The 523,207-nt window shown below is 42.7% G+C and overlaps 2 protein-coding genes across 3 annotated transcripts; one reads left to right on the forward strand and one right to left on the reverse strand.

Moving 5' to 3' along the window:
• Window positions 1–88,026: 88,026 nt before the first annotated feature.
• On the forward strand, window positions 88,027–441,163 carry WNK4 (WNK lysine deficient protein kinase 4). Of its 2 annotated transcripts, none has more exons than XM_063458916.1 (21): window positions 88,027–89,207; window positions 242,471–242,643; window positions 246,504–246,724; window positions 257,720–257,877; window positions 290,376–290,464; window positions 298,246–298,465; window positions 314,139–314,496; window positions 325,420–325,559; window positions 326,662–326,738; window positions 329,207–329,348; window positions 330,933–331,049; window positions 339,142–339,312; window positions 339,856–339,910; window positions 353,472–353,597; window positions 376,272–377,173; window positions 426,679–426,760; window positions 431,553–432,231; window positions 434,517–434,719; window positions 437,524–437,621; window positions 438,988–439,047; window positions 439,872–441,163. In XM_063458916.1, the coding sequence occupies exons 1-21, from the start codon at window positions 88,569–88,571 to the stop codon at window positions 439,950–439,952; spliced, it is 4,791 nt and encodes a 1,596-aa protein (XP_063314986.1). In that variant the 5' UTR covers window positions 88,027–88,568; the 3' UTR covers window positions 439,953–441,163. The 2 variants fall into 2 exon arrangements, with proteins under 2 accessions (XP_063314986.1, XP_063314987.1); XM_063458917.1 differs by having other exon boundaries at window positions 439,867–439,956.
• Window positions 441,164–508,921: 67,758 nt separating this feature from the next.
• Window positions 508,922–513,233, reverse strand: LOC134565747 (cytochrome c oxidase assembly factor 3 homolog, mitochondrial). Its single transcript, XM_063425395.1, has 2 exons — window positions 512,992–513,233; window positions 508,922–509,235 (listed from the first exon to the last, which is right to left on the reverse strand). Exons 1-2 carry the CDS (start codon window positions 513,188–513,190, stop codon window positions 509,132–509,134), a joined length of 303 nt encoding a protein of 100 aa, XP_063281465.1. The 5' UTR covers window positions 513,191–513,233; the 3' UTR covers window positions 508,922–509,131.
• Window positions 513,234–523,207: the final 9,974 nt, after the last annotated feature.

Here is a 523,207-nt window from a genome sequence, read left to right on the forward strand (position 1 = left end):
GTGTATGAATGGGGTGTAGTTGAACTCCTCATTCAAGCCGAGAGGGGATAATGTCTTGAAGGAGAAAATCCACTGGGACTCTTTGCGTAACAATGCCTTATTGAAATCGCCCTTTCTAGGGTTAGGGAGCAATTTCTCTATGGCTTGAAATTTAAGATTGTCGGGTTTGCCCTCGTGAAAGTTTTGAATGTGCCGAGCCACCGGGGTTGGAGTTACCCTGTTGTTAATGGATGTTACATGCTGTAATATTCTCCGCCTAATTTGTTGGAAAGTTTTCCCAATGTACTGGGTACCGCAGCTACAAGTAATTAAATATATAATTCTGGTAGTGCTGCAGTTTACCAGAGCATTGGTCTCTACAGTGTAATTGGTCTGGGTGGAAGTGGTAGACTTGGAGGGTAGAATGTATTGGCAGGCCTTGCAATGTCCGCATCTATATGTCCCTTTAGTCTCTGATATCCAGTTTGTAGTTGGCAAAGGGGATGCTAGATGACTCCGGACAAGTTGATCTTGCAGATTGCAGGGCCTGCGTGCTGTTATTGAGGGATACTCTGGTAACAATTTGGAGAGTACAGGGTTATGGAGAAGTATTGGCCAGTTGGTTTTCAGAATTTTGGACATTGGTCCCCAACCTTGATCGTAGGTAGCGATACACCGATACACTTGGATTCTTGTCTCCGTATAGTAGATGATAGGGTTGATGCTCTGTCCAATAAGCAAACCCGATGGAAGGCCTTTTTCAGAACACGATTGGGGTAGCCTAGTTCCTTAAAACGAGATCTTAGGATTTTACATTCTTTGTGAAACGTTTGGTCTATTGAGCAGTTCCTTCTAGCCCGCAAGTACTGGCCGTATGGGATCGAGGCCTTCAATTTAAACGGGTGGTGGCTGTCCCAGTGGAGAAGGCTATTAGTAGAAGTAGCCTTCCTGAATAGTTCTGTTTCGATGGTTCCATCCATTAGCAACAAGATCTTTAGGTCCAAGAAGACTAGCTCATGTTCGTCTATAACATAAGTTAGCTTAAGGTTGATGTCATTTGCGTTAAGTTCCTTGACAAATTCCTGAAACATGGGGACAGATCCTGCCCACATGATTAGGAGGTCATCTATGTACCTATGCCAACTTAAAACAAATTCGCGGAAGTGGTCAAAGCGAGGTGTGGAGACAATGCACTGCTCCCACCATCCCAGGAATAAGTTGGCATAGGTAGGTGCGCAAGCCATCCCCATGGCAGTCCCAGAGATGGGTCTGAAGGGAGAACCCTGTAGTATAGTGGGTCAGAAAGATGTGACATGCACATCTCAATATAGTCAGAGCGGTTCCTCAGTACAGTGTTTCCACCTTTGTCAGCTGGTTTGATAATGATTTCTGTCTGTTTTTGGAGATCTTTTAAGGCCTGCCGTTCCATGAAGCTCAGGTTACTTGTACCGAAAATGTGAGTAGGAGTGGATTCAAGCTCTTTCAGTGACATCTGGACGAAGAGATCTACATGTGGTGAGTCAGCAAAGTTTGGTGTGAAATAACTTGCTGGTTTAAAACTCGTGAGAGGTCTTGAGAGATCGCTTTCGACCAGGAGAGTGTCTAAAGTTCTGGAGAATTCATAGTCCTCTGCTGAAAGACCCATTTCGTTAGCCGTCACTTGATCTTTTTTGGCGTGAAAGATGTTCAAGGCTAGTTTCCGACCAAACAGATTAAGGTCCTTAGACCAGGTAAATTTGTTGCAGGTAGGTGTGGGTACAAAAGAGAGTCCCCTATTCAATAGAGAGAGGTGGTGTTTATTTAATGGAAAGTCCGATAGGTTAATGATTTTCTTAGAAGCTATTGTCTCGGGGTGCGGTTCTGGTTCTTGTATCCCCAGCGATCCCTGTCTCTCAGGCGGCCTCGTTGCTGTCGCGGTTGATCCTGTTCTAAAAAAGAGTTTGAGGAGGGATTGGTAGAGGTCTGAGAGTTTACAATATCCGTGGATACTGGGATGTCCAGAAACGAAACTATTTTATCAGAGTTTTTGAGTATACTTTTGTTGCTGGTGTTTGAAGAGGAACTAGGTTCCCTTGAGCGGTCACTGTTACGGTTGAACGGGGATCTCCGTCTCCTTTGTGGAGGTTGATCTTGATCGGACCAATCAGTCTCACCTGAGGAGGAACCCTGATAGTTATTGCGCCTTCTAGGGTATTTGGTTGAAGGCCTAAAAATTGTGCCGTTTTTGAAATCCTTGAAGTCCCGCTGAAACTTATTGTGTTTTTTAATTTTTAGGTGGTGTCTAAAATTATTGATGTTCTGTTGTAATTTGTTTTCCATTTGTATGAAGAGAGCGTCAGTGTTGTAGTTTTTTATTCCAACAATGTCATTTTTGAGTTTGGAGTTTATTATTTCGAAATTTGTAGATTCCAGTCTGACCAGAAAATCCATTAGTCTGGACGAGCAGTCAAGTAGGATAGAGTTCCATTCGCTTAACTGCTCGTCCGTCTGGATTTTATCTGGTAGTAATATCTCTGGGCGAAGTCCTCTGGGAACCAATTTCTGTTCCAAGTATTGCTTCAGACTGGTTAGTTCCCAGAGGCTTCGAATTTGGTCCTGATATGTTTTTTGAATGTTAAAAAAGGCGGTATTGATGTCATCCGTGATCACAACATTAAGATTAAGTGGATTGGTAGAGAAAACGTTAGTTATTTCGTCATGGCCTAGGTTATGGTCCCCTAGACGGTCCAGGAGGTCAGTCATTCAAAGATTTGTATTTGGGTGCTCCCGTAATATTCAATAACTGTTTGTGTATTGGTATGGTAACCCAATCTAGTTATGGAGAGGCCAATTGGTATTAAAACCTTAAAGAAATGGATGAAGAGAAATAGGAGTGGCCAATCAATGACAAGGACAGAGCAGGGGGTAACCCTAATAGTGAATGAAACAAAAAAGAGAGGAATCTGTCCTATAAAGTATAAATCGCAACGTATGCAGTGAGTCAAGAACAGTTAAAATACCCTTTAATAAAATGGGGTAGACATGATAAAGATCAATTAACGAAAAAGGTAAAGAGGAAAGTGTTAAGACACACTCGAAAAGGAAAAATTGGTGTGTCAAGTAAAAGCTAAATAATAAATGTAACTACAATTGGTGCCCTACTGCCGTAAAACTGGCAAAGTACTGCTAGTGCCACAATTAGTCTATATGCTGGTAGTATGTACCACAAAGGTAACTATTAATCAGTGTAGTGAAATGTGATAGTAACTCAACAATAGATGTGGCAAGTGACAGTGGGGGGTACCAAATATCTCGTGGTAACAGTAGTAGTATACGTATGGTTATTTAGACAAAACAGTACCGATATCCTACATTAAATCAGTATGTCCCCAAGGAAATCTCAATTGGAGAATAGGAAGGTCATGTATTAGCATAGGGAATGCCACAGACCAATCTCTAACTCAACACACTGGTCACTTAAATAAATCGTATTTACTAGGATATATAATCCTAATGGGTAGTGTGAGTGAGAAAATAGTTGCCGGGTATCGGTTTAATAGATAGTTGTAAAATCGAAACCAAGTAACCCCCTATTCTCTACCAATCCACTTAATCTTAATGTTGTGATCACGGATGACATCAATACCGCCTTTTTTAACATTCAAAAAAATATCAGGACCAAATTCGAAGCCTCTGGGAACTAACCAGTCTGAAGCAATACTTGGAACAGAAATTGGTTCCCAGAGGACTTCGCCCAGAGATATTACTACCAGATAAAATCCAGACGGACGAGCAGTTAAGCGAATGGAACTCTATCCTACTTGACTGCTCGTCCAGACTAATGGATTTTCTGGTCAGACTGGAATCTACAAATTTCGAAATAATCAACTCCAAACTCAAAAATTACATTGTTGGAATAAAAAACTACAACACTGGCGCTCTTTTCATACAAATGGAAAACAAATTACAACAGAACATCAATAATTTTAGACACCACCTAAAAATTAAAAAACACAATAAGTTTCAGCGGGACTTCAAGGATTTCAAAAACGGCACAATTTTTAGGCCTTCAACCAAATACCCTAGAAGGCGCAATAACTATCAGGGTTCCTCCTCAGGTGAGACTGATTGGTCCGATCAAGATCAACCTCCACAAAGGAGACGGAGATCCCCGTTCAACCGTAACAGTGACCGCTCAAGGGAACCTAGTTCCTCTTCAAACACCAGCAACAAAAGTATACTCAAAAACTCTGATAAAATAGTTTCGTTTCTGGACATCCCAGTATCCACGGATATTGTAAACTCTCAGACCTCTACCAATCCCTCCTCAAACTCTTTTTTAGAACAGGATCAACCGCGACAGCAACGAGGCCGCCTGAGAGACAGGGATCGCTGGGGATACAAGAACCAGAACCGCACCCCGAGACAATAGCTTCTAAGAAAATCATTAACCTATCGGACTTTCCATTAAATAAACACCACCTCTCTCTATTGAATCGGGGACTCTCTTTTGTACCCACACCTACCTGCAACAAATTTACCTGGTCTAAGGACCTTAATCTGTTTGGTCGGAAACTAGCCTTGAACATCTTTCATGCCAAAAAAGATCAAGTGACGGCTAACGAAATGGGTCTTTCAGCAGAGGACTATGAATTCTCCAGAACTTTAGACACTCTCCTGGTCGAAAGCGATCTCTCAAGACCTCTCACGAGTTTTAAACCAGCAAGTTATTTCACACCAAACTTTGCTGACTCACCACATGTAGATCTCTTCGTCCAGATGTCACTGAAAGAGCTTGAATCCACTCCTACTCACATTTTCGGTACAAGTAACCTGAGCTTCATGGAACGGCAGGCCTTAAAAGATCTCCAAAAACAGACAGAAATCATTATCAAACCAGCTGACAAAGGTGGAAACACTGTACTGATGAACCGCTCCGACTATATTGAGATGTGCATGTCACATCTTTCTGACCCACTATACTACAGGGTTCTCCCTTCAGACCCAACTAAGATGTTTGCGGATGAGCTAGAGCAACTCCTTAATGAGGCCTTGAGCAGCTCCATTATTAATAAAGATGAATTCCGTTTTCTCCTACCACACAAAAATCCCACCATAGCAAAGGTACACAAGGGGATGTACCCCCCTCCTGACAGGCCCATTGTGTCGGGCAATAATTGCCTAACAGAATCTCCCAGTAAATTTATTGAGAGTATTCTTCACCCCATGGTGTTAAAACTGCCATCCTTCTTACAAGATACGAAATCCACCCTGCTGATACTACAAGACATGACAGTCCCACCGTACACCCAGCTAGCCAGTCTCGATGTTGTTGCATTATATACCAACATCCCCCATGACAAAGGCCTCAGGGCCTGCAGGTTCTTCTTGGAGAACACTGCCTACAGCAACCCTCAGACTGAGTTTATTCTAACCCTACTTGAATTCATATTATCTCACAACTATTTTGTCTTTAATGGCCAACACTACCTACAGATCTCTGGGACTGCCATGGGGACGGCTTGCGCACCTACCTATGCCAACTTATTCCTGGGATGGTGGGAGCAGTGCATTGTCTCCACACCTCGCTTTGACCACTTCCGCGAATTTGTTTTAAGTTGGCATAGGTACATAGATGACCTCCTAATCATGTGGGCAGGATCCGTCCCCATGTTTCAGGAATTTGTCAAGGAACTTAACGCAAATGACATCAACCTTAAGCTAACTTATGTTATAGACGAACATGAGCTAGTCTTCTTGGACCTAAAGATCTTGTTGCTAATGGATGGAACCATTGAAACAGAACTATTCAGGAAGGCTACTTCTACTAATAGCCTTCTCCACTGGGACAGCCACCACCCGTTTAAATTGAAGGCCTCGATCCCATACGGCCAGTACTTGCGGGCTAGAAGGAACTGCTCAATAGACCAAACGTTTCACAAAGAATGTCAAATCCTAAGATCTCGTTTTAAGGAACTAGGCTACCCCAATCGTGTTCTGAAAAAGGCCTTCCATCGGGTTTGCTTATTGGACAGAGCATCAACCCTATCATCTACTATACGGAGACAAGAATCCAAGGCCCCACGGTGTATCGCTACCTACGATCAAGGTTGGGGACCAATGTCCAAAATTCTGAAAACCAACTGGCCAATACTTCTCCATAACCATGTACTCTCCAAATTGTTACCAGAGTATCCCTCAATAACAGCACGCAGGCCCTGCAATCTGCAAGATCAACTTGTCCGGAGTCATCTAGCATCCCCTTTGCCAACTACAAACTGGCTATCAGAGACTAAAGGGACATATAGATGCGGACATTGCAAGGCCTGCCAATACATTCTACCCTCCAAGTCTACCACTTCCACCCAGACCAATTACACTGTAGAGACCAATGCTCTGGTAAACTGCAGCACTACCAGAATTATATATTTAATTACTTGTAGCTGCGGTACCCAGTACATTGGGAAAACTTTCCAACAAATTAGGCGGAGAATATTACAGCATGTAACATCCATTAACAACAGGGTAACTCCAACCCCGGTGGCTCGGCACATTCAAAACTTTCACGAGGGCAAACCCGACAATCTTAAATTTCAAGCCATAGAGAAATTGCTCCCTAACCCTAGAAAGGGCGATTTCAATAAGGCATTGTTACGCAAAGAGTCCCAGTGGATTTTCTCCTTCAAGACATTATCCCCTCTCGGCTTGAATGAGGAGTTCAACTACACCCCATTCATACACTGAGGTTGTGTACCTATGGGACCCTTGCTCCTCTCCGTGGACTTAGTCTTATTTGCAACAATCCACTAGCTTATACAATTTAATTGGAGGGCACTACTATGGATAACTGGCCTACCCTTGTTTCCTCCTCTACCTGTATCTACTCCCGATTCAATACTAGACCACCGGGACTTTCTGTATAATTTTGTACATAGTTGTATTCACGTGCCTACATATAGTAGCATCATTTCATTTGAGTTCCAGATTCCAGCCTCATTGAGTGTTAAATTCTGACGATCCATCAACGAGTCTAGACCATCAGAGTCTGTCTCGTACCATCACCTCTGGGACCGACCATCAGACTTTATCATGTGGCACACCAATCACAGTTTACAACTAACTATACGCTGGAACCTTGAACAAGGTCCTACCAGGTTATGTCATAACATCTAAACTAAACTACCGGTCTATTATCAAATCCCTGAGCAACCTGAAATCGTCAAGGCTCACTCAGGATCGTCACTCAATTGAACGATTACTAAGCCTTATCACTATGGATTTGGTCCATGATAATAAGGTATTTGGTCACTACACCATTTGACCTTTATTGATTGTTTATTTTATTTGTTATTTCCTTTTCGTCATACTCCTCTTTGCGTTGACATATAGGGCATTTCACTATTCCCCATGGATCAAGCGCAATCCTGACCTTTCTTAAACACCTCCCCAAAGGACACTGTTGGTCACGACTCATCTACCGGAAAGTTCCACCGTACAGACTTCCATTACGAATTTCGCAACGAGCACTAGTTTGTGCTCCATTGACCACCGTATTTTGGCCCCTCCCTCTCTTATCTGCAGCAACCAATGAGATATGCGAGCGGGCTTTTTAAACCTGACGAATCAGGGAAGACTTCTCCCCCTGATGAGCCTCCTTACACAGGCGAAACGCGCGTCGGGCTGAAGTGTGGCACCTATCATCGGTTTCGGGTTTTTGACACTAACCCGTCCACCTCAAGGTTACCCTGACTCCTCGGACATTATTTAACGAAAATCTCTCGGTTGACCAGAACCTTGCATTCTAGCGATATTTTCATTACTGTCCAGCATCCCGGCTTACTACCTCACATATACGGGATGCTTAATTGGGCTCCGGATGAACAGGAACCTTAAGTATCCACCAGGGTACTACGTACTATTTTTACTTTTGTTAAGGAATTATTAGGGCAAACATTTATTACATACCCTTCTCTTTTTCTTGTCTCCTACCACTTTACTATACCTGGTGCCCACGAAGGCACCATTCTACCCTCCATGTATAAATACTTTCTGCTTATCACACAGATACATATACATTGAATAGGGGGTTACTTGGTATCTTCTGTTCTACCACTACCGATGGCCAAACACCGGCAACCATAGGTAACAATATTAAGGTAGTCGAGTAAGGAAATTTCTCGTTTCGATTTTACAACGTTGTTACCACCTTGGTTTGCCCGACACCGGCAACCACAGGTCACAACAACGCAGTCAAAGAAACAGGACTAACTTTTGATACTAAACCTTATTACCTGTACGGATTGCCCGACATTGGCAACCATAGGTAACAACTACGACTTTAATTTATATTGACCAGAATCTTTATGGGCATGTATGTTTGCACCCGGAGGGAGGCACACTGTGATCCGACATTCCTCTAGTCGGTATACAGCTCACTCCCTCTATTAAACCGATACCCGGCAACTATTTTCTCACTCACACTACCCATTGGGATTATATATCCTAGTAAATACAATTTATTTAAGTGACCAGTGTGTTGAGTTAGAGATTGGTCTGTGGCATTCCCTATGCTAATACATGACCTTCCTATTCTCCAATTGAGATTTCCTTGGGGACATACTGATTTAATGTAGGATATCGGTACTGTTTTGTCTAAATAACCATACGTATACTACTACTGTTACCACGAGATATTTGGTACCCCCCACTGTCACTTGCCACATCTATTGTTGGGTTACTATCACATTTCACTACACTGATTAATAGTTACCTTTGTGGTACATACTACCAGCATATAGACTAATTGTGGCACTAGCAGTACTTTGCCAGTTTTACGGCATTAGGGCACCAATAGTAGTTACATTTATTATTTAGCTTTTACTTGACACACCAATTTTTCCTTTTCGAGTGTGTCTTAACACTTTCCTCTTTACCTTTTTCGTTAATTGATCTTTATCATGTCTACCCCATTTTATTAAAGGGTATTTTAACTGTTCTTGACTCACTGCATACGTTGCGATTTATACTTTATAGGACAGATTCCTCTCTTCTTTGTTTAATTCACTATTAGGGTTACCCCCTGCTCTGTCCTTGTCATTGATTGGCCACTCCTATTTCTCTTCAGCAATAACCAATTACCCTAAGGTTTTTAAAGATATTGGTGGACACCAAAACCCTATTCGGGATGAGTGAGTTGAGTATTCGAGAAAGGGAATGTGCAAAAAATCAGATCTCTGTGAATTAGTGATATGAATATAAGAACACTTAAATCCCACAGTAAGTTAGACTTGTGCACAAAAATTAATTAAAAGAAAAACTTGCTTAAGAGTCCATACAGTCCATACAGTCTTATAAGAGAGTCTTGAAGGGGTTAATCTTGTATTGAAGGGGTTAATCTTATGTTGTAGTAGGAGATACACTGTAGCTTTTTTCGTAGATAATACCTTCAAAGGATACAAAAGAGAGCTTGCATAGTGTAAAACCGTATTTAATAAATAAAAAGATACCCTTCCCCCCAAATGGAACCCTTACGTTAGCTTCCAAGATATCACAAGAATCACTTGGTATAGTCAGAGGCTGTGAAGCCTTTTACCGTCCGCTGCTCAGCAGTATTTAAAATTCCCGCCCGATCTCAGCGCTGATACGGTGGGTTCTAGCCTGCAGGATGCGAGCATCAGCGTGTGGTCGATTCTGAGCCGGCTGTGAACATCAGACCTCTGCACCCGATAGCACTTCAACACGTTTCGCCCGCTTAGCCGGGCTTTTTCAAGATAGTGTATCGGCTGAACAGGACATATTTAAATACATTTCCATCTGATCAACTAATAATGAACTGCTGAACGTCTTATGGTTTTTAACACATAAAATACAAAGGATGAATAAATAAAGTCATGTCCTTCTTAAACATAAAAGTATATAAAATACCAATATCTAATAAAAATTGTCAAATGCAGAAAAAAACATTTCAGAGAAAACATTATAGTACATAGGTTGTATTCCCACAGAGAAAAATAAAATCCTTTATAAAACAAGAGGTAGATGGTATATTCCATATATACATTGTGCAGTTAATTTTTAATAACTTTAAGGCTTCCCTCATTTCTATCCAGTTGATCAAGAAGCTACAGTTAAAAATAAAATGAGGAGAAAGAAGAAATAATAATAATGATAGAAATCATCATCAGTCATTGAGTAAAGATAAATGAAAAAATATATTGTGCCCATACTGATGTCAGAGTTTAACTCTAGCCATATAAGGACCCTGATACACACTGACACAGAGCAGAATAGGGACTGTTCCCCCTACATAGGGTCACTTGGCAGATATGGATTGACACCTGTCCTCAGGGACCCTTATACACACTGACACAGAGCAGAATAGGGACTGTTCCCCCTACATAGGGTCACTTGGCAGATATGGATTGACACCTGTCCTCAGGGACCCTGATACACACTGACACAGAGCAGAATAAGACTGTTCCTCGTACATAGGGTCACTTGGCAGATATGGATTGACACCTGTCCTCAGGGACCCTGATACACACTGACACAGAGCAGAATAGGGACTGTTCCCCCTACATAGGGTCACTTGGCAGATATGGATTGACACCTGTCCTGAGGGACCCTGATACACACTGACACAGAGCAGAATAGGGACTGTTCCCCCTACATAGGGTCACTTGGCAGATATGGATTGACACCTGTCCTCAGGGACCCTGATACACACTGACACAGAGCAGAATAAGACTGTTCCTCGTACATAGGGTCACTAGGCAGATATGGATTGACACCTGTCCTCAGGGACCCTGATACACACTGACACAGAGCAGAATAGGGACTGTTCTCCCTACATAGGGTCACTTTGCAGATATGGATTGACACCAGTCCTCAGGGACCCTGATACACACTGACACAGAGCAGAATAGGGACTGTTCCCCCTACATAGGGTCACTTGGCAGATATGGATTGACACCTGTCCTCAAGGACCCTGATACACACTGACACAGAGCAGAATAGGGAATGTTCCTTCTACATAGGGTCAACATGTTTAGCCCAAGGCAGCTCATCTCATCAGGCCTTTTTTAGTTGAATCTATCGCCCACTGTCAGTCCCTTCGGGATCCATCCCTCATTCATCTTAATAAAGGTGAGGTAATCTAGGTAATCTTTTTTGACCTAGGCGACTTCTCTTCTCAGTGACAATACCTCCTGCTGCACTGAAGGTCCTTTCTGACAGGACACTTGAAGCGGGGCAGGCCTGAAGTACTATCGCAAATTGGGATAGCTCGGGCCACAGGTCAAGCCTGCACACCCAGTAGTCAAGGGGTTCATCGCTCCTCAGATTGTCGATATCTGCAGTTAAGGCGAGGTAGTCTGCTACCTGTCGGTCGAGTAATTCTCTGAGGGTGGATCCCGAAGGGCTGTGGCGATGTGTAGGACTTAAAAAGCTCCGCATGTCCTCCATCAACAACACGTCTCCTGCATTAAAGCGTCTCCTTCAGCCTTTTTATACGAGGGTCCCTCAACTGGCACGACAGCATGAAAGACCCCATTTGCACAAGGTTGGATGCCGAGCTACTTATTTCCCGTTCCTCCTCCTCAGTGTTCTCAATGAAGGTATGTTCTTCCCCACAGCCACGTACAACACCACGGGTACCAGATAGGTGACAACGAGCACCCTGGGATGCCTGTTGTGGTTGGTCTTCCTCCTCCTACTCTAAGCCACATTCCTCCTCTGACTCCTCTTCCTCACAATCCTCTTCCAGCGTTGCCGCAGGTCCAGCAAGTGATGCTGATAAGGTTGTTTCTGGTGGTGATAGTGACCACAACTCTTCCTCTTCCTCTTCACGCTCATCTACGGCCTGATCCAGCACTCTTCGCAGGGCACGCTCCAGGAAGAAAACAATGGTATGATGTCCACAGCAGAAGGAAGTTAAAGAAAGTGCTGTAAGAAGGTTGCAGGGGGCCCATAATGAGTCGAAGGGCCCCTGCAACCCATCACTCTGCAAATTCCCTCCAATTCAGTGAGAGACCTGACAGCATACCTCTCACTGCCAGGTCTCCTGTTTCTCTCTCCATGCTCAGCGCTCCGTGCTCTGTGTGAGGATGGGAGGCAGGGCAGGAAGTGACATCACACCCCCTGCTTCCCTCTCACACGGAGCATACTGACAACCAGGGATGAAGGGTGAGAAGAGGAGCCTGTCTGCCCCACTGCTGCTGGAGGAAGATGGAGGGAGAAAACCATCACATTGTACAGGTAAGCAGGCACTTACTCACACTGCCCCCCCAACCCCCCCTCAATACACACACTGCCCCCAATACACACACTGCCCCCCTAACCCCCAATACACACACTGCCCCCAATACACACACACTGCCCTACCAACCCCCCAATACACACACTGCCCCCCAATACACACACTGTCCCCCCAATACACACACTGCCCCCCCAACCCCCCAATACACACACTGCCCCCCAATACACACACTGCTCCCCAATCCCCACCCAATACACACACTGCCCCCCAATACACACACTGCCCCCCCAACACACACACTGCCCCCCAACCCCCAATACACACACTGCCCCCCAACCCCCCAATACACACACTGCCCCCATACACACACTGCCCCCCAATACACACACTGCCCCCCAATAAACACACTGTCCCCCCAATACACACACTGCCCCCCCAACCCCCCAATACACACACTGCCCCCCCAATACACACACTGCCCCCCAACCCCCCCTCAATACACACACTGCCCCCCAACAGACACACTGCCCCCCCAACCCCCAATACACACACTGCCCCAATACACACACACTGCCCCCCAACCCCCCAATACACACACTGCCCCCCCATACACACACTGCCCCCCCAATACACACACTGCCCCCCATACACACACTGCCCCCCCATACACACACTGCCCCCCCAAACACACACTGCCCACCCATATACACACACTGCCCACCCATATACATACACTATATATACATACATACATACAGCCCAACCATATATACACACAATGCATACACTGCCCAACCATATATATACACACACTGCATACACTGCCTAACCATATATATATATATATATATATATATATATATATATATATATATATATATATATATATATATACACACACACTGCCCACCCATATATATATATATATATATATATATATATATATATATATATACACACACACACACACTGCCCACCCATGTACACACACACAGCATACACTGCTCAACCCATAAATATACACACACACGCAGACACTGCCCACCCATAGATACACACACACTGCCCACCCATATACACACACACTGCATACACTGCCCACCCATAGATACACACACACTGCATACACTGCCCACCAATAGATACACACACACACCTTGCATACACTGCCCACCAATAGATACACACACACGGCATACACTGCCCACCCATAGATACACACACACACACAGCATACACTGCCCACCCATAGATATACACACACACACATACACTGCCCACCCATATATGCATACACACACACACTGCCCATATATATATATATATATATATATATATATATATATATATATATATACACACACACACTGCCCACCCATATATACACACATATACATATACACACACACTGCCCATCCATATATACACACATATACATATACACACACACTGCCCACCCATATATACACACACATACACACAAACTGCCCACCCATATATACACACACATACACACACACTGCCCACCCATATATACACACATATACATATACACACACACTGCCCACCCATATATACATATACACACACACTGCCCACCCATATACACACACACACACACACTGCCCACCCATATATACACACACACACACACACACACTGCATACACTGCCCACCCATCTATACAGGGAGTGCAGAATTATTAGGCAAATGAGTATTTTGACCACATCATCCTCTTTATGCATGTTGTCTTACTCCAAGCTGTATAGGCTCGAAAGCCTACTACCAGTTAAGCATATTAGGTGATGTGCATCTCTGTAATGAGAAGGGGTGTGGTCTAATGACATCAACACCCTATATCAGGTGTGCATAATTATTAGGCAACTTCCTTTCCTTTGGCAAAATGGGTCAAAAGAAGGACTTAACAGGCTCAGAAAAGTAAAAAATAGTGAGATATCTTGCAGAGGGTTGCAGCACTCTTAAAATTGCAAAGCTTCTGAAGCGTGATCAGTGAACAATCAAGCGTTTCATTCAAAATAGTCAACAGGGTTGCAAGAAGCGTGTGGAGAAACCAAGGCGCAAAATAACTGCCCATGAACTGAGAAAAGTCAAGTGTGCAGCTGCCAAGATGCCACTTGCCATCAGTTTGGCCATATTTCAGAGCTGCAACATCACTGGAGTGCCCAAAAGCACAAGGTGTGCAATACTCAGAGACATGGCCAAGGTAAGAAAGGCTGAAAGACGACCACCACTGAACAAGACACACAAACGTCAAGACTGGGCCAAGAAATATCTCAAGACTGATTTTTCTAAGGTTTTATGGACTGATGAAATGAGAGTGAGTCTTGATGGGCCAGATGGATGGGCCCGTGGCTGGATTGGTAAAGGGCAGAGAGCTCCAGTCCGACTCAGACGCCAGCAAGGTGGAGGTGGAGTACTGGTTTGGGCTGGTATCATCAAAGATGAGCTTGTGGGGCCTTTTCGGGTTGAGGATGGAGTCAAGCTCAACTCCCAGTCCTACTGCCAGTTTCTGGAAGACACCTTCTTCAAGCAGTGGTACAGGAAGAAGTCTGCATCCTTCAAGAAAAACATGATTTTCATGCAGGACAATGCTCCATCACACGCGTCCAAGTACTCCACAGCGTGGCTGGCAAGAAAGGGTATAAAAGAAGAAAATCTAATGACATGGCCTCCTTGTTCACCTGATCTGAACCCCATTGAGAACCTGTGGTCCATCATCAAATGTGAGATTTACAAGGAGGGAAAACAGTACACCTCTCTGAACAGTGTCTGGGAGGCTGTGGTTGCTGCTGCACGCAATGTTGATGGTGAACAGATCAAAACACTGACAGAATCCATGGATGGCAGCCTTTTGAGTGTCCTTGCAAAGAAAGGTGGCTATATTGGTCACTGATTTGTTTTTGTTATGTTTTTGAATGTCAGAAATGTATATTTGTGAATGTTGAGATGTTATATATGTTTCACTGGTAAAAATAAATAATTTAAATGGGTATATATTTGTTTTTTGTTAAGTTGCCTAATAATTATGCACAGTAATAGTCACCTGCACACACAGATATCCCCTAAAATAGCTATAACTAAAAACAAACTAAAAACTACTTCCAAAAATATTCAGCTTTGATATTAATGAGTTTTTTGGGTTCATTGAGAACATGGTTGTTGTTCAATAATAAAATGAATCCTCAAAAATACAACTTGCCTAATAATTCTGCACTCCCTGTACACACACACTGCCCACTCATACACACACACACTGCATACACTGCCCACCCATATATATATATATATACACACACACACACTGCCCCCCCACACACACACTGCACACCCATATATACACATACACTGCATACACTTCCCACCCATATATTCACACACTGCCCACCCATATATTCACACACACTGCATACACTGCCCACCCATATATTCACACACTGCCCACCCATATATACACACACACACTGCATACACTGCCCACCCATATTTACACACACACTGCCCCCCATACACACACTTCCCCCACACACACACACCATACACATACATACATTGCCCTCATACACTGCCCTCCCCATACACACATTGCCCCACACACACATACACACTGTCCCCATACACACATTGCCCCACACACACATGCACTGCCAACACACACCCTACACATTCACTCACTACACCCCCCCCACACACACACACTGAACCTTTCACACACACTACACCACTCACACACACCACTGCTCCTATGCCCTACTACAGCCTCATGTCCCAGCAGACCCCAGGTCAGTTGTCAAACTGTTCTCAAACGGTTTGACTACTTACTTTAAAATTCTTTTTAACATTTACTTACCACTATAGGCACCCAGACGACTTCAGCTCAATGAAGTGGTCTGGGTGCCAGGTCCCTCTAGTTTTAACCCTGCAGCTGAAAACATAGCAGTTTCAGAGAAACTGCTATGTTTCACTAAGGGTTAATCCAGCTTCTAGTGGCGGTCTCACTGACAGCCGCTAGAGGCGCTTCCACGATTCTCACAGCGAGAAGACAAGCTGGACGTCCATAGGAAAGCATTTAGTAATGCTTTCCTATGGGCGGTTTGAATGCGTGCGCGGCTCTTGCCGCGAATGCGTATTCGAATCTGACGTTGGCAGAGGAAGGAGAACTCCCCAGAGCCGAGGGAGCCCGGCGCAGGAGAAAGGTAAGTGGCTGAAGGGGTTTTAACCCCTTCAGCCCAGCGGCAGGGGGGCCCTGAGGGTGGGGGGGACGGGACATAATGACCCTATAGTGCCAGAAAAACGAGTTTGTTTTCCTGGCACTATAGTGCTCCTTTAATATTTTGTCTTCGAAGGGCCCTGGATCTAATTATGTCCGGGGGCCCAGAAGGCTGTCAGTCCATCCCTGATTAGGAGTATTGAATTCCAACGTGTCGGGCTGTCGCAAATCAAGCGCCTCACTGGCATGTTGTTTCGCCGCTGGATATCTGCAAAGTGCGCCATGGCCGTGTAGGAACGCCTGAAATGGCCACACACCTTCCTGGCCTGCTTCAGGACGTCTTGTAAGCCTGTGTACTTATGCACAAAGCGTTGTACGATCAGATTACACACATGTGCCATGCACGGGACATGTGTCAACTTGCCCAACTTCAATGCCGCCAACAAATTTGTTCCGTTGTCACAAACCACTTTGCCGATATCCAGTTGCTGCGGAGTCAGCCACTTTTCCACCTGTGCGTTCAGGGCAGACAGGAGTGCGTGTCCGGTGTGACTCATTGCTTTCAAGCAAGTCAAACCCAAGACGGCATGACACTGACGTATCCGGGATGTGGAATAGACACAGCAGCAGAAGAGGACTCAGCCGAGGAGGTTATGGAAGAGGATGGAGTAGGAGGAGTAGAGGAGGTGGCAGCAGGCCTGCCTGCAAGTCGTGGCGGTGTCACCAACTCCTCTGCAGAGCCACGCATTCCATGCTTGGCAGCCGTCAACAGGTTTACCCAATGCGCAGTGTAGGTGATATACCTGCCCTGACCATACTTTGCAGACCAGGTATCAGTGGTCAGATGGACCCTTGCCCCAACACTGTGTGCCAGACATGCCATTACTTCCTTTTGCACAATCGAGTACAGGTTGGGGATTGCCTTTTGTGAAAAGAAATTTCGTCCGGGTACCTTCCACTGCGGTGTCCCAATAGCCACAAATTTGTTGAACGCCTCAGACTCCACCAGCTTGTATGGCGGGCTAATAGTTCAGACAAGCCAGCTGTCAGACGCTAGGCAAGGGGGTGACTTAATGACATTGGCTGCTTACCCTCAAACATGTCCTTGACAGACACCTGACTGTGGGCAGATGAGCGGGAACTGCTCAAGGCGAGAGACGGAGTGGCGGATGGTTGACAGGGGGCAAGGAGGACAGCAGTGGTTGACGTGGCTGAAGATGCTGGACCAGGAGGAGGATGGCGGCTTTGAGTTTCTGTGCTGTTTGTACTCATGTGTTGATCCCATAGGCGTTTGTGATGTGCGATCATGTGCCTACGCAAAGCAGTTGTACCTAGGTAGGTGTTGGACTTCCCACGACTCTTTTCTTTTGGCACAGGTTGCAAATGGCATCGCTGTTGTCAGAGGCAGACACAAAAAAAAAAAATGCCACACTGCTGAGCTCTGCAATGACGGCATTCTGGTGGTGGACACAGCATGCATTGATTGGCGTGCTGTCGGGCTGATCCCGGATGCCGATGCATGCTGTCTGACTGTGCCACTAGCTCCTTGCGATGACCTCCCCCTGCTTCCAACTCGTCTCCTCCTCCTCTCTGTCTCCCCATCTGAACTTTCGCCCTGTTATTCTTCTTGCCGAGCGGGCACCCACGTGACATCCATGGATGCATCGTCATCATCAACCGCTTCACTTGTATCTGACAACTCAGTAAAGGAAGCAGCAGCGGGTACAACATCATCATCATCACACCGTACGTCCATGTGTGTAATGCTGCCTGACTGAGACATATCCCTGTTATCTACATCCTCTGGCAATAATGGTTGCGCATCACTCTTTTCTTCAAACGGATGTGCAAATAACTCCTCTGAGAGATAAAGTGAAGCGGCTGTGGTGCTAGTGTTGGTGGTGGCGGCAGGCGGGTGAGTGGTATCTTGAGAGGTGCCCGAAGCTAAGCTGGAGGAGGATGGTGCGTCAAGGTTCCGAGCAGAAGCTGTAGAAGATTGGGTGTCCTGTGTTAGCCAACTATGTCAGTCAACTATGTCCTCAGAACTTTTCAAGTTCGGAGTACGTGGCCTCGGAAAATTGGGCATTATTCTAGGGCAAAAGGGAATCACAGCACCACGACCACGACGGTTCCTGTGGGGTGGCCTGCCTCTGCCTGTCATTTGTTTTTGGATTAGTGGTACTATGCATGCAAGCTACTGTGAGACCAGATATGAGTGGCAATGTGCACTGGCAGAGGTTGGCAGAGTACACGCTGTAGTCCTGACACACCCGCTTGAAGACAAGTAACTGCTATTCAATCTATAACAGTGAAAAAAGTTTTTTGGTTTTAAATGCACGCTATTGTGACACCAGATATGAGTGGCAATGTGCACTGGCAGAGGTTGGCAGAGTACACGCTGTAGGCCTGAAACACCCGCTTGAAGACAAGTAACTGCTATTCAATCTATAACAGTGAAAAAAGTTTTTTGGTTTTAAATGCACGCTATTGTGACACCAGATATGAGTGACAATGTGCACTTGCAGAGGTTGGCAGAGTACACGCTGTAGGCCTGACACACCCGCTTGAAGACAACTAACTGCTATTCAATCTATAACAGTGGAAAACGTTTTTTGGTTTTAAATGCACGCTATTGTGACACCAGATATGAGTGGCAATGTGCACTTGCAGAGGTTGGCAGAGTACACGCTGTAGGCCTGACACACCCGCTTGAACACAAGTAACTGCTATTCAATCTATAACAGTGAAAAAAGTTTTTGGGTTTTAAATGCACGCTATTGTGACACCAGATATGAGTGGCACTGTGCACTGGCAGAGGTTGGCATAGTACACGCTGCTGGCCTGACACACAGACGCTTGCAGACAACTAACTGCTATTCAATCTATTACAGTGAAAAACATTTTTTTTTTTTAAATGCAAGCTATTGTGACACCAGATATGAGTGGTGGCACTGGGCAAGTTGGCACAGTATCCACTGTGAGCCTGACACAGAAGCTGGCAGGCAGACAGGCAACTGCAATTAGATTACACAAAAAAAGGGCTTTTTGGGGTGCTGTCCTTACAGCAGACATCAGATGAGTCCTTCAGGACTGTAATGGACACTGAATACACTAGCCTAGCTATACATTTCCCTATGAAATGAGCAGCAGCTACACCTTCCCTCCTCTATCTAAGAATGCAGCTTCAGAATGAATCTAAAATGGATGCTGTACAGGAGGTGGGAGGGTCTGGAAGGGAGGGTCTGCTGCTGATTGGCTGAAATGTGTCTGCTGACTGTGAGGCACAGGGTCAAAGTTTAGTCAATGATGACAAATATGGGGCGGATCGAACTGCGCATGTGTTCACCCGCCGTGGCGAACGCGAACACCCTATGTTCGCCGGGAACTATTCGCCGGCGAACAGTTCGGTACATCACTAAGGTTAAGCAGCCAGTTTAGCTGTCTTTGAATAGAAATTGACTTGAATAACAGATTAACAAAACTAAATATAAAGTTGAGAAGGGAAATTACTGAGACCATCTGGATACCAAACCAAAAGGCGACAGTAAGTACTGGAGTAGGAGAGATGGGATTTCCAAATTAATTAATAATATGAACGTAAAGAGTCATTTAGCAAGTATAAAAAAATAGGTGGTCAAATACCCGAATTGGGTAAAAAAGTCTAGCCTCAATGGGTCACCTCAAAATGTCTTAGTCAATGGGGTACTTATAAATGAGTCTTAAAAAGCTACAGATATTAGACTTTAATCATGGTAGGTCAATTCTGATAGCTACAGGCAGTAGATAAGCTTAGTTTCAGGTTGCTAAGTGAAGTATTGACTAGGATCACTGGTCCTTAGGCTGGGAGCAGTTTTAGTTAGAAGGCTCTAAAGGCCACAAATAACATCTGTGGAAATATCTAAATAGAGCAAACAGAAATAAAAATTGTCTTACAATTATCCACAAGACCAATCTGCAATCATACCCATATATCCGAGGGCTAGATAACTGTAATGCGACCTACTGGTAATATTAAAGGCTCACAGTATATCTAACCCATATTATGAGAAAAAGGAAGGATGAAAGCTTGCAGAAATATAGTTATAAGTCTTAGAGTATAATTAACTGCTCCCAAGCAACATGTCCAGTGTGATGAGGTGAAAAATAAGAAGGTGAAAATTAAAGTGATCTAATGTGTAGAACCATACTTAGATTGTTGGTTACCTACACATAGTGAAAGTGCCCTAGTGAAAAAATAAGGGAAAGGAAGGAGAAACCCGACGCGCGTTTCGGTGCTTTCAGTAATGCACCTTCGTCAGGGGATGGAGGGAGACTGACCTCTGGTCTCCTTTTAAATGTGTGCTGGTAGCTGCTAATACCTGTTGGACCAATCAGAAACAGGCATGTGACATCATTTGGGCGCCAAAAATAACGGGCGTTCATATGCTAATGAGCCCTTTGAATTCGGCCAATCAACGAACTTGCCGTCTGACGTCAGCGGCTAAGTTGATTAACTGTTGTAGTGCCAAAATTCGTCCTTGATAAATGAATAGCTACTGAATAAAAGGGCTACCAATGTGGTAAATAGTAGCATCCATCAGAGTAAACTAATGCCAAGGTCCTCCTGGGAGACAATAAACGTACTGCTTCATTGGAGTGGCATAACTATCTCTGAGGCATTTCTAATGATCATACTTGTAAGAATGAAGTTAGTTTTTCTGATGCTACTTGTTCCGTGATGCTAAGAGTTCGTAACATTATTGCGGCTAAAAGTTGTGTAACTTAGTGATGTTGTAACATTATAAAATTTCTATGGCAAGAAACCATAGCCGGCGATGTCAAGAACTCAGACTGACAGTCCTAAGTCACAGACTTTTGTCTCTAAACACATATCAAGAATCTGACGATTCCGTTACAATAGTATATACATAATGCCGGGCAGAGGTGCCTTGTCGATATTTGCTAGGCAATGATGTTACTAGCTATGTCTCTGATTATTGAAATAACTACATGCCGGAATGCATGTGGCTAATAACTAAATTATGAAATCAAGAAAGTTGTGTGTAATTGCTAGATTATGCACTGCCGCTAAACTAGTTGTAATTGCCTGAAAAGCGCAAATATATAGCCATAAAATAAGAGAAAAATTCGAGAAAAATTCCGTATATTGGGTCTGATGTGGTATATTATATATCACTTAGTGACTTAACGTCACATATTAAAGTACCAGACTTCCATATTAATGGCTGTGTGCCCAGGCAGTTTTAACAGTGATTAATTTGCAATCACTGTTTATATACTTAGCTCTAAATGTAATGATGTTTAAAATCTAGAATATGATAAATGAGACAATCTGAATTCTTAATCGTTACATCTTAGAATTGATATATAGAATTGAACCGCGTCGGGTTTCTTTTCTCCTTCCTTTTACTTATTTTTTCACTAGGGCACTGTCACTATGTGTAGGTAACCAACAATCTAAGTATGGTTCTACACATTAGATCACTTTAATTTTCACCTTCTTATTTTTTACCTCATCACACTGGACACTGCTTGGGAGCAGTTAATTATACTCTAAGATCTATAACTATATTTCTGCAAGCTTTCATCCTTCCTTTTTCTCATAATATGGGTAAGATATACTGTGAGCCTTTAATATTACCAGAAGGTCTCATTACAGTTATCTAGCCCTCGGATATATGGGTATGATTGCAGATTGGTCTTGTGGATAATTGTAAGACAATTTTTATTTCTGTTTGCTCTATTTAGATATTTCCACAGATGTTATCTGTGGCCTTTAGAGCCTTCTAACTAAAACTGCTCCCAGCCTAAGGACCAGTGATCCTAGTCAATACTTCACTTAGCAACCTGAAGCTAAGCTTATCTACTGTCTGTAGCTATCAGAATTGACCTACCATGATTAAAGTCTAATATCTGTAGCTGTCCGGTACAGTAGCAGAAACCCAAACCATCAACGACTAACCTTTAAGCATTTAAATTTTGAAACCTTTAAACAGAGAAATTGAACCTGCGTGAGTGAGAGTCTTGCCGTCCTGCTTGGCAGCTTGGGGGCTGCATAGTCAGAGTTCATCATGTCTGTGCTGGCATGGTGTCAGGATTACAAGTTGATCCAGCACGCAGTCAGGGCCGGATTAACATAGGGGCTGATGGAGCTGCAGCTCCAGGCCCAGGCCCATGGAATAGGCCCATTGGTTTTACACACTACTCTTAGGGTTGCCAGGTATTGCTCATGTATTTCTTAGGGTTGCCAGGTATATCTCAGAAGTATTTCTCAGGTATTTGAGGCTGCCTAGCTGGTGCCGGTATTGCAGTAATACCGGCAATACAAATGTGTGTCTCAGTATAAACATAGATTATTCTGCAATACCAGCGCCGGCCAATAGGGGGTCGCTGTTTGTGTGGAGAGAGGTAGTGATAAGAAGTTAAGGCATCTCCCTCCCTGCCTCTCTCTACTCACTGATCCGCGGGGGAGCAGCTCTGCACAGAGAGTCCAGACAGCAGCTCAGAGACATGGGGACGCCTGAGACATTGGGACACTGGGGAACATGAGGACCCTGAGCATGGACGTCCGCAGGAATTTTTCCGGGGGGGGGGGCATAATTGTAATGACATCCATGCTTGGCCCCCTTTTGACAGTGTCATGAAAGGGAAGGAGCATAGTCATTTTCACATAAAGCAAGGATGAATAGCGTTTTCACAACTATGGTGTCAGGAATATATGTTTGTATTCCTGACACTATAGTATTCCTTTCATCAAATTACAGGAACATTCTGGTCACCATAACAACTTTATCTAAATGAAAATGCTGTGATGCAAGGAGGCCCCTGGGTGCTCTTTCTTTGAAGGGGTGAAACCGCTCTCAAATGGTTTACCCCCAAAGGCTTCCTTCAGCTCCAGATCTCCAGGTCGCTCAGTGGTATTCGACTTCTGAAACAGAGTGTCAGGAAGTGCAGATTGACGTTGGGCATGGGTGCCGCTGATTGGCTAGAGTGGTCAGCTGACACTCTAAGCCAATCGCTAGTTCCCGATTCATAAAAATGTTTTACGTTTTTATGAGTGAGGAGCTACTGATTGGCTTAGAGGGCTAGCTGACCCATCTAGCCAATCAGCGGCACCCCTACCCAGTGGCCCTCTGTGTTTCCTGACACTCAGTAAATAAAAGTGAACACATTAACACTGATATTGTTTGTTTTTACCTGGGGAGATGAGAAGGTCCAAAGTTTCCCAGCCAGGCCCAGGTACCAACGCCTTATGATGTGGGGTCCAGAATGAAGTGCTCCAATCTCATTATCTTCTCCTTCATTTGACACAGTCTTCTTTGTCTTCTGAGGCTCCTTCTGCTCCTTTACCTTTCTGCTACTTTCTGCTTATTTTGCGCCCTTCTGCTCCTTTCTCTTTCTGATCCCTTTCTGCTTCTTGATGGCTCTTCCTGCTCCTTGATGGCCCTCCCTGCTTCTTGCAGACCATTCCTGCTTCCTACTGCCCTTCCTGCTTCTTTCTGCCCCTTCCAGCTTCTTGCAGCCCCTTGCTGATCCTTTCTGTTCCTTCTGATTCTTCCTGCCCCTTCCTGCTCCTTGCTGCCCCTTCCTGCTCCTTGCACACCCTTTCTGCTCCTTGCAGACTCTTCCTGCTTTTTGCAGACCCTTCCTACTCCTTTCTGCCCCTTCTTTCTCCTTGCTGCCCCTTCCTACTCATTGCAGTCCCTTCCTACTCCTTGCTGACCCCTCCTGCCCCTTGCAGACCTTTTCTACTCCTTGCTGACCTCGCCTGCTCCTTGCTGCCTCTTCCTACTCCTTGCTGCCTCTTCCTACTACTTGCTTCCCCTTCCTACTCCTTGTTGCCCCTTCCTGCTCCTTGCTGCCTCTTCCTACTCCTTGCTGCCTCTTCCTACTCCTTGCTGACCCCTCTTGCTCCTTGCAGACACTTCCTACTCCTTGGTGACCCCTCCTGCTCCTTGCAGACCGTCCCTACCCCTTCCTGCTGCCCCTTCCTATTCCTTGCTGACCCCTCCTGCCTCTTGCAGACCCTTTCTACTCCTTGCTGACCCCTCCTGCTCCTTGCTGACCCCTCCTTGCTGACTCCTTGCTGCTCCTTCTACTTTACCCTCCTGCTCCTTGAAAACCTTTCGACCCCTTCCTGCTTCTTGCTGCCCCTTTCTATTCCTTGCTGACCCCTCCTGCCCCTTTCAGAACCTTTCTGCTCCTTCTACTTTACCTTACTCTATGCGGTCTCCCCCACCCACCATCCCTCACTTACCTGCTCTGTAGGCTGCCTCTGTGCCTGCGGTTTCAGTCATGAGAGAGAGGCAGGGATAAGCTGTAGCTTCCTGCCTTTCTCCATTCACAGCGCAAAAAAAAAAAAATAGCAGCACAAGCTGAAAAATCCGGGGGGGGGAGGGGGGCAAGTACCCCCCTTTACCCCCCATTCGGACGCCTATGACCCTGAGACACTAGGGACACAGCGGCCCCATGTCTCCCAGTGGCCCCTAGTCTGTGTCCCCATGTCTCCCAGCCACTGTCCCTAGTGGCTCAGTGGCCCCATGTCTCCCAGTGTCCCCATGTCTCTAAGTGTCCCCTAGTGTCCTAGTGACATCAGGACACTGGGATACATGAGTACACAGACTCTAAGGGACACTGGGAGACATGGGGATACAAACACTAGGGGACACTGGGCGACATGGGGACACTGAGAGGCATGGAGACACAGGGAGACATGGGGACACTGGGCGACTTTGAGACATAGGAGACATGGCAGTGTCCCCATGTCTCCCAGGCAGTGTCCCTAGTATCTCAGTATCCCCATGTGTCCCTGGTGTCTCTCAGTGTCTGTAGTGTGCCAGTGTCCCTAGTGTCTCAGTGTTCCCTAGACTCCCAAAGTCCCCTAGTCTCCCAATGTCTCTGTGTCCCCATGTCTCCTAGTGTCCCCGGTCTTTTTCAAGTCTCCAATGTCCCCTATGTATCAGTGTCCCCTATGTATCAGTGTCTCTCAGTGCCCCATGTCTCTCTGTGCCCATAGTGTCTCTGTGCCCGTAGTGTCTCTGTGCCCGTAGTGTCTGTGTCCCCTAGTATAAAAGAAAAAAATCTCAGGCACTCACTGTGATAGCTTTAAGCAGGTTTATTGGACACCACAACATTTTGACCTGTACCCAGGTTTTTATCAAGTCTCCAGTGTCCCCTATATATCACAGTGTCTCAGTGCCCCATGTCTCCCCGTGTCCCCTCGTGTCTGTCACCCAGTATCCCCAAGAGTCTCAGATTTCCCAGGTCTCCCAGTGTTCCCTAGTATCTGTGTCCCCATGTCTCCCAGTGTCCCAATGTCTCTCAATGTCCCCTAGTGACATGGGGACACTGGGAGACATAGGGACACAGACATTCCCCCTTTTTGTGTATGTTCGCCCTTTCGGCCGTTCTGGTTATGCGATTTGTGTCAGTAGCCCACCCTTTTACCGCATCCATAGACTTCCTGCTTTACTGGACACTGCTGTTAGGGGGTATGGGTTTACTTGAAAGATGAAAGCATGAGATTAGCAAAGTGTTTTCTCATAGTTGCATCCTATGAGTTTCCCTACAGCATCATCTCCATCAGATACATGACGCTTAGGAGGTAGGACTGTTTTAGTGTTTTTGGTCAATAAGATTTTGTAATTAGGCCCATCATAATTATCAGCACCAGGCCCACTGGGCTCTTAATCCGGCCCTGCACGCAGTACTGTGTCACAACTCCAAGAATAGTCAAAATACTAACCAAGGTCAGGGACACAGAATCAGACACAAAGATGAGGGAAAGCCACGACAGGGCACTGAGCAAGAGGAGAACTGGACCTAAATACCCCTCCTTTGGATCTGATTGGCTGTAACTGACCTTTGACCCAAAAGGCAATTACCAGGTTTCTATTTGCATGATTGCTGCTCAGCACAAACCCTCCTGTGGATTTGATTGCTGCTCGGCACAACTTTTCCTGTCAGGACAGTAATGTTGCTTGGCACAACTTTTCCTGTCAGGACAGTAATGTTGCTTGGCACAACTTTTCCTGTCAAGACAGTAAATGCCATTAACCACATTTGTATGTGCGGATGAATATGTGACACATGGTTTCCCTGGGTTGCGGAGGGGGTCTCTTCCTTGTTTGTTGTCTAGCGTGCATTTTAATATCTTCTGTCGCTTCCCGCAGCATTTGGCGGAGGATGAGCTTGGTGAGTGGAGCGTGTGAGTCTTCCAGGGCCTCACTTTCATCAGATTCTGAGCCAGAGTCCTGTGGGTCCTGACTCAAAGATGGACGCCCTTGTTCTTTGGAGGTGCAAAATATTGTGGCCACTGAAGGTGGCATGTCTTTCTTTTTTTTGTGTCACCCCATGTTTATATCGGGTGGGTATCGTAGGGGGGGGGGGGGTACCTGGTAAGCTATTTGTAGAGCTGGATGCCTGGTAAAAGTGGCTGATTATAGCTCCTAGGCGGGAGAGCACAGGTTTCACATGTCCTTCTCCATCGGTGGTTAGGCTCCTCCCCCCCCTTTTCAGAGCTATTAACCCCTATCCTGCCAGTGATCACTGTATAGATCACCACTTATTTTGCTGTCTGTGCATTTTTTTAGGGGTTAATTTTTTTGTGTTTTTTTGTGACAGATCACTAAGTAAAGTGATTCTGATCTGATCATGTCACAGGGGTCACAGAGGTCATATAGAGCTGAGCAGGCTTATGCCATCCTTGCGCTAGAGTCTGACGCGTCTATGTCAGACTCTGACCCTGATTTTGACCCTGCCAGGTGCTCAGATACATCATCACTAGGTACAGTGTCTGCTGCTAGTGATGTATCTAGTGATGATGTATCTGTGCCTGCTAGTCCCCCTGCCAGAAGGAAACATGCTGCTCCTGCTGGCAGTACTGCTGAGGAGTGGGTAGTATCTTCATCGCCAGAGGCCTGAAATCTCACCCTTCACTGAAAATTCTGGCATCAATTTGGATGTCGCAGGATTTAGCCCTCAGCAGTTTATGGAGGTTTTTCTGGGCGATGATGTATTGGGGAACATTGTCGCCCAAACTAATTTATATGCCGATCAGTTCCTTGCTGCAAAGCCTGACTCTTTTTTTGGCAAAGCAGCAATGAGCCCCAATCAAGGTGCCAGAATTTAAAAGATTCTGGGCATTGACTATGCTGATTGGCATCATAAAGAAGCCCTCCATCTGCTCCTACTGGAGCTGTAGCCCCATCTGCTCTACCCCATTTACTCCCAATGTATGTCAAGGAAGAGGTATGAAATGATTCTACATTTCATGCACCTCAGTGACAACAGTTTGTGCCCCCCTAGGGAGCCTCCCTAGTTTGACAGGCTGTATAAAATCCACCCCCTGATTACCCACTTCGCTGCCAGGTTTGCAGAGGCTTATACACCTGGAAGGAACATATGCGTGGATGAATCCCCGATGAAGTATAAGGGAAGGCTGGGATTCAAGCACTATATTCCATCCAAGCGCTCTAGGTATGGTGTAAAGATGTATAAGCTCTGTGACAGCGAGACTGAGTATACTCAGACCTTTCGGGTGTACGAGGGAAAGGATAGCCACCTTGACCCTCCAGGTTGCCCAGAACATATGGTAACCAGTGGCAAGATTGTCTAGGACCTGATATTCCCCTGATGAACAAAGGGTACCACTTGTATATAGATAATTTTTAAACAAGTATCCCTTTGTTCAAGCTACTCTACTGTTTTGATACAGTAGCTTGCGGTACAATCAAAAAGAACTGTGCAGGTTTCCCAGGACAACTTGCATGCACCCGGCTACGAAGGGGGGAGACCTCAGCACTGCGCCAAGAGGAGCTGTTGGCAGTTAAGTACAGAGACAATAAGGATGTGTACCTTCTTAGCACCATCCACACTGAGAGGACTGTGGAGGTCTCTGTACATGGCAGAGCTGAGAGCACAAGGAATTCAGTGTGCATCAAGGCCTATAACCGGCAAATGGGTGGGGTTGATCTAGCAGATCAGCTGCTGCAGCCCTACCTAACTATACAAATAATGAAAAACACACACAATGCTAAAGTTGTTCCCCTTTAAAAGGGAAACTACCAAGCAAGCCGGTAAAGTTATAAGTACACATTAGTATTGAGCCTAATAAATCTTAGGATCTCGAGTCCCATATACAGGACAAACTAGGGGAGAAAAAAGGTATACGCTCTGCTAAATATTCTTGATACAGTGCGTGAAAAGTATCTCTATATCAACAGAGATACACTGAAACTTTATTTGCCTATTATAAGAAAAAAGGATACAATAGCACCTGTGTATCAACAGAATAACGCTGATTCCTATAATTGCCTGTAATATCTATCCTTGGTGCATAAATAAATCCTTCGTTCTGAATGCTGTTACCAAGGAAGTTTTTAGGTGATAAACCCCTAAACAGCACAATCCCTTCAAGTCTCTCTGTGAAATCAATCGATTAGGCGATATAACAACCCAGTATAAACACAGTATAGAGTCTAGGGGGATGTTTAGCCAGTGCTAATATAGAGAAATAGTATAGAGGGAAAGATGTCTAATGACAAGAAGAACAGCAAGATCAGGATGTGAAATTATAAGATAAAATCTAATGTGACTAATAGCTATCCAGCTTAGAACACCCACAAAGGTGTTTATTAGCAGAAGTAAGGGAATAGCAATAGAACAGCGACAGGTTTTTGTCACATTAGATTTTATCTTATAATTTCACATCCTGATCTTGCTTATCAGGATGTGAAATTAGGCTCAATACTAATGTGTACTTATAACTTTACCGGCTTGCTTGGTAGTTTCCCTTTTAAAGGGGAACAACTTTAGCATTGTGTGTGTTTTTCATTATTTTTACAATAAAGGGTTCATGCCCATACCTGGTGATGCTGGTACCACCTATTCTGACCCATTTCCCTAGCCATAGATTTAAAGTTCTTGTTAATCTAGGACTAAGGGGAATTTTCCTGTTCTTTATATTTTGCTACCTAATTATACGCAAGACAAGGGCCTGGTACAAAAAGGTTGAAATCTACCTAATGCGGATTGCAACACGTGCTTTTTTGTTGTTCAAAAAGGCAAACCCTGGGATGCAACTGAGTTGTTTACAGTTTCAGCTCCAGATCATTTCGGGGATTTTGTACCATGATGCACCTGCTCCCTGGGCGGTGATGGGAGAGTGCAGAGTTGGGGCTACACATTTTATTTTAAAAATGTCCCCTTCTGTGGCAGAGCAGAATCCCCAAAAAAGATGCAGAGTCTGTTTTAAGAGGGGGCAGAGAAAAGATACTGTCACTGTCCTGATTGCCCTGGACAGCCTGGACTCTGCATTGGGGACTGCTTCAAACAATACCACACACTGGTCCATTTTTTTTATTTTTTTGTAACATTTGCAGTTTTTTTTTTGTTTCTTTTTTTTGTTACATTTACCCTATTCATGGGGGGCATGGGTGTACAAAGGAGGCATTGCAGAAAACAACCTGGAGTGTTTTCTTGCAATAACCTACAACAAGCTCTCCTAAATCACAGTCAAAAAGCAATGTGTGTGTAAAAATTAAAATTGAACAATTACCACCACACACAATTACCACCACACACTTTCTCCAATTTGTTTGTCAAAAACAGTTGCATCAAAGGCATCAATGCACTCCATATACAATACCTCAGGTTGTCTACATTTCAAATATATACTCTTTCACGGCAATATATAAAACTGGGGTACGTGATTAGCCCCAAGCTAAAGATAGGCCTATCAGAAGAAATACTCTCAATTTCACCTCAAATTACAAGTCATACAATAGTAACTGGACCTTCCCAAAATTCAGGCAAACCTATGCAGAAGGGCATGGGTGTACTAAGGAGGCCTTGCAGAAAACAACCCGTATTGTTTTCTTGCAATAACCAACAACAGGCTCTTCTAAATTCCAGTCAAAAAGCAATGTGTATGTAAAAATGAAAATTGAACAATTACCACCACACATTTTATCAAATTTTTTTACTAAAACGATTGCATCAAAGGCATCAAAACACTCCATATACAATACTGTGGGGTGTCAACTATTCAAATAAATGCACGCTTATGCCAAGAAAATAAATTGCGATATCTGAAAAGGCCCCTAAAAAGAACATAGGCAAAGAAGATATGTAAAATTTGAAAAACACGTCAGAAGTTTGGCTTTGCTCAGGAGTTCCTACCCCTCCACCCATTGCTGCGGTAAATAAAATTCCATTTACTGCATTTAAAACCTTTGTGGAAAGTGAAGAAGAAATTGATGGGTATTTGGCTGACTTTGAGAGGCAGTGCTCACTACACCAAGTACCACCAGAGCAATGGGTCACTATCCTGGCTGGGAAACTATCAGGAAAAGCAAATGAGGCTTTTCGAGCACTTACTGCAGAAGAGATATCGCAGTATCAAAGGGTAAAAGAGGCACTGCTCACCAGGTACGCTGTAACCCCAGAAGCATACCGCCGCCGCTTCCGGGAGTCCAAGAAGAAGGCTGTGGACTCCCACATGGAATGGGCCAACCGATTACAAAGGGTGGCATCACATTGGGTCCAAGGGTGCAAGGCCAACACCGGGGAGGAAGTATTGCAGTTGTTCCTAATGGAACATTTCTTCCAAGACCTGGCCGCGGACATACAAGACTGGGTACGAGATCGCCGCCCTGCTAACTTAAACGAGGCGGCTCGGCTAGCAGATGAGTATGCGGAAACAAGGAAAGTAAGCCAGGGTACTACACGGCTGGCTCATAAGGTAGAACCGCGCACTCCAGCCGTCATCTCACGCCCAGAGTTTCGGGCTCCAGTCCCACCAGGACCACCGCGCCCTCAGGGGTCTACCAACTACCCCCGAGATGTGTCTAGGGTGACGTGCCATCACTGCAGCAACACGGGACATATTGCTCGTTATTGCTCCTTGAGATCTACCAATAACAACTGGAGACGCACAACACCCAACACAGAGGACACTCACATCCCTCTGCAGCTCACTGCCTAGAAACCAAGGTGGGCCCTGAGGAATGTCTGGGAATTTTGTATGAGGCAGACCCAATACAAGCTGCTTCTCCGGATAACCGTCAGCATCACCGTCAGGATGTACGGGTGAATGGACAAGTAGCACAGAGATACCGGGGCTACTATCACTTTGATTCAAAAGCATCTGGTAAAGCCAGAAAATGTGTCTACTCGCACAGTTGCTGTTCGGGTCGCAGGGGGTGCTGTATTTCGCTTGCCCACCGCCCGAGTGCACTTAGACTGGGGAGTCGGGTCGGGAAAGACCACAGTTGGCATTATGGACAACCTGCCTGCCGAGGTTGTTAGGGGCAATGACATTGGCCCTCTGACTTCGGCTTATTTACCTACGCCTGCTGCTGCTTGTCCCATAACCACCCGCTCACAGACCCGTATCGCAGATGATCATACCACAGGCCGGGAGACGCAGGTAAGCCAAGAACCCACATTTAACCCCACTACGATAGAAAGACCCATAGCTTGGGACACCCCAGAGGAGTTTGGGAGGGAAACTAGGGAGGATCCCACCCTCCAAAGATATCGGGAATTAGCAGACAGTAGAGGGGACGAGCGGGAACGTTTTATATGGGATGGGGACAGATTATACAGATTGACTGAAGGCAGAAAGAGAGGCTGTGTCCCTTCGCAAAAGCGCCAACTAGTGGTACCCAGAAAGTACCGGTTGGAACTTCTTCGAATTGGCCACGACATTCCGTTGGCAGGGCATCTAGGGGGTAACCGCACCACCTACAGGATCACCCAGACCTTCTTTTGGCCGGGGATCTCGAAGGATGTGCGATGTTACTGCAGCACTTGTGACGTATGCCAACGGGTAGGGAAAAGAGGGGATCACCCTAAAGCTCGACTGTCACCTATGCCCGTGATCGAGGAACCATTTAGCAGGGTGGCAGTCGACCTAGTGGGACCTCTACCTAACCCCAGTCCCTCTGGTAAGAAATATATTCTTACCGTAGTGGACTATGCTACTCGCTACCCGGCGGACGTCGCTCTGACGAATATCCAGGCGGACACTGTTGCCAGTGCTCTCGTTGGGATATTCACCAGAGTGGGGTTTCCTCAGGAAATCTTATTCGACAGAGGGACCCAGTTTACCGCAGGCCTAACAGTTATGGAAGGTCTGCGGTATTAAGACCCTGCTTAGTTCACCGTACCACCCTCAGACTAACGGTCTCTGTGAACGCTTTAATGGTAACCTCAAGCAATTGCTGCGGACCTTTACAGCGGAATACAGAGACTGGGAGTGATTCTTGCCGCACCTCTTGTTTGCTTATCGGGGGGTACCGCAGGAATCCACAGGGTTCTCTCCATTCGAGCTGCTCTATGGACGGAGAGTGCAAGGCCCCCTCGACCTCATCCGAGAGCACTGGGAGGGAGAGACAGAACATGAAGGTGTTCCCATCGTGCCATATGTACTGGAAATGCGGGACCGCATGGAGCATTTAGCTCGGATGGCACGGGACCATCTCCATGCGGCCCAGGGTCGACAGAAACATTGGTACGATCAGGGAACGTTCCAAGTGGGCCAGAAGGTGCTGGTGCTAAGGCCTGTCAAAGGGAATAAGCTCCAGACCTCCTGGCAGGGCCCTTACAAAGTAGTAGCACAAGTCTGCGATACTACATAGGTAATTGCCAGCAGCAAAGATGAAAGGATCCAGAAATCCTTTCATGTAAACTTATTAAAAGAGTATCAGGAAAGACCAGAGGATATAGCTGCCATATGTATCCCAGCCACTGAAGACCCTGACAGCTTACCCATCCCCGACCTATTAGCCGACTCAGAACCTAAAACCCTGCTCAATACCATACAGCTAGGGGAGCGGTTAACTCCCGCAGAAAAGGGGCAGATACGACAATTGCTAACTGAGAAAGGGTTGACGTTTTCCCAGGAGCCAGGGTACACTCCCTTAGCAACTCACTATGTAGAGACCCCAGGACAAAACCCTCTCAGACAAACTCCCTACAGGATCCCTGAGGCAGTAAAAGAGGAAATGAGGAAGGAAATACAAGAGATGTTAAGACTGGGGGTGATAGAACCATCTGACAGTCCCTGGGCCTCACCCAGGACGGAACAACCTGATTCTGTGTTGATTATCGGCGCCTCAATGACAGAACCGTGACAGATGCATACCCCATGCCCCGAGTAGACAAGCTATTAGATCGTATTGCCAGGGGACGTTATCTGACCACCATCGATTTGTGCAAAGGGTATTGGCAGATTCCCCTGGCCAAGGAGGCTATCCCCAAGTCGGCCATTTGGCTTATACCAGTTCAAGGTCATGCCATTTGGGATGAAGAACGCCCAGCTACATTTCAGCGCTTAGTGGACCGCCTCCTTGATGGCTTCCAGGATTTCGCTTGCGCATACCTGGATGACATTGCGATCTATAGTGAGACTTGGGGAGAACACCTGAGGCATGTTAAGGCTGTACTGGATCAAATTAGGGCCGCAGGCCTAACCCTGAAACCAGAAAAATGTAATTTTGGGATGGTAGAAGTCCAGTACTTGGGACACAGAGTGGGGTGTGGGAAACAACGACCAGAACCTGCTAAGGTTGAGGCTGTAGCCAATTGGCCGACACCCCACACTAAGACCCAGGTCCTGGCATTCCTAGGGACAGAAGGGTATTACAGAAAATGTGTCCCTGACTATAGTACCATTGCTAAACCTTTGACAGATTTGACCAAAAAGAACTTGCCTAGAGTAGTCCGGTGGTCTCCCGCCTGTGAAACCGCATTCCAAACCTTGAAAAAAGCCTTGATCAACGCACCTGTTCTATCTGCCCCCGTCCCTAACAAACGATTTGTCATTCATACAGATGCGTCCATGTGCGGACTGGGAGCAGTTCTAAGCCAGATCGGGGAGGATGGAGGGGAACACCCTGTCGCGTACCTGAGTAGAAAGCTATTACCCAGGGAAGTGAGGTACGCTGCAGTGGAAAAGCAATGTTTAGCCCTGGTTTGGGCTTTAAAGAAACTCACACCCTACTTGTATGGTCAGGAATTCACCCTGATCACGGACCATAACCAGGGCCGGTGCAAGGATTTTTGGGTACATAGGCGAAGATGTATTTTTCCGCCCCCCCCATTCAAAAATAACATCTTCACCTATGTGCCTCTTAACCAGCCCCTCTCCCTGTCCATTATTGATCCCCTCCCTTCCCTGTCCCTTAGTGTTCTTCTGACAGTCACACACACTCAATGACAAACACAGAGACTCACTGATCTGACACACACACTGATTGACACTCATTGACAGACACACTGATAGTCACACACAGAGTCAATGACAAAGATACTCTCACTGATTTGACAGACACTCACAAACACACACTGACAGACACACACATACACTGACACACTCACATGCAATCACTCACAGACACACATACACTCACTCACGCACACACTCACAGTCACTCACAGACACACATACACTCACTCACGCACACTCACTCACAGTCACACATACACTCACTCACGCACACACTCACAGACACACACACAGTCACTCACAGACACACAGTCACTCACAGACACACATACACTCACTCACACAGAGACACATACTCACTCACAGACACACAGACACACTCACACACAGACACATACACACACACACTCAGACACAGACACACACTCACACACAGACACTCACACACACAGACACTCACACACACACAGACACTCACACACTCACAGACACTCACAGACACTCACACACACAGACACTCACACACACAGACAGACACTCACACACACAGATAGACACTCACACAGATAGACACTCACACAGACAGACACTCACACAGACAGACACTCACACAGACAGACACTCTCACACACAGACACTCTCACACACAGACACTCTCACACACAGACAGACACTCTCACACACAGACACTCTCACACACAGACACTCTCACACACAGACACTCTCACACACAGACAGACACTCTCACACACAGACACTCACACACACAGACACTCTCACACACAGACACACACTCTCACACACAGACACTCTCACACACAGACACATCACATAAATTCACAAAATATTTTAATACATAAATAATATCCACCCAGCCTCCCTACCTGGAGAGCTGGTGTGGATCATTCCCTGGGGTCCAGTGGGGCTGCTGGGCGGTGTGCGGCAGTGCTGCGATCAGGCGCGGCGAGGGAGCTCTAACCTCTCTGCTCTGCTCCCTCGCGGGCTGTCTGCTGATGCCGCGGGAGCCGGAATATGACGTCATATTCCGGCTCCCGCGGCATCACTAGACAGCGCGCGAGGGAGCAGAGCAGAGAGGTTAGAGCTCCCTCGCCGCACCTGATCGCAGCACTGCCGCGCCTGGGGCGGAGATGGTGACCGGCAGGAGGGAGAGCTTCCCTCCTGCCGGTCACTGAATTCTTGCGCCCCCGGAGCCGGCGCGCCCTAAGGCGGCCGCCTGTGCCGCCTTATGGACGCGCCGGCCCTGCACGGGACTCGCTTAATCTAAGCATTTCTAAACTGCTACACCTCGTTTTTAAGTAATTTTAACTACGTCACGGGACCAGGGCCGGTGCAAGGATTTTTGGGTACATAGGCGAAGATGTATTTTTCCGCCCCCCCCCATTCAAAAATAACATCTTCACCTATGTGCCTCTTAACCAGCCCCTCTCCCCGTCCATTATTGATCCCCTCCCTTCCCTGTCCCTTAGTGTTCTTCTGACAGTCACACACACTCAATGACAAACACAGAGACTCACTGATCTGACACACACACTGATTGACACTCATTGACAGACACATTGATAGTCACACACAGAGTCAATGACAAAGATACTCTCACTGATTTGACAGACACTCACAAACACACACTGACAGACACACACATACACTGACACACTCACATGCAACACTCATGCAATCACTCACAGACACACATACACTCACTCACGCACACACTCACAGTCACTCACAGACACACATACACTCACTCACGCACACTCACAGTCACTCACAGTCACACATACACTCACTCACGCACACACTCACAGACACACACACAGTCACTCACAGACACACAGTCACTCACAGACACACATACACTCACTCACACAGAGACACATACTCACTCACAGACACACAGACACACTCACACACAGACACATACACGCACACACTCAGACACAGACACACACTCACACACAGACACTCACACACACAGACACTCACACACACACAGACACTCACACACTCACAGACACTCACAGACACTCACACACAGACACTCACACACACAGACAGACACTCACACAGATAGACACTCACACAGACAGACACTCACACAGACAGACACTCACACAGACAGACACTCTCACACACAGACACTCTCACACACAGACAGACACTCTCACACACAGACACTCTCACACACAGACAGACACTCTCACACACAGACACTCACACACACAGACACTCTCACACACAGACACACACTCTCACACACAGACACTCTCACACACAGACACATCACATAAATTCACAAATTATTTTAATACATAAATAATATCCACCCAGCCTCCCTACCTGGAGAGCTGGTGTGGATCATTCCCTGGGGTCCAGTGGGGCTGCTGGGTGGTGTGCGGCAGTGCTGCGATCAGGCGCGGCGAGGGAGCTCTAACCTCTCTGCTCTGCTCCCTCGCGGGCTGTCTGCTGATGCCGCGGGAGCCGGAATATGACGTCATATTCCGGCTCCCGCGGCATCACTAGACAGCGCGCGAGGGAGCAGAGCAGAGAGGTTAGAGCTCCCTCGCCGCGCCTGATCGCAGCACTGCCGCGCCGGGGGCGGAGATGGTGACCGGCAGGAGGGAGAGCTTCCCTCCTGCCGGTCACTGAATTCTTGCACCCCCGGAGCCGGCGCGCCCTAAGGCGGCCGCCTGTGCCGCCTTATGGACGCGCCGGCCCTGACCATAACCCACTCGTATGGCTGAACCGAGTAGCTGGGGATAATGGGCGCCTGCCAAGATGGAGCTTGGCCCTGCAACCCTACAATTTTTCCATTCAATACCGCCCTGGCAGATTCAATGGTAATGCAGACGGACTGTCCAGGCAAACTGAACTTTTAGAAAAAAGAGAAAAAGGCTGCGCCAAGATAAAAAAATAAAAAAAATAAAAAATATATAAATAATAAAATTAGTCCCAATACATATAGGAAAAATAAAATGTCTGTTTCACACGTTCCACTGGTAGAGTGTTCCCTCTTTCTTTGATACTTCAAATCCTCTCGTGATATGGAAAACACAAAGGGAAAAGGACCAATCGTGCAGAGTGTATAAGATACGTGGCAATAAAATAATAAGATGTATTACACTCACATTTACATGAGCTATAACCAGCTCAGGGGTAACCGGTGTTCAGCAGAATAATCCCTGCTTGTAGGATATTACAAATTCTTTTCCTCTTTGGGTCTGATGGTGTCCAACTCTCAGGAGAAGGGAAGAATAGGAACAACAAATAGTGCTCTCTGATGATATAATGTGGTATACATAAAAAGAAAAGGAAATATACTCACAAATTGAAGTGCAGATCACACTGCACTTGAGATATAGCGTGGGCGGTATAATCCCCACCTCAGGATATATAAAATGCTAGGAAAAGAAGTAATAAATGCCAGGAAAAGAAGTAATAAAAATCATATGAATGGCACAGAAGTATAGCCAAACTGAATTTATTATTTAAAATACACAATAAAATCCAAATTGTAAATAATAAATTCAGTTTGGCTATACTTCTGTGCCATTCATATGATTTTTATTATTTTTACACATATAACATTTTTATTACTTCTTTTCCTGGCATTTTTTTTATCTTGGCGCAGCCTTTTTCTCTTTTTTCTGTACATTCTCACTTCAGAGGGTAAGAGGGTTACCCTCTGTAAGGTTGCTGCCTACTTATTATATTACTAGCGCTAACCTATTTTCTACTTAAACTGAACTTTTTACCCTAACAGCGGACCGGACAGCCCCAAGTTGACCCGAAAAGGATCAATCCGGGTCTGCCGGGGTGTTCCACAAAAGGGGAGCAGTGTAACGGAATATATATTATGCCTGGACACTCATACTAATCACAATGGAACATACAAAGAACCGAATGACTCGTTACAATTGGATTTACCATTACCCACGAATGGACTCAAAATACCGAACACCGGACCACCTAGGTGGGTAATTAAGGGATGTTTTACCTCCCAGCTTGTATCCAGCCGTTCGCATGGTCCAGCACGAATCATTTGTGTAAAGTATAGGTGGCCGCCATTTTGGGACTTTGCACGTGTTCGCGGCCATCTTACGTACGAACAGCGGTGTTTGCCAGCAATCGTCTGGAACTAAAAACGGAGACGCAAACAGGCGAACACCGCTGAGACCTCCAGGATCACGTAACTTCGTGCTGGACCTACCGAACGACCCGCCGTTCGGTAGAAAACCTTAAGAGACTATGGGGATTCTAGCGACCATAAGGATTCGACTGGATAACTCTCTAACCATTCATCCGAATGGACTGATTTTTTGATATGTTGCCCCCCTGAATGAGAGCTATCAAGCGGTGCTATATTTAAAGCTGTACCCCCTGTTTTTGGGGTACATCCAGAATGTGGGTAAAATACTGTGTGTTAATTGTGTTAAATGTTTATCTGAGGGGAGGGGACATTGGGGTTGTACCATGTATATGATTGGTGATTTTATGCCTCCCCCTGGGTGTTCCCTTGTTGTACTCATCTGTAATAAAAACCAGGCTGGGTGTGCCAGCACCTCAGTTCTTCTTGACCCTTCAAAACGTAGCCTTGTCTCGTTCTTGAAAGGGAATTATATTGGATTGTTACTCTGCTCTTTTTACAGCTGAACCTGACTCTCTCTCTCTCTCTGGACCTTGTGGATGGGATTATATCAGCTTTACGTTTACTTTTACACAGCAGCTTGCAGGAAAAAGGACGTCACCAACGGCTGATACCCTCTCACTACCTGGGTAGCCGTTACAGGGTGCATAGGGGAGTTAAGGGCTATGCAATTTATTGGGTTTCCTGTCCCTTAAACTTGTGGTATTGGGTTTCAGTGGCTAGGTGATATTGCTGGAAGCCCGTGGGATTTACTGCCTGGTGATGTTGTCCACAAATTAGGGTGGTGGGGAGGAAGGGGGGAAGGGAGTGCCCTCGTGGGGTGAGCCCACACAATCGGGGTGTTTCGTCTGGGTGGTGGTGGTTTCGTCTGTGGGGGTCATACGCAATGATGGGGGGGGAGGGGGCTGGTCGTGTTCCCTATCTGATGGAAGTTCTTTCTATTGTTTTTGGGTGGGTTTTAAAATGGTGGGTTTTTTATTTTTATTTTTTTGGTTTGTTTGTTGTCTCTCCTTATTTCCCTTCGTTGGTGAGGGGGGGTTGATCAGCTGTTTGGGTTGGGTGGATGGTTTAGATGGGTGAGGGGTGCGGAGTGTGAGCCATAAACACAACATTACATGACATTAAGGTACGCATTGTGTGACCCAATAAAAGACATTTCAAATATTTTTTCCATGCCCTGTCTTATTTCTGTGTATCTAGCACCCTCCCTTGGTCTCATTAGGGCCACTCAGGCAAATGGTTCCCCGTGTCTATTCCTAATCCCCGTACTGATGGTTGCTGAGTAACAGGTATGGGCTATGCCATCCAGCCACCCCCACCCCCTTGTCGGAAGACAACTCTACCTCCATTTGCTTTGCGTATCTTTCACCTCTCTCGGTTTCAGTTAAGTTTTGTGGCAGGGGAGAGGTGTTCGATGGAGTCTATTTGTTTATGTAGCCGTGAGCTCAGGTGTTGTCTTGCGTGTCGGGTAGTACCTGCTCTGGTTGTATATGTTGTGTGTGTCTCTCCCTGTTCCCATGCTAGCGTTAGACCCCTTGGCATATACATTACAGTTCTGTTGGGTATTGGATTAGTCTTTTCGGTTTGAAATGCTTTAATCAGTTTCTAGGTGTATGCGCCTCGTAGCTGTTTTCTGGGAGGATGTTGCACATGGTGGTTGCCCTTGTAGTTGTGCCGGTTGTGGTATGAAGGTGATAGGTAGAGGTTGTGTAGTTGTGCTGGTATATAAACGTTCTAACATAAGTTATTCTTTATTTTTTTAATCTATTAAGTCTATAGAAGGGGAGTCTGGAAGGAATTGCCGAAGGTAGAGAGGTGTTCCAGACGAGCATTTAGAAGGTATCCCAGGAAAATAGAAAATGGTGGTTGGTAGAGGGATGTCCTATTAGTGGTGTGGGTGGAGGGGGCAATCCTGATGTGGGGGGCAGAGAGGTAGGTATAATCTCCGGTCATTGTAGGCTCTTTCCACTGAGGGGTCGGGGGCTCTCCGGAAGGTCTTCCTTCTCCATGGGGCCGGTGTCTGGTGGGTATGAGAGCCTTTTGTGGGCGGTGGGTCATTATTGGAGTAGGGCCAGTCCGTGTATCATGATGGTAATTGCCAGTCAGCTTCCCTTTTACTTTGTAGCGGTGTACCACTCTCTCGGTAGGGCCGGCAGAGCCAGAGAGGTGGTGGTTGGTACCGTGGTTGGTACCGTGAAGTTCTCTGGTGGTGTGATGCCCAGAGCTTGCAGGAAGGGAATTGGGTCCGCGCCTGGTGTGAGGATGTGGGGTCTGCCATTTTTGAAGACTAGTAACTTAAAGGGGTAACCCCAGGCGTACCTCACAGCGTTGGTCCTGAGTAGATCTATAACTGGCTTCCTCTCTCTTCTCGATGGAGGGTGATAGGTGCCACCTTGGAAGAAGGTGATTTCTTGATCATTGTGTTTTATTGGGCTTTCTCTCGCCCTCCTCAGCACAGCTTCCTTATACTGGAAGCGTACTATCACGTCCCTGGGTCTGGCGTTGTCATCTCTCCGGGCGCAGGGATCTGTGTGCCCTATCAATATGCCATTGTTCTTCTGGTATCTCCGGCAGGAGAGGCCGCAGGATGGCGAGGACTGTGGCTGAGAGTGGGTCTTCATCTCGTAAGTTGTTGCAGCGTGACCTATTCGCTAGATCTTTCAGTGCTGCCTCCGATGCTTCCAGTCACGAGGTTAGGAGGTTAATGTGGGTGGCCATGGTGTTGTGGGCCACTGTGGTAGTTTCTACCCATTGTTCCAAGTCAGAAGTTTGCGCTCCCAGCGCATGGATCTCTGCCATTACCACCTTAGAGCTGCGATCAATCTTACTCGCCAGGAAGCTTTTCATTGCTGCTAGCTCCACGAGTATGTGCGCTGTTTCTGGTGTGGCAGAGCCTCGTGGTTGGGGTGAGTTTGAGTTTGCTGGGGAGGCCGGGGCCCATGGGCTGGTTCTGCTGCCATCTTAGGAGTCTTGGCGGTTCGGGCGGGAGGCCACCGTGAGGTCAAGTACCGTGGTGGTCGTTTCTGGTTGCTTTTTGGCCGGTTTCCTCGGTAAGCGTTTGTCCATGGTTCTTTGGGAAGTGGGTCGGGTGGGGATTTATTTGTGGGTTTTTGCTTTTGTGGGTGTTTGGCAAGGGGATTTGCGAGGAGCTCTAAGCCTGCAAGTCCAGCTTGGTTCCCGGTCAAGCCACGTCCCCGACATGCGTGTTAGTTCTAATTGATATTGAACAACATCATGGTGAGTAGGGAGTGAAATTGTAGCAATATTTGCTACATTTTGTCCTCTGCAAAAATTCTGATATGTTTAAGTCAACATTTTGCAGGACGTAATATTTTTGCCAAGTTGCTAAATGGATATCATGCTGTACTATTGCCCTTAAGTTCTACTTATTTACCACTATACCTAACGCATTCTCCTACGCATTATTTTCAACAACCCCTTTACTATTATCAGTTTGGTGAAGAAGGCCATATAGCTCATGTTAAACAATCAATCCTAATCGATCACAATTATCACTATGAAGTCGATATAGCAAAACATTTATGGAACTATTGAACAATTGTCAAATTCAACACCAAAAAGGACTTGATAAACTACTGAAAACATATTTCAAATATCATATAATAAATACCCCAATGTTTACAAAGTATTTTCATATTAGCTAAGAAAACACCACAAATAGCTGGAATAAATGAATTATATGTGGAAGCAATGTCACCAGTATATGATATTTGTGGAACACATGATTGCCATTAGTTTATTCTCAAAGTAACTGTATATTCACTGGCTGGCTGGTATTTTCCACTAGTAGGAATATAGATCAGATTTCACATAAAAAGATAAATCACTAAACACAGGATTTGTCCAGATAGACAGAATTTGGAGAAATGGCAGAATTCTGAACGGAATCACAATTCCCGTATTTACTAAAGATAACTCTGGTCCAAATCTGACTAAATGGCCAAATGCATTAGGTGTTTGGTTGAAGACCAGTGCTTTTCACATCTGAATTCTATGTAAAGTATATGATTTGGAATATGTCCAAAACTCCATTTTTTTTACATTTAGTTAAATATTTATTAGTTTTATAATATATAACAAATATACATATACAATGCAGATATACATACAATACAAATACAAACTTGGGATATATAAACGTTCTAACATAAGTTATTCTTTATTTTTTTTAATCTATTAAGGCTATAAAAGGGGAGTCTGGAAGGAATTGCCGAAGGTAGAGAGGTGTTCCAGACGAGCATTTAGAAGGTATCCCAGGAAAATAGAAAATGGCAATCTTATCTGATTTAAATGTAATAATTGAACCACAGGGTCCATATTCTATTATAAGTTTCCAAATTATTATTGTTAAAATATATTGCCTTTTCCTTATTACCTTGGTAGCTTATTTGCTTTTTCACCTCATTGAAGTCATGAATTTCTGTTTTTTTACAATATCTAGCTAGGCATAGTTTTGTCGCTAAGAGAATATGGATGACCAGGCATAATATATATTTTATAATTTCTAAAGGTTACTGTTGTATAATCCTTCTCTCAAAGATGAAAAAGAAATAAAGCTGGAGTGAGAGTTGATATATTAATGTTTAGATCTTTGAAAAGTTGTAGGTCTTTATTTTTTATCTTAATTTGTTAGTCCCACCAAATATGTTTCATAGATCCAATTCCATTTTCATATCTCCAACAAATATTAGAAGTTAATTATTGAAATGCACAGTCTAGAAAGAACCAGATACCAGAATTTAAGAATTTTAAGAAAAGAATCCTGTAAATTTATGCAGTGTGTTTTCCTTTTTAATTCAAAAGATTTTCGCCAAGATTGTAATGGGAAAGTGATATCCAAATCAAATTTTAGCTGGTTTCGTCGCTATAGTTGTCGCCCGATGGTGTGAGCTTGCACACTAAGCAGCCATCTTAGTTCCTGGTTAGGCTCCGCCCCCTCAAAATGGTGGTATTTTAACACTTCCCATACACTAATTCTACCACTAGTCTTTGTAAACCTTTTGTGTAGTCATTTTTTGTGTTGTTTTTCTCTCACATTGAACTTTAGGCATGGATTATCAGTTCCAGTTATGTGTTACTGACAAAGAACACCCCAATATGTGTTCAGCAACATCTACCGAGTAAAACAGTACTCCCAATGTTCAGTTTTTATGGGGTTTTGCAAACTTACAAGGGTCAAATGTAGGGCTTTCCCCTTTTCCATGTTTGCACATTGAAATTTGCCAGATTGGTTTGCTGGGCCTATGTTGCCTTTGAGACCGTATAGCAGCCCAGGAATGAAAATGAACCCCTTCATGGCATACCATTTGTAAAAGTAGACAAACTAGGGTATTCAAAATGGTGTATTTCCAGTCTTTAGTAGTAGCCACTTAGCCACAAACGCTTGCCAAAATTAGCGTTCATATTAGTTTTTTGCATTTTTTTTTTTACACAAAAACTGCACTTTAACTGGTGATTTCATCGTCGTGATAAGTTTTACTTTTTAAAAACACTTATATTTGTGTTCAGCAAAGTCTCATGAGTATAACAAAAAAAAAACATGTACAGGTTTTATGGTGTTTTGGAAAGTTACAGGGTCAATATAGGGCTTGCCCGATTCAGTTTGCCAGATCGGTTTGCTGGGTCTGTGTTGCCTTTTGAGACCATATGGTATGCCATGATGGGGTTATTTCACATTCCTGGGCTACCATTTTCAAATGTAGACAACCCAGGGTATTCAAAATGGGGTATTTCCAGTCTTTTGTAGTAGCCACTTAGTCACAAACGCTAGCCAAAGTTAGCAATTTTTTTTGTTTTTATAATGTTTTTTTTTCAATTGATATTATAAATTATATATATTATACATGTAATACGTGTGTGTGTATATGTGTAATATATTATAATTAAAGCATTTTATAATATATTAGACATATATAATGCATATATATGATTTCATTATAAGTGTATTTTGAGATCTATGTGTATATATCCAGGGTAAGTCCAGGGCTCCTATTTGCTGTGGACGTACTAGATACGTCTACGGTCCTTAACAACCGTTTTTTTGTCGGACGTACCCCCTAGTTAAGGGGATATACATAGAATGAAATGTCGGCTTCCTCAGCTAGGTGCAACAATGTTCCAAGTACACTTGGAACATTGTTGCACCTAGCTGAGGAAGCCGACATTGTGTTGGCGAAACGCGTCCTGGAGATTGCAACTATAATTGAGCCTAATAGTTGGCTCTCGGCTTGTGAGTATTATTCCTATTTCCTTTTGTATTGTACACTGGTAATAGACGGTATTATACTATATATTTTTTTCTCCGCTTGAGCTCCAGCCATATCGAGGAGAAAAGTCTGAACAAGGGGAAAGGTCGCCTTTACGGACCTGAAAGTGTGTACCCCTGAGCTTGGCTATAAGCTCAACTGAATGTGAGTGGTTCTATACACAAATTTAATACGTATATATTGAATCACAGAGTTGCACCATGAGGATCTAATTTCTTTTTCAGAACATTCTGTCCCATTTTCCACCCATCCTACGATCATTTGGGAAGTGAATACCCCTAAGAGTGTGGACTTATTTCAATATTGTATGTAGCGCTTCAAATTTCAATAACCAACCATCTAAACTACACCAAAATGGAACATGGACACAGCGTAAAACTTCAAAGTTAGAAAAAAACTGAATGGCTGTGTCTCAAATGTGCCCCATCAACATCCACATATACCTGGCAAAGGTACATACGGGGGTATTGCTGTACTCAGACGATATAGCTGAGAAACATATGTAGTATTTTACGTAGTATTATATGTAGTGCAAACTCACTTTGTGTGTCAAAAAGGCAGAAAAAAACGCTTATTACCACTACACTTGGTACAAGCTAGCGGTAAAATTATCCCATGCTAAGGTTCAAAATAGGCCTTTTAAAATACCCTGGGATGTCTTTAAGAAATGGTATGGCTTTATGGGGTATTTGGATTATGTAGCCTGGTAAAATACTCTAAAATGGGACATGGGCACAGCGTAAAAATGTAAAGTTTGAAAAAAACTGGAATGACTGTGTCCCAAATGTGCCCCTTCGATGTCCACATATACCTGGCAAAGGTACATATGGGGATATTGCTGTACTCAGCCGACATAGCTGAGCCACATATGAAGTATTATACAGTCGTAGCACACATACGATTTGCAAAATAGACTGTGCAAACTCACTTTGCGTGTCAAAAAGGCTTATTACCACTACACTTGGTACAAGCTAGCGGAAAAATTATCCCACGCAAATTGCTGTTGAACGCAAACAGCAAGAAAATGCAAAAATTGCTTGTGTCATTAAGCGTAAGACAAGCTTCTGAAGCTGTGTCCTTAAGGGGTTAATATTAAAATACAGTTAGAATAAAATTACATATATATGTATATACTTTAAAAAAAGTTTTAATTATTTTACAGTTTTTTTATTTATTTTTAATTAATTATTATTTATTTTTATAATATATATATATATATATATATATATAGTTATATACACACGTGTGTAATTTTACTCTAAGTGTATTTTTATATTATTATGTATATATTAATAAAAGAAAATACACCTATTATGATGTCATATATAAGATATATATATATCTGCCAGTTCAGGAAGTCCCCCACTATGGACACCTATTGCGTCTGGGCTCAGAAGAAGACCGATCGTCGGCGGAGGAACGGCGGCAGTGGTAAGTACATGGGGAGGTAGGGTAGGGGTTAATTAAAACATTTTTTTTAACTGAGTGCCTCAACAAGCGATTACTGGGGTGCCCGGCAGTGAGGGGGGGGGGGGTGTAGTACGATGCCTCGACAGCACTAAAATTTGCCATAAATGTATCAGGTACATCCGCATTTTTTTCGGACATACCTGATACGTCCGCGGTCAGGAAGGGGTTAAATCTCGTAGAAATTCTCCATAGTTATTAACCAACCAATTTTCGATTAAACAATTCATATTAATCCCCAAATAATGAATCGGGTTGTTAACCAGTTAAAATGAAATTTTTGGCTTAAATTTTCTTTTTGTATTGATGTGATGTTATAGTAGACGATTTGAGTTTTCTGCATATTTATTTTATAGTTCGAGAAAAAGCTATAATCTTAATACAATTTAACAATAGAAATGTCTGGTTGGGCAAGTGCTAAAATTAAATCATCTGCATATAGAGTTGGTTTTTGTTCCTTTTTACCCAAATAAATAACATGAATGTTAACTAATTGTCTAATGTATTCGGCCAAAGATTCTATTGAAAGCACATATAGAAGGGGCAGTAATGGGCCCCCCTGTCAAGTACCGTTCCCAATGTCAAACCATTGGGGATTTAGTTCATCACCGATCAATTTTAGCTTTCGGGGAAGAAAAACCAAATCTCTAAATATTCACTTAATAACCAAAGCTGTGAGTGTTTCTGATAAAAAAATCTCCAGTTAACTCTGTCGGGGGCCTTTTTGGCATTGACAGAGATAAAAACTGAAGGAATACAGTCTTTTTATGATTATCAGAAATATACTTTACATTTTTCGTATGTTATCGCTCCCTGTTCTACCTGTTATAAATCCTGACTGATCAGAATGAATTAAATCAAGAATGATCAATGACAGTCTATCAGCTACTATTTTTAAAAACATTTTCATATCCAAATTTATGAGTGAAATTAGGCAATAGTTACTTATAAAATTTGGATTTTTCCCAGGTTTCAAGATTGGTGAAATTGTTGCTGTCAGCAAAACTGATGAAAATTTCTTTGATAAATTAATTAACGCAAAGAATTTGCAAAGTAATGGGGTGATAGTAGGTTCAAAGGATGAATAACCATCGGGGCCAGGAGCTTTCCCACTTTTTAAATTGAAAATTTCCTTTTTTTATTTCTTAAGACGTTATACGTTTATTTAGATTGTTACGTTTTTTCTGGTTTCTTTTGGATTAAGTTTTTTGAAAAATTCTACTTCAGAGTATTTTTCTACCGGAAGATTATATAATGAGGTGTAGAAATTTGCAAAGGCTTTCCCTATACTGTGGGGAAATAGGATTAATCTCCTTCTATTTTTTAATACCTTGCCTATTTGAAAGGTTGGCTTTCCTATTTTATTATTGCTATTATACCATTTTTGATTAAAAAGCAGAGTCATTTTCTTAACTCTTTCTTCGAGTATTTGGTAGATTTGAAATTGTATAGATTGAATTTCATCTTTAATAAATATATTCAGATGACTTTTATTCTTATTTTCTAATTTAGCTCATTTTATATAGAGATCTGCTAGGTTTGCCACTTTACTCTTCCTAATTTTGGCATCAATTGGATCAGATTACCCCTCATTACACATTTAAGTGTAGGCCAAAGAGTTTCAGTGGACTCTTGTCCATTATTGTTATCTAAGAAAAAAAATCAATATTAACATTCTTTTTAATGGTTATACAAGGATACCTAAGTCTTTACATTTTGCATAATCTTCAACCGGATCTTTCATTGGAATTATTTTACCATTGTGGAAAATGAGTAATTTAGTTGGTAAACCCCATCTGTAGCCAACATTTTTTGAACGAAGTTGCATGGTTATGTCTTTAAAGCAAGATCTACTCAAAAGAGAGGTCTGGAAACACTAACAAACCTTCACATTTCTTTTTTGTTTTAGGATTAAATCTCATTTGCTTCAAGAATATTTTTTTTAACAAATCCATTAACAAACGTAACAATAACATCCCTGGGAGTTGAATCATCACCTCTGTTTAGCCTGTATATTCTATGACATCTTTCTAATGGAGGAGAAGTTAGGTGCTAAGGGTCTAAACATTTAAAGATCATTTCTAAAACAAATTCTCCTAATTTGTCATTTTCTGAAATGCCTTTAACCCCTTAAGGACCAAACTTCTGGAATAAAAGGGAATCATGACATGTCACACATGTCATATGTCCTTAAGGGGTTAAAACTAAGGTTGTTACGTCATGATCTATCTTCTACCTCCGGTAACTTGAAGTCAAGATCTTTTAACTGGTACTTTAATATCGTATTTTGAGACTGTAATGATTCAACTTCATTCTAAAATTTTTCTAACCTATTATTTTCTTCTACCAGTTTAGGGCCTGAAGCTGTGATCTCTTTAAGGGTTTCAGTCATATTTTGTTTAAAATCATTCTTGATTTTTTCATATTGCTCATCTAATGATTTACTCAAACTATGATTGGTAATCATTTCTGATGGAGAGATGTAGGGGTAGAATTAGTTGATGGAGAGCTATCCAGTACACAGGTGAAAGATCTTCTTTGCTCTAGGGGTTTATCTGTTTTATCTTTTTGGGGGGAATAAACGGATTTATTTTTATCTTTTTTTTTTTTTTAAGATTTTTATTGTCAAATCATCGAGGTTTACATTACAGGGCATGAAAAGGACAGTGATAAAGTGCATTAAAAAGCATTGTATAATATGGCATTCGACATAGTGGGACAAGAGTTATACACATCTCTTGGTTGCCTGGTGCGAGGGGAACTAAGTTGTCTTCCACTGAGATACATAGATACATACGTTAACATCTTGTGGTAGTCATGTTCTTTACTTTGTTGTACCCTTTTGTGAGGTGGTCCACCAAATCCAGTAATCCTATGTCCTGGTGTATTTAACCTGTGGTCTATATTTACGAGCAACCTAATAAAACGTTGAAGTTGCATAGATAATTGTAGCGTATTTAATCTCTTGTTACGAGTCTTTGTGACAGTTTGAAAACAATACCCATATGGCTAAGGATCATGGACAGGGTTCCAGTAGATACTGTTGTCATCTTTCAGGGTATACTGTTAATATTGTATTGTATTTCAACCGGTCCCAATTGTAGGGATACATTTTGCAAATAGAATGGTCTTTCGTTATATTAAGGGTAATACTATGCTTTGCTAATGCCTAGCAGTCACTTGTTGCCTGTGTAGAAACCTCTGGTATCAGACCCTGCTATAACGTACTTGACAATAGGGAGACTACATTTTAAAAAGAAGGGAAAGAAATTCCTTTTCCTTTAACAGAAACCTAAAACGACAAAAACATGCGTTCCAGTACGGACATATTGTTCATATCCTGCAATACTATGTAGAAGCATGTTATCAGCAAATTAATCAAACATTATAACCAGGGACTGGTAAGTCCTAACAACCTAGCCAGGTCTGTAGCTTGTGAATCTTTGCGTCTGGGAGAGATGGGGGGAAGGGGTTAATTACTAATGGGTGGCGTTCACCCATCTTTCGTCTTTGTGGCCCCCAATCTGGCTTCCGGTACTTCTAGTGTGTTCAGCCCTTAAGAGTTGGGAGGAGAGGCGTTGACAATCTACGCATCTATGAGTTGAAGGGTGGGTGTGCGGGGTTCTGGGGTGCGAGACTCACTCTGACCCAGAATGGTGTGGTGTAGCTCGGTCCCTTGCTCACTGGCAGGGCCCTGTGTGGTATGATTTCTCAAGAGGTTGTGGTATTGCCTATGTATTTAGCCCAAGGTTCCCATGTGGAGGTATAGTAGGCATATTTACCAGTCATAGATGCTGTCTGTTACCTCCATTACTCCTATTGATCCCACCTTCTGTAGCCACTCCCTCACCGACGGGGCTCTAGTGGTTTTCCATTGCACTGGGATGAGGAGGTTGGCTGCCGTGAGCATATGGGTCGTTAGCACCTTCTGTTGTTTGGGGATGGGGTCTGGGAAGAGCATAAAGAGCATTGTTTCTGGCGTGGGTGTTAGGGCCCCCCTGTGACAGTGTAGATTATCTCCCTCACTCTCCTCCAATAAGATTGAATGGCCAGGCATTGCCACCAGATGTGTGCTGTTGTCCCTCCCGTTTGCCCGTATCGCCAGCACGTATCTGGTGTGTGCAGGAAGATATGTTGTAGTTTGACGGGCGAGTAGTGCCACCTCGAGATTCTCTTGTACGTGCTTTCTTGGATAGCAGTGCTGACGGAGGATCTCTGAATGCCCTGAAATATGGTACCCCAATCCCCTTGAGAGATATTAGTGGAGAGTTCCCTATTCCATTCTAGAGTATATTTTGGCGTTTGTCCCTTGAGCTCTTCTTGGAGCAACTTGTAAAATATTGATACGTGTTATTTTTGAGGGATTGGGATGTGCAGTATATTTGTATGTCGTGAGTGTACGGCATCCAGCTAGCAGTGAGTGCGTGGATCGTATGTAGTGGGTTAATTGCGTGTATTTGAAAGTCTGCATTATCGTGGGTCGTTCCGAACCCATCAGGGAGTCTAGCTGTTTGACAGAGGCTCCTTCCAGGACGGAATGTAGTCTTAGATAGGGCATCTTCTGGGGTAGTTTTATGAAGTGAAATCTTTTGTTATGGGGCAGTCTAGGGATTGTAGCGCTCCACTAGGGTTTTTTTCATGCCCTCTAGGGGCCAGAAATTGTTCAATGTTCGGCGCCAGCGGGGGGAACTCCACAGGTTGTAGAGCTATGAGTAGATATTGGTGCGGTGTAAGTGACAAGGACCTACACCTATAAGTGGAGCGCTCAAACACAGATAAATCTTACCAAAACGTAGTCTCATTCAATGGTAAAATATGGGGTACATGTCAAAGTAAAATACAGAAAATACAATATAGTGTAGATGGTACTGAAAAATGGCTTCACAGTGATTATAATGATATCGTGCTGAATATTACACTCACATTTCAAGGAGCCTGTATATAGAAAACACTGGCTCCGTATAAAGGCTTCTGTGCTGTTATGGTAGCACCACCCTCCTACTTCGGCTTGAAAAATTTCTCGGGAACACGAAAAAAAAAGAGAAGAAAGCAGACCAATGTGTAGACTTAGGGTGATAAATGACACAGATATGTGTTCAATAAATGGGGTGCTCACCTGGTCCTGAGCCTACGAATCCCGGCTCTAGGTGTGTAGGTTTTGTGCCAATTTGAATGGGGATGGCACTTCCCCTGTGAGGATTCCTTGGAGGCTCCAAAAAGGACTTGGATGAGGTATTGAATGAAAATGGTGAATTTATTAGTTTAAAATAAACATAAAAACAAAGATGATAAAAGTCCTCAAATAAAAGTCCTTTAAAAAAAATGGCCAATACCCGTTTCACTCTCGAATAGAGCTTCTTCAGTCAGCTGTAATGTTAGTCCTCTGAATCCTCCATTTTAAATGTCATCTGTGTCTTCCCCTTTAATGAGTTAAGTTCATTCTGTCCAATCAGATTCAATTTCACATAATGTGTGTGTGTGTGTACCTTTAATAGGTTAATGATGTTGATGCCTTTATTTGTCTATTTTTCATTGGTGGGCAGCGTTGGTTGGCGGACGTGCTTGTTTTCAACCGGGCGGTTGGCGGAAGTGACGTCACGTAATCATGTGATCGCCATCCAGCCACGTCCGTTTGGCCACTCCCCCCAAAAAATTGTGAAAGGCTTCCATTATGTCTGAGTAGAAGTAGGAGTGTTTGGTGCGTAGTAGTGTGCGTTGAACTTGTGTGTTTAATAGTTGTTGTAGCTCCGTGCGCTTTGCGAGCAGCACTTTATATGTCTGTAAGGAGTCTTTACTGTGATGTGCTGCCTCTAGAGCCCGGATGTCCTCCGTAAGGGACTTCATTATGATTATGCCCTCTGCAAAAGTCTCTATCCAGAGTCCTGCATTGGTCTGTGTTGGGTAGGTACATGTTTACGAAGGTGATTTTGTTGTGTGCCATGGTCCCCTTTACGAACAGCAACCTCCCTGAGTCATCCATTTTTTGGTCTATGAGCACAAAAGGAATCTGGGCGGGGAGAGTAGTATGGCTACACCTCTGGGTTTTTTTCCAGAGAAATGGCCAAAGAAACCTGTGGGATATCTACTATTTCTTAGGTTGGGAGCCCTGTCTTTTTTAAAAGTGGGTTTCCTGGAGGAACGCCACATTGGCTCGTAATCTATGTAGCTCATTAAGGTATGGATGGTCGCTATCCTATCTGGTATGAATTTCGCATGAAATAAAAAATGCATCTTAATGGGCGGTAGGGGCCTAAGAACCCTGGCATCGGGCTTTGCGTGCAAGGCCTCAAGTGCCCCCTTGGAGTAGAGGTGGGATACTATATCAGCTTCCCATCCCCTCAGCGAGGTTGTATGACCTAGAGCAGAGTTTGTCATGCAGCCCGTGAGTGGGCACTAGGTTCCCTGGGGGAGGGAGGGAGGTGGTTTATGTGGAGTACTGAGTGGCTACTTAATTCTACATGCACGTGACCTGTTGGTCGATGGGCTGTGGAGCATGTATCTTGGGGCATATTGGCCAGCTTCTTTTATATTGTCTTAGGGCTAGAGTGTATCTTTATCTTAAAGTCCTTGTGGTCAGGAACATGTAAAGGTTTAAGGCGAGCGTGGGTGAGCTGGCGTAAGGGATTCAGTTTGTTTTAAAGTGGCAGTGATTACCATTGGTAGGTACATTATGTTGATTAGACTTTGGGGCAGAGTGGTGTGCCTATTGCCATACAAATACTGATATATATGAGCCAAAATGGTAAGTTAGAACATATAACACAGGTGATATGCATATTACCCGCCCTTGCGAGGTGTGTAAATAGCTCTCATGGCATAATAATAGTTACCAAAAAAAACGCGCTAAATCGATCTGTAAACATAAAAAACACACATAATAGTGCAGACCATCTGGTAATGATAATATATGAAATAGGAGTGATAGGAAGAAAACTCACATGTCCCAGAGCCCTATCACCCCTGGCTCTGGGTTTGTAAGGCTCTTTGGAAGAGGGGATATCCCCACACTGCAGGATCTTCCACAGAATGTATCAGCTGGTGATTCCGTTTTGCTGTGTGTAGGAGAAAGAAGGGCAGGACCTCCAATTGAATAATATCACAATTCAGTTTATTTGTACAAAAGAAGTTAAAAACCCTTACTTGGGATGTGGTGGGTATAAACTCGCAGAGTCACCCACATAAAAGCATAAGACAAATGTATCCGAAAACGCTTCCTGGTTGCAGTCCGGTCACGTGATCGCTTCCGGGTCCGCCCTCCAATGACGTCCGTGTGACGCGTTTCGCCCGCCTCCACAGGCTTCTTCCGACGACGTCAGGGGGTTCCAGTCTTCCTTTTAAGTTCACAGTGCCGCCCTTCTCTTGCTCCATTGGCTGGGGGGCGTGGTTTCGCACGGTCTGTTGCTATCACTGTTCACTCCGTATTCGATTACACACATATGGAGTTCATTCTATTAAATTAAACTTAACCCCTTACAACAGCCAAGTGGCTGCATCCTTAACACACATTAAAAACAAAGAAATAAAAATCCCCAGAATGCTGTACTTCACAATTCCTACTCTGAGCAGTGATATTTCAATTGCAAACATGGGACATATCCAGATTAGTAATTCTAAGGAAGTTTTCTTACAGAAGTTTTTCCCAAAGAGACATCTTCTGATTGTATTACATTCTATACTTATAGGTATATACAGTAAATATCTACATAAGGTTAATGAAAAGTTGGTACCAAATTCATAAAAATTCATAAAAATTAAAGTTGATGAAGGGAGAGGACATAGACTTTTACAATATTGTCTATAAAAATTAATAAAGGGAGAGGACATGAACTTATACAATATCATCTCTACCAGATAGAATCAATGCTCGTTTTAAAGACACTCTATCCATATATTGAATCCAAAGTAGAAAATATAATTATGAGCATAATAAAGAAAATAAAATACAATAAAATAAAATAAGATAGAGACGCCTGTCAAGTGAAGGACAAGAAAACATGGAGAATTATTTGCAAGAAATGACAAATTATTTACAAAAAATGGCAAACTTCAAATTCTCCGTTTAAACCTCTAGGGAACAGCGATTTTAATTTAAACACCCACCTCATTTCTTGTTTTGACAATTTATTGTCTAGATTCTCACCCCTCCAATTTCTACTAACTCTTTCTATCCCAATAAATTGTAATTTAGTGACATCTCCCTGGTGTTTATGAATAAAATGGGAGGACAGGGGATGTTCCTTGAAACCTCTTCTTATATTGCGCACATGCTCCTCAATGCGGATATGCACTTGTCGAGTAGTTTTGCCGACATAGTGCATATTGCATGGGCAAGTGAGGACATAGATACAGTTAGTGGTGTGACAAGTAATCAATTGTTTTACATTGTACGTTTGTTGTGTATTCCCTCCTACCAATTCTCTTTTGACACATTTAGGGGCTCCCGTGGTCCTGCACGCCAGGCAGTATCCACATTGGAAAAAACCAACCTCTTGGTTTAAAAAATTCTTATTTTGGTTTTCTTGTTTAAAGCTGCTCTTCACTAGGTGGCTCTTAATACTGGGTACCCCCCTATAGATGATCCTTGGTTTTTTTGGGACTATACTTTCCAACAGGGGGTCTTCCTTTAAAATGAACCAGTATTTTTGGATTATGTTGTTCAAATCCCTATTCTTCCCTGAATAATCAAAGATCAAAGGAACTTCGTCACTCTTGGTATTCCTTTTATTTTTGATCCTCTTACTTGACTTATCCAGTAGCTTTTTCCTCTCTATTTTTCCCACCTCCTTATGGGCCTTATCCAATAAAGTCCTGGGGTACTGTTTAACTGCAAATTGTTCTACCAGCTTATTGATTTGGATCTCACAGGTTTCCTCATTGGTGCAATTCCTTTTTAGCCTTAACATCTGTCCTTTGGGAATGTTATCTAGCCACGGACCATAGTGACAGCTGTCATAAAATATGAAGCTGTTCACGTCCACCTTCTTGAAGAAGGTTTCTGTCTGTATTTGATGATTGGAAACAAAAATACGTAGGTCCAAAAAATTGACCTGGCTATCGCTATGATCCATAGTAAGCTGGATTCCCCATGAATTGGAATTTAGATGTGTCAAGAATGCAGTTAATTCCTCCACAGAGCCTCTCCATATCCAAAACAGATCGTCAATGTAACGGCGATAGGTGACCAGGCTCTGCACCCAGCCATGGTCACTATAAATATAGGACTCCTCCCAATACGACATAAAGAGGTTCGCATAGCTGGGTGCGAACCTAGTCCCCATCGCCGTCCCAAGGATCTGTAAATAAAAAGAGTCTAGAAAGTGGAAATAATTGTTGGTCAGTATAAGATGGATGCCTTCTAGAATGAATGCTTGTTGGTCCACAGACAAACTGGAGGTGGACAAGAAAAATTTAACAGCCTCCATGCCCTTAGAATGCGGAATGATCGAGTAGAGTGATGACACATCCGCCGTTACGAGGATGTCCCCATCCATCCACTCGATCCCTTCCAATATTTGGAGAACTTGGCTGGTATCTCTCAGATAGGCCTTTGTTTCTTTAACTAAGGGTTGCAGACATAAGTCTATGTATTCCGACAGGGGTGCTGACACTGAACCAATCCCAGAGATGATGGGCCTCCCTGGTGGTCTAGTTTCGTGTTTATGAATCTTTGGTAGGAAATAGTATACGGGTATCTTCGGGTAGATGACAACCAAATATTCATACTCTATCTTAGAGATGACCTCTAATGATAAACCCTTGTTCAGGAAGCTTAAAAACAGATCCTTCTTCTCATTAGTGGGGTCACCTTTTAGTTTCTCGTATGTGACGCCATCGTTCAATTGCCTCAATGATTCCTCTATATAATATTCCTTATCCATAAGAACAATGCCACCACCCTTGTCGGCCGGTTTGATGATCACCTCTTTATTATCTCTCAGGTCAGCCAGAGCCTGTTGTTCTTCCTTACTAAGATTCATTCTGTTCTTATTAATTCTTTTTATACGTTCCACCTCCCGCATTACCAACTCCTCAAAAGCATCCATTGATTTCGTTTTACAACTTTTCGGAAAGAAGGTGGATTTCTTTTTAAGTGAGGTGAGATTATGCCCTTTAAATTGTACATCTCCTCTCGATTCTTCAGTAGTGTCCACCTTCTCCCGAAAAAAACGTTTTAGACACAATTTTCTAACAAATTTTTTAAGGTCTATATAGACCGAAAAATGATCCACATTAGCTGTTGGGCAGAATTTTATCCCCCTAGCTAATACTCTACTTTGCATTGTGTTTAGTGTAAGCTTCGAAAGGTTGTATATTCCTTTGATTTCTATATCCTTCCCCTTTTTCCTTCTCTGTATCTTATTTCCCCCTCTTGTTCCTCTCTTTCTATTCTTCTTTTTAATGGGGAACTTGGGAGGTTTAATTTTATTCTCTCTTTTCTTTTGTGTTCCCAATCTAAAAAATCCTTTGGGTGTCCTTCTCGTCCCTGGGTCATATCCCTAGTCTTATGTCCACTTGACTCCATAGAGTCCACTGGTTTCCGATTTAATCCATGGGAAACTGATTTCCAAACATTGGATTCTGACCCTGTTTTTTGGTTTCTCTCAACTGCTCCATCACTACTTAGATCTCTAGTGGGTCTATTCGGAAGCTGTCTTTCATGCTTCCTGATTGGGGTCTCCCCTCCTTGACCATTTGTCCTCCATTGTTGACTATAATTATATTTCTTTTGATTCTGTCTGTCACCACTAAAAGATCTTCTCCTCCTTCTGTATTGGTACTTGTTTCTATTGTATTGTCCATACCCCTGTTTGTATTTTTGTCTATTCTCCTCATATTTTCTTACTGGGTATTTATCTTTGGGCACATAATTCTGGGGTTCAAACCTCTCCCTTGTACTTTCCCAGTTCCCTCTATGGAAGGCGTGCACTCTGTTCCCCATATAGTCCGATTTGTCTCTCTGGTATTTCTTCTTTTTAATCAAAATGACCTCTCTTTCTATTTTATTCATATCTTCCACAATCTCCTCTGAGTGTTTTGCCATCTCTCTAGACTCCAAAAAAGGCTGTAAAAGTTCTTTAATAGCTCTTATCTTTACGTCTAATTCCCTGAGATTCAGCTGTCTCCTCTTGATGATAATTTTAATGAGGCCTATAGATATTACATTCAGATATTGATCCCATTCCTCCATAAATTCCTCACTATCTCTATCAAAGGTGGGTGTTTTATTAAATCGTAACCCCCTTGGTACCATTTCCTCTTTAATATACTGTTCCAATGTGGCAATTTCCCACTTAATTTTTAGTTCCTTAGTGAGTAGTTTTTGTAAATCCTTACATAATTCAGGTATTGTTCTAGGGATATTGGGAGTATCACAGATTATCTCCTCCCCAAAAATGTTATCCAAATTGGAACAGTACTTACTCCTTGCTTCAAATATAGACATAGTGGATTTCCCAGCAGGCTCACAAAAACAGAACACAATACAGCACCAGGCTAATATAGTGAACTAAAAGTACAATAACCAAAAAAGTGAGCGCTAGAGTCCCACACAGACAATATGGCAGCGTTTAGAAATACAATGCACAACAGAATGTGTGAAAAGCACAATAATAGTTACCAAAAAAAACGCGCTAAATCGATCTGTAAACATAAAAAACACACATAATAGTGCAGACCATCTGGTAATGATAATATATGAAATAGGAGTGATAGGAAGAAAACTCACATGTCCCAGAGCCCTATCACCCCTGGCTCTGGGTTTGTAAGGCTCTTTGGAAGAGGGGATATCCCCACACTGCAGGATCTTCCACAGAATGTATCAGCTGGTGATTCCGTTTTGCTGTGTGTAGGAGAAAGAAGGGCAGGACCTCCAATTGAATAATATCACAATTCAGTTTATTTGTACAAAAGAAGTTAAAAACCCTTACTTGGGATGTGGTGGGTATAAACTCGCAGAGTCACCCACATAAAAGCATAAGACAAATGTATCCGAAAACGCTTCCTGGTTGCAGTCCGGTCACGTGATCGCTTCCGGGTCCGCCCTCCAATGACGTCCGTGTGACGCGTTTCGCCCGCCTCCACAGGCTTCTTCCGACGACGTCAGGGGGTTCCAGTCTTCCTTTTAAGTTCACAGTGCCGCCCTTCTCTTGCTCCATTGGCTGGGGGGCGTGGTTTCGCACGGTCTGTTGCTATCACTGTTCACTCCGTATTCGATTACACACATATGGAGTTCATTCTATTAAATTAAACTTAACCCCTTAAGCTCTCATGGCATGTCCACTTGAACCATAAAAGGAAAGTGCGAGTCTCGGTGTTGTAAGTGTTAACGCCCTTGTAGCGATGTTTGTCATTGTGTTCTTGCGGATCCATGAAAAGTCCGGGGTATGTTGTAAGAGCCTCGCCGTGGCATCTCATCTGATAGGGCTTTATTACCATTGGCTGTTCTCATATAAAAAAAAAAAGTCACGTATCTCTAAGTCTCGTGTTCTTTGTGGACCATACGCTTAAAGAAGAACTCCTTCAGATAAACGTAGCTGTAGTATCCTAGTTGTGCGGTCTGTCTGTGGGTATGGAGCGTTGAGTAGGTTATTGCCGTCTTGTCGCCGGTGACCTTATGTCCATATGTGGCATATTGTCTGCGGTTTCCGTGTCTTTTCCTTGTCTCCTGCTGCCAGCAAGGACGCTGGGGTGCTGGAGGTATCCCCTGTGGTGTCATCGGGCCGTACCAGTCGCTGATGTGTGTTATGGGAAGGTCCATAGCCCTTTGGAATACAGGAATGTCCTGTATAGTGTGGATACTCTGCCGGCTGCCATTAAGAGTGGCGTTTAAAGCGAATGGGAATCCCCACCTGTATCTAATGTTCCTCACCCTTAATTCGTCAGTGATGGGTTTCAATGAACGCCTGGCTTGCAACGTGAGCCATGAGAGGTCTGGATAAATGCTTATCGGGTTATTGTGGAACAACATTGGTTGGTTAGAATTCCTTAATGCTGCCAGGATGTCTTCTTTGCACCTGTAGTAGTGCAGCCTGCATATTATGTCCCTGGATCTGTCAGTGGGGTTGCCCCTGGGTCGCAGTGCTCTGTGGACTCTGTCAAAGATTATAGGTGATTCAGGAGCCCTGTCTAGGATTAGGTTAAAGAGTTCAGTGAGCACTGCTGGTATGTCCTGAGTGTGTGATACATCCCTGTCATCTTCTAGTGACCCAACTCTGTCCCCTAGGTGGCATATGTCCGCGCCTATGGCATCCAGCTTGCCCTGGAAAGACATCTCCAGCTTGGAAAATACTTTGTGAAATACTTTGTGAGGGCTCTGGATTTACCCGCTGGCTGCTTACCGGAGGTGTGGGGAGTAGATGCCGCTCTTTTGGGGTGCCCCATCTTTAGTTCTGTCGCCCGATGCTCGCGGATTCACACCGTCAAGGTAGGAGCTCACTTAGTTTGCGGCCCTTCTGTTCCGTGGTTGGCTCCGCTCCCTTATTTTTATCTTTATCGGGCTTGTCAATTGTCTTTTTAGGAGGCATGTTTTATAGTTTTCTAGTTTAAACCATTGCTAAAATAAATCCAGTTTAATCTAGATTTAATTCAATCAAAGCATATAAACAATATCCTGAAAAAAATATATCTCTCTTCTCTTCCTTTTTTCTTGTCTTTCCATCTGTTAAATTCTGCAGTACACCCCTGTTTTTTTTTTTTGCCCTTCCTTTTTACCTTTCCCACTTTTTTTTTCTTTTTTCTTTTTTTCTCAAAAGGAATATGTAGAAAATATGTAGAAAAAGCCAATGGCTAAAAATATATTCCTACAACTATCTCAAATCGCATCAAAGGTAGCTTTAAAGGGACTCTTCAGTGCCAGGAAAACAAACCGTTTTCCTGGCACTACAGGTCCCCTCTCCCTCATACCCCCCATCCCACGTTGCTGAGAAGGTTAAAACCCCTTCAGTGACTTACCTGTATCCAGCGCCGATGTCCTTCGGCGCTGGATCAGGCTCCACCTATGCTCCTCCCCCCGCCGATGTCAGCCGGCGGGGTAGACCTATTGAGCATTAAATAATGCTTTCCTATGGGGATTTCAGCGACGCTGGAGGTCCTCACATAGTGTGATGACGCCCAGCGTTGTTATAACACACTTTTCGTGTTCTATGAACACTGAAGTGTCCTCTAGTGGCTGTCTAGTAGAAAACTGCAATAATTACACTTGCAGGGTTAAGGGTAGTGGGAGCTGGCACCCAGACCACTCTAATGGGCAGAAGTGGTCTGGGTGCCTGGAGTGTCCCTTTAAGTATAGTAATTAGTCAGTTCGTAATATAATCTTCTTAAAAAGTAACTGAATATGCTGACAGCCTATATAGTGGCTTAAGTATCTTGTTTTTAAGATTTTAATGTGCAACTTGAGATGCAAAAGAAAAGAACCATACAGCTGAAAGTTCTTATATTGGAATCGTGCCCACAGATTCATCCAGAAATAGTTATTTTTGTATATCAGCAAATAGGTATATATAAATGGAAATCATTCCGTTTTGACAGGGATCAATTTTAATGTGAATTGAGACAGAATGCATTCAGCAGACATTTGTACATTATTATTCACTTGTTTTTTACAAGAGAATGATAATTTGAAGTACTAGGTATTGTCCGCACTAGTAGCCAACGTGCAAACAGCTTTAAATTTTTTTAAATTTTTTTTTAAAAAGACAACTTGGCATATTGACCACATATACATATGTGATTTCTTTTTAAACTGACAGACAGATTTTGGATTCTGATTTGCCCCTTACAGCACCGGATGGTTTTGACCCATTCGGTACAGGGAAATACAGACTTTCATGAAATCAGGGCCAGATTAAGAGCCCAGTGGGACTGGTGCTGACAATTATGATGGGCTTAATTACAAAATCATATTGACCAAAAACACTAAATCAGTCCTACCTCCCATGTATCTGATGGAGGTGGTGCTGGAGGGAAACTCATAGGATACAGCTATGAGAAAACACTACCCACGCTTTCATCTTTCAAGTAAATCCATACTCACTAACAGCAGTGTCCAGTAAAGCAGGACAGGGTGGGCCACTGACGCAAATCACATAACCAGATCTGCCGAAAGGGGCGAACATACCCAAAAAGGGGGCATGTCTGTGTCCCCATGTCTCACAGCCCCTTAGTGTCTGAGTTCCCATGACTCCCAGTGTCCCCATGTCACTAGAACACTAGGGGACATTAGGACACTGGGAGACATGGGGACACTGAGATACTAGGGGACACTGGGTGACTTTGAGACACGAGGGGACACTGGAAGACATGGGGCACTGTGATACATAGGGGACACTGTGATATATAGGGGCCACTGGAGACTTGATAAAGACATGGGTACAGGTCAAAACGTTGCGGTGTCCAATAAACCTGCTTAAATTGATCACAATGAGTGCCTGAGATTTTATTTTATAATAGGGGACACTGAGACACTTGGGGGCACTGTGAGACATGGGGACACTGGGAGGCTAGGGGACACTGAGACACTACGGACACTGAGAAAAAACAGGGACACTGAAACATTGTTATCCATAGGGGATACTGGAAGATTAGGGGACTCTGGGAGACCAGGGTTACAGACACTAGGGACACTGAGAGACACCAGAGACACAGGAGACATGGGGCCAGTGTGTCCCTAGTGTCTCAGGACCCCCATTTTCCCCAGTGTCCTCAAGTCTCTCACTGTCCCTATGTCTCACAGTTTTCCTTAGTGTCTCAGTGTCACCAAGTGTCCCTATGTCTCCCAGTGTCCCCAAGTCTCTCACAGTTTCCTTTAGTGTCTGTATCCCCAGGTCTCCCAGTGCCCCCTAGTGTATCTGTGTTCAAGTGTCCCTTTGTCTCCCATTGTCCCCATGTCTCACAGTGTCCCCTAGTGTCTGTGTCCCCATGTCTCCCTGCAGCCTTTCCCCCCATCCCTCACTTTCCTGAGCTGTTGGCTATATCTGCAGGCTCAGAGCTGCTGTCTGGACTCTCTGTGCAGTGCTGTTCCCCTGTGGATCATTGAGTAGAGCGAGGCAGGGAGGGAGATGCGTGTAAAAAAAATAAAAAAAAAATTATTTTATTTTTTAAATCAATGGGCCTATTCCATGGGCTTGGCCCTAGAGTGTCAGGACATGAAGGGGTGCTGCCCTGAGACAGCACTATCCCTTTAAATGTGGGAACCTAATTTAGCAAAGAATAAAGGCAAGGACACAATGAATAGAATAAATCAAGAAATATATATTAAAGGGAACCAAAGGACAAAAGATAACAAAACAATATGTGATAAATATATACAAAGCCACAGAATAATATTTACAATAAATCAGGATAACCACACATTGGGCAGGCAGAGTATACTTAAACAGTCCTTTGGTATAAAGAATGTATTTGGGCAAGATTGTCAGCCACTACAGAAATAGGTGGGGCACAAATCCAGAGCCACAAAACAAATATATGGCACCAGGAAGCAAAGCCCAAAGCAGGACAAACGAACAAGGCTGCAGGGTCAGGATCACTGGAAATACGGCAGGGGACAGAAACACTGAACCATAACACAGGATCGGAAGGCATAGGAACGCAGAACCAGGAGGACAACGGAACACAAGACCAAGAAGACAAGAGAACTCAGGAGTCAGAACAGGGCCGGCGTTAGGGGAGTGCGGGCTGTGCGGTTGCACAGGGCGCCATGGAGCAGGGAGCGCCCTGACTGCCGACACAGATCACTCATAGCCGGCCAGGATAAAAGAAGCTGGGATCTGTTCGCACAATATAGATGAATAGCGCTCAGATCCCACGAACACAGTTCTCAATATCGTTGAGTAAAGTTTTTAGTTCACCGGTTGTTCGGGCAATTGAATCTGAAAAGCATTCCATAACTGCAGCTACGTGGGGTTGGTCTACCTCCCATTTATCTGATGGAGGTGGTGCTGGAGGGAAACTCATAGGATACAGCTATGAGAAAACACTACCCACGCTTTCATCTTTCAAGTAAATCCATACTCACTAACAGCAGTGTCCAGTAAAGCAGGACAGGGTGGGCCACTGACGCAAATCACATAACCAGATCTGCCGAAAGGGGCGAACATACCCAAAAAGGGGGCATGTCTGTGTCCCCATGTCTCACAGCCCCTTAGTGTCTGAGTTCCCATGACTCCCAGTGTCCCCATGTCACTAGAACACTAGGGGACATTAGGACACTGGGAGACATGGGGACACTGAGATACTAGGGGACACTGGGTGACTTTGAGACACGAGGGGACACTGGAAGACATGGGGCACTGTGATACATAGGGGACACTGTGATATATAGGGGCCACTGGAGACTTGATAAAGACATGGGTACAGGTCAAAACGTTGCGGTGTCCAATAAACCTGCTTAAATTGATCACAATGAGTGCCTGAGATTTTATTTTATAATAGGGGACACTGAGACACTTGGGGGCACTGTGAGACATGGGGACACTGGGAGGCTAGGGGACACTGAGACACTACGGACACTGAGAAAAAACAGGGACACTGAAACATTGTTATCCATAGGGGATACTGGAAGATTAGGGGACTCTGGGAGACCAGGGTTACAGACACTAGGGACACTGAGAGACACCAGAGACACAGGAGACATGGGGCCAGTGTGTCCCTAGTGTCTCAGGACCCCCATTTTCCCCAGTGTCCTCAAGTCTCTCACTGTCCCTATGTCTCACAGTTTTCCTTAGTGTCTCAGTGTCACCAAGTGTCCCTATGTCTCCCAGTGTCCCCAAGTCTCTCACAGTTTCCTTTAGTGTCTGTATCCCCAGGTCTCCCAGTGCCCCCTAGTGTATCTGTGTTCAAGTGTCCCTTTGTCTCCCATTGTCCCCATGTCTCACAGTGTCCCCTAGTGTCTGTGTCCCCATGTCTCCCTGCAGCCTTTCCCCCCATCCCTCACTTTCCTGAGCTGTTGGCTATATCTGCAGGCTCAGAGCTGCTGTCTGGACTCTCTGTGCAGTGCTGTTCCCCTGTGGATCATTGAGTAGAGCGAGGCAGGGAGGGAGATGCGTGTAAAAAAAATAAAAAAAAAATTATTTTATTTTTTAAATCAATGGGCCTATTCCATGGGCTTGGCCCTAGAGTGTCAGGACATGAAGGGGTGCTGCCCTGAGACAGCACTATCCCTTTAAATGTGGGAACCTAATTTAGCAAAGAATAAAGGCAAGGACACAATGAATAGAATAAATCAAGAAATATATATTAAAGGGAACCAAAGGACAAAAGATAACAAAACAATATGTGATAAATATATACAAAGCCACAGAATAATATTTACAATAAATCAGGATAACCACACATTGGGCAGGCAGAGTATACTTAAACAGTCCTTTGGTATAAAGAATGTATTTGGGCAAGATTGTCAGCCACTACAGAAATAGGTGGGGCACAAATCCAGAGCCACAAAACAAATATATGGCACCAGGAAGCAAAGCCCAAAGCAGGACAAACGAACAAGGCTGCAGGGTCAGGATCACTGGAAATACGGCAGGGGACAGAAACACTGAACCATAACACAGGATCGGAAGGCATAGGAACGCAGAACCAGGAGGACAACGGAACACAAGACCAAGAAGACAAGAGAACTCAGGAGTCAGAACAGGGCCGGCGTTAGGGGAGTGCGGGCTGTGCGGTTGCACAGGGCGCCATGGAGCAGGGAGCGCCCTGACTGCCGACACAGATCACTCATAGCCGGCCAGGATAAAAGAAGCTGGGATCTGTTCGCACAATATAGATGAATAGCGCTCAGATCCCACGAACACAGTTCTCAATATCGTTGAGTAAAGTTTTTAGTTCACCGGTTGTTCGGGCAATTGAATCTGAAAAGCATTCCATAACTGCAGCTACGTGGGGTTGGTCTAGCTCGTATAGTAGGAAAGTCCCTAACGGTAAGTTGTTCGTGAGTTATTAAACGAATGGACGGGAACTTGTTACGCTTCAGAGGTGTGCGGCTAAATAAGTGTCCCAAAACAGTTCCAGAGGGTCGACGACTATCTACCGCTGAGCGTTCAACGATTTTAAAATGGTGACCGCAATGTGTTCGGCAAACGAACGCGGACCACCAAGCCTTTCATCAATTACCTTGCGGTTAACCGCGAGGTCTGGGTGGTAAATGAGCTGCACATGACCCTGGTGGGAGGGCGGGTGGTTCGGGAGTTTGTTCGGCTCTTTTACAAATACATGAAATAGCCAAACAAACGAATATTTAGACGAAATGCTGTTTCCCTGAGTCTGTCCAAACAGGGGTTTCGTTACACTGTCCCAGCATGCTCTCACACAACCTGCTGTATTGTGGGAGCTCTAGTCTCCCAGCATGCACTATAGACTTCACAGTGTACCATAGCACAGAGAAGGCATTAGAATCAGAAGTGTGTTGTTCTCATCAGAAGTCACTTCTAAAATATCAAAGTTGTTATACTTGATTTTTATTTTTTAAATATTGATTTCTTAATTTTGGGCTAAAAAAATAGGGGTTGCTTATACATGGGGGCGTCTTATACACCGAAAAATATGTGTGATGAACGCTCCTTACCCTGGACGTTTGCCGTTAGCCTCCTGCTCACCAACTATGGGCCATATACTTTGTGCCAAAATTAATACTTTGCCTTCTATTCACAAGACATTTCCCTGGTTTATTTTTAGGATTCCTGTATGTGTGGGATGTATATTTCATAGTTTATGTTTTCTGATATGTAACTCTAGTGCCTGGGGAATAATTAGGTTAAGCAAATGTATCTTTTGTATATGGTATTGAAACACAAGGTTTTTTTTTTCTTCTTGAAAGCTACTGATCTTTACCATATCAAAAGACTGAGAGGCAAGCAAGACATATGGCAGATGTTAGAGTTGGTTTGTACAGAGCCCAGACTTCCAGGCCTCTTATGAGTGACTTCTCACACCTTAGAGAATAGCTCTGTTGGAATCCCAGCTTCAAAGAGGAACTTAGGTTGTAAGCTTGGACCTTACATGCAATCCAATTAACCCCTTTTAAGATTGAAAATGGGCTTTTGAGGTGTTTTAAAATTTAGGGCCGGCGTTTCCTATAGGCCAACTAGACGCCCGCCTAGGTCGCTGCTTAAGAGGGGGCGCCGGACCTGACTTTATGATCAAGTTTGCGCCGGCCCACAGTCGCCCCTCTATTTTTTGAGTGTGCCACCAGCCATGTTCACTAGCGCCCGATCCGGCGGCATCCATGTCAGCCCTAAGAGCCAGGCCCCCGTCTCAGGCATCCAATGCTGAAGCAACGCAATGGTGCTTCAATTGTCTGCTCCCGCCCCTTCCCCTGTATGTGGGGGCAAAAGGGCGGGAGATTAGCAGAGGCGGGGCTGAGACAGGAAGTGATGGGCCGCCAGGCGCAGGAAAGATGACCATAGAAACAGCACTGGAGGTAAGATGTCAGAGAATGTGTGTTAGTCTGCTTCAGTCAGTATGTTGTGTATGTCAGTCTGTAGTGGTCAATGTGTGTCTGCATGGGTCGGTGTGTGTCTGTATGGGTCAGTGTGTGCCTGTAAGTGTAAGACAGTGTGTCTGTATGGGTCAGTGTGTGTCTCTATGTGTGTGTCTGTATAGGTAATTGTGTGTCTGCATGGGTCAGTGTGTGTGTGTGTATGGGTCAGTGTATGTCTGCATGGGTCATGGTATGTATATGGGTCAATGCGTGTCCGTTAGTTTGCATGGATCAGTTTGTGTTTATACTTGAGTCAGCGTGTGTGTTAGTCTGCATGAGTGGGGGCGGCAAAATATTTTTTGCCTAGGGCGGCAAAAATGCTTGCACCGGCCCTGTTAAAATGGCATGCTTTTTTTTTTTGTACCTGGGAGATAATTGGGTTTATACTGTTCCTGACTCAATTGTCTCCCAAGCACAGGGGCGGAGTTTGTGTGTAATTGTATGGAGACCCCTTGCTGGGTTATGAGTATAACTTGGCTGTACCATGTTCCATTAGAATTATATTCCTGTTGTACCCTTAATCAAGTATCTGCTGATGTTTGGGTAACCAAGGGCTCTGATCACTGATTCACTTGGGAGTTGGGAGACTTATAACGGATATACTCAGCTGGAGTATAGGGGATTTGTCACAATATGGTAATTCAAAAATTAGTGTGAAAGTTTCAATTATCCCAACATATCAGAAGCCACTGTTATTGTGTTCTATAAGATTTGTTTAAGTTTGTTTCACTTTATTGCGTAACTTTGCACATCTTAATCCAGAACTAGAGAAGGTTATTTGACAGAGGAAGAGGGCTTTGGGGCAGTGGGAAGAGGGATGTGTTAGAGCAGAGTTGTCATCACACACACACATTCACTTACACTGTACACACCTGTACAATGACACTGAAATTGCACGAACAGAAAAACTGACATGCACTGGCCACTGACTCTTGAGCTGTGCTCAGGCAGACATTACACTCTCAGAATCACAGACATGCATTCAGAGTGATATTGTATTAACACAAACACACTCACTTATGCTGACATACATATAAATTCATTCACCCACACTTACATTGCACACACAGAAAACATTAACTTATGCTGACATATATAGAAACCCATTTACCCACACTTACATTGCACACAGTGGCAAATTCACTCAAATTTTACAAACAGAAACACATTCACTTACATTGACATACACAGAACTAATTCACCCATACTTATACTGCACACACAGAAACGCATCCACACACTGACATTGTAGGCAGAAAGTGATTAATTTGTATTGATATTGTACACACGGAAACTAGAAGCTGTATGAACTAGAAGCTGTATAACATAGTAGGGAGTATGAAGGTGGACTGGCCTCTTAAATATTTTCCAAACCAGTATGAGGTGTGTACGGTAAGGCATACGCAATAAAATATTGCAAATAAGGTATATGATGAATGAGAGGAAAAACTTACGTAAAAATAATTGTTGCATCTTTAGTGTGATAAAAGGTGAATTTTGAATGAAATATGAAACATGGGAAGATAAAGAGTGGCTGACTAACTGAAGATGTCAAGATTGTACAATATTGCATATGGAATGAAATATGGTAGACACAATTTCTGATAGTGACAGTTCCTCTTTTTCTCACCCCAGTTGAAGCTACTGAAACGTTAGTTAGCGATTGGGTTCTGCAAGTACCTTAAACACGAGTTCACCTTTTTTAACAACACTTCAAGCACTGCAATCACTAGAGCTGACTATAAAGATTATATGCTAAGAGTGTCCAGGTGCTCTTCCAGAGTAACTTGTCACACCATTACAAAACCGTTTTATTGCCTCAGACAGTATATCTGTATGTATTTTTGTAAACCTTTTAGAGACAAATTATTAGAACTTATTAAAATGCACCTGAGATGCATCATTTTAATATACACATTGTGCTAACCAAATTGCCAGTAAATGTACAGTATCTCACAAAAGTGAGTACACCTCTCACATTTTTGTAAATATTTTATTATATCTTTTCGTGTGACAACAGTGAAGAAATTACACTCTGCTATAATGTGAAGTAGTAAGTGCATAGTCTGTTTAACATTGTAAATTTATTATCCCCTCAAAATAACTCAACACACAGCCATTAATGTCTAAACCGTTGGCAATAAAAGTGAGTACAGCCCTAAGTGGAAATTTCCAAATTGGGCCCAAAGTGTTAATATTTTGTGTGGCCACTATTATTTTCCAGCACTGCCGTAAACCTCATGGGCATGGAGTTCACCTGAGTTTCACAGGTTGCCACTGGAGTTCTCTTCCCCTCCTCCATGACAACATCATGGAGCTCGTGGATGTTAGACACCTTGCGCTCCCCCATCTTTCGTTTAAAGATGCCCCAGAGTTGCTCAATAGGGTTTAGGTCTGGAGACATGCTTGGCCAGTCCATCACATTTACCTTCAGCTTCTTTAGCAAGGCACTAGTCGTCTTGGAGGTGTGTCGTTATCATGTTGGAATACTGCTCTGCAGCCCAGTCTCTGAATTAATGGAATCATGCTCTGCTTCAGTATGTCACAATACATGTTGGTATTTATGGTTCCTTCAATGAATTGTAGCTCCCCAGTGCCGCCAGCACTCATGCAGGCCCAGACAAACCACCATGCTTGACTGTAGGCAAGACAAACTTGTCTTTGTACTCCTCACCTGGTTGCCACCACACACACTTGACCAAATAAGTTTATCTTGGTCTTATCGGACCACAGGACATGGTTTCAGTAATCAATGGCCATAGTCTGAATCTCTTCAGCAAACTGTTTGCGGGCTTTCTTGTGCATCATCTTTAAGAGGCTTCCTTCTGGGACGACAGCCATGCAGACCAAATTGATGGTGTAAGTCTGAGGTGTATGGTCTGAGCACTGACAGGCTGACCCCCCACCCCTTCAACCTCTGCAGCAATGCTGGCAGCACTCATACAACTATTTCACAAAAACAACCTCTGGATATGACACTGAGCATGTGCGAGGCCTGTTCTGAGTGGAACCTGTCCTGTGAAAGTGCTGTATGGTCTTTCCCACCATGCTGCAGCTCAGTTTCAGGGTCTTGCCAATTTTCTTATAGCCCAGGCCATATTTATGTAGAGCAACAATTATTTTTTTCAGATCCTCAGAGTGTTCTTTGCCATGAGGTGCCATATTGAACTTCCAGTGACCAGTATGAGAGAGTGTGAGAGCGATAACACCACATTTAACACACCTGCTCCCCATTCACACCTGAGACATTGTAACACTAATGAGTCACATGACACCAGGGAGGGAAAAAGGCTAATTGGGCCCAATTTGGAAATTTCCACTTAGGGGTTTACTCACTTTTGTTGCCAACGGTTTAATGTCTGTGTGTTGAGTTATTTTGAGGGACAGCAAATTTACACTGTTGTACAGGCTGTACACTTACTACTTTACATTGTAGCAGAGTGTCATTTCTTCAGTGTTGTCACATGAAAAGATATAATAAAATATTTACAAAAATGTGAGTGGTGTACTCACTTTTGTAAGATACTGTATATACGTATAGATGAAAAGTATTTTTTTATTTCATGTAACCTGCCCATTGTGGACTTTACTGGCATGCAGTTGGGGTTGGGGTAATGCATACATATCGCTTTTGTTCTATATACACAATCAGGAATGTTGAATTTCTGTTGCCGGGGACACATTTTTTCTTTCATTTTAGCCCTGCCGTTATAAAGGACTGGGCAAGGGAGCATGTGGTTTGCTACCTCAGAGTTCTGCGCCCAATAACGAGCACTGGTTACTTAGGGAGTAATTACTTTTGGATTCCTTTTAGGCCAACGGAGTAGTAGCCTAGTGTGAATTTTAGGGTGTCCAGGCTGCTGTACCTACTGCCCGGGCTGTCCTACACCTCTTGTCTGTGGTGGGGAGGCATTAGGTTCTGTATCAGCAATTGCAATCTGCTCACTGCTGGGTGTCCTTATATATAAAAAAAAAAAAAAAAAAGACATGATTTTCTTGCAGATGCAATCCACAATTTTCACTTTGGCAGATACATTCCCCATGTAGGGTGTAGCCCCTTTTGCTGCTCCAGTTTGCAGGGACCAGGCCCTTACTGAGTCGCCCTTTAGTATTAATTCCTACTGGGCTAACAGGGAATTCTAACCCTCACTAGGTACCAGGTGGAAGGGTAAAACAAAGAGCACCCTTATATAAATACACACCCTACCACCCCTAACACATTACACACAGCTCATATTCCCACACACACATTACACGCAGCCAACACCCTGAATGTAATACTTTTAACATCTGGTTACACATTACACACAGCCAACAAACCCATACATTGGAACACAGCCAACACACCTCACACAATACACACACAACTAATACACACAGACAAACTAAATACAGCTAGCCTGTACGCACACACCAGACACACTACACACTACACACTGCCAGCATGCTACGAGGAAGGACAGAAGAAGAGATACTCTAGGTAGGTGCCTCAGTATTTGCAATTAAAATTATTTTGTGGTTCAGGACAAGCAGCTTGTCATGAAAAATAAGTGGGTTTGGCTACCACTTCAGTCCTGTAAACAATTTTCTTTATATATTTCCAATACCTCAATTTACAGCAAGTTTCAATTGGCTGTGCAGTGCAGAATATTAGTAGAGACCTGAATCCTTGAATACTAGGCAAACCCCGGAGCCCAGTTGAGTGCAGCACACAGAACACTCACTAAATATTAAGACCCACTCACTGCTGTCAAGAGGTAAGCATTATCTCCCCACATAGTTACATAGCTGAAAAGAGACTTGCATCCATCGAGTTCAGCCTTCCTCACGGATGTTTTTGCCGTTGTTCTAAAAGAAGGCAAAAAATCCAGTCTGAAGTGCTTCCAATTTTGCAACAAACTAGGAAATAATCCTTCTTGACCCCAAAATAGCAGTCAGATGTTTCCTTGGATCAAGCAGCTATTACCCCACTAATTAGAAATTATATCCCTGTATGTTATGTTTTTGCAAGTATTTATCCAATTGCAGTTTAAACATCTGTATGGACTCTGATAAAACCACCTCTTCAGGCAGAGAATCGCATATCCTTATTGCTCTTACTGTAAAAAAACCTTTCTTTGCCTTATATGAAATCTCCTTTCTTCCAGCTTAAATGTGTGACCTCGTGTCCTATGTATAGCCCTGTTTATGAATAGATTTCCAGAAAATGGTTTGTACTGGCCCCAACTATATTTGTATAATGTTTTCATATCCCCTCTGAGGTGCCGTTTTTCCAAACTAAAGAGATTTAAGTTTTTTAACCTTTCTTCATAACTATAGTGCTCCATTCCTTTTATCAATTTTGTTTTAAATATTTTTATTGTAGTCATGTCATAAGCTTGGTTAACAAACATGTTTTTGTAGCGTGCAAGTGCCTGCACAGAGGCATGAATCTCGGTACAGCGTTATAAGCCATTGGTTGCCTGCGCAGAGGCGGGTTTGGCATTCTTTATGCATTTTAGTTATCTGTCATACATTGCGGTTTGTGCCTGTCTGGATGTGCACGTTTATTTTATGTAGATGTTGTGGTAGACATTCAGGTACTTTATTGGAACTTGTCGTAAGCTTGTTGCGTCTAGTTAGTCCCTGTGTGCTTTGCGTGTGCTAGTGTTTTCAACTATTTGTCGCGTCTTTTGGGATTATTGATGTTGCGTTTGATTTTTACTTATGGCTGTGTGTAGTAGGTCTTTATATGAGAGTGTAGTGTAGTGTAGTTGTGTGTGGCATATCTCCTGTATGTTATCTCTTCTGTCCGCCCCAGCAGTAGTCCCGCTCGGCTTGGCCTCTCGCCGCGCTTACTGCTGTCGATTTTGCAGGGTTTGTTGGGGTCTGGCGGATGGTGCAGTGTCTAGTTTTTCTGTTAGTATTGTGTCCTTGGGTCTTTTGTGTGTCTCGTCGTGTTGGCCCCTTCTACTACGTCGGCTATATATTCGGTCTGTGTGTTGGGTGAGTGTGTTTGTGTGTGTGTCCGTTTTGTGTAGTTTATGACATTGTTTTAGCGTGTTTCGGACGTGGTCGTGTAGGTTGTTCGATAGCCGTGTTCGTGTGATGTTTGATTGTCTTCACTCCTTATGGTAGCTTGGTCTTTTTTTTTTTGGAGTCTGTAGTCATCTGTTTTGAGAGTGTTGGGGGTAGGAGAGGGCTAGGGGGGGGAAGGCAGGGGATGGGGTTGGATGTCTTGTCTCCCGTTGCCGCTCCGGCTCGCCGCGCCCCGCGGCCTCCCGAACCCCTACTCGGGTCTTTTGTTCTCCCTCCCTCTCTTTCTGCGGTTACTGTGTTATGTGGCGGTGTTGAAAGGAGTCTGAGGTAGTATGGCGTATCCAGTGGAACCAACGTTTTATGTAGCGGTCCCTTTGTGTCGGGGTATTGGCTTTCAGATCCTCGAATTTCCATGTAGCTTCCACCTCCTCCACACAGCGTCTCAATGGGGGTGTGGTGGTCTGCTTCCAGTATATGGGGATGGTCGCCTTGGCTGCGTTAAGTAGTCTGGGGATGATGGATCTGGCGTATGCCTGTGTTGTCATGGCGGTTCGGTGTAGGAGGAAGGCGGCCGAGGTCCTCGGCAGTAGTTCGTCTGTTATGTCCTGAATCGTTTTACGGATCGTCTCCCAGTAAGGACGGATCCTGGAGCAGGACCACCAGATATGTGTGAACGTGCCCACCTCCTCCTCGCATCTCCAGCAGGTGTCTCGTAGGGTTTCTTGCGTGAAGCGCCGACGGCGTCAGGTACCACCTGGTGAATATTTTGTAAGAGTTTTCCTGTAGGCGCGCTGAACCTGGCGTTTTCTGTATCAGGGTGATGGTTTTGTCCCATTCTGCCTCAGTCATGGGTTTCGTCTAGGTCTTCCTCCCAGTTTCTGATGCAGGGGGGTGCTAGTAAGTATCTGCTTGCGATCAGGACTGAGTAAATCTGCGATATAGCTCGTGGCGGTTCCTTGTCCTGTGTACATAGGAGTTCGAATGATGTTGGGTCTCTCAGGAGGGATGGTTTTTGAGGGATGGATCGGGAGTATTGTGCGATTTGCGCTCTCGCCAGTGTGTGCATGAATGTGTGTGGTCGGTCCGGGAAGAGTTCGGTCAGCGGGCGGATATCGAATGGGCGTTGGAGGACGTCCTTCATGCGGAGGATTGGTTTCTGTCCTATCGCTCCCGGGGATGGGCCGAGTTCTCCTGCTGGGAAGTCCGGGTTGCCCCTCAGAGGGAGGAGTGGGCTCGCGTCTGTTGTCAGGTATTGCTTCGTGCCCTACCTGTGCCAGACTTGCATTGTCGCCGCCACAAAGGAATTGGTGATGTGTTTGTGTCTGTACGCTGCTTTGGGGATCCATGGTAGGGTTCGGAGGTCGCAGTTGGTCATATCCGATTCCAATTGGGTCCATGGTTTGGTGCCGCTAGACACCGACCAGCTGATAATTCTCGTAAGGTGTGCAGCGTGGTAATATTTCTCAAAATCTGGCAGCGCCAAGCCCCCTCGGAGTTTAGGTAGGATCAGTTGGGAGTGTGCTACACGTGGGGATCTGCCCTTCCAAATAAATCTGCAGACTTCTGTCTTTAGCGTCGAGAAGAACGTATGCAGGGCAAGTATCGGTACTGTTTGGAATATAAATAGCAGTTTGGGTAGTAGCGTCATCTTAACCGCATTCACCCTTCCCAGCCACGAGATATAGTATGAGTTCCATTTGTGTAGTTCTTCTGTTGCTGTTTTCAGTATCGGGAGGTAGGTGTGCGTGTATAGATCTGCTGGGTTTGGTGTGAGCCAGACTCCTAAGTATCTCATGCGTTGGTCGCACCAGCGGTATGGGTGTTGCCTCTGGATCGTTTGTCTGAGTGTGTGGTTGACGGTCAGGTTCAGGATCTCCGACTTCGAGTGGTTGATTTGAAGGTTCGAGAGGTGGCCGTATAGCTCAAATTCCGTCTGTATGGCCTGTAGGGAGGTCACCGGGTTCATGACTACGAACAGGAGGTCGTCTGCGTATGCCAGGATTTTATGGTGTGTGTTTCCAATTGTTTGTCCTTGTATGTCCACATTGTGTCGGATCGTGTTGAGGCAGGGTTCTAACGTCAGCGCAAAAAGTATGGGCGAGAGCGGGCAGCCCTGTCTGGTTCCGTTGTGTATCTGGAAAGGGTCCGATAGCGCGCCGCTGATCCTGATTCGTGCCGTTGGGCATGTGTATAGCGCCGCCACCCAGGTGAGGTATTTTGCCCCTCTGCCGAGGTGTCGGAGCGTTTCGGACATCAGGTCCCAGTCTACCCTGTCGAACGCTTTTTCCGCGTCTGTTGACAGGACTAGCACTGGGGTCTTTTTGCGTTCTGGCATGTGCTATAATGTTCAGGGTTCTAATGGTGTTGTCCCTTACCTCCCTGCCTGGGATGAACCCCGTTTGGTCGTGGTGGATAGTTGCAGGCAGTAGCGGTGCCAGTCGGGTCGTGAGGACACTTGCCAGGAGTTTGAGGTCCGTATTTAGCACGGAGATCGGGCGGTAGCTAGGGCATAGTGTCGGGTCTTTTTCCTCCTTCGGAAGAAGGGTAATGTTTGCCGAAGTGAATTGGGTTGTCAGTATGGCTCCTTCGTGGATGGAGTTGAGGGCTATGAGGAGTTTTGGTACAGTTTCCTGTGTAAAGGTCTTGTAGTACTGGAGCGGAAGGCCGACTGGTCCCAGTGCTCTGCCTGTTTTCGCTCTTTTGCCAGTTCCGGTGTTATGGGTGTCTCCAGTGTTTCTCGGTCAGCCTCTTCTATTTCTGGCACATTTGCTGCGGCTAGGTATCTCCTGATGTCATCAATTTTACTGGGTCGTGGTGCTCCTGGGGCCTCCCGGCGGAAGTGGTATAAGTCTTGGTAGTAGGCTTGAAATGCTGTGGAAATCTGGTCCGACATGTGCCTGAGTCGCTGTTGTGCGTCTTTGATTTTTGGGATGTAAAGTTGGGTTTTGCGTTGTCTCAGTAGGTTCGCTAACAATCTCCCGCACTTGTCCGCGTGTTCATGTATCATGTGTATGTAGTGCTGGTAGGAGCGTTGGATCGAGCGGTTGAGGTGTGTGGTGAGTTGATCTCGTTTGGATACTAAGTCCCTGTACGTTGTCGCGTCTAGGGTGCGTTTGTGCCTGGCCTCTAGGTGCGCTATCTCCTGGCTGAGGTCAAGAACCTCCTGCACCGCCGCCTTCTTGCGTGTTGCGCATATCGCAATGATTTGGCCACGTATCACTGTCTTGTGTGCCTCCCAGCATGTCAGTGGCGTCACATCGTCTGTCTCGTTTTCCTCAAAGTATTCTTTGATGGAGTGGCTGATCTTGTCTACTACTGTTACGTCAGTGAGGATTGATTCATTCAGTCTCCATGACATCTGCCTGGGTCAAAACAGCTGTGATTTCAACCATATGCGGATCAGGCAGTGGTCCGACCAGGTCATTGGTAGGATCTCTGCGGTGGTGAGCAGGGTCAGGTTTTGGTGTGGTGTGAGAAAGTAGTCCAGTCTTGTGTACGTTGAATGAGTCGTTGAATAGAAGGTGTAGTCGCGGGTCGATGGGTGTAATGCCCGCCAGCAGTCCGCTAGTTGGTGGTGATGAAGGAGGCGGAGTGTGTTTGCGTATCTGTTGCGTGGAGTTGTGCCGTGTGTGGATGAGGAGTCTTGGTCTGGATGTAGTGTCAGGTTCAGGTCTCCACCGATGATCAGAGTGCCTTCTGTGAATTTCATCAGGGTGCTGAGCACGTGTCTTAGGTAGTGGTGTCGTTTCGTGTTAGGGCCGTACACATTGGCAAACGTGTAAGTTTGGTCCAGGATTGTGCCTTTTGTGAAGATATATCTTCCTTGTTTGCATCTGATGGTGGCTTTCTCCGAGTAAGGGACTCGCTTGGAGAAGAGAATGCACACTCCTTGTGTGCGCCTATCGGGGTTGTTGCTGAAGTATCCTGTTTGGTAATTGCAGTCCTTTAGGGCCTGTGCCTTCTTGGAAGTGTGTTTCCTGGAGGAATGCTATTGATGCCTTGTAATGTTTCAGGTCGCGCAGAAGCCTCGTTCGTTTCTCTCTGATGTTCAAGCCGTGCACGTTGTAGTAGACTATACTTAGTTCCTCCCGAGTGAATCCGTTCAGCCCCGGGGCCGACATCGCCCGGGCGGCCAGGGGAGACGATTTGGTAAGGTGGTGGGGGGGAGGAAAGGGGAAGGATGGTGCGAGGAAGGGGGTTTGTTGGTGTAGTGTGGTGCGGTTGTGGTCACGTCTGGGTTCTGTAATAGGTTTGTGTGTTCTTGTTTTGTCTTAGGCGCTACGTGATGTGTACAGGTTAATGGACAAGTGTCCCGGTGGTGCGACTGTTCGACCGACCTGTTGGTAGGTCTGGGTCGACTCCGGGAGTTGTGTGTCCCCTTTCCGGAAGAGGATCTTATGTCCTATGCCTGTGGGGGTTTCGAGCTGTGTGTCTGGGATGGCTCGGCCGTGGCGTCCGCCGAGTTTATGTGGGTTTTGTAGTTTGTGGTGGGTACATGTTACGTGGTCTCCCGTCTCTTCAGTGGCTGTGTGTTTGCAGCGTCCGCTCTGTCTCTCACTGTATTTCATGTGTGGGTCATCAATGGTACGTTAAGTGTGCTATTGCTGTCCCTCTGCCGGCTTAGGGTAGTCAGTTTGGTTGGTCATCTCACCAGCTGGTCCACGGGCGTGATTAAGTTGGGGGGGACCTCTGTTTGCGGGTCTTGTGGATTTATCGTTGTGTTCGTGCGTCGTATTGGTTTTGTGGGGCTAGGTTTTGCTGGGTCAGGGCGGTCTAGTGTGGCCTTGGGGTGGACCGTGTCGTGGGTCAGGTCTGAGAGTGCTGTTTCGTGGCCTGTTTTGAGTCTCGCGTTCTGGTGTATTGCAAGTGAGGGTTGGGGTGAGGTGTTGTAGCGTTCTCCGTCATATCATTCAGCGGTATCCTATATCGTCGTTCCTCCCTCGTGTTCCTCATCTCTAGGTCATGTATGCTGTCAGATTTATTGTTAGGGGCTTGCCTGATGCCGTATTTGGGTGGGTTCGGGTGAGGCGTGCGTGTATGGGGAGCGTCATACATGCAGTAACATTTGTAACATTTACATCATTAAAGACAATTAAATCCCCCTGTGGTCATTTCCGTTTTGTATGCTTACTAGTTTTCTGCGAAGGTTTGTTTTGCTTTTGGCCCTCTATCTATTCCCTACATTACTATGTTGTGTTGCCTTTATGCGACCTAATTTGGGGTGGTTAGGCGAATGTATTAGCCTTAGGCCGTTTCATATCTGTGTCTGGTCCCTCTGATCAGTACCTGGTCAATATATAATTATCCTCTTTTTTTTTTTCTCCCCCACCATGGCCCCCCCCCCCTCCGCCCACTTGTTCTTTCTTTTCATTTTCCACCCCTCACCCTCTTCCTGTACATCCCGCTCTTTCCCCCTTCTGTCCCCCCTCCCTCCTGCTCCTACATCCCCCCCTCCCCACCTTGCCTCCCTTCCTCGTCTCCCTTCCCTTGCATCTTTCTCATCCTTCCCTTCCTGACCTCCCCACGTGTGATGTGGCTGTGATTCTAATTTTCGTGCCACCTTTGCATGCAGTCGTTTTGCCGTTCAAAGTCACGGTACTGGATAGTTGCTGGTGGATTCGCCTGCTTTCTCGTCAGCCCTCTCAGGCGGCGGTGTTGGCATGTTTTCCCGTTCCCCTCCCCAATAGTCCTGTTCCCCTCCCCTCGCGGTGTGGGCCCCCATTGGATGCTGTGAATGTTGCGATTTTTGTCCCCTCAGTACCCCTGGTTATCCGTCCCCCGCCCCAAATTCTGCTCGTGTAGATGTTAAGCCCGTGTATGTCCCTTTTTCTCACTGTTCGTCGTGTTCTGTCGGTGATTCGTGGGTCCCCCTATTGTCGTTCTGGCTGTATGGTGCTTCTTCTGTTTATTGATCCCGTCTCGCTTGGTCTTGGTTCCAGCCGCGTTGGCGTCGGTGCCTTTGAGGGCCATTGTCGGGTCTGCGTGGTTGGTGTGGTCCTGGTGGTTGCTGGAGGAACGACCTCGCTAGCCAGTCCGGTACTTGTACCGGCGGGAGGCCCATGGCGCGCATGAAGCCTGGGACTTCTTCTGGTTTCCTTATTACCAGCTGGCCAGGGCCGTGTCTGACTGATAGGGAGAATGGGTATCCCCAGCGGTACGGTATTCCTGCTTGCTGAAGGGCGGACGTCACTGTGCGCAGGGCTCTCCTTGCCTGCAGCGTGTATCGGGATAAATCTTGATAGATGGTTATAGTTTGTCCCTCCAGGCGGAGTGTGCCCATGCGGCGGGCTGTGCGTAGGATTTCTTCTTCTAGCTGATAATTGTCAAGGCAGCATATTATATCCCTGGGTTGGTCCGATGGTGCTGGCTGGGGTCTCAGTGCTCTATGTGCCCTTACCAGGCCTATTCTGGGTATATGCTGGCCCCCTAGTACCTTGGTGAAGATCTGCCTCAGCATTTCTGGGACATTTTCCGATGGGCCCCCTTCTCTCACCCCGCGGACGCGCAGATTCAGCCTGCGGCCGCTGTTGTCCGGGTCGTCCACCCACGTGGTGAGGTGTGCCATGTCTGCTTCCTGGCCTATTACCGCTGAATTGGTGGGTTCTAAGTCTGTCCGCAGGGCCTTGGTTTCGGCCTCCGCTACTGTCATGCGGGCCTCCACATTTGACAGGTCCACGCGAAGTTGGGCTACTTCTTCGCGGACTACGCGGCCTAGGCGGTCTGAGAGGGCCTCAAAATCTGACTTTGTGAGGAGGTTGGGCAGTATATCCCTCCACTCACCGTCCGGCGTCACTTGAGGCTCTGAGGTGAAGGATGGGGCCGGGGAGTATCTGGCTGGTGTGGATGGGAGTGATTCAGGTACCTGGCTTGAGGTTTCCATTTCCTTTTGCGGTGACAGGGCGTGGGCCGTGGCGTGGAGGTATGATCTGAATGACTGTTCTCCCCTGCGGCCCGCGGGTCTCGGGGTGCTTCCTGGGTCAGTCTGCTTCTTTGCGCGACCCATCTGCAGTGTGTGGGTGAGCTGGATAAGCTTAATATGTGCGGGTTAAGCGGGCGCCACGAGGAGCTGCGGGTTTATGCATCCATCTTGGTCGGCCGCAGGACACGCCCCCCTTTTATCAATTTTGTAACTCGTCTCTGCACTTTTTCTAGTGCCATGATATCCATTTTTAAAACAGGTGCCCAAAATTGCACAGCATATTCAAGGTGTGGTCTTACCAGCAATTTATAAAGAGGAAAAATAATATTTTCATCCCGAGAATTTATGCCCCTATTTATACATGACAAAACCTTACTGGCCTTAGCAAATGCAGATTGGCATTGCAAATTGCTGCCTAATTTGTTGTCTATAACAATTCCCAAATCCTTCTCGTGTGTGGTTATCCCTAATTCACTACCATTCAGGGTGAAAGTTGCTTGTGCATTCTTGACCCCGAAGTGCATAACTCTGCATTTCTCTACGTTAAATTTCATCTGCCATTTTAGTGCCCAGTCCCCCAATCTATCCAAATCCCTCTGCAGCAAAGCAATATCCTGCTCACAAAGTTTTGTGTCATCTACAAACACTGAAACATGGCTTTCAATGCCTATTTCAAGATCATTTATAAATATGTTAAGTAGGTCCCAAAACAGAACCTTGAGGGACACCACTTACCACTTTTGTCCAGCCTAAAAAAATTAACCATTAATTGCACTCTATCCTTAACCCCTTAAGGACCAAACTTCTGGAATAAAAGGGAATCATGACATGTCACACAAGTCATGTGTCCTTAAGGGGTTAAGCCAATGTTCTACCCAAGAACAAGAAGATCAATTTCTTTTAGTTTGAAGACTAACCTATTGTGAGGAACCGTATCAAATGCCTTGGCAAAATCCAAGTAGATCACATCCACTGCAACACCCTGATCTATACTTCTACTTACCTCTTTGTAGGTTAGTTTGACATGACCTTTGTTTCATAAAACCATGCTGATTATTGCTAATAACAAAGTTCTTCCCAATGAATTCCTGAATATTATTCCTTAATAGCCTTTCAAATATTTTCCCAGTCACAGAAGTTAAGCTCACAGGTCTATAGAAACATAGAATGTGACGGCAGATAAGAACCATTCGGCCGATCTAGTCTGCCCAGTTTTCTAAATATTTTCATTAGTCCCTTGCCTTATCTTATCCCACACATGCTTAAACTCCTTTACTGTGTTTACCTCTACCACTACCCTCTCAGTAAAGTAATACTTCCTGATATTATTTTTAAACCTTTGTCCCTCTAATTTAAGACTATATCCTCTTGTTGTGGCCCATCCTGTCTCGTCTTTCCTCCAAGCTATACATGTTAAGATCCTTTAACCTTTCCTGGTAAGTTTTATCCTGCAATCCATGAACCAGTTTATAATACTGTTCCTCCTCTTTTGCTCTCCCTTCAAGTTGATGGTACCCACATAAGCCCATCCTTGCAAGCTTACTGTCCTGGTGTTATATTTGATTCTAACCTCACCTTTGATTCTAACCTCACCTTTGAGTCTCATGTCCAGTCTGTTGCCAAATCCTGTCGATTCCACCTGTCACGCCTTTAAGAGACCTGGCTGGGTTTGAACTCACTGCTCCAGCATCCCAGTCAGGTTCTCTGCCATGACATCCACCAGGGGGCTTAAAACCTAGTGTGAAGTCAGAGTCCACAATCTCACCGTGACATCCAGACGTGATCGTTCCAGAAGTGCCCAACAGGGGGATTTGAAACTGAGGCCTTATGCATCCCATGCCTGCGTTTCTGCCTATGTCCTATCCTGCCTTGTCTGCAGCACTCTCCCTGAGGGCAGTGTCTCTCTATTTTTGTTAAACAAGCAAACACAGGGGAAAGCGCGAGGCAAGGATTTTGAATCCTCTTTAAATTGCAGCAAAAACATTTTGCCACACACAGCAAGTTTCTCACCACGTGGCAATTACAGCCACAAGGTCCTCTACTCAGCACTTTCTACATAGAGTGTATTGGTAGTACATAAACATAAAGAAGCTGAGCTACTATTTGGACCCATTTGATTTGATCTGTACATACCTCTGTTTATATTTATATTGCTTATTTAATCATTACTGGACTTGACTTTTAAAACTTACTAGGTCCACAAGCTCCTCCAGGCCCTGACACCCCACCAACATAATCTATCACCACTTGATATATTTATTTTTGCCCAATTACAACACTTGCATGGCAAAAGCCATCCTAAATGACATCATGATTTAATACCCGCTGGGTTCACATCAGATACATGGAACTTTAAAGTAATTGTTATCCCTATACTATACTCCTTTTTCAACAATGGAGAAGTTTGTACAATCTGGGACAAATAAGTCCAAATAAATGATATGAAACAGAGAGATTAGGAATTATACACACATATCTAGGGCTCATAACACCTCATCCAGAATTCAGAAACTTCTTTTTAGTCTCTGTTGAGCTGGTACATTTGTAACACAAGCTAACAAACACAATATTCGAATATTCGAATATTCTCCATCATGCTGCAATTGACCTGACTTTAAATATAGGTCCACCCCTCCAGTTCACCCCACAATGGCGATTCCAAAATTATCTATCAACACAAGACACATTCAAAAACATGTTGGTGGGACCTGAGCCAATTTCACAGATGACAAATTGAACCATATAGATAACACAATGCTATTCAGGCGTGTAAGGTAGTGATGAGAGGCAAAATCATAGTCTATGATCTAATTATAAAAAACAATGGAATCGGAACGATAACAAACTTCATATGGATTTGGCAAATGCTCATATAGCATACAAAGCTGCATCGACTAATGCAATAAAAGCATATATGGAGATTCCTTCTAATTAGAAAAAGAGTTAATAAAAAACATTTTTTAACTGTGATGGATGAATGAGAAAGCTAATTATGCATCTAGCATAACCCATATCAGGTTGCCACCAAATAACCCGCATTATTAAAAGTGACGGGACCTACACCACAGATCCAGTGGGGATAAACAAGGCCTTGTATGCCAATTTCTTGAACAATTTTACTTCCTAGCAAGATGATCTTATGAGAGGAATGGACCCTATAATGGTTCTTAAACCCACCTAGGCTAACCAATGATCCAAGAGAGATTTTCAATGCTCTTATTAGGGAGGAGGAGGTAGTATAGGTAATAAAAATAAGAAACGCAGGAAAGGCACCAGGACTGGATAGGTTTACAATTGATTTCTATAAAATTCTAAAAGGCTAGATCATCAGCACTCTTGCATCCTTGTTCAATGCCATATACATAGATAAAGTAACAGTTAAATCCCTTATGGCTTCTGTGTGCAGTGTCTTTCAGACCGATCATGCTACTAAATAAGGACTTCAAATTTCTTACTAAAATATTGGAAAACAGACTACAACACTTTTTGCCCTCCATTTTGTATCCCCAGCAATTGGGATTTACTAGAGGCAGACAGTCCATCCAAGGCCCATTATCACCTATTCTTTTTAATCTAGCTGTGGTCCTGCTCATTAGATGTATCTATTCTTCTGAAGACATAAAGGGGATACAGCTATATATTAAAGGGACATAAAGGAAATAAACGTTATAAAACATATGGGTTTTTAGACGATCTTTAACCTTATCTCTCAGATCCTGCAATATCCCTCCAGAATACAACTGACTTTTTGAAAGATATGGCTCAATAACAGGCTTTCAAATTAATTGGTCCAAATCGATAGCCCTGAGATTACACCCAGTTCCACCGATATGTTTACACACCAACCAGCACTGTATTTAGCGCAAGGCATACAAGGTATTTGCCTAGGGTGGCACTTTACTAGCTGCCCCCAAACACCTCCTCAAATGTCTTTTTTGCCTCATTTCAAGGGAGAGCCTAAGAACATCCCCGAGGCAGGCGGCATCGGTAATTGTGGGCAGTCGGTGAGGAAGGTAGCTCTGATACCTGTAATCTTCTTGCTCTGCTTCCTCACACGCCCTGTGGTGGTGCTGGGAGCTGGGATATGAAATCACTCCAGCTCTGGCATCACTAAAGCGCCAGAAGCTGAGCAAGAAGATCACACGCAGGGAAGAATCAACACGCAGGCAGGCTGGAAATTAAGAATTATAATTTAAAAAAAAAAAATGGTGAGTGTATGAGAAAATGTGTGTGTGTGTGAGTGTCTGTTGCAGAGTGTGTGAGTGTCTGTATCAGAGTGTGTGTGTGTCTGTCAGTAACTGTGTGTTTGTGTCTGTCTGTCAGTGACTGTGTGTGTGTGTCTGTCAGTGAGTGTGTCTTTCAGTATCAGTGTGTGTCTGTCAGTGACTATGTGTGTGTCTGTCTGTCAGTGAATGTGTCTTTCAGGATCAATGTGTGTCGGTCAGTGAGTAAGTGTCTGTCAATGAACGTGTCTTTCAGTATCAGTGTGTGTCTGTCAGTGAGTGTGTGTGTGTGTGTGTCTGTCAGTATCAGTGTGTGTCTGTTAATGATTGTGTTGTGTCTGTCACTGAATGTCTGTCAGTGAGTGTGTCTGTCAGAGACTGTGTGTGTGTGTCTGTCAGTGAATACGTGTGTGTGTGTGTGTGTGTGTCTGTCTGTCAGTGAATATGTGTGTGGCTGTGTGCCTGTGTGAGTGTGTTTCTGTCAGTGTGTCTGCGAGTGTGTGTGCATGTCTATCAGAGTGTGTCAAATCAGTGAGGGCATGTGTCTGTCAGTCAAAGTGTGTGTTGGTCTTAAACAGAAAGAGGTGGGACCTTGACAGGAATGGATAGGGCAAATTTAGATTAGTCATGCCTAGGGCAGCACAATACCATAATACACCACTGACACCGACAACTCTAACATGAACAACCTCAAACTTCAAGTAGCTAGGGATGCTAATATCAAAGCAAATGTCTACTATACATAAAATCAACATGGCACCAATTGGTAAAAGACCTTCTCTCCATATGGGAACACTCCCCTTGACCCTCTTCCGGAGAGCTCCCCTACTAAAATCAGTTGTTATAATACCAAAACTTCAGTTGTTATAATACCAACAACAACTACAATCCTTACCAATACTACTCTGAAAAAAATGAGTGAAAAAACAAAAAAAGAGAAAAAAGAAAAATGAAAAAATGAATGAAAAAATGAAAAAAATTATCTACAGTCACCAGTGTGTACACACTATTGTATATGGTTCGATCTCACCAATGTGTTCTGCTGAAAAAGGGAACATCCAGTCCCAGTGGGCCCACTTATCGCACACAAGAGTTCATACCTGGATATATTTGACCTGGACCTGGACCGGCTAAAGGATTCACCAAGTATCTGCCACATCTAACATTACCAAGCAACAGAGGAGGAACAGTTTATAATCCATAACGAAGAAAGTCATATTTGGGACTGGATGTTCCCTTTTTCAGCAGAACACATTGGTGACATCGAACCACATACAATAGTGTGTACACACTGGTGACTGTAGATACATTTTTTCATTCATTTTTTCATTTTTCTTTTTTCTCTTTTTTTTGTTTTTTCACTCATTTTTTTTTACCATTATTGTATATATTGTATATACTGTATATACTTTCTTGTCCATATTGGTCTATATCCCAAATTGATATTTTCTTACATTACTATAATGTTTATCATATCTATATGAATTTAACTCTTGAAAGGATATTGTGTATTTTACATGACATCACACTGGTTGCCATAGGATACTTGTCATTTACAGTATCTATCTTTTCATCTTTTTTTGTACATATCTATAATTTATATGAAATTGCTTCACTATCCATGATTAAATACGTACAACTTTTTTTGCATTTTTTTGAGTGCAGTATCATTTATTGTATTATATTATTTGGAGGTTAATGGGCCACCTTGATATCTTGCACCAACATAGATATAAGAGTGCCTGTACATTTAGATTTTTTTCCCATACTACTATACACCGCATATGCTTACCTATCAGAGGAGGCAAGGGAAAAACCTCTATTAGCATCCACTATTAAAACATGTAAATTGGTGTGACAGCTCTTGGGGCTCCAGTGGCAATACACAAACATTTTACCCTACCTGTCAAACCCGTGGTTTCAGGATGGCACGCCAAATACCTATATCGCTCTTGGGAGACCTGCTGGCTAAACTAACACAATTATAACTTTTTAGATGAAAGCAAAATAAAATTGATCCTCACACACCAACAATTACACACAAATTTCCTGACCTCGATGTTCCTTCTTGGATACTTACAAACGTAAAGTTTGGTAGGCACATTCATTCCACATCATAACCTGGAAAACTGGAATTGCTCCACTGACTCTCCACTCATACAACCAATCATTTTAACCTACTCAATTAGTTCACAATACTCACAAAATACACCAAGCTTGGATTACACGAATTAACAATCAAGTCTACCAATAACACATTTCCCAACACTGACTTAGGAAACACTCATACCAACAATCAAGCACCATGCATATTACTCACCCCAGAAACAATATATCCTAAAACTCAGGAACTTAGCCAGTTGTCTAAAATGTGGGACAGATGGAGCAGACCTTCACCATTGCTTCTGGGCAGGAATCAAGGCATTTTGGTAGCAGGTAGAATATATGTACATATGATATATGACACAACTTCAGGGAATAGCCTTTAGTGTGTCTCCATTAGTGGCAATATTGGGGGTGACGGCAGAAAATTACAAAAGTATGGAAAACATGCTACAAAATTAAACCATATGATCTTAGCTCCTACATCTAAAAGTATACTGCATCAGCCCCCTAATTAGCATTACTTCAAAACAAAATCTCCTTCTTATTTCATATGGACTGGGTGGAAACGTCGTTAAATAAAAGCAACAAAGACATTTTCTTACCGGACAACCATATGTTAGCACATTAGACAAAACTGTAAATTACTTTTGAATTTACAGACCCGAACGTGATCAGAGTTGTAGAGGGCTAACCCCCCATAGCCCAATAATGACAACTTCCCAAAACAATACACCTCAAGCTTGTTGTCACTGATATTAAGCTAACTTTAAACTTACGTACCCAAATATATAAAGCAGAGCATATCTATTTAAGTTTAATTTATTTTAGTTTACTGTTTTATATGTTGTATTTTTTTCTTCTCTTTCAAACAAAACATGTCAGGCAAAATGCAAAGTATACAATTTTCAACTTTAGAGTGTTATACTTTACAAAATACATTTGTCTATATACTTAACCTAACAGACACATTTATGACAATAAAAAGTTTGAAACGAAAAAACTTTTAGGGAGTAGTGCAAACACAATTTGAATTTGGGGTCCTCAATTTGTTAGAATGATGTGTTTATTGAATAAACCCATGTCAAGAGTGATTCGCAAAATTCCTGATCTAGAGAAAGTCTCCGTTATACTAACAGTTTGCTATTTTAACCTATTTTTGCATTTCAGATTTAGCGAGCTTAGCTCTCTATCTAGGTATAAAAAGCTCCAGTGACTAGAACTCCACTGCCATGCAGGGGCCTCTTTACATTTTGCATTAGTCTGTATATATTGTGCTGTGCTCTTCCACAATTGTACAGGGCTCCAGATTATGTTGGTGCTTTATAAATGCCTGTAAAAATAATAATTTGCTAGAATTCAATGTTTAGTGAATAACACTGATAACGTTTTGGAGCCATAAAAAAAATTGTAAAGAAAACCGCAGCATAGAGACCCTAAAATAAATGTTTTAGCTAAAGTAGGGATAGGTTGGGCAAGAAAAAAAAACGTTCAAACCAATGTTCTATTATTCTAAGAAGCCAGAGAGTTCACCGTATTCTGGGGGTGTGTAGGGGGCCGAACATCTTATTCATTGCTAGACAAGGTCTTGCTGTTATAGAATAGAACAAGAGGTGGAGCATATTGGGGGAGGTGTTGTTCAATATAAGTCACTGGCTGCTGCTTGAAGGGGGGGGTGGCTTTATCTACTCTGTGTATACACACACTGCAGTCACATGAATATAAGATAGATCATATTCTCACCGGCTGGAGCTGTCACTGACTTTACAAGCAGAGGAGAGGAGAGCAGAGAAAATACAAGTAACACATTTCCTGAACATTTCTCATACTTGAAGTATTAGAAGAAGATACCTTGTTGGCCTGCAACTGAGAAAAAAAAGTGAAAGAATATTTTTAAGGCTTTAATTCACGTGTGAATACTGCTGGTTTCCTTAATGGGATCAGGATTACATGTATTTACACTGATTTGATTAATATTTATGTTTGAAGGGTGTAATTTTTAAAAACAGGTCCCTGAAGTTCTATACAGCTTCAACATAACAAGGAATACTAGACAGCATTCTACGATTACATCATATTTAAATACCCCATGTGCTAATATTAGCAGTGCCAAAGTCATGATTCCTGATCCATAGGCGTTCTGGGATGGAAAGTAGAATGATGACAGGGCAGTGGGACTGTTGCTAAACTCTTTTAGAGGTGTAATTGTATTTCTGGTTAAAACAGGATTGACATGTTTGCTTCTTTTGAGATACCTGCTGCACAAAACATGTCTCAGACAGAAGTGGATTTGGCATGTTGTGGCATCCCTTTTCCCTCTGTTTTGCCAGAAGATCCTGCAGAATTGTCCTCCTTAGCTGCCTTGAGAAGGCGCAGGCTTTCAGCGAAAGAACCCCGGAGGAACTCCTACCAGTTTAACAGGAGGAGCTCAGCTCAGCTGGAATTGTTAGGTTATGATCCACCAGGGACCTCCTTCCCTTCATGGTCTCCTGAAGAACCATCATCTTTGGAGGAGAAAGTTGTCCAAATTCATGATGTGTCTCCTAAATCTCCTTGCTGCCTTGCAACTAATAACCAAACAGACCTTCTTCCAGGTCCAGGTACCTTGGCTAGTATCGTGGACATCAGCTCAGAATCTGAAGGTGAAGCTAGTAGCCCTAAGGAGCCTACAATCAATGTCTCTAAACCTACAGTGCCAGAAAACAGGAGGGAACAAGAGGAAAACGAGGAAAATGAAACCAATGCTGTTGCCACTTCCCCAGATGGAAGATATTTAAAGTTTAATATTGAGATTGGAAGAGGTTCCTTTAAAACGGTTTATAAAGGTCTTGATACAGAGACAACAGTGGAAGTAGCTTGGTGTGAGCTTCAGGTAAATTCTCAACTTTACTAACTCTTTAAGTGTTTTTATCCATATAAAGTCTTTACAATACAATTGTGCATATGATCTACCTACTATAAGTAAATGGATGGGCAATGAATCTTAACAGATCTGGGTTGTATTGCCTAATAATAGCAATGTTTTATGCAAACATTTTTCTTATGCATGTTACAATAGAAATGTAAATCCTAATATGTCATGCATATGCATTATCACTATCCTGTAAATACCAATTATATGTGGTTAAAGTGCCCATAACAGCTCATAGGAGGCCACTGAGTTTTGTACTGTATTTTAAAGCCTTACAGAGCTTTGCCTTTGCAACACCTTTGGTTGTTCTAACGTGTTGCATTACACATGTGAAAAGGTTGCATTCGAACAATAGGTCAGAACTAGACATATTATTATTTTTAAAAAGTATGTGATGGAATGATCACAAATCAAAAGATTCAAGGTTTACTGATCCTTTTTGAGTAGTAAAAGCATTTCCAAAGTGTGGTTCGTGTTCACATCTTCCAATTGACATGTTATTCTCGAAATGCTAAATGTGGCTTTCTAAATCTCTTTCTAAAGTCTTTAATTTCCACTAGAACTTGTGAACTAGCATGTGTAGGTTTGATTGGGTAACTTTATGATTTTTATTATATAGATATTGTGGACCATAACTTTTTTTACTGTTTTTTTTTGTTTTGTTTTTTTGCATAGTTATGTATCTCTATGTGAGTTAATCTGTATGTATGTGATAATAAGTTACTGATTATACTATGCTATTCTGGAAATTTGTGTTTAGGTTTATGTATCCACAATGGGAGAGTAGTAGCAATTGAATGTTATATATATATATATATATATATATATATATATATATATATATATATATATATATATATAATCAATCAATTATTTTTCTTTAGAGCTAGGTTTATTTGTTTATCTATCTATTCCTTACATACATAGCCCCCTGATTAGTAGAAAGTATTTTTCTCACAACTTATTCTGACTGTTCTTATAGATTTAGTGTAGAAGCTGACTTCTGCTACTAAGAAAAAGATAAAACTAGCATAAAATCAATTTATGGTGATATCAACTTAGGCACTATGTATTTATTTATTTATTGAATATTTTATTTTTGACCAGCACTGGAGATTTGGGACCTTTCTTCTGGATTATATTTTTGGGGGATTTTGGAGAGGTTTCCTGGAACCCATGTAGAACCAGTCACTACATTGGCAATAGTTTAACAATTGGAAAATGGATCATTTAGATAATATCACAGATTTCTCCTCCTGCACAGGACATCATATTCTGATGTCCTTATTCAATAACATATGGAGCCAAGCAGGGTTAGCTCGTGAAGAAACATGATATTTTCCAACAAATAAGCAGAGAACCAAAATGTTAACTTCCTAAAAGGGTGTCAATATTATTCACCCACCAGGTCCACCACAAAGCAGTTCCACTACAGAAATGTCTGCACCCAGCAAACTCCTGTGTATAAAGAAGGATGAAAAATATCTACAAGAAATTATAATTTTTTTAAGTCGTACACATTTTACACGTCAAGAAAAGTAATCTCTCTTTTTTAAGTATATGTTTAATGTATCCAGTGTGCAGCTTTCATAGTTTAATGCTTCAGTGAGATAATTTATTTTGGTGTGTGGAGAACATTTAAAGATTTTTTTAGTACTAGGAACTGCTGCCAGGAAATACTCTTTGTCCTAGCAGAAAGCTATGAATAATTCAGTTTAGCTGCTTGCATTGTTTGAAGTGTTTTGTTGAGTTTTAAAAATAATGGTAATTATAATTATATAATAAGTAGAAGTAGAAAATAAGTAAATTAAAGTTTAAATCATAGAAGCAGCAGTACAGTTTACAAAGTTAAATATTTTTCAGTATAATTAATGCTTAAACAGTACAGTATACAAAATATCTTCTGTGATGGGAAAAAAAATACTTCATAAAAAATTATGGCGAACAAAGGAAATTTACGAAGATAGGGACATTTTGCAGAAAACGGGAGGGAAGCCTAGGGATTTTGACACGTCTTATCTTTTCTGGCCACCTTGATTATCAGGGTAGAGAGCAGCTGCTTAGCTGCTAGATATGAAATAAACTGCAGAGACCAAACACGATAGAAAGAAGTGCATGATTGGTGAATAGTGTTTTTTTTTTTTTATCTATTTCATTGCTTAAATGTGTCATATACTTTGTTGTCAAACTGTGTTGAGGTTGATGAGACAATACCCATTTTTTTGTAAAACCGAGAGTGGCATGTAATTATAGACACATGGATCAGTTTAGATATTTCGGGTGACCAATTTCTCTTCACCTTGGTTCACCAAGAACACCAACATTTGGATGATTAGGACATTGAAGATGGTACTTAGATGTTAAAGGTATTTGCTGTCCTCTTGTGTAAGATCACACTTCCTCCACAAATATAGATGTGCATGCAACACTTCTTAGGGCCCAGTGGGGCAAATTTCCACAGGCTTTATTATAACTATCTATAAGTGATAGCTGTTATGGTATGTATATATTATGGTATTTTTTATATATTTTATCTTAGTTACTAATTGAACATTAAAATGTGTTTCATGTACCTGAATACAGTAGCAAGATTTATACTCAAGGACATTTATACTCAAGGACACATTCTATTGTGAACTCAAACCATCTCAGCTTCATTTAGAATCTGTGACAATACTTGAAAACTGTGGTCTTTGATTAGTGTCTAAACTAATTATACTGCCTGAAAAAAAATCTGCTATTAAGACTGGATCAAGATCCCTCTGTCACGTGTGCAAAGCCTGTTCAAACTTACCAAAAGTGTTTAAATCAATTATTGAAGTGAAACGTGGTTCTGACAGATGTTTATGTATGAAGGTTGAAAACTTACAAATAGCACATTCAGGTTTTTTTTGGTTTTTTTTCTTCAAGGTATTTTCCAAATATAAAACCAATATCATCTTGTAATTGCACATTTCGAGTTTTTGTGTAATTAGAAATCACATATAGCACAATATAATATCAGGCTCACCATATGTAATTCATCCAGCCATCCAATCAACTCCCATATCCATGCACTCTACATCTATGTAGATAAAATCTTTTGCTTCCCAGGTTTTTTCGTCAGGGAAAACTACTGTAATTAGAAAAGTATGTATGGTACTTGTGTTCAAAACAGTGGTTACATATTTATTGAAAGGAAATTTAATGTCTTGATATTGATTTTAAAAATTGTCAAATTCTATGTTACAATAGCTGTAACTCTTTGACTAGCTATAATGGGAACTTAGGGTGTGGAACTATCCACCCTGACCTATCTCTGTTTAGTGAGGTAGGTTCCTAAATCTTCTCTTGTCATTTTTATAGATTAAACATGCAGATAGCTGTGCTGGTCATAATCTATTTGTTCATTCTGCTACAAACTATAGATTGACCTAGCCTAGCCCCTAGATCTATAATGTCATAATTGCCAACTGTCCTGAATTTGTCTGGACAGTCCTGCCTTTTGGGGTATTGTCCCACCAAAAAAAGGTCACATGCTGTTCTGCATTTTAACCCCTTAAGGACACATAACATGTGTGACATGTCATGATTCCCTTTTATTCCAGACGTTTGGTCCTTAAGGGGTTAAAATCTGATGGCAGATTGAGGGGACGGGACAAGATTCTCATCCAGTGAGCACTTAACAACATAGGAGTAGAGACTTCTGGACATAGGTTATAATCAAATGTTAGAAACTTTGCAAACTTACAATTTTAAATTGCAATTGTGATTTGTTTTCTATTTTGCTTTAAAAAGGTATATAGGTGATGATAGATACTTACTGATTGTATTATATACATTAACGTAACGCAGCAATAAAAACACAGATTCTGTATGTATATATTTTTTTATGTATACCTGTTATGTACATTTCAAAATGCGGTCATAGCTGAAAAGTTGTTAAGGAAATATTTCACTGCATTGCATCCATACTCGTGTGGGATATTGCTGTAGAGCGCAGAAACATCGCTCGTAACTAAAAAACACTTAGGATTCCAGTTGCAATTTTTTAAAAAGTTTAAAACCGCTATTGTGTCCTTTATGTGTGAGGTAGTTTTTTTCACTAGGGGTTGTAGATGTATGTCCACATAATGGGATACGCAGAAACATCGCTCGTAACTTAAAAAACACTTAGTTACGATCATATACTCTGTCTTCCGCGCACCAGGATGCCCAGTACACATAAAAGTGCCCCATTATCCATACGAAGCGCGGTCCCCTACCTAAAAGGAAAGAACAAACATAACAACCATCGTCACAACATAACAAACATAACAAACAAAACAGAGAGAGTGGAAGGGGGGAGGGGAAACTGATAAACACCATTATTTAATATGTGGGCGCACATATAGCTGATACTGTCCCGATTTCCACCACCCCAATCATTTTAATGCCTCAGTGGGGAGACCCATCTGACTCGCCTGCGTCGCCGCCCCAATCCAACCCCCCCTCACGCATACCTTCAGAATCCTGGAGAACTGGAACCGACTCCGCAATGTTCCATGCTGGTGAACCTCACTCCGAAACCTGAGATACTGCCTTACAAGCCCGGCCGGGCAATATAAGCCCCCAATATGAACCTGAGCTCCCCTGCCTGCCTGATCAGTCTTCGACCATCGTATCATGAGAACTATCCCCGAAGCTGACAGAGCCAAATCCTCTCTCCGTAACCGCGATTGCGTGGAGTCCCGGGGGGCCACCAATTCCCCAATACAAAGCGCGCCAAAGAAGCATAACAAAAAGGCCACCCTAAATAGCCGCACCTCATATGCAGATGACTACACCCGAGGAAGGAAGGACAACGGCTTCACCAGCACCTCGAATGAGATCGGCCCGACGACACCGAAGCCATCCTTTTACCACCCGAGTAACGCAAAAGACCTTGGACATGTCCTCTCACCCGAACCATTGACATAAAAAGGACAGAGCGGACAAGTAACCAAGCATAGCGACTCCAAGAGCTACAAAATCGCACTCAACATACCCACTGCTGCCGACAGGGCCCCAGACGATCTCATACCACACCAACAATGCCATATCACTGTGTATGACATTCAGGATGACTCAGAGAGAAATCCCCCGTGCAACCTCCTCACATGTCTGAAATCAGGTCCCATAAATTACTCGGGCATCGCACTCCCACTTGCGGGGCCGCCTCCCGAAATCGGTCCAGAGAAACCGAGAAAGAGAGTCGGCGATGACATTCACTGATGCGGCCAGGCTTCCGCGCACAGCGTCCGTGAAAGTACACACCAAAACCCACGGACCCCGATGCGTCTGTGAATAACGCGAGATCCATATTTGATGTCGCAGGACACAAGCAACATGACTGACCATTATACGTACAGAGGAAGGAACTCCACGTCTGAAGATCGTCCTGCAGCCGACCGGTAATCCGAATAAAATGAGGCTGATGCATGGGCGTCTGCAGGAATTTTTCCAGGGGGGGCATAATTGTAATGACCTCCATGCTTGGCCCCTTTTTGACAGTGTCATGAAGGGGAGGGGCATAGTCACTGTCACATAAAGCCCGTGTGACCAGATTTTAGGGGGGGGGGGAAACAGGACACCCATTGGGGAGGGGCAGGATACATAAATAGCGTTTTCACAACTCGGGTCTCCCTGGCCGCTCTCTTTCCTTTAGGGGGTTAAACCATTTTCACCTGCTCCAGATCTCAAGGTTGCTCAGTGGTATTCGGCTTCTGAAATGGATTGTCAGGAAGTGCAGATTGATGTCAGGCATGGGTGCCGCAGATTGGCTAGCGTGGTCAGTTGATGCTCTAAGCCAATCGCTCGTTCCCGGTTTATACAAATGTTTTACTTTTATAGGAATGGGGATCTAGTGATTGGCTTAGCGTGCCAGCTGACCAATATGCGGCACCCCTACCAACAGCACAGTAAATAAAAGTGAACACATTAACACTGATATATTTTTTTTTACCTGAGAATGTCCAAAGTTTTCCTGCCAGGCCCAGGGACAAAAGCCTTCTGATGTGGTGTCCAGAATTGGAGGGATCACTGCACTTGTCCTTCCTGCTCCAATCTTCTTTTCTTCTCCTTTATTTGGCACAGTCTTCTTTTTTTTCCTGACAATATCTTCTCTTTTCCTTGGCTCCTTCTGCTCCTTTACCTTTCAGTTTCTTTTGCGCCCTTCTGCTCCTTTCTCTTTCTGACCCCTTTCTGCTACTGTTGCTTCCTTCTGCTCCTTATGACCCTTCCTGCTCCTTGCAGACCCATCCTGATCATTTCTGATCCTTTCTGCTCCTTCTCCTACTTTACCTTTGTGCCCAGTCTGTCCCTTTCTGCTCCTTGCTTCTCCTTCCTGTTCCTTGCTGACCCTTACTGCTCATTTCTGCTCCCTCCCCTACTTTACCTTTGTGCTCCCTTTACCCCTTCCAGCTCCTTGCTGATCCTTTCTGCTCCTTTTCCTACTTTAACTTTGTGCTCCTTCTGCCCCTTCCAGCTCCTTGCTGATCCTTTCTGCTCCTTGCTGCCCTTTCCAGCTTCTTGTTACCCCTTTCTGCTCCTTCTCCTACTTTACCTTTGCGTAACTTCTGATTCTGCTTCCTGGTCCTTGCTGACCCTTTCTGCTCCTTACTGGCCCTTTCTGCTCCTTTACCTTTGTGCAACTTCTGATTCTTTCTGCTCCTTTACCTTTACATACGTGTTTGAATGCAGCTATGCCTTTGTGTGTAGTGTGTACACTTCCACACACCCTGAAACACATACACACACTCATACAGTGACACACATGCAGGCAAATACATAATCACACAAATACCCAGACTGACAAAGCAGTACACACACAGACACACACAATGACACGTTACACACACTGACACAGATACACAGACACTCATGTACAAAGACACACAAATACAGACACACACACAGGGTAGGTGAGGGTGACAGTGTGAGGGTGATGAGAGGGTGAAAGTGGAGGGAGGAGGTGAGGGTGACAACGGAGGGAGGATGTGAGGGGTACAGTGTGGGGGTGAGGGTGACAGTGTGGGAGGGTTAGGGTGACAGTAGTGGGGGGAGGGTCAGGGTGACAGCATGGGGAGGAGAGAGGGTGACAGCGTAGGGGGGAAGGGTGAGGGTGACAGTGTGAGGAGGAGGTGAGGGGGGCAGTGTAGGGGAGATGTTGAGGGTGACAGTGTGGGAAGGGGGGTGAGGGTGACAGTGTGGGGTGGGGGTGAGGGTGACAGTGTGGGGTGGAGGTGAGGGTGACAGTGTGGGGTGGAGGTGAGGGTGACCGTGTGGGAGGGATATGAGGGTGGCAGTGTGGGGGGGATAAGAGTGAGGGTGATAGTGGGGGAGGTGATGGTGACAGTATGTGGGAGGTGAGGGCGAAAGCCATTCAAATACCTTTTTTTTTGCAGTGTCTGGTGCTCCATTGTTTGTTCTCCTTCCTTCCTTCCTGGTGGTCCGGTGGCTCTTGCTGTCCTGTCAGCAGCTCCGCCTGCGCTGGCTGCAGACCATGCAGACATAGTCTCGCTAAGCTCTTGCTCGTGTAGTCTCAGAGCGTTGCCGCGGTAAGCCATGGTAATGCTCTGTGATTGGCAGACAGTTGTCGCTAACAGTTACTACATGGTCTGCAGCTCTGCTCACGGTGGAGGGGATGCTGCAGACCAGAAAGTGCACAGGGCTTTCTCCCCATTTCAGAGGGGCCCTGAACCAAGCGGCACATATTGCAAGCCGCTGGGCCCCCTCTTGGTCACCTGACTGTCTCCCAAGTCCCCTGCGTGGGTCAGCGTGACCCACCAGAAATCAGCCATCGACCCACAGTTTTGGAAACCATGCTCTAGAGTTTGTGTTCAATATGTGAAGTGAATAAAAGCACATATTTGGTAAGCTCATACGTTGCTTCCTCTTTAATTAGTTGACATGTAACTGGTATTTAGATAGAATTTGGTAACAGATAGTTTATCAGAAAGTTGGATGAGATATAGACAAGCCACCAAACAATATAAATCAATATTCAGGGATTTCAGTTAGATAACCCATGAATTACTAAGTATTAAACTAAATGCTAAATATTGCTGACTGCATGAAATTACAGAGCAAAATAATTTTTTTGATGCTTTAGGTAATCAGGAGGGAGTCTTCTTCCCCATTCTCTGTTCTGTAGAATCAAAATAGTAAATCTGTAGAGACCCCTAATTACAATTAATGTGTACTGTGCTCCTCTTTTATTCGTACATAAGAAGGCTGGTGCTGGAAGGAGAAATGCTTTGGTAGATCAAGTTGGTAGATCAAGACCAATAAATCATACCATTTGCTTCTCCAGAGCTCTGAGAATAGGCACGGTCGAAATAAATGCACTCACTACATTAACTCATAGATAATTACATTTAGCAGTGGACATGTGTAACTAATAATTGTAGCGAACCACCTGGTAACCCGATCGGTTACCTCTGCTAATTCCCTTCCTTCAGCTGAACAGGAACCATTTAGACTATAAAGAAACCCCTTTACCCCCAGTAACTGCACAACACACAGTTCTGGAGGTACAACAACCTCTTGATTGGCCACACATGGCTTTTATACATAACCCATGCAAGGGGTGTAATATACAGCATACAGTGTCCCCTTCCAGGATCCTCCCACTCCACGGGAACCTAACGCGGGAAAGGCTTTGTCCCTCTGTCTCCAAAAGCCCACCACCCAAACACAGAGTTTCCCACATCCAGGGACAGGGGGGTCTTCCTCCCATGAGCCTCTGTACCTGGGAGACTAAGCGCGGGAAAAACGGATCATCCCTTTGTCTCTCAGGCACAAACAGCTCGCCCGCGAGAAAAGAGCTGGTCTTTTTGTCCCAGTGGGCACCCCAAAGCCCGCCAAACTCTCCAGTGTCCCTGAAGTGCCCACACCAATTTTAGGGACCCCTCTCCACCAGACTCCGCTCGGGAGGTCTCTGTGTGAAATCCTGCAAGGGAAGCGTCTCATTTTCGGGACACAAATGCTCCCCCTGGACAGAAAGTAATCTATCCAAGAGTAGGTTTTGCATGGAGGTAAATAGAATGAATAATCTTTGCCCTCTGGATGGAGCAGCCTCCAGCAAACCACTAGCCCCTGACCATGTAGAGTGTCTGCTATTGTTTGTATGATATAAGTTAGACTCCAGTGAAAACCTGCCTGTCATTCCAGGGCTCCACATTGGCCCTCTTCAGGTCATCCTTAGTGGGTAAGGTCTTACATTTCCATCCAATCTACTAGGGGACACAGACACTGGGAGACATTGGGACACTGAGACACTTGGGGACACTGGGAGACATTGGAACATGAGAGGACACTAGGAGACATGGGGCACTGAGACACTGTGATACAAATGGGAAACTGTGATATATAGGGGGCACCGGATGACTAGGGGATTATGTAAAACTAGGGGACACTGAGAGACACCAGGGACACTGGGAGACATGGGGCACTGAGACACTGTGATACATAGGGGACACTGAAGACTTGATAAAGACCTGGGTACAGGTCAAAACATTGTGGTGTCCAATAAACCTGCTTAAATCTATCACAGCGAGTGCCTGAGATTTTTTATTTTATACTAGGGGACACAGACACTGGGAGATATGGGGACACTGGGAGACATTAGGACACTGACACACTGGGAGACAAGGGGACTTTGGGAGACTAGGAAACACTAGGGACACTGGCACACTACGGACACTGAGAGACATGGGGACACTAAGATACTAGGGACACTGGGTGGGAGACAGTATCCTTATGTCTCCCAGTGTCCCTTAGAGTCTGTGTCCCCATGTCTCCCAGTGACCCCATGTCAGTAGGACACTTAGAGACATTGGGACACTGGGAGAGACATGGGGACACAGATAAATGGGGACACTGAGAGACACCAGGGACACTTGGAGACATGGAGACACTGTGACACTAGGGACACTGGATGGGAGAAATGGGGACACTGAGATACTAGGGTCCAATGGGAGACATGGGACCACTGTGTCCCCATGTCTCAGTGTCCCAAAGTCTCTCACCTTCCCCGTGTCTCACAGTTTCCCCTAATGTCTGTGTCACCAAGTGTCCCTATGTCTCCCAGTATCCCCAAGTCTCTCACCGTCCCCCTAGTGTCTCAGTGTTCCCATGTTTCACAGTGTCTCTTAGTGTCTCAGCGTCCCCCAGTTTCCCCATGTCTCCCTGCAGTATTTATTTATAAAATATTTTACCAGGAAAGATACATTGAGATTTCTCTCGTTTTCAAGTATGTCCTGGGTCCACAAACCATTGCATTGTTACAATTAGGGTACAATAAAATACAAAAACAATATTAATACACAATAAATACAAAATGTAACATAGAACAGGTAGGAAATATATAAGCAACCATGACAGGTGCATTCTGTTTTGAGGTATGTAGAGAGGGATCTCTTAACCCCTTAAGGACACATGACATGCGTGACATGTCATGATTCCCTTTTATTCCAGAAGTTTGGTCCTTAAGGGGTTAAAGGACTTTAGGCTTAGGGAAGATTTGAAAGTGTGCGGGGAGTCGTTCCACAATTGCTGAGCTCTGTAGGAGAAGGAGGATTGGGCTGCTTTCTTTTTGTATTGATTTAGACTAAGTAAAGTGTTGGTACTAGATAGGAGGTTATAGGAAGTGGGAACAGCCGGGGAAAGCATTGTGCTCAGGTAGGGTGGGAGTTTCCCCGAAAAGCTCTTAAACACAAGGCTGGAAAGATGCAGGGTGCGTCTGGATTCCAGCGACAGCCAGTTTAGTTCTTTTAGCATGTCACAATGGTGGGTCCTGTAATTACATTGTAGCACAAATCGGCAGCATGAGTTATACAATGTGTTGAGTTTATTAATGTGGGATTGCGATGCAGATGCATACACTACATCCCCATAATCAATGATTGACATCAGCATTTGCTGTACAATCTTTTCCTTTACTGTAGGGCTTAGGCAGGATTTGTTTCTGTACATTGCACTTAGTTTTGGATAAAGTTTAGATGCAAGCTTTTCTATGTGCAGGCCAAAAGATAGATTGGGGTCTAACATCATTTCCCCACATCCTTCACTTACCTGAGCTGTTGGCTGTCTCTGCAGGCTGGGAGCAATGTCTGGATTCTCTCGGCAGAGCTGCTCCCCTGCGGATCAGTGAGTAGAAAGAGGCAAGCAGGGAGATTCTGTAACTTCCTATCCCTGCCTCTCTCCACACACAAGTTTATTATGAGATTAACATTTGTATTGCCCGTGTTACTGCAATACCGGCACTGGCTATGCAGCCTCAAATGCATGATAAATACTTCTGAGAAATACCTGGCAGCCCTAATATTAGTGTGTCTTAATGGGCCTATTCCATGGGCTTGGGCCTGGAGCTGCAGCTCCATCAACCCCTATGTTAATCTGTCCCTGTTTCTACCCTCCTATATAGAGGCCTGATAAAATCTCTGATATTATACCCATTGCTTGATCTCTGATTATCAGTTTTTTTTCCCAATCCTATATAATCAGAAAGAGGTGGCATGTTACATGTTTCTAAGACTACCTTATATAAGTATAAATGATCTTGAAGACAGCATTGAAAGTCATGTTTCAGTGTTTGCAGATGACACAAAACTTTGTAAAATAATACAATGTGAGCAAGATATTACTTTGCTGCAGAAGGATTTAGATAGACTGGAGGACTGGGCACTCAAATGGCAGATGAAATTTAATGTTGAAAAATGCAAAGTTATGCACTTCGGCGTAAAGAATACACAAGCAACGTATACCCTTAATGGAAGTGAATTAGGGATAACAACACACGAAAAGGACTTGGGAATTGTTATAGACAACAAACTATGCAACAATGTGCAATGTCAATCAGCAGTGGCCAAGGCCAGTAAGGTATTGTCATGCATGAAAAAGGGCATTCATTCTCGGGACGAGAATATCATTTTGCCTCTCTATAAATCACTGGTAAGACCACATATTGAATATGCTGTGCAATTTTGGGCACCTGTTCTAAAGAAGGATATCATGGCACTATAAAAAGTGCAGAGGCGGGCTACAAAATTAATAAAAGGAATGGAACATATCAGCTATGAAGAAAGGTTAACAAATTTAAACCTATTTAGTTTAGAAAAACGTCGCCTGAGAGGGGATATGATAACATTATACAAATATATTCGGGGCCAATACAAACCATTGTGTGGAAATCTATTCACAAACCGGACTTTACATAGGACACGAGGCCATGCGTTTAGACTGGAAGAAAGAAGATTTCGTCTAAGGCAAAGGAAAGGTTTTTTTACTGTAAGAACAATCAGGATGTGGAATTCTCTGCCTGAAGAAGTGGTTTTATCAGAGTCCATACAGATGTTCAAATAGCTACTAGATGCATACTTGCAAAGACAGAATATTCAAGGATATAATCTTTCAATGTAGGGTAATAACTGCTTGATTCAAGGATAAATCTGACTGCCATTCTGGGGTCAAGAAGGAATTTTTTGTCCTAGCTTGTTGCAAAATTGTGCTTCAAACTGGGGTTTTTTTTTTTTTTGCCTTTTGGATCAACAGCAAAAAACAGGTGTGAGGAAGGCTGAACTTGATGGACGCAAGTCTCTTGTCAGCTATCTAACTATGTAACTATGTAACCTGCAGAATTATTTATGTATATATTTTGATTATATTTTTAATTCTTTCTTGGTGCCACTATATCAAATATATCAGCACAATTTTTTTATTAAATATTTGACAAAAATATACCACCTGTTGGTATTATATTATAACAAATATACCAGCACCATAATTCTGATTAAATATATAATAAGAATAAACCACCTATTGGAATTTAAACAAGAATGTAAATGTACAATTTTGTTGTGATTAAGCCCCATCCTTTCCTTTCCCACACACTGCCCTCTTATAATATGGCCGAGAACATCCCTCAGATGCACAAAGAGGAAAGTGACGTCACTTCCGTTGGACATCATGTATATGCCAACATTTGACTGTAAGAGCAAGCTCAAAGTGAATCATTGTATTATGTGTGGAAGAGACATATACGTTCAGAAGCTTATTCCTACCATGATTAACTTACCGATAACGACATTAGCCGATCGGAACGCAGCGGCGCCATTTTGGCTCCGTATGCGTTCCAACTTGAAACGCATAGATTACCATTCTGATAAACGCTGCGTCACTTCCGGAGTGACGCGTGCGTTCCAGAATGGTTACAGGAAATTAAGAATGAAGCACACCAGGAAGTAATTGTCATTAAGAGATTGCCTATATTACTGGAAGCTATGAGGACTTATTCCACACTTCTGAAGAAGCCTTTAACAGGTGAAACACATAAAGTGGGACCCTCTGAAGATATTTCATACTGCTTTTATTGTTTTTATTTAATAAATTGTAAATTTTTATATTTACAAATTTTTTTTTTAATCTTCATTTTATTCACTTCCTGACACCATCATATTCCCAGGTGGGGATTATACCGCCTATGCTGTATACACTAGAGCAAGTTCTGCTCTAGTAAATGTGATTACATTACTTTATTCTCTTTTGAACACTAAAAAGTACTTACTTCACTATTGGAATATTTTTCTATGTTTTTATATATATGACCTGCATACTGCACCACATCCGAGATACCAGAGCCGTCTAGACCTACATATAGCCTTAGACGAGGATTGTTCCATCCATGCGCATCACAGCTGAGCTCTAAGTTAGCTCTAACAAATGTGAGTGATACTATATAAGATTATTCCAGTATTCTTCCACTGGACATATCATATTGCACTATTGTATTCCTTTGTCTTTTTTGTTTTTGAGGTCAATTCCAAAAGATTTGTGTACGTATACACCTTTTATTTATACTGTTAGGGGCGCGGTCTCCTTCTACTCTTTTCCTAAAATAATATACCCCCACTCTACATTTAAGTGACACAGTAATTACTAGAATCAGAGTCTGTAAATCCAGCTCTGTTTTTAGAATAAGGGTGGCTAAATTGAAGGAAGCCCATGCCAAGATCATGACCAACATTAGGCAAGATAAGGATAGACATTTTAATAAAAACACAATTAATTTATTAAAAACAGATGAGACGTGCTATCCAGGGAACAGTGTATGGAAAAGGTTCATGGAATACAGTGAAGAACATTACCTCAACAAATCCAGGTTTTGAATATGCCATCCTTTTAGTGATGGCACATTTCCCATGTCACATGCTTTATCTGATTGGATCTTTTACTGTGAGCTGATTGTAATATACTCCTGCAATTCATCATGTTGACATCTTCTTTAAGTGATTTACTATGAGGATACTGTGTAGCCAAAACATTAATTATATTATTGATAATTACAATGATTTGCCATGCTTTATGGTGCTTTTCCACATAAAGCATGGGTAAAAGGTGTTTTTTAGATAAACATTGACAGCATTGGTGTGTGATCCCACAAAATAATGGTGTGTGATCCCACAAAATAAAATAATTTCTAGGAGGCGGGACCTGACAGCCAACATGGCCGGATGTGTCCTCATTTAGCTCCTGCAAGCTGGTACAAGTTTTAGACTCAAGACTGCTCAAAGCCCTCTACAAACCGAACAGTACTTAACCCAAACTGGCTCAATCGTGAGTGGATCTCATCTGTAATTCAGGACATGCGGCAGTCCGGCCACATAATCCGACATTGCAACCTGGTACAGCTCGACCCACATGCGGAGAGAAGCGGTTGATCACCCAACTGGGGTCACAAGCCTCCAGTTGATACTACTAAACCCCCGTCACTCCCCACCCCCTCATTTGCACCGGCGGGGGATATCTTGGTCCCTGCTGGGAAACCTTACCTCCCTGCCACAGCAAGCCTGAAGACCCTAAGACAGCGTGGTGAGTCTAAAATAGTGCTGGACACACTGTCGGACCAAGCAGATCCTGAAAACTGGAGGCGGAGTTTGACGAAATGTGCCAGAGGTTCTGGAGTCAAATAAGCAACCAATCTTATGCTACTACCCCACAATACACAGCACAAGGCTTTTTGATCTATTCTGGGCTGAGGACCCGGAGGGAGCTCCTGCGGGCTCATGTTCCTGCCACCAGGAGTGAGCGGATTTCTGGACATTGGGCACTGGCCCTCATCAAGGCCTGTGCGTGAAGGGCATAGGCTGAACTTGCTGATGCCCAACTGAGTCACCCCCATATCTGCAGTGGACTGCAATTCTGCCTACATGTTTATTTATTTTTGACCTGTTGTCTTATGCTATTGTTTTTCTAGTGCTTCCTACAGCTTTGGAAAATCTTTCTATATGACACTCACACCCAGTAGTATTTTCTCTACCATGTGAACCATCTCTTAAACTACCTAGTTGCACACACTCTGAATACCTCAAATGTCTTCACATACACCTTTGATCTAACAATATAAAAATTGTGCACTAATGTTTTCTTTTATATGTCATACTTATGTGTGCTTATGCTGTTGTGGCAAGGAGAGCCTGTATTGTTATATGTGCACATACATAATAAAGAATTTAAATAAAAAATAAATAAAATAATTTCTATATATTTTAGCTGGTCTAAAATTGAAAATATAATATCTCTGATTAGTTTGCAAAATTTGCAAAAGCTACAATATATCTTGCCTCCACCTGTGCAGGGCAAAGTGTAATTTTTACAGATGTCACATTTACAAGTTTTAATACATATGTGTAAAAGGCTAAACTTTATGGTCTTTTTAAGCCTATATTGCTTTGTAACTCTAGAGACCAAATAAAAATCCTTAGTGTTCATATGAAAACATCTACTCATGCAATATTAACAAATATATATATTTTTGCCCTGGTCAGGTGGATGCAAGATGCACATTTCACATTCCAGTATTTGTCTGTCATTTTCCTAACGTGTTTATTTGAACTTTTCTTTTAAAATCTAAAAGGGTGTTTTAAGTTATCTATTGAGATCAAACCATGTAATATGTCTCTACATTTCTATCATAATGCCTCTATCATGTATTTTGCTTTGTTTATAAATTAATTCTATATCTGATTTTAGAAGGAGGTTTTTCACTTCTGAGGAATTGCTGAGAAATAATTTGAGATAATTTATTTTATGTCAAAATGGCCAAACTGGAATAAAAATACTTAAATCTGTTTTTTTCTGACTTGGCAAATTTTATAATTTACTTTTCAATAGTTCCTTGTGTATTGGCATGCTTTTACATTTTCTAATGTGTCATATTTTATATATTTTGTTATTAAATTGGTAACTGCTTTAAAGGCCTAATGTAAAACCCGGAACGTGCAAGCCCTCAACATTGAACTAATTTTAGCCACTGTGTTTAGTTTAGAAATTTTGAGTTTTTATGATCCCTGTAGAAAATGTAGCCAGCACATAACAATCTTAAAATGGTTAGCTTCAAATGCAAAATGCACTCCTTTTGGTATATGACCTTTAATTTTGAAAGATATATGTGGACATCCTAACGATATGAGGTATTCTTTAATTGTACCACTTGTCTACAAATTATAATATATAAATTATTAAATTTTCTCTACTGGATTTCATCCCAGATTTTATATTTAGAAAATTGACAAACATATTTGTCAATTTTACCAGATACACAAACTCAAAATTCATATATACAATATGACTACAGGCATGTGATTGTGGCGGTAATTCATTCAGTCCCTGCTGCTGGCATACATTAATGTCAATGCCTTCTTTTGCCCTGGTGCTCCTCCACTCTTACTGTCACTAGAATAACAGGAAATGACTACCTGTCCCTTAAAACCGTGCACTAAATCAGTATGAAGGAAATATTCACTGAACAAAGAAGCAAAAATAGAAAAAGGTTTTGTAGCGGCCAGCAATATTAAATCCCACGATCTCCGCTGGTATTAAGGGTAAATCCACAGTCAGCGCTGAAAAGTAAGGCAATATCCCAAATCCCCCAGTAACCGGACGAAACATAGTTCTGGGAGTCAACTGACGCTTTATTCACAGGCTTCCAGTATTTATGCAAGTCCCCATGCAAGGGGTTTCCAGACAGACCTAGCAGGGGTAATACAGTAGGGGACTACATGGGGTACTTAACATTCTGGACATTTCTCCCTTCAGGCACTGCTGCACGAGAGGGATACTCCCACTGGGATACACCGTTAAGTGGATTATCCCTCCGTGCAACAGAACCGACCTTTCACATTAAAATCTGTAACTTCTCCATAATTCACTCTATTTGCACGAATGGACAGTCGGTAGATAGCTGGGGTCTGGGGTTATATTTCGTGAGAATACCGCTCAGATCCCAGCTAAAACTACCGAACGCTGCACGAAATAGACTTAGCCATCGAGTCCGGTTTAAACTACCGAACACCGATGGGGAACATTAATGCGATGCGTGCGGAACTCCCGAATGCTCTGGAAGTCCAGCGGTGTTCGTGTCGTCGAGTAGCCATTTTCAGTTCCAGGCGCTCGACGACCAAACACCGCTGGAGAGACAAAGGATCCAAGATGGCCGACCGCCGCGTGGTCAGTAGTCAAACGACGGCTACCTAGGAGAGCCTTTAATTACCGATTGCAACAGTGTTGCAATCGGTTAATGAGCGCCACACGTCCCTTAATGTGTGGTCTATCATGGGGGTCCGTACTCGGTTCACGAACAGCCCGTATAGTCGCTGTTCGTGAAACGAACTACATAAATGCTAGTGGCTTACGGCTGCTAGCATACGAATTCCAATGGCCACATAATATACATCCAAGTTACACACACAACACAGCAGAAAATACAGACAACCTTTTGGCATATAAAGTTCAGTGTTCTAGAAGTAGCTAGGTTTGCCACAAGTTTCTTGTCCCTAAGTAGTCCTTGTCATGTCAGGGTTAAAAGCAAGGTATGTGAAAGAGTTCCACTGCACGCACTTTAAGGGATTAATAAAAACTCATCCTCCTCAGCATTTTGCAATAACATTACATTCCTGATATAGATACATTAAGCTCAGGAATAGTCCAATTACAGTTAGTCAAATGTGCAACTTTGAGCTGTAGTAGTAATACTCTAAAATGAAATGTTACAGCAACAAATATCATGTAAAAATCACTAATTTATTTTCCCATGTGTAGACTTGGTTAAAAGCTTCATAGTAAATTTGTAAAAAATTGTGGTCACAAAAGTGACAGAGAAGTAGAAAATATATGCTTACAAAGGCTCCAGAATCACCAATAACGCACCATCAAATACTAACTACACCACATACAGATGATAAATAGAATTGTGTTGTACATTGGCACTCTAAGAAACCTCAAACATGTTCTGATTGCTTAAAGACTTCTCTGTCACTGCGAAGTAGATAAAAATAATTCAGACTTGGAGCTGAAGAAATATTAAAAACTAAATTACCTGGTTTCTATAAAAGGAAAGGATCACCATTCGTAAAAGCTTGGAAAATACAAATGATGATTGTAATAGATTATTGAAACATGTAGTGCAGCTTTAAATCGGTGTTAAAACTTCCTAGACTTGAAATGTGGTCAGAATTGAAAGTAAATTGACATTTAGCTGGCCAAATGATTCTGACTTTATACTTTCATGCTGCACATTGTAGGTATTACAGTGTTAGCCTGTATAAAAAGGCACAGAGATCCTTGGTGAACAATGCTTTAAAAAATTATAGTCAGTGGGAAAAAAAAAACCACAGGAACTTTATATTTCAATTAATACAGTAAGAATTTCTTTTGATGAGTGGTCAATGTAGATATAGATCCCTATATGAGTGTCTCTGATTAGAAACATATTATGAGGGATAACTGATAAGAATCATGTGGTTCATTTGTTCTACCTATAATGCAAATCCGTGTCAAATCATCTTAAAGGGACACTATAGTCACCAGAAAACCTTTAGCTTAATGAAACAATTTTGGTGTATAAATCATGCTTCTGTAGTCTCAGTGCTCAATTCTCTGCCATTTAGTCGGATGGCGTCGGAGGCGGCAGAGCGTCGACCGATTAATTGGCCAAGGGTGGTGAAAATGCAGATTTGGATTCCTAACACCATAGAATCTCATTAAGATCCAGCTATAATTTATATATCCCATGTTTGTTTGTATAAAATGTCCGAGTATTGTACACCACTACAGAATGTATTAGCTCCTTTATTAATCGATAGGTATACTTACATGATATATAATAACGCATTATTAAAATTCTCTCAGAGAATGTAAAATCACTATCATAACCCTACTCCCTAGCCCTTGAATACGAGTTTCTTGGCACCAATTTTTTTTTTTTTTACTCGTTTAACTTCAATAGCTTTTCTGACCTTCAAGTTGGCTGACTTTGCTCCATGTAGCTCGTGAATGGCTTCAGGCTTCTCTCTCTTTGGTATGCTGTAGTATTATCAGCCCTATGGAATGTGCCTGGAACCTGAACGGAGATTTAACTTTTTTTATTCACACAGGGCAGTGCTGGATATTATTAACTGAACAAAAACAGGTGTCGGCTTGCTTATGATTTAAGTGAACAGTGAACAGTGTTTTGAGGCACTACTCTCACTCCTTCAAATATTCTGACATATTACCAGAGAGAGGCACTTTTACTTTAGGGGTGTGACTAGAGGTATGGTTGTGGTTAGGACTGCCTCAGAATATTTTATCCATGTGACCACAGTGAAGTAAGGGGTCAGGTATTAATATAACTACTTCTGTGCTGCTGTCACTCCAAATTCCTGTTGCTTGTTTAGGAAAATATACTAAACACAAATTTAACAAAATGTGGACGGTGCTCCTTGGAATACAGGGTTTTGCACACATTGCTACACCATAGATCTATTGAACAAACATTTCAGGCGTTACCCCTTTATCAATACGAATGTTCCTGATAGTATAGAGCACACTCATTAAATATATAGGATACCACAAACAGGAACCACCTCCCCAAAAAATTATGCCTCCCCCAACAGAGAAAATGTGACTTGAGTTCTTCCAGGAATCTCTCAGCAACATCTTGCCAATTTGCATGTGATTCTACGTAGTCTTGCAATGGTGTGTATTGCAAAGCTAGTGTCTTCCTCAGTTTCCTCTCATTTGGCATTGCTATATCTCTAGATTAGTTGTAATACATCTATGTGCAAGTTTGCATAGTTTTGTACATACATATAGTTATGTAGTTATATAACTCATATCCACCAGGTGGTGTGTGTCAAGGGAACTTCTATTTCTCTGTAGGGCTATCTATGTACTTTGGCAGGTTCAATATAACCCATTTTTCAAACTACCGGTACTTTATTTTACACTTTTGAGTTGCTTATAATTTCCTAGGTACAGTACAGTCTTGGATAATCCTGGATCATTGCTTAGCAACATGTTAGTCCAGTTTTGAAAATTGTTTTATCTATATAACTTTGGGCCCACTGTATGCCCACTTACTTGGCACATCAAAGAAGGGTTTTCGAGCATACACTCTCCACTTTGTATATGACCTTGTTATGTAGCAACTAAAGAAGTGCACGACATAGATGACGTCATATGCCATTGCGAGACTATCCAGAATCACATGCAAATCAGCAAAATATTGCTGAGAGACTCCTAGAAACTCTTTTTCAAACACATTTTCAATGTGGGGAAGGCTTTTTTTTTTTTTTTTGGAGTTGTTTCCAAATCTCTTAATTTATTCACTATTCATTACAATTATTCACTGCCTGGCCCCAAAAAAAGTCGCCACCAAAAACAAAGGTCACACACTCTAATATGTCATTGAACCGCCTTTTAGCTTTGATTACATCACGCATTCGCAGTGGCATTGTTTTGATAAGCCTCTGCAATGTCACATGATTTATTTCCATCCAGTGTTGCATACATTTTTCACCAAGATCTTGTATTGATGATGGGAGAGTCGGACCACTGTGCAAAGCCTTCTCCAGCACATCCCAAAGATTCTCAATGGGGTAAAGGTCTGGACTCTGTGGTGACCAATCCATGTGTGAAAACGATGTCTCATGCTCCCTTAATCACTCTTTCACAATTTGAATCCTGGCATTGTCATCTTGGAATATGCCCGTGCCATCAAGGAAGAAAAGATCCATTGATGGAATAAACCTGGTCATTCAGTATATTCAGGTAGTCAGCTGACCTCATTCTTTGGGCACATAATGTTGCTGAACCTAGACCTGACCAACTGCAGCAACCCCAGATCATAGCACTGCCTCCACAGGCTTGTACAATAGGCACTAGGCATGATGGGTGCATCACATCATCTGCCTTTTTTCCTCGAAGACGATGGTTCCCCACTATCCTTCCAGTTTTTAATAATGCATTGGGACAGTTCTTAAACCAATTTTAGTAGTTTCTGCAATCTCTTTAGATGTTTTCTCTGCTTGATGCAGGTCAATGATTTGACCCTTCTCAAACAGACTAACATCTTTTACACAACCACGGGATGTGTCATTCGACATGGTTTTTTAAGAAATGAGAAGCTTCTCATTACATCAGTTGGGGTTAAATAACTTGTTGCTCGCTGAAAGATAATCGCCCATGTAGTAATTATCCAATAGGAGGCTCTTACCTATTTGCTTAGTTAAATCCAGGTGGCGACTTTTTTTTTTTGGCCAAGCAGTGTATATGTGTTAGTATAAGCCTAAATTATATCATATAAATACTTATATTTAGTTTTTTTTATTTATTCTTACTAATAAATAATAGTAATTATTCTGATCAATATGATACTCTACTTTCCATATATGGTGTATCAACTTACAATTTCATAGAAGTCCTCAACAACAATTAAAGGGATACTGTAGTGCCAGGAACATAGAGCTGTATTCCTGTCTCTCCCCTCCCTTGTGCCCCCTCCTACCCAGTAAATAAAAAGAGTTAAAAACCCTTTATTTACTTACCTGATCCCAGCGCCAATGTCCCTTCGGAATGCCTGGAATTTAAAACGAGACAACTGGTCAGCTGTGGTATTAAAAACTCCAGTAACATGACAACAAACCAAATAAAAATGTTTACAGGCTGCTAACCAAGTCAGCCTTCTAATTAAACTCATAATAGCCAGCAAGGATGACCGTCCTTTGTTAATGATATGGCAAATGGCTAGGTTATCTGAAAAGCATCGTACTAAGCAGCCAGCCCATAAATGGCCCCATGCCACTGCCGCAGCTACAATAGGATATACTTTGAATAATGCAGAGTTGCGGAAGAACCCCTCAATATCCTGCACGTCCACTGGCCAACTACCCCAGAGCCAAATATTGCTGCAAAACCAGAGGTAGCTGCAGCATCCATCCAAATGACGGGGGAGTCCACCGACAACTGAGGAAGAAACATGCTCTTCCCGTTCCAGTGCAACAGAAATTCCCTCCACATGAGAAGGTCAGCGGTGGCATGTGGATTGAGGGAGATACGACTATCATTGTTGGAAAAAACGGGCAGTAGGCTAAGGAGTCTGGAGATAAAGGGTCTTGTATGGTAAAATTCAGGGAACCCAACAGTGATTGTAACTCTTTGCCATTACAGGAACCTACTTGGATGTATTGGTTGATGATATGTATGATATGACTTACTTTATCTAACGGTAAGGCTGACTTCCATGGCCACGGAATCAAGGTGGATACCCAGGAAACTATGGTGTCGGGACCTTCAGTTTTGCTGGGAGAGAGTGGTACGCCTAAGGAATGAAATAGCTTAATGGCTTTATTTAAGATGCCGTGGGGTGGGTGGGAGATTTGTTTTCAATAAACAGAAAGTCATATGCCATAGAACTGGTTGAATGGGTAGCAATTTGAAGGCGTTAACAAGGTCTGTTTTACTAAGTCAGGCCCCAATACCTATTGTAATGATTGTGTCAATTGCATTGTCAATTGTGGAATACTGCAGCGAAAACTCCTCATAGGGAATCAAGGAGTTAAGGCTGGGAATGATCAATCTATGTTTGCCTGAGGTTTTCCCGGTTATCACACCTATGGGGTTAGTCCTCCAATTGAAGTATGGAGGTTCCTTAAATGGTCCTAATAAGAAACCTTCCCCTAGTTCTTTGTGCAACAGTGCATCAACAGCGTCCATATCAGCCATAGCTGATTGGAGGTTGATGCACTCCACAATATCTGCTGGTATGTGAATAATGCCAGTATGAAAACCATACGTGAACCCAGTTAAAAAAAAATAAAAATAAAATCAAGCAAGTGTCTGGAAGGGTAAGTGGTTAAAGAGCTAGCCAGAGAACCAACATTTACCAAGGTCAGATAAGGTTTAGCATGCATTTTATTTGAGCACACAGACTTAGCATTGTCCCTGAAGCAGTGAGAACATACATGCAACAAGTGGCAAGCACTATAACCGCATGTACCTTGAAATTGTTACACACCTGAGATTTTCCTAAATATACAATAGCACGACCCAGCTTATTCTTTGCCGGTATGTCAGACTTGGCTTGGGTGCCTGGGAAAGCTATGGTAGGATTGATGTCCGGGGAGATCAGACAATAGTCTGTTGCATGCGCGGTGGAATGCGCAGATTGCACAAGCTGGTGTCCTCAGTGTGGCGAAGTGCCTGCAAAACAGCTTCGTGTCCATTCTGCTCCAATCGGTTTTGATGTTTAACTGAGCCAGAATGGCAGAATCCCTCGCCGAAAAGGACCAGTGGTAATCATAAAATGATGAACCACCGTATTTATTGCCTAAGTCCACAAGCTTGTGCAAGTAGAGATCCAACTCCTCCCTCCTATAGGGTCTACCGAGCATATTACATTCCTCTAAATCCCAAAGGCAATGACAAAATCCGGGATAGACAATATCTTATTTCGTCTAGGATCCCTAGATTTCAATACAACAGATATATCGCTGTATGCGTTCATGCGATTCTCCACAACATCCTGAGAGGCAATCGGTAGTGAGACAAGATTAACGTCTTTGCCTTCCAGGACGTCTTTTTAAGATTTGCAGGTACCATATGGGTGGGGGTGATGATGTGAGTACCCGACTACCCGATTGTATCTGTGGTGAACCTAGAACTTCAGCAGCTAAAGCCCCAGATAATGACAAGGGAAGACTACAAGCCTAAATTCTATCATTAACTTTCCCTATGGAGGTAACGAGTGAGGAAATCATGGCGTGGAGCTCCAAGTTGCTGGAGCCACTCGTTCCTTCTCTGGCCCCAGCGTTGTCAGTATGTGTCTGCATGAGTCGCAACAGTTCCTGGCCGTTGCCGGAAAGGGATGTTGCGTTTACGAAGTTCCGCGTTGATGCAGGGAATGGTCCAAGACCTAATAGATGCAGGGCTACTGATGATATTTTGAGTAGGAGAAAAGAACCGGACAGGAGTACTGGGAATTGACAACTCGCCTGCTTCATCAGGGATCTGAGACATACTGAAAGATATATTAACACCATTTAGAAAATTAGGTGTTTTACTGTCTGGCTTACTAGTACCAAGCGGCAAAACAATTCACTAAGTTCGGTGACAGATGAGGCCCTGCTAATTGCCAAGCGGCTAGAGAGACTCTACCTATGATTTGGCGATTCGTGACCACTGCACTTGTGGCGGGGTGTCGGCCTCTCCGTGACAATTAAGCCTGAAGATAGTAGGGGAGTGACATGGGAGGCCCTCCCTATGCAACCTTGCGAGGCGGCTGCGACAGTCTAACTCCCTTTGACCGTCCTGGGTTCCCTTTCCCTCAGCAGACAGCATATAATCCTTCCAGGCTGAACGTAGACGCTGGCATAGCATAACCCCCCACACATGAGCCGAGGCTTAATGTCGGGTAAAGACTCAATTTTAATGGCACACATGCATCAGTTTTATACTGTTTACAAACTCCTGGGAGATAATTGAGTTAGAGGACGGGCTACACTCAATTATCTCCAGGACAAAAAAAATCTGTATTTTTAAAACACCCCAAAAGTACCACCAAAATACAATGAAACCCCAAAGTTACATCGCTGGATAGCTGGGATCTGGGTGAACAATATATCTGAAAATCTATATATATAGATTGAACAATATATCTGAAAACCCAGATCTGCTCGGTAGTTTGTCTGTACCATTGCAGAGAAGTTTGACCGGTCTGCCACAAGGAGTATGCCGAAAAACAGTTCCAGATGAAATGTGGCAAGAGCCGGTCTCTGTTTGCGTGGTTTTTGCACGAACACTATAGGAGTTAGACGAACGCTGGTTCATGGATAATGTTCCCCTCATTCGGTAGTTACCGAACGGATGTTCATGGGCACGAAATAGTATGCGAATGAGCAGTGCGTGGAAGTAGACTGGTGTTCGGGAGAGTGCCTGGCCGAAATCAGTTCCAGGCACTCGATGACCAAGTCCCGCTAAGGTTGTTCGTACGTTAAGATGGCCGCCATCCATTGTTCTCACCACGTGCATTCGTATGCACGAAATGGCGCCACCCAGTAAAACGTTCAACGGAATCCCTTCGAGGTGGTTTCACGAATGAACACATAGTGTCAATAGTTTAATTGGTGTTCCAAGGGGGGTCTCCGTTCCGTAGTATGTTTAAGGAGCCATTACACAAAAAACAATGTAGAACCATATACCATCCTAAACAAAGCGCTATGCGTATACTATGTACCTATAAATGTGCTAACTAGAAACCGCATCCAGACTGACCTGCTGAGGCCCAACATTATAATGTACAGCCAATACATAGAAGAAAATACATTCTGTCAACCAATAGTTTCCTAGTATGAGGGTCTACTATATACTTTTATACTACTGCAACATCAAGTTTTGACCGCTAGAGGGCTGCCAGCCAAATCACCCTCAGCTAGGAAACCATAGCAGCGTATGGAGAGTATTTGCCAAGGTGTAAATGTTTGAGAATTGTTTAGCTATGGCTAGAACCTAGGGAAATTACTGAATCCCCCTTACTATGTGAATGAGTGGGAAAATGAATGGTAAGAGCCCACAAGTCTGTTTACCTTGATTACGTGTGAATGCAGTCGTGCGCGTAAACGACCCGTTCGTCTGGTAAAGAGCCCGAACGGGGGGGGTGAAATAACCAGACCACCGAACAAATAACAGACACAACCCATTCGAAAAAAACTAGGAAAAACTAGGTGAATAGATAAGTAGAAAAAGGACACGAATGCTCTATAAGGCAATAGAGCCCACGTGTTGGCATAACACGTAATTGAAAAGCCCAAACTGTCAAGACGCAAATGGAGGGCACCGGTGCAACTGCTCAGTCCACGGGATCAGAGGTCAGGCTGGAACTTCCGGATCAGAAGGCCGTACGGGAGAACGGCCGAACGTAATGTAGCCACGAAGACCTGGGGATCCAGACAGCAGTTTCCACGGACAGGTAGTAGGTGAGGTGGCGGTCTGTATGCACCGGAAGTAGCAGCATGCAGATCGCCAGACCAATGACGGTTAGGTAGGCTAGAGGGGGAGGGGGGAGTCCCTGGTCCCTTATATGCCCATATGCCCATCCCACAACTCCAGGCAAAGCCTTAACATATAATATGAAATACATATATAAATACGTTAAAAATTAAAGTATATATATATATATATATATATATATATATATATATATATATAAATACGTTAAAAATTAAAGTATATATATATATATATAAATATATATATAGATATATATCTATATATCTATATATATATATATATATATATATAATTTTTTTTTTTAAACGGGCCCGGTCGCACTATTACACGGCCGCAGCGTTGACCGGGCGAATGAAGATTTAGGGCCCATCAGCGTGCAGGCCCCGGTTCAGCTGCACCGGCAGCAGTTTCGCCGCTACTTGTGGGGCCCGGACAGTTGTCACCCCCTGATGGCGGCCCTGATCCTATGGTTTTAGGTTTTCTCATGCAGGATATACCTTCTTTTCATATATAGCCTGTCCACAAAATCTATTCTATTACTGCTAAACTGTAGCCTTACAAGATTCATAGCTCTAAAAATAGCAGGGTTTTTCATTCGGTGCTGGGAAAAAGCTTTCAATACATAGTTGATGGTGCTTTCTTATAATAAGTAAGTGCCTGCTGCTAGCGTAAAATAAACATGGGTACTTAAGTACAAGATAACACTTGAGTTGAGTATATCTTTAGATCATAATTGCAGACATAAATCTATTTTATTTGTAATGATGCAAAAAGGCAAACGTAATGCATGTTCCCCAACATTTCAAATGGACAAAGACTGACACTTTAATTATAGGATTATGAGGAGTGTGTGTCAAGGGCTGGGGCTTTTCTGAGAAATGTTTAGGCTATATACCAGTAACAAAATTATGCAACTAAAATGTCATTTATAATGTATCATTTGTTTTTTTTTTTACACAGACTGATTTCTAATTTGAATACATTTATTGAATATTAAGATAGAAAAAAGGGATAGAGGGGTTTGGGCCCTATCAGGGTTCCTAAATAGTAACAGCAGAGGCGGCTCTCTAATTAGGCTCTCACCAGCTCTCTAATTAGGCGGTTTAGGCGGCCGCCTAAGGCCTCATGCTGGCTGGGGCCTCCCGGCCGCCTAAACCGCCTGTGGGCAGAGTGTGTCAGGTCGTCGGTCACTGACCGAGGACCTGACACCAGGAGGGGGCCCGGCGGCTTGCCCGGTATGCCGCCGGGTGCGAGGCCCCTCCTGGCTGCCCGGCCACCATCGCAGACACTGGTCTGCAGCTCCGCAGTGTGCAGAGCTGCAGACCATGTGACTCGCGAGAATTGGCCAATCAGAGCGTTGCCGCGGGTTACCACGGCAACGCTCTGAAATCTCGCGAGACTACACGGTCTGCAGCTCTGCGGAGCTGCAGACCGGGAGCAGTGGCCACCGGACCACCAGGGAGTGCACTGGACCACCAGGGAAATCAAGGTAGGCTCTCCCTCCCCATCACCCCCAACCACACTCAGCCTCACCCCCAGCCTCACCATCCCCCCACCACCATCACCCCACCACCCTCACCATCACCACCCCTAGCCCCCACCACCCTCACCACCACTGCCACCCCCCTCAGCATCACCCCCCTCAGTCTCACTCCCAGCCCCCCTCAGCCTCACCCCCACCCCCCTCAGCCTCACCCCCCACCCCCCTCAGCCTCACCCCCCACCACCCTCAGCCTCACCTCCCACCACCCTCAGCCTCACTACCCCTAGCCCCCACCACCCTCAGCCTCACCCCCCCACCACCTTCACCATCACCCCCACCACCCTCAGCCTCACCACCCCCCCACCACCCTCACCATCACCCCCACCATCACTCCCACCACCCTCAGCCTCACCCCCACCACCTTCAGCATCACCCCCCTCACCACCCTCAGCATCACTACCCCTAGGCCCCACCACCCTCAGCCTCACCCCCCCCACCACCCTCAGCCTCACCACCCCCACCACCCTCAGCCTCACCACCCCCCACCACCCTCAGCCTCACCACCCCCCACCACCCTCAGCCTCACCACCCCCCCACCACCCTCAGCTTCACCACCCCCCCACCTCACCATCACCCCCCCACTACCCTCAGCATCACCTCCCCCCACCACCCTCAGCCTCATCCCCCACCACCCTCACCTTCTCCCCCTACCACCCTCAGCCTCACCCCCCACCACCCTCAGCCTCACCCCCCACCACCCTCAGCCTCACCATCACCCCACCACCCTCAGCCTCACCATCACCCCACCACCCTCACCCCCCTCACCATCACCCCACCACCCTCAGCCCCCTCACCATCACCCCACCACCCTCAGCATCACCCCCCACCACCTTCAGCATCACCCCTCACCACCCACCACCCTCAGCATCACCCCCCACCACCCTCAGCATCACCCCCCACCACCCGCAGCATCACTCCCCAACCCCCCGCTCCCTCTCACCATCAACCCCCCGCTCCCTCTCACCATCAACCCCCCGCTCCCTCTCACCATCAACCCTCCGCTCCCTCTCACCATCACCCCCCCGCTCCCTCTCACCATCACCCCCCCGCTCCCTCTCACCATCACCCCCCCGCTCCCTCTCACCATCACCCCCCTCTCACCATCACCCCCCCTCTCACCATCACCCGCCTCTCCCCCCCCCATACACACAACACACTTCAAGCAGCTACCCCATACACATAGGGTCTCAGACAAAAACGCAAACATGTTCAGAGACATACATTCACACACACACAAGGATACTCTCTGTCAGACACACTCTCAGGCACATACACAGGTAGACAGTGCATCAATGTGTATATGTGACACTTTTTTTGTTAGTGGGGCCTCATGTTTGCGTTTCGCCTAAGGCCTCATAAAGTCTAGAGCCGCCTCTGAGTAACAGTTTGGATGTCCACTTATGTGGATCCATTAGAATTGGAAAGATGATGTTATATAATATCAATGGCCTATATTCAAATTGATATGATAGTTTATCTGTATCGGATATGCAGACATTTTAATTATTGCAAACACACACACACGCATGCACCTACACCTCATTTTTGGGTGTGCAAAGGCAGCATTACATGAAAACAATTACACAGTTTACTATAAAGAAATGCGTTTGTCTTTGTAATCAGGATTGTTGAATGTAGTCTCCAACATCTGAGTATGCATTCCAAAGAAGTTTATTGAGAAATACATGTCACTTAAACAGTATTGATAACATTGTCTTCAAAAACAGCACAACAGCATGCATATCACCATAGATATTTTTTCGTTTTCTATCTATTGTATATTAAATCATTTATAATTTTTTTTTTTTTTTTTTTTTTTTTTACACACACACTTTTATATTAGTTTGGGAATATTCACTTAAGCAATAATTTTGGTAAATTGACAAACAAATTGCCAAAATTAAAAATAATTCCTCAACCCAGCTGTTAAAATGTAGTAAATCAGGTTTGCATTTTTGTACTAGTCTTGCCTAGTCTTAATCTATTTTTTCATAGAAAATTTTGTATTTGTAAATTATGAGACTTCAGTGGCACACTTTATGCCCAAAAATTACTACATTAAGCTGTAGTGATTCTGGTGCTCAGTGTGTCCCTTTAGCCCCTTTAGGACACAGCTTCAGAATCCATTGCATTTCTGTAGAATACCTCATATTGTGTTCAGCTACATCTGCTGCCCAGCTGTGATACCTCTATTGTATGCATTTGCCACTATCCTACGAAGCTACAATATGATTTGATGGGCCTATATCTCATTTTGGAGCATTATAGCAGTTTGCAGTTCAAATAATCCCACAAGGGCCATCACTGTGGCTTCATAAAGTTTGAAGCCACTATAAGATAGCAAATAACAGTCAGAAGAAAAAAGCAAAGATATAGTAAGAGCCAGGAGATGGAAGGAGTTAGAGATAAGGAAGTCATGAATTCAAGCAGATTTAGCAATGCTACAGACAAAGTGGGCATTTTTACAGTGTGGAAGGTCAGGGTTAGGGGAGATGTCCCCAGGTAACAGGCACAAGTGAAGAGAAAGTGAGAGTAGATGGCAATCCAATTTGAAGGTTTGGGAAGGGCACCAAAGCCAAGTGGAATGGTTAAAAGTAGGGGGAATTGAGAGCTTCTGTGGTGAGAAGGGGTAAATAAAGAAGGGAGGGAAATGTATGAAAGTATCAAATGCATGAGGCAGATCAAATGCATGAGGCAGATAAAATAAAGTATCAAATGCATGAGGCAGATAAAATAAAAAGGGTTTTAAAAAAGCAGGGAGGTGAGGGGCGGGACTTCCGGTCTCACGGAGAAGTCCCATGGAGTGAGAGCTCCGAGACCGGACCGGACTAAAGCGACAAATTAAACTGGCTATCGGACAAAAAACTGCCCTTAACGGAGTCCCGAACTTGATGGGATCTTACCCTGCCAGATGGCGCCCCCAAAAGCACAGCGTGCATCTGACTTTTTCCGCCAAGGTAGGCGAGACAAAATGCGGCCGGAGCAAGATGGCGGCGGCTCACACTCCCCAACGCCTGCCTCAGATCAGGGATCAGACACAGAGGCTCTTCAGCCTCCCCCTGGGGATATCTCTATATCAGAGACAAAAATGGCGGCAATGTTGCAGGAGCTCCGCTCCTCCATGAAGGAGGACTTACAACTGGCGGTGAATGACATCCGCAGAGAGGTGCACGAGGTGGGGAACCGCCTAAATGTCCTTGAGGAGAAAACGGATGACCTATGCCAGGCTAACGACGGCATCTTAGAGAAAATCTGCCTAATGGAGATGGAGCAAGCGCGCCTAACAGCCAAACTGGCGGACCTGGAGGACCAATCGCACCGCAACAACATCCGGGTGCGCGGAGTCCCGGAGTCTGTCTCGGGGACGGACATCCCAGGGTACCTCCAACAACTCTTCAAAGCTATCCAGCCAAACCTGGAACTGATAGACCTGCGCTTAGACAGGGCGCACAGGGTACCCAAGCCTGCTTCGCTAGCACACAACATACCAAGAGATATTGTCACGAGACTACACTATTTCAGCGCCAAAGACGCTATACTCATGGCGCAACGAAAATCTACGGCAATGCCATCTGGCTATGAAGAGATCTCCCTGTTTGCCCATCTATCCCCTATGACAATGGTGAGAAGAAGAGACTTTATAAATGTCACTAAACGCCTCTGAAATCACATGATTCCCTACCGCTGGGGCTTCCCCACGAAATTGCTGATCTGGCGAAATGGATCCCTAACAAAACTGGATGACCCGGACCAAGGTATGCACAAGCTGAAAGCCTGGGGACTCTTCCCGGACCGAGTGCCGACCAGCAACCCAGCATCCCCGGGACATGTGGCCCAGGAGTGGACCAAAGTCCAAAAGAAGAAGTGACTGTATTGCTATGCCCTTCCCACTGCAACAGAATGTCCGGGTGAGTTACCAGGTCGCCTGGTGCCTTGTACGATGAAGACATCCCTGCCTCTGTAGAAGTAAAGACTCTAGATGGACTCACCCTCTTTTCTTTTTCCTCGGGGAAAAGCTTAACCGAAGTTTGTATATTGAACCCCCACGTGAGTACATATGACAAGAGGTGACCCACAGGGCCCCCCCATAGCTGACACACTGATACCCCACACGCTGCACTTTACGATCTTTGTTATGTGCAGCCCCGACCGGCAACAAGGCTGGCCTTAATTCCCGGATGTCCTGACCAAACGAATCCCTATGTAACCCGAGGCACCCTGATGGCATGCCTAGCGGCACGGCCCATCTATTACCAACTATAGCCCCGCAAAACAGCAGTGGTTCCTACACTTGATGTGGTGGCGTAAGGGTTGCCGCCTAGTGCCCATGATGGGCCCGACATAAGACCCTTTACCTCCCTTTATTCATTTAGTCCACCAACGGTCATAGACCCTCTCCACCAAAGCCCCCTCCCCCCCCCCCGCTACCGAGACAAGCCTCTGCGGTGTTACCTCCCCCCAACGCAGTGGGGAAAGTGCACCCATGGACCAGTCTCCTCATAATGCTGTCAAGCTTATTGAATTGTATATACTTTTGTTATGTTCATTGTTTTTTGTCCCCATGTTATACTCTACTCTCGGATATGTACCCCACTAGAGATGTCGCTCACCCTGGGCCATGGAGGCGCTGTTAGATTAAGGACGCAACCCCCCTTCCCCAGCAACCACTACCTAGGACAGATAATCAGGATGGAAACTGTTACCTCGGAGGCACCGAGGACCCCCCCGGCCTCAGCTGATGTCTTCCCAGCATCAATTTAATGTCCTGTCCCTAAATGCCCGAGGCCTGAACACCCCACAAAAACGCAGGCTCGCCTTCTCCCAGCTCTGCACACTGCATGCTTCAGTGGCCTGCATACAAGAGACCCATTTCTCGGCTACAAACCCCCCGAAATTCCTCTCAACCAGATACCCCGCCTCCTACCATGCCCTAGCGCCTAATAAAACTAGGGGAGTCAGTATCTTAATCCACTCGGATTGGACCTTCACATGCACGACAGAGCATAAAACTGCTGATGGCAGGCTATTGATTCTGGTGGGCAGGCTAAATGATGTCCCCGTAACCTTAGCAAATCTATACGCCCCCAACTCCAACCAATATGACTTTATCAGGAAATCCCTGAAAACGCTTGACAGGTTAAAGCAGGGCCAAACTTATGTCTGCGGGGACTTCAACTGCGTAATCGACCCAGACCTGGACAGATCAGGCACTCCAGGCTCCCACCCCCGCTCTATCTCTATTGGTGACAAGCTCTCAGCTCTCTTACACTCCCATGGCCTTCACGACATGTGGCGCTCCCTATACCCGGCCACCAGAGACTATACTTTTTACTCGAAAGTCCACGACCAATATTCCCGCATAGACATGTGCCTAGTGGATGGGAAGTCCCTAGACACTCTGGCTAGAGTCACCATCGACCCTATCACCTGGTCAGACCACGCCCCCTTGCTGTCCTCATTCACCACTTTACATCCGGTGAGAGGACGAGGCACGTGGCGCCTCAATGAATCGCTCATAGACAGCGCTGAACGGGTTGCTGAGATAAGGAAGACCATAGTGAATTACTTCACAGACAACCAGCCCCAAGACACAACCGTAGCCGCGACATGGCTGGCCCATAAGGCCGTGATATGGGGAGTACTGATTAGGGCAGGAGCGACACTTAAACGCAAACTAGAGGAAACCAGCAGGGCAAAGCTTAGGGACCTGAAACTTGCAGAAGACCTCCACAAATCCTCACCCTCCGACGCGACCAGACGGGAAGTTAAGAAGATTAGAGCTGGCTTAGAAATTCACCAACGGTAACGGGACAAAACTGACGAATACCAAACTGATAGCAGATGAATTTGCGACATTTTACGGTGCCCTTTATAACTTAGCAGAGGACCCCCTACAACACGAGCCGCCCCCCCTGGAGATAGCCGCCTACTTAGACAGAGTGGAGCTTCCCCAGCTCTCCAGCGCCCAAGCCTCGCTACTCAGTAGCAAAATCACTCCAGAGGAAATCTCCAAAGCACCTAGGGAAACCCCCCGACATAAAGCCCCGGGACCAGACGGCTTCTCCACCCACTACTACAAAGTCTTTGCGGACCAACTCCTTCCTCACATGACCTCCCTGTTCAACAACATCATGGAGTCAGGCTCCATACCCCCTGAAATGTTAGAGGCCACCATAATTACTATTCCCAAGCCAGGCAAACCCACTGAATTTTGCGCAAATTAACGCCCTATCTCCCTGCTTAACGCAGACACGAAGCTCTTTGCCAAAGTCCTAGCCAACAGAATACGCCCCCTCCTGGGTACACTTGTCTCCCCGGAACAATCGGGTTTCGTCCCGGAGCGCCAAGTAGAGGACAACACCAGGCGTGCACTGGATATAATGGAACTCCTGACGGTACACAGAATACAGGGACTGCTAATGACCCTTGACGCGGAAAAAGCCTTCAACCACTGGGGCTACATGACGGAAGTCCTCCGTAGATTTAGATTCCCCAACAAATTTCTCAACGGCCTGCTATCATTATATTCCTCCCCGTCAGCCATGGTTGTGAGCTCCGGTTTTACCTCCCGACGCTTTGCCCTGACGAATGGCACATGACAGGGATGCCCACTATCGCCCCTCATTTTTATCCTGTCACTAGAACCGCTAATGCACACAATTAAACGGGAACAGCGCGTCACTGATATCCCCTCACTGCTGGGTCCCAAAAAAATAGCTGCCTTTGCTGACGACATCCTAATATTTCTGACTAACCCGACAGACTCACTGAAGCATCTCCTACAACTACTCCATGACTATGGCCATTACAAAAATATGTGTCCTATTACAAAAATAATGAGGCAAAAACTCAGGTGCTACCCCTCAACATGACCCACTCTAACCTTACCGCCCTACGAGCCCAACACCCCTTTGACTGGCGAAAATACACTCTCTCCTACTTAGGCACAAAACTAAAACAGAGGCGCTGCTGGAGAGCTGAGGGGCTAAAAACACATCATGGCTGGGGCGCATAAACTCCATAAAGATGATCATACTCCCACAAATATTATTCCGCTTCAGGGCCCTCCCCATTGAGATACCAAAGGCGCTACTGCAACGATTCCAGCGTCTGTTAAATGCGCATATATGGAAGAAGAAACCACCAAGGGTTTCTATAGCAAGCACAACCCTGGCCATGGGGGGTGGGGGACTGGGTGTACCCAACATTTCCAAATACTACCTATCCCAAACAGCACGGTTGCTGTTGACACCAAAACGCCCCCTGTGGTACCAGCTAGAAACAGCAAGCATTACGCCCCACACACTATTGGACTTACTCTGGGTCCCACCCAAATCACATCCACGCAACGCTAACATGTTAGTGACCACCAAATACTCTCTCCGCACATGGCACAGGTGGGCCCCGAAACTGCTAGCCCAACCTCTGATGCTGTATGCCCCCATGACTAGCCTGAAGTACCTCACACACGACCTGGCTCTAGACAGCTGGACAGCACAGGGGATAGTGAGGGTGTCCCAACTCATGGAGGGCAAAGAGATCAGGCAATTTCCGGTACTTCAGCGAACCTTCCTCCTCCCTGGTAGGGAACTCTTCACCTACCTTCATATTAAGCACATAATGCAGGGAATCACCCAAGCAGTGCCCGATACCGGAGAGCCAGGCTCGTTCGACTCATTGGGCCTTAATCGAAAGACCCAAGCAAAACCGCTTTCCCTATGCTATCGCAAACTCTTAGAGGTGGACAAGCCTGATAAGTTAAGCTACATGGAGCACTGGGAAACTGAACTCAATAGCACAATAGAGAGTAGTAGATGGTTAGCAGCAATGGCACTCGTAAAATGAGCCACACACTGCCTAGATCATGTTGAAGTGGCCTATAAACTCTGGATGAGGTTGTATCTCACCCCGCGGAGGCTGGCACTTATATACCCAGGGGCACAACAAGTATGCTGGTGCTGTTGCAAACAGACGGGTACTTTGAGCCATATATTCTGGCAATGTCCAGTATTACACACTTTTTGGAGGCAAGTACAATCGTTACTCCAAAGTAGTATACAGAAAGGGATACCATTCACTCCGGAGGCCTACCTCCTACACATGCTTCCCAAATCACTAACGCATCCTGAGGCGGTGCTAACCACCCACATTACCTTAGCAGCCAAGCACTGTATCGCCTCCCTCTGGAAATCAACCTCAGCTCCGTAAATAGCAGTGGTAGTTAGCAAAATAAACCACACGCAGCACCTTGAGAAAATAGCATATACGATCCAGGGCACTCTAGCACGGTACAACCTGATCTGGTCTAAATGGTCAGGGCCGTGATACAGAGGCCCATATTGACCTAGAACAGTGGACCACTCCACCCCAGATGTACAAGGAAAATGACATAAAGGGAAACCCATTAAACCTAATCCCCATATGAGCAGCAGTAGCTGGAGAAGCGAGCCTAATCGGGCCGTCACAAAACCCAACCTGGTGAAGAGATCTCAACCTCTCCCCCTACCATTACCTTTACCCGGTTGTTAATCCCCCCTCCCCCCCCCATCTCAGTCACCCACGGCAACCACCCACGCTAGAACTGTTGTAGCTATAAATTCGACTTGTGGACGACCTGGTTGTTAGCACCGCACACCAGTCATTGTCGTACCTCCCTTCTCTCCCATAGAATCAGCATCTACAAAAGAGATATACCTTTTAACATCTCATAAGCTAAAGAGGGACATTTGAGACATGACCAGAGGTGGAGATGTTCTGAGAAACTTTAGGTGAATTACTAATAAAAATGTATTTAACTGAAATGTAATACAAAAACAATGTATCTTATTTACACAGGCTGTGTCAGGTCAGTAAAGAGTGCTGTCAGAGGATTAACATTATCACTTTTCTTAGTGTTACCCATAGTATGGGCAGCAAACAAGTAAGGATAGAACACACAGAAGGAAATGTGAATAAATGAAATGGTCAAAGGAGTAATCAGATTATCAGGAATAAAGGTGAACAGGGAATGAGAAATTGATGCCAATAATCTAAAGATATATATAAATACAAAAATATGTGAGTATATAAGATAATCGAGAATACATAGGAGGAAGAGAGTGAACTTAAGGAAGATTAGGGAAGGTAAGATAAATAAATACAAGAGCCCAATTTAGTGAATATTACCCAAATACAATTAAGTGCAATAAACAACTAAATTAGAAAAAAAAAAAGGAGGAGAGCTACGGTTAAAGAATAGGGAGAAATTACTGAAATTTAAATACAACAGGTAAATATACAGTTTTGTATAATTAAGCAAATAAACAAGAAAGAGCAGACAAAAGGCAAGTAATCAGGACAAATTTACAGAGGAAATAAACAGGTAACTATGATTGGTTCAGGAGTTGGCTGGAGGTCCTTTAGTTAAGGGTAATTGGCAGGTTAGTCCAGATAATAGAAAATGTTTCTGAATAACAGATAAGGCCTTCCAGTAAGGAAGTATTCATTTAGGCAGATCCAAGGTATCTATGAAACTGTAGTAGTTTTGGTAGGTTCTTTGGAGCAAGTTGTTTGGAGATAAGGTTATATGCAAACAAGAACTTTGTTTTACTAATTAGGTGTTCAGCTCTCGGTCAGGCTATAGTAGAGAGATAAGGATTATATTCTTCAGGCTTTGGATCATTAAGTTTTCAAGGTAAAAATCAGAAATGGAACTCTGGTAGATTCAAATATAGACAGAAGTATTCCGGCAGGTATTATACTTATCAGGCAAATTCATCAAGTGTTTTATCTAGGTTTCCAAAACACAATGTAAAGACCCTGCTTTGAGCAGGGAGTGGCTCTTTATAGCAAGGGTAGTCATTTACATGCAGGTGAGTAGTCTCAGGAACATTTTCAATGAATTAGTAGCTCTGGCGGCTTCTACATGCAACAAAGTATAATTCAAACGAAACTAGAAAATCAGGAACATGACAGACTGATTTCTTTTTTTTTATATTTAATTTTATGTATATGGGTTTATTGAAATTTTATAATAAGACATATAACAAACAGTAGATAGGGCCAGAATAGAGCCAGAAAAAATAAAATTAACAGAAGTTAACATTTTCATATATAACAAATGAATTAAAAGACATGCAATTGGGGCGGTATGATATTCCAGTAAAAAAAAAAAAAAAAAAACGGTGGGTGGACTGTGTAGGGTGTACCTAGACAGACATTCTCTTAACACTTAAAGGAACACTATAGTCACCTAAATTACTTTAGCTAAATAAAGCAGTTTTAGTGTATAGATCATTCCCCTGCAATTTCACTGCTCAATTCACTGTCATTTAGGAGTTAAATCACTTTGTTTCTGTTTATGCAGCGCTTGTCACACCTCCCCTGGCTATGATTGACAGAGCCTGCATGAAAAAAAAACTGGTTTCACTTTCAAACAGATGTAATTTACCTTAAATAATTGTATCTCAATCTCTAAATTGAACTTTAATCACATAAAGGAGTCTCTTTCAGGGTCTAGCAAGCTATTAACATAGCATTTATTACACGTGAGTTTACAGAGGAAGAGGTTCTATTTCAACTGTCAAAAGTAAAGACAAATAAGTCAATGGGACCTGATGGAATACACCCAAAGCTATTAAAAGAGCTTAGTGGTGTACTAGCAAAACCATTAACAGATTTATTTAACCAATCATTGATAACAGGAGTAGTCCCAGAAGATTGGAAGTTAGCGAATGTTGTGCCCATTCACAAGAAAGGTAATAGGGAGGAGTCGGGCAACTATAGGCCAGTAAGCCTTACTTCAGTAGTGGGGAAAGTGATGGAAACCATGTTAAAGGATAGGATTGTTGAACATCTAAAAACACATGGATTTCAAGATCAGAGACAACATGGGTTTACTTCAGGGAGATCATGCCAAACTAATCTTATTGATTTTTTTGATTGGGTAACTAAAATTATAGATCAGGGTGGTGCAGTAGACATTGCTTACCTAGATTTCAGTAAGGCTTTTGACACTGTTGCACATAGAAGGCTTATCAATAAAATACAATCTTTGAGTTTGGATTCCAATATTGTTGAATGGGTAAGGCAGTGGCTGAGTGACAGGCAACAGAGGGTTGTAGTCAATGGAGTATATTCGAAGCTTGGGCTTGTCACCAGTGGGGTACCTCAGGAATCTGTACTTGGACCCATTCTCTTTAATATTTGTATTAGTGATATTGCAGAAGGTCTTGATGGTAAGGTGTGTCTTTTTGCGGATGATACTAAGATATGTAACAGGGTTGATGTTCCAGGAGGGATAAGCCAAATGGAAAATGATTTAGGTAAACTAGAAAAATGGTCAGAGTTGTGGCAACTGACATTTAATGTGGATAAGTGCAAGATAATGCATCTTGGACGTAAAAACCCAAGGGCAGAGTACATAATATTTGATAGAGTCCTAACCTCAACATCTGAGGAAAGGGATTTAGGGGTGATTATTTCTGATGACTTAAAGGTAGGCAGACAATGTAATAGAGCAGCAGGAAATGCTAGCAGAATGCTTGGTTGTATATGGAGAGGTATTAGCAGTAGAAAGAGGGAAGTGCTCATGCCATTGTACAGAACACTGGTGAGACCTCACTTGGAGCACTGTACACAGTACTGGAGACCCTATCTTCAGAAGGATATTGATACCTTAGAGAGAGCTCAAAGAAGGGCTACTAAACTGGTTCATGGATTGCAGGATAGAACTTACCAGGAAAGGTTAAAGGATCTTAACATGTATAGCTTGGAGGAAAGACGAGACAGGGGGGATATGATAGAAACATTTAAATATATAAAGGGAATCAACACAGTAAAGGAGGAGACTATATTTAAAAGAAGAAAAACTACCACAACAAGAGGACATAGTCTTAAATTAGAGGGACAAAGGTTTAAAAATAATATCAGGAAGTATTACTTTACTGAGAGGGTAGTGGATGCATGGAATAGCCTTCCAGCTGAAGTGGTAGAGGTTAACACAGTAAAGGAGTTTAAGCATGCGTGGGATAGGCATAAGGCTATCCTAACTATAAGATAAGGCCAGGGACTAATGAAAGTATTTACAAAACTGGGCAGACTAGATGGGCTGAATGGTTCTTATCTGCCGTCACATTCTATGTTTCTATGTTTCTATGTTTCAGGGGATAAGAAAATCTTAATTAAATAGAACTTGCAATAAAGAAAGCCTAAATAGGGCTCTCTTTACAGGAAGTGTTTATGGAAGGCTGTGCAAGTCACATGCAGGGAGGTGTGACTAGGGTTCATAAACAAAGGGATTTAACTCCTAAATGGCAGAGGATTGAGCAGTGAGGCTGCAGGGGCATGTTCTATACACCAAAACTGCTTCATTAAGCTAAAGTTGTTCAGGTGACTATAGTGTCCCTTTAAGGCAGATCTTGAGGAGATCCTCCTCCCAATGTTACGCATCTCGACCCACAGTTGAAGTAGAGTGTACACCAGGTTAAGATAGTAAAGTTTCATGAGATGATTGCTAAATAACTGGTGTATAATCCAGGAAAGTTAAAACCTAATGAGGTACAACACAAGAAACTGAAAACAAAGAAATAAATCAATCTCCAGTAGAAAGGCACAAAGAGTGCAGGATCTACATTGGAGATCCTTAAAGTAAGTATGTGTGTGTTTTGCAAATCTATAGATTTTGTGAAATAGCCAACTGTATAGACCTCTATGAATACAGATTGTTCTCCTGCTCTCTGCTACAGTAACAGCAATGCATATCCTGCTGACAATGTTAGGGAAGGTTTGGCTCCCTTGGGGCAATGCTGTGTAGGAGGCCGGGAAGAAAACTGGGAGCAGTTTGTAATGGTGGTGCTAGCTTACTACAAAAAGGTGTGTATTAATATAAGGTAATTGCCTACAAAGGTAATTAAATATATTGTTAATTTTTAAGATAAATGGTATATTCACTTTTATAGGAGTTGTTATACATGAAAGGGACCTGTCATAACAAGTTTATTTTAAAACTTAATTCCCTTAAAGCTGAATTGCTAGTGACCATAAAGCAGCACTGGTGTTTTTTGTATAAACATGTAAATTACATGTTATGATATGCAGTGCAACACTGGATGTTCTTTCTCCCCGCCCTTTTGAGTTCTGCCATGTTTTACAGTAATGTTTATAAAGTGAGGCATCTTTGTATACAGCTTCTTTTTAAATTATTTCTTTTTTCATGGTGCTGTTTTCAGCAGTGTTTAAAAAGAAATATGTAACGCATGTTGAAGGTAGAATAATTTCAAAAGGTCAGTTGGTTAATTCACCAAATATAAAAATCATTTAAATGTTAAATTATTTTTGTAGTATATTCATCAACTCTGTCTTTCCCATTTACAAGGTAAATAAAAAGAGTATTACTGAGTTAGGTAAGAATGACACGCATAGCATGGGATAAACGTATTAGCATTATTGTACTTATTATTATTGGCATTTATATAGCGTTCTAAGTTATTCTGCAGCACTCTACAAAACTATAAAGGGAGAAACAATAAATGAGACAAATACAAATTGTTACAGGAACAATATGTTGATGTGACCCTGTTTAAAAGGGCTTACAATCTAGAGGAAGTGATGTATAAAAATACAATAGGATGGGCATAGGGATAGAAACCAAGCAACAGGGTGCGAAAGTAACAAAATTGGAAGGTGTGAGTGGAGTGTGGCCCACTAAAATAGAGAGAGAGATAGGTTTGTGACATAACAGTTACACAGGCTATTCTGAAGCTATTCAGGCTATTCAGTTACACAGGCTATTCTGAAGAGATGGGTTTTGAGGGGCTTCATAAATGATTGAAGATTAGTTAAAAGTCTGATGGGAGAAAGCAGGATGTTCCAAAGGAGTGAAGCCACCCACGAGTAGTCCTGCAAGCATGAGTTAGCAGTATGAGCAGCAGACTGGAGAAGGTCAGAGCTGAGTAACCAATAAGAACCCTACCTATAAGTTAGTGAAGAAATGTAGCGGAAGGTAGAGTTGCTTAGAGCTTAATAGCTAAGGGCTAATATTTTTATTACATTTTAAAGGATATAGGAAGTAATTGTAATTATTGACAAATGGGGTTCGATGTGATGGGAGTGGCGGGAGAGAAAAATCAGCCTGGAAACAGCATTCATTATGGACTGTATTGAGTCAGTATGGTTTCTTGGGAGACCACTTAGGAGAAAATTACAGTAATGGATGCAGTAAATTACTAGAGCATGAGCAAGCTCCTCAGATTAAGCTTATGTAAGAAGGGCAAATGCGGCAATATTTTTAAGGTGGAATTGGTAGTATTTGGCAACAGACTGGAATTTAGACATAAATGTGAGGCCGGAATCAAAGATAACACTAAGATGGTGAGTGAGCTTGCAAGGATAGGCAGTTATGCATTCCATCAACTGTCCATACAACTACTTGGAGGATGAAGGAGGAGGATTAGTTTTATAAGGACAAAAGTTAAGAAGCTCAGTTTTCGTAAAATTGGGTTTTAGGAAGTGAGAAGTAATCCAATTAGAGATGGAAGAGTGGCAACTGGTGAGGTGTTCTAAGACAGTGGGCGAAAGATAAGGGGAGGAGAGATATAATAGGTCATTGGCATACAGCTGGTAGCGCAATCCAAAGGATTGTTTCTTTCCCATCACTCCTCTCACACATCACCCCTCTGTCAAATCCATATATATGTAAATTAGAGACTTTGAGTTCTAAAATATTGCTTGTTGTATGTATACATGTTGGTGTAATGGGAGGAGCTTACCTTGGTATGTTCCTGACATGCTCCAATGGACATCTCATCACATTTTCCTACCCGAAAATTTTATAATTTTGGTTGCTTAATGTGCCTGTACATGTGGATTTAAGTAGTCCTGTTTTGGTGCTGATATTGTGTTACTGTCTTCACCCAAGTTTTATAGTTAGAGGTGTCTATTTTTTCAGACAATTTGACACTTAACTATGTGAAATTAAATGAAAATGGATGGGTATCTGGGCAGTTTCCATCAATTTCACATCAAAGGTCTAAGAATTATTAAATAAAGACTCTAAAGTTAACAGTAAATCTATTGATCTTTCCATTAGAATGTTCTTATTAGTAGTTAGTTTAGGAAAAAAAATTCCAGAAAACTTACCTTTACTCCAGCGTGTGGATAATCTCCTTGCTGCAGCTGTTCAGCAGTGTGCAGCAGTTATGATGACGTTTCACAGATCCATTGCTTCTCATAAAGAAGCATTGAGGACCTACTGTGCAATGGCAATGGCCACTCTCCACCAACTAATGATTCTTATGGAGAAGTACTCAATCCATTCTTTGTCATCATGCTGTGCATGATTATGCAGAATATGAATACCTTCAATTTATTAGGTCTTAAGGATAAGGAACCTGTATATGATTGATTTGGGACAAATGTCAACATTGCCTTTTATCAGAAACAGCAATGTTTTACATTATTTGAAAAAAAATAATAAAAAAAAATAAAGTAATATAACTTATGCACTAAATCTACTTAATTTAGATAAAGTGTAGAGTGTACCTTTAACTGTATAAACTATATAAATACAATAATTCTTATTAGCCCATGTAATTGATAATGCGTATTATTAGTTAATCACATAGATATGCAGAAGATTTACTTATGTGTGAAACAGTTCTTGTTGATAATTTGTAAAATTTTTCAAACATTAAGATTCAGATTTGTAACTCTAAAAGCAAACATGGTGTTGGCAGCATCAAAGATTTTCAGTGAAATGTTAGATTTTATTTGAAGATTTATCCAAAAGCGTGTTCAAACAGGCTGCGGTTTGGCACGGAATAAGGGTTTTAATCACTATGGTTACCTTCTGATGTTAAATTATTCTTGTTTTTCTGAATACACAAAAAGCCAAATGCTTGGGAAGGACTGTAACACTTCATTTTGTGCCTTAAGGAACAAGATATTGATCTGACATGTGACATAAAATGGCAGTGAAAAGGCAAGTTTGACCCAGCTCAGATTACATCAAGTGCAAATGTTTTGTTTTTGTGTGGAATATTTTTATATTTCACACCACCTTCCCCAGTGTTTATAAAGCTGCTTATCCAATGTTCCCATCCGTACTCTTTCATTTTCCATTTTTTTCCTCTTTTACAAAAAACACACCTTTCCTTCCACCCGCCAACACCAGTTAACTCATTCTGTAATGCTCTTCTAGATTTACTTCACTGCTCATTTCACTCCGTGCAATCTGCTTATTGCAGATCTGCTTACCTTTCCATCCCCTTTCAAATATCAATGTCAATTATCCTATATGCATGCCTAACATCAGATTAAGTAATGTAAAAAATTGGGGGAAATGGAAAAACACCAGATTTTTTCAAAGTTTTGCTTATAATAATTTTTACACATTAAGTGCAACTAACCAAAAAGAGCTCAAATAGATTCATGTATTAGCCCTGATTGTTAGATGCAACCTTCGTACAGGCGTACGAAGACAGGCTTAGGCAACCTTTGTCACTCCAGATGTTTTGGACTACACCTCCCATGATGCTTTGCCAGCATTATGGGTGTATGAGCATTATGGGGGATGTAGTCCACAACATCTGTGCTGAAGATGGCCTACCCCTGACCTAGGATCTAAATCAATTTTCACCTTACACCAACCCTACCCCTAACTCTATGCTTATATCAACAGAATGACCCTAACCCAGCAGTAACTCTTACCTTACCCTGAACACTATCTGAAACCTAACCCTAACCTGAAGGTATTCCATCTGCTAATATCATTAGAAGTTAAAATAGTACACAGCAGTCTGTGATCACCATCTACTGGCTGTTTTCAACTTAGCAGGGAGAATTCCCTGCAATGCTGAAGCTCTGGTATGCAATCCCAGCCTATCATTCTGTCATTGGTGATGGGTAGCTGGCAAAGCCCAGAACCAATCACAATAAGCAAGGGGGGATGCAGGGAGACCCTTTCAGATTCTTTTCAAACCCTGGTCTGCCTAAGACAGCATTCTGCCACGAAGCTTAATGAGATTAAATATGGCCCCAGCTGAGAGTATAGCCCCAGGTATTGACTAATATCTGGGTCTCCCTGCATTAAACCCTGCTCACACAAGAATGCCAATAAATCCTAGCAGTGTTAAAACCCAGGCATGAAATAATGACACATTGTAACATGGTTAATGGATTAATAAGTGTTTTACATGTTGTTTGTACACTATTATTTTTGTTCTGAAAGTTACAAAGTAAATTTCCATTATTTTGAATCAGTGCATGGTAGTCAGGTAAACTGTGGATGGTATTAAAAAAAGAAACACTGTATAAGAACCATACATTGAAATTATCCTTTGGGATTCCCAGTATATGCACACATCTGGTCACACTCCTGAACTCAAATTTAGAGGAAAATAGACTTTTGCATCTCAAGGTATCCGGAGATAGTGTCAGGCATGGTTTTTGATCATCTTCTCTAATTGAATTCATGTACGTCTATTATTATTGGATCAGTGTCTGTATGGTTATCGAGACGTAGGTAGGGGTGACCTTAAAATATGCTGTATTAGTTGCAAATAAAGAGTGGATTTTTCCAGTTCCTCATTCATGTGGCAAACTAAGCATTCTGTTAAAGCAGCTGCCTTTCATGGGTTAAAGTGATTCCACTGAGCATAGCAAGAGGGCTTGTGAGGCTTACTTAATTAAGAGGTAAAGATTTGTGAATATGAACAGCCTAATCTGCTCACACCCGAACAGAGCACTATTCATTTCAAGGGTAAATGATGCTAACATAGGTCGAAGGTTTAAAATGTGCCTTATGGGATGCATGTTTATTATACAATACATCTTTTGATGTAAAAGTGGCATTGCCCATGATGGGATCTGATGCTTTATGTTCATTCAATCATCCCCAGTCACTTTTAAAAGCTATTATAAAATAGTTAATTAAAATTTTAATAGAGTTTTGGCTGTCCAGCAGAGGTACAGGTATTCTTTGCTTAATGTAAACAGTAGTTCCATCAATGTTCCTTTAAATGTGTTTACACTGATTTCAGACTCTCACTTGCTACTCTTTTAAAAGGGACACTATAGGCACCCAGACCACTTCATCTCAAGTGTTCTAGGTGCAGTGTCCCTGACCCCGTAACCCTGCAAGGGAAAACATTGTAGTTTTGGCGAAACTGCAATACTTTCATTGCAGAGTTTAGACTGCTTCTAGACTCCGCTTCCTGGAGTTTAACTCAGTGAAATGATGCTGCATATTCTTTGGCTTTGCATGAGGACACCCTAAACATCTATACACTCAATCACAGAAATGCACACACACATGATCACAGACAAGCACAAACACAATCACAGACCCACAATCCAGTAAGCACATAATTATTGTCATACACACACAAAAATCACATTCATACATACACATTTAGTATTTTAAGTGGTCCACGAGCCTCCCTTCATCGCTCTGGGATGGCTCGAGTGGATCCTCTCTCTGGTGGCCAGTGGTTGCTGCTGTGATGGGATCACGTGCTCTTCTTTCACAGGTCCCTCATGCACCCTAGTAGTCATGACGATGCCAGGATGACATCACATCCCAGATGCCAGCACACTGCAGGGCGCGCAAGGCAACTGTGCAAAAATAGAGCACAGAAAGCAATGGGCTCCCTCCCTCCCTTGCTGCCTGGCAGCTTGGATGGCAACTGGGCCTCATTACAAGTGGCTCGGGGCCACATGCGGCCCCATGGACTGCGAGTTTGACATACCTGGGGTAGAATATTGGCAGACAGCTATATAAAAATTTGCTGGTTTATGGATGTTATTTTACTGAACATATCTTATTTGTTGTTTTGCTTTTTGACAAGCACTCTTGATGATTTGCTGATGCTAGAATTTTAAGTAGAACAAAGTTTACATATTTTTTTCAGAAGAACTAAATGCAGGTATTTTCTGCAGGTAAAAATAGAGATGATTTAATTTACGATACTAAATTGTGTCCCCATTTCTATTTCAGCCATATTTATTGTAGCATCACTGCTTCCCCCAGTGAAACAGATCCATTTCTCACATTAAAATATCTATTTAACAGATTTTATAAAACATATTTTGTGTATACTCTATTTTAAATTGAAGGGTAGTTTACCTAACCTAATGTTACAATTATGTTGCCAAATTAATGCAATGTACATAATTTTGGTCCCTGCAAAAAAATAAAAATTAAAAAAAAGGAACCATTCGTGTTTCAATGCAAATTCAATGTGTGTCCTTATAAAAAATACTGCAATTGTTTACGAAACAAAAAAAAAAAAGAGAAAATGACAACCAGTAGTTAAGTTTAACTGTTAAACTCTGCTAAATCCTTATCTTACTTAACATCACAGCTGTGCTTACAGTCTAAATAAAGGATGTGCTGACAAAATAAAGATATATTTTGAAGGTGATATTTGTTTATGTCATCAAATGGATAATGTGGTATTTCCTTGGTAACGGCTCTAGACATCATCACTTGCTAATGTGACTGAATTTGGGGAGATGCCGAACTGCAGTAAAAGCTGCTAAAATGTTGGCGCTAGAGAGAATGTAACAGAGTATAACATGGGACTGTGCACCTGGGGAAAAACATCAGTAATGGTGTTTTTTCGTTATTTGTAATTACTCATGCAACTGGGCAGTTGCTAAAACAAGTGTAACCCAATAATTAAGCAAATTATGCAATTACTATTATTTCACATTAAAGTGCACTTGTCATGCTATACACGTTTTATATGAATGTTTTATATTAAAGAGAATTTCATTTCATCATATTGTGCTTGCAGAAATGCTAGCAAATATATAGTTTTTTATTTAATGTATTTTAATGTTTTGGCTCATCTCATCCTGTCAATCAAATACTCTGCTTTGGATTTGTATGCAGTGTGCACTGCTTTAGGGACAGGAGATACATCCAGTTAAAGCAGTTTCTAAACCACAAAAATGTACCATTTCTCTTTACAGTAAATTATATAATAACACTCTGATTGGTTAATTGAAAGTAACCAATCAGAGAGTTATGAGTCAAATTACACAGCATGGAAATTTCACAGAGCATTGGCTGGATTTCAAGCTAACCAATCAGAGTAATGTGACAGGTAAATGTATAGACTTACCTGTCAGTCCCTTCATTTACCTGTCAGAGTACTCTGACTGGATGGCTTAAACCAACCAACCAGAGTGATCTGAGCCTAATTGCGGGGCAAGGCTTTATAAGCCTTCCCCCACCCTGCAGAGCTCAGTCTGCACGGAGCCCTCCATGGGTGAACATGGATTTTTTTTTGCACTCTGTTTTTTTTTCTTTCAAAGTGCGTTGGTTATTATGGATTTTTTTTTGGTCTTTTTTGGGGCTGAAAAAAAGATGTTCTTTTTCTTCAGGTACCTAGTTAATGGTCCCCCCTCACTATTTTTAGGGTGAGGGGGGTAGGTAGGGGTTAAATCATTTTTTTGGGGAGGGGGTGACTAGGGGTTTGGGGACCCCTAGTCACCTGGGGAGGGGGTTATATTTTTTATTTAGGGCCCCCCCTTATTGGTATTTAGGGCCTGCTCAGCGGTGGGGGCGGGGACAACAACAATAGGTTCCCCACCCACTGTTCAGGGGTGGGGGGCCGGGGGCGGCAAGAGGTCCCCCCTTCAGGTTAGAAGCCCCCACTCACGCGGCACGGGTGGGGGCTCGGGAGGGGGACATGTGTTTTTTTTGTTTGTTTTTTTTAGCCACAGGCTATTCACTGTTTACTAGACATGCCCCTACTTGCCGTATAGCAAGTAGGGGCATAATTTACTAACACTAAGTAATCTTTACTTAGTATTAGTAAATTTGGCTGGAAGGCCAATTTAGGTCTTTCAGCCTTTTAGTAGATTGCTCCCTAATACCGTGGGAATTAGGGAGTTATCTACTTATTCATTCCTGTCATTCGATTGACTGGCTAAGTAACTTACATTTTATATGAATGTGTGTTACTTGATTGTTGTAAGTGTTGCAAATGCTTACAGCTGAATCCTGGCTATGTTTGTATACTTTTTATTTAAACTTGTATACAGTGTAACATTCTTAATTCTTCCACTGGGTAGGTATATTTGTACTTCGGCAATACTGTGCTTCGACACTTCTGAAACTTCAAAACTTCAGCAATTCGGCACTTCGGACATTCAGAAGTATCCGAATGTCCAAATTGCCCGAAATACGTCTGGATTGACATTCGGAAATAAACAAATTGCACATGTCTACTGGAGTGCTAGGTTCTTGTAGACAGCCACTGGAGGTAAACTTAGTGCTGCAATGAATGAATTGAATTGAAGACACGTTAAACATCTGGAGAGAAGCCTGGTGTGTTGTCCTGCAATTGAGATCTCATTGTCATGTCCCAACCCAAACAACTTATGCACTTTTGAAAGAGCATGACATTTCATCTGTACATTGTGAGAGCAAATTTGCTAGCACACGTATAGATTGTTAGAAAAACTTATTTTAAAGTAGGTATTTTCATCCACCTGTCAGTCAATTATTCAGCATAGACTCTATGCCACAGACTTGACTGACAGGGAGATTAGAAGAAATGTCCCACCAGGGGCGTACCTAGAGCATTTGGCACCCGGGGCGGATTATCTGTTTTTTTAACACTTCCTGGCTCCCTTCTACAAACCCCTGTACTGCCCCCTTCCACAAATCCCCTGCTCAGCCCCCCTTATACAAGACCCCTGTCCCAATACAAAACCCCTCCCCCTTATACAAAATCCCTGCACCATCACACATACAGTCACAGGCAGTCACACACACAGTTACAGGCAGATAGTTACACACACAGTCAAATACAGGCAGGTACACACAGTCGTAGCCAGACAGTCACGCACACAGTTACAGGCAGTCAGATATACAGTCACAGGCAGCATCACACAGTTAAAGGACAGTAACACACAGTCACAGGCAGTCACACACACAGTTACAGATAGACAGACACAAACACACACAGTTACAGGCAGGCATTCACACACACACACACACACACACACACACACACAGTTACAGGCAGGAAAACAGTCTCTCTCTCTCACACACACACACACACATAGCCACAGGTAGTCATACACACACAGACTCTCTTACTTACAGACAGTGTGGGCTGGAGGAGGAGTGGATTCCTTTCCTGGAGCCTAATCATTGGAGAAGCAGGGATTCCTTCTTGCTTCACCTCCATGTGCAGCAGAAACAGCTGCTGGTAAAGGCATGTTAAGCTCCGCCCACTGATGGTTTGGCTCCGCCCTGACTTTTTAACCCCACCCCTCTCCACGGCCGCACAGCCCCCAGACCAGGGTCATGGCACCCTTTAGTACGCCACTGTGTCCCACAGATATTCCTTGTCCTCTCCCAAGCATAACAGCAATCGCACATGCACTGTGGTTTCTATGGTAACTCCTTAGACGACACAGAAGGATGGAATGATGTCTTCAGGTGCTGACATGCGGGCAATGGAGACAGTGTGTAGGCATCATACAGGAGGTTTGCACTACTTAGACTCATTCAAGCAGGACAAATCAATGACAATCATGGGAGAAGAGAGAGTGGGCCAGAGGTGGGTGTTACAGCAATGCAATGCTGCAAGAATCAATTACTAAATGGCAATCTCCTATCTCCCACTCACAGTTATTTCAAGTGTCGCTGGTAGTAAATGTGTCTGGGAAAACTCCTGCTTAAATGTATAGGTTGTCTTATTTCTCTTTTTTTTCCCCTCTGTTGGTCAATTGTCACTTGATCTGTGAATACAATCAATAGGTCTGGCTGTCCCTTAATTGTCAATCATCTAATAATCTATCTTTTTTGTCTACCTCTTGATTAAACACGAGATACAGCACACATTATTGGTCAGGAGTCTTGCCCTCCCCCCAAAAAAATAATCTATATATATATAGTATCTCACAAAAGTGAGTACACCCCTCACATTTTTGTTAATATTTTATTATATCTTTTCATGTGACAACACTAAAGAAATGACACTCTGCTACAATGTAAGTAGTAAGTGTACAGCCTGTATAACAGTGTAAATTTGCTGCCCCCTCAAAATAACACACACAGCCATTCATTTCTAAACCGTTGTTAACAAAAGTGAGTACACCCTAAGTGGAAATGTCCAAATTGGGCCCAATTAGCCATTTTCCCTCCCGAGTGTCATGTGACTCAATGTCACTCCAGGGTGCCCAGCCGCCCTGCAGACCCCTGCGATCGGTTGCCTGCCATCATCATTTGCGGCAAACCGCCGGGGCCGCATTTTAAGGTGCCCATCGGGTGGCCCATGCTGTCAGGGCAACACGATGGGTATGGATTTTCAGGGGGCCCAGTCAGCGCTGCGGCGCATTAACAGCGCGACTGGGCCCCCTGTGATGAGATCATCACACACTGGGAGGCAGTGACTCCCCGTCACTCCTCCCAACTATCACTGAGAGCACGCGTGGGAGGAAGCAGAGGGAGTCAGAGTGGGAACTCTGACTCCCATCAACCTAAGCCACCACTGGACCCCAGGGAAAGTCACCCTTCTGCACCTAAAAGGTAGGAAACAGGAGGATGACTTAAATATTATGTGTGTGTGTGTGTGTGTGTTTGTATGTATGTATGCCTGTCGGTTTGTATGGATGTGTCTTTGTATGTATGTCTTATGTGTGTCTGTCTGTATGTGTATCTGTCTGTATGTATGGGTCTTTGTATGTGTGTCTATCTGTCTGTTTTTATGTATTTGTATGTATGTGTGCCTTTTGTGTGTGTGTGTGTCTGTCTGTATGTGTGCCTGTCTGTCTGTATGTATGTTTGACATGTGTGTGTGGGTCTGTCTGTATGTATGTGTTGTGTGTGTATGTGTCTGTATGTATCTGTCTGTCGGGGGGAGGAGGGCATGGATCGGTTTCGCACCTTGGCCCCATGGGTTGTGTGTACACCACTGGCTTTGATGCCAGGTTAGCTGGCTGGAATGTTTACTAGTGGTGGGGTACATTAATGAGTTCTTCAGCCAATATGAATTTAAGAATGACAATTCTCCAGTGTGGCTCACTAGCAAATCCAAAGTGAAAATTCAGCCTTGATCTACATTAAAAGAATTGCTTTTTGTAATTTCAAAGGTGTGCTCTATATTGCCTTAGGAAGAGACAGCTGTATGAAAAATCATGGTAGAAACAGCTTATTGTGTAATGACTGAGGGAACAGGTTGGCCATAGTGACTGAAACAAGATCCTCCTTTAAGCTCCTTTCAAACGAAGGAGTATATGGAAAGAAGGCAGTCAATCTGGCTCCACTTATTTATGTTTAGTCTTCTACCTAATTGATTCATTGGCATGTGCACATTCTACCAAGGGGCCTTCACGTGTGTGTGTGTATATACATATATATATATATATATATATATATATATATATATATATATATATAAATATATGTGTATGTGTATATACACACACACACACAACAGAGTCATACAAATAATCACACATAGTGATGTTATTAAAGGGACTCTATAGTCTACATATAAAAGCAAGAAAGACAGGTCCCCCAGCCTTCCTTCTTGCTTTTATATGTACTTTCTGCAAAAAAAAAAATATTTTCGAGGCTTTTTTATATTAAAAACTTACCTCCGTTCCAGCGCCGAGCTCCCAGCCATGCCGCGCCCCCTTTTTCATAAAAATGAGGAAATCGCGGGGCCCAATAGGACGCTTCTCTGAGAGAAGCGTCATCGCGATGTGGTGCGCATGCGCGGCTTCGCGCTGCACCAATCGCGTTCTTCATAGATCGGCATTGACTGCCGCCCTATGAAGACACTCAGCGCTTTACCGCGCATGTGCGCGTAATGCGCGTTCGTGAGCTGAGCTAAGTGACAGCTCAGCTCGCTGTGTGCCCGCCCCCCTCCTACTCCAAACTTTGCATGCAAACACTATATATAGAGATTTCTCTATATATAGTGTTTGCATACAAACACACACATATTGTTAAACATACACACACACTTTAAATAAATATTGTTAAACACATACACACTCTATTTCTACTTCTTTCTATTTATCTATATCTATTTCTATCTAATTCTTTCTATCTATTTCTATCTATTCCTCTCTATCTATCTATATCTACCTAATTCTTTCTATCTATCTATATCTATCTATTTCTTTCTATCTAATTATTTCTATCTCTCTATCTATTTCTTTATTTCTATCTATTCCTTTCTATCTATCTATATCTATCTATCTCTTTCTATCTATCTATTTCTTTCTTTCTATCTATTCCTTTTTGTCTATCTATATCTATCTATTTCTATCTATCAAATTCTTTCTTTCTATCTATTTCTTTCTATCTATCTATTCCTTTCTATCTATCTATTTCTATCTAATTCTTTCTATCTATTTCTTTCTATCTATCTATTTCTTTCTTTATTTCTATTCCTTTTTGTCTATCTATATCTATCTATCTAATTCTTTCTATCTATCTATCTATCTATCTATCTAATTCTTTCTATCTATCTATATCTATCTATCTCTTTCTTTCTTTCTATCTAATTCTATCTATTTATATATATCTAATTATTTCTATCTATATCTATCTATTTCTATCTATCTATTTCTATCTATCTCTTTCTTTCTATCTATCTATCTAATTCTTTCTATCTATTTCTATCTATCTATTTCTTTCTATCTATCCATATCTATCTATCTATTTCTATCTATTCTTTTCATCCATATACATCCCCAAATCCATCCACTCCCATCATCCATATCATCCATCCACTCCCATCATCCAAATCCATCCACATCATCCATCCATTCCCATCATCCAAATCCATCCCCAAATCCATCCACTCCCATCATCCATATCATCCATCCACTCCCATCATCCATCCACTCCCATCATCCAAATCCATCCCTAAATCCATCCACTCCCATCATCCATATCATCCATCCACTCCCATCATCCAAATACATCCACCCCCATCATCCATCCACTCCCATCATCCAAATACATCCACTCCCATCATCCATCCACTCCCATAATCCAAATCCATCCACTCCCATCATCCATCCACTCCCATCATCCATCCACTCCCATCATCCATCCACTCCCATCATCCAAATCCATCCACTCCCATCATCCAAATCCATCATCCAAATCCATCAACTCCCATCATCCAAATCCATCAACTCCCATCATCCAAATCCATCCACTCCCATCATCCATCCACTCCCATCATCCAAATACATCCACTCCCATCATCCATCCACTTCCATCATCCAAATCCATCCACTCCCATCATCCAAAACCATCCACTCCCATCATCCATCCACTCCCATCATCCAAATACATCAACTCCCATCATCCATCCACTCCCATCATCCAAATACATCCACTCCCATCATCCATTCACTCCCATCATCCAAATACATCCACTCCTATCATCCACCCACTCCCATCATCTAAATCCATCTACTCCCATCATCCAAATCCATCCACTCCCATCATCCATCCACCCACTCCCATCATCCATCCACTCCCATCATCCAAATACATTCACTCCCGTTATCCATCAACTCCCATCATCCAAATACATCCACTCCCATCATCCAAATTCATCCACTCCCATCATCCATCCACTCCCATCATCCAAATACATCCACTCCCATCATCCATCCACTCCCATCATCCAAATACATCCACTCCCATCATCCATCCACTCCCATCATCCAAATACATCCACTCCCATCATCCAAATAAATCCACTCCCATCATCCATCCACTCCCATCATCCATCCACTCCCATCATCCGTCCACTCCCATCATCCATCCACTCCCATCATCCAAATACATCCACTCCCATCATCCATCCACCCCCATCATCCAAATCCATCCACTCCCATCATCCAAATCCACCCCCAAATACATCCACTCCCATCATCCATATCATCCATCCACTCCCATCATCCAAATCCATCCCCCCATCATCCATGTCATCCATCCACTCCCATCATCCATATCATTCACTCCCATCATCCATCCATCCTCACCCACTCACCCTCAGTCACCCACCCACACTCACTAAATACATTTACTTACTGTTTGAATCCTCTCCTCCTCCTCCTCTTATGTCTTCAGCTGTCAGCTCAAGCCACTCCCACAGCCATGGCCGGCCTTAGGCATTTGGGCACCCTGTGCGAAAAATCTTCACAGCGCCCCCCCCCCCTTCCCGTCCCCCCCTCGCCCATTCCTTCCCCCTTCCCACACACCCTGTCACACACACACACAGGCAGACAGCCATACACACACACTCAGGCAGTCATACACAGACAGCCACACACAAACACACACACACACACACACACACAGACATAGAATGTGACGGCAGATAAGAAACATTCAGCCCATCTAGTCTGCCCAGACAGTCACACATAGACAGTCACACACACAAACACACACACACACACACAGGCAGACAGCCACACACACAAACACACACAGGCAGACAGCCACACACACAGGCTGGCAGTCACACACAGACAGCCACACACAAACACACAGAGGCAAAAAGCCAAACACACAGAGGCAAACAGCCACACACACAGTCACACACACACACCCACACACAGACAGTCACACACACACAGACAAACAGTCAAACACACACTGGCAGACAGCCACACACACACAGGCAGACAGCCACACACACACAGGCAGACACACACAGACAGACAAACACACACACACACTGGCAGACAGTCACACACACACACGCAGACAGTCACACACACACACACACACACACATAGGCAAACAGTCACACACACAGGCAGACAGCCACACACACACAGTCACACATACACACACACTCACAGGCAAACACACTGACAGAAACACACTAACAGATACACACTAACAGACACAGACACACACTAACAGAAACACACTAACAGACACACACTAACAGACACAGACACACACTAACAGACACACACACTAACAGACACACACACACATACACACACTCACCCACATTAACACATTTTTAAAAATTTATTTAAACACCTCCCCCACCCCCCAGCCTCCTTACCTTTGGGAATGCTGGGGGGGGGGGGTGTCTCTTCCTCCCTGGTGGTCCAGTGGCTGCTGGGCGAGTGGCACTGGCTGGCGGGCGGCTGGTGAGGCAGCACTTCCTCTGAGCTGTCTGCGCAGCTCCCTCGCGCGCCTCAGAGGGAGCTGAGCAGACAGCTCAGAGGAAGTGCTCCCTCGCCAGCCGCCTACCAGCGCCGCCCGACCGCCCAGCAACCAGCCCAGCATGTCTGTTAGCCGCAAGGCTAACCAGACATTTGCCTTGGGCATTTGGGGGCGGCTTTTTTTGCCGCCCCCTGGAAAATGCCGCCCAAGGCAAATGCCTTGTTTGCCTCGCAGCTAATAAGCCCCTGTCGTGTGAGCTATGCGGCCGCAGGGCGCCCCCTGCTCCATGGCGCCCTGTGCGGCCGCACAGCTCGCACACCTCTAAGGCTGGCCCTGCCCACAGCAGTGCTGACAGCCTCAGCACACAAAGCGCGTTCACTGTGCTTTGTGTGCTGATAGCACTTCTGAAGTATTCACCCATGTGTGAATACGTCAGACGGGAATGAGGCCTTTTTAGGGCCTCTGAACTCGGATGTCCCTCTGGTGGCCGTCTGCTTGACTGCAACAAGAGGTGTTCCAAGCTTCCAATGTAAACACTGCATTTTCTCAGAAAATACAGTTCTTACTAGAAAAAGGCTGCAGGGAGCTGTAGCACTCACCTGAACAACCTCATTAAGCTAAAGTTGTTCAGGTGACTATAGTGTCCCTTTAAGTAAGCTGTACATACACAGACGTGCTGTGGTAGATTGCACAATAACAACTCTTTCTACATGTTTGATTCAGCCTGTCACTTTTCAGTTTGACTCACCAAACAGATTCAAGCCACTCTGAGCTGCATTACGTATCCGTGGCGCAGAAGAGAGTAAACATGCCCTTAATGACTCTCCTTGTATACAGAAGGCTTTCTAAGCAGAGAGAAAGTGCAGCTCAGCTGCTGACACATGTAACCCCTCCATGGCAGAAGTGTCAGAAATTGCTAAACCGAGCTTGCATTCTGAAAATGAGAGATACTTATTGCATTTTAAAGCTTTTTACTTTTGATATTTATATATATATTTATATATATATATATATACATATACATACATACATACACACAGGTAGTTACTTAAGTAGGCCCCAAGCAAGTGATGGTCAAAGTTTAGATCTCAAGCAGTCTTACTGCTAGCACAGCATAATAAGAGTTGTAGTTCTATGGATGCTGGAAATCCATCTCTTGGGAACACTTGTCTTACGCACAACCCATTGGGAGCTGCCTGAGGTTAAATCCTGTGTATTGTTTGTTTAAAAGAACCTTAAAGGGACACTCCAGTCCTCTAAAGTACTTTAGCTTGCTGAAGTACTTGATGTGTGAATCATGTGTCCTCTTTTTTTCATTTTACAACAAACTTGATTGAACACTTTCGTAAATTAACCTTGTTACACTCTCCCTCACCTCCGGCTGTCAATCAGGCAACAGGACCTGTTACTTCCTGGTTTGTTTAGCTTGTGGAGCTAAACTCAAGGGGCAGCAATTGCCCAGAGCACCTGCCTGCTTATTGAGCTGCATTGGGAAGCTTGTGGCTGGACAGCCACAGAAAGTCTGTTCAGGGTTAGAAGGCAAGGTCATGCAAAGGCAGCAGACAAGATATCTGAAAGTTATGTAAAAATCTTTATTCATTTTGTGAATTCCCAAGGTTAGCTGTAAATCATATATTTGTTTTTAATGTGATCAACACAAGGTATAATGTCTGCCATATAATGGTTAATAAACTAGCTCTGATGATTTGTAAAAAGGGTAATGACAAATTAGCATATATATGTGTAAGTCTTAGGGAAACTTGTATTGTGCAAGAGATAAGCATTTTATAGCAGTAAGGGCTGCTGTTATTTTACAGTGATTTGTGCATTTTGTAATATTAGGCATGAGTAATTCTTTCAGAGTAAACTACTTTCTGACAGATTTTGCTTTTGTCTGTTAAATATGTTTAATATGTTTTCAGCCAAAACCCTATATTCTTGTTTCATGAGTGCATCACTTAGCTTAAAGAGGACAGTATAGTCACCCAGACCACTTCCTCTATAGCCCCCCTTAGTCCTGCAATGTAAAACATTGCAGTTTTTGGAAACTGCGATGTATACATTGCATGACAGGGCATTAGTCGCCATATGGGCAGGGGAGGGATCCGTGAACCTGACCCAAACCCACCCAATAAAACACTGACACTCTTAGGTATGGGTCAAAATGTCAACAGATTTAATGATAATAAAGATAATAATAACTTATGATATACAATTATATAAAGGCATTTAAATCAAGGCAATGACCCACAACATAACATAATTCACAATATATAACAACCATATAAATATAACATGTAAAGTGCCAACATTCATAAATTTCACCTGGTAGGGGTATACCCAGATACCCCTACACCACCAAGGTTCTGAGCTGCCAACGGACTCGAAACCTACCAAAACTTGTACGAACAGTGTACCCTTTTAACCAATCAACTAACTGCCCTTACTCATATATTAACTAAGGCTCTTAATGTTCATTACCCCACTCCACCACAAGCTCAGACCTTGAACCCTTAAGCCCTCTGAGCTCCGCCACCGCGCAGAAATAACGCCTTGGCCAATCCTTCCTGCAATCGTAAATTAAACAGGTCCCACCCAACACCCGAGAGATGGACCCCATCAGGAGAGAAATAGCCCGCTAACCCATCCTCAAGCTCCCTGTGCCTGACCACCACTCCCCCCATCTTCCTGACAAAGCTAGCCATCAATCCGTTCACCTGAGCCTTAGTCCTGGGCATGCCACCAACATACCTGGGGAACTATTTTAGACCACACCGGTTACACCCCCGGGACCCACGCCCCAATCTGATATCCTGCTTCATCCGTTTTACTAAGAGATGCTGTGGGATAAGCTTCTGTGTGTAAGACCAGCAGATCCAGTCCTCCTTCCCCCCGCCACCATCCTGAACACCTCACTGCAAACCTCTGCCACCCATAGCCCGTGTAGCCAAACCAGAGCAACCTCATCCGGTCCTCAGGAAAGCCCAGCTGCTGACCCCGAAAACGAGCAGCAGCTCTCCTCTTGGCCCAGAATATGAAGGAATGGCCCACGATCCAAGCTACTTGACCTACGGGAACAAGATAAACTTGTCAGCCTAAGCATACTCCTCAGCTGACACCCCAAGCGAGCCCCCACACCAATTTGTTAAGACGAACATAAGACCGGAACCGAACCGATTCCCACCTACCAATCTTTTTCACAAGCTCGTCCCCCAAACCTAACCTTGTTGCCTCTGTCAATGACCCCTATCCTAAATGAGTGCATCCCGAACTGGCTCGGCTGCAGTCCCAGCCTTTGGAGCCCCAACCCAAAGACCCTGAGAAACTGAAAACGGGAAAGTGAGGAACCGTCAACATGCACCTGGAACATGCTGCCATTCGTCAGAGGCAGAGACAAGTATCTTGTAGTACTAGCCACCGGGGAAAAGCATGCAGCACCACAATGACATCTTTACCCTTGACATCAGTCTTAGACTGGGCCAGATAGACCACCACCCGTGCAGCCTTCACCCGAATGTCCTAGAGCAGTATCTCCCTCCCCCCTCAACCGGTTAGTGCTGACCAACTCCCCGATCTGGAAAGCACAGAAAAAAAACAGCAAGAACGCCACCTCAAACAAACCCGATTTGTAACCATCAAAGCAAATGTCCTGGAGGGAAAACATCAACTTCTCAAGGTGCGCAATGGAAACCGGTCTCCTAGGGTTTTGTTCCCCTTCCGCAAATCCTTGAGTGTTTGTCTTATCACAAAATGCTTAGTAAAATCTATCCACCCCTGCAGCTTAAATCAAAATGCCAGCGCAGCCATGTGTCTATCCACCACCGCTGGGGAGGAGCCCTTGCTAAACAATCGGAAAGTGTACCAAAGCAATACATCCAACCAGAGCCACCTGCCATGTCCCTTCCATACCCTCCTGCGACCGTTCCCATGCATCCCAAACCTTACAATATGCCGTCCAAGTATCCAGGGCAAAATTATGTATGTCTAAATCTCCAATGTTTTACATATATAGTACTTAGTTATGTCTCCTCTTGTTTTGCCTTGTATCTCTTGTCTTGTTTTATTTTGTCTTGCATTCCCAGTTTATGTACAGTCCTGTCCTGCCCTGTTCTTGTTTTCCTCATGTCTTGTGTACATGTTCTGGGTTCTGCTTTCTGTCCTTCTCCGGTTCTGGGTTCTTCTAGTCTTGTCTTGTTTTCTTGTTTGGTGTCCTTGCCTTTTTTCTGCACTGGATACATATCTGCTGCAAAGTTTCCCTATCCAGTTCCAGGGAGGTATGCATATCATCAAGCTCCTAGCTCTTGGGATCCCCAGTAGTTGTATCAGGGTCTTGATATGTGGCCGAACAAACACTGGTGCTCAACACCAGGGGGCGTGTGGTTACCCTGCACCAGGCCCTGATAATCCACTTCCACGCTGGAGACTCCCATCATCATCAGGCACTCAGGGGTCCCGGTCTCCATACCGCCGCCCGTGACATACTTCCTGGTCCGCCCTAATGGACGTGGACACCCTCACAAAGTGGTTCGGCACCTGCACCCCAGCCATAGCCCTGGAAAGTCTCCGACTAAATATCTGCCCCATCAGGACGACACGGCAAGCGAAATTGAGCTTTCCGATAAGCGATTGCAGATCCTACACTGTGCGACCGAAGCACTGACAACCTGCCCTCGCAGCTGCTGTTGCACCTGGCACCGCACCTGCCCGCGGCACCGTCATTAACGTTCCTTGGATTGCAAACCTGAGACGCGGGCTGGGTATGGACACTCATCTTAATCTGGGCAGCACCTCCCGCACCCGAGAGTACAACTGTACCAGGAAACCCCCAATGGACCCCAGGGGGCTCCGCCATCTTACTGCAATCATTCCTGGCTGCGCCCCCCTTCTGCCAGTGACCTGCTGTGCTCCCCCCAGTAGACATCCCTAAGGACCCCCTGCCACTGGCTGCCAGGTGCCCCTGATCTGGGTTAGTGACACCCCCAGACCCAGAGAGGCCCACTGCCTGCCTCACCCCCGGGTAACCAGAGTGCATCCTGGGTAAAGCCCTAGAAAGCCAACTCCCACCCCAGCAGCGCCCCCTGTGGTGGATGGGCCTGCTGCTAACACAACAGGGACATTGCTTGCCTGAGGGCTGCTGGTCCATCCATTCCTGGGACCCTCCTCCCATCTGCAGGCTCCTCCAGGGGCCCCATCTCTACCAGGGGGGGCCACGTTGTCACTGGATTTCCCAGGCCCTGACTTCCACCTGCGGGAGCCTGCTCTCCAAGCGCGGCACCGGGTGCTGTGGTGCCTTGGGGTGGTGTGGCTCGTGGTCCATGAGCCCTCCGCCCCGTGAGTCAATCACGGGGGGCGGAGCCACCAATGCGCACTTTATACGTGGTTGGGACACCTCACGGTTTGCTCCAGCCAGGCCCGCTGATACTGAAGCTATCCATCGCCAGCCCTGGGCTAAGGCGTTGCTTCATCCGCCGCATCTGTCACCTCCTCGGTCATCTTGCTCCGCCACCATCATCACTGCCACCAGCCGCTCCTTGCAGCCTCCCGAACACCTGCCAGCAGCTCCTCCACCTACCGCTCAGACAAAGAAAAGCTTACCAGGCCCAATCGGTGCACAACAAGCGTGCACCAACTCCGCAAGGTAAGAAATTAGAATGAGGGATCCAAAATGGCCAACCCTTTATATCGGCCAACCCGCAAACACTAGCCCACCAATCCCCACTATTGGTCAGCCTCGTAACCCTGTCAGGGCCCTATTCTGTAAGCTGCGCTTTATCCATGGGCTTCAGGACTCTAGGTCGCCTTACTGCGACTGTATGTCCTCACGCTCAGCATCAGTATAATCCCCATATGAAAGCATTGACTCAATGCTTTCCTATGGGGAGGGCCTAATGTGCTTGCACTGCATACGCATTAGGTCTTTCCTCCCAATGTTGGGAGGTATGGTTATTTACAGAGCCTTTTCTATGCTAAATATTATATAATAAATATATTATTATGCTTTGTTTTCCCTTTTTAAAACAGGACTGGATTGATCAAGCCTGTAAACTGAAACCCTAAGGCATTGTAGTCTCACATGAATGTTCTATATCCTCCTCATGACTTCCAGCGAGCTATTCTAATCTACAGTAACAAGATCTACAGCATTTTAGATTAGAGAATACATTTTAGTTTTTTCCTCTTTATAATGTTTAGAATGCTGATTAACTTGTTACTTTTCAGTGTAAAACATCACATAAATTGGCACCTTGACCTTCTATTAATACAAATACAAAAAGAGAAGTCCTGCGCTCACTCCCATTACTAATGTTTTGCTAAATATATTTCAGTGTGTGTTATATTAAAATGACAAATGTCACTGAACTAATTTAAAATTTGATTTAAAAAAAAAATGTAAAAAATGTCTTGATGCCAGGTAAACCTCATGTACATAATATGGGTGCCACGGGCCTAGATAAACTTTCTTGCTGTTTATTCTCTCTTTGTAAAATGTACCAAAAGTATCTGACACTTTTTTTCTGTTTTCATAAAAGACATTAGGGCTAGGCAATTAATGTAATACTTTGAAAATTTCAGTTTCACACTGAAATTCCTGAGATCAAGCATTTTTACTTACATATATTCAAATGTAAATTAAATCAGCACTGTCCAAAGGCTATTCTGACACTTACATTGTTATTCGCTAAAGTAAGGACTCAAAGTGAATTCAAAGAATTCTGATAGTTGTAGGCCAACAACATATGGGAGACCAGAACTTGAGATCCTGGCCTTTATGAGTTGGACAGTGGTCATTGAAAAATCCTTTTTCAAATAAATATTATTGTGGCCATAATAAATACATTTTGAGAGTTGAATATCACTTCTAATAGCCATTTGAACAATAATATGAAAGGAAAGACTATTATTACTATATATACACAGTATCTCACAAAAGTGAGTCTATCCCCCCCCTTTTTTAAATCTTTTATTATAGCTTTTCATGTGACAACACTGAAGAAGTGACACTCTGTTACAATGTAAAGTAGTAAGTGTACAGACTGTATAACAGTGTAAAGTTGCTGTCCACTCAATATAACACACACACCGCCATTAACCCCTTAAGGATTGGAATGTTTTTGCGATGTTGTACATTTTGCATTTTGAATATAACTATACACAATCCACTCACATTTGTATGCGCTATAACAGAGCTCAGCTGTGATGCGCTTGGACGGTACGATTCCTGTCTCAGGATATGTTGTTATAGTTGACACAGGTATTTCCAAAGTGCAGTATGCGTGATATATGTAAAAAGGAAATAGCAGCCAATGGTGAAGTAAGTACTTATGGTAAAATAAATAATGAATAGTATTGTACTTACAATTTATAGAGCATAAAACTAGCTCTAGTGTGAACAGCTTGGGTGATATAATCCCCACCAGGGATATGCAGGATCCAGGAAGCAGCAAAAAAGAATGAGTATAAAAAGTAACTAATAAAAGTATACTTTAATGTAAACAAACAGATAAAAAAACCATAAAAGGTATAAAGGAGAGTCCCACTTAACATTTGAACAATAATATGAAAGGAAAGACTATTATTACTATATATATACACAGTATCTCACAAAAGTGAGTCTATCCCCCCCCTTTTTTTTTTTAAATCTTTTATTATAGCTTTTCATGTGACAACACTGAAGAAGTGAAACTCTGTTACAATGTAAAGTAGTAAGTGTACAGACTGTATAACAGTGTAAAGCTGCTGTCCCCTCAAAATAACACACACACACCGCCATTAACCCCTTAAGGACTGGACTATTTTTGCAATGTTGTACATTTGCGACCAGGCATCTTTTTATACTTTTGTGGTGTTTGTGTTTAGATGTAATTTTCTGCTCTCTCATTTACTGTTCCCATACAAATTATATATTGTTTTTTTTCAGGACAAAAAAGCTGTTCTTTGCATACCAGTATTTATATAATCTCATGTAATTTATTTTAAAAAAAAAATAAAAAAATATGATGAAAAATTAAAAAATACATGTTTTTTTACTTTTACTTGAAAAATCTTTTACTCATCTACAAAAGCGAATGAAAAAAATGCTAAATAGATTCAAAATTTTGTCCTGAGTTTAAAAATAACCAGTGTTTATGTGCTTTTTTGCAATTTTTTGCATGTTATAGGGCTATAAATACAAGTAGGATATTGCGGTTTCAAAACATAAATTTTTTAAATTTATCAGTAGTGACATTGTAACACTATTATCTGAACAGAAAAAGGGGTATACCGCGCCTAATAATTTATATATACAAAATTTACATACATATATTCGAGTGTTTCCAATAGATCAGGACCTCGGAATAAGAAAAATAAAAAATAATAGTGCAATACAGTAAACGTATATCTTGAAGTGGTGAATATAGGATACATAGGATACATAGGACACGAGGTAATGCATTTAGACTAGAAGAAAGAAGATTTCGTCTAAGGCAAAGGAAAGGTTTTTTTACTGTAAGAACAATCAGGATGTGGAATTCTCTGCCTGAAGAAGTGGTTTTATCAGAGTCCATACAGATGTTCAAACAGCTACTAGATGCATACTTGCAAAAACAGAATATTCAAGGATATAATCTTTCAATGTAGGGTAATAACTGCTTGATCCAAGGATAAATCTGACTGCCATTCTGGGGTCAAGAAGGAATTTTTTTTCCTAGCTTGTTGCAAAATTGGAAGTGCTTCAAACTGGGTTTTTTTTTTATGCCTTCTTTTGGATCAACAGCAAAAAACATATGTGAGGAAGGCTGAACTTGATGGACGCAAGTCTCTTTTCAGCTATGTAACTATGTAACTATGTAATATAACTATACACAATCCACTGACATTTGTATGAGCTATAACAGAGCTCAGCTGTGATGCGCTTGGACGGTACGATCCCCGTCTCAGGATATGTTGTTATAGTTGACACAGGTATTTCCAAAGTGCAGTATGTGTGATATATGTAAAAAGGAAATAGCAGCCAATGGTGAAGTAAGTACTTATGGTAAAATAAATAATGAATAGTATTGTACTTACAATTTATAGAGCATAAAACTAGCTCTAGTGTGAACAGCTTGGGTGATATAATCCCCACAAGGGATATGCAGGATCCAGGAAGCAGCAAAAAAGAATGAGTATAAAAAGTAACTAATAAAAGTATACTTTAATGTAAACAAACAGATAAAAAACCATAAAAGGTATAAAGGAGAGTCCCACTTAACATTTGAACAATAATATGAAAGGAAAGACTATTATTACTATATATATACACAGTATCTCACAAAAGTGAGTCTATCCCCCCCCTTTTTAAAAAAAAATATTTTATTATAGCTTTTCATGTGACAACACTGAAGAAGTGAAACTCTGTTACAATGTAAAGTAGTAAGTGTACCGACTGTATAACAGTGTAAAGCTGCTGTCCCCTCAAAATAACACACACACACCGCCATTAACCCCTTAAGGACTGGACTATTTTTGCGATGTTGTACATTTGCGACCAGGCATCTTTTTATACTTTTGTGGTGTTTGTGTTTAGCTGTAATTTTCCGCTTTCTCATTTACTGTTCCCATACAAATTATATATTGTTTTTTTTCAGGACAAAAAAGCCGTTCTTTACATACCAGTATTTATATAATCTCATGTAATTTATTTAAAAAAAATATGATGAAAAATAAAAAATGCATGTTTTTTTACTTTTACTTGAAAAATCTTTTACTCATCTACAAAAGCGAATGAAAAAAATGCTAAATAGATTCAAAATTTTGTCCTGAGTTTAAAAATAACCAGTGTTTATGTGCTTTTTTGCAATTTTTTGCATGTTATAGGGCTATAAATACAAGTAGGATATTGCGGTTTCAAAACATACATTTTTTAAATTTATCAGTAGTGACATTGTAACACTATTATCTGAACAGAAAAAGGCGTATACCGCGCCTAATAATTTATATATACAAAATGTACATACATATATTCGAGTGTTTCCAATAGATCAGGACCTCGGAATAAGAAAAATAAAAAATAATAGTGCAATACAGTAAACTTATATCTTGAAGTGGTGAATATAGGATACATAGGATACATAGGACACGAGGTCATGCGTTTAGACTAGAAGAAAGAAGATTTCGTCTAAGGCAAAGGAAAGGTTTTTTTACTGTAAGAACAATCAGGATGTGGAATTCTCTGCCTGAAGAAGTGGTTTTATCAGAGTCCATACAGATGTTCAAACAGCTACTAGATGCATACTTGCAAAAACAGAATATTCAAGGATATAATCTTTAAATGTAGGGTAATAACTGCTTGATCCAAGGATAAATCTGACTGCCATTCTGGGGTCAAGAAGGATTTTTTTTCCTAGCTTGTTGCAAAATTGGAAGTGCTTCAAACTGGGTTTTTTTATGCCTTCTTTTGGATCAACAGCAAAAAACATATGTGAGGAAGGCTGAACTTGATGGACGCAAGTCTCTTTTCAGCTATGTAACTATGTAACTATGTAATATAACTATACACAATCCACTGACATTTGTATGAGCTATAACAGAGCTCAGCTGTGATGCGCTTGGACGGTACGATCCCCGTCTCAGGATATGTTGTTATAGTTGACACAGGTATTTCCAAAGTGCAGTATGTGTGATATATGTAAAAAGGAAATAGCAGCCAATGGTGAAGTAAGTACTTATGGTAAAATAAATAATGAATAGTATTGTACTTACAATTTATAGAGCATAAAACTTGCTCTAGTGTGAACAGCTTGGGTGGTATAATCCCCACCAGGGATATGCAGGATCCAGGAAGCAGCAAAAAAGAATGAGTATAAAAAGTAACTAATAAAAGTATACTTTAATATAAACAAACAGATAAAAAAAACCATAAAAGGTATAAAGGAGAGTCCCACTTAACGTGTTTCGCCTGATAAGGCTTCTTCAGAAGTGTGGTATAACCTCCTCTGGGATCCGTTTATATATGCTTCTAAATTGATGAATTGTTTCTTGGTGTGTCTCTTCCTGTTTCCTGGTTTCAGTTGGAACGCACCCGTCATACCGGAAATGACGCGGTACACGCGTCACACCGGAAATGACTCGGCGTCATATGGCAGTTCGCATGTTGTTGCGCTACTATGGAACGCACGCATCGCTCAGAAACAGCGTGCGTTGCGTTACAAGCGCTACCTATCAGGTATCCAGACAGCTCCAACGAAGGAGGGGTGTAAAAAGTAGGCGTGTGTCACATCTCCATACTTATGATGATGGCATAGCGGCCATATTTGTTATGGGCATAAAGAATAGAGCAAATAAAATCACTGAATGTTAGTGTCATATATTCAGTCATAGTGATAATTATATAAATTAATAATTATATCTGGTATTATAAAATTATATAGGTATAAGAGATGATGTATTTAAAAAATGATGTGTGTATAAAAAATTAGCACTAACAAGCAGAGAATAATGAATTTCATTCACAAAAAAACCATAGTAGAGCATAAAAAGTAATGTTATAAATATGACAAACATAATAATGTTGAATACATATAATTTATACATAGTGATGTACCGAACGGTTCGCTGGCGAATAGTTCCTGGCGAACATAGCATGTTAGCGTTCGCCACAGCGGGCGAACACATGCGCAGTTCGATCTGCCCCCTATTCGTCATCATTGAGTAAACTTTGACCCTGTGCCTCACGGTCAGCAAACACATTCCAGCACATTAGCAGAAGACCCTCCCTTCCAGACCCTCCCACCTCCTGGACATTTTAGATTCATTCTGAAGCTGCATTCTTAGATAGAGGAGGGAAAGTGAAGCTGCTGCTCATTTGATAGGGAAATTGATAGCTAGGCTAGGGTATTCAGTGTCCACTACAGTCCTGAAGGACTCATCTGATCTCTGCTGTAAGGACTGTAAGTCTGATGTGACTATAGCGTGACTTTAAAAAGAAAAAAAGTTTTTCACTGTAAGCTAATAGCAGTCAGTGTCCTTAAAGCGGGTGTCAGACCTTCAGCGTGTACTCTGCCAACCTCTGCCAGTCCACTTTGCCACTCATATCAGGTGTGACAATAGCGTGCTTTTAAAAAGAAAAAAAGTTTTTCCACTGTAATAAATTGAATAGCAGTTAGTTGTCTGCCAGCTTCTGTGTCAGGCTCACAGTGGATACTGTGCCCAGTTGCCCAGTGCCACCACTCATATCTGGTGTCACAATAGCGTAAGCTTGCATTTAAAAACAATTTTTTTTTCACTGTAATAGATTGAATAGCAGTTAGTTGTCTGCAAGCGTCTGGGTGTCAGGCCTTCAGCGTGTACTCTGCAAACCATTGCAAGTGCACTTTGCCACTCATATCTGGTGTGACTATAGCGTGCCTTTAAAAAGAAAAAAACGTTTTTCACTGTAAGCTAATAGCAGTCAGTGTCCTTCAAGCGAGTGTCAGGCCTTCAGCGTGTACTCTGCCAACCTCTGCCAGTCCACTTTGCCACTCATATCTGGTGTGACAATAGCGTGCCTTTTAAAAGAAAAAAAGTTTTTCACTGTAAGCTAATAGCAGTCAGTGTCCTTCAAACGGGTGTGTCAGGCCTTCAGCGTGTACTCTGCCAACCTCTGCCAGTCCACTTTGCCACTCATATCTGGTGTGACAATAGCGTGCCTTTAAAAAGAAAAAAAAGGTTTTCACTGTAAGCTAATAGCAGTCAGTGTCCTTAAAGCGGGTGTCAGGCCTTCAGCGTGTACTCTGCCAACCTCTGCAAGTACACTTTGCCACTCATATCTGGTGTGACTATAGCGTGCCTTTAAAAAGAAAAAAAGTTTTTTCACTGTTATAGATTGAATAGCAGTTAGTTGTCTTCAAGCGGGTGTCAGGCCTCCAGCATGTACTCTGCCAACCTCTGCCACTGCACAGTGCCACGCTTATCTGGTGTCACAATAGATTGCATTTAAAAACCCCAAAACTTTTTTCACTGTTATACATTGAATAGCAGTTAGTTGTCTGCAAGCGTCAGAAAGTCACCCCCTTGCCCGGTGTCTGACACCTGGCTTGTCTGAACTATTAGCCCGCCAGCTTTTACCATACAAGCTGGTGGAGTCTGAGGCGTTCAAAAAATTTGTAGCTATTGGGACACCGCAGTGGAAGGTACCCGGCCAAAATTTCTTTGCACAAAAGGCAATCCCCAACCTGTACTCGACTGTGCAAAAGGAAGTAATGGCATTTCTGGCACACAGTGTTGGGGCAAGGGTCCATCTGACCACTGATACCTGGTCTGCAAAGCATGGTCAGGGCAGGTATATCACCTACACTGCGCATTGGGTAAACCTGCTGACGGCTGCCAAGCATAGAATGCGTGGCTCTGCAGAGGAGTTGGTGACACCGCCACGACTTGCAGGCAGGCCTGCTGCTACCTCCTCTACTCCTCCTACTCCATCCTCTTCCATAACCTCCTCGGCTGAGTCCTCTTCTGCTGCTGCATCTTGCTCCACATCAACGGCACCCCCCCCAGCTCCCCAGGTACTATTCCACATCCCAGATATGGCAGTGTCACGCCGTCTTGGAGTTGACTTGCCTGAAAGCAGAGAGTCACACCGGACCAGCACTCCTGTCCGCCCTGAATGCACAGGTGGAATAGTGGCTGACTCCGAACCAACTGGAAATCGGCAAAGTTGTTTGTGACAACGGAATAAATTTGTTGGTGGCATTGAATTTGGGCAAGTTGACACATGTGCCGTGCATGGCATATGTGTGTAATCTGATCGTACAACGCTTTGTGCATAATTACCCAGGCTTACAGGACGTCCTGAAGCAGGCCAGGATCGGCTTGGGGATGTCCGTAGGAGTACTCACAGATCATTGTTCAAGATCTGTTTGTCTGGATAACCCATCAGCATTTCCATTTTGCGATAGTGAAAAGGCTGTAGTGCCAAACTCAAGCGCAACAGCCTGGCATTGTCTCCTGACACCCTGTTCAGCCACACCAACGGGTTGTGAACTTGTGATCTGTAAGGTAAACGGTTGTCCATACAAGTAAGGTTGCAGCTTTTTGAGGGCACACACCACCGCCAGGCACTCCTTTTCAATGGCAGTGTATCTACTTCCCTGGGTAAAAGTTTCCGGCTTAGATAAGCCCCGGGTTGCTCGCCGCCATCTGCTCCGACTTGGCTCAGTACTGCTCCCAATCCAAACATAGAATCGTCTGTATGGACGAGAAAGCCTTTAGTTGGATCAGGAGCAGAAAGAACAGGTGATTTAATGAGCGTCGTCTTGAGCTGTTGGAAGGTCTGTTCACACTCTGGGGCCCATACTACTATCTTGGGGAGGTTTTTATGTGTTAGATCCGTGAGAGGTTTACCTAGGGTGCTGTAATTAGCTACAAATTTTCTGTAGTACCCTGCGGTACCCAGGAATGCGAGAACCTGGGTTTTAGTGCGGGGGGTTGGCCACTTGGCGACTGCCTCTATTTTAGCGGGTTCTGGTTTCTGTAGCAGGCTCCCGACTCTGTGCCCTAAGTATTGAACTTCTGCCATTCCTATATGGCACTTACTGGGCTTTAGGGTCAGTCCGGCCTCCCTAATCCGGTCTAGTCCGGCTCTTATGTGGGTCAGGTGTTCGGCCCAGCAGCAGCTAAAAATGGGTATATCATCCAAGTAGGCGCAGGCATACTCCTGAAACCCATCCAGTAGCCGATCTACCATCCTCTGAAAGTTAGCCGGGGCATTCTTCATCCCGAATGGCATGACCTTAAACTGATACAGGCCAAACGGTGTGACAAATGCCGACTTGGGGATGGCATCCTCGGCTAATGGAATTTGCCAGTACCCCTTGCACAGATCTATTGTGGTGAGGTACTGGCCTCTGGCAATTTTGTCTAGGATCTCATCTATCCGGGGCATCTGAGGTTGTTTTATCGTTTAGCCTCCGGTAGTCCACACAGAAATGGGTCGTGCCATCCCGTTTCGGTACTAGTACTACCGGGGAGGCCCAGGGGCTGTCAGAGTTTTCTATCACCCCGAACTGCAGCATTTCCTCAATTTCTTTCCGCATATTTTCTTTAACTGCTTCGGGTATGCGATAGGCAGTTTGGCGAAGGGGGGTCTGGTCTAGGGTTTCAACTTTGTGAGTGGTTAACGGAGTGTACCCAGGTAGGTTGGGAAATGTGGCCCCCTTGTCCTGGATTAGTCTTTGGATCTGGGTTCGCTCCTGGGGATCTAACCGTTCTCCTAACTGTACTTCTCCCAGGTCTCCGCTCTGGCCCTCTTGGTCTAGGAGATCTGGGAGTGGCAAATTATCATAATCTTCAGTGGCAGGTGCACAGATCGCAGTTACCTCTTCCGTGCGCTCGTGATATGGCTTGAGCATGTTCACATGGAGCTTGCCTCCCGTGCCTGTGACCGGACCGATCACAAAGGTGGTATCACAATCCTGCTCTACCACCTTGTATGGACCCTGCAAGGAAGCCTGCAGCTTGTCCTTGTGGACGGGTCGCCAAATTAGCACCTTTTGCCCCACCTTAAAGCTGCGGTCCCTGGCTCCCTTATCGTATCATCTGCGCTTCCTGTGTTGGGCCGCCTGGAGGTTGTCGCGAACGTTCTGGGTCAGCATCTCCAGGCGGTCCCTAAACTCTAGCACATAGGGTACGATGGGGGTGCCACTAACAGTCTCGTCTCCCTCACAGTGTTCCCTAATTAAATCTAGGGGGCCCCTCTCTCTCCTCCCAAATAATAGTTCGAAAGGAGAGAACCCGGTGTATTCCTGAGGTACTTCCCTATAGGCAAACATCAAGTGGGGTAGGAACCTTTCCAAGTCTGAGTGTCTATCAACGTACGGATCATCTGTTTAAGTGTTCCATTAAACCGTTCACAGAGCCCATTGGACTGGGGGTGATAAGCGGAGTTCAGTATTTGCTGAACCCCACATATCTTCCAGAGTTGTTGTGTGACTTCGGTGGTAAACTGGGTGCCCCTATCCAAAATAATTTCCTTGGGAAATCACACCCGGGAAAATATTCGCATCAGGGCATCCGCTACCGTCTCTGCGTGCACATTAGTCAAAGCTATTGCTTCTGGGTACCTGGTGGCATAGTCCACCACGGTCAGTACATATTTCTTGCCGGAGGGGCTGGGCTTGGATAGGGGTCCTATAATATCTACCGCTACCCTACTGAACGGTTCCTCAATTATGGGAAGAGAACGGAGCCGGGCTTTGTATCAGTCTCCCCTCTACCTCTGGCAGGTATCACAGGTCTGGCAGTATCGCCTGACTTCCTGTGAGATACCTAGCCAGAAGAAGTTCTGGGTCAGCCTGTGCTTAGTACGGCTGATCCTTAAGTGCCCAAACAGGGGAATGTCGTGGGCGATGCGTAATAACTCCAGTCTATATTTTCTCGGCACTATCAATTGCTTCATGGGTAAGGGAATAGATCCGTACACTATTTTTTCTACAGCAGCCCCTTGTCCCAGGTGTACCTTTCCCCTTCTAATCCTGCCTGGTCTTTATTAATACGATCTTTGTAGATCTGCAGGGAGGGATCTAGGGCCACTTCAGAACCGAATTCTAGGGGGGATGTCCAGGGCGTGACATTGGGCATGGGGGGTACATTGCTTACCTGAGCCTCAGAGTGGTTAGGCGGAGCTGTGGTGCGGGCATGCTGCCAGGTCACAACCGGATACGCCTCTTGTACTGCGGTTTGAGGAACAAAAGCTGAAGTCAGCTCCCCCAGGTCGTTGCCCAAAATAACATCAGCGGGTAGGTCCTGCCTGCCCCATCTCCACGTTTCCGTGCCCCGCTCCACAATTCAAATGTACCTTGGCAGTGGGTACTTTATAAATGGCTCCACCTGCCACCCGTACAGCAACACAGTCTCCAGTTAGGAGGACCGACCAAGCATCTTTTTCTATCTCGTGGTTCCTAAAATCGCTGCCATATACACGTTCACTGATAAGAATAGTACTACTTAACTGATAAGAATAGTACTACTTAACACACCGTATAATAACGCAGAGAGAGGCCACGCAGAGAGAGGAGTCTGAAGAAGAGGAGTCAGAGGAGGAAGGTGGCTTTGAAGAGGTGGAAGACCAAACACAGCAGGCGTCCCAGGGAGCTTGTTGTCACCTTTCGGGGACCCTTGGTGTTGTATGTGGCTGGGTGGAGGAAGAGACCTTCAATGACATCAGTGAGGACAAGGAACGGGACATGGCTAGCTTTGTATCCAACCTTGTGCAAATGGGGAGTTTGCGGTTGTGGAAATGGACTGTTTGCGGTTGTTTGCGGTGCGTTAAATGGGGAGTTTGGTCTGTCACTGTGAAGCGGGCGTAACCCTTACACTACCTGATCGATACAACATCATACAGTAGGTCCCCCCCTCATTATTTTTATGGCCCCCACCCACCGCTCTTTGGTGGGTGCGGGGGAGGACAGTAGGTCCCCCCCATTGTGATTTATGCCTCCCACCCACCACGCAGGGGTGGGGGCTGGGGGGGAGGACAGTAGGTCCCCCACCTTATCCTTATTTACTGAATATTCCCCTGTATAACAATGCTTGACATTTAGTGAATATTCCCTATTCTGCTCTGTGTCAGTGTGTATCAGGGATCCTTAGGATAGGTGTCAATCCATATCTGCCAAGTGACCCTATGTAGGGGGAACAGTCCCTATTCTGCTCTGTGTCAGTGTGTATCAGGGATCCTTAGGATAGGTGTCAATCCATATCTGCCAAGTGACCCTATGTAGGGGGAACAGTCCCTATTCTGCTCTATGTCAGTGTGTATCAGGGATCATTAGGATAGGTGTCAATCCGTATCTGCCAAGTGACCCTATGTAGGGGGAACAGTCTCTATTCTGCTCTGTGTCAGTGTGTATCATGGTCTCTGAGGACAGGTGCCAATCCATATCTGCCAAGTGACCCTATGTAGGGGGAACAGCCTCTATTCTGCTCTGTGTCAGTGTGTATCAGGGATCCTTAGGATAGGTGTCAATCCATATCTGCCAAGTGACCCTATGTAGGGGGAACAGTCTCTATTCTGCTCTGTGTCAGTGTGTATCATGGTCTCTGAGGGCAGGTGTCAATCCATATCTGCCAAGTGACCCTATGTAGGGGGAACAGTCTCTATTCTGCTCTGTGTCAGTGTTTATCATGGTCTCTGAGGACAGGTGTCAATCCATATCTGCCAAGTGACCCTATGTAGGGGGAACAGTCTCTATTCTGCTCTGTGTCAGTGTGTATCAGGGATCCTTAGGATAGGTGTCAATCCATATCTGCCAAGTGACCCTATGTAGGGGGAACAGTCCCTATTCTGCTCTGTGTCAGTGTGTATCAGGGGCTCTGAGGACAGGTGTCAATCCATATGTCAAGGTGTCAATATGTCATATGTCAGGTGTAAATCCATATCCATTGTGATTTAGGAATGTTAGGTGATTTCTGCCCTTTACGGATTAAAACCAGACTCTGCATCAACTGTGTAATTTTCCATGGGAGTTTTGCCATGGATCCCCCTCCGGCATGTCACAGTCCAGGTGTTAGTCCCCTTGAAACTACTTTTCCATCACTTTTGTTGGCAGAAAGAGTCCCTGTGGGTTTTAAAATTCGCCTGCCCATTGAAGTCAATGGCGGTTCGCCCGGTTCGCCGATTCGAGAACATTTGCTGAAGTTCCTGTTCGCCGTTCGCGAACCGAAAATTTCGTGTTCGTGACATCACTATTTATACATATTGATTAAAATACACTGAGGGTGAATTAAGTTCCAAATGTGTATATAATTATAGTACACTATAAGTGAACCTTATCCAGATGTACATTTAGGTGGTTCAATACAAAGGTGCATTGGTATAATATACATAGAGAGTAATCTTGTGACTAAAAACATATATATTCATACAAAACTAGGGTTGTTGTAAAAAGATTGGTAGGAATGTTGCAAATAAAAAATTATAATACTTGGTTGAATATTAAAAAATAAAATAAAAAATGTCATAGGAGTTGTAAAAAAAAATTATAAAAAATTGTATAAATCAAAATCAACATTCAGCCCATTCAGATTTAGGGTATCCAACCCACTTCATTTCTGCTTGTCCAATCTTTTTGACAACATCTCCTCCTCTCCAGTGATTCTTCTTAACAATTGCAATCCCGGGGGCGGAGCCTGACAGCCGAGCAGAACGGTCGCACAGCAGATGAGCTCCTGGCTTAAAACCTTTAAAATGACAAAAATTATTGCAAATACATACATGCAGCCAGCTTCCCAGCCCCAGCAACAGAGATGTACAGTGGCGAAACAGCTAAATAGTTATCCTGAACAACGCTGGCGACTGCATCCAGAGGGTAGAACCGAGGCCTGCATGCAGCCTATCCGAGCGGCGTGGGTGAGACGGCCGATCCCCCTGCCTACTGGAACCCGCTGCACCAGAGACTCGCCAGGAACTCCCTCTCCTCCCCCCCCCTTGCCGGTGGGGGTCATCCCGGCAACAGAAGCAGGTAGTCCAAAGCTGATGTATAAACCCATGTGCACCGACACCCCCGGGCTGTCGACACCCAAGATGGCGGAAGCCATGTGGGCTCAGGCACCTGGGCCTGTCCTGCTCCCTCTATCGGAGAGAATAGACAGACTTTTGGCGGCCTTCTGGGCCAAAATAGACAACCGCAGGGGTGCCCTGCAAGGGGTCCCATCAGCAGCAGCTCCAAGTCTCTCCACATCGAAACCCACAATGCCGACTCGGACACGGAAAGGGACAAAGAAAGCGGGAAGACGGAGGGGGGGGATCCGATGCAGGCCCCAGCACTTCCACTCTCGGCCACGGCTGAATCGCCCAAAGTCCCAACAGGGGCTCACCCCGAGATTCCCCCCACATCGCACCCCCCTAAAGAACAAGCAGCAACAGGGGTCACTACTCACAGCGAGCAACCGCGCCCCTCGACAACAGAGTGCAGCACCGCCAGAACACAAAAGGGGAAGATGGTGGCAGAGAGCCCTACACCCACCTCGCCCACGTAAAGCAACAGCACAGAGGGAACCAAAGAAGCCAGAATCCCCTCACATGCCCAACGCAATGGAGGCGACCCTGCCCCAGCGGCATGGCTCAGCAGCTAGACACGACAATGAAGCGCCCGGAGTTTCCCCTGGAGGGGCCCTACCCTTACTGACCATACAGCCTGCCAAGCTCCGATGGCCCATAAGAGGTGTAGGATAAACGGACAGCACGTAATGTACACCAGTTCTCTGGCAGAGAACTTAAACTAACTGTTCCCTAAGAGTCTTTACGGTGCGACCAGTACCCAGTGGTCACAAAGCAGAATTAACCCTACCTACAGTTAACTACCTTTGTATGAATATTCACAGCTTCATAAGGAGCCAAGTTACTAGTTTACCTATATGTTCATCTCAATGTTTTATTGCTAGCAATGTGTTATTTAATTTTACTTTTTGGATCCAGTGCTTGGACCCATAGATTAGCCTATACAAGAAACGTAAGAGCTTATTCCTAGTCAATGTCAGTACCTTACACAAATGATCGAGCTTGTTTATTATAGGCAAGTACTTCCATTTTTTTCTCCGGTCCTATGTTTCAGCCTGTTTAATTAAACCATAAAAAAATGTGCATTTCTTAACTAGCCATGACACTGTAATCACCTGTGAACCTGAAATATACTTGTCATTCTCATACTTGTCAAAAATAGCGCATGATAACCAGATAAGCCAGTGACTAGACTGAATGCACTATAAAAGCATATAACGCATTGCACCGCTAAGGTCTCGTTGGACCTGCGCAGCTAAACCAGGACCACATGTTACATGTATACTCAGCGTAGAGCTTAAACGTGGACAATCTTGATATAAATGACAAATGTGCACAGATATATGAATAACCCCACTGTTAAAATGTCGATATTCAGCGTGAGGAATGCTATTGGGGCACCGCACGCCTACTGTTATAATTTTTGTTGCACTACAAAAATAAAGAATTAAAAAAAAAACAAAAAAAAAAAAACAATTGCAATCCCAATAAATGAGAGGTGTTTAGGGTCGTTACTATGTATGCAGAAATGAGCTGGTACTGAATGGCTTTTTCTACATTCCTGCAGTGTTATTCTATTCTTGTTTTTAGTGGTCTGATAGTACTACCCACATAGTGGAGGCCACATGTAATAACCTCTTTTATATTGTATATTTTGCCAGTATTATTAGACCTAAAGTTAGTAATAGTTCTTTTTGTTGTTTTAGTTTTTTTTTTACATGCCATGCAACAGTTGCATTTAATAAAAAACTATTTTATTCATAAAATTGTTGATTTTGTTAGGACTCATCTTTGTAAAATGTTTTGTTAAATGCATCTTAAGGTTCGGTGCCCCTCTAAATATTACTTTTGGTTTATCAGGGATTATTTTTCTTAGGATATCGTCCTCCTTCAGTAAGTGCCAATGTTTTTTTATAATGTTCTTCAGTTGTTTATTTTTATTGTTATAGTCTAATACAATTGGTAGGGTAAAATCAGAATTACTTTGATGGGGTTTAGCTTTATGTATAAGTTGGTTCCTATTTATTATAGCCACATGTACATATTTTTATTTAAAGTAGACGACCCAATATGGGGTATGTCCAGAATTTTTTAGTAGCCACTTAGTCGCAAGTTAGCCAAAGTTAGCGTTCATATTTGTTTGTGTGTGAAAAAAGTACAAAAACTAAATTGAACGCTAATTTTGGCCATTGTTTGTGACTAAGTGGTTACTAAAAAAGACTGGACATACCCCATTTGCAATACCTTGGGTTGTCTTCTTTTGCAAATGGTATGCCATCATCGGGGTAATTCTCATTCCTGGTCTACCATACGCTCTCAAAGGAAACGTAACCAAGCTAGCAATTTTCAATGTAAATATTTGACCCATATATTTGACCCTGTAACTTTCAAAAACGCTATAAAACCTGTACATGGGGGGTATTGTTATGCTCAGGAGACTTTGCTGTACACAAATATTAGTGTTTCAAAACAGTAAAACGTATCACAACAATTATATCATCAGTAAAAGTGCTGTTTGTGTGTGAAAAATGCAAAAAAAGTCAATTTCACTGACAATATCATCACTGTGATATGTTTTACTGTTTTAAATCCCTAATATTTGTGTTCAGCAAAGTCTCCTGAGTAAAGCAGTACCCCCCATGTACAGGTTTTAGGGTGTCATAGAACGTTACAGGGCAAAATACAGTGCAAGCAAATTAAATTCTCTGGACTTTCGGCCTGGGTTGGCAGGCAGGTCCCTCAAATTGCAATCAATAAAATTACTTAATTATGTAAAAATATTACATAAATACGCATGTAGAATTTAAATATACATGCATATTTATATATTTGAAGTTTATGTGCATATTTATATCATTATTTATGTAATTTTGTATATGGACAAATGTATATTTCGTATTTTTTTTATTTATTTATATATACATAGATATATATATACGATTTAATTCTAAGTGTATTTTGATATAAATATATATATATATATTAATATAAAAATACAGTTAGAATAACATTTCATATAGATATATATATATTTTTAAAATGTTATTATTATTTTTCAATTATTTAATTTAAATTACTTATTATTTGTATTTTATAATAATATATATAGTTATATATATATATATATATATATATATATATATATATATACGTGTGTAATTTAATTATAAGTGTATGTTTATATTAATATATGTACATATTAATATAAAAATATACTTAGTATGACATTATATATATGATATATAGACATATATTATATAAATATAATATATGTCTATATATCATTTGTGTTCGGGGCATTCTCATATGATATGGAATACTCTGGTGGAGAGAAATACAATAAAAGGAAATAGTCAGTTGAGGTGTGCCGAAATGCTGTAGGCTGGTAAATAAAGTGGGCTTACATAGAAAATACAGTTAATGGGAGTGGAGGGTGGGGCTGTTCGTCTAGACCAACGAAGGTAAGTGAGGGAAAGGTGGGAGTCCCTTAAGTAGGTCTATAGCCCCTCCCACAACTTCAGGCCATGCCTTCCAATTTGTGTTCGGGGCATTCTCATATGATATGGAATACTCTGGTGGAGAGAAATACAATAAAAGGAAATAGTCGGTTGAGGTGTGCCAAAACTGATGTATGCTGTAGGCCGGTAAATAAAGTGGGCAAAAAGAGAGAAGCAAGATAACCATTTATTCAGTAAACATAAGTACATATACATTATTAAGTAGACATCTTAATGAAAGCCCTCCTAATCTCTTGGACTGGGTGCGGGATGTAGGTGGCGTTAGCTGAGGACTTCCAGCGACCCAGTGTCTTAATAAAATGAGCTGGTATGTCTTGGCTAGAGGCTGTGGAGGCCGCTCCTATTCTGAAGGAGTGCCCCGAGTAGCTACTAGGGTTTAAACCAAGTCTGGTGATAAGCATCCGTACGTAAAGCATGAATTTTGCCGTGGTGAGAATGGTATCGTGTATCAACAGTAGGGGTCTTGAGGGGTGTGTCGGTTTCGTGGCTAAGAAAATGTCCAGTGCTTTCACCGGGCACCACTTGTTATCAGTGGGGTAGTAGTTTATGTGAACTGGTTCCCCCATCTGACTTGTCTTAGTCTTAGGTAGGGTCAGGACGTAGTAGTCTGTGTGTTTAGTGAGATATGACATAAGGAGGCACCCTTGGTTATGTTGTTGGCCACTAATGGTGAACTCTCGTGGTCTAAGAAACCCATAAAAAGCTAGATACATGGCGGCTTTAATAACCGCGTTTGTATTGGGTTCAAATGGTGCTTGGTCGAGTAGGTTGGACAAGGATTTGAACATCCCTATGTCAATAGCCAATCTTTTGAGTGTAGCTGGGCCGTCTGCTTTTTCTATGCCCTTCAGTAGTGTGCGGATGGGGTACGAGGTTAAGAACCCTTTGTGGTTAGGGAAGGAGTAATACATGTGGTGTTGTATCCCCGTAAGGTAAAGCTTAATAGTGTTATGTGAGAATTTAAGTTTAAGGTGGCAAAAAGATGCAAAAGCCATTAGTGACGATACTTCAAACCAGTTGGCTAGGTGATGGTCAGACATGAATCGTTTGTATAGGTGAAAAGCTCTGTGATATGCGAGTTGAGAGCTAGTGGATAAAGCTAATTTAGTGAGAGCGTGGCTGTGCTGAAGTAGTTCATCTACTCCATGACAAGGTCTTGGAAGGTTGGAGCTGGGGTTGCCATACGAGCTGCCGAGGGTAGGGACCGTCTGAAAGCCTGAAATTGAAAGCGAGATAGCTGGTCAGCTGCCGTATTGTATATGCCGGGAACATGAGAGCATACAATGTGGAAGTGAACTTCCTAAGGAAGTTCATAATTGTCAAGGAGTAAGAGCGACCTTTGTTGATAATGTGGTATATTGCCAGGTTATCAGAGAAACAGCGTACGGACTGACCTTCCAATAACCTACACCAAGTGACAGCTGCAGCAACTATCGGGTATACCTCAAAGAGGGCTGAGTTAGTGTAAAACCCCTCGATGCCCAGTGTTTCTGTTGGCCAGGTCCCCCAGAGCCATTCTGTGCCGAAAATGGCCGCATATCCCGCGGATGATGCTGCGTCTGTCCAAATGACAGGTGAATCAAACTGTGGAAGGAACATGCTCCTACCATTCCAGTCCGAGAGGAATTTGTACCACATCTGGAGGTCAGCGGTCGCAGGACAGTCCAAGGATATGCAGGCATAGTCATTGGTGAAGGTGGGGAACAGGGTGAGGAGCCTGGAAATGAAAGCCCTGCCCTGGGGGATTATGCGCATGGCGAAATTCAGTGAACCCAAAAGTGATTGTAGTTCTTTACGGTTGCAAGACCCCCTGTGTATGTAGGATGTGATCAATCTTTGTCATAGGGAGGCTGCCCATCATTGTTGCTGAATCCAGCAGAATACCCAGAAAATTTATGATTGTGTCTGGCCCTTCAGTTTTGGTGGGTGATACGGGGACACCGAGTGCGGTGAATAGTTTGACAGCTTCGTCTAGACTACGCGGGGGGTTGGTATTGCCCTCGATGAACAGAAAATCATCTAGGTAGTGTATCACATTTTGGCACCTGCAGGTATTAAGGAGGAGCCAACACAAAGCTTCTGCGAACGTGTAGAAAATCCTTGGACTACTCTTGGCCCCAAAAGTGAGTTTTGTGAAAAAGTAGTAGGCGTCTTCCCACTTAACTCCATGCAGGTGCCATAAAGAGGGGTGTATAGGTAACAATTTAAAAGCATTGACTATATCCGTCTTGCTAAGCCAGGCCCCCAACCCTGCTGACCTGATAGCTGACCTGATAGCTGCGTGGTCAATAGTGTTGTAGGGAAAACTCTTCCGATGGAATCAATGAGTTTAGGCTGGGGATGGCTGAAGAGTGGGGTGCGGATAGGTCAATGATGAGCCTTAGTTTCTCCGAATTTTTGCTGGAAACCAGCCCGATAGGGTTAGTTCTCCAGCTGGAAAAGGGGGGTTTACAAAAAGGCCCGATGACAAATCCCATGTCCACTTCCAGTTGTAGCAAGGTAGTGACATCAGTAGGGTTATTTGTGGCTGACTGTAAATTGTGACACTCTAAAACCCCTGTTGGCATGTGAATGAGCCCTGTGTGAAAACCCTGGGTGAGACCTGTGCATAAAAATTCCACCAGGTGTTTGGAGGGGTGAGTGGACAGCATATGTTCAAGTACAGGAACGTTCACTGGAGACAAATAAGGTTTCTGGAACATTTTATTTGGGCACATAGATTTCGCATGTGCCCAGAAACAGTGTGAGCATACGTGCAATAAGCGTCAAGCACTGTAACCACAGGAGCCCTGATTGAAATTATTGCAAATTTGTGATTTGCCTAGGTACACTACCGGCTGACCCAATTTGTCTCTGGTCTGTTTCTCAGCCTTAAGGGGATGCTGTAAGGATGCGCTGGGAGCGCTGTCCGGGCAGAGGGGGCACAAATAAGCTGTGTGAGCGGGTGACGTACATATGACACAAGCTGGTGTCCTAAGCCCCGCGAAGTGTCTGAGGAACAGCTCGTTGTACAGTTGGCTCCAATCCATCTGGATGCCATACGGGGACAATGTGGCTGACACTTTTGAGGAAAAGGACTTGTGATAGTCATAAAAAGTATAACCGCCATACTTATTACCCAGGTCCACCAGCTTATGCATATATAGGTCCAGTTCCTCTCTCCTATGGGGATGAACTGTGCACAGAATATCCCGAAATATACCGAAAGATAGAACAAAATCGGGAATGGTCAATTTCTTACTGAGTCTGGGGTCTCTGGCTTTTAAAACAACAGAGATGTCCCCGTAGTCGTAAGAACGGTTTTCCATGACATCCTGGGAGGCAATGAGCAATGAGACCAAGTTAACGTCCTTGCCCTCCAGGATGTCTTTTTTAAGATTAGCCGGAACCATGTGGGCAGGATTAATAACGTGAGCCGCTGCCTTGTTAGGTATGGAATTACCCGTTATAGCTGTGGGTATGACTGGGGCCGCTTCAGTGAGAGGCCCAGGAGGCTCTATGGGGGAGCTGCGTGCTTCCAGCCTTTCCAGCCTGTCGTTGACCTTCCCCATAGAAGAAATTAGGGAGGCAACCATAGCATGGAGAGTCGGATTTTGAGAGCTACTAGTGCATTCCCCTGCATCCGTATTAAGGGTGTCGGTTCTAAGCAATTTAAACAGTTCTGCTTTCCTGGCAGTGGCCTGGAAAGGGATACGGCATTTGCGTAATTCAGCCGTGATGCGTGGGATAGTCCATAATCTGATGGACAAGGGACTTCCCATGCCGTCCTTGCGTGTCCTGGTAAGTGACCTAGCCGGGGTGCTAGGGACTGACATATCCTAGCCATCGTCTGGGAGCAGGGACATACTGAAAGTAATAATAGGCATTGTTGGTGGTTTGGTTGGGATTTAGCCGGTGGATAGCTAGTGCCAGATGGCGAAAAGATTTATTCTAGGTTTTGTGGCGGGTGAGGCCCTGCTAGTGCCAAGTGGCTAGAGAGGCTCTATCTATGAGTTGGCGCAAGGGATGTGGTAACCTGCCCGGTGATGGGATGTTGCCTCTACATGGGTAAGCAGAAAGGGGGGAGAAGAGGGGGAGGAGTTGGCGGTGACCGGTGTCGCCCTCTCTATATAGTTTGCGAGGCGGCTAACTATGATTTGGCCCGAGCGGCGTATCGTACCTCGAAGTGGAGGATGGGAGTTGGCCTCGCGGACCGCTAGGATTAAGGGGCAGGGAAATAACTAACATGGCCGTGTTGAAAAGAAAACGTGCAAATCAACATACCTGCAAAAAATTGAGTACTGGTTCCGTGTAAGAGAATTTCAGATGTCTCTTGAGTGGGGGGGGGGGGGGGGGTTAGCTTAGGTGACCCGTCTGAGGGTATTCGGGTTCCTGGGGGTATGAGAATTTTAGATAATGTACTCTAATGTGGAACATATACATAATATGAATAAATTGACGTAGTAAGAGTTCTGACTGTCCCCACAATGTACGCAATGCCACCGGTAGGCCATGTACTTTAACTGTAACCGCGGTATAATTATCTTAAGACTTAACGTTGCTACTATACATGCAGATATCTCATAACATATCTAATCAGCCATAAGTAACCATATATCATGTACTATCATGTTTATCAAGCATATTATACCATATATGTTTAACCAGCGTTTTACAAATTTAACCAGCGTCCTAATTAGCAGTATATGTATAATTAACAGCAATGTGTGTAACCGTAAAGTATTTGAAAGAAAAGTGTATTTTATAAGCCTGTAAGGTGGCAACTTCTGAACTAAGGGTCAGCCAGCAACGGAACGTACCATGGCCCCCCTTTGAAATTGTGCAAGGTAGGTATACCGGGGTTTTAACCCTATTTATGCCCCCACATGAGTGTTGCCGGCGGGAACAGGGACCCTTTACAATATGGGGGTCTGGTTGAGGCCTGTTCCCGTCCGGACCGTATGTATTGCCCCCCCCCCTTTCCCATCATACCTTCCCCTTAAGACTGGGTTTCGCCGACGGCCGGGAACAGGGACTCCTAACGGTAATGGCGTCTTTGTCTTGCACCCGGGCCAGCTGCTATTCCCCCCGTATTTTATTTTTTACACTTGCAGGGAGACTACCTGTCAGCACAGGCAGTCCCCCTGCAGGCAGACACTAGGACACCTATTGTGACCATGTGATCTACCTGTTGAGCGATCACATGGCAACAGGGGTCCTAATCCACCATGGCGAGACTGTCTGGGTTGCAGGCAGTCTCCCCACACCGGGAGTACCGCCGATCGCCGCCGGGGAAACGACGGCGATCGGGTAAGTACATCTTATCGTTAGGACGGTTCAGGACCGTCACCGGTCGGCAATGCAAAAATGCCGATGACGATCCTGAACCATCCTCGGCCCTTAAGGGGTTAATGTCTAAACCATTGGCAACAAAAGTGAGTACACACCTAAGTGGAAATGTCCAGATTTGCCCAATTAGCCATTTTCCCTCCCAGTATCATGTGACCTGTTAGTGTTACAAGGTCTCAGGTGTGAATGGGGAGCAGGTGTGTTAAACTTGGTGTTATCGCTCTCACACTCTCTCATTCTGGTCACTGGAGGTTCAACATGGCACCTAATGGCAAAAAAAATAAAAATAAACCTTAAATAGATTTAAAGTGACTGTCACTTTAAATCTATTTAAGGTTTATTTTTATTTTTTGGGACTTGTTTAATGATTGTAAATTTTCTAATCATTGGTATAATAATGTCATTACTAATTTTGGTCCTATTATATATGGACTAACATTCACAACCAGGACCGGTGCTAGGATTTTTAGTTACACAGGTGAAGATGCATTTTGGTGCCCCCCACCCTCGTTTAAAATAAGGTTCATACAAACACAGAAATAATCATACAGAGACATACAGACACAGACAGAGACATACATGCAGGCATATAGACATACATACAGAGGCATACCGTCATACAGACACATACATACATACATACATAGACAGACATACAGAAACATACATACAGAGACATCCAGGCATACAGACACATACACGCATACAGAGACATACCGTCATACAGACACATACATATATACAGGTATACAGAGACATACAGGCATACAGACACATACGTACAAAGACATACAGGCATACAGACACATACATTTGTACATACAGAGACATACAGGCATACGGACACATACATTTGTACATACAGAGACATACAGGTATACAGAAACATACAGACACATACATGCATACAGAAACATACATACAAAGACATACAGGCATACAGAGACCTACATACATACATACATACATACATACAGAGACATACACACATACAGAGACATACATCAGTTCAATCTTGTCCCCTGGATGCATGCTGTCTGGCTCCTTGGAGTCCTGTCCTGCAGCCCAGCCCCATCACAGGGCGCCAGCCGCGCTGTGTGGTACACAGGGAGCAGGGATATGATGTCATTCATATCCTCGCCCCCTCCAACACATGGCGGCGGGCACCTGGTCGCAGGGGTTGCAGGGCTGTGACCCCTGCGACCGCGGTATGTACGCCAGTGCATGCAGATGCACACACAATTAAAGGACCACTACAGACACCCAGATCACATCAGCTCAATGAAGTGGTCTGTGTGTCAGGTCCCTCTAGTTTTAACCCTGCAGCTGAAAACATAGCAGTTTCAGAGAAACTGCTATGTTTCACCGAGGGTTAATCCAGCCTCTAGTGGATGTCTCACTGACAGCCGCTAGAGGAGCTTCCGCTATTCTAAAACACTGAACGTCCATAGGAAAGCATTGAGTAATGCTTTCCTATGGGCGGTTTGAATGCGTGCGCGGCAAGAGCATTCGGAGCTGAGAGGCGGAGGGATCCCCAGCGCCAAGGGAGTCCGGCGCTAGAGAAAGGTAAGTGCTGAAGACACACACACACTCTCACGAACAGATGCATACACACCAGCTAACAGACACACACATTTACTGACAGACACACTCAGCAACAGACATACATACACACTCACTAACAAAACATACACTCTCACTGACAAACACACACTCACTAACAGACATCAAACAGACTCACTAATACACACACAAACACACTCAGTAAGAGACACACAGTAACACACTTACTGACACTCACTAGCAGACACACTCACTGACACACTAGCAGACACACTCACTGACACTAGCAGACACACTCACTGACACTCACTAGCAAACACACACACTGACACTCACTAGCAGACACACACACACACTAACACTCACACTAACACATGTTTTTTTTTTATTATTTAATCCCTCAGCCTCCTTACCTTTTTGGAGTGCTGAAGGGATTCCCTGGGGTCCAGTGGTGCTGCTGGGATCCTGGGCTGGCTCCCTCCCTGGCTGGCTAGCTAGCTGGCTGGCTGGCTGGCTGGCTAGCTAGCTGGCTGGCTGGCTGGCTGACTTGCTGGCTGGCTCCCGGGCGGGCGCGAGGGAGCACTCTCCCATGTGTGCTTCCTCTTCAGCTCTCTCGCGCACCGCGTAGGGATGCCGGCGCCGGAAGATGACGTCATCTTCCGGCTCCGGTATCAGTATGCGGCGCGCGAGGGAGCTGAAGAGGAAGCACACATGGGAGAGTGCTCCCTCGCGCGCCCGCAGAACCGGGCGCTCGGCCACGCTACAACAGGTCGTCGGTTGGAGGGGAGCGCAGTGCGCTTCCCTCCTTCCGGTCAGCCTGATTTTGCGCCCCCAGGGCCGGTGCGCCCTAAGGCAGCCGCCTGGGCCGCCTTATGGTAGCGCCGGCCCTGTTCACAGCTAGATTACAACACATAGTAATTTTTGATTATATTTGGTGTTAATATGTTTAGTATTCTTTTTTACAAGTCTATTGGAACAATATCTTCGTTCTTGAAAGCCATTGTTTTGTGTATATTCAGCTAAGTCCATTAACTACCTATGATTATAGGGAAATAGGGGCCGTCTCATGCCGTCTCCTTCTCTGCTTATTGTGCTCGCGGGGGTGCTTCTTAGAGGTAGGCTTCCGCACAGTGTTTAGGCAGGTTGTAGCTGCTGCTCGTTGGGCCATGCGGAGCCAAAAGTTATGGCAGATGGCATTAAACCTGGCCTCGAATAGATTTTCCATGGGAGTGTCCGGGTCATCAGGCTTGGTATTCATCTTGGATGCGCCACGGGTTCCCTGTCGTGCGGTGCCCTCGTCCTCCGGTTCCCCTGAGGTGCTCATCCTTCCACCTTGAGTGGACCGGGATATCCCCCACCGGTCCAGGGCGGAGGGGGTTAGAGTGCCAGTAGGCCGCAACAGGGCTCTCGGGTTATTGTCGGTAAAGGTGCTTGTAATGCGTTTGATGTCGCTTGCCCGGAGTCCCCTGGGTGTCTGTGCTTCCAGGTATCGGTAAGTGAGCCCTGAATTTAGGCTTTTTTATTGCATTTTCGTCGAGTTATAGCAGGAGCTCATGAAGTGTGCGTCTGCTCTGCCTGGCAGTCAGGCTCCACCCCATAGATTAATTTCCTGACTCATAAATATTATCACAGGATTAAAGTGATATTTGTCAGAAATTTAAATTGATTTCAAGGTTCATTTTATGTAAGAATAGTCAAACTTTCCTATTCGGCTTTTTGACTCTACATTTACCTTGAATTCCTGACAATTAACACTTTAGTGAATAAACCTTTAAAAAGACTCCTTCAAGACTCATAAATTCCAGGATACTTTGCCAAGGACGGCTCAATCTGACCTGGCGTTAGCAAATCAATAGACTTTTAGACGTTTCCCTGTCCAACTCCAAGAAATCTTTGATTTTTATTCCGTAACAGCCCTCCAGAGAGATATGCATTTCATGGGGATCTTGAACTAAAAACATATTTCCCCCCATCCTATAACTGAAGCAGTACTGGAGATGGAGATTATATATATATATATAGAGAGAGAGAGAGAGAGAGAGAGAGAGAGAGAGAGAGAGAGAGAGAGAGAGAGAGAGAGAGAGGAGAGAGAGATAAAGAAAAAGGAGGTGGCAAAGCAGAGGGAGGGCGTACAATAGTTTGTGTTATTCCTGCCAATTCAGTTCAGGCTCAGTAGTTGGAAGTGTTTATATGAAAGCTGGCTTTAACCAGCCTGTACACAGAGCCCTCTTCATTGGATTGAGAAAGGGAACATTTGAGGTGTAGTAAGATACACTGAAAATTGTGAGGCCTGCACTATTAGCTTCCACACTCCAGACCCAGTTTGTAGACAAAAAAAAAAAAAAACATGGCATTTATTCACTAAACAGGGAACTGTGTTTTAACTTAACCATGAACAGATTGTAGGCCAAAATAGCCAGAGCAGTATGTACCGTTAATTATAAAATGTCAAACACTGCTTTTCTGTGGCTAATATGTTGCAAGTAAATCTTTAAAAAATATCAAGTTGCATCTTCATTGGGTCCCTTCAACTCTTCACTAGGCCCCGTTTTCAGCTGTGATTTTTAACTGTGCTACTTAGTAGAAAACGCTCTATTGAAGTTCTCATTAAAATGAAAATTATTAAATGAACCCTCATATTGCTAGTTTAATGTATTAGTATTTGTGCTTTTGGTTTCAAACAAATCACTATTCATCCCAATTTTAGGCGATCTGTGGTTCGTCTGAATTCTACAACTCCAAAACGCTATTTGTACATATCACAAAACACACTAAACAGGCAATGTGTCACTGCATCCACGGATCGAGCTTCTAGGCAGCACATTTCCCTGTGGCTGGCTCGAGTTCAGAGAGAGTCGTTTCTGCCTCTTTTATTTGTAACCGCGCACTCATCTATCGATCTAACTGATGCCAGCTGCTGGCTTAACCTATCCCAACCCTAACTGTGACGCGGACATGCATGCTTCATCATGCATATGTCTTACGTGCACGTTCTGGTGTCACATGATGGCTACTGACCAATCAAAGCCTTCTTAGTGCTATTTACACTCATTCTAGCATATGTACAGTGCCCTGTCGTGGTTTCCATTCTGATAATCCGAAAATCTATTAATTCTATTGATTCTATTGGGTTTTGACTTTGCTTTATCCCTTGGACTATTCTGACTTCTGTATTGCTGACCTTGGCTTGTCTTGTACTATTCTATAATTAATCTTAAATCCAGCCCCTCTAAGGACCGGTAATACGTTTTATGATTTCTGGTTTATATTGTTTTAGTTAACCTAAGTTCTGCATGTTGGGTAATAGTAGGTACTAATACTAACACAATGCACAAGCCATATTCTTTTGTTATTCAGAGTTCCATCCATGAAGCCAGAAAAAGGGTGAGGAAATGGAGTAGAAGCTGAGGGGAGGACGTCGGGCAACTGTGAAAAAAGGAGGAGCAGGAAAAATATCTATTTTTATTTCCATGCAGGAATATTTCAGACACTTTGACTTCATTTGACTATTGAGGGAGACAGTTGAGCAGTTGTGTGTTTTACCATTGCTGTGCCCTTGATCCTACTTTGGGACTTGTTAAGTAGTTAAGGTACTGTTTAATTTTACTGGCGTATTACCCCTAGTGAGACCTCACTAGGCAAAGGGGGGGCCAAAAGCCAAAGGTCAAGCTGTCAAGAAAGATTGTGACTCAGAAGAGAGACAATACAAGTTAATAAAAATAACGTCTTATTCTGCACACCTTGATAATATTGCTAGGGTAACATTTGTTCCAAATTAGTTCCATAACCTTCAGGTATCTGAACAATTTTAGGTCCCTTATAATGAAGGCATGATAATTGCCCAAATGCGTCTGGGTAAAAGCCATTTTCAGAAGAAAATATATTTGAACTCTGTATATAAAAATACATGTATTTTTTTCTTGGGTTGTTTTGTTTCATTGTTATTGCTATACATATTGAATATTGACTGTATTTTATTTTTTATTTTTTAAGCTGTTTCTTATGAAGTCCAGATTGTTTTTAGCAGTGGCCTACCATATTGTTTTGTTCTTTTTTTTTTTAATGAGCTTATCTCCTTTTACCTATTGTAAAATACATTCTTGTTACACTGAGCTCTCTGTAATATTAACATGTAATCACTAAAGTACCAGCAACACATTTTGTGGGTGTCCTCTTACAGAAACATATACAGGTGACTAAATTAAAGCCCTGCATGACATTGTGTGCTGCTCCACCAGATTCCATCTTGTGTTTAACGTTTTTATCTAAATTAAGATTTTTATACATTTAATGGAAATCGATATCTGTTGGCTTCTACTACAATTACGCAATCTGAAAGTTATCAAATCTGGATCTACAATTTTTCACACAACTATGCCCTGAATGGTGTTTGTTGTGACTTTGAAATACTTGGCAAAGGCTTGAGATGTGACCTTGGAGGCTAATTCTGAATTGGCTAAATCAATGAGTCAAACAACTACTTTATGATGACAAATATGAACAAGTTGACTTATTTAGTTTACCCATTTTCCGGTCTAGAAACAAATCAGATTTATTCATGCTTCCAAACATTCTGATGTATAAAAGTAGGATCAGTAGAGGGCAAAGCTGAAGTATGCACAACAGTGACTCTCTAAAAATCATTGGTGGTATGTGCTAGTGGCAGGACTCTACTGAAAAGTGAGCATTCTGGATGACCATATTGGCCAGCAGACCTTATGGTTGCAAATAAGTAGAATGTTTCTGAAGCATCCTTGTACAGAATTCCTGATTTTGTTTTGGACAATGCAAGCAAATCTAACAATGTGCTTGCACTGCATTTTACAAAATTTTTCACTGGTGTCCAAGTAATAGGACACAACAGAACAAATATTGAATAGTGGGACTGTGGTCTGATATTGGGACTGTTCTGCCAAATCCAGGACAGTTGGTTGTTGTACAGAAGGTGTGTCCCTGCTGTCACACTGCTTATGACATTGAGGCACTGGCAGAACTACCACGGTCGCAGGGGTCACAGCTGCGACCGGGCCCGTCACTCCAGGGGGTCAGGCCGCCCTGTGATTGGGGTGCCCGTCGGCATTGTGGTGTGGCCCCACCACAGCCGCATTGAAGGGCCTATTGGGTGGCCCATGCTCTTGGGGCCACCCAATGGCAATGGATTTCCTGGGGCCTGGTCAGTGCTGTGGTGCTTTAAGAGCGCGACGGGGCCCCCGTGATGACGTCAGAGCTGGGAGGAAGCTGTCACTTCCTCCCAGCTAACAGAGCTCTGACTCAGTTTAACAGTTTGTGTGTGTGTGAGAGAGAATGTCTATCAGTATATTTGTGTGTGTATGTCTCTCTGTGTGTGTGTGTGTGTGTGTCTGTGTATCTCTTTGTCTGCATGGGTATCTGAATGTTTGTCATTAAGTGTGTGTGTATCTGCATGCGTGTCTATATGTGTATGTGTCTGTATGTGTCTCTGTTTGTCTTCATGTGTCCCTATGTATCTGTATGTGTGTCACTGTTTATATCTCTATGTGTGTCATTCTGTGTATGCGCATCTGCATGTGTGTCTATATATGTGTCTGTCTGTATGTGTGTCTGTGTATCTGTAGAAGTGTCATTCTCTGTATCTGAATGTGTGTCATTCTGTGTTTCTGCGTATGTGTTATACACATGGAGGGACCGGGGAAGATGCATGGGGGGCCCCAGGGCACTTTTCGCACCAGGGCCATGTGGTTTCTAGTTACCCCTCTGAGTTAAATCACTTAATTTATGCAATGCTAGCCACACCTCTCCTGGCTGTGACTCCCTTTATACTTTTAGCACAGTATGTTTCATTTCGCCTGCTCTGTAAATTGCTGTATAGAACCTGTAGGAGCCTCAATTAAATATCTGATTAAAAAATAAAAACATTTTCTCATGGAGGCTGTGAGAGTCACTACCAGAAGAGCAGGTGAAACATTAAGATGGTGGGGTGCCAGAACCCTCCTACAATAAGTGACTCTACCCCCTTATTCTGGAAACTCCACCTCCTGATATATTGGACTCATTAATATTAACTATGAAGAAAAAAACATTTATAATTGGAACCCTTTCCCAAACTTAAACAATTTCAGTAATTCACTCTTTTACCACTGGCAATATATTTATATTATTTTTTTCTTATTTTGACAACAATTCTCTGCCCTAAGTGCCACTATAGAGCAGTTCCCAATGCAGGGGAGGTGTGGCTAGAGCTGCATAAAAAGAAACAAAGGTGAATTATCGCCTCTATGGCAATTAGAGTATCCTTTAAGGTATTTTTATTAAATGAAAAAAATTAAATGCATTATTTAATGTATTGGATAAATCAAAAGTGTACAAAATCTGAAAAGCAATTTCTGGTCAAGTGCACAAAATAATATATTAATATTCACACAATAAAACAAATTGCCCTTGTGTGAATGTATTCCAGTTTTAGGAAAATTAAATGCTACCCCCCTAATGCTACTGATTTGCAAGACAGAAAACTTTGTCAATATGGGAAATCTCAAAATATTAACATCACATAGTTACATAGTTACATAGTTACATAGCTGAAAAGAGACTTGCGTCCATCAAGTTCAGCCTTCCTCACATATGTTTTTTGCTGTTGATCCAAAAGAAGGGGAAAAAACCCAGTTTGAAGCACTTCCAATTTTGCAACAAGCTAGGAAAAAAATTCCTTCTTGACCCCAGAATGGCAGTCAGATTTATCATTGGATCAAGCAGTTATTACCCTACATTGAAAGATTATATCCTTGAATATTCTGTTTTTGCAAGTATGCATCTAGTAGCTGTTTGAACATCTGTATGGACTCTGATAAAACCACTTCTTCAGGCAGAGAATTCCACATCCTGATTGTTCTTACAGTAAAAAAAAACCTTTCCTTTGCCTTAGACGAAATCTTCTTTCTTCTAGTCTAAACGCATGACCTCGTGTCCTATGTAAAGTCCGGTTTGTGAATAGATTTCCACACAATGGTTTGTATTGGCCTCGAATATATTTGTATAATGTTATCATATCCCCTCTCAGGCGACGTTTTTCTAAACTAAATAGGTTTACATTTTTGTTAACCTTTCTTCATAGCTGATATGTTCCATTCCTTTTATTAATTTTGTAGCCCGCCTCTGCACTTTTTCTAGTGCCATAATATCCTTCTTTAGAACAGGTGCCCAAAATTGCACAGCATATTCAATGTGTGGTCTTACCAGTGATTTATAAAGAGGCAAAATGATATTCTCTTCCCGAGAATGAATGCCCTTTTTCATGCATGACAATACCCTACTGGCCTTGGCCACTGCTGATTGACATTGCACATTGTTGCATAGTTTGTTGTCTATAACAATTCCCAAGTCCTTTTCGTGTGTTGTTATCCCTAATTCGCTTCCATTAAGGGTATACGTTGCTTGTGTATTCTTTACGCCGAAGTGCATAACTTTGCATTTTTCAACATTAAATTTCATCTGCCATTTGAGTGCCCAGTCCTCCAGTCTATCTAAATCCCTCTGCAGCAAGGTAATATCTTGCTCACATTGTATTATTTTACAAAGTTTTGTGTAATCTGCAAACACTGAAACATGACTTTCAATGCTGTCTTCAAGATCATTTATAAACATGTTAAATAGAAGGGGTCCCAGAACAGACCCCTGAGAGACACCACTTGCCACCTCTGTCCAGCTTGAAAATTGACCATTAACGACAACTCTTTGTACTCTGTTTTTAAGCCAATGTTCTACCCAAGAACAAGCATTTTCATCTAGACCGATTTCCTTGAGTTTGAACACTAATCTTCTGTGTGGAACTGTATCAAATGCCTTGGCAAAGTCCAAATAGATCACATCCACTGCAACACCCTGATCTATACTTCTACTTACTTCTTAGTAGAATGCAAAGTTAGTTTGACACGACCTGTGCTTCATAAAACCGTGCTGATTTTTGCTGATAACCATGTTCTTCTCAAGGAATTCTTGAATATAATCCCTTAATAACCTTTCAAATATTTTACCAGCCACAGAAGTTAAGCTCACAGGTCTATAGTTTCCAGGCAAGGATTTTGAACCCTTTTTGAATATAGGAACCATCTGCCTTCCTCCAATCCTCCGGAACACTTCCTGAAAGAAAAGAATCTTGAAAGATTAAAAACAGAGGTTCACTTATTTCTACACTTAGTTCCTTAAGTACACGTGGATGGATACCGTCAGGCCCTGGAGCTTTGTTTATATTAACTTTCTTTAGTTGCTGCAGCACCTTGTCTTGAGTTAACCAATTACAATTATTCTGCAAGTTTTTAGTAGCAATCATTTGCACATCTATTGCCATGGGTTCTTCCTTAATATATACAGAGGAGAAATAGTTATTTAAAATTCCTGCCTTTTCCTGGTCTTCATTGACTAACACCCCCGTTATAGTTTTTAGTGTAGCTACACTTTCATTTTTGGTTTTTTTAGAATTTATGTACTTAAAAAATGCTTTAGGGTTGGTTTTGCTCTCTTTAGCTATCATTTTTTCATTTTGAAGTTTAGCAAGTCTAATTGCCTTTTTGCACGCATTATTTGCTTCCTTATATCTTTTATAAGATGCATCTGATTTGTCCGATTTAAATGCTTTAAATGCCCTTTTCTTATTTTTAATCTCTTGTTTTACTTTTCTAGTAAGCCACATTGGTTTTAATTTGTTTCTTTTATATTTATTTCCCAATGGTACATACTGAGAAATGTACCTTTCTAATATTTGTTGGAAGATGATCCATTTATCCTCAGTGTTCTTTTCACTAAAGAGTTTATGCCAGTCAATATATTGTAAAGCTTCCCTTAACTTATTGAAATTGGCCTTTTTAAAATTATATGTTTTAGTATACCCCATGTGCTTTTGTTTTTTTGAGTTTATTTCAAAGGACACTATATTGTGATCACTATTTCCCAAGTGCTCACCTACTTGAATGTTGGTCAAAAGATCAATGTTGTTTGTTAAAACCAGGTCCAGACAAGCGTCCATTCTAGTTGGTGCTTGTACTAGTTGTGACATGAAGGTGTCATTTAACAAGTTTAAAAACCTAATTCCCTTTGCTGAGCTACTAGTCCCTCTGTCCCAATTTATGTCTGGGTAATTAAAATCTCCAATAATTAAAGTGTTACCCAGATTTGCAGCTTTCTCAATTTGCTCAAACAGCTGTTGTTCCTCGTCAATATTAACATTAGGTGGTTTATAACATATCCCAACCAATAGTTGGTTTCCCTTATTTTCCCCCAAGCAGATATTTACCCATAAAGCCTCCACATTTTCCTCATCACATTCCATCACATTGTCAATTACTGAATATGCTGGTCTTTCTTTGCACATGTAAAGAAAATAAAAAGTAGACCATTAAGGTGACTGAAAGATTTTAAGTGCCTATATCTCTTTTTGCAAGCTCATATACTGTGTTTCCATGAAAATAAGGCCTAGCTGTTCACTAATGTATGTTCCGGGAAGTTTCCCCGAACATAGCTACGCAAGATTCCATTTGCGAGTGAACTAATTTCTGTTTGGGGAAGTTTCCCTTAACATAGATTTGTGGTATTCTATTAGCGAGTAAGCTAATCTATGTTCGGGGAAGTTTGCAGGCACAGGCAACCTTTGGCACTCTAGATGTTTTGGACTACACCTCCCATGATGCTTGCCAGCATTATGGGTGTAAGAGCATTATGGTATGCTGAGCAAGGGGGTGCCAAGTGTAGGGAAACATGATGGAAAACTTTATATCGTTTGGTATATTTTTGCCGACTTAAGTTCTTGAGCCTAATGCTCATGTGCCTGTCTATTTCTATTTTCTATTGGAATATATATATATATATATATATATATATATATATCTCAAGACAAAGATTTACGCTTGTGTTTCTTTTAAAAGGCCTGTTAGATTTACTAGTCTGATTTGCGGTATTAGAAAGTAGTGTAAATGTACAGCACATGTATAATAAATTTCTAGAGTTAAACCTTCAAACTAGCAATGATGTGAGATATGCCAGGCATGCCCTATGTTTATCAGAGGGAAAATGGCTATCCACCATTACTACTTTACCAACAACAAAATCTCATGTGTGTTATTAATCAATTTGGAGACTTGGAGACAGCCCGTAAAAGTAGCAACAGTATTGGAATATTTTGGTAAGTTCTTCACATAAGGAATAATGAGAACGCTTTGTGAAATTTTAGTGGTCATTTCCTGAAACTCTTGTTACTATTCGTAAAATTGGCAGAGGTTAAAAAAATCACTACTTGCTAAAAGAAGAAATATACACTTTAGCAAGCAGTTGCCAGCAGGTAAAATGTATGGAGATAAGCCAGAAGGCATAAGGTTTTGTGTATAAGTTGCTTCTATGTTTACATTAAATGTACCGTTCTTTGTTAAATCTTTCATGCTTTTATTCTTATTCTGTTTTTTGTACCCTGGAGCCTAGACTTTATATTTGGATGTATCTTGTTATCACATTTCTTCTTTCTTGTTTTTCATTTACATTTAAGCGGTTAATAGTTGAGTTCAGAGTACAATTTGATTTCTGTGTTCTGTCTTATTTATACACAATGAAACTTGAGTTCTTGGGTCATCCCGAACTTTGTCATTGTGAGAGCACAGTTAGCAATACAAAAGTATATTTGATCAGGAGTTTGACACCATGCTTAGCTGTTAAGGGTGTTTTTTTTTTTTTTTGTGAAAGGATATGTTATCTATATGAAAGAATATGTTGTCAATTTGCAAGCACATATGCTTCATTTTGTTTTCAGCATTTAAAAGCAAAGATGTGACTAGGCTACTTGGCATCCAGGGCGGAAATGTATGTTGGCACCCTTCCCCCAGAACTGTACATTTTTGTGTGCTACTCTGCACCCGTCAATCTCCATTTTTTTAGGGAAATTAGAAGCATATACTCACATCCATATACATTCACACTAATCACTCTTTCACACAGACCACTCTTTAAAACTGGAGTTGTAATAAGCCTCATCCCTGGTATCCAGTGAAGAGTTGCAGGGATCCGTACTAATTGCATAGCTTCCTGCAGCTCTTTACTGATATCAGGGCTGAGGTGATATCACCTTCCAGCTCACAGCAGCAGTACAGAGTACGTGAGCCAAAACACACAACGTGAGCCACAACAGACCACAACAGATGTTTCACCATCAGCCCTTCATCAGGTACATGATCTAGCATGTTTGTATTCCTGTCACTATAGTGACTATAGCGTGCGCATTCAGCCGGTCGCATAGGAAAGCATTTACAATGCTCTCCTATGGACGCTGGCGTCTTCTCACTGTGATTTTCACAGTGAGAAGCACGCAAGCGCCTCTAGCGGCTGTCAATGAGACAGCCACTAGAGGCTCTGGAGGCTGGATTAACCCTCAGTATAAACATAGCAGTTTCTCTGAAACTGCTATGTTTATAAAAAAAAAAGGGGGTTAATCCTAGAGGGACCAGGCACCCAGACCACTTCATTAAGCTGACATGGTCTGGGTGCCTAGAGTGGTCCTTTAAGGTACATCACTTGTCTAGCATTGTACAGTTAAGGGGTCTCTTAATTAGATATAGAATTTATGGAAAAAGTGACATTTTAAGCCTTGCAAATTACATTGCAATTAATATTTATCTAATAGTGATGCTATAGAGTGCTTCTGCTCTGGTCTGAGGGGAACCTGTATTTCTGGCATAGTGTTTTAGATCCACAAATAAATAAATAGCAATTTGGCGTAACTTTGCAGCAACACCAAAATAAATATATATATATATATATATATATATATATATATATATATATATCAATCAGGGTGACCAGATATTCATGTTAACAGATTTGTAGATTTGTGGATTAGAGAGAGAGACCATTAAGACCTTTAATATAATTCTTAAAAAAAAATTATAAATACACTTCCTGGTGTCACCTCTGTCGTTATTAGAAGATTCCAAAATGTTGTTGTGTAACACTGATATTGTTTTCTTTTAAGCTTTCCTACTGTTCTTCAGTCTTCTGCACATCTTGAAGCTGTGCCCTTTAACCTTCCAATCCCATTCCACATTATTGCTCCACCTCACATCTCCCTAGGCTAACATTCCTGGGCTACAAAGCACTGTGCGTATTTAAACACAATTAAAACGTTATAATAACACCTTTTTTTAAAAATTCTTTATTTTTGTAGTGCATGGCAAACACAAGTAAATAAATACATTGCAAATAGGTGGTTAAACAAGATGTTGCGATACGTGTGGGAAATACTGCACCATTTTTTCGTTAGAAAATCATAATAATAGAAGTCGCTGCCAGAATGGATTAACAATGAACAAGTATAATGCTAAAGATCAACATATAGGGTAGAACAAACATAAAATTAAACACATGCTTAAACTATATCCATCTTAGACTGCCAGTGGGTGTTCCATACGAGGAAATAATAATGCGGAGACAGAACGCCAGGTAGACCGTGAAACATGTCTTTTTGGCACATTCCCGCCGGACATAAATCACAGACCAGGATGATGGTGCCACCTGTGTCCAGAGAGGGTAAAACACGGCTCAATAGGGGCATGATTAGTCAATGTGCAACTGAGGGGGACCCAGGCAGGACTTGTAGCGAGAAGCGTCCAGCAGGCTGCTGTACCGGTGTCTTCTGCAGATGTGTGCTTGTTGCTTTGCTGTATGATTGGCGTTGGAGTAAGCGCCAACTTCGCCACAGCTGAACCTGTCTAAACTTTCCAGCTGCATTCAGCCTCGGTCCGCTCTGCACACGTGGCCCTCTGGCGGAAACTTCCTCTTGGCTGTGGAGAGAGCTCGGCAGGCGGGAAGGAGGCAAGGTATCTATTGGTGGTTCACCTTTTGTTGCTGCAATGCGGTCTCTGAGCCTGGACCAGAATTCTTCAAACAGCTTTTTAAGATGGGGGACAGCTCATGTCTGGAGGCCATTTTGGTTTGTACAGAAAGCCTGGCTTCCTCTTGTCTGTAGATGCTAATTCTCAACGCTGCACTGGAGTTGTGTGCCGGGATAACCCCCACTGACAGGGGGGAGGGGGGTGAGAGAGTAGAAGAAGACCCGCGGAGGCACAGAAGCAAAGGCAACAGGTGGAAGGATCGGCCGCGTCCCCCACACCACTTGTCAGTAGACCGCTGGTAGGCCACAGGTCTGCCCCACGCCAGATCCGCCTCACACGACAGGGCTGGCAGCCGGACGCACGCCACCGGGAGCCACAAGGTACAGCTTCACTTCAGGCAAGTATAAATCATAGGATGCGGGTAATATGCTCATTAAAAGGCTTAATTATTACCTCCTGCCAGGGAGCTCCCGAGCTTTGCGTCCTATTGCCATGGCGGCCAGGCCCCGCCCCCATAATAACATCTATTTTAAGGGCAATCTATAATGCAGGTATTTGCAGCTTCCAATTAATTTAAAGTGCAAGATCCATAATCAGTGTACAAATAAAAATATATACGTGAACATATAAATGATGATGATGAACTCTCTGTTTATGTAGATATGAATTAATATTTGATCCCGAATAAGTAACATTTTCAAAAGTCATATTTTCTTATTGCACATAGACAAAGTGTACAACTCTGTAAAATAGTGCCCACAGGTAAAGCTTCAATATTACCTCATTATAGATCCAATTAGAAAAGGTTTAAGGCCTACAAATAAATAATATGTAGTCTTTCTGTATGATGACTACATTTCTTGAACTTAAAGGAACACTCCCAGTGCCAAAACTACTACAACATTCAATGGCACTCTACACCCCCATTGTTCTGGCTCTCTACCAGTAGTAGAGGCAATGAGAAGCAGCACATTGAGCTCCCTAGGTGTGAAATCAAACCATGCTAAAATGGTTTGATTGCTTGGGGGAGTGCAAGCATGCTCCTGGCACCATTGCCACTATAGTATGCTTTCGTTGTTATGGTGTTTGGAGTGTTCCTTTTATGCTCATGTGCCTTGGTATTTCCTCTCAGAATATATGCAATTTAGGTATCTTCTTCATCTCTAATATCATTCACTCCCTGATGTTTAATGTCTGAAACTAAAAATGAATTATCATTATTCAGTTGATCAATATCAGAAATCTACTAGTAAGCAACATCAATGCATGATAATACCAACAAAATTCTTGACCTATACATTGAGCTCTGAATTAAGTAATTTCCCAAATCTGCACATAAAAACGTCATTATTGTGGTGTACACCTCCACTTTTTTACATATTGCCACATAGATCATGTTAACATGAAAATGTAAGTCTGGATACCCTAATCCTTGGGTGTTGTTAGATGTGTTTTAATAGGTTATGTATTTGTGTATTGTCTTGCATCCTGTATTCAATGTGTTGATATGAGTTAAGAATAAGGGTCAAATGCTTTCAATGCACTTCGAAGCCGGGCACCATGCTGTGGGACTCTTCCTGTCCCAGGAAAATGTGCCTTCCAGCCCCAGGGACAGCTCTAAACACTTCTTTGCAAGAAACATATGCTACAAGGAACGACTGCTGTATTCTCGGTTTCCTCAATGGAATGCTGTCCTTGAGCTGAGAAGACTCCTGTATGCTAGTGAAGCATATGAAAAGAGAAAGAACATACTGTAGCTTGCGATCTGTGACATGGGACTTATTTTTATATCACAAGTATGAATTCACTTAAAGGAATACTTTAAGCACATCAATAAATGGTACAGAGTGAACACATAATATAGAGCACATTAAATAATTTATTAAACACTAAAATGTATTACATAAATTAAATGACCTGCCAGGGGCTTTAACACACCTTAGTAAATATAACTATAATGGTAACGATAAGAATCAACTGGTAAAATAATGTGTATGTAAGCAGGGCCGGACTGGCCACCGGAATACTGAGAAATTTTTTGGTGGGCTGTCGGCACCTTGGGCCGGGCAGACAGCTGGGTGTGCTGATGGCTGCAGGGTGAGCTGTTTGTGCTGGCGGCCGCATGTGGAGCTGTTTGTGCTGGCGGACGCAGGGGAAGCTGTTTGTGCTGGTGACCGCAGGGGGAGCTGTGCTGTCTCTCCTCTGCTCGCCCGCCCTCGCGCGCTAGACCAGGGCCGGAATATGAGACCGGTCTCATTAAGCTGAGTGCTGGAGAGCAGAGCAGAGACAGCACGGCTCCCCCTGTGGCCGCCAGCACAAACCGCTCCACCTGCGGCCGCCAGCACAAACAGCTCCCCCTGCGGCCGCCAGCACAGCTCCCCCTGTGGCCGCCAGCACACCCAGCTGTCTGCCCTGCACAACCCCCTGGCCGGTCGCACACAGGTAGCAATAATGTGTGTCAGTCTGTCAGTGTATGTGTGTGTCTGTCTCTGTCACGGTGTGTGTGTCTGTCATGGTGTGTGTGTGTCTGTCAAGAGGTGTTTTTGTCTGCCATGGTATGCGATTGTTTGTCAAGGTGTGTGTGTGTGTCTGTCATGTTATCTGTGTGTCTGTCAAGGTGCATGTGTGTGTCTGTCATGTTATCTGTGTGTCTGTCAAGGTGTGTGTGTGTGTGTGTGTCTGTCAAGGAGTGTGTGTCTGTCATGGTATGTGTGTGTTACAGTAGGGTGTGGAACTGTCCCTTTAAGTAGTATGTAGCTGTGTGCAACTCAGACAGTCTCAGTACCAGAGACCAAATGCTGAGTAACAAAATAGAAGAAAGGTCCAGACACTCCAAGGTACAAAGACTGTGTAGTTTGAAACGTTGTGATGGAGTGGGTTCAATAAAATTGCTTGGTCTGTACCTTGGAGTGCCTGGACATTTCTTCTATGGTATATGTGTGTTATGGGGTGTGTCTGTCTGTCATGGTGTGTGTGTGTGTGTGTGCCTGTGTCATGGTGTGTGTGTGTGTGTGTGTGTGTGTCTGTGTGTGTGTGTGTCTGTCTGTGTCATTGTGTGTGTGTGTGTGTGTCTGTCTGTCATGGTGTGTGTGTGTGTGTGTGTGTCTGTGTCATGGTGTGTGTGTGTGTGTCTGTGTCACGGTGTGTTTGTGTCTGTCTGTGTCATGGTGTGTGTGTCTGTGTCATGGTTTGTCTGTCAAGGTGTATGTGTGTCATGGTGTGTGTCTGTCATGGTATATGTGTGTTTCTGTGTCTGTCATGGTATATGTGTGTGTGTCTGTGTGTGTTTAAAAATAGTGTTTTTACTCACCTTTTTGTTTTTTCCTCGAATGGCCCTGCCTCTCTATGGCTGAGATCATCAAGCTTGATGATCTCAGCCAATCCAATGCTTTGCCATAGGATTGACTGCAAAACGCTACACCAATGAGGATCTCCTCATAGAGGTGCGTTGAATCAATGTATCTCTATAGGGAACGTTCAGCACCTCCAGAGCGTGGAGCAACAGGAAGCACCTCTAGTGACCGTCTGAGTGAAACTTCAAAAAAGTCAGTGTTTACATTGAAAAGCCTGCAGGGACAGGCTATAGACACCAGAACCACAACATTAAGCTGTGTGTGTGTGCGACTGCTAGTGAGTGAGTTTGCTTGCATGTGTGTGTGTGCGTGCCTGCTAGTGAATGAACTTGTATTTTTATGTCAATGAGCTTATGTATATCAGTGAGATTGTTTGTCTATGAGGCTGTGTATCAATGAGCTTGTGTGTGTCAGTGAGATTGTCAGTATTTTACTCTGAAAGGACAAATATTTTATATTAGATAAAGCAATATATTTTTGTAAGTGTACAACCTGTATAACAGTGTAAATTTGCTGTCCCCTCAAAATAACACACATAGCCTTTAATATCTAAACTGTTGACAACAAAAGTGAGAACGCCCCTAAATGGAAATGTCCAAATTAGACCCAATTAGTAATTTTCCCTCCCCGGTGTCATCTGACTTGTTAGTGTTACAAGGTTTCAAGTGTGGATGGGGAGAAGATGTGTTAAATTTGGTGTTATCGCTCTCACACTCTCATACTGGTCACTGGAAGTTCAACATGGCACCTTATGGCAAAGAACTCTCTGAGGATCTGAAAAAAAGAATTGTTGCTCTACATAAAATTGGCTGAGGCTATAAGTAGATTGCCAAGATCCTGAAACTGAGCTGCAGCACAGTGGGCAACACCATAGAGCGGTTTCACAGAACAGGTTCCACTCAGAAATAGCCTCCCCATGGTAGACCAAAAAAGTTAAGTGCACCTCCTCAGCGTCATATCCTGAGGTTGTTTGGGAAACAGACGTATGAGTGCGGCCAGTATTGTTGCAGAGGCTAAAGGGGGTGGAGATCAGCCTGTCAGTGCTCAGACCATACGCCGCACACTGCATCAAATTGGTCTGCATGGCTGTCGTCCCAGAAGCAAGTCTCTTCTAAAGATGATGCACAAGAAAGCCCGCAAACAGTTTGCTGAAGACAAGCAGACTAAGGACATGGATTACTGGAACCATGTACTGTGGTCCGATGAGACCAAGATCAATTTATTTGGTTCAGATGGTGTCAAGCGTGTGGGGCGGCAACCGGGTGAGGAGTACAAAGACAAGTGTGTCTTGCCTACAGGCAAGCATGGTAGTGGGAGTGTCATGGTCTGGGCCTGCATGAGTGCTGCCCGGCACTGGGGAGCTACAGTTCCTTGAGGGAACCATGTGCTGTGACATACTGAAGCAGAGCATGATCCCCTCCCTTCGGAGACTGGGCCGCAGGACAGTATTCCAACATGATAACAACCCCAAACACACCTCCAAGACTACCATTGTCTTGCTAAAGAAGCTGAAGGTAAAAGTGATGGACTGGCCAAGCATGGCTCCAGACCTCTAAATCCTATTGAGCATCTGTGGGGCATCCTCAAACGGAAGGTGGGGGAGCGCAAGGTCTCTAACATTCACCAGCTCAGTGATGTCGTCATGCAGGAGTAGAAGAGGACTCCAGTGGCAACCTGTGAAGCTCTGGTGAACTCCATGCCCATGAAGGTTAAGGGAGTGCTGGAAAATAATGGTGGCCACACAAAATTTTGACACTTTCTACTTAGGGGTATACTCATTTTTGTTGCCCACGGTTTGTTGTTATTTTGAGGGGACAGCAAATTGACACTGTTATCCAGGCTGTACACTTACTTACATTGTAGCAGAGTGTCATTTTTCAGTGTTGACACATGAAAAGAGATAATAACATATTTACAAAAATGTGAGGGGTGTACTCACTTTTGTGAGATACTGTACATACATTCCAAAGTGTAGGTATGACACCATCTGTGGTTCACTGGCTTTGCTCCTCTTCCTGGGTTGTGTTTCAAAGCTGTTGTATACAGCAGACACATACTCCAAGGAATCCATGTGTAAAGTGGCCTTATGAGGCAAAAATGTGTGGTTTGGGAACCACTGATCTAGTTCATCACTGTAGTGTTTATAGTGTCAGGAGTGCCCTAGTGCACCCTCACTGTAAGTACTCAAAAAGTTGAGAGCTGGTTTTGCTTCTTACCTGGGGTCCACCAGGGGCCACTCCCACTACTGACAACTAAGCAGGAGCTACCTGAGCTATGCCTTGCAGTGTCGATCTAGCTCATTGGTTGAGAGCACCAGCTTAACATTCTTAGCCAATGAGCTTAGCCCTGCACTGCAGGGCTTACTTCAGATAAAAATCTTCCGGCTCTCTGTCTTTATCATGGTAGTAGCTTGGCAGACTCCAAGTAAGAAGTAAAACTGTAAAAAAAAAAAAAAAAAAAAACGGGAAGGAGCCAGGGCATGGTTATGGTGTTTAGAGTGTTCCTCTAAATCTGTCTGGAGTGTATGTTACTATTTTTTGTCTAGCCTTAACTTTATTAATTGTGTTAAATATTATACCTCTTACATGTCTCATTACTTTTGATAGCTAGCTAAATAAAGAGACAAATTGAGCTTACATTGATTTTTCAAAGATGCATTAATCAAGTACACAATTTAGAAACAAAAATATCTATGCTCTCTTCTAATCAACAGTACAAAGGTTGACTGTCTCACTTGGCTGTAAATATATACCTCCTTCTATAAACAGCAAGTGGATCTAATTGTAGAAAGTAGGCAGCGGGGCAGGCATTCACACACAAGTGTGAAAGCATGCATTTAAAATAAATGTATTCACTCTGAACTTTAACTCTGCAACTACTAATAATCAATAGGTTTATTTTTTTTTTCCCACAAAGTGAGAAAAGTATGAGGAACAAAAGCTGGGACCTTCTTCCAATTTGTACACTGTGTTAAATCTTCTTAATCTGTTGTATGCAAATCAAACCAGGATTTATGTACAATAAAATAATAAGATGACCATGCACATGTTTAAAGAAGAGTATAGTTAACACTGAGCATGTCAAGCATTATGAAGAGAAAAAAAGAACACAGAACCTATATATTGAATTAGTAATATATATAATTTGTTTCAAACACAATATGCAAAAGACAGGGCTGCCTGCTACTTCTATGAAGTATGCACAGGACAATGCTGTGATTGGTCTGTGTGAATTTGCTGCAGAGCAATTTAGGTTGAGCAGCACTTGCTCAGATAGAGTGTGGCAGTAGAGTGTGAACAAACCTGGCTACTCAGTCAGAGAAATAAATCTAAATCTAAAAAAAGCAATATTTATAATTTTTGATACAATCAAAAATTATATAACTTAATAACAAACTTAATACAGGTGATACTCGAAATTAGAATATAGTGCAAAAGCTAATTTATTTCAGTAATGCAACGTAAAAGGGGAAACTAATATATGAGAGAGACGCATTACATGCAAAGCAAGAAAGTATTTTCGAGTATCACCTGTAAATAAGAAGTAAAAATTTGATGAGTTATTCATTGACTGAATTTTCTGTAATGAAATGCCAAAATGTATTTATTTGCTTGCCTCACTCCACTCCCATATATTGGAGTGAAGACTGTACAAACAGCTTATGCACTCAATGGTATTAAGTTAGGACTAAAAGTAAATAAGAAGGATTTGCGAATAATGGTAGACAACCGGCTAAGTGGTAATGCGATGTCAAGCTGAAGTTGCTAAGTTTACTATGCACAAATAGGGGTAATAATTTATGGGGAAAATTATCATCTTGCCTCACTTTGAATCAATAGTAAGATCCCACCTTGGATTCACTAGTTTGAGCAGGGTATTGATTAACCTTTTGTTCCTGAAACTTTTTGTAATTGTCTCATTTATTGTTATATTTTTCCCTTTTTATAATCATGGAATGTGCTGTAAAATAAGAGAGGATATGATGACATACAAATATATATAGGACCAGTACAAATAGCTGTCTAGTAAACTGTTCATTAATATATAATATTCAATAGAATAATAATTATTAATAATTTGAAACAAAAATGATATCAATATAGAAAATTGCTTCAATTTTTTTTTTTTTTTTTTTTAAAGCTTCTTTTTGATCAACAGTAGTAATACAGATACATGAAAGGTTAAACTTGATCTGCTGGAGCCTTTTGTAAGCCTATATTACTATTTAACTATATTAATATATATATTTTCCGAAAACACTAAATTTGTATCATGATGGATTACTGGATTTTTATAAAATTCTCCAGCTCTGCTGTTTTGGACTGAAATTTCAGTTTACTGGTTGATTACCAGTAGTTCAGGTTTAGTGACTGTTCCTGACAATTCTGCAAAGTTTCTATGAATGCAGTGATGTAGAGAGTGACAAAAACTGTGCACTAAAATATAATACACAAAGTCTTTGTGAAATGCACAGAAAAAAGATTAAAATGACTCTATCACCCTGCCCCACCACCCCAAAAAAGTATTTCATAAAGATATCATGACAAAACTGGACAAACAGTTAAGCTACCACCGTCGTGTTTTGCCATTTCCCAAAACTATCACTAGTGAATGTATTAAAAATTTAGAAAAAAATATTTACATTGTTTCTCTCTATTCTACACATCAGATAGATTTTGCAGATAAATAAAAAATGTAATTTTTTCCCAATTTTATTAATGTAGAGTTCACATTATCTGTGATAAAACTTTTTGAAGAAGTTGGATGAGCAACAATCAGTTTCTCTGCAAGTGTGCTTCTAAATGATCTGGGCGTATATAATGTTACATTCTAACAACGTGAAGCGAAAATTCATAGGCAGTGCCTATAATTTAATAGGATTAGTGACAATGGGAGACTCACTTTGTACACTGTGCAAAATATACTGATGAGGCACTGACACCTGACAAGTCAAAGGTGACAGAGACGCAAGTTATTTCAGGGTACTATGTCTAAAAATAAAGGTTGCCTCTCTACAAATGGATGCACACTACATGTGCTATTTCTGGTAGTGACATGTCTGTCAGCATGGTGTATATCAGTTTGTAGCACCAAAAACTGTCACTGTTGACACTTCATGATCATATATGTAAGCCCTGCACTAAAACAAACAAGCTGAAAGTGCTCAAAATTCAAATAATTAAACACTTTACTGTCAACATTTTTGGATTGTATTGAGTAAGCATGAAACATTTAAATAATTAACCCTGTGTATTCTTATTAGGTAATGCCTATTCTCTTACTGTCTCAGTATAATAGTGATAGTGTCTTACATGCTTAAAGAGATAAGCACTGTAAAACTAGAATCTTATGTCTTATATGTGTACATTTTAACCAAGCAGCAATTGATTTTTTAGAACATTATATCTAGATATTTGTAACATTTTTTTTTTTATCTTCATAGCTAGTTGTCTCGTTTTCATGTAGCTTCTTTCTGGATTGGAAAATCAATTAATGATCTTTCCTGTGCTCCTCTGCATTATTGAAAACTGCTTCTATAATCTGCATATCCTGGGTTTAATGTTTAGTCCGCTTTTACAAAGTAGATTACAGTTGGTCTGATTAGCATTTGTTACATAAGACATTTTTGACAGAGCAGAGGATACATATGTATTACTGTGTGATACAGAGAAATGAAATTAAAGCGCTGGTATTTAGTCTTTAATCTGTGGTTTTTGAAATACAATCTTTATTGGAATTTTGATAACAAGAAATTATAAGAACAACTGTACAGATTTTGCATCAAATTAGACATTTGGAATCGAAAATATGCATGAATATATATCCCAATACTATAAAAGAGTAAAGAAAGGTAATGTAATTATTAACCTACTGAAGCGGGGTGTAACCCCTAGTATGACTAGTCACCGTGAAATAAATGAGAAGAAAGAGAATTGCCAGGAGAGAGTGAGAAATAATAACTGTAGCGCTGGAGGAGTGGCAAATATCCACCAATTAGGCTTGGTATTTCTAAAAATAAAACTTAGCTTTCAATATAGCGATTAAGAGGTGAAATAAGTCACCACGACAAAAAGAAAAGGAGAAGAAAAATCAAACAGAAATAATAATATACATATTTACAAAACAATTATTCTTAGCTTTAATGTCTGTATATTAAAATCTGGCAGTTCTACACAAATATAGGGATAATGAATACAGAGTAAGATAGTAGAAGCTGTAGCTTTGTGAGTTCAGGATAATAAAAAGACCATCTGTAGCAGACAAGCGATATAGGGGAGTATAGAAAAAATCTAAACTCCAAACAAAGGGATAAGGACGTCTCCCTTCCCTGGTGTTTAGTCTTTAATCTGTGTTTTTTTAAATACAATCGTGAGGGGATGAGCCAGATTGGCAAAACGTGCGGCAGGGGTTCTGACAAGCACACTTCATAGCTACTGTATCATGAGTGAGCTCACGTTCGGCTTATAATGGCATTAACAGAAATGTACTAATACTTCTCCCCATATATTGGAGGGGGAAATGTCTATCCTTACTATCTCCAGCTTTCTCTCATTACATATATTCTAGGGGTGGGAGGCATTTCTTATACAACCATTTTTGGTTTTTTTTAAGGGAGGGAGTCATCCTTTTATCCCTTTGTTTGGAGTTTAGATTTAGATTTTTCTATTCTCCTTATATCCTAGTAGGAGGCACATCAGCTAAATAAATGTATCTGATTTTTACAGCCAACAGCAAATAAATCCACAATATTTGACCATTGGCAGTGCAAGAAGCCAGTGGGCAAATAATAAAAATAGAAATAAATTTAAAAAATTAAACAATTAGGGGGCGTGGCCGACCACTGAGCTGAACAGTCGCATATCTGTGGAGCTAAAGAGAAATCCGCTCCAAAACCACACAGCTTACCTGCCACCCGACAGCTGATGACATGGGGCGCAAACATAAAAAGCAAATCTACATAGAGAGGCCCGCGGCACCCGACATTCCAGAGGCCTACACCAGCGCGGCCCGCCAAGATGGCGCCGGAACCGCAGATTGAGGTGGAAACATCTGACGACTCCCAGGAAGAGAGGGACTCCCAAGCCTCACTCCCAGGCCCTACTCACAGGTCTGACTCAGAGGAGGATGACTCCCCATCCACAAAAGGGGACATCAGAAAGCTGCTGACAGACCTAAGACAGATCTGGAAGGCCGATTTAAAGGAGGCCCAAGCTGAAATAGGGGTCTTACAGCAGAGAGTCCAAGAGGTGGAGACCAGAGAAAAAGCCAGAGATAGCCACCTCCAAGACACCAAGCAGCAACTGGACGGACTTACTGAGCAGGTCCGGCACCTACAGGGAGCGGTGGTGACACTCGAGACCAGACACCGCCGCCGCAACATACGCCTCAGGGGCATCCCCGAAACAGTGGGCGGAGAAGACCTACTGCCCTTTGTTCGGAGACTTACCTCCTCCATGAGCCTCAGGTGTAACTCAGACACCCCACTAATACTATCTGCCTTCCGGGTACGCAAATCGGCAGCAGCACCCGCAGGTGCCCCCTGAGACACGATAGCTACCACCAGAGACATAGCGGCGAGAGCCGCCATCATGGCCGGATCTGGACCACTGGGGTCGGTGAAATTTGAGGGATGCGAGGTGGCCGTGTACAGCGACCTCCCTTTTGCTGTGCTTGCCGCAAGGAGACAACTGGCACAGGTCACTAAGAGACTAAGAGAACACTCCGTTCGATACCGATGGGGCACAGATGGTTCACTGATGGTGCAGCAGGGCACCGACGTACTCACATTGACACCAGGGGAAGACCCAGAGACTTTCCTTAAAAAGCTAGGCTTGTTAGCCATCGGACACAGCAAACGAACTGAGAAACGCTTACTTATTATAACACTGTTATCCCTGTATCTATATGTTTTTATGGTTCTTGGGAGCTTCTTCGTACTCCTAACCCATCACTCCATGCCGAAGCCCTAATCACTTGACTTCACATACATAGAATGAGTCAGCAGAGAATGTTAAGCTTACACAACCCCACTAAGCAGAGGTTTCCGTATAAAGGTAGAAACGTGCAATGTTGAACCTTGGCATGCTACTGTACATCTCTCACTAATACTGTGATTATTGCTATGTTTGTAACCCAAAGAAATGTTACTTGATCCTGTTATAACCCACTCAATAACCTATATAATGGAGAAATGTATACTGTGTGTACAAAACCCAATAAAATACAAATTAAAAAAATTAAACAATTAGTAGTCCAAAGACCCCCATTAACCAGGATGTACAGAGAGATAAGGTTCCTTTTATCCCTCCCACTATAGGCTAGAGATTGAAAGTCTAGAACAGAGCAGGTGGATGATATTCTCTTATTAGCCTTACCCTTGATTTGTTTCTGTTGATTTATTTATTTTTAAAGTATTTGTAGTTTTGTAGTCACTCAATAAATGCAGACATTTTCCAAGTAAATTCCCTCCCAACACTTCCCTGAATGCATTTGTTGTATGTTAGCTTACGGTGCATGGAATCCATGGCTATGTTTAAAATAACAAGCAGGACTCCACGTTCCACTGTATTTGGGTCCACATCAGCACCACTGCTGTCAAGATTTCCATTTTTTATTTTTTTTTAGGGAATTAACTTTTTCTAACTATTGTCCCATATCCCTGCTCCCTTTTTCCTTAAAGCTTCTGGAAAGACTTGCCTGTCTCATTTCCTAAATTCCAACTATCTCCTTGACCCTCTTCAATCTGGCTTCCGCTCCACTCTACTGAGACTGCACTTATCAAAGTTACTAACGACCTAATCTCAGCTAAATCCAAAGGCCACTACTCCATACTAATTCTTCTTGACCTCTCTGCGGCCTTTGACATCGTTAATCATGCTCTCCTTCTTCAAACTCTTCAATCACTTGGTCTCTGTGACTCTTTCCTCTCGTGGTTTTCCTCTTATCTCTCCCAACGCTCATTCAGTGTCTCCTTTTCTAATGATACCTCCTCCTCTCATCCTGTCTCGGTTGAAGTCCCCCAAGGCTCTGTCCTTGGTCCCCTTCTACTTTCTCTTTATACTGCTTCTCTTGGCAAACTTATTACCTCTTTTGGATCCCACTACCACCGGTACGCTGATGACACCCAGTTATATCTCTCGTCCCCCGGACCTCTCCCCTGCCGTCCTGCAACGTGTCACTTCTTGCCTTTCTTCCATCTCTGACTGGATGTCCTCCCGCTTTCTGAAACTCAATCTCCCTAAAACTGAGCTCCTTGTCTTTCCTCCTCCTAATACTGATCCACCTCTTTTGCCCTCCCTTCAAGTTAGTATCACTCACATCATTCCATCCTTGCAAGCGCGCTGTCTTGGCGTCATACCTGATTCTGGCCTCACATTCAGCATGTTGCCAAATCCAGTAGATTCCATCTTAAAAACATAGCATCCGCCCCTTTCTTACACAAGATGCTGCCAAATAGCTTGTCCATGCTCTAGTAATTTCATTTCGCATGGATTATTGTAACCATCTCCTGATTGGTCTTCCCAACAGCCGTACTGCTCCGCTACAGTCCGTAATGAACGCTGCTGCCAGAGTGACTTTCCTCTCTAGTCGGTTCTCTCACACCTCACTCCTCTGATAGTCCTTACATTGGCTTCCTGTCTGCTATTGGAGTCAATTCAAGGTACTAATGCACACCTATAAAGCACTGAACAACTCTAGCCCCTCTTATATCTCCTCACAGATCCATAGGTATGTCCCTTCGGTCTCTCCACTCTGCCCGTGACCACCTCTTATCCGTTGTCCGCACCCGTACGGCCAACTCACGCTTGCAGGACTTCTCGCGGGCTGCTCCCTTCCTATGGAATAGCCTGCCTACCGCCATCATACTCTCCTCTAGTCTTGCATCTTTTAAGAAGTGCCTTAAAACCCATCTCTTTAGGAAAGCTTATGGCCTCCAAGACTAACCTCTACCTCACATACCTGTCTCTTGCTCTCTCCTAAAGGGCAGCCCACCTTATTTGACTGCAAATTCCTGTCCTAATGTGTTTTACACCCCACCTCCTATAGAATGTAAGCTCGATTGAGCAGGGTTCTCTTCAAACTATTGTTCCCGTAAGTTTTTTGTAATTGTCCTATTTATAGTTAAATCCCCCTCTCATAATATTGTAAAGCGCTACGGAATCTGTTGGCGCTATATAAATGGCAATAATAATAATAATAATAAAGATTATGGGTAAAATCGAGTCAAGCAATACTGTTGCATGCTTTGCAAGCATCACACCTAATTAAGGCACAATGAATAGTCTTTGAACAAAAGAGTTATCTATCACTGCATTGTTCCGAAGCCCACACACGTATATGAGATAAATATAATTTATTTTTGTAGATTTATTTCTCTTTATAAAGATTAAACCAAGTGTCAGGCACACATGCAGTCATAATGCAGAGGTTGACAATGGAGCCTACCATCCGTTTTTTGTTTAAAAAAAAAAAAAAAAAAAAAAGCATCAGAGAAATTATCCTTATCTTCCAAAGAGAAAATACTTTGCAAACCTGACCTTGAACAGCTCAATCCTTGTAATGCAAAAGTAAGCCTGGGCATGTTAGACACTAAAGATCACTCAAAGAGATTAACATACAATACAAGGACAAAGATAAGTGATATAAGCAGTTTGAGGAGACATCAGGTTAATCTGTGGGCAACTAAAATGTGACCTATGCATTGAGAAATCCCACTACAACCTTATTTTATCCTTTTGATGGAGAGCTTTGGATGACAATACGAGTTGTTGTAATGATTCTGAAAGATTGTCGTTTAGACGTTGGTCAGTGATTCTTTTGCATACCACATTTTTTCAGGGATTGAATTATATTTAAGGTGAAATGTAAATCTGCTTTGGATGACTATTTTAATATAGTAACAGTCTAAAGTAGCATTTTTATAATGGCATGTATGCTCAATATGGGATATGAAATATTTACAGTTTGTTGGTCTTTTTATGTACAGATGATAACTCACAACTGATGATAGATATAATTAGGAACAGAAGAGAGAATGGGTACACTTAGTGCAAGGTTACTGGATATTCTATTGGCACTGTTCCTTTAGGAGCTGGCACTGTTATTGCCTGAGGCAGATGCCAAGCTTTTCATTTCATATTCGTAATAAGTGGAGGACAAATGGTTGTTATAAGAACTAGGTATTCTGGGTTTTTTTTAGGGCTAAAAGTATTAAATGGCAAACTGCTTTCTTGCTATTTCTCCATCCCTTCTATTATGTAAAGCAGTCAAGCAGCAGCTTGGTCATCATAGCCAGATGAGCCTTGATGGCATGGACTGAGGCGGAAAAGTGAGATTACAGGATCCCCCTTGACAGCCCATGCAGAGGAGTTTAGTCCCTCTGTGGGCCAGTGGGAAGATCAAAGATCTCCCTCACCATATGAGTGCTGCCCGACGCCCTGGGAAAGCGGCAGAGATCTCCTCCTCCGGGATTAGACCATCAAGAGCTTGCAAGAGAAACATACACTGCCTGCTTTCAGAGGAGATTCAGAGCAGACACACCCGGCCACCAGAGAGGCTGGGTGGAATATCAATGTGTATATGTGTAACATAGTGTGTGTATGTATGTAGGTTTGTATATGTGTATAAGTATGTACTCCATACAAAAACAAGATTACATTCCAAACAAACACTGCTCATGAATACAACCCTGATGGATGGGCAAATAGTAGATCCACAGCTGTCATAGCATCATGGGAGTTGTATGACAGATAGGGATCTACCTTGTGGCCACCCTTGTGCTATACGTATACCTGAATACATACTTTATGGCAGTAATTAACACAGCCTTGACTCTGCTTTGATTTACAATGTTTAGAATTATAAAAAACATACAAACATGTAGTATCATAAAGCAACATACGCAGGGTGATGTGTGTCTAAATTTGGCTTTTTCTCCCTCCCAGGAATAAGAGCATTTTCTGAAAGGGTGAGGCAAAATTATATCCACATCATTTGTCCTAAGCAGATAAATACTATTGTTCACAGTCAATCACAGTTTTTTCATCCATATTTGTTTAAATTGCAATTCACCTTTTATTCTTCCATAGAAGTAATCCTTTCTTAACTCCTTAACGACCGGTGACGGTTCAGGACCGTCAGCTGAAAAATCCCCTTGAGGACCGGTGACAGTGCTGAACCATCATAACGGTATTATTTACTTACCTGATCGCCGCCTGGCGGCGATCGTTGTTGCTCCCGGTGTGTTAGAAATTAGGCGAATTAGGACCCCGTGGCCATGTGATCGCTCTAACAGAGCAGTCACATGGCCACAATAGGGTGTCCAAGTATCTGCCTGCAGGGGGACTGCCTGTGCTGACAGGCAGTCTCCCTGCATGTGTAAAATGAAAATAAAAATAGTTAATAAATAAAAATACAATTTATATATATATAATGTCTATATATCTTATATATATATATATATATATATATATATATATATAAACAAACAATGAAGGGAGCACACTAGGACTCTTCTCAGTGGAAAATAATAAGTATTTACTGTATCAAAAGTTAATACATCTTCTGTGCAAAGTACAAAATCGACGCTTCGACCCTCCTTGGGTCTTTATCAAGATCACAGTGAACCAGTGCTAACAGTGACAATTTATACATATGTAAGTAAAAAAGCTTACCAATTAGGTGATCGAGCAGCCGGCGGGCCGAGAAACCCGGAAGTGAAGGACCACGTGAGCGCATGCATGTGACCAGCGTGAAGTAGTCAAAACATTGGCCACATTTAGCATTCATAATTGGTTTTAATGCTAACTTTGGCCAGTGTTTGTGACTAAGTGGCTACTAAAAAAGACTGTGAGGTGTGATTCAGAGATTTATAATAGATAACAGTGTTACAATGTCACTATTGATACATTTAAAAAATGTATATTTTAAAACAGCAATTTTCTACTTGTACTTATAGCCTTATAACTTGCAAAATAGCATAAAGCATGTAAACACTGGGTGTTTTTAAACTCAGCACAAGATTTTGAATCTATTTAGCAGTTGTTTTCATTAGCTTTTGTAGATAAGTAAAATATTTTTCAAGTAAAAGTCAAAAAACATGTTTTGTTTTTTTTTCACCATATTTTAATTTATTTTTTTAAAGTAAATTATATGGCATGGTAGAAATAATGGTATGTAAAGAAAGCCCTTTTTGTCCTGAAAAAAACAATATATAATTTGTATGGGAACAGTAAATGAGAGAGAGTTAAATTACAGCTAAACACAAACACCACAATGGTGTTAAAACAGCCCTGGTCCTTGATGTACAAAATGGCCAAAACAGTCCAGTCCTTAAGGGGTTAACAACATACATTTTCCTGGAAAACATAAATATATTTTCTGAAAAATCTTGATTCTTTCTTTTGCTACTATGTATTTTCCTGCTTCTTTTTTCTTTGATTTTAAAACAGTTAATATGTTGCATATATTATTATGCTTTACTAAGATTAACACATGCATCATTTTGAAACAATTACTTTGCAGAAACATGTAGATACATTAAAGGACCACTATAGTTACTCCAAGAAGTGGTCTGGGTGCAGTGGTCTTGTCAGTTTAACACTACATGTTTACATTGCAGGGTTAAATCCACCTCTAATGACTGTCTTCCTGTAAAACATGGTCACATGGTGCATAAGCTCACAGGAAAGCAATGGATTTAATGTTTTCCTAATTAAACATTAGGTGCACACATGGTACTTGCCACGCATAGTGTGAGGAGCATTGGATTGGAAATCATATCGGAAGAAGTCATGCCTAGGACTTCTTCCCAATGCACTTTTAAAGTATTGGACAAAGGGGGGCAGGGGGGAACCTATATACAACTAGGGACAGAGGCATTATAGCGTTAGGAACACAGGTTTTGAATTCTTAACACTATAGTGTTCCTTTAACATACATTGAACATATGATTTCTCTGTTGTATGTTTCTGTACTAATAAACTAAAACGTTTCTAGATTGTAAGTTTTTTGAGCAGGGCCACCTTCACCCTAATTTTATTTTATATGCAATTACTTCATGTTGTGTATCGTGTATTACCACTGTAAAACTGTAAAGCATTGCAGAATATGTTGTTGGCACATATATTAAAAACATGGCACTATTTACATAGTTACATATTTACATAGTTACATAGCTAAAAAGAGACTTGCGTCCATCAAGTTTAGCCTTCCTTACATTTGTATTTTGCTGTTGATCCAATTACAATTAATGCTCCCTGGCCACAAGTTGCACCAGAACATTGCAGAGACAAAGACACTTATTTTTAGTGCACATGCTTCATTATGACAATAATAAGGGCTTAAACCTAACTCCCCAGCAACTTGGTAGTGGAAGATTTCACAAGTGAGCAGTACAAAACAGTATGTGATCTTCATATTCTGGCATATACAGTATCTCACAAAAGTGAGAACATCCCTCACATTTTTGTAAATATTTTATTATATCTTTTCATGTCACAACACTGAAGAAATGACACTCTGCTACAATGTAAAGTAATAAATGTACAGCCTGTATAACAGTGTAAATTTGCGGTCCCCTCAAAATAACTCCACACGCAGCCATTAAAGGAACACTATAGCGTTAGGAATATTAATTATAAAACCTAAACGGTGACTAGGACACTGTTCCATTGCGAATAAATGGTTAATTAACCATGTATTTGCTTTCCTTAATCCAGTGCCGGGCTCCCTCAGCACTGGTGACCTCTCCTCCTCCATCAACGTCAGTTCCCAAGTGGAGCCGAATGCGCACGCGTGGCCAGTGGCGCCGTGCTTTCAAACCCGCTTTCCTATGGGGATCTTTTTTGACGCTGGAGGCCTGTGAGGACATCCAGCTTCAAAAAAGTGCGGTTTACTCAGTGTAAATCGCAGAAGCGGCTCTAGTGGTTGTCAGCGAGACAGCCACTATAGGCGGGATTAACCCTGCAGTGTAAACATAGCAGTTTCTTTGTAATGGATATGTTTTCAGCTGCAGGGTTAAAACTAGGGGGACCTTGCACCCATACCACTTCATTGAGCTGAGCACTGGTGACCTCTCCTCCTCCATCAACGTCAGTTCCCAAGTGGAGCCGAATGCGCACGCGTGGCCAGTGGCGCCGTGCTTTCAAACCCGCTTTCCTATGGGGATCTTTTTTGACGCTGGAGGCCTGTGAGGACATCCAGCTTCAAAAAAGTGCGGTTTACTCAGTGTAAATCGCAGAAGCGGCTCTAGTGGTTGTCAGCGAGACAGCCACTATAGGCGGGATTAACCCTGCAGTGTAAACATAGCAGTTTCTTTGTAATGGATATGTTTTCAGCTGCAGGGTTAAAACTAGGGGGACCTTGCACCCATACCACTTCATTGAGCTGAAGTGGTCTGGGTGCCTATAGTGGCTATTTAATATCTAAACCGTTGGCAACAAAAGTGAGTACACCCCTAAGTGAAAATGTCCAAATTGGGCCCAATTAGCCATTTTCCCTCCCCGGTGTCATGTGTTACAAGGTCTCAGGTGTGAATGGGGAGAAGGTGTGTTAAATTTGGTATTATCGCTCTCACTCTCTCTCATACTGGTCACTAGAAGTTCAACATGGCACCTCATGGCAAATAACTCTCTGAGGATCTGAAAAAAAATTGTTGCTGTACATAAAGATGGCCTAGACTATAAGTAGATTGCCAAGATCCTGAAACTGAGCTGCAGCACGGTGGGCAACACCATAGAACCGTTTCACAGAACAGGTTGCACTCAGAACAGGCCTCGCCATGGTCGACCAAAGAAGTTGAGTGCACATGCTCAGCGTCATATCCAGAAGTTGTCTTTGGTAAATAGATGTCTGAGGGCTGCCAGCATTGCTGCAGACGTTGAAGGGGTGTGGGGTCAGCCTGTCAGTGCTTAGACCATACACCGCACACTGCATCAAATTGGTCTGCATGGCTGTGGTCCCAGAAGGAAGCCTCTTCTAAAGTTTGACGCACAGAAACAGGGGGTTGAGGGCCCTGCTCAATGAGCTTACATGCTAGAGGGAGTAGGGTAAAGGGACACAAAAGGTAAGGGAAGTATTAGGGAAGTAGATTGGTAGATTAGTATTCAATTAAGACTTAGTGTGGAGTTTTGGAGTTTTGGAGCCATTAACAGTTTAATTGATTTTGTGAAAAAGTGAGTTTTTAATGATTTTTTGAAGGAGTGGAGACTAGGTGAGCATCTAACAGAAAAGGGAAGGGAGTTCCACAAGAACAGTGCAGCCCTAGAGAAGTCTTGAAGGCGAGCGTCAGAGGTGGGAGTACGAACAGAGGATAGACGCAGGTCTTTCACAGAGCAAGACGTAACATAAAGGTGTATTAGGGAGGATAGATTGGTTATGTAGAGATTTGAAAGCAAGAACCAGAATTTTATATTGAGCCCTGTATGTTATGGGAAGCTAATGCAGGGACTGACAGAGGGGTGAGGCGTGGGGAGCATGGGAGGTGCGGGTGGACAGGAAGCCTCGCCGCCGCACTCATTATAGACATGTTGGAAACATGTAAGACCACTGAGAAGTGGATTGCAGTAGTCAAGGTGAGAGAGGACAATAGCATGGACCAGCACTGTGCAATGTTTTTAAGATGAAAGTGGCAGGATTTGGTGATCGACTGTACATGAGGGGTGAAGGAGAGGTCAGAGTCAAAGAGAACACTTAGGCAGCGAGCCTGCGTGGTGGAGCTGATGATAGCGCCATTAACGTGGAGGCAGACAGAAACGGGGGTAGCAACACTTGAGGAAGAAAAGACCAGAAGTTCTGTTTTGGAGAAGTTGAGCTTAAGGAAATGGGCATCCATCCAGTTAGAAATAGCAGAGAGGCAGTCAGAGACACTAGTCAAGAGGGGAGGACAGTTAGATTTGGGTGTCATCCGCATAGAAGTGATATTGGAAGCCAAAGGAGCAGGTTTACCAAGGGAGGCAGTATAAATTGAGGCAGTATAAATTGAGAACAGTAGGGGACCAAGAACTGAACCTTGGGGCACACCAACAGAGAGAGGTTGAGATAAAGAGGCAGAGCCAGAGAAAGAGACACTCAAAGAGCTTGCTGAAGACAAGCAGACTAAGGGTATGGATTACTGGATTACTGGAACCATGTCCTATGGTCCGATGAGACCAAGATAAACTTATTTGGTTCAGATTTTGTCAAGCGTGTGTGGCGGCAACCATGAGGTGAGGAGTACAAAGACAAGTGTGTCTTGCCTACAGTCAAGCATGGTAGTGGGAGTGTCATGGTCTGGGCCTGCATGAATGCTGCCCTGCACTGGGGAGCTACAGTTCATTGAGGGAACCATGAATGCCAACATGTACTGTGACATACTGAAGCAGAGCATGATCCCCTCCCTTCGGATACTGGGCCACAGGGCAGTATTCCAACAAGATAACGACCTCAAACACACCTCCAAGATGACCATTGCCTTGCTAAAGAAGCTGAAGGTAAAGGTGATGTACTGACCAAGCATGTCCCCAGACCTAAACCCTACTGATAATCTGTGGGGCATCCTCAATCGGAAGATGGGGGAGCGCAAGGTCTCTAACATTCACCAGCTCCATGATGTCATCATGGAGGAGTGGAAGAGGACTCCAGTGACAACCTGTGAAGCTCTGGTGAACTCCGTGAGGTTTAAGGCAGTGCTGGAAAATAATGGCGGCCACACACAATATTGAGCCCAATTTGGACATTTCCACTTAGGGGTGTACTCACTTTTGTTGCCAATGGTTTAGACATTAATGGCTGTGTGTTGAGTTATTTTGAGGGGACAGCAAATTTACACTGTTATCCAGGTTGTACGCTTACTACTTCACATTGTAGCAGAGTGTCATTTCTTCAGTGTTGTCACATGAAAAGATATAATAAAATATTTACAAAACTGTGAGGTGTACTCACTTTTGTGAGATACTGTTTATCAAAGGACTATACCAATAAGTCCTTAGAGTGCCATTTTTATTTAGTGTGGATTATCTGCTAAACCTTGCACTGGGCCGAATATTATTGTAGTCGTCAAGCACCGACGTTTGTGCATGTTATCATGATATACATATATTTGTGGTAGGGACAGAAAGAAACATAACATAATCAACTTAACATAGGAAATATATGTACGTCGGTTAAGATGAGCCGAAACTGACATACTGGTAGGCCTGTAGATAAAGAAGGCACAAATTTAATGCAAAATATGTAATTTAGTGTCTGTGAAAGTGTGTTATTTTTTTAAATGAGTTTGTGTAGCTGGGAAAGTGAATTGTTTTGTTTCTGTCAGTATGTATTTGTTTGTCTATGTGTGTGTGTTTTTGTGGGTCAAAAGCTACATAAAATGTTTTGTAAGGGGATCTGTGATTACTAATGGCAGGCCTGCATAGTTAACACATTAACATAAGAGACAATGTTATGTAGAGACTGTTGTTCAGGGATACCTGTAAAATGTCAATTGCATGACATTTTTTAAAAATAATATTGATTCATAGATATTATCTTCAGCAACACTGTAATTTCAGCCTAGACAGGTTCAATATAGCTGACAATCCTGGAACGGAGCTACTAACATGTATTTTTTTTTCTCTGTAAAGGCCAACACAAATTGTTGAGGTGAAGGAGGGAGATGTTTATTAAAAAAATTAAATGAAAATATAACCAAACCCACTGATTTGCCAAGGAGATGGTTAGTAGATTTTTCCACCTGCATTACTTTGTAATTGTACATGTGCATGACATTCATGGACTTAAAAACTTGCTAGAATAATAATAATAATTATTAATAATAATTAATTAATTAATAATGCAACCCCTAAAATTATGTTTTATAAAAAGGATTTGTTGTGTAGAAGATTCAGGATACTCAATTTGGCCTTAGGGGTTCATATAACAAGATGATTTATGTGTATGTTGAGCAGTTGCCAGAAGAGAAGTTACTTTATTGTTTACCTATTGCCCAGCAGTTTCTACATGGTGACGTTTTAATGGATTCATTTCTTTCTTTCTTTCTTTCTTTCTTTCTTTCTTTCTGTCTTTCTTTCTTTCTTTCTTTCCTTCTTTCCTTCTTTCCTTCCTTCTTTCTTTCGTTCTTTCCTTCTTTCTTTCCTTCTTTCTTTCCTTCTTTCCAGGTCTCTCTTTCTCTACAATAATTTGGTTTTGATCTATTGTTAAAAGTGTATAATTGTGTAAAAAAAACTGGTTTGGAGCCATTATGGTTCAGGTTAATGGAGCAAATCCCAGGTTTGATTTTTAAATGTTAACCATGGGTCATGGGTTGAAGATAAATGCTCAGGACACCGAATCTGTGGAAGATTATGTAGTTGCAGTAACTAAACTTATGGTTTCTCAGAATAAATAATCAGAATAATTAATCATAAATAAAAGAGTTTAGAATTGTTTTATTTATTTTTTTACTGAAGATGGCTAGTAGTGTTGTTGAAAAAATCAATATGCTATTTTTTTTACACTTATTTAACTTTAGTTATCCCATCTGTAAAATTCACAATTTCATATGTCGATACTGTTTTATTATATTAAAAATTGAAAACTTGTACCTTGCTTGGCAAGGATTATAAAATCCGCTCTAAGGTATTGGCAAACAGGCTGAAAAGTTTTTTAGAGCTTCCTGGTACATCACAATCAGACTTATTGTGCACCCAACAGATTGATAATTGATTTTAAAAAATATTATTTTTTTGTGTTTCAGTGATTTTTTACATTTATTTTTTATTTTTTGGTTCTGGTGTCATTTATTTGGATGTCTTTTGATTTATTTATTTATTTTCTGTTTTGAAATATTTGGCCTTATATTTGATTTTTTAAGCTGCATTCAGCACTTTATTGTAACATTTTCAAAGTGTTGCATCTTTTTTTCTGGTTAAGAGGGGGGTATCTGACATCTTCATCTTGGCTGTTATGTGCATTGTACATTTACTAGGTACACTTCAGAGGTTTTATCCCTGGAATAATAGCAAGATCTGTTATACTTTTAGCCTATGCTGATTGTTTGTTAATTGTTATTAGCTGTGTTATAAGATATTGATGCCTTACATGTATACTTCAGACCTGGCTGAAGTGCTTTGTGTGTAAAAAGTGTATCCGTTTTTTTTTTTTTTTAAATTTTACAAAAATACAGATTTCACCAGAAATTGTGACTTTTATAAATAAACGTTGTTACAACCGCTGGCTGTCAATCAGCAAACCAGTCCTGTTACTTCCTGGTAATTTAGTTCAGTAGACCTAAACTTTAAGGGATACTCCAGGCACCCAGACCACTTCTGCCCATTGGAGTGGTCTGGGTGCCAACTCATAAACTGCAATATTTACATTGCAGGGTTAAGTCGAAACACGAAACGTGTTTTAAAACGACGCTATTCGTCCCCACAACTCACAAGAAAAACTTTTCGTGTTTAAGGAAAACAGATTTTTATTGTAAAAAACAATCAAGAGTAAATAAAGAGTAAAACAATAAAAAGATGTACATACTCTCAGGGGGAACCTGATCTGCAATACTACTACAACAGGTCTCCCACAAAGGGTTTTGCAACTTATGACACTGCTCTCTCCTGCTGCTATTTATTTACTCTTAATTTTTTTATACAATAAAAATCTGTTTTCCTTAACCCCTTAAGGATGGAGCCAATTGTACACGTTCTGATCAAAACAAAATGTAAACAAAACCTGGAATTTGCCTATATGTTTGTTAAACCATAATTTACCTCATTCATATTAAGTGCACCCACACTTATAGATTATTATTTATTATTATTATTTATTATTTATATAGCGCCAACAAATTCCGTAGAGCTTTACAGTGGGTGGACGAACAAACATGTAGTTGTAACCTAGTTGTAACGAGACAAGTTGGACACACAGGAACAGAGGGGTTGAGGGCCCTGTTCAATGAGCTTACATGCTAGAGGGAGTGGGGTAAAGTGACACAATTGACAATTGCAAGAGAAGAATCAGTCGGGAGCTAGTTTAATTGATATACTTTTAGGAAGAAGTGTATTTTTAAGGATTTTTTGAAGAAATGAAGACTGGGTGAGCATCTAACGGAGGAGGGAAGTGAGTTCCACAGTAAAGGTCATTTTGTTCAGGAGAAACCAGTCTTTCATTTCATATCAGCTATTTTTTTGTCAATCTTTCTTTTATTGAAGCATTGTGCTGTGGGATACAGAATACAAAAAGGGAGGTGCATCAGTAGTTAGGTACACAGTATAGTTACAGTGGTTTGATATGCACTTTTGAGTTTAGTTGCCTCTTTTACCTTTTGTGAAAAATACGTAAAACAATCACATCACAAATAACGTAATAGTGCTATGATTTGTTTATCGTGGGTTAGACGTGTGGGGTTATAACCTGGCAAGTTTTACTTGCTAGAATGAGGTGCTCTGTGGGGCTACCAGGTGTGAGATGTAGGAGGTGTATATACGTGTATGTATAAGTCTATGATTATATATGTGCATATGTATAATCTCCATATCTATATCACAAAACACATTTTCTCTAAATAATGTTCTCCGTTCTATTTTTCACTTTCACACTAGCTTCTCTCTTTATTAAAATATCCCTATCCTTCTGCTCACCTGTCCCTGGCAACACCATCTTCATTACTTCCACTTTACTCCCCTCCCCTCTCTATTCATCCCATGCATTCTACATATACCTTTCCAGCCTATCTCCTCCAACTCCTCTTAATCCTCTATATATATATATAAAACCCTTAAATCCTACTTTCACCTTCACTTCACTTTCTATCTTTCTACTCCTAGCAGCTGGTGATGTCTCTCCAAACCCCAGTCCCATCTCAGCAAACCCACCCCGTACTAACTCAAGCAACCACACCAATCTCATACCCATTTCATGTTACTCTTCCTCTAAATCCTCCTTCAATACTGCCCTCTGGAATGCATGTTCTGTTTGCAATATTACAAAATAATCCCCCATTCCCTAGATTTACTAGCCTTAACAGAAACATGGCTCTCCTCCTCTGACACTGCTACCCCTGCATCTTTATCCTTTGGTGGTCTTCAACTTACCCACAACCCAAAACACTCTGAATGTAAAGGTGGTGGTGTGGGGTTTCTCCTCTCACCTCACTGCTCCTTCAAACATCTACCCACCCCCCCTTCCCTCTTTCCCATCATTTGAAATTTAGTCGATTTGCTTTTTCAAACTCTTCTCTGCCCTTGGTTCCCCTCCCCTTCCTCCTTGACGACTTTTCTGCCTGGCTACCCTACTTCCTCTCTTCTAATATGTCATCCCTAATTCTCGGGGACTTCTCATTTCCTATTAACCCACCCTTGACCTCAGCAGCCTTTAAACTACTTTCAGTTACTTCCTCCCTCGGGCTATCACAGTGGGCTAATTTTCCCACCCATGTAGCTGGCAATACCCTTGACCTCCTTTTCTCTTATGCATATACAGTATCTAATAACTGCAACACTCCATTTCCTCTCTCTGATCACTACCTCTTATTGTGTGCTCTCAAGTACCCCCTCACCCAACAACCTCAGCATAACCCCCCTTAACTCAGGAGGAACCTTAATGCTATTGCCCTTCAGCAGCTGTCAGCTGATATTGATTCACAACTCCTATCTATCCCTTCCCTCTCCTGTCCCTCACTGACCATCTCCACATATAACACTACCCTCACCTCTGCCTTGAACGCTGCAGCCCCTCTCCAAACATGCACCTCGAGGAGGACACGCCCCCAGCCGTGGCATACTAAATAAACACGCAACCTGCAAAGATGCTCCCGTTGTGCTGAACACTCCTGGAGGAAGTCTTGGACCCAGGCAGACGATCTGCTTTATAGATTCCTACTGTGTTCATACAGTGCAGCCCTTTCCCTCGCCAGGCAGTCATACTTTTCCTTTCTTATTAGTTCATGCTCCCGCAATCCCAGGCATCTCTTTGACACCTTTAACTCTTTTCTTCACCCTGCTGTGGAAACCCCGCAAACGCACCTTACAGCTGATAGCTTTGCATGCTACTTTACCGACAAGATTGAACAGCTAAGGAAAGAAATCTCCCCACCTTGCCGTTCTCTTTCTCAATCACACGCAGATCATGCCTTTCCTACCCTTCAGACTTTCTCACCAGCTACTCAAAATGAGGTGGCTGCACTTCTCCTTTCCTGTCACCACCCCCACTTGCCCGCTTGATCCTGTCCCATCTCACCTTATCAGATCTCTCTCCCCTTGTCTTGTACATCTTCAACTGCTCTCTCTCTCTTCTTGCGTTTTCCCTACTGACCATAACCCCTTAAGGACCAAACTTCTGGAATAAAAGGGAATCATGACGTGTCACACATGTCATGTGTCCTTAAGGGGTTAAACATGCCACTGTAGTACCTATTGTGAAAAAAAACATCTCTTGACCCGTCCTCCCCCTCCAACTATCGTTCCATATCCCTGCTTCCTTTTTTTCCTCAAAGCTTCTGGAAGGACTTGTCTTTACCCGTATGTCTCACTTCTTTACTTCCAATTCTCTCCTTGACCCTCTAGAATCTGGCTTCCGCCCTCTCCACTCTACTGAGACTGATCTTATCAAAGTTACTAATCTCAGCTAAATCCAGAGGGCACTACTTCATGCTTATTCTTCTTGACCTCTCTGCTACCTTTGACACCGTTGATCATGCTCTCCTTCTTCAAACTCTTCAATCACTTGGTCTCTGTGACTCTGTCCTCTAGTGGTTTTCCTCTTATCTCTCCCAACGCTCATTCAGTGTCTCCTCCCCTTGTCCTGTCTCGGTTGGAGTCACCCAAGGAGTCCCTCTGTCCTTGGTCCCCTTCTAATTTCTCTTTAGACTGCCTCTCTTGGAAAACGTATTATCTCATTTGGATTCCACTACCACCTGTACACTGATGACACCCAGATATATCTCACTTCCCTGGACCTCTCCCCTGCCGTCCTGCAACATGTCACTGCTTGCCTTTTTTCCATTTCTGACTGGATGTCCTCCCGCTTTCTCAAGCTCAATCTCTCTAAAACTGAGCTCCTTGTCTTTCCTCCTCCTAATACTGACCCTCCTCTTTCACTCTCCCTTCAAGTTAGAGGTATCCACATAAGTCCATCCTTGCAAGCGTGCTGTCTTGGTATGAACTTGATTCTGGCCTCACCTTTTAGCCTCATATCCAGTATGTTGCCAAATCCTGTAGATTCAATCTTAAAAAAATCCGCCCCCTTCTTACACAAGATGAGCTTGTCCATGCTCTAGTAATTTCCCGCATGAATTATTGTAACCCTCTCCTAATTGGTCTTCCCAAAAGTCGTACTGCCCCGCTACAGTCTGTAATGAATGCTGCCACCAGACTGATTTTCCTCTCTAGTCGGTCCTCTCACACCTCACCCCTCTGTCAGTGCTTACATTGGCTTCCTGTATCCTATAGGAGTCAATTCAAAGTGCTAACCTATACCTATAAATCACTGAAAAATTCTAGCCATTCTTATATCTCTTCACAGAACTATAGGTATGACCCTTCTCTTTCTCTCCGCACTGGCCATGACCTTCTCCTGTCCGCTACACACACCTGTACATCCAACGCACACTTGCAGGAATCCTCGCGAGCGGCTCCCTTCCTATGGTATAGCCTGCCTACCCCCATCAGACTCTCCACTAGTCTTCAATAATTTAAGAAGTGCCTTAGAACCCATCTCTTTAGGAAAGCTTATGGCCTCCAGGACTAACCTCTACCTTACATACCTGTCTCTTGCTCTCTCCAAAGGGCAGCACTTTATTCTCTCCTCCAGCTCTGCTTCACTCTCACCTTATTTGATTGCTATTTCCTGTCCTAATGTGTTTTATACCCCACCTCCTCTAGACTGTAAGCTCTTTTGAGCAGGGTTCTCTTCAACCTATCGTTCCTGTAAGTTTTCTTGTAATTGTCCTATTTATAGTTTAACCCCCCTCTCATAATATTATAAAGCGCTACGGAATCTGTTGGCACTATATAAATGTCAATAATAATAATAATAATTATAATAATAGGAGATGGGCATGTGCCCGCAGCTTGTGGTGCGCTTGGGACTACAGTGTGTCAGCAAGGACGGGCCTCACTATATGAGGGGCAAGGTATGGAGAAATTGTAGGTTGCGTGTCTGAGCGGTGGCTAAAGATTGTCGAGCCTGTTGTGGCATTTGATCTGGTGTGGCTAAAGTGCGAAGGCCCTGGTAAGGCCTCGGCTATAGTGAGTGTATTGGCTCTTGCTTCTGTGACCCCTAAGGGAGTTGCGGGGAGGGGCATGTGTGTGAAAGGGGTTAGTGTGGGGCTAGTCCCCTAATAAGCGTAAACATTAAACATATGATGTAGCCAATAGCTACTTGAAGTTGTAGTAGCTTGTTACTTAGTCAGGTCCCCCTTCTCATCGTTGGTCGTACACGTGGGACGGAGGGAACCACGGTGGTTGAATCCCAGTGGTGGGTGCCATTTGGCCTCCTGCTTCCCTGTCAGTTACTGATAGCCCAATGTCCTAAACAAGATAGGTGCATCCTCAGTGGAAGATAGGCTATGTACAGTCCCATTATGTTCCACCACAAGGGATCTTGGGTCTGCCCAACAGTACGCTATGCCAACTTTTCTCAGCCGATTTGAGGTGGACCTTGAGAGGTCTTGGTAGGATGACAGTTCCGTGCCCTCAAACAAGTAGGGCGTCTTGGTCCGCCGGGCTGCTAGTAAAGCTTTCTTGTCCTGTGCGAGGGAGCAGCGGACTAGTACATCACTCACGGCTCTAGGGGAGCTCTAGGGGATTTTGGTAGGTGGAATACCCCATCAATCACGAACACAAACTTTTTGGCCTGTGTCGGTGGTAAGAGCAAGGCCACCATGTGTCTCAAGTAGTGTGGCAGTTCTTCTGTTGTTACGGCCTCAGGGACACCGCATATATTTTTTTTTTTTTAAATTCTTTATTTTTCTTGTGCATGTAAAGACATTTAACATTTTGTCTTGCGATGCCACAACAGCATTAGCAAGCCGATTAAGAACAGTAGGTTTAACATGGCATGCGATTTGACAGCACATTTTTATATTAATATCAGGCTAGAGCTGGAACGGTACAATTGTTGGCATTTGATGACGCTGCACATTTTTGTTAGGATATATATAAAGACAGTACAAGCATCATAAACTTACTGTTATACACATACAGATTAAGCTTATGATTTAACTGAGTGTGTGACTATGCTTAGTTGCTATGAGAGGCCTCCTGTTAACGGAGTGTGTGACTATGCTTAGTTGCTATGAGAGGCCTCCTATTAACTGAGTGTGTGACTATGCTTAGTTGCTATGAGAGGCCTCCTATTAACTGAGTGTGTGACTATGCTTAGTTGCTATGAGAGGCCTCCTATGTGGATCTTGCTCTTGCTATATGTACTCTGTTCGTCGCTTTAGGGTCTCGTAAGCTGCATTTCGTCCAGGGGTTAGTTAAATAGGGAGCCTAGCCAAGTATGTATTCTCTGCCGTGTATTCTAGTAACTAAAGATTTAAAAACGTAGTAATTAACTTCAACTGACAAGCTGCAAAATTATAATGATTAAGGAACGCTGGGTATGAAGATACATGAGGGGAACAGTTCTTTCACACCCCTGTACGAGGGACCTACCCTTGGTTTTTGGCTAGCTCAGCCTATGCCTAGTATATAGTGTATTATGCCCCGGTGATTGTGGTCATTGGTGTCGGGCCTAACTGAGAGTCCCCCGCCCCCCCGAGTCCAAATGCAGGGTGAAGTGCGTCCGCCATCTTAGGTGACCACGCTGTTCCAGATTTGCTGGGTGTGCCTGATGACCCCGTAGAGGCACAGGTATACCCAGTGAGGACCGGGATGTCCCCCGCCGGTCCAAGGGGGGGGAACAGGGCTGCTCAGGCTTCCCCGGTAGGCCCGGGCCCGGAATTAGGAGATCGGCCGTCTCTCCCAACAACCGGACCGGTAGCCTCACCAGGCCGCAGGCTAGGGCTCGACATGTGTCCATCAGGGCACCCGGTTCTAGGCTTGGTATGTAGTCGAGTATCTTAAGGGTGGTCCCCGGTAGCTTAGGATCGAATTCCTCTGGTTTAGCTGAGGTTTTTCAACCGTTTTGGCATATTTTAGCAGGAGCTAGCAAAACACACGTCTAGCCATCTTGGCTGTCAGGCCCCGCCCCCCGGGACACCGCATATTTTTTAATTGTTGCGTCGGGTGGGGTCGTGCAGGGCAGCGAGGACCACGGTTTGCTCTTGTTGTGCCTTTTGCACGGAGTTGAGGGATTCTCTCATAATACTCAGCCTTTCCTGCCTAGCATCGAGGATGTCCACCTCCATGGCCTGGACCCTGTCAGTGACCGTTTGCAGCTCGGCTTGGATCACGGCTATGTCTGCCGCCAGCGTCCATCGAAAGTCAGCCAGGAGGTCTCTAATGTCCTGCTTGGTGGCCAGAGCTAATAAGTCTGAGATAGTTGTGGCTGGCTGCTCAGGGGCGTGTGGTGTGGGCTGTGTTGGGGTTTGCATGGGGTGCTGAGGGTTAACTGAGGCCTAATGGCTCTCCGGGGTCACCAGTTTGTGGTGGGCCTGTCGGTCGAGTGGGGCCCCTATATCATGGGCATCCTGTGGGGTGCCTGTTTGGAGCTTTTGTGAGCGCCTACACATTGTGGAGATCTGATCCAGCATTGAGTGGTAGGTGTACTCTGTCTTCAGTGCGGTAAAGTGCACAGGAGGTCCCAGCAGCTCTGTCAGATCGAGGCGTGAAGGGAGATGGTAGGGACCCTTCCTTCACAGTCAATTCAAGCAATGCATTCAAGGCTCTGACTCTCACTTTACTCACTTTGATCTTAGGCAGGAGAGGCTGATACAGAGTGTTATGTGTGTTTGATAAATTGATCTATTATAAAAAAAATTAAAAAAAATTGGTTAGTTAATTTTTTTATTTTTTTTTAAACAGTGCTTTTTATATTGCGATCAGTCTGTTCTTTTTGGGTTGGTGTATGATTTAGCTGGAAGTGGGAATTGGGTTGGTTTGAGGGAACTGATTTTAGGCAGCTAGAAGAAAAAAAAATGTATCATGGCATATTACTATTTAGCAGAAGAGGCATACACCATTCTAACACAGTCAAAGAGTGACATATTTGAATGCCATTCTTACAGCCACTTAAGCTAGGCTTCTAGTGATGGTGCTCCCAGTTTACCACTATCTACAAGAAGGTGCTCAGAATGCCACTCTGGGTCTGAAGAAACTTGGGCACCCTCACATTTTAAACGCACCTGAAATAAGTCCATGTATGGCTAATCCAGGCATCACAACCAGCACTAAAGTTTGTGAGACAAGTAATTATTTTAAACAGACAACATCGTTGAGCATAGGCTGAAGGATGAAAAGCACCCATCATTGACTACCTATCTTTTTCAAGGGATTATGATCTATTTCTGATAATAATACAAATTCTCCTCTTTTGCTCTCCCTGCAAGTTGATGGTACCCGCATCAGCGCATCCTTGCAAGCTTGCCGTCCTGGTGTTATCTTTGATTCTGGCTTCACCTATACTTCTACTATCCAGTCTGTTGCCACATACTGCCGATTCCACCTTAAAAACATTGCCAGCATCCACCCCTTTCTTGCTGCTAAGGAGCTTGTTCATGCTCTAGTAATTTCTTTCATTGATTACTGTAATGCTCTCCTAATTGGTCTCCTCAGAAACTTTACTGCCTCTCTTAAGTCTGTAATCAGACTTAAGCTGAAAATCAGCCAAGCTGATTTTTCTTTCCTGTCGCTCCCCTCATTGCCCCTCTGTCAATCTTTACATTAGCTTCCTGTACCCTGTGGTCAATGCTGTGGGAGTGTTTCCCCATCAGCTCGCCGCCCGAGTAGGCCAAAGATGGGTTGCTTGGGTACATGTTGGGTAGTTGTGACTATAGAAGGTGCCCGTCTTACTGCTCCCAGCACTTCCTCCTGGCTCACAACCAGTGTTGCCACAATGTGAGCCTCCAGTTGGGCCCAGAAGCGATCAAATATTTTGTTGAGGCTTGCCAGTGTGTGCTTGAGTGCGCTTGATGGAGCTATATCAGATTTTGTAAATTGATGTTCTGGTGAGTAGCGTGTGTTCACCAGCTTGGAAAAGCATGTAGGTCGGATCCTGTGCAGTATTAGCTGCTTGCAGGCAGCAGAGGTAAGTGGAGCTTAGAGTCCCAGGTTCTACCTCACCAGTGGGAGGAGGGAGATGGGGTATTCCACTGAGGTGTCCTGTGGTAGACGTTGGGTAGCGGGATCGGCCACCTCCCACCATCTTGTCTCAAGATAGGGTGCAACTATGCCACAGGGTTGCCACAGTAGGATGCTGACCGGATGAAGTGTAACCAAAAGCTTAGTTTGACAGCCCAGAAATCAGAAGATTCGGTTGAAGTAAAAAATTATCCGTCAGAAAAATAGCTAAACTGTTGAGACAGTGAGAATTCAGCAGGAGCTCATGCAACGTGCAACCACTCTCTATGCCAGTCAATCCCATCCCCCTAAACGTTTACATTTAAATGTATTTTGCAGAATGAAATGTAGTCCATAATGCCTTACACACCCTCATTTATACTCTTGTTATGATTACCAGCCTGTAGAGGACTGAACTACTCTGCCAGAAACTACTAGTCACTGATTTTTCTGCTGCCACAAGCATTAATAAAATATATGTACTCTTAGCCTTTACTTGTAAAAACTTTGTTTTTTAATTTTTGCCTAAGGTGAGGGAAGGCAACACCTTACCTTCTATAATCAAATTGTCATTATCTAATTCAAGTACAAGAGAACTCTTCGGTTTTTCATTCCCACACCAGGTCTACTTGGGTAAAATCTGTTGCCAACACACATCATACTTCAGTCACCTTGACACTTTAATTAACTTTTCATGTAGAAATATGAAATATTGCAGAATCTTTGTTAAATATATTCACTGTTGAAAGGCCGCACAAAAGCTCAATTTAAACATTAAATTATCTTCAAGTGCTTCTTTGTTATATATATATTTCTAAGTTAACAAGATATTATTTCCAATGATTGCAACACAGACTCTCCTGAAGTGGGAAATGTGGGGCCAAACTAGCTTGGAGCTCCCAAACTGCAATGCTTTTTCTGTGGAAGAAATATAGAATGCAAGTGGTCAAGAGCTTGGAATCATATGGGTGGAGTAAAAAAGCAGCAACCCAACCTGACCAAGCATATCTCGTCTCTGGCTAGTAATAGTAGCCTTGAGGTGGAGGTGGGAGAGGGATTGTTGAAATGTGATTTCCCAGAATTTCTGTGCCCAAGGTAGACTTCCCAAGAACTAACTTGAGATTTACAGGTGATGCATAACAGACATTTTTGAATTATTATTACTAGAGCAGACTTCCTATTCCATTTTGTTCCTTTTCAGACTTTATACAGTGGCATTAACCACATTTCATAATGAATGTCATATTTTAAAGGATAAAGTGTCTTGTATGACATCACAATTACCTCTGTGATGTTTATCCACTACTAACAACCAAAAGCAATATAATTCTAGATAAGCATTCACACAAACACAAAAAATAACAAATTAATACATGGATAAACTGTTAAAATATACACACAAAACCAGCAGCAGGAAAAACTATTTTCCTCATGGCCCACTCTGCTGTTGAATTTAAATGCATGCCAGGAGAAAACATAAAGAACACAGGATGAGGAGGTGACAATGTATACTTTGTAAAGCAGAAACTCAAAACAAATTATGTTATCTCCATTGTGCCAACTGTGTTTTACCATTTTGTTGAAACGTTGGGGGCTATCCTGACTTTCTCCCTCATCTCACTATTTCTGTTATTTTCTTGCTTTTTGGTGTGTATTTCTAAGTTGGGTTGTTTTCTTTTGTGGTATCATTGTGACTCTATACTATGAATAACATTGATGTATTTTTTTGCTGTTTCCATTAATCCATGTGACTAATGTATACCGTGTTTTCTTTGTATTTAATACTATTTTTGATATTTCTGCCAATGTTTTTGATATGATGTTTGGGATACCTGACATATTGGACCCAAGAAATAAAGTGATTTTTTTTATTCTTTATGGTTGTGCTCCTCATTCAACACTATATATACAAAGAAAAACCCACAGGTAACCTCAGGAGAAATACAGACTGCCTTGGAAAAAGACAGCGTGGTTGTTTAAAGGAGCACAATCTGATGATACTTGAACAAAGAACTGCATGGTCAAGTTGCCAAAAAAGAAGCCTTTACTGCACCAATGCCACAAAAAAGCCCACTTACAATATGCCCAAGAACAACTTGACACCCCTCCCAGCTTCTTTCACACTGATTTGGAGTGATGATACCAAAATGTTTGGAAAGGGGTCAACAAGGCCTTTAGTGAAAAGAACACCATCCCCACTGTGAAGCATGGTGGTGGATCACTGATGTTTTGGGGGGGGTTGTGAGCTCTAAAGGCATAGGGATTCTTGTGAAAATTGATGGCAAAATGAACGCAGCATGTTATAATAAAATACAATACAATTTGCATTCTTCTGAACGAAGGCTGCGCATGGGACACACTTGGACTTTCCAGCATGATAATGACCCTAAGCACAAGTTAAGTTGACCCTCCAGTGGTTACAGCAGAAAAAGGTGAAGGTTATGGAGTGGCCATCAGTCTGACCTTAATATCATCGAGCCACTCTGGAGAGATCTCAAATGTGCGGTTCATGAAGAAATAAAAGAAATGTGTTTTGCCTGCTCACTCATGTTTTCTTTAAAAATTGTACATATATTACCAATTCTCCAAGGGTATGCAAACTTTTGAGCACAACTGTAAAGCCATTCAAGTTAGTATAGTGTGTATTTTAACCTAAAGGTTTAACTCTTGCTAAAGAAATCATGTTTGAGAAATATCAGACTCTCTCTGGGTTTGTTGACTGAAGGCTGTGGTAGCTTTTATAGAGAGGCTTTAGGGTGTCAATGAAATGTTTACTTGTGTATTAAACATTTCATCAGTCTAGAATTTGCTTCAGGCCTCTGCACACTAAGCTGTGGGCTGTTGGTATACATTCATGATTATTGGAGTATTACAAGCAAGGGTCACACAGTGGCTCCATGGGGTTTCTGTAGGCTTACATACCAGCAAATAGGATTAATAGTATTCTTTGGTGTTTCATATTTCATCTTTCAATAGAAGCATGGATTATTTGGTTTTAATTAAAAACTAGGACAGGATCGATGGAAATATAGTTAGATTCTAATTCTTGTTTATATAGCTTTTACCTATTGTGAAATATGGATCTTTGAAATAATCGTGAGTTCTAGGTGCACATGTGTAGGACAGTATAGGGTTATTTACTAAACTGGACATGTATAAAATTGGCTAGAAAATTGTATACTTTAGGCTAAATAGCAAAGCCGGAATTAGAACTGGAAAAGCAATTTTGCCATAAAATTTGCAATGCCCTTGTCCCAGTTTAAAGAACAACCCCATGCATGTCTCTTCAATTTATGGTTATGTTAATATGATATTTCTTTGATGATATTATCACAAGCACAGTATGTTCTTTTGGACTAAGTAGAGTCAATGTTACAAAATAACCCCGTACCGACTAACAATCAGAAAAGGTACAGCTCAGTTAAAAAGGAACATTTTCCTATTTCTGTTTTTATTAATTTGATTATAATGATACTGTCAAAATCAAAAGCTGAGGACAGGCATCAACCAAGTCTATAACTCAGGCAAAACAAAATGTGCTAGAACTTTTTAGATTCTAAATATGAAATAAAAAAAAAATTGTCTTTGGAGCTTTTGGGTCATGTTATTGTTAAGCACATTTTAGCTATATCAGAGCAAATAATTACTTAGGGTGCCTTACTGGACTGCACAAGGTACTTCAATAATCACTGTATAGGCTACCTACCTAAAAAAAAGATTCATTCACCAATAAAATTATGTGAACAATGTTTGAGAGAAATAGGCCTTTTGTGTACATAGAAAAAGTCTTAGATCTTTGAGTTCAGCTCATAAAAAAAGGGGGGGGGGAGTGTTGCATTTATAATTTTGTTCAGTGTATTTTATAGCATTTTAACATTTTAAATGAGCATATAAAACTGCAAATTAATGTAAGTCCCAGTGCTGCCCTAACTTTAAACACCTCCCTTAACCCTTTATTTATCTCAACACTTACACTACCCCAACCCTTATTCTAACTCTAATACTACCTGAAACTTGACTGGGACATACAGGTACATATGACAGAACACTAATCCTGACCAAAATAAATAAAAATAATAATGTAAAAGAAGCACTACAGAGAAGCATTTATAAAATAGTGTTCCTATGTAGGATCTGAAATAGTGTCCTTTCTGCCAAGCTCCATACCAGGCATATTAGTTACAACATGTCAGATTGGTGGCTGCTGCTCATATGTGTGACTCCCATCACCATGGGAAACAAAGGACCACTTTAGCTTTATGTATATTAGCACTCTTTACACTATAGAGTCCGTATAAATATTTAGGTTCACCTCACCCCACCCCCTTTTGACTTGTGTCGTTTCCACAACGATTGTCCAATCCAATTCTTTTCACAGAGAAGCTTAGATGCGCTGTGTGTGTCCAATAAACAAGTTCTCAAAGTGAAACATTAAATCCACTGCTTTCTTATGAGCTGTATTTGATTACCTTGGACGTTCATGAGGACAAAGTCAGACAGCCACTACCCTTCAGTCAAAATATTGCTGTATCTACTAAACACGATGTTTTAGATCGATGGGCTAAAACCGCATAGCCACTTTATCCAGACCACTTCATTGAGATTAAGTGCTCTTTGTGCATTTTGTTGTCATGTCATACTGGATTAAAGGAACATTCCACACTCCTAAAGCACTTTAGCTTGCATTATGTGTGAAGAGTGTGTCCTCTTTTTTCCATTGTACAAAAAGTGCAGATCTCAATAACAATTGGTACTTTTAGAGATTTAACCTTGTTACACCTTCCTGACTATCAATTAGACAACCAGTCCTTTTACTTCCTGGTTTTGTTTAGCTCAGTGGAGCTAAACTCAAGAGGCATACAATTGCCCAAAGCACCTAACTTGCAAAGACTTCTCATTGAGATGTATTGGGAAGTCTGTGGTGGGACAGCCATAGAAAGTCTGGCTCTGTAAGAAAGGTAAGCTTGAAACGCAACCTGTTTTTAGATATAACCACAATAAAAAAAATGCATAACTACAATATAGTGATTTATTTTTATTGCATAGTTGAGTGATTTTTTTTTAAGATGGGTGGATCCTTCTATTCACAGTGCTGCTTCACATTTGTCAGTACAGGTTTTAAAAACAGGAGCTGCCTTTAAATAATATATATATATATATATATATATATATATATATATATATATATTAGTTAATGCATTGCTAAACACAAATACACACACCAGTCACACCAGTCAAGCCATGAGACTTGCTTTTCCCACAGAAATCGCACTTTAACAGTGCTCTCACTACTGCAAGGGATTTTGTGTAGGCGTATGCAAATGAGTTCAACAAAGAATCACATTTTTGCCTCATAATTCCACTTTATACCTGGATTCCTTGGAGTATATGTCTGCTGTATACAACAGCTTTAAAACACAACTCAGGAAGAGGAGCAAAGTGAATTACTCACTCATGGACAGCTGTTTTGTTGTTAATTCAACTCATCAGCATGAGGCTGGTTACTGGCTTGCTATGGAGGCTTGGTGTTACTTGTAAAGTATATGCACCTACCCAGAATCCCTTGCAGTAGTAAGAGCACAGTTAAAGTTAGATTTCTGTGGGAAAAGCAAGTTGTATGGTTCGACTAGTGTGTGTATTTGTGTTTAGCAATGTATTAACTATCCAACTTATTTCAGGTGGAAAGGGTTTACACCCACACTTTTTTCTCCATCTCAACTTTTTGGGTGTGTATATATATATATATATATATATATACAAACGAAAAAATCAGAGCACTCAAAAAGGACTTCTTATTCAGTGTTTACTGTGATAAAAATTACATCAAATCAACAAATCGACGTTTCGACCCCTTAGGGTCTTTTTCAAGATCTTGAAAAAGACCCTAAGGGGTCGAAACGTCGATTTGTTGATTTGATGTAATTTTTATCACAGTAAACACTGAATAAGAAGTCCTTTTTGAGTGCTCTGATTTTTTCGTTTGTATATATCTTGGACGCCGGTAGCACCAAAGGCAAGAATCGTTCCAGTCACTTAAGGGTGAGTGCCCAATCCATATATTTTTTCTATATATATATATATATATATATATACACACACACACTTTTGATCTTTGTGTAGAGAAAATGTTTTTTTTAGCTAGCTATTGCATTTATTTCATTATTAACTCACAAGAATGTATTGTTCTTTAATGAACTACATTATTTGGCACCAATATTAATGGAAAATCTTAACTGCGTCAATGAGCTCATGGAGATATACCTAGAACAGGATGAAGTTGATTGCCCATTGGCAGCTGCATTGGTTTCTGGTTGTCACCTAGGTGTCTCTTGATCCCTTTTCCAAAAGAACATAGTATTCTTAGAGTTTTTGACTCTGTCACAATGGGGCCTGTGTAATTTGTACGTTACATAATATACTTTGGAAAATGTCATTGCCTCTTGCTGAAATATTTTACACTCTGCCATATTACCTTGGACAAAGGTTGTTTGTGAATACTTCATGACTTAGTTATAAATTTACACTTATATTCTTGGTGACCATTTCACAATAAGTATCAGTCTCTTGTCCTGATGTTTAATCACACCTAAAAGTAGTGCAATTCTGTATGTGGATGTGGGTCATCCTTAACAATTACAAGGTATTTTCCTGATTAACAAAAAAATTAATTGATTTCACAAACATCATAGTATGTTATTAGATTTGTATGGAGAATAAATAACAGTTCAGGCACTCTGGGATAACAAAAATAGCAGTTTTATTGGGGCTAATGCAGCAACGTTTCAACCCTACCCAACCTTGATAAAGACCTGATAGTGTCGAAATGTTGCTGCTTTTGCCTCAATAAAGCTGCTATTTTTGTTATTTCGGGGTGCCTGAACCATTATTTTTTCTGCATATCTTGGAAGGGAGACTTGGCCAGCCCTGGCTTCAGAGTGCCTAGGTTATTTGGTGCGGTGTCCAGTATGTCTCACTCTTAAATTTGTATAGAGCCTATATTGTATCAGGAGCAGTGTAGAACTCCTTAAGGAATTTATTACATAAATATGGCGTATCAGGGATATTTGTAGGTTTAAAGTAGTTTTATTTGTGAAATCATGAGTACAGCTTCATTTGTTTTCTTGCATGTTGCTTCTTTTCAGACTATATAGTAGAAAACAAACTTTACAAGTCAGCAACATTCTGTAAAGAATCTTGCATTGATATGACATTAACCCCTTAAGGACACATGACGTGTGACATGTCATGAATCCCTTTTATTCCAGACGTTTGGTCCTTAAGGGGTTAAAGATGGAGACAGGGCCACTATTTAACGGGTGGCACTGGCGGGTGGCTGCCCCTCTTTCAAGTTTGTGCCGCAGCCGCACCTCTATTATTTCGAGCGTGCCGCCAACCATGTTACTGGGTGCTAGGAAGCACTTACATTGTTGCTGTATAGCACCAGGTAAAACATCGGTCTGGCAGCATCCACCTCAACCCTCAGAGCCAGGCCCCCTTCCCAGGCATTCATTGTGGCAGCAGTGTGAGGGTGCTTCAATTGCTCATTGCCACCCCTCCCCCTGTATGTGGGGAGATGTGGGCAGGAGCATAACAGAAATGTGCTGACAAAGGAAGTGATGGGCCACCAGGCGCAAGCAAGATGAACATAGGAACAGCAATATAGGTAAGATGTGTGTTAGTCTTCTTCAGTCAGTGTGTTTGTGTATGTCAGTCTGTATGGCTCAGTGTGTGTCTGTATGGATCATTGTGTGTTTGTATGGGTCAGTGTGTGTGTCTGTATCGGTTATTGTGTGTCTGGATCAGTCATTGTGTGTCTGTATGGGTCAATGTGTGTGTCTGTATGGGTCAATGTGTGTGTCTGTATGGGTCATTGTGTATCTGTATTGGCCATTGTGTGTATGTATGGGTCAGTGTGTATGTCTGTATGGGTCAGTGTGTGTATGTCTGTATGGGTCAGTGTGTGTATGTCTGTGTGGGTCATTGTGTGTGTGTGTCTGTGTGGGTCATTGTGTGTGTGTGTCTGCATGATTCATGATGTGTGTCTGCATGGTCCATTGTGTGTCTGCATGGGTCAGTTTGTGTGTCTGCATGGGTCAGTTTGTGTGTCTGTGTCTGCAAGGGCCACTGTGTGTGTGCATGGGTCAGTTTGTGTCTATATATGTGTGACTGCATGAGTCAGTGTTTCTATATGTGTGTGTCTGCATTGATCAGTGTGTGTATGTGGGTTAGTGTGTGTCAGTTTTTATGGGTCTGTGCGTGTTTCTACTTGAGTCAGCGCGTGTGTTAGTCTGCATGAGTAGTTACATAGTTACATAGCTGAAAAGAGACTTGCGTCCATCAAGTTCAGCCTTCCTCACATATGTTGTTGCTGTTGATCCAAAAGAAGGCAAATAACCTAGTCTGAAGCGCTTCCAATTTTGCCACAAACTAGGAAAAAAATCCTTCTTGACCCCAAAATAGCAGTCAGATGTCTCCTTGGATCAAGCAGATTTTACCCCACTAATTAGAAATGATATCCCTGTATGTTATGTTATTGTAAGTATTTATCCAATTGCAGTTTAAACATCTGTAGTGACTCTGACAAAACCACCTCTTCAGGGAGAGAATTCCATATCCTTATTGCTCTTACTGTAAAAAAAACCTTTTCTTTGCCTTAGATGAAATCTCCTTTCTTCCAGCCTAAATGTGTGACCTCGTGTCCTATGTTTAGCCCTGTTTATGAATAGATTTCCAGATAAAGGTTTGTACTGGCCCCGAATATATTTGTATAAAGTTATCATATCCCCTCTCAGGCGCCGTTTTTCCAAACTAAACAGATTTAATTTTTTTAACCTTTCTTCATAAATAAAATGCTTTATTCCTTTTATCAATTTTGTAGCTCGTCTCTGGACTTCTAGTGCCATGATATCTTTCTTTAGAACAGGCGCCCAAAATTGCACAACATATTCAAGGTGTGGTCTTACCAGCGGTTTATAAATTACAACATACCCTGCTGCCGCCAGCACACCCAGCCAGGTGCCTAAACATGGGTTTTGCCAAACTGATCCAGACAAATTCCTAAGAGGTTAGTGCACCTGACTGCCTTTTACTTCATTGGGACTTCACTGGGACTCTTCTGTGCCTTGAAAAGAGAAATCTTTTTAGATCATTAATGGCCAGATATCCATTATAAGTGGACCACCAGTGTATAGGAATGGGTAAAGTATCTTTTCAGCTGTAGTCTGAGTACAACTCTCATCACCTTCAGCCATGTTGCAGTTGTTTGAGGGTGCTGGGAGTTGATAGATATTTATTTTTTAACTTTTATTTTATATTCTATTTTTATTAAGTAAACTTATTTAATATCCAGAAGAAAGAAATGTATTTACTATAAATACTGTAACAACCCAACCCCCTCCCCAGGTCAATAAGGATAGATTCCAGGCAGAATCTGAGTTACGGTAGTTCAGTTGGTATTTTATCATGCAGCAGTGGGTTAATAAATGCACTAATCAGACTACTCTCTCTAAACTGCAGAGCTAAGAATTCAATGAAGTGTAAGTTGTCAGGATACTCAAAAACAATGTCACCTTTAGGCTGCAGTTTAATGGGAAAAAAATTAAAAAATGTAATTTTTGAGATTATTTTTCCAATCTGCCTTTTGTGGCCTGAAAAGTTTAACTCACTTTAAATTCTTGACATTTTTCACTTCAGTGATTAAAGCTGTCAGTGTCTTCTAGTGACTCCTTAAACATCATTGCCAACCTTTGAAAACAATTCCCAAGGACTATTTGTGGCAAGTATGCACACAGAGATACACACATACTAATACACACACAAACTCCCTGACATACACACACACACACACACACACACACAGACACACACAGCAAGACTCAAATAGATACACATATACCAATACACACACAAGCACACAGACACACACACAGAAACAATCAAGGAGGTACATGCATACTAATACAAACACAAACACCCTGACAGACACACACAGCAAGACTCGAAGAGGTACACACAAGTACCCTGACATACACAGACACACACACACACAGAAACACTCAAAGAGATACACACATACTAATACACACACAAACTCCCTGACATACACAGACACACAGACACACATAGCAAGACTCAAAGAGATACACACATAGTAATACACACACACACACACACACATACACCCTTACATACAGACACACACAGCAAGACTCAAAGAGGTACACACATACTAATAGACACACAAACACCCAGACACACACTGAAAAAATCTCACACAGACAAACACATACCAAAATAAATAAAGATAACACATATTCCTCTCCATTTTCCCATGGGCCCTGCAGCAGCTACATTGACTGTAGTTCCCCCATGAAATATGGGACAGGATGTTTAGTTTTCCTGGGGCTGTCCCAGCAAGTTCAGGACTGCTGTCAACTATGCTCATGGCTGGGATAATGTCAACTATGCTCATGGCTGGGATAATTGTCTAGAGCTGTACTACAGTACTATTAACATCTTATCAATGATATTACAATATTATTTTTCATTATTCGATGTACTCATTTATTGTCAGGTTTCAGATTTTATCACAAAGTTCATATTAATTTGCTATCAAATAATAGCAGATGTGAACGTCAATTTTTCTGCAGCACGTTTTACTAACCCAGTCTGGTTTTATTTTTCTTACTTTCAAAATATGTAAATTAATGCTGGGTACTTCTTTGTATTCATCAATGACACATTAACATCTAAATGTAAAGGACTCTGCACCTTATACTACTTTATTTTAATAGTGGGACTTTGTGCATACATAGGCATATGTTTTCTTTTAACTAGATAAACTACCCCAAACTGACACAAAATGTGCACTAGAGAACTAATGGGAGGGGAAGTGAGGGCTGTTTGGACATCTGTTAGGGCAATGGATATTCAACCTTCAGCACTCTAAATGTTAAGGACTACATCTCCCATAATGCGTTTACAGCCATAATGCTGGCAAAGCACCAGGTGACATGTACTCCACATCCAAAGGCTGCCTACCCCTGCACATCAGGCACACCTCTAGCACATTCCTACAAGTGCGAACATCGTTGTTTATATATTCATTTTGCTGGAGGGGAAAACGCAAAGTGAGGGTTTTTTCAGTTTTTTGCTCAAATATTCCCTCTTTTATTTTTATGAAGGTGCTAGAGGGTAATGTTATGAAGTTAAAGTTTGGTGTTATGGGAGGTAGGTTTACAGAATATTAAAATTAGATTGTTAAATTATTTTTGAGTTTTTAGAAACTGGAGTTAGAGTTTAGGATTAATGGTCAACATCAGGGTTTCTGGGAGCTAGATTTAGGATTAAACGAACACTGAAAGCACTCTAACAACCTCATCTTATTGAAGTTGTTGTAGTGTATGTCGTGGTGTATGTGTGTGTGTATGTGTGTTTAAAAATAGTGTTTTTACTCACCTTTTTTTTTTTTTTCACGCCGTGCTGGTCTCCCCTCGACTGGCCCTGCCTCTATGGCTGAGATCATCAAGCTTGATGATCTCAGCCAATCCAATGCTTTGCCATAACGCTACACCAATCAGCATCTCCTCATAGAGATGCAGTGAATCAATGTATCTCTATGAGGAACGTTCAGCGCCTCCAGAGCGTGGGAGCCTGAACACAGGAAGCACCTCTAGTGACCATCTGAGTGACTGTCACTAGAGGTGTCACTAGGAAGCAATGTAAAGTCAGGGTTTACATTGAAAAGCCTGCAGGGACAGGCTATAGACACCAGAACCACTACATTAAGCTGTATGTGTGTGTGTCTGCTAGTGAGTGAGCTTGTATTTTTATGTCAATGAGCTTATGTATATCAGTGATATTTTTGTCAATGAGGCTGTGTGTCAGTGAGATTGTTTGTGTCTGCATGTGAGTATGCTTACTGTATAATTAAATGTTTTACTCTGAAAGGACCAATATTTTATATTAGAAAAAGCAATATATATATATATATATATATATATATATATATATATATATATATATATATATATATATTTTACTCAATCACTCAATCAATTACTCAATCATCTGGGGTGGCAAGACATAGCCTTACATATTACATGCGACAATATATGGCGCAATGACTTATGGGGCTGGCATAGATTTTTTTTTCCAGGGCTGCTTTGTATCCCCATGCGGCCCTGTCTGCAAACACTGATACATGGCTTTAAATGCCTGTTTCAAGATAATTTATAAATATGTTAAATAGAAGTGGTCCCAAAACAGAACCCTGAGGGACACCACTTACCACTTTAGTCCAGCCTGAAAATTTACCATTAATTACAACTCGTTGTACTCTATCCTTAAGCCAATGTTCTACACAAGAATATTCATCTAGACCAATTTCTTTTAGTTTGAAGACTAACCTATTGTGAGGAACCGAATCAAATGCCTTGGCAAAAGCCAAGTAGATCACATCCACTGCAACACCCTGATCTATACTTCTTCTTACTTCTTCGTAGAATGCAATTAGGTTAGTTTGACATAACCTATGTTTCATAAAACCATGCTGACTATTGCTAATAACAAAGTTCTTCCCAATGAATTCCTGAATATAATCCCTTAATAGCCCTTCAAATATTTTCCCAGTTACAGAAGTTAAGCTCACAGGTCTATAGTTAAGCTCACAGGTCTATCTAGTAGGTGGAGAGAATGCGACAGCAAATTTTCTTTTTTGCCTAAAGCAGCAAAAATGCTTGCACAAGCCCTGGATGGAGACGTTCATATATTTGTAACGATAAAGAAGTTGGAAGACAGAGAAATTAAGCTTCTTGCACCATAAATGGCTTGTACCGTCTGAAAACAATTACCGTATATACTCGAGTATAAGCCGACCCGAATATAAGCCGAGGCCCCTAATTTTACCCCAAAAAACTGGGAAAACTTATTGACTCGAGTATAAGACTAGGGTGGGAAATGCAGCAGCTACTGGTAAATTTCTAAATAAAGTTAGATCCTATAAAAATTATATTAATTGAATATTTATTTACAGTGTGTGTATATAATGAATGCAGTGTGTGTATGAATGCAGTGTGTGTGTATGAGTGCAGTGTGTATAAGTGCAGTGTGTGTGTGAGTGCAGTGTGTGTGTGAGTGCAGCGTGTGTGTATATGAGTGCAGCGTGTGTGTATATGAGTGCAGTGTGTGTGTATGAATGCAGTGTGTGTGTGTGTGTATGAGTGCAGTGTGTGTGTGTATGAGTGCAGTGTGTGTGTATGAGTGCAGTGTGTGTGTATGAGTGCAGTGTGTGTGTATATGAGTGCAGTGTGTGTATGAGTGCAGTGTGTGTGTATGAGTGCAGTGTGTGTGTGTGTGTGTGTATATGAGTGCAGTGTGTGTGTGCATGAGTGCAGTGTGTGTGTGTATGAATGCAGTGTGTGTGTGTGTGTGTTGCAGAGCCTTGGTGGGGGGTGGGCAATTTTATTATAATTTGTTTTAATTAGTTTAATAATTATTTTTATTATTATTTTTTATTATATTTAATTATTTTTTTAATTTTATTTCATTATTTTTTTATTTTGTTTTATTTTTATTTTTATTTTATTTTCGTCCCCCCTCCCTGCTTGATACATGGCAGGGAGGGGGGCTCTCACTCCCTGGTGGTCCAGTGGATGGGCACTGTGTAGGAGGGGGCTGGCAGAGAGCGCTTACCTTTCCTGCAGCTCCTGTCAGCTCCCTCCTCCTCCGCGCTGGTCTGGTCAGCACCTCTGTCAGCTCACAGTGTAAGTCTCGCGGCCGCACTATGACCCCGCGGCTCTCGCGAGACTTACACTGGCAGCTGACAGAGGTGCTGAACGGACCGGCGCGGAGGAGGAGGGAGCTGACAGGAGCTGCAGGAGAGGTAAGTAAACGCTCTGCAGCCCTGACAGCCCCCAGTCTGTATTATGGCAATGCAAATTGCCATAATTCAGACAATTGACTCGACTATAAGCCGAGTTGGGGTTTTTCAGCACAAAAAATGTGCTGCAAAACTCGGCTTATACTCGAGTATATACGGTATATTTTTTTCAATATGTTATTTTTCCCTTAAAGGGAAAATAATGTCAATAGTATATTCCAGGTTTTTTCCCTTATTTTACAAAAAGTGTAGATTTCAATGGAAATTGACTTTGTAACATCCTTCCCATCAGTCAAACAGACTACTTGAGGTGCATTGGGAATTCTGTAATTGGGCAGCCACAGAAAGTATCGGCTGAGTTCAGTGGCGGAACCCTGCGGACCCCTGCGACTGAAGTGCACGCTGGCTAAGTAGGGCCGCGTGTTCAGGGACCCATCGGGTGGTCCTAACAGCATGAATTTACAGGGGGCCTGGTCAGCGCGACCAGGCGCCCTTTGATGATGTCAGACGCTGGGAGGAAGTTACTGCCCTGGTCACTTCCTCCCAGCAATCACAGAGAGCTGCGTGGGAGAAGGAAGAAGAGGAGGGAGTCAGAGTGGGAACTTTGACTCCTGACAGCAAAAGCCACTGGACCCCAGGGAAAGTCACCCTCCTGCACCTAAAAGGTAGGAAACAGGAGGGTGACTAAAAATTTTGCATGTGTGTGTGTTAGTGTATGTGTGTCTGTATGTATGTGTCTCTATATGTGTGTGTGTGTGTTTGTATGCATGTGTGTGTGTTTCTGTGTTTGTATGTTTCTTTGTATGTGTGTGTGCATTTATGTTTGTATGTGTGTGTATGTGTGTATGTGTCTCTCTGTGTGTGTGTGTTTGTATGTATGTGTGTGTCTGCATGTATGTGTGCGTCATGTGGGTGTGTGTGTTTGTGTGTGTGCACATGTGTATCTGTTTGTCTACATGTGAGGGGGAGGCGGGATGTATGGGATTGGTGGGGAAGACATTTTGGGGGGGGGGGCGCAGGGTAATTTTTGCACCAGGGCCCCATGGTTTCTAGTTAGTCATTTATTTTTGTATTGTTATTTACATATGGGCAGAGGAGAGTCCCTTTAAAATTGTATGTTTTGATATAAAGAATGAAATCAAACTCATTTGTGAACAGTGAATGTTTAGATGGCCCAACATGCTAATGGTACACTGGGTCTTCTTTGTGATCGAATGGATATATTTTCTGCCACACTACCACTTCTACCACACTAAACAGCAGTCTGCCAACTGGTAGACAAAACTGCACAGCTTTATTCACTAAAGTGAGAAGCGTTGGAAATTCAAAGTGAATTCATAGGAGAACTATATTATAAGAAAGGAATAAATTTCAAGTTGCCCTATTAAACACTCCTTTTGAACAAAGGGTGTGGACATCCTATCATTCCAAGAACAAGTTAAGCAGAGTGAATACAAAAACTTGTAAATATTCGGATCTTAATTTAACACCATTCATTACTTTTTTTTTTTTTATGAGCAAACTTTATGCCAGCATGTTCCCCAGGACACATAATGGTTTGACATTTTGTAATTAGATGGTGTCAAGATAGTTTTTAAGATGTAGGAGTCGCGGCAAGTAAAATAATGATTTATATGTTGTATGTGTCATTCTTCAAATAATCATTTTGGATCATACTGAAACGTTGTCTTGTTATTTAATTTTAAATAATTATTATTTTACAAAATTAAATTAATTATTATCCGGTTGTATATAATGTATAAATGTGAGGAATGATGGATATTTAAAACAACAAATAATATAGTCAACATAATGCTCACTGCTTACTTCCAATACAATTATTTAATTTAATAACCAACTGTTAACAAAGACAATGAAGAATATTTTTTTTTTTTGTAATTCTTTATTTTTGTGGTGCAAGGAAAAGAACATATGCAGGTAAAGACGTGGCATTGACAGATAATGCAATAAAAGTAGTTTGCGTGTCCAGAGCATGTTGAAAAATTTGCACCATTTTTTTTTTTCTAAAACAGTAGGCCAGGAATCCTGGCTTGAACCAGACATTTCACAAATATAACAATAGTAAATGTTTAGCTTTTATCGAGGGTATCCCGTGCTGTGATATAGTATGCTATAGCATGTTAGATTAGGTTTAGGTACCACCCTGGGATTTGTGTTTCAATCTAGTGGGTGCTGCAAGAGCGTCACTATCCAGACCCTGCGACCTGTGCTTGTGGGTGTGTGCTGCCTGTATGGGAGCTAGGCAGGCGTGTCTGAGAGCTGAGTTGAGCAACTCTATGCTAGAACAATTGGAATTGCTACTGGCATTCAGGTGTTGTGTAGTTTGCCGTGAGCTGAAGTACATGAGTGTGAGTGTCAGCTAGTGCCTCAGGTGCTGAGCAGGTGTTCTGGTTTAGTGTATAGAATAGTTGCGGCTAATAGAGGTTGGGTCTTTTTTAGCTATTAGTGCCCCTAACCAAGGGGGCTGCGGGGGGGGGGGGGGGGGGGAGTCATGGTGGGTATCTTGCCCTATGTCTATCTTGTGTGTTGTTACCCCTCTTTGTAGGGTCTCATATGGAGGACAGACCTTTGCCAGTTGTTAAGCAAGGAGGGTTTTTTGGGTTTGGTAGCCATGGCTAGCCAGAGGCTGAACAAAAAGCAGAAAGAGCTAATAAAACAAGGAAAAAACATAATGGAATGGGTGCAGTCCATAGCTGCCCTTTGCCTGTTGGGTTCTGAGCCCAGTCATGTCCCAGTTCCTGTAGTCGTGCGGTCTCGTGGGGTGAAGGCGATTACTGTGGCTGGGTCCCAGGTTGGTGTTCCCCTCCGGTTTCTTGACTCCTCTCCAGGGGCGGACAGTCCCAGTGTCCGCAGCAATGCCGGTGCCTCTTCAGCTGAGGTGATCTTGTGACTGGTCCCATTGTGGCTCACCGTAAGAGCTTGTGGTGTGGTCCATTGGTATAGTATTCCCGCGTTTCTCAGTTGGCTCGTAGTTTGGAGGAGTGTTCTGCGCCATTGCAGGGTGGACCTGGATAGGTCCTGGTAGAAGGACAATTCAGCACCTTCAAATGTGTAAGGTGTTTGGTTACGTAGGGCTGAGAAGAGTGCCTGTTTGTCTTGGGCTAAAGCGCAGCGGACTATGATGTCACTTACTGCAGTTGTTGGGGCCCTTGGTGATTTTGGTAGGCGAAACATGCTATCAAATGCGAGCTTTTTGGCTTGTTGTGGTGGCAGTAATGAGGCTGTTAGTCGTCTCATGTAGTGGGGCAATTCTGCCATGGTGACAGACTCAGGCACCCCCCTTATCTTCAGGTTGTTACGTCTGGAGCGGTCCTCCATCGTGGCAAGGTGCGCGGTGAAAGCTTGTTGCGTCTTTTGGACCTTTTGCAGTGAGTCCTTCACATTGGACACTTCCTGCCTTACATCCATGATGTCCTCTTCAGTGGCTCTGACCCTGTCTGTAACCACCTGTAGGTCAGCCTGGATGACTGCTATGTCCGTGGCTAGTGTCTGGCGAAATTCGGTGAGGTAGTTTTTAATGTCCTGCTTGGTAGCCAGGGCTGTCAGATCAGGGAAGCCTGCAGCTGTTATCTCTGCAGTTTGTGGTAGGGTGTGAGCTTGGGGGGGGGTCAGGTGTTTGGGTATGAGGGTCGACAGGGACCTCCTGGGATACTGGGGCCGCCATTTTGGGCTGGGCCTGGCGTTGCAAAAGAGCCCCAATGTCTTGGGAATCGCTTGTTGTACCTTGCTGAGGTTTCTGGGAGCGTCTCCCCATGGCTGAGGGTTGATGTGCTGGTGAGGGGTGTTCCGTGCTCCAGTCCCACTCTCTCTGGAGGGGGATGCGCCCCAACAGGTCTTCCAGGCGTGCAGGGAGATGGTAGGCCGCAGTCTTTTTCCATTGCCGGTTTTGTCCGGGGTTTGCAAAGAACGGCATGTGCCGACACCGGAGGACGTCAGTGTGTGGATGTTTATGTTGGCTTGATTGGATGGGCTGGATATCGACAATGAAGAATATTGATTTATCAAGTTAGTTGATTCAATCTTACAATGTCATAATACATTTAAAATGAATTTTTAAATGCACAACAGTTGTTGGTCAGTTACAATTCTGAGAAAGTAAAAAAAAATCCTTTAACTCGTCTATTACAGTTATTAGTCAGCGCTCATGGTCTAAAAAGGCCATCATCGGTTTCCTCTAACCACTGGATATGCTCAAACTGTATTGCAGTTCGGGTTGGCATAGTATATAGTACAGGTGAACCAAAGGGTTGGTGAAGTAATTGATGAAATTAATATTAATGTAATAGCATGCTAGTTATGTTATATATAAGGAGTTGCAATTGTTTGTCGGTTTTACTCAGGTTTTTGTTACCTGCCATTCTAAGTTTAGCCAGTATTTAATTTTTTCAGATGTCATTTTTCATGCTTGTTCTTGTATAGAGAGTGTAGTGCGTACCATTTATTTCTTTCCAGCACTGAGTTTATTTGTGAAGTCTTTAAGTGGCAGATATATTTTTGACCTACAAGATGTCATGACCACCTGGATGGGCATGCTGAAAAAATGGCACTCTTCAAATATAGAACAAGTCAAAATATTTTCATAACTTACATTTAATTTTGTATCTCTTCACCGCTGTGTCTCTCCCCTCTCCCTACCCCTTGTGTGTTTTTTTTAGCACCCCACTTATTGCGTGTGTGTCTCACTCTTTTTTTGTCTCACCAGCCAACTGTATCTCCCCAGCCTCATTCCCTGCTCCCTCAGTAGAGTCCTCCCATATCTTCTCTGTATTATGGCATCCACATGTCTTGTCCTTCTGTGGCTTTCCATACCCGCCTCTATTCCCCCAATGTGACAGAAACATAGAATGTGACGTCAGCTAAGAACCATTCGGCCCATCTAGTCTGCCCAATTTTTTAAAATACTTACATTAGTCCCTGGCCTTATCTTATAGTTAGGGTAGCCTTATGCATATCCCACGCATGCTTAAACTCCTTTACTGTGTTAACCTCTACCATTTCAGATGGAAGGCTATTCCATGCATCCACTACCCTCTCAGTAAAGTAATACTTCCTGATATTATTTTTAAACCTTTGTCCCTCTAATTTAAGACTATGTCCTCTTGTTGTGGTAGTTTTTCTTCTTTTTAAATATAGCAGTATCCTCCTTTACTGTGTTGATTCCCTTTATGTATTTAAATGTTTCTATCATATCCCCCCTGTCTTGTCTTTCCTCCAAGCTATACATGTTAAGTTCCTTTAACCTTTCCTGGTAAGTTTTATCCTGCAAACCATGAACCAGTTTAGTAGCCCTTCTCTGAACTCTCTCTAAAGTATCAATATCCTTCTGGAGATACGGTCTCCAGTACTGCGTCCAATACTCCAAGTGAGGTCTCACCAGTGTTTTGTACAATGCCATGAGCACTTCCCTCTTTCTACTGCTAATACCTTTCCCTATACAACCAAGCATTCTGCTAGCATTTCCTGCTGCTCTGTTACATTATCTGCCTACGACAGGCGCTTGCGTATTAGGGACTTTAACTTGTGGCTTGGTGAATGGTGTCGGGAGCAAGGATTTGGCTTTATTTCTCATGGTAGCTCTGTTTGGAATGGAAATAAACTGTACAAAAAAGATGGTTTGCATCTTTCTCAAAAGAGAACAAATTTTCTCATTGAGCAGTTCAGAGGTTTTGCTAGGATGTATTTAAACTTGGGGTGCAAAAGGGTGATAAAAAATCAATCCAATTGCCCCCCAATACAAGGACAGAAGGTGCCTGTAGCAAGTGTGTTAAAAAATTATAAGCTTAGAGCCATGTCTACAAATGCTCGAAGTGTAGGAAATAAGATCCATGAACTTGTGGCAATAATGGCAACTGATAATGTAGATTTAGTTGCTGTTACTTAGACATGGTATAATGAGAAGAATGATTGGGACATAGCAATACCAGGGTACTCTTTATATAGAAAAGACAGGGAAGACTAGAAAGGGAGAGGGGTGGCCCTGTATGTGAAGGATAACATAAAATCTAGCCTAATAAAAGTTAGTGAGGCGAACATAGAGTCCATTTGGGTTACGTTAGAATTTGGTAATCACACAGTAACTCGTGTTGGTGTGATTTATAGGCCCATAGGACAAATAGAAGAGTTAGATGATCTACTAGTTGAGGAAATAGCTAAAATGACAATGAAGGGGGAGGTTATCATCATGGGTGACTTTAATTTTCCTCATGTGAATTGGAAAACCAAAATAGCTGCTTGTGCCAGGAGCACACATATTCTAAACTCCCTACTGAGATTGTCTGTAAAACAAGTCATTGAGGAACCAACTCATACAGAGGCCATACTAGATTTAGTGTTAACAAATGGAGATTTGGTATCAGATATTACTGTAGGGGAAAGTTTAGGATCCAGTGATCATCAGTCAGTGTGGTTTAATATACGAACAGTGACTGAGTCACACCACACAAAAACAAACGTTTTAGACTTAAAAAAAAAAACTACTTTTCTGAAATTAGAAAATGTGTAAAGGAGTCATTATCAGACTGGAACAATTTAAATGGAGTCCAAGAGAAAAGGGATTATTTAAAAGTTGCACTGCTGAAGGCAACAGAAAATTGCATTAGACTTGTCAGTAAAAGCAAAAAATTCAAGAAACCACTGTGGTACTCCGCAGATGTGGCCAAAATAGTAAAAAACTAAAAGCGTTTAGTAATTGTAAAAAAAAAAAACAGTGAGGAAGACAGAATGATCTATAAGTTTAGGCAGAAAGAGGCTAAGCAAGTTATAAGAGCTTCCAAATTACACACAGAAGAGAAAATAGCACAGTCAGTAAAAAAAAAGGGGGACAAAATTTTTTAGATACATAAATGAAAAAAGAAAAGTAAAACAAGGATTAGTTAGATTAAAACCAAAAGAAGGAAAGTATGTAGAAGAGGATAAAGGTCTAGCTGACTGCCTCAATTAATATTTTTGTTCAGTACTTACAGATGAAAATGAAGGAAAGGGGCCTCAGTTAGGAAAAAAGACAAATGAGTCATTTGTTACATGTGAGTTTACAGAGGACAGCTCTCACTTCTACTTATAAATATAATGGTGCTCCTCCACACAACCCTGGCAGAAGATGTGGATCTGTATGTTCCTTTTCCAGTCTATAATTGGACTTTTCGAGCTGTGTGCAGTTAGTGACCAGAGATATAGGGATAAGACTGAATATTATATCCATGCCCCCACTTCTCACACCACATATTGCACACTGTTTGCAGCACCAGCTGACCTTAGTTAATTTCTGCAATCAGCATAAATGTCTGTTTATAAAATATATTATTCTGTGGGCAAATATATGAATGATAATGTTTTCAAGATAGATGAACTTATACGAAATTGTCATAAATCCATTCTTTATATATTATACAGTTTGTGAACGCATGTTTAAAAAAAAAAAAAAAAAGCAGATGGCATAATATTAACTGCACTAAGCTTTTTTTTTTTTTTTTGGCGGGGGGGGGGTTGTAGGTTTGAGAAGTGGGACTAAATACAAGAGGCCTGTCTTTTACATGAATTGTGGGCATTTCACCCACCAATAGATTCATCAAACTAAGGCTGAGGGAAGCTAACTGGATTTACTGTTTGGGCATCCTCTAATGTAGGAAACTTAAAAAATATAGACCTGTCTGGCTCTAACACAAACTTCTTCATTTGTAATATGGTTATAATCAGGAAAGAGTTGTGCAATCAGTTGCATTTGGTTTTTAAAGAGTAATTCTCCTGGGGCACATTGAACAGTGTCTTATGAACTGCATACAATTCAGATTGCAGTAGTCATGTTGCTCAGAGTATCCCTTTCATGATCTTCTCAACCACCTTATTTTACACACAAAAAAAGTATTTTAAGCCTCGATGTTCTTGAACTTTTACATTTTTACCCTGGTTTAACTTGCCCGTACACCTTAACTGTGAATTTTTCACACAAAGCTTGTAATTAATATGATGGCAATGGGATGAATAAGACAGAGCAAATTGCTAATGACCTTCTGCTTTGTTTACAGACCAGGAAACTGACAAAGGCAGAGCGGCAAAGGTTCAGTGAGGAAGTGGAGATGCTAAAAGGTCTACAGCACCCAAACATTGTCAGATTTTATGATTCCTGGAAATCCACTGTCAAGGGTCAGATCTGCATAGTCCTGGTCACTGAGTTAATGACATCAGGAACGCTAAAAACGTAAGTTATAACTTAATTGTTTGCTTTAATTGTTTCAATGCCATCACTGTTTATTTGGTATATAATATGAGCAATATTGTATCCAAGAACTTTTAGATTTAGTTTTTCTGGCCCTTTCTGTCATCTGTAAAATGTATAGCATGATAACAATGAATGCATCCAATGCTTCTCTATGACAGAATGGCAAGCAATGCACCCTACATATCCAACACAATAAAACCGAACAATAGTCATCAGAATTGATGACTTCATTAGAGGTAGCGCAGCAGCAGCAATGAGACTTAACTTTTTGATTTTAACAAAGGAGGACTCTAAATGAAATTTAAAAAAAGCAAAATTCCAGCATCGAAAACAGATACATTTATTTTAATGTTAGAGTATTCATTTAAGATTTCATTCTATTTTAAATACATGGCCAGCATGTGCTTTTTAAAATGTTCTTACCCTCAGAGCGGTTTTAGGCAAAACACTTTTAAATGCAGAAGTCCAAAATGTCCATCTCCAATTTTTTTCAAACGAATGAAAAATTTTAAAAGAAGGGGAATGGCTTTTTATTAGGATTAATTTAAAACAAAAGGAACACTCCAACATTAAATGTAAATATACAGTATTCATTTTTTATGTTGGAGTGTTCATTTTTTATTTTCGATTTAGGACTCATTGCAAACATGTATAAACTGCATAGTATTAGTTTGTTCTACTAAATCTAAAGTCACAAATTGACAAAGAACGTAGACCAAAATAGCATGAAAATAGCATGAAACGATACATAGACTCATTATTAACTTTAATTTTTTTTCCAACATGGCTTTTTAATTGAATTCCATAAGTCATTTGTTCAATTCAATACAATTTACTGGATAGATGAGAGACAGATTGGAAAGCAAGGCAATGGAGGTGAGCTATATAGTTATGTAGCCAGCTGTTGGAGTCAGATCTCAAAGGATGATGGCACTAAGTTAAATCACATATATTTCATCCCACTGCCTACGGAACCAGGAATCTTTTAAAGTAACAGAAAACTAAAAACTGCCTTACCTGTAAAGAACCTGTAAAGAATTGCTCTTTTGTTTTAAAAGGGGCAAAAGCAAGCCCACTCATTATGTTTACTACATTGTCCCAGAGTCCCTGTGATGGCAGAAGGAGCATGGGCCTGATGCTCATACTTCTTAACCCATGTCCACTACATGTGAAGTGTGGTAATTTTTGGGTTGATGCTGTAGGTCTTTCATATATAGTTGATTTTTTTTTCTAGCCTTCCTCTGCTGGAGACATTGTAATGACAGATTTGTACAATTGTACATAAGCAATTATACAAACTCATCCCTCCACCTTCCAGATCTCGTAGAGATCCCAAGTCGAGAATGCGATTATTCCCAGTAAGCACTTGGGTGAATAATGTGAACAACATTATCTGCAGTTGTTGCTGCTATCAACTTACCAAACAGTTCTACTTAACCTATGTGATGAGTGAAACTGAAGATGACATATTTATCTCACAAAACCCTAAAAGAAAAAAAAAACAGAGTTTTTTTTTAATGTATATTTTAATGCATTACCCATATATTGTATTGCCCAATAAGTGTATATTCCAGCCCTGGAGTGCACATTTATAGCAGCTTTGACTAAATATGACTAAAGTTGGGAATTTTACCCCATATTACGAAGAAGAATTACGATCCCACATTACGAAGAAGAATTATGATCCCTCTTTTTGACTCTTACTATAGAGTTTGGGGATAAGTATGTTAATGATACTAGGAGCCCCTTGTCTAACCGCTGGGTCCCAGGTGGTAGCTTAAAGTCATTTTATGGCTAATCCGAACATGGCTTCAAACTGTTTTTTTTGTTTGTTTATCAGACAGAGGTAATTTATATATTTATTTTTCTTCCCAAATATTGCTTATTGAAAGATTTTTTAAAAACATAATATAAAAAAACAATATTTAATGTACACACACCCATACACACACACACACACACACACACACACACACACATATATATAATACACATTATGTAACATCTTATATATTAACTTGAAAAAGTCAATTACAAAATGTTAAGTATATAAGAAAATAAGGATCTATAACTTTTTCTTGGCCCAGTTTCTGTCAAATACAATGTTGCAACAAAAGTCGTAATGTAATAAATGAAAAAAGGGTTAAAAGTAAAAAAATAAAAAAAAAAAATAAATAACAAGTTATGTTATTATTTCTGGTTACAACTTTCAAAAATAAGAGAAGACCATAGTAATTACATCTTCTTAATATAATTTTCCCATATGTCCCAGTAGTATCAGGAGTTTATTCAATGTTGCAGATGGCAAGTTCGTATCCCTTATTTTCAAGTATTAGGTGTAAGGCCTCCCTAATAGAAGGAATCTCTGATGATATCCAGTGTTTGGATATCAAGTAGTTGCTGATATACAAGTAGTTGCTGCAATTAATATGTGCCCAACAGAGGCGTAACTAGAAACCACGGGGCCCCGGTACAAAAATTGCCCTTTGGCCCCCCCATATGTCCCCGCCCCCATACATCTACCTCCCCCACCCCATACGCCCCTGCTTCCCCACACATACAAACAGATACACATACAAACACAGAAACACATACATGTAGACACACACATACAAACACACATACATACAGGCAAACATACACACACACACACACAGAGACCCATACATACAGACACATACACAAAGACACATGCATACAGACACATAAATACACACACACACACACATACAGACACGTACATACAGACATACAAATACACACACATACATACAGACACACATACATACGTACATCCATACACACAGTGACACATAGACACACACACACACAGACATACCGACAGACACACACACACAGATATACTGATACAGACATTCTCTAACACACACACAAACTGTTAAAAAAAATGAGTGACTTACTTGTGGTCCAGTGGCTACTTCATGCTGATGAGAGTCAGAGTTCCCACTCTGACTCTCTTCTCTCCTCCTTCACAGTGCTATGTTAGCTGGGAGGAAGTGACGACTTCCACCCAGCTCTGACATCATCACTGGGGCCTGGTCGCGCTCTTTAAATGCCGCAGCGCTGACCACGCCCCAGGAAATCCATTGCCATTGGGTGGCCCCAAGAGCATGAGCCACCGGATGGGCTCCTTTAATGCGGCCCCGGCGGTTTTTCCGCACGGTTGGGGCCGCACCAAAATGCTAGCAGGCACCCCGGTACCAGGGATCGACAGGGTGGCCGGGGCCCCTGGAATGACAGGCCGGGTCACAGCTGCGACCCCTGCGACCGCGGTAGTTCCATCAGTGGTGCCCAAAATTGATCTTGTCTATTTTTGCAATGGTGTCTGTAAAACTCTTGCCATCTCAGGGGTAAGCACATTGATAGTAGAATTTACCATTTGAATCAATTTATGTATTTCTTTCCAGTAAGTTGATAAACATGGGCAGAACCAAAAAATATGTGATAGAGTAGCAAATAGGCCACGATTTCTCCAGCACTTATCAGATAAGTTCAGATTCATTTTATGTAGCCTCTAAGGGGGCAAATACCGTATGTAAACCAATTTGAGAGGGTTCTCCCACAGATTGGAGCATTGAGTTATTCCCCTCAGTGCTAAGCCACTCTTCTAGCTTGTATTGAGATCACAAGTCCTTTTCCCAGGCCAGTATATGGAAGTTATTTTGAACTGACCTAAACAACTTTCTTTTGTTTTCCATCAAAAGCATGCTGAGATGGTTAATGGATTGTTCAGTATGTTTGTGAAACTAATGAGATAAATACATTAATGTCTATTGTGTGGTAGATTCATTTTGATTAATAAATACTTTTGCTTGTAGCTACTTGAAAAGATTCAAAGAGATGAAGCTAAAAGTTTTGCAGAGATGGAGTCGTCAGATCCTGAAAGGCCTGCATTTCCTCCACACCCGAAGTCCTCCAATTATCCATCGTGACCTCAAATGTGACAACATCTTCATCACAGGACCCACTGGCTTTGTAAAGATAGGTGACCTTGGTCTAGCCACTTTAAAAAGTGCCTCATTTGCAAAGAGTGTCATAGGTAAACCAGATTTTAATAGTGTTCTTTCTGTTAAACTAAGTAGTCTTCATAATATGTCACACAATAATTATTTACAGTTACTGCATGATACACACATTTGCTTAAACTAGTGTCTATATACTGGGTAAGAAGTTATAGAAGGAAGGTTAAGAAAATTGGATGGGTCATTGTCTAAAAACCCATTGCAGCTTTACTCAAATTAAAGCTGAAAGTCTGCAGTTAAAGCACATCTTTTTGTTTCATTTCAAACCCATTGTGTTAGTGTATAGAGCCAAAAAGATTAGAATTGTGTCGATGTCCCAATATTTATGGACCTGACTGTAGCTGAAATGGAAAAAATGCAATGCTATGCTTCCAGTTCTGCTTCTTTGACCTTACATTTGTATTTTTCAATATGTGACCTTTGAATTTCCTGCGCTCTGCCGAAGACCTACTACTATCCTCTGTCTATTCTCCCACCTCTCGCTTTTAAGACTTCTCCAGGGCTGCACCTTTTCTGTGGAACTCCCGTCCCTTCTCCATTAGACTTTCACCCAGTCTCCATTCCTTCAAAAAATCATTGAAAACTCACTTCTTCAGGATCGCATATCAATTAACCCCTAAGTGACCAGACCATTTTTCCATTTTCTTACCGTTTGGGACCAGAGCTGTTTTTAAATTTCTGCAGTGTTTGTGTTTAGCTGTAATTTTCCTCTTACTCATTTACTGTACCCACACATATGTACCATTTTTCTTGCCATTAAATGGTCTTTCTAAAGATACCATTATTTTCATCATATCATATAATTTACTATAACAACAATTATAAAATATGATGAAAAAAATTAAAGGACCACTCTAGGCACCCAGACCACTTCAGCTCAATGAAGTGGTCTGGGTGCCAGGTCCAGCTAGGGTTAACCCATTTTTTCATAAACATAGCAGTTTCAGAGAAACTGCTATGTTTGTGAATGGGTTAAGCCTTCCCCCTAATTCTCTAGTGGCTGTCTCATTGACAGCCGCTAGAGGCACTTGCGTGATTCTCACTGTGAAAATCACAGTGAGAGCACGCAAGCGTCCATAGGAAAGCATTATGAATGCTTTCCTATGTGACCGGCTGAATGCGCGCGCAGCTCTTGCCGCGCATGCGCATTCAGCCGACGGGGAGGAGAAGAGGAGGATCGGAGGAGGATAGCTCCCCGCCCAGCGCTGGAAAAAGGTAAGTTTTAACCCTTTTCCACTTTCCAGAGCCGGGCAGGAGGGGGTCCCTGAGGGTGGGGGCACCCTCAGGGCACTCTAGTGCCAGGAAAACGAGTATGTTTTCCTGGCACTAGAGTGGTCCTTTAAAAAGAAAAACACTTTTTCTAACTTTGACTCCCAAAATCTGTTACGCATCTACAACCGCCAAAAAACACCCATGCTAAATAGTTTCTAAATTTTCTCATGAGTTTTTTTGTCATGAGTTTAGAAATAAATGTTAACATGTTAAAGATGCAGGCATACAGTGACATACAGAACAAGGCATACAGAGAAATATGGTCAAGGTCATACAGAGATATACAGGCATGCAGAGACATGCATACACAGACATGTAGTCACACAGAAAAATAGAGACAAGGCATACAGAGACGTATGGACAGAGTCATATAAAAACATACAGACATAGGCATACATATACAGTCAAACACAGACATATAGTCATACAGAGACATACAAACACAGGCATACAGAGCAGGGACAGATCCAGACTCTCCGGAGGGGGGCTGGTCGTGGGTTGTAGTAGAGGGCTAGAGCCTGTAGTGGGGGAGAGCAGGGGCTGTAGTGGAGAAGGACAAGGTCTATAGTAGAGGGGGCAAGGGCTGTGGTTGAAGTTAGGGGCTGAAGTAGGTTGAAGTAGTTGACACACACAGCACCCCCACACACACAACACCCACACACTCCCCTCACACATACAGCACCACCTCACACACATACTGCACCCCTCAACAAACTGAACCCCTACACACATTCCATTTACACGAATCTATCTCTCACACACACACAATACCTCCAAACATATTCACACACATCACTCCTCGCACACTGCACCACTCACACACACACACACACACGTGTGGCTGTGTGTGGGGGAATAGAGGCTGTAGTGGAAGGGATGTGTAGTAGGGGAGTTAGGGTCTGCAAAGGGGGGAGCAGGGCTTGTAGAGGGGGGCAAGGGGCTGTAGAGGGAGGGAAAGGGGCAGTATAATGGAGGCTGTGGCTGTAAAGGGGGTTAGGGCAGTATGTGGGGACTAGGGCAGTGTAATGGATGCAGGGGCTGTAGAGGGGGGGCAGGGGCTATAGAGGGGGGGCAGGGGCAGCATAGGTGAAGACATGGGCAGCATGGTGGGGACAGGGGCTGTAGAGAAGGAGGACAGGGGCAGTATGATGGAGGCAGGGGCTGTAGAGGGGAGGACAGGGGTATGTAGGGGGGGCATGTACTCTAGAGGGAGGACAGGGACAGTATTATGGAAGCAGGGGCTGTACAGGGAGGACAGGGGCAGTATATTGAAGGCAGGGTCTGTAGAGAGGGGACAGGGGCTGTAGAGGGAAGGACAGGGGGTGTAGAGAGGAGCAGGGGCTGTAGAGAGGGGCAGGGGTTGAAGATAGGGGCAGGGGTTGAAGATAGGAGCAGGGGCTGTGGAGGGGGGGGAGGTGCTGCATAGGAGGGGACATGGGCAGCATGGTGGGGACAGGGGCAGTATTATGGAGACAGGGGCTACTTTAAAAAAAACAGAAAAAACTTTTGATTATAAAAAATACAATAGTTACATAGTTACATAGCTAAAAAGAGAATTGTGTCCATCAAGTTCAGCCTTCCTCACATTTGTTTTTTGCTGTTGATCCAAAAGAAGGCAAAATAACCCAGTTTGAAGCACTTCCAATTTTGCAACAAGCTAGGAGAAAAATTCCTCCTTGACCTCAGAATGGCAGTCAGATTTATCCTTGGATCGAGCAGTTATTACCCTACACTGAAAAATTATATCCTTGAATATTCTGTTTTTGCAAGTATGCTTCTAGTTGCTGTTTGAACATCTGTATTCTTCAGGCAGAGAATTACACATCCTTATTGTTCTTACAGTAAAAAAACCTTTCCTTTGCCTTAGGTGAAATCTTCTTTCTTCCAGTCTAAACGCATGAACTCGTGTCCTATATAAAGTCCAGTTTGTGAATAGATTTCCACACAATGGTTTTTATTGGCCCCCGGATATATTTGTATAATGTTATCATATCCCCTCTCAGGTGACTTTTTCTAAACTAAAGAGGTTTAAATTTGTTAACCTTTCTTCATAGCTGAAATGTTGCATTCCGTTTAATAATTTTGTAGCCCGCCTCTGCACTTTTTTTAGTGCCATAATATCCCTCTTTAGAACAGTTGCCCAAAATTGCACAGCATATTCAATATGTGGTCTTACCAGTGATTTATAAAGAGGCAAAATGATATTCTCATCCCAAGAATGAATGCCCTTTATCATGCATGACAATACCTTACTGGCCTTATGGATGCGCCGGCCCTGCTCACACACACACACAACACCCACACACTCCCCTCACACACACAGCACCACCTCACACACACACTGCACCCCTCAACAAACTGCACCCCTCATACACACTGCACCCCTACACACATTACATTCCAGACACACACTGGATCCCTTACACAACTCTGGATCATCTACACACACACACTAGATCCCTATATACACTATGAATCCACTTTTTTAATTAAAATAAAAAATATATATTTACATGAATCTCCCCCACACACACAATACCTCCAAACATATTCACACATATAACCCTCAAACACACACATAGCACCCCTCACACGCAGCACCCTCACACACACACACAAACCTCACACACAGTGCCCCCTTACGCACACACACACTACACTGCACCACTCACACACTTGCACACTGCACCCCCACACACAACACCCCATCCCCACACAAACACACACACACCACCCCTCCCACACTGCACCCCTCTCATACACACACTCGGCTATGGGGACCATGTCTGATAACCTGTCCCACTCTATCACACAAGCCATAATGTCCACCCAGATACCTCCTACTCTCATTTCCCCTGTCCCCCCAGAGAGTAAACCGGTAGCCCCCAGTGTGCATAAATCCGCCCACAAATCCCGTCACTTGGACAAGGATGCCTCCAAAACTTCCTCCAAAGAGGATGTGGTTGCACCACAACAAAGAGCCTAAGCTAGTGACTCTAGCTATTTCAGAGCCTGGACCACAGGCAAAAGGCCTCCTATTTGGGGACAATTTTGTGAAGGAATTAGGCACATGCGGCACTTGATAAGGGCAAGCCAATATGAAGCATGTATTCTCCCAGAGAGTTTTTGGCGGGGCCGGCAGATATCGGGGCCGTCTGCCCGACTGTTCCTCCCAGGGTTCATATCGGGGATCCCAAGGCACCGTTTTCCCGGTTTGAGGCAGACCTTGGCAGCGTTGTGGACTTGGTTCTAACTATAGCCAACGGCCTTATGGTAAGTTTAAGTTCATGCCATTTCCCTTTGATATAAGTGGGGGGCAGATTGAGTAATTTTGTAAGTGCTTGGTGGAGGTTAACCTCAGATGCTTGGGTTATTCAAACTGTCCTAGGCTATTCAAAGGTGCAATCTCGGAAATTCATCCTCACACCCCAGGTTTCTTGAGCAACCTTTTCCTAGTCCCCAAGAAAGGTGGGGCGTTCGACCTGTCTATGACCACTGAACGCTTTTGTCGCATACCTTAATTTCAGCTGAAGACCAGATCCAGAGGCTTTGGCATTGGATGCCTTCCTACAACCATGGCCGAACACTCACCAGTATGCTTTTCCACCTTTTTCTCTCGTTGCTCAGACACTACTCAGATGTCACCATTCTAGACAGCTCAGCCTTGGCTCCTTACACTCATGAAAATGTCCATAGACTACCCGAGATTACTCCCTGTCTTCTCAGGCCTATTGCTGGATCCACATCCCCTTCTCCTCCAGGGATGTCTCAGACTATTAGCATGGCTCCTTTCTGGAGACTCTGTTTCATTCAAGAACAACTCTGGAACTTTTGGCGGGAGCTTGGGCACCAGGAACAAGGAAATCCTATCTCCATGCCCGGAACTCATGGAAAGGTCGGTGCATGGAACAACACATGGATCCCATATCTGCACCTGTGAGTCAGGTTCTCAGTTTCCTTACTTCACTGTTTGACCACGGACTAGCTTACCATAAGATCAATCTCTATAGTTCAGCAATATCGGCAGGCCACCAGGGTTGGAACGGATTTCCTGCAGGCAAATATCTCTTGGTATGTTGACTCCTTCGTGTCATCAGATATGCACGTCCTAAATATTCCTCCTTATGGGATGTGAGCCTTATCCTTCGACTCTTTGAGAATTGGCCTCAGAATGAAGACCTTTCACTCAAGCCACTCACGGCAAAGTGAGTTATGTTCTTTTGTCTCATCTTCTGTAAACGTGTCTCAGACGTTCGTGCACTGGATATTACGGCACGTTCCTTTACTCCAGATGACATCTCAAGGCGCATGAACCATCCATTACCTCGGTCATTTATCCAGCCTTTCCTCATAATGTTAACCGATGTCCAGTGGCCTGTCTCAAGGAATATGAGGACAGGACCTCTTTAATGCGTGATCGTACATATGTCGATTTATTTCTAGCCCTTCGACGCCCATATCAACCTGTTTCTACAGTGAACTTATCTAGTTGGGTGAAATGGATCATGATGTTGGCTGACATTGACACTTCCAATTACGGAGCACACAATGTTAGAAGCGCTATGGCATGAAAAGCTTTCTCCTTAGGTTTCAGGTTAGAGGACCTCCTCCGTGCTGCTGATTTGGTCCCGGGAATCTACTTTTTGTGAATTCTATTTTCGTCTAGTTCCTCATATTTACTCTACGGTGGTTGCACAGCTTTGAACAAGCATAATATGAGCCTCCGTGTCCTTTAATGAAATTACCCGATTTTACTAATTGCATGACGTAAAGTCATGATTTTATTTAGGACACGGAGGCGAGTATTACCCCAACCAACACAAGTATGTTACACCCTCCCTGGGGTATAGGTATTTAATTTCACGAGAAGTATACTGTCGTTATTGTAATGTGGTTATTAACCTAATTGAACTATTTCTGTTAACGTTGAAGAATTGGATATACTGCTCTGTTATTTCTCCTGCACCAGCAGCAATCAGTCCCTTTGCCTTCTCCACTATCTTTATAAAGATGGTTTTGGCACTGAGGCCTAGCTTTATGTCTATAAATCGTTCCACTCCATAGCCGATCCCATCTACTAGGGAACAGTGTAGCCAAAAGACAGGTCATGAAACTCTGTCACTGGGATCTAGAATGGCACACACTTGGGCACTGTTCCAAAAGTAACTGGATGATTTCTTTACCTTTAAATGGAACTAAAGTTTAACAGTGCAGAAAACAAACATACGATAAGACATAAAGACAACAATAAATACAATAAATGTATAACTGCCACACGGGGAAACAAAGGAAACATGAAATTGTATGGATTTCACAAAACATGCAAATATTTGTAAATCACAGTGTCATTGTACCAGTCCAGGCCATGGTCTTTGGAATCTGGGTTTCTTAAATTGTCAGATGTGGTGTAATTATTATAATTAGGGGTTATCTTGTTACAATTTCATTAAACAGCTTTTTATGAGATTACACGTGTTTGCTGTTTATTCTGTATAATTATTACTTACCTTTCTTCAGATGAAAAAAAAACATAACACTAATCACTGTGCAGTTGGACTAATGGGGATATGTATTAACCTCTTAGGTTAGACTAATCCTTTGTTACTGTGACAATCATGCCATGTCATCTGACCCGATGAAGGTAACATACTGGATTCAGTTTTTGCCACCCAGGGCTGCCCCTGAGTTTGCCGCCCCATCTGACCCACTTCATGCCTGGTGCAGTCGCAGACGTCCATGGCTGAACCTAATACACCTATTTTAAGTACCCCACACCTCTAGATCAAAACTGTTTACAACTTTTCAAGCTTTTTTAAGATACACACCCAATTAATACATGCCTGAAAAATTCATTTTTCATTGTGTTTGTGTGTGTGTAATGGATGCATTGTGTGTTTCTGTGTGTGAGTAGGGATGCATTGCATGTTTCTGTGTGTGAGTAGGGATGCATTTTATATGTCTGTGTGTGTGTGTGTGTGTAGGGATGCATTGTCTGTTTCTGTGTGTGTGTAGGGATGCATTGTGTGTGTGCAGTGTGAGAGAGAGAGAGTTTGTGGGGTAGGATAGGGGCTGAGTCTTGTCGGGGCTGAGACGGGAGCAGCTCTTTATTTTTTTTTTTATTTTTTTTTTATTTTGTTAATAATTTTTAATGTTTTGTGTCTTACATCCCCTTTAGTGTATCTCTTAAAAGCCCCTTGTGTGTCTTTTATCTCCCCTCTTTGCATGTCTCCTACATCCTCCCAACCCCTTTGCGTGTCTTACTCCCCCATCCACTTTGTGTCTTTTACTCTTCCCAGCTCCTTTTTGTGTCTCTTTCACCCCCAGGCCCTTCTGTGTGTCTGCCTCCAGAGTCCTCTCTGTGTGTCTCTTTCTCTCCTCCCAACCCCTTTGTGCTTCTCTTTAGCCCCTTCCTCAGCCTCTCTGTGTGTCTCTTTCACTACCCCCATCCACTGGCGTACATACCACGGTCCACTGTGTCTTACATCCCCTTTAGTGTATCTCTTAAAAGCCCCTTGTGTGTCTTTTATCTCCCCTCTTTGCATGTCTCCTACATCCTCCCAACCCCTTTGCGTGTCTTACTCCCCCATCCACTTTGTGTCTTTTACTCTTCCCAGCTCCTTTTTGTGTCTCTTTCACCTCCAGGCCCTTCTGTGTGTCTGCCTCCAGAGTCCTCTCTGTGTGTCTCTTTCTCTCCTACCAACCCCTTTGTGCTTCTCTTTAGCCCCTTCCTCAGCCTCTCTGTGTGTCTCTTTCACTACCCCCATCCACTGGCGTACATACCACGGTCGCAGGGGTCGCAGCTGCGACTGGGCCCGTCCCTCCAGGGGGCCCGGCCGCCCTGCGGACCCCTGCGACCAGGTACCTGCCATTATCTTTTGCGCCCCGGCCCGCGCGGGAAACCGCCGAGGCCGCTGTCCAAAGGGTCCATCAGGGGGCCCATGCTGTCAGGGACAGAGACCCCTTAGTGTTTTTCTATTCCCCCCCGCCCTCCCTGGTTCTCCTCCTTGCCTCCCCTCTTTCTGTGACTCTTACCGCTCCCTCCTTGTAGCGTGGCCATGTTCCACTCCGAACAGCAATACAGGAGCTTCAGTTTCCTGTACCTGGCCGGACTGACAGGAAGTGCTCACGAGCGAGCACTTCCTGTCTGTCCGGCCGGGTACAAGAAACTGAAGCTCCTGTACCGCAGACCAGAACGGAGCGCGGCCACGCTACAAGGAGGGAGCGGGACCTCACCGCCCTCCAAAAGGTGCAGCCCGGGGCGGACTGCCCCCTCCCTTGCTACTCCACTGTACTGGATTATTCTGCAGGCACAGATTTAAAGTCAAGGCATTTTCATAGGTAACATAATTCCCTTCAGTCTCATATTTTTTTCCATTTTAAGCATTTTTTCCATTTTTAAGCAAAGTTTGGCTTCAGTCAAATATTTGAAGGAGCTGTTTGTTTTCCTTGATTAGTGATGCAATAATGGTTAGGTGCCTGCACATTTTTCAATGACTAAATCTACAATGCTAAGATGTTAACCAAATTGTGACCAGGCATTTCTAGATAAAGTGGGGAATAATTATGTTATTGTAGACCAACAAAAGATGTATAAATAAGAATATTCTTGTTTTGTCAGGAAGATTATATATAAAAAAAAGTCTGAATGAGTACTTTCCCAAGTGTAGTTACTTCCACATACTTTTTGTTTTAGGAGAACTTTCATGAGACAAAGTATGAAATGAGGCATGAATTATAACATTTTGCTGAGTTCATACTATATTGATAGTTATGAATGTAGTTTGGTTAGTCATTTAAAACATGAATCAACTGTCTAATACACTGGTACACTTGTGTTACTGACATATACTTTAGTTTAAAAACATTTTTTTGCTGTCATTATTGCTATGATGTTCCGTTATACATTGCTACATAATCTGAGCTCTTAGAAAAGGGAATTCCCAATAGAGGAAATAGGGACAAGGGCCTTGCCAACTCAAAGGTCATGAGATTGTCCTCCTTTGAACGCTTAAGGACCATTGCAGTTTGGGTACAAAAAAAACTGTCTTTTAAGGGGTCAGTGAATTATCCATATATCAATGCATTTATGTGACTCCATGACCTATTTCCAATGTGATCACAGTCAAATGGCCATACATAACTGCTCTCTCTTTCATATGCTGTCACTGAGTGAAGTTGTTCATTAAAGCACCTTACAATAGTGTGAAGACAAACTGTTTTTGGGACTTATCATCCGGTACTCTTATTTTTTTCTGTATTGTGGATTTTTAATTTATACCTTTTTTTGTTGTTTTTTTTTTACTGCTTTTTAACATTGCTTGTTCTTTATTTATTATATTATCTTTATTGGCGCTACGGGTATATTTTTTGTTTTACTTTTTGAGTTATTTTAGGGGTTTAGAGGAAAACCCCTCCCACCTCATTCGCGTGTGCTGCCTTACTTTTGTGTTGTTCAGCGCTGCTCCATCTCTCTTGTTGTTCTGTATCATAAAGACATAGACATACAGATATACATGCAGTCACAATTACATATTTGTCTCTCAGCCCTTTGCAATCAGGTGCCTGGGGAGTATTCTCAGCGGCTCTGTGGAGTCCAAGTGCCTTAGCCCCAAGTCTGTTGCATGAACCAGTGCCATAGGTTGGGCTGGACAGAGGTGCTTGAGATCAGCCATGCTACATGAAGTGACCATCAGGAGAGGAGCTACTGAGCAACTGCACCCTTAGGCGGCCCTCTCTACAATCTATTAATAGCTCTGGCACTGCAGTTGTTCAGTTGTTCCGGCAGTTGTTCACATAATTTTTCTTTGATCAAGGGCCCTTTATGCGCTCACAGTGATCATGAGTTAAATAGCGACTTTGGTGAAATAGAGACTTTGTGATAAGTATATTGTTAGCTTTACCATTCCTTCACTCTCCTGTTCCCAACTATTTTAAAAGGAAAAGCAAAATAGTCCCTACATCTGAATTATCAGAGCGGCTCTGTCACCTTCTGGACTTATTTTGCACAGACCCTAGACAGTGACTTGCAGTGCAGTAGCCATGGGGAAGCAGGGTGAGTTTTTACTAATCTGAACCTGTCTCTGGGGAACCATCTTCTCAATGTGTTTTTCAGCTCCTGCTACTTGAAGCATAAGTAAAATACAGTTGGATCTCCATCTTTAGTACCTACTTTGTCTTATGATATCTTCTGACTGAGTTGAATTTTCTGTGACATGTCAACACAGTCTTTTATGAGCATTTCTTTTTTCTCTAATAATTGCTTTTTTTGGTGAGGAATGGGAGGGTGACAGAGCCACTTTAATATTGCTAACCAATTTAGGGACATTCAATTTTTTCTGACTCTTACTGTGATCATGAGATCACAGTATCACATTCTTATCTACACTGAAAGTGATACTAAATTAATTGGTTTGTATTGTAAAATTGTACATACTTTTTTGTAACATTAGCCATTGATTAAGATAAAATGTAGGCATGCATTGAAAATATTCTCTCAGAAAAAGGTTGGGAAGAAAAGGTTTATGACTCTTGTAGCATATATAGTGTCTTGATGAATCATAGATTCCTATTTTCCTGATGCAAGAGATCATGTGGGCAAGATGGCTCTTTTTAATACTGTTTATTTTAGGGGCGTATTAAAATATAATTTTAATTTCCATCTCCTATTAAAGTTTCTGACATCACTTTATGAATAAAATTAATTAATATCTGGTAATTAATCTCTGGTTTTGATTATGCAGGGACTCCAGAATTCATGGCACCCGAAATGTATGAAGAAAAGTATGATGAAGCAGTGGATGTTTATGCCTTTGGAATGTGTATGCTTGAAATGGCAACGTCTGAATATCCTTATTCTGAATGCCAAAATGCAGCTCAAATATATCGTAAAGTGACCTCAGTAAGTAAAAAAAATAATAATTTAGAGCGATACAAAAAAACTCCATGTCAGCAACTTGTTCAGCTATTTTGACATAAAATCTGTAAATCTCTTGTTAGTTTTACATAATTCCTGGTTTAGTGAATGAATTAATGTGAAAAAAATAAAATAATGAAATATGTAAAAATACACAGAGATTTCATAGAGTCTCTATTAATCAAGGGCAAAAATCATATTCCTACTATTCTTATACCACATATGTAGAGATAACGATAGTAATTTACCCTTTAATGTATTACTGTTTGGCTTTTAGTCACTCTAAAATGATATTTACAAGTGCCCATATCTAATTGGTTAAGCTGGCAAATAAAACTCTTAAATGAATTGAAAAACTCTCCTTAAGAGGATTGTTATTTATTCGATGAACTAATTGTTTCTGGTCTGTACAATCTGTGAATCAAATTTGCATGGGAATTACTGATCATGTAAGGCAAAGGGTTGTGTGACAGGTACCGCTATGGAATTTCTGGAAAAAGCAGAAAAAAAATATATAATAAATTCATAAATGGCACGATGCACATTACAAGGATTTGTCAATCCTGTTTCACGAGTTCTAACAATATAATGGAAGGGCATAACCAAAAACCTTGAATTGGATGTATATTATAAATGTTCCAGAACTATATAATGCCAACACTGAGATTTATATATCCCAATCTTTCTGACTTTGGCCTTGATTTAATGTTTTTGGATAAGTTTTTCAAACAATTTATCTACAAAAATTCCTATAGACTTCAATGATGACTTCTGTGTAGGTAAATATTTTCAAAGGTTTATCAAAAAACATTAAATCATTTGAAAAGTGTATCCAAAAATATTAAATCAAGACCTTTGTCTCTTTCTAAAACTATCCATAGGAGATGTGTATAAAGGGTTTTTCTATTAGACTGGATGCCTTAGTAATTGATTATTAATTTTGTAATTTTAATTGCTTCTAAGTACCTCCTGTAGACTCTGACATGGGTGACAGAATTTTCACTGGTCAGTATATCTGTTTCAACATTTTTTTTTCTTAGCCCATAAGTATTTTGATGAAAAGTTTGTAGTTTGTAGAATAGTATAAGGAAGGCCTGGGTGCTTGATCGGGTGTTACTCAGCCCACAGATGATAGAGTAAAGTGCTCTTTAGGGAGAATGCCAGAGAGATGAGGAGGCATCTGGGGATACCCTGGATTTGGGGTTGCTACCATCCTGGGGGCTCCTGGAATGTCTCAAGACTAACTATGTGCTTGATCAGAGAATGGGCGTGACCTGGTGGAAATTTTAAGTACTTTCACTTGGCCAGGGTAACTCTGATCTGGGCGCTCTTTGGACAGTGGATAGGTGGGTATGTGAGCTATCCAGAAGATGTAAAGCTTTGCAAGCTGTTTTTTTTTTGTTTTTTGATCTTTATTTTTGATGTGGTAACATGTTTGCGTACAATGCCACAATAGCTGAAGTAAGCATTCAAAATAACAGACACAGTAATACAGTATATGACATTTATGATATCTGCAAATTTTAAGAAAATAAGAACAGACTAGGTAGTATGTTTAGACAAAGCTTAAGACTAATGCTTATCATGGATGTAACCAGTCAACATGTATATTAGAAAAGGAAAATTAGACTGAGGGGCAAAATGTAGAGGCAGGCAGAGTAATTGAGTTTCAGCAATGCAACTGGGCTAAGTACGAGGGGAAGTATGACAAGATAGCAGGGGTTTAATTCGGCCTATACCAGCTGCTGGTTTCCTGCAAGTTGGTGTATTTCCAATGGCTCAGTGTCAGGACTATGTGTGCACATGAGAGAGCATAAAGGGGGATACGTAATAAACATGTAAGCTATGTCAGTGTTATATTAGCAGTTGTGTCAGTCATCTCTTGAAGGCAAACATTTGAAAAGAAAAATTAAAAGAAGATAAAAGACAACAGGTCTAAAGCAAATAAAACACAAGTACAAGCTGGTGGACAATAACCAGATCGTGAGCGGTACATCTCTAGGCAGCATGAGTCATCCGATTCCTGATATTTGGGGGGGGAATTTGATGGAAGCTGGAGGGTAAATAAGGGCAGCGCGCATACAACGCTACCACGACACCTGGTACCACTGGCTACAATGGCTCGCCTCTACCACAGTGCCGGGAGGAGACCAACAACCCTCAGGAGCAGAGGGGGGGCTCTCTGCCCGGGTCGGAGCCGGGGGAGCTGGACCGGAACCTGAGCTGAACCCTACCTAACCCACCCCTACCTCCCTCTACACCACCCCGTTTGCCCTGGAACCATCCACATCTTCAGGCCCCTATTCCTCATTCCTCCCCCCTCCCCTCCACCCAGGCGACCCTGCCCACTCACAACCCAGCAGAAACGTACAAACCACACACCCCCCAGACACAGAACAGAGGAAACCGTTCAACTGAGTAAACCCCACACGACAAGTAATGTGACACGAGAAACCTACCAGATATACTTACCCACCCCGAAAATAACACCCAAATCATACACCCCAATGGAACGCCAAAACTACCCACTACCATGAAAATGTCCACACCCTACTACAAAAATAGACGGATCTGAATCACGCAACTATTATTGCAACACTGTTCATAGTATAAATATGGTGCAACCATCACATGCCGTAACGCGGTGATCAACTCGTTGAGTAGCCAAACTACACAGGCTCCTTCAGCCCAAACCATCACATGCTCTGTAAACTAACTGATACCATGTTATAATATGTTACTCATGCACTCTGTATCTCCTGTAACCCTTCTCAAACTGCTTTGTAATACGAATTTATAACAAAATAAAAACATTTGGAATAAAAAAAATAAAAAAAATAAGGGCAGCGACCACAGGCACAGTTGCGAGCTCCCGGAGACCCCTTCCAGGATGTTTATACTTCAGGTCTAGGACTTCACGAGGGTGTGGGCTAAGTGAGGAGTAATGACTCCGTGTGGATCGAGAGCCAGGTGAGTAGCGAGTGAGCTGTGTACCTGTCTACCGGCGATGAGGCTCCCTTCCATAATTCCTCCGCAACCGCCGTCTTACAGCAGGTACACCATGCAAAACAGGCTTTGGTCACTGTGATCGGCTAGGTTGTGAGACCCGAGCCTGAGCGTGTCTCCACATTCTTCGCTTGATCTTCCTTTCACTTTCAGGCAGTAAAGAGTGTATTGCTGCGATACGCTTCTCCAGTTGGGCCCAAAAGTGCTCAAAGGTTGCCTCAAGCCTCAACAGTATGTGGCTGGGATATTTTTTTTTCTTTTTACTGAACAACAAAAGCATTTTCTTTGTACAAACAGTTGACAAATACAAACTTTTTTTGAGGACTGTATATCAGTGATTTCAAATTGGTGTTAAATGGCAGGGGGGCAAGAAGAGATACACAAACAGTAGTGTAACAGTGGGAAGAATTAATCATTCTATTTTTAACAAGCTTGTGTGAGTGACAATATCGGTTTAGATAGCCAAGATTCACTTTTTTAAAATTTATTTTTACTGCACAACACACTTCCCCCAAAAATAGATTTTCTTTATACAAAAAAAAACTTTTAAGAACCAGTATTAGTAACCTAGTCACACAAAAGGGTCAATAATTTTATGGCAATCTCCTGTCTCACGCTCAAAGTAATTCTAAGTGCCAGTGACTGCTACATTAGTACCTTTACCCTTTAAGGACGGTGGGCGGTGGTGCTATGCCTTCCTTGGGGACCCTCCTCTAAACGCTGGCGGGCGGCAGTACGTCCCCGCCGTCCAGGGGACTTACCTGCTCGCTGGCGATCCCCCGTCGGTGATCGTGATGGGGTGACTTACCTGGCACCCCAGGTAGTCCCCCTGCTGCTGATCCGGCCCTCCTCGGCCATGTGATTGCTAGGTCCTTGCGAGGACCTCACGATTACATGGACGGAATAGCGTCCATAGCAGTGCCAGCAGGAGGAGTGCCTGGAATGACAGGTAGTCCCCCTGCTGCCTGTAAAAAGTTAAATAAAAGTTAAGACAGTGTAATATAAAATAATATATACTTCACATTGAAATTCGCTAGATTGGATACGTTGCCTTTGAGACCATATGGTAGCCCAAGAATGAGAATTACCCCCATGATGGCATACTATTTGCAAAAGTCGACAACCCAAGGTATTGCAAATGGGGTATGTCCAGTCTTTTTTAGTAGCCACTTGGTCAAACACTGACCAAAGTTAGTGTTATTATTTGTTTGTGTGTGAAAAATGCAAAAAAAACTAATTTGAATGCAAATTTTGGCCAGTGTTTGTGATTAAGTGGCTACTAAAAAAGACTGGACATACCCCATTTGCAATACCTTGGGTTGTCTACTATTGCAAATGGTATGCCATCATGGGGGTAATTTTCATTCCTGGGCTACCATACGGTCTCAAATGCAACGTAACCAATCTGGTGAATTTCAATGTAAAAAAACTGAAATGCAAGCCTTATATTTGACTCTGTAACTTTTGAAAACACCATAAAACATGTAAATGAGGGGCACTGTTATACTCGGGAGACTTTGCTGAACACAAATATTAGTGTTTCAAAACAGTAAAACGTATCACAACAATTATATCATCCATGTAAGTGCCATATGTGTGTGAAAAATGCAAAAAATTTCACTTTCACTGAAGATATCATCGTTGTAATACATTTTACTGTTTTGAAACACTAATATTTGTGTTCAGCGAAGTCTTCCGAGTAAAACAGTACCCCCCATGTACAGGTGTTATGGTGTCTTGAAAAGTTACAGGGTTAAATATAGTGCTAGCAAATTAAATTTCTGGACTTTCGGCCTGGGTTGTCAGGCAGGTACCACAAATTGTCCCACAAATTGTAATTAATAAAATGACCTAATTATGTAAAAATATTACATAAATATATACGTAGAATTATTATATATATATATATATATATATATATATATATATATATATATATATATACGTGTGTGTGTGTATATATATATATATATATATATATATTTATATGTATATATATATATATATATGCATATAATTTGTTTAAATTATTTTTATTTAAATATAGGTGTATATATATATATATACTGTGCTCGGAATTTATCTAATACGTAATGGAATGTAGAAGGAGAAGCAAAGTTGGTTGAGCTGTGCCGAAACCAACATACAAGTAGGCCTGTAAAAGAGGGCCCACAAAGGTGAATTGTTAATATAGATGGGTGTAGGTGGGTGGGGACAAACAGCTTGCACGATGAAGGTAAGTAGGGGGGGTAGGGTTTATATAGGATAAAGGATCATAACTCCTCCCACAAATTCAGGCCAAATGGCCTTCCAACTTGCGCTCGGAATTTATCTAATACGTAATAGAATGTAGAAGGAGAAGCAAAGTTGGTTGAGGTGTGCCGAAACCAACATACGAGTAGGCCTGTAAAAGAGGGCAAAAGAAGATTCAAAGAAATCACACTTTATGCAAGTTTATACAGCTTTGGGTACTGAAAGCTTGTGAGAAGCTTTTACTCTGAGGTATATATGTAACTGCGCTGAGGATTGCCCGTGGCCCCGACACTTAGTGATGTGGACTGGGGTGTAATAGCTTGGAACCGCTGAAGCAGCACTTTGTGACAGAGAGGCCAGCGAAGGAAGCCATGATGCAGCTCCACCTAAAAGGAAGGTTTAGACGTGAAGTAATGGATTAGGACTGATAGTGTGTGGTTGACCTTGGAGACATAAAGCAGAGTGACAGCATAGGAGGTTTAATTAAGATGCTTGATTTGTAGGTTTGGAGAAAGAGGCAAAAAATAACCATATTTAACTGCAAAAGTCTTGATTCAAGCAAACTCTAATTGTGACATGTACAATATACAAAGCCCTGGCGTGAGTGATAGAGTAGTCGTGAAACTGCGTGAAGCGTGCACACCTGTACGTGGTGTAATTGTTTGCTAGGGAGTGCCTGAAAGAAGACCTTAAAATTAGAGCGTGCGAGAGTGTCAGCGGCTGTGTAGTGGACACCAGGAATGTAAATGTAGACCAGAAAGAGCTGAAGGGTTGCTGCCTGCCAAATCAGCCTGCAAATCAGCCACAGTGGCGGTAAGTATGACCGCCCTTGCTATTGAAATCGCAGGCTGCGGAGTCGTCAGAGCAGCATTCAACTGCCTTGCCGGTCCAAAGATGACCCAGAGTAAGGAAGGCCACCACGAAAGGGTAGATCTCCAACAAAGTAGAGGTCTCTCCAAAGGCCGGCAAGGCATCCGACTCAGTGGGCCAGGCGTCCCTAACGAGTGGTTGCCGAAAAAAGGCTGCGAACCCTGTGTGTGCTGCTGCATCTGTGTGAATTGAAAGTGAGCGTTTTGAAAGTGGGGGAAATGACCGAAGAGATCCCAATCCATGCGGCCAAAAAACTACACCAATTGTGTAAAACTGCCCTGGCTGGATCGCCCGAATGGTTGGGCAGGGGTTGGTACCTCGTGGAGCAAATTTAAGTAGCCCAGGGACAAGAGACCAACCCTGCGGAATGATACGCACAACTGATTCAGTTGTTAATTAAATAACTGAATTGTTAATTTGGATCTGTTGCTCATTTACTTTCTAAATAGATTTATTTTATCTCATTGAATTGCAATTCAGGTGAATTTGGGTAACTGGCCAAATTCCTGTACTTAAGGACGAAATGTACCCGAGTCACAGACCAACCAAACCGTGCAATGCTGTACATGTTCAGTTAGGAGCTGTGATTCTGAATTCTGCCCATGGTGGCATAAATAGAGATGACTCATGGAAAAAAAAAGATCATTTATAGCTAGGAAAAAGTCACTAAATGTTGATTTTATTCACAGGTCAAAAGAATAAAGTAATAGAGGAAAAAAAGAAGAATCAGTGAATACATATATATTTATATATTATATATTTAATAAATATATAATGTATAAATATATTTTTTTAACTCCACCTGTTTTTTCCCTCTATTGGTTACTTGATCTGTGGACCAAATACTCTTAGTATATGGCTAAATATATACATAATATTAATTACGTATATATAGTACTTTGCAGCACTGGAATTATCTTTTTTCACGCATTTTTTGTTCTTCTGATTTGATTGTCGAATCAGAATCTTGCTTCCAAGTCAAACTGACATTCAGGTGTCCCGAAAATGTTTCTTTTTTTTTTTTAATATTGATTTGGCTAAGCCGAATTTTCTCGCTGTGCACAAGTCTACTTCTAAAACATGGCAGTGGTAGCTGAGTTAATTGCCTCAATAAAAAGAACGTTTGCACTTGTATAAACTTCAAAGCGATATTTAAACATGTCATAGCCTGTAGGTGAATGTTTCCTCTAGAATGGCTTTGATGCAGTGATTTTACATAAAGCAGCAGGTGGAAAAATTACGCTTATCACAGATACTGGTAAGAGTGTATGATAAGGAAAAGGACAGATAGATATGTGTTAAAGAATAATTTAGGTCAGCTTGAAAATGAACAATGAAAATGAATTGCAAGGGTATTATATAAGGGCACAACGCTATATGAGATGTTTTATATATAATTGAAAAAACAGGGTTTTTTTCTCTCTGAAAAACTCAAAAATGTATTCAGTTCTGTATAACAAGCTTTTTGTTCATTCTTTTTGGCAATGTGGAATAAACTGAACAAAATATGGTAACATATTTAAAGCAAATCCAAAAGGACCAGATTATTTTTTATCTTCATTCATTTTCATGAAACAAAATAAAGCAATTTAAGGGAATTCTGGGGGTGAATCTTGGATATTCACACAGGGTAATTCACTCAAGCCAAATGGCCCCATATGGAAGGGGACAAACCATCCACTGCTATGACCCTGTACAGGGAAATCAGACTTGAAAGGACTTTCAGAGCAGACTTCAAACAAGTATGAATGTGTATTTCAGCAACAGTGAACATTGCCGGTCAACTAAAATTCCGGCCCCATTCTTTAAATCTAAACTGGATTTTAAAAATGTGAAATATTTGCCAAACCGCCACCTCTTTGAAAAGTGAAAAATATGACCCCCTTAATAGTATAAGGGAGTTGTATGACCCCACCTTCAATGCTGTTTTTTAAAAGATATTTCATATTGCCTTACCTGTGTAACCCTTTTTTGCCCTTCTCCTGGCAACAAGCCGTAGCTAGCAGCAGTTACACCTTTTTCTGTCGCTGACAGGGATCCTGAGCCTCCGCTATAGTTGGGAGATCGGGACATCTTGTTCTGACGCAGTGCCTCCACTCAGTGCAACTTCTATTTATGGGGAACCCACCCCACTGAGTAGATGAGTACCCTCCACTTAATAACTCAGAGACATGAAATAAATACAGACATGGAAATACACACTGTATTGTGGGTAAAGAGATACACATATAACAGCAGAAATAACAATGCAGTCCCTGGCTAATGTTAACCCCTTAAGGACGCAGGACGGTTCAGGACCGTCATCGGCATTTTTCCATTGCCGACCGACGACGGTCCTGAACCGTCCTAAATTTAAGATGTACTTACCCGATCGCCGTCGTTCCCCCGGCGGCGATCGGCGGTGCTCCCGTTGTGGGGAGAATGCCTGCAGCCCAGACAGTCTCCCCATGGCGGATTAGGACCCCTGTGGCCATGTGATCGCCCAACTCCTCCCACAAATACAGGCCTTACGGCCTTAAAACATATAATAACTATATATATTGTATATATATATTATTATAAAATACAAATAAAAAGTAATTTAAATTAAATTAAACATGTAAAAATAATAATAAAAATTTAAAAAAAATTATATATCTATACGAAATTTTATTCTAAATGTATTTTGATATTAATATATATATATTTATATCAAAATACACTTAGAATGAAATTGTATATATATCTATGTATATATAAATAAATAAAAAGAATACGAACTATTCATATGTCCATATACAAAATTACATAAATAATTATATAAATATACACGTAGACTTCAAATATATAAATATGCATATATATTTAAATTCTACGTGTGTATTTATGTAATATTTTTACATAATTAAGTTATTTTATTGATTGCAATTTAAGGGACCTGCCTGCCAACCCAGGCCGAAAGTCCAGAGAATTTAATTCTGTATTTTACCCTGTAACGTTCTACGACACCCTAAAACCTGTACATGGGGGGTACTGTTTTACTCGGGAGACTTTGCTGAACACAAATATTAGTGATTCAAAACAGTAAAACATATCACAGTGATGATATTGTCAGTGAAAGTTACTTTTTTTGCATTTTTCACACACAAACAGCACTTTTACTGATGATATAATTGTTGTGATACATTTTCCAGTTTTGAAACACTAATATTTGTGTTCAGCAAAGTCTCCTGAGTATAACAGTACCCCCCATGTACAGGTTTTATAGCGTTTTTGAAAGTTACAGGGTCAAATATATGGGTCAAACATCAGAAAATAAGGGGAAAACCCAGTGGATTCATGTCTGGTACAATTATAAGCATGGACCAGAGTTTCTACATGTTGACTCCAATTCCTCTTCTCTTTAAGAGTGCCTAACATATCCAACAGAGTTCGATTGAATCTCTCCGGAAGAGCATCTCCTTCAGGATGATATGGAGTCGTCCTAGTTTTCTCAATTTGTAACAGTCTCAGCATTTCTTTAATTATTCTGCTTTCAAAATCTCGACCTTGGTCAGAATGTAATCGTTTAGGAAACCCATAATGGGTAAAGAATTTCTGCCACAACACTTTAGCAACTGTAGCTACCTTCTGATCCTTGGTAGCTTAGGCTTGAGCATATTGAGTAAAATAATCTGTAATCACCTACACGTTGCTCTTACCAGTAGAGTTAGGTTCAATGCATAGGAAGTCCATACACACTAAGTACATAGGGCCAGAACTCGTTAGGTGACCCATGAGGGCAGCGCGGGTAGGTAAAGTCTTCCGCTGGATGCATCTTCTGCACCTTTGGCAATACATCTCCACAGATTCTCTCATGTAGGGCCAGTCTTGAGCTTGAGCCTGTTTTTTCTCATCTAAGCTGATAACATACCATTCAGGGATAGTAATTGGAAGACACATGGCTTCAGGAATTGCCTGGGGGGAACAACTAAGAGAATTAATACATCTTAACTCAGAAAGATTGACCCGTCCATCTTCCACAATAGAAGTCTGACATAGGGCTCTGACTCCTGGGCCTGGAATCTCAACCCACTCCCCATCTTCGTTGGTAATAGGCAATCCAGGCCTCCTAGAAAGAGCATCTGCCCCCACATTTTTAGGACCTGGCTTGTATTTTAAAGAGAAATCATAGTTGGTTAGTGCTGCTAGCCACCAGTGTCCTGTGGCATCCAACTTAGCTGTGGTTAAGATGTAGGCAGGGCCGGCCTTAGGGGTGTGCGAGCTGTGCGGCCGCACAGGGCGCCATTGAGCAGGGGGCGCCCTGACAGCCGACACAGCCCGCACATGGCCGGTGTCAGGGTCTATTTAAAAAAAAAAAAAAATCGCGGCAAAGGGGGCGGGGCTTACCGAGCTGCGGGGGCGGAGCTTATCGCGAAGCAGAGGCGGGGCTACCGCCCGAAGCCCCTGCTGCACAGGAAGAGGGAAGGAGTCCCTGCTTCCCCATCAGCCAGCTGCATCCACTGGATAGAGGTAAGTGTGACTGATTGCCTGTTAGCCCTCTTTTCCAGCCCTCTATGTGTCCCACTATTCCCCCCTCCCAGCCCTTCATATGCTCCTATACCCCCCTTCCAGCCCTCCATGTGTCCCTGTACCCCCTCCCAGCCCTTCATATGTCCTTATAGCCCCATGTGTCCCTATAGCCCCCTCCTCAGCCCCCATGTGTCCCATTATAGCCCCCATGTGTCCCTATAGCCCCCCCCCACATGTCCCATGTGGCTGTGTGACTGTGTGTGTGTGACTGTCTGTCTGCCTGACTGCCTGTGTGTGACTGTCTGTCTGTGTGTGTGTGTGTGACTGCCTGTCTGTGTGTGTGACTGCCTGTGTGTGTGTGACTGTGTGTGACTGCCTGTGTGTGTGACTGTGTGTGACTGCCTGTGTGTGTGTGACTGCCTGTGTGTGTGACTGCCTGTCTAACTGTCTGTCCGTGTGTGACTGCCTGCGTGTGTTACTGCCTGCGTGTGTGACTGCCTGCGTGTGTGACTGCCTGTGTGTGTGTGTGACTGCCTGTGTGTGTGTATAACTGTCTGTCTGTGTGTGTGACTGTCTGTGTGTGACTCTAATTGTGTGTGTCGCTGTAACTGTGCCATTGTGTGTGCCTGTGCCTGTATGTGTGACTGCCTTTAACTGAGTGTGTGTGTGTGTGTGTGTACATGCCTGTAACCAAGTTTAAATTTCCCCCACCCCTTCCTGTCAAGGCCGCACTTTGACTGACAGACGCTCACTCACTGACAGACGCACACTCACTGACAGACGCACACTCACTGACAGACGAACACTCACTGACAGACACACACTCTCATATACACTGACAAACAATGACATACACACACACACACTATTACTTGGACACACACTGACAGATGCACACTCTCACTGACAGACGCATGCACTCACTGAAAGACGCACGCCCCCACTGACCGACACATACACACTCACTCACTGACACATACACCCTCACTGAATGACACACACATTCACTCACAGACACACACATAAACACTTACACACACACACACGCACACATTCACTTACAGACACACACACACATTCACTTAGACATACACACTCACAGACACACACACACAGACATTTCCATTAACACTCACAAACTAATATTTTTTTAATTTTATTTTAAATCCACCCAGCCTCCATGGGAGAGCTGGAGTGGATTTCTTACCTGCAGTCCAGTGTGGCTGCTGGGCGGGCAGGCAGGGGGCGCACAGACTGAGTAGGCGGCTCTTAGTGATGCCGGTAGCCGGACTGACGTAATATTCCGGCTCCCGGCTTCATTAAGCGGCGCAGAGGGAGCTGAGCAGGAAGAGCTCAGGTGAGTATGCTCCTTCGCTGCCCGCTGCCAGCCTCGGGGGGGTGGGCTCAAACATGGCCAGCCGGCCAGCTCTTGAGCCCCCCAGGACGTGAGGCAAGCAAGGGATCTGCCTGGGGGTTTGGGGGAGGCTTTTTTTGCCACCCCCTGCAAAGTGCCACCTAAGGCAGATGCCTTGTTTGCCTCCGATATACACGTCCCTGGTGCCTGTGTGTGTTACTGTATTCAGGCAACTTGGTGGCTGGTGGGGGGGGCGCCATGAAGACTTTTTGCACAGGGCGCCTATTTGCCTAAGGCCGGCCCTGGATGTAGGTAAGAGGGTTATTGTCCTTCCTCACTTCAAACTTAGCACCATACAAATAATCATGCAACTTGTCCACAATAGCCCAATTCAGAGCAAGAAACTCCAACTTGTGTACTGGGTAATTCTTTTCACTTCCAGTAAGACTCCGACTAATATATGCAACTGGCCTCAGGCCTTCAGGGTATGCCTGATGGAGAACCCCTCCTAGTCCTTCCAAACTTGCATCTACATGGAGAATATATGGCATATTGGGATCAGCATAAGCTAACACAGGTGCTTCAGTCATCTTTCTCTTGAGCAGTTGGAAAGCTTCTTCACAATTTGAAGTCCATTTCTCCCCTATAGGTTCCTTAGAGTGGCTGGTCTGAGCCTTCCTAGGGTCCCCTTTCAGGAGGTCATGGCTATCTTTGAATAGCCTTCTACAAAACGACAGTAGTAGCCGCAAAATCCCAAGAAAGAACGCAATTCTTCAACGTTGTTGGGCCTAGGCCAGTTGACGACTGCTTCTACTTTCGCTGGGTCTGTGGCAACACCATCTGCTGATACAATGTGTCCAACATAGGTTACAGAAGTCTGAGCAAATTTACACTTATCAAGAGACAACAGGCCTTCCCTTTGTAGACGATCTATTACCTTTAACAGACGTTTCTCATGCTCTTCAGGGGTTCTTCCAAATACAATTACATTGTCCAAATAAACTAGACATTCCCTAGGGCTCATATCTCCTAGAGTCTTCTCCATTAATCGCTGGAAGGTTGCAGGGTCTCCGGTAACACCTTGAGGTATGCGAGTAAATTGGAAGAATCCTAAAGGGCAAATAAAAGCAGTTTTTTCTTGATCCTCTTTCTTCATATGGACTTGATAGTATCCAGAGAGAAGATCCAAGACACTGAACCACCGGCTGCCATTCAAGGCATTCAATAGATCTTCTATTCTTGGCAAAGTATATTGATCAGGAATAGTTCTCTTGTTCAGTGTACGGTAATCAACACAAAGATGTACTGACCCGTTTTTCTTTCTGACCAACACTATAGGTGATGCATATGGGCTTCTTGATTCTTGAATAATTCCTGCTTCCTCCATCTCATGAAGGATATCCCTTACATCTTCAATGTCTCGAGGAGCTATCCTTCGAGATCTCTCTAAATGGGGTAGAATCATTTAGCCGAATGGCATGCTGAGCACTCTTGGCACAGCCTACATCCATATCCCCTTTAGAGAAAATGTCTACTCTAGCCTGAAGGGCCTTTTGTAATCTATCTTTCCATTCTGCAGGTAGTCTGGTGCCTTCTAAATCAAATTTCAACTCTTGAACAGAATCGTGGTTCAATCCAACTGGCAAGGATGAAATGGGCTTTACTTCTTCCAAGAGATGGATCACTCCAAGCTTCTGGCAATGTTCTATGCGTAAATCAATTGGCGATCGATTGTGAATGGTTACTGCAAACACGTCAATTTTCTTACTTCGCCAATCTTTTACCTCGGGCATGATAGTCCAGCCTTTAGTTGAATCCTGTTCAGGAAGAGACTCTAGGCAAAACTGACACTCTCCTGATAGCATTCCTTCCTGTAAAACTGCAACAGCAGTAATGGATTTCATTTCCCCTGGTTGAAGGTCAACAGGCGTTGGCCCCCAATAATGGAACTGACCTGTTCCGGCTTCAAGGGCTAGTCTGTGACATTCTGGCCTCAGAGCTGGTTCTAGTTCATTCAATTTGTTTAAGCAGGCATTGTCCATTTCTTTCAAGTAACCTCGAAACACATTTCTCACCACCTGAGTATTAGTCCCCAATGTGATGGGAACTCCGGGACGATTTAGACTTGGGCACACTAAAGCGTCCACATTCATAGGGCATTCTTTCCCAGTGTCCAATTGAGGGATCACAATCTGTACTTTAATAACTCCCTCAACGGGGTAATTCTGAGAACCCAGTGTCTAGGAGGGCAGATGCATGGATGCCTTCAATCACAAGAGATACGAGGGATTTTGGTCCTACTCTAGAATTTCCAGCCAAGTTGTCATCAGAGAACTTCTTTCTTCCTTTCCAAAACCGCTTCTTCTTCCAGGGTCTGCCACATTTAGGGCCTGGATCAACAACTAAGCCCTCTGAAATATGAGAATTCTTCAAGGGACATTTGCTTGCAGCATGTCCTGCTTTCCCGCAGCTAAAACATTAAAATTCTCCTTTCTTCCCTAGCTGAGGAGAGATCTAAGACCTTTTTTTAGAGTTTAGAGTTTGTTCCCTTGTCTCTTCCCTGTTAAATATGGCTGTTGGTAAGTTAGTTTTAGGTGCTGTAGGATTTTCAGGTGATGATAATTTCTTTATGCCACCATGATGCTTTAGGATATGGTCAAATTGTTTATGTATTATTTTGGCTTCTTTCATTGTTTCAGCATAATCCAACAACCCCTTAGCACGTAGAAGGTTGACCAAAGCTGTAGCTACAGGATCATTTGGTAGAGTTCCTCTTAGAACTTGTCTCCTTCTATATTCATCAAACGTATCTGATGTGATAACATTTTTCTCAAACAACTTTCCTAGCATTAACTCTAATCTAATGAGATAGGAAGTGAGGGATTCCTTCTCCTGTTGAACCGTGGCAGCATATTGTAACCGGAGCTCTTCCTCTTCACTTTCCTCACCATATGTATGGTCTAACACCTTTAAAAGATCGTCAGCAGGAGAATTCGGGAAGCGTGACACTTTATTAATTCTAGTGCAGAAGATCTCCTCAGTCAACCTCAGTCGCTTGGACTCTTCAGTGCAGGTCCACTCTTTTAGTGCCTGGGTTACATTTCTTCTCCACAGAGCAAATCCTTCTTCCCCGGTTGGCACTGGCATAACTCCAGAGAAAGCTTTAAGTCTCATGTAATTATGCTCATTAGATGCTTGGACCACACTTTTAGATAACTGAGTTAAGACTTTGGTTAGGGAGAGGCTCTCCTCGGTCTTCTGACTTGTGGGAACACTAGGAAGCTTCCTATGGGCCCTGCTTCTTTTGGGCAGTTTCAGACGCTGTTGTGTGTGTTCATCACTGCCTTCTTCAGAATCAGTCAATTATTCTCCTAGGAGGAATACTAAATATGTGATCACTGTCCCCATCGTTGGGGTCACTTTCATCTTCTGACTCATCTTGAGCATAAATCAAAGGACTCCCAGGGAGCTGAGTCTTTGGCAACTATAAATACTTAGGACAATCTTTTTTATTTAGTGGCCTATGACTCTTCACTAGAGCAACAGCAAGTCCGGCCTTCTCATCCTTCTGTGTCTGTATAAGGCGGAATTCCTGTAACCCTGGGATCTGTCGAATGGCATCATCAAAACATTTCCTCTCCAAGTTAAGAGGCATGTTACACACAGCTACAACTTGATTTGGGGGAATTAATTTCTTCCTGGCCCAGTCCCTGACTTCTTTGGGGCTGAGACATTGGATTATTTTTACAATTTCACAGTCCCGATCCATCTCAGCAGTGCCTCCATCTGTAACCCTTTTTTGCCCTGCTCCTGGCAACAAGCCGTAGCTAGCAGCAGTTACACCTTTTTCTGTCGCTGACAGGGATCCTGAGCCTCTGCTATAGTTGGGAGATCGGGACATCTTGTTCTGACGCAGTGCCTCCACTGTGCAACTTCTATTTATGGGGAACCCACCACACTGAGTAGATGAGTACCCTCCACTTAATAACTCAGAGACATGAAATAAATACAGACATGGAAATACACACTGTATTGTGGGTAAAGAGATGCATATATAACAGCAGAAAAAACAATGCAGTCCCTGGCTAATGTTAAACACAGTCACAAGAGTCTTTAGCAGCAGGAATGCAGACAACAAACTTCTCTTAATAACATTAATAACTACATCTGAACAGTTAAACTCATGGGTACCTGCAGGCAAATTCTGTGCACAACGTTGGGGCCCTTAGGTGTAGGTAGTGCTACCCAGGTACAGTTATAAGGGAAGCAATCCCTGGAGACAGTACCTTTGAGTGACTTCTTTAACTGCAGATATTTCCAGAGAGATCCAATAGAATGTAGGACAGCAGCAGAACAGCTGCACAATCCTTTCTCTTCCTTCTGCTTACAGGACGCAAGAGCTCATTCACACTCCTGCAAAAAGTTCCAGAATCTGCAGGGAGTTGAACATAAAATGACAGTCTTCTACTTCTCCTAGCAGAGCAGTAGACAGTCTCCAACTTCTTGTAGTTGCAGTGCATTAGCCTTCCCCTGTTATTATCTAACTGTCCCAGCAGTACTAGACCATTGAAACAGGTAGGAACACACTTTATTTATGGCAGACTCAGAGAACATGGCTTCTTCCCTGTCCTCTTCTTCCTGCCATCCTAGCCCCTCCTCCTCACAAGACAGGGCAAAGTTCAATATTTCAAAACATACAGTAAAAACAGTAAAATATAGCAGTCTGTTACACCTGTATACTAATATTTTAGCAAATCCTCCTGCATTGCACAACTCTTATGTTAGGGATATTAAAGGCAGCCACCATAAAAAACATCAACTGTCAGTTACAGGTGTTGGGTACTGCCTGGTACAATATTAAAATTGTAACCACCGGGATAGCATGAGTCACCTACAATGACCTACGCTTACCTGTAAATTTTTCCCACAGATGGCTTTTTCACTCAACAGCGTTAAATTCACTTGCAATCAGTTGCAATTCAAACTTTAGTTAACATGTAGTATCTCAAAGTATTTATTGTCAGTGGAGTTTTTTGGGGGTTGGATTTGCAATTCTCAAGAAAGGCAAGCAGTAAAGAATAAAAATAGCATAATTTTCCTGTAATTTTCCAGTACATGGAAACTGATTGTAAATACAATTTGTTGCTGTCTTGCTGATTCACAGAAAGGCCCCATTTGTCTCTATTAATCTGCATATTCTAGGAGACAAGAAATTAATATCTGTGGAGCTGACTAAAATGATAAATGGAGTAGTGACAGCAGAGGCAATCTAGTAATGTGTTTATTCTATCTTTTTATCTATTTGACTTGTAAGTTTATTAATGCACCATTTTCCAGAAAACACTCCAAAGTATAATTAATTTTAAATCTTTATACAGATAATGCACTTAACAATATGCAAAAAAAATAATAGAAAATTAAAATAAAAATAAAAATAAAAATAAAATTCCAAGGGTTTTCAGTATCTTGAAGTGAACTCGCTTAAAGCATCAATGTCACTGTCTGTGGACAAAGACCCCCGACTGTGACATCGCTGCTGGGGGTAAAGAAGTCCCTAGTAGTCGGTGGGGGGTGGGGGGTACTTTTAAATAAAAAGTACCTGTAGGTGGCATCCTAGCTTTCATCTTGTTTTAAATGGGAGCTGAATGTATCTCATAAACCCACTCCCTGTAGCAGTTTATGGGATATGTTTATAGGAACAGACAACATCTGTTACATATCAGATGGACACAATAGCAGTCCAGAAAAGAAATATCAGTAGTTTCTCTCTGCATAAACAATATAACAACCATAGATAATCTGCTCAGACTCCATTTTGACTTTTCAGTGAGATGTAGCTGATGTCCTCTTGGCACTCTTATTACAATTTTGACTAAGGGAGACTCTGTTCATGTGCAATATTCTTCAAAAACTCTTTGCTTTGGCTAATTTGAGGCTATTCCTTAGTCTAAAGCCACCTCTTTCTTCATCCTCTGTGTGGGAAGGATTGACAGAAGAGTTTAACTACCTCTGCACCCCTTCTGTCACCCAGTTAAGGGTAAAATGAATAGGGGTATGTAGCAGTACCCTTACAAATTTTCCACAGAAGTGAAATAGGAATAGGGAGTTATTTAATATTTATAATAGGACTAGGATGATCCCCAGTCCTCTAACCAAATAATTGCAAGCCCAGGGGTTTACAAAGTCCACTTAGTCCTAAATACCTTTAGGGTGCCCAATGTCTCTAACCGGAATTAAAAATCTAGCCCCTCATTCCCATATCACAAAAAGAGGACCATTGAATTTCCAAGACCATGTTTCTAAATTGTTATCCCTCTTGTTTATATTGGGAACGGAGGAACTTTTGAATATTTAAAAGTACCTCAACTTTCAAACAACAAGAGGAGGTGATAAGAGTGCATCATGATATACAATGGGCTACCACAGATCATGAAAAGTGTACAGAAGGATCAGCTCTTAAAAACTTAAAGGCAGCACACCTAAAGGATAGGGCTCCCTCACAGGCCCTCTAAGAATATAAATGCTGCGCTCAACTCCCATCACTACTGGGCGGCTGCAATGACTACAGTACACATCAGCCCCAATACATAGTAAAAACCAAAGAAAAACATGTTACTTGCGCTCTCTCCTTTATCCCTATGTATTTTTAAAACAAATGGAGGTCTTTTAGTTACCTCCAATGGCCATGAGAGGATTGAGCCCACCTGCCACATCAAGGCAGACCCCCCTAGGTGGGTCCTAACTCTAACCATTCACCTTGCTTCCTTGAGCCTCTGGCAAAAATCTCTAATGAGACAGAAAGGGGTATTTTTTATATACACCCCTATACATTATTAACCCTTAATAGGGAACACATGGGATGGGCGGCTGCATTGTAACAAGGCTGAGTAATACATAAAATTGGATTTATTTTTTTAAAAGGTAAATTCTAAATACACTTCTGGCCTCTTTTCACAGACATCGCTAAAACATAAGTTTCCTTTAAATTAATATCAATTTCGTCCAGCTTTGGACAGAATTAATTGGTTAAAGTGTGTCAACTGACAAATGCAGCCGGTGAATTCAGTCCAAATAGAGATGTCCCGAATAGTTCGCTGGCGAATAGTTCCTGGCGAACATAGCCACGGCGGGCGAACATATGCAATGTTCGGTCCGCACCCTATTCGTCATCATTGAGTAAACTTTGACCCTGTACCTCACAGTCAGCAGACACATTCCAGCCAATCAGCAGCAGACCCTCCCTCCCAGACCCTCCCACCTCCTGGACAGCATCCATTTTAGATTCATTCGGAAGCTGCATTCTTAGTGAGAGGAGGGACAGTGTAGCTGCTGCTGATTTAATAGGGAAATCGATAGCTAGGCTAGTGTATTCAGTGTCCACTACAGTTCTGAAGGACTCATCTGATCTCTGCTGTAAGGACAGCACCCCAAAAAGCCCTTTTTAGGGCTAGAACATCAGTCTGCTTTTTTTTTACCCTGTGTAATCTAATTGCAGTTGCCTGCCTGCCAGCGTGTGTGTCAGGCTCACAGCGTATACTGTGCCCACTTGCCCAGTGCCACCACTCATATCTGGTGTCACAATAGCTTGCATTTAAAAAAAAAAAAAAAAAAAAAAAAATTTGACTGTAATATAATAGCAGTCAGTTTCCTTCACACATGTGCATTTCAGGGACTGCCAGGGCACAGTGTCACACCAGTGCAACTCATATCTGGTGTAACAGTAGTGTACATTTAAAAAAAACAACACTTTTTTGACTATGAAATAATAGCAGTCAGTTTCCTTCACACGTGTGCGTTTCAGGGCCTGCCAGGGCACAGTGTCACACCAGTGCAACTCATATCTGGTGTAACAGTAGTGTACATTTAAAAACAAAAATACAATTTTGACTGTAATAGATTGAATAGCAGTTAGTTGTCTGGAAGCGTGTGTGTCAGGCCTACAGCGTCTACTCTGCCAACTTCTGCCAGTGCACAGTGCCACTCATATCTGTTGTCACAGTAGCTTGCACACATAGTACCACTAATCGAAAAAAAAATGACAGGCAGAGGCAGTCCACCCCGCAGGGGCCGTCGTGGTCGTGGTGCTGTGATTCCCTTTGGCCCTAGAATGATGCCCAGTGTTCAGAGGCCACGTACCCTGAACTCGAAAAGTTCTGAGGACATAGTTGACTGGCTAACACAGGACACCCAACCTTCTACAGCTTCCGCTCGGAACCTTGACGCACCATCCTCCTCCAGCTTAGCTTCGGGCACCTCTCAAATTACCACTCGCCCGCCTGCCGCCACCACCAACACTAGCACCACAGCCGCTTCACTTGATCTGTCAGAGGAGTTATTTACACATCAGTTGGAAGAAATGAGTGATGCGCAACCATTATTGCCAGAGGATGTAGATAACAGGGATATGTCTTAGTCAGGCAGCATTACACACATGGACGTACGGTGTGATGATGATGATGTTGTACCTGCTGCTGCTTCCTTTGCTGAGTTGTCAGATACAAGTGAAGCGGTTGATGACGATGCGTCCGTCGATGTCACGTGGCTGCTCGCTAGAAGAGAAGAAGAACTGGGGGAAAGTTCAGATGGGGAGACAGAGAGGAGGAGGAGACGAGTTGGAAGCAGGGGAAGGTCGTCGCAAGGAGCTAGTGGCACAGTCATACAGCATGCATCGGCACCCGGGGTCAGCCAGACAGCACGCCAATCAACGCATGCTGTTGCCACCACCAGAATGCCGTCATTGCAGAGCTCAGCAGTGTGGCATTTTTTGTGTGTGTCTGCCTCTGACAACAGCGATGCCATTTGCAACCTGTGCCAAAAGAAACTGAGTCGTGGGAAGTCCAACACCCTCCTAGGTACAACTGCTTTGCGAAGGCACTTGATCGCACATCACAAACGCCTATGGGATCAACACATGAGTACAAGCAGCATACAAACTCAAAGCCGCCATCCTCCTCCTGGTCCAGCATCTTCAGCCACGTTAACCACTGCTGTCCTCCTTGCCCCCTCTCAACCATCCGCCCCTCCGTCTCTCGCCTTGAGCAGTTCCTGCTCATCTGCCCACAGTCAGGTGTCTGTCAAGGACATGTTTGAGCTTAAGAAGCCAATGTCACAAAGTCACCCCCTTGCCCGGCATCTGACAGCTGGCTTGACTGAACTCTTAGCCCACCAGCTTTTACCATACAAGCTGGTGGAGTCTGAGGCGTTCCAAACATTTGTAGCTATTGGGACACCGCAGTGGAAGGTACCCGGCCGAAATTTCTTTGCACAAAAGGCAATCCCCAACCTGTACTCGATTGTGCAAAAGGAAGTAATGGCATGTCTGGCACACAGTGTTGGGGCAAGGATCCATCTGACCACTGATACCTGGTCTGCAAAGCATGGTCAGGGCAGGTATATCACCTACACTGCGCATTGGGTAAGCCTGCTGACGGCTGCCAAGCATGGAATGCGTGGCTCTGCAGATGAGTTGGTGACACCGCCATGACTTGCAGGCAGGCCTGCTGCCTCTACTCCTCCTACTCCATCTTCTTCCATAACCTCCTCGGCTGAGTCCTCTTCTGCTGCTGCGTCTTGCTCCACATCAACGGCACCCCCTCAGCTCCCCAGGTACTGTTCCACATCCCGGATACGGCAGTGTCACGCCGTCTTGGGGTTGACTTGCCTGAAAGCAGAGAGTCACACCGTACCAGCACTCCTGTCCGCCCTGAACGCACAGGTGGATCAGTGGCTGACTCCGCACCAACTGGAGATCGGCAAAGTGGTTTGTGACAACGGAAGAAATTTGTTGGCGGCATTGCATTCGGGCAAGTTGACACATGTGCCGTGCATGGCACATGTGTGTAATCTGATTGTACAACGCTTTGTGCATAAGTACCCAGGCTTACAGGATGTCCTTAAGCAGGCCAGGAAGGTGTGTGACCTTATTAGGCGTTCCTACACAGCCATGGTGCACTTTTCCGATATCCAGTGGCGAAAAAACATGCCAGTGAGGCGCTTGATTTGCGACAGCCCGACACATTGGAATCCAACACTCCTATTGTTCGACCGCCTGCTCCAACAAGAAAAAGCCGTTAACGACTATTTGTATGATCGGGGTGGTAGGACAGCCTCTGCGGAGCTGGGATTTTTTTCCCCACGTTACTGGACGCTCATGTGCAATGCCTGTAGGCTCATGTGTCCTTTTGAGGAGGTGACAAACCTAGTCAGTCGCACCGAAGGCACCATCAGCGACATCATACCATTTTTTTTCTTCCTGGAGCGTGCCCTGCGAAGAGTGCTGGATCAGGCTGTAGATGAGCGTGAAGAGGAAGAGGAAGAGTTGTGGTGACCATCACCACCAGAAACAGCCTTATCAGCATCGCTTGCTGGACCTATGGCAACGCTGGAAGAGGATTGTGAGGAAGAGGAGTCAGAGGAGGAATGTGGCTTTGAGGAGGAGGAGGAAGACCAACCACAACAGGCATCCCAGGGTACCTGTTGGTGTTGTACGTGGCTGGGGGGAAGAACATACCTTCAGTGAGATCACTGAGGACGAGGAACAGGACATGAGTAGCTCGGAATCCAACCTTGTGCAAATGGGGTCTTTCATGCTGTCGTGCCTGTTGAGGGACCCTCGTATAAAAAGGCTGAAGGAGAACGACCTGTACTGGGTGTCCACGCTACTAGACCCCCGGTATAAGCAGAAAGTGCCTGAAATGTTACCGAATTACGGCAAGTCGGAAAGGATGCAGCAATTCCAAAATCAATTAAAAAGTATGCTTTACACAGCGTATAAGGGTGATGTCACAGCACAACGGGAATCTAACAGGGGAAGAGGTGAAAGTAATCCTCCTCCTCCCACGACCATGCCGGCAAGGACAGGACGCTTTACAGACGTGTTGTTGATGGAGGACATGCGGAGCTTTTTAAGTCCTACGCATCGCCACAGCCCTTCGGGGTCCACCCTCAGAAAACCACTCGACCGACAGGTAGCAGACTACCTCGCCTTAACTGCAGATATCGACACTCTGAGGAGTGATGAACCCCTTGACTACTGGGTGTGCAGGCTTGACCTGTGGCCTGAGCTATGCGATAGAACTTCTGGCCTGCCCCGCTTCAAGTGTCCTGTCAGAAAGGACCTTCAGTGCAGCAGGAGGTATTGTCACTGAGAAGAGAAGTAGCCTAGGTCAAAAAAGTCTAGATTACCTCACCTTTATTAAGATGAATGAGGGATGGATCCCAAAGGGACTGACAGTGGGCGATACATTTGACTAAAAAAAGGCCTGATGAGGGGGACGTAACAGGGTGTCGCGGCTGCCGGCCCGCCGCGTGATATTTAAATCCCTAGTTTACCCCAGTACCTTGCCCTGTCGTGGTTTCCTGTTCCTGGTTTCCTGAGAGTGCTTTATCATTCCTGGTATCCTGATTTCCTGGTATCCTGATCTTGGCTTTTCCCTGGTTATTCTGAATTCTGGTTTCCCTGACTTGGCTTGTGTAAACGGTATTGTGTATTTTCTGGCTTCCTTGACCTCAGCTTTCCCTTTGACCATTCTCTGTCTCTAGCGTATTAGTCCGGTCATTCTAAGGTCCGGTTTACGCTCTGTCCTTTTATTTTCCTTTTCTTGCCTATGTATATGTTTACACAGTTTCTGCGTGCTGGACCACACTAGTAGTCGTGACATTGGGATTAAACTGATAAGAATAGTACTACTTAACACACCACTCCTATCTGGTGGCACATTAGATTGCACGCGCAGTGCCCCAAATTTGAAGAAGGAGGACCGACCAAGCAACTTTTTCCATCTCCCGGTTCCTAAAATCGATGCCTTATATACACGTCCCCTGATAGAGACGTAACAGGGATTAAACTGATAAGAATAGTACTACTTAACACACCACTCCTATCTGGTGGCACATTAGATTGCACGCGCAGTGCCCCAAATTTGAAGTAGGAGGACCGACCAAGCATCTTTTTCCATCTCCCGGTTCCTAAAATCAATGCCTTATATACACTTCCCCTGATAGGGGACGTAACAGGGATTAAACTGATAAGAAGAGTACTACTTAGCACACCACTCCTATCTGGTGGCACATTAGATTGCACGCGCAGTGCCCCAAATTTGAAGTAGGAGGACCGACCAAGCATCTTTTTCCATCTCCCGGTTCCTAAAATCGATGCCTTATATACACTTCCCCTGATAGGGGACGTAACAGGGATTAAACTGATAAGAATAGCACTACTTAACACACCACTCCTATCTAGTGGCACATTAGATTGCACGCGCAGTGCCCCAAATTTGAAGTAGGAGGACCGACCAAGCATCTTTTTCCATCTCCCGGTTCCTAAAATCGATGCCATATACACGTCCCCTGATAGGGGACGTAACAGGGATTAAACTGATAGGAATAGTTCTACTTAACACACCACTCCTATCTAGTGGCACATTAGATTGCACGCGCAGTGCCCCAAATTTGAAGTAGGAGGACCGACCAAGCATCTTTTTCCATCTCCCGGTTCCTAAAATCGATGCCATATACACGTCCCCTGATAGGGGACGTAACAGGGATTAAACTGATAGGAATAGTTCTACTTAACACACCTTATAATAACGCAGAGAGAGGCAACGCAGAGAGAGGAGTCTGAAGAAGAGGAGTCAGAGGAGGAAAGTGGCTTTGAGGAGGTGGAAGACCAAACACAGTCTTCCACCTCTTCCCCTTTCGGGGACCCTTGGTGTTGTACGTGGCTGGGTGGAGGAAGAGACATTCAATGACATCAGTGAGGACAAGGAACGGGACATATCTAGCTTGGTATCCAACCTTGTGCAAATGGGGAGTTTGCGGTTGTGCAAATGGACTGTTTGCGGTTGTTTGCGGTGCGTTAAACGGGGAGTTTGGTCTGTCACTGTGAAGCGGGCATAACCCTTACACTACCTGATCGATACAACATCATACCTGATGTTTTAAAGCACGTTATTCCAAACAATTTAGGAATGTTAGTTGATTTATGCCCTTGATGGATTAAAACCAGACTCTGCATCAACTATGTAATTTTCCATGGGAGTTTTGCCATGGATCCCCCTCAGGCATCCCACAGTCCAGGTGTTAGTCCCCTTGAAACAACTTTTCCATCACTATTGTGGCCAGAAAGAGTCCCTGTGGGTTTTAAAATTCGCCTGCCTATTGAAGTCTATGGCGGTTCGCCCGTTCGCGAACATTTGCGGAAGTTCGCGTTCGCTGTTCGCAAAACCAAAAATTGTATGTTCGCGACATCACTACACTTCAGTATAAATAATTAAAACAGCATGCACCCTGCCACACTGCAAATACTGTTCAGGAATGCTTCCAGGAACATGACAAAGAGTTCAAGATGTTGCCTTGGTCTCCAAATTTCCCAGATTTCAATCCAATCGAGCATCTGTGGGATATGCTGGCAGAATAAATCCAATCCATGAAGACCCCACCTCCCAACTTGCTGGACTTAAAGGAACACTATCAAAGGGTCAGGAACACAAACATGTATTCCTGACCCAATAGTGTTAAAACCACCATTTAGATGATCCGTCTCCTTAGGTTATCCGCCTACTTGGTGACATCATCAGAATTGCTGATTTTTAGCCAATCAAAAGCATTGGATTGGTTAAAATTAGCAAGGATAAGGCAAATAAGCACCTCCTTATAGAGATGCATTGAATCAATGCATATCTATAAAAAATAATTCAGGATCTCCATGCAGAGCATGGTGACGCTAAACGGCAGTGCTGCCTACTGTGCAGCACTGCCCCAGGAAACTCCTCCAGTGGTCATCTGAGGAGTGGCCACCGGAGGTGTCCCTATGAAGCAATGTAAACACTGCCTTTTCTCTGAAAAAGTGTTCGCATGAAAATGCCTGTAGGGAATGATTATACTCACTAGAACAAATACAATAAGCTGTAGCTGTACTGGTGACTATAGTATCCCTTTAAAAGATCTGTTGCTAATGTCTTGGTGCCAGATGCCAGAAGTCTGGCGTCCGAGACGCGACACACCAGAGTTGTTTTAGCAGCACGGGGGGGACCAACATAATAGGTGTTACTGATCAGTGTATATATGTTTGTGGAATAGAGAAAGAGAGAAAGAGAGAGAGTAAGGTTTTTGAATTCTTAGTTGGACATTCTTCCTACTGTTGCATAAAAGAGGACTTTTTGTAGAAAATATGGGATTGTATTATTTAGCTAATACAGCTTCTTCATTATAGCCATCAATGTCTGTAATATCATAATGTGTTTCTATTACAATATACAATTGAAATAACATGTAAAAAATTTACTGCAGTATGTTCTCTTGTTGCAGGTTTACAAGTATTTTACTGAATGTCAGCACATCTGTGTTTTGTAAATGCACCACTACTTTTGTAGTGTAGGTTAAGTTTATTTTTCTAGGATGCCTTGATGCATCAACAAGTAGGCAGATGCTGAGAACGCCCTCCTGCTCTCCAATGATCTTTTCCTCTGGAATTCATGAACCACACTATTAACCAGGGCAGCACAAGCTGTGCATTCATCCTGAGCACTAGGGTGCCAGAGAAAACAAACCAAAATGAGCTGAAAATATTGTTTACACGGCCTATACTGACTGTGCTTTTCTCTGCATTAGCAGAGGCCAAATAAGTTGCAGAAACTTTCGAGGTCATTTCTTGTTACTCATTCCTTTGCTCAAACATACGGTGGTTTATTCACTAACATGGGAAATTTGGAGTATTGACATGGGAATTGCATTTCTAGGTTAATACAAATTAGCATCACTGCTGTTTCACATGGGAATTACGGTTTCCAATCCCTGATAATTCTCAGTTATTTTATATAACTATATAACTATTATAGAAATTTAAGATAAGTGGTATATATATTCAACACATCGCACTCACTGTCTTGGTCAAAAAGTATTAGGAACACATTATTGCAGAATGAAATATACAACAGCAAGAAATTTCAACATTTCAGTCCATGTAAGAATTGTTTTTCAGATTCTATGAAAATTTAAACATTAAAACTCTTTGGTGGTGTACATTGCATAAAAATTACCACCAGCTTCGCTTGTGTTGCGGAAATGATTATTTAAATGCATTTTTCATGTCATAATGCATGAATAGTACATCATTAAAAACAAACAAAACATATTTTAATGGTGTCTTGTTTATCAGAATGATTGAGCTCAACACTAGAATGCAATATTTATTCACATGTAGTTGTGAAATTGATGAAAATTGGTATTCAAGGGGTTGGAGTATGGATGTTTGTACACACTGCCCATGTGGAAGTTTATGTTTTACGTTCATTTTAATCTTTGTATAATATTTGGGGAATATTACACATAATTATTGAAGTAGCTGCATTTTAGGATTTCTTCTTCATACTTTCACACAAACCTAAAGGTACACTGTTAGGCATTATAAACATTTTACCTAATTGAATTGGTTACAGTGCCTGAAGACCCCGGCACTGTTTCTCCAATCAATCTTATAGTATTCTCAAGCAGTTTTCCACTAAATCAGGGTCCCTGATCACCTACAGCCCCTAAAAAAGGTAAGAGATTACACATACTTATAGCCTTACCGATTCATACTAGCAATGGCCACTCTGATAGACTGAAAGCAGTCAGATGACACTATCATTTTAGCGAGCAGCATGACATTGATACACAATTCAAAGTTGCTCTCACAGACCAGAGTGGCAACACCCCAGGAGTCCAGCAGAAATTAAAAAGCAGTCCAACGCACTCACGAGCCCTGGTTAAGCAGCATTAAGGAATTGATGTAGGCTCAATTGAGCCAAAACATTGGATCATGATTCTTGAGTGCCCAGACCACTTTTTGATTACTATAACCACTTTAATGAGATGAAACAGTTATAGTGCCTACAGTGTCCCTTCAATTAACTTTTTAAGGCCATTATCACAAACACTTTTATTTAATACTTAAACTTTTAATTTTTGTTGTGCCAAAATGTTTTGGAATTTTTTTTTTTTTCTTTTATACTTTATGATATTTTTCAATTTTGCTGGCAATTCTAATTCTAATTCTAATATTACATAGAAACAATTACTGCATTTTAGGAGTTTTTTTCTCTTTTGTTTCTCAGTATTGCAGTATGCTATCTGAGACTTTTCTACTATTCAAATAGATGTATTATGTCAATTAATCTCCACAATAAAGGGCAAAACAATACTCATGGTAATACCTTTTTCTAACTTCTTTACTACTTTCTCAGTATAAAAGTTCTTCCACCTCAGTAAGTACAAAAATCAGAAAAAATAATAAAAATAATGAACTATTTATTTGAGTTGGTCAGCAGTACCTTTAGATTCTGTTTCATGGGGTTTTTTTTTTCATTTTTAGTTGCAAAGTGGAACAAGACGAACAAACCAGTAAAAAAAAAAAAAATCACCGTTGCTGTGTTTGGTCTATGTTTGGAAATGAGTGTATGATTTTAATTGGTAAAATTAAAAACAAAATTAAAGAAGTCAAATAGATTATCGTAGTTAAATTCACTGTAGTTTACATTCTGTACGGCACAGTCTGCCTGATCTTGTGCTGCAAATGCCATAATGTTTTACACTAAATCAATTAAGATGCTAAACCTACTTTAAACAGCAGCTGTCTTAGATATGCTTGTGTGTCTGGATTCTGTTGTCTTAGTTACAGTGCAGATAACATACATTTATCAAGCTGAAGCACAGCACAGGGCTGTGCGATAAAAAAGCTGCAGATACTGCGGATTTTATGAAGACAAACAAACAAACAAAAAAAAGAGTAAAAGAGCAAGAGGTTTTACATTCGTGATGATTCTAAGAGCACTGGTCATTTGCAGATTATTTTAGCGACTTAACCCCTTAAGGACACTTGACATGTCTGACATGTCATGATTCCCTTTTATTCCAGAAGTTTGGTCCTTAAGGGGTTAAAGAGCAGATGCGGCAATTCAGGTTGAATTGTTCACATTTTTTTTTTTTTTTTTTTAATTTTTATTTTTGTAGTGCATAAGCATAACACAGGCAGGCTAGAGGTACCCCAACGGCATTCCTCCAACTGTTCCCACGCGAAACATGCGGGGTATATTAGTAACATGCACAATTTTATATTTTTAAACAGGTTTAAGCATACTTAAGATTACGGTCTAACAGTACATGTAGTTGTAGCAGTGTATTTACGGTCGTATACTTATACTATAGACATGTTCGGTCAGAGCTTTAGTTAGGTTAGTTTCTCACTAAATTGAATGACAGTATTTTCAAATGATGCGTATATCCGAACAACGCTTATAAACTGACAGGTATCTGATTATGCATGAATGTGATTTACTTTTGTTGCTAGTCGATATATGTTTGGTCATGCACATGTAGATATATGGCTCTATGACCATAGTAGATAGATTCAGACACGCTAAGCTATACAAGCCTAAGAATGGTCTAAGAGTGGTCTAGCGTAGTTGCGTTCAGAAAATACAGATTGGTCAAATGCATATATCAAAAGCTTTGTACAAATCAAAATAAAATAAAACAGTCTTTAACTTTCTACGATGTAGCATATTAACTGTACGTTGCATTGAGGGCCAAATTAGACCAGTATATCGAGTTATTTATGAATTGTTCACATTTTTATCATGTGCTTGGCTGTATTAAAACATGATATACATATATGGTACGGCCATTCAGTATCTCTCACCACTGCTGGTTTTTGATCATTTACATGTCTGTCTAACGCTCAGTAAGTTCACAAGTTTTTGACTAGTAGAACTAATGTTGTCTGCTCAGATAGTCTCAGAGAGACTTATATTTTGAGTTGTTAATATAATCAGAGTTAGCTCGGTTAGGTGGCAAAATAACTAACATACTCCTGTAGACCTAATGTTACAGGTTCCGTTCAAAGTGGGGCATTCTATGCTGAGCATAATTTTTAAGTGAAAAGTTGATTAATATGGAACTTCTGTTCATAGAATTTAAGGATCACTTCAAGCACCATATCCCAGTGCACTGGTGCCCCCCATTGCAATTAGTTAAACTGTTTTGAATGGTTTAAACTTCTTACATTTAGTCTAACGGTCACCACTCCCACCTCCACTACAAACACTAAGTAAAGAAAACTCCTAAGCAGGGCTTAGCTCATCTGCCAAGGGCAATCACCTTATGTTCTCAGCCAATTAGCTCATTTAAATGTAATTTAAGCAGGGAGTGGAAGGATGGCAGACCCCAGTTAAGAAGTCAATCCATTCACAAACCATTTGACTACTTACAATGGATCCATCATCCTCCCCTTTTTTGTGTACCTGATTTTGCACCTTCAACATTATTCTTTTCTTTTTCATAAATCATGATAAATGTAATTAATTTCAAACTTGCGAGTGACCAAAAGAAAAGTTTTATCAATCTTGTCAGGGAAAAGGATCTCATCTTTTAAGACAGAATACTGACTATAAAATGAAATAAATATGAACTAGTATGTCAAGAATAACGATATAACTTGATAAGGCTTTGACCAACGACTTTCATCTGCCTTCAAAATCTGTGTTTCTAGTGTACCAGTCATGGGAAAAAGAATTATTTGAATTATATGGTTTTACATATCATGAAATAACGATCATCTATTCAATAGCAGGTTTTAAAATTAGGTAAATACAACCTCAGATGAATGACAACTTATGATACATTACACTGTGTCATTATTTATTTAATAAAAAGAGAGCTTTCATGGGAAAATTATAAGTGCACCCTTACTGCTTCCATGGGAATTAAGAGCCCAAGTAGCAGACATGTGATTAATTGATCATCAGCAAGTGTTACCATTTCTATACATTTTTAGCAGTTTGCTGGTCTTGAGCATATAGGTGTGTGTTAATACAATACCAAGGAGGAAAGACATCAACAATGATCTTAGAGAAGCAATTGTTGCTATCCATCAAACTGGGAATGGTTATAAGGCCATTACAAACAATTTAAAGTCCATTATTCAAGAGTGAGAAAGATCATTCAGAAGTGGAAAACTTTCAGGACATTCAGGACAATTGAAAAAACCTAAGAGTTACAAGTTCGACTGTACAGGCTTCACTTAGCATGAACAAGTATTGTTTGTTTGTTCTAAAAGTAAAATGGCAGTACAGCTTAGGTTTGTAAAGCTGCATCAGAACAAACCACAAGACTTCTGGAACAATGTCCTTTGACAGACGAGACCAAAATGGAGATGTTTGGCAATAATGCACATATTGCACAGTACCAATAATGCACAGTACCACGTTTGGCAAAAAACAAAAACAGCATATCAGCACAAACACCTCTTACCAACTGTCAAGCACGGTGGTGGAGGGGTGATTACGTAGGCTTGTTTTGCAGCCACAGGCCCTGGGAACCTTACAATGATTAAGTTGACCATGAACTCCTATGTATACCAAAGTATTGTACAGTAAAATGTGAAGCCACCTGTCCAACTAAAGCTTGAGTGCCCAGTCGCCCATTATATCTAAATCCCTCTGCAGCAAAGTAATATCTTGTGTCATCTTTTTGTGTCATCTGTCATCATTTGTGTCATCTGCAAACACTGAAACATGACTTTCAATGCTTTTTTCAAGATCATGTATAAACATGTTAAATAGAAGGGGTCCGAGAACAGGACCCTGAGGGACACCACTTGCCACCTCTGTCCAGCTTGAAATTGTACCATTAATGACAACTCTTTGTACTCTATTTTTAAGCCAACGTTCTACCCAAGAACAAGCATTTTCATCCAGACCGATTTCCTTGAGTTTGAACACTAATCTATTGTGTGGAACTGTATCAAATGCCTTGGCAAAATCCAAATAGATCACATCCACTGCAAAGTTGTAAAGAATAGTGGGCCACAAAGATGTGAGAGACTGATAAAGTCATATACAAAATGTTACTTCAAGTTATTGCTTGCAAAAGCTATTGCATCATAAGGTGTATTAGAAGTACATGGTTGTATTTGCCTAATTTTAATACCTGTTAAGGAACAGATGATTGTTATTATGTCCTGATCTATAAAACCAAGAGAATTTAAAGAGGGTGTCCTTTTTCCCATGACTGTATATACCAGGACTGTATATTGGACTGTATGTGTTTAGCTTGTCTGAATTTTGTGATTTTATATATTTTTGTTATCTGTTTTCTCCCCCTTTGCTGTGCTAATTTGTACAATTACTGCTTTTTTGGGTGGGTTGGGGGTGGGGAGGGTCTTAGTGTTGGTATGCTATTTGAGACTTTCCTACTATTGAAATAGGCATGTTTTACAATTGAGAGTAAATTATGAGTCTAGTATAGGCATTACATATATATTTGCATGTGTAAAATATGAACCTATATATCTGTGAATTAATATCTGTATATTTGTGTAACATTATCATCTTACTACCCCGTTAGATGTCCCCCATTTGTCTGAGGTATAGGCAAACATAGCTTGTTAAATTTCCAATTTACAGCTGCCTTTACTGGAATGTGTTTTGCCATACCTCTGTAGCTTGATGTTTTTTCTCATCATCATCCACAGGGCATGAAGCCAGACAGCTTTTATAAAGTCAAAGTCCCAGAGCTTAAAGAAATCATCGAAGGATGTATACGCATGAACAAAAATGAAAGGTAAACTCATGGGTTTAGATTAAATAGATCATTTAAAAACTAGTGTGGATTGTTAAGGAGACAATTGCTACTCAGTCTTGGACAAGATATGCAATATTGAAAAGGTGTGTTGGTCCTGAATACTAAAGTGTATAAGTTCAATAAACATCAGCCTTGCATTTAGGTATATTTAGCACCACTGACTGAAATCAAGTTATCTATAAGTATTTTCACTAAGCATATGCTAGGCTCCAACAAACACATTTTAACCTAAAAATGTAAACAGTTAAACAGTGTTTTTTTTTTTCACTTCTTGCCTTTTGACAAGAGAGAGCAACTTATATTATAAAAGTATGTTAAAAAAAGAATTTAAAAAAGTGAGATCATTTTAAACTGCTTTAAAAAAAAAAACAGGGTGGGGTGGCACAGAGTGGCTTCCACCTCAGGTACCGGAGCAAAGAGGGGTGATATAACATGGCAGCGGCCTGACAAATGTTCGATACCGCTCTCACCAACCTATTTATGATGGAGTGGAGGGTAATGAATTAATTGGGTAGAGAGGGGACTGTAAAATTCACTATATCCCACCACAGCTGTTATAAAAGTTTACAAATAAAACCATTCCTCAATAAATATAAAAAGTAATGTCCACCATCTCATTGGCTGGAAAGATCATTACTGAAGTGCTTATGAAGTAGCCATTATACACCACTGCTGGTTTTAAGTATCTTTAGGAGAGTGTGATTGATTGAATTGCAAAGGTTGGCTTTTAGGTAAGTCTTACTTACTTACTAATGTATTTAATGATATCACCAGTCAACCCTAAAGGGAGTGACGTTTACCTGGCATTGCAGTGTGATTTGTGAATCATTATAGTGAAGGGTTTTCAAGGAAACACAGATCATAGTATGTCACATAAGGAGAAAGTGATGACTGGTACCTGTTTGGCAAGTCGATGCATTTAAACACAAGATGTCTTGGCCACCTAGGTTTGGAATGCTCATTATCCGAAACAGAGACCTCTATAGTGTCCTGAGTGATTTTGAAAGCTTGCGTTATAAATGAACATAGTAGACAATAAAGTTGTAAACCTTACGTTATTGGTCCTTTTTTTTTTTTCTATAGCTAACATTGTATCACTTTTAATACATTAATGTACCACATAATCAGTTGCGTCTCCAGCATTCATACTTAGGGGGCACATGGGGGGCCAGTGAAGAAAGTAGGGGGCAATTATAAAACTTGTGTATGTGTATGTATATTATGTATACACTCACACATACACACCGTGGAGAACGTGTATAAGTTAACAAAATTCAGATTTCCAGCAACATATTGAAGTCTGCCTGCTTTAGATATGCCATTGTGACAATATTGTTACCGAGTAAACTAGCAGAAACAAACACAGATAAATGGATGCAGGTCTTCAGGAAGTAAGAGGTCTTTATTTACATACCGATCGGGCCTCAGATGAACTCCTGTTCCAAAAATATCTGAGAGACCAGCACATGGTGTACATTCCTTATATAGCACTATAACTCCTCCCATTAATAGCTACACCCACATATACCTTTAACCAATCAATGAGCAGAATATAGACTTGTACATCTGGTCAGACCACATGGCTCATCCAAGACAAAGGAAATAAGTACAATTTCAGTTCCTTTCAGTTCCTGCATTCCTGCACATGCTCAGTATACTGATGACTCATCCAACTGTTTGTAACCAGATACTAATTAGCATATGCCATGTGGAGATTTTGGCCTACTACATTTTGACCATGCTGGATTCCCATCACATTCCCCCCTTTGATGCCTCTGATATAACATTATTCCAGATGCATCACCAATCACAGTTTTACCTACATCTCTCAAGTAGCCACTGAACCAGAGTAGACCTTGTAAGCATCTTAAAAACTCCTTCAACATTCCTCATCCTGAATATATTCTCTTTGAGCTAGGGGATCATATCTATAGACAGCCATTACATGAGCCGCTGTCTTTCTTTCTATAGTACTCTCTATAATACTACGTAAGGACCTCACCACTAATGGAATTAGACAGGGCAGGAAAAGACATAAGAATATGATAAACACTACTCCTCCTACTAGTGCCTTAATCCCTCCAAGCTGCTCATACCAACTTCCAAACCAACTATTAGGATTATACCCATTCCAGACCTGAGTCGGTACATGCGCAAGTTTAACCATGTGACTAGTAAGTTCAGCCACTGCCCGACCTTCATCATCTATGTGCAAACAACAGTTGCTAAGGTTAAACTTACCGCATACACCTCCTTCCAATGCTAATAGGTAATCTAAAGCTAATCTATCTTGATAGATGGCTGATCTCATCCTGGTATTTTGCTTAGCTAGAAGATTAAGCGCTTGAGCTGTCTCATTAGTAATAATCTCAACCACCGCCTGTAGTCTAATAATGCGGTTGAGCATATATATCGGAGTTCTATATCCATAAGTGCCATCTTCTGCCCAAGTAGCAGGTCCATGATAATTAATAATACGTTGAGGAGGCCACTCATCATCTTCCCAATTACCTATGTTCAAGGATGCTCTCTTCTTTTTATGATTTACATCGTAAACCTTAACTCCCAAGGTCTCTCCTGTCTCAATTGGCAACAAGAAGAAGGATGGTTTGAGCATACCTAATACACATGCCCCTTCCCAATCTTCTGGTAACTCTGAATATGCTTTCTTACCACAGCTCCAGTATAAATTTGCTGGGGCTTTCCAACTAGATGTAGCAGATAAGTCAAACCATACCTCCTTTAAATGAGTGTAATTGGCAAACGGATTAGTAGGCTCCGAGACATTTGAAGCCGACCACCAAGTAGTATTTTTAGTATTAGCATTATAGGCTTTTTGTCCCAAGCAAGTTAGCTCACCTACAGATGTGTTATACATTGTCCCTTTCCTAGCTACACAAACATGACCTATAATGGAGGTTTTTAACCGCCATTCCGATTTACTTCTAGTACTTACTTGATGATCAGACTGAAAAGATATCCATTGTTCATATGTCTCAGAGCCAGGGTACCATATTTCCTTTGCCTCCCATGGCCACTGGTTTCTCATATTAGTACCTCCACATACAAAGCAATTAGTTACATTAAGACTACCCGCAATACTCTCAGCCAAATCAATAAATAGGTTCTTAATATTATGGGGAATTTTATCCTCAACACTCATCTCCTCATAAAAGGAATGAAAAACCTGATGAGTCTGAGTTGCTACTGTCTCCATTTCAAGACCTACATATATTATTGTTCCTGGATCTACTCCTGTGCCATATATTTGGAACCCAAAAATATTTCCAAATTTGTCAATAAAATGCTGGGGATTAGAGATGGTCATATGGACCGGATTACATTCCATAGATTTACAATATGGTGTAGTAGGCAACCTTTGGATAATCATATCTTGATCCACTGTTTTCCCCCATGTTGCCCACCCTACACAAGACCAATAGGGACAAAAATTATAATCTCTATTTGGGCAATCAGGATCAGTAGATCTTTTACTGGGACATAAGTATTTATCATTAAACCCATTAGTTCATTCCCATTTAAGATTACCACATACATTCCAAGGTTTTCTACTACCAGAAATCGACTTACAGGCATCAAATAGCAGAACATCCGTAGAATGTATGGTATTTATCACAGTCCTATTTATTAGAGTTCCCAGGGAATTACTATTCCTAATTACCAACCAAATTGTACAGGGTTGGAATTGGGGATCGAAACATTTAGACTCTCCTGATATTAGCTTGCACACACTATAATCAATATCCAAATATCTACATTTAGATACAGATCCCTTACATTCATACTGTGAGTGCCAGATGAGAGTTTGGGATAATTGGTTACCTGTTTTAGTAGTCTTAATGCAACTATCGCAATTCGGTATGTCTGTACTCTTACCTTCCTGAAAAATCATAAACATACTAAGACACATAATGAAACACATTATTCCTGAAATCCTCATTTTTCTTCGACCGTGCGATGGCACCTCAGCTTCCCGAATGTGAGGGCTGCAAGGATGTTGTTCTTCTGATCCTCACTTCCCTTCACAGAGATCCCTTCGAGACACTCTGGCTATGAAACGTAGGCAGGTGGTCAGGCTTTATTATGGCTGTCAAAACACCTACTTGTTGATATCTTGTTATTCTAAATGTCCCAATATCTCCTCATCACTCCGACTGAGTTGCACGCTTCAACCGGATCTTGCAAGGATTCTCACTATCTGGAGTAGCTTGCCAGGAATCTGCACCCCCTCCCCCACACAGTAACCCTACCCCCCACACAAAATCCCTACCCCCCCAGCAGTACCCCTACCCCCCAGCAGTACCCCTACCCCTCACAGCACCCCTACCCCCCACAGCACCCTTACCCCCACCCAGCACCCCTACCCCCCCACACAGCACCCCTACCCCCCCACACAGCACCCCTCTCACACACACATTACCCCTCATACACACACACATACAGCACCCCTCTCGCACACACACACACACATACACACGCAACACCCCCCCCACACACACACAGCACCCCCCACACACACAGCACCCCCCCACACACAGCACCCCTACACACACACACAGCACCCCCCCACACACACAGCACCCCCCACACACACAGCACCTCCCACACACACAGCATCCCCCACACACTTACACAGCACCCCCAACACACTTACACAGCACCCCTCATACACACACACACAACACCCCCACACACACGCAGCACCCCCCCACACACAGCACCCCCACACACTTACACAGCACCCCCACACACTTACACAGCACCCCTCATACACACACAACACCCCCCACACACACAGCACCCCCACACACACACAGCACACCCCCCCACACGCACCCCCACATACACATGCAATTGCCGTGTGGCACTTTAAGGAAAAAAAAGTTGGCATGTATTTCGGTTTGGGCACTCGGGCTCAAAAAGGTTTGCCATCACTGCTCTAGGATGTACAACACTGCATTAATTTGTGGCAATGTGCTCTTATTCCACATGCATACTAACTACATAGCAGTAACCCATCAGTTATGTTAAGCCTGTTTCTATCAACTTGTTTATATTTAAAAATGTGCAAACACTCGTGCCAATGTTAAACCTGTTTAACTCTATACATACGCTGTTGTGGCGCTTGACAATCATATGTACCACTTTGCACAAAAAAAAAAAAAATCCCTTCAGCCACTTACCTTAATCCAGCTCCGGGCTCCCTCAGCGCTGGTGACCTCTCCTCCCCCTGCCGACGTCAGCTCCGAATGCGCATGCCATGGGAAAGCATTACTCAATGCTTTCCTATAGACATCCAGCCAGTGGTGTATCTTGGTTTTGTGCTGCCCTAGGTAGGACAAAACTCAGACACCCCCGAGCGACCGCGCCACCACCACCCAACCCTTCCCCCCTGCCCCTCCTTCTAAATAAACACACATTCACTGACAGATACTAACATACACTAGCTAACAGAAACACACACACACTAACAGACACACACACACACTAACAGACACACACACTCACTAACACACACAGTCAGACACACACACACTAACAGACACACACAGTCATACACACAGTCACACACACACACACACAGTCCGACACACAGTCACACACACACACACACAGAGTCAGAAATACACTAACAGACACATACAGTCAGACACACACACACACACACTAACAGACACTCACTCACATTAACACACTCACTTCTTTTTTTTTTTATTAACCCCCCCCCCCAGCCTCCTAACCTTTGGGAATGCTGGGGGGGGGGGGGGAGTTCATCCTCTCCCTGGGGGTCCTGTGGCTGCTGGGCAGGCGGGCGGCGCTGGCGAGGGAGCACTTTCCCCTGAGCTCTCTGAGCTCTGATGTCATATTCCGGCTCCCAGCATCACTCTGCGGGCGGCACGTGAGGGAGCTGAGCAGAGAGCTCAGGAGAGAAAGTGCTCCCTCGCCGGCCTGCCCGCACGCCCAGCAGCACGCACGGACTATTAGCCGCGAGGTATTTGCCTGGGACATTTGGGGGCAGCTTTTTTTGCCGCCCCCTGGAAAATGCCTCCCAAGGCAAATGCCTTGTTTGCCTCGCGGCTAAAATGTCTCTGCATCCAGCATCATCTCAGTGTGATTTTCACACTGAGAATTGCGGAAGCGGCCTCTAGTGGCTGTCAGGGAGACAGTCACTAGAGGCAGAATTAACCCTCTCCGAAACTGCTATGTTTACAGTTGCAGGGTTAAAACTAGGGGGACCTGGCACCCAGACCACTTTATTGAGCCTAAGTGGTCTGGGTGCCTATAGTGGTCCTTTAACATTTTTACATAAATATTTCACAAATAAACTGCAAGTAATTGAGCAGTGAGACTGCAGGAGCATGATTTACACACCAAAACTGCTTCATTAAACTAAAATTTGTGCCTTGACCTGTCTATGACCTGTATAAAAATTGGTGAATTCTTTATCAACACAAACTAAAACTAAAATAGCTTCTTTCGTTCTTATGCGCACAATATGTAATCCTGGGTACATACATATAATTTACTCAAAAGTTTCAATTAAAGTTCACATTACTTACAGTAGTAATGCCACTGTCTGGAGTGTCCGCTCCGCACGCTCAGTCCCTTTGCAAACTTCACTCTCAGGTAGGTAAGATGTAGCCCCACTGACTGCTCCACTCGTGCTCTCTGCAAACTGCACTCTCAGGTTGGTAAGGTGTAGCCGCACTGTCCGCTCCACTCGCTCCCTCTGCAAACTGCACTCTCATGTAGGTAAGGTTTCACACCATACATGTGGCTGCACTGTAAACTGTCTACATTCTCCGGTAAGTAAGGCTCCTCTCTGCCTGCTTGCTCTGCTCCCCTCTACTTACTCTGCTCCCCCTTACTTGCTCTGCTCCCCCTTACATGCTCTGCTCTCTGCTCCCCCCTACTTGCTCAGCCCCCCGTTACTTGGTCAGCCCCCCCGTTACTTGCTCAGCCCCCTTTACTTGCTCAGCCCCCCGTTGCTTGCTCAGCCCCCCTCTTAATTGCTCAGCTCCCCTTTCCTTGCTCAACACCCTCTTACTTGCTCAGCCCCTCCTTACTTGCTCAGTCAACCCCCCTTACTTGCTCAGCCTCCCCTTGCTTGGTCTGCTCTCTTCTCCCCTTTGCTTGCTCTTCTCCTCACTGCTCTTGCTCTGCTCTCTGCTTACTCTCTTCAATCTAATAAAGCGTGGACGCACCGCAATGGGCACTCCCGCTCTTCTCCCTCTCTTTCTACGGTCTGAGGTCTGCCTATGACGTAACGCACGCTGGCGTCCCTCAGCAAGCAGCCGAAACAAAATCATCAGGGAACTGACAGCCGTGAGGTGAGACTCCCTCGGCAACTGCATGTTATTTTGTTATGACAAGGCAGGCAGCGCAGCGAGCCATAACTTTACTTTAAATTGGGGGGGAACAAGGTGGGGCACAGCCTGATCTGGGGGAGGGCATGGCCCTTTCTGCCCCACCCCCTAGCAACACCACTGTGCATAATGCCACACAAAGCACAAAGCAAACTAATTTAAACAAATGCAAGGTATTCAAACAAATCAATGATATATGATCATTGAAGCTAAATTTAATTAGAAAAAACCTTGTTGCTAAAGTACAACATTAAGTGCAAAATGATTTCATGACATAAAGTAATTATGTTTGGGACATATGTGTCAGTATTACATAATTGCAACAAAACCATTTTCCAATTATTTAAGTAAAGTTTACATCTTTATTTACAGATATACCATCCAAGACCTCCTTGAACACTCCTTCTTTCAAGAGGACACTGGAGTTCATGTTGAGCTGGCAGAAGAAGATGATGGAGTCAAACCAGCCTTGAAACTGTGGTTGAGGATGGATGACACCAAAAAGCTCCATGGAAAATATAAAGACAATAATGCCATTGAATTTCTGTTTGAGCTATACAAGGATATTGCAGAAGAAGTGGCTCAGGAGATGGTAATTTAATTATTAGCTTAATGATTAATGTATTGTCTCCAGGGACGTTTTAGCCACGAGGCAAACAAGGGCGGCATTTTCCAGGGGGGGCGGCAAAAAAAGCCGCCCCCAAATGCCCAGGGCAAATACCTTGTTAGCCCTGCGGCTAACAGTCCGTGCGGGCTGCTGGGCGTGCGGGCGGCCAGCGAGGGAGCACTTTCCCCTGAGCTCTCTGCTTAGCTCCCTCGCGCGCCGCCCACAGAGTGATGCTGGGAGCCGGAATATGACGTCATGATCTCAGGGGAAAGTGCTCCCTCCTCCCTCGCCAGTGACGCCCGCCCACCCAGCAGCCACTGGACCCCCAGGCAGAGGAAGAACCCCCCCCCCCCCCAGCATTTCCAAAGGTAAGGAGGCTGGGGGGGGTTAAAAAAAAAAAAAAAAAAGAAGTGAGTGTGTTAATGTGAGTGAGTGTCTGTTAGTGTGTGTGTGTGTCTGTTTGTGTGTGTGTCTGTTTGTGTGTGTGTCTGTTAGTGTGTGTGTCTGACTGTGTGTGTCTGACTGTGTGTGTCTGACTGTGTGTGTGTGTGGGACTGTTTGTCTGTTAGTGTGTGTGTGTGTGTGTGTCTGACTGTGTGTGTCTGTTAGTGTGTGTGTGTCTGACTGTGTGTGTGTTTCTGTTAGCTAGTCTTTGCGTATCTGTCAGTGAATGTGTGTGTGTGTATTTAGAAGGTGGGGGGAAGGGTTGGGTGGGGGTGGCGCGGGCGTGCTGGGGGGAGTCTGAGTTTTGTCCTGCCTAGGGCAGCACAAAACCAAGATACACCACTGTGGGTTAGTGAGTGTGTGTGTCTGTTAGTGTGTGTGTGTTTTTGTTAGCTAGTGTATGCGTATCTGTCAGTGAATGTGTGTGTGTATTTAGAAGGCGGGGCAGGGGGGAAGAGTTGGGTGGGGGTAGCGCAGGCGCGCGGGGGTGGGGGTGCCTAGCAGTGGTGTATCCTGGTTTTGTGCTGCCCTAGGCCCCCTCCCCGCCTTCTAAATACACACACACATTCACTGACAGATACGCATACATTAGCTAACAGACACACACACACACACAGTCAGACACACACACAGTCAGACACACACACACTAACAGACACACACACACTCACTAACAGATACACTCACTAACAGACACTCAATCACAGACACACACTAACAGACACACTCACACTCACTAACAGACACACTCACACTCACTTACAGACACACACAGTCAGACACACACACTAACAGACACACACACACACACTAACAGACACACTCACTAACAGACACACACAGACACACACACTAACAGACACACTCACTAACAGACACACTCACACTCACTTACAGACACACACAGTCAGACACACACTAACAGACACACTCACACTCACTAACAGACACACTCACACTCACTTACAGACACACACAGTCAGACACACACACTAACAGACACACACACACACTCACTCACATTAACACTTTTTTTTTAACCTCCCCCCAGCCTCCTTACCTGGGGGGGGTTAAAAAATGCTGGGGGGGGTTCTCTTTCTCCCTGGTGGTCCAGTGGCTGCTGGGCGAGTGGCGCTGGCAGGCGGTCAGGCTGCTGGGCGGCTGGCGAGGGAGCACTTCCCCTGAGCACTCTGCTCAGCTCCCTCGCGCGCCGCAGAGTGAGGCTGGGAGCCAGAATATGATGTCATATTCAGGCTCCCAGCCTCTCTCTGAGGCGTGCAAGGGAGCTGAGCAGACAGCTCAGAGGAAGTGCTCCCTCGCCAGCCACCCGCCAGCCCAGCATGTCAGTTAGCCGCTTGGCTAACAAGACATTTGCCCTGGGCAAATGCCTGGTTTGCCTCGCGGCTAAAACGTCCCTGGTGCCTAGGGCAGCACAAAACCAAGCTACACCACTGATTGTCTCTTCAGTAGGTCTTCAGTAGGTCAGATATAACAAATAGTATGGTTCATGTAGCTGGTACACAATATATATATATAATATTAGTATTAGTAGTTACATGAAAATGTTTTACATGCAGAAGCAAATAATTCTAGCATTTCTCTACCAGGCAAGCTGCAGTCTCACTGCTCAATTATCTAACACTGCTCTAATTATCCTTTATTAATTAAATCACTTGTGTATCTATTCATGCAGCCGCACATCCCCTGGCTGAGACTGACACAGCCTGCATGAAAAAATGGTTTCTGATCTTACTTATGTTGTTAATCTCCTGCCTTGTTAAATGAACTGTAATCACAGAAGAGGCCCACACAGGTTCCAGCAGGCAATTAACAGATAAGAAATTCAAAATTAAACCGAATGTGCAATAAACTAAGTTTAAGGGATACTATAGTCACCAGAACAACTACAGATTATTGTAGTTGTTCTGGTGTCTACACAAGCTTTTTGTTTTTTTGTTTACATTGCAGCCAAGGAACACCTTTAGTGGTAACTCCTCAGACAGCAACTAGAAGTGCTGCCTGGGTCAGTACTGCACAGTATGCAGCACTGACATTCAGTGTCTTCACGCTCTGCATGTACACACTGAACTTTCCTCATAACAAATAGATTTATTCAATGCATCTCTATGAGGAGATACTGATTGGCCAGGGTGGGTTTGGCTCCTTCCCCCGCACCGCCTCCTAGACTGAGATTTTCAATTCTGATGCTTTCCTATCCATCACTTCTGATGATGTCAGCTAAGGAGGCGGATCGTGGGCGGAGCCAGCAATGGCGGACTTGTGCAGCACTGGAAATAAGGTGGGCAATTTAGGGGGGGGTAAGGGAGCCGGGTTTTTTTAACACTATAGGTTTAGGAATACACATTTGTGTACTTTTTTTTTTCTTCTTCTTATAGTTACATAGCTGAAGAGAGACTTGCGTCCATCAAGTTCAGCCTTTCTCAAATATGTTTTTGGTGTTGATCCAAATGAAGGCAAAAAAAACATTCTGAAGTGTTTTTAATTTAGGGAAAAACAAGGAAGAAATTCCTTCTTGACCCCAAAATGGCAGTCAGATATGTCCTTGGAGCAAGAGGCTATTATCACACTAATTAGAAATTATATATTTGTACGTTATGTTTTTTTTTTTTGTCAATCTGTATTTTATTGAGGTCATGCTTGTAAGCAATAAAATTCAAAGTATAACATAACATTGTTTAAAAGAGAATGGTGACCTCTTTTTGCATTTTTTTGCAAATCAAGTAGCTAATGACAGGTTTACATGGCTGATAGGGATTAATAAGATGCGTTAGATCTAAACTAGGCTAGAGCAATCATCATAGGCGTGCGCACACCCTAATGCCCGCGGCCCGCACTATGTGCCTCCATGCAGGCAAGGAGGCAGGACAGGACCCTGGGAGCACCCACACACATACAGCACCTACACACATAGACACAGCATACCCACACACATACATCACCCTTGCACACACAGCACCCTTACACATACACTAACAGCACACACACACTAACAGCATACTCACACTAACAGCACCCTCACACATACAGCACCTTTACACATACACACACACTAACAGCACCCTCACACACAGCACCATTACACACACAGCACCCTGACACACAGCACCCTTACACATACACACACTAACAGCACCCTCCCACACACACACAGCACACACAGAGCACCCTTACACATACACACACACACACCACCCTCACACACAGCACCCACACACATCACACAGACACAAACTAACAGCATCTTCACACACACACACCACCCTCACAAATACACACACACAGCACCCTTACAGACACAGCGCCCTCACACACACACAGTGCCCTCACACACACAGCACCCTCACACACACACACACACACCAACAGCACCCTCACACACACACAGCACCCTTACACACACACACATACACGGCGCCCTCATACACACACGGCGGCCACACACACACACAGCACCCACACACAGCACCCTCACACACACACAGCAGTGTATGTGTGTGTATATATATGTATATATATATATATATATATGTAAATATATATATATATAAAAGTATATACTGTACCTTGCACACAAGCTGCCAAATTTTGCAAACACCGGGTGCATTACCAGGGCCAAAACATCATAAATTCAGATAGTGTGGCTGCACTCACGGAGGATTTCTTTAAAATTTAACTTTTACTATAGTTCCATATAAATCGACGTTTCAGTCCAACATGTGGACTTTCATCAGGATTAATAAACATTCAAAAACATGTTACGGGGGGCGGAGCCAGCGCCCAAGCGAGACGATCGCACTTACTGTGAGCTCCGTGCAGCCGCCTGATTTACCGGCTCATATACTGCCTCACAGGACGCACACAAAGCCCGAGACAGGCTCCCCAGGGTCCATAGAACATGGGACGCCGATCCAAAAAGCAGCGAGCAGATCCTGGCCCCAGCTGCCGAGATATTGGGAGTTTGTTCCGACAGCAGCAACCTCCGGTGCAATCCAAGATGGCGCCGACCGCGGCCTACTCCACAGCCTCGTCGGAAGCCGAGAGTGCAACAGAGGACGACTTCCATGCCACACTGCCCAGGGTAATTACCACACAATTACAGCATGCAGGGCTTGGGGATGCAGCTCCCTCGACTAAGGCTGATATTAAAGCCTTACTCCAAGACCTCAAAGCTATGTTCCAAGCTGACATAGCAGTAGTGAGGGAGGATGTCGCCACGCTGACAGGCCGGGTCCAGGCAGTGGAGGGAGAACTAGGGGGCACACACTTGGCACAATCAGCCACTGATGCTGCACTCCGCGCTCTACAAAAAAAGAACAGTGAAATGAGCGCACGACTGGCGAGCCTAGAGGACAGAGCCAAAGCTCGCAACGTTAGGATCCGAGGCATACCAGAGTCTGTCTCGCCAGACGAACTACCCCACTATGTACGGCGACTGATGGCCACATTATTAACGCCCAAGCAAGCAAAGCAAGCGGTCATCGACCGATGCCACCGACTGTCAAAGGCAACTAAGGCACCCCCAGAGGCACCTAGGGACGTGCTATTGCAATTTCAAAGAGACTCTGATAAATCCGCAGTCCTCAGTGCCACGAGAGCATCTCCCTCGCTATCTTTTGAGGGCTCCCAGCTATCCTTTTATAAGGATCTCTCTAGAGCAACCATGCAATGGAGGCAATCGCTCCGCTCCACCACAAGGCTACTGAGAGAGGCGGAGATCTCGTACAAATGGGGCCCACACTACCTAGTGGCAGAAAAGAGCGGCAAGAAGATCCCTCTCTCCAACCTCCAAGACGTACCTGCATTTCTTCAAGCTTTGGGAATCTCAGCAGAAGTTCCTCCACCACATGAGAGAAGAACACGGGCAGTAGATGAGATCCCCCCATTTGTCCCGAGGAGAGGCACAGCGGGGTCGGCGGACCCTCCAGCTTGACACCGTCTGAACTAACTGTAGACTTTCCTTGTGTCATCATTTTTTTTTGTTCTTTCAGTTTCAAAATCTTTCAGTTTAGAAGTTGCTATTGTTATTTCTCTGGCTCCGTAGGCACACTTCCAAAGCCGTAAAACACCAAGATTCACCCCCACACCCCTCCACTATATATCTTTGTACACATCGCTCCCAACAGGGCCTGGTATCGCCTGAACTAGCCTTGTATAAGCTCCTGACAAACACAGCGTAACACACATTTTCCTAACGAAGCTCAACAACACGTAATACTGTAAATGTAGAGGATGTACGGAGTATGTGTGTACTGATATCCATGTGTGTATTGATATCCACTCATTCTAGTTTTACTTAAGCATATACTTTTCCTATCTAAAACCTCATGTTGCATATACAAGCCTGATGTTAGGCGGTTACGCATATATGGCTAATGTGATTTTACCTGTACAATGTTTTACGCCATGTTATCTACATTTGGCCATGTAATGCCGTTTAAAAGATGTGAACATGCGATATGAACAAAAATAAAGAATTAAAAAAAAAAAAAAACATACATATAAAGGAATGCAATAATTGTAATAAGTGTGTGTAACTCACCCCAGGTGCTGATCGTGCCGTTACCGGCGTCCTACCTGGCGATGTGCGCATGTGCAATAGAGTGCCCGCCCATTCGTGTGACGTAACCACGTTACGTTGCCGCCGTTGCTATGGGAACGCGGGACAACAGTGTTCCGTCACCATTCCGTCACCATAGTAATTCTGAAATCTCACCCAGACACAGTGATCGTAAATTACATGTGCTGGATTTGATAGATAAAGTGCAAAAGATGTAAAGTGCAGAATATGTAATGGAATAGAAGCTGTCATTTACATAAGAGGTCTAAAACTCCCCTGAAATCATAGTGTTGAGGGCAACTATCAAAAGTTGCCATTTAAGAGGTGGCTAAAAGTGCCATGTGCTTAAAATACTTAATAGAGTTGCAAATATATGAAGTGCTATATATAAAGTGACAAGTGATTGAAAGTGACAAATAGTGAAATCAATTAAAGTGCTAGTAGTGCATAACCTATACATAACTCTATATAAACATATATATTCAAACACATAAAATATTGATATTAAAATATTGATATTGCAAATGGATGGCTAGAAAAAACTGTAGAGGTATATATATATGTGTGGAAAAATTATATATGTACAAAAAATAGTATATATGTCTTCCATATTTCCAATGGTTTCTCAAATTATTGATAGCACTTAATATTATCGTACTAAACCTCTATTGTACGCAACAATTTGTATATCAAAAATAATCTTAAAAAATGACAGAATAAATATACTAATACATTATATATATTCCATGTATTCTTTGTATTTTTACGCAAGCTAGGGCAAACAATCTGTTATATTTTTACAGAAACGAATGTAGTGACAACGATTCATTAAGCCTCCTAGGAGAAACAGTATCAAGTTTGTGTATCCAAAACGCCTCTTTGTTTAAAAGTATCTTTCCCCGGTCTCCACCCCTTCTTGATAATGGGATGTGGTCAATCGCCACAAATTTCAATATGGCCAGGGGGTGTCCCAGTTCCAAGAAATGTTTTGCCACTGGTTTGTCCGATTGGCCGTCCCTATAGGCCAACCGTATACTGGACCTGTGTCCCCTGATGCGCTCACATATGGCAGTTTCAGTTTTCCCTATGTAGCAAAGACCACATGGACAATTCAATTTATAGATTCCGTGTGTAGTTCTACACGTTATTGTAAACCTAATGGGGTAAACCTTGTTGTTATGTGGGTTATTAAACTTATTTGCCGGGATCATATGACTGCACGTGACGCATCTTTTACAGACGTAAATACTCAGAGACCAAGAAGGCAACGCAGGAGGATACAACACCCTCAAATATCTACCGTTGATATAACCTCGGGTGAGTCAGCTTCGGATACTGACATCCATAGGCCTAATCAAGCAAAAACAGCACCTTTTTTAGACACTATGGGGGGAGCAGTGACGAGAAGCCGAGACATAGGAAGCGTAGATCAAGAACAAGGAGGGGACACAATGGGAAGAAGATTTGCACAGGGGAAACCACAGCGCAGAAGATAATCCCCATATTTAATTTGTCACTTAGGTCTTTAGATGCAGCAGAAATAGACCTTCTTAGTTAGGGGTCTACCGTTTGTGCCTACATCAAAACCAGATCAATTTAAATGGAAAATCAAATTGCACAAATTTGGAAGAACTATGAGACTTAAAGATTTTTTTGCCAGCCCACGTGAAAGTGGAGGGAGCAATATTGGAAATATGGGAGAATCCTTTCAGGTGAAATCCACCTTTGACCCAATATCACACAAGGCTTCTATCATTTTTGTCGGTTATGAATCAGGATGCGTTGGGACATATGCTGCAGGACTATAAAAGAAAACAGAACGTGACAAAACAGCAAAGGAAAATCATCAAGGATTTGGCAGAAGATCCCACAATCATTATATGCTCAGCAGACAAAGGGGGAGGCATTGTGGTAATGGACTATAGCTATTATGCCACAGAATTAAAATCACAATTGGCTGATCTAAACACCTATATGCCACTGGAGGGGGACACCACGAGAAGCATCCAAAACAAGATAGATGAAATTCTAACTATGGGCCTGACAGCAGGCTACATAGATTTAAAGCTGCGACAATTTCTTGCTAAACAACACCCACGCACTCCCATAATATATACGATTCCAAAAATTCATAAAGATGCTAACCGACCACCAGGACGCCATATAGTCTCGGCAATAGGAGGTGTCCTAGAACCCATCGCTAAATGGTTAGACCACCTCTTCCAAGACCCAGTAAGACAATTGCATACCTGCATTAAAGATACACCGACACTCATCTCCAGCATTAAAGAGATACAGTATGATGAACATAAACCTGTCCTCATTACCATGGATGTACAAAGCTTGTATACGATTATTCTGCATGAAGATGGCGTTGAAGCCATGCAACAAGTTTTGACAAGATCTACTGTATACAAAGGTCTGCCCATAGAGTTCGTGTTAGAACTCCTCACCTTAATTCTCCAAAATAATTATTTTAGGTTTGAGGAAACGTGGTACCTTCTAATAGCAGGAACTTCCATGGGGTCATCTATGGCGCCTATGTACGCCAATGCGTACATGTTCATCTATGAAGAAAAACAAGTATTGGAGCGATATACCAATACTATTATATCATACTAAAGATTTATAGATGACCTGCTCATCATATGGAATAAATAATTTGAGGAAGCAAAAGAGATGATTCGAGACCTTAACCAACTACCACTACAGGTTAGATTTACGGCAGAGATAAGCACAGAAAGAGTACATTATCTGGATCTTCAGATAGAGGTGGGAGACACAAGCCTCCAGTATTCTCTTTATACTAAGCCCACAGATAGGAATACTACACTACATTATCAAAGTGCACACCCCAGGCACTCAAAGACTCATTACCAAAAGCACAGTTTTTGAGAGTCATCAGAAATAATTCAGATGTCCACACTATGGGGAAACAGATTTTGGAGATGAAGACTAAATTTTTACAAAGAGGCTATGATAGCCGAATTCTTGATAAAGCGCTTCAAGAAGCACAGAGTGCGCGCGCCGAAGAGAAGAAGAAAAATAAGTCTTCAGAACTAGTTTTCCCCATGTTGTATCAACCAGCATCTCCACGGGTAGCAGCCTCAGTCAAGAAGAACTGGAAGATACTAGCAAGTGATGAAACACTTCCAAGGGAATTCAAGCAAGTACCGTTAGTTTGTTTTAAAAGGAACAAGAATTTAAAGGACCTTTTAATACATACGGACCCTGTAGCAAGTTACCAAAGGATATCTAAAGATCAAATAAGGGGATCGGTTAGATGCCTAGGATGCGTCACGTGCAGTCATATGATCCCGGCAAAGAAGTTTAATAACCCACATAACAACAAGGTTTACCCCATTAGGTTTACAATAACCTGTAGAACTACACACGTAATCTATAAATTGAATTGTCCATGTGGTCTTTGTTACATAGGGAAAACTGAAACTGCCATATGTGAGCGCATCAGGGGACACAGGTCCAGTATACGGTTGGCCTATAGGGACGGCCAATCGGACAAACCAGTGGCAAAACATTTCTTGGAACTGGGACACGCCCTGGCAACATTGAAATTTGTGTCGATTGACCACATCCCATTATCAAGAAGGGGTGGAGACCGGGGAAAGATACTTTTAAACAAAGAGGCGTTTTGGATACACAAACTTGATACTGTTTCTCCTAGGGGGCTTAATGAATCGTTGTCACTACATTCGTTTCTGTAAAAATTTAACAGATTGTTTGCCCTAGCTTGCGTAAGAATACAAAGAATACATGGAATATATATAATGTATTAGTATATTTATTCTGTAATTTTTTAAGATTATTTTTGATATACAAATTGTTGCGTACAATAGAGGTTTAGTACGATAATATTAAGTGCTATCAATAATTTGAGAAACCATTGGAAATATGGAAGACATATATACTATTTTTTGTACATATATATTTTTTCCACACATATATATACCTCTACAGTTTTTCTAGCCATCCATTTGCAATATCAATATTTTAATATCAATATTTTATGTGTTTGAATATATATGTATATATAGAGTTATGTATAGGTTATGCACTACTAGCACTTTAATTGATTTCACTATTTGTCACTTTCAATCACTTGTCACTTTATATATAGCACTTCATATATTTGCAACTCTATTAAGTATTTTAAGCACATGGCACTTTTAGCCACCTCTTAACACTTTAAATGGCAACTTTTGATAGTTGCCCTCAACACTATGATTTCAGGGGAGTTTTAGACCCCTTATGTAAATGACAGCTTCTATTCCATTACATATTCTGCACTTTACATCTTTTGCACTTTATCTATCAAATCCAGCACATGTAATTTACGATCACTGTGTCCGGGTGAGATTTCAGTATTACTATGGTGACGGAACACTGTTGTCCCGCGTTCCCATAGCAACGGCGGCAACGTAACGTGGTTACGTCACACGAATGGGCAGGCACACTATTGCACATGCACACATCGCCAGGTAGTACGCCGGTAACAGCACGATCAGCACCTGGGGTGAGTTACACACACTTATTACAATTATTGCATTCCTTTATATGTAACATGTTTTTGAATGTTTATTAATCCTGATGAAAGTCCACATATATATATATATATATATATTGTGTGTGTTTGTGCTTTAGGGTGCACACCCTTATGCAATAGGTTGCACACCCCAACGGCAATCATAAAAACGTAAAATATAAATGCGTTAACGGAAAAATAACTGTGCTCAATTAACTTGACTCAGACTCTGCTGTCACCATAATTAGAGTGAAGCTCTGGATGTGGGCTCAGAAGTGAAATCAGCCGATCCCTTTCAGCACCATGAGTGAGTGAGGTATAGGAGCGTTCAGGATTGGAACAACTGCAGTATAGCAGGCTAAGGGACTCCAGGCTTGTAGGAGGACCTGCATCTTCGGACCACTGACTCTGAAACCTCTAGGGGCCAAGTCCTTTCCCTGTCCTGGGTAAGCGGAGGGTCCGGATGTGCTGTTTCCAGCGTATGATCCTCCACTTCTGTGTGTGATGTTGCTTGGAGGCTATGCTTTGAGGGGCTCTCCGTCCAGGCTGGCGGGCAGTAGGGTAAGTAGGTGCACGTTTGATAGCGTCGCCTGACGGAGGCCTGCTCCGCTCAGATAGGTCTTCTCCCTCCGCATCCACCTGTCGCTTAGGAATGGCTGCCTGTGAACGCTCCTGAATCCTCTTCCAGAAAGGCTCAAAGAGCCTGCAAGATTGATTTATTAATTGCACTGTGAGGCCCTTTGGGTGTATCCAGGCCCAGCGTGTCCAGTAAAGGGTCAGCCGCCATCTTGATTGTACGGTGTAGACAGTATACCTTCAGCAGTCCCAAGGCAAGGACACAAGAGTGACCAGTGGGGGCTGGTATATCCCCCACCGGTACAAAGGGGGGGGGGGGAGGTAGGAGTACAGTAAGACTGAGAGTCCATGAACAGGGAGATAGGCCGCTTCTCCCCCACTTTTACCACAGTAGGCTGCATAACAGTATATCTCCCGTGTCGTTTAACGCACCGCAAACAACCGCAAACAGTCCATTTGCACAACCGCAAACTCCCCATTTGCACAAGGTTGGATGCCAAGCTAGCCATGTCCCATTCCTTGTCCTCACTGATGTCATTGAAGGTCTCTTCCTCCACCCAGCCACGTACAACACCAAGGGTCCCCGAAAGGTGACAACAAGCCCCCTGTATTTTTTTTTTAATGTACACTACTGTTACACCAGATATGAGTTGCACTGGTGTGACACTGTGCCCTGGCAGGTCCTGAAACGCACACGTGTGAAGGAAACTGACTGCTATTATATTACAGTCAAAAAAGTTGTTGTTTTTTTAAATGCAAGCTATTGTGACACCAGATATGAGTGGTGGCACTTGGCAAGTGGGCACAGTATACGCTGTGAGCCTGACACACACGCTGGCAGGCAGGCAACTGCAATTAGATTACACACAAAAAAAAAAAAGCAGACTGATGTTCTAGCCCTAAAAAGGGCTTTTTGGGGTGCTGTCCTTACAGCAGAGATCAGATGAGTCCTTCACTACTGTAGTGGACACTGAATACACTAGCCTAGCTATCGATTTCCCTATTAAATCAGCAGCAGCTACACTGTCCCGCCTCTCACTAAGAATGCAGCTTCCGGGGCCGGGGCCTAGCTGTCATGGAGGAAAGACGCACTTCGTGTGAGCTCCCTCAATATCTCACTTTAAGCAGCTATCAACAAGCGAATTTCACCCCAGAAGGGGATGACCCAGCAATGTTGCTCCTACCTGACCGACCCGACATGCTTAATAGCGGTCAGCAACTCGACAGAGTCTTACTTACCTCCGCGTGGCAAGTTTGGCCTGGTGCTCACCGGGTGGGAGAGGCGGCCGATCTCCTGATCCTGGGATGCCCAGGAGCGACTACTTCCCGGCAGGAGCTCCGTTACCCCCCCCGCCCCCCTCAAACCGGTGGGGGTTATCCTGGTCCACCCCTGAGAGGCTGTCTGGAGCTAATGGACGCACAGAGCACAGCCGCCCAGGCTGACATACTCATCTGCGACTCTCCCAATATGGCGGCAGCCGCGTGTCCTCCTGGTACCAGCAAAGCATTGCAGGATATTGAGTCTAAGCTGGACAGACTCTTTAATCAATTTTGGAAGCAAATAACAAGCAGGAAGCCCCAACAAGCTCCACTACAGCCCCAACAAGCTCCACCACATCTAAGCGAAGCAGTCCCCATTAAAATCCACCAACGCAAAAGGCATCGAAGACGGGACCGGAGGCACAAACAGAAATGCAGAGCCTGCCCCACGTCAAGCACTCGCCTTCACCTTAAGCCACCACAATCCCGCACTGGACGTGAAGCACCACCTGGACAGATCTGGACCACCTCAAGCCGCGAACCCGGCACTCAGCCAGAGACTTGCCTTTGTTGTTCCAGGTATCAGGGACTCCCAGGGTCTGCACCTGGCGCCCAGAAGGGATCAGATGAGCACAAGCAGTAAACAGCAGCCTACCAAGCATGTCCCACTATAGCCGATCCTCCACACCATGCCTTTGATCACATGAACTGCTCTCTGCACATTAACTAATCGTAAAGTAGCAAGCATTTAAACATGTCATTATTTCACCTCCTAAAGAGTTTATTGTCGTAGTTCCTTACATGCCTTTACCTTAACTGTTCATGTATTATGTTATTCACTAGTCTCATCTCATGGGGCGACTTACACTTGATTTATAACTAGTGGTGGAGCTGCTGATATAAATACACAGTTGATAACGTGCAAGCTACACCCTAAACATGACAGCCATCTTTCACAACAATGTACTGCTATATACTCATACCCTCAGTGCAACTAGCCATGATATATGCACGTTCAGCCTAGCATGCTCAAATATAACACACTTCTGTGTAAAAAAAAAAAAATAATACGAAAAAAAAAGAATGCAGCTTCAGAATTAATCTAAATTGTATGCTGTCTAGGAGGTGGGAGGGTCTGGGAGGGAGGGTCTGCTGCTGATTGGCTGGAATGTGTCTGCTGACTGTGAGGTACATGGTCAAAGTTTACTCAATGATGACGAACCGAACATTGCATATGTTCGCCGTCCGTGGCGAACGCGAACAAGCTATGTTCTCCAGGAACTATTCGCCAGCGAACCGTTCGGGACATCTCTAGTTGTCTTACCAGCTATTTATAAAGAGGCAAAATTATATTTTCATCCTGAGTATCCATGCCCCTATTTATACATGATAAAACCTTACTGGCCTTAGCAACTGCCGATTGACATTGCATACTGCTGCCTGATTTGTTGTCTACAATTTACAAATCCTTCTCGTGTGTTGTTATCCCTAATTCACTACCATTTAGGGTGTAAGTTGCTTGTGCATTCTTTACCCTGAAGTGCAGAACTTTGCATTTCTCTTCATTAAATTGAATCTGCTATTTTGGTTACAGAGTTTTGTGTCGTCTGCAAACACTAAAACATGGCTTTCAATGCCCATTTCAAGATCATTTATAAATATGTTAAAAAGAAGCAGTCCCAAAACAGAACCCTGAGGGACAACACTTAACACTTTTGTCCAGCTTAAAATGTACCATTAATGACCACTCATTGTACTCTATCCTTAAGCCAAAGTTCTACCCTGATCTATACTTTTACTTACTTCTTTGTAGAATGCAATTAGGTTAACATGACCTTTGGTTCATAAAGCCATGCTGATTATTTCTAATAACAAAGCTTTTCCCAATGAATTCCCGAATATTATTCAAAATGTGTAGCCAGGGGAGGATTATCAGTCAAAATGGAGTTTGCATCAAGGAAAGTGGAGTTTTGCCAACTTCGCCCCTTGGTGAGTGCTGCATATAGCTAATCTGTCAGTCTGGAGCCCACTTATTGTTGCTCCCAGGGCCGGCGCGTCTTATAGGTGACTTAGGCAGTCGCCTAAGGTGCACCGGCCAGGTGGGAGCAAGATTTGAGTGATCCGGAAGGAGGGAAGCGCACTATGTCACTCGGCGCTGGTTCAGGCTCCACCTCCACTCTTGAGACCAAAGGCGCACTAGTACGGCACATTTTCCATAGGAAAGCATGTATAATGCTTTTCTATGGGGTTTTACATGTTGCTGGATGCTGGTTGCTGCATTGCGTGAGGACGTCCAGTGTCAGGCGACCTGAAGTCAACTAACAACCTGGAAGGTGATTATTGCAGTTTCTTAAATACTGCAATAATTACCTTTACGGGGTTAAAGGGACACTTTAGGCACCCAGACCACTTCAACTCATTCAAATGGTCTGGGTGCTGTCTCCCTATTGCACTTATTGCTGCAATGTAAACAATGTTTACATTACAGCTCTAAATCTGCCCTCAGTGGCTGTCTACCAAAATTAAACACATAACAGTGCAGTATGTCAAAGAAACCAAACATTAAAGAGCCTGCAAGGATTGGCTGTAGATACCATAACAACTACATTAAGCTGTAGTTGTTCTGGTGACTATAGTGTCCCTTTTAATAATTAATATTTGGTCTTTGAAGGGCCCAGGATGTAATTTTGCCCGGTGGCCCAGAAAGCTGTCAGCCCGTCCCTGTCCACTGCCAATGTCAAGGGCAGAATTGAGGGCATGGGTAGCTTGAAGATGGGACTGTTTTTCCAATGGTCAATTGCACAAGATTCATATTAGTCACCTAGATTCACATTAGTCCCTCAGGAGTCACCATGCAGATTGGCACATCACACTCCAATGATGTGGCTGGAGGTGAAGAAAGGTTAAAGTCTGTATGCATTCTCCAGGCACCATGACAATGTTAAATTAGTGAAGTGGCCATGGTGCTTGGAGTAAACCTACAATTTCCAGTTATGTAATATTCTTTTTTTCTTATTTTTTTTTTTACTTTTGTTTGTATCTATATGAATATGGATATATGTGACTATTATCCACCCAACAGTCATTTTATTAATCAAACATCACTGTTTAAAATGAATATAAATATAAATAAAAAAAATAGTAGTGAGAGCAGTTTCTACATTTGTAGTTCAGATGTAGATTAAATATGTAGTAGTGAATACATATTGTTTTCTTCAACAATGTTAATTTACTTTGTCACTTGATATGTTGAGCAGGTGGTACTCAACTTTGTATGTGAAGCTGACTACAAGTTGGTGTCAAAAGCCATACGTGATAGAGTGCTAGCAATAAAGCGGAAAAGAGAAAAGGTGAGGCGGGCTCAGGAGGACTTGAAAAAGAAGGAGGAAGAGAAACAAAAGAATATTCTTAAACTTCTCGAGCAGCTTAGAGGTCCACAAAGTTCCAGTACAGTCTTAACCTCTGATGCTACCTCTGTAGCTACTACACTACCCACAAATACTGATTCTAGTGACTTAATATCTAGTGGAACTTTCCTACCTGAGCCAGAGGAACCGGAGGCCGACCAACATCATCCCTTCAACTTCAGACACACATGCTACTCCTCTGCAACATGTAAGCACTAAGTATGAAAAAGTATTATATAGAAAAAAATAATGTATTTTTTATTTTATTTTAGTATGTACAGTTGTGCTCAAAAGTTTGCATACCTTGGCAGAAATTGTGAAATTTTGGCATTGATTTCGAAAATATGACTGACCATGTAAAAAATGTATTTTATTGAAGGATAGTGATCATATGAAGTCATTTATTATAACATCGTTGTTTGATTTCTTTTTAAATCATAATGATAACAGAAATTGCCCAAATGGCCCTGATCAAAAGTTTACATACCCTTGAATTTTTGGCCTTGTTACAAACACACAAGGTGACATACTCAGGTTAAAATGGCAAATAAAGGATAATTTCCCACAATTGCAATTAAATTGCAATTAGTGTCTGTGTTTAAATAGTCAATGAGTTTATTAGCCCTCGCATGAATGCACTAACCAGGCTAGATACTAAGCCATGGGGAGCAGAAAAGAACTGTCAAAAGACCTGCATAACAAGGTAATGAAACTTTATAAAGATGGAAAAAGGGTATAAAAAGATATCCAAAGCCTTGAAAATGCCAGCCTGTATTGTTCAATCAGTTACGAAGAAGTGGAAAATTCAGGGATCTCATGATACCAAGCCAAGGTCAGGTAGATCAAGAAAGATGTCAGCCACAACTGCCAGAAGAATTGTTTGGGATACAAAGAAAAACCCTCAGGTAACCTCAGTAAAAATACAGGCTGCTCTGGAAAAAGTCGGTGTGGTTGTTTCAAGGAGCACAATACGACGATACTTGAACAAAAATGAGCTGCATGGTCCAGTCGCCAGAAAGAAGCCTTTACTGCGCCAATGTCCCCAAAAAAGCCCAGTTACAAAATACCTGACAACATCTTGACACGCCACACAACTTCTGGTACACTGTAATTTGGAGTGACAAGACCAAAATAGAGCTTTATGGTCACAACCAGGGCCGTTATCAGGGCATGACAACCATGATGGTTGTCAACTGCCCTGCGGTTGTCATGGGGGGCCTGGACTGATCTGGGAATTCCGGGCCCCACATTGCCTATGTACACATATATATAGCGATTTTCAATATATATATATATATATATATATATATATATATATTTGTGTACGGGATTGTGAAACAGGGCGCACATTAAAATGTGTGTAGTTTCTATAAATAAGAGTCGGTTGAGGTGTGCCGAAACCGACGCGAGGTTAGGCCTGCAAAAGAGGGCCCACCCGGATATAATGATATATAAGAGGGTGTGGTGGGAGGGAATTTCCGAAATCGTCGAAGACAGGTAAGTAAGGGGTTTGCTGGGTTTAAATAGGCTTAAAATCCCTCCCACAACTTCAGGCATACGCCTTCTATATATATATATATATATATATAAATATATATATATATATGTTCGCTGCAGACGGGCCCGCAGCACACTCTGACTTTACTTCCCAGCAACTCCCCAGCAACTCCCCTGTCTCTAAAGCTTGCGACCCCCGCAGCTGTCAGAGTGTTTCCACAGGTTACCATGGCAACGCTTCGCGTGGCACACAGGCGAGACTCGCAAGAGTTAATGACCGGGGAGCTGCTGGGAAGTAAAGTCAGAGTGTGCTGCGGGCCCCGACGACTGGCTGCAGTGTCCAACAGCTCATTCTGCATTCACTTTACACACACTCCATCCACTACACAAACACACTCTACATTCACTACACACACTCCATCCATTACACAAACACACACTCTGCATTCACTATACACACTACATCCACTACACAAACATACTATGCATTCACCATACACACTACATCCACTACACAAACACACTATGCATTCACCATACACACTACATCCACTGCACAAACACATTCTGCATTCACTAATAACACTACACCCACTATACAAACACACACTCTGCACTCACTATATACACTACATCCACTACACAAACACACACTCTGCGGTCACTATACACACTACATCCACTACACAAACACATTCTGCATTCACTATACGCACACTACATTCACTAACAAACACACACTCTGCATCCACTATATGCATTACATCCCTTACACAAACACATTCTGCATTCACTATACACACACTACATTCACTAACAAACACTCTACATTCACTATACACATAATACATCCACTACACAAACACACACTCTGAATTCACTGGGGCACATGACAATGACCCTAAGCACAAGGCCATGTTGACCCTCCAGCAGGGCCGGATTAACGTAGGGGCTGATGGAGCTGCAGCTCCAGGCCCAGGCCCATGGAATAGGCCCATTTAAAAAAAAAAAATAATAATAATTTTTTTTTACACACTACTCTTAGGTTTGCCACCTGACTGGTATTTTATTGGCACAGACAGTATTTGAGGCTGCCTAGCCATGCTGGTATTGCAGTAATACCGGCAATACAAATGCAGGTATTTTTCTCAGAATAAATGGAGATTACTCTGCAATACCAGCACCAGCCAGTAGGGGTCACTGTGTGTGGAGAGAGGCAGGGATAGGAAGTTACAGCATATCACTGCCTCTCTCTACTACTCACTGATCCGTGGGGGAGCAGCTACACAGCACAGAGTCCAGACAGAAGCTCTACAGCTCAGGTAAGTGAGGGATGGGGGGAATGGCAGCAGGGACACATGGGGACACTGAGACACAAGGGGACACTGAGACACAAGAGGACACTAGGGGACACTGAGACACTAGGGGACACTGAGACACAAGGGGACATATGGAGACACTAGGGGACACTGAGACACTAAGGGACATATGGAGACACTAGGGGACATATGGAGACACTAGGGGACACTGAGACACTAGGACACATGGGGACACAGACACTGGGAGACCTGGGGACACTGAGACACTTGGGGACATTGGAAAACATGGGGACACTGAGACACTGGGACACAAGGGGACACATGGGGACACTGAGACACTAGGGGACACCGAGACACTAGGGGACACTGAGACACTAGGGGACACTGAGACACTAGGGGACATATGGAGATACTAGGGGACACTGACACTAGGGGACACTGAGACACTTGGGGACATTGGAAAACATGGGGACACTGAGACACTGGGACACAAGGGGACACATGGGGACACTGAGACACTAGGGGACACCGAGACACTAGGGGACACTGAGACACTAGGGGACACTGAGACACTAGGGGACATATGGAGATACTAGGGGACACTGACACTAGGGGACACTGAGACACTGGGACACATGGGGACACAGACACTGGGAGACCTGGGGACACTGGAAAACATGGGGACACTGAGACACTGGGACACATGGGGATGCTGAGACACATGGGGATGCTGTGAGACAAAGGGACATTGGGAGACACTGAAACATTGGGACACGGATACACTATGTCCCCATGTCTCCCAGTGTCCCCATGTCCCCCAGCCAGTGTCCCTAGTGCGCCCAAGTCTTCCAGTGTCTGTGTCCCATGTCTCTCAGTGTGTCTAGTGTCCCCATGTGTCCCAGTGTCCCTATATGTCCCAGTGTCCCCATGTCTATGTCCACAACTGTCCCCATGTCTCCCAGTGTCCTCAAGTGTTGGTCTCCCAGCTAGTGTCCCCTAGTCTCCCAGTGTCTCTGTGTTCCCATATCTGTGTCCCTAGTGTCTTAGTGTCCCCAAATGTTTCAGTGTACCCATGCCTCCCAGTGTCTGTGTTCCTAGTGTCTCAGTGTGCCTAGTGTCCCCATGTCTCCCAGTGTCCCTATATGTCCCAGTGTCCCCATGTCTATTTCCACAACTTTCCCCATGTCTCCCAGTGTCCTCAAGTGTTGGTCTCCCAGCCAGTGTCCCCTAGTCTCCCAGTGTCTCTGTGTTCCCATATCTCTGTGTCCCTAGTGTCTTAGTGTCCTCAAATGTTTCAGTGTCCCAATGTCTCCCAGTGTCTGTGTGCCTAGTGTCTCAGTGTCCCCATTTCTCCCAGTTTCCCTAAATGTCTCAGTGTCCCCATGTCTCTCAGTGTCCCCATGTCTCACTGTGTCCCCAGTATCCTAGTGACATGGGGACACACTGAGACATTGGGACACTGGGAGAAATGGGGAAACTGAGACACTGGGAGACTAGGGGACTGGGCGACATGGGGACACTGTGATACATAGGGACACTGAGAAACTGGGTGACTTGCGAGACTGAGACACTGGGAGATAGGGAGACACTGGGAGCAATCCATCTATACCACAGAATCAAACTGTGAGTAGTTTGTTGTTGATTTTACAGAATTGTCTCTGATGTCACTCCTTGTGATTTACATCATGTGATGTCACGCATAACTAATTAATTATACCAATGATTAAGGATGGTATTTTTTTTCCAAGAAAGGTGGCAACCTTAACTACTCTTCACATACTCTTGCTTGAAGGAGCACTATAGGGTCAGGAACACAGTCATGTATTTCTGACCCTATTATGTTAAAACCACAACCCTGGCCCCTCCTTGCCTCCCTAAATATAGTAAAATCTTACTTGTATTCAAGTCTGCAGCTGCTGGCTCTGCCTCTGAACTGACTGTCTGCTGACCTCATCAGAAGTGGTGCTCTGAGCAAATTACAATACTTCCCCATAGGATTGCCTGAGACTGTCAACTAGGCAGATCAGGGGCAGAGCCAGCACAAGTCCAACATAGCCCTGGCCAATCAGCATCTCCCCATAAAGATAAATTGAATCAATGCATCTCTATGAGGAAAGTTCAGTGTCTGCATGCAGAGGGTGGAGACACTGAATGGCAGTGCTGCACACTAGGCAGTACTGCCCCATGAAGAACCTCTAGCAGCCATCTAAGGAGCGGCCAAAGGAGTTATTTTCTCTGAAAAGACAGTGTTTACTGCAAAAAGCCTGAATGGAATGATTCTACTTACCAGAACAAATACAATAAGCTGTAGTTGTTCTGGTGACTATAGTGTCCCTTTAAGTTTGGAAGCTTAAGAGGGATGTATGGGAACAAACTTGTGTGGACTGGCTGACAATGAAATTAGTTAAAGTAATGCAGACTTTGGTCTCTCTAACACTGTGGCATGTTCCCTTTCTTCTATACTCACTACATACACATTTTCTCTGTCTCAGACTATATACCAGGAACTTCTGCCTGCTAGTAAGAAGGTAAGGAGACAAGTGGACCAGCGAGTGCTAGGGTAAAGTCCTTGGAAAGCATGGAGTGAGTGCATCATTAGACGCATTTATGTCAAGCTCAGGGTGCTGCCTGCATAGTATGCCCTTAGTTGGACAGCCTGTATGATTGGCAGGCAGCCTGACATGCATTCATGCCAGGCTGACCTTCCAATTCTTTGGACAAACATGCCCCTTTTTTGGGCATGTTCACTCCCTTTTGGCAGGTCTGGTCACGTGATTCGCACCAGTGGCACACCCTTTTACCCTGCCCATTGACTTCCTGCTTCACTGGACACTGCTGTTAGGGGTTATGGATTTACTTGAAAGATGAAAGCATAAATCAGAGAGAGATTAGCATAGAGTATGTGTTTTCTTATAGCTGCATTCTATGAGTTTCCCTCCAGCACCATCTCCATCAGATACATTACGCTTGGGAGGTTTTAGTGTTTTTGGTCGATAAGATTCCGTAATTAGGCCCATCATAATTGTCAGCACCAGGCCCACTGTGCTCTTAATCCGGCCCTGCCCTCCAGTGGTTACAGTGGAAAAAGGTGAAGCTTCTGCAGTGGCCATCAAAGTCTCTTGACCTTCATATCATTGAGCCACTCTGGGGAGATCTCAAACATACAGTTCATGCAAGATGACCAAAGACTTTGCATGACCTGGAGGCATTTTGCGTAGACGAATGGGCAACTATACCACCTGCAAGAATAAGGAGCCTCATAGACAACTATTACAAAAGACTGCACGGTGTCATTGCTGCTAAAGGGGGCAATACACAGACAGTATTAAGAACTAAGGGTATGCAGACTTTTGAACAGGGGCCATTTCATTTTTTTGTTTGTTGCAATGTTTTGTTTTATGCTTGTGCCGTTCTGTAATAACCTACAGTTGAATATGAATCCCATAAAAAAAAAAAAAGAAATGTGTTTTGCCTGCTTATTCATGTTTTCTTTAAAAATGGTACATATATTACCAATTCTTCAAGGGTATGCAAACATTTGAGCACAACGTACATTAGTTGTAGTTATTATATTTACTTATTTTTCAACTTTGGGATATATAACATAACACAGGAAAGATTAACCTAATCCACAATAAATTGGATGAGGTAAAAACTGGAAAAATGGAATCAGTATCCTGAGGTAAATGGGATCACAGTCCACTTTGCATGCACTAATACATACACAAACCACATATATCCCCAGTGCAAGTGAACTATACTAGCCATTTAAGGCATTCCTCTATCTAGTATAGATAATGGATAACCATTGGATTATCCAGACAGGTGCTTAAAATATTATTATACAAGCTTTATTCATTTGGCTTATTTGTAGCACTTTTGATAACCCTTTGTAGGTAAGTAGTGCACTGGAAAATAAACCAGTGTACCAAGGTAGACAAGGGGGGGTTAAACCATAGTATTAGTGTTAAAAAACGGGGATTAACTATAGGTCTTTCCCTGATGAAGGTGCACATTATACTGCACTGAAACGCGCGTTGGCCGTTTTGTTTGGAATGTGTTTAGGGCACTTATCACTGTAGAATGTCTATATGATTTATAGACATGCCTCACTCTCACTAGTTTTTTTAATTTTATTTTTCACTTCTTTATTCTGTTACTCCTCTACCTATTCAGTCAGTTTACTGTCGACCCATTATCTGTATCACTTTCCTGTACATTGTACTTTTTTGTGTGTGAATATTTTAGGTTTTAGCTGAATATACTATAGTACTCTATTATCCAATATATGTTTATTCATGCTTCACTTGGATAGTACCATGGTCTAACCTTTAGTCAATCTCTGTTACTTAACACTTAGACCATGGTTTAACCCCTTGTCTACATGGGTACACTGGTATACTTTTCCAGTGCACTATTTACATACCAAGGGCTCACAAAAGTACTATTAATTTGCTGCTTTATTCGGACAGAACTATGGTTTAACCTCTAGTTAATCCCTGTTTTTATAACACTAATACTATGGTTTAACCTCTTGTCTACCTTGGTACAATGGTTTATTTTCCAGTTCACTACTTAACTACAACGGGTTATCAAAAGTGCTACAAATAAGCCTAATTAATAAAGCTTGTATATTAAAATTTTAAGCACCTGTATGGATAATCCAAGTTATCCATTATCTATATTAGGTAGAGGAGTAGCCTTACACAGGTAGTATAGTTCACTTGAACTGGGGATATATGTGGTTTGTGTATGTATTGGTGCATGCAGAGTGGACTGTGATCCCATTTACCTCAGTGAGTATACTGATTACATTTTTCCAGTTTTTACCTTGTCCACTTTATTGTGGATTAGGTGAATCTTTCCTGTGTTATTATTATTGGGGTTAAGCCCTTTGGAAACTACTGGTGTGTAGATCCCAAGAAGTAAACTCTTGGGTATCTTATTCTTTTGATTAGCTATATTACAACATAACTCTTAAGTGTGTCTTTAATGCCACTTTTCTTTGCTTTACATATATTATAAGCAAAATGTAAAACTGTAATATTACTTATATGGTAACTTGGGATATTTGTAATATTTTACAATATAACTCTTAAAGCGGCACTGTCATGCCGAACTTACCTTTCCCCAATCGCTTCCTCTTCTCTTCCTCTCTCAGCATCTGTTCATTTTTTTTCCTTTCTGATCTAGTGTTCTTTAAAACATAAGACAAAGTTGGGACTACTTTGTCTTATGTATGTTTGGGACGCTTGATCAGCTTTGACCCACTTCCTGTGGTCAAAGACATTTTCCCACAATAGTCACCCTTTGCTCCGTGATCTTGCGATGCTTCCTTTCAGTGTTCCCGAACCTCCTGTCAGGACGTTGGCGAAACCACAGAATTTCATCCTAACAGAATGAGTATAGTTTGTTCATTTGTGTTAGGATGACATACATATAGCTAGGTTCAAAATTTCATTTGAATGGATGAAATTATGATCCGTGCAGCGTTTGCATCTTGCAGCCGCTTACTAGATAGCTCCATAATTCCCACGGTATCAGGGAGCTATCTACCAAAAGTTTGAAAGACCAAAATTGGTAAGTAAAATTACTTAGTATTAGTAAATAATGGAGACTGCCCCTACTCACTATGCTGCGAGTAGGGGCATGTCTACTAAGCAGTGAGCAGCCTGTGGCCCCCCTTTAAATAAATGGCCTCCATGGCATCTATTAACTAGCAGAGGGGCCATAGTGTCCTCCCCGAGCCCCTACCCATCCCCTGCAAAGGTGGGTGAGGGCCCTAAATGACAAAAGTGGGGATGACATATTGTCACCCCCAGCCCCCACCTATGTGACAATGGGGGGGACAAAATTCCCGTTTGAATTTCTGACAATAGTAAATGCCCAAGTGTTTAACTGGGCATGCACCGGAATTTCACCGCGCTATCTAGTGTGCGCAGATGTTATGTCCCACAGGGTCTTCATCTGCCCACAAAGATGGCAGCACCCAGGACCTAGGTCCAGGCACAAAATAAAGTTGAAAAAAAATTTGGGGGGCACTAGGGGTAGAGTCGGGAGGGGGTGTTAAAAAAAATTGATTCGGCCATGACAGTGCTGCTTTAAAGGGACACTCTAGGCACCCAGACCACTTCTGCTCATTGGAGTGGTCTGGGTACCAACTCCCACTACCCTTAACCCTGCAAGTGTAATTATTGCAGTTTTTTATAAACTGCAATAATTACCTTGCGGGGTTAACTCCACCTCTAGTGGCTGTCTATTAGACAGCCACTAGAGGGAACTTCCTGGTTTCTAGCACAGGAAACCTGTGCTAGAGCATCGCAGGACGTCCTCACGCATCGCTGAAAACCCCATAGGAAAGCATTAGGTCCCCTCGGCCGGTGGGCGAGATCAGTCTCGCCCCCGGCCGACGCAATGGATTGGAGGAGCATCGCGGAGGCGGAAACAGCGTCGAGGGACATCGCCGCTGCCTCAGGTAAGTGACTGAAGGGGTTTTCACCCCTTCAGTAACCGGGGATTGGGGGGTGGGAGGGAGAGGGACCCTCCAGTGCCAGGAAAACGGATTGTTTTCCTGGCACTGGAGATTCCCTTTAAGAGGATATTGTCGGGTTTTCCAGGTACAGTATCTCACAAAAGTGAGTACACCCCTCACATTTTTGTAAATATTTTATTGTATCTTTTCATGTGACAACACTGAAGAAATGACACTCTGCTACAATGTAAAGTAGTAAGTGTACAGACTGTATAACAGTGTACATTTGCAGTCACCTCAAAATAACTCAACACACAGCCATTAATGTCTAAACCGTTGGCAACAAAAGTGAGTACACCCCTAAGTGGATATGTCCAAATTGGGCCCAATGTGTCAATATTTTGTGTGGCCACCATTATTTTCCAGCACTGCCTTAAACCTCATGGGCATGGAGTTCACCAGAGCTTCACAGGTCACATGATACTGGAGTCCTCTTCCACTCCTCCATGACAACATCAGGGAGCTGGTGGATGTTAGAGACCTTGCGCTCCCTCACTTTCTGTTTGAAGCTGCCCCACAGATGCTCAATAGGATTCAGGTATGGAGACATGCTTGGACAGTCTATCAACTTTACCTTCAGCTTCTTTAGCAACACAGTGGTCGTCTTGGAGGTGTGTTTGGGGTCGTTATCATGTTGGCGGCCCAGTCTCCGAAAGGAGGGGATCATGCTCTGCTTCAATATGTCACAGTACATTTTGACATTCATGGTTCCCTCAGTGAACTGTAGCTCCCCAGTGCCGGCAGCACTCATGCAGGCCCAGACCATGACACTCCTACCACACTTGTTTTTGTACTCCTCACCTGGTTGACACCATCTGAACCAAATAAGTTTTTTTTTGGTCTCATCAGACCCCAGGACATGTCGTTAGTCTGCTTGTCTTCAGCAAACTGTTTGCAGGCTTTCATGTGCATCATCTTTAGAAGAGGCTTTCTTCTGGGACGACAGCCATGCAGACCAATTTGCGGCGTATGGTCTGAGCACTGACAGGCTGACACCCCAACCCTTCAACCTCTGCAGCAATGCTGGCAGCACTCATATGTCTATTTCCCAAAGACAACCTCTGGATATGACACTGAGCATGTGCAGTCAACTTCTTTGGTCGACAATGTATGGTCTTGCCCACTGTGCTGCAGCTCAGTTTCAGGGTGTTGGCAATCTTCTTATAACATAGGTCATCTTTGTGTAGAGCAACAATTCTTTTTTTCAGATCCTCAGAGAGTTCATGCCAAGAGATGCCATGTTGAACTTCCAGTGACCAGTATGAGAGAGTGTGAGAGCGATAACATCACATTTAAAACACCTGCTCCCCATTCACACCTGAGACCTTGTAATACTAACAAGTCACATGATACCGGGGAGGGAAAATGGCTAATTGGGCCCAATTTGGATATTTCCACTTTTGTTGCTAACGGTTTAGACATCAGTGTTGTTATTTTAAGGGGACAGCAAATTTACACTGTTATACAGTCTGTACACTTACTACTTTAGCAGAGTGTCATTTCTTCAGTGTTGTCACACGAAAAGATGTAATAAAATATTTACAAAAATGTGAGGGGTGTACTGCCAGTGTATATTGCCAGTTTAACTATTACAACCTACCTTTTCTGTCCATGATTGGACAGATATTGGGAAAGTGAAACTTACAAATGATCTGTGCAGAAAATGAGAGGGCAGTCTTATAATGCTGACAATTCCCTATTTTATGACAAACTACTTAAAATGGTTTGCTAGTTCTTTTAACAGAAGGAGCTAAATAATATTTCCCTTTGTGCCTCTTTGCAGCGGATTGTGAGACTGATGGCTATCTCAGTTCCTCTGGTTTTATGGAACCTGTAGATGGTCCACAAATGCTTTCAAGTGATATTTCATTAGAAGATCTCAACAGTCCTCCAAGCAACCAGCCTGAGATGTGTTTTCCTGGGGTAAGCATAGAAAAATACCAAGTTATTGTATTTACATAGCAAATACAAAAGATAGGATAAGCACTAAGAAATCAATCATTATAATTGGGTGGTATGTTTTCCCCCAAGGATATAATGCTGAGTATATTCTCCTGAAGGCAATCCATGCCAGGTATTGGATGTCGAGTAGAGTAGATACCTAAGGAGTTTTAAAAGTGCCAAGTACAATAAAAAAAAAAACCACAATAAAAATAATAACAAGCATAAAAGTATAATACATGGTCTTGCACTATAAAATAGATGTAAGCCAAATAAACGTTAATGCCTAAAAACAATAGTAAAACACACAAAACGCATTTTGCCAAACAAGGGGCTTCTTCAAGTGTACATGTACATTTTATTTATATGTTACTTTTTTTCTGATAGAACAGGCAAGAGTGTTATATTTAAAATCAGTTTTGACACAGGAGATTGTAAAATTCACCAAAGGCAGAAAGTGAAACAGCAGGAGCATTGCCAGATGGTAAATAGATCAGGGACTTCAGACCAGGGGTACATTTTATGGGTAAATGTAAAGGTAATTTGTATCCCCTAATACATTTACTGACTTATGCCCTTCCTAAAACAATCTTTATACAATGCCCAATACAAGGTCCAGCCATAAACCTCAATATGTTCTATAAATCACATTGTGACAAAATTCAGTATTATATGAACTTATATGATTAACCCCTTAAGGACACATGACATGTCTGACACGTCATGATTCCCTTTTATTCCAGAAGTTTGGTCCTTAAGGGGTTAAACTAAAAAATATTGTATTAATCCCCTCCATGTGTACTCTTCAACCCACTGCATTAAAATCCTGCATCCATAGCAATAGCCCCACATGGTGCTGTATAATTAACTCTAAATATGTTACATTAAAGTGGCACTGTAACACATTACATAATTGGAGGTTTTATTTTTCTCTGTGTTGAAGGTGATTCAGGACTAACAATGAAATTATGCCAAAATTAGAACTTTTCGGGATCCTGCTCCAGCACCCGTGGTGTATACTACCTGAAACATGGCATTGTGAATAAATACGCAGTAAATTTATGTTCATCTTTTGGTATTTTAGAGCATAGCTGTACGTGTGGACACAGAGCATCTACCCTCTCAACGGCTGCCTAGTGAAATCACTTCTCCAGTAGACAGGTGTGTATATAAAAGCGACATTGCTCATAATACAATTTCTTGCTAATTTCCTTTCAGCACCGGATTGGCCCACAGGGATACCAGGAAATTTACTGGTGGGCCAGCAGGGCCGCCATCAGGGCATGACAACCATGACCACTGGCGTACATACCGCGGTCGCAGGGGTCCCCCACCAGGGGGCCTGGCCGCCCTGCGACCAGGTATGTACGCCAGTGTGGCCAGTGATACCAGGGCCACCTCAGGGCCCCCCTGGTATCACCGTACTGGCTGGTTGGTGGTCACGCGAGGGAGCACTCTCCCCTGAGCGCTCTCTGCCCAGCTCCCTCGCGCACCGCAGTGATGTATCAGTACGCGGCGCGTGAGGGAACTGGGCAGAGAGCGCTCAGGGGAGAGTGCTCCCTCGCGCCCCCGCCAGCCAGCCCGCCCGCCCGGTGACCGTCCACCCAGCAGCACCACTGGGCCCCAGGGAATCCCCTCAGCTCTCCCAAAGGTAAGGAGGCTGGGGGATTACATTTTAAAGAAACGTGTGTGTGTTAGTGTTAGAGTGTATGTTAGTGTTATTTTTTGTGTGTTTGTGTGTGTTACTGTGTGTGTCTGCTAATGAGTGTCAGTGAGTGTGTTAGTTTCTGTGTGTGTTACTGCGTGTGTTTGTTTGTGTGTGTCTGTTATTGAGTGTGTCTGCTAGTGAGTGTCAGTGTGTGTGTGTCAGTGAGAGTGTGTGTGTTACTGAGTGTTTGTTTGTGTGTGTCTGTTAGTGAGTCTGTTTGGTGTCTGTTAGGGAGTCTGTGTTTGTCAGTGAGAGTGTATGTTTTGTAAGTGAGTGTGTATGTATGTCTGTCAGTGAGTGTGTATGTATGTCGCTGAGTGTGTCTCTGTCAGTAAATGTGTGTGTCTGTTAGCTAGTGTGTATGCATCTGTTCGTGAGAGTGTGTGTGCGTGTGTTTAAAACCCCTTCAGCACTTTCGGCCCTGAAGCCTTTCTCCAGCATCGGACTTCCTTGGCACTGGAGATCCTTCCGCCCCGATCCGCCTCTCAGCTCAGCAAGAGCCGCGCAAGCATTCAAACCACCCATAGGAAAGCATTACTCAATGCTTTCCTGTGGACGTCCAGAGAATAGTCAGAATACTTGCCGAGGTCAGGAACACAGAAAGGGGGACAATGATGAGGGAAAGCCAAAAGTCAAGGATACCAGAATACAGGGAAGTCAAACAAAGCCAAAGTCAATAACCAGAAACAAACTTTCAGGAATGCATTCTCGGACAACCACTAAGGGAAACCACGACAGGGCAATGAGCTGACGAATTAGATGAGTTTAAATAACCCTCTTGTGGATCCGATTGGCCGTAACCGACCTTTGACCCCAGAACGTGTGTGTGTGTAATTTGCGTGACGTCACGCACACGCCGACGTGGTCCATGTCACTTTAACACTTTAGTTTGCAGTGTTTTTTCACAGTACTTTTGTTTCTGTTTTTTTGGCTTTAATAAAGGTCTCTATTCCATGAATATGGAGTTTTTATTCTAAGGAGGTTTCCCTTTTGAATGAGAGCGGGTTCCACCCATTTGTAGTGAGCTGTTTGAACATCTGTATGGACTCTGGAAAAAACACTTCTTCAGGCAGAGAATTCCACATCCTTATTGTTCTTACAGTAAAAAAAAACAAAAACAAAAAAAAACATTTTCTTTGCCTTAGAGTAGACAAAAGGGAAAAAAAAGTAGTTTTGCTTACTAGTGTCTAAATTTCACCAAGGTGTAGCTCCCCACTGCGTTATTGAATTTCATTAGATGAGAGTAAATCGTCACTCGACTTCCAAGTGTTCCAGTGTAACAATTCAGCATAAGCACCAAGCTGTCCTTTGACAGTAAAGCATCCTCTTGTGTTTCACTGATGATCCAAACTTTTTCAATGGCTTACAGGCATTACATGTTCAAATTATTATTGTTTTATTATTCAGTCTGCTTGCATATTGATACAGGGTAATTCTTTCACATAAAGGATACAGCATCAAAGCATACCATTTACAAAACATATACACTAAAAGCAGTGATTCTCACATTTCATGCTTTATTTCATATTTATATTTCATTTGCAGTGCTTATCACATAAAGTAAAAAAAAAAAAAAAATCTACATCTTACATATTTCTGGCACTTAACAAATTGAGACCACCACTGAGAAGGTAAAATTTGAAGAAAAAAAAATGAGGTGGCACCTACATCACAAAACTGCTCTTACAAAATTCCATTAGGGATCTAAAGACATGGCAGGTCAACATGTAAGGTCATATTATTAAATAGCATGGATTATGTTTCTATAATTATAATGATTATATTTAATGATTATATTTTCTTAAATTAAGAACTGGTCAAAAAACGTCTAAACTAAAATGCAAAAAACATTTTGTATTGCAATACAGTGTAGCAATTGAGTAGTTTTTTATACCACTTTTTTTTTTCTTTGACAATACAGTTATGCTTCAGATGTGGCTTCGGGACTTAGTGATGGCTGTGAAGGGCTTTCAGCTGGTGAGAAAAGCATTAGGTCCCCTGTCAGAAAGACAGCTGCAAAACTTCTCCGACGTAAATCAAGATCAAGACTTCGTATTATCAATGTAAGAGTTTGGCTTTAATGTTTAGTGAGTACAAACAGGGAGAAACACATTAGTTGCATTGTTGGTTGTTACATAACTTTTGCCAGGCCACCAATTATATTTGCAAAAAAAGGGGATGATCTGCTGAACCAATCACAAATAAAACAACATAGCGTATAACTGTGTATGAAGGCAAATTGTAAAAGTTGCATTCACAAATGGCCACTCACACTTTTACTGAAGTTTGCAAGCCTTGAATATTTTTCTTTTTCAAAATGGAAATTCCAAATCTTCTGTCTGGGTTAGAATCTCCATAGATGTATTGGCATATATGTGCTCAAGAAAAAAGCATATATATAAAAAAAATGAGATGCACATTCAGAGTAAAGTACAAAAAGAGTATTTAATAACTTACATCAAGATATAAAATAATCATTTTTGGTTGGACAAATTTGTATATTGTTTGTTCATTTGTACCTGTTGATCACACACCACACAAGTCCCTGAGGAAGTCCTATTTGGTTGGATGAAACGCGTAGGACGCCTGGTGGTGACATAGAGGGACTACACTGATGATTTTATATCTTGATGTAAGTTATTAAATACTCTTTTTGTACTTTACTCTGAATGTGCATCTCATTTTTTTATATATATACTTTTTTCTTGAGCACATATATGCCAATACATCTATGGAGATTCTAACCCAGACAGAAGATTTGGAATTTCCATTTTGAAAAAGAAAAATATTCAAGGCTTGCAAACTTCAGTAAAAGTGTGAGTGGCCATTTGTGAATGCAACTTTTACAATTTGCCGTTATACACAGTTATACACTATGTTGTTTTATTTGTGATTGGTTCAGCAGATCATCCGCTTTTATTTTGCTTATACTGTGTGGAAGACAAGATTAAGTCTTTTGGGATACTATTGGAAATCTTATCCTATACAGGAAAGTTTCTTTCTGCTGATATAAATTAAGCACTTATTACACTGTGGTGGGTGTACACACACATTGTTTCTTTTTGCACCAATTATATTTTTTTGAGATTTTATTTCAATGGGTACATGAACATATGATGAGTTCATTACATAAGTGACAATGCAAAATGATTGAACATATGGAATTATGTATTCCTAGATTTTTCGAAGGAATTTAAGGGAAGACAACCTTTCATACCCACATTTATTTAGGGCATTGATGGTAAACCAGATAATTTTTAAATTCTTTTCAGTAACAATTAGTGACGACCTCTGGAAATTTGGTGCAGGGTAAGATTTGTACCAGGGTGAGCTGAATAGTTTGTTGGCTGGGGGACTTTAAAGCTTTAGTCTATTTTTTAAGGACAAAACTCACAGCCCAGTTCAACCTCTGCTCCTGTACTCCATATATTCATGTTTTTCTTTTTTTCTCAGACATTAAATTAAAGAAGAAGGATCTTATTATAGTTGTGGGAAGTCCTGAAACCTCTGCATTTATACCTTTGCATTTTGTTGATAATATTTAAATCTATGTAGAAGTTATTGTAAATTAGAAAACATACTAAATAGAGTCTGTATTCTTGTTAAACGGAAACTTACACATTGTATATCTCCTCTCTTTTTAATAGATTTCAGATAAAAGTGACCGAGTGGTGGAGTGCCAACTGCAGACATATAACAATAAGATGGTAACCTTCAAATTTGATCTTGATGGAGATAACCCAGAGGATATTGCTGCCGTTATGGTAAGTTGGCCAATAATGTCTTTAATAATGTGCTTTACAGTAAGAACAATAAGGATGTATGATTATTTGCATATTGAAGTGATTTTATTAGAGTCTGTACAGATGTTTAAACAGCAGATGGATGAATACTTTCATATAATTATTCAGGGATGTAATTTTTAATATGTGGGATGTGTTGGAAAAGGGCAAAATTGGAAAGGGCTTCAAACTGGATTTTTTTTTGGCCTTATTTTCGATCACCAATAGATTCAATATGCATAAAATACTGTAGGAAAAAGCCAGAACATAGAAGAAAATACTGAACAAAAGTCTATTTTCTTCACAATACTCCCCCTTAGTTCCATGGGTGGGCCTGCCCGCCTAGACCCTTCTGGCTTGGCTAGGGGATGTCCAGGTAGCATAATTATACTTCCAAGTCAGTTTGGTGGGAAAGCCCATCCGCATTGCCATTCTGCTTGCCCGGGCGGTATTGCAGTGTAAAATTGTAGGGCTGCAACGCTAAACTTCAGCGCAGCAACCGGGGATTGTCTCCAGAGACTCGGTTGAGCCAAATGAGGGGGTTGTGGTCAGTGAGTAGGGTAAAAGCACGGCCATAAAGGTACAGTTGGAGTTTCTTTAAGGCCCATACTAGAGCCAGGCATTCTTTTTCCACGGTGTCATAGCTGACCTCCCGAGGTAATAACTTACGGCTGAGATATGCCACCTGGTGCTCCATGCCATCTTCCCCCACTTGGCTCAGCCCAGCTCCCAGCCCAAACATGGAGGCATCTGTATGAACGAGAAATGTTTTATTAGGGTCTGGGGCCGCCAATACTGGAGCTTCGTTTAAAGCAGTTTTAAGTCTCTGGAACGCCGTTGCACACTCCGGGGACCATGCTACCTGCTTGGGTAGGGACTTTTTGGTCAGGTCGGTGAGGGGTTTTGCTAGGGTGCTATACTCAGGGACGAACTTTCTATAATACCCTGCTGTGCCTAGGAAGGCCAATACCTGCGTCTTGGTGCAGGGCTGGGGCCAATTGGCTATGGCCTCTACTTTGGCTGGTTCGGGGTGCTGTTTCCCAGACCCTACTCTATGCCCTAGGTATTGAACCTCGGCCATACCCACATGGCATTTCTCGGGTTTCAGGGTGAGGCTGGCTTCTTGTAACATCCCAAATACCATAGCCAAGTGCGTCAGGTGTGCCGCTATAGATGGCAATATCACATGTGAAGTCCTGCATTCCCTCCAGAAGTCGGTCTGCCGGGATATGGTACGGCTGTTGCCGTAATGGGGTCTCCCCCTGTGTTTCCACCCGGTGCACTGCGGCGGAGGTGTACCCGGGTAGGACCGAGAACAAACCACCGTATTCCTGCAGCAGTTGTTTTGCATCTGCCTGCTGTGTGGGGTCTAGTTTCTCCCCCAACCCGACCTGCTCTAAGGTACCTTGGTTAGCTGCCAGTAGGTCGGGTAAGGGGAGTCCTTCACTATCATCAGTGGACGGGGCACAGATAGCGGCCATGTCCTCGGAGCGCTCGAAGTACGGTTTCAACATGTTCACATGAAAGGTTCGTCTGATCCTTTCATCCGAACATTTGGCTACAATATAGGTGGTGTCGCTAATCCGTTCCACCACTCTAAATAACCCCTGCCAAGCTGCCTGGAGCTTGTCCTTTTTTGAAGGTCTGATACTTTTTGCCCTACTTCCAGGTTCCTATCTCGTGCTCCCCGGTCATACCATTGTTTCTGTTGTTTCTGGGCCGCCCTCAGGTTCTCCCGAACTGATTCGGTCAGTGCCTGCAGGCGGTCATAGAAACATGGAAACATAGAATGTGACGGCAGAGAAGAAAAAATCGGCCCATCTAGTCTGCCCAATTTTCTAAATACTTTCATTAGTCCCTGGCCTTATCTTGTAGTTAGGATAGCCTTATGCCTATCCCACGCATGCTTAAACTCCTTTACTGTGTTAACCTCTACCACTTCAGCTGGAAGGCTATTCCATGCATCCACTACCCTCTCAGTAAAGTAATACTTCCTGATATTATTTTTAAACCTTTGTCCCTCTAATTTAGGACTATGTCCTCTTGTTGTGGTAGTTTTTCTTCTTTTAAATATAGTCTCCTCCTTTACTGTGTTGATTCCCTTTATGTATTTAAATGTTTCTATCATATCCACCCTGTCTCGTCTTTTCTCCAAGCTATACATGTTAAGATCCTTTAACCTTTCCTGGTAAGTTTTATCCTGCAATTCATGAACCAGTTTAGTAGCCCTTCTCTGAACTCTCTCTAAGGTATCAATATCCTTCTGAAGATATGGTCTCCAGTACTGCATACAATACTCCAAGTGAGGTCTCACCAGTGTTCTGTACAATGGCATGAGCACTTCCCTCTTTCTACTGCTAATGCCTCTCCCTATACAACCAAGCATTCTGCTAGCATTTCCTGCTGCTCTATTACATTCTCTGCCTACCTTTAAGTCATCAGAAATAATCACCCCTAAATCCCTTTCCTCAGAATATCAAATATTCTGTACTCTGCCCTTGGGTTTTTACGTCCAAGATGCATTATCTTGCACTTATCCACATTAAATGTCAGTTGCCACAACTCTGACCATTTTTCTAGTTGACCTAAATCATTAGCCATTTGGCTTATCCCTCCTGGAACATCAACCCTGTTACATATCTTAGTATCATCAGCACGTATGGCAAAACTGGGATCCCTTCCTCTCCTGTGTTGCCCTCCCAGTGCTCCCGTATGAGGTCCAGGGGTCCCCGGACTTTTCTCCCGTATAGGAGTTCGAAGGGGGAGAACCCGGTGGACGCCTGGGGCACTTCCCGGTATGCAAACAGGAGATGGGGTAGAAATTTCTCCCATTGACCGTAGGACTCTGTGAACGCTGTGAGCATCTGCTTAAGCGTGCCGTTGAATAGTTCACAGAGGCCGTTGGTCTGGGGGTGGTAGGGGGAGCTAAATAACGGTTTTACCCTGCAGCTCTGCCACAACTGTTGAGTTACAGTTGCCGTGAACTGTGTTCCCTGATCTTAAAGTATTTCCTGGGGGTCTCATACTCGGGAAAAGATCCTGACTAGAGCCTCTGCTACCGTCTCCGCCTCAATGTTGGAGAGCGCCACATCCTCAGGGTACCTGGTGGCGTAGTGCCTGGTGGATGTAGCGCTTACCGGAGGAGCTGGGTTTGTTGAGGGGCCCTATCAGGTCTACTGCCACTCTGTAGAATGATTATTCTATTATAGGTAGGGACCGTAACTTGTCCTTAGACATGTGTCACATATCCTGCAGTACGTCTGCAAATCTTTTCATATCCCTGGCCAGAAGAACGTCTGGGTAAGGCGGTGTTCTTGATACCCGGCTAGCGGGATATCATGGCTGAGCTTTAGAAGCTCTGCTCTGTATTTGCGGGGTACGACTAGCTGCCTTTTTATATCTTGGGCTGCCCCACTTCCCACTCCCCCTGTGACCCTATATAGCAGTCCCTTGTCCCAGTGGAAGTTCTCTTCTGCATTACCTTCCTTAGGGGTACCTACTGCCTTCCTGTAACCTGCTAAGGTGGGATCTGACTTCTGGGCTTTGCCAAAGTCTTGGGGAGTGCCCCAGAAGGGGATAGGGTTAGGGCATACTACAGGGATTTCGGTTCCTACCTGTGGTTCCTCGGAGTGTCTGTCCAGCTCGGCGGGCTTACGCCCTGGTGGTCACGGAGTAGGTTCCAGCAGGATCTGGGTTAATCAGCTGTGAAGTTAGGCACCCCAAATCGTTCCCCAAGAATACTTCCGCAGGTAGGCCAGACATAATGCCTACTTCCATCTGCTTGGTTCTGGTGCCCCAATTTAACTGTACTCGAGCTGTGGATAGCTTGTGGATGGCGCCTCCTGCCACTCTTACTGCAACAATCCTGTTGGTGCGCGCCTTTTCAGATACGGTGTGAGGCTGCACCAAAGTAAGGGTGGCCCCAGAGTCTCGTAGTGCCTCAGCCTCCTTTCCATCTACTGTGACCCATTGTCTGTGGTTGCACCCGGTTGTCCCCCTCTGCTTGGGCTAGGTTCACCTCATGTAGTACGGCCCATTGCTCAGAATCAGGGCTGTGGTCTTCCAGCGGCTCATGTTGATAGTGATAAGCGGCTGCCGCTCCCAATTGCCTCTGCTCCGCTGAGAGCAATGTATTTTGTAGTGCCCTGGCTGATTGCACTGGTGACATACCAATGGTGGTCTCCGGTTAAAATTAGGCTGTGTCGTGGGTGGTACCGCGTTCGGTCTGGGGTTGGTCACAGGACCTGGCGTTGGAGCGCTGGACCTTACCAGAGGACGGTTTCCACTAGCCTCTCCTTTTCTTCCCTCGTGATGCTCGTCTGCCAGCTTGGCCGCTTCCTCAACTGTGGTCGGCTTCCTGTCTCTGACCCAGTCCCTGGTGTCTGCAGGTGTGTGGTCAAAAAATTGTTCTAGCAAGAGGAGCCTTGTATCCAGTTTTGGGCTGCCCGATACATCCTAAAGGCCCATTCGATGTAGGAGTCTCGGCCCCCTTTCCGTAATGCCCGAAACTTTTTCCTGTAAGTCTCTGGGGTCATGGCATACCTGGCTAGCAGAATGTCCTTTACCCTTGCGTAGTCGTGTATGACTGTATCAGGAACTTCTCGGTACGCCTCTGCTGCTCGGCCCGTGAGTTTGCTGCTTAAAATCGCGCCTCATTGCTCTGATTCAGACCCTCCAAAGCGCATTGACGCTCAAAATCTTGTAGGTATGCATCAATTTCCATCTCTCCATCCGAAAAACTTTTACTAGCAGCATAATTAATCTTTCTCCGCTGCCCTCCATTTATAGATCCAGCTAAGGAAGCAGTGTCTCCTTGGTTTAAGCTTGCCTGTTGTGCTCTGCGTTCTGCGCTCACCTGTGCCAGGACTTGCGTCACCATCTCCGGTGTGGGATTTGGCCCATATAGGTTTAGCTTTCACATCACCTTCTGTTGGAATTCTGCTTCCTCCCGGCTGACATTAGCCATGCTGCTGGTTTGGTCGCCCTCCATTAGTTCTGCTATGAGGGTAGCTTTCTTTTTCTTGCTTGCCACCTGACCTCGGGCTCCAAGCAGATCCTTTATCGTAGTCCTTTTTAGTCTCTCGTACTGCTGGGCCATTCACCAGTTGTCTTTATGCGTCCCATTCAATCCCACTGCTGCCACCAGTTGTTAAGACCTGCAGTGGTTAGGGTACTGCGGTCTTCTATTCCTTTCCCAATAGCTGAGCATAAGTGATTATAGCTGCAGTAGGAAGTAGAGGAATAGTGTAGATGAATGCAGCTTCCAAGGCGATTCTCCCCAGCAAATAGAATATCCCCCAAACATGAGCCTAGACTTCATGAAGGGTGTAACAGGAATGAAGTTTATTGATAACACACTGGCTTTTATGAGAAATCCTCCTGCAAGAGGACCTCCCACAGCAAACAAAGACAATAACCAATAAACATACAGATTTACACTAACCCCTGCCCTCTCTCTGCCTGGGAGATATTGAGATAAGTTAAGGAATAAACCAATTATCTCCAGGCAGAGGGCACACAATTTCCCCAAAAGTTGGAACACCCCTTTCCCCACAAGGTATCCCCACAAATATCCCCTGATAGCCCCGATCTGGGGGACCAACATATCCAAATTTCACCCAGATCAGTTCAGGGGTTCTTAAAAAGCATGGAAGTCACATTTTACCGACCACACACGATGCTCCTGCCCAAAACAGTTCCACGAATTCAGCGTGTGCGGTCGGTCAATTCAGAAAAAGGTAAAAAACAAATAAAAGTACCGAATGGATCCTCCTGGCTCATAGGAGCGATTGCTCCCCTTGTCCATATGCACAAAACTACCGAATGGCGCTCTCCTGGCTGTTCGGCAACTAAAGGAAGCAGGCGTTCGGTAGTTTCAGCAGTGGTTCGTGAGGTCGAGTGTCCGATTTTAGTTCCAGACACTAGACGGCCAAGTCCTGCTGCCTCCTTTCATGCGAACAAGATGGCCGCCGTTTTCTGTTCCACGTGGCATTCGGCTATACGAACAGTGTCCGCCCAGAGAGCGCTTAATAGATGGTTCTTTTGAAGTTAATGAGCCAGGAAGGTGGTCGGTGTTCAGTTGCTTCAAACTACCGAACCAATAGATTCAATATGCATAAAATACTGTAGGAAAAAGCCAGAACATAGAAGAAAATACCGAACAAAAGTCTATTTTCTTCACAGAACTTCTCCTTTGTTGAGATAATCTATCCACCTCACACGTGTGGCATATCACGATTCTAATTAGACCACATGATAATTGCACAGGTGTGCCTTAGGCTGGCCACAAGAAAAGGCCACTCTAAAATGTGCAGTTTTACTGTACTGGATGGGTCTGAGGGGGTCCGAAAACCAGTCAGTATCTGGTGTGACCACCATTTGCCTCACGCAGTGCAACACATCTCCTTCGCATAGAGTTGATCAGGTTGTTGATTGTGGCCAGTGGAGTCCACTCATCTTTAATGGCTGTGTGAAGTTACTGGATATTGGAATGACCTGGAACACGCTGTCGTATACACCGATCCAGAGCATCCCAAACATGCTCAATGGGTGCCATGTCCGGTGCGTATGCTGGCCATGCAAGAACTGGGATGTTTTCAGCTTCCAGGAATTGTATACAGATTCTTGCAACATCGTGCTGTGCATTATCATGCTGCAACATGAGGTGATGGTCGTGGATGAATGGCACAACAATGGGCCTCAGGATCACGTCATAGTATCTCGCTGCATTCAAAATTCCATCAATAAAATGCACCTGTGTTAGTTGTCCATAACAAACGCCTGCCGATACCATAACCCCACCACCACCATAGGCCACTCAATTCACAATGTTGACATCAGCAAACCGCTCACACACACGACCCATTCACGCTGTCTGCCATCTGCCCTGTACAGTGAAAACCGGGATTCATCCGTGAAGAGAACACTTCCCTAAAGTGCCAGATGCCATTGAATGTGAGCATTTGCCCACTCAAGTCGGTAACGATGACGAACTGCAGTCAGGTCGAGACGGTTTCTCGCGCAGAAGTTCTTTGGGTATGCAAACCGATTGTTGCAGCAGCTGTCCGGGTGGCTGGTCTCAGACAATCTTGGAGGTGAAGATGCTGGATGTGGAGGTCCTGGGCTGGTGTGGTTACACGCGGTCTGCGATTGTATGGCCGGTTGGATGTACTGCCAAATTCTCTGAAACGCCTTTGGAGATGGCTTATGGTAGTGAAATGAACATTAAATTCACGGGCAACAGCTCTAGTGGACCTTCCTGCAGTCAGCATGCCAATTGCACGCTCCCTCAAAAATTGCAACATATGTGGCATTGTGCTGTGTGATAAAACTGTACATTTTAGAGTGGCCTTTTATTGTGGCCAGCCTAAGACACACCTTTGCAATAATCATGCTGTCTAATCAGCATCTTAATATGCCACACCTGTGAGGTGGATGGATTATCTCGGCAAAGGAGAAGTGCTCACTAACACAGATTTAGACAGATTTGTGAACAATATTTGAGATAAATGGGCCTTTTGTGTACATAGAAAAAGTCTTAGACCTTTGAGTTCAGCTCATGAAAAATGTGTGCAAAAACAAAAGTGTTGCATTTATAATTTTGTTCAGTGTTCATTCATACAGACATACATACTGACATACATATATACTGACACACATATATACACACATCTAATTTTTCAGCCTCCCTCCTGTTTCTTACCTTTTTCGTTGCAGGAGGGTGGCTGTGGCTGATGGGAGTCAGCGTGGCTCTCCCTTTTCACGCTGTCTCTCCTCCTACCCGCGCAGAGTGAGCTGGGAGGAAGTGACCGGCTCACTCTGCCCCTGAAGCTATATGGGCCCCATCAGCATTTGGGCCCCGGTGCAGCTGCACCGGCACATTGGGCCCTGATGGCAGTGTCCACCAAGGCCGCCGGGCCCATGACAACCTTCATGGTTGTCACCCTCTGATGGTGGGCCTGTTGGAAGTAGTTGCAGGAGTTTCCAGCTCCAAAGGGTTTCTGAGACTTTTACCATATCAGGGTTTTCAATTGCCTCTTTTGATATGTCACCTGCACATTTTCATTTTGTTCAGGTAAACAATGAATTCATCATGCCGTCAGAAATGGAGAGCTTCACAAACAGGATTCGGGACATTATATACCGTGTGGAAACACTTTTAAAAAAGGACACCAATGGGGACAGAGAAGATGATGGTGAAACATTGCCTACGTCATCTATGTCTTCTGTTCCACCTAATCTTCAGGTATGTATTTAATTTGTCAATAATTTTATTGACAAAAAATATTGCATATTGATAGAAGTCTTATTTTAATTCATACATGTTCATGACAGACACACTCTTGCTGACAGATACACACATTTTCTCATACAATCCTCAATTATTATATACCTTTTTTTTTTTTTTTTTTTTTTAAATCCACCCAACCCTTTGGGAGAGCTGGAGTGGATCTTGGGGTCCATTGTGGTTTCTGGCCTAGTCTTGCGGTAAATGCATCCCTTACCATACGAGTTAACATGTGAGCTGTTTTTGAGCTTAGTCAGGAGAGCAGCTATTCTTATTTCAAACATTGCATATTAGTCTACAAACAAGGATTAGGTAAAAAAAATAGTGTGCACAGTTAAGTTTTTTTATTTATAGATTTTGATTGGAACCCTGTTATGCTCATTTCAGCACTTTATTACATTCACATGTAAAACTAGGAGTAGTTTCAGACGTGATTATTGTTGATAAATGTATTTTAATATTAGTTTGAATAACTAATCATTAGTTCTGTCTTCCTTTCAGGCTGACATTCAGCTTCAAGAGCTATCTCGATCCTTCTCATCCTCCTCTTTGAGTGGTAAGTTCTTCATTGAACCGGGAAGGCTCTCTATGCTCTCAAAGTGCATCCTGCAAAATAATTTCAAATGATGAGCATTCATTAATAGATAAATCATCCATTGACAAATATACTGCATATGTGGATATTTGTATGCATATAAACCTTCCTTAACTTTTCTTAAAGTGGCTGTGTCACCTTTTTCCTACTGTTTCCTTTTCTCTTCCAGAATCTATTTTCTTAATTTCTCGTCTATTTCTTTATAAAACCATTGCACTTTAATAGAAAAATGGAAATAAGATATTAGAGGGTTACTCAAAATACCATGGACAGTTCTGCGTTTTGAAGTGGTAATGGTGTTGCAGGTGGCAGCTTGAAACAGTGCATATCCAGAGTAATTAGCACTCATCTGCTGAGAGCTAGTTGCACTCCCAGGCCACATAACATTGGGTGCCCAGAACTGCACATATTTTACATCTGTCGACAGAGCACACTGCATGTTTGTTACAGGAACATACTAAAAAGAATGACATTATAGAATGCCCATAGACTTTAACAAGGCAGTGGAATGCCCATAGGCAATAATGGAAGTAATGCTGAATAATGAAGAAAAGAAAAAAAAAATTCACACACACATTTCAATTAGAGGCAAAACTATTAGACATATGAAATAAATATTTTGCAGGCATACTCTACAGGTTCAGTGTCAATTTGTAAAAATAGAGATTAAGTGGGATTATCGTTGTTTTCTATACAATGACAAGGGTGAATGATTAAAAAGAATTCCCGTAGAGTATAATGGGAAGCAACACATTTGCAGGCAAATCTGTGTTACGTAGCAAATTAACCGTTACCACAGGTGTTCCCCAAGTACAGCAGCAGATTGCAAAAATAGAAATTACCTGGGATTATTGCTTTTTTCTATAGAATGACAGGTGAATGATACAATGGAATGCCCTTAGAGTATAATGGGAAGCAATATGTGACTTGGAATTTGAACCTTGAAACATATCAAGTAGATATTTTGCAGGGCATACTCTCCAGGTTCAGTGTCAATTTTTAAAATTGAGATTATCATTGTTTTCTATAGAATGACAATGCTGAATGACTAAAGAGAATGTTCATAGAGTATAAAGGGAAGTAAAATATAAACTAATTTGCAGGGAAATATGTGTTACATAGCAAAGTAACCTTTACCACAGGTGTTCCCCAAGCAGGGCCGGCCTTAGGCCTTTAGGCGCCCTGTGCGAGAAATCTTCACAGCACACCCCCCCCCCCCCCCAGTCATCCATGTACGATGTAATATTTGTGTTGTCTGTTTATGTGATAGTAGGTGTGATGACTGTGTGTGATATGTATGCTATGTATGATATTTGTAATGGGTGTATTAATAGTGTGTGATATGCGTTTATTGGTTGTATGTGATATTTGTGCTGGGTTTATTGGCTGTGTGTGATGGTTATTTAATTCAGATAAAAACATGCATTTTTATTTTTGCAGAGTTATGTGCACACAGTTATACATACACTCTTAAATCCACCATATGCACACAGGCAGGCAGATAGTCACATACACAGGATCAGGCAGTAACACACACACACACACACACACAATTACAGGCAGACAGCCAAACATACAGTTTTACACACACACAGCCAAACATACAGTCTTACACACACACACACACACAGAGTCAGACGGCCACACGACCATACACACACTCACAGACAGTGTCACACACACTCACAGGCAGACAGTCACACACACACACACACTCACAGGCAGACAGTCACACACACACACACACACAGGCAGACAGTCACACACACACACACACTCACAGGCAGACAGTCACACACACACTCACAGGCAGACAGTTACCTGTGGAGTTCATTGTGGAGGCAGCAGTTATCTGGCGCTTTTAGCTTCAACCCCGCCGCAATTTTATTTTTTTTATTATTATTCTGGCCGGCCATGTGTGAGCTGTGTCGGCCGCAGGGCGCCCCCTGTTCCACGGCTCCCTGTGCGGCCGCACAGCTCGCAAACCCCTAAGGCCGGCCCTGTACAGCAGAAGATTGTAAAATTAAAAGTAACTGGGATTATAGCTCTTTTCTATGGAATAACAGGTAAATGATATAATGGAATGCCCATATAGTATAATTGGAAACAATAAGTGACTTGGAATCTGAACTGTAAATCTTTTGCTGACACACTCTAAGTTTAGTGGCAATTTTTAAAATTGAGATTAAGTGGGATTACCATTGTTTTCTATGGAATGACAAGGGTGAATGACTAAAGAGAATGCCCATAAAGTCACCCACTTACTACAGTGCCAGGTTTTCCACCAAAAAGATAATCAGTGCTATTAGATTAGGGGTTGTAGTAGAGTAAGGGGGTGTAGTAGGGTATGGGGGCTGTAGTGGGGACTAAAGGCTACAGCACTTAACCCCCAATTGCAGCCCATACACCCTACTACAGCCCCTACCCCCCCCCCCCCCAATTGCAGCCCCTACACCTTATGTCTGTAGTAAGGTGTAAGGGCTGCAATTGGGAGTGAAGGGCTGTAGCCAAGTGTAAGGGTTGCAATTAGGGGTTAGGGGCTGTTGTGGTGGGTTAGTGACTTATGTAGGGGTTTAGGAGGATGAAGAAAAAAAAACAGAAAAAACATTAGTTTGTTCCCCCTCCCTGAGACTTGCCTTGGGACAGGGAGGGGGCAGGGCCTAGCGCCACGATGCTCCTCTATCCACATATAGCTGTGCACCTGTTCAGGATCGGGGATATAGAAAGTGCAGCGAAACAAAACTGGTAAATATGAAATAAATATCATAATATCATAATAAAGGAAAAACCTTTGAATGAGACAGTTGTCTAAGGAGGGATGCATGTCCCGTAGTGATGTACCGAACTGTTCGCTGGCGAATAGTTCCCGGCGAACATAGCATGTTCGCGTCCGCCACCGCGGGCGAACACATGCGGTGTTCGGTCCGCCCCCTATTCGTCATCATTGAGTAAACTTTGACCCTGTACCTCACAGTCAGCAGACACATTACAGCCAATCAGCAGCACACCCTCCATAGCAGACCCTCCCACCTACTGGACAGCATCCATTTTAGATTAATTCGGAAGCTGCAACCATTTTTTATTTTTTTTTCAATTTATTATTTTTTTTTTTTTAGTGCATATAAATGTTACAAGTAGATACTACCCCCAGACACTCTGTGTTACTGCAGATACTCCCTCCAGACACCCTGTGTTACTGCAGATACTCCCCCCAGACACTCTGTGTTACTGCAGATACTCCCTCCCTGGGCAGGTGCAAGGATTTTTGGGTACATAGGCGAAGATGTATTTTTCCGCCCCCCCCCATTCAAAAATAACATCTTCACCTATGTGCCTCTTAACCAGCCCCTCTCCCCGTCCATTATTGGTCCCCTCCCTTCCCTGTCCCTTAGTGTTCTTCTGACAGTCACACACACTCAATGACAAACACAGAGACTCACTGATCTGACACACACACACTGATTGATACTTATTGACAGACACACTGATAGTCACACACAGACTCAATGACAAAGATACTCTCACTGATTTGACAGACACTCACAAACACACACTGACAGACACACACATACACTGACACACTCACATGCAACACTCATACCATCACTCACAGACACACATACACTCACTCACGCACACACTCACAGTCACTCACAGACACATACACTCACTCACGCACACACTCACAGACACACATACACTCACTCATGCACACACTCACAGTCACTCACAGACACACATACACTCAAGCACACACTCACAGACACACACACTCACTCACGCACACACTCACTCACAGACACACATACACTCACACACAGTCACTCACAGTAACACATACACTCACTCACGCACACACACACACACACACAGAGACACATACTCACAGACACTCACTCACACACAGACACTCACACACAGACACTCACACACAGACACACACTCACAGACACTCACTCACACAGAGACACATACACAATCACAGACACACAGACACTCACTCACACACACAGTCACTCACAGACACACAGTCACTCACAGTAACACATACACTCACTCACGCACACACACACACAGACACATACTCACATACACTCACTCACGCACACACACACACAAACACACAGACACATACTCACAGACACTCACTCACACACACACACAGACACTCACACACAGACACACACTCACAGACACACACTCACAGACACACACTCACAGACACTCACTCACACAGAGACACATACACACTCACAGACACTCACTCACTCACACACACTCACACACACAGACACACACACTCACTCACTCACAGACACAGACACACAGACACTCACTCACTCACACACACACTCACACACACACAGAGACACATACTCACTCACAGACACACAGACACTCACTCACACACTCACACAGACACTCACACAGACACACACACACAGACACTCTCACACACAGACACTCTCACACACAGACACATCACATACATTCACAAATTATTTTAATAAATAATATCCACCCAGCCTCCCTACCTGGAGAGCTGGTGTGGATCATTCCCTGGGGTCCAGTTGGACTGCTGGGCGGCGTGCGGCAGTGCTGCGATCAGGCGCTGCGAGGGAGCTCTAACCTCTCTGCTCTGCTCCCTCGCGCGCTGCCTGTCTGCTGATACCGCAGGAGCCGGAATATGACGTCATATTCCGGCTCCCGCGGCATCACTAGACAGCGCGTCGAGGGAGCAGAGCAGAGAGGTTAGAGCTCCCTCGCAGCGCCTGATCGCAGCACTGCCGCGCCGGGGGCGGAGATGGTGGCCGGCAGGAGGGAGAGCTTCCCTCCTGACGGTCACTGAAATCTTGCGCCCCCGGAGCCGGTGCGCCCTAAGGCGGCCGCCTGTGCCGCCTTATGGACGCGCCGCCCCTGCTCCCTCCAGACACTGACACAGAGCAGAATAGGGACTGTTCCCCCTACATAGGGTCACTTGGCAGATATGGATTGACACCTATCCTAAGGATCCCTGATAAACACTGACACGGAGCCCTCCATGGGTGAAGATGGATTAATTTTTTTTTGTGCTCGGGTTTTTTATTTAATTTTTAAGTTCGACAGGTATGATGGCTTTTTATTTGGCCTTTTTTGGGGCTAAAAAAATGAAGATTTTAGAAGAAGAAGACGTTGAATAGTAAGTTGAATTTTACTTTACAGGGTAGTAATTTTATTCCCCCTTCACTATTTTTTAGGGTGAGGGGGGTAGGTAGGGGCTTTTTTATTTGGTTGTGTGACTAGGGGCTTGGGGACACACACTGCATACACACTATACACACACTGCATACACACTATACACACACTGCATACACACTATACACACACTGCACACACTATACACACTATACACACACTACACACACTATACACACAATATACACACACACTGTACACACTATACACACACTGTACACACTATGCACACACACTACACACACTGCATACACACACTACACACACTGCATACACTATACACACTCTACACACACTGCATACACACTGCACACACTGCATACACTATACACACACTGCACTAACTATACACACACTGCACACACTATATACACTATACACACACTGCATACACACTATACACACACTGCATACACACTATACACACACTGCACACACTATACACACTATACACACACTACACACACTATACACACAATATACACACACACTGTACACACTATACACACACTGTACACACTATGCACACACACACTACACACACTGCATACACACTGCACACACTACACACACTGCACACACTATACACACACTGCACACACTATACACACACTGCACACTCTATACACACACTATACACACACTGCATACACTATACACACTCTACACACACTGCATACACACTGCACACACTGCATACACTATACACACACTGCACTAACTATACACACACTGCACACATTATACACACACTACACACACTATACACACAATATACACACACACTGTACACACTATGCACACACTGCACACACTGCATACACTATGCACACACTATACACACACACTACACACTCTATACACACACTGCACACACTATACACACTATACACACACACTATACACACTCACTATACACACAATATACACACACTGTACACACTATACACACACACTTTACACACTATACACACACTGCATAAACATACATTTAAAAAAAATTGCAGCTGTTTTTTACATTTCAAAGTTGGGGAGGGGGGTGCCAAATAAAGGATCCGCCCCGGGTGCCAAATGCTCCAGGTACGCCCCTGTATAGAGGGGAGCCATGTTACTCTGTATATAGAGAGGAGCCATGTTTACACTGTATATAGAGGGGAGCCATGTTACTCTGTATATAGTGGGGAGCCATGTTACACTATATACAGTGGAAACATGGCTCCCTCTATATACAGAGTAACATGGCTCCCTCTATATACAGAGGGGAGCCATGTTTACACGGTATATAGAGGGAAGCCATGTTATTCTGTATATAGGGGGAGCCATGTTTACACGGTATATAGAGGGAAGCCATGTTACTCTGTATATAGAGAGGAGCCATGTTTACACTGTATATAGAGGGAACCATGTTTACACTGTATATAGAGGGGAGCCATGTTACTCTGTATATATAGGGGAGCCATGTTACTCTGTATATAGAGAGGAGCCATGTTTACACTGTATATAGAGGGGAGCCATGTTACTCTGTATATAGAGGGGAGCCATGTTACTCTGTATATAGAGGGGAGCCATGTTACACTGTATATAGAGGGAGCCATGTTACTCTGTATATAGAGGGAGCCATGTTTACACTGTATATAGAGGGGATCCATGTTACTCTGTATATAGAGGGGAGCCATGTTACACTGTATATAGAGGGAGCCATGTTACTCTGTATATAGAGGGAGCCATGTTTACACTGTATATAGAGGGGAGCCATGTTACTCTGTATATAGAGGGAGCCATGTTTACTCTGTATATAGAGGACTGTTTGCGGTGCGTTAAACGGGGAGTTTGGTCTGTCACTGTGAAGCGGGCGTAACCCTTACACTACCTGATCGATACAACATCATACCTGATGTTTTAAAGCACGTTATTCCAAACAATTTAGGAATGTTAGGTGATTTCTGCCCTTTATGGATTAAAACCAGACTCTGCATCAACTATGTAATTTTCCATGGGAGTTTTGCCATGGATCCCCCTCCGGCATGCCACAGTCCAGGTGTTAGTCCCCTTGAAACAACTTTTCCATCACTATTGTGGCCAGAAAGAGTCCCTGTGTGTTTTAAAATTCGCCTGTCCATTGAAGTCTATGGCGGTTCGCCCGGTTCGCCCGTTCGCGAACATTTGCGGAAGTTCGCGTTCGCCGTTCGCGAACCGAAAATTTCGGGTTCGCGACAACACTAATGTCCCGTTTAACTTGCTAGGTCTTTCAGATTTCCCTACAAAAGAGTTAAGATACACTATACCCTATGGGCATTCCATTGTATCATTTACCTGTCATTACATAGAAAATAGCAATAATCCCTGGTAATTTCTATTTCTACAATCTGCTGCTGTACTTGCTTCCCGTTATACTCTATGGGCATTCACCTTTGTCATTCTATAGAAAAGAATGATAATCCCACTTAATCTCAATTTTAAAAATTGACACTGAACTTCCATTATTGTCTATGGGCATTCCATCGCCTTGTTAAAGTCTATGGGCATTCTATACGGTCATTCCTTAGTATGTCTCTGGATACAGATGTAATTTTCAGTTTGCAGGCAGAGTCAGCATGTATATCCATTACTCCCTAACCTCCCTATCACTCCGTGTAGTTTTTTTTTTTAACTCCCTCCCTTCCCCTCCCCAAAACAGAGCAGGCACATGCGCTCTGAACCGGCTAGATGGTCCAATCAAAGGCTTCTCTATGAGAAACCTTTGATTGGATTGCTAGTGGCTGCTGAAACATCAGGAGGGGGCATTAAAAGCAGTGCTGGGAAATTCATTTGACTCTGGACAGGTAAGTAAATCTTCTGAACAAAAACTATTTTTAAAGCAATTTGGGAGTGGGGGCTAAAAAAAAAAAAAAAATTATGCCCAACATGGCATTATTCATTCTTAAAAAACAATTAAAAAAAATGATTAGGGTTTAACCCCTTAAGGACCAAACTTCTGGAATAAAAGGGAATCATGACATGTCACACGTCATGTGTCCTTAAGGGGTTAAAGTACAATGATAATGTAACAGTCACCTGGGGACTTATGGAACAGTTTACCAGGAGTTGGAGCCCAGTTGCAGGAGATGGCACAAGGAGGAGACAAAATCCCAAAACACAGTACAGATAAAGGGGTAATCCAAAGGCAGGGTCAGACGAGAAGCAGAAGTCAGGGCTGGCAGCAGAGTAACGTAGTCGGTAAAGCAGGCAGAGGTCAGAGTCCAGGAAACCAGTCAGTAGTGTGGCAAAGATCCAGCAGGAAACACCAAACCGGCAAAATGACCAGATACTAGCTTGACTGCTGACCCAACCAGTCCCCGACCAAAACCCGTTGCCCCCCAATAATACACGTGACACCTCATTCTTGTGGGTAAGGGCAACGGCCACAGCTTTATTTAATATAACAATTTCAACTTATTCCAACTCTGCCAGCTGTTGGGTGTTTCCCAACAGGCAGTTCTCCCAAATTCTGTAACATGAGCCTCGACAGCCGGCTCCTCGCCATCAGCTCCGTGCAGGCTGTCGTCTCCCCAAAGTTCCTTTTTTCTTCTGCGCTGTCTAGGGAAACCCGCCAAGCTGTGACAACACAAAGAACAAAACAAGACACAAGCCACAACACCAGAAACAGGGTGGGAGGGTGGGAAAAACAGTCAGGAGCCCTCACTTATCCTGCTGACTGGTAAGTCCCCTCCCTCTCCCTTTCCTTAAGAACCACAAATGTATCCATTTTAACCCAGCCCCCAATCTTGGGCAGCAGTCATGCTCCCCCTTCCTTACTGTTCCAGGGGGAAACTTTCAGTCAGGGCTGGCTTTTACAGCCTGTTAATTAGATGCAGCTGACCCTAATTGGAAAAGGGTTGCAGGTGGATCCGTGCTGCTTAATTCAGGCAAAGGGTCAGGAAGCAGAAAAAATGCAAACAGAAACTGAAGCCCCCTGGTGGATGTCATGGCAGAAAACCTGACTGGGATGCTCGAGCTGTGAGTTCAAACCCAGCTAGGTCTTATAACCCCTTAAGGAAACGTCATGATTGTCATGATTCCCTTTTATTCCAGAAGTTTGGTCCTTAAGGGGTTAAAGGGGCGGCCACGCCTAACATAGAAACATAGAATGTGACGGCAGATAAGAACCATTCGGCCCATCTAGTCTGCCCAATTTTCTAAATACTTTCATTAGTCTCTGGCCTTATCTTATAGTTAGGATAGCCTTATGAATATCCCACGCATGCTTAAACTCCTTTACTGTGTTAACCTCTACCACTTCAGCTGGAAGGCTATTCCATGCATCCACTACCCTCTCAGTAAAATAATACTTCCTGATATTATTTTTAAACCTTTACCCCTCTAATTTAAGACTATGTCCTCTTGTTGTGGTAGTTTTTCTTCTTTTAAATATAGTCTCCTCCTTTACTGTGTTGATTCCCTTTATGTATTTAAATGTTTCTATCATATCCCCCCTGTCTCGTCTTTCCTCCAAGCTATACATGTTAAGATCCTTTAACCTTTCCTGGTAAGTTTTATCCTGCAATCCATGAACCGGTTTAGTAGCCCTTCTCTGAACTCTCTCTAAGGTATCCTTCTGAAGATACGGTCTCCAGTACTGTGTACAATACTCCAAGTGAGGTCTCACCAGTGTTCTGTACAATGGCATGAGCACTTCCCTCTTTTTACTACTAATACCTCTCCCTATACAACCAAGCATTCTGCTAGCATTTCCTGCTGCTCTATTACATTGTCTGCCTACCTTTAAGTCATCAGAAATAATCACCCCTAAATCCCTTTCCTCAGATGTTGAGGTTAGGACTCTATCAAATATTCTGTACTCTGCCCTTGGGTTTTTACGTCCAAGATGCATTATCTTGCACTTATCCACATTAAATGTCAGTTGCCACAACTCTGACCATTTTTCTAGTTTACCTAAATCATTAGCCATTTGGCTTATCCCTCCTGGAACATCAACCCTGTTACATATCTTCGTATCATCAGCAAAAAGACATACCTTACCATCAAGACCTTCTGCAATATCACTAATAAAAATATTAAAGAGAATGGGTCCAAGTACAGATCCCTGAGGTACCCCACTGGTGACAAGCCCAAGCTTCGAATATACTCCATTGACTACAACCCTCTGTTGCCTGTCACTCAGCCACTGCCTCACCCATTCAACAATATTGGAATCCAAACTTAAAGATTGCAGTTTATCGATAAGCCTTCTATGTGCAACAGTGTCAAAAGCCTTACTGAAATCTAGGTAAGCAATGTCTACTGCACCACCCTGATCTATAATTTTAGTTACCCAATCAAAATAATCAATAAGATTAGTTTGGCATGATCTCCCTGAAGTAAACCCATGTTGTCTCTGATCTTGAAATCCATGTTTTTTTAGATGTTCAACAATCCTATCCTTTAACATGGTTTCCTTCACTTTCCCCACTACTGAAGTAAGGCTTACTGAGATGTGTGTATGTATGCCTGTATGTATGTTTGCATGTCAGTATGTATGTCTGTATGTCTGTCTGTCTGTATTTATTTATTTATTACTGGTATGTATAAAGTGCCAACAGATTCCGCAGCGCTGTAGAATTAGTGGAGAACGTATAATATACACAGACAAATACAAGAGGTAATGTATGCCTGTATGAATGTATGTATGTCTGTCTGTATGTCTGTATGAACGTGTGTCTGTTGGTATGTATGTCAATACGTATGTATGTGTGTGTGTCTGTATGTCCTTATGTGTGTGTGTGTCTCCTCACTTTAGAGGGCACTCTCATGAGGGCTAAACTGTCTCATCCTCTGAGTCTCCTCATGGTTCTTTATTTTCATGTGTCAGTATGTATGCCTATATGTGTGTATGTCTGTTTCAGTATGTGTCTCTTAGTATGTAAATGTGTGTGTGTCAGTATGTGTGTATGTTTGTGTTTGTGTATCTGTGTCCTTTTGTATCAGTGCGTGTGTTTGTGTCTGTGTGTGTATTCCTGTGGGCAGGATTTGGAGGGGGTAGTGGAGACGGGTCCCCAGGGGCCCAGACCCTGAGCTGTGTTAGGGGCCCCAACATTTCTGATGGCAGCCCTGCAGACATACATGAAGCACAGCCATTAACCCTGTTATTCTCAGTTTTTGCTCTTGTGTCAGATAGACTTTCCATGAAGTATAGCCATTAGCCCTGGTGCTGGCATTTCTTTTTTCCTCAGGACTTTAACATACAAGCATACTTCTGATTATGTATATCCATTAGCTGCAAGCTTTTATCCAACTCCAATACTGGACATATAAAACTTACCTAGATGCTCCCCAATAACCCATTTGCTATATTAAAGTCTCAATGGAAGTATTAGGGACTACATGCAAAACATACTTATGCTAATCAGTAATCTAAACTACTGATGCACTTACCTGAGACAGATAAAAACAAAATAAAGATCCTGGAATATGGAGAATTCCACTGGAATATGGAGAATTCCACTGGAATATGGAGATTCTAACAATTGAATCTCCTTAAACTAGAGGCCTCATTATGCACCCCATAGGTACTGTTTACTGTGTCTCTTCAATGACAAGAGACTGAACCCTGGCAGAACCTTCAAAAACACTGGCCTGGTGAGCATTAAAGGAACACTATAGGGTCAGGAATGCAACCCCCCCCCCCCTCTTTTCCTCCTAAATATAGTAAACTCTTACCTTTATTCTAGTCTGCTGATCTGCCCCTGATCTGCCTCCTTGGCCGACATCATCAGAAGTGATAATCTCAGCCAATCACAGGAAAGCATTGGATTGGCATTGTCACTTCTGATGATCTCAGTCAAGGAGGCGGGCCCAGCCAATCAGTAATGCTTCATATAGATGCATTTGGATCAATGCATCTCTATGAGGAAAGTTCAGTATCTTCATGCAGAGGGTGGAGACACTGTGCATCACTGCCCCAGGAAGCACCTCTGATGAGTGGCCACTGGAGGTGTCTCTAGTCTGTAATATAAACACTGCCTTTTCTTTGAAAAGACAGTGTTTACTGCAAAAAGCCTGAAGGGACTGACTATACTCACCTGAACAACTAAATTAAGCTGTATTTGCTCTGGTGACTATAGTGTTCTTTTAAATAAAATGTATGCCTGCTAAAGCTAGCTGCTGGATGACAGGAAAAAAAGATTTTGGCTTCCACAGATTAATGTGAATTTATTAAGATTTGTTAACTATATTTCCTGTCCTGTCTACTGATTGGGAGTTTAACCTCATTAGTGAAGCCACCATGTTGGCCAGGAAAAAAATAAAAATAAATTGATAATGTATGGTAAGGACAGAACTGGAATAAATGAGAAAGTGTATTGAAGGGATTTAATTGACCGGAAGATGACAAAAGATTTATTGAAACTTCCTTCTCAGTAGTTAGGGAAAACAAGAATAAAGTAAAAATACTGAGAATGACAGGTGTTCCTCTAACAAAGCTGCTCATCGCGGAGTTAATAGAAAATGAGTTATGACATTTAATGTATTGAAGTATTAAAGATTTGAATAACATGTGCAATCAATGTATTAAGCATCACACAACTTCATATTACAGTACAAAAGTCTGCGTACTCTCTGAATATTCTCTTGATGTGTGTATAGATTTTAATGTTGGTCCCCATTTTATGTTCATCATTAAGCACTTCATATTGAGAAAGTGTATGAATATAATGGTAATCTGAAGGAGATTGTGTGTATAAAAACATTTTTAAAAAAACTAAAAACTACCGTATATCTTAATATTTATTTTGAAGAACACATGACATGGAAATGCCATGTGTTCCTAAATATAAATATACAGCAAACACAGACTCAAAGGAATCCATGTTTAAAATTGAATGAGGCAAAAATGTGATTCTTTGTTAAACTAATTTGCATATGCCCACCCAGAATCGTTTGCGGTAGTAACATCACTGCAGATTTGTGATTTTTGTGGGAAAAGCAAATCTGATGGCTTGACTGGTGTGCAGATTTTTGTTTAACATTGTATTGACTAAATATAAATATAAAGATATCAGGTTTTTTTTCTAATTTTTATTAATTATCTTTAAACAGTAACATGCGTTTTTTAGATCCACTTGGTATTCTGTGTTATTCAATATGCAAAAAGATATGCAAAAGTTCCCTGATATGAGTACCTTGGGTAATGTAGACTTCAAAATGGTATTACTTGGTGTAGGCTAACAGAGTGTATGGATCTATTTTCTGTCATTTCTGATATTACAATTTTCCTTGATTTTAAATAAAATATTCATTTTGTGTCTTTAAGATTTGATAGGTACAAGTCCTAGCAAAGGAATGCATTCCCCTGCGTATCTTCACCAGAGCAGTCCTGTGCTAGATAATGACGTCTTCAGTCCCTCAGGTCCTCTATGCATGGAATCTCACCTACCAGGTATTTTCATCTGCATTGTTAATTGCTGAATTTTATTAAAATGAGATCCAATATGAACTAGAAGGTTCCTGAGTGACTTGTTTTTTTCTTGTGCGTCCTAATTCTCTTGATAGGTTTCAGCAGCAAATTGCATTATTTATTATATTATGTATTTCTTTTTTTTTTTTTACACTCTTTGTGTTTTACCTTATTTAAAAATAAATTTCCTTCTCCCAGTTCTTTTCCATTATGCAATGACACTAGCCAAGGAGGTTCCCATTAAAGGGACACTGTAGACACCCAGACCACTTCAGCTCATTTAAGTGGTCTGGGTGTAATGTCCCATGTCACTTAACCCTACAGTGGTAATTAAGACAGCCACTAGAGGGACTTCCGGGTGCTTAGACGACTTTTGGTCATCTAAACCAGTGTTCCCCAACCCAGTCCTCATGGACCAACAGTCCAGGTTTTGTCAGAATCTCTATTGGAATAATACAGGGAAATACATAAATCCTGGACTGTTGGTGGTCCACGATGACTGGGTTGGGGAACTCTGGTCTAAATGACACTGGACGTCCTCACGCTATGCATGAGGACCTCCAGCGTCACCGGAATCCCCATAGGAAAGCATTTAATTACGCTTTCTCAACAGTAAGTCACCCCATGACCTCCTTACCTGTTTAATGTAAAGGAACAATACTCCGTAGTTCCAGGGTATATAGTGAATGTCTGACACACTCCAGCCACATGAGGTCTAGCATTGTCTTGCATTAGGAGGAACCCAGGACCAACCGCACCAGCATATGGTCTCACAAGGGGTCTGAGGATCTCATCTCGGTACCTAATGGAAGTCAGGCTACCTCTGGCGAGCACATGGAGGGCTGTGGGTCCCCACAAAGAAATGCCACCCCACACCATTACTGACCCACTGCCAAACCGGTCATGCTGGAGGATGTTGCAGGCAGCAGAACGTTCTCCACGGCGTCTCCAGACTCTGTCACATCTGTAACATGTGCTCAGTGTGAACCTGCTTTCATCTATGAAGAGCACAGGCCGCCAGTAACGAATTTGCCAATCTTGGTGTTCTCTGGCAAATGCCAAACGTCCGGCACGGTGTTGGGCTGTAAGCACAACCCCCACCTGTGGACGTCGGGCCCTCATACCACCCTCATGGAGTTTCTGACCATTTGAGAAGACACATGCACATTTGTGGCCTGCTGGAGGTCATTTTGCAGGGCTCTGGCAGTGCTCCTCCTGTTCCTCCTTGCACAAAGGCGGAGATAGCGGTCATGCTGCTTGGTTGTTTTCCTCCTACGTCCTCCTCCACGTCTCCTGATGTACTGGCCTGTCTTCTGGTAGCGCCTCCATGCTCTGGACACTATGCTGACAGACACAGCAAACCTTCTTGCCACAGCAAACCTTCTCGCATTGATGTGCCATCCTGGATGAGCTGCACTACCTGAGCCACTTGTGTGGGTTGTAGACTCTGTCTCATGCTACCACTAGCGTGAAAGCACCGTCAGCATTTAAAAGTGACCAAAACATCAGCCAGGAAGCAGAGGAACTGAGAAGTGGTCTGTGGTCACCACCTGCAGAACCACTCCTTTATTGGGGGTGTCTTGCTAATTGCCTATAATTTCCACCTGTTGTCAGGGCCGGTGCAAAGAATTTTGGGTACATAGGCGAAGATGCATTTTTCCTCCCCCCAAAAACATCTGCACCTGTGTGCCTCTTAACCTCCCTTTTGTGTTTCTTATCCCATCTTTAAATATCTGACTCCATTTAGTGTATTTTATCTCCTATTTTTGCCTTTGTGTGTCTCCTATGTCTCCTCTTTGTATGACTCTTACATCCTCCCACATTTTGTGTGTCTTACTCCTCCCAGACCCTTTGTGTGACTCCTTTTCTCCCAGCCCTTTTGTGTCTTTTACTCTTCCCAGCTCCTTTGTGTGTGTCTCTTTCCTTCTCAAGCCCCGCTGTGTGTTTCTTTCACATCCAGCCCCTCTCCCCGTCCCTTAATGGTCCCCTCCCTTCTCGGACCCTTACTGTTCCTCTCCCCTCTCTCCTCCTTTCCCTGTCCCTTAGTGTTCCTCTCCCCTCCCCCTCTGTTGCTTGTCGCTTAGTGTTCCTTTCCCCCCTCCCTCCTTTTCCAGTACCTCAGGATATTTCTCCCCTCCTCACCCACCCCCATAGTGGTCCCCTCCCCTTCCTGGTGTGCCTCCTACCTTTCTTGTAGCGTGGCTGAGCAGAGCGAATCCCGGTACAGTGTGCTTTTCCTGTCAGTCCTGCCAGGTACAGGAAACAGAAGTTCCTGTACCACGGTACACTCCGCTTGGCCACGCTACAGTCAGGGGTGTATAAACACTGACAGTCACACACACTCAATGACAAACACACAGACGTCTCTGACAGCCAGACTCACTTATCTGACACACTCATTCATTGACAGACACTCACACGCACACTGACAGACACACACACACACTGACAGACACACACACACAAACTCACAGACACACATACTCGAACACACACACACTGACAGACACACATACTCACATGCGCACACACACACTGACATACACACTCACACACACACTGACAGACACACTCACTCACACACAAACTCATAGACACACTTACACACACACTGACAGACACACATACTCACATGCGCGCACACACACACTGACACACACTGACAGACACACTCACTCTCACACAAACTCACAGACACACACACTGACAGACACACATACTCACATGCACACACACACTGACACACACACACACACTCACTCACACACACACACACACACACTGACAGACACACACAAACTCACAGACACACATACACACTGACATACACACTCACACTCACATGCACACACACAGTAATTAATAATCTAAATTAAATTTAAATTTCCCACCCAGCCTCCCTACCTGGAGTGCTGGCGTGGGTCTCTCATTGGTGGTCCAGTGGGGCTGCTGGAAGGCGTGCGGCTGAAGTGGATTAGGAGGCGGCGAGGTAGCTCTGATCTCTCTGACCGGCTCCCTCGCAGGCTGTTTTCTGATATTCCGTCATAGTCCGGCTCCCGCGGCATCAGCAAAAGGCGCGCGAGGGAGCCGGTCAGAGAGATCAGAGCTCCCTCGCCGCCTCCTAATCCACTTCAGCCGCACGCCGCGCCGGGGATCCAGGAGGTGACCAGGCAGGAGAGAGCACTTCCCTCCTGCTGGTCACTTAAATTTTGCGCCCCCAGAGCCGGTGCGCCCTAAGGCGGCCGCATGTGCCGCCTTATGGACGCGCCGGCCCTGACAACAGCATGTGAAATTGATTGTCACTCAGTGTTGCTACCTAAGTGGACAGTTTGATTTCACAGAAGTGTGATTGACTTGGAGTTACATTATGTTGTTTAAGTGTTCCCTTTATTTTTTGAGCAGTGTATCATGTGTACATGATATTTTAGCCTAATTCCATAGACATAATATGAGGGGATGCACCATTATTAAATGCAAGTAAAAAACTGGTGGTATGGAGGGAATGACATTGCATTTAGAAACATGAATGGTTACCTATTGATCTTTTATTATATGATCACAAACTTGGAAACCAACTGGGGCAGCATCTGGTGATGGAGAGAAAAGATTAAATAGTGCATTTGTGTCTCCTGTTATATTATTTTCCATGCTTGTGCCAACTGATGGAAAGGGTAATAATACAATGGGCATTCTGTAGGCCCCATTACATTTTTTTTTAATTAACATTGGACAAAGATTGGTTGATAGCAGTTTAGGCTATACAATCCCATCATGTAAAAAAAACATTATTGTGAGCAATCATCTACATTGCTTTTCCCATTTTAAGTGTTTGAAAATATATATATATAACATTCTTAGTCATCAAATAAAGTGTAAAACTGTTTCTTTTATCACTGCATTCCCACTTTCCAAATATGTACAAAGTGAATTGCATGCTGGCCATATTCTTTTCCTTATTTCATCCCCCAGCACACACGCTGCACTCATACGCTCACACGCTGCACTCATACGCTCACACGCTGCACTCATACGCTCACACGCTGCACTCATACGCTCACACGCTGCACTCATACGCTCACACGCTGCACTCATACACACACGCTGCACTCATACACAGACGCTGCACTCATACACACACGCTGCACTCATACACACACGCTGCACTCATACACTCACACTGCATTCATACATACACACTGCATTCATTATACACACACTGTAAATAAATATTCAATTCATATATTTTTTTTAGGATCTAATTTTATTTAGAAATTTACCAGTAGCTGATGCATTTCCCACCCTAGTCTTATACTCGAGTCAATAAGTTTTCCTAGTTTTTTGGGGTAAAATTAGGGGCCTCGGCTTATATTCGGGTCGGCTTATACTCGAGTATATACGGTAATCTAAAAAGGAATTTACAAATAGATGGAATATTTGGTTATAGATTTAACTATACATTAGCACTTAACATTCTAATTTACACTAAGAGTCTCTGACACACAAAGTAAAAGAATATTAAAATTTAGGAGAAAAAATGGCCTTTTATAATATATATTGGAAAAAGATTTTACTTTTTCTCACTAATAAAGGGAGATAGAGAAAGGGAGTCTAACTCCTTTTCTACTTTTTTTTTCTTCTCTCTTTACCGATCTCCTTCTCCCACCATGGTTTTCTATCCTCGAATTATTGAATTATACTAGGCTGACGGTCTGTAAAATAATTGAAACAACGAAGAATTACTTTATATATATATATGGGATCTTTTCCCTTTTTGCTGTTTATTTGTATTCTTTTATAAATATTTATTTGCGATAATAAGACACCCCAGTCCCATGGTTTGGATTCATGATGTACTAGAAGGTCTTTTTTTTCCTGCCCCTATGTGCTCTTTATGTTTTTTTGTTGTTTGTCATAGGGGGGTTAATGTTGAACAGTGTGTTTCTTTCTCACATGTATATTATATGTTATATTGTGTTTATTGTAAAGGGAAGATGCCATGTGGAATAGAAAGGGAGCTTGCAACTAAACCGACTGACAATCAAATATGGTCAAATGGATAACACTAAATGTTCAGGGGGTTAAATACTATTTTTAAAAGAACTATCTTGTATAAAACTTTAAATAAAGAGCACATAGATATTGGTTTAATTCAAGAATCTCACTGGTCCAAAGTAATATAAAAAAAATCTAGTATTGGGGGGGGCGGAGCCTGGCACTGAACCGGACCGGACGCCATTTTTCCCAGCTCCGTGAATTCTAAAATCAATCTAAGTCTAATCTTAGCGCCTATCTACCATCCGACCCTGCCAACAACAGATACTGCCGGGGGACACCCCACAGAATCCCCTGATGCCCTTCCAATACTCCCCGAAACACCTTAAGGCGAAACGCAAGACCGGGGCCTACTGCAGGCCCACAGACCGCGGCCTCGAGTACCTCTGGAGCGGGAATCTTGCGGGAGACGCAGCGGAGTGGTGGTCGCCGCATACAGCACCTGCCTATACATCCATGGGGCGCAGGAACCAGAAACCTACACCAGGTAATGCTCCAGAACAGAGGGATATCGGAGCTATGCTCCAGCGGCACACTCCAGCCAAGATGGCGGCCGCCGAAAATCACACTCCAGCAGGGGCTCCCCACACAGCTGCACCTCTCACACCTCAGACTCAGAGCCCACCGGAGGATATGCAGCAACAGCCCACAACCTCAGCAGGTACTACTGAGCCTGCAACCAAACAGGACCTCCAAATCCTATACACAATGCTGCAGGATATTCAAAGCCTCCTCACTACTGAACTGCCCATTCTAAAAACATCTATACAACAACTGACAGGCAGAATAGAGACAACTGAAGCAGGTATTAAAGAGCTACGCCAAGACACCTCTACCATGCAAGCATCTATACTCCACCTACAAGCAGCCCAACAGGCGCTCTCACTACAAGTAGCGGAGCAGGAAGACAGATACCGCCGCAACCACGTAAAGATAAGGGGCATACCGGCCACCGTCTCCCAGGAGGAACTACCACATTATGTGAGAAGGCTGCTGGCTTCGGTGCTGCCACCCGCTACCGCGAAAAAAATCACCATTGCTGGGCTATACCGCCTACCGACGCCCACCACAACCACTTCTACAACGCCCAGCGACGTCATACTCCGCTGCGCACTGCCACAGGATAAGGGGCAAATAATGACAGCGGTAAGGAATAAGACCCCACCTGCATTTGAGGACGCGCAATTGTCCTTCTACCAGGACTTATCCAAAGCCACACTTCAATGGCGAAAATCCATGAACCCGGTCACCACCCAACTGCGGGCAGCAGGAGTATCCTACAGGTGGGGAACGCCACGAACCCTCCTCGTCTCACACAAAGGGACCGTCCAAAAACTGAGCACTGGGACTGATATACCTGCATTCCTCGCAACACTGGACATACCGAATGCGACGACAGCCCCAGCGGGATTAAACCACGCCCACGGATGGGACCCATCCAGTGTGGTACCATTTGTGCCAAGGACTGCAGCCGACCATCCGCCTGACACCTGACTGGCAGGGAAGCCACCGGCTCCAACCCAAACCCATTGGAGAGACTTACTGATCCAGCAGCCTTAGACTGCAAAGTTGTTAAGTTGTAAAATTTAGATTTTGGTTCACAGTTACTGCCTTTTTTTTTTTATTTTTCCGTTTATTAACGTAGACTCACTCATACGAGGACACAAACACCGACCTGGGTCCCCTAGGAATAGAGAGACCAGGCTCACTACATCATGACCAGGCACCCTCGAAACAGTACCACATAAGGCCCTAGTCCGGTTCCATAAAGCCACGTATAACTCACCAATGCACCGCAAACACCCCCCCCCCGCTACCCCCTTGGTTAGGGGTAACACCTCCACCGCACGGCTAAGCCATGCACGAAGGTAGCCATAGGTAGTCACCCCCGCCACAACGGAGAGCAGCACACACAATATAGGCACCAAAGTGCAGGAAACCACACAATTTAACCCTAGACCTGTGCATGTTTCTAAACTTGCTCACACATAAGCGAACACGACCGACTTGTAAACCCCTACATTGCCTTAGGAACATGCACCTCATGAACCACCCTCCCGGGGCTTGAACAGACAACACCAATATACCATGTACCATACTCGCTAATAGCCCACTAGGGATCCACCCATGATAAACCTAAACAAAAATGTGCATAATCACAATCACTATATATGTGTAACACGTACGATATCACACTGTTTATATTGCTAAAAATGTCAATTATACATCTCTGTAATGCAATGCACAACAAAAATAAAGAATTACAAAAAAAAAATCTAGTATTAAGGGATATTTAACGGCAGTGGAATCTTATCTATCTCAAAAAAAAAAAAAAAAAGCGGACCAGTAGTTTTTATTTCGGAAAAACTGAATTATGAAGAAATAATGATAGACATAGACCAAGAAGCGAGATTTATTATTCTTGTATGTCGGCTTAACGGAAACGTATACACGATTGTAAATTTGTATGCCCCAATTAAATCCTCACAAAATTTTCTAATGAAAATGTAAAATAGATTAGAGACAGTAGAACAAGGTAAACTGATAATGGCAGGAGATTTCAAATTATATTAGATGTAGATGCGGACAAAAGGCTTCCCAAAGATGCTAGATGCTCCATGGAAATACAGTATATACTTGTGTATAAGTCGATCTCGTGTATAAGTCGAGTGCAGTTTTGTGACCAACAATTGTGAAATATCCTATGCCTCGTGGATAAGTCGAGGGTCTTGGGGCTATGAAATTCTGTGATTTTTATAATTATATACACACACACTCATACAAACACACACTCTGCATTATATACACACACACTCATAGAAACACACACTCTGCATTATATACACACACTGTGTATAAAATGCAGAGTGTGTGTATGTGTGAATGCACAGTGTGGGTGTGTGTAGTATGTGTGTGTGAACTGGGTGGGGGAGGGCATTTATATTATTTTAAATTTTTTGTTTTAATATTTATTTATTTTTATTTTAATATTAATTTTTTTTATTTTAATATTATTTTTTTATTTAATATTTTTTTGTCCCCCCTCCCTGCTTGTTGGTCAGGGAGGGGGGCTATCTTAATCCCTGGTGGTCCAGTGGCATGGGCTGTGCAGGGGGGGACCCGGGAGGAAGCGTTTACTTACCTTTCCTGCAGCTCCAGTCAGCTCCGTGCAGCTCCCCTGTCAGCTCCCAGTGTAAGTCTCGCGGTAACCCATGGCAACGCTCTGACGGCTGCAGGTCTCATGAGACGTACACTGGGAGCTGACAGGGGAGCTGCACGGAGCTGACATGAGCTGCAGCAAAGGTAAGTAAGCGCTTCCTGCTGGCCCCCAACAGGACCCCCGGTCTCATTACAATGTAAGTTGCCATAGTACAGACAGTGACTCGAGTATAAGTCGAGTGGGGCTTTTTCAGCACAAAAAATGACTTTTGGAGAGCCTTTTGCCAGAATGAATAGGACTACACATATTTGTCCCAGATTTATTTCTCATATTCGAGATTGGACATGTTCCTAGGCGAAGCTCATTTTATGAGAGAGATAGAGAAGATATATATATTGGATATAACATGGTCCGATCATAATGCGGTTATTATGATATCTGATGTGAAAAAGAATAGAACCCATGTATGGATTGGAGATTAAATAATGCTATATTTGTAAGAGATTCAAATGTTACATATCTAAGGGAAATTACCAAACAATTTTTTAAAGAAAATGATTCTGATTAAATTCAGCCAGTAAATATTAAGTGTGCATACAAAAGGCTACTTAATAATGCTGAGGTCTAGAGATAGAAGAGAAGGCGAACTTCCGTTCCCAGAATTATTACTAGAATTTGAACAATTGTCAAGAACAAATAAACACGTTCCATCAGCTTTAACTACCAAGAAGTTAGTAGAAATCAAACATAAGATACATTTTTACCAGGAAAAAAAAAAATTAAGAGAATTTTAAAAGACTAAATCAAACTTGGTACTATAAAAATAATAAAGCAGCCAACTCCTCACTAGTAAATTAAAAAAAAAAATAGCAACGAAAAGAATCTATAAAATAAAAGAGAATAATATAAATAATTTAAAACCACAAGATATTGGCGCTGAATTTGCCGTTATTATAGTAAGCTCTATAATATTCCATTAACTTCGAAAAAATACTTATAGAATATCAAACTTCCCACCGTCTCTAAGGTCCAGTTGTATTCTTTAAACCACACACAAACAAGTATATCCCAAAGTGTGAGTCTGCTCAAACACCAGTGAGGTATCCCCTACACCTTCACAAATACAGTAATATAGTACAACAAATAGGTGGAGCAGTGAATAACAAATATTGTTAATACTTCCCTCTCTTCAATATTACAGCCAAAGAAAAACTGAAACAGAAACCGAGGGAGATACAATAGTGTAAATCTGCTCAAACCAAAGTGTATCACTATATCTTAAAATGGCACTCTCACAAAAATAGAGCCATAAAATAACCTGGCTCTAGTCTGGATTGCAGTAGGATCCTTAAGGGAGATCCAAATCCCACTCCAGTGGATAAAAAAGATGATGCAGGAACGATAACTGCTTCTAAATTAATAAATTTATTCCAGAAATAAAAGAAAAGCATAAAACAAAGTCCATATAGTCACCAAGACGCGTTTCGCCGAATAGGCTTCTTCAGTTGATGAGTATTCAATATAAAAAGTCTCTTTTCTCCTTTTATGTACTTGATTCTGGCGCCTTTTTTGTCCGTGGACCGCATAACATCAACTTCCGGTTTCGTCTGTGGAACGCATCGCTTCCGGCTTGGCGTTCATTTCCTATGTTCCGGTCATGTGATCGGATGGCATGGTGTTTGTGGAACGCACGTGCGTCTCACCTCTCCCCACATCCGCCTCTCTCTCAAAAAAAACGGCGGACGTGACGACCGTGGAACGCACCTGCGTTCCACCCACGGGAATTTAAAGGAACATGTGCCTTAAACAAGAAATTCATTCTTAATAGGAGCAGACTTTCATAAAAATGCATTAATCACTTATAATAAAAGAAAAGACATAATAAACTCTCATCTTATAAATATATAAGATGGTATAAAATCATACAGAGAGATCAATAGTAGAACAACATCTTAATATGTGCAAGTGATGATAAAAGATAAAAAAGAGGATTTATAAGAGTAGAAGATGAATAAATGAATAAAATACCAATCTATAATACTGTGAAAATATACAAAAGCTTATTAGCATTATAGGAAACTCGTATGTGCCACATGTATAATAAAAGATTTCATAAGAAATAAATAATTAATACATAAAATATATTAAAAAGTTATAAAAAGTGGCATAGTTCAAAATCTTGATTCCAACCGTTTGGAATAAGAGTATTAAAATTATATATACATCTCATTTCTTCTTCACCAATCCTTTTATTAAAATCTCCTCCCCTCCAATTTTTTGCGACTGATTTAATTGCACAAAACATAAAATTCTTTGGATTGCTGTTGTGACATTTTTTGTAATGTTGTGAGACACTGTGTGTCTCTAAACCTTTTTTTATATTTCGTATGTGTTCAGCAATTCTAATGTGTAGACACCTAATGGTTCGTCCAACATAAATTAAATTACAGGGACATTTTAAAACATAAATCACATTTTTTGAGAAACAGGTTAACTGATCTTTAATGATGAATTATTTTTTATCTTTATATGAGAATGAAGTGATATGTCTTTTTATACTATTAGTTTCCCTACAAGCAAGACAGGATCCACACCCATAAAACCCTTTATTTTTATTTAAAACATTTGTTGAAGGTTGTGCTCTAAAACTACTTTTCACTAAAAACTGTTTTAAATTCTTACATCCACGATAGACAATTTTCGGTCGGTTGGGTAAAATTTGGCTTAATACTGGATCTTCTTTTAAAATTGGCCAGTATTTAGTAACGATTTTATTAATTTTATGATTATTACCACTATGATTGCATATGAAAGGCATATTCAATATATGTCTATCAGCAGCTTTCTTATGTGGCTTTTTATAACGTATAAGGTCTTTTCTATCAATCTTTTTAACTTCTTTTCAAATATTTTTATTAAAGTTTTACATATTTGTATAACAACAAGAATATAAACATTGTATTGGGGGTAGGAAGGGAAACTTGGAAATGGAAAAGAGTAACCATCCAGTATTACAATAGGCATGACAGTGTATATGGCAAAAAATAAAAAAAAAACATGTTCTGTAATGTTCCAGTCTCATATCCCTTATCTAAGAATTGCTCTTTAATTTTACCTACTTGTGAAATATAGTTGGTTTCTTGTGTACAGTTCCTATGTACTCGTAGAAACTGACTTTTTGGTAAATTTTTAAGCCATGGTGGATAATGGCAACTACTCATTTCGATGTAACTGTTGGCATCAACATCTTTAAAATGGTTCCTAGTGTTAATGGTAGAATTTGAAATGAAAACCTCTAAATCTAAAGAATTAATATTGTGTGTACTATATGTGGAAGTTAAAAGGATCCCCCAACTATTGACATTTAAATCGTTTAAAAATAGATTGAGGCTTTCCTCTCCTCCTTTCCAAATTAAAAATATGTCATCGATATATCGATGGTAGGACACCAAATTCGTAGCAGCAGGATGTGAATACACTATTTTATCCTCCCAGTATGCCATGAAAAGATTGGCATAACTGGGAGCGAATTTGGTGCCCATAGCTGTGCCAGTAATTTGCATAAAAAATGAGTCTTTAAACCAGAAAAAAATATTTTCTAAAATGAGTATGTTGATGCCAACAGTTACATCGAAATGAGTAGTTGCCATTATCCACCATGGCTTAAAAATGTACCAAAAAGTCAGTTTCTACGAGTACATAGGAACTGTACACAAGAAACCGACTATATTTCACAAGTAGGTAAAATTAAAGAGCAATTCTTAGATAAGGGATATGAGACTGGAACATTACAGAACTGCATTGAAGAAGTTAAAAAGATTGATAGAAAAGACCTTATACGTTATAAAAAGCCACATAAGAAAGCTGCTGATAGACATATATTGAATATGCCTTTCATATGCAATCATAGTGGTAATAATCATAAAATTAATAAAATCGTTACTAAATACTGGCCAATTTTAAAAGAAGATCCAGTATTAAGCCAAATTTTACCCAACCGACCGAAAATTGTCTATCGTGGATGTAAGAATTTAAAACAGTTTTTAGTGAAAAGTAGTTTTAGAGCACAACCTTCAACAAATTTTTTAAATAAAAATAAAGGGTTTTATGGGTGTGGATCCTGTCTTGCTTGTAGGGAAACTAATAGTATAAAAAGACATATCACTTCATTCTCATATAAAGATAAAAAATAATTCATCATTAAAGATCAGTTAACCTGTTTCTCAAAAAATGTGATTTATGTTTTAAAATGTCCCTGTAATTTAATTTATGTTGGACGAACCATTAGGTGTCTACACATTAGAATTGCTGAACACATACGAAATATAAAAAAAGGTTTAGAGACACACAGTGTCTCACAACATTACAAAAAATGTCACAACAGCAATCCAAAGAATTTTATGTTTTGTGCAATTAAATCAGTCCCAAAAAATTGGAGGGGAGGAGATTTTAATAAAAGGATTGGTGAAGAAGAAATGAGATGTATATATAATTTTAATACTCTTATTCCAAACGGTTTGAATCAAGATTTTGAACTATGCCACTTTTTATAACTTTTTAATATATTTTATGTATTAATTATTTATTTCTTATGAAATCTTTTATTATACATGTGGCACATAAGAGTTCCCTATAATGCTAATAAGCTTTTGTATATTTTCACAGTATTATAGATTGGTATTGTATTCATTTATTCATCTTCTACTCTTATAAATCCTCTTTTTTATCTTTTATCATCACTTGCACATATTAAGATGTTGTTCTACTATTGATCTCTCTGTATGATTTTATATCATCTTATATATTTATAAGATGAGAGTTTATTATGTATTTTCTTTTATTATAAGTGATTAATGCATTTTTATGAAAGTCAGCTCCTATTAAGAATGAATTTCTTGTTTAAGGCACATGTTCCTTTAAATTCCCGTGGGTGGAACGCAGGTGCGTTCCACGGTCGTCACGTCCGCCGTTTTTTTTGAGAGAGAGGCGGATGTGGGGAGAGGTGAGACGCACGTGCGTTCCACAAACACCATGCCATCCGATCACATGACCGGAACATAGGAAATGAACGCCAAGCCGGAAGCGATGCGTTCCACAGACGAAACCGGAAGTTGATGTTATGCGGTCCACGGACAAAAACGGCGCCAGAATCAAGTACATAAAAGGAGAAAAGAGACTTTTTATATTGAATACTCATCAACTGAAGAAGCCTATTCGTCGAAACGCGTCTTGGTGACTATATGGACTTTGTTTTATGCTTTTCTTTTATTTCTGGAATAAATGTATTAATTTAGAAGCAGTTATCGTTCCTGCATCATCTTTTTTATCCACTGGAGTGGGATTTGGATCTCCCTTAAGGATCCTACTGCAATCCAGACTAGAGCCAGGTTATTTTATGGCTCTATTTTTGTGAGTGTGCCATTTTAGGATATAGTGATACACTTTGGTTTTATCAGATTTACACTATTGTATCTCCCTCTGTTTCTGTTTCAGTTTTTCTTTGGCTGTAATATTGAAGAGAGGGAAGTATTTACAATATTTGTTATTGTCAGGATCGGGACAGGGATCCAACATGCAGAGTACAAACAGTAGCCAGATACGTATACCGGACCTTAGAATGGCCGGACTAACGTAAGTAGTACAGTATAGAATAGTCAAAGACAAGCCGAGGTCGAGGGTAACAGAAGACAGGTAAGCGAGAGACAAGCCGAATCAAGGGTAACAGAGATAAGCAGAGTAAGGTAAACAAGCCGGGTCAAAACCAAAAGGGATAATAGAATACACAAGCACTGAGTGACTAGAACAAGCTAGAACCACGACAGGGCAATGAGCTAATGAAAGAAGCTCTGTTAAATACCCTGTTCAGAGCAGTAACCACGCCTCCGAGGCGTCCTGATTGGTCCTGCAGCAATTGACTGACAGGTCGTTCCGGGGGAGTGTCCTGATGACTACTTCCTGCCTAGATGCTGTAAAAGGCAGTCACTCCCTCGCGGCCGGCCTAGCATGACCGGATAGACCGCGGGGAAGGGAGCCATCAGACCGTCTGCATGGAGGAACAGCTAAGTCTCTACCTCTTTCGGAGGTAGAGACCACAGGTACCCTGACAGTACCCCCCCTCTCAGATACGCCCACCGGGCGGAATGAACCGGGACGAGATGGGAAGCGAGAGTGATACGCCCTGCGGAGACGGGGAGCATGAACATCCTCCTGAGGTACCCAACTCCTCTCCTCAGGACCATATCCCTTCCAATCAACCAGATATTGTACTCTCCCCCGGGAGATTCGAGAATCAATAATAGAGTTAACCTCATACTCCTCCTGACCCTCCACCTGAACGGAGCGAGGAGGGGCTATTGTGGAGGAAAATCTGTTACATATGAGTGGTTTCAGCAATGAAACGTGAAACGAGTTCGGGATGCGTAAGGTATTAGGAAGAGCTAAACGATACGCAACTGGATTGATACGGGTCAGCACCCTGTAGGGTCCAATATAACGAGGAGCGAACTTCATGGAGGGCACTTTTAAACGGATGTTCCTCGTGCTCAGCCATACCCTATCACCAGGAACAAAGACCGGAGCCGCCCTTCTACGTTTATCAGCGTGTTTCTTGACCAACATAGAGTTGTGCACAAGGATTTGTCGAGTTTGATCCCACAACTTCCTCAAATTGGCAACATGAACATCAACCGACGGTACCCCCTGGGAAGGAGAATCCGAAGGAAGAATAGACGGATGAAAACCATAATTCATGAAGAAGGGGCTTGAATGAGTAGAATCGCAAACGAGATTGTTGTGTGCAAACTCCGCCCAAGGAATCAAACCGACCCAATCATCCTGGTGTTCAGAAACAAAGCATCGTAAATATTGTTCAATTTTCTGGTTGGTACGTTCAGCAGCTCCGTTAGACTGAGGATGATAGGCAGAAGAAAAGTTTAATTTAATACCAAGTTGAGAGCAGAAGGACCTCCAAAAGCGGGAAACAAATTGGGAGCCTCTGTCCGATACAATTTGAGAGGGTATCCCATGTAGGCGAAAAATCTCCTTAGCGAATATCTCTGCCAATTCGGGAGAAGACGGGAGTTTAGGCAGGGGAATGAAGTGTGCCATCTTAGTAAACCTGTCAACCACGGTGAGGATAACAGTCTGTCTTTTAGAGATAGGTAGATCGACAATAAAGTCCATGGCCAAACAGGACCATGGTCTTTCTGGAACCTCCAAGGGTTGCAGGAATCCACATGGAAGCGTATGGGGTTGTTTGGTTTTAGTACAAACTTCACATGCAGCGATGAACTCCTCAATATCCCTCCGTAAAGCAGGCCACCAGAAGTCCTTAGAGATCAACGCGTAAGTCTTGCGAATACCAGGATGTCCCGCCATCTTGCTATTATGTAAACACTGTAAAAGTTCCAGTTGAAGAGCAGGAGGAACGAAATGACGGTCCGCAGGAGTCTGTTTAGGTGCTAGATGTTGCAACTTAATGATCTCGGCCAATAATGGAGAATGAATCCTGAGATTCGTATTAGCAATGATATTGCATTTCGGAACTATAGAAGAAAGAACTGGTTCAGGTACAGTAGAAGGTTCATATTGGCGAGATAATGCATCGGCTTTAGAGTTTTTAGAACCAGGTCTGTAAGTCAGTACATAATTGAAGTGAGTCAGGAATAAGGACCAACGAGCTTGTCTAGAGGATAAGCGCTTAGCCTCCCCAATATAGGACAAGTTTTTGTGGTCCGTCAAAATCGTAATAGGGTGTAGGGTCCCCTCCAACAAATGTCTCCACTCCTTTAAGGCTTTAATGACTGCTAACAGTTCCCTTTCCCCGATGTCATATCTGCTCTCAGGCCCAGAAAATTTCTTAGAGAAGAAACCACAAGGGTGTAACGGTTTATCCACCCCTAACCTTTGAGACAGAACAGCCCCAACTGCTGTCTCAGAGGCATCGACCTCGAGCAAGAAAGGCAGAGTCGTATCAGGATGGACTAGAATGGGAGCCGAGGCAAAAAGTTCCTTGAGAGTCTTGAAAGCACCCAGAGCCTCCTTAGACCAGAACTTAGTATCAGCCCCTTGTTTGGTCATATTGGTAATAGGCGCAATGATAGAGGAGTATCCTTTAATGAAGCGCCTATAGTAGTTGGAAAAACCAATAAACCTTTGGATAGCCTTGAGTCCTTTGGGCAAGGGCCAGTCTAAAATAGATTGAAGTTTTACAGGATCCATTTTAAAACCTTCCCCAGAAATCACGTATCCAAGAAAGTCTACCTGAGACTGATCAAAACTGCACTTCTCCAATTTGCAATATAGACCATGTTGCAGCAGCTTGTGTAATACCTTTCTGACCTGTCTATGGTGAGTCTCAATCTCCTTAGAGTGTATTAGTATGTCGTCCAGGTAAACGATAACACAATCATGCTGAAACTCCCTAAGTACCTCATTAATCAAATCTTGAAATACTGCAGGAGCATTGCATAGTCCAAATGGCATCACAGTGTATTCGTAATGGCCATACCGGGTATTGAATGCCGTCATCCACTCGTGACCTTGCTGGATTCTCGCCAAATTGTAAGCCCCTCTGAGATCTAACTTGGTGAAGATTTTGGAGCCCTTAAGACGATCAAATAACTCGGTAATCAGTGGGATAGGATAGGCATTTCTGACAGTTATTTTATTCAAGCCTCGGTAATCGATACAAGGTCTCAGCGTGCCATCCTTCTTCTTAATGAAAAAGAACCCAGCCCCGGCCGGAGAAGAAGACCTCCTGATGAATCCCTTTTCTAAATTCTCCCGAATATACTCCTCTAGAACCGAGTTTTCCTGAACAGACAAAGGATATACATGGCCCCTCGGAGGCATAGTGCCGGGTAGAAGCTTAATCTTACAGTCAAATGACCTGTGTGGAGGCAAAGAATCGGCATTCTTCTTGTCAAACACTGCCCTTAAGTCTAGGTAAAGGTCTGGTATTTGTCTTTCTGTGGACTGAGTAGGATTCTCCGGTATGTTAATATTAGCTAATGGAGAAACCTTGCACAAACACCGATCCTGGCAGCCCTGGCCCCACGAGAGTATCTCTCCTAACTCCCAATCGATAATAGGGTTATGTTTTTTCAACCATGGGTACCCCAGAACTATGGGAACGGAAGGAGACGAAATGAGCAGAAGAGATAAATTCTCCATGTGTAGGATACCAACATTTAAATTAATGGGTATGGTCTCACGAAAGATAACAGGGTCTAGTAGTGGTCTACCATCTATGGCCTCAACGGCCAAAGGTGTCTCCCTTAGCTGGGATGGGAAATTGTTCTTACTAGCAAAGGCTTGGTCGATAAAATTCTCAGCAGCACCGGAATCTATCAATGCCATAGCCCTTACTACTTCCTTCCCCCAAGTTAAGGAAACTGGTAGCAGAAGCCTGTGATCTTTATAATCAGGAGTAGAGGACAAAATAGAAACACCCAAGGCCTGTCCTCTAGAGAGACTTAGGTGCGAGCGTTTCCCGGGCGGTTAGAACAGTTCGAGAGTAAATGACCCTTGGCTCCACAATACATACACAAACCCTCTCTTCTCCTGTGCTGTCTTTCCTCCTCAGAGAGGCGGGTATACCCTATCTGCATAGGTTCAGTAAGCAAAGATATCGTGGAGTCAGGACTTGGAACAGCGGGAGCTAACCTAAAAGAAGGTCTCTGGTTCCTCTCTCGAGTGTTCTGTCTCTCTCTTAGACGTTCATCTATACGAGAGATGAACGAAATTAAATCCTCTAAATTCTCAGGGAGTTCTCTGGTAGCAACCTCATCAAGGATTACATCAGATAGGCCATTCAAAAATACATCCATATACGCCTGCTCATTCCACTTGATTTCTGCCGCCAGAGACCTGAACTCTAGTGCATAATCCACCAGTGTTTGGTTCTCCTGTCTCAGGCGCAACAGTAATCTGGCTGCATTAACCTTTCTACCTGGAGGGTCAAATGTTCTTCTAAAAGCAGCTACAAATGCGTTATAGTTATAAACTAATGGATTATCGTTCTCCCATAGTGGGTTGGCCCATCTCAGAGCTTTCTCAATGAGTAGGGTGATAATAAATCCTACTTTTGCCCTATCTGTAGGATAAGAGCGAGGTTGCAATTCAAAGTGGATACTAATTTGGTTTAAAAAACCACGACACTTCTCAGGAGCCCCACCATAGCGTACTGGGGGGGTAATGTGAGAAGAAGCACCCACTGTGGCTACCTCTAGACCTGAACCGACAGGAGAAACAGGGGTATTACGTATCTCCTCTGGTGGGTTATTGGCACCAGCTAATAGAGCCTGTAGCGCAAGCGCCATCTGATCCATTCTGTGATCCATGGCTTCAAACCTAGGATCAGGAGCAGCCAGCTGACTGTTTGTACTTGCAGGATCCATTGGCCCTGTCGTAATGTCAGGATCGGGACAGGGATCCAACATGCAGAGTACAAACAGTAGCCAGATACATATACCGGACCTTAGAATGGCCGGACTAACGTAAGTAGTACAGTATAGAATGGTCAAAGACAAGCCGAGGTCGAGGGTAACAGAAGACAGGTAAGCGAGAGACAAGCCGAATCAAGGGTAACAGAGATAAGCAGAGTAAGGTAAACAAGCCGGGTCAAAACCAAAAGGGATAATAGAATACACAAGCACTGAGTGACTAGAACAAGCTAGAACCACGACAGGGCAATGAGCTAATGAAAGAAGCTCTGTTAAATACCCTGTTCAGAGCAGTAACCACGCCTCCGAGGCGTCCTGATTGGTCCTGCAGCAATTGACTGACAGGTCGTTCCGGGGGAGTGTCCTGATGACTACTTCCTGCCTAGATGCTGTAAAAGGCAGTCACTCCCTCGCGGCCGGCCTAGCATGACCGGATAGACCGCAGGGAAGGGAGCCATCAGACCGTCTGCATGGAGGAACAGCTAAGTCTCTACCTCTTTCGGAGGTAGAGACCACAGGTACCCTGACAGTTATTCACTGCTCCACCTATTTGTTGTACTGTATTCTTTAAACCAACCATGTTTGGTAGCAGAAATAAGAAGAGCTATGGATCAATTAAAAAACAATATTGCCCCGGGCCCGGATGGGTTTACAAACTTAATCTTTAAAATAATAAAAGATAAAGTGAATTATAAATTGGCACAGATATTCAATTAAATTGGACCAGATCAGGATTTCCCTAGTGAGATGATTTGTGCAAATATAATCCCCATTTTAAAAGCAGATAAGGACCCTACACAGATTGGTAGTTACCGGCCAATTTCGCGTTTAAATACTGATATGCATACATGATTTGTTAATGTTCTTGACTCACAGGAAAAAAAAAAAAAATAATGATTCAAAATTATATGCCTCTTTATGAGCAAGATAAAAATAAATAATCCCAGACTTGATCAACAAAGACCAAGTACGTTTTGTAGCAGGAAGGTCATCCAATAGTAACATATGGCAACTTATTCAGATATTGGATATTACAAAAAGACAGAGAACCCCCAGGTTGGCCCTGTTTCTAGATGCAGAGAAAGCATTTGACAGGGTCAACTGGGCGTTCATGATAGATACTTTTAAAAAGTTTGGTTGCTGTGGAAGAATTTAAGATTTGATAAAAGCATTGTTTGTGTCTCCATCTGCAAAAATTGTTGGGGCAGGTATATCGTCCCCATGGTTTACAATCAGGAATGACACCCGTCAAGGGTGTCCTTTATCTCCCTTATTATATGTCCTCTCATTAGAGCCATTTGCCCAAGCAATTAGACAACAGAAAGATATAAAAGGATGCCTAAAGGACAGAGGAGAAGGAAAAATGTGTCTATATGCGGACGATGTAGTAGCAACTTTAACAGACCCTATAATTTCACTGAGGTTTCCATTAGAAGAGGTTGAATGATATAGGCAAGTATCAAATTATAGATTAAATATAAATAAAAGCTGCGCCATTTTACCTAATTTGACACTCGAAGAAACGTACTCTCTCTAAAATCTAACTATAATTTTCATGGTTTTAAGAAGAAACAAATTATCTGGGTATAAAAATTACAACAGACCCAGAGAAACTTCTAGAAAAAAAATTTAAAGCGATATCGCAAACTTCTATAATGTCACAAACCTGGAGTAACCTAAAGGTTTCCTGGTGGGGCATATTGAATGTAGTGAAGAGTTACATCCTTCCGAAATGGATATACTTATTTAGATTGGTTCCTTTATCCTTACCACGATCTTATCTAAATGAGATACAAAAAATCGTAGTAAAATATATATGGGGAGGAAAGAAACCTTGAATAAGCGTCAAAGTTTTGAAAAGGGATATAAATAAAGGAGGACTGGGTTTCCCAGACATAAATAAATACCATGATACAATGATGTGGCATCTGCTTAAATGGCTTAAAGTGGAGGAAAACATGAAACATGGTATAAATGTGAAGTCTTGGTATTAGGAAAGAAAGACCTATCCCTTCTATTATCTTCAGCTTTGAATAAAAAAGAACTTAATGTTTATAAAAACAAACTAATACTCTATAGTCTACTAGGTTTTTGGAGGAAATGGAAAAAAAGCTGGATATCCAATCATTTGTTCTTCCTGATACCCTGATAGACTTTTTAGAAGACAACATCTCAGATTTAGATATTAAACGATGGAACCAAAATGGCATATGTATTTATAGGCAACTATGGAAAGAGCAATTTATAGGCAACTAACTCAAAGATTTCCCCCAAAAAAATTAGCCACTTATTAGCAGGAGAAATAACGATTAGAAAAATTATTTTAAAAGACCTACAGGAGTTACCCGATGATTATTTGATAAAATCTAAAGCTCTCATTAGCTGGGAGAAAGAGCTTGGACATGAAATAGATATAAGCAACTGGTTTAATACTATGCCATATCTTAAAAAATCCATACATTGCTTGAATCTGTTAGAAATACAGTATAAAATCATGCATAGATGGCACTTAGTGCCAGAAAAACTACATAAGATGTATGAGAACTGTCCAACCTCCTACTGGAGATGTAGATCAGAGACTGGTTCCTATACCCATGTCTGATGGACCTGTTCTAGGTTGGATAAATACTGGGATTTGGTCACTTAAATTTTAGAAAATCTTGAGAGTAGGGGAATCAGAAATGCACAAGAATCGTACCCATTGCATTTAAATTGACCTAACTTAAATAAATTGCAAACATACTTGGCTTTACTTGTATTATTAGCAGCAAAAATCTTAATTGCTCAAAGATGGAAAACCCAAGAAGTGGCACTAATTAAAAGACCAAATAACATTTCAATTACAAATGGAAAGAGGGTTAACACAAGGAAAAAAAGGATATTTTAGCAGAGGACTCCTCTAAATACTGGGAAACACAGGAGTGACTTGATCAAATAAGAGTGCAAGAATAAGAAATAATTCGTAAGAAATGTATCCATGAAATACAACTATTATTTATTATATTAAGCTCCCAAGCAAATAGAAATAAAGAAATAAAATAAAATCCACATGACATCACCCACCTAGGATTGTATTGTATTGTATAATTGTATTTTATGTTTATTGTCTTGTCATTTTTATACTATGTATGTTTTTTTGATATTTACAAAATAAAAGAAAGAAAAATGTGAAAAAAATAATAATAAAGTACAACGTGAGAGAAAAATAACACAAAAAAAATGACTACCCAAAAGTTTGACAAAGACTGGTGTTAGAATTAGTGCATGGAAAGTGTTAAAATGCCATCATTTGAAATACTCTAGGGTGTCTACCTTTCAAAAATATATGGTTTGATGGGGGTAAATTACATTGGCCGGCTTCAAAAATGTCCCAAATAGGACATGGGTGCATGATGACCAGCTGTGAAAATTCCAAGTTGGAAAACTGGAATGCGCACCCTCCAAATAAGGTCTTTTAGCCCCCAAAGAACCTGATGCACCTATATATGGGATTTATCACTGTACTCAGGATATGTTGCTGAACACATATTGGGGTGTTCTTTGGCAATAACCCTTAAAGTTCTTTTATTCTTAAATTGCTATGTGTGTCAAAAAAATCACCAATTTTTTTATTTTTTTTTTGGCATAGATTGGTGGTAAAATGGTTGCATGGAAAGTGTCAAAATACCCCAAGTGTAATACTTTGAACAACACTTCTTACTACACATACTTACAATTAAAATAAAAACACCCATCCTCTTTAATCATTAACCAATCATTCTTTAATTCCTTAAATTAAGCAGTTTATATCACATCTGAAAATAATAAATTTTCTAATAACTCCTTTCAAACAATTTAAAGTAACTTGTCCATGACACCCTGTATGAAACCATATGCATGTTGTTAAGTTTCACTCAAGTGTAGTAAATTCATGAGTATCTTGGAATGTTTTCATCAATTTTGTATCATAATGTATAGACTTTATGATTTCTTTCTAAACTGTTTCTGTTTCTTGTTCAGGTTCTCCATTGGCAGGAAGTAGAACGTGGCCTTCTTTTGAAAACCCTTCCAGTCCAGCTCTGCCTTTCTCAACAAACTATTCCATGCCAACTTCTCAATCCTATCCACCAGCTGCTTTTAGCTCCTTGCAGGTTGCAAACTACCTCTCATCACTGCCTCAACACATGATGCCTTCATCTTCAACAGCAAATTCTATGTTTCCCAATGTAATGGGGAATGCCGCCTCTCATCAGAATACTTTGCAGCACATGCTAAACAGTGGGATGGTGCCACAGAATATGAACAATCCAATGCCAGCTCTAGCATCCAACACTCAAACAGGAACCCAGTGGTCTACCACAGCCCCAATGTTTTCCTTGGCTAATGTCTTATCTTTGGCAATGAGTATGGCACAGACTTTGCTACCAGTGGCATCTCCTGCCACTTCACAGCCTCAAGGAATACCACCTGGAGGACCCATCTTTTCTCAACCAATGTCTGGACATATTCAGCCTCCTCTAATATATCCAACAAGTTTCTCTCAGCCTCAAAGCCCAGTTAAAGATGGATATTCTGCCCAGGGAACCCACTTTTATCCTGGACCTGCACATGCAAATGGGATGTTTATTCAGAATGTGCCAGGTCAAAATTTTTCTACTATGGGTGGTGGCTTCTCACAGCCCCTTACTCCGCAAGAACCTGCACCACCCATTGGAATGTTTGCTCAGCAAGTGCCACATATGAATATGCCAGGATACCAAATGCAATTTGCACAGCAGACTGAAGTTCCAACTTCTCCTAGGGTTGCCCAGGACTTCCCAGTGCTACATCCAGTGCTAGCAAGCAAAGTGTATACTTCACCCCTTGGAGACCAGATAACAGAGACAACAGGATCTGTCGTCGGACAGACCATGATCACACCTGTAAGCATTGGCTTTTAGCAAATGAAGTTCTAAGTGCAAAGAATGTATAATTGTGCATAGTCCACAGTGAAGGTATGCTTGTTCGTAGTTGGCTTAAAAATCTCATCTTACTGGGTTTCTGAGCGTAATTGATTTAAACTACCTATTTAACCCCTCAAGGACACATGACGGAAATATTCCGTCATGATTCCCTTTTATTTCTGAAGTTGTGTCCTTAAGGGGTTAAAGGTTGCCAAGGATTTTCATGTAATAAATATATATGAGTCATGATACCCAGATAAACTTAAATACAATTATAGCTTTTTTTATTCATTGGCATCCAGTATAATGTTTGATTTTACTGTATATCGGTAGGTTTACGTTCATTACACTTTCGTAAATATGGTGCTGTACAAAAGAAGATTCCATATGTGTTTGATAGGATTGGGGAATATGTATTTATCAGCAGTATTTTCTCCATCATGTAACTGATGTAACTGGTTGATGCAGTTCTGCCACATAATTTATATTGATTTAAGTCTTTATCAACAAACAATTCTTCACACATGATGTGCTTGAAAATTTGCAGATTGTTCTATGTGGTGATATCACAAAGAATAAAGAGGAGACAAGCTATGAGTGCCCTTAGTGGATCAAAATATCATTAAAATTAAACTTTTTAATTAATAGTACGAAAAATATAAAACAATTGGAGGAAAAAATAAAAAATGTTGAAAATAACTTTTAGTGAATTTACAGTAAGTGTAAACGTATGTACAGCAAAACAAAAGAAAAGAACCAAAAAATAAGTGCTAATCAAAATCTGTAAGCTAAATGGTGAATACACGTATACCTATATTATAATGGTATATTTGTGCACATAGTATCGCGGCACATCTACCCCAAATTGCAATGTGGGTGACATTCGATACTTCAAGTAGTGTGCAATTCGGAGAAAACTGAATTGGGGTCTAATGGGCAGCAGCTGCCTATTAGACCCCAATTCAGTGTTACTCGGCAGCAGCTGCCCATTAGACCCCAATTCAGTGTTCTCCGAATTGCACACTACTTGAAGTATCGAATGTCACCCACATTGCAATTTGGGGTAGATGTGCCGCGATACTATGTGCAAAAATATACCATTATATTATAGGTATACGTGTATTCACCATCTAGCTTACAGATTTTGATTAGCACTTATTTTTTGGTTCTTTTCTTTTGTTTTGCTGTACATACGTTTACACTTAATGTAAATTCACTAAAAGTTATTTTCAACATTTTTTATTTTTTCCTCCAATTGTTTTATATTTTTCGTACTATTAATTAAACGTTTAATTTTAATGATATTTTGATCCACTAAGGGCACTCATAGCTTGTCTCCTCTTTCCTGTTACTACCTTGGTAGTCCATTGTGGGTTAACCCCATTTTTTGAGTGTCTTTCCTGTAGCTTCCACCTTTTTTCTTTTCTTCACAAAGAATAAATTATCCTAAAAAGTATGGTAAATGAAACCTTTTTTTTTTTTTTTTTTTTTTTTAATCCTTGTCTAGTCAATAGATCTATAAATATGGTGTGCAGTATAAACTGTTATTGAAACCAGATGACTCCAGCTCCAAAACAATGTCATGTTAATGAATGGTGGCTGGAGTCAGTGGGCAGTTTCTCATCATTCAACAATGGTTTAGCCCCAAAGGTTGATCACACAGACACACGGGTGTCTTTTGTCTCTTCCACCATACACTTGAGGAAGTTTTGCTTTAGCATCTGGTAGTAGAAACTGTTACTCTCAATGGACGGATGGACAGTTATAGTCTAAGAGAGTTAGCTGATGCTTTCGGCATATCCCCATATGCAAATGCATACCTGTCTGGACTGTACAGTGGCTGGAGGAGCTCATAGTGAGGCTGTGCTGATGGGCACTAGGAGACAATCTTTGGGGTTAAACCATTTGAAAAGGTTTAACCATTAACGGTCAACATCCAGACACTCCTGCCCTGTAACAACTTCCTCTCAGTTGGAGTGTTCCTTTAACTGCATCTAGATTACAGATACAATCTAAGCACAGAAATATATCTGCAAACAAAACCATAAAACCAAACATAAGGGAATATTGCATAGACACCTTTATAATATTTTTAAATGGTTGCACTCACAAATATGAATTTGATTGCAGGTATATCAACCAATGATGAGCATGGAATTTATGATCTCAGTTAATGAGGCGGAGCAGCATTTTGGAGACTGGCACGGCAAGGGCTTAAAGGTAAGTAAATCTCACCTTCCTAACTCCTAACTCTCCCATGGCGGCGGACACACCAGAATTAGTAGATCAAACCATGGTGTTAGGAATATGGTTGTATTGCTAATGCTAGAATGGTCCTATAATGAGGAAATGTAACTTCTGCAATAGCAATTTGCAGAGTGAGTGGCTGATACATGGGCGCACAAAGGACCGCTGATTTGTTTCAAACTGCTCTAAAACAGTTTGACACAAAACAGGGTGAGAGAGCCATGAGTATGTTGGTACCATAGCCATTTCAGCAGGCTATGGTCATGCTGCTTAGAGTATTTATTTAAAAGTATGACATATAATCACCCTTATACCAGTAGAAAATGAATAAGTACGTTTGTGTGGAAGGATATAGCTAAATATTTATCCTCTACACACAATATTGTAGATACTCAGACTCATCCAAAAACATACAGAAACATATCTACAACCAAAACCATAAGACCAAACATAGGGTAATATTGCATAGACACCTTTATAATATTTTTTTAAATGATTGTACTCACAAATTAGAATTGGATGGCAGATATATCACCCAATAATGGGTATGAGTTTTCTTCAGTCCCTCTCAATTCATATGGATATATAGGGATAAAAAGGAAAGTGTAAGAGTTCTGCAAGATTCTGTCAGCGTGGCAGCACAGAAACACAGCGATCACGCCGACAGAAATAATAAATACTTACCTTGCTCGCAGCAAATCGCTACCCGACCTCCTTCCACCCCGGTCCCCAGCATGTGTGGCTCTCCTAGAGGCGGCCATTCTAAGGTTCGGGTAGATGTTATCCTTAGTGATAGATGTGATATTATTTCTACGTGCTTGATCAACAGTAATCCTGACAGAAAGCAGACACAGTGCAAATCTTCTACTAAAATCAGCAATTTGATACAAATACACTTGCAAAATATAAATTAGTATGTGTATTTTACCATCCCAACTTGGGACAGGGATCTCCACACTTTAATTCTCCAGGTATTCCACAGGTAAAAATCTGCATACAAATAGAAAAAAAAAACCTGAATGAACCGCTTAGAGAGAATTCTGATTAAATACGATGTAGTATACTACATGTCTTAGCTGTCTTTTATATCTCCGAGGCTTCTCCCGTGGGCAGCCGTTAACCTATCCACTGGTTTGCCTTCATGTGTAAGTCTCCTAACAATGTATTCCTTATCTCTATTTTGGCAAACCTTCCGCTGGAGGAGCCTGGGAGATTTAAATTGCATTATATTGTATTTTGGCAGCAATTTCATCTGAATTCCCTGAAGAGGAATTGGTTGGACGAAATGCATACCGCGTTTTGTTCTATTTGATTTATATTTCATTCTGTTTTTTTTTTTTAATTATTTGTATGTATTTTATTGTATTTGTATTTTATACAACCATATTCCTAACACTATGTTTTGATCTACTAATTCTCGTCTGTGTCCCACCATGTGAGGTTTGGAAGGTGAGATTTACTTATCTTTATACCCTCGCCGTGCCAGTTCTTAAAATGCTGCTCCACTTCTTTATCTAGATGATGTTAGCTAATTCAATGATTCCACATTAAATGCAATAAAAAGATAAACTTGGCTACTGAGCGAAAGCTATTCTAGTGGCTATCAGGAAGACAGCCACGAGAGACATGTTAACCCTGTAATGTAAACATTGTTGTATCTACTAAACGGCAATGTTTTCATTTGCAGGGTTAAAAAGATAGGTTTGTGGCATGCAGACAACCTTTTTGAGCTGAAGTTGTCTGGATGTCTACAGAGTGTATTTAACAATATTATGTCAGCTGACTCTCTCAGTCAGAAACAATATCCAAATTTGAACAATATTATATATTTGTATATATATATACAAAAATTGATAGGAATTGCACTCCAGCTATCCTTAAGTGTCTGCCCGGTGCTAGGCTACACAAATGTATACCATATAGAAAAAAGCCAGCACTCAAGGACTTTGCAGTTTATAAAAAGTAAAAACCTTTTATTCCAACTTGTCTGAAGGTCGACGTTTCAGTCCACCGTTGTGGACTTTCATCAGGACACCAATCCTGATGAAAGTCCACAACGGTGGACTGAAACGTCGACCTTCAGACAAGTTGGAATAAAAGGTTTTTACTTTTTATAAACTGCAAAGTCCTTGAGTGCTGGCTTTTTTCTATATGGCGTGTATATATATATATATATATATATATATATATACATATATATATATATATATATATACATATATATACGTATATATATATATATATATATATATATATATAAAATAAAAAAATGTCTAAATTTGTTTATATTATATTGTTAATGTGGACATATAACTGCTTAGAGTTTCCCTTTAACATTTTTGAAACTCCTGAATATGTAGCTAAGTAAAAGGTTTTATTTGTAGACAACTTAAAACAGAATATTCTGTTTGTGACCAGTATTTACTGATGTCTAAAACAATTTTTGTTGAAAACAGTTAGTCAAAACTTATTTTTTTCTTAATTCAAAAGTTTTATGTTAAGCCATGTTGTGTTTCTAAATTCTGCCTTTGGCTCCCCAAAAAAAAAAATATTATCATTGATGGGAAAAAAGATGAATGGTGGCTGCGAAACAGTCACTAAATATTGATTGTATTCACAGATCAAGGCCTTGATTTAATAAGCACTCTAAATTATTCAATACTGTAACATTTCCTATTGATAAAACTACAAAAATTTTCATAGACTTAGTGTAATGGTGATTTGTGTAGATACATAACTTTTAAACTTTATATAACAGCATTGAATTTAGAAAGCTTATTAAATCAAGTGAGCATAGAAATAAAAAAAAGTAGTAGCAGTAAAAAAAATCTAAATTTATATATTTTATATGTAATTAATATATAAATATATTAATGTAGGTTTATTTTATTTTTTCTGCTCCTCCTCTTTTTCTTTCTATCAGGTATGTTGTTTCTCACTTTATCTGTGAACCATACTATATTATGTGTATATTTTGCATTAAACTTATTGGCCCTTTTTCATATCCTTTTTTGTTCATCTTATTTTGTTTCCAAATTGGAATCTTGGTCACAAAAGCATTTTCTATTTTGCCTTGCACAAGTCTAGTAAGAATATATATTTAGCTTTGATTTGGTACTTAATTTAAAGGGATGCCATAGGCATCAAAACAACGTTAGTTTAAATAAGCAGTGTTAGTGTATAGATCATTCCCCTGCAGTCTCACTGCTCATTTCTCTGCCATTTATGAGTTAAATCACTTATTTCTGTTTATGTTAGCTTCCTGTGCTGTGACATCCTACATGAAAGAATGGTTTAATTTTCACTCAGATGTTTACTTGCTTTAGAAGTTTTTATCATCTACTCTGTAAATTGTACTTTAATCACATACAAAATCTACTGCAGGGTCTAGAAGCTTATTAACAAAGCAGGATATAAGAAATTTTAAATTAAATAGTATATGCAATAAAGGAAGTGTAAACATGAGAACTCTCTTTACAGGAAGTATTAAGAAAGGCTGTGCAAGTCACATGCAAGGAGGTTTAAACACTGCTAAATTCTTTACCATTTAGGAGCTAAATCACTTTATGTCCTAAATGGCAAATAATTGAGCAGTGACACTGGAGAGGCATGACCTTTACACCAAAAGTGAATTATTTACCTAAAGTTGTTTTGGTCCCTATAGTGTCCCTCTAATTTCTCTCAAACATTTAGCAGAATAAAATAATAATATTTGCCTTACAGTAAAGGACACAGTACCCCAAACTGCACATATTTTTGTTATGTCTTGGTTTGCTCTGTCTTGAACCCAAGGAGAAAAACAATTAAAATTAAAAGATATCACATGTTTTGAATTGCATTAGACATCAGAAAAGTGAGTTATCTATATAGATTACATACATCTTACTACCCCACAGTCACTTGCTCATTGCTAGACACCCAATTGCCAGATTGTACTTAAGTGTTTTATAGCACCAGAGCACTACTGGAAAATATAAAGTACCATGGCAATTACCACTGTGTATTCTAGTTTACTAGCAATAATGATATAAGGTTTATGCAGTTATGGGATCATTTTGCTGGGCAAGCCTTGCTTTTCACTACTGCCTTATCTTTCATTAAGTACTTGATAATACTTGGAGGATCAGCACATTCACATTTTAATTAAAACATTCAGGAAGATCAATAAATATGTTTATTTGTTTATGTCAACCAGTCGAGTTGCTCTACCTGGTCATGCATCAATATGCACCAGGTATTTCATAATTTGCAGGATAGAAGAAGATAGACATCCATGATGTCTTCTTGCAAGTCATAAAAGGACCCAAAAGAGGCACCCCAAGCCCGATCTTCACATTTTCCTCCTGCAGCATTACCAGAGTTAATGCCATTTGGATAATTTCTTGCAATACTGAACCAAGATTAAACTAACAAGTTCAAACCATCCTTGCACAACATATTTCTATTTTCTATACTGAGTTTATTGTGCCATATGATGACTCCACTAAAGTGTCTAGCTAGTCTGGCAACAATGATATTGAGACACCTGTGTTAAGAACAGGGTGCCTCGTTCCCACCTTGGTTTCCTAAATTGGACACACCACAAACATTCTTGCCACAAGGGACCTCCAAGAAGTCATTTTAATGACCTGTTCTCTTGAGTAGCAGGCTGCTTCCCAGATGGTTTTACTACTTGAATATAGTTTGCTCATATGAATATAGTTAACTCCCACAACTTTCTGCAAACAACTTGATGAGGTTGTCAGTAGGTTTCCCCAAACAAGGCTTCTTCTCCTTAAGTAAGGCTTAGTGCTGTGAAGAAATAGAAATACCCTATACTGAGGAAAGGAGTTGTGTTATATACACAAAGATCTAAGACCTGAGAAGGGATGAAAATGAGACTGGCGTGCCTATGTGGCTACTATGGAGGGGTGAACCTCGGCTATAAAGGCAAATTGCCAAATTCTTTTTCTCCAGGTTTCAACACAATGGACAGCTAACAAACAGACAAGTTTTATACAGGGGAAGAAGACATGTGGAGCCATGATACTCTGCCACACATTCATACTCATTCGGCCAATATACAAGTAATGCATTTAACTTTTAGGCTGCTAGGTGGATAATGAGTTATTTTGTCACAATACAGGATTTAATCCCTAAGCTGTTGGGTGACTAAAGATTCCTATACTCCCAGAGGGCCCAAATTCTCTTGGCAAGAGATGAGCACCAAATTCCTCTGCAGTGCACAACATTTTTCATGTGTATTTGCAAGAAGATGAGAAGAGAGTGGGCTAATTGCTTTGGCAGCATGGCAAGCGACATTCACAAATAGAGTACATAAGAGGTGCTTTCTTACCACTTGTGAAACATGATTTTTACACCATCTCAAAGCATATGATCATAGCAGATTAGTGTGTGAGATAGTTTAAGTGAATAACTCATGAGAGGATTAACAGGATATTTTAGTCTTCCACTAATACGGCCCACTCTCTTGCTCCACCATAGTATGGATACATAAGGCAAAGCACGACTGCAACTTGTGCCAACTCAAACATCCTGTAAATGAATAAGCGCTGATTCCTTTAAAAAGCCCATATTTCACCCACACATTAACTTCAGAAGTTTTGTTAGATGGCAAAAAGTAAAGGTGTTTCAGACGAAAACCTCCTTAAATCTTACCCTCTACAATGCCCTATGTCCAACCCTAAATCCCAACATACTATATCAATCTGTATTTCACTACAGTAATCACTCCTTAGATTAATATGTTAGTGAGCACAATAATATATAAATCCTCATGCAAAAAATTTGTAAATTATAGATGCTCTTTCAGTCTCAATAACCAACAATATATACCTCACAGAGAAAAAAATACAAACTACAAAACAAAAAATATAGTGCATGACTGTATGACACTGTGTATTGTGGATAATAATTGGCCACTCACACTGAAAACTGTTTCTCAGGGATAATTAGCTTGTTACAGAGTGGCTTAATCAGCATGCAGAAAAACAATATAGCCCTTTCCCATTGGTCCTAAATTTATATTGCTGTAATTGTTTGAGAACGCTTCGTATTGGCTCCTTTTCATTCCAACTGCTTCCAGTCCAATACTTTCCTTCACTTCTGTATCACATAACCAATGTGATTACATTTTCACCACCATTCCATGTCACGTGACCAAGACGGTGCATTTTTCCCTAGTGTTATGTGAATGGAACCATACAACAATGTGTTCCACTGTCATCCCTAATGCCATGTGCTATCCAGTGCCCCTGGTGAATAGATCAATATATTCTTGAGCCCCTCAATTTCGGTATCATGGTGGGAGATGCTAAAAAAAAAATATGTATACAAGAAGCACATAAAAATCGTAGGGGATATATAGCAAAACAATATGACAATATTTGAGGAAGGCTGAGCTTGATGGACGCAAGTCTCTTTTCAGCTATGTAACTATGTAACAAATCTACTAAAGCTCAATAAAATATCTAACAAGCACTTAATCCAATTCTCAGCTGATTAGTTCTGGACCTGCAAACTACATCCTGATTTGGATGTAATAAAACAAAAAGCATTTGTACAACTTATGACTCCAGACTACAAACTCCTTTATATGGAGGCTCCAAAATAAAATTCCAGCAAGGATATCACATGGAAAAGCTGCAATAACCACGGAGAAGACCAAACATCAGGCAAAATCCTACAACAGACAAAATAGAGGCTCATATAAAAGTAGTGGAATCAAATTCCTGTTACAACATTATTACTTCAAGAAAACCTTCTTCACTAGAAGTCAGTTTCATCCAGTTGCATCATCTTGTATTAGAATAAATATGTTGACACCACTGGTTCCATGGATCACTTTTTGTCTGTTCCACAGTATTACTACAAGTACCTGAGGAAACCAAAACTTACAACTGTTATAACGGAGTGTCATCCACCCTTCGAATGCAGTTACATACATACACTGATTAGCCACAACAATAAAACCACTGACAGGTGAAGTGAATATCATTGATTATATCATTACAAAGGAAAATGTAAATGGGTGGGGAGTGTACATTAGGTAGCAAGTGAACAACCAATAATTGAATTGTATGTGTTTGAAGCAGGAAAATGGGAAAGAAAAAAGATCTGAGGGACTTTGACAAGTTCCAAATAGTGATACCTAGATGACTGGTCAGAGCATCTCCAAAATGGCAAGTCTTCTGCGGTTTTCCTGGTATGCAGTGGTTAGTACCTACCAAAAGTGATGCAAGGAAGGACAACCGGTGAACCGGCGCCAGGTTTGGCGTGTCCAAGGCTCATCAATGCACATGGGGAGATAAGGCTAGCCATTCTGGTCCAATCAAACAAAAGAGCTACTGTAGCTCAAATTGCTGGAAAACTTGATGCTGGCCATGACAGAAAGGTGTCAGAACATACAGTACTTCACAGTTTGCTGTGGATAGTACTGCAAAGCCACTGACCGATCAGAGTGCCCATGATGACTCCTGTCTACTGCCAATAGCACCCTCAATGGGGATGCAAGCTTTAGAACTGGACCATAGAGCAATGGAAAAGGTTGGCTGTTGCGATGAATCATGGTTTCTTTTGGATCACCTGGATGGCCAGGTGCGTGTGCATCATTTACCTGTGGAAGAGATGGCAGTAGGAGGCAAACCAACAGAAGCAGTGTTGTGCTCTGGCCAATGTTCTGCTGGGAAACCTTTGGTCCTGGCATTCATGTGAATGTTACTTTGAGATGTACCACCTAGAGAGATTGTTACAAAGCATATACATCCATTCATGGCAATGATGTTCCCTGGTGGCAGTGACTTCTCTCAGCAGGATAATGCACCTTTCCACACTACAACAATTATTCAGGAATGGTCTGAGGAACATGGCAAAGATTTCATTGTGTTGCGTTGGCCTCCAAACTCCCTAGATCTTAATCCAATCTGTGAGATTTGCTGGAATAACAAATCTGATCAATGAGGCCCCACCTTACAAGTTACATGGCTTAAAGGATCTGCTGCTAATGTCCTAGTGCCAGATATCATAGGACATGATCAGAGGTCTAGTGGAGTCTATGCCTCGACACAGCAGAGCTGATTTGGCAGCACAAGAGGGATCTACATGATATTAGGCAGATGGCAAGGAAAATAAAAGAAAAGAAAGAAAAAAAGTGTAAATGAGGAATAATCCCTGCAATGATGTAATTGTTCGAAAAGAGAGAGTCTATGACTATAACATTATTTAAGTGAATAGTGTCATTCAACAAGCTACCTACAATAAACTTTATTGTGGTTAACACCTGTTTAACTGACCTAATTTTTAAAGCATTTTAGATTAAAAAAAACATACAAAAATAAAAAATACACACACATAAAGTTACTGAACCTGCAGCACCAGATAATCCACTCCGACATCAGGACAGGCGCCACCTATCAGGAAAATTAATTCTGATTTTGGTTGAGCAGTGATTTATAAGAAACATAGTTCAGCCCCAATCACAATTCCGTTCATCAGAACTGATGAAAGGAACTGCTCAATAAGTTGATAGCAACCGTATTGCTATCACACTGCTATCAGCTTTTATGATAGCCTTGTTAGCAATTTTGTGAAATGTGATTTGTAGAGTGTTCTTCTGAGGCTCTGGCCTAGAGCTGGAGTGGAAAGAAGAAGCTCACCGGCGTACACCCTGACAGTTGGCACACACTGTAGGCACTGGTTGTATGGATTTTGACAGTAAATAAGGAAGCAAAAAAGGCCTTGATATAACAGGCAGCAAGCGCAGTTTTAAAGCTTGAGAGAGGTTTACAAATCACGACAGTTATATGCCATTGTGGACAGAGACACAGTGAAATGGGACTTCCTTGCACTTCAACCCAAGTAAGATCATAGGTTGCGATTGTAAATAGAGTTACCCTTTAAATATTAATACATATGGTAATTGACAAAGGTCCCTTTATCTAATTTTTCATATTGGGTCAGTTGTATTTAAAATTATGTCTTCTAATGTTTTGATTTTTAGGCAACACGTAAAAGGGAACGTATCATTAAATGGACATTACACTACCCAAATACAAAACAAATAAAAAACACTGTTTAGTAGAGATACACCCAATGAAAACATGCATGCATAAAACTATGCAATTTTTCGTTGGGAGTAAATCTAAGAACAGCTAGCCAAACCTGCTGTTCTTTTGTCTGCTGCCTTTGCAAACTTCCCCCTTCTAACCCCGCCCAGACTTTCTGTGGCTGTCCAATCACAGACTTCCCAATGCAGCTCAATTAGAATTGTTTGAAAGGCAAGTGCTCTCAGCAATTGTCTGTCTCTTTAGTTTAGCTCCAATGAGCTAACGAAACCAGGAAGTGATATGATCTGTTGTCTGCTTGAAAGTCAAGTGAGTGTGACCAGTTTGATTTATAAAAGTGTACATTTCTGCTGAAATCAGCACTTTTTACAAAATAAAAAAGGACACATTCTTCACACATAATGCTTTTCTGCAACCTAAATTTTTTTAGCGATGTGGAGTGTCCATTTGAAAAACAAATTTATTTTACATTACATTTTGCTCATAGTAGACTATATACTATTTTGGATTATATTAACAGTTTGTTCATAGGAATATTGAATAAATTGGTACATATTATTTAACCCCTTAAGGACGGCGGGCGTGCTGCGTCCTTGGGGACCCGGTTTTAAGCGCCGGCGGGCGTTTGTGAGGACCTCACGATCACATGGACGGAATAGCCATCCATAGCAGTGCCAGCAAGGGGAGTGCCTGGAATGACAGGAAGTCCCCCTGCTGCCTGTAATAGTTAAGTTAAAGTTAAATAAAAGTAAATAATTAAATAATATATACTTAGATCATATAAATAAACATACACTGTCTAAGTGTATTTTAAGATTAATATATGTATATAATTATATATATTAATATCAAAATACACGTAAAATAATATTAAATATATATATATATATATATAATTACAATTATATGTATATATATATAAAAAATAAATATATAAATAAGTTATAAATTATTTTTTTTAAAAATTAAACATAAATAATAAAAATATATATGTGTAATTTCGTTCTAACTGTATTTTGATATCAATATCAATATCAATATATATATATATATATATATATATATATATATTGATATCAAAATACACTTAGAACAAAATAATATATATATATATATATATATATATATATATATCACTATATACACACCTATATATAAATAATAATATTTTTTTTAAATTATATATATATATATATATATATAAAAAAAAAATAACCTTTAGAAAAAACTGTTAAAAAAACTAATAAAATCTGTCAACATTGAAGATGCTGTTTAGTAGATAGGAGAGTACGCTGGATCTTGTGTATTGTTTATTGTATAATATGGCCCCCAGCAGCACCCCATTTAAGCATGTTCAGGTGTCTTTCCAAGACATCCTAAAACCTGTACATGGGCGGTACTGTTTTGATTGGGAGACTTCGAAGAACACAAATATTAGTGTTTCAAAACAGTGAAATGTATTACAACAATTATATCAGTAAAAATGCCTTTTTATGCATTTTTTCACACAAACGGCACTTACACGGATGATATAATTGTTGTGATACGTTTTACGGTTTTGAAACACTAATATTTGTGTTCAGTGAAGTCTCCCTCATGTACAGGTTTTATGGTGTTTTAAAAGTTACAGAGTCAAATATAAAGCTTGTGTTTCAGTTTTTTCACATTGAAATTTGCCAGATTGGTTACGTTGCCTTTGAAACCGCATGGTAGCCCAGGAATGAGAATGACCCCCATGATGGCATACCATTTGCAAAAGTAGACAACCCAAGGTATTGCAAATTTGGTAAGTCTAGTCTTGTTTAGTAGCCACTTAGTCACAAACACTGGCCAAAATTGGCGCTCAAATTAGTTTTTGCATTTTTCACACACAAACAAATATTAACGCTAACTTTGGCCACTGTTTGTGACTAAGTGGCTACTAAAACAGACTGGGCATACCCCATTTGCAATACCTTGGGTTGTCTACTATTGCAAATGGTATGCCATTGTAGCGGAGGGCAGTATTATAATCCACGATCTCCGCTGGTATTACAGGTAAATCCACAGTCAGCGCTGAAAAGTAAGGCAATATCCCAATCCTCCCAATAACCGGACGAAACACAGTATGGGAGTCAACTGAGGTCTTTATTCACAGCTTCCAGTATTTATGCAAGTCCCCATGCAAGGGATTTCCTTACTGACCTGGCAGGGGTAATACAGTAAGGGACTACATGGGGGACTTAACATTTGGAGCTTTTCTCCCATCAGGCACTGCTGCACGAGAGGGACACTCCCACTGAAATATACCGTTAAGTGGATTATCCCTCCGTGCAGCTGACCGGCATTTTAACCCCTTAAGGACCAAACTTCTGGAATAAAAGGGAATCATGACGTGTCACACACGTCATGTGTCCTTAAGGGGTTAAATTTAAATTCACAACTTTCCCAATATTCATGCTATTCAGACGAACGGACGTTCGGTAGATAGCTGGGGTCTGAGTGCACCTTTCGTGTGAATACCGCTCAGATCCCAGCTGAAACAACCGAACGCCGTAAGAAATACATTTATTATTTCAATTCGTTTCAAAGTACCGAATACCGATGGGGAAACATAATAGGGGAATACCGGAGCTCCCGAACGGCCTGGAAGTACAGCGGTGTTCGTGTCGTCGAGTAGCCGTTTTTAGTTCCACGCGCTCTACGACAAAACACCGCTGGGGAGACAAAGGATCCAAGATGGACGGCCGCCGCGTGGTCGGTAGTCGAACGATGGCCACCTAGGAATACACTTTATTACCGATCGGTTGCAATCGGTTAACGCAATCGGTTAACGAGCGCCACACGTCCCTTAATGTGTGGTCTATCAGGGGGGCCCATATTCGTTTCACGAACAGCCCGGATAGTCGCTGTTCGTGAAACAAAGTAATTGAATGCTAGTGGCTTACGGCTGCTAGCATACGAATTACAATGGCCACATAAGACACAGCAGAATACATACATTACATAGCATAAAATACAGACAACCTTTATGACAAGTAAAGTCCAGTGTTCCAGAAGTGGCTAGGATTGCCACAGCCATCATGGGGGTAATTCTCATTTCTGGGCTACCATGCGGTCTCAAGGGCAACGTAACCAAATTTAACATGCTATATTTGACACTGTAACTTCTCAAAACACCATAAAACCTGTACATAGGGGGTACTGTTTTACATGTGAGACATTGCTGAATATAAATATGTGTATTTTATTGCAGTAAAAGCTAACAGTATTATGACATGCACAGTTAAAATGTCATGCAGAACTAAAAAAATAACAGAATGTCTTAGTTTCTCACATTTTGTTTATATTTTATTCATATTAAATCATAGCTAAATATTTGATGTTAAATGAGAGCCCTGTTTCTCCTGAATAAAATGATATATAATAAGTGTGGGTGCACTTAAAGGAACTCTATAGTCACCAGAACAACTACAGCTTATTGAATTTTTTCTGGTGAGTAGAATCATTACCTTCAGACTTTTTGCTGTAAATACTCTTTTCAGAGAAAATGCAGTGTTTACATTACAGCCTAGTGATAACTTCACTAGCCACTCCTTAGATGGCTGTTAGAGATCCTTCCTGGGTCATGGCTGCCTAAAATGCATCCAAACATTCAGTATCTCCTCCCTCTGCATGCAGACGCTGAACTTTCCTCATAGATATTCATTGATTCAATTCATCTCTATGAGGAGATGCTGATTGGCCAGGGCTGTGTTTGAATCATGCTGGCTCTGCCCCTGATCTGCCTCCTTCAGTCTCAGCCAATCCTATGGGGAAGCATTGTGATTGGATCAGGCTACCATTTCTGATGATGTCAGCAGACTGCTTGTTTTTGTTTTTTTTGAGGCAAACAGCATGCAAAGTTACAGCTTCTGGCTTGAATACAGCAAGATTTTGCTATATTTATGGAGGCATGAGGGGCCCAGGGGGGCTAGATGGTGGTGTTAACACTATAGGGTCAGGAATACATGTTTGTGTTCCTGACCCTATAGTGATCCTTTAATATGAAAGAGGTGAATTACGGTTGAACAGACATATAGTCAAATTCCAAGTTTTGTTTAAGTTTTATTTTGATCAAAACGTGTACATTTGGCACAGTCCTTAGGGGCTTAAGAAGACTTGAACAATAGTCAATTCTAAATATTAAATTACGTCTTGAAGACAAGTGAAAAATAACACACAAACAACATACACATACAAAGAATGCATATATTTAAAGTATATTTAATGTAACACTAAGATGAAAGGGGACTGACATATTTAGAACATGTTTACACTATAGATATCAAATTAGAGTGAAATTCTAGAAAGTACTTGGTAATAATTGAAGATTTATGCAAGATAAAGGTACAGGACCATTTCACAGTAGGAATATGACAGGTGACAACATTCCTGATGTTGCTGGGAAAGTCCTGTATTTTGGTGTGCCACAAATTTTAGAATGCATGGTCTGCCTTGAGAGGTGAGGCTGTCAGTTCAGGGGCTGTTCTGTCTACTTTATGAACAGACCATCCCCTTTCATGGGCGGACTTGCCATTATAATGGATGGATTTGTTTCTTTTTAGTGAATTTGTACATAATTTAATGACTTGAAACCCTTGACTTCAAAGTGAGGATACTGATTTAGAGTTTGCTCTTGGAATTCTAAATAATTACAACCCTTTCCTATTATATCTTTTATTTTTATATATAATGTGCTGTTGGGAACTAGTCAATTGGTCCCCCCCCCCTCCCCCCCTCCCCTCTGGGTGAAAGGAGGAGGTGAGGTCAGAGGCGTAGCGTGAGGGGTGCAGGGGGGGGCGGCCGCACCGAGTGCAACATCTGGGGGGGGCGCGCTCGCACTCGCACAGCCATGCTCCAGCTGGAAAGATCAGAGATCTCTCCAACTGGAACGGCAAAAAATAAAACTATTTCATTGATAGGTTGTGGGGCCCCTAATGGAGTGCAGGGCCCCACAACCTACCGCTCTGCATGCCACCCCCTCCCCCCCCATCCTCAAAGGAGACCTGGCAGCTTCACCTCCTCTCTGCCAGGTCTCCTCCTCCTGTCCCTCGCGGCTCTGTGTGATGGGAGAGGCGGGACTTCCTGTTTACTCCTCTCACACAGAGCCCGATCAGCAGGGGAAGGAGCAGCAGCCTGGGAGAGAAGAGGAAGCCGAGAGAAAGGTAGGCACTAATCACCCTTCCCCCCTCCCACTGTGTCCCTAATAACCCCCCCGTCACTACTCACCCCTCCCTGTCACTAGTCACCCCCCCTGTCACTACTCACCCCCCCTTTGTCACTACTCACCCCCCATGTGTCACTAGTCACCCCCCCTGTGTCACAAGTCACCCCCCGTCACTACTCACCCCCCCTGTGTCACTAGTCACCCCTCCCGTCACTAGTCACCCCTCCCGTCACTAGTCAACCCCCTGTCACTAGTCACCCCCCATGTCACTAGTCACCCCCCGTGTCACTAGTCACCCCCGTGTCACTAGTCACCCCCCTGTGTCACTAGTCACCCCCCTGCCACTAGTCACCCCTCACTGTGTCACTAGTCACCCCCTTCACTGTCACTAGTCACCCCCCCACTGTGTCACTAGTCACCCTCCCTCACTGTGTCACTAGTCACCCCCTCACTCTGTGTCACTTGTCACCTCAGTAACTAGTCACCCTCCCTCTGTCACTAGTCACCCCCTCCCTCACTCTGTCACTAGTCACCCCTCCCTCTGTCACTAGTTACTCCCTCCCTAACTGTCACCCCCTCCCTCCCTCTGTCACAATGTCACCCCCACCCGCCCTCTGTCACTAGTCACCCCTTCCTCCCTCTGTCACTGTGTCACACCCGCCCTCTGTCACTAGTCACCCCTTCCTCCCTCTGTCACTAGTCTCCCTCTGTCACTAGTCACGTCCTCCCTCTGTCACCATGTCACCCCCTCCCTCACTCTGTAACTGTGTCACGTCCTCCCTCACTCTGTCACTGTGTCACCCCCTCCCTCACTCTGTCACTAGTCACCCCCTCCCTCACTCTGTCACTAGTCATCCCCTCCCTCACTCTGTCACTAGTCACCCACTCACTCTAGTGACAGAGTGAGGGAGGGGATGACTAGTGACAGAGTTAAGGAGGGAGTGACTAGTGACAGAGGGAGGGAGGGGGTGATGCCGCGCCCCCTATTTCCTCAAAATGACGAAATAGGAGGGTGCGAGCAGGGAGAAATAAAACGCTTCTATTCAGAAGCATCATTGCCCCCTGGTGTGCATGCGCAGCTTTGCCGCACATGCGCAGATACGTCATAGGGCGGCATTCATGTCTCGACTAGGAAGCACCTCTAGTGGCCATCTGAGTGTCCAATAGAGGTGTTCCTCAGCAGTAATGTAAATACTGGCTTTTTACGAAATGGCAGTGCTTACACTAAAAAACCTGCAAAGACAAGCTATAGACACCAGAACTACTATGTTTAGCTGTTGTGGTTCTGGTGACTATAGCGTCCCTTGAATATATAGGGGGAAAAAAGAATCATCACAAATGTAAGAAATAAAATGTCTGTATCATTATTCTAAAAATTATGTTAAAAAAAATTAAAAAATATGCACATTCCTAGCTTAATTTTTAGCACGACATATGACACAAACATTTTGTACTTTGCAGATGACTTTATATTTTTTACATATACAGATTGTGTAATACTGCCCCTGACCTAGGGTGACCACATTTCCTAACTGCCATTCAGTGACACTTTCAGAAGTGCATTCCATACATTTTACTACCCGTCTCTACCCCTTCCATTTATATTAGAACCCCACCTACCCCTTCCATGAATATTAGAACCACCCCTACCCCTTCCATGCACATAAGAACCCCACCTACCCCTTCCATGCATATTTACACCCCCCTACCCCTTCCATGCATATTGGTACCCCCTATGGGGGGTACGAACGTCTTAGGACAAAGTCAATTAAATATTTACGCAAATTACATCTTACTAACCTTAGAAGAACCAAAAAACCTCAGTCCCAGAGCTTCTGAAGGAGATAAATAAATACTCTAAAGTGGCAGGATACAAAATGCATATAGAGAAATCCATATTTATAGCTAAAAATTTGAACAAAAGGTGAATCAATTTTCTTGTACAAAATGTTGGGATCCCAGAAAACAAGGACAGGCTAAAATATTTAGGCATACCAGTAACGTCAGATTTAAAAGATCTAGTAGAAGCTAACTTTTTACCTTTACTAACACAAACTAATAAAAACTTAAGGGACTGGAAAGGTATGGGATTTTCCTGGTCAGGTAGGATCAATATCCTAAAAGCTTACATTTTACAAAAATGGATGTATCTATGGAGAATGATCCCACTTAATTTATTAACTACACTCATCCTTTTTTAAATTTGTATGAGCGACAAGAAAGCAAGAGTTAAAATGAAAGTTTTGGCTAGATCAAGGCAAGATAGGGGTTTGGGGTGCCTGGGAATTTTATCAGGCTAGCAGACTTTCACATATTGCTTTCACAAAATATTGCTGCAATCCAAGAAACAAGCTAAAAGAGTCATCAGACAGGTGATGGAAATGTTATATTAATGTTATATTTATTAAAATGTTATATTAATAACAAATCACCTCAAATCATAAATATATATTTACACACACATATTTAGCCTTGTGTGATGATGGTGATGTGCCAGATGAATGCTTGTCACCATATTGCAAGCATAGTACAAGCACATCATACCTTATCACAAGCACAACACAGGCGATTACATCTTTTTACAAACACAACTTTGATAAATCACACCTTTTTACTAGCATAACATTGGGACATCACACCATATCAGTGCTGGACTGGGGATAAAAATCAGCCCCGGAAAAAGTTTTATATCAATTCAGGACTTACATCAGCAAAGAGATTGCACTCACATGACTCGCCCCAGCACTTATCACAGCACATAGATTGCGCTCACATGACTTGCCTGTGCACCCATAACTTACCAAACACTGAGAATGCACGCACAGAACTTGCCCCAGCACCCAGGACTTCCGGCGGCAACAAAGTCGATATAACATTGGCTGAGAGATTACTCTCTCACACTCTTACGGCTGCATCTGCATCCCACAACTGCCAAATTCTTAAAGGCTACATCCCACAGCGGCCACAGAGTAGTCCGGCCCTGGACCTTATTACAAACAAGAGTCTTTACTGGTGTCACTAAATTTTTTAAAGCTAACAAATACTTTGGTTGTGACCGATGAACTCAGGCTGTCTGAGTATAGTGGGGACTACATGTGATGTATTGGGGTATCAATGGGGACTGTGTATTGGACTGTCTCAGTGTAATGGCTACAGTTTGCGTGTGATATATTTTGCTGTCTCACTGTAATGAGGACTACATGTGATGTATTATATTGTTTGTGTGGGATAGGATTAGTTTGTGTGTGATGTTATTGAGCTGTGTACATGTGATGGAAACTTTGTGTTAGCATTGGGCTGGCTGTGTGTGATGAGAATGTGTGTGACCATTTTGTGCTGTCAATGTGTGATGGGAAATGCTTGTGTTTGTGATGGTTTTGAACTGGCTGTGTATGGTGGGACTAACTGTGTTTGTCTTTGAATGACAGTAATACCCACTGATGAGTAGATAGCCTCTTGTAACTGGTCATCTGTGACCTGCATAAAATTTGATGAATCCTAGAGCAACACAAACTAAAGATTACGTGTTTCATTCTCATACAATATGCAATCCTGGGTACATACATATCATTTACTCAAAAGCTTCACTTCCTTACTTACTGTCCTAGTAGTAATTCCACTGTCTAGAATGTCCACTCCACATGCTCCCTTAGTCCCTATGCCAACTACAGTCTCAACCCGGTAGGTAAGGTGTCAAATCTTAGGTGTAGCCGCATTATCCGCTCCGCTCGCTACCTCCTTAGTCCCTCTGCATTCTCCAGGCAGGGTAAGATGTGACTGCACTCTCCGCTCACTTCTACCCCTTTCAGTTCTCTGTTTCCCTCTCTTCCATGTATCTCCCCCTTCCATCCATCCATGTATTTAATTTTCTATCCATATCTCTCTCCCCTTCCGTGTCTCTCCTCTCTTTCATTTATATCTCCCCCTTCCATCCATGCCAACCCTATCCATACCTCCCTTCCATCCATGTCCTCCCCCTTATGTCTCCCTTCCATCCATATTCCCCCCCCAGTGTCTCTCCTCCATCCATGTCTCCCTTCTCACTTCAATCTATTTTCCACTCCCCCGTTCCATCCACATCTCCACCCCCTTGCCAACCTCCCCCCTTCAATCCATATCTCTCTTCCCTTGCCAAACAGGGGCGGGCTGGGCCGGGGGGCAGGGAGGCAATTGCCCCCCAGGCCGCCCTAAATAATTAGAAAAATGGCCACTGCAGGGCCGGTCCTGGGCGCCAGGAGGAGGGGGTGCCGCGCGGAGCAGGCTGATAGCCTGTCACAGGGAGCCCAGCAAGTGGCCAGCTGGCCACTTACGGTGCCCCAGTAGCAAGGCAGAGTAGGCACCTGCGTGTCCCAGATGGCAGGTGCCTACTCTGCAGCAATATACCGTCCTGTGTTCACTGAGGAAGGAGGCATGCGGCGGCGAGGGAGCTCTGCTGATGATCTTCCTGCTCCCTCGCGTGCCCTCTCTGGTGATGCCGGGAGCCGGAATATGACGTCATTCCGGCCCCGCATCACTAAACTGCGCGAGGGAGCAGAGAGGAGCAGGAATATCATGGAAGTCACTGGACCCCGGGGAAAGGACCCAGAGGACTCCTAAAGGTAGGAGCAACACGAAATAAAATACATTTGTGAGTGTGTGTCTGAAAGTAAGTGTGTGTGTGTGTGTGTCTGGAAGTGTGTGTGTGTCTGGAAGTGTGTGTGTGTGTGTGTGTGTGCCTGGAAGTGTGTGTGTGTGTGTGTGTGTGTGTGTGTGTGGAAGTGTGTGTGTGTCTGGAAGTGTGTGTGTCTGGAAGTGTGTGTGTGTGTCTGTGTGTGTGTGTGTCTGGAAGTGTGTGTGTGTGTGTGTGTCTGGAAGTGTGTGTGTGTCTGTGTGTGTCTGGAAGTGTGTGTCTGTGTGTGTCTGGAAGTGTGTGTGTGTCTGGAAGTGTGTGTGTGTCTGGAAGTGTGTGTGTGTCAGGAAGTGTGTGTGTGTGTGGAAGTGTGTGTGTGTGTGTGTGTGTGTCTGGAAGTGTGTGTGTGTCTGGAAGTGTGTGTGTGTGTGTGCCTGGAAGTGTGTGTGTGTCTGGAAGTGTGTGTGTGTCTGGAAGTGTGTGTGTCGGGAAGTGTGTGTGTCGGGAAGTGTGTGTGTGTCTGGAATTGTGTGTGTGTCCGATAGTGTGTGTGTGTGTGTGTGGAAGTGTGTGTGTGTGTCAGGAACTGTGTGTGTGTGGAAGTGTGTGTGTGTGTGTCTGGAAGTGTGTGTGTGTGTGTGTGTGTGTGGAAGTGTGTGTGTGTATGTCTGGAAATGTGTGTGTCTGGAAGTGTGTGTGTGTGTGTGTGTGTGTGTGTCTGGAAGTGTGTGTGTGTGTGTGTGTCTGGAAGTGTGTGTGTGTCTGGAAGTGTGTGTGTCTGGAAGTGTGTGTGTGTGTGTGTGTCTGGAAGTGTGTGTGTGTGTGTCTGGAAGTGTGTGTGTGTGTGTGTGTCTGGAAGTGTGTGTGAGTGTGTCTGGAAGTGTGTGTGTGTCTGGAAGTGTGTGTGTGTCTTGAAATATGTGTGTCTGGAAGTGTGTGTGTGTGTCTGGAAGTGTGTGTGTGTGTGTGTCTGGAAGTGTGTGTGTGTGTCTGGAAGTGTGTGTGTGTGTCTGGAAGTGTGTGTGTGCGTGTGTGTCTGGAAGTGTGTGTGTCTGGAAGTGTGTTTGTGTGTGTGTGTGTGTCTGGAAGTGTGTGTGTGTCTGGAAGTGTGTGTGTGTGCCAGGAAGTGTGTGTGTGTGTGGAAGTGTGTGTGTGTCAGGAACTGTGTGTGTGTGGAAGTGTGTGTGTGTGTGTCTGGAAGTGTGTGTGTGTCTGGAAGTGTGTGTGTGTGTGTCTGGAAATGTGTGTGTCTGGAAGTGTGTGTGTGTGTCTGGAAGTGTGTGTGTGTGTGTGTGGAAGTGTGTGTGTGTGTGTCTGGAAGTGTGTGTGTGTGTCTGGAAGTGTGTGTGTGTGTGTCTGGAAGTGTGTGTGTGTGTCTGGAAGTGTGTGTGTGTGTCTGGAAGTGTGTGTGTCTGGAAGTATGTGTGTGTGTGTGTCTGGAAGTGTGTGTGTGTGTGTGTGTCCGGAAGTGTGTGTGAGTGTGTGTGTGTCTGGAAGTGTGTGTGTTTGTGGAAGTGTGTGTGTGTGTGTTTGTGGAAGTGTGTGTGTGTCTGGAAGTGTTTGTGTGTGTCTGTCAGGTCCGTCTTTCCGCATGGGGCCCTACTGCGCTTCCCAGCATGCCTGGCCAACAGGGGAGATCCTTTGATCTCCCCTGCCGGCCAACGGAGAGGTGGCCTTGTTTTCTGGCCTTGTTCCGGTGAGGGAGATCTCAATTCAATCGGGGAGAGAGGTAGCTGCCTAGGACCCAGGGCTGCAGGAGAGTCCGACCTGTAAGGCAGATCGTTCCTCCCGCAAGCAGGCTGTGTGGAGCGTTGCAGCGCATTACCATTGCAATGCTCCACACAGCATTCTGCGCGCAGGAGGACAGGAGACAGCCTGCAGCCAGACAAGCTGCAGGCTGTACAGAATTCACAACTGGACCACTAGGGCTGGCTGTGTCCCAACCTCTTTCACCAAAGTTAAGAAGAAGGGTGGGGGGACATATAGATTTTATTTAACGTATAGTAGTATTAAAAAAACAAAAAACATTTGCTACCTGCACCCCTCAAACACACACACAGCACCCAACACACATATATCACTCCACACACACACGCAGCACCCCACTCACATAGCACTCCACACACACGCAGCACCCCACTCACATAGTGCACTGCAAACCCCCCACACACAAAAGTGCACTGCTTTGCCCGGGGGCCCATAATGCTGTTAAGATGGCACTGGTGTCTGTCAGTGTGTGTGTGTGTGTCAGCAAGTGTGTCTGTCAAGTAAGTGTCTGTCAGTGAATGTGTGTGTGTGTCTGCCTGTCAGTGAGTGTCTGTCAGGGTTTGTGTGTGTATGTTATTGAGAGTGAGTGCCAGTGTGTCTGTCAGCAGGGCCAGCCTTTGAGGTATGCAAGCTGTGGGGTCATGTAGGGCGCAATAACAACAGAGGCGCCCGGCGGCCAACACAGCTCACAAGTTTTGGACACCAGCATATTTAATTTAAACGATTCCCTGGTGGTCCATTGGTGCGCACCAGCAGTAGGTGCAGTCAGATCACATCCCTTGTGGTTCCGGTGCTCAGTTAGTGAGTCAGAGCACAGGCTCAGAGATTCTTAGCCTGCGCTCTAACAACATTGAAAGTCGGAGCCGCGAAGGAGTGGGTATGGCAAAGAGCTACTAATTAGCATAATATCAATATCCGTTATAAAACCAGGAAAAGGTGGCCATGGATGGTGAGCTGATTGAGGGGTGCAATGGGCCACTTGACTGGATTTGCCCCCCAGGCCTGAGGCTGCCAGCCCTCCCCTGCTTGACAACCTCCCCCTTTCATCCATATCTCCCCCCTTTCATCCATATCTCCGCCCCCTTGCCCACCTCCCCATATCTCCCCCCTTGCCAACCTCCCCCCTTTCATCCATATCTCTCCCAGCTTATCAACCTCCCCCCTTTCATCCATTTCTCTCCCACCTTGCCAACCTCCCCCTTTCATCCATATCTCTCCCCGCTTATCAACCTCCCCCCTTTCATCCATTTCTCTCCCCCCCCCTTGCCAACCTACCCCTTTAACCAATATCTCTCCCCCATGCCACCTCCCTTTCATCCATTTCTCTCCCACCTCACCAACCTCCTCCCTTTCATCCATATCTCTCCCCGCTTATCAACCTCCCTCTTTTCATCCATTTCTCTCCCCCATGCCAACCTCCCTCTTTCATCGACAGATTCCTTTTCTTTTACATTTTAAGCTCATTTGTATATCAAATGTTTTTGTCAGCATTCATTTTATTCTCTTGGTTTATATATTGTACAGCGCTGCAGAAAATGCTGGTGCTATAAAAATTGTTGTAATTATAATTGGGTAGAAAAATGTATAGTAAAATAAAAAAAAATCACTGCTGCATACACATAAAAAATAGGGTGCAGTGGAATATATATTGGGATAATCCAATCTGTATTTCATCATATGTAATATTGAAATAACTGTTAACAAGGCTTATTTTATTTTGCCTACAATTTTTTAATAGCTATTTTAGAGTGTGGTTAAAAAATATTTGCATTTTCATATACAACACATAATTATATTTTGTACCCCTAGTTTCATCATGGGCCTCCCCCCCAACAAATCATGTGGGGGGGACAGGTTATAGAGAAATCCCCCCCAGCTCCGCCGGCCGCGGATGCCCTCAGGCTGTATGTGGCTCCATCAGGGAACCGCACACTCTGCAGACTGGGAAGGGGAGCACCTCCCCCTCCGCGCAGGAGCGTCGGGTGTCACGTGACTACCCGGCACTCAGTCTGACACTGCGCCCGCCGGACGTCCAGAAGTCCCCCTGCTATGTCAGGTAAAAGGGGGGGACAACAGTTTGTAGGAGGGAGAGCAGAGCAGAGAGGGGCCACTAATAAGGAGAAGGGTAGGTAGAAAAATAATTGGAAGGGGTTAGGGGAGTACTAATATGAATGGAAGGGGTAGGGTGGGCTCTAATATGCATATGCAGGATTTTCCTGGGATTTTCCAGGGCGAGCCTACCTTAGGGTACTAAAAAAAAATTTTTTTTAAAAAGCAACCCAACCAGAAAGAGAAATAGGGTTCAAAATATGAGAAGAAGTAGGGACAAAGGGAGACCATATAAATCTAAACCTCACACCCTTTCAGCTTTTGTTGAATCAATCATTAAATAAGTGTATTAACTCACCATTATCATTATTCTTCATCATTGTGCAAAAACTTGTGTAATTCTTAATCCTAACACTCTTTTCCTTACCATTTTCTTTCCTCCCTGTGTGTGTGTGTACCTTTCAATAACTTTGTAACTTCCTTTTATTTTGGTTTGAATTTTAGTGTACATTATGTTATTTCATTCTAATTAATGTGAACCTCCACGTAGGTGATTTTCCTTCACTTTGTGCATAACTTGTCTTGCTAAGTGTCTATTTAATCAATTTTCTAATCTAATTTAGATTCCTCTATTATTTCTCTCTCTTTTCCTTTACTTGTTGTGTATATTTTCCTGACTAACCCCTTTATCCCCTTGTGCTATAAGTCGCTAAAGAAAATAAATACATAAATAAATAAATAAATAAAAATAAATAAATATATTCATGTATTATTTCCCTCTTAATTCCAAATATGGTTCTTGTGTGCAGGTAGTGGTTATTGTGTAACTTTCTTTACCAACCAGTTCCCCCCAATAAAAACCTGAGACATACTTGTGGTATAAAACAGGCCACACCTTTATTCATAAATTAACAAATATATTTTCAACCAATAAATAACATTATAACCATATCAACAAGATATATATATATATATATATATATATATATATTAACTGCCAACTCGTCCTTGCCAAACCATTCCATCACCAAATCAGAGTACTCCTGGGCACCTGCCCTCCCCCCTCATCCAAAAACACCACGTGGCCTCCAACTTAACTTAGAAGGCCTTAACTTACCACCTTCTAACCACTGGCCGACCTTTTGGCTCAGTGGACACATCCAAATGTCAAATCATTTCCCAGAGGTTAGGCGAGGGACCAGACCCAACCTTCCATTTTCTCCTTGTACTCTTCCTCCAACCAAGCTTGGCAAGGACCATACCCGCCAGCTGCGACAAGAAAATAAAATTAGCAACATATAACAAACATCAACAAAGGGAGGATGAGTGGGTGGGAAGCTGTTACCAAACCGTTATTTTAAGATGGCTAAAGTCAGGAGGCAAAATGACTGCCTATTTATATAGTCCAGTCCAGCCTATTATCCATTCCCCTTACCACTCCCCATTTTACTCCTACACTCACCACACCCACACATGCCTCTTATCCGGCTAGCTTTCAGCCTGCTTCCTCAGGATATTTTCCTCTTCCCTCGTTAAGAGATTGAGTGCCGCTAATGCCCTTTTCTTTCCGTTTTCTTTTATATATCTGGGACCTCGCTATTAGATGGCTGATGGTTGGAGCTGCTGTTTTGTTCTTAATTAATCAGCTTTTTAGATCTTCTGCACTATTAACGGGAGTAGTCTTCCGTTCATGTGATATAATAATTTTGTGGGGAACCCCCATCGGTAATTCATATTTAGTTACATAGTTACATAGTTACATAGCTGAAAAGAGACTTGCGTCCATCAAGTTCAGCCTTCCTCACATTTGTTTTTTTGCTGTTGATCCAAAAGAAGGCAAAAAAGCCCAGTTTGAAGCACAATTTTGCAACAAGCTAGGAAAAAAAATCCTTCTTGACCCCAGAATGGCAGTCAGATTTATCCTTGGATCAAGCAGTTATTACCCTACATTGAAAGATTATATCCTTGAATTTTCTGTTTTTGCAAGTATGCATCTAGTAGCTGTTTGAACATCTGTATGGACTCTGATAAAACCACTTCTTTAGGTAGAGAATTCCACATCCTTATTGTTCTTACAGTAAAAAAATCTTTACTTTGCCTTAGACGAAATCTTCTTTCTTCCAGTCTAAACGCATGGCCTTGTGTCCTATGTAAAGTCCGGTTTGTGAATAGATTTCCACACAATGGTTTGTATTGGCCCCGAATATATTTGTATAATGTTATCATATCCCCTTTCAGGCGACGTTTTTCTAAACTAAATAGGTTTACATTTTTGTTAACCTTTCTTCATAGCTGATATGTTCCATTCCTTTTATTCATTTTGTAGCCCGCCTCTGCACTTTTTCTAGTGCCATAATATCCTTCTTTAGAACAGGTGCCCAAAATTACACAGCATATTCAATATGTGGTCTTACCAGTGATTTATAAAGAGGCAAAATTATATTCTCGTCCCGAGAATGAATGCCCTTGCATGACAATACCTTACTGGCCTTGGCCACTGCTGATTGACATTGCACATTGTTGCATAGTTTGTTGTCTATAACAATTCCCAAGTCCTTTTCGTGTGTTGTTATCCCTAATTCACTTCCATTAAGGGTATACGTTGCTTGTGTATTCTTTACGCCGAAGTGCATAACTTTGCATTTTTCAACATTAAATTTCATATGCCATTTGAGTGCCCAGTCCTCCAGTCTATCTAAATCCCTCTGCAGCAAAGTAATATCTTGCTCACATTGTATTATTATTATTATTATTATTATTATTATAACAGTAGGGGCAAGTACCGCAGCAAGTTATTCCAGTCAGCCTTCGATAAGATTAGGCTGGTACCAGTAGAGCTACTTTTTTCTTTCCTGCAGTAGGTTCCTTGAATCCGCAATATTATTGGAGCCCTTGAGTGTGGAATATTATTGAAGCAACTAGGAGTACCAAGGGACACGGTCAGCAACCATTGACCTGTGCCCTTCTAGGAAGTTTCCAGTGCATAATTTACAGCACTAGGTTCACTGTATGCAACTGACAGGGTGTACAGACCCACCCCAGTGTGTTTAGGATGGTGGTGGTACATTAAGTTTTATTTGTTTGGTTTTCATTTGGGATCATATTTTGGATGATACCCACGATTAAAATATTTTAGTCCATTATTTAAAGCAGTACAACAGCTGCAGAACTCTCCCTCTTGGCGCTCCCGAAGCTTAGCAAGCTTAGGTACGCCTTGTCTTTCCATTTTTTGTATATATACCAGGGTTACCCCCTATTGAGTTCTACAGACACACTCTTGTTCCCTCCTTTGGGAACCTAGCACTTAGGTGCCCCTTTTTTTCTATGTTTATCTAATATTAGAGGTTTCAATACCCTTTGAGTGTGCAATCATATTTACTTATTGCAGTGGTGAGCCATCATGACTAATTTTCTCTCCCAACTTAAGGAGTCTAATCACTGGTGTACTGATATAGATTCAGTGTTCTCTGACAAAGAGGTGACTTATCTACCTGAGCAAGATAACATTAATGCCAAATTTAGAACTTTGTCGAATCTCTGCAAACAGCAGATTAGGCTAGGTTGGGAAGTGACCTCACTAGAAAAGTATCTAAGCAAATCAATGATCCCAAGAGGATTGAGGATCCAGACCACCCCCAACTTAGAAATAGACGACCCAGCCCTCCTGAAGGAATGGGAAGAGGCAGCAAACACTTGCTCTAACAAATTTATGGATATATTGCTCCGATTTGAATCAGCAAGGTTGAAAACAGTAAATGAAAAAGTAAACCTAGCAGTGGAGGGGACACAGGGCTGTAAAGACGATCCCTCCTTCACTGTTCAGGAACAAAGATTACAACAAAACTTGAATAAATATCAAAATAATGTGAAAAGCCGCAAACACGGCAAGTTTATCAGGGATAATGATGATTACAAGAAGGGAAGGGTATACAGACGCTTTAAGAAAACTATAAGAGCGGACTCGGATCAATACATGACATCAGACTATGAGACATCTGACACTGATAGCGAACAACTGACCAATCCAACAGGGAATATGAATCCGCAGTCCAAGAAGGGTATCCTTAAGAAAGGGGTAGCTTTTTTAGGACAGCCCCCCCGAGAGGGGGAAGTTCAAACCCAAAGACAGACCCGTTACAGAGGAAGGGCACGCAAACGCTATTAGAAGACAGTATGAGAATAGTCAATCTGTCAGATCTCACCCTAACTCCCATACAAATTAAAGTACTGATGAGGGGACTGTCTTTTGTCCCAACCCCTCCATTCAATCACTTCGAATGGATCAAAGACATTAATTTGTTTGGGAGGAAACTAGCCCTCCACAAATTTTTTAAACTCAAAGATGAGAAAAGAGCGAAAGAACTTGGGTTTAATGTGAGGGAATACCAATGTCTACAGGAATTAGTGTCCCTGTTAGAAGACAATGATACTACCTCCACAGTACCATACACTGACTTGTGTCAGAGAAGCAAGTTCACGCCCAACTTCAGGGAGTTTAAGAATATTGACACTTTCATTGACTCCACCACAAATATGATCAAGACAATTAATACAGATATGCTGTCAGCACAACCGAGAGGTAATCTCTCTGGTAAAGAATGGAAAGCCCTGTGCGATCTTAAGGACAATGACAAGATCGTAATCAAGCCTGCCGATAAAGGCGGTAACATTGTCCTTGTAAACAGACAGCACTATATACAGATGGTCGAAACTATCCTTAATGACGACAAGACCTATCCTTAATGACGACAAGACCTATAGGCCACTAACCACAGATCCTTCTGTGAGATACCAGAGGATAAAGCCTTCGATAATGGTATATTGTCAAAGGAGGAGTATGGGGCTATCTACATTAAAAATCCTACAATCTCTACGTTCTACTGCCTGCCAAAAATTCACAAGCAACAACAAACCCTGACTGCAAGGCCTATCGTCTCAGGGACCAACAGCTTTACTAGCAAAGGCAGTATTTATGTAGATAGGATTTTACGTTCGTTTGTAGAAAACCTACCTTCGTACCTAAAAGACACTAAGGACACGTTAAAATGCCTAACATCAGTCACAGTACCCAGGGGCGCAACCTTATGTAGTCTGGATGTGGAGGCCCTATACTCCTCCATCCCACATGCGAGTGGCCTGGATCACACGGGTTTTTTTCTAAGGAAAAGGGGTGTTGAACATAGTACACACACTACTTTTGTACTTGACCTACTGAGATTTATTCTCACACATAATTTTTTCATCTTCCAAAGTAAATATTACCATCAGGTGCAGGGGACTGCGATGGGGACATCTTGTGCCCCATCGTACGCCAACCTGCACCTTGGATGGTGGGAGAGTGAGAGGGTATTTACTGAGCAAAACACCGACTTTACCGACTGTATCTTTATGTGGAAAAGGTACATAGACGACATCCTCATCATTTGGACTGGCACTCAATCACACTTTGAGTCCTTTGTTGAGACTCTCAACAGGAACAATCTGAATCTCCGACTCACTATGGAGTTTGGAGACCAGGCACTGAATTTTTTGGATTGCACATTGAGGATAACGGAGAATTTGGTGATTGAAACCACCCTATACCGTAAGCCCACCTCTACCAATAGCATGCTAAGATGGGAGAGCTACCACCCTGCTCCACTCAAAAGAGGGATCCCGGTGGGCCAGTATCTCCGACTGAGGAGAAACTGCTCGTCTATAGAGGATTTCAAACTCAAAGCAACCGAACTGAGACTCAGATTCAAACAAAGAGGCTATCCAAATCGCTGCTTAAAGCATGCCTACCAGCGAGCACTTAACAGTACTCGCGATGACCTACTCATGGATGAGCCCAAGCAGGACTCAAAGAAACTAATCAGGTGTGTAGCAAAATATGATGCTGGATGGGAAAAGGTAAAGAAAGTAATGGGTCGCTTTTGAAAAAAAAACAAAAAAAAAAAAAAAAAACAAACACCACATGGATGACTATACACGGCACGTACCAATGTGGGAAGTGTGTCGCATGCACATACATAGCCAAAGGGTTAAAAACCCTTACCAACTACAACAACACTGTGGAGATTCCCATAAAACAGTTCTTCAACTGTAATACCCAGGGAATGGTTTATTTACTCACGTGCAAGTGTGGCAAGAAATATGTAGGCAAAACCATACGCCCATTCAAGCGACGGATCATGGAACATGTCCACTCTGTAACATCTGACAGAGACACGTCAGTTGCCAGACACGTTAGAACCAACCACATGGACACTCCTAAATGTATTAAGTTTGCGGGAATAGAGAAAATCCAATTGGGTAGAAGGGGCGGTGATCTGGATCAAACCCTAAAAAGAAGGGAATGTTATTGGATTTACAAATTTGACACACTTGCCCCCAAAGGCCTCAATGAAGGGTTTACCTTCACTCCGTTTATTGATTGATGAGTACCCCCACTGTGTATATATGTAAATATGTTTGTGGTGTCCAGTCTTTAATTTAGGCCCTTTTTTGTTAACAGATATTTCTTTCTGTACATGTAAAGTGTGTTTTACCGGGTACCTATGTGCCAGCGTATTTAGTGACCGTCCATTACCTTCTCCATTAAACCACCAGTACTGGTAACACATCCCCCTCCCCGGTTGATTCCGGTTGGTTCTCTTAGGGATATGAGCGATTGTCCTATTTTACTCTTGGACCTTCCATACATTGGACATATTAGGGAACCTCTGTCTGCATCCCCCCGTATAGCTGGAGGGATGAGGTCCGCCAATATGGTTTACAGGGTTCAGAAATACTTAGGACTACTCTAATACCAGTGTCTCCCACTGCATAAATTTATTATGAACATGGGAGACATATTATGTTTAACATGATCCCTGTTACACACCTACACACCAGTAAGGGTTATTACAGTCCTGCAGTCCAGTAAGGGTTATTACAGCCCTGTATTCCCTAATCCCAACACAGGACCTATCGGTACATGGGAACCGTTTTAGCTTTTAAGCCTCCACGGACTATGGGTTTTAACCCACGATACCGTGTAATAGGGGTTTCAAACCAGGGTTTGGATATGGTAGGAGGGGTTAACCGTATAAGCCGTCTTTCTTCACAGGGGAGGAGTCTTCCTTCAGTCAGTGGAATACTGACACCCTCCCCGCGTCCATGGACCCGCCCCACTGACACCCACGTGGGCGGATCCATGGACCAATGACGGGCCACACGGTAATATGGCGCGAAGAGGCTGGACACGCCCAGCGCCGTGATTGGTCACTTACACTGCCGGTTGGGGCATTTAAACCCAGCCAGGCACTTGAGCCGGTTCACCTTTGACAAAGGCGCTCCAATAGCGCCGAAACGGACGTTAGGTCGTTACTTTTTCTTTTAGATCACCAGCACGTTTGATGTGATCACTGGGTGAGGGTAGTGGGTCGTTGTCTCGCCCAACCGATGCTAGAACGGTTCTAGATATCAGTATTGGACAAGTGAACAGTGTACAGTGTAGAAATCTTTTTCTCTCCACAGCGGTTTCACCACAGCTCCTATAATTATAAGGACAAGTACCTCAGCAAGTCTCTCTAGTCAGCCTCTGATGGGATTAGGCTGTTATTAGTTGAGTTACCGGGTTACTTTCTGCAGCAGACTCCTTAACCCCGCACAGTGTGGGAATTTTTTTGTCTCTCCACAGTGGTTTACTATTGGAGCAACCACAGTATCCATTCAGTTTGCCCCGACGCTGGGTTTTTACATTGTATCTCCAGCAGGTCAGACGGCTACTCTGTGCCCCTGTAGCTACACAGGGATACGCTGCTGTTTACTAGTGGTTTATGTACAGTGCATAGTGTACAGGGATACCAGGCTGTTTATGGCCCATGTACAGTGCATAGTGTAGAAATCTTTTTCCCTCCACAGTGGACTCACCATAGCTCCTATAACAGTAGGGGCAAGTACCGCAGCAAGTTATTCCAGTCAGCCTTCGATAAGATTAGGCTGGTACCAGTAGAGCTACTTTTTTCTTTCCTGCAGTAGGTTCCTTGAATCCGCAATATTATTGGAGCCCTTGAGTGTGGAATATTATTGAAGCAACTAGGAGTACCAAGGGACACGGTCAGCAACCATTGACCTGTGCCCTTCTAGGAAGTTTCCAGTGCATAATTTACTGGATCATCCCTGTTACAGCACTAGGTTCACTGTATGCAACTGACAGGGTGTACAGACCCACCCCAGTGTGTTTAGGATGGTGGTGGTACATTAAGTTTTATTTGTTTGGTTTTCATTTGGGATCATATTTTGGATGATACCCACGATTAAAATATTTTAGTCCATTATTTAAAGCAGTACAACAGCTGCAGAACTCTCCCTCTTGGCGCTCCCGAAGCTTAGCAAGCTTAGGTACGCCTTGTCTTTCCATTCATTGTATTATTTTACAAAGTTTTGTGTCATCTGCAAACACTGAAACATGACTTTCAATGCTGTCTTCAAGATCATTTATAAACATGTTAAATAGAAGGGGTCCCAGAACAGACCCCTGAGGGACACCACTTGCCACCTCTCTCAAGCTTGAAAATTTACCATTAACGACAACTCTTTGTATTCTGTTTTTAAGCCAATGTTCTACCCAAGAACAAGCATTTTCATCTAGACCGATTTCCTTGAGTTTGAACACTAATCTTTTGTGTGGAACTGTATCAAATGCCTTGGCAAAATAGATCACATCCACTGCAACACCCTGATCTATACTTCTACTTACTTCTTCGTAGAACGCAATCAAGTTAGTTTGACACGACCTGTGCTTCATAAAACCGTGCTGATGTTTGCTGATAACCATATTCTTCTCAAGGAATTCTTGAATATTATCCCTTAATAACCTTTCAAATATTTTACCAGCCACAGAAGTATTGTTCTGTCTTAGAATTAGTGTGCCATCAGAAAAGGTCTTCCTCTTTTGTTTGGTTTGCCATGACAAATCCTGGAATATTTTCAGTGTTTCGTATTCCTCTGCACAATTATTATTTCTTATAGCTCTTAAAATTTGTGTCTTAGTTTTGGAAGAGGTGCAGCATACCAGTACATCTCTAAAAAATTATTCTATGTATGGCTCCAGATTTGTAGGATTTATTTGTTCTGATACTCCTCTGATTCTTAAATTGTTCCATCTTTTTATTTTTTTTTTTATTCTTTATTTTTGTTGTGCACAAAATGAACAAGTAGCCTTGGCGCGCCACAACAGCGACTCCTGGACGAATTGGCAGACAGTTGCATTACAGTGTGTGGCATTTGTTAGTCAGGCACATTTTATGTTATTTATCAAAGATTAACAGTGTAGATAACATTAACAGGAAAATAAAAATAAAAATAAATAAATAAACAAACAAAAACAGCTAGGCTAGACACAATAAGCGTTTGTCAGTAAATGATGAGACAACAGGCTAGGCTAACTGGCAGCGTGTGAGTGATTAGCCAAGGTGAGTATGTCAAGATGTGTATGCATATTAAATAGCTTAAAGTCTCGCTTGGTTAAGTATCAAGCATATCAGGCAAATAGAACATAGTGAGATATACTGTTTGGGGGGCAGTGTTATGTGTGCTGTAACCGGCTAATCTAAAAAGGAGGTAAATAAGAATACCGTTATGTGGGCGTCCAACTATGTCGGTATATACACTAAGTGAGTCCCCTCTGCCGGCAAAGGGACTGGTAAAACAAAATGTTAACTTCAGCCGATGCCCAGGGACGGGAGGCCGTTAGCAGGTAAGTGTTTGAGACCGATGCCACTGGTGTGCTTCAGGGGGTAGACCGGCGTGATGGTTCGTGGCAGGCACCGACCCTTCCATTTCTCGCCATGCGGCTTGTGCCAGGCTGGGGTGAGGACTGAGGTCATGCTGTTCCGGCGGTTGGCATGGCTGCGAGCAGTAGACAGCTCTGAGCGTGCCGTGGCTTGCAAGCTGCGGTGTTCGGAGGTTGCTGGTGCTGCTGAGTGGTATGTGGGTCGGGTCTGCCTGGCGGTTTCGCTCAGTTGTGTGCGAGGGTGATTGATGGTGCTTGAGGAGTTTGCCTTCGCTTCCCGCCATCCGGCTCTCCGGCACAGTCTCCGTCTGAAGGCTGCTGGAGTGGGCCCAGAGGGCATGTATCTTGAGGTAGGCCACCGGCAGCGAGTTGTCTCCCCTCCTCTTCTCCCTCCTGTCTCAGGGGCAAGTGTCACGTTGGGGCCCCACAGTGCTTACTTGTTGCTTTTCATGTTGGGCCAGGTAGAGGCCTGCGGGCTCTGCTTGCGGGATCTTTCGCACGTGGCCTCCGCCATCTTAGAGTTGGGTCTTAGGCCCCTGTGGTGCATCCGCATGTGGCTTTGGGGTGAGGACCAGGATCGCCCCTCCGGGGGGTGGTCAGGACCGGGTCCGCCAGTGGTCAGTGTGTCTGTCGGGCTCCGCCGTGCAGGATAGTGGAGCAGGGGCCGTCCACTCACCGCCAGGTAAGGTCCCGCTTGTTACGGCAGGAATCTCCCCTCGAGGGACTAGTACTCCGGGAGCAAGCCTCTCCTCAGCACCGGTGGCCCGTACACATTGAGGGTCGCAGTTGTTGGTCTTTTATTGCGTTCAAAATCACGATTTACAGGCTTATTAGATCGTGGTTTGCAGGAGCTGATCTGTTCTGCGACCGATCAGCTCGGCGGCCCGGCCCCACCCCCTTAAATTGTTCCATCTTGACCAGCCCTCTAGGTCTATCAATTTGTACTCCATGTCAGCCATCTTTTTTTCCAGCACCTTATGTTCTTCTTTGTGGATTTTTTCCTTTTGTTCCAGCCCATCTAGTTTTTCTTCTAACCTTTGGAATCGTTGATTCCACTCCTTCTTAATGACCAGAGTATTAGCTTGGATTTCTTCTCTCAATTTTCCAAATTGTGTATCTAAGTGTGTAAGTAGGTAGTCGTATTCTTGTCCTATGTTTATGGCCCTCTCTGATGGGATGTTTGAGAGAATAGATTCCTCCAGGTTTGATTTATTACCTGATGGGTTTGGTGAGAAGAAAGAAAGGTGGTTTTCTGTTTTTTGTTTTTTTTGTCAATCTTTCTTTTATTGAGGCACGCGTTAAAAGGGGTACAGAATAAAGAAAGGGGGATGTACGGTATTCATACAGGTTGGGAGCATGGTAACACAATGTAGCATCTGCTAAGAGTAACAGCCTAATTTTATGTTAACTAAGCATTCCAACATATTATCAACAAGTTTAGTATAGTAATAGTAGAAATAGTTAAACATATGCGATGTCCAATAACTTTTAAGCGTGAGTGACTCCTAGGCGAGTCAGCCATTTTAACAGGAGGATGCTCAGTTCTAAAGTTATAGCTTGTACTAATTTCCTAAAGACAAGTTGAAAGCATGACACAACGATTAATAAAGGAATAACGTTATGAGAAGCATGTCTTAGAGCTTACAGACTAGTGATGTCGCGAACATGAAATTTTCTGTTCGCGAACGGCGAACGCGAACTTCTGCAAATGTTCGCAAACGGGCGAACCGGGCAAACCGCCATTGACTTCAATAGGCAGGCGAATTTTAAAACCCACAGGGACTCTTTCTGGCCACAATAGTGATGGAAAAGTAGTTTCAAGGGGACTAACACCTGGACTGTGGCATGCCGGAGAGGGATCCATGGCAAAACTCCCATGGAAAATTACACAGTTGATGCAGAGTCTGGTTTTAATCCATAAAGGGCATAAATCACCTAACATTCCTAAATTGTTTGGAATAACGTGCTTTAAAACATCAGGTATGATGTTGTATCCATCAGGTAGTGTAAGGGTTACGCCCGCTTCACAGTGACAGACCAAACTCCCCGTTTAACGCACCGCAAACAACCGCAAACAGTCCATTTGCACAACCGCAAACTCCCCATTTGCACAAGGTTGGATACCAAGCTAGCCATGTCCCGTTCCTTGTCCTCACTGATGTCATTGAAGGTCTCTTCCTCCACCCAGCCACGTACAACACCAAGGGTCCCCGAAAGGTGACAACAAGCCCCCTGTATTTTTTTTTAAATGTACACTACTGTTACACCAGATATGAGTTGCACTGGTGGGACACTGTGCCCTGGCAGGCCCTGAAACGCACACATGTGAAGGAAACTGAGTGCTATTATTTCACAGTCAAATTTCTAGTTTTTTTTTTTTTTTTAATGTACACTACTGTTACACTAGATATGAGTTGCACAGGTGTAACACTGTGCCCTGGCAGGCCCTGAAACGCACACGTGTGAAGGAAACTGACTGCTATTATATTACAGTCAAAAAAGTTTTTGTTTTTTTTAAATGCAAGCTATTGTGACACCAGATATGAGTGGTGGCACTGGGCAAGTGGGCACAGTATACGCTGTGAGCCTGACACACACGCTGGCAGGCAGGCAACTGCAATTAGATTACACAGGGAAAAAAAAGAAAGAGCAGACTGATGTTCTAGCCCTAAAAAGGGCTTTTTGGGGTGCTGGGGTACAGCAGAGATCAGATGAGTCCTTCAGGACTGTAGTGGACACTGAATACACTAGCCTAGCTATCGATTTCCCTATTAAATCAGCAGCAGCTACACTGTCCCTCCTCTCACTAAGAATGCAGCTTCCGGAGGGCGGGGCCTAGATGTCATGGAGGAAAGACGCACTTCGTGTGAGCTCCCTCAATATCTCACTTTAAGCAGCTATCAACAAGCGAATTTCACCCCGGAAGGGGATGACCCAGCAATGTTGCTCCTACCTGACCGACCTCTGAGGTTTCCTCATGACCTTTGGCCTGGACGGGCTCTTGGTGCGGGTAGTAGGTGCTTGGTGTGTCGCTTAGCCCAGAACGGGGCCGTGCCGCTCCTTGTGCCTGCTCCTCCCCGCTGCGCCACTGCGTTTGGGGGGTAGTTGGGAGGCCCGCTGCTCTATCCTTTCCCAGAAGCGCTGAAATATGATGTCCAGTCGCTCGGATAGAGGCCGGGTCCGCCGCCATCTTGCCATCAAGGCTTGGGTGACCTGTGGTCGTGGATGAGTGCGGTGGCTCGTGTGCCAGCTCGGTGTGGACCGGGATAACCCCCGCCGGTCCATGGGGGGGAACGTAGGCTTTTGATGGGGTCAGTCGAGTAAGAAGGCGACGGGGGAGCGTCCGTCTCCACAGCGCCGCACGTGAGTGTAGGCCTCATGGTACCGCTGAGCGAGTATGAGTGGGGCATCCACGTGTGTGGTATCGTTGCGTAGATCGTGGGTTACCAGCTTGTGAGTGCCCAGTTTCAGCGTCTATGTGGGGAAATTGTAGCTTAAAACACCGTTTGTCGCAGTAGCTCTTGCTGCCTGCTTCTACTCAGTTCAGCGGCCAGGCCCCGCCCCGCCCCTGGTTTTCTGTTTTATTGTCATGCTCTTTTCCTCTTTTTTAGGTGTTTGCCATTTTGTGTTTTTTTTTTTTTTTTAGCCATTATTTTTTAAATGTATTTATTCTCTTTCTAGAGATTTTATGCCATTTTCTTCTCCCAAGGCCCCTCTCCTCCTCACCTTCTCCTCTGCAACTAAGTTTTATTTCTTTATTCTCTTTATTCTATTGTACGTTCCCTTATTCCTATCTTTGTGGGGTATTGAAATTGAAAAATCAGGAAAAAGCCAAAAAAAAGTAATCTTAAAAAAATGACTATAGCAAATGAACCTCAGGATCTTTCAATTCCTTTTTATTTATTTTTTTATGAAACAGGGAGGATTAGGAAACAAAATATAATGCTAGATATTTTAGTTTCCCTTTACATTGTGGAGAACTTATATAGGAGTCATGCTATGTAGAACAGCACCTTTAAAAATCTGAGTTCCATCAAGGTTTTATATTTCTTCAAAATGTGATACAGCATGTTTAGCTAAAATCTCATTTTGCAGTATGCTCACTATGGAAATGCAGACGGGAGGGGAGGGTGGGGGGGGCACCGATACAGTTCCTCGCCAAGGGCGCTGGAGCCCCTAGGTATGCATCTGGTCTCTTGTACAGTATGCCTCTATGAATACTGATTTCATCTCTGAATGTCCACTATTCTCTTACAAGCAATGATACTGTTCCTTTAAATCTGGTCTCTTGTGTAGAACAATAGATGCAACAATAGCTGGTGAGATAGCTCAGTGGGCTAATGCATCATCAGTAAAATCTGTTCAACTCTTGGGGGTTGCATGTTCAAATCCTGGCTGGGTTGACTCAGCCCCTCATGCTTCCAAGGAAAATAAAAGTAAATAAATTGTGTAATAGTAACATCTGTTGGGCAAAAGTGACATCCCCACTTGGAAACCAGAGGAATCTAAATGTACCTTTCCTGGTTATTATTATTATTAACGTACCTTTCCTTATTATTATTATTATTATTATTATTATTAAATCTTCATCAAGTTATGTGTGATGAATTTGTAGCAGTCTTTTGTAGTGTTAGTCAGCATGATCGATGTGCACTATATCATAACGTTCATGTTGCATGCGGAAACCAGTGTGCTGTGAACATTTGTCATCTGGACTCAAGCCAGCTGTTGTGTATCACTGATGTACGTCTCAGTGGCAGGTTTATAGACCACATTAAGGCAGTAGTTCCGCAAGGTGAGCAGCATGCTCTGATGCCGTTTGGGTACAATTAGAAGGGGGTGTATTAACAATAAAGATCAATAATAGTTTATGATCAGTTTCTGCTGTGATCCACATATATCGAATGGGAAACCCAGATCCAAGTCCTAGTCAGACCATCTCAGTAGTAAGACACATAACGATATTTATCCATCTACCTCAAATCCTGATAGACTGTAAGCTCACTCTTTACCTCATGTCAATAATCTGTATGTCAAATATATCCTTTCTATAAAATGGCACTGAAAAAAATGTTGGTGCTAGGGGTTAAGGACCAATCCTGAAGTTTCAATCAATCATACGTTTCCTACAATCAGTGACTGTAAAATGAACTGTATTTACTGAATGTGGGAATTAGGCTCAAATGCAGACATTCTTTCACATTTTGTTTTTATTCAGCAACACTGCTAGTTCTATACTACTAGTGCTAGTCCTATAAGCAAGGTATTTGACAATGTTGATTTGTATCTTTTGTCTACTGTATGTACAAAAAATAGCTTATTCCTGTTATACTACCATTTCAGACCTTGTGTAATGTCTAAAGCGTTTCATTTTCAAATATTGTTATAAAGGATGAACGAATCAGAAAATAAAAATAGTGTAATTTTATATAATTTTAAGACCTTAAGGACCAATGATGCAATAATTACCAGTGTGTTACCAGCAGTGACTGTTTCTCTGCTGTTAACAGGGGAACTCTGTGTATTATAAGATACCTGTCAATACCTCTCTGTCAATTGCAGCCAGAATTAGTGCTGACAGATGAGCTGCATGCAGAGCTCAAAATGAGCACTGCACTCAGTTTTCTTTTTAAATTGGGATTTGAATCCCCAATTCCCCATTAGAGCATTGTGTTGTGAGCAGAATTAAATTCTTGCTCACACTAGGGAGACGCAGCTATGAATTGTCAGCCTAGCCCTTTTTTAGTGGCTGCAGACTGACAGATGATCTGCATGCATCGCTCAAATTGAGCACGGAAGGCAACAATTAAAATGGGGATGTAAATCCTCAGACTACAATGCAGTGTGAACAAGGTTCAATCCTTGCTCACACCAAGGAGACACAATGTAGCCTCAGATTGACAAATTAGTTGTGTGGAAGTGCTCAAAGACAGCATTGCATACAGCCATTTAAATGAATTCAGAGCACCATGGCTGAATAATCAAGTTTAGTGGTTCTCTGTGACCAGCTTGTGTATGGGTAATCCCCATGGTCTGAATATACCTTTACAGGGCCCCGCTGCATGTCGTCATGGCTTTTAGATCCATGATGGGCTTTGCCACTTGCCCAGCACTGATCACAGTGTAACAGCAATGCTTTATTCAGTATGTGTTATGTGTGAGGAAGTAATCAGGAACACAACTGCAGGGTTAGAATAATATTTTCCTTTAATAGTAAAGTATTCAACTTAAATAGCAAAATAATTTCTGTAACTTTAAATAAATCTCCAGTAAGGATATAAAAGGCTTCTGCAATATCAAAGTATGAATTCAGCTGAGGAGTAATGCAGAATAGCAGCACTAATAGCAGGCAATAGATAGCAAAAGCAGGAAGTTCAAATCTAATAGAAAGCGCTGCAAACTTTAGGTAAGTAGCATAGTGTAGGAAATTGGCATTCCGTGAAATCTTTGTTTGTCACATACCAGTTTTCTTAACAAATCGAATCAAGTATCTTGCAGTTTAACTTATGTTTATTCAAACATAACACATCATCCGGTAATAACATATGTCATTAACAGTCTTTGTCCAATACATAGCAGTGTTCCAGGTGTTATCCATTTTTGATGTTAAAGGTATTGGCCACGAATTCTAAACTACAATTAGTTTTATGGGTTTAAAATTCAGTTACAGAGGGGAGTATACATAAGATTGCCTTACTTTAAAATAAGTGGCTATCTTAGAAAAAGGGGTGTGACTTAGCATCATTTGAAATCTATGATTAAAGCCATACGTTATAGTTTTGGCGGTAAGCTACACAAAGGAGTTATATATGCATAGTAAATGAATAGATGCCTTTAGAAATATGAGCCATGGTAATACAGAGGGAGACTGGCTAGCAAAGCTTAGGTCAAAGGTTATTATAAACAGGCCCTTCAACATCACTCTTAAAGTGAACCAGATGTGGTCTCCATTCCTATACAATGAAAGTCTGTAATACTCTATAGGCCAAGGTATGGCTTCTCAATTTCAGTGTTCTGGAAGCAATCTGAATAAAACTTATAATATTTATATCAGCACATTAAATACATTTAAAGTACATAAAAAATATATTTCACATAGTAGTAAACTTAAGTTTAGATGAGAAGGGTCCTTTAACAAGTTGGGTCACTTGGGATTGGGAAATGCATCTTTAACAGTAGATCAGTCCGAGATCAGGGTCAGGAGAAGGCAACAGAATCTACAGTCCAGAGGGTTCTGTACACAAAAGCAATAACGAGAGGAGCCTAGTAGGCACAAGAAACATGGAAGTAACTTTACAAATTAAAGGGACACTATAGTCACCAGAACAACTAAAGCTTATTGAATTTGTTTTGGTGAGTAGAATCACTACCTTCAGGCTTTTTGCTGTAAACACTGTTTACTTTCTTTTCAGAGAAAATTCAGTGTTTACATTACAGCTTAGTGATAACTTCAATGGCCACTCCTCAGATAGCTGTTAGTCATGAATGCCTAAAATGCTTCCAAACATTCAGTATCTTCTCCCTATGCATGCAGACACTGAACTTTCCTCATAGAGATTCATTGGTTCAATGAGGAGAAGCTGATTGGCCAGGGCTGTGTTTGAATCATGCTGGCTCTGCCCCTGATCTGCCTCCTTGTCAGTCTCAACCAATCCTATGGGGAAGCACTGTGATTGGATCAGGCTACCACATGTCAGCAGACTTCTTGTTTTTCTGAGTCTAGCAGCATGCAGATTTACAGCTTCAGGTTTGAATACAGTAAGATTTTTACTATATTTATGGAGGCATGAGGGGCCCAGGGGGGCTAGATGGTGGTGTTAACACTATAGGGTCAGGAATATGTTTGTGTTCCTGACCCTATAGTGATCCTTTAAATAAGCACTTCAATTCTGGCGCGGTTTCCCTATACGACATCGGAAGACCGCGTCATAGAGGTGGGCAGAGACCACTCTCTGTATACCCGGAAGTGTATAGAAACGGAGCGACGGTAAGATCTGACAGTATTACAGGGATCTGTCATGCTAAAAACTACCAACAGATGGCAGCAATATACCGCTTTCTACTGTTTTCGGACATTAAAGGACCACTATAGTGCCAGGAAAACATACTCGTTTTCCTGGCACTATGGGACTCAGGGTCCCCCTCCCGCCGGGCTCTGGAAAGGGGAAAAGGGGTAAAACCTACCTTTTTCCAGCACTGGGCGGGGAGCTCTCTGCCTCCGATCCTCCTCCGTTCCGCCCCGCCGGCTGAATGCGCACGCGGGGCAACAGCTGCACGCGCATTCAGCCGGTCGCATAGGAATGCATTTACAATGCTTTCCTATGGACGCTTGCGTGCTCTCACTGTGATTTTCACAGTGAGAATCACGCAAGCGCCTCTAGCGGCTGTCAATGAGACAGCCACTAGAGGATTTGGGGGAAGGCTTAACCCATTAATAAACATAGCAGTTTCTCTGAAACTGCTATGTTTATAAAAAAAAATGGGTTAAGCTGAAGTGGTCTGGGTGCCTAGAGTGGTCCTTTAATTTGTCCTGACTTACCGAGTTCGTCATATGTCTAGGATTTCAGTTTACTTTTGGTAGTTACCAGCCACAAACTAAAATAAGTGAAATACAATTTCAATGAGAAACTATTTTACCTGCAAAGGACTCTAAGGGAATCAACATTTTTTTTTAAACTTTCAACTATTTGATTCTTGTTACATGCTGAGGTCTCACTGATCCCACACATATGTTTTTACGTGTTTTTCATAGAAACGCATCACCTAACACCAACTTGTAAATTGCAATTAGTGTTTTTTGTGGGGCTTCTTTGCTTTGTGAAACAATTAGAGTAATTCACACCCACTCAGAAAGGTATACAAAGTATAAAGTAAGTATACCACCTATTGTAGATATAGGTATGGTGGTTACATCTGTAAAACAAAGTGCTTTCCATATAGGTAACAACAAACAATTATAATGTATGAGGATTGAACTCACAAAGATGGAGCCTCATAGGCTCTATGTACTTCACCCTTGGGTGCCTATCCAGGCTCTCGGTAAATTCCAGTTGAAGAACTCGAAATCCACGGATTCAAGTGTAAATATAGATTTATTAAATAATAAAATATTAATATTTAAGGGACAAAGCAGGCAGATATAAATATAGAATACAGCAAAGTATTGGACCGCAATAATGGCCAAAAAGTAAAGGCAGTAGAATACCACAGCATATAAACAATGCAAATATACCGCCAAAAGAAAGTCCCAGTAAAAGTCCAGTAAAGTGCAAACGCGTTTCAGCCCTTGATAGGGCCTTCCTCAGTGCTAAATTCCTGGTGAAACTTCAGGGCTTAAGTAGCCACCTTAATACGTCCAACCGGATCCAGCTGTACTTCTAGATTGCCGCCGACCATATCACTTCCGGTTTCAGCAAAGTGCACGTGACTTCCGGTTGGATGCGGTCACGTGATGCTTTTGCGTTCCACCATGCGTTTCATACTCGAGCATGGTGGAACTAATTACAAAAAGTGTCCATTTTGAGGGAGGGCATTTGCCCAAACAAGTTATACAATAGCATAGTATAAGGATAGAAAAATTAGGCAAGCTGTGAATCAATGAATCAATAGAAAATACATGTTAATAATAGTACACACAAAACACAGGGCATAATAGGTAAAATCAAAAGGATAAAACAAAAAGAATATAACAAAAGGGATATAGAAGTGGGAGGAAATGTCCAAGAATAAAAAATAATAAATAATAAATAAGTATATAAAAACAATAATATGCAAGACATACACATTATAATAAATATATAAAATATATAATTTATAAAAAATTGACTAATTCAAAATCTATGTTAAGACCTTTAGGGCACATAGTGTCCAAGGTAAAAATCAATTTACCCTCTAATTTACTAAGTTCTCGGACATTATCCTCTCCTCTCCAATTCATTCGCCTTTTCCCAATAACCATAAAAGTGTCACCATGATGGTATTCAATAAAATGTGCTGACACACTGTGTTTGGTGTATCCCCTCCGTATGTTCCCCATGTGCTCCATAATGCAGGTTTTCAAGCTTCTAGTAGTCATACCGACATACTGGAGCCCACAGGGACACCAGAGGAGATACACCACATTAGTAGAGTGACATGTGACAACATCACATATCTTAAAACTGGTTCCTGTAACCTTAGATTTAAACGTGCTCTGTGTGTCTTTCTTAAAAATAGTATTCTTGCATGGTAAGCACATTTTGCATGGGTAAAAGCCTGTTTTTTGATTAAAAACATTCTTGTCTCCCTGTTTACAATTTATAAAACTTTTAACTAAATGATCTTTAATATTCCTAGCGCCTTTAAAGATAACCTTCGGTTTCTCGCCTATGATATCTTTAAGATCCTCATCTGTTTTCAGAATATGCCAGTGTCTGTTGATTATATGTTTAATCTGTTTAGAGTTAACATTATAGTCTAAAATCAGGGGTACACATTCTTTATCTCTGATTAATGTGTCTCTCTTCGGTTTGTATTTAAGTGCCTCAATTCTGTCCATACTTTTCACCTGATGGACCTGTTCTTTCAGGGCTATGGGATCATAATGTTTTTCTTTAAAAAATGACGTTAACGTATTAGCTTGGATATCAAATTGGTGAGGATCTGTACAGTTCCTCAGCATTCTTATATATTGTCCTTTTGGCATATTGTTTATCCAAGGGGCATAATGACAACTGGTTGTGTCAATGTAGCTATTGACGTCAACCAGTTTAAAAAACGTTTTCGTTTTAATACAGGAATCCTCTATATAAATAACCAGGTCTAAAAAATTAACATGGGAGGTACTATGTTCACTGGTAAGGGTAATATTACTAGAATTATTGTTTAAAAATTGAAAGAATGAAGTAAGGTGCTGTTCTCCCCCCTTCCAAATAAAAAAAATATCATCTATATACCTGCGATAGAGGACCAAGTTCGCACTCCAAGGTACATCCCCTGAGTGGAACGATTCCTCCCAGAAGGACATAAACAGATTTGCGTAGCCTGGTGCGAACTTGGTCCCCATAGCATTCCTGATCAGTTGTAAAAAGTAAGAACCCTCAAACCAAAAAAAATTATTTTGTAAAATGAGTAGAATGCCCTCTATAATAAAATCTCTTTGGGTTTCTGGAACCGAACTGTCTGATAAAAAATATCTAACAGAGTCACATCCTAAATCATGTTTAATAATAGTATACAAACTACTGACATCGCAGGTTACCAATATGTAACCCTCCTCCCATGTTATATTTTGTAATTCTCTAATGAGATGGGAGGAATCCTTAAGGTAAGTAGGTCATGAGGTGACTATTGGTTGTAACAGTCTGTCTATATATTCAGACAGTCGACTCAATAGGGAATTCACTCCAGCCACTATTGGTCTGCCTGGTGGATTAGTGTTATTTTTGTGGCTTTTAGGGAGGGTATAGAACACAGGGATTTTCGAAGTTTTCACATTTAGATAATCATATTTATCCTTATTTAAAATCTTAAGTGTCCATCCTTTTTCTATTAATTTCAAATATTTATTCTTAATAGACTCCATAGGATTACCCGGCAACTTTAAATAATTGTTCGAGTCCCCCAATGGTCTATAAATCTCTTTTATGTAGTCGTCCCTATTTTGGATAACCACAGCCCCCCCTTTGTCAGTGGGTTTTATAATGATTTGTTCATCTTTACTTAATTCCATAAGGGCTCTTTTTTCTGTTGGTTTAAGATTATTCTCACATCTTTTGTTTTTATTTTTGGGGATTTTCTTAATATCCTCTATAACTAATCTTTCAAAAACTTGCATAGCACCACTAGAATGGTACTTGGGGAAAAAAAAAATGATTTATTCTTCAGTTTAGTGTGTACCATATCATCATTCACATCTTGGTTATCTTTAAAATCTTTTTGAGGATGTTTAAAAAAAAAAAAATTTAAACACAGCTTACAATTAAATTTCTGTAAATCTATAAATGAATTAAAAGCATCATTAGAACATGTAGGGGCAAATTTCAATCTCTTACTTAACACTCTTAGTTGATCTTCAGTGATCTTCTTTGCTTTGTATTCAGCAAATTTTAAACTAGCATTGTTGCTGAGTAAATAGCAAAATGTTTCAACTATGTCAGTTTTTTTTCTTCAAAACACTAAACAGTTAGGCCAATATGGTTGGATGGATATGTACGCACTTAAAATTGAATAATATTAAATATATCCATATTTTTACACAATTATTTAATCATCACATTGACAGGTGCAGGTGCAGGTGCAGCTCTATCCATAGAAGTGTTTTAGATGTTTTTACCAACCAGAGGGGAAGTGTAGCGGTACTTACCCTTTCCAGGGGCCGGCCGGGGTCCTCTGTTCAAGCCGCGCGCGGCCCTGCTGCTGCACGAGCCGCGCGCGGCTCATTCGACGGCTGCAACAGGAAGGCGGGCAGTGACCGCGATCACGTGTCCCGCGGTCACGTGTCCCGCCTGACTCTAAGAGCGCGCCACGGGTCTCAGGCGCGCTCTTAAAGGGACAGTGGGAGCCTAAATTGGCAAAGGCCTCCCATTGGTCCCTGTCATGCCACACTCCCCATACACTTACCTTTTGGGGGCGTGGATGTGACAGGGACCAATCAAAATAGATGTTAAGATATATATACTCACCTCTTTCCCTTAGTTCCTTGCCCTATAGTGGTTTCTGTTTCAGTTCCCTTTAGCGCTTGTTGTACTCAGTTGTGTTCCTTCGTACGTGACCTTGGCGTTGTTTTCTGACTACGTTATCTCTTTATCCTTATCTGTTCTATTTGCCGGCTTGATGTTTACTGTGTACCAGACCCCGGCTAGTCCTAGTTTACGATGTCTCTTTGTGCCCTTGACCTTGGATCGCTCCTGACTCTGTACTTCTCCTATATACGTCGAGTCCGGCCACTCTAAGGTCCGGTAGACGTATCTCCCCTCTGTGTTGTCTTCTGTTTAGTTGAATCCTGCGTGTTGGGGTATATTTTCGTTTAAGGAAGATGAATAATGCTTTTATGTATTTAATTTTAGTATGTATCAAACAGTGTAGTGAAGAGTACGTTTTCAACTATCTATATTCATACTTAAACATGTATTATTAATAAACTGAAAATCATGGGGAACTGCTAGGATTACTACATAATTTAAGGATACAATTTAAAAAATCAACTATGTTTCCAATGTGACATAAAATCTGCACATCTTTTCCCAATTAATCTCAAATGCCAGTTTAGTAAATCATCCAAACAAAGGAACATCACAGTGTAGACAAGGGTTTTTATTCACAAAACATTATTGTTTTGAATTGACAGCCAAATTGTAAAATCTAGGTAAAGGTAAATCCAAAAAAAATTGTCTTTTATCTTACCTACATATTTAAATTAGAGTATATATGCCAAATTACAGCGTATTGAATAAATGTTGTAAAGTGAGAATATTGGTAAATATAATTTGAGGATGTGGTTTCAAATATTGTTGTAAAATGATGTTGTAAAGTAGTGAATTAGTTAGGACTGTTAAAATAAAGCTCTGTATGTTTATCTATTTTTTTTTTATCTATATCTTCTATGAGTCTTTGGCAGCTGAGAATCAGAGCAGCTGAGTAGCAGAGAGTAGTTACACAAAATACAACAGTAGTGCTAATTTACAAACAATATGTAGGTAAGCAGCAACCTTGAGGAAGGGAATCCCTCCAACCCTTCAAGGAAACAGAAAATATAACAAAAACAGGCAAGGCTGCGCCAATGAAATAAGTGATAATAGTTCAAAATAAAGTCTCACTAGAAAAGTAGGGTAAGATTAGAGTGCTGGTGGGGAGTTATCCTCAGGAGTGGGATATCCTTAGGATAACTCTTCACCAGCACTCTACACTCTAATCTTACCCTGCTGTTCTAGTGAGACTTTATTTTGAACTATTATCACTTATTGGCGCAGACTTGCCTGTTTTTGTACTAAGCAAAGAGTAGTGCATGGTAGTGCATCAGCTATGAAGCTACCTATGAAGAAAGGTTAACAAATTTAAACCTATTTAGTTTAGAAAAACGTTGCATGAGAGGGGATATGATAACATTATACAAATATATTCGAGGCCAATACAAACCATTGTGTGGAAATCTATTCACAAACCGGACTTTACATAGGACACAAGGTCATGCGTTTAGACTAGAAGAAAGAAGATTTCGTCTAAGGCAAAGGAAAGGTTTTTTTACTGTAAGAACAATCAGGATGTGGCATTCTCTGCCTGAAGAAGTAGTTTTATCAGAGTCCATACAGATGTTCAAACAGCTACTAGATGCATACTTGCAAAAACAGAATATTCAAGGATATAATCTTTCAATGTAGGGTAATAACTGCTTGATCCAAGGATAAATCTGACTGCCATTCTGGGGTCAAGAAGGATTTTTTTCCAAGCTTGTTGCAAAATTGGAAGTGCTTCAAACTGGGTTTTTTTGCCTTCTTTTGGATCAACAGCAAAAAACATATGTGAGGAAGGCTGAACTTGATGGACGCAAGTCTCTTTTCAGCTATGTAACTATGTAACTATGTAGTTCAACAAAATCTGGGGGGGTTTATACCCCATGAAAATGGATTTTAAAATTAGATTTTTTACTTTGTAGGTCAGTATGAAAGAAAGGCCATTGTATAGTTTAGATTTTGTTGATGATACATTTTATCATGGGTTTAGAACAGTGCATTTATTTTAATTACACAAGACTCAAAACTGGTAAAGCAGGATCTTCACATACAAATTTGATCTATATGCTACTCTCTATATTTCTCTTTAAAGGTGCAACCCATAGCTTCACAATGTGGTTTTCAGTCACCAGTGGTCTCAATGAATGCCCAGCTCCTTACTAATCCTGGCAAAGGTAAGTTGATTTGTTTTAATTAAACTATAATGCAGGTAGTACATTGAATCCATTGCTGGATATTTTGTGAAATATTTTGTTTTTAGATTCTGATTGTTTGGTCTATAAAGATTAGACTTGTACACAAAGGCATTTTAGATGGGAAGAATGAATCAAGTGTCTTTTAACTTACAGTTAAATGAATCGATCCATCCGATTTTATCTGTGGAGTCTTATTCTTATGAATTAGACTCCAAAGACAAATCCAGGATAGATCAATTGATTTGGGCACAGATTAAAAGGCATTTGATTTGTTTGTCCCAGTTGAAAAGTTATTTGTGCACAAGTTTAATAAAGACTATAAACAAACTAAATGTTTATTAGTAGAGATGTCGCGAACATAAAATTTTCCGTTCGCAAACAGCGAACGCAAACTTCCGCAAATGTTCGCGAACGGGCGTATCGGGCGAGCCGCCATAGACTTCAATAGGCAGGCGAATTTTAAAACCCACAGGGACTCTTTCTGGCCACAATCGTGATGGAAAAGTTGTTTCAAGGGGACTAACACCTGGACTGTGGCATGCCGGAGGGGGGTCCATGGCAAAACTCCCATGGAAAATTACATAGTTGATGCAGAGTCTGGTTTTAATCCATAAAGGGCATAAATCACCTAACATTCCTAAATTGTTTGGAATAACGTGCTTTAAAACATCAGGTATGATGCTGTATCGAGAGAACATATAAAGAAAAAACAATAGTGTGATACAGTATATACAATGAATTGTGCGCTTTAAATGGATGCACTGACAAGATGGTAGAAAAAGAAGAGCATTTGAAGGTGCCTCCCCAGATAGTATGGGGGGATACTGGTTTCCCTTGTTAATGTCAAGCAGCCAATGGAACACAGGACTCCAGATGAGTAGTAGTAGAAAAAAATCGATAATTTTATTTTCTTAAAAAGGTGAAATGACACCATAAGAATACAATTTAAAAGTGCAGCAATAGGACCTTTTTTCTTTATATGTTCTCTCTATAGACTGTACAGCCGTATCCCATTTCTGTTTGTGGTTCTATGCATATATAAAGATCGTTTGTGTGGATAACGATCCTGGGAGGCTGCAGATTGATTGGAGTTAAGTAATTTACACGATATTAACACTGAGTTTACGGTGTTGGTTTGTATGATGCTGTATCGATCAGGTAGTGTAAGGGTTACGCCCGCTTCACAGTGACAGACCAAACTCCCCGTTTAACGCACCGCAAACAACCGCAAACAGTCCATTTGCACAACTGCAAACTCCCCATTTGCACAAGGCTGGATACCAAGCTAGTCATGTCCCGTTCCTTGTCCTCACTGATGTCATTGAAGGTCTCTTCCTCCACCCAGCCACGTACAACACCAAGGGTCCCCGAAAGGTGACAACAAGCCCCCTGGGACGCCTGCTGTGTTTGGTCTTCCACCTCCTCAAAGCCACCTTCCTCCTCTTACTCCTCTTCTTCAGACTCCTCTCTCTGCGTTGCCTCTCTCTGCATTATTATAAGGTGTGTTAAGTAGTACTATTCTTATCAGTTTAATCCCTGTTTCGTCCCCTATCAGGGGACGTGTATATGGCATCGATTTTAGGAACCGGGAGATGGAAAAAGATGCTTGGTTGGTCCTCCTACTTCAAATTTGGGGCACTACGCGTGTAATCTAATGTGCCACCAGATAGGAGTGGTGTGTTAAGTAGTACTATTCTTATCAGTTTAATCCCTGTTACGTCCCCTATCAGGGGACGTGTATATGGCATCGATTTTAGGAACCGGGAGATGGAAAAAAGATGCTTGGTCGGTCCTCCTATTTCAAATTTGGGGCACTGCGCGTGCAATCTAATGTGCCACCAGATAGGAGTGGTGTGTTAAGTAGTACTATTCTTATAAGTTTAATCCCTGTTACGTCCCCCTCATCAGGCCTTTTTTAGTCGAATGTATCGCCCACTGTCAGTCCCTTCGGGATCCATCCCTCATTCATCTTAATAAAGGTGAGGTAATCTAGACTTTTTTGACCTAGGCTACTTCTCTTCTCAGTGACAATACCTCCTGCTGCACTGAAGGTCCTTTCTGACAGGACACTTGAAGCTGGGCAGGCCAGAAGTTCTATCGCAAATTGGGATAGCTCAGGCCACAGGTCAAGCCTGCACACCCAGTAGTCAAGGGGTTCATCGCTCCTCAGAGTGTCGTTATCTGCAGTTAAGGCGAGGTAGTCTGCTACCTGTCGGTCGAGTCGTTCTCGGAAGGTGGACCCCGAAGGGCTGTGGCGATGCGTAGGACTTAAAAGGCTCCACATGTCCTCCATCAACAACACGTCTGTAAAGCATCCTGTCCTTGCCGGCGTGGTCATGGGAGGAGGAGGATTACTTTCACCTCTTCCCCTGTTAGATTCCCGTTGTGCTGTGACAACACCCCTATACGCTGTGTAAAGCATACTTTTAAATTTATTTTGGAACTGCTGCATCCTTTCCGACTTGCGGTAATTCGGTTACATTTCAGGCACTTTCTGCTTATACCGGGGGTCTAGTAGCGTGGGGGACACCCAGTATAGGTCGTTCTCCTTCAGCCTTTTTATACAAGGGTCCCTCAACAGGCACGACAGCATGAAAGACCCCATTTGCACAAGGTTGGATGCCGAGCTACTCATATCCCGTTCCTCGTCCTCAGTGATCTCACTGAAGGTATGTTCTTCCCCCCAGCCACATACAACACCACGGGTACCAGATAGGTGACAACGAGCACCCTGTAACGCCTGTTGTGGTTGGTCTTCCTCCTCCTCCTCAAAGCCACATTCCTCTTCTGACTCCTCTTCCTCACAATCCTCTTCCAGCGTTGCCACAGGTCCAGCAAGCTGTGGCGAAACCAACCTCACCACTATGAGCTGGAGAAGCCTGGTTGCTCGCCTGCTTCCTTTGGACTATGGACCAGACTTTAAAAAGCTTATTTTACCTGCAGAAAGGCATATTTGTGCCTTTCAGCCGGGGTGTTCGGTAGATTCCAGCTACCGAACAAACTACCGTATGAGGGACCACCTAGGAGCTGGAGTGTGCCGTCAATTAACCGCCCAGAAGCTGCGGTGGGAGGGTCTGGAAAGGAAGGGTCTGCTGCTGATTGGCTGGAATGTGTCTGCTGACTGTGAGGTACAGGGTAAAAGTTTACTCAATAATGACGAATAGGGGGCGGACCGAACATCGCATATGTTCGCCGTCCGCAGCGAACAGGCTATGTTCGCCGGGAACTATTCGCCAGCGAACTATTCGGGACATCTCTATTTATTAGCTGATCACAGCTTTTGTATTTAAAGGAGCATTATAAACATGTATTCTTGTCTCTACAGTGTTCACTAACCAAGTCCTCATGGACCACCAAAAGTCCAGGATTTATGTGTGTCCCTGTTTTATTCCAATGGATATACTGACAAAACCTGGACTGTTGGTGGTCCATGAGGACTGGTTTGGGTAACACTGATCTAGCCCCCTTCACCCAGTCTTCCCTCCCTAAATATAGTAAAATCAATCTTGTATTGAAGTTTGTAGGTGCTGGCTCTACCTCTGCCTCTGACCTGCCCCTGTCTGCTGACATAATCAAAAGTGTCGGTCTGAGCCAATCACAATACTTTCCCATAGGATTGACTGAGACTGTCAAGGAGGAAGATTCAGCACAAGTCAAGCACAGCCCTGGCCAATCAGCCTCTCCTCATAGAGATGAATTGGATCCAGAGGGTGGAGACATTGAATGCTTACTCTGCAGCACTGTCACATGAAGCAGCTGTAGCAGCCATCTAAGGAGTGGCCAGTGGAGTTATCACTAGGCTGTAATGTAAACACTGCATTTTCTCTAAAAAGACAATGTTTACAGCAAAAAGCCTGGAGGGCTTCTACTTATGAGAACAAAAGCTGTAGTTGTTCTGGTGATTATAGTGTCCCTTTAAGAAAGTAGAAGTGGTACTTGTTCTTGGGCTACTTAAAGGAACATTCCTATGTGTCTGCAGCCTGTCATATTTGTGACAGTTTATAAAAGTGCTGATTTCTATAGACTGCTCCCACTGGTTGGTCAGGCAATAATAGGGCAGGCATTTGTGAGTAATGATCCCATGCAGACCAAACTATTGTAAATTTAGTTTAGATCCAAGAAGCATGTGAGCCAGTTTTCTTTTATTTTAATTAGTGTCTGTCTAAGAAGTGTGGCACCAGAAACATTTTCCATCCTAATGTGACATGGGCCTTTCTTAAAGGGACACTATAGTTACCAAAACCAACTTTAGCTTAATTAAGCAGGTTTGGTGTACGGATCACGGCCCTCCTGCTCAATTCACTACTATTTAGGAGTTAAATCACTTTGTTTTTGTAACTTCCTAAACACTTCCTGTATTTTAACCTCTGTTTAATTTAGTATTTCATATCTCCTGCTCTGTTAATAGTCTGTTAGACCCTGCAGAATCCTCCTGTATGTCAATAAAGTTAAATTTACACAACAGGAGATACAAACTTTTATAGTGAGTTACATCTGATTGAAAGTGAAACCATTTTATTTTCATGCAGGCTGTGTGAGTCACAGCCAGGAGAGGTGTGGCTGGGGCTGCATAAACAGAAACAAAAGTGATTTACCTCCTAAATGGCAGAGAATTTAGCAGTGAGACTGCAGTGGCATGATCTGTACACTATAGACGCTACATTAAGCTGAAGTTGTTTTGGTGACTATAGTGTCCCTTTAAATATGTCATATATTTCTGTAGAAAAAAAAAATCTAAAAATAATTACCTTATTTTTGTGTTTTTGCACAGAAATCCAACAAAAGGTTGTTGGGAGGTTCCAAGTCACGACCACCAAAGATTCGACAGAAAGTAGCTCAGGATGGAATTCATGTAATAGCCAAGATGTATCTCTGAACTCCGACACAAAGTCGCAAGATACCACTCCTGAACTGTATGAGACTGCATCCTCTGATACGGACATAAGCACAGATGAGGGAACTGAGGGAAACTTTTCAGATCCTGAGACATTTTCACCTAGTAGCAGTGCTAATAAAGCTATGTCTAACAAGACATGTAGCTGCTCAGAGTCTGAGGCTCCGAGTAATGAAAGGACTGGAACTGATAATGACAATAGAGAAGAATTAACCCCTGTGAGCAATGCATTTGACACTGATGGCATTTGCCCATGTGTACTCAACACTAACCTAGACAGTGACAATGTATGCCATAATAATGTCATGATCGAGGCCAATAGGCAGTCCAGCTTTGCTTTGGATGCAGACGTCATAATGGACAATAAAGATATAATTGCAGTAGATGATAGAAAAGACATGGATTCTAGTGATGAAGATAAAGAAAAGACACCTCAGCAAATATCAACCGTTCAAGTCTGGCTTCACTACACAAGAGGTGTCTCTTATATCAGTAGTGATGATTCAGAAAGTGAAGATGAAGAAATATTTGAGGAACTTCAACAACTTAGGCAAAAGTAAGTATGTTTTCTTATATCCACCTCTGTATTCTATTTGAGTTACTGCAAGCACCATGACCTCAGTGATTTGAAGTGGTCATGGTGTTTGCAAACTGAATGTGCAGCTTTTCACTGAGAATTGCAGCAAATAAAGAAATCAAGCACTTTGCTTACCAGAGGTGCAATCCCTTCTCTGGAAGTGTCATTAACCAGCCTTTAATGAGGATTTGGGGCTGGCTAATGGGAATTCTGTGCATATTTGGCATCTTTCATCAGCACACATAGCATGCTGGTGGCAGGTGATCAATCAAGACAGCCCATAGTGAATTACAGCACCCGAGAAGGAATGGGGTGATGGAGAAGAAGGTCTTGGCACAGTTTAAAAAGGTGAGCTTTCTTTCTTCCTCTGTTGGAAATACAAGAGTGTATGCATTATATCGTCTTTGTGTATTATTTGTAGCTACAGCATAACACCACTTTTTAGTGCATCTCCTGACCCAGGGCCGCCACCAGAAATTTTGGGGCCCCTGACAAAGCACAAGGTATGGGCCCCCCACACCCCCCAGTCTGTGTGTGTGTGTTTAGTAGTGTATGCATGTATTGTAATGAAAGTTATTCCCCCCTCCCTGTTTCTTACCTGGTTCAGGGAGGGGGGAAAATTATATGATCCCTGGTGGTCCGGTGGCATGGTGGGGCCCCCGGCTCCCTGTATCTGCAGAGGGGGCCCAGCGGACTGCAGCTGTACTTTACAGCATTTCCCTCGCTCTAACACCCACAAGATGAGGTGTGCGCACCGCGCGGAGCGTTGCCATGGGCACGTCTCGCGGGAGTTAGAGCAAAGGAAATGCTGTAAAGTACAGCTGCAGTCCGCTGGGCCCCCTCTGCAGATACAGGGAGCCGGGGGGGCCGCGACTGCACCTATATATAGCGATCATCACTATATAGCTGCAGAGAGTAATTGTGGGGCCCTGGACTGCTAAAGCAGTCCGGGCCCCCCAGGACCGCCGGGCCCGTGACAACTGTTATGGTTGTCACCCCCTGATGGCGGCCCTGTCCTGACCTATCCTTTTTAGTTCTCTTTGCTCAGACATAACAACTTTAAACCCATGTGCAATTTAAACAGCAAAGAACAGCCCAGAGCTCATTATTGAGTTGCCCGGCACTTTCACATGATACTAAGGTTCACAAAAGCACACAGGTTCTTAATTACCTGCATGGTCTTGAGTTGGAGAATTGCATATGACCAAATATGACTTAAAGGACCACTATAGTGCCAGAAAAACAAACTCGTTTTCCTGGCACTATAGTATTAATAGGTCCCCCCCCCCCACCCTCAGGGTCCCCCTCCCGCCGGGCTGAAGGGGGAGGAAGGGGTTAATCCCTTACCTTTCTCCAGCGCCGGGCTCCTTTGGTGCTGGGGACTCTCCTCCTTCTTCGGACGTCATTGGCTGAATGCGCATGCGCGGCAAGAGCCGCGCGCTCATTCAGTCAGTTTGCTTTCCTATGGACGCTGGCGTCTTCTCACTGTGAAAATCACAGTGAGAAGCGCGGAAGCGCCTCTAGCGGCTGTCAATGAGGCTGTAGATGGACCTTGCACCCAGACCACTTCATTAAGCTGAAGTGGTCTGGGTGCCTATAGTGGTTCTTTAAAGGAACACTGTTCAAACTAGAACAACTTTATCAAAATGAAGTTGTTATTGTGCCTACAGTTGTAGAGGGTTCCTTGTGGCCCCAAATGACAGTATTTTAATAATAAGAAAGCTTGGAAGCACACTTCAACCTTGCCTCCAGAGTTATAGATGCATTGCAGTGAGCGCCGCGCAGACACTCCAGGATGAAGTTAGGTGAGGAGGAACTGCGGCAGCACCAAGGTAGTCTCAGTGCTGGAGAAAATGTGTGTCGTTTATTTATTTTTGTTTTATTTTGTGTTGAAATTGCAGACAGGGGCCCTAAAATTAACTAGGAACATTAAGACTATCCTCATAGGTCATTGGTACCCCGGATATGTAGAGAAAATATATATTTACTTACATGTTTGCATTACATATTTATACTCACAGCAGCTAATGCATGTCATTTTCTTTGGTTTTTGTTTAACTCAATCACTTTTATTACGTTTTTAAAACTATGGATCGGAATGTATGAATTAAATAATTTCAAATGTTTTAAATATTGTTTTGAGGTGACAGCAGGTTGGGTAATCAATTGTGCTAATCTGTTGTCATTACTGTCAAGTGTGTAGCCTTTATAATCCCTATATATACAATTTAGCTGTAAGTGTCCCTTTTTGGTTTTCTCGGTAGACACATGTCAGAAGTTCAAGTGTTACAGGCACTGCAGAAAAAGGAGATTGAAGAATTGTACTATAGAATGGGAAAAGTACCTCCTCCAGGTATTGTGTCTCCAGCAGCAATGCTTTCCAGTCGACAGAGGCGCCTTTCAAAAGGCAGTTTCAATCAATCAAGACGAAACAGCCTGCAGAGGCTAGATCTTTTATCAGCAACAGGTAAATTGTCTAAGGCTGGTTTACCACATACCATAAATCTTTTCTTTTATTTTTGGAAACAAAGGGCACATCATATTGTGGCAAGTTTACTAATATTAGTATTTAATTCCAATACAATCTTAATAACTTTGTATCAGTAGCAGTTAAAAACACAAGTATTAAGGGACACGCTAAGCACCATTATTAATTATTATTATTACTATTGCTATTTATATATAGCCCCAACAGATTCCGTAGCGCTTTACAATATTATGAGAGGGGGGAATTTAACTATAAATAGGACAATTACAAGAAAACGTACAGGAACGATAGGTTGAAGAGGACCCTGCTCAAACGAGCTTACAGTCTATAGGAGGTAGGATATAAAACATTAGGACAGTAAATGGCAATCAAATAAGGTGGGAGTGAAGCAGAACTGGAGGAGAGAGTAAAGTGCTGCCCTTTAGGAGAGAGCAAGAGACAGGTATGTGAGGTAGAGGTTACTCTGGAAGGCCATAAGCATTCCTAAAGAGATCGTTTTTTTAAGGCACTTCTTAAATGATTGAAGACTTGGGGAGAGTCTGATGGCGGTAGGCAGGCTATTCCATAGGAAGGGAGAAGTCCTGCAAGCTTGAGAAGTCCTGCAAGCTTGAGTTGGCAGTACGGGTGCGAGCAGCGGACAGAAGGTGATTACGGGTAGAGCGGAGAGACCGAAAAGGGGCATACCTATGGATCTTAGAAGAGATATAAGAGGGGCTAGAATTGTTAAGTGCTTTATAGGTATGAGTTAGCACTTTGAATTGATTCCTATAGGATACAGGAATACAATGTAAGGACTAACAGAGGGGTGAGGTGTGAGAGGACCGACTAGAGAGGAAAATCAGTCTGGCGACAGCATTCATTATAGACTGGGTAGTACGGCTTTTGGGAAGACCAATTAGGAGAGGGTTACAATAATCCATGTGGGAAATTACCAGAGCATGGACATGCTCTTTGGTAGCATCTTGCGTAAGAAAGGGGCGGATGTGGGTTATGTTTTTAGGATGGAATCTACAGGATTTGGCAACATACTGGATGTGAGGCTCAAAGGTGAAGACAGAATCAAGTATGACGCCAAGACAGCGCGCTTGCAAGCATAGACTTATGTGGATACCACTAACTTGAAGGGAGAGAGGAGGATCAGTATTAAGAGGAGGAAAGACAAAGAGCTCAGTTTTAGAGAGATTGAGTTTCAGAAAGTGGGAGGACATCCAGTCAGAGATGGAAGAAAGGCAAGCAGTGTGACACATTGCAGGACGGCAGGGGAGAGGTCCGGGGAGGAGAGATATATCTTTATGTCATCAGCGTACAGGTAGTAGTGGAATCCAAATGAGGTAATAAGTTTGCCAAAAGAAGCAGTATAAAGAGAAAATAGAAGGGGACCAAGGACAGAGCCATGGGGGACTCCAACAGAGACAGGAGGAGGTATCAATAGAAAAGGAGACACTGATTGAGCATTGGGAGAGATAAGAGAAAAACCACGAGAGGACAGAGTCACAGAGACCCAGTGATTGAAAAGTTTGAAGAAGGAGAGCATGATCAATGGTGTCAAAGGCAGAAGAGAGGTCAACAAGAATTAGTATGGAGTAGGGGCCTTTGGATATAGCTGCGATTAGGTCGTTAGTAACGTTGATAAGAGCAGTCTCAGTAGAGTGGAGAGGGCGGAAGCCAGATTGAAGATGGTGAAGAAGAGAGTTGGAATTGAGGAAGTCAGACATACAGGTAAAGACAAGTCTTTCCAGAAGCTTTGAGGAAAAAGGGAGCAGGAATATTGGACGATAGTTAGAGGGGGAGGATGGATCAAGAGATTTTTTTTTCAGGATAGGTACTACAATGGCATGTTTAAGGTCATAACACCATAACAACCTCAGCTTAAGGGAACATTAGTGCAAATGTGTATTCCTAACTTTATAGTGTTGTAGTCAACCCTGCAAGGTAGTTATCTCATCTTATACCCCATGCTGCATTGCTTCTCTGTAGCTGACCCTGCCTTCTTTGCTGTGATAGTCAGTCCATAGGAAAAATGCAGCACTACACTAATCAGCTAGTCTATATGAGGCCATATGATTGAAATAGCTCATCTGTTTTTGTGAAAATGCCTCTTGTGGTTGTCAGAGTAACAGCAATTAGAAACATTTTAGAAACATTTTAACTTGCAGGGTTAAAACTAGAGGGACATGGCACACAGACCACTTCATTGAGTTGAAGTACATGAGAAATGAGGAATATATTGCACTCTTGATAATCTCCAAAGTAAAGAACATAATCCTTGTAGTTGCTTATTTATGGTGAAAAAACATCATAGACATGCACTTGGCAGAAAACAAAATAATGAACAAGGGAAATAAATCCAAATACAGCCAAAACAAATAACTTGGGGACACCACTAAGCAAGAAAGTACACATTTCATGTCTAGAAGGCTGAAGAAGTATCTCCTATTAGACATGAAATGCGTATTTATTGCTTAATCATATTTCTCCATTATTTGTTGAGCCTGTATATGTACTACTAACCAGGCCTTAAAAGTAACTCCACGTTGGAAGCCTGAAGAATCTATGGCATACTCACAGAGGTAAATTTCTTTCTGCCAGTTGCTGGTGGTGAGCAGAAAATGTGCCCTGTATATATATTATATAAAATATGAGAGAGAGAACGAGAGAGTGAATTGGCATGCACAGGTATCCAATATGGTACTAGGTATTATATGTTACTTCATTAGGCTTCCTGTTTCATGTATAAGCCTTTCTAGTGTAAGTTAATATGTGCTTCATATTACTATTTACAGGGATTATTAGAAAGAATTCACTTGGAGGGAGCAGCTCAGGTTCCCAGGAGCAGCGTTCAAACAAAGGGGTCACATTCTCTGGAGATGTCACCAGAATGGTGAGACAGATGTGATGATATGCAAAGTTGAACAATTTGTTATTGCTGAAACCATGGCTGATTTGTAGGTAACTATTAATTTTGCCCAGGTAAAATGCTGGATCTCAAAACCCTCAACTACTTTCTCAAGGTAGACCTTCAAGGAACTCTGTAATTTAGTCCATGATTGCCATTTCACAAACTTAGGTAGATCTTATGGATATAAACCTTCAAATTCGGATCAATCCTGATGACTACTAATTCGTTTACTCTGATGTTCAATTTTACTAATGCTCCATGGGTATCCCCCAATATTGTGGATTGATGCTTTATGCTGTTCATCCAAAAAAAAGGCAAAAATCAAATTATAGATACTTCCAATTATATCACAAAAAAAGAAAGAACTCCATAATGGCAATCAGATTTGTCATTGGATCAATAACCTGTTCGTATTCATTATATCACTGAATACTCTGTTATTGTTATTATTTTTAATATTCATAAAGCTTGCACAAACGCTTCCTGAGAATCTGATAAGGCAACCTCTTTTGGTAGAGAAGTCTGCATCTTTAGTGTGTTCACTGTAAAGAACACCTTTCTTCCAGGTTCAATGGGTTACCTCTTGTCTGGTGTATATTCCAGCTAATGAAATGTCTAGCCAGTAGCAGAAGTAATGCTGAAAACACATTGATAACATGTATATGAGTATATTTGAGTCTCCTTAGCCTTAGATGCAGTCTTATAGGAAAGTTGCTACAAAATAGATACAAACAAGATTTTGTGCATACACCAGTTTATGTACCAACCTCCCCAAGAGGTCTCTGGTGTGAGCACGAGTCTCAGTTTTATGATAGATGACAGACTTGGTGTGAGACTGTTTCTCGCAGAAGTATACCTGTGCCAAACGTATTTCACAGGAGATGCTCGCATTTCTTAATAAATTATGAGCAGGGATATTTACTTAACTATGGAATTATACAGAATTAAAATACTAATTGCAAAACTAAGGCCAAAGAAGCGGATTATCTCTAAACATTCCATTCTCTCAGCTATAGTCACAGCTTGGCCTAAATTTCACAAATCAGTGTTTAGTTCAATAAACCCAATAGATTATAGGTTAAGAAAAAGCAAAGAAAGAAAATTTACAAAATATAACAGATAAAACCAAAAGGTTAATTTTTATTTTCTTTTTTATGAAATCAATAGGTTCATTCATGTTTTTTTTTTCCTTTCATGAATAGAGCTGCAACAAAGGCTCTATCATACAAAACTGTGAGAGTGTCAGTTAGAGGAGGTGGTGACCTCTGTGGGGAGCGTACTTCTTGCTGTCAGAGAACTAGAACAAACATTTTGCCTAATGCAATGCATTTTCTTTAATCTATTTTAGATAACAACTGGTGGATTTCACAATGAAACTTGTGACCATGATGAAAAAGGAAAAGTAAAGGTACTATAAATAGTATACATCTATATAAGTAATAGAGCTCATCAATGCATTCAGTAGGAAATGCAGTGTTATCAGTGTATCTACTTATTCTTTATGTTGAGATAATAAAATAAGATGTGCTGGTTGTATAGCATTAAATATATGCGTCAAAATAATTATTGAGTGCAAGCTTTTTTAAACCAACATTTCACCAAATCTTCAATTCACTAAACAGTGAATTAAATGACAAGCAAATTGAGCAAAATCATTTCTAGAAATTTTCGTGTTGATTTTCTAAATTTGTAATTAGCCGACACATTGATTTTAGTGAATTGTCCTCAAGAATATAACCTAACGTTTGAGAACTACAGACACAGGAGCACACACACACACACACATTTATCTTTCTTTCTGTCCAACTGAATATCCCACTTGCAGTTCTGCTGAGTTACATATTGCTGTGGCTTGTGAATGATATGCAAATATGTAGAAAATATTCAGAAAGAAATATAGCTTGCATATTAAATGAACTTGCACTATTCACATCTGTGTGCAAATAAAGGTAAAACATACCACTAACACCAAAGTATAACATTACTGTCAGCAATGTTATATCACGTAATGGATGAATAAATGTTGTTGTTTTTTTTGGGGGGGAGGGCTGTTTTGAAATAAGAGGATTATTAGCATTTTTTTTGCATTCTATTAGGGCCAACCAATACAGCATATCCTTAAAAGCTATACAGTGTGGATAAATGTCAAATGTAGATTTTAGAGAGTAATGTGTTATTATTTGTACTGTTAGACATTTCAAGGAAAATCTCTCCTTTTTATTCTTAGTAAAGCCTCCAAAGAAAGAACAAAATGTTGAAGAGAAATACAAACCTACCTCAGCGGACTTGATTCATGTGGTACACATCCATTAGGAGCCTTAAGGGGAAATACTGAGGCTTTCTCATTGTGTATATACAGAAAGACAGACTCTCCTTTGATGGACATCTTAAAGGAAATGGTTGTCAGTGCCACAGTTGCCAATATATGACTGTTACCTGGAGAGATTGTTTGAGCATTGAAATCTCAAAACATAGTTGCCAACTTATTTCTACTTGCAATATGCAATCATTGAGTAGTAATTGTGATAGAATGAGAAAATGTGATAGTATTTAGTTGAAACCTATATCAATTTGCCAGCTTTCATTAAATATTGCTGTTTTTTTAGACAGTACGTACTATGACTATGCACAAATGACTATTATGCAGATAACTGCAAAGCTGCCTGCCAATATTTTTGCCATTTGGCTTTTCTATATTTTATAAAAAGCCACTCTTAAAATGAATGTATATTACTTTAAAAGCTTTATTGCACGTTTTAGACTGGATCAAATATGTGAATCTACTTGTTGTAAGCGGAAGACAAAGAATGTGAAAGAATACCGGAATTCAACTTTATTTATCTTAACAGTTGGATTGTTATGACATTTACCTTTGCCCAGAAACCTTTAAACTATTAAACAATTAAACTAGAATGAACATGACATGAGGAACAAGGCCTGACTGCTACCAAAAATAACATGCATTTTATATGTATTGAAAATCTCAGCATTATAGCAAGTATGACCTAAAAGTAACATGATTACTTCCATATGTAGCTGTAGGGACACTGTAGCATACTATATTGTACATTGAAATTATTGCTGATTATATAGGGTATAACTCTGTACTATCTGCTAACAATTTATCATTTTGTTTTCTAGCATAGGCTATATTCTGGAAAGCACAGACATGTAACATTTTCTAAAGGGGTTATTCACTAGTAAGAAAATTGTTGGGAATTCAAGATGCATTAAAAAAGTGAACTAATTTAACGTAAAAATAGCCTAACACGAAAAAATCTCCAAGTCAGCTATGCTTCCAGACTTGGTTACCTTGAATTTAAATTTACTCTGACTGTCTGAGTGATTCAACCTGCCAATATTATATAATAGTGTCCACAAGGCATTCAGATGTTAAGAGGTATTTAACCTGAATAACACACAGACGGCAATTACCTAAATACTTACCTAATGTACTTTGCATATGAACTGGTAAAATCTCTACATCAGATATGATTCCAGTTTGGCTACTTTGGCCTTGAATTTGAAATTCACTTTGAATTCTCACTTTAGTGGACAGGCCTAGAAAGTCTGGACTGGGGATGAAGGGGGCAGGGGGAGGAAGACTTGTAATGGCTGCAGACAAGAGATCTTCAGCTTTTGTAAGATGTTTTTAGCTATACCCCGATGAAAAATTGCATAATTAGATGCATGAATAATTTCACTTTGGGTTGTATAGCAAACAGTGAATATTACTTTTTTAGGAATATTTCTTGCTTTATCAAATAAATTCAAACACACTGTGAATAATAGTGCATAAAGTGCAGGACAAAAAAATCTAGAATAAAAACAATTAAAATATCCTCACACCCTTAATATTCAAGATAAATACAAATAATCATTGTAGGGTACTCAATCAAATTATCTACACTTTGATGACTGTGCCGCAGGTACAGTCCTTGTTCACTGTACCAATGTGTCAATATTGGAACAAACAACTCTGCACTTGGCTTTAAGTTGTAGTGGTGATTTATTCAGCCATCAAACAAGAATTGGCAACATTTCAACACTTGAAGTTTCTATATCAAAAATATTGAAACGTAATATTTTGGAATGAGCTCTTCTGAATTGTACGGTTTTGATGGATAGTTAACTCTGATACTTACACCTCTAAATATCTTTGGGGGGAGTTCCAGCACTGTACTTTCAACTGTTGAAAAAAAAAAGAAAACGTTTTTTTTTTTTTTTGAATAATCACACTCATTTATGAAACAGTGTATTATTAAAGTGACCCAGAGTTTTTAGTTATTTTGATAAAAACGTGTTTTACGTTTTACATTATGCTGTGAACAGGGCCGTCTTTAACAAGGGGCAAACAGGGCAGCTGCCCCGGGCCCAATTGCTCCTGGGGGGCCCAAAGCAGCTGCCCTGTGGGCCCCCTGCCCGCAGCCAGGTCTGAACAGCCCACCAGGATACTGAGAAATATCCCAGTGGGCTGCAGCAGGTGATGTAATCAGGGGCCCCGGCCCTTTAAGAGAGCTCCTGACTGAGCCCCTGTCTTCCGGGCCTGCTGGGAGGAAGTGTTGTGAGGTCACTTCCTCCCATTTAACAGGGTGCCGCTGGGGAGGAGGAGACATACATGGAGAGAAGGAGGATGTACAGACCAAGAAGAAGACTCCCATCAGTCTCAGCCATCCAGCTCCCACTGAACTACAGGGAAGCCACACTTCTGTAAAGGTAAGGAGGGTGGCTAAACTATGTGAATTCATATGACTGACTGTGTGTTTGTGTGTGTGTGTGTGTGTGTGTGTATGTATGTGCATCTGGCTGTATGTGTGTGTATCTGACTGTGTGTGTATCTCACTGTGTGTGTATATCTCACTGTGTGTATATCTGACTGTGTGTGTGTGTGTGTGTGTGTGTGTCTGACTCTGTGTGTGTATGTATGTTTATCTGACTGTATGTGTGTATCTGACTGTGTGTGTATCTGACTGTGTGTGTATCTCACTGTCTATGTGTATATCTCATTGTGTGTACATCTGACTGTGTGTGTGTGTGTGTGTGTGTATCTGACTGTGTGTGTATCTGACTGTGTGTGTATCTCACTGTGTGTATATCTGACTATGTGTGTTTGTGTGTGTATCTCACTGTGTGTGTGTGTGTGTGTATGTATGTGTATCTGAGTGTGTGTGTGTATCTGAGTGTGTGTGTGTGTGTATATCTCACTGTGTGTATATCTGACTGTGTGTGTGTGTGTGTATCTGACTGTGTTTCTCAATGTGTGTGTGTATCTCACTGTGTGTGTGTGTGTGTGTGTATCTCACTGTGTGTGTGTGTGTATCTCACTGTGTGTGTGTGTGTATCTGGCTGTGTTTGTGTCAGTGTTTGTATCTGACTGTGTGTGTGTATCTGACACTGTGTGTGCAAGTGTGTATCGGGCTGTGTGTCAGTGTGTGTTTATCTGGCTGTGTTTGTGTCAGTGTACATGTACCTTTGTTTCAGTGTGTATATGTACCTGTGTGTGTATGAGTGTCAGTATGTGTAAGTATGTATCTGTGCGTGTGGCAATGCATACATCCCATCTAGCATCGCACACAAATACAACCCTGCATTCCAACCTTAACAATGCACACAAATACACCACTGCATGTGTATCTGTGTTCCTGTGTGTATCACTGTTTGTGTGAGAGTGCATCTGTGTGACAATGCATACATCTCAGCATTCCTACGCCAACACTGCACACAAATACATATGTATTTGTGTATATATCTGTGTCAGTGTGTGTAAGTGTGTATCTCTGTGTGTGGATGTGCCAGTGTCTTTATCTCTGTGTGTGCACGTGTATTTATGTATGTGGCTGTGTGTGTATACGCCAGTCTTTGTCAGTGTGTGCATGTGTCCAGATGTTTGCATGTATCAGTGTGCTAATGTGTATGTATATCTGTGAATGTATATCATTCATCAAGGCAATCAAACACAACATGCAACCACACCCCTGCAAACATTACATACAAACACACCCCTGAATTCAAACTCAAAAAGTACATAGAAACACATCCCTACACCTAAACACCAATACTACACCCTACATGCACACACATTCTGTATACAACAATATGCTCACATTCAAATGCACAAACACTGCTCACAAATACAGCCCTGCAAGAATGGTCAAATGGTAGATCCCCAGCTGGCATAGCATCGTGGGAATTGTACAACAGATGAGGTTCTATCTTTTCTCTGCTCTTGCGCTAGAGGGGAGGCTCAAAACAATGTCTTGCACCAGGGCCCTGTCTACATTAGTTTTGCCACTGTGTTGGGGTGGAGGGCGTGATTGCATGCCAGAGAGTGAAAGTTTCGGGGGAGGGCGAGGGATGGCAGGATCCAGGGGGCCCAAACAAATGCTTGCCCAGGGTCCAATCAATGTTAAAGACGGCCCTGGCTGTGAAGATACTTAGGTTCTAATTTTGCATACTCAACACATGTTGAGGACTGGCCAGCACAATATATAGTCAATAAAATTCAGTTGTTTAAAAGACCACTAAATGCACCAGGCCACTTAATCAAAATGAATTGGTCTAAGCGCAGTGGCCCTCTAGTTTTAACCCGGCAATGTAAAATATTGTAGTTTCATAGAAAATACAATGTTTACATTGCAGGGTTAAACACACCTCTAGTGCCTACCTTCCTGACAGTCACTAGAAATGCCTCCTCTCCAACGACCGAGTGAAGCTCAGTTATGTGACCAAATGCAGCTCATGATCAAAGGATATCATCCTATGTTTTCCTATGAGAAGCATTTGGATGTGTATGTGGCACTCACCTTGCATGAAGAGAATTGTATTGAAGCCATCGGCTAGACAGTGTGTCGGGTGATATCATGAGTGGTGGAGCATGCAGCAGCACCAGTGGCGCAACTCCAGTGGCGGCTGCACCGGAGGCCTGCACACTTTTAGGGGCCTATTGGGTGGCCCACGGACTTAAGGGTCACCCGATGGATAGTATAGCTGTATTACTTAACAAGAGCCTGGTTGGCCACTGCGGCCCTTTAAGACCGCGACCAGGCCTCTGTAGTGGCAGCTGGCTGGGAGGAACTGACATCTGATCACATCCTCCCTGTTAAATAGAGAGTGCCACGCAGGAGGAAGCAGCACAGACATGCAGCTGGAGGGAAAAAGTGGCTGTATGGACCTGCAGCAGATCCCACTCGTTCCCATTAACCTCAGCCAGAAGCTGGAGAAGGACCTCAGGCAACCACCCTCCTGGACGCAAAAGGTAAGCTAACAGGAGGGTGGCTGCAAAAATAGAAAATTATCACATGGATGTTTTTATGTATGTTTGATTGTTTGTGTGTGTATCTGTGTCCAGGTGTGTGTGTATGTGTCTGAGTGTGTGTGTGTATATTTGTCAGTGTGTGTATCTGTATGCCAGGGTGGATGTCTGAAAGTGTGTGTGCATCTGTGTGTCATGGTGTGCGCTCGCGTGTGTGCGTGCGCATGCATGCATCTGTGTCTCAGGGTATGTGCATGTTTCAGTGTGTGTGTATGCCAGTGTGCATGTCTGTGCACCTGTCAGGATTTGCATCTGTGTATGTATGTCATTGTGTGTTTATGTCTGTCAAGGTGTGTAAGTGTGTCAGGATGTCAGTGTATGTGTGTCTGTGCATGTGTCAGTGTGTGTAAGTGTGCGTATATATATATATATCTGTTTAAGTTTGCATGTACGTGGAAATGTATGTGCATAAGTGCATAAATCTAAACAATGAATCATCAACACAACATGCAAACATACTCCTGCAATCTAACATATATATTACATACAAACATAGCCCTGCATTTAAACTCCAAAATTATAGACAAACATACCTTTCCACACTAACACCAATACTACACACAAATGTACATCTGCATTTAAAAGCCAACATTACATCCAAACACACTCCTGTATTAAAACACTAAAATTGCATACAAGCAGCCCTTTGATCAAACACCAACACTACACACAAAAGAGCCTTTGCCTTTAAAAGCCAACACTACATACAAACATACCCCTGCAAGCACTACACACAAATACACCACTGCATTTCAATGGCGACAGTACATACAAATACACCCCTATATGCACACATATACTCTATACAAAAAGATGCTTCCATTCAAACGCACAAACACTGCACACAGATACAACCGCACACTTATGGGCAAATGGTAGATTACCAGCTGGCATAACATCAATGGAGTTGTATGACAGATGGGGATCTACCTTTTGGCCACTCTTGCACTAGAGGGGAGCCCAAAATTGTTTATTGCAACATGGCCCTCTCTACATTTGTTCTGCCACTAAGCAGCACCAAGGGAATTTTAGCCCTAAAGAAAAGATAAGTAAAACATTTTTTATTATTATATGTATTGCAGTTGAAAGGGGGAGGGCTCTAATAAAACTATGAACTGTGCCACTATAGCATGAGAAATGCAGGTATGTATTCCTAATGCTATAGCATAGTTTTATATGAGACAATTAATTGTAATTTATAGGTCTTATCACACAGTGATCATAGCTCTGCTCTTATATAAATGCATCACAAATTTGTCCATTTCATATGTTATTGCATCATGTAAAGCGTTATTAGAGCAAACCTCAAATGTTTTGTTTATTAATCCATACTTGCTGGTAATGGTCACATGTGTTTTCTCTGTTATGTATGAAATTGAATAGTAGTTACTATAGTTACAATTCTATGAAATTGTCATATGGCTGACTTTATAGGTACAATACAAACTTTTGTAAGTTAATGAACCTTTGGTTTACTTGCTAAAATTATCTGCTGGTGCAAAAGAAACAAATTATTTTAAAAGTTTTACTTTATGAAGACTTTTTTTGTATTTTCACATAATAAGTTTTAAGAAGCATTGTTTTAAGCAATAGTTTTAAATGAGTATTGAAAGCACCCAAATCAGTACAGCTCCTTGCAGTGGTTTTGATACAATGAGTCTTTTGGTATCACACTTCTGATATTCATGCTAAATCCTTTAAATTTGGATGTCAATGACAGGCTATAATTGCTGGTGGCGAGATAGCCCAGCATTCATACCCTATGACTGCTATCCAAAGCTGGATGGTTTTGGACAGATGATGCATACATATAAGCTCAGCATTATCCAAGTTACCATAAAGATCATGGCCTTTGGGTGCTATGGAAAATCCAGGTTTTGTCAAACTTCTCAAAAACTTTCTCTAAGAACTTCATGATTCATTGCATAATTACAAATAAACAAGCAGTAGCGATTAGGGTGCATAATGCACCCTTTAAATTCAAATACATGCATAGTCAGGCATTATTTTAATGCACAACTTTAATTTAAAAATAAGTATAACTTATTTTTATAAAATCAGTCTATTTTTAATATTACTCTGAAAACATGCATTTTGTTTTAAATATTTTTGGGTTTAAATACTAAACAGTGAATTTGGACACACTGAAAACTTAATTTGCAAAATTAAAGCCAAAATAACGTAGCATGCTTCCCTGATCAGTTCCTTACAGTTCATCATTGATTGCATCCTGACTAGCAGAGAAAATCTTTCGATATGGATTCTCCTATCTGAACAACCCAACGTGATCTCGATGTTAATTTGCACTCTAAATACATGTATAAATTCAACTTATTGTGACTTTAACTGTATGAATAATATTGGTCCTTTCTGTGACACATTTATTAAAAGTCACTTTCACTAGATACTTTTGCCTGTGTTATGACATGGAAACAGCTTGGATAGCTTGCTGATCAATTATGAGACATACAATCAAACCTGCCCTATACAATTAGCAAAGCTGTAAACTGTAAATATATGTTAAAGTATAAAAAAATGTATTTTTGCTTTCAGCTGGATCAATTTTATTTTGTATAATACAGAATATATTGAAAATATTTGGGTACATTGTATTTGAATATTATGTTTATTAAAAATAAGTTGCACATTTTAAAGTCTTTGCGTTTGTTTTTAACTCACTGATTTGCTAGGAAAATGAATCATCAAGAATTACGAGCTCTACAAGCTTGTTCACTTTAAAGGACCACTATAGTGCCAGGAAAACAAACTTGTTTTCCTGGCACTATAGTGCCCTGAGGGTGCCCCCACCCTCAGGGTTCCCCTCCCGCCGGGCTGAAGGGGGATAAACACTTACCTTTCTCCAACGCCGGGCTCCCTCGGCGCTGGGGACTCTCCTCCTTCGGTCGTCATCGGCTGAATGCGCATACGCGGCAAGAGCCGCGTGAAGCCAGTCCATAGGAAAGCATTCTCAATGCTTTCCTATGGACGCTGGCATCTTCTCACTGAAAATCACAGTGAGAAGCGCCTTTAGCGGCTGTCAATTAGACAACCAATAGAGGCTGGATTAACTCATTTGTAAACATAGCAGTTTCTCTGAAGCAGGCAGAGTTAATCCTAGATGGACCTGGCACCTAGACCACTTCATTGAGCTGAAGTGGTCTGGGTGCCTATAGTGGTCCTTTAACTATTGCTTTTGAGAATTTTTTTAAAGATGGATCTTGCCAATAACTAAGGTCTATAGTCCTAAATTCAATTATCTTACCTTCTGTTGCCTGCACACAAAATATAGTAATAAAAAAAAAATACCTCCCCGTTACACACATATACATATATATACACATATATATATTCTGTTACATAGTTAGATAGCTGAAAAGAGACTTGCGTCCATCAAGTTCAGCCTTCCTCACACCTGTTTTTTGCTGTTGATCCAAAAGGCAAAAAAAAACCAAAAAAAAAAAAAAACCCAGTTTGAAGCACAATTTTGCAACAAGCTAGGACAAAAAAATCCTTCTTGACCCCAGAATGGCAGTCAGATTTATCCTTGAATCAAGCAGTTATTACCCTACATTGAAAGATTATATCCTTGAATATTCTGTCTTTGCAAGTATGCATCTAGTAGCTGTTTGAACATCTGTATGGACTCTGATAAAACCACTTCTTCAGGCAGAGAATTCCACATCCTGATTGTTCTTACACTAAAAAAACCTTTCCTTTGCCTTAGACGAAATCTTCTTTCTTCTAGTCTAAACGCATGACCTCGTGTCCTATGTAAAGTCCGGTTTGTGAATAGATTTCCACACAATGGTTTGTATTGGCCCCGAATATATTTGTATAATGTTATCATATCCCCTCTCAGGCGACGTTTTTCTAAACTAAATAGGTTTAAATTTGTTAACCTTTCTTCATAGCTGATATGTTCCATTCCTTTTATTAATTTTGTAGCCCGCCTCTGCACTTTTTCTAGTGCCATGATATCCTTCTTTAGAACAGGTGCCCAAAATTGCACAGCATATTCAATATGTGGTCTTACCAGTGATTTATAGAGAGGCAAAATGATATTCTCGTCCCGAGAATGAATGCCCTTTTTCATGCATGACAATACCTTACTGGCCTTGGCCACTGCTGATTGACATTGCACATTGTTGCATAGTTTGTTGTCTATAACAATTCCCAAGTCCTTTTCGTGTGTTGTTATCCCTAATTCACTTCCATTAAGGGTATACGTTGCTTGTGTATTCTTTACGCCGAAGTGCATAACTTTGCATTTTTCAACATTAAATTTCATCTGCCATTTGAGTGCCCAGTCCTCCAGTCTATCTAAATCCTTCTGCAGCAAAGTAATATCTTGCTCACATTGTATTATTTTACAAAGTTTTGTGTCATCTGCAAACACTGAAACATGACTTTCAATGCTGTCTTCAAGATCATTTATAAAAATGTTAAATAGAAGGGGTCCCAAAACAGAATATATATACACATACCACAACCCTAATCCAATTCAAAACAGCCTATTTATGAACCTGGAACACATGCAAGATAAATTGTATTTAGTGGCAATATACATTTGAGTGTTTTTTTCAAAACTATTATGAATCAACTAAAGTCTGAACGACATTGCACCGAATGGGGCAAAATCATTTGCTGCAGTATGAGGCCATTGGCACTGCAAAATCAGAACATTAAATAACAATATATGGTAAGGATGTAGGGCTGCAATCTATTACAAAGGTGGTAAAAGGCAGCAGACAGTTGAATTAGGGCCTCCAATTCCCTCCAAGCACTAATGTAGATAGCAGAGATATTAAAAAACAAAAAACAAAAAAAAACAGGTTGCACTAAACACAAAATATATAGCAAATATAAATAAAGAAATTCAAGACTAGAGGGGCAGAGAAAAACCCGACCCTGAAGTCAAGAGGGACTATGTGGGTAATATGGGCATGAACCCAAAATGGACAATTAGAAGCAACAATTTATGAGAGAAGGAGTCCCAAGTAGAAAAATCCTGGATACTGACTCCCAAATATAGAGGGAATTACACACATGGAAAGATAGCAGCTCAATAGAGTTGGTAATAACACGAGTGTTAATCTTTACTTACATATAACATTAAACAGTAAATACACATAAGTGTGAGAAAAAATATAGTGATGAAAAATTTAGTGGTAAAAAATGTGTGGGTGACAAGGTGATATTAAAACTGAGAAACCTTAGTAGTCAGCCTGACCATATCTCATATGTATTAAGGCCGTTTGGCCTGTATTTGTGGGAGGGGCTTAAATTAATTCACTCCCCTATATAAGGGACACCCCTTACCTGACTCATATCCCTTGAGGTCAGCATCAGAATGATTTCCACTTCCGGGTCATCCAGACGCCATTTTACCTGATTACTCCATGAGGTTTTCTAAGCAGAGCTGTGTCAGGAATCCAGCCACAGGCTTTTTCCGCCTACCACCTTCTTTCTTCAATCCATCACCGTGGATGGTGTCCAAGTGACTCACAAACCGTAAGTCGACCTATCCGTTACGCCAGGCATCAGTCCCACGGCACCATGCACGGGTCAGGTCCTCACTTTACGGCTGCATTTTGTCTAAGTCTGTTCTAAAACCATTGCAAGTTCATGCATATCATTCGTTTAAACACCCTACTGGTCTTTGGGTGTACTACAGGCTTCTTAGACATTATTGCATTTCATTTACAAACCAACGAACCACTGCATTTTCGCCTACACACTGACCCCTACCGGTCATTCAGTGTACTACAGGCTTCTCAGACATTATTGCATTTCATGTAAAAAACAACCAACCACCGCATTTTTCACCTACACACTGACCCCTATCGGTCATTTGGTGTACTACAGGCGTCTTAGAAGTTTTTTGCATTTTTATGTACAAACCAATAAACCACTGCATTTTCACCTACACACTGACCCCTACCGGTTTTTGGTATACTACAGGCTTCTTAGACATTATCGCATTTCATGTACAAATCAACGAACCACTGCATTTTCGCCTACACACTGACCCCTACTGGTCATTTGGTGTACTACAGGCTTCTTAGATATTATCGCATTTCATGTACAAATCAACTAACTGCATTTGCGCCTACACACTGACCCCTACCGGTTATTCGGTGTACTACAGGCTTCTCAGACATTATTGCATTTCATGTACAAACCAACTAACCATGGCATTTTCGCCTACATGCTGACCCCTATCAGTCATTTGGTGTTTCCATGTACAAACTAACAAACCACTGCATTTTTCACCTACACACTGAACCCTATCAGTCATTCGGTGTACTACAGGCTTCTCAGACATTATTGCATTTCATGTACAAACCAAAGAACCACTGCATTTGCACCTACACACTGACCCCTACCGGTCATTCAGTGTACTACAGGCTTCTCAGACATTATTGCATTTCATGTACAAACCAACTAACCATGGCATTTTCGCCTACATGCTGACCCCTACCGGTCAATCGGTATACTACAGGCTTCTCAGACTTTATTTCACTTCATAAGCAAACAAACTAACTACAGCATTTTCGCTTTTATACTGACTCCTATCTGTCAAACGGTAGGATTAACCCCTTAAGGACATGACATGTGTGACATGTAATGATCCCCTTTTATTCCAGAAGTTTGGTCCTTAAGGGGTTAAAGGGTATTTTAACATACAATCAGCATTTCTGACCCCTACTGGTCAACAGCAAAACTGTCTTCACATGTCATATACAATTTACCAGCCAATATAAATTACACATAAGATTGTTTTAAACATAACCATAAACCATAAATTAAACTCCAGCACGGGCTCAACTTCAGGTTTAATTTACATTTCACATCAAGACCAACAGTGGTTCTATCAACACTGCCACCTACAGGTCTGTCAAGTACGTTGACAATTTTCATGGGGTTTTACAAACACCAAAACACTGCCACCTATAGGTCAACAGACAAATAACATTTCACATACCAATCAGTATCCTACTACACTGCCACCTATAGGGCACTCGGCAGATCTCCAGTGCACTTGCATTTTGTAACACCATGTTCACTGACTCCTACCATTCAATAAGACATACAACAATTCACATAGCAAGCACCATTTCAACATCTGGTATAAATACATATATTATTACACAGTAGCAGACGCATCTGTATATACGTAACTGGTAATATTCACATACATTTTTCACAGCACGCTGCTCACACAACAGACTTCCCCCTAGCAAGGGGACATACAACTTACAAGGTGGGGACAGACCACATTTTCACTTGTACATACGGCACTTAATGGGTTAAGATTGATACATATTTAACCAGTATGGCTACAATGTTTAATATTTACACATCACGGCACTTTACTTTTCACATATACTGTACGTATTAAGATAAGCTTGGTCTATGCCACATTTCCTTATGCCATACGGTTTTATCTATTCAGGTTACAGTTACTACTAAAAACCTATACGGATTGTCAGGTTCAATACCATACTACCAGGTACATACACCTGCTCACGTAATTATTCATCTCTTACCTTCCCTGGAATAGTAATAGTGTACTGGCAGTTAGGGTTCTAGGGCCCAATAGGTATTACCCCCTTTTTTCTCTGCATTATGCTTCGGTTAGTGGTCCCGCGAGGCCAACACCCCGCCTCACACTCGGAGGCATACACCCCTCGGGCCACTCATGAGCTAGCTGCCTCGCATTGTATCATAGAGAGGGCCTCACCTGTCACTCCCCTTCCTATTTTCTGGTTACTGTCACCGAGAGGCCAACATCCTGCCACAACATTCAGTGGCCACACAAAATCCCCTCGCGCCAAGCATAGATAGAGCCTCTCAAGCCACTTGGCAACTAGCAGGGCCTCACCAGTCACCAAAAAAAAAAAAAACACCAAGCCTAATCGTTTCGCCTTACGGCTTAGCTAGCAAGCCAGTACAAGAACCCTGGGTACAAATAATAATTGCAATCTTTATTGTTATTTAAGTATTTCTCCAAAAGATGGTGAAGAATCACCTCTTCCTAGCACCCCGGCTAGAATTGATACACCTTCAAGCAGAGGAGATGTTGCTAGTCCAGCAGCAATCAGATCCTGGACGATCCCACACATTACCACCGACCTAAGGAGGTGACAAATCCCCTACCCTGCTACAGCAAGGAAAGCAGAGTTATTCAAACTCCTCCATACATCAACGGACAACAAGGAGGCAGGGGAAGGCCCAGCTACATCAACTCCGGTTACACCCAGGCTATGCTAGCCTCACTCATAAACTCATGAGCCAAAAAAATAAAAATAAAAAATTATGATAGACTGGCAATCTCGAGTCACCACAGCCCTCACAAGGCTGGGCCTCACGCTACTCTACAACCAGCACCAACTGAAACTCGGTTACCTGGTACAATCAATTCTTATGACACACAAGACGTTAACCCTGCACGTATGATCCCAGCACATTGGGGAAGCAAGGCATATATATATGTATGATGATGTATCGGTGATGGTCAGATCCAGGGATTCCAGGTAAATCGGGAACTGACCATCCCTTGGTTGGGTTGGCATTTGGAATATGTAGAGATGTTTATTTGTGCAGGTACCCATACAGAAGGGAGTTTGTCCCAAACAAATGGACGAGCACTCTCAGGCTCCAGGTACCAGCACCTCTGAACTACCAGAGACCATTGATATGAGTAGTTGCATTGCATATAGACTGTTGCATATATGTTCAAATGGTTCAGGTCACATGACAAACCATGTGTCCCAATACAACTTACATATAACGTACTCACCATCTGTACACACTAATGCATTTTCAACACTACTGACTCATCACCCTTCCAGACTTGTAGTAGATTTACTAAAGCTCTGGAGCTTCAAAGGGCTCCCATACAGGTATCATAAACACACCTTCAAGGAATATAGCATGCCCTCACTTGCAGTCAGCACAACAAAACCATTGGCTGTAAACACACTCATAGCCAAGATTTATTTGCAGAGGGTTCTTCCAATCTCCACCATTTACAGCATGGCACCAAACACAAACACATTGGTATTGTCACAAGGAATCTTCCCTTAAACAAAAACTAACCATAGACTTATTGGCACCACACACCTCCGCTACCCCAAGTCTCAACTCCCTCATACCCTCCGAGGAGTTTTCTTACTATACAACACCATTGATCTACCTTTACAGCTATCACTCAAGCATGGGTTGAAGCTTGGTTAAGTAAGACCAATATCATCAACGCAGTAAACGGCTACCATCTACCCTACACACTGGCACTTACATGGCATAAATTGGGTAATCCTTTCCCTGCTCAACTTTCGAGCTCCACAGATTAGCCTACTATCGATATTCGCAGATACTCTGTGCTGGTTATGATAACATATCCAGAGGCCTTAGTCATACACTATCTAGAAGACTTCTTGTTGATCAAAGATAACATATTTTTCACTAGAAGCCTCACGGCAGCTTAGTCTGGTTGACCACTTGGGCGTCCCAGTACCCCATAAGAAACAGAAGGCTCAGACACTATCATCACATTACTGGGCATATGACTTGAGTCGGCATCCATACACGCAAGTTACCACAAGACAAATAGGGAACATTCTCAACTATATCAATCACTACCTCCTGCTTAGTACTTACAACTGCAAGGAACTACAATCCCTACCAGGTTCCTTAATTTTGCCATGCCAATCATACCACAAGACCACGCTTTCACATCCAGAGTACTTTCCCCTTTTTTCCACACTTCCAACATGACGATCAGAGGATGTCCCTAGACACCTCAGCAACAGCAGACCTGAACATGGGGGGGGATTTCTTAACCACTTGGCATGGTAAAAGCATGTTCCTTCCAGGATTGTCTGACACTTCTCCAACCAGATGGTCAGATGCGGCGTCTACCACGGGTTTGGCAGCGATTTACCGGGAACAATTGCTTTGGAGCTGTTGGCCATGGCATCCAGGTTTGTAAATTTTTCCACCACCTCAGCCCCTTTGGGAGATCTACCCCATTGTAGCATCTGCTGTGGCATGGGGTACATCATGGTCAGGGTCATCAATCCGTTGTCACTCAGACAACTAGGCACATGTCATATCATCAACAAACGCCACTACTCATCCATAAGGTCATGATATTTCTGGGGAACTCACTTGGTTGGCCACTTATCACATTTCACTTTCATGTACCAGACAGGGGTATACATCCCTGCCGACAATTGTCTCATTTATATTCCAGGCATGTTCATCATACGCTTCCTACAGCCGCCCATACAGTCACGGCCACTCTTTTGTTCCAGAAACAAAATCATGGATTAGACATACTCATGCAGCATAGCATGCACTATCCCATCTAGCACTTTCATCCCATACTTGTAGAACACATAACACAGCTTTTTACCTGGCTTAAAGAATCTCATCGGAACACAACATAGCTCAACCTGTGTCATAACATTTCTCCTAGGTTTTGCTTCTTTTTGCCCCCTTAACCATCTCACACACCATTAATTATATATTTTACAGGCATTCAACAACACAGGATAATCTATGGCCAAAACTACCATAACTTCATGCTATCATACCAGACAAGAATATACTCAGAGGTTTTCAGGAATCCATTCCCCCACGATACTCTCAGAGATTACCAATAGCCATCCAACTTTTTATCCTTATCGGACCTATTAGATCTACAACCATTCAATTATACTACCAAGTCGGCCATTACCAGCCATGCACATTGCCTTTTATGCCTTTCTCGGGCCAGAGAATCCACTACCATCACCACCACTCAGACAGATCATTGTCTTCAACGATCCCACGTACGTAAACACATATATCATTACCTATTGGCTCTACCACATTCCGAAACGAGTCAACACGGACCAACAGTAGAGATAACATACTATCCTACCCACAACAAATGGTGTCCACTTTCGGTCCTAGATTCCTACCTTCAAAATTCTTCCAGGAATTAAATACTGTAATGCATTTAGGGAAATGTCTGGTTAATTTGTATATATTTGTTGACTGTATTAAATCTTTGATTATTCATTTTTGCCCTCTTTATTTACAGGCCTACCGTATCGTCGGTCTCGGCACACCACAACCGACTTGCTCCCTTTATACTATCCTACGCTTATGCTGGATCCTTACTCCATATACGGCTATTTGCCCCTTACACAAGTATTAAGGCCGTTTGGCCTGTATTTGTGGGAGGGGCTTAAATTAATTCACTCCCCTATATAAGGGACACCCCTTACCTGACTCATATCCCTTGAGGTCAGCATCAGAATGACCCTCCCACCCACTCCTCATTTCAACACTTTCTCTTTTCTTTCCATTTACTTTACTTTCTTACTCCTTGGTGGGCCCTCTTTATTTACAGGCCTACCGTATCGTCGGTCTCGGCACACCACAACCGACTTGCTCCCTTTATACTATCCTACGCTTATGCTGGATCCTTACTCCATATACGGCTATTTGCCCCTTACACAAATATATATATATATATATATATATATATATATATATATATACACACACACACACACACACACACACGAACATACAAATATGTTCAATAACCTTTGATCCACTCAATTTTAAATAGAGACTGTTTAGAAATTGACTATTCAAAGTTACAATGTTATTCAATAATACACAATTAGAATGTAGACATTTAGACCATATTACAGTAATCTCTGCGGATTAGAAAGGAAAACTAGAACAGGCTCAAAGTCCTGAATACACAGAATTATAAAAGATAACCCGCTGGACTAGAGAGAAAGGTAAGTATTGATACGGAGCAAGGTATTTAAATAGAACTGGAGCAGTCTGTAGTAGTTTATAAATAGTGATGTCGCGAACATAAAATTTTCGGTTCGCGAACGGCGAACGCGAACTTCTGCAAATGTTCGTGAACCGGGCGAACCGCCATAGACTTCAATGGGCAGGCGAATTTTAAAACCCACAGGGACTCTTTCTGGCCACAATAGTGATGGAAAAGTTGTTTCAAGGGGACTAACACCTGGAGTGTGGCATGCCGAAGGGGGATCCATGACAAAACTCCCATGGAAAATTACACAGTTGATGCAGAGTCTGGTTTTAATCCATAAAGGGCATAAATCACCTAACATTCCTAAATCACAATGGATATGGATTGACACCTGACATATTGACACCTTGACATATGGATTGACACCTGTCCTCAGAGACCCTGATACACACTGACACAGAGCAGAATTGGGACTGTTCCCCCTACATAGGGTCACTTGGCAGATATGGATTGGCACCTGTCCTCAGGGACCCTGATACACACTGACACAGAGCAGAATAGGGACTGTTCCCCCTACATAGGGTCACTTGGCAGATATGTATTGACACCTGTCCTCAGAGACCCTAATACACACTGACACAGAGCAGAATAGGGACTGTTCCCCCTTCATAGGGTCACTTGGCAGATATGGATTGGCACCTGTCCTCAGGGACCCTGATACACACTGACACAGAGCAGAATAGGGACTGTTCCCCCTACATAGGGTCACTTGGCAGATATGGATTGACACCTGTCCTCAGAGACCCTGATACACACTGACACAGAGCAGAATAGGGAATATTCACTAAATGCCAAACATTGTTATACAGGGGAATATTCAGTAAATAAGGATAAGGGGGGGGACCTACTGTCCTCCCCCCGGCCCCCACCCCTGCGCGGTCGGTGGGGGCCATAAATCACAATGGGGGGGACCTACTGTCCTCCCGTCCACCCCCACCCGTGAGCGGTGGGTGGGGGCCATAAAAATAATGAGGGGGGGACCTACTGTATGATGTTGTATCGATCAGGTAGTGTAAGGGTTACGCCCGCTTCACAGTGACAGACCAAACTCCCCATTTAACGCACCGCAAACAACCGCAAACAGTCCATTTGCACAACCGCAAATTACCCATTTTCACAAGGTTGGATACCAAGCTAGTCATGTCCCGTTCCTTGTCCTCACTGATGTCATTGAAGGTCTCTTCCTCCACCCAGTCACGTACAACACCGAGGGTCCCCGAAAGGTGACAACAAGCCCCCTGGGACGCCTGCTGTGTTTGGTCTTCCACCTCCTCAAAGCCACCTTCCTCCTCTGACTCCTCTTCTTCAGACTCCTCTCTCTGCGTTATTATAAGCAGGGCCGCCATCAGAAATTTTGAGGCCCCTGACAAAGCACAAGGTCTGGGGCCCCCGGGCCCGCCCACACCCTACCCAGTCCGCTGACAATGATGCAGGACTGAATGTGGTGTGTATAGTGGAAGTGAAATGTGTGTAATGGGTGTAGTGTTTGTGTGTATTAGATACTGTTTGTGCAGTGAATGCAGAGTGTGTGTTTGTGTAGCGGATGCAGTGTGTATACGGAATGCAGAGTGTGTTTGAGTAGTGGATGTAGTGTGTGTACAGTGATGTAGTGGATGTGTTTGTGTGTACTAGATGCATTGTGTTTAGGTGATGCAGTGTCTGTAGTGGATGTAGGGTGTGTATTAGACGCAGTGTCTGTGTATAGTGAATGCAGAGTGTTTCAATGTGTGGTGGATGTAGTGTGTGTACTGTGAATACAGGATGTTTGTGTAGTGGGTGCTGTGTGTATAGTTAATGCAGAGTGTGTGTCAGTGTAGTGAATGTAGTGTGTGTAATAAATGCAGTATGTGTTAGTGTAGTGAATTCAGTGTGTGTTAGTGTGTAATGAATGCAGATTGTGTGTGTGTTAGTGCAGTGAATGTAGAGTGTGTGCCAATGTGTAGTGAATGCAGAGTGTGTGTGTGTTGTACTTGTGAATGCAGAGAGTGTGTTAGTGTGTAGTCAATGCAGTGTGTGTGTCAGTGTAGTGTATGCAGTGTGTGTCAGTGTAGTGGATGCAGTGTGTGTCAGTGTAGTGGATGCCGTGTGTGTCAGTGTAGTGGATGCAGTGTGTGTCAGCGTAGTGGATGCAGTGTGTGTCAGTGTAGTGGATGCAGTGTGTGTCAGTGTAGTGTAAGCAGTGTGTGTCAGTGTAGTGGATGCAGTGTGTGTCAGTTTAGTGGATGCAGAGTGTGTGTCAGTGTAGTGGATGCAGAGTGTGTGTCAGTGTAGTGGATGCAGAGTGTGTGTCAGTGTAGTGGATGCAGTGTGTGTCAGTGTAGTGGATGCAGTGTGGGTCAGTGTAGTGGATGCAGTGTGGGCCAGTGTAGTGGATGCAGTGTGGGTCAGTGTAGTGGATGCAGTGTGGGTCAGTGTAGTGTAAGCAGTGTGGGTCAGTGTAGTGTAAGCAGTGTGGGTCAGTGTAGTGGATGCAGTGTGTGTCAGTGTAGTGTAAGCAGTGTGTGTGTGTAAATGTGCAATCTGTGGAGGGGGAGGGGTGGGGAAAGTGGCATTTTTACATTAATTTTATAATTGTATATTAAATTAATTAAATGTTTCTCCCCCCTCCCTGCTTCTTACCTGTGTCCAGGGAGGGGGGAGATTCCATCCTTGGTGGTCCGGTGGCGCAGAGGGGGCCCAGCACACAGCTTCTTCACATTCAGCTCATTGCCTCCAATAACTCTCGCGAGACCCGCGGAGCGTTGCCATGGCAACCGGGTCTCGCGAGAGTTAATAGAAGCGAGAAGAGGAGAAGCTGTGTGCTGGGCCCCCTCTGCGGTAACAGGGAGCCGGGGGGCCCGCGGCTGCACACATAGATAGCGATATTCGCTATCTATGTGTGCAGAGAATGAAAGAGGGGCCCAGGACTGCTAGAGCAGTCCGGGCCCCCCAGGGCCGCCGGGCCCGTGACAACCATCATGGTTGTCACCCCCTGATGGCGGCCCTGATTATAAGGTGTGTTAAGTAGTACTATTCTTATCAGTTTAATCCCTGTTACGAGTAGAGGACTTTTTCCTTGTTTCGCCAAACCCCTTCAAAGATGGAAAAAGCGGTATGAGTGGAAGAAACGAGGAAATGTGGTCAGGTGGTGGTGCCAGCCCCACCGAGGGCTTGTATCCAGGTATGCTAATAAACTGAAAAAAGAAAAAATCTCCCAAGAAGGAGATCTAAAACTGGCATAGGAAAAGGTTAGAACAACTAAAATAAAGTGATACCTACAAATCCTAGTGAGCATAGGTGTATAATAGAGGGAGAAAGGGAAAGCAGAGTAATGCTTCCTAATACCGTGGTTAGTACCCTTTGTTAAAGTAAATTGAGTAATGGCCAAAAGTCTTTATTGTATCATTTATAAATAACAAAGGGATACTATACTCATTCCCCTATAGTGGCTAATTGTATAATAATGGTAATACTATTATCTATTATATAATATTGCCAGGGGCAAGGAAATTCCCTCTAAATAGATGGGTATAGGCAGAGAGTATGGAGACCGGAGTGATGCTGCCATATTACAGTGTCAATAAGGTGATATAAAGTTAAATGTATCACAGACACACAGCCACCCTTTATTTTAGCTAGTTTCCAGAAATGCTGGATAGGTAGAAGGGCTATAAAGACTAAGAGAGGTCTAAGAAGAATCCTCTAAACTAGCCCTAATCTCCTTAAACACCTTCAAGGGTGTTCTAAGCTAAAGTTCAATCTAAACGTTTAGATGACTGCCTGATTTCCCATCACCGATGCTGGCTAGGAATAACACTGTGCAAGACAAAGAGTGGGTCTAAGTGCCCATAGTGCAGTAAAGTGTGCCTAGTGAAGTGAAAAAGAGAATAACGAGCTGGCACCCAAGAGAATAACGAGCTGGCGCCCTATCAGGGGACGTGTATATGGCATCGATTTTAGAAACCGGGAGATGGAAAAAGATGCTTGGTCGGTCCTCCTACTTCAAATTTGGGGCACTGCGCGTGCAATCTAATGTGCCACCAGATAGGAGTGGTTTGTTAAGTAGTACTATTCCTATCAGTTTAATCCCTGTTATGTGCCTTTTTTTTGGTTTGTTTTTTGAAGCCACAGTGCAGCACCAGAGGCCCGAAAAATTAGGCATGTACACATGCCTGAAAAATTAGGTATTGTTGCAGCCGCTGCTATAGCAGCGGCCAGAAAAAATTATGTTTGTTTCCCAGGCAGAAAGTGCCCTAAAACATTGCGGCTTGAACCCTAGTTGGTGGCGGATAAGTCACGCAAGTCAACCGGCATTGAGAGCTAAAATACAGCAGCGTGTGGACCATTTTAGCCCAAGGCAGCTCATCTCATCAGGCCTTTTTTAGTCAACTGTATCGCCCACTGTCAGTCCCTTCGGGATCCATCCCTCATTCATCTTAATAAAGGTGAGATAATATAGACTTTTTTGACCTAGGCGACTTCTCTTCTCAGTGACAATACCTCCTGCTGCACTGAAGGTCCTTTCTGACAGGACACTTGAAGCGGGGCAGGCCAGAAGTTCTATCGCAAATTGGGATAGCTCAGGCCACAGGTCAAGCCTGCACACCCAGTAGTCAAGGGGTTCATCGCTCCTCAGAGTGTCGATATCTGCAGTTAAGGCGAGGTAGTCTGCTACCTGTCGGTCGAGTCGTTCTCTGAGGGTGGATCCCGAAAGGCTGTGACAAGCTCCGCATGTCCTCCATCAACAACACGTCTGTAAAGCGTCCTGTCCTTGCCGGCGTGGTCGTGGGAGGAGGAGGATTACTTTCACCTCTTCCCCTGTTAGATTCCCATTGTGCTGTGACATCACCCTTATACGCTGTGTAAAGCATACTTTTTAATTTATTTTGCAAATGCTGCATCCTTTCCGACTTGTTGTAATTTGGTAACATTTCAGCCACTTTCTGCTTATACCGGGGGTCTAGTAGCGTGGACACCCAGTACAGGTCATTCTCCTTCAGCCTTTTTATACGAGGGTCCCTCAACAGGCACGACAGCATGAAAGACCCCATTTGCACAAGGTTGGATGCCGAGCTACTCATTTCCCGTTCCTCCTCCTCAGTGATCTCAATGAAGGTATGTTCTTCCCCCCAGCCACGTACAACACCACGGGTACCAGATAGGTGACAACGAGCACCCTGGGATGCCTGCTGTGGTTGGTCTTCCTCCTCCTCCTCAAAGCCACATTCCTCCTCTTCCTCACAATCCTTGCAGGTCCAGCAAGCGATGCTGATAAGGCTGTTTCTGGTGGTGATGTGACCACAACTCTTCCTCTTCACGCTCATCTACGTTGACACAAACCACTTTGTCGATCTCCAGTTGCTGCGGAGTCAGCCACTTTTCCACCTGTGCGTTCAGGGCAGACAGGAGTGCTTGTCCGGTGTGACTCTCTGCTTTCAAGCAAGTCAAAGCCAAGACGGAGTGACACTGCCGTATCCGGGATGTGGAATAGTACCTGGGGAGCTGGGGGGGTGCCGTTGATGTGGAGCAAGACGCAGCAGCAGAAGAGGACTCAGCAGAGGAGGTTATGGAAGAGGATGGAGTAGGAGGAGTAGAGGAGGTGGCAGCAGGCCTGCCTGCAAGTCGTGGCGGTGTCACCAGCTCCTCTGCAGAGCCACGCATTCCATGCTTGGCAGCCATCAGCAGGTTTACCCAATGCGCAGTGTAGGTGATATACCTGCCCTGACCATGCTTTGCAGACCAGGTATCAGTGGTCAGATGGACCCTTGCCCCAACACTGTGTGCCAGACATGCCATTACTTCCTTTTGCACAATCGAGTACAGGTTGGGGATTGCCTTTTGTGAAAAGAAATTTCATCTGGGTGTCCTGTGTTAGCCAGTCAACTATGTCCTCAGAACTTTTCAAGTTCAGTTCAGGGTACTTGGCCTCTGAAAACTGGGCATTATTCTAGGGCAAAAGGGAATCACAGCACCACGACCACGACGGCCCCTGAGGGGTGACCTGCCTCTGCCTGTCATTTTTTGGGGGATTAGTGGTACTATGCGTGCAAGCTACTGTGAGACCAGATATGAGTGGCACTGTGCACTGGCAGAGGTTGGCAGAGTAGACGCTGTAAGCCTGACACACCCGCTTGAAGACAACTAACTGCTATTCAATCTATAACAGTGAAAAAAGTTTTTTGACAGCCCCCCTGCTGGCAGATCCATAGCCAGCTATAGGGAGCCATGTGATCGCTCTTTGAGAGCGATCACATGGCCCCCGGGGGCCTCATTTGCCGGAGGGGGGCTGCCTGGGCTGTCAGGCAGCCCCCCAGAAGAGGATCGCGGCGGAGGTGAGTAGTTGCTGGCTCCTGGGGGCTGCAGCCGTTACGGCGTTCCATGCCGCCGCAACGGCTTTAAAGCCCATTTAAAGCGTGACGGCATGGAACGCCATAACGGCATTAAGGGGTTAATGTTAGGAAAAATTACTGTGAAAATATGTAAATAATAGTTTAAACTGTTTTGAGAGGACTTAATATTACTGCAATTACTGTATCACAGTGAAGTGATCCAGATTACCGAGATTTTGAGTTATTTGTGTGAGTTATTTGTGTCTAAAAAAAGACACTTAATATGACTTTACAAATATCAAGGAGATGTCATGGTATGTATATTGTCCTCATATTAGAGAGTTAATCAAAATAAATTGAAGCTACAACAAATATATCAAGGTATAATATTATAGAATGTTATAGAAGTATTTAAATAAAAAAAAGTCCTGCCTTATTATTGGTTACAATGTCCATTTATTCAAAAAATAGAAGTGCCATTACATTTTGAGTCAATGATAAACAATAACTGATTTAAATAGATTAGATGCTAAAAAAAATATTATTCACACTAAGGGAATAAATAATCAGAGAAATCTTTTAGAGGAAGGGGGAGGAGGAAAAACCACCATTAAAGCGGCACTGTCATGCCGAACTTACCTTTCCCCAATCGATTCCTCTTATCTCCCTCTCTCAGGATCGGTTCTTCTTTTCTTCCTATTTGCTATAGTTTCCTTTAAAACTTAAGAAAAAGTAGGGACTATTTCTCTTCTGGAGGTTTCCTACGCAGTGACCAGCGCTGACCAGCGGAGGAGCAAAGTGTGCTTCGTTTCCGGTGGTCACAACAATTTTCCCATGATCCTTAGCTTTCCTCCCTGTTCCACGATGCTTCCTGTCACTTAGCTTGAAATCCATCCAATCACAGTGCTCTGTGTAATTTTACACAGCGTGAGAAAGTTCTTTGGAATTTTCCCACGCTGTGTAAAATGACAAAGAGCACTCTGATTGGCTTAAACCAGCCAATCAGAGTGTTCATAGCCTAATTGCAGGGCGGGGCAAGGCTTTATAATCCCTTCCCCGCCCTGCAGAGCTCAGTCTGCGCGGAGCCCTCCATGGGTGAAGATGGATTAATTTTTTTAGCGTCGGGTTTTTTCTTTTTCGTCTGGATTTTTTTTTGCGCTCGGGTTTTTTATTTTATTTTAAGTTCGACGGGTATGATGGTTTCTTATTTGCCCTTTTTTTGGGGCTGAAAAAAGAAGATTTTAGAAAAAAGAAGACGTCAAATGGTAAGTTGAATTTTTCTTTACAGGTTAGTTATTTTATTCCCCCCTCACTATTTTTTAGGGTAGTAGGTAGGGGAGTAGGGGGGGAGGTTTGTTTGGGGGGGAGGTTTGTTTTAGGGCCTCCACCCCCCGCCCAGGGGTGGGGAGAACAGTAGGTTCCCCCCTCATTATTTTTATGGCCCCCACCCAACGCTCAAGGGTGGGGGTGAGGACAGTAGGTCCCCCCCTCATGATTTTTATGGCCCCCAACCAACTCTCACGGGTGGGGGCGGGGAGGAGGACAGTAGGTCCCCCACATTGTGATTTATAGCCCCCACCCATAGGCTGCTCACTGTTTAGTGAACATGCCCCTACTCACGGTATAGTGGACTGTTTAGTGGACATGCCCCTACTAGCTTGTAATAAACCAAACGAACAAACGAACACTGATAGTGTTAGTTTGTTCGTCTGATTTTTTCTATTCATTCATTCGTCTGTCTGATGAATGAATGAATAGATGAGATTCCCGTTCGCATGTCCAGGGGTTTCACTGAGCATGTGCGAGAATCTCACAGGCTATCTAGTGTGGGCAGATGACGTGTCCCACAGGGACTTCCACTACCCACACAAAGATGGCGGCGCCCTGAACATAGATTGGGGCAGAAAATAAAGATTAAAAATAGGCTTAGGGGCATTTGGGGGTGACTAGGGGGTCAATTGGATGTAGTGGAGGCGGGAGGGGGGTTTAAAAAAAAAACGGGATTCGGCCATGACAGTGCCGCTTTAAGTGCTTTTGGTCTCTGTGTTTCTAGTCTGTATATCCAAAAGCATTCCCGTTGCCTTAGGAATTTGTCATAGTCACCCCGCCTTTGGTTTTTCACCTGCCAAAGGTGTCATGCAATGGGATTATCCACTGGATTTTTTGGGGACCTGATGTGTTCTCCAATACGTTGTTTAACCCCTTAAGGACTGGACTGTTTTTGCGATGTGGTACATTTGCGACCAGGCCTCTTTTTACACTTTTGTGGTGTTTGTGTTTAGCTGTAATTTTCCACTCTCTCATTAACTGTTCCCATACAAATTATATATTGTTTTTTTTTCAGGACAAAAAGGGCTTTCTTTACATACCATTATTTATATAATCTCATGTAATTTAATTTAAAAAAATAAAAAAATATGATGCAAAATTGAAAAAAATACATGTTTTTTGACTTTTCTTGAAAAATATTTTACTCATCTACAAAAGCTAATGAAAAACACTGCTAATTAGATTCAATATTTTGTCCTGAGTTTAAAAATACCCGGTGTTTACATGCTTTTTTTCTGCAAGTTATAGGGCTATAAGTACAAGTAGGATATCGCGGTTTCAAAACATACATTTTTTAAAAATTATCAATAGTGACATTGTAACACTATTATCTGTCATAAATCTCTGGAAAACACCCCACATGTATATATATATTTTTTAAAGTAGACAACCCAGGGTATTCATCTAAGGATATTTTGACACTTTTTATGCAGCCATTTTACCACCAGTCTTTGCCAAACTTCGCATAGGTAGTTTTTTTTTTTTTTCCACATACATTCCAATTCAGGTATAAACTCACAGATCCTGTTATGTGTTGCTGCCAAAAAACACACCAATTTATGTTCAGCAACATCTCCTGAGTACAGTGATTCCACCCATGCATAGGCTTGTTGAGTTGTTTTGGTGCTAAAAGGCCACATTTGTCAGGTGCGCATATACATTTTCCAACTTGGAATTTTGACATGTAGTCAACCTGCGCACATGTCCTATTTGGGACATTTGTAAGGCCGGCCAATGTATTTTACCCCCACCAAACCATATATTTTTGGAAAGTAGACACCCTAGGGTATTTCAAATTGTGGTATTTTAGCACTTTCCATGCACTAATTCTACCACCAGACTTAGGTAGTAATTTTTTTGGTGTTTTTTTTTTACACACATTGTACTTTAGGCATGAATTAACAGATTCTGTTATGTGACATTGCAAAGCAACACCCCAATATGTGTTCAGCAACATCTCCTGAGTACAGTGATACCACCCATGCATAGGCTTGTGGGGTTTTTGGGGAGCTAAAAGGCCACATTTGGCAGGTGCGCATATCCATTTTTCAACTTGGAATTTTGACATGTAGCCAACCTGCGCACATGTCCTATTTGGGACATTTGTAAGGCCGGCCAATGTATTTTACCCCCACCAAACCATATATTTTTGGAAAGCAGACACCCTAGGTTATTTCAAATGGTGGTATTTTAACACTTTCCATGCACTAATTCTACCACCAGACTTTGTCAAACTTTTAGGTAGTAATTTTTTTGGTGTTTTTTTCACACACATTGTACTTTAGGCAAGAATTAACAGATCCTGTTATGTGACATTGCCAAACAACACCCCAATATGTGTTCAGCAACATCTCCTGAGTACAGTGATACCACCCACGATTGAGACTTGTACATATCAGTTTTTCAACTTGATATATAGGTTTGCTTGGCCTATCTTTGTCAGGATCGGGACAGGGATCCAACACGCAGAATACAAACAGGAGATAGGTACGTATACCGGACCTTAGAATGGCCGGACTAACGTAAGGAGAAAGCAATGGTCATAGACAAGCCGAGGTCAAGGGAACGAGAAAGCAGGTAAGCGAGAGACGAGCCGAGGTCAAAGGACACAAGAGATAAACAGGAACGAAAGTACAAGCCGAGACAAAACCAAATATACAATAGAAATAAGAGCACTGAGGAACCAGACAAGCTAGAACCACGACAGGGCAATGAACCATTACACACATCCCTCTTTTATACCTTGGTTTTTTAATTGATGACTCCGCCCTTGCCGAGCCCTGATTCGTTGTTCAGAACTAGATTGACAGGTCGGGATGTGATTGCCGTCATGACGTCGGCTCCTGAGCGCCGTGTCATAAAAGGAAGCGGGGCTATCGCGGACGGCGTGGGAACGACTATGAGAGCTGTGAGGATTGGGTGAATCAGCCCCCCTGAGAGGACGGCCGTTGGGAAGTCTAACCTCCTCCGAGGTAGAGACTTCAGGTACCCTGACAGTACCCCCCCTCTCAGAAACGCCCACCGGGCGTAAGGAACCGGGGCGAGACGGAAAACAAGCATGAAAAGCCCTGAGGAGGCGAGGGGCATGCACATCTTCCTGGACCACCCAAGACCTTTCCTCAGGACCATAACCTTTCCAGTCAACAAGATATTGCACCCTCCCCCGAGAAATTCGAGAATCGAGGATGGACTTGATCTCATACTCCTCCTGACCCTCAACCTGGACAGAACGAGGGGACGACACAGTGGAGGAAAATCTGTTACACACCAAAGGTTTCAATAAAGAAACATGAAAGGAGTTCGGGATGCGCAGGGCAGGCGGAAGAGCCAGACGATATGCAACCGGGTTTATACGAGACAGAACCCTGTAAGGACCTATGTAACGAGGAGCAAATTTCATGGAAGGAACCTTCAAGCGTATGTTTCTGGTACTCAGCCATACCCTATCACCCGGGGAGAACACTGGAGCCACCCGTCTGCGTTTGTCAGCGTGTCGTTTGGACACCATGGAATTATGAAGAAGAATTCGTCGAGTCTGATCCCACAACTTTCTCAGATTGGCAACATGAATATCAACCGACGGTATCCCTTGGGAGGGGGAGACCGACGGAAGAACGGAAGGATGGAAGCCATAATTCATGAAAAAGGGGCTAGAATGAGTAGAATCGCAAACAAGGTTGTTGTGCGCAAACTCCGCCCAAGGAATCAGACCGACCCAATCGTCCTGGTGTTCAGAAACAAAACAACGCAAAAACTGTTCAACCTTTTGGTTGGTGCGTTCGGCAGCTCCGTTGGACTGGGGATGATAGGCAGAGGAAAAATTTTATTTGATGCCAAGTTGAGAACAGAAGGACCTCCAAAACCGGGAAACAAATTGGGACCCTCTATCAGAAACAATTTCAGAAGGAATACCATGTAAATGAAAAATCTCCCTCGCGAAAATCTCAGCCAATTCGAGAGAAGAGGGCAATTTAGGCAGAGGTACAAAATGAGCCATTTTGGTAAACCTGTCAATTACTGTGAGGATAACAGTATGTTTCTTAGAAACAGGCAAATCAACAATGAAGTCCAAAGCCAGACAAGACCATGGTTTCTCAGGAATTTCTAGGGGGTGCAAAAGCCCACATGGAAGCGTATGAGGTTGTTTAGTCCTCATACAGACATCACATGCCCCGACGAATTCCTTAAGATCCTTACGTAATGAAGGCCACCAGAAATCTTTAGAAATCAGAGAACATGACTTGCGTATGCCAGGGTGTCCGGCAAATTTACTGTTATGAAAACACTGCATAAGTTCCAGTTGGAGTTTAGGAGGAACGAAGTACCAATCCCCAGGAATAAGTCCGGGTGCCAGATGCTGTAACTTCTTGATCTCATCCAGCAACGGAGAGTGAATCTTGATGCTAGTGCTGGCAATAATATTACACTTGGGAACTATAGAAGAAAAAACCATATCAGACATAGTAGAAGGTTCATGTTGGCGGGACAATGCATCAGCCTTAGAATTCTTAGAACCAGGTCTATAAGTGAGCACGTAGTTGAAATGAGTAAGGAACAAAGACCAACGAGCCTGCCTGGCGGACAAGCGTTTGGCTTCCCCTATATATGACAAATTCTTGTGATCCGTCAAAATAGTAACCAGGTGTAAAGTCCCTTCCAACAAATGTCTCCACTCCTTTAAAGCCATAATGACCGCTAATAGTTCCCTGTCAGCAATATCATATCTGCTCTCAGGCCCAGACAATTTCCTGGAAAAAAAAACACATGGATGCAGTGGTTTATTCAAACCTAGCCTTTGGGACAGAATAGCGCCTACACCTATCTCTGAGGCGTCTACCTCGAGTAAAAATGGCAAGGATGTGTCAGGATGAACTAATATCGGTGCTGAGGCAAACTGTTCTTTGAGAGTACTGAAAGCAACAAGCGCCTCCAGAAACCAGGTCTTAGTATCAGCACCCTTTCTAGTCATGTTGGTAATAGGAGCAATAATAGACGAGTACCCCTTAATGAAGCGCCTATAGTAATTTGAGAATCCGATAAACCTCTGAATGGCCTTGAGTCCCTTGGGCAATGGCCAATCCAAGATTGATTGGAGTTTAACCGGGTCCATCTTAAACCCCTCTCCAGAAATAACGTAACCAAGAAAGTTTACCTGAGATTGGTCAATGCTACACTTCTCCAATTTGCAGTACAAACCATGTTGTAGGAGCTTATGCAATACCCTTCTGACTTGTTTGTGGTGAATTTCAGGCTCTCTAGAGTGTATTAGTATATCATCCAAATAAACTATAACACATTCATGTTGAAATTCCCTAAGAACCTCATTAATTAAGTCCTGGAATACAGCAGGAGCATTGCAAAGCCCGAATGGCATTACCGTATACTCATAGTGGCCATACCGGGTATTGAAAGCCGTTTTCCATTCATCACCCTGCTGAATTCTCACCAAGTTATAAGCTCCCCTCAGATCTAACTTGGTAAAAATCTTGGAGCCTTTCAGGCGATCAAATAGCTCAGTAATCAGGGGAATCGGATAAGCATTTCTGATCGTTATCTTGTTCAAGCCCCGATAATCAATGCAAGGCCGTAGTGTGCCGTCTTTCTTATCTACAAAAAAGAAACCGGCCCCGGCTGGAGAAGAGGATCTCCTAATAAACCCTTTGCTAGATTCTCCTGAATGTATTCCTCTAAGACTAAGTTCTCCTTAGTGGATATAGGATATACATTACCCCTCGGAGGCATAGTACCAGGTAGGAGTCTAATCTTACAGTCAAAGGACCTGTGTGGGGGTAAAGTATCAGCCTTCCTTTTATCAAAGACTGCCTTTAAATCCAGGTACTGAGAGGGTATCTTTAAATCTGTGGGCTGGTCAGAGTTACTAGGTGTGTCCACTACGCAAACCGGTGAGATTTTCTGTACACAACCTTTCTGGCAACCCTGACCCCCAAGAGACTATCTCACCTTGTTCCCAATCAATAATAGGGTTATGCTTTTTAAGCCAGGGGTACCCCAAGACTATAGGAACAGAAGGAGATGAGATAAGCATGAGAGAAATATCCTCCTCGTGTAAAATAACAATGGTTAACTTAACTGGTATAGTCTCACGAGAAATAACAGGATCTGATAATGGTCTACCATCTATGGCCTCAACGGCCAAGGGTGTCTCCCTTAGCTGAGATGGTATAGAGTGGTTCTTGACAAAGGCTTGATCAATAAAGCTTTCAGCTGCTCCGGAATCTATTAATGCCATAGCATTAAGTACTCCCTTTTCCCAAGTTAAAGAAACATGTAACAGTAGCCTATGATCCTTGTAATCATATGTAGAGGACAAAATAGAAACACCCAAGGCCTGTCCTCTTGAGAAACTTAGGTGCGAGCGTTTCCCGGACGGTTAGGGCAATTTGGGCGTAGGTGACCTCTTACTCCACAATACATACACAGACCCTCCCTTCTCCTATATTGTCTTTCATTTTCTGAGACTTACCAATCTGCATAGGTTCTGGGAGAGCTAGAGTAGTAGATTCAGAATTCTGAAATGCGGGACCTAGTCTTAAGGAAGGTCTATAACTACTATCACGAGTGTTCTGCCTCTGTCTCATGCGTTCATCTATACGAGAGATAAATGAAATTAATTATTCCAAATTTTCAGGAAGATCCCTTGTGGCAACCTCGTCTAAGATCGTATCTGATAATCCGTTCAGAAATACGTCCATATAGGCTTGTTCATTCCATTTGACCTCTGCCGCCAAGGATCTGAACTCTAACGCATAATCCACAAGGGTTAGACTATGCTGTCTAAGACGTAATAGTAATCTAGCTGCACTGGCCTTTCTCCCTGGAGGATCAAAAGTCCTCCTAAAAGTAGTAATAAATGCATTATAATTATAGACTACTGGATTATCATTTTCCCACAGAGGGTTAGCCCATCTAAGAGCTTTGTCAATGAGTAGCGAGATTATGAATCCAACCTTCACCCTGTCTGTAGGGTAGGCGCGGGGTAGTAATTCAAAATGAATCCCTATCTGGTTTAGGAAACCTCGACAGGTATCCGGAGAACCGCCATACCGTAAAGGGGAAGTAACACGGGAAGAGGCTCCCACTGTGGCTACCTCTAGGCCTGTGTTAGCAAGAGAGATGGGTGGTGTACGCATCTCCTCTGCTTGATTACTCGGATGGGATAGCAATGCTTGCAGCGCTAGGGCCATTTGGTCCATTCTATGGTCCATGGCTTCAAACCTCGAGTCAGGAGAACCAATCTGAGTGTTTGTACCTGCAGGATCCATGGCCCTGTCGTAATGTCAGGATCGGGACAGGGATCCAACACGCAGAATACAAACAGGAGATAGGTACGTATACCGGACCTTAGAATGGCCGGACTAACGTAAGGAGAAAGCAAAGAATGGTCATAGACAAGCCGAGGTCGAGGGAACGAGAAAGCAGGTAAGCGAGAGACGAGCCGAGGTCAAAGGACACGAGAGATAAACGGGAACGAAAGTACAAGCCGAGACAAAACCAAATAGACAATAGAAATAAGAGCACTGAGGAACCAGACAAGCTAGAACCACGACAGGGCAATGAACCATTACACACATCCCTCTTTTATACCTTGGTTCTTTAATTGATGACTCCGCCCTTGCCGAGCCCTGATTCGTTGTTCAGAACTAGATTGACAGGTCGGGATGTGATTGCCGTCATGACGTCGGCTCCTGAGCGCCGTGTCATAAAAGGAAGCGGGGCTATAGCGGCCGGCGTGAGAACGACTATGAGAGCTGTGAGGATTGGGTGAATCAGCCCCCCTGAGAGGACGGCCGTTGGGAAGTCTAACCTCCTCCGAGGTAGAGACTTCAGGTACCCTGACAATCTTCAGTTTGGCATATTTTTGCATCCCCCTGTTAATGTTAATATTGTGAAAGTTTATATTTGTATAAAGTAGACATTCCAGTGTATTGTATATGGGGTGTTTTAACATCCTTCCCCCAACCATTGTGCTAAACAAATTTCAGAGAACGTGCATGGTGGTAATTTTTGAATTCTGCTTTTTATGCACACGTCATCTGGTTTTGGCCAGCCAGTTATATGTTACTGCCATAAAACTTTTTTAACCAAATGTGGAGGTATCAAATGCACCTTTAGCAGCATTCTCTAAACTAACTCCTGCAAAAAGAATCTAACTGGAGATTTGGGGGAAGGAAACTGACTAACTAAAATTTGCTGCTTTCAAAAGAAAAAAAAAACAGTGCTAAGGGGTGTCTGTCCTTTTCCCTTTTTTATAACAGACCCGGCACCGTTTCTGGGGTTTTCTTTTTTTTTGGTGTTGGCGGTATCTTAAAATTAAAATGTCTTGCACCGTTGTTGGAACTTGACCATCTCCATAAATTATTGTGGAAATCAGCTTGAGCTGAAATTGGAGAAAGGTGGTTCTTTCTGGATTCATTTTTTTAAAGAGTAAAATTAATTATGTGTTGCTACTTGCAACAGGTAGATATCACCCTTTTATACCAGGCTTTTGTCTTTCTTAAGATAAGCTATGGCTGCATCAGTTGATCAGCCAATTCAACACCTCCCATGTGCCTGTTATAAGCCCTGACGCAAACAAGTTTTGTCTGCACCCTGCCTCGGACAGTGACGTCTGACATGCTTTCGTTATGGATGGTTGTTAGCATGTGAACATCCTTCCTGTCCTTGAATTTTAGAGAAAGCAGTTCAGCTTTGCGTAGAGCTTTGCATTCACCTTTTTTTTAATTTGGCCTCTATGAGAGGTCTGGGGAAATCCTTGGCATTTCTTCTTACAGTACCGCAGGCCAGTGTCTGCAAACAATAAAGAATTTTAAACAAGTGGACACTGCTGTAAAAATTGTCCACATAAAGGTGGTAACCCTTATTGAACAAGGGGTCCCAAACAAGTTTCCCACTTGTCCCCAGAGAGTAAGGACAGCCAGGAGGGTTCAGTTGACCATCTTTCCCCTCATATACACGAAAGGCAAATGTGTAGCCACTTTCGCTCTCGCACAGTTTGTACACTTTAATGCCATACCTAGACCGATTTGAGGGGATATACTGTTTGAACCCTAATCGCCCTTTATATTTCATAAGGGATTCATCAATAGATACATTTTGTTGTGGAGTATAAACTTCAGAAAATCTGTTCTGAAGATGGTCTGCCAGTGGACAAATTTAATGAAGCCTATCATATTGGGGATGATCTCTTGGGTGACAGAGGGTATTGTCGTTGAAATGTAAGTATCTCAGCAGCAGCTCATATCTTGGTCTAGGCATTGTTTGGGAGTATATAGGAGTCGAACAAATTGGGTTGGTGCTCCAGTAAGAGCGGATTGATGGCTTCTTTATTATCCCCCTGAGCATTGTAAGAGCCCAGAATTTTTTAAGTTCAGGGACATCTGTGGGATGGCAAGCATGCTCCCTGACTGTATATCTACCTGGATTGGTCTCAGTAAATTGGCTAACGTATAAATTAGTCTGGGAAACAATCTCCTCCCAGATGGTATCCCCTAAAAATAACTCCATATATTGTATAGGGGAGAAGTCGACCACATTCACATTAATGCCTGCGTTGGCACTAAAAGGGGGGATGTTGGGCTCAGCTGACTGTGGAGGTACCCAGTCCTCCTCCACATTTGGCGTAGCAGGGGAAGCACAGCTTCTTTTCGCAGCTGACTCACACACAGATGACATGTCACTAGACGTGTCGCTAAACTGACCTGGGTCAAAATCGGACGCAGTGTCAGTGGCGTCAGAGTCTGACACCAAGAAGGCATATGCCTCCTCCAAGCTGTACATGCGCTGCATGTTTCACACTAACAGACTAAACAAACAAAATACTAAACACAAATTTTTCAATTTTTTTTACTAAAACAGGCTAAAACAGTAATTCCTAAACTAACTCCTGTTAAAAGAATCTAATGGAGATTTGGGGGAAGGAAACTGACTGACTAAGACAGACTAAGATCGTCTAAGACACAGATTTTTAAAATAAAATTAACCCTTAAGGGCAAAAAAAAATACAGACAGTACGAATGCACTGTCTGTAACAGATCTGGCAGGGAAGGGGATTTTTAAAAGGGGATTTTTATTCACTTCTGATACTTTTTAAAACTCTCTGAAACACCTGCTGCAACAATATATCACGATCTCTGTCTCTCTCGCCTCACAAAACGCTACAGAGGGGAGAGAGGCAGAGATCAGTGTCAAAGTGAGTGTTTGTAACACCCACTTTGACACCAGCCAATTGTGAGCGATCACGGATCGCTCACACACAGGGGCGGGCTGGGCCGGGGGGCAGGGAGGCAATTGCCCCCCAGGCCGCCCGAAATCCCATTAAGACCGGCCGCGGCGGGCCGGCCCTTTAAATGCTGCAGCCGCCTGAGCGCTCTCTAAAGAGCTCTCAGGCGGCTGCATAACAGATTCTCCCCTCCCATGTAGCGTGGCCGAGCCGGTCACCGGTCCGCGGTCCCGGCCGGAGTGATGGGAAGGTGCACGCTCAGTGTGCACCTTCCTTTCAGTCCGGCCGGTTACAGGAAACAGAAACTCTTGTTCCGCGCGGAGTTTCTGTTTCCTGTAACCGGCCGGACTGACAGGAAGTGCACACTGAGCGTGTGCCTTCCCATCACTCCGGCCGGGACCGGAGAGCAGCTCGGCCACACTACAGGGGCAGGGGTAAGAATAAGAGGGGAGGGGGGAAGTAAGAAGAGGGGAGGGAGGGGGGAAGTAAGAAGAGGGGAGGGAGGGGGGAAGTAAGAAGAGGGGAGGGAGGGGGGAAGTAAGAAGGGGGAAGTAAGAAGAGGGGAGGGGGGGAGTAAGAAGAGGGGAGGGGGAGAGAGTAAGAAGAGGGGAGGGGGAGAGAGTAAGAAGAGGGGAGGGGGAGAGAGTAAGAAGAGGGGAGGGGGAGAGAGTAAGAAGAGGGGGAGGGGGGAGTAAGAGGGGGGGAGATTAATAGAAGGGGAGGGGGGGAGTAAGAAGAGGGGAGGGGGAGAGAGTAAGAAGAGGGGGGAGAGTAAGGGGAGGGGGAGAGTAAGAGGGGGCGGGAGAGTAAGAGGAGAGGAGGGGGGAGTAAGAGGAGGGGAGGGGGGGAGAGTAAGAAGAGGGGAGGGGTGGAGAGTAAGAAGAGGGGAGGGGGGAGTAGGAAGAGGGGAGGGGGAAGTAGGAAGAGGGGAGGGGGGAGTAGGAAGAAGGGAGGGTGGTAAGAAGAGGCGAGGGGGAGTAAGAGGAGAGAGGGGAGTAAGAATAGGGGGGGAGTAAGAGAGGAGAGGGGAGTAAGAAGAGGGGAGAGGGGAGTAAGAAGAGGAGGGGAGTAAGAAGGGGGAGTAAGAGGGGAGAGGGGAGTAAGAAGAGGGGGGAGTGAGGGGGGGGAGTAAGAAGAGGGGGGAGTAAGAAGAGAAGAGGGGGGAGTAAGAAGAGGGGAGGGGGGGAGTAAGACGAGGGGAGGGGGGAGTAAGACGAGGGGAGTGGGGGAGTAAGAAGAGGGGGGTAAGAAGAGGGGAAGGGGGAGAGTAAGAAGAGGGGAGGGGGGAGAGTAAGAAGAGGGGAGGGGGGAGAGTAAGAAGAAGGGGGGAGTAAGAGGGGAGGGGGGAGTAAGAAGAGGGGGGTAAGAAGAGGGGAGGGGGGAGAGTAAGAAGAGGGGAGGGGGGAGAGTAAGAAGAGGGGGGAGTAAGAGGGGAGGGGGGAGTAAGTGGAGGGGGGAGTAAGAGGGGAGGGGGGAGTAAGAGGGGAGGGGGGAGTAAGTGGAGGGGGGAGTAAGAAGAGGCGAGGAGGTAGAGTAAGAAGAAGGGGGGAGTAAGAAGAGGGGAGGGGGGGAGTAAGGGGAGGGGCGGAGTAAGAGGAGGGGGAAGTAAGAAGAGGGGAGACAAGAAAAAGAGGGGGGAAGAAGAGGGGAGGGGAGTAAGAAGAGGGGGAGGGGGGAGTAAGAAGGAGGGGAGATAAGAAAAAGAGGGGGGTAAGAAGAAGAAGGGGGGAGTAAGAAGAACAAGAGTGGGAAGTAAGAAGAAGAAGGGGGGTAAGAAGAAGAAGGGGGAGTAAGAAGAAGAGGGGGGAGTAAGAAGAAGTAGGAGGGTTAAGAAGAAGAAGGGGGAGTAAGAAGAAGAAGGGGGGAGTAAGAAGAAGGGGAGTAATAAGAAGAAGGGGGGAGTAAGAAGAACAAGGGGGGAAGTAAGAAGAACACAGGGAGGAGCGGGGGTAAGAAGAACACGGGGGGGGGTGAGGAGAACACACAGAGGGAGGAGTGAGAAGAACACAGGGAGGGTGGAGGGGGATGAGAAGAGCACAGGGAGGGTGGGTGAGTGTGAGAAGAGACCGCTAGGGGAGGGTGGGGGAGAGGAGAGACCACTAAGGGGCAGGGGAGAGCTCTAAGGGACAGAAGGGACAGCTCTATAGGACAGGGGGCAAGACAGGGAGCTCTTTCACACTACGCGCACACACACACACACAATGCATCCTTATACATACACAGAAACACACAATGCATCCCTATTCATACACAGAAACACAACATGCTTCCCTTACACACAGAGAAACACACAATGCATCCATTACACACACACACACACAATGCAACCCTTACACACAAAGACAATGCATCATTTGCACACATACACAGAAACATACAATGCAAACCCTTACACACACATGCAAACACACACACTGTTTTTCTTACATACACACAAACACAATGCATCTCTTACACTCAATGCACACACATACAGACACACACCTTGCATCCCTTATGCATACAAACACAGATTCACACAATGCATCCCTTACACACAACCAGAAACACATAATACATCCCTTATACACAAATACACGCTGCATCACCTGCACAAACTGGTATCCCTATACACTACATACCATAAGCACACATATTAGATCCTCTACTATAACACATAACACATCCCCTACACACTCCACTCCCTGTGAGCGAACTCATGGGTGGGTGGAACATATAAGTGGACTTATGAGTGGGCCTTATGGGCATACTCACCGTCAGGCACTAGGGCCCAGACCTTGAGCTGTGTAAGAGGCCCCCAAAAAATGGAGCTGCTTCCAATTCTCCCAGAACATTGCATTTTGTGACCACAGTTGCAAACAGCCTCCAGAGATCCTGTTCTACACCAGACCAGTGGAGCCAAACTGCAGCCCATCATCATCCTCATCTAATTGTAAGTAGGCAATCTAGTATATTATTAGTGACACTAATCTATAATTTACCTCACATTAAAGGGACACTATAGCTTAATGAAGTGGTTCTGGTGTCTATAGCTGGTCCCTGCAGGCTTTTTAATGTAAACACACACTGTGTGCAGCACTGGCGTTAGTTCATATGGCAGATCATATGGGTGGGGCATTGTGATGTCACATGGGGGGGCGGCAAATTTATATTTTGTCTAGGGCGGCAAAAACCTTGCACCGGCTCTGATCCTGGGCAGGTGACCAGTGTACTGGTGACCCACAGGAGGGGAGTGCACTGATTGCACTGCACTCTCCTTCTGCCCAGACCCGTCTTGACCGCAGTGCAAGTGCCCTCTGCCCCTAATTTACAGTGGCTCACACTCACAACAAGCAGTGCCTGGAGCCCTTTGCAGAGATGGAAACAAAGAGGTTCTGCGGCAGCTAGCCGTCCTGCAAGCATTACATTAAACAGCTGTTCCCCATGCAGCCACAGGTGGCGTTGTGCTGGGAGACTGTGATTACTCTTCACTTCCTCCCAGCCTACAGAGCAGCGCATGGGGTAGAGAGAGGAGGAGGCATGATTTAATCTTGAATAAATCCTCTAAGCAAACCTTTATAAATTTGGGGGGGATCAGCTCTGTTTCCACAGTTTATTGGTGTTTACTCTGATGTCTGTATTAATATTGAGGGATGTCTAAGTAGTAACGTCAGTGTGTGTCAGCAGGGCCAGCCGTTGGGGTGGGCAAGCTGTGCGGTCACGCAGGGTGCCATGACAACAGAGGCACCCGGAGGCCAACACAGCTCACAAGTTGGGTACACCAGCATATTTAATTTAAACGATTGGCTGGTGGTCCACTGGTGCGCACCAGCAGTAGGTGCAGTCAGATCATATCCTCTCCCTCGTGGTTCCGGCGCTCAGTTAGTGAGTCAGAGCACAGGCTCAGAGATTCTCAGCCTGTGCTCTGACAACATTGAAAGTCAGAGCCGTGAAGGAGCGGGTATGGCAAAGAGCTACTGATTAGCATAACATCAATATCCGTTATAAAACCAGGAAAAGGTGGCCATGGATGGTGAACTGATTTGGTGGCGCAATGGGCCACTTGACTGGTTTTGCCCCCCAGGCCTAAGGCTGCCAGCCCTCCCCTGCTCACACACCGCAATTGGCTGTTACTATCTGCCTGGGATGCCGGGCAGATAGTAACAACGGGATTTCGGCGGAAGTGATCTCCGATCGCTCCCGCCGCCCGTTTTCCGTTAGGATGGTTCAGGACCGTCCTCGGTCGGCAACACAAAAATGCCGAGGATGGTCCTGAACCGTCCTCGGTCCTGAAGGGGTTAAACGGACGAAAAGTCTTCCCAACATATTTGAGATCACATTGGCAGGTAAGTAAATAGCCTAAACTGGCCATGTTACAGTTGAAGGATGTGATTTAAAACTCATTTTTCCCTTCACTGTTCCTAACACTTTTTGAGTCCCTCTTGATGAATTTACACATAACACACCTTTCACATCCAAAAGTATGGATGGCTGTTTCTGTTGGAGGTGATTTGGGGCCAAAAGATCACAGAGGTTTTTGCCCCAGCATGCTGTTATGGTCACACTGGGGGAGATAACTTCTTTAAGGTGCTTGTCCCCAGTTAGTATTGGCCAGGTTGCCAAAAAATTCAATTACTTCCTCCCTTGGGCTATTACAGTGGGCTAATTCTCCCACCCATGTAGCTGGCAATACCCTCAATCTCATTTTCTCTTATGCATGCACAGTATCTCCAACACGCCATTTCTCCTCTCTGACCACCACCTCTTATCATCTGCTTTCGAATACCCACTCACCTAAAAACCCCACCTAACCCCCCTCAACTCAGGAGGAACCTAAATTCTAATGACCTCCAGCAGCTGTCAGCTGTTGTTGATTCACAACTCCTATCCATACCTTCTCTCTCCTGTCCCTCACTGGCCATCTCCACATATAACACTACCCTCACCTGTGCTTTGAACACTGCAGCCCTGCTCAAAACATGCACCCCGAGGAGGACATGCCCCCAACCATGCCATACTAAATCAACACGCTACCTGCAAAAATGCTCCCGTTGTGCTGAACGCTCCTGGTGGAAGTCTCGCACCCAGTCAGAATTGCTCCATTATAGATCATATTAGGTTCATAGAGCGCAGCCCTTGCCCTCGCCAAACAGTCATACTTTTCCTCTCTCATTAATTCATGCTCATTCAGTGTCTCCTTTTCTAATGATACCTCCTCCCTTCGTCCTGTCTCGGTTGGAGTCCCCCAAGGCTTGGCCCCCTTCTATTTTCTCTTTATACTGCCTCTCTTGGCAAACGTATTACCTCATTTGGATTCCACTACCACCTGTGCGCTGATGACACCCAGATATATCTCTCCTCCCGGGACCTCTCCCATGCCAACGTGTCACTGCTTGCCTTTCTTCCATCTCTGACTGGATGTACTCCCACTTTCTGAAACTAAATCTCTCTAAAACTGAGCTCCTTGTCTTTCCTCCTCCTAATACTGATCCTCCTCTTTCACTCTCCCTTCAAGTTAGTGGTATCCACATCAGTCATCAGTCCATCCTTTCAAGCACGCTGTCTTGGTGTCATACTTGATTCTGGCCTCACATCCAGCATGTTACCAAGTCCTGTAGATTCCATCTTAAAAAAATAGCCTGCATCCGCCCCTTGCTTACGCAAGATGCTACTAAAAAACTTGTCCATGCTCTAGTAATTTCCTGCATGGATTATTGCAACCCTCTCCTAATTGGTCTTCCCAAAAAATGTATTGCCCCACTCCAGCCTGTAATGAATGCTGCCTCCAGACTGATTTTCCTCTCTAGTCGGTCCTCTCACACCTCACCCCTCTGTCAGTCCTTACATTGGATTCCTGCACACTATAGGAGTCAATTTAAAGTGCTAACCCATACCTATAAAGCATTGACCAATTCTAGCCCCTCTTATATCTCTTCACAAATCCATAGGCATGCCCCTTCTCAGTCTCTCAGCTCTGCCTGTGACCTTCTCCTGTCCGCTGCTCGCACGCGTATGGCCAACTCAAGTTTGCAGGACTTCTCGCGGGCGGCTTCCTTCCTATGGAATAGCCTGCCTACCACCATCAGACTCTCCCCTAGTCTTCCAACATTTAAGAAGTGCCTTAAAGCCCATCTCTTTAGGAAAGCTTATGGCCTCCCAGAGTAACCTCTACCTCACATACCTGTCTCTTGCGCTCTCCTACTCTTTCCTCCAGCTCTGATTCACTCCCACCTTATTTGATTGCTATTTCCGGTCCTATTGTGTTTTACACCCTACCTCCTATAGACTGTTAGGTTGAAGAGGACCCTGCTCAAGCGAACTATCGTTCCTGTAAGATTTCTTGTACTTGTCCTATTTTTAGTTACATAGGATAGGGGGAACATGAGATGCCACTTTGTTTAATAAACAATTAAATTGACCATAGGTGGGGGCCAGAGGGACCTTATCTCTCTACCCCATCATTGAATTTTAAGTACGGGGAGACCAGGCACAGCAATATGCCACAGTAAGGACCCTGTAACTTACAGACCCCAGCCTCATGAGAAATAGGTGCCTGTTTGCTAGTTTTTATTTAGATAGCTGCCAGTGGACATATTGACCCCACAAGCATTTTACATTTTTCTTTTACTTTTTTATTAAGGGAGCTGGCTAGCAAGTGCTAGCCAACTACCACATTGTTATCTCTCGGACAGCCAAAAATATTTTAACGAGCTGCCTACTTGCTGCTAGCACCGCCAGCAGGTAAATAGTTCTTCACTGACTAAAAGCAAGTGAATAATAATTTGCAAATTTGCATCCTGCTAGCTACATTCAGGCCCTATTATGTGTAAAATCAGTGCTTTGTACATATTCTGAATCTTATATAGTTTGTACAAGGTTTGGAAACCAGACACCAAAAGCCTCTGGCCAATTGTTGCAGATTCGGTCTGATTGAGAACTATGAGAATTAACGTTAGTAAATATGAGAGATGTCATTCCAGTTGAAACTCAGCCGGTTTTACAGGATGTTGCTTATCCAAACAAAATCTGATGTCTAGTGAATAACCCTGAGCGTTTCCTTTGTAATATTTTCTACCTCATTCAATCATCTTTTTTTTTTTTTTTTTATTCTTTATTTTTCTTGTGCATGGATTGACAGTTAACATTTTTCTTGCGATGCCACAACAGCATTGGCAAGCTAATTAGAGACAAATGGTTTGACATGGCATGCTATTTGACAGCACATTTTTATAATAATGTCATGTTAAAGCCGGAAAGGTTGTGCCAAAATATGAGGCATAATTTTAAACCAGAAGTACTCAAACATTGTCACACGTAGGTTTAATTATAAGCGCTTGCATCAATATCTGTTCATGTCGCTGTAGATCTTTATGGTAAAAAGGTTTTAAACATGTTAAACTACGCTAAATACAACAGCACTGTCAGTCTTGATTGTGCGTAGGTGAGAGATCTGCGTTTTATGTACTAACAGCTGATCTAGATTAAAGAAACACAGATTAGGTATATAGCTTTAAGGCTCATCACAAACATGAATAGTCCCATTGTTGGAATTGCAGTTATGAGTTATAGCGATGTGTGGCATGGGAGACCTGATGCACAGGTGAATTAGTGTGAGAGCAATGTGAGAGTAGGTGGTGAGAAGAGAGAGAAAGCTTGAGCTTAGCAAAAACATTTAAACATCAACAGGTGGCTAAGATAAATGGGTAAAATGCATCACTAGCAATAATAAGTGATCTGGAATGCCTGCACAGCTAAGCAGTCAGTCAACCAATACCCCGGGTGGACTGCAAGCCGCCATGTGAGGACAGTTCATGCAGTGCTTCCAGTGGCCAGTCAGGCGACAGGTGCAGTATTGTTCGGTGTTTGCTGGTGCCTGCTGGGTCGTCTTGAAGGCCTGGGCTTTGCATGGTTACCCTCCGCTGCTGAGGTGTTCTGGCTCCTGGGCGAGTTTTGGCTTTGTGGAGGCGTTATACTCCTGCTGACTGTCAGGGTGTCTTTCAGGTGATGAGTCCCGGCAATATCCCGGTAGGCGTGGGGGATAGGGGCTCTACTGCCCCAGGCAATCCTGGAGACTTGTTTCTCATCCCCAAACACTCGGGTACTCGTAAGGGAGGCCAAGTCTCTCTTTGTTTGGCTCCAGGCAATGCTCCCGTTGGTCTGTTGCCGCCTGTGGCGGTGGACCTGCCGCTTCCGTGGTCGGTGCCCAGGGGTTGAGCCCTGCGGGCCTTTAGCCCAGGCCGGTGCAGGGTGAGTGGTTTAGATGCTTGAGGGTGAGTTATGCCTGGAAGGGTTGTACCCCACTCCCGCTGTGCTCCGCTCCTCCCGGTCTCGGGTCAGTGGGTCTGCCGATTGTGCCTTAAGTTGCGCCCAGAAGCATGTAAAGTGCTTGTCTATGCGTTTCATCATGCGGTCAATAGGGCATTGTTGGGCCATCGTTTGTTGCTGTTGATCCTGTGCAGGGTCGGGGTATGCCTCCGCCATCTTGGATCTATAGTGAGCGGTGTCTGTGCCGTTCCAGTCGCTTGTTTATGTCGATTTTGTGGGTTCCACCAGTGGGGACCGGGATAACCCCCACCGGTCCAAAGGAGAGGGGGGGGGGTCCTCTGTGGTCTCTTGCCATGTCAAACTGTGGTATCCAGCATGGGGGGACCGGGCGCGTCTCCCTTGCTCTGTGGTTGACAGGCCGCAAATTACTGCCGTGGTTCCCTGCGGTTTTTGGCTTTGCTTCAGGTGTCTAAATGTGTGGTATCATCTCTCCTCTCTGCTGGGCACCTCAGATTCAGGTTTGGGACACTATGGCTCGAGATATTGCCTTAAAATATTTGCAGGAGCTCCAGCTAGACATGTCTTGTTTGCTTGCAGGTCAGGCTCCGCCCCCCCATCATCTTTTATTGTCTAATAAGATGGCCAAACCTGACCAATTCCGACAGTGGAAGAATATCAATAATTTCTCCAGTTCATATGGCAATTAGACTCAAAACACTTTGATTGGATGGCTTGGAATTCAACCAGAGTGCTAGTCATTTTACACAGCGTCAAGCCATTCAATCAGAGTGTTATGAGTCATTTTACACAGCGTGGGAAAGTTCTTTGGAATTTTCCCACGCTGTGTAAAATGACTCATAACACTCTGATTGGATGGCTTGACGCTGTGTAAAATGACTAGCACTCTGAATTCCATGTCAACCAATCAGAGTGTTCTGTGCCTAATTGCAGGACAGGGCAAGGCTTTATAAGCCTTTCCCCACCCTGCGGAGCTCAGTCTGCGCCTTTCCCTCGCCAGGTGAAAATGGATAAATTTTTTAGCTTTGGGTTTTTTCTTTTTCGTCAGATTTTTTTTTTGCACTTGGGTTTTCTTATTTTATTTTTTACAAGTTCGACGGGTATTATTGGGCCTTTTTTGGTGCTGATTATTATTATTTTGGTGCTGATTTGGTGCTGGTATTATTGGGCCTTTTTTTTTTTACAGGTAGTTAGTTATTTTATTCCCCCCTCACTATTTTTAGTGTGAGGGGGATAGGATTATTTTTTATTTGGTTGGGGGGGGGGTGACTAGGGGCTTGGGGACCCCTAGTCACCTTGGAAGGGGGGAATCTCATTTAGGGCCCCCACCGGCCGGGGACAATAGGTCCCCCCCTCATTATCATTTATGGCCCCTACCCGCCGCACGGGGCCCTGTGATAACCCATGTTCAAAAGTACTGTTTCTGACCCTTGGACTTTTAACTGGAACAAATTCGGCCATCTTAAATTGGCCAGATATGTTTTGTCGTCGAGTATATGGAACTGTTTTGGGCATGGGACCATGAAATAAGACTTCCAGGAAATTCCTGAATCCCTGAACCGATCTGGGTGATTTTTGGATATATTGTTCACCCAGATCGGTATCAGGGGATGTGACTTTTGTGGGGATATGTTGTATTTTTGGGGTACTTTCTGGGGTTTGTAAAAATATATGTTTTTTATGTTTAGAGTTAATTGAGTTAGCCCATTGTCTTTGTTAATTGTATCACAGGCAGAGGGGAGGGATTGTGTGCTGTAAGTGGGAGTGTCGGACATTGTTGTATTATTCTGATTGGTTTGTGTCCTTTGTGTGCCTGTGTTCCATCAGGTCCAGGGGGTGTGCCTCTGGCCTGAGGAATTGTATATAAGCAAACCTGTACCAATTTAGGCCTTTCAGCCTTTTTGTAGATAGCTCCCCAATACCGTGGGAATTAGGGAGTTATCTACGATGCGGCTGCAAGATGCAGCCGCAGCACGAATAGGATCCGAGTTCCGATCTGAACAAAGTCCGAATTGCGTTCTAACACAAATGGAGAAACTGTTCTCATTCTGTTAGGATGCAATTCGTCAGTTTCGAGAATACTGACATGAAACATCGCGGGAACAGGGAGGAAAGCTAAGAATTGTGGGAAAATGTATCTGACCACCGGAAATGAAGCACACTTTGCTCCTCTACTGGTCAGAGATGGTCAGGCGTAGGAAACCTCCACAAGACAAGTAGTCCCTACTTTGTCTTATGTTTTAAAGAAAACTAGAGCAGACAGGAAGAAATGAAGAACAGATCCTGAGAGAGGGAGTGAAGAGAAAGCGATTAAAGAAAGGTAAGTTCGGCATGACAGTGCCGCTTAAAGGACTTGACATCCAAATTGCGCATCATTGACTGCGTTAACGTCCAGTATGTAATGCCGGACAAATGTGTCCCAAGAGGTCCAAATGCCAGTTATACAAAAAGTGTCAGCAGAGACCATTACCATGGAAGTCCAAGATGCAGAGTGCCCTGATACCCTTCGGTACAGGTAGATAATGGCATTGATACACTTTCACCTTAGGCAGGATCTCTGGTGCTAAATTATGATTATTTGTTATAAACGCCAACAAGGTCCGTAGTGCTGTACAATGGGTGGACTTACAGACACATATTTGTAACCAGACAAGTTTGAGGCACAGTAACAGAGGGATTGAGGGTTCTGCTCAATGAGCTTACATTCTAGAGGTAGTGGGGTATAGTGACACAAAAGGTAAGGGTAGGGTAGAAAAGTACATTGCTAGGATAGTATTCATTGAGGGCTTAGTGTTTTGATGACAGTTTCAAACAACCATGCCCAAGACAACCATATCCTGTTGAAAATTAGTGAATGGGGCTTTACAGGACCAAGTCTGGAGTTCACACATTCCTCTTGCTGAGGTACTAGCCACCAGCATCAGCACTTTCTGTGCTAACATCACGGAAGCCCCTACTAGAGGTTCAAATGATGGTTTAGTCAGAATCTGTAAGACCAGTGGTAGGTCACATATTGGCTTCAACACCCTCAGTGGAGGCTTGAGTTTAATTGCGGCTTACATGAAGCAAAGCACCAGATGCTCCAATGCTCAATGGGTACCCATTAATGTGGAAAGTGCCGATATGTGCTCCTCTAGAGTGTTATAACTCAGACCCTTTCTAGGCCTGATTGAAGAGTAATTTCAACCTCCATTCTTGAGACCAACAGACAAATGCATGCTAAGTTTTGTAATATGTAAAGTATTTATAGGACTGTAAGAGGAACTTAATGGCTCTCTCAGGGATGCCTATACTTATAGAGACTCCCACATCAACACCAGAGCTTGAGGATCTTGGTGTGTCAAGAGACCTATTACAAGGACGTACTGGAATTTCCCTTGGAGGTTCCAGATTCATCTTACTCATTATAGGACTTCCTATAAAGTTAAAAACAGGAAAAATATGTACATCAGACTGAAATTCCAAATTTGAGTCAGCATATCCTGACCTTGAGCATTCTGGTCCTAAAATCTATAAAAAGGCTTCTGGACCTGGTAGTTCTGAAAAATGTCCATTAGATCTACGTAGGGTATCAGTCAAATCTGAGTCAACCCTGACGATATGTCTGGACATAGTTGCCATTCCACCTTGTCAACAGTTACTCGGCTCAGGTAATCAGCTATTGTATTCTAAGCCCCTGGTTGTTCTTCTGTGCCCTGATCATGGGTTGTAATTCCCTCATCAATAAGTGGCTGTGTGACCCACCTTGATGATATAGGATACATTGATATTTTAGCAAATTCGGAACCACTTGTTCTTCAGCAACCCTCTGAAGTGAAGAAGAGCCCTGAACATAACTCGTAATACCATAAAATTGGATGGTAATATTGTTCCTTCCCTTATCCACAGACCTTGTGTAACATGGTCCAGAAAATGTGCATCCAATCCTTAAAAACTGGAATCTGAGCTTATAATTGCCCAATGAGGTTCTGTTCACTGGAAACCCAGAGGTATATTTTCTCTTTTCAGTTACCAGGTAAGATGTAGCTCCCCTGATGGTGACATCGTCAGTGGCTGGCTCCAATTCATCTTTCTCTTGTTGAACTGAGGTAGGAAGGAACTTTGAGGAATCCTGAGATGCCATTGAGCCCATCTGGCAAGTCTTATGATGGTAGCCAGGATTCCTAGTAGTTGCATATACTTTCTTGCTGTTACCAAGCGAAAATGAAGAAACTGGAAGAGAAAACTTCCACAATCTGTGGAACTATTCCTGAGATAGGGAAAATGCAGAGTATAGGATTTTCCACCCAGAAAGGTCATCCTCTGAGCTGGTGTGAGGCTTTTCTTGATATTCAAACAGCCAAACTTCAGGAGTAATGAAAGAACTATATCCCCCTGTATGCCTGCCTTCTGTAGGTCTGAAGCTACCAGAAGTAGATCATCCAGATAATGGAACCAGGTGCTGTACTGGACTCTCAATATCACTATAAGGACATATAAAGTTAATGGGGCTGCAGTGAGGCCAAATGGAAGCGAGGCTAAATTGGAAGTTCTCTTCTGAGATAATGCTGATGATCTAGGGCTATCGGAATGTGATAGTAAGCATCCTAGATATAGAGAGAGACAAGGAAATTGTCCTTCCAAATTGCTGGGGATATGGATCTGATTGACTCCATCCCGAAGCCTCTGACAACCAGCCTTTTGTTGGCCCTTCTTAGGTCCAGTAAAGGCTTCCATGTGCCTTTTCCTTTAGCACCAGAAAAGAGGCAAATATTGTCCCTGGAACCATTCTTGTTATGGAACCTAAGAAATCACCTCTTTATCCAGAAGGTTTCTTACATCTTCCTTCAGTGCTATACCTTTTGATTCACCTGTCTGAATTCTCTTGTTGGTATAGAGACTCCTGTGTGTGTGAAGAAAACTCCAGTTTATATCCATCTGGACTATGGATATCACCCAAGTCTCCAGAATGTGATGAGCCCAGGTATGTCTGATCAGAAAAAATAAGGCTCCTAGTATTGGAGGACAGAGACAAGTTAATTGTTGAAGAGCAAAATGACTGCTTCAAAAGCTCTATTAGAATATTTTAAAAACAAAACACCAAAAAGATGGCAATCTACAATACAGAAATAATAGAGACGGACATAGCGCAATACTGTTGCAAAATAATTATAATCGTAGTTATAAATAATTGCACTCCCAAAACCAATTTGATTGAAGGCATATCAAAATATGATGATGTGGATAATTCAGGACTTGTGGAGCATCAGAATCATGTATAGGAGGAAAAAGACAAATAATAGTGCAGAGTATCCAAGTAAAAAATGACACACTTTATTCACAGGTACACTTACAAAATCGCATAGGCACTTACATTAAAATGCATAGGCATAGAACAAGTAAGCCTGAATGAAAGAGGTGGGGATCTAATGATGACCTTAAGACAACGTGAGGGTTATTGGATCCATACATTGAAAACCATGAAACCAAGGGGTTTGAACGTAGATTTTGATTTGATTTGTTTTTTATAATTATTTTTTATTTTATTTTTATTTTTATTTATTTTTAATTTTATTTATTTTTTATATATTTTTATATTTTTTATTTTTTATAATTTGATTTTTATTTTTATAATTTTATTTTTATAATTTTATATTTATTTTATTTTTATTTTGACTTTTATTTATTTATTTTTATTTTTACTTTTATTTATTTTTATTCTTTACCTTTATTTATTTATTTTTAATTTTAACTTTAAATTTATTTTTATTTACCTTATGTTTCTATTCCCCCTAAGGTGTTTTCACACTAGTCATAGGCTCTACTATGTTATCTTGATTGTTTCTGGCTATATATATGATATGCTGTTAATTCATGTACTATATCTGTTTTTCTTTATACCATGGACTTGTGTTTATGATAAAACGGAACTCTCCCTATGTGCCACCTCTGCACTGATAAACAAAATCAAACTGAGGCTTGGACAGCAACTCCGGAACGCATGACGTAACCGGAAGTAGCCCGAACCCGGAAGTGAGCGGCTGAGCCGGCGTTTTCGCGCCAAACCGGACGGACTTAAAAGGGAGGTTTCTGGACTTGATTTTCATGCTTGCATATGGATGATTGTATGCTCGATGCCCCTGAGGAAGTTCATCTCTGAACGAAACGCGTAGGGCTTTGTTTTTAGTGCTAGAGTATTAGCATTTTTACTTTCATTTCGGTTTTATTTATTTATTTAATTTTTATGCATCTGGTTCCTCTGCTCCACTGGATTTCTCCATTGGGATGTGTGACTTCATCTGAACCTTGATGTGCCTATTTGACACTGCAATTTTGTAAGTGTACCTGTGAATAAAGTGTGTCATTTTTTACTTGGATACTCTGCACTATTATTTGTCTTTTTCCTCCTATACATGATTCTGATGCTCCACAAGTCCTGAATCCACATCCACATCATCATATTTTGATATGCCTTCAATCAAATTGGTTTTGTGAGTGCAATTATTTATAACTACGATTATAATTATTTTGCAACAGTATTGCGCTATGTCCGTCTCTATTATTTCTGTATTGTAGATTGCCATCTTTTTGGTGTTTTGTTGTTATTGTCTTGAGGATATAAGAGGAATCCTTTATCTATGATACAGTTAACTAAGGGTAATTTGTGTGTTTTTGTTTCACCTAATACCCACTAAGTGTGTCTGCTATCTACACACAGGTGAATTTACATTGTCTGTTTATAGAATATTTTAAAGGCAGGTTTACCAGCTGCCACAAGTTAACCTCGGGAGTATGCCCTGCTGGTCAGTAACTCCATGTATCTCGGAAATGCTGGTCACTGGAGTTTCTTCTGTCTGACCATGAGAAGCCGGGATTCTTGGATCTTCAGTCCTGAGGTACAGAAATCTCGGATCTTCAGTCCTGAGGTATATTCTTCAAATAGAATGGTGTCGAGGGCAGACTTGGAGGATGAGTCATCATCCCAGAAATAGAACCATAATGCTTTCCTAGCTGCTGTAGATAAAGCCATTTGTTCGAGAGAATATCCTAGTTACATCTAGGGAAGCTTCTGTGAAGAAGTCAGTTGTAACCTGAAGACTTCAGACTGCATCTTCAATCTTGGCTCTTAATATCTCTCACTTTTCATGGCTCTAGAAGCAGCAGTGAAAGCTACAGCTGGATGACATCCTGCATTGGCAGGCGTATACATTTGGACAGGTCTGCATCCACTTTTGATCCATGCGTAAAAAAGCAGAGTTGTCAAGCGGTTGCATCGTCCCACAGGCTACCCTGGAAATAGGTGGTTTAGTCCAGGGGGTGGAAGTACCTTCCTCCACAAAGTAAAGTTTGGCCTCCTTTTCTTACCTCTAAGGCCTCTGAAATACCTTGAAACTTCCTTTTTAAGTCATGCCCACATGTCATGTGGCTGCGCAGGTATAGGTGATGCTGAAGCGGCTACCTTCTGGAGACAGTCAGTGCATAACTGTTTTCCTTCCAATGCTTTCCCATCAGAACCAAAACATGGTATATATTCAAACAATACCTTGCAACTTCCTTTGTAAGGCATGCCCACATGTCCTGTGGCTGCGCAGGTATAGGTGATGCTGAAGAGGTTACCTTCTGAAGACAGTCAATGCATAACGATTTACCTTCCACTGCATTCCCATAACAATCAGAACATTGTGTAGATTCAGACATCAAACAAACAATAAAATAAATAAAAAATAAATATTACATGTGGCAAAGTACTAAAGGGCACTGTCAAATTCTATTACCAAGAAAACAGTCAAGCAGGTTTAAAACGGACTGAAAGGGGGGCGTGGCCTGACAGCCGATGGAGTAGGACGCAGACGGCGAGAGCTCCTAGGCCCCAACCCGCTTAAACGTTAAACACGCTGCAAAAAAGCCGATTTTATGGGGAGAACAAAACGAGGGAATACCCCTAGACCTCCGCACACACCGGCCATCCAGACTCCGGGCCCGATGGACGACTTTCTGTCCTCCCCGCACCCGTTTGGGGGCCCGCGGGACCAAAGCAAGATGGCGCCCGCATCCCCGGGATCAAGCAGCCGGGCTGACTCCATGAGGAGCTCCCCAAGAGAGGATGCACTATCACAAATGTCCGCTGACCTTGCTGCAATTTCGGCCAACATGCTTACCCGCAGTGACAAAACGGAGCTCATAGCCGAGCTCAGGTCAGTTATCAGAGAGGAAGTGGCCGCAGTGAGGAGGGACCTCGCGGTCCTGGAAACGCGGGTGGATACCCTGGAAGAACACCGCCTGCATACTGAACACCACATGCAGGCGGCCGACCTGGCAGCCTCGAGGCAAGGCAATATTCTTTTAGACCTCAGGCGGCAGATGGAAGACCTCGATAATAGGGGACGCCGGAACAATATTCGCATACGAGGCTTCCCGGAATCAGAAGGGGAATCGCCCCGTGAACAGCTAACGGGCCTGTTCACCCACATACTCGGGGCTGATGCACCTACGGATTTCGGCCTGGAAAGAGCACACAGAGCGCTACGGGCCCCGCGCAGGGACGGCCTACCAAGAGACTTGATATGCTGCATACAGTCGTTCCAGCTGAAAGAGTCCATAATGCGAGCAGCCAGAACGCAACGCACCATCAGATATAATGACGCCCAGATTTCCCTGTACCAGGACTTGTCTACACTTACACTGGATGCTCGGAGGGCCTTGAAACCTCTTACCAACCTCATGCGAGAGAAACGGATCCCTTACAAATGGGGGTTCCCGTTTAGCCTGCAAGCCAGAACGGACAACCAGTGGCACGTGCTGAGATGGCCTAACGATCTCCCCCGTTTCCTCCGGGCCGTGGGCCTCCCTCCCATGACAATCTCAAACTGGATCCTGGATTGCCCTCCGGCCAGACCCACTGGCCCCACTGTCCCAGCTGAGAACCTCACAGACAACACCCCGGGCCCGAGCCAGAGGCGCGGCGGACCAGTGGGCCCCGAAGAATAAGCGATTGTACCCCAAGCTACGACCCCGGACAGCGGTTGCATGGACTCCGGGCCCACGCGACATCAGCAGAACTGAGACTGACAAATACCCACCCCGCCTACGTGGGGATCCGGGAGCTCCCAAGTGGTAAGAACGGCCCAATCTGGTATGTACTGCACGCCCCCCCCCCCCCCCCCCCCAGCACACCTTGCTTGAATTTTAGCCCGGGAACTACGCCCGCTTGGGTGGGGGAAGGGACCCGGGGATGGTGGGCCCACTGTGGATGCGAGACTCTGGCTTTCACCCCCGGCTACAACATTTATGGGGGACACATTACAAATTTGGGTGGTGGGGCTTGGGGATGGGGTGGGGAATCCCCTCCGGGGTCGCTGGTCCCCACCATGCCAAACACTTGTCAGGTCACGGGTTCGTCCCGGAACTCCCCGCCATGGGGACTTTGAAACTGCTAGCTAATACAGCCGAGACATGGACGCTTATACCAAGCGGGGCCTGGGATCCCCTGGGCTCCCGTAACTAGGCCGGCCGTTAATCTGTTATTGGGGGTCCTCTGAGCACCTGGGTTGGGCGGGAGGATGGGTATGGCAGGTCGTAGGGGCACGCCCGCCGCACCCCCGGAGCTTCATGGGCCCCCTCCTCGCTGGCCGAGTTGTGAGCGGGAGCAGGGCCCGGAGTCGGGGTCCGGCAGCCGAACACCCCGGGTAATCGGGTTTGGGGAATGTTGAAGGTACCTTACATGTTCACAAGTTACAATGTTTATTAACTTTTGCTTATTGTTATGGGTTACAGTATGTACTCTTTTGTGTATGGTGCGACTATACAGTCGGGGCCCACAGGCGTAACTAACTGACCCGGGGATCTGGGTAGACCTGGATAGCACGCTCACGGTCCCACCCCCGTTAGACGACGCCAGGACAAGCGGACACGCTTTCTGTGTATCGACTGACGAGGACCCCGGACATAGACAGACGGACGCTGGATGGGGTGAGGCCCCTCCGGACTTATCTAATGACGCTCCCCATCTACATGGACCTACGGCCCACCCCCACATGATACCACCTTAGGCAGTTACCTAAGACCACTAGTTTCCACCACCAGCGGGTTGGGAGCCCAGAGAGACACTTGCTGACGGACTTAAGACAACCGAACGACTGACGACATCGGTTGCCTCCCTCGCACCTCAAGCAACGAACCTGTACTGTATATACCGGTCGGTGTTCGGAGGGACTACAGGATAGTACCCACCGACGGCTCTCCCCGACCGAGGTTCGAAGTTGCACTTACCCCTCATACCTACCCCCTCTTCTTTCTTTCCTGCCCCCCTGCCCTATCGCACTTGACCTATCCCTTCCTCTTAACCCACTCCGGGTCCCGGGGGGATCCCCGGCTCTCGTGGCCATGTCGGAGGTACGCCCAGCTCAGCTAAAGTTTTGGTCAAACAACACCCGCGGCTTGAATTCCCCTGAAAAACGCGCCCAACTGCTACGCTTACTGTGGGCCGAGAGAGTGTCAGTAGCATTCCTGCAGGAGACGCACTTCGTAAGCCGAACACAACCGAAACTAGGGAACAGCCGTTTTCCTCAGGGGTTCTTTGCGAACCACCCAGATGCTAAGAAAACAGGGGTGGCGATCTTAGTTGCACACTCGATCCCGTATCAACACACAGAAACACTTGCTGATCCCAACGGGAGGTACATTTTTATCAAAGGCACCATAGCTGACCACACATACACATTCGCTTGCATATACAGCCCAAACCGAGCGCAGCACACGTTCCTAGCCAAAACACTGTCCAAACTGGAACGCTTCAGGGACGGCCTCCTGATCCTGGCAGGGGATCTAAACCTACCACTAGACCCACACATAGACACCTCGAAAGGGACCAGCACAATCCCACCACACTGCCTACTCACCGCCAGGAAGGCCCTACACAAGGCGGGACTGGTGGACTGCTGGAGGACGGCCCACCCAGACGACAGGGACTTTACTTGCTACTCGTCGGTACACAAACGATATAGTCGCATCGATTACATCTTCATGCCACAGGAACACCTGACGCTCCTCCGAGACGCACACATAGGGATTGTCCACCAGTCAGATCACGCCCCGACATCAATACAGATAAACTCCCCCCTATATAAACCAGTAGAGCGCCAGTGGAAACTCAATGAATCCTTACTGACCGACCATGTAGCCCGCACCGCAGCACAGCGCGCTATCACCCAGTACTTTGAAACAAACGAGACTCCCGACATGCCCCCCTTGACTTTATGGGAAGCCCATAAGTGTGTGATGCGTGGGCACTTTATCTCTGTGTGTACGCAACGCAAGAAAGAGAAGTCCCGACTCATTCGGGACCTAACGAGGAGGATAGCGGACTTGGAGAGTTCCCACAAACAGACACTGGACGATAACACCTATCTTCAACTGACAGAGGCTCGGAGGGAACTCAGGGAACACCTAGCTCAAGGCCACCTGCAAGTGCTGCGCAAATCCACGAGGTTCTTCTACGAACACTCCAACAAGAGTGGTAAACTCCTGGCGACAATGCTTCGTTCAAAGAGACGGTCTCAACATATCCATAAGATCCAGACGCGAACTGGCCACCACACTAATATGCCCAAGGGGATTATGGCAGCATTTGAGGCGTACTACACGGATCTCTATAACCTGAAACAGGCCACACAAGCCACAAGAGACGTGTCCCAACGCCGGAGGATCACGGACTACCTGTCACAACACGTTACACGCAAATTGTCATCGGAACACGCAGAAGACCTGGAGAGCCCCCTAACGCTCGAAGAGCTGGCCTTGGCACTAAAGAACTCTAAGCCACACCGAGCACCGGGACCAGATGGACTACCGCTAGCATACCTCCGCACGTTTCGAGACACGCTTATGCCAAAACTACTGGCGGGACTCAACTCCCTGCGGGACGGAGGACGCTTTCCCGTGGATACACTGGCGGCGACTGTCACGGTCATCCCCAAAGAGGGTAAGGACCCGACCGTCTGTGCGAACTACAGACCCATCTCCTTACTGAACGCAGACTTGAAGCTATACACCAAAGCACTATCCCTCAGACTGACCCATATACTACCAGATCTAGTCCACCCGGACCAAGTGGGATTTATCCCGGGTAAGGAAGCCAGGGATGATACGATACGTGCACTCAACGTTATCCATACAGCCAGATCATCCAACCGTGACACCGTACTTGTGTCGACTGATGCCGAAAAGGCGTTTGATCGGGTAGACTGGACGTTCATGGCCGAAACACTGCGACATATGGGCTTCGGACCACACATGCGCTCATGGATAGCTGCGCTATATACCACGCCGACAGCCAGGATCAGAGTCAACGGAACCCTGACGAACGCCTTCCCAATATGCAACGGCACTCGTCAGGGATGCCCGCTTTCGCCCCTCTTGTTTGCCCTCACCCTGGAACCCTTCTTGGAAGCGGTGAGACGAGATGGAGCATCAGGGGGGTGAGAGTGGGAGGAGAGGAGCATCGTGTGGCGGCATACGCCGACGACATGCTCTTCTTCCTAGAACAACCGTTGATTTCGGTCCCTAACCTCTTGCAGGCATTCGAGGTCTACGGACGACTGTCCAATCTGAAATTGAACATAGATAAGTCCGAAGCCATGCCCATAACTCGGAATGAGGACCTCGCCAAACACCTTAGCTCCCAATTCCGTTTCTCTTGGAATACTACCAAACTTCGCTACCTGGGTACCTGGTTGCCGAGCGACTTGACTCAGCTTTACCAATTGAACTTCCTTCCCATCCTCTCGACCATACAGAAAGACCTGACGAAGTGGACGGGACAATACATTACCTGGTTCGGCCGCATAAGTGCTGTCAAAATGAACATCTTGCCCCGCATCCTCTACCTGTTCGCAACCCTACCCACGAGGATCCCACAGGCATTCTTCAAATCGGTGACGACGGCCATCAGACGCTTCGTATGGAACCAGAAACCGACCCGCATCCGCAGGACCACCCTGGAACGCCCCAAAGCTGCCGGGGGTGTGGGACTCCCATCCCTACAGACCTACTACCAGGCCACACACCTACACAGAATAGTGGACTGGCACGCCCACCCCAGCCCCAAGCGGTGGATACAGATGGAGAAAAGACAGTCCCTGGGCACCATCCCATCCAAACTCTGGCTGGGACGGCTCACCTTTAGGGACCTGCAGACGGACAATCCAATCATCGATGCCACGCTCAGAGTGTGGTGCGGCCTCCGCTTCACCCGCCGCCTGACTACCTCCCCGAACCCTCTTACCCCCATTACTTATAACCCGGACCTCGCAGGAGGCCTCCACCCGGCCGCCCTCAAACGCATCCAAGAGGCAGACTGGATCTACCTACATCAATGGATCTCGGGGGGCGAGGTCAGGCGGCTGGCAGACTTGATGGGGGGGCCTCCCACTCAACTTGAAACATTCCACCACCACCAGGTAAAGGCATACCACGCACAAATAGCGGGTAGAGCCCACCTCCATAGACAGCTCACGGACTTCGAGCAGTTGTGCACTGACAGAAGACACATAGAACACGGTGTCTCCCACATGTATGAAATCCTCATGACTTCGATGGGAGGCAGCCCACTAGGCTTCACCGGTAAATGGGAAAAAGAGACGGGGACCCAACTAACAGATCAGGAATGGGGGAAAATCTCCCTCCTCACACACAAATGCTCAATAAGCTCAAAGTTCCAAGAAACCAGCTATAAACTCCTGACACAATGGTATCAGACGCCGGAGACCCTCAAACGCATGCAAGTAACGACCACAGGAGACTGCTGGAGATGCGGGTCCGGACCTGGCACGAACATACACATATGGTGGACGTGCCCACGCATCACACCATTTTGGCATATGATCAATACAAAGATCAGAGAGGTTACAGGTTCGGACATCCCCCTCCTACCCCTGACGATGCTACTTCACCACACGCCAATACCCATGCGAACATACAAAAACTCCCTCACCATACACTTACTCACTGCAGCGAAAGCCCTCATACCACTACACTGGAAACGCACCACAGTGCCCACATTCACACAATGGGTTGACAAGGTAGAAAACATCTATGATATGGAAATCATGACCGCCTCCCTGCAGGAGCGCTCTGACAAATGTGCCCTCAAATGGTATCCCTGGAAATCATACATCTCTAACAGTTCGGCATAGTTGGCTCCCATGGGCTAGATGCTTGATATCGGCCGAGTCGCGACCGTTAGCGACACGTTGGAAGTCCATTCGCGGGAAGTGCTTGTGGCATGGCCCCGGGTGCCGGAGTGGTCCCGTCCGGAACTCCCACCCACCCCCTCCCCCCCTTACCCAACCCCTCCTGCATACCCCTTCTCCCTGACCCCTAGGGTATCAGGGATGATCGATGACTAACGACTTACCCCGAACAGGACAGGCACTGACCCTTAGGAGGCGATAACGCTGAACACTAGGACAACTAATGGGTCGGAGTCGCAAGACTCGAACTTAGAGGTGAGACTAACCACTGGGATAACCCCACATGACGCACTAGAGGGCACTAAGACTTGATACACAGGTTTACTGACATAGTGCCACACCGCTAACCTAATAGACGGCCCTTAGTTAACGAAATCAACCCAGCACAGCCGAAGCTACTAAGTACCCTATATAACAGGGGAAAGGAACTGATACTGAATACCCCCCAAGACACTGCCGCCCCCCTCTGTTCCCACGCTATATTTAGCCTGCTAATTACCCATAGGTTTATGCACATGGTTGAAAGAATCTTTATAGTTTAATAGTATTACTGTTTATTTGAAGCTTTTATACTGATTGATTGAAATTCATTGCATTACTTTTCTCTGTATCACAAAAAAAAAAAAAAAAAAAAAAGAGGCATCATTATTTTGAAACTGTACTGTTATGACCACACTGATGTAACCACCCTGTGATGTAACTCGCTGGTACGTTTCCCATGTTTTCTCTTCTGTACCCATTTGCATATGTCTTGAATAAAATAATGATTGACAAAAAAAAAAACGGACTGAAAATAGCACTTATCCATGTCTGGAGAACTTGCAAATACTTTCCAAATAAGTTTGGACCGAGGGAAAGCATAAAAAATAAAGTAAAAGTGCCTGCAAGGTGATTAAAAGGCAACAAGGTGCAAAAGTCACCAAAGTTTAAAGGCACTACAATATAAGGCACCACTGCATAAAGGCATCACTTATAAAATGCATCACTTAGCACAGCAGCATAATGCATCACAGTTTAAAGGCATCATAGTATAACGGTAATACAGCATAAGGCACAGCTGCATAATACACCACAGTTTAAAGGCATCACAGCATAAAGGCATTACAGGTTGAGGACACCACAGTATAAAGGCACCCTAAAATAGCAAAACCAAATAAAGTAATGAAGAGAAAAAAACAAAAACCATACATGTACATAAGAAAAGGGAGCTCACATCCTAAGGGCTGTAGGACAGGAAAAAGACTGAGGACCTTAGGAATGGAGCCTCTTTTATAGCCTTTGGTGTTTTACCTGCCCTATCAGCTGTAAGGGGCTGAGCTAACCCATTTGTATATATACACACACACACACACATATATATATATATATATATATATATATATATATATATATACACACACATACACACTTTTGTGTGGCAAGTTTGTTTTCTGTGATGGCTACTAAACTTACAATACAAACATACCAACTTCTAAAATTGTTTCACATTGAAATTTTATTTTATTCCTTGTTTTGTGTGACCTGCATCTTTCAAAATAAGCTGCAAACCTAAAAATATTGTGTACTCTATAGATCAAGACACATAAATGAATTTATTTTGAATTACTTTTCCTAAGCTGGACATAGTATGCACACACTATTATTGCCAAAACTGTGGAAAATTTTTTTGTTTTTAATTAATTATAATTTATACATGTGACATTGAATTAAAGCCATTTTTGCCCTCTAAAAAATTGTATATAATATGTGTTGGTGCAACAAATAAGAGAGATGCAAATTGCGGTTGAACACAAATAGCAAAAAATGTAAAATGGCTTGTGTCTTTAAGGGTAAGGCAAGCTTTTGAAGCTGTGTCCTTAAAGGGATAAACCTTTTGTCCTCTTTTATTACAGGCCTACCCAAACGTCGGTTTCAGCAAACCGCAACCGACTTATAGACACCAGTACTTTGTTCGGCTTTTGTCCCCAACCACAAATAGAAAGACGCAGCCTGTAATTGTGGAAAGGCTTACTCAGCCTACAACTACACAGGCAGCCCCTATTAATGGGCCGATAACATCTGGCTCATCCCACCCACCGCTCCCTCCTCTCATATAATTCACTTGGCGTGACCTCTTTTATTATAGGCCATCACGCCCGTCGGGTTGCGACCAGTGGTGTATCCTGGTTTTGTGCCGCCCCTTCCCTGCCTTCTAAATACACACATGCACTGACAGACACACATACACAAGCTAACAGAGACGCATACACTCTCACTAACAGACACACACACAAACTAACAGACACACTCACACAAATTTTTTTTTTAATTCAATCCCCCAGCCTCCTATGCTTTGGGAATGCTGGGGTGGATTCTCGTTTCCTTGGGGTCCAGTGGGACTGCTGGGCGGCTGGTGACTGCAGGCGTCGAGGGAGCACTGATTCTCCTGTTCAGCTCCCTCGCGCTCCGCAGTGTGATGCCGGGAGCCGGAATATGACATCATATCCTGACTCCCGGCATCAGTCTGCGGCGCGCAAAGGAAGTTGAGCAGAGAGCTCACTAATCAGTGAGCCTGCCCACCTGGATTGTCAGTTAGCTGCCAGGCCTCGCGGCTAATACGTCCCTTGTTACGACACACCACAACCAACTTATAGATGCCACTACTTTGCGCAGCTTTTATCTGTGACCCCAAATATATCACTCACACACAAACACACAATTGCGTATTTGTTTTTAAATTTAATAATACAGGGTGCAAAGTGAGCATGGTTTAATAAAGATATAATGCACAATATTTCCAAAACCAAAGAGGCATAAACATTTATTTTTGCAACACAACTGAATAATGCATTTTTATTCACCTTTTAACACGGGGTGCTACTTTCTGACAAATGTGTCTGTTATAATGTATAGTTATAGTTTTCCTATGCTTATGGTTTTCACACACACCAGTGAACATCTGATCACTGCATATTTTTTTTTTTTAATTCTTTATTTTTGGAGTGCATGAAAGTATAACAAGCGGGCTCGTCATGCCCCAACAGCATTGACAAGTATATAATCAGACATACGGTAACAATTGGTCAGCATGAGGAAATATCAGCACAATTTTTTTTTTATATATCATAAACAGCAGGAGCGTTTCAATCTAAGCGATTTGTGCATATTACGTTTGGTGGTAGAAGCTTGTCTATAATTACTGAGTAGAAGATTGTGGTCTACGTGAAAATGGGTGCTTACTACGGGCAAGGTAGTTTAGTTAGTGTGCAAAGCCTCGTTTCGTAGAATGACTTTTGCGTAATATTCTAGTAGGAGGGGTATCAAGATATTAAAAGAGTAAATGAATTAAACAGGCTTATGTCATAGCAAGTTAAGGAAACAATAAACTGTGGTGCTCGATAGGGCAGGATGATATATCTACAATATATGAGCATATTGTGTCATGGGTGTCGGTAGCCTAGACCCAATGCAGATCCATAGGGAGGTAGTAGTTAAGCCTAATACAGTCCCAACATTCGTGTAAACATGTAATAACAATTATAATTATATAGCCTGGTTCGTACAATTGGTCAGCACGTGAAGAATGCAAACAGGGACATACAATTTCGTGGTGGCCCGTTGACATATGCAGTTGGGTATGGTTAGAGGAACAAACTATAGGCTGTCATATGCAAGAAAATCTTAGTAGGCTAAACTAGGTAAGACAGTGTTTCTGCAGCGTCTGCTTGTTAGTTGTATCGCTTAATGTAAAATTGCTATGTCTAAACAAATATGGATAACAAGAATAAAAAGGTCTGGTAGTAGCCAGCGGTCTTACTTTAGCTATAAACTAGGTAAGGAATTATGCTAGTTACGTTTCTAAACATGCTATATTAGTGTATCAACTTGCAAGTAGGCGCAACACAAGGTATGGCATGTTGGTCACAGTTCAGGAGGGGTACATGAGGCCAGGTAGGTATCTGGGCTGTAGGTCGTCACCAGCAGTATTAATGTCCCTGAGAGTGCCAGGCATGTAAGCTGGGGCCTTGTACCACAAGCCGTTTATTCACATCCCCCTCAGCCTATGCCCACCGGGTGTACCGACTTGTCCCTCTTGAGGGCGACCTGATCACCCATCATCAAGGTGGGCCAGATGGCAGAGTCTCTCCTTTGGGTCGAGATCCCCAGTACCTCCTGTGGTGCGTCAGTAGACCGATGACTGGGACGCCGCTGTGTTCTCGCCAGTGCTGCCTGCTTCCGAAGCATTGGGCGCCACTTCACGAGCCGCCATTTTGGGGTCTGTGTCGCAGCCAGAGCTGTAAGCTTCTGTTGTCGGGTTGGAAGCCGCTTTGAAGGTAGACGTTTACTCGGCTGTTGTGAGGCCGCTCGGCGCTTCCTTTGCTCCAATCTCTGCAGGATTTTGTTGTACGTTGCCCTTTGCCTGTGCAGTTGATACTTGGAAGCATGTACAGGCTGCACCGGTTTATTACGGTGTTTTTCACTGTAAGTAGGCTTTTGTGTTTCCTCATGGCGGTGTCGCCGGCGTGGAGCCCCAGCCGTCGGAGTGGGCTGAGTGCTCGGAGGCTTCTCGTGTGGTGCGTTAGAGCCCGGCGTTAGCGAGGAGGGCTCTTGCAATGCTCAGCGTCTCTGCTGGTGCTGCAGGCCCCCCTCTGATGCCCCCAGTGTGGCAGGGCCTCGAGTTCGGGGCTTTGTGGTTAGGGGTGCCGATTTGTCTCATGGGGGGTTCCCAGGTCTCCCCTTTGCGTGATCTGTGCGCTTTGTAAGCTCTGTGTTGCTCAGCCTGGGTGGCTGTAAGAGTGCCAGCAATCTAGCCCAAAAATCTTCAAAGATTCTATCGATTGGGTCTCTCTCAGCTATGTCTGTGCCCAAGCTAGGTAATGGATGCTTATGTTGTTTAGCTAGTGCGCTCTCGTCCGCCATTTTGGAGGCCCCAAAGCCCGTCTTGCTTGAGAGATTCCCGGGCATTGTCGGGAGGTATAGGGCTCGAGGTCCGCCGTCTGGCGGGGACCGGGATATCCCCCGCCGGTCCATAGGAGGGGGGGGGGGGGTAAGTGTGTACTTGCGTGCTGCTGGCTGTATTCGGAGGGAAGGCGGCCGTCCTTCTCCTCGGCCACTCTTGGTAGGCCCCGATTTGCCGTAGCGGTAGCGGTCGTCGAGTGTGGCACCATTCGATTCCGTGGGCCAGGTCCCCGGTTGATTGGGGCATTGTAGCTTGTGTAATCCGCAGATTTAGGTGTTGTGTGGCGGGAGCTCTATCAGAGCACGTCCAGCCAGCTCGTTGGTTAGGCTCCGCCCCCTGATCACTGCATATTTAAAGGCTGTTTTTTCACTCTTTAATTGTCTTGATAAAAGTACAGATGGGACTGAAACGTTGACACTTTTTACTTGAAATTTTTGCTGCAATAAAGAAGCACTATTTTTGAACCATATCAAGTCCTGTGAGTGCTTTCCTACAAGGTATTATCTCTCTATATATACACACACGCACAAATGCATTTTTAATTGGTATTGTTTAACTTTCCCTATTATCATTCATACCAGTGGGGTACAGAATTTGATTAACCTTACATTTTTCTGTTTGCAAAATAGGCATAAGGTGCTCTATGTGCCAATGTGTCAGCTTCACATTTGTATTAGTATCTTTGTGTATTTGGTTAAGAAGCCATATGTACATTGTGTTTGTGTGAAAGTGTCACTTTTATTTTAGCTGTGCACTGTATACATATTCTTCTCTTCACCTTTACTTCAGTGTGTATACTGTATATCCCTGCTGCTATTTATACATTACCTCTTGCAATTACTTTTTTTCAGCCCACTAGTTAGGAGAGATCCAGTATGAGTGGCAATGGGGCCCTCTAGTGGACAGAGTATTGTAATATTTCAAATTAGGACTCACATCCTACAATACGATTGTGTAAAGTTATTGTGCAACTCAATTCTGCTACCTTTTCAAAACAAACAATTCACACTTGTTTCTAGGAGCCAAGTCTTATGGTATCTCCTAAAGATGTATTTAATTTGCTAACTTAGCCTATTCTTTTTGTTCAGACCAACTACTGCACTAGTTCTTTGGCCTGAAGATTTATCCAACTTTGGCCTGAAGTTATATTATCCAACTCTATTCACAATATACAGTTGTTGAATGTTATCTAAATAGGTTGCACACACTTTGTTTTTTGTTTGTTATAGCAGAGTTACTCTATTTTAATTGACATTTTTGACATGCTAAATATACACACCAAAATATATTGTAGATTGAATCGGATTTTTTTTAATATAATTTATGTTTGTTTTATTCATACCTAAATTTAGAGAACAAATAATTTCCACACAATGCATGTCAAACGTTTTATGTTAAAATGTTAAACATATTTATCCACATCTGGATTTATTCACAAATAAAAACACACACAAGAGTAAGACCAGCCCAATAAAGCATTATTGTGAAACTTCAAGCACCAAAGCCACAACAGATTATAGATGTTTTGGATCTTGCAATCTGTTCCTGCTTACGGTTTTCATCCTTCTTTTTAACCCCTTAAGGACCAAACTTCTGGAATACAAGGGAATCATGACATGTCACACATGTCATGTGTCCTTAAGGGGTTAAAGGAGCACTAAAGCGTTTAGATTAAAAACTTGTGTTCCTAACGCTTTAGCATCCCTGTCCCTACCTAAACACAGGTCTCTCCCACATACCAATAAAATGCATACATTTACTTACCTTATTCAGTGGCAAGTCTTATCTTTTTTTTCAGTGCCAGTGCCAAATGGCACTGCTTACCTTTTCTCCCGCAATGTCAAAGAGGCAAAGCCTCCCCCATTGTTGGTCCAATCCAGTGTTCCTCACCGAAGAGCATTGGAGACCTGATGACATGTGCATGAGTGCTGCACACACATCCAAGATTTCCTATAGGAAAGCATTAAATCAGTGCTTTCTTACGGGAGCTTCTGTGTCACCTGACTGAATTTTACACTGTCAATGGCACGGAGGAGCCTCAGGAAGACAGCCACTAAAGGTGGATTCAACACTAGTTTCTAAAAAACTGCAATGTTTTACAGTATTAAAACAAAAGTATCACTGCACCCAGCCCATTATGATATAGTAGCCTTGGTGATGTTAAGTGTTAGAAATTCTAAATTCTATAAGAAAACTAACATTGTGAATAAGAACATACATAATAATGTGATTTTTTTATTGTGTTATATACAGTGCAATAATGTATGCTATACTTGTGTATATCAATGAGCATGAGATATTCTATGAAAACATAGATATAGCAATCTTTGCTCATCAATTTTTACACGCCCAGTGCAACTAAATAGAAAAAATAAACTCAAAATAGATTCACATATCAGTCTTGATTGTTAAAGGGACACTACAGTCACCAGAACAACTACAGCTTAATGTAGTTGTTCTGGTGGGTATAATAGCTCCCTTCAGGCATTTTCATGTAAACAGAGAAAAGGCAGTGTTTACTCCAAGAGGCCACTCCTTAGATGGCCACTGGAGGGGCTTCCTGACTCAGGGCTGCACAGTAAGCAGCCCTGCCGTTCAGCGTCCCCACGCTCTGCATGGAGACGCTGAAATTTCCTCATAGAGATGCAATGATTCAATGCTTTATGAGGAGGACCTGATTGGCCAAAACTGCATTTGGCCCCGCCCCCATGCCTATCTTAGCCAATCCAATGCTTTCTCTATGGAAAAGCATTGGATTGGTAAAAAATCGGCCATTTTGATGATGTTACAAAGGCCAGCACCAGTGGACCCGCACGATGCTGGAAATAAGGGGAGTTTTAAACTTTTATAGGGGGGCAAGCCACCTAAATGGTGGGTTACTGTCACATCCTGCTCTGTTCTGCTGATATGTCTGGCCTTGGCTTCTGGTATCCAGTACTCTTTTTACAATTCTTGTTTTTTTCTGGTTTTCTGGGTTCATTCCTGTATTCTGTTCCTGGAATTCCCAGTCTCTTGGATTCCTTTATATGTTTGTTTTATGTTGCCACACCCGTTCCTTTTCCAGGAATCCTTTTGTTTCAGTTGGTTCCTGCAGGCAGTTGCTACAAGTCCTCTGCCCATTTCTTGCAGGTAAGTGCTGTGTGTGTTTTATTATTGTTTATTTAGTCATGCATATCTAGGCAGATAGGTCCCACCTTAATTGGAGTACTTTGATGATGCAGTGGTGGGCTGCATACATCTTGGCCATTTATGTATGTCCAAATCTCCAATGTTTTACATATATAGTACTTAGTTAAGTCTCCTTGTATCTCGTCTTGTATTCCCAGTTCATGTACAGTCTTGCCCTGCCCTGTTCTTGTTTTCCTCATGTCTTGTGTACATGTTCTGGGTTCTGCTTTCTGTCCTGCTCCGGTTCTGAGTTCTCCTACTTTTGTCTTGTTTTCTTGTTTGGTGTCTATTCTAGTCTTGCCTTTTTTCTGTACTGGATACATATCTGCTGCAAAGCCTCCCTATTCAGATCCTGGGAGGTCTGCTTATTGTCATCTTGCACCTGGGTTCCGCAGTAGCTGCATCAGGGCCCTGGTATGTGGCTGCACAAACGCTGGTGCTCAACACTAGGGGGTGTGTGGTTACCCTGCACCAAGTCCTGATTATCCATTTCCACACAGTGACTCTTAATATCAGGATCCGCCACCCCTGACCGTTAAAGGTTTGTGTTCCTGACCCTATAGTGATCCTTTAAATGCCTATGTCAAGGATCTAAACTAATGTTTAGTTATTAGTGCTAGCAACTAACCAAACACTATACCAATCATACTCCTTTCCCTCTACTTACACTGACCATATACCTGCCCTAACTTTACCCATACATTTAACTTTACACTATAGCTAATCCTAAAATAGCATTAATTAACTCATACCTTACCTTAACATTAACCCTACAGTTAACCCTAACCTACCCTTAATCCTAAGGGAACTCTCTGCTAATATCAGTCGATGGGTTTCCTAGGTAAAACAGTAGGGAGTGGCTTTTCCAGTATTACAGGACCATATTCCTGTAATAGTGAATGAAGTATGATTTCTCATCTGATCACACTGATCTGTACTGGGCATCTGACAAAGCCCAGCACCAATCACAACTGGCTTGGGGACATACATCCTCAGCAGCTCACAGTCCTAGAATCACCGCAGTTAATCGCGATCGCTCAGTCACTGTGTTCTGATTGGATATAAAGAGCTTTTTGCTGTGCTGAATGGGGAGCCCAGGTATCCACTGTTATAGGGGTCTCCTGAAGTGAGCAAAGCTTTAACCCTGTTTACACTGCATTGCTATAAGACTGACTAATGTGAATAAAGTCTTAAATCCAATGTCAAAGGCAGCATGGTGCCTTCCTCTGTGCCTCCCAAGTCGTTACCACAGCCTGGGCTTCAGACATTCCTTCCATTGGGGAGAGTGATATCACTAGAAGATGATTTGGCTGCAGGGGGAACTTGGCCTCGGCATGGTAGAATGTTTTTTTGTCACTATACAGGGGAGACTTTGCCATCAAGGGTTACTACTAGCAAAAACAGTTTTGTATTAAACCACTGTTTTTAGTTAGAGTAACACTTTAAGAACACCGCTAATGGTTGTCACTTAGATAGCCATTGTAAGTGCTTCCTATTACGCTCTTGCAATATTCGCAAGACCGACATAATTAAACTCCGCATAATGACATCACACACTTCTTTGGTACCATGCATCTTTATGAGATGGTTATTTGCTCAAAACAAAGATTGCCAAGAATGCAGAGTAGGTCCCTCAATTCTTCTTATCAAGATCTCAAGGAAGGGCAGAGAGACAGCTGCAGCAAGGACTGAAAGGTTAGTAAATCTTATTTTTCAATTTTAAAAGGTCCTAAATCTAAAACCACAGACAACTATTTTGTTATAAACACTGTTATTTCTAAAGTTAGAGTTTCTCTTTAACCCCTTAAGGACACATGACATGTGTGACATGTCATAAATCCCTTTTATTCCAGAAGTTTGGTTCTTAAGGGGTTAAAGGATTACTCCAAACACCACGAACACTTCAGTATTTTTAAAGTTACGGACCAAATACCCTGTATATGCACCATTTCAGAATGAAATACTGCACACACTCATATTTAATGGTGCTGTTGCAGGTGTAATGCAACCTCTGCAGTGTCATAAGCCAGCCCAGAAGCAGAATCTGTCTAATGCCAGTTCTGTGCATATTCTTTGCACAGACATTAAATTGCTCAGATGATACTCTCAACCAATGCACAATTGTTGGGATTGGCAACTGGCTGCTACAGCTCTGCAAAAGCCACATACCATTCAGACAGTACTGGGGGTCTCATCAAGACCCTGGTAAGGATCAAACCATTGCAAAAAACGGTTTGCTGTTATTTGGAAACTACAAAACAGAAGGACATCGCTAATTAACACAGGGTTATTGAGTAGGCAGCAGCCCCAGCAAAGGGATTCCATCAAAGCCCTTTGGAGAGAACAAGAACAAGAACAACAAAAGAAAAGGGAAGGGCTGTGCCACATGTAAACACTAATAGTACAACTTATTTGGCACAAAAGCAGAAATAGATGTGGTGCGAAAATCTCACAAAGAAAGTTTTTATAATCCAAAGATGAAATGGTCATTGCTTGATAGGATGTATTGTCCCCAATTCAATTTGGAAGAGCTATAGCAGTATAGATGTACAGTGGTAAAATCCCTGCTTTAAAGGATAAACGGCAACTGTCAACCATGTTTACACCAAGATGATATAAAAGACAGGAAACCGGTGATTGTGCACACTGTATAATTCAATTAGATAAACTAATAAGATAATGTTGGAACACTTACATTTAGAAAAGCTATAGCCAGCTCTAGCAGTATAGGCATACAGCGGTATAATTCCCACTTTAAAGGATTTGCAGCAAATGTCCACCACGTCCACACACTCAGGAATAAAAAGACAACAGATAGTGTTCTCAATAAAATAGAGTAGAGTAATCTCTAATAAAATTAAGTAAATTTATACTTACAAGGATAGAGCAGGCTAACTGCTCTATGAACACAGCGTTGGTGGTATTATCCCCACCTTGGGATTACTTGAAGTATAAAACTTTACCAGGGAAAATTACCAGGGAAAGTGCATATAACAAAGGAGATTGGCACACAAAGGTGACCAAAAAAACATTAATAAGTTAAAATACACAATATTAAGTGTCCATAACGTGTTTCACTTTTACAGGCTTTATCAATACCACACAATCCAAACAGTGTAAAATATTTTCCGAAAAAGCCACTTATCCTTCATGTAGGTTATTGCACAATGAGATTTCTGTTCCTGCCTACCTTTATTCTATTGCCTATAGCCTTACAAATTTGACATGTGATATTATAGTGGATAATTACTTCACGAAAGCACACAAATCTTGTACTACACATTCCTGCACTCAAAGCACCATAACCACTTGCACTTATTAAAGTGGTTATTGTGGATGGCCTCAGACTGCTGTGTCTGCAGGATTTGTTAACTATACGGTAACTGCAAATTTCCGATTTTTAGGGAATGTAAAAAATGCAGGTGTATCTTATTTGCATGTTTTTCTTTTCTCATGTATTATCTGCCAGTGGAGCCCAAATAAAAATAAACAGAGGAAATTACAGTGCAAATTTCAATTACAATGATTCCCCATTCATTATAATTGAAAATTATAAAAAATAAGGGACTTATACATGTAAAACACAAATGTCACTATACATCCATTTTAAATCAAGTATTCCAGGTCTTTTTCAGGACAAACTCAGTTCATAGTAAGCACTTTATTTTAAATATACTAGCATAATCAATATAGACAAGCCAAACTACTGCAATCTGAAAAGATTGTAAACAACCCAACTCCTAGATGAATGATCACGTTTCTTGGGATACACAGAATTTAATAGGCAAAGAATTGAAAATAAGTCCTCCAGCTCCTTCATATGAAGACGGTCCCCATCTCAAATGATTCTGTTCAGTTGGCAGAAGTTTTAGGAAAATTGGCTCGTGCCACTTTTGCTTCATTTTCCAGTTCATCTAGGAATTTTTCCTGGGACACAGAATAGAAAGTGTATCCATCTTGAGAGAAAAAAACGTTAAAGAAACTATCCATGCAAATAAATTAAATGCACAGAAAAGTAATATGCTGCTGTTAGATACAATCCATTGAAATAATCTCATCAACATTTTTACTACTAATCACATAACTCAGGATGGTTTCTTTCTGTATCTGTGCACTATCCATGCCCACCCTGGGTAACACTGATCTAACCAATCAGTGTCTCATCCCTAGGAATGCAGGAAATGCAGGCATTGTGCATAGTTGGCATATATAGATGCCAGGAGAAAGAACAAACTTTTTCCTCCTGGTTATGCACTGTAAGTACAGTCTCAAAATGAAGAGAGAAACATAGTTACCTCCAACCTGGCATTGAATGTGCCAATATGGGAAAAACCACGGCAGTCAGAGGATCTCCTGTCAGCTTCACTGCTCTTCAGACACAGGACTGCTATGCTTTCTCTCTGAATAAAGCACAAACACGCCACGTATGTATGTACGTACGTACGGGCATACATATATATACACACACACACACACACACACACACACAGTCGCGTGTGCCCGTGCTGTTAGTGTGAGGGTGCTGTTAGTGTGATGTGGGAGGGTGTTTGTGTGTGTGTTTGTTAGGACCCTGTTAGTATGCTGTGTGTGAGGGTGCTGTTAGTGTGCACTGTGTGTGAGGGTGCTGTATATGGGTGCTGTTTGTGTGTGTGCTGTATGCTTGGGTGATTGTGGGAGTGGGGGCAGATAAGTTAATATCCCCCCTCCCTTGTTACCTTATGTAGGGAGGGGGGATATTTGTTGCTGCTGCCATCCCTGGTGGTCCAGTGGAGAGTGAACTCTAGTCTGCCTAGGCTCAGATCTCGCGAGAGGAACCCGGCGGAGCTGCTGGCTAGAGCTCCCCGGGTCCTCTCCTGCCTCCCTCCCTGCAGCTGATCTCCCCACCGGGCCATGGAGGCTTAGAGCAGAGATCCTGAGATCTCCCCTGCTGGTCTCAATCCATAGGCGTGCCCGTTTATACAGTCCTAGTCATACCTCCCAGCGTGAGCTGGAGGAGCTGCAGGGAGGTGAGTAAACGCTTGCTGCCTGGCGGTCCTGGGAGGTATTATCGGATCACCCACTCCCCTCCCTCTTCTGCTGGGCTAATATTTATTAGAGTATAACGAGCACCCCTAATTTTAGATAAAAAAAAAAAAAAAAAAAAATCTATTTTTAATCTAAAATTAGGGGTGCTCGTTATACTCTAATAAATATTAGCCCAGCAGAAGAGGGAGGGGAGTGGGTGATCCGATAATACCTCCCAGGACCGCCGGGCAGCAAGCGTTTACTCACCTCCCTGCAGCTCCTCCAGCTCACGCTGGGAGGTATGACTAGGACTGTATAAACGGGCACGCCTATGGATTGAGACCAGCAGGGGAGATCTCAGGATCTCTGCTCTAAGCCTCCATGGCCCGGTGGGGAGATCAGCTCCTCCAGCTCCCCAGTGTAAATCTCGCGAGACCCGCGGCCGTCAGAGCTGGCCGCGGGTCTTGCGAGATTTACACTGGGGAGCTGCAGGGAGGTGAGTAAACGCTTGCTGCCCGCCACCCCAGGACCGCCGGGCTTGTAATGAGCCCGGCGGTCCTGGGAGGTATTATCGGAGCAACCACTCCCCTCCCTCTTCTGCTGGGCTAATATTTATTCGAGTATAACGCGCACCCCTAATTTTAGATTAAAAATCGGTACAAAATTTTGCGCGTTATACTCGAATAAATACGGTATGTGTGTTATTTCGTTCTAACTATTGTGATATTAATACACACACACACACACACACACATATTAATTCTACATATATATTTATGTAATATTTTTACATAATTAGGTATCTTAATCAATTACAATTAGCGGGACCTGCCTGACAACCAATGCCGAAAGTATAGGGAATTTAATTTGGTAGCACTATATTTAACCCTATAACTGTCCAAGACACCATAAAACCTGTACATGGGGGGTACGGTTTTACTCGGGAGACTTCGCTGAACACAAATATTAGTGTTTCAAAACAGTAAAATGTATTACAACGATGATATCGCCAGTAAAAGTGACTTTTTCGCATTTTTCACGAACAAACAGCACTTACACGGACGATATTATTGCTGTGATACTTTTTACTGTTTTGAAACACAAATATTTGTGTTTAGCGAAGTCTTCCGAGTACAACAGTACCCCTCATGTACAGGTTTCATGGTGTTTTCAAAAGTTACAGCGTCAAATATAAGGTTTGTGTTCCATTTTTTTCACATTAAAATTCGCCAGATTGGTTACGTTGCCTTTGAGACTGTATAGTAGCCCAGGAAATAAATTTACACCCATAATGGCATACCATTTGCAATAGTAGACGACCCAAGGTATTGCAAATGGGGTATGTCCAGTCTTTTTTAGTAGCCATTTGGTCACAAACACTGGCCAAAGTTAGCGTTAGTATTTGTTTGTGTGTGAAAAATGCAAAAAACGCCAATTTTGGCCAGTGTTTGTGACTAAGTGGCTACTAAAAAAGACTGGACATACCCCATTTGCAATACCTTGGGTTGTCTACTATTGCAAATAGTATGTCATCATAGGGGTAATCTTCATTCTTTCAAAAGTTACAGCATCAAATATAAGGTTTGTGTTTCATTTTTTTCACATTAAAATTCGCCAGATTGGTTACGTTGCCTTTGAGACCCTATGGTAGCCCAAGAATGAAAATTACCCCTATGATGGCATACCATTTGCAATAGTAGACAACCCAAGGTATTGCAAATGGGGTATGTCCAGTCATTTTTAGTAGCCACTTAGTCACAAACACTGGCCAAATATTAGTTTTTTGCTTTTTTCACACAAAAACAAATATGAACGCTAACTTTGGCCAGTGTTTGTGACTAAGTGGCTACTAAAAAAAACTAAACATACCCCACGTTCAATACCTTGGGTTGTCTACTTTTTCAAATGGTATGCCATTATGGGGGTAATTCTCATTCCTGGGCTACCACACCGTCTCAAAGGTAACATTACTAATCTGGCAAATTTCAATTTGAAAATGGAACGTTCTATATTTAACCCTGTAACTTTCCAAAACACCATAAAACCTGTTAATGGGGGGTACTGTTGTACTCGTGAGACATCGCTGATTACAAATATGTGCATTTTGTTGCCGTAAAACCTAACAGTATTATGACATTTACAGCTAAAATGTGAGGCGGAACTACAAATTTAAAAAAAAAATTCAAATTTCTCACAGTTTTTTTTAATTTTATTCATAATAAATTGTTTCAAATACAAATATTTTATATGAAATGAAAGCCCTGTTTCTCCTGAACAAAATTATATATAAGTGTGGGTGCATTTAATATGAAAGAGGGGAACTACGGGTAAACAGACATATAGCGCAAATTCCAGTTTTTGTTTACGTTTTGTTTTGATCAGAACGTGTACTATTGACTCCGTCCTGAAGGGGTTAATCAGCATATAAAGTTCTTATAATCGACATTAACAAACATTTGGTCGACCTATGTTAAATATAGGGCTACTTAAGACATGACTCTTCAACTACCATTAGTGTTGCTATATCTCAAAACAGCCTGACAGGTTCAAGTTCAAAAGCAAGGGCATGCAACTCACCAGCGAAATCGTGCTAAACCTTGCCTCTGCCTAGATTAAACAACTATTTATGCCCGAATACACTGGCTCTGGCGACATTAATTCCACATTAGGTTAATCGCATTATTAACATGTGGTTCGGAAAAGGATACATATACTCAAAACGATGCCACCAATAGCAAGTCCGGTTATCAGGTTCCTACTCCGCAGCTTCCCAACATTTCTTCCCCACTGCGCTACCTCCGCCCTCCTCATGGACTGTTGCTGTTCAGGGCTGAGCTTATCTTGCTTGGGATCAATGCGGTGCGCATACGGTGCTGACCCCTGCGAGCCTCCCTTCTTCTCAGCCATGTTTCACCACGGCGCACGGTAATTGCGTTGCACTTCTACGTCACTAAGCAGCGCCACTTGGAAATCGATTAGTCGCGTTTCACATAACTTTATTAACAAAGGAATGAACATGAACAGTGAACGAACATAGTGGAACGTTATACATAAAATACCGAGGACCAGTTGACGTAAATTGGCATTATGATTTAATTCTAGTTTATTATTATTTTTATGTATCTAATTATTGCTAGGAGGATTGTGTAGTAATGATGATAGATTTGCAAATATGAGTCCAAAATAGCCAGACAAGAAAGATACCCAGACCTTTCCAGTTTTCTGCCCTCCAATATTTCTACTATTTTTAGGGTTAGAATAATAATTGACTGAGGCTAAATTAGTTCTTAACCCTAATTTTAAATCTCACAACCCTAAATGTCTTCCTATCTGCCCTTCACTATTTCTTTTCTTTCTTAGGGTTGGAATAATAATTGAGTGAAGCTAACAGTTCAAGGACCACTATAGGCACCGAGACCACTTCAGCTCAATGAAGTGGTCTGGGTGCCAGGTCCACCTAGGATTGACCCTGCCTGCTGTAAACATAGCAGTTTCAGAGAAACTGCTATATTTACCTATGGGTTAATCCAGCCTCTAGTGGCTGTCTCATTGACAGCCGCAAGAGGCGCTTCCGCGCTTCTCACTGTGATTTTCACAGTGAGAAGACGCCAGCGTCCATAGGAAAGCATTTAGAATGCTTTCCTATGGACTGGCTGAATGCGCGCATGGCTCTTGCCGTGCATGCGCATTCAGCCGATGACATCCGGAGAGGGAGGAGAGTCCCCAGCGCCAAGGGAGCCCGGTTTAACCCCTTCCTCCCCCTTCAGCCCGGTGGGAGTGGGACCCTGAGGGTGGGGGCACCCTCGGGGCATTATAGTGCCAGGAAAACGAGTTTGTTTTCCTGGCACTATAGTGGTCCTTTAAAGGGACACTGTAGGCACCCACACTACTTCAGCTCATTGAAGTGGTCTGGGTGCAATGTCCCATGTCCCTTAACCCTACAGTCGTAATTATTGCAGTTTCTGAGAATTAGAGCTTGATGACACTAGATGACATTGTTGTACACTCTGGTTGAATTTTTTACATCATTGTTAACTGTTTATTTGCTACTGGGAGGTTCAGTAAAGAAAGATTAACCCCTTAAGGACACTTGACATGTGTGCCATGTCATGATTCCCTTTTATTCCTGAAGTTTGGTCCTTAAGGGGTTAAAGGACCACTATAGTGCCAGGAAAACAAACTCGTTTTCCTGGCACTCTAGTCTAGGGTCTTTAGGTCCCCCCCGCCCTCAGGGTCCCCCTCCCGCGGGGAGGAAGGAGTTAAACACTTACCTTTCTCTGACTCTCCTCCCTCTTCAGACATCATCCGCCGAATGCGCATGCGCGGCAAGAGCCGCGCGTGCATTCAATCCGTCCTTAGGAAAGCATTTCTCAATGCTTTCCTATGGACGGCAGCATCGATAAGCGCCTCTAGCCACTGTCAATGAGACAGCCACTAGAGGCTGAATTAACCCTAATGTAAACATAGCCGTTTGTTTACAGCTGCAGGGTTAACCCTAGATGGACCTGGCACCCAGACCACTTCATTGAGCTGAAGTGGTCTGGGTGCCTATAGTGGTCCTTTAACCCCTTTAGGACACGTGCCATGTCATGATTCCCTTTTATTCCAGAAGTTTGGTCCTTAAGGGGTTATGAAGCCTCCTGTCTTGCCATAAAATTACCTCTACCAGACAGCCACTAGAGGGACCTCCAGAATCTAAACAGACCTTTGGTTTGTTAACTGACGCTGGACGTCCTCACGCTCTGCATAAATACTTCCAGCATCAGATTTGTCCCTCATGGGAAAGCATTTAATAATGCTTTCCTATGGGGCAATCCAAATGCGCGTCATTGATGTCAGGGGGAACGTGGGCAGAGCCTGAGCCAGCGCCGAGGGACACTGGAGCGGCGCTTGATTAATGTTTTAACCCTTTCAGCCCCAAGGGAGGAGGACACTGCAGGAAACTATAGTGCACTATAGAATCAATTTAAGTGGGTAAAAAGGTTACAATTACAAAAGTAAAATTACAAAAATGATGGTAAGGAAATAATTTAGCCGCACTCAATTCTTATTCTAACCCTAGAAATAGTACAAACAGTGGAGGGCAGACAACAGGAAAACCCTAGAAATAGTAGAGGGCAGATAAGAGGACATTTCGGGATAAGGTGATATTTAAAATTAGGGTTAGGAACTAATTTAGCCTCACACAATGAATATTATAACCCTAGAAATAGTAGAAGGCAAATAACAGAAAATGTCCCTGTAGCCTTATTCCATATGAGATTTTTGGTTTGGCATTTTCTTTTTATACATGTAATATGTCGCTTGCCACGTTAACGACGTCTTCCAGTATCTTTCTTTTTTATTTTATTTTTTACTCTCTCCGATAATGACTGTGCTAGTCAAAACACAAGGGTTTATTCAGTTAAAAATGCACTTGCAGGCCAAAATATCTCATCTGTTATTATTCACTAAACTGTGAATGACACACTTTCCAACAATATGTGCCTAGGGTCAAAAAATGTTGTTCTGAGAAATTCTAGGTGACTTACTAATAAAAATGTACACAACAAAAATTTAATTTAGAACTAGAGTAATGTTACTGATTTATAATCACATTTATTGTAGTTAAAGAACACAAACATGTATTCCTGACACTATAAACTCACCTTTTTTACCTTGCCGCATGTGGCTCCACCTCCATGGCTGAGATCATCAAACTTGATGCTTTTAGCCAATCCAGTGCAAAACACTGCACTGCACCAATCAGTATCTCCTCATAGAGATGCATTGAATCAATACATCTCTATGGGGAACATGCAGCTCCTCCATGCAGACCATGGAGACACTGAATGCCAGTGCTGCACACAGGAAGCATCTCTAGTAGCTGTGTGAGTGATTGCCAACTGTCCCGATTTTCCCTGGACAGGCCCGGTTTTTGTCCCCTTGTCCTGTTTAATAAATGTCCTGGGACTCTGTCCTGTGTTTTTAAAATTTTCTCTTCGTGACATATTGGTAGGCAGAGTGACTCCTGGAAGACAGACCTCCTCCAGTGCTGCTGTCAGCACTCCTGACACTTGCCTAAGACTGCTTGGGAGAGACAGTGCAGCAGAGCTGCAACACATGCACAAAACTGAGTTTTCTCCCCTCTGACTTTATTTTTTCAGCACTTTTTATTCCAGTGTGATCAAAGAGGTGGCTCAGTTCATTCCGACTTTCACCCGAACGTAAATTTAAGGGAGGCTTCAGCAGAACTGCAACGAAGCCTTTCTAAAGGAAACTGGGCTGACTGAGGCCTTAAAGGAACACTATAGTCACCTAAATTACTTTCGCTAAATAAAGCAGTTTTAGTGTATAGATCATTCCCCTGCAATTTCACTGCTCAATTCACTGTCATTTAGGAGTTAACCCCTTAAGACCGGAGGGCGTACTATTACGTCCTTTTAAAAGCGGCTCTAAACGCCGCAGGACGTAATAGTACGCCCTCCGGTTTTTAGTAACTTACCCGGTCGCCGGCGATCCCACGCCGGCGATCGCGGTTGGGGGGGACTACCAGGGAGCCCCCCGCGGCACGTCCGCCCTCCAGGAGCCCTCCCGGCCATGTGAGAGTGAGGTCCTTGCGAGGACCTCACAATCACATGGCCGGGATAGCTGGCTGCTGCAATGCCAGCAGGGGGACTAACTGAAATGACAGTTAGTCCCCCTGCTGGCTGAAATCAAATTAAAAAAAACTTAAAACATATATAAAACATATACACATATACACACATACACTGTCTAGGTGTATTTTAATATTAATATATATTACTCGTAGACTGATACTGATTAAATATATATATAATTATTGTTATATATATATTTATAAATAATATAAAAAAAAAATGTAAATACGTAAAAAAAATAAAATAAAAAAATAATTAAAAATAAAATATTAAAAAATATATAGATGTGTTTTATTTCGTTCTAACTGTATTGTGATATTAATATATATATATTTATATCAAAATACACTTATGACGAAATAATATATATATCTATATACATAAATATATACGTATATATACACATATGTATATATATACATATATTAATTCTACACATATATTTATGTAATAATTTTACATAATTAGGTATCCTAATTAATTACAATTAGCGGGACCTGCCTGACAACCCATGCTGAAAGTAAAGGGAATTTAATTAGCTAGCACTATATTTAACCCTATAACTTTCCAAGACACCATAAAACCTGTACATGGGGGGTACTGTTTTACTCGGGAGACTTCGCTGAACTTATTAGTGTTTCAAAACAGTAAAATGTATTACAACGATGATATCGCCAGTAAAAGTGAAGTTTTTTGCATTTTTCACGCACAAACAGCACTTACACGGACGATATTATTGCTGCAATACTTTTTACTGTTTTGAAACACAAATATTTGTGTTCAGCGAAGTCTTCCGAGTACAACAGTACCCCTCATGTACAGGTTTCATGGTGTTTTCAAAAGTTACAGCGTCAAATATAAGGTTTGTGTTTCATTTTTTTCACATTAAAATTCGCCAGATTGGTTACGTTGCCTTTGAGACCCTATGGTAGCCCAAGAATGAAAATTACCCCTATGATGGCATACCATTTGCAATAGTAGACAACCCAAGGTATTGCAAATGGGGTATGTCCAGTCTTTTTTAGTAGCCACTTAGTCACAAACACTGGCCAAAATTGGCGTTTTTTGCATTTTTCACACACAAACAAATACTAACGCTAACTTTGGCCAGTGTTTGTGACCAAATGGCTACTAAAAAAGACTGGACATACCCCATTTGCAATACCTTGGGTCGTCTACTATTGCAAATGGTATGCCATTATGGGTGTAAATTTATTTCCTGGGCTACTATACAGTCTCAAATGCAACGTAACCAATCTGGCGAATTTTAATTTCAAATGTAACACGCTATATTTGACCCTGTAACTTCCCAAAACACCATAAAACCTGTACATAGGGGGTACTGTTTTACACGTGAGACTTTGCTGAATACAAATATGTGTATTTTATTGCAGTAAAAGCAAACAGTATTATGACATTGACAGTTAAAATGTCATGTAGAACTAAAAAAAATAAAAAAAATCTTATTTTCTCCCATTTTTTTCATATTAAATTATGTTTCATAGCTAAATATTTGATACTAAATGAAAGCCCTGTTTCCCCTGAATAAAATGATATATAATAAGGGGGGGTGCATTTAATATGAAAGAGGTGAATTACGGTTGGACAGACATATAGCGCAAATGCCAGGTTTTGTTTACATTTTGTTTCGTTCACAACTTGTACATTTGGCTGCGGTGTTAAGGGGTTAAATCACTTTGTTTCTGTTTATGCAGCCCTAGCTACACCTCCCCTGGCTATGATTGACAGAGCCTGCATGAAAAAAAAAAACTGGTTTCACTTTCAAACAGATGTAAATAATTCTCAATCTCTAAATTAAACTTTAATCACATACAGGAGGCTCTTGCCGGGTCTAGCAAGCTATTAACATAGCAGGGGATAAGAAAATCTTAATTAAACAGAACTTGCAATAAAGAAAGCCTAAATAGGGCTCTCTTTACAGGAAGTGTTTATGGAAGGCTCTGCAAGTCACATGCAGGGAGGTGTGACTAGGGTTTATAAACAAAGGGATTTAACTCCTAAATGGCAGAGAATTGAGCAGTGAGGCTGCAGGGGCATGTTCTATACACCAAAACTGCTTCATTAAGCTAAAGTTGTTGAGGTGACTATAGTGTCCCTTTAATGAAGTTGTCTGGGTGCCAGGTCCAGCTAGGATTAACTATGATGAGTATGGGATGCAAGATGTAATTTTCTTCCAACCAGATATGTATAAAAAATAAAGGAATCAAATATAGTGAAAGTACGTTGTAAAAAAGGTATAATACATTTATTGGTCGCACTTACACTTTAAGAAGTAAAAAACAGCATGTCTCCAGATAATATGGACCTTTTGTAGTGTTCCAGAGTAGTAGTACTGGGAGTCCAAGGCAGTTATAAAATATAGCACAATATAAAACAATAACAAATAAAAAGTTCACAAGAGCTCTTGTGAACTTTTTATTTGTTATAACTTTTTATTTGTTATTGTTTTATATTGTGCTATATTTTATAACTGCCTTGGACTCCCAGTACTACTACTCTGGAACACTACAAAAGGTCCATATTATCTGGAGACATGCTGTTTTTTACTTCTTAAAGTGTAAGTGCGACCAATAAATGTATTATACCTTTTTTACAACGTACTTTCACTATATTTGATTCCTTTATTTTTTATACATATCTGGTTGGAAGAAAATTACATCTTGCATCCCATACTCATCATAGTACCCCTGAGTGGGTGAAAGGCTTGATTTCCTTGTCTGTTTGTGAGTGCACTCAGATCACATTTATTTATATTTCCTATTCAAACTTTTTTACGCTATGTTAGCCATTTAATTTATTTATACAGAACACAATTTTGGAAGACCCGCTTGTATACAGGTCATTCTATTTTTATATATATTCTGACGTATTCTGGGTGGTTTCCACTTCTTGGTTATGTGTATATTCTCTTAGGTGGCTGTGAAGTACACCTGGGATCACTTCCAGTTATTCGTCTTTCACCTTTAGTGTATATACTTTCTTTTGTCTTTTTACCAGCTAGGATTAACCCTTTCTTCTATAAACATAGCAGTTTCAGAGAAACTGCTATGTTTACAAATGGGTTAATCCAGCCTCTAGTGGCTGTTTCATTGACAGCCACTAGAGGCGCTTCCGCGCTTCTCACTGTGATTTTCACAGTGAGAAGACGCCAGCGTCCATAGGAAAGCATTGTGAATGCTTTCCTATGAGACTGGCTGAATGCGCACGGGGCTCCTGCCGCGCATGCGCATTCAGCCAATGACGGCGATATGGAGGAGGAGAGTTCCCCGCCCGGCGCTGGAGAAAGGTTAATTTAACCACTTCCACCCCCTAGAGCCCGGCGGGAGGGGGGCACTGAGAGTGGGGGCACCCTCAGGGCACTATAGTGGTACTTTTAGTGAGAATTGAAAGTGAATTGAAAGTGAATTTTAAATTTGAGGCCAAACTAGCTGAATTTGAAAAATCCTCCAAGTCAGCTGTGCTTCCAGGTCTACTATTTTTGTAAAAAAAAAATAGAAAATCAATTTGAATTACAAACAATGCTCACTTTAGTGAATAAGCATTAATGAGATGATGTACACGGTGATTTATAAAAGTGGAGATTCAAAGTGACTTTCAAATGTAAGGCCATAATGGTCTAACTGAAAGCATAACTAACTTGGAGAATGTTTCCAGTTTGTTTGTTTTTTCCTTAAACACTATAGGCACCCAGACGGGAAACGCCACCGTGTGGAAGATCTGACGGGCCGCACACATGGTCCAATGTCCCAAACAGTTCCAGGGTGTTTGGTGCTTTTGCCGGTCAACTTCCGGAAGCTAATGCGGCCGCAATACAGGGTGCTCCGGCTGAGTCCTAGGTAGCATTTCTTCCCCTTAGTTTTAGGCATCTTCTCTTCAAAAAGTAGTCTCCTGGCGGATTTCAAAGTCGCTCAAAACCCCGTACCAAGTTGTCCAGAAGCCGCATGGTCACCTCATGCCGAAAACAGTTCCATAACATTCGCGGCTAAGTCCTGATGAGGTGACCGGGAACCCACGAAGTTCTAATGCTGACTTTAGTTCCATAACGATCGCGGCTAAGTAGGTGGAGATTAATTATGTGGGTTGGACATAGTGGGCAGAGCTTTGCAGCAGTGGGTGTGGTAAATGTTCAAGGTAGTAACTGATAGCTGTGCTGAAAATTGTCCCTGGAATTTTTTTTTCAAATCTTGGCAACTATGCAGAGACAGTCACTAGAGGTGTTCCTAGGCAATAATGTTACTGCTTACACTAATCTGTAGTGGTTCTGGTGACTATAGTGACGCTTTAAAGACACATTATTGTTGTAGAGCTCTGTTCTACACTCAGTCACATCAGCAATATGGAGCTATTAGGAAAGAGGGACAAAGCAACTTGGCCGTAATTCTTATATACCCCCACCATGGTCAGCAGGTGGAGAGGTACGCTATAGTCTCCAGAACTAAAGCTTATTTGTATTGCCCTTCAGGCTTTTTTCAGTAAACACCGTCTTTTCAGAGAAAATGCAGTGTTTACATTACAGCCTAGTGATAACTCCACTTGCCACTCCTCGGATGGCTGCTAGAGGTGCTTCCCAGGGCAGTGCTGCACACTGTGCAGCACTGCCATTAATTTTCTCCACTCTCTGCATGGAGACACTGAATTTTCCACATAGAGGTGCATTCATTCAATGCATCTCTATAAGGAGATGCTGATTGACCAGGGCTGTGTTTGACTTGTGCTGACTCTGCCCTTGACTTGCCTCTGTCAGGATTACAGAATGATCCAGCATGTAGAATTGTGTAACACAGAGGACTGATAGGTAACGTAGACCGGACCTTAGAATGGCCGGACTAACGTACCAAAGAATAGTCAGGAATAGCCGAGGTCAAGGAAAACAGAAAGAAACACAACAATAAGGAAAAGCCAGGAGTCAGGGATGCCAGAAAACAGGGAAGTCAAAAACAATGCCAAAGTCAAATAACTGTTTCTGCCCCTTGGACTTTTAACTGGAACAGATTCAAACATGTGGCGACAGCCATCTTAAATTGTTCAGCAGTATTTTGTCGTTGAGTGTATGGAACTGTTTTGGGCATGGGACCATATGCATGGTGGGGCAAAAATTAGACTTCCAGGAAATTCACGAACCCCTGAACCGATCTGGGATATGTTTTTGGATATGTTGTTCACGCAGATCGGGGCTATCAGGGGATTTGACTTTGTGGGGATATGTTGTATTTTGGGGTATTTTGGGGGGTTTGTAAAAATGTATGTTTTTTTCCGCTTAGAGTTAATTGAGTTAGTCCATTGTCTTTATTAATTATTATATGTCTTTATTAATTATATCACAGGCAGAGGAGAGGGCTTGCTGACTGTATGTGCTAGTGTTACAGTAATAATTATTGTTCCCTGTGTTCCATCAGGTCCAGGGGGTGGAGACACACACACAAAGCGGATCCTAGAGTGACAGGTGCAGCATTCTTTTTGGCGCCCCCAGGTGGGCGTTGGTCATTTTTCTAACCCCTCCCCTTTGCAGCTACTCCACCTCTCCATCTAGACACACACACACACACACACACACACAATGATTTGACACACACTCAATGACAGATACACAATCTCACGGATTTGAAATACTCAATGACAGGAGAGATCTCTCCTGGAGGAGAGATCCTTCCAACATGGTCCTGGATCCAGAGGTTGGACCAGGGTCGGAAAGAGATGGCGAGACCCCAACCAAGCTATGGTGGTTCGTGGAGTCTGCAGCACTTACGGTGTCTGGTGCGGTGCTGATGGTCCTTGAGAAGCACTAGGAGCATCCGTCGGCGGAGGTACCCAGCCAGGGTACAGGGAGCTCCGTCACAAGAAGTGTTTGACATACAAGGTTATTTCAATTTATCTAGATTATTCTAGTAGCTGTATGTCTGCATATGAAGAATTGTGGAGTCCCTGTTATCTTAAAGGAACACTCTAGGGCCAGCGGTACAAATGTGTATTCCTGATCCTATAGTGAAAAACATTACACCCTTAATTTCCATGATTGATGATCTCAGCCAATCCACCTTCAATCCACTGCCAAATGGTGCACTACACCAATTAGCATCTCCCCATGGAGATTCATTGAATCAATGCATCTCAATGCATCTCTGAGGAAAGAGATGTGGTTACCCTAGTGGCTGTCTGAGTCACTGTCATTAGAGGTGTAACTAAGCAGCAATGATTTAAACACTACTTTTTCTCTGACAGGCTATAGATACCAAAAAAAAACATCAAGCTGTGACTATAGTGA

This window comes from Pelobates fuscus, chromosome 6, assembly GCF_036172605.1.
Source record: "Pelobates fuscus isolate aPelFus1 chromosome 6, aPelFus1.pri, whole genome shotgun sequence".
Classification (NCBI taxonomy): domain Eukaryota; kingdom Metazoa; phylum Chordata; class Amphibia; order Anura; family Pelobatidae; genus Pelobates; species Pelobates fuscus.

Coding starts and splice junctions, on each gene's coding strand:
- WNK4 (XM_063458916.1), top strand. CDS start 88,569: ATGTTTGCTTCTTTTGAGATACCTGCTGCACAAAACATGTCTCAGACA. Junction 329,349..330,932: donor CAAGACTTCGTATTATCAAT/GTAAGAGTTTGG, acceptor TCTTTTTAATAG/ATTTCAGATAAAAGTGACCG. Junction 339,313..339,855: donor CTGTTCCACCTAATCTTCAG/GTATGTATTTAA, acceptor TCTTCCTTTCAG/GCTGACATTCAGCTTCAAGA.
- LOC134565747 (XM_063425395.1), bottom strand. CDS start 513,190: ATGGCTGAGAAGAAGGGAGGCTCGCAGGGGTCAGCACCGTATGCGCAC. Junction 509,236..512,991: donor TGGCATCGTTTTGAGTATAT/GTATCCTTTTCC, acceptor TTTTCTCTCAAG/ATGGATACACTTTCTATTCT.